We start from the raw sequence: 447,711 nt of genomic DNA, 5'->3' as shown, positions 1-447,711 counted from the left end.
GGATGACTGGGCTCTGCTGGGTGGTTTGAAGGCTGACTTCATTTGGGGTCCCTAGTGAGGTTATAGTCAGATATGGCTGTAGCCAGAGTCATCAGAAGGCTCAACTGGACGTTGAAACAGCTGGTTCTCACTCTCCATGTGGCTTCCAGTCCTCTCCTCATTACATGTCTGGCTTTCAAGTGGTCTATTGCTTGATGTCTCCAACAGGGGAACTGAGCTTCGTGTAAGGTGGCTCAGGCTCCTCAAAGCAAGTGGTCATGAATTAGGAAGCAGAGGCTGCTTTCAAAAGGGAGGCCCAGAACTGGCACAACCTCACTCTGTGATATCTTATTGGTTAACACAAGTCACAGGTGCAGCCCAAGGAGTATAATTCTTTGGAAGCATCTTTAGAGACTATCAGAGTTACCTATTGCATCTGTGAGTGGGCTGGGCCCAGCACCACAAAACATTAACTTTCTATTAGTTTTCCCACTTTTTTTGAAATACATTTGACAAATAGAATTATAATATATTTAAGTGTACAACTTGCTGATTCCCATTGTCAAGTTAATTAACACATCATCACCTCACAGTTACCTTTTTGTTTTATTTTGGTCAGAATGCTTAAGACCTACTATCTTAGCAAATTTCAAATACACAGTACAGTATCACCAATTATAGTCCCCATACAGTATATTAAATCCTTAGGACTTATTTACCCTATAACTGAAAATTTGTACCCTTTTACCAGCTTCTCCCCATTTCTTCCCCTGGTAACCACCATTCACTCCTTTATATCCTGATCTTATTTTTCCTATCATTTTAGACTTAATGTTTAATTAGTCTGTTATAACTACAACTGCTCCCTTTTTATTTGCATGGAAAAAAAATGTAATCTCTTCCCTTCTAGTGCGTATGTGTCCTCAACACTGAAGTTACTCTCTTTCAGGTATGTAGTTGGATCTTATTTAAGTCCATCAAAATCTTTCTCTCTCCATCAATATTTTTAACAATTTTATTTATTTATTCATGAGAGACAGAGAGAGAAAGTCAGAGACATGGACAGAAGGAGAAGCAGGCTTTCTGTAGGAGCCTGACATGGTACTCAATCCCAGACCCCGGGATCATGCCCTGAGTTAAAGGCAGACACTCAACTGCTGAGCCACCCAGGTATCCCTCTCTCCTTCAATTTTGAAGCATATCTATGCTGGGTAGCTGTTTTGTTTTTTGTTTTTTAGCACTCTGAATATATCATCCCACCCTGTTCTGGCCTACAAGGTTCTGCTGAACAATCTGGTGATAGTCGTATGGGGGTTCCCTCATACATAACAAGTCACTTCTATGTTGCTGATTTTAAGATTCTCTCTTTATTTTCTTTAACACTTGACAATACAATTATAGTATGTCTTGTTGTGGGTCCCTTTTGGATTCATCTTCTTTGGTAATACTTCAGCTTCCTTCATCTGGGTGCCTCTTTCTCTCCTCAGGTTTAGGAAGTCTTCAGCCATTGTCTCTTTGAGTCAGTTTCCTGTCCCTTTCTCTCTCTCTTCTGCTTCTCAGATATCTATAATGCGTATATTGGTCCACTTGATAGTGTGCTATGAGTACCTTAGCTATCTTCATTCTTTCTTTCTTTTCTTTTCTTTTCTTTTCTTTTTTTTCTTCTCTCATTGGATGATTTTCACTGTTCTGACTTTGAGTTCACTGATCATTTCTTCCACTTGATCTAGTCTGTTGTTGAACCCCTCTATTGAATTCTTTACTTAAGTTATTGTATTCTTTAGCTCTATGATTTCCATTTGGTACTTTTTAATATTTTCCATCTCACTGTTGAAATTCTCACTTTGTTCCCTTATTGCTCTCCTGATTTGGGTGAGCATCTTTATAACCATTATCTTGAACTCTCAGTCAGATAAATCACTTATCTCTACCTCATTAAGGTTGGTCTCTAAAAATTTATCTTGCTTTTTGTTTGGAACACATTTCCCTGTTTCTTCATTTTCTTCGGCTCTTTGCATTGTTTTCTATGCATTAGATGAAACAGCCATCTCTCCCAGTCTTGACTGACTAGACTTGAGCCACATCAATCAGACTTGCCTGAGGTCCTAGTTACTTCTCAAATCTTTGTGATTGTCCATTCTGCTGTCTTTGTCCTTATGGGTCACAGTAGATTGAGATCTCCCAAGACCCATTATTGTCCCATAGATGTGAGAAGTGCCCACATGCCTGTTCACAGTTTCATGAAAACTAATTGTCTGCCCCATCATCTCACCAATGCAAGCTAACTGGAAGGCTGACCTTCAGGCAATGTCTGGGAAAGTCAGGATATTAGATGTACAGTCTTGTCCCGATCAGGGAGAAACTGGGAACTGAGTGGTTTTGTTTGCTCTTTCCTGAACCAGAGAGAATAGTTGCTACAGGTGCTTGCACACCCATATAGAGCCATCTCTTGGTATTGTGTAATCCTAGATGACCTGTTAATGCTGAGCCCTGTCAGCACCCAGAGCTGGATGATTTGGGAGCCAGTCCCTTATGTGGCAGCTGTAACATTTGGGGTGCTAGATGTGTGGACATGCTCCTTCCAGGGAGAAACTGGAGACTTGGTTTTACTGCTGCACAAGTTGGGGGGAGATGTTAGGAGACATGCCCACCAGCTCTTTCAGGTCCTGAGAGGATCCCAGCCTGCTCCCATATGCAGTCTAACTAGAAGCCAGAACCTCAGACAGTAGCTAGGAAGGTACACAATCAAGTGCCTTCTAGGGAGAAACTGGGAGGTGAATGTTTGCCTCTTCCTTCTGTGCTGAGCTGGGGAAGTGAGAGCTGCAAAAGTGCTTGTGTGCCCATTTAAAAAGTACTTTCTGTTGTTGTTGTTGTTGTTGTTGTTGTGTTGTTGTTGTTTAATATGACCCTATGAGATTTGTAAATGCCAAGCCCTGGTAACTATTAGTTAGGTGACTTGAGAACCTGTTCCTTGAGTGGCAACTACAAAATTTGGAGCACCTTATGTGTGGACAGTTTCTTTCCAGGGAAAAGGTTGCAACTTGGTTTGTTTTTTATTATTGAAGTGAGTTAGAGGGAGAATATGGGACAAGTGCCCACCAGCTTTTTAGGTCTCCTAGGAGGATCCCAGTCAGTACCCAGATGCAAACTGATTAGAAGCCAGACCCTCAGGCAGCAGCTGGGAAATTCTGCACTCAAACTCTCTTCCAGGGAAAAACTGGGAGATGGGCACCTTTGCCTGCTCCATCTGCACTGAGCCATGGGGAATAGGTGGGAGGAGTGTTCATGTGCCTGTTTAACAGCTGCTTCTTTGTTTGTTATGGTCCTATGGGACTTATGAATGCCAAACCCTGTTGGCTCTCTGAGCTAGGATATTTGGGGACCTATCCTTCAAATAGTACCCTTAAAAGTGGAGCACTATGTGTGTGGTCCAAACCCTCCACTCGCAGGGAAATGCTGGGAGTTGGGAGTCCCCTCCCAATTGTCAGGCACCATGCCAGGGGTGAGGCTTATAGTGTGTGTCTCAGTATTTCCTACTCATTTTGATGTGAGTGTTTTCTCAGTAAGCTGATGTGGAGGAGTTACTCAGTTGGTTTTTAGATTTCTTTCGGAGGGTAATGATCCATGTGTAGCTGTATATTTGGCAAATCTGTGGGAGGGTGGAAAGTCATAAGCCACTATTTTATCATCTTGGTCAATCCAAGACATTTGCTTTCTAATACTGTATTCCTGTTATTTCTTTCTTTTAATGATTCATGTCACTGTTCTACCAAGATTTCTCTGATTTTCATTCTGTTAAGAGCAGAAACGAGTGTCTGAATGTAAAAAAAAAAAAAAAAAAAATTCATTTGGTCTCTCTAGGGCCAGCTTCATGGTGTATGTGATCTGTTCAGTCACAAAGAATTCCCACACTCACAGGGGCCCCATGCTTAGTTTAATGCTCTGTTGTCATTGAAATTTTTAATAATTTTTTAACCAGAAGCCTGACATTTTTATTTTGCAATGGGCCCCACAAATTATGTAGCTAGTCATGGGTCCCTCTACTGAAGAAGGGGACAGGATCTCTCCTTATCTAGAACCTACCAAGATATAACAGGGACAAGAAAATGATATGGAGTAATAAGTAGAGGATGAGATGAGGATGGAGCATGAGCTCCAACTTTGTTATCCTATATATGAAAAGAATAAGTCCCCAAAGGTTAAACAAATTGCCTGAAACTATTGCTTGTTTGTGTCACAGTGAAACTAGAAACCAGATGATCAGACTCCCAGCCTCTTTTTTAGTCTGGTTTCTCTTTCACAGCATGGATATTGTAACATTTATAATTCATTCCCCCCCCCCCAAAACAGGTAGACATGAATTATTAATTATTAACATATAAATATTTATTAAGAATGCCTATTAATTGACATGAAAAATACCTGTTTGGGGATCAATGAGATGTTTGGTTATATTTGATGCTATGTGAAAATATTAAAACCCTTCTTTTTAAAATAAAAAGCATTTCTACACTTCTATTCCTCTCTTTGAAGTCATTTAGATGAAATTACTTTTGTTGCATAGTATATCCTCCACTGATCTATCATTGTCCACTGTTTGTTATATCATAATTGGTTGCTATGCAACAGAGCTAAATGACTCAGAGTAGAATCAGGACATAAATAAACAGACAAAATCCTCAACATTACTAATAATTCTAATTCAGAATTAGAAAACAGGGTTGTGAGTATATTGCAAATATACTGCAAATATGAAAAGGTCAGAGGAAACAGAATTACTGCTTCAGGACTTTTTCAAGTTGCTAAAGAAATTACAGACTTCATTGTGTTTAGGAATAACTTTGAATAATCACAATTATTTGAGTTCAGAACCACTTTGGCAAACACAGAGAAAAAGTATTAACCAAATAGCTTGAATCTTCTAAAGACCCATAAATGCTTTACCATTTACTTCTCCAGATAGTCCAAGAAAGAGCAATTCATGAGTCAAAGGATTTAGGTTCTATTACTGGCACATGCCCTAAGATAGCCTAACACACACACTTAAAAATATCTGAGATTCCCATGCTACCATTTTTCTTGGCATTTTTTCCTAATAAAAAGTGATTTTATGGAAAATTCTGCTGCCTAATTCTCCTGAGTTCTTATGTTTTCAGAGACTAGATATGGGGCAAGTAGTAAGACACAGACAGATAAAATCAGTTTGTGTGCAGTGACATTTACATTGTCAATGCCCAGATAATAAGAAAGTTTTTCATATCTAGTTACTGTGCTGTAAGTTTTAAGATTTGCTATCTCTTGGTTGTATGAAATACCCTCACCAAAGATATTTATGTGTTTTGTATTTGGAATATGAGAAGAAAAATAATATTAACATCCTTAGTTGTACCACCATATTAATCTGTTTTTTAAAAATACCTATTAAGCTCATCCTATCTATATAACAAAGCACAATGATAAGACTTGTAGGGGAGAATATATTAAAAAATGAAAGACACTGCTCTGGCTCTTTTAGTATTTATTATCTAGTTGTATAGAAAAGACAAGCATAAGAAGAAAATAAAACACCAAAAGAAAAAGTTTTTGCACAGCAAAGAAAACCAACAATGAAACAAAACGGCAACCTACTAAATTGGAGAAGATATTTGAAAAGGAGTTAATACCCAAAAAATATAAATAACTTACCCAACTCAACACCAAAAAAAAAATTTAAAAATGGTCAGAGGGCCTGAATAGACATTTTCTCAGAGGAGACAGAGATGGCCAACAGACACATGAAAAGATGCTCAACATCACTAATCATCAGGGGAATGCAAATCAAAACCACAATGAGTTATCACCTCCCACCTGTTAGAATGCCTAGAACAAAAAAGACAACAAATAACAATATTGACAAGGATATGGAAAAAAGGGAACACTTATGCAGCTATTAGTGGGAGTGTAAATTGGTGCAGCTACTGTGGAAAACAGTATGGAGATTCCTTAAAAAATTAAAAATAGAACTACTATATGATCCACTGATTTCCTTATTGGGTATTTACCCAGATAAAATGAAAACATTCATTTGAAAAGATACATGCACCCATGTGTTTGTTGCAGTATCATTTACAATTGCCAAGATATGGAAGAAAACCAAGTGTCCATCCATACATGAATGGATAAAGAAGATATGGTATATATGCCACATATATATAAAATGTATATTGAGATGTGTATATATATATTATGTATACATATAATGTATATTGAAAGATGTGGTATATATAATGTATATATGTATAATGTATATTATATAATGTAATTATATATAATGTATATATAATGTATATATAATATATTACATATGTATATACATATATGTGTATTTATTACATATGAGATATATATAATGTGTATATATATAATGAATATTGAGAAGATGTGGTATATATAATGTATATATATGTATAATGTATATTATATATATAATGTGTATATATGTGTATAATGTACATTTTATATATATATAATGTAATATTACTCATCCTTAAAAAGGAAAAAGATCTTGCCATTTGTGACAATATGGAAAGACCTAAAGAGTGTTATGCTAAGTGAAATAAGTCACACAGAGGAAAATAAATACCCCATGATTTTACTTGCATTTGAAATCTAAAAAACAAAACAAAAAGCAAAGCAGAATTAGACCCATAAATAAAGAGAACAAACTGGTGGTTGCCGAAGGGGTGAGGGTTGGTGGGGGGGGATGAGCAAAAAGGGTGAAAAAAAGTAGGTGATACAAGCTTCTGGTTATGGAATGAATAAGTCACAGGAATGAAAGGTACAGCAGAGGGAATATAGTATCAATGGTATTGTGACAGATGGCAGCTATGCTTGTGGTGTGTACAGTTTTAAATCACTATGCTGTACACCTGAAACTGTCACTCTGTGTGTCAACTGTACTTGAATTTAAAAAAAAAAAAGAGGCAAACAGAGACTATGAGCAGATCACATGCTTAGGAGTAAAATGCCAATCAAAATGTAAGATGCGGTCACACTGTGAAAGCTTTTGAAGATCATTTGACCCAGATCTTGATGATATTGGAGGCATAACAAGGCAATCTATGCAGAATGCCACAGTAGGGGATTGGGATAAAGGTCAGTGAAAACCAGGGTACTATAAGAGCTGTATGCTTAAATGCAGGGTCCTGTAAACTCCTCAGCCTGTCCACCCATCCCCTACTCCTTCTGTACATGGTCTAATAATGGCTTACCCACATACCTCCCCTCTCCCCTGCTCCAAGCCCATAAATCTAGTGTGTTTGCAAGATCAAAAAATAAAAAATAAAAACAGCAGTTGCTTGACTATCTGAGGCTGGGGTAAGAAATGCATAAAGATACAAAATATATCCCTAATCTGCAAACTGTGAATAATGGATGGTGGTAACCAGATTAAAAGTAGGTTACCTTTGGAGATGTGACAGAGGATGCCAACGTTGGAGAGGATTTTGGCTTGCTCAGAGGACAGGGTGTACTGATCAGAAGGAATGGTGCTTGAGGAGGGCATGAGCCAGGCAAAAAGGTGTCATGTGTGAGACACTGACCACCTGAGAGATGACACCATCACATAGGAATATTTGTATAAAGACAAGAGTTTTCAGTGCTCACGTGATTGCTCTGCTTCACTGTGTTTTACCACTAACCCACACCAGAGCCACCTTCAGTACATCTGTGCTTTCATGTTTGACATTCAGGGCCAACTTCTCAATGTTTCATATATCCACCTGCTTTGGGGGGCATGAAATTTGGTAAACGGTTCTGTTTATCCCAACTGCCTTCGATTGAAATTCCTTCTTGGAGACTGAAGAAGCTTTCTGAAAATCTGGAATGTGGTAATCCTGTTTCCAGTTGTGATGGGTAGATACAAAACTTTTATTTTCTTAGTAGTCTTAGGAAAATAATGACAAAGATTGTATTTCTATGTAAAGTGCTTAGGATGGTACTTGGCATATATTAAGCACTAAATAGGTAATGATTGTTACTAGTAATATTGATAATGTAAATATGATAAACTATCATATCAATGGAATGGTATTATTATGAATAATTGTTACTAATTTCTGTTGTGTCAAACACCTTGTTTTATACCACTCATTACGTTTTTTTAAAAAATCTTGGTAAAATACACATAACAAAAAATTATTGACATGTGCATTTTAGAAGTATACAGTTCAGTGGCCTTAAGTACGATGGCACTGCTGAGCCACCATCATTACTTTGCATTGCTGCTCTAGTTTTTTCTGTAAGCCCATGTTTTCCCAGTAGGTGGCATCTGGTTCAACTGCCAGAGTTCTGCAAGTCTTACACAGAGGTAGAGCCTTAATTATCAGGGCTAAACAAAGAATTGAATAGCTTGCCTGGCCTTTCTTCAGTGGATTTCACTGGCCTAATTATGTTTTCCTCAGGGTTAGAGACTATTTAACATTTGTTTATGTCCGGAGTCCACAGGGCTAGTATGGATTCAGAAATTATTGTAAATTATCCATAGACAAATTGGATAATTTTAAATGGAAGTAAGAAAACATTTTATGAGTGTACAGTTCACTGGTTGCCAATGAAGGAAGCATGAGACAGGGAGATGTAAATCAGCTGTGCCAGACTAAACTAGGAAGAATGGTCACCATGCTGGGCGGTAGTAAGTATTGTGAAGACTATACTTGTCTGCAGTGTGCCATAAGGGTCTTTACAAACTATTGGCTGGTGATGATAGTGTGGTTTGATATTGGCCAGGCATTAAAAAGAGTCTTCTCAGGGCACCTGGGTGGCTCAGTTGGTTAAGTATCTGCCTTCAGCTCAGACCATGATCTTAGGGTCCTGGGATCGAGCCTGACATTGGGCTCCCTGCTCAGCAGAGAGTCTGTGTCTTCTGTTCCCTCTCCCTCTATGCTCTCCCTCTCTCTCTTTAATAAATAAATAAAAATTTAAAAAGGCTCTTCTCTGCTTCCTAGCAGCTAACCTGCTAAATCAAAGTCTCCTACTTCTTCTGAGGCAAAGTAATCGAGAGTACCATGCTCTCAGAAAAAAAAAAAAAATTCAAATGACTAAACACATCATTTTATGTAAATATGAATGGCTATATTTAGCTCTCATCTTGTTCCCTTAAAAGATTTAAGGTTGTTTATCAAAAAAACATAAACTACTACTAGATAACATATTAGAAGTAGGAGAGAAAGCAAAAACAGAGGTGGGAACATAAACGGGAAGCAAGAAAGAGAAGGACATGGAAATGTGAGCCCTGAACCCTCACACCTCGCTTTGAGTGGGCTTGGGTTTAGCAGGAAGTTTTAAAAGTAAAACCTTATCAGTTGTACCATAGAGAGTCACCCAAAAATGTTCAAAGGAAGCACTTTTTTGATACTGAAATTAAAACTAAATTTCTCCCAAAGGACCCCAGAAAAAGGCCATTATGTAAGGTGCAGAGCATCTCCCACAAGAGCGGATTTTATAGGGCTATTTCCTGCACATCCCTCAGGAATGGCTGATGCATTCCCACCAAAGCGCAGCTCAGTAACACGTCAATGCTTTGTAGTCCAAGTGCATGGCTCTCTGATGATCCAGCTTAAGCCAAAGGTAGATTTCACAGTCTCTAAAGGAAAATGATTTGCCTTTAGATAACAGCTCATATCATAAACACTGTTTTCTCTAAGTCATGATTCTGATGGTCATTTGGTAGCGAAGAGCTCAAGATAGTACATTAACATTTTCCAGAGCATTTCATATGTCCTTGCACCAGATTCTATTATAAGCAAATGGTAGTAGAAGACGAATGTTTAGGAACAATTAATGGGAAAGAAAATGTAAATTGAGAAAAGTATTTCTATTGATCTAATTTTTGCCTGTAATGTTGGAATAGAGCACCATTCTGTTTTGGTAGTAAAATACCTTAATCCAGCTCACAGAAGAATACCAATGGTAAGCATATCAACATTCAAACATTATGTGTATAGACATAATCTGACTCATATTTATAATTTATTTCATTAGTACAGATTAATCGTTTCTAATAGTCACCTTTGTTGAAAACGAACATAACATTTTGGCATCATTCAATTCCACCAAACAAATATTTGCTGTTAATCATTTACAGAAAATGAAGTTTTCGTTACTGCAGAGAAATGCCTGGCAGATGAACAGCCTTCAGAGAACTAACAGACTTACTTATAAATTTCTATTTGTTAAAACCTGGTTTGAGTAACCATATATTTATATTTTTCTTAATAGTCATCTTAATGGTGTTACTGTGTGTTGTCATATTTATACATAGCATGATGAATTTGTTTCCTCCAGAATTTGGAATCTTCTGGACTATGGCCTAGACTGACATATCAATGTCAATGAGCTCCCTAGACAAGATATTTGCTTTAAGAAGGTGCCATTTATCAAGATGAAAGCTTTGTAAATAAAACCGGTTTATGTTTAACCACCTTCCCCCATTCTTCCCCGCCCCCACAGTCAGCTATTTCCCTAACACTTTACTCGCTGTACTTTCAATACTCACAAGATGCAAGTTTGTCCTGTTTTCATGCTAAGCTAACTTCTTTCAAAGTAACCGCTTTTATTACCTATTTTACGAAGACAACTCTTGTCATTCTGTGTGTAGCCCCCTTTAAAGTACTGGCCCACCTAAACCTAACTTCACATTTCATAAAACACCCCTTCTCACACCATGCTGCATTATCTTACAACCTAAATCTGTATGGACGTGGAGGGAGGTTAGGTTCAATTGCAAGCTTCGCTAGGGTATGGACTTGGAGCACCGGGCTTCCCACTGATTTCTTCATCCTTATCCCATCTGTTTGTTTTCTGTCTCAGACCTTTGATCAGTCCCAGTCTTTGGACTATTAAGGATCAGTTTGAAAACATTAATAGTTTGTTAATTTTTTTCTTTCTTCTTTTTTCATTTTCTCTTTCCCCTTTCTAGAGAAAATGACTTTTTATAGTATCTCTTTCTCCTTTTCCTCTGTACTGAAGCTTGTATTCCATTAAAACTTCACCTCACAGTCTTGAGCAGGTTTCTCTTCAGTCATTTCACTGATTGATTATTTTGTAAGTGCCAGGCACCTTTATTAATATGGAAGGGAGCAAAGCAGACAAGATCTGCCATCTGATGGCATTTATCCTCAAGTTGGAAAAGAAAGACAATAAACAATAAGAAAAGCATTCAGGATGCCAGACATTAGGTCCCAAAGCAAAAATAAACCAGAGGAGGGAACAAAGTGTTTGTGGAAGGAAGATGGTCAATATTAAAGAGGATGGTCAGGGAAGGCCCCAGAAAGGTAACATTTAAGGAAAGACCAGAAGGAGGTGAGGTGAGGAAGTAAGCAACACAGATATCTGGGAGAAAAAACTGGCCAGCTGAAAGAACAGTGAGTGCAAACATCCTGCAATAAACTCAGGCTGCCCGGGGGGTGATTCAGGAACAGCAAGGAGACCCAGGAGGCTGAAGCTGACTGAGCGAGGGGGGAGAAAGGGGAGAAGGTGAGATCAGTGGAAGGTGGATGGAACAGTAAAGTAGGTGGGAAGAGGTGGTGGTTTGGGGGGTCAGAGGTGGCAGAGGGGCTCTAGAAAGCCCTGTGGTTTTTTGCTGAATGAGAATGGGAAGTTTACCCAGAGTTTTGAATAGAAAATCTATGGCCTGAGTTATGCTTTAAATGAATCTTTCTGACGGCTATACTATAGAGGAGCAAGGATAGTCACAGGAAGACTGCAATTTGGATGCATTTGCAGATGTCCCCGTAAGTGAGAAGTAGCAATAAAGGTGGGAAAAGTGGTGTGACTCTGGACTGATTTTAAGCCGACGGGGTTTGCTGATGGACTGGACAGTGTACCATATAACACCTGTACTCCCACAGATGATGGGTAAACATCCACCACAGTGAAACATTTGCAGTGCTTTTTAAAAGCCTAGCATTTGTCTAAATGATCCTTTCTTTGTGTTTTCTATCAATTGTTAACAGATCACTTCGCCTTCCACTCTACTTCACCAGCCAATTCCTGAGAACATGGCCTGAACCTCCTGCTCTTTCCTAACAAGTCCATGTGGGCAACATTAAATGCAGCCAGGCTGAAACTTCTTGTGGATCTTGTAGACTCTGAGCCCACTCACTCTTAGATTTCCCTCCAGTTCTCTCAGACCCTATGTCCTCCCTGGTGGGCTCCCTCCTGGCTTCACTTCCTTCTCCAACACTTCTTGGAGGTGTGTGTCCTTCTGTCCTTCATCCTCGTGCCCCAGAAGTCCCCAGCCTTGGACTGGTCTAGCCCCCACAACTGTCAGTCTACAGCCAGTCTGAATGGCCTGGTGGAGCATGCTTAACTGGGCAACCAGTCCACACCACTGTAGTCTCCTCCCACATAAAGCTACGGTCAACTTTCTGTGTAACCTGAGAGAGACTGTCCCATTCCTGTTTACCTTTTTCTCAGCACACACCTAGCTTCCTACCACACAGGGGAAATAAACATTAGGAAATGCTTTCAAGGTCACTCCTACCTCTACTCAATGACTATTCTACATTTTCACCCCCCTTACCTCCTCCCCTGAGGGGAAAGAAAACCCCTTCTTTCTTAGTCAAGGCCAAAGCTTGCATACCAGCAGCTCCCCTACCTCAGAGGTCTGTTCAAAATCCCCTGAATCTCAGACTGGTAGTTATATGATTATCAATATTTGTCATAGCTTATTGAACTGCACATTTTTAAATGGATGATTTTTTTGGATAAAAATCATATCTCAACAAAATAAAAATTAAAAAAAAAAAAACCTGGATCTCTTCTGCCCTTTTCTCCTCTCCTCATAAAGATACTCTAGCCTCTGACAAAACAAACAAAAGCTAAATTCAAAATTGCAATCTGCATTTGCTGGCTGCACAAGCATTTAAAGAACGCCAACTGTGTGCCATGGTCTCCCCTAAGTACTTAGAAGCTGACTCACCATGGTGCTTAGCTAATAACGAGAGCTCTTCTTTTAGATCAGTTTTGTGTCTGTACAAAACACTTAATATATCCAACCATATTTAATCCTCTCAACTATCTTAAGAAGTAGATATTATGATCTCCACTTTACATAAGAAAACTGAACCTTAGAAGGGGTTGGTAGATGGTTCAAGTTCACCCGGGGGGATGGAGTGGGGATTGGACCCCAAACCTGGATCTGTCCAACGTACCTCACCCCTAAGCCTTTCACATATTAAACTTCGTGGTGAGTTTTTAGGTTGGCTAGGAGCAGAATGGTGATATATGAACAGTTGGTTGCTCACAAGTTTCATGCATTTCTCCATCTTGTGTGAGCTCCCTGTGATTATTGCTAGGGGTACATCTAACGGCTACCCATTAAATTATCCTTGCCAGAATAAGCAATTGATACCCAGATTTTGGGGGGAACCATCAGACACCGGATCCTGAACCTGTGGGTCCTTTTTTATATTTCAAAGCAGGAGGAGCATCTACCCTGGAACATGGGTGGAGAGAAGGTGAGATTCAAAATAAATTTGTATGAGTCATAGGCAAAAGTATGAATGAGTTGCTCTCCTTAAAGGCTCTTCATTCTCTAATATAGAGATCAGCCTTTTCTCACTCTGTGGTTCTTTCTTTTTCTTTTTAAGATTTTATTTATTTATTGGAGAGAGAGTGTGTGTGTGCATGCAAGAGGAAGCATTAAGAGGATGAGGGGCAGGGCAGAGAGCCAGATGCCCAGACTGGGATGGGGGGGTGGGTGCTCAATGCTAGGACTCCAGGTTCATGACCTGAGCTAAAGGCAGATGCTTAATCGACTGAGCCACCCAAGTGCCCCTCACCCTGTGGTTCTTAATGAGTTCTAAAGTTGGTTTCATCTGAAGATCTTTACATCAAAATAGAACGGAGTTGCATTGTCTGGGGTCAGAGTATATGGATTTTCAGATGCTTCTGGGTGTTCAATGCTAGCACCTTTACAGACTGGAGAAGCTCAAGTTTCTTCGTATTTACTTTCAAGAACAATAAAAGTGCCAGACCCCCACTTATTTTCTCCCTGTGGTGTTCCAGAGTTCTGCTGGATATCCCCCTAAAAGTAGCAGCCCACAGCTTTGGCACACCCATGGTGACAATGGTGCCCTCCCCTCCCCAGAAGTATCACTACTTTTTAGTGCTGGACTTTGAGGCCATGTCTGACAAGCCACAGATGATCCTCAGGAAATCACCAAGTTCACCATACTGAAGCTCAGAAACTCCTTTTCCCTCACCAAAGGGGAAAAGGGAGAGTGGCACAGCTCTATGGCCAGGGGGTTCCCCAGCCTTCCCTGTGGGCTTATGCCCTGGGTAAGGGCTTGGCCACTTGAAGCAGACACTGTGCTCTCCACTGCACCCTCAGCCCAATATCAGCCTCTCCCATTGTGAGCCTAAGCTAGGGGGACCCAGGCACATACCACCTCCTCCCTGGTATGCAGGCTTCTGCTGGGGCCACCAAATACCTCTGTGTCCCCCTACCATCTATAATGTGTGGTGCCGGCAGGGCTCCTGGACAGATCACACCCCATTTTATGTCTACTGTCATCTCCACTATGAATGTACCACTGGGTAAAGTCAGGGAAACAAGAAAAAAGTGGAATAACAGGGCTATGAGCATAGAATACTTCATTACAGCTAAGTGTGATGTCATAATACTTGTAAATAAGCAGTGAAAAAGATTAATGAAGTTTGGAAGTGTAATTTATGAGGTGTGGGAAATGTGTCTACCAATAAACATTTATTGTACCACACTCATGCTCAAAATACCAGAATAGACAGAGGGAATACAAAAGTAAAGACCATACTCTGTTTCTGATCACAAAAACCCCACAGTTAGTGGGAGAGAGGTTATGTGTACAACCCTCAGAAATCATTTACCAGGCAGGATGCTACAAGAATTTAGCACAAATAAATGTGACTTGAGGAGTCACATCTCCCAATATTTGAATATCTCACCAAAAACTGAAAATATCCTCTCTGTTAGGATGAATTCCAGCCAAGAGCCCTCACCCTCAGAACCAGAAGAGAAAAGTCGAACATCTTATGGGAGTTTGGAATATGAAAGCCTAGAGAGGAGGGCCTAGATTAGTATTCAGATTAAGAGCTGAGAAGAGCATGTCCTTCATAATCTCTTCTATGTGGGTGGACTTCACATCAAATGTTTTGAACCTTCAATTTTGGAGAGTTTTTTTAAAATACCTCACTGAATCACATGAAGAACACATAACTAAATGAGAGGAGAGGAAATGAGTAATGTGATTATGCATTCACATGTGTTTATACATTGTTGAGAAGAAGGGGAGAGAGAAACACATCAGAAACATTTTAATAGAGCCTGACTCTGTGGCTGTAAGAATCCAGAAAGTGCTTGATCTATTCCTTGTGTCAATTATGTTGCCACAAATGAATATAAGATGACACGAATCAACATGCACTATTTCAGTTCATTCAGGATTTCTTAATTTATGACTCATTCGCCTGTGACTGCAAATGCTGTTTTTGGAAATTGCCATAAAATGTTACACATGTTTATAAAACAGGACTTCAAACATTTTTCTAAAAAGTAATATGCATTCTTTAAAGAAGATAAAGTATAGACAAAAAGTATAGACAGTCCTCAATTTATGAAAGTTGGGGTTAGGACTTTTTTACTTTATGATGGCACAAAAGCCACACACATTCAATAGAAACTGTACCTTGGAATTTGAATTTGGATCTTCTTCCCAGCTAGCCATATGTGGGATGATCCTCTTTCATGATGCTGGGCAGAGGAAGTGAGACACAGCTCCCGGTCAGCCCTGTGATCATGAGAATAAACAATCGACACACAACCATTCCATACACACATGACCATTCTGTTCCTCACTTTCAGTACAGTATTCAATAAATTACATGAGATATTCAACATTTTATTATCAAACAGGCTTTGTGTTAGATGATTTTGCCCAACTGTAAGCTAATATAAGTGTTCCAAGCATGCTTAACAAGCTAGGCTAAAGCTATGATGTCTGATAGGTTAGGTGTTTTGAATATTTTCAACGTACGATGGGTTTATAACCCATGGGATATAACCATGTCTTATGTAAGCTAAGATCTGTATCTTAGAAAATAAATTATTTTGTCACTTGGCTTGTCTGAATAATCTAGTGTGTTCTGGCCTCAGATGGAATTCATTCCATGTGTCATGAGGAGGCTCAATAGCTGAGTCACAGACAGGATTTCAAGGGCTGCAACTTCCCAAGTGACTGTACACTCCCAGTACACCACTGGCAAACTCCAGAAACTCCCAGGACCTTCCCAAGGGTACACCTTGAACCCTGGACTATGTGAATTCTAGTTCTAGTGTGGCAGCTCAGAGGAGAACTGACTAAGGCGGTAGTGATGGGAGAGATAAGACTTCTGAACAGCATCTTGAGAAATTGGTGATCAACTTGTAGCTAAACATAGTGAGTATACTGGTGAATAGTAGAGAATGAGACTAGAGGGGTTAGCCAAAGTCAGAAATAACAAGTTCCAGCTTTATACAGGAAGTACCCAAAATTCTTAAACAACCAGAAGTAAGGACAAGGGCAATATTCCATGTTAGAAAGATTATTCAGACTGTGGTGGAGGAAAAGACAAGAGGCAAACAAAACAACAAAACAACAACAACCGTACAATCAAATAAATGCAAGTCAGATAATGAAGGTAAATGATTCATTGATTATCTGAATCATGGTTAGCAGTCGGTTTGTTTTCATAGGGGGTGTCACCTTGTCACGCACAATGGAATGTTTTGAGATTGGTGAGTGATGGTGGCGTTCCAATTTAGATGTCAGGGAATGGCAGCAGGCTGGCAGAGGCAGCAGGGAGGAATGCTTCTACAAAGTATATACTGAGCAAACCCTGAGGCACTTTCCCAAAGGGCTCTGTTGATGTGGCAATGCCTTGCCTGTCTGGTACCACATTCCCAGCCCACACAGGCTGAGCAGGTCCTTCTGGTGGGCTGCTCCATGACTTGGTTTAGCTGTGGGGTGATGCCTTGATGACTACATACAAAATTCTGGACCAAGTATTAAAGAAAGAGGGAGGAGCGTTACTGGTGAATTGAGTTGGCCTTTTACGGGATAGCACAGCACAGTCATTTAGTCCATGATTATTGTCAGGACACAATTTGCTTCTGTGTGTGGCAGAAGTCACCAGTTTGGGGGCATTTCAGGGGTACAGGCTACTGTAGGACTTGCTGACTAATTCACCACCAATTCATCAGATGAGCCCCCCAAAGTTGGGGACTGCCTTGTCATTATTTCTCTATGGCACCTTAGACAGCAGGCTCTCAATAAACTCTTATTGAGGGAACAAATGTGACTGATGGACTGAGATTTCCTGTCCCTCAGTCTCCATCCATAAACTAAGAAAAATATCCTTTTGTACCCATCTATTTGTATCTATTATACTTCTGAGAATGAAGTAAAAATATAAGTTCTAGTAAATATATTTGAAAGGCATTTCAATACTCTGCTTTCCAGGATAACTAGTTTGTGGTACATTATACTGAAAAGTAAAAAGAAAATGTAAAAACTAGAAGAAAGCATAAAAGGCTGCATAGTATGGAGGTTTAGTATTGGACTCTGAGTCTGTACCACAAAAGAATATTTTGAGTCTGCTTCTAACTCTTGGTGATCTTGGTAAGATGATTTACCTTTCTTGGCCTCAGCTTCAATATTATTTTCAAAATTATAGTGTATGATTATAATTATGTTTTACTTAATTCCATCATTATTTTTACTGTAGAACAGAGCTTAAACTGGGCCAACAGGCATGTTTCCAGTTTCATCATATCATGCCACATGTCCCTTAAAGTCTCTGTAACTTAGAGTCTTCTTCTGTAAAATGATGCAATAGACAAGCTGATCTTAATACTTACCTTTGCTCTAAAATCCTGTATGCCACACAATGGGTAAGAATCACTGCAACTTTCCTAACTGTACTATACTATACCATAAGTTAAAAATGGTGGACTCCTTCATGCTCTAGAGATCACTGCTTGCTAGTGCAACTGTCCTTGAGATTTGTAATGGGCCATTTAAGGAATTAGAATCAGTGATCTATACAGGGCCATTCATTCATCAGAATTCATTAAGTTCCTTCAACTTGCTAGGTACTGTACCAGAAAAACCAGAGATTCAGACAAGATCTCTGTTCTCAGTAAGATAGATCAAGTAAATAAATACGATCATTTTATCATTCACTTTATATTACTTCTGTTTTATTTATATTAGTATGCTTTCATTCTTTTTCTTAAAAAGATTTTATTTATTTATTCATGAGACACACACAGAGAGAGAGAGAGAGAGAGAGAGAGAGAGAGAGGCAGAGACAGACAGAAAAGAAGCAGGCTCCATGCAGGAAGCCTGATGTGGGGACTCGATCCCGGGACTCCAGGATCACACCCTGGGCTGAAGGCAGGCGGCAAACCGCTGAGCCACCCAGGGATCCCCATGTTTTCATTCTTAAAGGGTTTCATACTCTTCTGGAGTATACATGTAGTCTCCTAGATTGTTTTTTTGAATATTATTATTACTCAAACTTAAGTCATTTCTAAATCTAGAATTTGTTTTTATATATGGCATAATATTTTTCCAAATTTAATCTCCTTCACATGGATCAACAGTTTTGCCAGTATCATTTATTAAATCATCCATCTTTTTTTCATTTACTTGAACAAAATAGTTGTCATTTACTAAATGTTCATATAGTAAGCCCTATTTCTGGATTCTCTGGTCTGTTTCACTTACACAGTGGACTATTCCAATAACATTACCCTTTTTTTTTTTTATTTCAACACCTTTAAAGTATGTTCTGATATCTAAAGTATGTTCTGATAAAGGGTATACATAAATATACCCTTGCTAGCCTTTCTTCGCAAAATTGTATTGGCCATTTTATACATTTAACATTCTATATAAACTTTAAGATAATTTTGGAACCTTAATTGGATAGTATTTGGATTCCAACTGGAACTGCATTAAAGTTATAAATTAACTTTGGGGAAAGAAACATTTTTATAATGTTTTCCTATGTAAGGACATAGTATGTCAGAACACTTGTTTGAACTTTGCTTTATGCTCTTCAATAAGATTTGACTATTTGGCAAAAGATACCGTAAACAAGTCAATGAAAAGTATATTTTAAAAATAATAATTTCAATAAAGGGGACAAATAAAGGGTTTATAAAGTATAAAAGCCTCTTACTAGTTGGTAAGAGGGATACACAACCAAAAGAAAAATGAGTAAAATCTAAGAATAGGTAATATACAGAAAAGTAAACCCAAACAGCTTACAAATGACGGAAAGGTGTTCAAACTCACCCATAAGGACTTTCAAACTGAAGATAACAGGAGGTATCTCTTTATACCAGGGTTTCTCAACCTTGGCACTATTGGCATTTTAGGCTGGGTAACTCTTTGTCGTGGGGGCTGCCTTAAGTATGATAGGATATTTAGCAGAATCCCTGGCTCTACCCAAGAGAAACTAGTAGCTCCCCAACCACGACTAACAACTATAACAATCAAAAATATCTCCAGACTTTGCCAAATGTCTCCTGGAGGGGACAAAATCATCACAAGTTGAGAACCACTGATTTTCCACCTATAGGACTAGTAAAAAAAAATTTAAAAACCTTGATTACACTTATTGTTGGCAAGGATGCAATGCAAAACAAATACTCTGATGTTGCTGGTTTTTGGAAAACAACTGAAAAATGCCTATTAAAATAAAAAATGCATATATTCTTTGACCCAGCTGTCCCACTTCTGGAAATAAATTTCATAAAAATGAAGCAAACAATACACAGATATATATTGTACAAGGATGTTAATTGCAGCATTGTGGGCAGTGAACAAAACCCTAGAACCAGAGTTAATGGCCATAAATAAATTAAAGTTCACCCACACAATGGTGGGACATTAGAAAGAATTAGAGCTCAACCTTATCACAATGGAGCATTTTCTAAAAATTATTCCTGAGGAAAATAAGATTCAAAAGTACATAATATAATTCTTTTTTGAAAAACACACATCCCCACATGCTTTTATATATTAATAGAGGAAAAAAAAACAAGTGTCCTTTAATAGTTTATTTACACTTACAGAAGAGGCAAAAATATCTGCATGTCACCTCTCTGACATCTGGTCTTCTAATACCCAGATTATATAAAGAATTCTTACAACTCAACATCAAAAAGACAAACAATCCACTCCAAATTGGGCAAAAGATTTGAAAGGATATTTCTCCACAAAAGATACACTAATGGCTAACAAGTACATGAAAAGGTACTCAACAGCATTAGTCATTAGGGAATGCAAATGAAAACCACAATGGAATACCACTTCACACCCCTTGGGATAGATACTGAAAGAAAGAAAGAAAGAAAGAAAGAAAGAAAGAAAGAAAGAAAGAAAGAAAGAAAGAAAACAACTTGTTGGCAAGGATGTGGAGGCTCTAGAGCCCTCACACATTGCTGGCAGGAATGGTAACTGGTGCCAGCACTGTGGGTGACAGTTACACAGTTCCTCGTGTAGTTAAACAGAATTATAAAATGATCTGGCAATTCCACCCCTATGTACCCCAAATAATTAAAAACAGGTATTCAAACAAACACTTCACAATAGCCAAAAAGTGGAACCAACCTAAAATGTTCATCGCTTGGAGAATGGATAAACAAAATGTGTTATACACATAAAATGGGATATGTTTCAGCCATGAAAAGAAATTAAGTACTGATGCATGCTACAATATTGATAAACGTTAAAATTATGCTAAATGAAAGAAACCAGATACAAAAGATCACATATTGTATGATTTCCTTTTGTTTGAAATATCCAGAATAGACAAGTCCATAGAAACAGAAACCACATTAGTCTTTGCCAGGGGTGGGGGAGTTGGGGGGAATGGAAGAAGAGGGAGCAATTGCTTAATGGCTACAAGTTTCCTTTCTGAAGTGGTGAAATGTCTTAGAACCAGGGTGCTGGTTACACAATAATGTGAATGTGCTAATGCCACTGAGTTGTAGTGCAAATACTGCTGGATGATCTTATATTATGTGACTATTACCCTAATTTAAAAAATATATTCTATAGGCCTTTGTATTCCTTTCCTATTGCTGCATAACAAATTACTACAGACTTAGCAGCTTAAGAAATAACAATTTAAAATTATTTTTTTAAAGATTTTATTTATTTATTCATGAGACAGAGGGAGGGGAGAGAGAGAGAGAATGGCAGAGACACAGGCAGAGTGAGAAGCAGGCTCCATGCAGGGAGCCCGACATGGGACTCGATCCCAGGTCTCCAGGATCAGGCCCTGGGCTGCAGGCGGCACTAAACCGCTGAGCCACCTGGGCTGCCCTAAAATTATATATTTATTATTCTTAAGTTACAACAATTTAGCTCATGGTTGAAGTCCAGGTGAGCTTGGGTATGTTCCCTATTTGGAGTTTCACAGGCGGAAATTAAGGTGCTGGACAGGCTGGAGGCTCTGAAGAAGAATCTACTTCCAAGCTCTTTTAGGTTGTTAGCAGAATTCAGTTACTTGTGATTGAAGGACTAAAATTCCCACTTCTTGCTGGCTGTCAACCGAGAGTCCGTCTTAACTGCTAGAAGCCCACATCCTGGGCACATAGCCCCCTCCAGGAGCTTGGGTATTTTCAAATCTTTCTCACTCTTCAAACAACTCTGATTTTCTCTTCTACCAGAAAAAGAAAATCCTCTGCTTTTAAAGGGCTCTTCATGATTAGATTGGGTCCACCTGGATAATCTCATGTTGCCTTATAAGGCAACATAATGTACCACAGGTGCATTATCTCATCAAGTTCACAGGCACCCCACACTCAAAGGGGTGGGGATTATACAAGGGCAAGGATCACTGGGGTTCCTAGCATAGCCCCTTAGAGAAAAATACTAAAAACATTTTCTGCCCAATTCAAGAACAATTGTTATTTGTTAATGCCCAACATTGCAAAGAGGATTTGAGGTGCCTAAGTGATTTATACCAAGGAAAATTTTCAGAACCAGTGATTTACAGATTAACGCAGTTCAGGTCTCTAAGCCTCAGGGAAAGGACAGAAAGCTGTTCTTTAACAGGGAGACTTCTCTTTCTGAGCCCTTTCCTGCATTTCTCTTCCCTCCTCTTCTGCGAAAGCACTGAATGTACAAAGCAATTGCCAAGAGGACCACCAGTGTTCTCTCTAGAGTCATGATAAGAGGGAAATTCTATGGAGGGACTTGTATTATGTAGATTAGATGTTCTCACTTTTTAGTCTCAAGATTCCTGTTATCAAGGATCCTAAAGACTTTTTTTGTTTGTTTTTGTGGCTTATTCCTATTGCTCGTTACCATCTCAGAAATTAAATCTAGAAAGTTGATTAAACACGAAAACATACAAGCGCATATTTTTAGTCTTTAGAGTGATGTTATCACATATCAGATAGCCTCTCCAGTGGAAAAGGAAATAAAGGCTTATTATTAAATAAAGGACACAAAGTCTTAGTATTATTATGAAAATAGTTTGACTTCCTGGAACTCTGCAAAGGTCCCAACGACCCGTAGGGTTTTCTAGATCACTCTTGGAGGCCCACTGGTAGATGTAAATACCATCAACTGCGCTTCTTTGGATTAACCAACTCATATTTTGGTGCATTCCCTTGTGCAGACCTAAAAACCAGTCTTTCCCTTTACTAGCAGGGTGTTTCATCCTGGGGACTCATTTTTGTGGCCGGTGCATCTGCTCGCAAAAAAAAAAAAAAAAAAAAAAAAAAGTTATTTGCTATCACAGGAAAAAACAGCTGTATGTATGGTAACATGTATTAAAGCAAAATAAAAAGTTCAAATATGTGTTCTGTGAGCTCCTGGCTGCATCCGTCACTTTGCAAACACTACACAGGGAAAAATTGCTTAAAATGGTGCAGCTCGGTCTGCAGTGGAAGAAGGACTGCGATCGAGTCAGGCTGCGTCAGGCAGAAAGAGGCTTATTAGAGAGATGAGAGAAAGCACTGGGTATTCTTGTCATGCTTTGCCCTTGAAAACTATGCCAAGATCTCTTTTCCCTCTTTTTTTTTTTTTTTTTTAAATAAAGAGATCGATATTTCTTAATTGCTTTAGTGACTCAGGATTTACCACTTTCCTTGTAAACCCAGGCAATAGCTACTATGTTTGCTTTCTTGATATCTCCTGCTTGCAAAAAAGTAACGAGATAAAGCGAAAGCCCTTTCACTAGGGCCTCCATTACGGGCCCTTCTGTTAAGTGAGGAGGGAGCTGGTTCATCCTCCAAATGCTTTCTCCGCTCCGTCCTGCTCAGTCCCCGGGGAGAGCCCCGGGTGCCTGGATGCCAGGCTTCTAGTGCCCGTGCACCGGCAGAGGGAAGCGGCTGAGAACCAGGGAGCTGCGGGAGCAGAGGCGGGCCGTCCCCCCCACGCCAAGGGGAAACCCTGGCCGGGCCTCGGCAGCCCCGTCTCTCCGCGAGCAGAGTCTGAATAACCGTCCAGAGGGACAGTGACTACGAGCGGGAGAGGCCGAGCGCGGGGATCAGCGCGATCGTCTCCGTGGGCCGAGGCCCCCGAGGGGCCGACCCCCGCCCCCGGGCCGCCAGCGCGCGCCGCCCCGCCCCCCCGACACGCCCCCCCCCCCCCCCCCCCCGCCGCCTCCGCCTTCACGCCCAGGCCCCGCAGGTCGGCGCACGTCAGCCGACTCGCGCTCAGCCCGCGCCCATTCGCATCTTCTAAGGCGGCGACCAATGGGAGAGAAGCCAAATTCCGGGCGTCCTCTGTGATTGGCTGTGCGTCCGGGGGCGGCGGCGGGGGGCGGTCCCGGGGGCGGGTCCCGCCCGCCGGCTCCGGCGGTAACACGCTCGGCGGCCGCCGCAGGGGAAGCCTGGAGGGCTGCGCGTGGAGGCGGCCGCTCGCCCCGCGCGACCTGGCTCCGCCGCGAAGGGCGCCGCTGGCGGCCCCGGGTCTCCGCGCCAGGGCAGCGCTCGAGCCTCACCGCGTCGGGCGGAGGGGGCGAGGGGCCGGGCCGGGTCCCCGCCCTCCATCCCGCGAATGGATGTGCCCGGCCCGGCGTCCCGGCGGGCGGCGGCGGCGGCGGCCACGATGCTCCTGCGCACGGCCCGCGTGCCCCGCGAGTGCTGGTTCCTGCCCACCGCGCTGCTGTGCGCCTACGGCTTCTTCGCCAGCCTCCGGCCGTCCGAGCCCTTCCTGACGCCCTACCTGCTGGGGCCGGACAAGAACCTGACGGAGCGGCAGGTTGGCGCGGCGGCGGGCGCTGGGGAGAAGGGCGGGCGGGCGGGGAGAAGGGCGCGGAGAAGGGCGTCCGCGCCGCCGCGGGCTCCTAGCCTGCACGCGGTCGGAAGTCGGCTCGGGGCTGGCGGCGCGCTCCCCCGTGCAGGTCTTCGGGCGCCCCTTCGGTGTACGGGGCCCGTCTTGCAGGAAGGGCTGGGAAGGCCAGTCGGGAGCCCCCGCCCCCGTGCCCTGCGGGCGGCGTGCGGCGTGCGGCGCTGCCCGGCTCGCGGGAGGTTAGCCCAGCGCGCGCCGACTCGCCCTGCAGTTCCCGCCGGGGGCCGGGAGGGGGCGCCGCGGGGTGTGTTGCGAGCTGTGCTTTGGGCAGCGGGAAAGGGTCGGTACGTGTTTGTTGATTGAAATAGGGAACCAGGTGCGAAGTAACCCTGCTTCTTTGAAAGACTCTTCCCTCTCCCTGCTGCTCCCTCTTCCTTCCCATACTTTGCTTTGTTTACCGTTGACGGGACAGAACAGAACAACAAACAAAAATCCATCATCGGAATTCGTTTTGGTGTTTAATGAGGTGAGGCTTTGTTCAAGGACATGCTGTCCCCTCTCATGCCCTGCCTCCTGGGGTAAAAGCAGATACGGCGACGGTATCATATAATTGGCACTTGATTATAATTTCTCTTGCATGGTGAATTGTGGGTTCACAGATGTTAGTTTTGGTTCTCAGCTGAGGAGGCTCCTTAGCCTCTTTTCACAGGCCTGAAAGCTCACGTCTGGTATTCCTTTCTAGAACGCTATACAAAGGGTGAAAGCTGAGTAGGCATTTAGCTGTTTTTTTCCTCTTCCTGCTTTTCCTCCCTTCCCTTCCCTCCCATTTACACTCTACTTTTCTTCCTGTGGTTAGTAGTAATCACCTCTTTTGAGTAGCAGCTCAGTATCCCTGCATAACAGGTCAGAGCAGGATACACTTACCTCACAGTCTAGTTTGTTTTGCCCTCCACTTTCAAGGACACTTAGCAGGGAATTGAAAGTCAGTGTTGAATCCTAGATTGAGGGTTTCATTTGAATTTACTTCCAGCCAATATCATTAACTTTTATCCAACTTAAGATCTTTTATTTCTCAGTCTTCTTTCTTTTTAAATTTATTCATGAGAGACACGGAGAGAGGGGCAGAGACGTAGGCAGAAGGAGAAACTGGCTTCCTGCAGGGAGCCCAATGCAAGGCTGGATCCCAGGACCCCAGGATCATGCCCTGAGCCGAAGGCCGAAGCTCAACCACTGAGCCACCCAGGCGTCCCTATTTCTCAGTCTTAAGGACCACCCTGCAAAGGACTCTAACAGTTATTCATTACCTGTTTGAATTTTAACATTGGTTACATTTTAACATTGTGAACAGAATGATTTGACAAGAAAGAAAAATTGCTGCAGTAAATAGAGAGGGATTCTGGAGACTATTACTGACTCTGAGGTATAGCCACTGAAGCAGAAATGATACTTCTTTAGCAGCTTACAATGAAAGTTTCATGTGAACTGCCACGTGATCTGCACAGTGTGTGTACCTTGCCTGACACAGGGGCACAAGGAGAGAAACATGTTCCCAGCGTTGATATTTGAAAGCTGATCTGTTTTGTCAATTGCCCGGGGCAGAGGAGTTGTTAATGTCATGTGTCATCCTGTGCCCTGTCTAATCAGAGCTTTCTAGGCTGAGTGAAATATATTCAGTGGCATTGGAGTAAAACAAGGGTGCCAGGCCCAGTAAATATTTGTGGATTATGTAACAAACATAGCACAATTTCTGTTTTTGGACATTGGAGGAGGATGAGGGCAGAGTTTGAAGAGAAATCTAGTGGTCTAGAAAGGATGTCATTTTTCTGTGAGGACCTTGGACCTTAGCTGATACTGTTGATCATGCACAGAATGGCTCTGTTCAGCCTCTCCAGAACCCTGGTTTTTTAAAATATCTAATAACGGAAGTAAATAGAACAACTTGTTCTCCTTCCTGACCTCATGCTTGCTTTTGCCAGTAGACAGTTAATAAATATTATATGATTTTTAGGCAAAGCGAATGTCAGTTCATGGTCAGTGATGTTGTATTGAAATTTGTATTTACTTGTAAGACTTTAGAAGGGCCAACTTAGGTCATCTTAAATGGAACTATTGTTAACTAAGTCCAAAGATGGAGAAGGACAGAATTTATCTTTACAGTATCAAAGGATTTTTTTCTTAGATTTCAGGAAAAATGTTAATCTGTTTCAGGTACACCACTTCCTAAGTTTTTTTTTTTTTTTAAATACAAGTGGGTGAGGGGTGGGGCAGGGGGAGAAGGGTGGGAGACTCCCCACCAAGCCATGAGCCCCATGTAGGGCTGTATCCCTGTACTCCAGATCATGACCTGAGCTGAAGGTAGATGCTTAACCGACTGAGCCACCCAGGCACACCCCCCCAACACACACTTTCTAACTTTTAAACAGGTTAAAAATGGACTGTGTTCTAATAGTTGAAAGCCAAACTTTTAATAAAATAGAGCTCTATATCTCCAACACTTTTTTATTCTTTCATCCTTTTCGCATGTGATTTGACAGAAATTCACTACCTTTCTTTGATTTAAAAAAAAAAAAAAACAACTTTCTACTTATTCTGATATTCGGAGTCCTACAGAATTTGGCTCTTACCTCCTTAACAGCCTTATTTCCTGCTATATATTTCCTCTCCTTGCCTTCTTCCACGTGCCCATGCTCTATCACATTGATCTTCTACTCATAAATCCAGCATACCCACAGTCTCTCATCTCCCAGTCTGTACTCAAAGTTGTAATCTCTGCCTGGAATAAGCTTCCCATACCTATCAGTTGACATCTGTTAGCCTCTAACTTTCTCTTCCTTCAAAGCCACCTCAAAGAAGTAACCTGCTATTTACTATCTCCCCCCTTACCAATAGAGTATGAATATATATTACTCATTAGGTTCAGAACTCCTGAAGAACTGAGGCTTTATTTTATTTTTTGTAATCCACACAGCTTCAAGTGTTTCACAAATAAGAGCTTATTAACTAGTTGTTTAATTGAAACTGAATTCTAAAGTCTAAATCCGAATTAGAGCTTAAAAGGAACATCTGTTTTTCTCTTGGCTTTCTGTGTCTCAGAAGAAAGCACAAACAAGCTCTGATCCAAAGAGTGGTGAAAAGCATCTTCTGATAAAATCTGCTCCCTTTGTTCACGTGGCAGATTTTACCTAAGATAAGAAGGTATTGTCCAGGGTATGTACAGTAAGAGTCTGTAATATGTACGTTTTTTGCATGTGGGGAGTTTCTATTTATGATAGTCAGAGAGAGAGAGAGGCAGAGACACAGGCAGAGGGAGAAGCAGGCTCCATGCACCGGGAGCCCGACGTGGGATTCGATCCCGGGTCTCCAGGATCGCGCCCCGGGCCAAAGGCAGGTGCCAAACCACTGCGCCACCCAGGGATCCCCCTTTCAGGATTGAAAGTATCTATGGAAGAAACTTTTTTTTTGGTGTAACAGTTTGTCCATGCATTGAAAGAGAAAGGATCTTCTTTTAGAGACCCAGTAGCTAAAATCTGGAGATTGTGTTGTCTTTATCTCTTCGTGAATGTCCTATAGAAGTACCTTAATACAAGTTGAAAAAGCTGCTGCAGATATTTGAAGTAGCCCTGGAACATACCAGATGATCAGTAACAGTTTTCTGATGGAAGAAATGAGGCATTTTAGTGTTGTGGATTCAGACTATCAAGATTCTGATCTTCCGTCTGCCAAAGCTAGCTTTGATAACTTTGGATAATTTATTTAACCTTTCTGTAAAGCCAAGTATCCTCAGTTGTAAAATAGAGGTAATAAAAGCTTTTACTTCTTAGGATTGTTGTTTGGATTAAATAAAGTAGGTAAGGCAGTTAGCATAGTGTGTGGCTCAGTTGACGTTTGCTATTACATTGCTGATAACACTGAGAGGGACATTCATTTGGGTTGATCTCTTTCACAGGAGAAAAGTCAGGTTTTTTATTTAGAATGATTTAAAGAGAACCCATCTCTTCTCTCACCCTACCCCCACTTGCCTTTAATTTTTTCCTACTTGGCTTTGCAGGTCTGGCCATGTTACTTTTTCTCATCTTCATTATCTTGTGGCTTTGTGTTAGGAGCAGAATTAGTCTCATAAATATAAGCACTTAAGTTGATAATTAAAAGGATGAGATTTATATAATGAAAACCCAGCAGTTAATCACTTTGGAACAATTGTTACTGAAAGGTATGGAACATACATAGGTATAGACAGTTTTACTGGAGCAAAGAAGTCAAAGCCCTGAAGGGTGTGGTGAGGAAGTGAGGAAGAGGGTTTTTAAAGGAAAGGCATGATGGCTAATGGGTTGTGGTGTCGTGCTGGGAAAAACATGTTGGGGAAAATGTGAAGGTGGAGTCAGAAGAGGCAGTTTAACACTTAAAAAACTATAGGAGATTACTGGTAAAACTAGAGGCAAAAAAAAGAATGGGGTGGGGGTTGTTAATGGGATACCACTGTGAAGAGTCTGTAGGGATGCTTTCATCCTTCACCACTTTTAACTCAAAGTTACCCTGTCCCCTTTGGTTTTCTGCTGAGGTATCTTGGTGCTGTGCAGGCACCAGCCAAGGGCATTTTGTTTCTTAGTTGCTAAAATGTACACACTTTTGAATAACAGTCATTTCTACAGTTCACAATTATTCTTTTCATACCCATCTTCAGGTGTAAGAAATTTCCTAATCTAGTAGAAGTTGCTAAATGATTGATACAAATACAAATTAGGCTAAAATTCATGAAGGTGAGACTATTAGACAAATTACTTTTGATATCTGACCAGTCAAAAATAGAAATCAGGACAGGAATATATTTCCGATTATGTCTGTCTTTTGTAATTGTGTTCTGTACCAGCAAAATATTTTTTACAGTAACTGTTTACTTTATTATTCCTCTAAACCCTGAAAACAGCCCATTTTACATTTGGGTGAACTGAAGCATATGTGAGAATTAAAAAGAAGGTTGCCCTTGGCCTTAGATAGTCAGATTGCTCCATGGCGAAGTATTTAGCCTGTTACCAAGGTGGCCTTTCAGAAAGCACTTAAAAATCGGGGCCATTGATCCAGACTTTGAAATGATCATTTTTTAAAAAACCAACTTATATTCATCCCAGGACCTTGCTAGACACTGGGGTAGGTGTAAAAGAGGGAAGGTCACTTACAGTGATTGATATTGGAAGACTGGGGATGGCAGTTCTGTGGATTTATTTCATTCATATTGTTCCAAAGGGCCTGTTTCAGCTTCAGTCCTTAAGTCTTGACATCTAAATAGAGTGAATGACTGATTTGCATGTATTTTCTCATTTAATCCTTGCAATAAGCAATCCTGTGGTATAGGGTTTATGCTTCTTTTACTGTTAATGGAGACAAAGGCTAATGGGAACTAAAAAAAAAAAAAAAAAAACTTGCCTATAGTCACACAATGAATGATGGGTTGAAATTTCAGCTGTGTCTGTATGGCAGAGAGCTTATTTCTACTTATTCCAATTTTAATAATCCATTAAAGAGAAAGCAAAAACTTCTTTACATATTACAGACAAGCAAAAAGGACATCAAAGTTGGCCTATAATCCTATCATCTACAGATAATCATTCCGTCAGGACACTAGGACAGAACTATCCTCTTCACCTGTTCCCCCAAAACAATAAAACTTAAAATCAGAGAAACCTAATCAAACAGTAGGATCAAGGCTCCCTATTCTTTGGCTAGAAGGAAGAATTGATGATGATTCCTAAACACTTGTCCATTTCCAAAACAGTCCTTGAGCCAAGTCCCTTGCACGTAGCATGCTGACTACAAGGCTGTGCGGGTCAGCATGGAACATCAAGTCAGCCCTAATGGTCTGCCCTCTAAGGCAGTAGTCCTCAATGCTGGCTCAGATTAAAGTCTCCTAGGAGGCTATAAAGAACTGCCTTGGCTAGGCATCTACATTTTTTAAAGCTCCATGGGAGATGTGCAACCATGGTTAGCAACCAACGTTGTGAGGTAACTGGGGAGACTGGCACATACAAAGCAGTATCAAGAGAGCCCTGAGTGTTGCCCTAAGAATGCTGTCAGCTCCAGCAAAATCTGCCAGGATGAGGAAGGCTTTGAACTAGGCCTTGATGAAGGGGAAGGATTTTAAGAAAAAGACAATGGGGTGGACAAGGGGAAGTGTATTCCAAACAATTATCAGAATTGTTGAGATTTCTTTGGTTGATAAGGATGATTTATTAGAGGTAGCAGCAGTTTGTTGCATAAGAATAAACTGTTATGAATATTCCAGATCCATTGATATCACTAACGGGTTTTTAATTTTCTTTTTCTATCAGGTCTTCAACGAAATTTATCCAGTATGGACTTACTCTTACTTGGTGCTGCTGTTTCCTGTGTTCCTAGCCACAGACTACCTCCGTTATAAGCCTGTTGTTCTGCTGCAGGGACTCAGCCTTATTGTTACATGGTTCATGCTGCTTTACGCCCAGGGACTCCTGGCCATTCAGTTCTTGGAATTCTTTTATGGCATTGCCACAGCCACTGAAATTGCCTATTATTCTTATATCTACAGTGTGGTAGACCTGAACATGTACCAGAAAGTCACAAGTTACTGTCGGAGTGCCACCTTGGTGGGCTTTACTGTGGGCTCTGTCCTGGGGCAAATCCTCTTCTCAGTGGCAGGCTGGTCCCTGTTTAGTCTGAATGTCATCTCTCTTACGTGTGTTTCCGTGGCTTTTGCTGTGGCCTGGTTTCTTCCTATGCCACAGAAGAGCCTTTTCTTTCACCATGTTCCTTCCACTTGCCAGAGAATGAATGGCATCAAGGCACAAAATGGCGGCATTATAACCAACACCTCAGCTTCTAACCACCTTCCTGGGTGGGAGGATGTTGAGTCAAAAATCCCTCTAAATATGGAAGAGCCGGTAAGTATAGCCTTAAACACCTTGTGGTTGCTGCTCTGGTAATTGGAGCAATGGTGACAAACCAGACAGGAAACCCCATCTAGCTAGACATTGTATTTATCTGGATTCAGGTTTTTTGTTTGTTTGTTTTTAAGATTTTATTTATTCATGAGAGACACACACGTTGGGGTTGGGGGCAGAGACACAGGCAGTGGGAGAAGCACGCTCCATGCAGGAAGCCTGACATGGGACTCGATCCTGGGTCCCCAGGATCTGGCCCTGGGCTGAAGGCAGCGCTAAACCGCTGAGCCACCTGGGCAGCCGGATTTAGGTTTTACCCTGAGTTGCTCCCTTGGTTTATTCATTCATTGATTACAGATAAGGTTGATTTATATTAGAGATGACAAATATATTTTATCCTGGAGTGAATGACCTCCAAAGTCAGACTGTACAATGTTATTACAATGTTATATTGCTTGTGTCAGAGATGTCCTAAGAAGCCATAACAGGAACTGTATCTTCTTCACCTTTCTATCTGGTACTTGGTGTATAAGGAAAGCACTCAGAGAATTTTGCTAAATGAATAGAGGAAATGATTCCTTTTTTTTTTTTTTTTTTGAAATGATTCTAATAAGTGATGAATATCTACTTCCAGGTTCTGAATCGAAGCCCAAAGTATATAAGGTTAAGAACTTTACTTCCTCTTCTGTGCTGGAAGTGTATCTGTATTTTCAAATGACACTTGCCCAGAGTGGAGTAGTAATGAATAATACATAGGAAGATAATCACAAGAGAAAAAATTAAGATGATGATGGAATACATATTAAAAGTGTGACTATGAAATTATCTCTTAGGTATGGATCAGAATAATCCATCCATATGTTCTGGCTAGCCAGGAAGATTAATTTCTTTATAAGAGCTTTTTATCTTTCCAACAGGTTATAAGCCGTGAGGGGCAAGGTTCATTCCAACCATACTGAATTAGTCTTAGCTTTTGTGGGACATGTTTGGAAATAACCTGTTAACATTCTCACTTTGCAGGTGGACTCTGTCAGTTATAAAATCGAGCTCCATAAGCCTTGTAGTCTGAGAGTAAAGAACCCACTGAGTGAAGCCTTTGGCTCCTCATCTGGGGTTAACTCAAATTGTTTCATTGTGGCATCTAATTACTCTCTTAAGTCCACTCCCACTCTTTACTTGTGATTACTAGTTGAAATTTAGGTTATCATCTCAAAGAGATTGAGACTAGGTGACTCTGGTCATGGAACGCACTTTGATTACTAGGGCACCGATGGGTAGCATCAATCAGGATACCAGGGATTAAGTTAGGAAGGAAATGCTGATTCCTTCATAGTTTGTTAAATGATGTTGACAATTCAACAAAGGTTGATGGAGGAAGGAGTTATAATCATCTGGAGTAAAAAAAAAAAAAAAAAGTCTAATCATCTGATATCATGTAGTAGAAAAAAATAACCCTTTTTTTTTTTTTTAATTTTATTTTATTTATTTATGATAGGCACACAGTGAGAGAGAGAGAGAGGCAGAGACACAGCCAGAGGGAGAAGCAGGCTCCATGGACCGGGAGCCTGACGTGGGATTTGATCCCGAGTCTCCAGGATCGTGCCCTGGGCCAAAGGCAGGCGCTAAACCACTGCGCCACCCAGGGATCCCAAAATAACCCTTTTTAAATTCTGTTTCAAATGTCTTAAAATGGCCTTAGCTAAAAATTAATAATACAATATAAATTAATAATATAAATATATCAAATATATATAAATTAATAATAAATAATATATATTGACATATATCAAGTATTAACATTGGCCATAGTTGACATTGGCCATAGTTCTAAACATTTGTATAAAACATAAGTTTTAAACTATTTAGAACATGAGTAAGAAACAGTAAGAAACACATTTTACATAGGAACAAGTACCATTCATAGGTATGTATATATTTTATATATAACTGAAGCAGAGGTTTCACAACTCAATACTTTTATTCTGGTATATTCCATTTCATTCATTTTTTTGATAAAAACTTTGCAGTTTTATTTTTTTAATTCAATTTAATTAACATATATTATTTGTTTCATTCAGTTCCATTCTTACAATGCAGATCACTGCCCATTACCTGTTAACAAATGAGTTGTAACCTACCATTTAAAAAACTGTCCTAGACCAACTTGATATTTGTTGTTTATATACATGCAAAATGTCAGTACTTGACATGCTGAAATGATTCTAACCACAGGCTATAGGACCATCAGAGTATCTTAAAGTTATAAGAGACATGAAATGTCAACCACCCTTTCATTTTAAAGAGATAAGGAGTGGGAACAGAGATTAGTGACTTGTGCAGAATTGTGCTGATATATGTAACATAATTAAAGAGCGCATATGAGACTCAGCTTGATCTGAACTTTGCTCCATTAAAGTCTTTCACTGGGGTGACAAAATGGTCAGAACCATTGTTGGCTACAGTGTGGTAAAAGTTAGATTCAAGTCAGTTCTATTATATCCTTGGCTCTGCTGACTTTTTTTTTTTTTTTTTTTTTTTTTAGATTTTATTGATTCACTTATGAGAGACACAGAGAGAGGCAGAGAAGGAAGCAGGCTCTCTGAGGGGAGCCCAATGCGGGACTAGATCCCAGGACCCCAGGAAGGCAGATATTCAACCACTGAGCCACCCAGGTGCCCCTCTGCTGGCACCTTTACAGGCAATCAGGGCTGCTTGCCGCTGTACAGGGCTAAAATAGTGCTGTTTCTCTTGACAAGCTTGAAAGAAGGTCAGAATAGGAATATTGGGGATTGCAGTACCATTTTAAGTTGACAAAGCCCATAACTGAACTGTAAATCAGTAATTGTGGTAAATATAGTAAAGAAAAGTAGGTGGTTTGATCTTGACTATGGAAAGGGATAATGAAGTAAGAGTCAAAGTGATAGCCCCATTCACAAGTTACCTTACAGTAGTTGTGAGTTCTTTTCAGAATGGCCCTATTGCTATGGGGCAGAGCATGTTGACATTCCAGCATAGCCAGTGATTTTCTTTCCTAAATAGGAAATGGGATTCCTTCTATGCTTAGCCGATAGTTGGACCTGATTTATTTTAAATTGCTCATCCATTAGAAATGATGTAAATTAAGCCACTTCTTTAGCACAGGGCCTGACACGTAATTAATACTTAAACAATACCTGTTAACACACCTATACTTTTATTTGTAGACTAATACCCCTTATTATGAGTAAGCATTCTTTGCCTGTGTATGTGTTTGAGCTCCATGAAACACTGACAGTAACAACATTAATGTTTCCACTTTGTACTTAATATAATTTCTAGCAGCACATAGTGGATTTTGAAGGAGAAGGTCAAACCCGGGTTCTAGTTCTTAACCAGCAGGGTGATCTTGGGCAAGTTGTTTGATTCTTTGAGGCTTAGTTTCTTCCCTCATTCTTCTACCTACCTCACAGTTATTTCTAGTGTTAACTGAGGCAATGTAAAGCTCTCAAGTGAGTAATTTGTAGTAGATCATCAATATATGTTCATTTCTGTTATCTTTATCATTAGACATGAGCAATCAAGAATAGCATTGTACCTTCACTGTAGATAGTTATTTACCCTTGAGGCTGTAAATAATCTTTCACTTTGAATTGGTTTACCCTGGTCTTCTGAGCCTTAGGAAAGGTTTTCGTAGAATCTGGTACTAATTCCACCATTAATTCTTTAACTGAGGCTACCCTTAAATGTAGACTGTAAACCAGATGATCACTAAACTTACCTTAGCTCTAGAATACTGAGTTTTATGAGCTGATTGATCTGAAGGTGCCTTTATCTTTAGATGACCAGGCATGACACGAACACATTTTCCTTTCCTGTCCAGTCCGCCATATAGTTAGGAACACATGATGTAGAAGTGATGTAACTGTAGTCTTCACAGTTTAGGCATTAAACCCTAATCATCTTACCCCTTACCCCCATATATTTTCCTATTGCATGTAGAAGAAAATCCACAGTTCACACATACAATCTGGCCTTATCTCACGACTGTGCTCCACATGGCTCTGGTCCAAACACATCGAGCCTATTCCCACTTCAGAAGTTCAGTTCAGAGGTTCTCCGTCAGGACTGCCCTTTGTTCTGATTTCACAGCTGCTTCCTTTATGTCACTCAAGTATCAACTCAGACATCAGCTTTTCAGACAGCCTTTCAACACTCTTACCATCCTTCCTTTTCTCTGCCACAGACACTTGCCAGCTGTTCTTTTCTTCAAAATACCATTTCTACTGTAAACTCTCTCATATGTGTATTTATCATCTGTCTCCCTTACCAGAATGTCAGTTTAATGAGGGCAGGGACTTTTCTGCTATATTTCCAGAATCTAGAACATCGCCAAACACGACATATGGGCACTCATAAATATCTGTTGATTGCCTCCACGAGTCATGATAGAGTACAAAGGAAATGAACATTTATTGAGCACTTGTTACATATTGAGTAATACCTTAGTTCTTCCAAAAGCCTATTGAAGGAAACATTAATTTCCATTTTATAGTAGAAAGCCTAAGATTTAGAATTTTTTTCCATCTGCATAGAGGCAGGTGTGCTCCTGCTGTGCTTTCTTTATCATCTATCATCATTATCACTTCAGCTTCCATTTATTTGGACCTGGGAACTGAATACTCTGCTAAGAATCTTAGAATCATTAGCTCATTTGATTCTTATGAAAACTCTGTGATGTAGGTATCACAATCCTTGTACAGTTGAGGGAACAGAAGCTCATGTCAGATAACTTAACCAAAGGCACATAGAAAGTGGCACAGTCAAAATTCAAACCCAGGTCTAGTTGATTTTAAAAGCATTGTATTAGAGACTCCTATTCTTTGGTGGAGAGAAATAATTTCTCAATGTTTTGTTTTTGTTTTGTTTGTTTAAGACGGTGTCAGAATCCTCTCTTTAAGTGAAATCTGAAACTAGATGCCCATTGTGATAAATGAGTAGGAGTTGAGTTTAGGATTGTGTGAGTGGGCATAACTGTGGAACATTGTTTGGTTCTCATTCCACTGAGATTATCCTCACATTGTATGGAGAAAATGGCTTTTATTTATTTAATTTCAAGAGTAGCTATATATGTAATATATAGCTAACAAATGTATCATCTTCATAAGAAAAATTCTGATTTTATAAAAAGATTCATACTTCATTTTTTAATTAAAGAGTAAAAGAAAATGACATAAAGGGAAGTGAGAATGATCTGATCTGCTACCACCCAAAGATTACCACTATTAATAGTTTAATGGCCTTGATAACATCTCTTTTCATATTTATTTATTTATTTATTTATTTATTTATTTATTTATTTATGTTTATAGATGACATTATCTAGTTTTGTAATGGCATGGGTTTTTTTGCTCTGTGTTATGTGATAACTTAGCTTCCTATGTCTTTTTGTGTCAAAATAGCTTTCAGAATCTAAAGAAATAAAATCATAATGGTGACAGTGACTGGTGAGAGGTTTGTGTTGGGACAGTCCCCCTTTCCCTCCAGGCTGGCACCAAGCACAAAACCAGAATTGTATGGAGACTTAAGTGAAAGACCCATAGTCTGCCTTTCAACCCTCCTTTTCTCCTCGTGGTCACAAATCATTCCCTCTGGATATCTCCAGTTAGACTCAGGCCAATGGATATGTCTGAGTTGGGATAGAGGGGAGAGGGTGTGTAGCCATACATGGTTGCATCCTTCCCTATTACAGCTTGATGCCCTGGAACTTCAGAAAAGTGTCATCTCCCCTGAAGCAGTGGCCAAAGACAGGTCAACTCTTAACAGGTTGTTAATGCCCTACTTTCAGGTTTAGGAACTAGGGCTGGGTGAGATACCAGGCTGAGGCCAGAGTCACCATTCTTGGAGCAAAATAAATGCACAACAGGCGGGAGCAGGAGAGTGTCCTAGAAGCTTTTTATGTTTGGCGAGAACTTTACTGTTGCTAAATTGTAAACCTGCCTCAACGGCACCAAGTCTCCTTGATCCATATTTTGTTTTGTTGTGTTTTTCTTGAAACCAGATGTACATTATCTGTTCCCATCAGTTAAGGCTCAGTCCGCAAGTTTTTACTGTTTCAGATAATAGAGTATCAACGGCTGAAGAAATAATGATAGTCTTCTTGTCATCAAGAAAATGTTTGTTGTTCATGACAAGAGTTAGTATTGGGATTGTGTCCTTCAGAAGCACTTAGTAAAAGAAGCAAGCTTAGGCTTGGAAATTTCCATCCTAGCCATTGTTTTGGCTACAGACTAATCTACTTCTGTGCCCAAAAGGGCTGAGAAATGAGTGGTATTATAACTTGGCCTTGCAAACACCTAACTATACCAACTAAAAGGTTCTGTTTACATCTGGAGGTTCTCTTGCCATGTAAGACCTGGTGTTTGAGATAGACTTTGGGAGACAGATAAGATTTGAATAGAGAAATAATGAACATTCTGGGCAAAGGCAGTAAGAAAAGCATGGCAGGTGGCGCTGGTAGCGGCTGTTGTGGGGTTATTATTTGGCCCAGTCTCAATGCTGCTGTGCCTCGGGGAATAGGGAGGTTAAAAAGAGGGAAATAGAGGAAGAATGGCCAGTTTGTGGGGCAGTCAGAACGCATACAACATTTACTGATTAGGTTGGCCATCTTCTATGGGTATGATTCATGGCACCCCAAAGCAGTGACAATTGTAACATCAATGATGTACCATACAATTGTAACCATCACAGGTCACCATAAAAATATAATAATAATGAAAAAGTTTGAAATATTGTAGAATAACCAAAATGTGACCCAAAGACATGAAGCGGCAAATACTGTGGCAAACCTGGCTCTGGCAGACTTGCTCGACAGAGGGTTGCCGCAAACCTATGTGTTAAAAACACGTTCTTGCAGTCAAGGGAAGCACAATAAAATGAGGTATGCCTCTATGCCATTTATAGGCATAAAAAGCAGTAAGCAGTGGGTTTTTCACAAGGAGAAAGAAAAATGTCTGTAAAATAGGAAAGTCTATACGATTGCTTTCTGGAGTCGTCTTCCTAGTATTTGAGCTTTCTCCCCTTCTTGAGTAGGAACCCAAGCCAGACCGTCTCCTTGTCCTGAAGATACTGTGGAGTGACTTTCTGATGTGCTACTCGTCTCGCCCTCTGCTCTGCTGGTCTGTGTGGTGGGCCCTCTCCACCTGTGGCTACTTCCAAGTGGTGAACTACACTCAGGGCCTGTGGGAGAAGGTGATGCCCTCTCGCAACGCCACTATCTACAATGGCGGTGTGGAGGCCGTGTCCACCCTCCTGGGTAAGCAGGGCGGGTGGAAGATTCCTCCAGTGGTTAAGTCAACCATAATCAGATTTCCCCTCCCCTCCTAAATTTGATTACAAAGTTTGAGCTCTGATTTTGTAATCTAGGAAGAAATTTAGCAGTGCACAAGTCGTGGATGACCCTGATTAACAAATTTAAATTCTTTATGTCCTTTAGGGAAACCTACCGTAATGATTTTCAAAATTATCTTCCTATTCAGGTTTCCATTATCTCTGTATTTATTGAGTGCTTTTGTCACATGATGTGAAATTTAGAATGGGAATATACAATAGTTTATAACAATAACTAACGTATGTTGAATGTTAATATGCAGGAAATGTTATTCTAAGGATTTCATGTGTATTAACTCAGCCCTCACAATATGCCTGAGACAGGTGCAGTAATCCCCATTTTACAGTTATGGAAACACAGACCAGTAGGTTAATAACTTGCCCAATATCAGATGGATATTAAGTAGTAAAGACAGGATTTGAACTCAGAGCCTGTGTTCTTGACCAATATATTCTATTGTTCCTTTCTAATTTATCAACCTACCTCTTAAGGTTTTTAGAAGCCATCCTGTGATTTCTGTAAACACTTAAAACTGTGTCTGGTACTTAGTGCTCTGTACATTTTAGCTATCATTGTCAGCATCATCATTTTACTGACGAGCAGGGATGCCCTTTTGCCATGTTCTGCACTGCTCTTTGGTTAGGAAGGAAATGATTCCTCCTGCCAGGTTGTTGAGCTGGAAACAGTGGCTCTTTCGGACTCCTGCCTCTGAGCCAGCCCCAGTACCTTTTCTGTCACAGCATCCCTGGGTCTGTGTCCTCCTTTTTCATCTCATTGCCAGGCTGTGCTAATTCAGTTTCTTGTATCTCATAGTCTCTCTGGCTCCATGTCATTTATTCCATCAAGTCCAAAATTCTGTGTGACTTCCAGGCCCTCCATAATCCTTTTTTTAAAGGTTTTATTAATTTATTCATAAGAGACAAAGAAAAAGAGAGGCAGAGACATGGGCAGAAGGAGAAGCAGGCTCCCTGCAGGGAGCCTGATGTGGGACTCGATCCAGGACTCCAGGATCATGCCCTGAGCCAAAGGCAGACACCCAACCACTGAGCCACCCACGCATCCCCACCCTCCATAATCTTGAGCTTACCCTATTTATAAGTTGCAAAATTTTAAACTTTAATAATCTAAGTTGAATTTTTAATTCATTAGAAGAGCATTTGTTTAGCAAAATAACTGGATCAATTTTCTTTGTTTTATTTGGCAGGTGCTGTTGCTGTGTTTGCAGTTGGTTATGTAAAAATATCCTGGTCAACATGGGGGGAGATGACCCTGTCTCTGTTCTCTCTGCTGATTGCTTCCTCAGTGTATATTATGGATACTGTGAGGAACATCTGGGTGTGCTACACATCCTATATCATCTTCAGAATCATCTACATGTTACTCATCACTATAGCAACGTATGTATTTTGATTCAAAGAAACATTTGGAAAAGTGACAAGATAAACTTTTTGGTTTCTTTACAAATGAATGAAAATTTCTAGTTAAAAGAGGCAAACAGGAGGAAGCATTGTATTATGTTTTTCTCCTGAGAAAGCACTTAAGGAAGGTTCATTTATTTCCTTGTTCCTATATTCCTGCTCTATTCAAATATTTTCATGAGATTTCTACCACTTGGCAACAGAATGCTTTTCACCTGTTTGGGAAGGGAATTAATGGTAGAAAGAAGGGGCTACTCTTGAAAATTGAGGTAAAAACCGAAACTAGGATATTATTTTTACTTTTCATTCTTCTTTTGTGTATTCATTTTTTAAGTTTTCAGATTGCTGCTAACCTCAGCATGGAGCGCTACGCCCTAGTGTTTGGTGTGAATACCTTCATTGCTCTGGCCCTTCAGACTCTGCTCACCCTTATTGTGGTGGATGCCAGTGGCCTTGGCTTAGAAATTACCACTCAGGTAAGATTTCTGTTTTGACACTCAAAATGTTATGACTTGAGCTGGGTAACAACGTGGAGCTTAATGAAAGCAAATTCAGACAGTATAGACAAATATAAGAAAGAAAGTAGAAGTGTCCTCACCTTCCTTTTGTCAACCCCCATCCTTAATTCTTTTCTCCCTGGAGGGTGTTAGGACCACCATCTTTTTGATGAGGACCTAGAACATTTCTGAGTGTAATTATATACCCTGGGAGAACAGAAGTAATGTTCCTTCCAGGCTGAGTTTTTGTGCTTCCTCCTTCAGTATTTCCCTTCATTTTAATTCTGTGCGTGGAATTCTGAATCCTGTGTTTTGAGATGCCTGCTTCACCTCATGGTTCTGTTCTCCCTTCTCTAAAATACCCAAATACCAAGGTAATGACTTGCTGTTGATTAATAGCATGAAGGTTCTTAACATGTGACTCATCGAGAAAACACCCACACAAACACCTGGAGACAATGGAAATACTTGCATTCATTCAGGAACTGTATAGTCATATATGCCTTCATGCTTTGTGAGTTTGTAGGTAAGGCTTGCTCTGTACTTTGGCAAAATGGGCTATTGAATCAAAAAGTGCCTACCCCACCTCCATCCCGGCCCAGATGATCGCCTCTATACTTAGGCATTAGTTTTCTTACAATACAAAGGTCCAGCATGTTAGTAGTAACTAACTTTGTTTTTTACCAGAGATCTAAGAGTTATAATAACAGTAGTAGGTAATGTGCACAGAGTGTTTTCTGTATAGAATTGTGTATCCTGTATAGAATTTTGCAGGGTTATTGTCAGGATTGGACATCGAGAGAATGAGTCTGAGAGATGTTACATAATATTAAGTGTTGTTTAAGGTCGCATGGTCAACTATAATGTGGCAACGCTGGGATTTAAACCAGCTTCTAACTCTAAAGCCTAATCATCTCTCACTGGATCATGCTGCCTCAAAAAGGTGGGCAGAGAGAGCAGAGGAGTGGGAGGTTTTACTACCAGCAGTGAAAACCTTGAGAACACCTCTCAAGGGTTAGGTGCTTAGATTTGGAATGGAGCGTAGGAGAGAAACTAAGTGCTTGTCATCTTGCTAGTGAAGTAGTGGTTTAAAAATAAGGAATTATTGAATTGTGTAGGCTGTGCTGAAACTCTAATTGCCAAGACTAACAGGTTTCCTATAGGGAAATGTATCCAAATTTTAAGAAACCTGGCTCAAAGACTTAGAGTAGCACCCAAATCGCATTCATGAGCCAGCTTATAAGTATTTCATAAGTTCTTTTAAGAAGGTGATGATGAAGGTGATGACAACCTATATAGTCACGTTAAAATATTAGCCTAGAGAAGATCCTGAGGAAAAGTAAAAAGTAAGCCCATAATGGAATATAGTTGACTGCCTACTGCCCTCTTCTGGGGAGGAAGAGAAGTTCTTCATCTTCAGAATTTGGCCTGCTAGTCACAGTTACCTGCCAGCTTGAGGAGAGAAACCATGATTAAATTGTAACAACAGCAACAAAAATAAAACCAGTAGTATAAACAGCCTTAGCATTGTGGGCTAATAGACACTTACATATGTGATCTCATCCCTTCCCAACAACCCTGTAAAATAGGGAATATTGTGAATTCCATTTTGTAAATGAAGTCAAGGCTCAGAGGTGAAGTATTTCACTCAGGGCCCCACAGCTACTAAGGGACAGAGTCAGGATTTGCCCTGAGGCAGTGAGGCTTTACTACCACCATGCTGTGCTACCTCTTCTGATTGTCAGTGCCTGGCAGATTGTGCGGGCACACAATGTTTTGTGAAGGCTTACTGAAAAACTGAATATACCTTTAATCATAGGATATGTTCACATAAATAAAATAAAACATCTCATCTCCTAACTGATAATTATCTACATCACTTCTTTCCCCATCCCCTTTAGTTCCTGATCTACGCCAGTTATTTTGCACTCATCGCTGTGGTTTTCCTGGCTAATGGTACAGCCAGTATTATGAAGAAATACAGAAAGCAAGAAGATGCAGAATCAAGTTCTCATGTAACCGCTTCATGATACACTGCTGAGAAATTGCTGCTTAAAGCAAAAACTCTGCACAGCAACTGTGCCCGGATATATTTAATTTTTTAATATGTAGATGTATATTAATGTGCTTTTTAAGGCTTCAAAGCAGCCAACTGATTATACCTTGTGTTCCCAGAGTAACAATACTGTTTAGAGGAGCCAGAGGTGAGGTTTATCTCGTGGATTCTTTATAAAAGCTAATTTAAACATTACTTTCTTCTGACTCAAAAGTGAACTTGATTTTGAAAAGCACTAATGAAACACATGGCATTTAGATGTGATAGCAAGTGAGTTTGGTGTTTCATCGGTCAGTTTACTTCTCTGTATCTGGTCAGCCAGAGGCGTGGCCCAGTGGGACCAGGGCTTCACAGGGGCCATGGGACTTCACAGGTCAGAGTAGAAGTATGTTCTCACAGCACCTGTGTTCACCTTAATTCTTATTTCTATAATACTCACGTGCATTTGTGTTGTGTTTCTGCAGAGGAAAGCTGTTCTTATCACTGGCAATACTTACTCTGGTTTGGTGTTCTCACATATTAGGAATGTGTGTCATTTCTAATTTTATGTTATTTTAAAAAAATTCATTATATGAATGTTCTGTTTCCATCTTGACAATTTTGTATTTGTGTAGATTGTCTTTAGGAATATACTTTTGCATTATTTATATGCTTCCCAGAGAAGCTCATTTAGTTAGAAAATAAGGCAAGTTTTGAGGCCTGCTAATAATCTAAAGAAACCTAATCAGAAAACTTAAGGTATGTTTGCCTGTCTTTTAGTCTTCAATCTGAAGAATTATTAATTCTATAATGAGAAGTTAATATATGGGCTAAAGATACAACTACTCCATTTTGTATTTGGATTCCCTTTTATTTCCAAAATAAAATGAAAAGTCCTTTCTTTTTTTAAAATATCTTCATCCCTATTTATACCTTTTATATTATTTGTCCTTCTTATAAGATACAGATGTCATTAGGAGCTGAATTTGTTGGATTATTATAAGGCCTTTTCACAAACTGAGCCTCTTTTTAATTATTTCAATAGGACAGGAACTAGCATAGACTTGATTCCTGCATTTTGTACATTAAATCTGCCTTTGTTTCTAAGGGTGGATCATCTCGGATTATCTGCTTAAAATAATAATTGCTGGTGATTTCACTTCCAGGGTACTTGGAAAATGTTACTAGGTAGGTATCTAATTCTGTAATTAATCTACCACGTGGCTGCTAGTGTATGTGAGACACGAAAACCATTTTAAAGCCGACTTTGTTGCCTTATTTTGAAAAAAATCTAGGTTAATTTATTTAGAATAACACAGGTAAACAGTGTGAATAATAGTATCAAGGTTCCAAAGTTGACATACTCATTTAGTGTAAGTGGGAATTCTAGAAATAAATGAACATAAATATAGGCCATTTTCCATTCACCTTCCTTTCTGATCAAGAGCAAGAGCAGAGCACTAAGCGAAGGAGAAGTGATGTCATAAAAGGACAGCCTCCAATTTTATATTGTATCCTATTTCGCTATGTAGGGAATTGTTTATCAGAAACAGGCTGAAAGGTGGTGTTCGAGGGATTTTATTAATGTTTTTTAACAAAATGGACTGCAGTACAATCAAATCATTTATGTTACCAAAGCAACATTTCCATGGAATTTAATTCAAAGTTTGTGGTGCACAACTGGAGCCTTTACTTATTTAAGACAATAATAAGTTTATCCTGGTGTGTGGCCATATTTCTAGAAGGCTGAGCCCAATTTGCAAGTTGTACTGTATGCAATTTTGCAAAGAAGTGAAAATAATTTGTTGTACTTTTTATTCAATTCTGTATACATTATGAAATTATTTTTATTAAATAAATATTTTACATTATATTTTTCCTTTTTAATCACAATTTTTTGAATTTTGTTTTTTTCCTTCAGTAGGAGCTTTGGGTTACATATTTAAACCTTTTAATAATTTCTCCTAGGACAAATTTCATATTAAGTCTTCCCTTACCTGACCCTCCTATTTATTAACCGTGTCATCCTGTGAATTCTTCCCATTGCTTTGTGATCCCTGCCTTTGATTCCTCCCCCTTACTTCTTTCATTTTCCATTATTTTTAGCACCACGCTGCATGGTTTATTATTCTTGGTCTTCATCTTGGTACCTCTCATCTCTCTTTTTAGAGCATTCTTCCTTTAAGAAACCAAAAAGACCCACATTCCCTTCAATGTTAACTGAATTTTACAAATAAAACTCAAACAAATCAAGGGCTCAAGGTACCATCTTGTTTTAAAACTTCATAGCCACTTCGTTCTAACTCCAAATATTCTGATATCCAAGGAAGCATCTTTTTGCCATCAGCTGAAAATCACTTGTTCATGAAGTCCCAGAAACCAAATCATTCATTTCTCCTTCGTATGCAAAGTAGTACCTTCCCTTTAATATCTCATTCCAAAACCTACTTCATTAAGACATTTCATTGATAATCACCAAAGACTCATTTTTCGTGCCAAAAAAATTTTTTTAAAGATAAAGTTTTCTGTCCCTATGGTTGTGTATCCACTGTATCTTAATGCCTTTCAGATTATAAAGCTTCCGAGCAGTGACCGTGTCTTATTTTTGTCTTTTGTAAAGTAGCCTAGTATGAATACTAAATTATTATAAGTGATACACAACAGACCCAGTACCTGCCAGTATAATAGCCAGATGTCATTACCTTTTTAGAGATTTATTTATTTATTTGAGAGAGAGAGAGTGCAATTTGTGGGTGGAGCAGAGAGATAGGCAGCTGAGCAGGCAGCCTGATACAGGGCTTGATCCCAGGACCCTGAGATTGTGACCTGCGCCAAAACCAAGTATAATGCTCAGCCAACTGCGCCAACCAGGCGCCCCTGCCATTACTTTTTTTAAAAGTACATCCAGGGGATCCCTGGGTGGCTCAGCTGTTTGGCGCCTGCCTTTGGTCCAGGGTGTGATCCTGGAGTCCCGGGATTGAGTCCCGCGTCGGGCTCCCGGCATGGAGCCTGCTTCTCCCTCTGCCCGTGTCTTTGCCTCTCTCTCTCTCTCTCTCTATGTCTATCATGAATGAATAAATAAAATCTTAAAAAAATTAATTAAAAAAAACAAAAGTACAGCCACATGGAATGTTAAGATTAAAATGCCTATTGATGACCTCCATTCCACGGGACAATTTATTCAAGGCATTGGGCTCTAAATGATAGGGACTAGATACCTATTTGTTTTACTTATTACAGCATGCTGCTTGTAATTTAATACTTACCCTTCCCTTGAGTAACATGTTCTAGTTTGGAAAAAGCATTTGTGAACATCACCTCCTTTGATTCTTGGAAAGGGTCTTGTACTAATTACTTCTTCAGTAAGTGATGCTGATATGATGGAAGGGAGTTCAAAATGCAGTGTTTGCCCCGCAAAGCTCTGCCACGGTGGGGAAGTCACTCTGTTGTGATTCCCCCTTCTCATCGGTAAAGTGGGGTGACACCGACCTGACAGGATTGTTGTGAGGAAATGAAAAAACATATATGAAAAGCACCTGTCACACGGGAGACAGTAGGAGACTGAGAAAATAGTTCCTTAGTCCTTCTATTTACAGTTAACATGTAGCTATGAATCTCAAAATGGCACTTAACATTTTTTAAATGATCAAAATGAAAACAATCCTAAGCTTTTAAACACCTCCCTTTATTTTTAATTTATATTTTGGAAAGCTCTTCTGGGGATGCAAGGATGAAAAAGTCATGATTCCTGCTCCCAAGGAATTTAAAAATGGGTAATAAGTTAAAAGGATAACATAGATGCTCATAGATGTGTCAGGTGCCATTAACCTTTTTTCCATTAAGAATTAAAAAGCCTTGGGGCACCTGGGTGGCTCAGTCGGTTAACTGGCTGAGGTCCGTCTGAGGTCACTATTAACAGAATGTGTGTCCGTATTACAAAGGTGGCTTTAAAAAGCATAACCACCCAAGATCACGCATCTGTGAAGTGGAGAAGCTGCTTTGGGATTCTGAGTCCCATCCAACATTGCAAGTTAATGGTCACTTCGCCCCAGTACCCCCATCGGGTCTGCAGGAGTGAGACCGCAGTGATAGAGGAGCCGGAGCTAAGAGGCTTCGCTCAGAAAACGGAGCTCTGGAGAGGGAGCCTGCCAGGCAGGGCCGGCAGCGGCCAGATGCATGCGCGGCGGGGCAGTCCTAGAACGGGGTGCGGGCGGGCGGGGCGGCGGGGGACGCAGCTCGGCGGCCCTCGGGCGCTGCGGGGAAGGGATGTACCTGGCTCCCGGTTCCCGCCCCGGCGCAGGCGCAGGCGCAGGCTCAGGCTCAGGCGCAGGGGCTTCGGGAGCAAGGGCAGTGAGCTGCACCCGACCGTGTTGTGAAGCTGCTGCTTCGAAAACCAGAGCCTGGGGGGAACCCTCGGTGAAGGTCCTGTGCAGGTCCTGTGCTGTGAAGGGCGCCCCTGCTGTCGAGGACGTTTTTTTTTTTTTTTTTAATTTTTTTATTTTTATTTTTTTTTATTTTATTTTTTTTTAATTTTTATTTATTTATGATAGTCAGAGAGGCAGAGACACAGGCAGAGGGAGAAGCAGGCTCCATGCACCGGGAGCCTGACGTGGGACTCGATCCCGGGTCTCCAGGATCGCGCCCTGGACCAAAAGCAGGCGCCAAGCCGCTGAGCCACCCAGGGATGCCCTGTTGAGGACGTTTAACACGTCTTGGGCCCTCCGTGTGGACTGCTGGAAAGCACTCCGAAATCATTTCTCATTACTGAATTTTAAAGACCTTTTTTTAAAATAAGTGAACTGAAGGGGGCAAATGCTGAAATGTTAGCAAAAACTCTTTAATACTGGGATCCCTGGGTGGCTCAGCGGTTGTGCGCCTGCCTTCGGCCCAGGGTGTGATCCTGGGGTCCCAGGATGGAGTCCCACATCAGGTTCCCTGTATGGAGCCTGCTCCTCCCTCTGCCTTGTCTCTGCCTTCTCTCTCTCTCTCTCTCTCTCTCTCTCTCTCTCTCTTTCTCTCATGAATAAATAAAATCTTTAAAATTTAAAAAAAAAGATTTAAAACTGAAATATTTAAAACCCCTGAGCATATTCATCTGTTTGATACAGTTCCATTTTCTCCTACTCAGAGCCCTCCCCTTTGAAAAAAAAAAAAATCAAACTGCACGAGTTGAGCATTACTCCCTGCAGGATGACAAAACTCCTAAAGGACCTACCTGTGGTGTTAGGGGAGTGCTGAAAAGAGTAGACCTTGAACTCTAGGTCAGCACTTACAGACATAGCGCTTGCACAGAAACAGCTAGATGTTCTTGCCCCTGTCTTGTGCTTGACTAAGAGGCTGTGGGCCAAAGACTGTGCCCATAGTGAGAAATTATGCAAGCCTAAAGATCTGTTCTTATCTCCAACTCTTGTAACTAACTCTCTTGTAACTCTTCCCCACCCTGAATTTTTCTTTTCACACTGGTCTCCTTTCGTTAGGTATAAACTATTTCATACCCAAAGTCATTCCTCCCTATCTACTTTAAAAGATCTGGATATGCCTCGTGGTAGAAAGGACTCCAGCCTAAGCCAGAGAATCTTTTTTAAGATTTTATTTATTTATTCATGAGAGACGCACAGCAAGAGGCAGAGACATAATGCAGAGAGAGAGGCAGGCTCCCTGCAGAGAGCCCAATGCAGGATTGGATCCTGGGACTCAATCCAAGGATCACGCCCTGAGCCAAAGGCAGATGCTCAACCACTGAGACACCCAGGCGTCCCTTAAACCAGGGATCCTAAGTGGAAGCTAAAGTGGTCCCAGATAAGTAGGAACCCCTGGCTTACGGTAGAAGCAGTATTTTAAAAATTATCTCTAAACAAAAGCCTTCCCTGTTAAGGCCTTGCACTGACAGAGTTATACACAGTGTGGAATAGAAAACCACAGAGAAAAGGATACTTAATCTTCAGTAAGTAGCCTTCTGAGAAGTGGCCTGAAATCCCACCTCACAATGTACAATGAGATTTTACTAATTGAGTTTTCCTGTGGCTGGCAAATGTTTTGGTTCTGTGGTTATTTTAACATTATTTCATGGCTTTATTTTTTTTTTTAAGATTTTTACTTATTTATTCATGAGAGACACAGAGAGAGACAGAGGCACAGGCAAAGGGAAAAGCAGGCTCCATGCAGGGAGCCCGACGTGGGACTCCATCCTGGGTCTCCAGGATCATGCCCTAGGCTGAAGGCGGCACCAAACCACTGAGCCACCCAGGCTGCCCCTATTTCATGGTTTTAAAAGCATTGTGTGTTGATGGTAGGAAATTTGAGAAATATAAATACGGTGGTTCGTAGGCTCCTCAGGAGCTTCCCAGGTGTAATGGCCTCCTCATTTTGAAAGCAGGGGAGAGACTGAAGAGGCCACTCCAGATTGGTAGGTGGCAGATTTAATAAAAAAAGGGAACTTTCATACAAGGCTTATCTTGGGCTGCTGCATGATGAGTGGATCCCTGCATCCACCCATGAAATCTTGTAAGCTTACATGGAGGCCTCAGCTGGGTTCAGTGGTGTTTACCATCCAGATCATCTCAATACCACATCACTCTTTCAAGGCTGTGTCCTTGGGCAGCTGCTGGGAGCAGGAAAGGCAAGTAGAACTCACATTCCAAGGACAGGGAAGGGTGGAGCCTCCAGCTGCCAGGGCCCAGCTCACCATTCAACCAGTAGTCCTGTCCTCTCAATGACCTCCCTCAACAAAAAAAGCATAAGAATATAGCATAAGAATTATTATTCTTAATATTTGTCGACTCTAATGCCATACACATAATTTTTATCCTGTAGTAACCCCAAGAAACCACAGTAGAGCCTAAGCAGTTAATGGAACACTTAGTGACAGATCACTCTCAGATAAAATATATAAAATATTTACTGTTGGAAATTAACGTTATTACAAATTAAACACGTTATTTTAAAAAGCACCAAAGACATAAAACAACCACGAGTGAGAGCAGCAACAAGAAACATCAGATTAAGAGTCCTAATGATTTCAGATATTGGAATTATCAGATACAGAGTATAAAATTAATTTGCATAAAATTTTAAATTTTATGACTTGAAAAAACTATATTTTAGAAATTAAAAATATATGACTATATTTTAGAAATTAAAAATAGAAAAGTTTAAGTTAAAATTAAAATTAAAAATATATGACTATATTTTAGAAATTAAAAATATATGACTATATTTTAGAAATTAAAAATAGAAAAGTTTAAGTTAAAATTCAATAGATAATGGCTCATAAGTTGCCAATATATATTATGACTATATATATATAATATATGACTATATTTTAGAAATTAAAAATATATGACTATATTTTAGAAATTAAAAATAGAAAAGTTTAAGTTAAAATTAAAATTAAAAATATATGACTATATTTTAGAAATTAAAAATAGAAAAGTTTAAGTTAAAATTCAATAGATAATGGCTCATAAGTTGCCAATATATGACTATATTTTAGAAATTAAAAATAGAAAAGTTTAAGTTAAAAATTCAATAGATAATGGCTCATAAGTTGCCAATATATATTATGACTATATATATATATAATATATGACTATATTTTAGAAATTAAAAATATATGACTATATTTTAGAAATTAAAAATAGGAAAGTTTAAGTTAAAATTCAATAGATAATGGCTCATAAGTTGCTGGTGAGAGTGTGAATTGGTACAACCCCTTTGCTTGTTTTGACATTGTCCTTTAAAGTCAAAGATATGCTCACACTATGACCCAGCAATTCCGTAGAGCTGCATTTTCCAATATGGCAACTGCTAGATACTTGTGATAATGAGGAATGAAAATTAATAAACCAGAACCACAAGCAACAATTTCAGTGAATCTTATGAACGTAATTTTCAGTAAAAGAACTACGACACACAAAAATATATCAATACAATCCTGTTTGTTCAAAAGCAAACAAACTATACCATTTAATTCTATATACATAAGTAGTAAAAGGGACGCCTGGTGGCTTGGCAGTTAAGCATCTGCCTTTGGCCCAGGGCGTGATCCTGGGGTCCCGGGATCAAGTCCCATATTGGGCTCCCTGCAAGGAGCCTGCTTCTCCCTCTGCCTGTGTCTCTGCCTCTCTATCTCTGTGTCTCTCATGAGTAAATAAGTAAAATCTTTAAAAAAAATAAGTAGTAAAAGTATAAAACAAAAATGACCACTATAAAAGTCAAGTATTTACTTCTAAGAAATGGAAGAGAGGTATGATTACTTCAAAATTACTAGAGTCAAAGAGCCTTCACATTACCTAAAGAGGGTAAATGAGTGACAGTATTTTCATTCTTTGGAGTAATGGAGACAAAAAAATCCACTCCTCCTGTGTTACCTATAACCTACTCCAATATAGATTTGAAATATAGATTTCATTTTTTCCTGATGAAAAACATAATAAAGTAAAAAAAAAATCTAAAAGAAAGAGGTTATGCTTTTGTCTGACTACTGCAAAAATGGCTCTTTTATAATGAAAATAATGAAAAGACATTCTGACAATGGAAAAAGCTGTGGGTTTGAAAGTGTTTTCAATAATGCGTCCATGGGATCCTAAAAAAGAGATGTCAAAAGTAATAACCTAGGTAAGGCTATGGAGAATCCATGTGTGTCCTACAGATGAAGAAGTCTGGTACCACTTTGGAAAAGCAGCCCACCACTGCCAGGTGGAGGTTAATTTCAAAATTAATTTAAATGGGATTCATCAGCTCTGCAGGTGTTTTAATTTCTTGTTCCTATAGTGGCAATCATGATTCCAGGAATGCATTTTCTCACCGATGCTCACTTGGAAGAAGGGGTATTCACTTTATGTTGCTCTTTTAAATGAGTGCCCCAAAAGGTGCAGGGTGGGGATTATCTGCCAAGAACAAAAGGTGAGAACCAGGGGAAATGAGAGGAGAGTAAAAATAAGGAGAGTGAGTTTGGGAACAGTGCTTCTAAAGTTAGAGGTTCTACTCCATGTTTGCAATCACCGAGCTCTTCGAGCTCTTCCCTATAATGTTTTTTTTTTTTTTTTCCGCTATAATGTTGATACAGAGTAAGCAACAAAAATATGGGCTTCCTGTGAAAGTGACAGATTCTGTGTCCTCCGTGTTCTCCTTGGAGAGGCCAAATGACCACATATCTGTGTATTATACTAGGAAAGGGTTGTTTAAAAATCCAGCAGTTTATAAAAAGTCATTTAGAGATCTCAGGAAATAAACAGAAGTGTCATGATTATTACTATTTAACATGCATCATGTCATAGTTAAATTGCAGTGTTCATACAGTACCATATTTTACAGAGATACTGGTTTGCCACTGACTGGTTTATTAGCAAGATTATGGCTGTCTAGTTATTTCAGAAAAGTCTTAAAAATTCTAATGGAAATAAAACCTCTTTGATAATTTTATTTTACTATGTTTACTAAAGAGGTTTGGTTGTGGGATAGAGTAGGCATCTACTGTAAAGGATAAGTATTTTGCTAAGTCATGTTCCCTAGTATCTCATTGCATTTCATTTTTTAAAACTCCTCCATTCTTTCTCAAATGTATTTTGCTTCACATGAGTACATAATCTTCAAAATATTAAAATATAAACACATCTAAACTATAGCCAAGAATAACCGCATTGGTTTATAACTTAGGGACTAGAAATTTGCCACAATTCTTGGCACTTCTGTTTCATAGTACTCTAGACTTGGACAGGTAATTTTATTTTCTTTCCCTCAAGGTCTTCCAGATTTAAGTGCCAGAGAAAAAGGAAAATGATTCTCAATTCAGCGTAATTATTTTTATTATACTTGAAAATATTCTTTGTTGTTCAGAATTAAGATGAAATATTAACCCAAATTAAATGTATTTTTAACTCTCCTTTAGTCAAATTCCAGTAGTGTCTACAGCTAACTAAAGGCAGAGAACAGTGGAGGGAAGTTGGAATAGAAGGACACACTGGGTTATTGTCATTAAAACATTCTATTTTGGAAATTTTATAAAACCATCTTTCCACATAAACACATTATTGGGGCCCCTCCGTGGGCCAAAGAAGGAGTCTGTGCAGATAAGAAGCCCTGAAATGTGAGCTTCATTTAGATTCATGACAAATCCTCTTCTGCTTGAACTTCTATATCCCATTTCTCCCTTTCCTGTAGAGCAAAGCTCCTTGCTATCACAACTTCTGTCTCTTCTCACTCTCCTCACTTTGTTTTGGATCCCAGCATTCCTCCTAACTGCTGTTAAAACAGTGGCTCTCGAACCTCATTGTATCGGACCTGTCAGCCGCATGTGACACAGTAGACTCCAACTCCCTCTGGCTTCTCTGTATCTCACTAGTCACCCCTGGGTCTTGTTTGTGGTCCATCCTCTTCTTCCTGACAGCTACATGTTGGAACACCCTGAGGCTTACTTCTCTGATCTTCTTTTTTCCTGCCTCACTGAACATTCCTTCCCTGTGTGTATTCACCAAGTCCCATGGCTTTATAAACCATGTACACACTAAGCACTCTCAAATTTATACTCTTCAACAATTGATTGGGTTACATCCCAATAAACCCATCATAAGCTGAAAATATTGTAAGTCGAAAATACATTTAATACACCTAACCCACTAAACATTATAGCTGAAAGTAACCTACCTTAAACATGCTCAGAACACTTACATTAGCCTGCAGTTGGGCAAAATAATCTAACACAAAGCCTGTTTTATAATAAAGTGTCAGCTATTTCATGTGATTTATTGAATACCAAACTGAAAGCGAGAAATAGAGTGGTTGTGTGGGTACAGAATGAGTAAGTGTATTGGTTGTTTACCCTGGTGACTGCATGGCTGATGGGGAGCTGCATCAATACCACTGCCCAGCATCATAAGAGAGGAGGATCATACTACTACTTCTATCACTAGCAGGAGTTCCCTCTTTCCTCAAAAACAAACAAACAAACAAATAAAACAAAACAAAAAAACAAAACCAGAAATATACCTATACAAAGTCTCAAAGTAGGCTACCTTTTAAAACAATGATTTATAAGACATCATGAATATAAGATGTAACTAGCTAATGCAAATCTAATAGAGATGTAATGATACATCTGAAATGTTCTTGAACAAAATATGGGAAGAGAAGACCATCAATGTCTTAAAAAGTGAGCCCACTTCATAGACAATCTGACAAATTATCTATCATACAAAAATTCCACTCAAAAATTTCCATTCAAAAATTCCATTCAAAAATTTCCATTACTCTATTTTGAGAATATCTTGTAAAAATAAATACACAGTTACAAATGTACTATCAGCCACACTATGTTGCATATGTAATGCCTTTCAAATTAATCATAAATAACAAATATAGTACCTATGAACTCATTAACATCTTCCTAAAAATTAGAATTTGATTAGTATTAAGAGGAAGATTGAAATATTTTCATAAAGTAGTGATTGTTGGATGATACAAAAGTTTGAGAACCATTCCCTCAGGTGACCTAGTAATGTTGGGACCACTGAGATGATCAACAGACCTCTAAAGGATGGTATTGAAGGTTCTTTACATCTCTGCTCTACCTGATTTTCCAGGTTTGTTTCACTATACATCCCACACTATTCTAGAACACATCTTGCGCTGCTGACATTCTCTAACAGCCTCAGCTTCTATAAATTTGTACATACTAGTCCCTATGCCTAGAATGCTGTCTGCCTCTGATATTCAACTTATTCATCAAGATTAGTTTAAGTGCCTCTTAATATATGCCAACCCATCACTGCTGGCTTGGTTTCATAGTCTACTTAATTGTCTTATATGTACAAATATCAACATTTTAGAAAAGAACCCTGCATCAGGGGATCCCTGGGTGGCTCAGCAGTTTGGCGCCTGCCTTTGGCCCAGGGCGCGATCCTGGAGACTCGGGATCGAATCCCACGTCGGGCTCCTGGTGCATGGAGCCTGCTTCTCCCTCTGCCTGTGTCTCTGCCTCTCTCTCTCTCTCTCTCTCTCTCTCTCTCTCTCTGTGTGTGTGTGTGTGTGTGACTATCATAAACAAATAAATTAAAAAAAAAAAAAAAAAAAGAACCCTGCATCAGGTTGTAACAGGTACCCGCTATAAGAAGGGCTACGGAGATTGCCTCTAGAGGTAGGAGTTGCTGGAGTTCAATTCTCCCTTGAAGTTTTCCTTATTAGGGGATCCCTGGGTGGCTCAGTGGCTTGGCGCCTGCCTTTGGCCCAGGGCGCGATCCTGGGGTCCCGGGATCGAGTCCCACATCAGGCTCCCAGCATGGAGCCTGCTTCTCCCTCCTCCTGTGTCTCTGCCTCTCTCTCTCTCTATCATAAATAAATAAATTAATTTAAAAAAAAGAAAATCTCCTTATTAGGTCAGAGGTAATGATGATTTACAAACCATCTGAAGGCTAAGCTTGTGGGTGGATTAATGAAGAAAAACAGAGGAAAAGCCTAGAACCAAAAGTGAGATTACAGAAGCCACAGAGTGGGAAAAAATATTTATAAATCACATACTTGATAAAAGACTTGTACCTAGAATACATAAGAAATCCTTACAACTCAATAATAAAACAAATAGCCCGATTTAAAAATGGGACAAATACTTGAATAGACATTTCACCAAAAAGGACATACTAATGGTTAATAGATGTACGAAAACTGCCTAACATCATTAGTCACTAGGAAAATGAAAATTAATACCAAATGAGATAGCACTATACACCCTCGAGGAAGTTATAATTTAAAAAAGCAGAAAATACCAAGTACTGGCAAGGATGTAAATGGATTGGAATTCTCACATGTTACTGGTAGAAATGCAACACAGCACAGCCACTTTTGAAAACAGATTGGCAGTTTCTTAAAAATTACATAAAACTCAACAATTCCACTTAGAAATCTAACCAAGAAAAATGAAAACATGTCCACACAAAGACTTGAACAAAGATTTGCATAGCAACATTAACTATGACAGTCAAAAGCAGAAACAACACAAATGTTTCATCAACTGGGTGCATAAATAGGGGCACCTGGGTGGCTCAGTTGGTTAAGTGTCCAACTCTTGATTTCGACTCAGGTCATGATCTCAGAGTGGTGAGATCAATCACTCTCTCTAACAACACAGCAAAAGGAATGAAATACTTATGCATACTACACAATAGATGAACTTCAAAAACATTATGCTAAGTGATAGGGACCAGTTACAAAAGACTACTTATTGTCAGAAAGTAGAATGGTGATTGCCAGGGGCTGAAGAGAAGGGAAAATACGGAGTTAATGTTTAATGAATTACTAAGTTTCAGTGTGGGAAGATGGAAAAGTTCTGTAGATAGAGAAGGAAAGTGCCCACTGTGAAATATGCCTAAAGCCTTTTCCAAAACAAAGGCCTAGTCTTCAGGGAAACACAGTAACAGAGCCTTATCTTGTGTGGGGGCAGTGAATTTCCTCAACTCCAGCTTCCTCTAGGCTTTCTTTCTCACCTAAATACAATGGAGTAGGAGGCTAACAAACACAGGCCTACTAAAAGATTGAGTTTAATCATAAGATTATACAATGATTTTCTTCTTCCATACCTTACCACCATACCAATTACCAATAGGTCTCTAGTATAATATAACACTGAATTACAGCTAAAGAAGTGGTATGACAGTCTCTCTGCAAATGAGTTCTTATGGAAGCCCAAAGTCTGGAGAGAGAAAAGGAGGAACACTGGAGGAATTTGAACCCTATGGCACCTGCAGCTACAGAAAATACTAAACACAGCCCATCTCCTAACCAGATTAATATAAAGTCTCACACTAAAGTCCTATTTACCTCATGATACACCATATCCAGCTTTCAACAACAACAACAACAAAAATATACAAGTCATCCTAAAAGACAAGAAAAAACATGGTCGAAAGAGACAAAGCAGCACAACGAAAGCCAGATAAACACAAATATTAGAATTATCAGGATGGGAATTTAACTACAATCGATATGTTTAAGAGCTCTTGTAGAAAGTTTAGGACAACATACCTGAACAGTCTATGAAATATGGAAACTCTAAGAAATAATCAAAGGGAAATGCCAGAAGTCAAAAGTACTATAACAGAAATGAAGACCGCCTTTGACGGGATCATCAGGACACTTGACGTGGCAGAAGAAAGAACCAGTAATCTTGAATATCAGTCAATGGAAACCACCGAAAATGAAATGCAAAAAGAAAAAAGAATTAAAAGAAGAACAGAACATTCAAGAACTGTGCGACAAAAGGTATAACTGCAATACCAAAAGGAAAAGAGGGAAACGATGGGACAGAAGGAATATTTAAAGTAACAATGTCCCAAGAACTTTCTAAAATTAATGACTGACAGCAAACCACAGATCCAGAAAATTTAGAGAATATCAAGGAGGATAAATATCAAAAAATTCTCTTGGGTACTTGGGTGGCTCAGCAGCTGAGCATCTGCCTTTGGCTCCGGTCGTGATCCCAGGATCCTGGGATGGAGTCCTGCATTGGGCTTCCTGCAGGGAGCCTGCTTCTCCCTCTGCCTGTGTCTCTGCCTTGCTCTATGTCTCTCCTGAATAAAATCTTTAAAAAAAACCTCTATCTAGTCATGTCATATTGAAAGCTCCAGAAAACCAAAAACACATTTTAAAATCTTGAAAGAAGCCAGTTGGGAAGAACTGACCTATAGAGGAACAAGAAGAAGAATTACATCAGACTCTTGTCAGAAACCATGCAAACAAGAGGAGGGTGGAGTGAAATGTTTAAAATATTGACAGAAAAAACCCACCTAGAATTCTATATTCAGTAAAATTATCCATCACAAGTGAAGGATAAAGATTTTCTCAGAAAAAGAAAACCTAAAAAAAAGAAAAAGAAAGAAGGAAAAAGAAAAGAAAAGAAAAAAGAAAAAGAAAACATGAGAGATTTCACTGCAAACAAGAAATGTTTTAATGTTCTGCCCTGCAAGAAATGTTAAAAGAAGTTCTTCAGGGAGAAGGAAAATGATACAGTTCAGAAACTCATATTTACATAAGGGAAGAATGTCAGAGAAGGAATAAATGAAATTAAAACATAATCTTTTGTTCTTATTCTTAATTTATTAAAAACTAAACTTTAGACTGTATGAGATAATAATAGTAACAATATATTGGGTGATTACATATATGGATAAGTGAAATGAATGAAAGTAATGTCAGAAAGGTCAGGAGGAAAGAACCAGGAATACTGTATTATAAGGTACCTATACTACATGAAATCAGCTTACATTAGTTAAAAATGTACATTGTAAACTCTAGGGAAACCACTAACATTTTTTATTAAAGAAATATGACTGCTATCCTGAGAGGAGATAAAATAGGTAATATAAAATTATTAATTAAAATCAGAAAAGGCAGAAAAAGGAGAAAAAAGTAAAGAAGAATAAATGCAATGGATTGAAAATAGCTAAAAACATGGTAGAGGGAACCCTGGGTGGCGCAGTGGTTTGGCGCCTGCCTTTGGCCCAGGGCGCGATCCTGGAGACCCGGGATTGAATCCCACGTCGGGCTCCCGGTGCATGGAGCCTGCTTCTCCCTCTGCCTGTGTCTCTGCCTCTCTCTCTCTCTCTCTCTGTGTGTGACTATCATAAATAAATAAAAATTAAAAATATATATATATTTTTTAAAAAATGGTAGATATTAATCTAATTATATCAATAGTCACTTTATTTTTTTTTAAGATTTTATTTATTTATTCATGAAAGACAGACCGAGACATAGGCAGAGGGAGAAGCAGGCTCCTCGCAGGGAGCCCGATGTGGGACACAATCCCTGAATCCGGGATCACACCCTGAGCCAAGGCAGATGCTCAACTGCTGAGCCACCCAGGCGTCCCAATAGCCACTTTAAATAGGAGTGGTCTAAATATAACAAAGTACAGAGATTATCAGAGTGAATAAAAAACAAGACCCAACCATATGTCATTTATAAGAAACCACTTTAAATATAAAAACACACACAGATTAGGGATGCTTGCATGGCTCAAGAGGTTGAGCACTGGACTCTTGATTTTGGTTTACGTCACGATCTCAGAGTCATGAGATCCAGCCCCGCATTGATTGGGCTCTGTGCTTGGCAGGGAGTCTGCTTCTCTCGCCCCCTTTACTCTCTCTTCCTCTCCCTTCCTCCCGTTAATATTTTCTCTCTAAAATAAATAAATAATTTTAAAAACCCACATATAGATTAAAAACAAAAGTTAGAGAAAGATACGCTGAAACTCATTAAAAGAAAGCTGAAGTAGAAATATGATTTTAAAGAAGAATCAGAAAGAGGACGACTATCAGAGATGAAGGTATTATAATGATAAAGGAGTCCATTTTCCAAGAAGACAACAATTCTTAATATGTATTCACTTAACATAGAGTATTAAAATACATGAGACAAAAACTGAGAACTAAAAGGAGAAACAGAGAAATACACTATTATAGTTAAAGACCTTAGTATACTCTTAGTCAGTAGTACAGCAGAAACTCAGTAAGGATACAATCAACCTGAAAAAAATTGTCAATTAACTTAATCTAGTTGACATTTATAAACTGTTCCATCCAGTAACAGCAGAATACACATTCTTTTCAAACTTGAATAAACAAACACCAAAATAGGTCACATTATGGACTATAAAACACATCTTTACAAATTTGAAAGTATAGAAATCATACAAATTATATTTCAGACTACAATACAATGAAACTAAAAATAAATAACTGAAAGATAACTATAAAACCTCTAGAAATTTGGAGATTGAAAATAACATGTGTCAAAGAAGAAATCTCAAGAGAAATGTGAAAATATTTTGAAATAAATGAAAATACAGCTTATCAAAATTCATGGGATGAGCAAAAGTTATTTAGAGGGAAATTCATAACATTAAATACATGCATTAGAAAAGAAGATCTAAAATCAATAATCTAAGCTTCCACTTTAGGAAACCAAAGGGCAATTTTAAACCTCAAGCAATCAGAAAAAAATAAATAATAAAAATTAGAACAGAAATAAATGAAATTGAAAACAGGAAAGGAATAGAGAAAAGTAATGAAATCTAGACTTATTTCTTAAATAAATCAGTAAAATCAATAAATCTCTAGCCAGGCTAACTAAGAAAAAAGAGAAAAGATACAAATGACCAATATCAACAATGAAAGAGGGAATGTAATAGTTCATTGATATATTCCAAGTATCTAGAACAAGGCCTGGCACAGAGGTGCTCAAAAATTATTTGTTGAATGATTTAAAATATTGTGACTACACAGAATCTGAATATTGTCTGTAAAGTATATTACTTGGAACAGTTTTATAGGAGACATGTATGGTCATGTCTCCTATATTAATTCTTCACACTTATTTAATTCTTAACATTCTTCACACTTATTTAATCTCTTCTCTTTGGCTACTTAAGTTCAATATTGGCTTGTCAAAGTCAAAGCCTTCCTTCAAAATGTTCATTTATTTAAAGACAGTTACTTGAGTTGATGCTACTCTCTTGTCTACAGTGTGCACTTACTTACATCTATGCATCATATAATGACCAAGCACAGAAAACTGGAGCAGTGTTACCCATTTCCAGGATCTTTTTCAGAATGTACATTTAAAATGTAAACTTATAACTATATTAAATTAAAAATGAAGAGGGAAAACATGTGGCACTAGTCACATATGCAGTGATCCTATACTTATAGAATCCCATTGTCTTTTTTAAAAAATATTTTATTTATTCATTTGAGACAGAGAGAGACAGCCTGAGCAGGGAGAAAACGCAGAGGGAGAGTGAGAAGCAGACTCCTCCCTGAGCCCGGAGCCTGACATGGGTCTCTATCCCAGGACCTAGAGATCGTGACCAGAGCCAAAGGCAGACACTTAACCATCTGAGTCACCCAGGTGCTCCTGTAGAATCCCATAGTCTTTAATGAGTCACAAATTCCTAACACATTTCTGCTGGCCATCACTAAAATTGATATTTAACATTTTCAGACTTTAAGAAGCATAAAGCACATTTAAGTGAAGAGCCCTGGATAGCAAGCAACTTCTTTTCTTTATTTACCTGGCTCTTCCTAAATCATCCTGTTCTTGCATTTCCTTAATTTTCTTCTCTTGTGCTGTCATCTACAGAGTGAGAACACTTACATCAGAGGGGAGAGGGAGGAATTTTACTTCTTTTTCTAGCTGTGTAGAGTTATAACTGATAAAAATTGTTGCATGACATGATTTGTTTTGGTGTATAATGTGATGAATATATATGATGAATATATACAGATATATCTATGATGAATATATATCTATGATGAATATCTCTCTCTCTCTCTCTCTCTCTCTCTCTCTCTCTATATATATATATATATATATATATATATATATAACACATCCATAACCTCATATAGATATTTTGGTGATAAGACCTAAAATGTACTCTCTTAGCAAATCTCAAGTATATAATACAGTATTATTAACTACAGTTTTCATGTCACACAGATCCCAAAAACTTATTTATCTTATAACTGAAAGTTTCTGCCCTTTCACCAGTATTTCCCCATTTCCCCCTCACCCTCTAGCCCCAAGCAGTCACTGTTTTACTTTCTGGTTCCATGAGTTCAACTTTGTTAGATTCCACATATAAGTGAGATCATACAGAATTTGTCTTTCTGTGTCTGGCTTATTTCACTCAGTAAAATAGCCTCCAGATTCATTCATGTTGTCACAAATGTATCACATTTTCCTCATTCATTCATCCACTGATGAACTCTTAGATTGTTTCCATGTCTTGGCTATTATTAATAATACTTCAGTGAACATAGGAGTGCAGATACCTTTTGAGATACTGATTTCATTTCCTTTGGGTATATTCCTATATATGGTTTTACTGGATTATATGGTGGTACTATTTTAATTTTTTGAGGAGCCTTCTTACTGTTTTCCTAGTGGCTGCACCAGTTTACATTTCCACCAACAGTGTACAAGGATTTCGTTTTCTCCACATCTTCAAACAACACTTATTATCTCTTGTCTTTTTGATAATAACCATTATAACAGATGTGAGGGGATATATCATTGTGGTTTTGATCGGCATTGATGATAACTAATGTTGAGTATCTTTTCATATACCTATTGGCCACTGTATGTCTTCTTTGGAATAACGTCTATCTAGGCCCTTTGCCCGTTTTTAAATTGGATTATTGATTATTGGTTTTGCTATTGAGTTGTATGACTTCCTTTTATATTTTGGGTATTAACATCTTATCAGATACGTGGCTTGCAGATATTTTCAACTATTCCACAGGTTGCCTTTTCACTTTGTTGATGGTTTCCTTTGCTGTGCAGAAGTTTTTAGTTTAATGTGGTCCCAAATTTCTAATTTCTGCTTGCATGGCCTATGCTTTTGGTGTTATATCCAAAAAATCATTGTCAAGATCAATCTCAAAGAGCTCATCCACTATGTTTTCTTCCAGGAATTTTATAGTTTTAAGTCTTACACTTAAGTTTTCAATCCATACCAAATTAATTTTTATATATGATGTAAGATGATGATACAATTTTATTCTTTTGCATGTGGATATCCAGTTTACCCAAAGCCTTTTATTGAAGAGACAATCCTTTCCCAATTGTTTATTTTTGGCATCATGGTCAAAGATAGGTTGCCCATGTAGCATGGATTTATATCTGGGCTCTCTATTCTGTTCCATCAATGTATGTGTCTATTTTTGTGCCAGTACCATATTGTTTCAATTACTATAGCTTTGCAATATAGTTTGAGATCAGGAAGTGTGATGCCCTTAGCTTTGTTCTTTCTCAAGGCTGTTTTGGTTATTTGGGGTCTTTTGTGGTTTTGTGTATATTTTAGGATTTTTTTCTTTTTCTGTGAAAAATCCTATTGGAATTTTGATAGGGATTATGTTGAATCTGTAGATTGTTTTTGGGTAGTATGAACATGTTAGCAATATTCTTCCAATCCATGAATATGGGAGATATTTCCATCATTTGTGTTTTCTTCAATTTCTGCCAACAGTATCTCATAGTTTTCAGTATACAGATCTCTCGCTGCCTCAGTAACTTTATTCTTAAATATTTTATTCTTTTTGGTGCTATAGTAAATGGGGTTGTTTAAGTGATATATGTATGGAGAGGAAGAGAGTATAGTGATCTGCTGAACTCTATAAAATTGTTAAATGTGTCATTAGCATTCTCCCATCATTTCTTCATCATTTACATGCCAGTTCTGTGCTCTCATGGTCTTATGATACCTCTCATTGTCCTGATTTACTAAGGTTCTGCACTTCCTAAGATGACCCATTTTAGGGGCACCTGGGTGGCTCAGTCGGTTAAGTGTGTCTGCCTTCTGCTCAGGTCATGATCTCGGGACTCTGGGATTGAGCCCTGTGTTGGGCTTCTTGCTCAGTGGGAGTCTGCTCAAGGATTTTCTCTCTCCCTCTGCCCCTCCCTCTGCTCCTGTGTGCTCTCTCTCTGTGTGTGTCTCTCAATCTCTCTCAAATAAGTAAAATCTTTTAAAAAATAAAAAATAAAATTTCCCTTTTTAGAAATTCTTTCTTCTCTCCACCCTGATCGTCAAAACACAAATTTCTTTAATAACTTCTGAGCAGATAAAGTACTAGGAGGAAGTTATAAAATTGATTATATAAACTACATGATTAAGGTTATTTACAATAAAATTAGTTCATTTATTTGGTTATATCAAATCAATATTTACCAGACACTTAAATGCCAGTTCTGTTAGGATACAGGAATATCTAAAATTCAGTCTGTTTTAAGGAACTCATAGTTTAGAAGAAATGATGATACACTTAACTTTCCCAAGGATGCTATCAATTTTAATGGAGACACTTGTTCACAGATCACCCTGCAGTTGTTTTCACAATATGCCTAAAATATCTCAGAGGCTGCCATAGGCCATGAAGGACAGATTTCATCTTATGCCATGCCTCATCTTGAGTCAAACCAGCAACTCTGAATTACATAAAGATCCCAGAATAAACTAGTTGATGCCCCTATGCCCTCGCAATATGCCCTTGCAAATGCTAATGTCTCTGTATAATGTCCCGCCCTTGTGCAATTCTTTTCATTCTTCAAATATCAACACTTTTGCAAAGGACTTGTTATTGTTACCCTTCTAATTGAGCTCCATTTTTTAGATAAATCTGCACTTTGTGTGTCTCACTATGTTCTCATTGTTTAAGTCTATCTCCTTTTTAAATCTGTGAGCACCTTCATGCATTGATTGGGAATTATTGAGCTCTCAGGCAGATCCATAAGTAAGGAACTCAACAGGAAAAATTACTGAAAACCTAATATTTCTCTGCTTTCTTAAATAGATGACAGAGAATAAATCTTTTTTAGTAGCTCAGATTTATCACCACAGATAATGAATAATTATTGTACAATGTTGTCATTTAGTGTTTATCTTTGCTCACCCTCAAAAAAGTTGATCAAAGATTTTGGTTTTATTCTAGGCAGTCTCTGCTCTCAATTATTTTTATTTTTCTCCCTGCATGCCAGTCAGCCACCTCTCTCTAGTTCTTTCTGGCGCCGGTGTACCTGCTTTCAAAAGCCCACCTCTTTTCTTTCCCTTCCTTTCAAATGGTCACATTGTAATTTCCAGGCTGGGAACTCAGACCCCTAAGCTTATTAGAATAAAGGAAAGTAAGGGACTCTGATAGACTCTCCTACAAATGGCTTAGGCTTAGCTCACAAACTTTGTAATAACTTGTTATTATTGTTTTTGAGCTTTTTATGCTTGCTTTATGTACATCTGGATCCTAAGTGGTTGTGGTACTTGGAACTCTAACTTCCATTTAAGTGTGATATGTTTCTGAATGTTTATAGCTATCCACCCACTTTATCTTATTTATTCATTTATTTAATAGGCTCCACATGCAGTGTGGATCCCAACGTGGGGCTTAAACCCACGACCCTGAGATCAAGATCTGAGCTTAAGACCTGAACAGAGATCAAGAGTCAGAAACCTAACCTACTGAGCCACCCAGGAGGCCACTTTTATTTCTTAAAATTTATTTATTTATTTTAGTAATCCCTATATCTAATGTGGGGCTAAAACTCATGACCCCAAGATCAAGATTTGTACGCCCTTCTGACTGAGCTAGCTAGGTGCCTCCTTCCATCCCACTTAAAAAAAAAAAAAAGATTTTATTTATTTATGAGAGACACACACACACAGAGCGAGAGTGAGAGCGAGAGAGGAGTAAGAGAGAGAGAGGCAGAGATACAGGCAGAGGGAGAAGCAGGCTCCATGCAGGGGGCCCGATGTGAGACTTGATCCAGGAACTCCAGGATCACGCCCTGAGCTGAAAGCAGGGGCTTTACTGCTGAGCCACCCAGGTACCCAGGTGTCCCAATCCCACTCTTTAAAATTAAAGTTGTTATTTATTTATTTAGAGAGAGAATGAGTGGAGGGAGAAGCAGAAGGACTGCGAGAAAATCTCTAGCAGACTCTGTACTGAGCACAGAGCCTGATGAGGGACTCAGTTGTACAATCCTGAGATCATGACTTGAGCTGAAACCAAAAGCCACCCAGGCGCCCCTCCATCACACTTTTAAATCTCATTCTGGTACAAGTGTTCTCTAAGTGTCATGTTTAACATACATTTCTTTGAAATTTATATATTAACATCTGTTTCTTTTATAAAATAAAAAAAATGATGTAGGGAGATTTTTCAAATAGAATTTCACACATAACTTAAAGTTTCTCTTATTTGTGTTTTGGACATTTAAGGATATTTTAGAACCTACTTTCATCCTTTTGGATGTAATATTGCAATGATAATAAATAACATGTAAGGATAATAGGCACCTTTACAAAAATCAAGCACTGTGCTAAGCACACAGATTACCTCATTTAATTTTTATAATCAAGGCAAATGTTACTATGTATTATAGAAGGGACAACTAAGAAATTGAAATCTAAAAAAAAGAAATTGATATCTTCTATCAGCTAGTTAAGCACAGGAGACAGAATCTATATATTAATCAATCTTGGAAACTCATTTTTAAAAAATATTTTCAACTCTCTAGTTATGGTTTGCCCATTATTCCAGTAATATTTGGGAGGGTACCTTTGTCATTAGTATATTATTCATATACCTACCATTCACCCTTAAGCAGTCAGTCACCCACTTTCCCAACAACAGGCCAACCTCATCCCCAGGCAACCACTAATCTACTTTCTGTATCTATAAATTTGCTGCTTCTCATTATTTCATATAAATGGAATCATATAATACATGGTATTTTGTTTCTAGCTTCTTTCCCTTAATATAATGTTTAGGTTTTCAAAGTTCATCTCTGTTGTAGTATTTATCAGTACTTCATTCCTTTTTATGCTGAAAATATTCCATTGTATGGATATACCACACTTTATTTATGCTTTTACCATTCGATGGACATTTGGATTGTTTCCACTTTTTGGTTACTATGAACAATGGTGCTACAGCCCATTACATTTGTAAAAACATTTACAAATATTTGGGAGGATCAGTAGTAAAAAATTTGTAAGAGTGCTGAAACCTACATGTTACAATAGCTTTAGTAGTAATTCCATACTCATTAAAGAAGATTTAACTAAAATTCCTTGGATCTTGAACACTCAATAATTTTATATTTTACATTTTTCAGGTATTTAGCCCAAGATCTAAGTCCTGTAGCAGAAGAAACATTAAATCATCAGAACTGTAAGTTATACATTGCAGGTAGAAAGTGCACTGAAAATTGTAATCCATTTTAACCTTATATCTTTTTATTTTTTAACTTCGCTTACTCTGCAGTTTGGAGAACACTTTTTAAAAAAATATATTTTATTTATTTATTTATTCATGAGAGACACACAGAGAGAGAGAGGGAGAGACACCAGGCAGGGGGAGAAGCAGGCTCCACGCAGGGAGCCTGATGTGGGACTTGATCCCAGGCCTCGGGGATCAAGACCTGAGCCCAAGGCAGACACTCAACCGCTGAGCCACCCAGGGTTCCCTCAATTTTACATGATCCCTCTTTGAAGATGCTTTCCAATGGACCACGTGATAAAAATTCTAAGAACAAACAAAAACAATCTGAAAATTCTGGAGTGTACTGAGGAAATACTTTCATTTCTATATATATATATATATATATATATATATATATATATATATATATATTGTTGTTGTTGTTGTCTATTTCTGGCAGGGAATGGACAGTTTCTAAAGCCTTGTCGTTGGTTAATGCACTATAAAATTAATCTTGCTTCCCCTTTATGATAAAGGCGATCTTAAAGGGGCATTTAAGAAAATCTTAGATGACCATTTTAACATGCTTGAAAGCTGATGCAAACATCCTCTGACCACTCTTTTGGGTGAAAACAGGATTCCTCTTTTGTTTGTTTGTTTGTTTTTTTGTTCCATTCACGGTGGTGTGGGGGGCGGGGGGGGGGGAGGGAGCTTCGAGTAAACAATCTGGTAACTAATTTGCAATTGGCTTACCCGCTAGCGAACAAATGGAAAGGACTCTGGTGCTAACGGCGAAGAAAATAACATACAGAAATACATAAATCCAGAAATCGTTCTTAAAAAAAAAAAAAATCCCGTATTTGGCGAGAGACAGCTCAATTTACAACCGAGAAACTGAAAACCAAGAAAGGGATCGTTCGCCAGGTGGGACTCGCGCTAGCGAAACTTGTGGGCGCCGCGCGGCTTCCGTGGTCGTCACCTTGGAAACCGCAGCCTCGACGCGGCCCGTGCGGGCAGCGGCGAGAGCGCCTGGAGGGGCCGTTCTCAGGACGCCGTCTGCGCCTGCGCCGGGCCGCCGCCCCCCGAGCTAGAGAGGCCCGGATGGAGGAGGCGGGGCGCGCCGTTGCTATGGCAGCGGGTCCTCGCCGCCGTGGGAGCAGGTGCTGGGGTCTCCCCCGCCTCGCTGTCAGAGCTTAGAAAGAGGAGGAGAGAACTCCCCCGGCCGTCTCTGTGACCCCAGCCGCTGCATCTTACACAGGCAGGAGGGGCTACGGGGGGGAGAAGGGAAGGTGGTGCGGAGATATTTATGGTGGGAGAGGGTACCGGGGTGCAGCGTCTGGGACAGCTGGGAGGATCGATGGTTAGAGGAGAGGGAAGAGCCTTCCTGCTGGCGCCTGAGCGTGCCACGTCCGGGTTCCCCGGAGCCCGGGGGCGGGGGGAGTCGGCCAGTACCTTGGTTGGCTCTGTACGAGGGCAAACCCCTCCACGTGGAGCTTCGTCTCTCATTTTTATACCCTTTTCTGTCCCCTCTCAAAGTTCTCATTCCTGGTTGAAAAAAGCCCCCCCCCCCCCTTAAATGGTAGCTTCCATGAAGAGGCTTCGTTTAGTTGATGGTACCTGGGGACCCTGGATACAAATTCATCCCCTAATGTGCGTAACGTATGATTTATTGTCATACTTTGTGATGGAGTATGGTTTTCAAAATGTTTTTCCTCTCGGGACTTCGGTTTGGAAGGATGCAGCAAGAATGGGCAAGATGGGTCTCATGATGCAATTAGGAGTTAGCTTTTGCTTAAATACTTTGTATTAAAACAGATTCTCCGTGACTTTTTTTTTTTTTCAACTCTCTTAGATTTAAACAAGCCTATGTTTAAAAGGCTATGAGGTAAGACTGGAGTCAGTGAATTAGATTAAACTATTTTCAAATGTCTGAATCTGAAAGAAAGTTGTCAAAAGTGTATACATACACAGACTTGGCACTTGGCTCAGACTCCCTAAAAGATCTGCAGTTAGAAACCCGCATGGGATTTAGCAGACACCCAGGAGGAAGAAATTAATTTCGTAAAACAGTTAACCTATTAAGAGGGTGGTTCTGAGCTAGGCCACTTACATAGATTTTTACTGATGATAAACATTGAAATTTAAATACGTTTAACTCACACGGAATAAGTGTTAGGTGACTCGTTTTCTGTAGGATATATTTTTGTTCTAGCGTGATGACTGTGTACCATATGGCAAGTACCCTGGGGATAATGATTAAAAGAACTGAAGGGGATTGGATATCCTGTGACGCATTTGAAAAAGGCTTAAGGGACTTGGTAACAAGAGTTTATGATTTATGTTCTTTGTTTACTTGGCAACCAACCATGAGGTTTTTGAAGGTACAGGAGAAGAAGGCAATACAAATTTAATGTATCTTCATTTACTCTCAAAGTCACTTCAACTGTGACTTTTTATCTTTTTAATTGTGGTACAATAGCACGATTTAATGACACCTAATATGTTTAATTTGTAGTCATTTTGTTTGTATTTATTATGCTGATTCTGCCTTTTTAGTTTTAAATTTGAGTTTTCACATGGGTGAGATCCTTTGTAAGTAATAAGGCGTAACTAACAAAAGCCCTCAGCAAGTATTTATTTAAGAATTCAAAAGTATGTTTATTATAAAATTAAAAGAGCACTGAAGAGTTCCATAGAAATCTTACTCTAACAATTCATTATGTAATCTAAACATCTTAAAATTATAAATTCCAAGATCCCTGGTCTGAAAAGAAAGCCAATTATCCTAAGACACTTGTGACTTTGAAAAACAGTATTATTTATGTAAGTATTTTGGATGACAACAAGTTTTAGTTTGTTCTACATTATCCATGGTGCCCTTACTTTTAGTTAGTAGATAGTTAGACATAATTGTTGATGTGACTTAGCCTATCTTGCAGCTAGGCAGGCGTAAATAAACTCACTTTGAAGTATTGATTGGTTTCTCTAGGTTACCTCAAAGTATTATTGCTCTCAACCTTTGCAAATTATTGAAACCTTATTTTGAGTTCTTTAAGAAAGTCCATTTTTTATTCTTAGTTTAAAAAGAAATAAATATCTAGAAGGAATTATAGTCCAACTAATACATTGGAAATAGTTATAATTATTTGGTTGGATAATTAAGGTTGAAAGATTAACATTCATGTACATAGAACTAACTTTATCTTGGGAGGGGGAAGGGAACCAATACCAAGCATTATTCTGAGAAAAGATGACATCTAAGTGAACCAAACAAGAATTTTTTAAGTCTTGGATTTAATTATTAAGTCACTGATCATTTATTTTAGATTAAGCTTATCATACTCCTATGCATTTCCTTTTTAAATCCTCTTGCTTTTTATGAGTTATTTGCTCATTTGCATCTCATAAAAAGTTTAAAATATTAAGAGTCATCTAGCTCAACAGTTTTGCTCTAAGGCTCTTTGTTGTTGGCAAAGAATGCAACACTTCAAACAGAAAACTCACTTTATTTCATGACAAGTTTGAAATGTAAATTCTGTTTTATTTTTTATTTTAAAAAAAGACTTTATTCATTTATTTGAGAGAGAGAGAGAGAAAGCAAGCATGAACATGGGGAGAGGCAGAGGGAAAGGGAGGAGCCGACTCAAGGAGCCTGACTCTGGGATTTATCCCAGGACCTTGAGATCAAAACCTAAGAGCTTAAGGCAGATGCCTAACTGGCTGAGCCACCAAGGCACCCCTGTAAATTCTGTTTTAATTTGCCAAAATCTGGGATCCCTGGGTGGCTCAGCGGTTCAGCGCCTGCCTTTGGCCCAGGGTGTGATCCTGGAGTCCTGGGATCAAGTCCTGTGTCAGGCTCCCTGCATGGAGCCTGCTTCTCTCCCTCTGCCTGTCTCTGCCTCTCTCTCTCTCTCTCTCTCTCTGCCTCTCTCTCTCTCTCTCTGCCTCTCTCTCTCTCTCTCTCTCTGTATCATGAATAAGTAAATAAAATCTTTAAAAAAATAAATAAATTGCCAAAATTTGTCCCTGAGTTTCCAGCCCTTAACACTGGTTTTACTATTTGAAGGTATTTAAGTCCAGTCCTCCTTTACTGAGCAGCCATTTAAATAATATAAAGCAGTTGTCATGACTCTTGTGTTTTCTCTTCTTTCAGATAATAGCCCCAGGATTTTCAGGTATTCCTCAGAGTTTGGTTCCCAGGCATTTTACTGTCATTGCCTCCCTTCTTCCCTCCTTTCTCTTTTATCCCCCTTTCTCCTGGTTTGCTAGCCTCTGACTGTGTTCTAGCTTGGCTTTTATCTTTAAACTGTAGTGATTTAAACTTGATATGGTGCTTCCCACTTTCTAGATGTCTCACCCATAGTCTTAGCTTGGAGTTTATTTACACTTTGGATGTCCCAGTCATTCTTTTAATTCATTTAAACTTATAGTTCACTAAAACCCATTAAAATGGTTTTCATATGCAGTATTGAAAAACCTCATCTCTTCCCTTCGCTAATGTTTGCGTAGCTAGTGGAAAGATATTGCCCCACATCCTTTGACTATTATCTTTTTTAAAGATTTTATTTATTTATTCATGAGAAACACAGAGAGGAGAGAGAGAGAGGCAGAGACACAGGCAGAGGGAGAAGCAGGCTCCATGCAGGGAGCCTGACATGGGACTCGATCCCAGGTCTCCAGGATCACGCCCTGGGCTGAAGGCGGTGCTAAACCGCTGAGCCACCCAGGCTGCCCACTTTCACTATTATTTGATGGCAAACAGTACAAGGAAAATAATGTATATCTCCCTACAGTAAAATTGGCACCAGGTTAGGTAGTGTAGTTAGAGGTTTGCCGATAGTACAGTGAAGCCAAAGGTTAAAATAGAATTTGTGGATAATTTATTAATTCAGACAAATATCTCTCATTTTATATCTTAAAAAAAATGTATTCTTGACATTAGTACTTTCTGCCTCTAAGAAGGGTTTTAGGCAACTTATTTCTGTTGTGGGAGCAAGAGAAGGCTCCTAGGCATAGAAACAGGTATACAAATAGGGACCCTGAAGATGAGATTTCTATAGTTCCTTTGAGACTGAATATAAGATTCTATGTACATTTAGAAATCATTTATCTTTTTGTTTTTGTTTAATAGTGGAAAATGTACAGATTATTGCTATGTATTTCTACCTTTGGCTGCTTTATGACAATTAGATCTACATAAATAATTTTCCCTCAACCTTTTTTTTTGTGAACAAATAATCTGACATTAGATTGACCCCTTATCACTTTTTCCAGATTCTTCTTCAGGAACACATTTTGTTCAGGCCATTCTGGACAATTCCATGCACTTTCATGATTGTTTGCCCTTTCTCATGTTGTTCTCTTTGTCTGAAATAGTTAATAAACTCTTATACTCAGTATTCAAAGCCCGTCTCAGCTTTCCTTGGTATTTCCAACTTTAGACTGAGTTGATTGCTTTTTTTATTCTTCCTCTATGGTTCTTTATATATATCTTTATTCCATTTATATACATTTTGAATTTGTTCGTATCTATATTTTAAACTTATGGGTTTTGTTTATTCTGTACCATACTGGAAATACCTCAAGAGCATAGGTCTACTTTATAATCTGTATGAGAATGTATATAGGAATACTGTAGGGGCTTAACAAATGTTTGTCAAAATTGTAATACACACATACACACACTTAATGCTCATATAGGCATACAAACACATTAAAGGTAGATATTTATTTGCTTCTTTTGTTTGAAAAATTATATACAAAACAATTAGCAGGACTAGGAACTGACCTCAATTTATAAATAACTTTAGCATTGTTCTCTTAAAAATGACTGAATTTATACACCATTTTCATAAGCATGTATTAACTTTCATCTGACATCCGTATTTATTTGTCACTGTTTCCAGATAGTATTAGGCATCACATTTGGGTTTTTTTAGTGAAAAATATCTCATTTAGAGTTGAAAAGTTTGACTTTTGTGGAAATTAGCATCTACCATATTTGAGAATCAACTTTACTTAGTTGAAAAGCTCTCAGATCACAAATTGTAATTATGCCATCTAAACTACTAGAAGGATTGAAAAATAGGATGGGAAATGATATTCAGGTTTCCTCCACTATTTGAAAGTTTGCTTCACACCACTTCTCTTTTACAAAAGACCTGCATTGGTACCTGTTTTTGCTTACTGAAAGAAATCTGAAGAGGGCTCTTGCTTTTATGAAACAGTAATTGCTTCTTTGTTTTATGGCATGTTAGCTTTTACAAGGTGTCATAGGAATGCTCTACTTTCAGAGAGCAGAGGAACCTGTATTTGTTTTTATCTGAGCATAAGAAAATGTGAATGAGTATGACTTAAAAGTTGAGTCATCTGCTCTGACCTGGGCAAGGCGTTTCAGCAACAGGCAGGGGATATGGAAAATCCTGCTCTAAGCCTCAGATAGTCTTCTTATCTACCTTTTTTAGTCTCCTTGGAAATGAGAGTTTCAGAAATTGGGTGGTGGGGGTGTGGGGATGGTGTTTAAGGGCAGTACATCTAGAAAGTGTCTGGCTATTTAGGTCTCTTTTAGGGTATACAGATGTATGTTTTTTTGAAATATTACATGCTTTGTGTTTCTTGTGTTGATTAGCTTATTTTCCATTCTTCTCACTCTCCCTGAGGTTGACATAACATATACCTTATCTTTTTGTATCTTATAGTGTTATTCTTTAACAAACGGAAAATGGATGAAAATAAAGATATGGACTCAAAAGAAAGTGGAGAATATGAAGACGACTTTGAAAAGGACTTAGAATGGCTAATTAATGAAAAAGAAAAAAGTGGTGCCAGTATAATAGAGGTATATGTAAATTGGCAACAGCATTTATAGTAATTACATTAACAAAGTGCTTTGTAAATCTTGAAGAGTTTTGCATATGCTACTGAAACCTCAGAAAATTCTTTTGATATACATAGAACAAGTGCCATTATTTCCACCTTAGAGATGAGAAAATTGAAGCATAAAGAATATATATGTTGTGTCCTAAGGTGAGGGCTAATTAGTGAGAGAACAGGGATTGATTTAGCCTTAATAAAGTTTAAATTATAATTAAGAGTTAAAATTTATATAATATAAATAAGTATGATTTATTGCACTAAAATATGAATAAGTGCAGTTAATTTCTACTTTATATAAACTTGGGTGAAATGGGCTTATACCTTTAATATAAATGAAAAGGGGTTATACTTTTAATATAATGAGGTTATACTTTTAATATAAATAAAAATAAAGCAGATTCTCAAAAGACATGGTCTTTCAGCTAATATTTGAAGCCTTAAGACTGATTTAACTCTTCAGAGGAATTAATATAGAGAAAAATATACAGTCAAAACTGAGCCATAGGAATGCCTGTAGGAAAAAGTAGATCCATTAAATATGATCATATACTATCTATCAAACCCTTAGAATGGAAATCCATTCCTGGATCACAGACAGTTCTTCCTCCTCTCTCTCTCTATAGATAGATAGATAGATAGATAGATAGATAGATAGATGATAGAGTATGTGTATCTATATATAATTCATGTGTGCGTATATATATGTATGTATATATATTCATATATATGTATATGCATATGTACGTATGTATGAAATTAGAGTCAATAAACAGGGAAGTAATGAAGAAAAGATGTTAAGACTTGTAAAGAATAGGTGACTTTGGAAGGACCAAGAGCTCAGTAATTACAATAGAAGTCAGACTGAAGAATGTTAAGGAAAAGAATAGAAGAGAAAGAAGGCAGCAAATCTTTTTTTTTTTTTTAAGATTTTATTTATTTATTCATGAGAGACACAGAGAGAGAGAGAGAGAGAGAGGCAGAGACACAGGCACAGGCAGAAGCAGGCTCTGTGCAGGGAGCCTGATGTGGGACTTGATCCCAGGACTCCAGGATCACGCCCTGGGCCGAAGGCAGACACTAAACTGCCAAGCCACCCAGGGATCCCCGAAGGCAGCAAATCTTACATCACAAACTTCTCTTTGTTCCATTTTGCTTTCTTATGCAATGGAGAGGACAAATGGGATTATATTTGAAAAAGGCAACAAAGTAAAAAGTCAAGATTTTTCTAAGATGGACTTTGAATAGAAATTTTATGCATCTTTAACAAAAAAATAATCAGAATGAGACAGGCAGAGATACCCAGAGTTCAACCAAAGTCTCATGACTGGAGGGGTGTGAGATCTAGAGCACAGAATGCTAGAATTAGACAGGTGAAAATCAGGATTCATTGTATCATTTCTTAATTAATTCAGAAAATATTATATACACCTGCCACGTATCAGAGGCTGTTCTCAGTGCTAGGGTTAAAGCATTGGTCAAAACAGAGTGCTCTTATCAATCTATTAATCTTATTCATTCCAGTGGATGATTATAAGAACATCTTCCTTCGAGGCTAGCAGGAAAACAGACGACAAAGATAGAGACAGAGATGAATGCTGGGGAAAATTTCATTGTAAAAAGTCATAATTTCATTGCAGTGGGTTTTTAAATTTTTATTCTTCTGGCTTTTTTTGCAATGGGTTTTATAAAGAAGTGAAAATCAAAGAATAATTAGGAAACAGATATTGTTGGAATGAGCCACAGAATCAAATATGGTTTAAAAAAACAATTACAAAGCAGAGATCTTAGTTTATTAGATCTTAATTATTTGTTAGACATTTTAATGGGCCAAGTTTATTTGCTTAGCAGACATATAGCAATGCTGTGTAGGTCAGGAAGAGGTGGCTATTGGAAAAGATGACCTTAGAGCAAGTTAAAGAGGAAGAGAATTTTAAGGGGCTGAAGAGAGCAGCAAGTAGTAGCTCCCATAGAATTGTTTTAGGAAGGAGTGAGATTCTGAGACAAAAAAATATTGCAGGAGAAAAGTGTTTGCTTTGTTGGTGAGTATATATGTATTTGGGAGAGACATTAGGTAGGAAGTCTTTAATTAGAAACAGCAGACATTGAGCAGTGTTTTGTGATGTGATAATACTGGTCTATGGCTCATGTGCAATTGTGCTTTTTAAATATAAAACCAAGTTATATGATGGTGTTTGGCATACATTATTGGGGCCTCTGAGGATAGTTGAGGAAGGAAAATGTAATCAAGAGATTAAAAATTGACCTGGAATTTGGATATAGATCCTGTAGAAAATAGCAGCAATAATAATCTGAAAAGATAAAAAAAATAATCTGAAAAGATTATAACAAACTCAGAACAATTAGAACTTGACCAAAGACTAATGTTGATCCTGGAGAGAAAGATCTCTCTGTATTTTTGAAAAATACAAATATTATAAGGAAAAAACATTAAAAAAATTTTCTTCTGAAAATTTAAAGGGAGGAAAATTTTATAGAGGAGGAATATTAAAATAATGATGTTCTATCTGTAGTTATTCTTTCATTCATTAGCAAGAAAATTTTAAAAATATTAATATAGTACTTAGCATCAAATTCAGATTCAGGGTTAAATTTTTCCCAAATGCTGTTGTCAAATGTATTGACACTCCCTTGGAGTGCTCACAAATATGAATTGGAATACTAGAACCAAAATATAAATAAGAGGCATGTACATTTTCCCATTCATAAAATATATTGCATGAATATGAAATTCATTTTGTATTATCTACATATACGTGGACAAAAAGTCTCAATTTTTACTGAAAAAGAGAACTTCGTATCTGTTTCTTAGATGGCTTGTGAGAATGAAGAGAATATTAACCAAGAATTAAAAGACAATGAAACAGAAATAGAAGACACCGAACAACATTCTGATCCTGACAAATCTTTGAAGGATGAGCTTTCATCAAGAAGAAATGACTTCATTTCTGTACCAAGTATTCAACCTTTGGATCCCATATCAGATTCAGATAGTGAAAACTCTTTCCAGGAATCCAAAGTGGAAAACCAGAGAGACCTGGAAGAGGAAGAGGATGAGGAATTAAGGAGATATATTATGGAGAAAATTATTCAAGCCAATAAGATTCTACAAAATCAAGAACCTGTGAATGATAAAAGGGAGCGAAAACTTAAGTTCAAAGACAAACTAGTTGATCTGGAAGTTCCTCCACTGGAAGACACTGATACTCACAAAAATTATCTTGAAAATGAAAGTAGTATGTCAGGAAAACTGTCACAGTTATGTATTTCCAATGAATTTGGACAAGAAAATGTACTCCTGTCACTGACTGATGGAAATTGTGAAGAAAACAGGGATAGGAAAATACTAGTAGAAAGAGATGGAAAGTTTGAACTTCTGAATTTACAAGACATTGAGAGTCAGGGGTTTTTGCCTCCCATTAATGCTAATAGCACAGAAAATGAACCTCACCAGTTGTCACCCAGATCTTCTAACTCAAATGTTAATAGTGTCAAGAAAGAAGAGCCTGTAGCAAAGATTCATGCTATTGCTCACTCATCAATAGAAGAACCACTGGCTTTTATCCCTCAGCCACCACCCAACCCCAAGACTCGTCCAAGCTCTGCTGCCAACTCAGATCGAAGTAAGGGGAATGGGAAATCTAATCACAGGATACAGTCTGCAAATATATCTCCAGTGACCTCAACATACTGTCTTTCCCCTCGACAGAAAGAACTGCAAAAACGGCTAGAACAAAAAAGAGAAAAGCTAAAGAGAGAGGTAAGAACATAAGCATTCATCATATTAAAAGCAAAATATATTTTCATGTTTTATAAATACAGTAGGAATTGGAATAGTTCCTCAAACTGTTAGACATATTTGCTTGCTTGTTTTTCTATTGTTAGATTAAATGGTAAAATATTAAAAATGTATTTATGGGATAAACACCATGATTATCTTTATCCTTTCTTTTTTTTTTAAGATTTTATTTATTTATTCATGAGAGACACACACAGAGAGAGAGGCAGAGACACAGGCAGAGGGAGAAGCAGGCTCCATGCAGAGAGCCCGATGCAGGACTTGATCCCCGGTCTCTAGGATCATGCCCTGGGCTGAAGGCAGCACTAAACCACTGAGCCACCTGGGCTGCCCTCTTCATCCTTTTTTATAAGGATCACAAAGCATAGTAATGAATGACTTTTGTTAGAGGTAGAAATCTCAGTGAGGACATCATTTAATATTTTCATTTATTTTTATTTATTTTTGTTTTTTTTTAATTTTTTTAATATTTTCATTTTAAACATGAGGCTGAGAGAAGTGACTGCTGAAAGTAATTTTTTTAAAGATTTTATTCATCTATTTGAAAGAGAGAAAGCATGTGAGAAAGAGAACATGAACAGGGGGAGAGGCAAAAGGAAAAACAGGCTTCCCACTGAGCAGGCAGCCAGCCCAATGTGGGGCTCGATCCCAGAACCTGGGATCATGACCTAAGCCCAAGGCAAATACTTAACTGACTAGACCACCCAGATGCCCCTGAAAGTAATCTCGATGTCAGAAGGTGAAAATCAGATGTCAGGTGGAAAAATGAAGGCACAAATTCGTTGGGGTTTGAGAGGTGACAGATTTGGATTAAAATTCTCTGATTTATGTGCATATATGTTTTCATATACGTTCTATGCCTACAATTCCTTGATTTCAGGGGTTTTAGTTTTAGATTAAGAATAGAGCTTAGGGATGCTTGGGTGGCTCTGTGGTTTAGCATCTGCCTTGGGCTCAGGGCATGATCCCAGAGTCCCGGGATCAAATCCTACATCAGGTTCCCTGTGGGGAGCCTGGTTTTCCCTCTGCTTGCATCTCTGCCTCTCTCTCTGTCTGCCGAATGAATGAATGAGTGAATGAATGAATAAATGAATGAATGAATAAATAAATAAATAAATAAATAATTTTGTCTCTCATGAATGAATGAATAAATAAATAAAAGAATAGAGCCTAATAACCTTAAAGTATTTATAAAATGCCATATGGAATCCCAGATGATGATAATGATGGTTTTATTCTGTCGATCAAGAAGAGGCTGTGAAGCAACCAAAGCATTTATTTGGGGTCTTACAGATTGCAGTCCAGGAGACACATTGTCAACCTAAATCAAAAGTGTGCTGTAATTAACGAGCAGGGAGTACAGACCTATAAAGGCAAAACCCACAAAGTTACACAACTTGTTTTGAAAGAATTACCATTGCTGATGGCAGAGTTTAAACTGACCATCTCATACACGTTGGATATGTAGCCAACAGGTGTTACATTATTTCAGTCCAAAGTACTAGGTGGGTAGTGGTGGTGGTGGTGGGATATTGCAATTGACAAGTTGCAACTGACAAAAATCAAAAATTCATGATGGGCTAATTATTGAAACAGGAGATTTGAAATAGGAGACCTACATAGGCCCCACTTCCTCAATATTCTTTCAACTTTTTCTTTCAATTCTTTCTATTTTGAGTGACTCTTACCAATTCTTACTTTGTTTTGAATCTTCTTTCACATTTTCCCCTTCTCATCAAGATATTTCTGGTAAGAAAGCATCAATGACAAATTTTTATGATCATGAAATTCATTTCATTGTTAGAGTGGTTGGCAACCTGCAACTTGCTCTTGCCCTATCATGTCTCCTGGAGGGAGGAGTCTCATAGTGATTGAACATATTTGATATGTTCAATAAGGATGCTAGGTGAAAGTCTACGGATGCATTTGAGTAACAAGGAGGTTTGAGGAAATAAGAACTAGAATCCAATTAGGTTTTCTTTCTTTTCACTCAAAGAGTAGATCTGATGAATGGTTTCAAGTCTTCGAAAGAACATTATCTAAGTTCTGACAGAATTTGAAACATTGGCCATGGAAAGTGTTAATAGTGTGATAATAATGAATATAGAACAAATTAAAACAATGATGAGTAAGATAATTTGTAGTCCAGATCTTAAAATGGTCCCAATTCTGCTCGGGAGCCAACTAAAAATATCTGAGGATCTGAAATCTAGCCAAAGGTTTTAGATAACAGGATTAGAGATTTAGCAAGCTTAAAAATCTTAGCAGTTTCCAAATTCCGCCTGATGGGAAGTACTTCTGCATGTAGAGCAAGAAGTATAAGTGATGGCACAGACTCCACTGTGGGTCACGAGTAAATAACCTAATGCTATGCTATTATTGTGGACAATATGAGATAAAGTATCCAAAGACTTGCCGTGGCTCTAATGGCTCAGGGAGTGGACCTGGCAGTTCTACTCATGGCCCAAGGAAGATTTCTGATCATGTACTCATTCCAAGCAGTACTTATTCCAAATCAGCAACTGAAGATCCTCCCAAATTGGGTTCCTTCACTAAGGTTTCTCTCTCCTGGGAGACCACAGCCTCGAGAACATCCACAACTATTATCTTTATATTCAGAGAGGTTAAGGATAGAAAAAGGGGAAGTTGGATATCCCAAAAGGATTACTCTGCCTTTCTCCAGATGTTCAGGCAGTCAGATGCCCAAAATTCTCCCTTGTAAGTGCAGACAAAAATGTATCCTTTAGTAGGAGAGCAAAGTGTCTCTGCTTAGATCTGCTTATTTATGAACTCATTTTTTGGTATAGAGGGCATTATGGAGAAAACCAGCAATCTATTTTATTTGAGCAGATAGGAGGGTGGCTGTGTGTTTCAGATGTTAGCTGAAAGAATCTTTTGCAAGGGGGTCCTGCATCTAGAAGTGCCTATTGGAGAATACTTATTTGTCTGCAGGAGTCAAATATAGGAGGCTTATAGCTCTTGATAAGTTGTTGGACCATTAGAAATGTTTTCCCCCAGTATTTTGAGGTGGTTAAAGTGAAGCAAAGGGGATTTTTTCCTTTCCTGGGAGGCAAAACGATTTTAACTTGATAGATAAGGTCAGAGAGGGCAATTAGTTTGTAGTGAAACTGTAAATAAAGTGACCAGGAGTCTCCTGATCTTCCATAGTAGGCTGACAATGATATACTCAATAGCCGGAAAGGTTACCAGGTAAAGCTGGGTACAGGAGGATTTTCAAGAGTGCTGAGATGCCTCCTACAAGAAGAATTATTCCAAATACTTCAGGAACATTAAGCATTAGTAGGAATCTCTTGTGAGGTTATACAAGCCTGGTCATGACTCTTGGGGAAGCTGTCTACTTCTACTTCGGGTACCATGTGCTTCTTGTCCAGAGTGTTGATTTTAAGTGGGTCTGGATATTTTTAGTTTGAGAGCTCCAGTGGGTAAGGATATCCAGTCAGGTGAAGATGTCTTTTTTTTCCCCTCAATGAGAACTCAATGTTAATCCATGGGTTAATGCCTCTAAGTTTAGCAGCACAGGAGTTAATGATACCTGATATGGCCCTTTCCAGTGAGTTTAGAAGGCATTCTTGTGAAGGTGAAGTTTCTAGTAAATCTCCAGGTGGGAGATTATGATGTTGAAGATCTTTGTCTCCTACAAATGTGCTGGGAAAAGACAGCTCTATGAGACTGGTATTATTTCTAAGGACCTTGAGAAGATCTTTGAAATAGATTAGGAAATTTCCTTTCAGTAGGGAAGGCTTATACATTCCTTGGTCCTTCCTCATAAGTGTTCTGGTAATGATTTCAAAGGGAGACCATTAGTGTTCACCAAATGGAGTGGATCCTAGGTTAAATAATATCAAGGGAAGGGCTTTAGACCAAAGCTGACTGAAAGATTCAGTCAGTTTTGTGAATTGGGTCTTTACTCCCTTTGTTTGTTCTATAATAGTGGAGGATTGGGGACGATATGTGCAATGAAACTGTTATAATATTGGCCAGATGTGGCAAATGACCTATAATATTTGTCCTGTGAAATGGATCCCTCAGTCATTATGAAGTTCTGAGGGTTTTCCCCAGTATAGAATTATTTTCTCCAATAATATTTACCATAGACCTGAGGCCATAGCTCTATGACTAGGAAAAGTTTCTACACAGTGAGAAAACATACAAACCATTACTAAAACATATTTGTATCCTTAAAATGGTGGCAGCTGGACAAAATCCAACTGCCATATTCCAAAGGGCCCAGAGAGGTCATCAGAAGGTAAGGGTAACAGAGTAGCAGGGTTTAGAGAATGATAGTATGCACTTATGACATTTGAGGAGACAGCAAGAGGGTTTCATAAAAGGTTAATATGCTGGAAGAGAATGCTGATTATGATGAGTATGATGGTGAAGTTTGCAACAGGGATTGCTTATTTTTGTGACATATATTTTAAAACAGTGACTGATAACATTATATCAGGAAATAATTGGATTTCTAGGGATTTTACACAAGTTTTAGAACACCATATACTTCTACAGATATTACATAGAAGAAAGTTTAGTATTATTTATTACTTGACAGTGCTTCCCATGTGATTTAACATGTTGAATAAGCCTTATAGGCCCTATGGAATTTTGCAGATCAAAAAGACCTCATTTAGAAGTTGACTATGGGGAGTTTGTAAAAGATATCAAAAGGTTTGGACACTTGACCCAATAGGATCACAGAAAATTACAAAACAATACTTAATTATCTATTTAACTGATATAGCTTTCAGGGACAAATATAGAAGTTTGCACACATAGCTGCAAAAGCCTTCGCTGTTCTTCAGAGAAGACCCAGCTTTACTGAGTAATCAGAGACTTAATAATGACAAAACAGATCACACTGAAAGTAAAGAGATTTTTGTGTACAATCTCTTATTAAGAGCAGGTCAACAATCTAAGAAAATTTTGTCCTTTTAGAAGAGGAAAACCAAAATTTTGCACTGGTGTATTTTGATATCAAACTTGAACTTTATATAAATTCTTTGTAATCTTGGCCAGCTAGATTATACATTGATTACACTTGAATACACATAAAATTCCTTTTCCAAGATTTCTTTCCTATAAATCTTTTGCAACTTTCTGTGTCTATTTTAGTTTGTTTCTTGTTCTTTCTCTTTCTGAAATAGCCAGCTTCACTTTAGAACAAAATCACTTCATTTCCTTCAACAAAATTCATTTCCATTCCCCACTCCCCATACCTTCTTTTACCAAAAACACACATCCTTCTTTCCTTGCCTGCTTTTCATATACAGTCATTTTCATTCATCCTTGTTGAATTTTAGTAGTTTTATTTTAACAAATACTAATTGGAATTTTTAACCCTTAGAATTCTTAATTCATATTAAAAATTAAGAAATAAACAATTGTGGACTGGCAAATTTATAAAAATGTTTCATCAGTTCATAATTTTTAGAAGTATATTACCCCTCAGAGTAATTTTAATTTTTTGGCATAAGTTTGTTTATTAAATAGACCTAAATATTATATATTTTGGTCTCTCTGTAAAAAAATGTAACAGCCAAAACTAAATAAACATGTTTAGCAATCACTATCTCAATATGTTATATTACTTGGAAGTGCTCTAGATAGGCAGCGAACATCTGTTACCTAATTTAATTTAGCTTGAACTTTGATGTTATTTAAATTGCTTGCTTTTAGTAATTATACTTGAGTTAGAACATTTTTTAAAACATTTTATTTATTTATTCATGAGAGACACAGAGGGAGAGAGAGAGGCAGAGACACAGGCAGAGGGAGAAGCAGGCTCCATGCAGGGAGCCCGACATGGGACTCAATCCCGGGTCTCCAGGGTCAGGCCCTGGACCGAAGGTGGCGCTAAACCACTGAGCCACCCAGGCGGCCCCTTGAGTTAGAACATTAAGCAGCTAATCATCATCTTAAATTATTTCTTTTATTGACAAATTTTGAAAGAGATGGCTTGAGCTTTTATGATTAAGTAAATTCAGGTAGAAAAATTGCGTATCTCCATTATGTCTAATGCTGATAATTCTGAAGACATTTCTGTTTTTATTAAACTACCAAATGTAAACTAGCAATTTTTTAATTAAAATTATTTTTTTTGAGAGAGAGAAAGAGAGTAGGGGTAGGGGCAAAAGAAGAGGGCGAGAGAATGATAAACAGGCTCCACCCCCCCGGGGCTCAATATAATGACCCTGAGATCATGACCTGAATCAAAATTAAGAGTCAGACACTCAACTGACTGACTACCCAGGTTCTCCTTTTTACTAAAGTTTCTGTTTGTTTTTTTTTTTTTTTAAGATTTATTTATTTGAGAGATAGAGAACAGAGGGAGTAGCAGTGGGAGAAGAATAGAGAGAATCCTTGATCAGAATCCTCGAATCTAGAGCTCAGAGCCCAGTGTGGGGCTTCATCCCAGGACCCTGACAGAGATCATACCTGAGCCAAAACCAAGAGCCCAATGCTGAACTGACTGCACCACCCAGCCATCCCTATGAAGGTTTTTTTTCAAATTCCAGTTAGTTAACATACAGTGTATTATTAATATTAATTTCAGGTGTACAGTAGAGTGACTCAACATTTCCATACAACACCTAATGCTCATCACAAGTGCATTCCTATCACCTATTTAACACATCCCTGCACCCACCTCCTCTCTGGTAACCATCAGTTTGTTCTCTATTAAAACTAGCAATTATTTATCAAAGATTATCTCAGGGGTGCCTGGATGGCTCAGTCAGTTAAGCCTTCATGGCTTAGGTCATGATCCCAGGGTCCTGGAATAGAGCCCTGCAAAGGGCTCCTTGCTCAGTGGGGAGACTACTTTTCCATCTCCCTCTGCCTGCCACTCCCCCTGCTTGTGGTCTCTCTGTCCAGTAAATAAAATCTTTTTTAAAAAGATTATCTCAGATTATGTGAACTTGAAAAACATTTAGGTTAGTGTTTATTGTATTTCTGGGAATTTTTTTTAAGATTTTATTTATTTATTCATGATAGACATAGAGAGAGAGGCAGAGACACAGGCAGAGGGAGAAGCAGGCTTCATGCAGGGAGCCGGATGCGGGACTCGATCCCGGGACTCCAGGATTGCACCCTGGGCCAAAGGCAGGCGCCAAACCGCTGAGCCACCCAGGGATCCCCTATTTCTGGGAATTTTTGGAATACTTCATTTATCTAAGCACTTAATTGTCTTTGAGCCAATTAAATTGAGCTCTTTTCTAAATTAACTTTGGGAATGCCATCAGAGATAGAAAATGTCACATCACTGTAATATACATATGTAGACACATGTAACATATAGATAGATAAAGACAGAAACTTTATAGTGTCATTTTATTTTTTTATTTTTTCCTAAAGATTTTATTTATTCATGAGAGACACAGACAGAGAGGCAGAGACACACAGGCAGAGGGAGAAGCAGGCTCCCCACAGGGAGCCCGATGCGGGGCTTGATCCCAGGACCCTGGGATCATGACCTGAGCCAAAGGCAGATGCTCAACCACTGAGCCACCCAGGTGCCCCTATAGTGTCATTTTAAAATTCATGCTACGGTTCAGGTACAAAACTCTAAAAAATGGCTGGATCTAAATTGTGTTCCAGTAGATGGACTAAGTTTAGGTTAACTGCTAAGATGACTAAAGTCTTATACTAAGGATTTTTATTTGTGTGCTGTGAAGATCCTTTTCTGTCTCCAGAATTCTGGTGGGAAGATTGGAATGAGGAAGTGGAGGGGGGTACTGAGGCAGTGGAGAAGGTGCAGAGGGAAAGAGGCAAGACATTGGTGCAGGATGGCTATTGCATGCCCAGAGACAGAGGAGGAGGAAGGGAACAAGATGGTGCTTCAGACAGGGAGGATGGGTCTTTTTAAAATCTTTTGTTTGCTTCAGTTTATTTAGAAATGCTATTTTGTAATGGGGAGATTTTTAGAATCCTGAATATGTTTGAAAGTTCTCAGGTACTAACTGAAATAGACATCTCATTTGATCGTCTTTGTAACCCTTTTCCAGTTGTGCATGCAAGAAATAATTTTAGTATATCAGAAGTGCCCATTTTGGTCAATGATCTTTTAAGTCATCTTGTGTAATTTGATCCAATGGGGCAAAAATTCACAGCAAGAAGGGCCCTATTCCTTAATATAAATACTACAGGAGTTCCAGTAGGGGGATGATTGTTAGAAGCTCCTTAGAGGAATTATTTCCCATAATTGAGTACTTACCAAGAACGAAACCCAAATATTCCATTCAAAATGAATGAAGGTGGACTCCTCCCCTCAAAAATGAGTGAGGACAGAAGCCAGCAACAGAGGATACCCAAATAAAGGCCTGAACCTTGATCAAGGTGGAGGTTCAGGACGGAGAGGGTCTATCAATGTGACTTGAAGCCACCAATGATATGTCAGACAGCAATGGACTCTTGTTACAGTACTCAAATCCATGGCAGCTCTAGAGACAGAGTTCAGGCACTTTGGGACCTACCAACTAATGTTGATGCCAAGTAATGTTGATCAAGATGAAGAGGCTCTAATGCAAACAGAGCATTTATTTGAAGTCATAAGGATTACAACCCAGGAAACAGAGTCAACCAAAATGAAAAGTGCTTTGACTCCTGAGCAGGGAGTGCAGGCTTATAAAGACAAAAACCACAAGAACTTGTTTTGAAAGGTAGTTTAAAGTATCTAATGCACAATTGGCTATTTAGCAAATAGGTTAGTTACATTATATTTCAGTCCAAAGTAGAAAGAGGGAGTTTGGGATGCACTTGACAAGAATCAAAAGTTTCTGTTGTATTGAGAATTGAACAGGAGGAGATCTGCATTGGTCCTGTTTCCTAAATGTCCTTTCAATTCTATTTTGGGTAACTCTCTTAGCAATGGTTAATTCATTTTGAATCTTTCTTCATAGCTCTTAAATAATACTCTATAGAGGCACCTGGGTGGTGCACTGGTTGAGCACCTGCCTTTGGCTAGAATCATGATCCTGGTGTCCTGGGCTCGAGTCCCACATCAGGCTCCCCCAGGAGCCTACTTCTCCCTCTGCCTGTGTCTCTGCCTCTCTGTGTGTGTGTCTCATTAATAAATAAATAAAATCTTTAAAAACTCTCTATTTTATTAATGAAAATTTAAGGTACTAAATATACTAGTGAATTCTCTCTAAATTACTTAAATCAATGCCCCAATTCTCTGTTTTACTGGATACTTAATGGTATTAAGCTGAACCACAGAATGTCTGTCTAAATGCCAACCTTAGCAGAATCACAAGTAACTAAGAATTTTACAATTAGAAGGATCCTTAAAGATCCTTTTACAGATAAGACAACTAGAGTCTAGGAGTTTAATTAACTTTACAACAAAATCTCTCAACTTGTTTATAGCAATGCTGGGGTCAAAATCTATTTTCTTGGCATCTATTGAGAAATGGCGTAGGGATTATGTAGGAATTATCAGGGAAATTTCTGACATTTAAGTAAGGAACCCATATTATTAGAAAAAAGTGAAAGACAAAGTTAGTAGTAGTCTATAACCTATAGAACACTCAGGCAGGAATCTGAAAAAATGCATACTAAATAAAGTTTACTTACTTGGTCACTACTATCTGAACTGTAATGGGCAGATTAAGTTTACTTGGTTTAGGTATATAGCAATACTTAAAAGGATCTGCTAATGCAGAACTTTGTGACAATTCAAAATAATCTTTGAGAATGACTGAACTATACGTTTACTGTATACCTACATACATGTAAAAGTGTATCTGTATATTTTATGAATATTATATAAGAGGTTTTATATCATTTCAGTGTCTTTCAACTAATGAACTAAGTAATCTTTAACTGGTGTGACTTGTAAATAGTTTTGTTTGTATTTTGATCCTCTTTCCTGGAGTGTCACTCTTGTTCCTGGGATGCACTTTTCTGCTATCAGGATCCTCAAAACTAAATTTCTCTTTGTTTATGTACTTGTTCAAGGCATGGTTCTTATTATTTATATACTTCCTCAAGACTGTAAATGCTAAGGCTTTTAAATATTTTTTTAGTTGGTTTCAGGGGAAGGCTTTCCTTATTTACGTCCAACAAAATATTTGCAGGGTTGGACTGCCATACTTTATCTATTTTAAGTGTATCATATCATTGTTCCCTTCGGCATCTGCGTTATCTGTACTTTGGCTGATGTCTTCTAATATGTCTAAATGTTCCTCCAAAAGATAATCATCATATCATACTGTCTGTATTTATGCAAGGTATTGTCACCTGAGAAAAGAGGCAGAACTGAAATAAAAGAAGAGCATTTATTTGAGTTCTCAGAAATGCCCTTTGGGGAGGATGGATTTGGTGCTTTTTGGGGAGTACAGCAATTCAAATGGTGTCCGGTATGTCACAAGTGTGGAGTATTTAAAGGCAAAAAAGAGTAGTACTTGTATACATTATTTGCAATGAATTTTGTTTGGTGTTGACAGCAGAAAACTAATCTTGGCTGCACATAATTGGTTGCTAAGGCTGTCACTAAGAAACATCTGTTACTGTAGCAGATTGAAGGTACTGGTAGAATTCTTGCTTTGTTGGTAGTTTGACTCAGTTCAAAGGTTCGCAATTACACCGAGTGAGGACTTGCATGAGGCCCACATCCTAAAGGCCACCAGCTCCATTTTAAAATACTTTGACATAAGTGAATCCATTTTATTTCACCTCTTACAGTATCCTTTTTGTAAAAAGATATTTACAAATAAATGTAAAATTTAACCTTTAATAAATTCACATTTTATATAAGTTTTCTTAGGGCTTTGAAAATAGTATGTAGATATTTTTAATAGAAATCTTTTTTATTCACATATGTGTATATGTTTTTAAAAGGAGATTATAACCAGGATTCTGTCACAAAATTAATATACTTTTCCAGTGTACTGGTATTTTATTTTAAAAGATATTCTGTGCTGTTAACTGGATAGAATTTTTCCATTCCTTGTTATATTTTGTTCAATTATAAGAAATTAGAAAGACTTGCTATGTTGTCAAAATATAAGGAAAGAACTCTGAATTCCATCATTGGAAGAAAGTTAAAGCTTGGATTGTATAATTCAGTTCATTTAAGTGATAAATTAATTTTGGAAGAGACTTGAGAACTCATTAGTATGACTATCTGTATTTATGGAAGATATTGTCAACTGAGAAAAGAGGCAGAACTGAAATAAGAGCATTATTCCATTTTGTAGCTGAGAATATTGAGTTAAGTGGTTTGCCCAAATTGATGTAGTAGGATGGCAGTAGGATTGTTACTCAGATCTCCTAACTTTTAGCTTAGTATTATTTCCATTATGATATGCTGCTTTGCTCCTACTAAATATTTTATAGCTCTATAAAACTGGTTTAAGTACCTCTCTTCAAGAAACTGCCTTTTACTACGTTAGTTGGGTAATTCATGTAAAAAATTAATTTTGTTCTTATGGTTAACTAACTAAATATTTTTCTGATAGCAAAAAATGTTATTTTGTGAATATATACTAGTTGAAAAATATTTTTAAACATTAAAATAAAAAATTCAAACACATATAAAGGTACAGTTAATCCCTATGGCCCCGTCACTCAGATTTGAAAGTTGTTGAGATTTTGGCATATTTTCTGCATTTCCTCTGTTTCTTAGCTGATATATATATTTTTAAATTTTTATTTATTCATGATAGTCACACAGAGAGAGAGAGAGAGAGGCAGAGACACAGGCAGAGGGAGAAGCAGGCTCCATGCACCAGGAGCCCGACATGGTATTCGATCCCGGGTCTCCAGGATCGCACCCTGGGCCAAAGACAGGCGCCAAACCGCTGCGCCACCCAGGGATCCCTAGCTGATATATTTTTAAAGCAAGTCCTAGGCAGCACATTATTTGCTCACTTGTACATTTTAATATATAATTCTAAATGATTATAGTATTTTCTTTCATAGCCACTATGTCATTTATCACAATTAACAAATTTAACAACAAGATAAAAATGTTTCAGACATTTATGGAAGCATATAGTGCTTCTAGAATGTGCTGGCCTTTTTTTTTTTTTTTTTTTTGCATAGCTGCAATTTAAGGGGTTTAATTCCAAAAGTAAATTAGGAAGTAAAGGAAAGATTCAAGGAATCCCTGAACAGCGTGCATGTATTATACATATATATAATTGTAGAATTTATCTACCGTTTAACTTATCTGATACATTTTCATTTTATTCCTAAGTAAACTAGAGTCCCTAGCTTTTTTTACAGAAGCCCAATTTTCAGGTGGAAAGTTTTAGAAGCAGAGAATGCTATTTTCAGACCTCAAGATATATTTTTCTCTGATGACTCATATGCAGTTTTATTAACCTTTCATGAATGTCTTTTGCTATTCTTTCCACCAGGAAGAACAACGAAAAATAGAAGAAGAGAAAGAAAAGAAAAAAGAGAATGACATGGTATTTAAAGCATGGTTGCAAAAGAAAAGAGAGCAGGTCCTAGAAATGAGGAGAATTCAGCGAGCAAAGCAAATTGAAGATATGAATAGTAGAGTAAGTGAAACTTCTCAATGAAAAATAAGTAGACAGATATGAAAGCTGAATTTATTTACAGAAGGGGATGTGAATATCAGAATAAGAACCTAGAGAAAAATTAGGAAAAGTGGTCGGTCCAAGAATGACCCTTGCAAAAGATGCAACACAGAGATGACTTTACAATTAAATTCTAAGAAGCCTTGTGAAAAATCAAATGATTACTATATTACGCTTTTATAGCACAGAAAATAGAAAACTATCAATATGCGTTTTCAGGACAGTATAACTTTGATATTCAAACAGGACAAAGATAGCAGAGATAATTTATTAAGTCCTGAATTGTAGATATTTAGTTCAGTTCCAATATTTTGTTCATTAACAGTGCAGTAGTGAACATGTTCATTCTGTAGGAGTTTCTTAAGAGTGGAATTTATGACTTACTAAATGTCCAGAGTGAAATTTTTGGTTAAATGTGCAAAAACTAACATTCCAAAAGGTGTGTCAGTTATAGTCCCTCCAACAGTATGTAAGAGTGAATATTTACCACATCCTGACTAAAACTGTATGTGGTTTATTTTCTTAATTTTTCTTCAGCTTAGTTATGTACATGAGTACATATATATGACCACATGTATATTCTGTGAATTTCCTGTTTGTAGTCTTTTTTTTCAGTTTCATTTTTCGTCTTGCATTGTATACTGATGATTATAATTCTTTGTTATTTTATCTGTCATAAATACATTTTCCTAGACTGACAATATGATATATTTTTTATGTTGTTTACTACTCCATTTATAGTTAGCTTTTAAAATCTTGAGATGGGTGATACTTTTTTAGGCAAGACATAAAAGCCACAAACTAAGAGAAAATATTGAGAAATTTGAATACAACTGTGTAGTAAAATAACAGTTTGCTATAACCAAGAAGGGTTTATTTTAGGAAGGAAATTACAGATAAATAATAACAAACCTATTAATATAATTCATCACATCAAGAGGTAGATAAAAAGAGAATATATGGTTATCTTGAAAGATAGAGAAGGAATTTTTTAATATTAATATAATTTATTTTTAAAAGTCTGAATAAAATATCAAAACAGTATAAATACTGTCTTAAGAAATTCTATAGGTATACCCATTAAAGTTAGAAACAAGTAAGTCTCCCCTTTCTATTAAATAACTTAATTCTGGAAGTTCTAGTCAATTTATTAAGCAGAAAAGGAAATGAGGTATAAGTATTAACAGAATGGATATTTACATGATAAATATAAGAAGTATATAGTCCTCCTGTAGCAAAAACTTCATAGAAAAATTAAAAAGGAGAAGGAATATAGGAATATATAAAATACTTTGAGCCAAACAGGAATGTGTCTGATCTCTGTGGGGAATACAGTACAGCTTTGCAAGGGACAAAAAAGATGACTTTGGTAAATGAAAAAAAATATAATATTCCTGGATTGGTGGGACAAATATTATAAATATATGAGTTCTTTGGCAAATAGTAACATGATACTCCTGCGTGGACTGACTAAATGCTATAAAGATTTTAGTTCGTCTAAGTTTATATTTAATGTAATTGCCATTTAAAAGCTGGTTAGGATTTTTTAAGTTGGTGTCATAATTGTTATTGTTAATACTTATATTATTAAAGCAAAACTTCTGAATGTAGTGTATGAAAAAATAACAAATTTGTTAGAATTAAAGAAATGCCAATGAAAAATTTTTATATATTCAGTAAACATTTTTTAATAGCTTCCTATATGACAGATGCTGTTCAATCATGAGAATGTAGTCTTGAGCAAACTAGGTTTAGTCTTTGTTTTATAGAGTTCAGCTAGTAGGGATTGAAAAACTATATATATAAAATAAGTTTGTAATTATAAATAGTGATGGATGCAATGAAAATGAAAGAACTATGAGAGATCATAATTAGAGAAATAAATGTATATGAGTATTTCAGGAAAGATTTTTTCTCAGTCGGTGATAGTAGGAGTAAAAATTGGGCGAAGACTGAGAGGAATTTGTTTCAGGCCAGGAGAACATGTGAGAACACCCTGAGACAAGAAATAACTTGGTAAGTGTGAGAGGATCTGGAGAGGGAGCAGAAATCCCATCCTGTGGCATGTAGGAGTCTATAATTTTGTATTTAGTTCTGTTATGGGAAGCCACTGAAAATGTCCAAACAGAGGAGTGATACATTAGATACACATTACTATGAAAGGGCAAGAGTGGAGGTGGGTGCTCAATGAGAAAGCAGATAGAGTTGTATATGAGGTGAGAAATGATAGTGACTTGGCTAGAATTATAATAGGAGTGGGAGAGAGAGGGGGAGATGGAGGGAGGGGGATGTGAGTAATTTAAGACATGTTTTGAAGTATCAATTGAAAGTTTTGTAATTAATTAGATGTGTGTGTGAGAGAGAATGAGATGTAAACAGAGTATGCCAGGTTTCTTTTCTGAGCAACTTGGTGGGTGGTGGTGCTATTCACTGGAGCAGCAGAGAATACACTGAGCAGGGGAAATTCTTATTTCAGTTTCTCACTTGTTGAGTATGAGGTACCAATGAAACACGCAGGTGAAGACTGGAGAAATGTGTTTGATGGTTAGTGTTGAGAATTAGAAGATGAGTGACTTCAAAGACAAAGTTTGTGGGGATGTGGATGTGGCGTTAAGGACTGGGTGGCAAGTGTGATGGAGAAAGCCCTAAGATGAGAAAATAAAAACTGTGGGAGGCTAGATATTGAATGGCTGATTCATATAGTTCTATTTCTCAGGATGAGGACGGAGAGGAAGACTCTCCATCTTTCCAGACTCTCTCTGGTCCAGCCGGTGAGACCAAAGATTGTTAAACTAATGGCGCCAAATAGTGTAACTGAGTGTCGCTTTGCTTAGAAGAGTAGAGGAAGACAGTTCTGAAGAGTATGAAGGAGGGAAAGTAACTTCTTCACCTGACTTGTGAGGTACTTGAAATGTGGCAGGAAAGGCAGAGTCTGTTCTGGAGAGGAAAAATGTCTTGCGGGGAGAATGAGGATTTGGGTAAAATAAGAGGTTTAAGGCCAGGTAGCCTGGGAAAATGGGGATATTTGGGAGTTTTTATATCATTCAATAGGAATTATTAGGGAATAAATTAGAAAAGTTTTTGAGGGAGGCAGAGAATTTAGGCGTGAGAGGGAAGAAGCACAGCACATTGCTATAATATACTGAAAAGTATTGGAGATGAGAGGATCCTATGTTTCAGTGACCAAGAAAAACAAAGCTGTGAGTGCACTGTTAATAGTTTCCAGGGAGCTGGCCCTCAGGCTTCATGGCATTCAGCCTAATGTAATATTTTTATCAAGTATTTGTAAAATTAGGAGATAATTAAATATCTTTCCATTTTTGTGATGAACTTTGCTTCTCTTGGTCAATGATATATATAAATGATATGTGTTTGTTAAATATATAGATAGACATATGCAACGTGTATGCATGTGGTCCACTTATCTAGGTGAACTCTACGTGGATGCTTATATACATTATGTATTCTGCATTTGGATTTAGTGTTATATTAATGTCAGTGTTATAAGTTGCTTGATAGTGTGGGGCTTAAATCTTCTGTATCCTTACCTCTATAGTGGGAATAACTGGGAAATTGGAGTTAAACCTTCCAACTATCACTGTGTATGGGTTTATTTTCTTTTTAGTTCTTTTGGGTTTTGCTTCATCTATTTTAAAGTATTATGCATATTCATTTATGGTTCTATGTCTTTTGATGAATGACTTTTCACATCATGAAATATGCCCTTTGAAGTCTACTTTGTTTGATATTAATGAATCCATACCAGCTTTCTTATATGTAACATTTGCATTGTTATATCATGTTTTATGCTTTCAATTTATGTATCTTTAAAGAGTTACTTGTGCAAACAGCATATATTTGGATCTTCCCAATCCAGAAATCTGCTCCTTTCCATTGGAGTTTATTTGTATTTAATTGTAATTGTTGATATCGTAGGTTTTAAGTTTATTGTCTTGATATTTGTTTTGATTCATTCCATTTATTTTTAGTTCCATTAGTCAACTTTTTCTGCCTTCTTATGGTTTAACCAAGTGTTTAAAAAATATTCCTTTTTATTTTCTTTATTTTTTTTTTTTTAGCTATACTTCTTTGAATTATTTTTACCATCATTGCTTTAGGGATTGCAATATTTATCTTCTGAATATATCAGAAATATATTTTTGAAGGATTTATTTTTTATTGGATATGAAATTTGAGGCTGACAGGCTTTTTTTTTTCTTTCAGCAGTTTAAAGATGGCATTCAGTGATTTTCTGACACCCATTGTTTCTGATCAGCAAGTCAGCTGTAATTCTTATCATTGCTTTCATTTACTTAATGTTCTTTTTTTATGTGGTTGCTTTAAACTTTTTCTTGCTTTGGATTTTAGCAGTTTATTATATGAATAATATGTTTTTCTTTGAATTTGCCTAACTTGGGCTTTGCTGAACTTCTTGGATCTGTAGGTTGATGTTTGTACCGAATTTGGGAAATTTTTGCCATTATTTTTGCAACTGTTTTTTGCTCCATTTTCTTGTTTTTTTTTTTATTCTGGAAGTCCAGTTTCACATACATTAGAATACTTGCTGTTATCACACATGTTACCAAGGTTCTGTTAAGATTAAAATTAAAGGGACACCTGGGTGGCTCAGGAGGTTGAGCATTGAGGTTGCCTTTGGTTCAGGGTGTGATCCTGGGGTCCTGGGATCAAGTCCCACATCAGGCTCCCTGCGAGAAGCCTGTTTCTCTCTCTGCCTGTGTCTCTGCCTCTCTCTCTCTCTCTAACGAATAAATAAATAAAATCTTTTCAAAAAGATTAAAATTGGGATCCCTCGGTGGCACAGCGGTTTGGCGCCTGCCTTTGGCCCAGGGAGCGATCCTGGAGACCCGGGATCGAGTCCCACATCAGGCTCCTAGTGCTTGGAGCCTGCTTCTCCCTCTGCCTGTGTTTCTGCCTTTCTCTCTCTCTCTCTCTCTCTCTGTGTGACTATCATAAATAAATAAAAAATTAAAAGAAATATTTAAAAAAAGATTAAAATTAAAATGTTAAAAATATTTTTCTTGGTGATAAGTTCAGTTACATAATTTCTGTTCAGTTTGCATAATTTCTGTTGATCTGTCTTCAGGTGTTGACACTTTCTTCTCCAGCATCTAGTTTACTGTTAAGCCCATTCATAGAATTTAGGTTGTCTTTTCATTTAAGTTTACGTTTTTGTGTGTGTGTGTGTAATACAAGTCTTTCTTTTTTTAGCTTTTCAAGGTATAATTGAAAACATGTAAGATATTTAAAGTGTACAACATGATAATTTGATACACATATACACTATGAAAAGATTCTCCCCATTAAATTGATTAACATGTCCATCACCACAGATATTTACTCCTTTTTTTCTTTTGGTTCATCTTTGGTAAAAAGATTAAGTTCTATTCTCTTGGCAGATTTCAGTTATATGATAGTGTTACCAACTACAGTCACCATGTTAAACTTTAGATCTTCAGACATTTTCCGTCTTACAACTACAAGTTTGTACACTTTTACCAATATCTTGCTATTTCTTCCAAGTTTCAGCCCTGGTAACCACTACTCTTACTCTCTCTATGATCAACTTCCTTTCTTTCTTCCCTCTCTCCCTCCCACCTTTCCTTTCTTCCTTCGTTTTTTCCTTCCTTTAGATCCATTATTTGAAGAGACTGTCCTTTCCCCATTGTTTATTCTTGGTAACTTTGTTAAAAATTAATTTACCATGTACACATGAGGTTGTTTCTGGGCTTCTGTTCTGTTCCATTAATCTTTGCCTCTCTTTTTCATGGCAATACCATACTGTTTGACTCTTACAGGTTTGTGATACAGTTTGAAATCACAAAGTGTGATGCTGCAGATTTTTCAAGATTGCATTTACCATTTGGAGTCTTTTGTGGTTTGGATTTTTGGATAGTTTTTTCTATTTCTGTAAAAAAGTGCCATTGGATTTTTTATAGAGATTGCAATGGATCTGTAGATTGTTTGGGATAGTAAAGACATTTTAACAATATTAATTCTTCCATATCTTGATTATGGATTATCTTCACATTTATTTGTATCTTCTTCAATTTCTTTTGCCAATGTCTTCTACTTTTCAATGTGTAGATCTGTCTCCTCCTTGGTTAAATTTATTCATAAGTATATATTTTCTTTTTGATGCTATTTTAAAGGGATTATTAAATTTTTTCTGATAGTTTGTTGTTAGTGTATAGAAACACAATTGATTATTTTAGAGTTTTTTAATTGCAGTAGAGTGTTATATTAATCTCAGTGCAATTGGTTTTTGTATATGGACTTTGTGTCCTACAACTTCACTGCATTTGTTATTCTAACAGGTTTTTTTGTGACGTCTTTTGTGACGTCTTTTTTGTGACGGTCTCTCTATATAATATCATGTCATCTGCAGATCAAAACAATTTTACTTTTTCCTTTCTGGTTTGGATGTGTTTTTTTTTTTTCTTGCCTGATTTCTCTGCTAGGACTTCCAGTACTCTGTTGAATAAAAGTGATTAGAGCAGGCATCCATGTTTTGTTCCTGATCTTAGCAGAAAAGCTTTCATCTTTTTGTTGAGTATGATATTAGCTGTGGACTTGTCATATGTGGCTCTTGTTATGTTAGGGTATGCTCCTTCTGCACCCAGTTTCTTGAGAGTTATTATCATGAAAACATATTGAATTTTGTCAAATGCTTTTTCTGCATATATTAAGGTGATTGTATGATTTTTCCCCTTCATTTTGTTTCTGTTTTATGTCATATATTAATTGATCTATATATGTTAAACATCCTTGCATCCCTGGAATGAATCTCAGTTGATTATAGTGTATGTTCCTTTAATATACTGCTGAATTAGAATCTAATATTTTGTTTAGTACTTTTACATCTATGGTCGTCGAAGATAATGGCCTGTAATTTTATTTTCTTGCAGTATTCTTGTCTGGCTTTCATATCACAGTCATTCTGGCCTTGTAAAATGAATTTGGGTATTCTCTTATATTTTTTGGAAGAGTTAGAGAAGGATTGGTATTAATTCTTCTTTATGTTTCATAGAATTTGCCAGTGGAGCCATCTGCTCCTGGACTTTTGTTTAATGAGAGGGTATTGATTATTGATTCAATCTCCTTAATACCAATTGATCTGTTCACATTTTCTATTCCTTCCTGATTCAGGCTTGGTAGGTTGCATGTTTCTAGGAATTTATCCATTTCTTATAAGTTGTCTAATTTGTTTGTTTATAATAATTGTTCATAGTGATCTCTTCTGATCATTTGTATTTCTGTAACATCAGTTTTAATGTATCTTCTTTGATTTATAATTTTATTGAGTTCTCTTTATTGGGTTGTTTAGCTAAAGTTTTCTCAATTTGTTTCTCTTTTAAAAGGTCAGCTCTTAGTTTCATTAATCTTTTTTATTGTCCTTTTAGTCTCTATTTTATTTCTCCCCTGATTTTTGTTATTTCCTTACTTTTGCTAACTTTTGGCTTAGCTTATTTTCCTTTTTTTCCTAGCTCTTTGAGGTGTAAAGTTAGGTGTTTTTTGAGACCTTACTTTTTAAGAGAAAAATGTAGGCATTTATCCCTGTACTCCCTTCTTAGAACTGTTTTTGCTGCATCTCCCCCACTAGCCACTCCCGCCAGCCTGCCCATAAGTTTTTATACATTGTGTTACCATTGCATTTATCTCAAAATATTTTTTTATTTCCCATTTGATTTCTTGACACATTATTGTTTAGGTGCATGTTGTTTAATCACATATTGTGAATTTTCCAGTTTTCTTTTTGCAGTTGATTTCTAGCTTCAAATCATTGTGGTTGGAAAAGATAATTTGTATGATTTCAGTCTTTTTAAATTTGTTACACTTGTTTTGTGGCGTAACATATGACTCCTTCTGGAGAATGTCCCGGAAGACATTGGATAGAATGTTCTATTGGATAGAATGTTCTGTAAATGTCTTGTAGGTCTATCTGATCTAACATGTAGTTTAATTCCAGTGTTTTCTTATTGATTTTTTTTCTGGATTATCTATCCATCATTGAAAGTGGGATATTGAAATCCTCTATTATTTTATTCTGTATATTTTTCTTTTTTGATCTGTTAATTGTTGCTTTATATGTTTCGGTATTTCAGTGTTGGTGAATAGATACTTATAATTATTATCCTTTTGATGAATTGGCCCCTTTATCATTAGATAATGATCTTATTTGTCTCTTTTTGCAGAGACAAGTTTTTGTTTTGGCTTAATGTTTATTTTGTCTGATATAATTATCCCTTCTCCGTTTGGTTTCTGTTTACATGGAATATCTTTTTCCATCGCTTCAATTTCAGTTTATGTGTGTGCTAAAGCTGAATTTAGTCTCTTTAGGCAGTATATAGTTAGGACTTTTTTTTATATCCCTTTGCATTAAAGTAATTATTGATAGGCATGGAACTACTACTGCCATTTCATTAAATGTTTTCTGGTTGTTTTGTAATTACTTTGTTCCATTGTTCTACTCTTATTATTTTCCTTTGTGATTTGATGAATTTTTTGTAGTGGTAGGCTTTGATTCTTGCTCTTTATCTTCTGTATATCTACTACAAGTTTTTGCTTTGTGATTACCATAAGACTTTCATAAAACATCTTGTATTTATAACAGTCTGTTGTGGTTACAGTTATTTTTTAATACTTTTATCTTTTAACCTTCATACTAGAGTGATAAGTGATTTACCCACCACCATTATATTAGAGTGTTCTGATCTTAACTCTATTTTTGCCAGTAAATTTTATACTTTCATGTATGTTTTGCTACTAATTGGCATCCTTTCATTACAACATTTCTTATAAGGCTAGTTGAGATGAACATCTCTGGCTTTTGTTTGTCTAAGAAGCTTTTATTTCTCTTCAATTCTGTTGGACATCTCTGCCAGGTAGAGTATTTTTACTTCACAGTTTTTTCTTTGAGTACATTGAATGTATCATCACATTTTTAAAAGATTTTATTTATTTATTCATGAGAGACACACACACACACACAGAGGCAGAGACATAGGCAGAGGGAGTAGCAGGTTCCATGCAGGGAGCCTGATGTGGGACTCGATCCTGGGACTCCAGGATCACGCCCTGAGCTGAAGGTAGATGCCTAACCACTGAACCACCCAGGCATCCCTCATCATATCTTGAGGACTGCAAGGTTTCTGCTGGAAATTCTCCTCATGGAGATTACCTTTATGTCACAAATGGATTTTCTCTTGCTGCTTTTGAGATTTTCTCTCTCTGTACACTTGTGGGAGCCCAATGATGTGTATGTTCTTCCATTTGGTGGTATCCCATAAGTTTTTTAAGCTTTTATCACTCTTAAAAATATCCTTTTTGTTCCTCTGATTAGATGAATTCTTGCTTTCAAGTTCACTGATCCTTTTTTCCAATTGATCTAATCTGCTTTTGAACTTCTCAGTTTTTCAGTTCAGTTATTATATTCTTCAGCCCTGTAATTTCTCTTTGGTCCTTTTAAAATGTTTTCTGTCTTTCTTTTGTAATTCTCATTGTTTCTGCATTGCTTTCTTGATCTTGGTGAGCATCTTTATGATTGTTATTTTGAACTCCTTATCAGGTAAGTCATTTATTTGTGTCATTAAGATCCATTTCTGGAGATTTATCTTGTTCTTTTGTTTGGAACATATTCCTCTATGTCTTCATTTTCCATGACTCTTTGCATTCGTCTCTACACATTAGATAAAACAGCCACCTCTTCCAGTCTTCACAGAGTACTCTCATATAGGAGATCACTCTCATCAGTCACCTCCTTCTGATGTCCTAATTGTTACTCAAACCTTTGTAATGGCACAAACTGCTTTGTTTGTTTTTACTGGCTCCCAGTTTTTGAGGGTATACCAAGATACATCATATTCAACACCTAAGTGCAAGCTAAGTGGAAGCCAGGCTCTCTGGTATAGCTGGGAAGGTATGTGGTCAAGCCCCTTCTATGGAGAAACTGGGAGATGGGTGTTTTTCCCTGTTCCGTTGGCACTGGGTCCAGGTGTATATCTGCAGGGGTGATGTTCCTGTGACCATTAAGATCTCCTTATTTATTGCTACCATCTTGTGGGACTCATGAATGGAAGTTTCAGTGGCTATTAGTTTCAGGTGACCTAGGAACCTGTTCTTTGGGTTTCAGCCATAAAAATTTGGGTGCAACCGACATTTGTAGATCTCTTTCATGGGAGATATTGGCTACTTGGAGCAGGCTATAAGGAGACAACAGCAGAGGTGTCAACAGCTTTTGTGGTCCTTGGGAATGGTGAAAGCTAGCCTTTAGATGCATTCTAAATTAGAAGTCTGACCCTCAAGCAGCAGTTTTTCAAGTATGCAGGGAAGGAATGAGAGATGGGCTTTTTTTGCCTATTCTTTCTGTGCTGAATGCTAGGATGATAGCCAGTTAAGAACTCCTTCTTTATGTATTACTGTGACCACTGCTTGAAATACTCTATCTCCTGACATCCCATAACTTATTCACTTTCTGTCTACATGCAACCTTTCTCCTCAGAATAACACTGCTCAATACAACTTTCTGTGATGAAGGAAATGCTTTATATCTGCACTCTCCAATGAAGTAGTCACTGCCACAATGCGGCTATTAAGCACTTGAAAAGTAGCTAATGTGACTGAGGTACTGAATTTTAAACTTTATTTAAGTATAGCTACCTGTGACTAGTGGACACTGTGTTATACAGTGCAATCATAGAATATATGAGAAAGGGATCTCTGGTTTTTTTTTTTTTCATTGATGCAACCCGGTACTTTTGTGCCTGTAGATACTCTATAAATATCTGCTGAATGAATAAATGAACAGTGCTACCAATCAATCCTGTTCACCTCTTAATCCCTGACTCTTTTGATCTATAATTCCAGAATGAACACTTTCTGATCATCTCTAGGCATTCCCAGACTGCTGAGTGTTCAGCAATGATCCTTTAAGTCATCCATAGAACATCTTCACAAACTTCAGCATTGTACATCAATGATGCTAGGTTATATAAATTATATAAATTAAACTGGAACATACTTGGCAATGTGAGTGATAAATAAAGGAAAATGCAAGGTATAGGAAGTGGACCTCTCATTGAGCTCATATTTGGGGAAAGTATGAAATGAATGCATTCTTCCCTTTGTGTTTTAGCCAGGAATCCAAATAATGAGACATGCCCCAAATCTGTCCCATTGCTTTCTTTATTCTGCCAAATGAGAGCTCTTTCAGCTTTTAAAAACTCCCAGAATATGATATCCACCATGAAGTTTAAGGAACCATAAAATAAGCTACTTCCACTAGCTTTTACTTATGACAAAATCATCATGGCTGATATCCTTATAAGAAAATTTTTATGGCTGCAAATCCTTATGGCCATCTTCCATAAGAGTAATTACAATTTGGAAATGGATTTTTCAGTTAGATGCTCTTAAAAGTAAAAACAGAGGTAGAATTTAAAAGAAAGGATGAATAACAGAAGTTTTGGTTTTAGTTTTCAAACTGCATTCCAGGGAGTGCCTTCAGGAATTGCTACAAAGACCTCAACTCTGTTCATATGGTCTATCCCAATCTTTCTTCAACCCTGTTTTATTTTTTTATGCCATTGTGAAAAATTATTTGTCAATGCTTGCATCATTTTGCATCAGTCATGTTTGCAAATCACTGCATTTAACCTTCTTCACTTATTGATTACCTCAATAAATTGACTTTTGAAGGATGCCAGATGGCAGGGAATTCAGTGTTGAATTATCTGACAGAGATCAGTGTTGCAGGTTCAAAGCTGAATATATTTGAATATATTTTGTTTGGATACTAGGAGTGCAGGTAGTGAGGTTGGCATTATTATGAAAAATTGATGAATGGAACATGTATTCTAGTAGGGTCTTATAGGCAGGGCTCAAAAAGTAGTTTTGGTTTATTTAAACAAATATTGTTTTTGTCATCAGCAGGAAAACAGAGATCCACAACAAGCTTTTCGATTATGGCTTAAAAAAAAGCATGAAGAGCAGTTGAAAGAAAGAAAGACAGAAGAACTACGAAAGCAAGAGGAATGCTTATTCTTCCTTAAAGGAACAGAGGGCCGTGAGCGGGCCTTCAAACAGTAAGTCACAGGCTGGGCATGGTTCCCTCTCTTCACAGTCATTTCAGAGAGCTGTATAGTCAATAAAGTTTAAAATAAAACCCACAATTTAAAATAAATAAATAAATAAATAAATAAATAAATAAATAAATAAATAAAAATTAAAAAAAATAAAACCCACAAAATACTTTCTCTCTTATATTACATGTCTATTCAATTTTAGATCCACACTTTTAAAACTTTGAGAAAATTCTTTAACTCCATATTTTACATAATATCTATATATCATTCTTTCTTTCTTCAAGATATTTTCAATACCAAAATTATTTTATATTTAACCAGTCTGACAACCTTTGATAGCCTACCATTCCTTAGTAATTTTGTTCATTTCTCAAGGGAAATGGGAAAGATGGTGTATAACTACTCCAACACATTCCTTAGAACAACTGAATAGTTAGTTGCATTTTCCAAAAAATATTTTTCTGTATAGAAAGACAGTCAGGCTGAGAAGGAAGTTCTGTATAGGCCAAACTGAAAAGGGGATTTGGGCACACACTATGGTAATTTGAGGCAAACCTGAACTTTTCAGTTATCTGATTAAGACTTTATATCACATTGCTAATTGTGAGGAAACAGACCTGGTTTCATAATTCTGTCAGCAAGCCTTGGGAGAGGGAGTGAATATTGAATCCAGTTGCTTGAAGTTACTTCCTTCCTTCCCTCCCTTCCTTCCTTTCTTCATTCCTTCCTTCCAATCTTTTGTTCCTTTGCTTTCTTCCTTTTTTTTAAAACACCTATATGTATAATTCTTTATTATAACAGAAGCAGTAAATGAACATTGTAGAAATGGAGGGAGAAAAGTCACATTTTCATCATCTAGAAATCAGTACCTTACTGCATATCTTTTAAATATTTCTGTATACATTATATTTAGAATTTTAAAATACAAATTTGAGATTATATGTTTATACTGTTCTGTAATCTGCTTATTTTTATTAATGATCTCATCTAATATCCAGCCCATAATTATATTTTTCCCAATGGACCCCTAAATGACTACAGTTAATTTGCTCAAACTAGTGTCCAATTTGGGACCACACAACATTGGCTTATGATGCTTAAATCTCTTCTACTGACACAGTATTTAGTTGTATAGAGTTATTTATGAAAACAAATGTATATGCACACGTGAACCATGTACACTGTCATATGTGTGTACGGTTGTTTTTTTTTTTTTAAGTTACTTTACCTAAGCAAGCAAGGTTTATAGATTTAGATTTGTTTGAATGTGGACTCTTCCTTTACCTTTTTTGGATGTTTTTGTGCTTAGGCTTATTCTTCCATTTTAAAGAAGGACTATTTTAATGCACTAAGAAGCCAAGAGCTCATTAGTGTCTTTACCAAGAAGAGCAAGGCAACATTTCTGCATGCTGGGATTCTTAACCTAATTGAGTTATGTTCTGGAATGCAGTTAGTTGAAAAAAAATAAGTTATTTGAAATCTATCAAATATTTGTTTGCTTAGAAAATCATATTTAAAAAATAATAGGACCTATATCGCATCTAAAATATTGTTTGTTACTCAAAACTCAATTTTTTTTAGTTAGCAGTCTCATTGTAAGACATACTTAATCTTAAGTATTTGATTGCAAATGTGACTGTGTTCTCTTGTGGGAGCCTAGGGGATAAGCCTGAAATTTTCATTAGTACTTTAGTAATTTTTGTTGTGACTATAGTATTTCAATGTAAAGAAATTCAATTTCTTTTAATAGTCAATAGCAATAACTTTTTAGTAAGAAGAGTACTCACAATGATACTCACCAGATCTGATTGTATCTCTTTCCACAGATGGCTACGAAGGAAACGGATCGAAAAACTAGCAGAACAACAAGCTGTCAGAGAAAGAACTAGACAGCTCAGACTAGAAGCAAAGCATTCTAAACAACTGCAGAGCCACCTATACATGTCAGAAGCCAAATCTTTTCGTTTTACTGATCATTACAACTGAAAGTATCTATTCAATACCTCAGTTGGAAGCTGCTATCCTCAAAATTTTGGATATTATTTCTTATGGTCTGTGTACTTTGGTCATACTCTAAATTATGGAAATTCTATTTATCTTTTGGTGATACTGACAGTAAATTTGTCTTTTTTTTAAACACTAAACAAAATAAATTTCTTTTCTCTCAGTGTTGTGCTATATGCCATCTCATAGTCCATGCGACAAACTGAACAATAAATGAACTCTAGATTGCTTTACTTCTAAATTATTTTTAGCATTTCTAGCTGGAAAGAACACAAGAAAGCAACAGGTTTCTATTAATATTTTAAAAAGATCACGATAGAACATTTCACGAAGCTGAAGGAGTGACCTTTTAAACAAGACTGGTTTGAGGCCTCATACGAAATCCTATCTATGATAATTTTAATTTGAATAGCTGTGGCAAGGTAAGAAATAGGATAGGCTCACTTTCTTGTGTTCCTTTAAAAAAAAAAGCAGGAGTTCGTGGCAAGATGGCAGAGATGGTATTCAGGGTAACAATGATAAAATTACTAGCTGGGCTTGAAAAAAGACTCTAGAGAATCTCTTTGTGCAGAAATGAGATCTAATCAGGCTGAAATAAAAAATACCTTACAGAGATGCAGTATAACTGGATGCTCTAACAGCTATGGGAAATGAGGCAGAAGGGAGAATAAGTGACCTAAAGACAAGTTGATGGAAAGTAAGGAAGCTTAGGAAAAGAGAAAAACAACTAATAGCCAATGAAGACAGGCTGTGAGAGATGTGATGCCGTTTAAAAAAAAAAAATCAGAATTATTAGAATTCCTGAGGGGGCAGAGAGAGAGAGAGAGAGAGAGAGAACCAGAAGGTATATTTGAACAAATCATAGCTGAGGACTTCCTTAATCTGGGGAAGGAAACAGGAATTTGTATCCAAGAGGTAGAGAGGACATCTCCCAAAATCAATAAAAATAGATCAACACCCCAACATATAATAGTGAAGCTTGCAAATTTCAGAGATAAAGAGAAAATCCTGAATGCAGCTTGAGACAAGAGATTCCTAACATACAGAGGGAGAAATATTAGATTGACAGCAGACCTCTCCACAAAGACCTGGCAGGCCAAAAAGAGCTGGCATGATATATTCAGAGTACTAAATGAGAAAAACATGCAGCCAAGAATACTTTATTCAGCAAGGCTGTCATTCAGAATGGGAGGAGAGATAAAGAGCTTCTAGGACAAACAGAAACTTAAAGAATACGTGACCACCAAGCCAGCCTTGCAAGAAATATTAAGGGGCATCCTGTAAGCAAAGAGGTTGCCCAAGAGTAACAAATGAGAAACAATTTGCAGAAGCAGGGACTGTACAGGTAATACCATGGCACTAAATTCATATCTTTCAGTAGTGACTCTGAATGTAAATGGGCTAAATGCTCCAATCAAAAGACACAGGCTATCAGATTGGGAAAAAAGCAAGACCCATCCATATGCTCTCCACAAGAGACTCATTTTAGACCTAATGACACCTACAGACTGAAATTGAGGAGGTGAACAATTTCTTGTGCAAATGGACTTCAAAAGAAAGCTGGGGTAGCAATCCTCATATCAGATAAATTAGATTTTAAACCAAAGGCTGTAGTAAGAGATGAAGAGGGACACTATATCATACTTAAAGGGTCTATCCACTAAGATCTAATAATCATAAATATTAATGCTCCTAATTTGGGAGCAATATTAATGCTCCTAATTTGTTTAATTATCTTAAATAATTTATAATCCAAAGTAAAGAAACACATAGACAATAATACATTGATAGTAGGGGACTTCAACACCCCACTCACAGCAATGGACAGGTCATCTAAGCGAAGATCAACAAAGAAACAAGGCCTTTGAATGACACACTGGACCAGATGGACTTCATGGATATATACAGAACATTCTGTCCTAATAATGCAACAAAATACACATTCTTCTCAAGTGCACATGGAACTTTCTTCAGAATAGATCACAAATCACTTCTCAACCAATACAAAAAGATTGGTATTATTCCCTGCATATTTTCAGACCACAATGCTTTGAAACTTGAACTCAATCTCAAGAGGAAATTTGGGAGGAACTTAAACACTTGGAGGTCAAAAAGCATCCTACTAAAGAAGGGGTCAACCAGAAAATTATTAAGATTCATACAAACTAATGAAAATGAAAGCATAACTGTTAAAAACCTTTGTGATACAACAAAGGCAGTTGTAAGAGGGAAGTATATTTGAATATAAGCCTCTATCAAAAAATTAGAAAAATATCAAATACACAAGCTAACTTTACACCTAAAGGAGCTGGAGAAAGAATAGCAAATAAAGACTAAACCAAGCAGTAGAAGAGAAATAGTAAAGATTAGAGCAGAAATCAATGAAATAGAAACCAGAAGAATAGGAGAACAGATCAACAAAACTAGAAGCTGGTTCTTTGAAATAATTAATAATATAGATAAACCCCTAACCATATGTATCCAAAAGAAAAGAGAAAAGACACAGAATGAAAGAGGAGAAATCACAACCAACACTGAAAAAATACAAACAATTGGAAGACTATATTATAAGCAACTAGATGCCAACATGTTAGGCAATCTGGAAGAAATGGATGCATTCTTAGAAACTTATAAACTACCAAAAATGATACAGGAAGAAACAGTAAACCTGAACAGACCAATAACCAGCAAGGAAATTGAAGCAGTCATCAAAAACTTCCCTAAAACCAAGAGTCCAGGGCCAGATGGCTTCCCAGAAGAATTCTGCCAAGCATTTAAAGAAGTAATACCTATTCTCCTGAAGCTGTTTCAAAAGATAGAAATGGAAAGAAAACTTCCAAACTCATTCTATGAGGCCAGCATTACCTTGATCCCCAAACCAGACAGAGACCCCATCAAAAAAAGAATTACAGACCAATATCCCTGATGAACATGGATGTCAAAATACTCACCAAGATACTAGCCAATAGGATCCAAGAGTACATTAAAAGGATTATTCACCATGACCAAGTGGGATTTATCCTTGGGATGCAAGGGTGGTTCAACATCCACAAATCAATCAATATGATAAATCACATTAATAAAAGACAAGAACCATATGATCCTCTCAATGCAGAGAAAGAATTTGACAAGATACAGTATCCTTTCTTGATTTAAAAAACTCTTCAAACTTAAGGAATAGAGGGAACATACCTCAGTATCATAAAAGCCATATATGAAAAGCCCACAGCAAATATCATTCTCAATGGGGAAAAACTGAGAGCTTTCCCCCTAAAGTTGGAAACATGGCAAGGATGGCTTCTATCACCACTGCTGTTCAACATAGTACTAGAAATCCTAGCCTCAGCAATCAGACAGCAAAAATAAATAAAAGACATTCATATTGGCAAAGAAGAAGTCAAACTCACTCTTTGCAGATGACTTGATACTGTATATGGAGAACCCAAAAGATTCCACCCCAAAATTGCTAGAACTCATACAGTAATTCAGCACTGTGATAGGATACAAAATCAATGCACAGAAATTAGTGGCCTTTCTCACTAACAATGAGACTGAAGAAAGAGAAATTAAGGAATCGATCACATTTACAACTGCACCAAAACCCATAAGATACCTAGGAATAGGTAAATACCTAAACAAAGAGTTAAAGGATCTGTACAGAACAATAATAAAGGAAATTGAATAAGATGTAAAGAAATTGAAAAACAGTCCATACTCATGGATTGGAGGAATAAATATTGTGAAAATGTCTATGCTACCCCAAGTAATGTACACACTTAATGCGATCCCTATCAAAATACAGTCAAAATTTTTCATAGAGTTGGAACAAATCATCCTAAGATCTGTATGGAACCAGAAAAGACCCTGAATCTCCAGAGTAATGTTGAAAAAAAAAAAAAAAGCTGGGAGCATCACAATGACTGACTTCAAGTTATATTACAAAGCTGTGATCATCAAGACAGCATGGTATTGGCACAAAAACAGACACATAGATCAATGGAACAGAATAGAGAACCCAGAAATGGACAGTCAACTCTATGGTCAACTAATCTTTAACAAAGCAGGAAAGAATATCCAATCGAAATAAAAGAGTCTCTTCAAGAAATGGGTGTTGGGAAAATTGGACAGCAACATGTAGAGGAATGAAACTAGACCACTCTCTTACAACATACAGAAAGATAAATTCAAAATGAATGAAAGACCTAAATGTGAGATAGGAATCCATCAAAATCCTAGAGAACACAGTGGCAACCTTTTTGGCTTTTGCCACAGCAACTTCTTGCTAAACGTTTCTATAAAGACAAGGGAAACAAAAGCAATAACGAACTGTTAGGACTTCATCAAGAAGTCCTTTGCACAGCAAAGGAAACAGTCAACAAAACTAAAAGGCAACCGATAGAATGAGAGAAGATATTTGCAAATGTCTTAGCTGATAAAGGGCTAGTATTCAAGATCTATAAAGAACTTCTCAAACTCAACATCCAAAAAACATACAATATAGTCAAGAAATGGGCATTAGACATGAGCAGACACTTCTCTAAAGAAGACTAAAAATGGCCAACAGACACATGAAAAAATGTTCCACATCACTTGTCATCAGGGAATATAAATCAAAACCACAATGAGATACCACTTTATATCAGTTAGAATGGCTACAGTTAACAAAACAGGAAATAACAAATTCCTGCTGTTGGTGGGAATGCAAGCTGGTACTGCCACTCTGGAAAAAGGTATGGAGTTTCCTCAAAAAGTTAAAAATAGAGCTACTCTACAACCCAGCAATTGCACTACTGGGTATTTATCCCCCAAATACAAATGTAGTGATCTGAAAGGGCACCCACACTCCAATGTTCATAGCAGCAATGTCCACAGTAGACAAGCTGTGGAAGGAGCCAAGATGTCCTTTGACAGATGAATGGATAAAGATGACATGGTATATATATACAAGGAATATTACTCAGCCATCAGAAAGGATGACTACCTACCATTTACAAGGATGTGGATGGAACTGGGGGGTAATATGCTAATTGAAATAAATCAGTCAGAGAAAGACAATTAGATGGTTTCACTCATGCAGAATATAAGAAATAGTGCAAGGGACCATAAAAAAAAAAAAAAGCAGAAACTGGGAAAAAATCATATCAGAGAGGAAAGACAAACCATGAAGGAATCTTGACTCTGGGAAACAAATGGAGAGTTGCTGAAGGAGAGGTAGGGATGGGTAACTGGATGAGAGGCATTATGGAGGGGACAAGATGTGATGAGCACTGGGTGTTATACGCAACTCATGAATTATTAAAAACTACATCTGAAACTAATGATGTACTATATGTTGGCAAATTGAATTAAAAAAAGAATATAACAATTATGCATCCAATTTTGGTATGTTACAAAATTAGCTAGTTCTTTTTGAGAGTTTATAATATGCATGGTATTGTGAATGCTTTACATAAATAATTTGGTATAATCCTTATAACATCCCTATTAATCTTTTACAGATGAGGAAGCTAAAGTACAGAAGTTTTTCACAGACTCTTATCTGTATAATTGCAAAATCCTTTCTTTTAGGGATATAAAATTTACATACCTTGGTAGATATTGTGAAATATTTGAGACTATATAGGAACCTGATGTATGGAGGAACAGTACTCTTGATATTCAAGAGCATTTAAGGGGTGGAAGACAAAGGTAAACATTACAAGTGTGATGGAAACTGTAGAAGCTTCTGCTAAAGCTTCAAAAGACAGATTCTTATCAACTGATTATTTGCACCTTAACCACTTGACCCTAAATGAGAAAACAGAGAATTCAATCCTGTCTCAATTTCTTATAGCACTTTCAGCATACACCAGATAATTTAACATTTCATTATAACTAGTCTTGCATTTTTTAGTTATCTTTAATGATGAAAACCAATTTGACATTTAAATATTCCACAACATTATCACAAAAAGGCTATTGTAATTTTGATAGAGATTGCAGTGAATCTATAGGTTGTTTTGGGCAGTACTGCCATTTTAATAAAATTGTCTCCCAATCCATAACATGGGATTTCTTTTCATTTAGTGCCACAGAATTTTGCAGTTTTCACTGTACAAGTCTTTTACTACAGTTAAATTTATTCACAGATACTTTATTCTTTTGGATTCTACTACAAGTGGGATTGTTTTCTTAATTGCTTAAGGGTTGTATATTCAAAATCAAACACAAATTAATCTTGTGTATTCATCTTTGCTGAATTTATCAGCACTAGGTTGTTTTTTTTTTGGTTGTGGGGTTTTTTTTTGGTAGATTCCTTGGAATTTTCTCTATATAGAATATTACCTCTATATAGATTGAGATATTTTTACTTCTTCCTTTCCAACTTGGATTCCTTTTATTTCTTTCTTGATTACTTTGGCTAAGACTTCCAGTATAATGCAGAATAGTAGTGGTGATAGTGGGCCTTCTTAATCTTGTTCTTGATCGTATGACAATAGCTTTTAGTCTTTCACTATTATGATGTTAGTTGTAGGTTTCACAGAATTGCCCTTAATGAAGTTGAGGAAATGCTATTCTTATTCCTCTATTCTACTTATTCCTATTCTTTGATCTCTATTTTTCTGAGTGTTTTTATCATAAAAGGGTGTTTGATTTTAACAAATGCTCTTTCTGGATCAAGTGAAATGATCATGTGGTTTTTCTCTTTTGTTCTAGTGTGTGTATTGCCTTGGTTTTCTTATGTTGAACTACCCTTGCATTCCTGAGATAAATACCACTTGGCCATGGTGTATAATCCTTTAGTTTTGCTAAGTTGTGTATTTCTAAAGATTTGTCCATTTCATCTAGTTTAATTTGTTGAAGTACAATCATTCCTTTTTTCTTTTAAGATAATTTATTCACGAGACACGTAGAAGCAGAGACATAGGCAGAGGGAGAAGCAGGCTCCTGCCTGGGAGCTTGATGTGGGACTCTACCTGAGGCAAAGGCAGATGTTCAACCACTGAGCCACTCAGGTGCCCCCAATTATTCCTTTTTCTTTTATTTGATGTTGATAATAATTTCTCCACTTTCATTTCTGATTTTAGTTATTTACATCTTCTTTTTTTCTTAGTCTGGCTGTAGATTTGTCAATTTTGTGTATTTTTTCAAAGAACCAATTTTTGATTTCCTTGATATCGTTTTTCTGTTCTCTATTTTATTACCTCTACTCTGATTTCCTCCCTTTTGCTAGCTTTGGCCTTAGTTTCCTCTTTTTCTAGTTCCTTACAGTGTAATGTTAGGTTGTTGATTTGAGATCTTCTTTCTTTTTTCTTTTGTTTAGCTATTTATTATTGACAATCTTAAATCAACCATTGCAGAAGTGTGCCATTAGTCTGTGGTTATGAATGTACATATAATTTGTTTTTTTTGATAAAATATACATAACAAAACATTTTGGCCCCTTTTAAATGCATAATTAACTGGCATTAAGTATTCATACTGTACAATCACCACCACTTTCCATCTTCAGAATTTTTCATCATCCCAACGGGAAATCTGTATCTACTAAAAACTCCTCATCTTGCCTTCCCATGGCCCACTATAACTGTTATTCGTTTTGTCACTATGAATTATTTCACATAACTACACTATTTGTCCTTTTGTTTCTGACTTATTTAACTTAGTGTAATGTTTAAAGGTTCATTTATGCTGTAGCATTTATCAGATTTTCATTCCTCTTTAAGGCTAGTATTCCATTGCATGTATACACATTTAATTTATCCATTCATCCATCAAAGGACACCTGTTACTTCCACCTTTTGGCTATTGTGAATGCTGCTGCTGTGAACACTGGTATACAAATATCTATTTGGGTCCTTGCTTTCAATTTTTTGGGTATCTGCCTAGAAGTGGAATTGCTGCATCATATGGTAATTGCATGTTTAATATTTTGAGGAACTACCATACTGTCTTCAACAGTGGTCACACCATTTTTAATTCCCACCAGTAATGCACAGCATTCCAATTTCTCTACATCTTTGTCAACACTATATTCTATCTTTGATAATAGCCATTGAATGGGCAAATATCAATTTGTATTTCCTTAATAATTAGTGACGTGGAGAATCTTTTGATATGTTTATTGGCATTTTGTGTATCTTTTTTTAGAGAAATGTGTCTTCCTGTTCTTTCCCCATTTTTAAAATTAGGTTGTTTGATTCTTGGTTGCTGAGTTATAGAAATTTATTCTGGACCCTGGACCCCTATAAGCCATGATTTGCAAATATTTACTCCCATTCTGTAGGTTGCCTTTTCATTCTGTAGTATCTTTTGATGTACAAATGTTTTTAATTTTGATGAAGTTCAGTTTATCTATTTTTAATTTTGTTGCCTGTGCTTCTGGTGCCATATCCAAGAAATCATTGCCAAATCCAATGTCATGAAGCTTTTCCTCTGTTTTCTTCTAAGTAAACCTAAAGGAGAGGCTGAGGAATCAATTATAAATAGTAAATTAGATGGACTTGAAAAGCACATTAAATCAATATTCAAAATAAAGAATGTAGAGAAATTTATTGCCATTTCAAAGTATAACTCAGATGAATCAGACAAAAAAATCACTAAGTTGACATTAAAATGTTATTTCACCAGATTTGTCTTCAGAAGATTTCTCTTTTGATAAGCAATTCTGCACCTAATATAGTGTAATTTGGTATAAACATATTATGGATATTTGTAAAGGTCTATAAAGGGGTGTTTCATGATGGTCTGTCATAAATATACAATAATATATATTAATATAAATTATTAATGGATTGCATCTTGAATTTGTACAATGTTCTAGAAAGATCCTACTATTTCCGTTATATTTTATATCAAATCAGATATTCCTATTGTATTGCATTTATCAAAATGAGCTCAGTAAAATCTATTTCTCTTATATATGTCATGTTGCATCCATTCAAACTATGGAATTCCCCCACACAAAACCAACATGAGAGTAAGTTTTGCTGAAAGACTTGCTAATGTAGCTATAAAATGCTTTTAATTTCCTTAACATATAGCATTTAGTTTTAAAATATAAGTCCTTTCACCCATAGTATTTCCATAAACCGCCTTTGTAGTCCAAAAAAAAGTGGACACTCCCCTCTATCTATGGATAGATGGACACTCTACCTATCCCCCTACCAGCTATTATTCCTTTAGAGTGGGCACCAGAAAAATTTTCCTATAAAGGGCCAGATACGTTATTTTAAGTTTTACAGTCCATACAAGCCCTGTTGCATCTATTCAATTCTGTAGTTGTCAAAAAAAAAAATAAAATAAAAATAAAAGCATCCAACAACCATAGGGAACAGTAAATGAATGGGTGTAGTTGCATATGACTCACCCTGCATTAGAGTACCAATATTTAATTTGCTTTTATTAAATACATAGCAAGATATAACTTAGGGCCTAAAATAAAGGTAGGATCTTTTTCTTTCAGAGTCCTTTAGGAAAAGCATCATGTAAGCCTGGAAAGCATCATCTACTTTAAATATATCTACACAGTTTCATTCTTTTCTTACCCTGAGATATTTATTAAGAAAGGGTAATCTATGGTCCAGGACATGAAACATCTTTGGGGATATATATTACTTAAATAGAAAGGGACATTCTATCATTATAAGAACTCCAGCTCCTAAATAATAATGACTCTTGGGTAAGAAGCAAGTGCCTGTAGCATGCCTCCAACATACTGAATGTTAAAGGACAATAAGTTCTCCCTGGCAGTGATTGCAGCAATTGAAAGTTATATTTTCATATCTAGTATAGGGATGAAATCGTCCAATATTTTTCTTTGTCGTAAGTAAGGCAGTTGGTGAAGACTCAGAAAATGGATTATCAGGTGAGCTTTCTGTACAGGTAACTGGATCCAAAATGCGTAGAACCTAAGGAAAATAAGAAGTAATGTCAGATATATGCCTTGTGATGTATAACTACCTTTAAGCCCCATTTCATTAATATGTAACGATCATAAAAAATAACATCTGAATGATGAATTTGATTGGTTAGAGAACTTATCCTTTTTCCAAAAAGCTCTAAATTTAACAATGATGTCTAGTTATTACATTACCTAGGTTACCTATTTTTCAAAAATGAAATTAATGTTTTTATAGATATTGGTGAAAAAGCATGAAAACACAGAAGAAAAAATATGGTTATATCAATTCTACCATAAGTGATGTTGATTTTTATCCTTAACCAAAAAGTACCCACCACTTTCCTTCTATGATCTTTCATTCAACTGCCTGGAATCAAGATTCTGCATTCTTCTAATGAAATCCTATTTCAAAGATTTTAATAATTTTCTTGTAAAATCAATGGCTTTTCATTTCTCTATTTCTAATGTATATGCCATATTTTATGCTAACAATTGTGTTCTTGTTTCTTAGGTTTCATGGATACCATGTTCTCCTAATTTTTCTGCTCTGACTTGTCCTGCCATTTCCTTTACTGAGACCCACAACAGGGGGAACTGTTGGATTGAAAAGAATTTCTAATTAAGGACAAATATAACATGCTTGTTTAAAGCTCCTGTTTCTCATGTTTATATTCTCTTGACGATCATGATGTGAGGAGGATGGGTTATGATGCAAATGAGGTAGGTACTACAGTTGGAAAAAGCAGTGGGGAAAGAGCTTTCTCTCTCTCTCTCTCTCTTTTAAAGATTTTATTTATTTATTTATGAGAGATAAAGAAGAGACATAGACAGAGGGAGAAGCAGGCTCCATGCAGGGAGCCCGATGTGGGACTTGATCCCCAGACCCTGGGATCATACTCTGAGCCAAAGGCAGAGGCTCAACTGGTGAGCCACCCAGGTGTCCCTTTGTCTCTCTCTTTTTTTAAGGTAAGCCTATGCCTTATGTAAGGAGCTTTCAGTTATGGTTGGATATGCCTGTTTCTTTCACTCTCATATTGTCCAGCCATGTTTCTTCCAAGTTACCACCATACCCAAAGAGCAATAGCTAATTTAAGAACGGCCTGGCACTATTTAAGAGCCAGCATTCTATTTTAGGACCTCTGTTTTTCAACTAGATTGCTGCTTTTTCCATTTAGTTTTTGAGATCCTTCTATTTTTGTAAAGTTTGGTTGGGTGCTAGACGACAAGCAAAGATGAAGGGCTTAAAGTTGCTTATAAATTTAGAAGGGAAAATAAGAAAAGTATGGAAATACTCTCTATGTTATTATATTCTATTCTGGAGAGAGAGAAACAAAATACCAAATGACTTCAGTAGAAGGAGACTGAGATCCCAGTACAGATAGATTTCTGTAGGTGATGTGGAAGGATTTTAAGCAGGGTACCTTTCAGAGAAATCATGCTACACAGAGTTGGAAGATAGGGGAAAAGGTGGGCATTAAAAGAGACAAGGGAAGAATAAAGAAAGGGAGTTTACTGCAGTAATCCAGCTAAGAAATGATGACCTTGAAGCAATGGGGCTGAAAGCCTCACGAGACCCTAAGAAAGCAGGACTGTCAGTTATGTTAACTAACAGAATATGGTGAATAAAGGGTCTAGACAAAGCCCTGGGGATACCCACCATTGCACAGTAAAATAGAATGGTCAGAGAGAAGAGTAAAACAAGGAGGGTGTGCAGTTATGTAAGTCAGTGCAAGTGTTTCCAGAAAGGTGGGGTAGTCAATTATAACACATGCCACTGGCAGCAATCGCACAGGCAGTGACAGTTTCCCAACAAGGAGAACAGAAAGGATAAAAATGATGAATTTAGTTTGGGTACTGATTCATTATGTGAATAGCTGAGCATCTAGTATATGTACAGGATTACTATGCCGGATCTTGAGGAGACATAAGATACTGCCTTCACCCTTAAAGAGCTTAGAGTTTGGGAGAGAGAGGGAGAATCAAACAACTGCAATTTAACATGGTAAAGAGCCACAAGGGATAAATACACAAAATACAGCGGAAGCCTGAGGAAAGGACCACCTATGTTTGCCAGTGAGATTCAGGAAGGGCTGATTCTTAAAGGTACAGAGTTGCTGGGAGGGTGGTCTGGGCAGAAGGAAGTATGCACAGAGGCTTGTGATACAATGGCATGTCTGCAATGAAAAGTGGTTAATGCGGCTGGGACTTGAAGAGTAGGGGACTGGGGACACCTGGCTAATAGCCTTGAGAAGAGGAGATGGAATAACGATTTTGAAAAGCCTTTTATACAATATGGAAGGATTGAGATTCCATAATGAAGCAGACTGGGATCTGTTTGAATAGGAGTACCAACACAAGTGGATTGGCTTTTTCCTTTTTTTTTTTGGTCTGGTATTTTAAATAAAAATAACTGGCAGTAGAGGATAGTCTGGAGGCAGGTAAAAAGCAAGGGGTATTGGTGAGGAGGCTACTGCAATAATTAAGGCTGGAGGACAGATGTGTGAACTTGGAAGAGGAGATAAATTAGAAGGAACTGACAGGATCTGTAAAACCAACAGGATTATGGAGATGAAGAAAATAATAATAAAAATGATATCTACCATTTATTGAGAAATTACCATATACTGGAATCTATCTGCGATGAGCTTCATATGCATTATTTTATGAAATCCTCAAAACATCTATATAGTGATATAGTTCACTAAGATAGGCAGTACAGGACAAGAAGCAGGTTGTCTTCTTTTTAAGGGGAGCAGAAATACAGATGTCAAAGCAAGGAGAAAAGAGATTGTCCTATTTTCAGCTGTCTGTGAGATGCACATATAGAGATGTTACACTGGATATCTCTCTTGAACCCAGGAAAAATGTCTCAGAAGTCTCAAGCATAAAACTATGGGACTAGGATCCTCCCTAGAGAATACAGAAGTCTGTTATGAGAGGAAAGGCTCAAGAGTGGGCCCCGTAGGAGGATGGCTCACCCCCTGCCAAATACTGCAAAGGAATGGTCACAGTAGTGAGGATCTGGCAGTGGACAGTTTTGCAGAAACTAAGGGAGTTTGAAAAGCATGGGGAACAGATTCCTATGGAATACCAACACTTAAAATAGAAAAAAGGTGACGAAGAGGAGTTCTGGGAGGGAATAGAAGAGGGCCAAGAAAGAGTACGGTCACAGAAGTCAAGGGAATATCAAGGAAGGAGTGCTGATATACAAAATATATGGTAGTAAAGTAAGCATTCATGACCTTTCTACAAGCACATTTTCAGAAAATGCCGCACATTTTCTGCGGCACTGGAAGACTACTGGGATAAGTGATGGCAGGAACTGAGGAATGGATGGTACACAGGTACATACAAGTATGCACAGTTTGTACAAGATACTTGTTCTTGCCTATAAAGGTGATAAGGCCTTATCAAAGAACTTAGGCTAGAGGGAAGTTTTTTCTTTTTTAGATGGAAGACATGTGGGTGTGTTATAAGCCAAAGAAGAAAGAGCCGATAGAGAGAAGGGATAACTTGGGGAGGCCTACCAGGCCTGGAGGGGAGCCGTGCTTTGGGGAGGAGGGAGAAGGGACACCTCTTCCAGTGAGAGAAATGTACACAAGGCTGGTTGCTCTACAGGTAGGCATCTAGATATCAAGTGAGACCTTAAGGAAATTTTCTGCCTCTTCCTTCTTTTTTTTGTGAACTAGGAACTGAAGCCATCTGCTGAATGTGAGGTAATAGTTTGACAGGTACAGAAACAAGGCAAGTAGCTGAAGGACTGACGTTTTCTGGATACCTGAGAGAAGGATGATGAGGGAAACAGACACTTACAAATGACATCCAGGCAAGTTATGATGGGAAAAGAAGCCTGGAGAGTGAGCTGATGTGATGAAGAAAAAAAAATGTAGGGATCAAGGGAATAAAGATTATGTGATAAAGGAACAGGGGTAATCAGAATAAAGAATCAGGGCTGGAAAAAAGGTTGAGATTATAGGTCACAGAGAGAGGTGTTGAACTGATTTTACAAGTGGAACAGTTCTGGTTAATGATGAGGCGTAAGACAGGGACACAGGAGTTGGACAATGAAACATAACAGAGTGATATTGGCTGTGCCAGTGGGACCACGAGACCACAGCATTGACAGCTCATTAGCATGAACCCTGAATTAATCCAGGACTGTCAGTAGTAGGTGTACACTATTTGATTCTGCAGGATTTGGCACATTCACATCTATATATGAGCATTAACAAATAATTTGTGATGTCAGAAGCAATCTATTATCTATCTACTCATGATTACTGAATTAAAAATTCTACACTAGTTTTCATATCACAATGAACTCAGGTACAAGATTATCAATGATTATCAATGACAACTAAAAGACATGCTGTTTCAAAGCAACTACATTTTTCTTCTTAAGGACAGAGTAATAATGTTTCAGGAATTAAAGCACAGAGAAGGAAATAATTTTCTCCAAGATCACAAGCACATTAGCATGAGAATCAGGTTTAGATCCCATAATTCCTAACTCCTAATGCCAAGCACCTTGCATTAAACATACCACCTTTCAGTAAGAGGACAGTCTTAGAAACTCCACAGTCCACAAAAGAGAAATATTTTACCGTTTCAGCCATTTTTTCTGCTGGGGTGCTGCAGAATTCAACCACTGATGGAATCTTTTTTTGACTGTTAGTGCCAACATTTCCCAGCAAATGAGCATTTACTGCTTTTGCCAACTTGTGATTTGTTAATGCTAGTTCTGCTGTGGTGTGAGGTTGTGTACTAGGGTAGTAAGTTTGCTCTCTTCCCCATTGCAAGGACACTAGCAGCTCCTCCAACAATCTGCATAAAGACACAGGAACACTGAATATTAATAAGCGGACAAAATATGAAAATCAAGAATACTAAATAAATGAGAAACATTCTTCTGAAATCGCATAATATATTTCTCCCAAATCTTTTTCTCAGAGTTCAATAAATTGGGAATTCTGGTAAACTAAGACTACAGAAAGCATTTATATATTTATCAGGTAGTTATCTGGAAGTCATTCAACACAGTACTTTTTTTAGTTCTCAGTTTTTAGTACAGGTAAAATATACTAGTATACTCATCTAGTGGTATAGGACTATTGATCTGATTTGTGTATCTATTGAGTATTTCTTTTTTTATGAGCTACATGAATGGATTTTTGAATGATAAACTAACTTACAAGTCCTAGGATAAAGTGTACTTGGCTATGATGTATAAATCTTTTTATATATTGTTGGATTAGGACTTTTGCATCTATATTCATTGGAAATATCGGTCTGTAGCTTTCTTGTAATGTCTCTGTCTAGTTTTGTATCAAGATAATGCTTGCCCCAAAAGTCAGTTGGAAATTGTTCCCTTCTTCTGTTTTCTAGAAAAGTTTGTGTAAATTTCGCTTTATTTCTTCCTTAGTTGCTTGCTACTATTCTTCAGTGAATATGCCTGGAGTTTCCTTTATTGGAAGGTTTTTAACTAAAATTTCAAATGCTTTAATAGGTTAGGGTTGTTCAAGGTATTTGTCTTGAGCACTCTTTGGTAGTTTTGTGTCTTTTAAGAACTTTGTCCATTTCATATAAGTTGTTGAATATTCTGGCACAGAATTGTACATAATGTCCCCTTATCATTTTATGTCTATAGAATCTAAGTAATATATTCCCTTCCTCATTCCTAATAATGGTAATGTGTTTCTTTCTTTTTTCCCCCCTCATTATACTGTCTAGAAGTTTCTTAAATTTATCTCTTCAAAGAACCAGCATCTGGCTATTTCATTTATTTCTGCTTTCATTCTTGTTTTCTTTCTTCTGCTTAATTTGCTCTTTGCATTTCTTAAAGAGGAAACTTATATTACGGACAGGACCTTTCTTCTTTTCTATTATGAGTATTTAAAGTATTAAATTTCCCTTTAAGCACTTCTTTAGTTGCCTCCCATGAAATCTGGTATTTTAATATACAGTTTTCCCTTGAACAACATAGGTTTGAACTGGTGGGTCCACTGAAAGGCTGATTTTTTTTTTTTGATAAATATATATAAAGATTATGTGATCAAGGAATAGGGGTAATCAGAATAAAGAATCAGGGCTGGAAAAAAGTACTGTGGATGTATTTTCTCTTCCTGAGGATTTTATTTTTTCCTTAAGATTTAGTATTTTCTCAGGCCTACTTTATTGTAAGAATGTAGTATATAATACATAGAACATATAAAATATATGTTAATTAACTATTTGTATTATTAGTAAGGCTTCTGGTCAGAAGTAGGCTATAGGTAGTTACATTTTAGGGGGAGTCACAAGTTATACATGGATTGCATGGGGGGTAAGCCTCCCCAACCTCTGTGTTGTTCAAAGGTCATCTACATTATTTTTTCATTCTTATAATTTCCCCTGTGATTTCTTCTTTGACTCTTACTGATTTGATTTGTAATAAATTATAGTCCTTGACTTAAGACGGTTCGATGAATGATATTTTGACTAACGATGGTGTGAAAGTGGTTAACATTTAATAAGTAAAAACTATACGTTGAATTTTGAATTTTCATCTATTTCTGGTCTAGCAATTTGCAGTACCATATCTTCTCATGTTGCTGGGCAGTGGGAGTGAGCCACAGCTCCTAGTGAGCTAAATGATCTGGAGAGTAAACAACTGATACACTCACAATTTTGTACCTGTATAACCATTCTGTTTTTCAGTTTCAGTGCGGTGTTCAATTACTGAGATATTCAACACTCTCTTTTAAAACAGGCTTTGTATTAGATGATTTTGCCCAAGCATAGGCTAATGTAAGTGTTCTGAGCATGTTTAAGGTAGGTTCGGCTAAGCCATGATGTTCAGTAGATTAGGTGCATTAAATTAATTTTTGACTTATATCTTCAACTTACGATGAGTTTATTGGGATGCAACCCCATTATAAGTCAAGGAAGATCTGTGTATAGCAGTACAAACTATTTTTAGGAAAGAACATTATTTTGATAGTTCTGGAGCCTGTGGACATAAAAGTAAACTCTAATACTGTAGAACAGTCCTCAGAAAGATCTCCTTCCAAACAAAGACATGTATACTTTTTGGCTTCTACCAAAATTATGCAAAACTTAATGATGTTCTGTATGTTGGATACTTGAATTTAAATTAAAAAAAGAAAAAGAAGAAGAAAATTATACAAAACTGCTATAACTATAACCAAAAACTACTTTTAAATCCAGAGATTTCTTCTATTATGGCTATAATTAATTTTCTTCTAATTAAGAATGTAAGAAGTGTGTGATCTTATTTCTTTAGTCTTCTTCCCTCCCTGGGCATCTATTTTAAAATGCTTACTTGAAGTATGTTTCATAAGTTATTAAATGTAGAGACAGTAAACAACTATCACAATAACAAAAATTGCAAGAGAAAGAAGAAGAGTTCAGAATGTAATGAGTGCCATACTTCTGGGTAGCTATCATTTCCTGACGAAACTGTTCCCGTTCACTCAGGAGATCTTGAATAGCACTCTGTGCATCACGGTTTTGACGCTGTAAACCTGCTCTGGAATTGGTTAACTCATCTGCCATAACCCTGGAAAAGATTAAAATGTCACTTATATACATTCTCTGACAATAACACACTGTAAAGAAGTTAATATACTACTTTTATTTTCAAAAGCTTACAAAGAAGAACTGAACCTAGTCAAGTTCTCAGTTTTTAAATTTTCACTAAAAAGCATTTAAAATGTTTATGATCTTAGAACTCATTAAAGGGATTTCAAAATATTTGTTTACAGAACAACAAAGGAAAAGTTATTTAACTTTTCTACAGAGTGATTTTTGGAATGTACCTCCACCTTACTCTAGATTGACCAAATTTTGAAGAAAATAACATTAACTAAATGTTTTTAAATACAGGAAATTTTAGAGGAAAACAAAAAGCACTGCTTTCCTATCACTCAGTTACCTTCTTGTCCTTAAAAAAATATTAAATAATACAGAAAGGCTGATATAAAAGGGAAATTCAGTCTTATCTCCTGTCCAGCATTCCTATCCTTCTCTTAAAAACAATAATGTAACCAATACAGTTTCTTATATATTTCTCTAGGAAAAAAAAATACATATGTCAACATAAAAGTATATGTTAAAAATAAATATATCCATTTTATTTACAAAACAGGGATTACTTAATACAAAATTTTCTATGCCCTGTTTTTTTTCATCTAATAATTTATTTTTTCTTTCATATAGGCAAATATAGAGCTCTCTTTTTAAAAAACAACAGCTTCATGTTTTCTTCTGATTGGATGTACCAAAATTTATTTAACCAGTTCTCTATTAACAGAGTTGAAGTAAAATTTTAAAGTATGCTTATTTAGCTGAAAATTTTAAAACTAAAGTCTAGGACCACAGTGTTACTGACCAAAGATTAAATCAGTTAAAATATCAATAAAGTTGAGTTTAAGCTTTATTGCCCTTAGAATGTTACCATCAGCATTGATAAGGATGTTAAGAAAGTTAATATTGCAATAATCTGTATGACACATGCATGATTTGCTTCTTAAAATGTTCAGTGAGCATGAACTTTCATTCTAACCCAATAAACAGTACATTCATTTCTCCACATACCATCCTATACAAACACAATTAGAAAACAAATTAAGGACTTTAAGAGAGTAGTCAATTACTGGAAAGTATCATAGACATTAAGGCATGAAGAAATGTTTTCCTACAAATTTATTCATCACAAAGAATGATTCTTGAAATACAGCCTGGAAACGTCTAATGTTATGTAAGAAATCTCCAGATAATGGAATTTCAAATTAACAGTTACTAAACCATGTGTAAAGCATATGGTTAAACAGTGGAAATATACAGATGGATACCATCCAGACCCTATCCCCCAGTCAGTGCTGGAAGGAGGGGGATAAAGAGTCCAAAATTCGCAATATATGAGTTTCCCAACTACCAGTGTATCCATGGACCTAGGTGAGGGCCCTGGGGGTTTCAACTCTGATCGAGAGTAGCCTCATCTAGTATACCATGCAAATAATTTTGTTTTCTGTTTGTGTGTGGACAGAAAAAGGTTGGGAAGCTCTCTTGTATACTTAATACAGTTAAAAGAGCTATGAGAACAGAGCACAGAAGAGGAAATAATGTTTGAGTTTTCCAGATAGAAGATGGGGAAAAATACTTTGTTTTTTGTGATTTTATTTATTTTATTTTATTTATAAGAGGTCTGAGTTTAGTTTTGTTTCTTAAACATTGTAGGAGGAGTAATTTCAACTATAGAGGAATAATCTAGAATTCTGGAATGTGGGAGAATCTTATGATATCACTTTTCTATTTAGGGAGCCTACTATATGACTATCTAGAGGAAGGACAGTCGATACATACTTATAAATATATGAAGTACTTTGACAATCTAAGTCAGAAATTCTCACACTACTGTCTATTTTCTTGGGTTATCGGTAAAAAATTCGACAGAGCAAAAGCTAGGAAATGAAACACTATTTAAAACAGAAAATACCTGCTTGCGAGGAATTTACTCCGCCACACATCACACTGTATTGACATACGTTCTAGCTGTTCAGAAAGTTGAGCTGTGTTTTGAGCTAAGGCTTCATTTTCTAAAATAAGCTGATTTTTCTCACGAGATAGACGTTCAAAATGATACTGAAGGTCATCCCCAACAGAAGCCACTAGCAACTTTTTTAACTCACGATTGACCTAGAAGAAAACATGACCATTACAACCAGCTGAAAGTAATGTCAGTGACTTTAATGTATCAAAATGAAAAAAGAGAAACCACGTTCCATGTATATGGACCTCCATTCCTTAAAGTGCATATCAAATAGCAATATTAAAGTTTCATAATCTATATAAACCATCTGTTTCTATCTCTAAATATTTATATTTATACTCTATGTGATTATAAACTGAGTCTCTTCTAATAAGAGTACCATTACCACGAAAGTTATGAACTGCTTCCAGTCAACAATTGAAGGCAAAAATTAGAAACTAAACCAATAAATTTTGCCAAAATACATGACAGAGAATTTTTTTAGTGCTTTTTAAATCTTTATCAGCATTTAGAAATAAATTTCTTTGTGTCATAGTTTTTTGTTTGTTTGTTTTTGTTTTTGTTTTTTTGAGGGAGAAAGAGAATCTTAAGCAGGTTTCATGCCCTGGGTGGAGCCCAATGTGGGGCTCGATACCACGGCCCTACGATCTTGACCTGAGCCAAAATCAAGAGTCCTATGCTTAACTGACTGAGCTACTCATGCATTCCCTACACCATACGTTTTTAAGAATTTAAGCAAAGGAAGCAACTCAGGAGATCTATAAGCATGTTCTTTATCTAAAATGTGAAAAATTAAAACAAATGTTCAATAGTAGTAGGTATTGATATATGGTACAGCAATGAAAGACCACTGCTGGTATTAAAAAATGATATTGGAAAAGAATATTCTGTGACATAGGAAAATGTTAATAACTAAGAAAGGCAAAAATGAACTCAATATGTATAATTACGCATTTTAGCTAGATGGTATAATTATAGTTGGTACTATTTTCATTTTTTGTATTTTCTAAAATATTTACAAGTAGATATGTACTACTTTTGTAATTAGAAATTAGTTATTTAAAAAATATTAAAGATATATTTAGATAAGAACCACTAAATATAGTGTCACTTGTAAAGGCTAACATCTGGCAAAAAGATGAAGAGTCTAATAGAGAAACAAAAAAAGGATGAGGATAAGGAAATGTTTACTAACATGTAAAGATTAAAGAAACACAACAAAACACTATAGATCATTTTCCATTTACAATTAAGATACTAACCCTTACCTCACCATTCTCTTTATCCCAAATATTATATATGCATAAAACAGAAATACTTGGAACTTACGGATCCTTAAAACAGGAATTGTTAACTAGTGAATTTCAAAGTCTAATTTGGCCCATCTTTGGTCTGGAATTTTATAACCATGACTTCCTTTCTACCATATAAGTGGTCTTGATCAAAGCACCAGTATACTTCCATCTTTAACCACATTTAGAGTATAAGTTCCCAATATATTACTAGTTCTATAAGAGGTGCTGAGAAAGAGAAATTTAAGAGAAAATCTTTAGAGCAATGTCAAGTCAAAATAAATGACATTCCAAGAGGAAATATAGTTTTCTAACACGTAGGCTTAAAAGGGCCAGGTGTAAAGAGAGTGCTCATTAAAGCTATTTATTCTTACCTCTGTCTGTACTCTGAGCTGGTTTGAAAGACCTTCTTTGTCCTGTAGTAACCTCCTTTCAGAGTTCTTGAGCTTTTCCAATATATTCTTTACCTCTGATAGTTCCTTTCTGGGTTCTACGATTCCTTCTGACTGGCCAAGGAATTCTCCTCTATGATGTCCCAGAGACTTAACCTTTGCATTCTTGTTGGGGATGTTGTGGGTTATAGCAGCTTTAGGAACTAATATTCTTACAGCTTCGACTTCCACTGCTTTTTCAGTGAGAATTTTTCCTAGCTGAAGAACTCCTGGGCTTTCTCCTGGAACTGCTTTCTTCCGTGGATTCTGAAGGATGTGATGCTTTATGGGTTGGATTCCAGAGGTAACTTCAACAGATTTAGGTGACTCCTCAGTTTCCATTCCATCTCCTGCTCCTCGGACTGGGGTTGGAGTAAGGGTGACTATCAAAGGAAAAACAAAACATAAGCTACTTGCTAAAAAGGAATACCAAGGAAAATGCCAAGACATGCTTTATCCTACATTCAAGATTATTGGCACTAAAAAGAATACAAACAATTCAGAATAAAAATTAATTTTCAAAACAATCAGGTGTCAGTAAAAGATGAAAAAAGACTTATAGGTTTGAACTTTCCTTAGGTAAATGGTTTTGCTCTTGGTAGAAAATGTAAGAGATTTGGAATCAGGGTATTTGGTTCCAACTTCTACTTTCTAGTATGCTCCAGGGTAAACAATTGAACCCTCCTGAATCTCTATTTCATATTCTGTGAAATGGAGATAGTAAGAACACTCTGGGATTGCCGTAAGGAAAGATGCAATAATATCAAACACTTGGCACGCTGGAGATACTCCATAACATTAGTTAAATATAAAAATAAATGTAAGTTAAATGTAAGTGCATTTTTGAAGCCATCTACCTCAAAATCTATTCAACCTGTTTTGTGAACTCTTGGCAAAGAATGCTTCGCACAAGCTACCCAACCAGATAACACTCTCTCCTCTAGGCCCTAATCAGGCTTTTATTTCTGCTACTTCTTATCTCTTAAATGGTGTTTTTTTGCCATTCACTGTGATTTGTGATTCAAACTTACCCCTAAGAAGTTAGCTTTAACACTACTCTTTGCATTCGATCCTCCCAACTGTTCCAGGATACTCTCTGAATGCCTTAGGCACTTACTATTTCAAATAGTTTGAAACTTAATCGCATCTTTCCAATAATTCTGATAAACACATAAGAGCGGGCATCCTGCCCTAAACAAGTGGAAGGAGCATGGTATTATAGAAATGACATGAAGTTTGGGATAAATCAGATTTGGTTTTGAATCTCATTTCCATCATTACTGTGCAATCACGGACAAAATCCTACAGTTATCTGAGCCTTAGTTTTAACCTTCATGAAACAAATTTTATGATATCTATATCCATACCTTGTGTCTTAAATGAGAAAATGTTAAGTAATGAATAACCAACGCTTGTAAAAGACTTACCATGTGCCAAACACTATTCTAAATACTTTACATATAACTCATTTAATCCTTACAATGTGCTTTTCAAGTATGTATGATTAGTTCTATTTTATAGATGAAGAAAATGAGGCACAAAGTGGTTCAAGATTTGCCCTGGTAAATAAGTAGAAGAGACAGATGGAGGTAGTTGAGATGATACTTAACCTACATAAGAGTTCTCGAATTAGTACTTCCAGTAACATCCCTTTGAGCTACACGTTAGATTTTGTTCCATTTTACAAGTCCAGCCTACGCTTAAGAAAGTGGAAGCCAAAGCATAAACATAGTAATTATGAATTTTTATTCAATTTACTATATGCCAAGGATTCTTTTAAGTCCTTCTGATGCATTATATCATTTAAGCTTTACATGAGGTAAGCATAATTGTACCTATTTTTTTAAGAACAGCAGAGGCTTTGAAAGGTTAAATAGCTTGTCCAAATCATCAGTGTCAAACTGGGATTTAAGTCCCTATCTGACTCCAGAGCTAAGCTGTTAATTAGTCTGAGAGGCTTTCCACAAACCAGAATTATTGCCTCATCAATCTGAAGGTATTGCCCCCTGCTAAAAGCATATTTGTCAGCTACAAAAGCCCAAAGAATTTACATAACAGTTATAGTGAACTTTAAAATAAAAAGCGGCTCTCATCTACATCAAACCCGAGTGGCTTCCTATCACTCAGAAGGAAAACCAAGATCCTTACTCTGGTCTGCAAGGCCCTCCCATCATCTATCTCGACTCTCAACTTCAGCTGGTGACTCCTTCAGACACTATGTTCCTGTCTTGCTTTTTTTTTTTTAATGTCTTAAAAACTCCTTCTGCTGACATTTCTCTGCTTAGAATGTTCTTCCCAACTCCCTCTTTCCTGCCATTAATTCCTTTTCCTCCTTGTAATCTCAATTCAATTCTTTCCTAAGAAAAGCCTTTCTCTCACCTTCCCAGATTAGGCTGCGTGCCCTGTTTGTGTGCACCCGCTGCAAGACTGCATTTCTCCTTTTCCCTATCTATCAAAATGGTAAATTGACATTTTCCCCCTCAATGTAATTAGTTATACAAATATCTGTGCCCTCCTCTAAGATGTAGGTCCTATGAGGGTAGGGACTATGATTCTCTTGTTTACTACCATATTTGTAGCAATGTGCCTTACACCCAGTACTGCTTAGCTAATAGACAATAAATGAATGATAACAAGGGGAAGGACAAAGTACGAGCACATATAACAATGATTATAATGACTATCTTTGAGCGGTCATGGGCAGCAACCATGCTGCTTGGTACCTAATATTGACCAGACATTGTATAAGATAGTAATTTCCTGAACATAGAAGTCTGCACTACCTAATTTAGGGGACAGGACATACATATAAAAAGAAAACATGCAAGCCATGTATTACAGGGTAATATATAATAAGAGTGCAATATGTGGTGTAAAATTTCTACCAAAATTTTATTTTTAGAGAAATGTTAATAAGAACAATCATGGACCAATCTTTAGTGAATTCATTACTATTATATTTTTATACTTATACCTTCTAAAGCAAAGACAAGAAACAGAATTCCTACTTATAAAGAAAAAAAAGCCAAAGTATGTCCTTCACCTCAATTTCTATTAGATATCAGTACCTATGATATTAGATATCATGTCCTGATCAATTAAATATTAATATTTAATTACTAATTAATCATGTTTCACTGTAACCCATGAAGTCAGGAGAACAATTTTTTTTCATTATAAGAGCAATAATGTCTTATTAAATAAAACTAAAGCTTTCTTAAGAACTTCCAACATACAAAGCCATATTAAAAAAAGGGATCTATGTAACAGTCTATCAAGCAAAGACTGCTGTCACCTTGATTCCTGATTCTCATCCTAGAAATGGAATCTGCCAGCAAAGAACCACAGGAAATGGTAAGCTTGCCCAGGATGATGTTTTAAAAAAACAAAACAACTATGAAAAAATTACCTATAAAGATGTTTTCTAGCAAGGGAAATACCTAACAAGAAAACCTTTCTGAGGTTTATTTATTAGCTTTCTATTTTTTAATGAGCTTACTTTTTTTCTTTCTCACAAACTTTGTTATATAGATACAGAAACTGCAGAGCAGAACAGATTATCTTCACACAGTCAGACATGTATCCTCTAGTTTTTAACATTACATTATTAAAAGATATGAAGAAGAAAAAATTACCTAAATCACTCTAAAATAACTTTTCATTCCTTTACATTACTTCATTATTTTTGTTTGTAATCATAATTAACTTGAGAAGCTCAGTCTATTTTCTATTTTGCTGCAGTCTTCATATTTTTCATTTCATGACTACATTATTTTTTCAAGTTAATATAATATTATTTACTTATTCCATTGTTGGATATTTAGACTTTTCCCAACTTTTTACTATAATAATGCTTTAGTGAATAATGCTTTTATGCCTACAGATTTTTGTCAACTTCTTTTGAACACATTCCCAAGAATGAAATTAATATGCCAGGTGAAGATCTGTATTGTCAAACTGCCTCACGAAATCATTCTCTAATGTGTCAGTAGATCTGTCTTATGTTCTTATTTGTTTTGTGTGTTTTTTTTTTTAAAGATTTTATTTATTCATGAGAGACAGAGACATAGGCAGAGGAAGAAGCAGGCTCCATGCAGGGAACCCGATGAGAGACTCAATCCCAGGACTCCAGGATCACACCTTGGGCCAAAGTCAGGCGCTAAACTGCTGAGCCACCCAGGGGTCCCTCTTACGTAGTTTTATTTTTTGTATGCTCAACATCAATGATTTAACACAATACTTAAAAAAGTAAATCAGAATACATGTAAAGTGTTTAGAATGGTGTTTGGCACAGTAAGCTCTCACTAAATGTTAGTTTCTACTGCTTTTGTTATTATTCTTTTAAAAACCCTAATAAACTTTGGATCTTGATTAAGGGGAAAAAGCAAGCTTCAGTTATGCCATCAAATATAATTCTAACTTTTATTTTCTTATGCTCAAGTCTTACAAAAGTATATCACTAGACTTTATTTATTTATTTATTTATTTATTTTATATCACTAGACTTTAGAACTGTTTTTACACTTTAGATTTTTTGGGGGAAATTTTCCCTAAATATGTAGCAGTGTACTGAGAATCTTGAATTATGTTTGAGAGGAGGTGCAAAGATAGCTGATGTATAATGTGTTCTATTTTACAAAACATTTTCCATTAGAATAAAATATTTTGTCATTTCCATATTGAATGTTAACTTGGGCCTTTGGGTGAACTCCACTTTCAAAAAGAAGAACAAAGGAATTACTTCAGAAAGTGAAATAGTTTGGTATTTCAGATATGCTGTAGGACGTTAGCACTTAGGAGGAGAACTTCCACTGAACTGTTTCAAAAATAAAGGCCTGCTCCCATGTTCTTAAAATCTGCTTTTAAAAAGTTTTGTCTACCTCTATCTAAAATAAATTTGTCACTAAGACATTCTGTCATTTAAGAAGTTATGCAGAATCATGAATTAACTACAGATTAATTTAAAAAACAACAAAAAGACAAACTAGAATTATAGCATTCAGGTCCACTGAAGCTGAAGAAATAAGCAGGTGTAACACTCTGCCATGATTAAACCATGCCATGATAGGATTTTTAGGCAAGTCCTAACATTTTTGAGTTGCAATTTTAGGTAATGGAGATTCAAGGACAAATCAAATAATAGTTACTGCTAAACTTAAAAGACAAAGTAACATTAATGAGTATTTAAAATAAATCTCCTTTCAAATGAAACACATATAAAAATTCCAGTGAAGAAATTCTATCACCTTGGTTCAGCCTCAATGTACTCTTAACTTTATTTAAACTGTTCTACTTACTCAAACATTTATGAGTGCAGGAGTTGTACAACATGACATGGCAGCTGTAACAACTCTTGTGATAACTATGCTTCTAGCTAATGTGCACAGGCAAGGAGGTGAGTGGGTCAGGGCTTTCCATTTTCTCACCTGGCAACTTGCTTTTCATAATTCTATTTTTCCTTATGACACACATAGAAGTCTTTATTACATAGGTACTGAGCACAATCTAGGACACGTTCCTGAGCAGTTATCATCTCTCAGGTGGGAAGGCAATGAATGATTCATGTTACCAGCTCCATAGTTATGAATGATGTTTAAGTAAAGCAAAACATTATCTGCTCTTCCCCCTCTTTGAAGGGAAACAAAACGATTCTTCAATTATTTGCCAATATTACTTCTATTTGTGATCAGTTATCAAAGAATGAAAATGTATCTCAAGGTTATGGCTCATACTTATTGCCTTCCCCAAAGATAATTGAAGTGGAGGGAAAGTACAAATAATATTCTCTAAAAGGAGTTGGCAAGTTTTTTTCCATAAAGGGCCAGATAAGAATTATCTGTGGGTCTGTGGACCATTTTGCTAATTTAGCAAAGCTAAGGATATTATATAGGTACTTATATAAAGAAGAAAAAAAAATCCCTCATTTTCAAAGATGAAACTCAAACTATAAGAAATTGAGTAAAGTTTGGTTGGTTTGTTTGTTTGTTTTTGTAACAAAGGTCTAATAATGAGAAGCACAGAATTCTTTTTTATTTGGGATAACTCTTGATTTAAGTGGGATTCAAAGTTAGTGTTCCCCATCATCAAACTGATTTGTAAATATTCTCAGGAGGCTGAGGGCCATAACTTGCCAATGCTTGCTGTAGAATACTGAGGTAAAAAAGAATAGGATTTTATAGTCTGTCATTAAAGAAATATTACTCCTTTTTTCATAAAACTTCTCTATGTCTGTAGGATGGTGCAATAGAGAGAACACTAGACTCTAGGTCAAAGTGCCTTAAGTCTCTATTGCCACACATTGTGTGACTTTGGGCAGATCATTTAACCTTATCCTCCTTTCATCCCTCAGTGCTTTCAGAATAATGCAAGTATTGAGAGTAGTTTAAAATAATTTGTTTTTCTCACAGACCTGATTATTGGGAGCTCCACAAGACAGGGTGTGGCTCCTAATCTTTGCATTGTCAGACTAAGGAAATGGTGCTTGGTACAGAAAAGGTGAGTAAGTGCTTACTAAAGCTTGTCAATATTAATATGCTACTGAGAAGATTTCATTTTAACACCCCAAAACTAACTCTTGCTCATTCCCACTTTTTGAAATATTTTCTTTCCTTGATTTCCATGATACTACTCTTGTTTTCAGCCCTTCACTCTCCAATGCAGTAGCCACATGTGGCTATTTGACTTTAAATAAATATTTTAAAAATTTAAAAATTCAGTTCCTCAGGCACCTAGCCACTTTCAAGTGCTCATTAGCCACATGTAGCTAGTAGCTATTGCATTTGAAATGCAGATACAGAACATTTCCATCACTGCAGGAAGTTCTACTGGACACCAGTGCTCTAGCAACATTTTCTCTGTTTCTTTCTTCATCCTCTTCTTCCTCTGGTTTATCTTTTCAATATTAATATGTTTCAGCCCTCTTTCTCTTCTGCTCTCAGGGCATCAGTAATTATCTGTAAGAATAACTTCCAAATCGGTCTATAGCCCAGATTTCATCCCTTGTGATTCAGGCCCTTCTCACCTACTGACCATGTTCACAGAGGTGTTAGTAACAGTGTTAGCATGTCTCAAGAGGAGGGCCTCCTGACTCAGGTTATTCTTGGGTGGGGTGAGTTCCAGAGATTGGGGCTGTCAGTGAGAGATGGGAAACTAACTCATTTAAAAACTGCTTATTTTTTCCCCTTCACACCACAGCATTAATTCCTAACTCAGTTATGGTCTGACCAACTTTTCAGAATATATGCAGATTCAGCTATCAAACAGTTAACAATTTAGGGATTGTCACTCAGTAATTTAAAATCAATATTCTTTTAAATGTCACCAATATCATTTAATAAGGTTTAGTGACTATTAAACTAGAAAAATGTTATAGACAGTGGACTTAAAAGTTAGCCCACATTCACTGACATGGAATCTAAACATTCTTTTTGTCACAGGCTCCATGAATAAAGAGTTCCCTGGTAACATACGTGGGGGTGAGGCTGTGCACTACATCTCTGCAGCTTCACAGTGTATCAGTATGCTAATGGCTCTGAGAGGTCCTATAGTATAATCCCTCCTTTTATCCAGAATTTCCCAAATTTATCTACCTGTGGATTCCTTTTTCATCTAATACATGTTACTCCACAGAATGAGTGTTAAAGTTAGGCTGCTTTATGGAATTCTAAATATTTAAAAGTCTCAGACTTTCCTATTTGGTCTATTTGCTACAAATTGGCTTCTGGAAAGTAGTTTCCCATCTCTCACTGACAGCCCCAATCTCTGGAACTCACCCCACCCAAGAATAACCTGAGTCAGGAGGCCCTCCCCTTGGGACATGCTAACACTGTTACTAACACCTCTGTGAACATGGTCAGTAGGTGAGAAGGGCCTGAATCACAAAAGGGAAGAAATCAGGGCTATAGACCTTGATTTGGACTTCTAGCCTCTAGAACTGTGAGGCAATACATTTCAGTTGTTTAAGCTACTCAGTTTGTGGTGGTTTGTTATAGCAGCCCAAGCAAAATAACCTAGCAAAAGAGAGGTCTTTTATACTTCCTAGTTGCTCGACCACCTACTTAAATCTTTAAAAATATATATCTTCTTGTTTATTGAAATCTTAATCTTCTAGTGTATAGAAAGCATAGCTGCAAAACTTTGCTTTTACACTAAATGTTTAACAGTAGTTTAACATTTGTAATGAATACTATCCAAGTATGTTAATATTCAGGTGGATTTCTGAGTACTGAAATGTAAACACTGCATTACAAAACAAGCATGAAGAAATCTGAAATACAAATGGCTCCCAAGAGCTCTATGAGATTTAGTAACCTGGCTCAAACATGCCTTCATCCTATGGTCATAAATTGTATGTTTTAAAAACAATTCTCATCAAAAGAAGAACACTTACCTTTTGTATCTAAACTTTCAAGAGTAGTCATTTTTTTAACCAATGAAAATGCACCTCAAAACTTCTACCGAAAAACCTAAAAATGTATAAAGTGAAAGAATTAAAACCATATCATATAAAGACAGTCACTAAGTCCCTGTAACTTAGATGTTAGAATATTCTACTTGTTTCTGCATTTAGTAGACATGCATTTCAAAATGCAATTTCACAAGTGATACTGTTATGATATGGATATTGTTATGTAACAAAAAAATTTACTGGTGGTTTACTTTCAAATTTGTTTCACTGTTTTCACCAAGGATACTCTACCAGGTATCTGTCCTGAATTTTAGTTAAGAAACTGCAGTGAAGTTACCATAGGGGCTTTTGCATCACTGATAAGACAACGGGATATTTTAAAAAATATTTTAAGAGAGAGAGAGAGAGAGAAAGCAGGAGAGGGGGAGAAGGAGACCCCCGCCCCTGCCCCGACTGAGCCGGGCGCCTGATTCGGGACTAGATGCCAGGACCCTTGGGATCATGACCTGAGCTAAAGGCAGACGCTTAACCGCCTGAGCCACCCAGTCGCCCGACAATAGTAATTTTAAAGGGATTAAAGTAATTGCTTTCTCAGGGGACATTAGTGATACTAACGTTTGATACTAATTTGCTCACTATATACATCAGAGAGGAGCTTCCGTTTATAAATTTAAACAGACGACAAAAATACTCATAACTTGCATTTTCTTGGGAATAAAAATTAAAATGGCATAACCTATGTCTTCAGAAACGTCCGTATGGCCTTACAGTAAAGCCTAAGGTTCGCTGGAGAACACGAGCAGGAGCATGGCGCTAGAGCAGTGACAGGAATATGACGAACTGTACATTAGGTGACATCTGGTTCACGACAAACCGTATTCGATTTAACTCGGCACAGAGTCTTCCGTAACTACCTCCCTTAAGGGTCCCAAATCTTCCCCTACTGCCCTGAAAACAGGTCTCCAGAGACCCGTTCGCAGGGGCAACTAGGCCAGCCACCGCGCTGGGCCGCCGCGCAGCACACAGCACCCACACCGCGAGGGGCTCCCGGCAGGTCCCCACCCGCGGGGAAGGGTGACCACGAAGTGACCGTCGTGGACACGACAAGCCTGTCAACCTCTGCAGTCCCGCTGAGCCCACTCCGAAGTTCCGTCCCTGTCTGCACAAGCTTTCCCAGAACCAAGGCAACCTTACCTTCAATCCACAGCGTCTGAGCACCTGACTCCCACCCACACCGCCGTCCCTCTCCAACACGCCCCTCGGCCAAACCAGTTCCTGGACTCACCGCCCAGGTTCCCCACTCCTCTGTACAGACTGTGGGGCTCCGCGCCTCTTAACTTCGCACACTCCTTTCCATTCCGAAGCTGACCCGCCCAGGCCTTCCCGACATCCAGCTGCTCGCTCACTATTAATCACATCCTGTTCTCCAGGGGTTCGTTTCCGGAATCATTTTCCAAAAGAAAAAGGTAAATAACGCTGCGGTGGCCTAAAACTCGAGTAACCCAGCACGTACGGTGTAAGGCTTCGGTAAGTGAAGAATGGATGGATTCCTACTTAAAAATAAAATATAGACTATCTGGAGCTCTAGGCGTCTCTGCACTTAACTTCCGGGTCACCTATCAACCAAACCAAGTGATGATGCTGGAAAGAGGCAAGCAGGGTTCGGTCGCCCCAAAGGACGCCATCGAGGGGCGGGTCTGCCTGTGGGTGGGCGGAGCTTCGAGTCCTCTCAGCCACTAGGAGCGAAGGGGCGGGGCTGTGACGTCCCCGCACGTCCGGTAGTAGGCGGGGCTCTGTTGCCGGAGTAACCGGGCGTCGATGTAGATAGAGGTGGTGTCTCCTTGTGGCAAAGCTGCCTATTTCCCCGCGCTGAGATCCTGAGACTATGGTGAGTGCCAGGCGAGGCCAGAAGAACGGCTTTGGCATCTTGTTTACGTAGCATCCCAGGTCCTGGGGCGGAGGGACACTCAGAGGCATCCTGGTTTCTTCCACCTTCTCCCCGTTATGTTTTTCCCTTTCCGGGTGCTGTTTCTGCGGTTTCCTTCCTCTCCCCATTTCTCGTAGCCCCCTGACTTCCACTTTGGTGCTGCTGAGCCTCTAGAGTAACGTTAACAGAAAAGTGTAGGGGTAAACACTTGGTCTGATACCCTGATGTGAGACGTCATTTAGAACAAACATTTTAAATGTTCGTGTTTTTCATCATCGCATTTTTCAAGTCCTTAGCTTCCCTTAAATGAGGCTTCACTTAAGAGTATTGTGTTGTGCATGCGACTGTCTCAACACTGGCCGGGAGGTCTTGTAGTGTGTGCTCTCCTGAGCGGCAGAGCACTGCTCCACCCCCGGGCTAAGACCTTGCAGGAAGGGCTGTATTTGCGTCAGTTCTCTTTTAGCCAGTTGATTATCTTCTAGGCAGGTGCCTTTCAACGGAAATGCCCCCTGAGGATCTCTCGGGAGAGCTTCTGGAATATTCACTTCCTTGAGCTTCCCCCACCACCAGTGCCAAATTCTTGGCATTTGCATTTTTTTTAAATAATAAATTTATTTTTTATTGGTGTTCAATTTGCCAACATACAGAATCACACCCAGTGCTCATCCCGTCAAGTGCCCCCCTCAGTGCCCGTCACCCATTCACCCCCACCCCCCGCCCTCCTCCCCTTCCACCACCCCTAGTTCCTTTCCCAGAGTTAGGAGTCTTCATTGCTGCTATAAACATCGGGGTGCAGGTGTCCCGGCGTTTCATTGCATCTGCAATTTGCATTTTTTTAAAAGCCTGTAGGTGATTTTAATTCACTCACTTGTTTGAGAACACCGGGGTTCTACTTAATTCACTTAATTAGCAAATCTTTTAAACACTTATGAGTAACGGACTGGAGAATAGAAAAATGACTATTGTCAGATGGGTATGGCTGTGGATTTAGCAACAGAGCCCCTCCCGCCACCCCTTCTTTCTCCATTGCTCCAAAACAATCCTTTCCTTGCCTCTATCTGCCCCTGTGCTTTTCCTGCTCTTACACGTTCACTTTCCAATCCCTGTCCCTTCCCTTTTCCTCCCTTCTAAGCAGGTGTCGGAGTTTAACAGTCATTTTCTTCAACCTCAGGCCCCTAACCTACACATTGGCATATATTTTTACCCATCGTTCAGTTTTGTATTTCTAGTTTAGATAAAATGGTGTTGAAGGTAAATGCATTCACCTCTCCTCTAGATCTCATTTCCTCCTATCCATTGCAAGACCGGTTGCTTCCACTTATCTTTTTCCTTTCATATGCTTTCAGGCATTTGCTCCTTTTCCCGCTTCCCAGTGTTTTGGTCATACATCTGGAGAAAATGAAATGAAACAAAAGCACATCCCCCAAGCTGTGTTTATCCAATGATTGTCCAATCCTTCCATCTATCAGTAAACTGCTTGAAAGCACAGTATTTTCACCTACTTCAACTGCCCCTTTCTCATCTGCAGTATTCTGTGGTCTGACTTCCTCTTGAATATCTTCAATGAAGTTGCTCGTCTTAAGGTTCTAATGGCTTTTGCGGTGCCAATCCAGTAATTTCTTCTCGAAGTTAGTTTTACTCAGGTACCTGAACTCAGTGGTTGAGTGTCTTCCTTTGGCTCAGGTCATGATCCTGAGATCAGGTCCTGGGAACGATTTGCGCATCAAGCTCCCCCACAGGAAGCCTGCTTCTCCCTCTACCCATGTCTCTGCTTTTCTCTCTGTGTCTCTCGTGAATAAATAAGTAAAAATTTTTTTAAGTTTATTTTATTTAGCTTTTCTGTGACAGCTGAGTTCATGAGCGTTCCTCCCCTCCCCCCCTTTTTTTTTCTTCCCACTGGCTTTGTCTGCCTTTTAAATGCCTTTCGCTAGGACTCAGTCTTAAGATTTTCAGGTCTTATTCTATGCATTTCCCTGGGGTGATTTCATCCACACATGTGAGTTTTAGTAATGCTGAAGGATTCGTGTCTAAATTTCAGTTTTCATCTCACACCTGCTAGCGCTAACCTAGTTGCTTTCTGGACAGCTCTACGTTACCAGAAAGGCCTCTCAAGTCGGCCATGACCAAAACTGAACTCGCTATCATTCCACTTGGTTTTTCTAATTGCATCAAGAGTGACAAATTCACAAATAATTTCAACTTAATAGCTTTAATATTAATATCCCTAATATTATAGTTACTCTGTATTACAATATATGTAACCTAAACCAGAAATGAGAGTTGTCCCCCATTTTTTTCTCTCCTTGCCTCCCATATTCCAGTGGTCACTAGGTCCTATTTTAGTTTAAGCTCTCCTTCTTTCTTGCCTGGACTTTAACAGTATGGTATGGCAGTTCTTCAATCTATTCTTTGCCACAAGAAGGAATTTTTTTTTTTTTTTACAAGAAGGAATTTTTTAAAAAATATTTTACTTATTTGAGGGAGAGTGAGTGAGCAAGCGAGCAAGGAAGCACGAGCTGGGGTGGGGGGGTGTGCAGTGAGGAGCAGAGGGAGAGGAAGAAGCAGACTTTCCCTACTGAGCAGGGAGCCTGCCTTGGGGCTTGATCCCAGGACTCTGGGATCATGAACTGAGCCAAAGGTAGATGCTTAACCGACTAAGCCACCCAGGAGCCCCAGAAGGAATTTTTAAAGATCCAAATCTTTGAGGTTACTCACCTCTTTAAAACTCTGGACTCTCCATACCCTACAGTGTAAAATTCAAAGTACCTGGAATGGCATACAAGGCCCTCCATCATCTAAGACTCACCTGTCCAGCTTCTTTCATGCCTCTCCATTCCCTCGACACTCCTTTTAGCTACTTGACTTTTGCTGAACGTTTTAAGCAACTTCAAACTCATGAATGTTCCATTTACTTTGTACGTTCTGTTCCTTTTACATGGGATACCCCATCCCCTTGTGTGTTGGCCAAATTCCCTTTGATCCTTACATACCATGGTTAGGTGTCCTTTCTTCTGTGATGCCTTACTTCTCTACTCAAAGGTAGTTGACTTTTCATTCATTTTTGTCACAACTTTACCTAATACGCTTCTCTCTTATGGTACTTGCTACATTCAGTTGAAATTATTTGTGAATTTGTCACTCTTACTAAACTGAAGTGGGAGATGGATTGATCTTTATTTTGTTCACTGCTATTGCTTAGACCATATTAGGTACTCGGATATTTACTAAATGAAAAAAAGAAAAAAAAAACGAGAAAGAATGTGATACATGCCTTGAGAGGTTACAGAGTACTTGGCAGGTATTGAAGGATGGTGTCTTCAATTTTCAGAGTCAGAAAGGCCATCATTAAACAAATGGAATAGAATTTCCATAACTAGAAATCAATGGCCTGAACAGTAGCATGAGAGATGGAAAGTACATTTGTGGAATACTGGTTTTCTTCATGTTTGTCTTACATTGTCATTCAGACTTCCCAACCACTCTAAGAGTGGTGAACTCCTCCCCCTCCCCTCTGCACTGGGTATGTGGTGGCTCTGTCAAACTGGGTAGTCAGTGAAGGCTCCTTTGAAGAATTGACTACTGTCTTGAGACCTGCATGATGAATTGCAGTGATCTGGGTGAAGTGTACCAGACAACACTAGCAACAAGGTCAAAGGCCCTGAGGCAGAAAGCGGTTGGCATATTTCAGGAATTGATCTTGTGGTTAAATGTAAAAAATAATAGAAATTCAGAGGTGGGGCAGTGTGGGGGCAGCAGCAGTGGGGGAAGTAAGGCAGAGAATAACATGAAATACAATTAGAGAAGAAGGCAGAGGACAGACCACATGTATGCACTATAGCATGGTTTCTCAGACTGGGTTCTAACCCATTACTGGGTTGTGAAACCAATTTGTTGAATGTAGCCAGCATTAAAAAAAGAAGGTGGCGTAAAGCAGACACTATATTCGTTGTATGTACGAAGGATAACTTCCACAAAACTTTCATTTGAAAATGCCTATGTGTTGTGTGTACTGGGTTATGATATAAAATGCATTCCTTCCTGGCAGTCATGGTCCACAAAGTTCAAAATATAGTTTGCTTTGAACAATAAATACTTTAAGAGGCAAAATAGTTGATCTCAAGATGCACAGATTTCTTATTCCTTCTTTGTCCTAACATCAATCTTATTGGCAGGTGCACCGATTTCTTATTCCTTCTTTGTCCTTGTGTCAATCTCATTGGCAGGAGAAGCTCTGAATTTAATGAGAGCCTAAAATTGACTGGAGCAGAATTTTTTTGTTTCTTTCTCCATCCAGATCTCTCTCCTGTGTCGGTTGCTGTCAGCCCTTCATGAGGAAGAATAGGCCTTTAGAGAACCAGAGAGAAATCGGTGTTTTCCTTTTCCTATGTTCAGTCTCACCTCTGGCATGTGTATTGTATCAGAGGCTGATGGTCTTTCTCCAAGCAGCTGAAGGTGGAATTTGTTTGCTTATTTGCCTTCCTGACCGCTGCAATTTCATAATCTGATCAGCTTCTGTCTGCATCTGGATGTTAAAAGCTAAGCTTCCAGCACCATAATTAGGTTCTGACTACAAGTTCAAGACTAGCCTCCATTTTATGAAGCAGAGATAGGCAAATGTAGTTTTTAGTATATCTCCCATACATGTTGTTTAAGATAAAGACTATGTTAGAGTCATCAATTTATTTACTGTTATGCATAGAGAGAATAAAGGAGATTCCAAGACTCTTGACTACAAAGAGATATGAATGTTATAAATCTATATGCTCTATATATATATCTATGTTCTAAAGTAGAACATTGATTTGAATGCTGTTAACAAAGATGATCTGCTAGTATAACATAAGGCCTTTAAAGATTATCCACTATGTTCTGCAAGAATTACACTAAACAAATGTCTCAAAGTTGTTAGTTTAAATGAGACTTCAAAGAGTTTCATGATGGCTAAATATAAACAAGATTTTATTCCACAAAATGTTTTTCAGTTTCTAGCTCTATAACGTTTCTTCTAAATAGGCTTGCTGTTTTTATTTTTGGCATGTACTTCTTAACCATCCAGGATTCCTTTTATTACCTGAAGTGCTAACTTGGAAGGACTGCAACTTTAAAGCCCCAGGCAGGGTTTCATTTGCTAGAACTGAATCAGAAAGTATAGTGCCTAATTTAGAAACCTGAAACCAAACAAAGGATTTTTCCCACTAAACGATTTTATTACAAATGCAGGTTGGAGCTGTTACATTCTTCTTTCATAGGAACTGGTAGTGTTTGCAAAACTGAATAGCAATGGGTTAATATAATGCCCTAATTTTCCTTACATGTAGCTCCTTTTGTCTTTTTCTGTCCTTTTTCTGCGTTTTAATTCATCTTTTTTCCCCCAGCTGTATTGGGATATAATTGACATATAACATTGTGTAATTTAAGGCATATAATGTGTTGATTTGATACACCTTAGCATTAAGCCCATACATTACATCACCTAATTACCATTACTTTTTTTTGTGATGAGCACATTTAAAGTTTACTCTCTTAACAATTTCTAAGTGTAGATAATACCGCATTGTTAACTCTATTGGATTCCCCAGAAGGTATTCACTTCTAACTGGAAGTTTTTATCCTTTGACATCTCATTTTCCTCATCCCTAACCCCTGGTAACCTCTATTCTACTGTTTCTTTGAATCTTTTTAGATTCCACAAGCAACTGAATTTTTACAGTATTTGTCTTTGTCTGACTTCAGTTAGCATAACGACCTCAGAATCCATCGCTGTTGTCACAAATGGCAGGATTTCCTTCTTTTTCATTGCTTTCTCGATATCCCACTGTATATATGCCACATTTTCTTTATGCATTCATCCACTGATGGACATTTAGCTTGTTTTATATTTTGGCTGTTGTAAATAATGTGGCATTGCGAATGGAAGTGAACATATCTTTTGGAGTTAATGTTTTCATTTTTTTTCAGATAAATACACAAACGTGGAATTGTGGATCATATGGTAGTATTATTTAAAAATTTTTGAGGAATCGGGCAACCTGGGTGGCTCAGCGGTTTAGCACCGTCTTCTGGGTGGCTCAGCGGTTTAGCACCGTCTTCAGGCGTGATCCTGGAGACCCGGAATCGAGTCCCGCATGGGGCTCCCTGCATGGAGCCTGCTTCTCCCTCTGCCTGTGTCTCTGCCTCTCTCTCTCTCTCTCTCATGAATAAATAAATAAAATCTTAAAAAATAAAATAAAATTTTTGAGGAATCTTCAATTCTGCTTTCCATAGTGGCTGCACCATTTTACATTCCTGTCAACAGTGTGCAAGGGTTCCCTTTTCTCTGCTTCCTCCCCAACACTGGCTGCCTCTTGTCTTGTTATACTAGCCATTCTAACTGGTATGAGGTGATATCTATGGTGGTTTTTTTTTTTCCCTATTGATTAGTGATGCTGAGCACCTTCTCATGTACGTGTTGGCCATGTGTATGTTTTCTTTGGAAAAAGACTATTCAGTTCTTCTGCCCATATTTTTAGTACTATTGTATATCTGTGAATGTATATGTAATTTAGATGTTAATCCCTCATTAGTTTGTGAATATTTTTTCCTGTTCTGAAGTTTGCCTTACCATTTTGTTTATTGTTTCTTTAGCTGTGCAGAAGATTTTTAGTTTGATGTAGTCCCACTTACTAATTTTTACATTTTTGAATATGCTTTTGGTGTCACATCCAAAGACCTCTTGCCCAGACCAAGGTCAAGGAGCTTTTGCCCTATGCTTTCTTCTAGGAGTTTTATGGTTTCAAGTCTTATGTTTAAATCTTTAATACATTTCAAGTTAATTTTTGTGAGTTGTATAAGATAGAAGTCCAATTTCATCCCTCATAGATTCTTTCTTATTCACCAATTATTCATCAGTTCTAACAGGTATTTACTGAGTGCTTTTTGTTTGCCAGGCACTGGCTATACATTGATTAATAAGATAGCTCTCCTTCAGTGCCCATAGAGTAGAGCCCAAATTTGTCAATTGGCAGTTGAGACCTTCTCTGGTCCCAGCTTACCTTGTGCACCCTGTGGAACTTAGGGAGATATTAGAAGATAGGGGATCCCTGGGTGGCTCAGCGGTTGGTGCCTGCCTTTGGCCCAGGGCGTGATCCTGGAGACCTGGGATCGAGTCCCACATCAGGTTCCCTGCTTCTCCCTCTGCCTGTGTCTCTGCACCTCTCTCTCTCTCTCTCTCTCTCTCTCTGTGTCTGTCTCTCTCATGGATAAATAAATAAAATCTTTAAAAAAAAAAGATATTAGAAGATAAATTACAAAGGTAAGTTGGGTTACAAAAGAAAAATTACAAGGTGAGGTCAAAATGTGTAATAAAAAGAAAGGCCTGACCTAGCCAGGATGGCAAGGGAAAACCCCCCTTGATGGTTTAAAATTTATTTTTATTATTATTTTTTAAGATTTTATTTATTTATTCATGAAAGACAGAGAAAGGCAGAGACATAGGCAGAGGGAGAAGCAGGCTCCTTATGGGAAGACCAATGTGGGACTTGAATCCCAGGACCCCAGGATCATGACCTGAGCCAGAGGTAGATGCTCAACCACTGAGCCACTCAGGTGTCCCTATGGTTTAACCTTTAAATCTCTTTTTTTTTTTCTTAGTGGAGGAGACATATATTAAAGACATAAATGAATGAAGCCATGAAACAAATAAATGAATAGGTCACCTCATATGGTACTAAGCAATGTGAAGAAAATTAAACTTAGTAATGTGATAGTGGCTGGTTCCAAGAGCAGGTAGCTGAAGCTAGCTTTAGATGGCACAAGTAGAGAAGGTCCTCTTGATGATGTGGCTTTTAAATTGCAATCTCAGTGAAAAGAGCAGGCCAGGTGGAGAACCAGGGGAAGTGTATTCTGAGCAGACAACAGCCAAGAGGTCCATTGGAGGCATAGGAGGGGGCCAGTGGGAATGCGGTCTGGGGAAAGTGAGGAGGATAGGAGGACAAGAGATTGATTGATTGATTTAAAGATTTTATTTATTTATTCATGAGAAACAGAGAGATAGAGAGAGAGAGGTAGAGACACAGGCAGAGGGAGAAGCAGGCTCCATGCAGGGAGCCCGACGTGGGACTCCATCCCGGGTGTCCAGGATCACACCCTGGGCCAAAGTCGGTGCTAAACTGCTGAGCCACCTGGGCTGCCCGAGGACAAGAGATGTAGAGGCAGGCAGGAACCCGGGAAAACTGAGGGTTATGCATCTTGGGAAGGATTTTAGATTTCTTTCAAAATGTACTGGGTGGGATAATACATCTCATACATTTTTCCTATTCCATCAAAATATTTTATTTTCCTTGGATCTGCCTTATTTAAACTTTAACTATATGAGTTTGGACTTTCAGTGACGGTTTTCATGCTATCTGTAACATTTATGATCTTATAAACGTTGGAAAATATTTATCTGTCCAGATCTTATGTTTGAAGATCAAAACACTCTTGATTTCTCCTTTTATAATCGCCTTTTAATAATTTAATTGTTCTTTGCCTGCATGGCTCAGTCAGTTAAGTGTCGGACTCTTTGTTTCTGCTTAGATCATGATCTCAGGGTCATGGGACTGAGCTCCATGTTGGGTTCTGTGCTCAGCAGGGAGTCTGCTTGATTTTCTCTTCTTCTCTCTGCTCCTCCCCTGCTTGTGCACATGTGCTCTATTAAATCAGTAATCTCAAAAAAATAATTTAATTGCCCTTTTCAGGAACCTTTGTTTCCATAATATGTTCTCAAAGGTGTGGTAGACAAAGTTGCACATTCCTGGTGGTGGTATCACAGTGTCTTCACAGATACTATGTTTTCTGCTGTGATTTCCCTTAATGTCTTTCTTGGTGGTGCTAGAGCATAAGATTGAAGTAGCTCATTCTCCAGAAATCTCTCCAATACTTCAGTTAACCTTATATCCACTTTCCTGCAAAATCTGTTTAAACTACTTCACTTCCAAAAGCTGTTGATATTTTAAGACTTTCTATTTATTAGATGTGAGAAATTGTAGCTATTAAAATGTACTGCTCAATTCAAGTTTATTTTCTGTTACTAGGCACTTTGTCTATTTAAATTGCTATTGTTACCTCTCCTGAGTCCTCCGATGTAGTGTACCTTCATAGTACTTTATTCTTTAAAATATATTTCCATATGCATGGGTAATGGCGCCAGAGTTCTCTGACATATGTAAACTTAAATTTCATCCTCTGTTTTCTGAAGTTCTGATATGAGTTACATATGCATATGCTACATGCATTTTATATGCTGTCTAAAATATACCATTATATGATACATTTGCATTATATATATAATAACATATGAAATACATATAGCATATGTATATGTAACTTGTTTATATATCAAATATTTAACTTACTATACTGTAGAAACATAATTGTTTTTGGAGAATTGCAAATATGTAGAAAAAATATTCATCTGTAATATCATTGCCTACATATAATCACTATTAATATTTTCGTGTAATATCCCAGTCACATATACATACATGTATACATATACATACACATACATGTATATATCTTTTAAAATGTAATTTTACTGTAGATATTGTTTACAAATCTGTCTTTTTTACTTAATATATCTTATACAATTTTTCAGATCAATTTTAGGAGCTACATTTTATTCTTTCATTTACTTTGATAAAACCAATCCATTTATTTATTTGGTCTTAAACACTATTATTTTTTTATTTTATTTTATTTTATTTTATTTCAATTTATTTATTTATTTATTTATTTATTTATTTATTTATTTATTTATTTATAAAGATTTTATTCATTTATTCGTGAGAGACACAGAGAGAGAGAGAGAGAGGCAGAAACACAGGCAGAGGGAGAAGCAGGCGCCATGCAGGAGCCCGATGTGGGACTCGATCCTGGGGCTCCAGGATCATGCCCTAGGCCGAAGGCAGGTGCCCAAACCGCTGAGCCACCCAGGGATCCCCAACACTACCATTTTAAAAAAGGATTTTATTCATTTATTTGAGAGAGAGAAAAAGATCGAGCGCAAGCAAGGTATAGGGGCAGAGGGAGAGAGAGAAGCAGACTCCTCACTGGGCAAGGAGCCTGATTGGGATTCAACTCCAGGACTCAGGGGTTATGACCAGAGCCGAAGGCAGATGCTTAGCTGACTGAGCCACCCACATGCCCCTAATACTATAATATATTTTTATAGGCATAGCTTTACATAAAACAGTAATTATTTCCTTAGAATACATTGGAAATGGAATAACTGGGTGAGAAGCCATGTGCATTTCTGAGGTTTTCATAATATGCATTGCCAAATTACCTCCAGAGAGTTTTACCATTTGTATTCTACTAGCAGTGTGCCATGGTTCTTGTTTCTTCTAAATTCTAAGCTGGTATTGCTACATGTTTCTTAGGTATATCTAACAATTGATTTGAACTTTTAATAAAAATTTCACCTTTCTTACCCAATAGTATATTAAGATTATAAATTATGATATGTTCTATAGATGAGAAACACTGTCAATACTTGCCTAATGTATTTTTCTATAATTATTGCTTGCCATTTTCCATAAGTTGTTAGAATTCTAAATTTATTAGCAGTATATACTGAGGAAGGTAACCTTTTCTAAACTATTATTTACAGATGGGTTATCTAGTCCTCTCTGATCACCTGTTTTAAGAAGCAACCTGTTGTAGTACAAAGGAACTGGTGTAGAGCTAGAAACCTAAAATTTTCAATCCTATTGCAATCTTGGCTTCAGCATGTATTTACTATGTGACTTGTCATCCTTCCGGGCAATTGTCTTCCCTTTCATAAAATCAATGATAATTTCTGTTCAGAAAAGCTAAAGCAGTGTTGGGAAGATCAAATGTATATGAAAGTAATTTATAAACTGTAATGTACTGTGCATATGAAATACACTACTTTCGTATTAACCAGAATGCTGTCTAATGGGACAATAGTTGGGAAAATGGAAGGAAACTAAAATCTAAAACAAGTTTTAGAAATAAATAGTGGAGTTGTCCAATTTAGTGACTATTTAAAAATTAACTTTTATGTATTAAATTCCTTGTCAATTATCTGTTGTAGAGTTATTTTCCTGATGGAAACAATAAAGGGTCAAGGAAAAGGGAGGAAAAGGTGGGAGATGGCAGGAATAGTACTTGAGACTGGTTTCAGTAACTCTCATACATTTTTGGGGAAGGGCATAGCTAGACATGTCTGATATGTATTTAGTGAGTATTAGATCTGAGATCCTTGAATTTCTACTCAGCTTAAATAGATTAGGTGGGAACATTTGCTTTCATTTGTGGTAGTTGAGATTTTATTATTCCATAATTTGATTGTGAAAGTACAATGAACCCATTCAGGCCTTATCTGTTTTCTAACACATAGGCCTAGAAAATACACACATAGGCTTTGGAAAAACTGAAAACCCCTCCATCTAGTGGCAAGTATAAATCTCTCGTTACGTGAAATCATCTTGCTCTTTAGCTTTTATTGTATGTGCCCAAATCTCTGAAAGGTGAATATTTGTATGTTATAGCTATCTGAATATTTTTCATAATTAAACAGCTTTAAAATTTATATCCAATGGGAGAATGGCTCCTAAAATATGATCACTTCCCCCCGCACAGCATTTTCATTTACAATCTAATAATGTCCTTAAGATTTTATCTTGTTTCCCAATACATGTAGGTTGAGCAATGCGATATTAACACTAGCAATGTTAACAATTAGTAGTAACAATATCTACTAGTAGATATTGTTATCATTGAATGAGATAAAGTGCTTAGCCTAATGCTTTATACGTTGTAAGCACCCCAAATGTTAGCTATTATTACTGCTGCTACTATTGTTACTGACAGGTGTCAAATGGAGACTTACTGAATATGAGAACAGAGAGGAGAGACTCATCACTGTAAAGGAGTGTTAATGAAAAACAAGATGAGCTAACTTTTCAGCATGCTCTGTGTTATTTTTTATTCACTGAGTTTCAGGTTTTCTTGTGAATATATATATACGTTTAAACTTATACTTAATCATATCAACAGTGATTCCTTAAATTCACAAGAAAACATTTTGAAACAGTAGGAAACTATGTCACTGTAGTTTATTGTTCAATGTTCAGCCTAGTGCCCTGTACAATTATGTGCTTAATAAATACTTTTTTTCCTTTTATTTTTTAATTTTTAAAAATTTTATTTCTTTATTCATGAGATAGAGAGAGAGAGGCAGAGACATAGGCGGAGGGAGAAGCAGGCTCCCTGTGGGAAGCCCAATCCCAGGACTCTGGGATCATGACCTGAGCCAAAGGCAGATGCTCAACTGCTGAGCTACCCAGGTTCCCTTTTCCTTTCTTTTAAACATTTTGCTTATTGCCCCAGAAGTCTGTTTGGGGTGAGTTGTGACTGGGCCGGAGACATACACATTTGTGACTATCCGGAAGTACTTGAAGTGTTCTTAGTAGTAGTATAATTTTTAAGCAAATTCTTTTTAATTTACCCCTTTGAGGTACATGTTTTTAAAAAGTTTAAATCTTTTTTTTTCACATTTACATGCACTTTAATTGCATGTGCTATTCCATTTGCCCAGAATACTTCTCCATGTCTTTCTGTGCTTATGGGCCACCTTACTAGAAAAGATTCCGTTGTCCACCCTATCTACATTAGCACCTCCAGTTATTCTCATTCTCCTTCCTCTTTACCTTTCTCTTGTTTCACTTTAGCGCATGACCAAAGCACTGCATGGCTGCAGTTTTACTAATGATAGTGCCTGACATTTATATAACATTTCCCCATTTTTTAAAGGCATTTAAGATTCTTAAGTGATTCATAGCATCCTTTAGAGATAGCTATTGCATGTATGGAGGAGAGACACAAATATTAGTAGAGAGCAGAGAGGTACAAATGTCCAGGGAAGAATAGTGTTCTGAAAAGATAGTTGAAAAGAAGGGAAATTAACTTTCCACTGAATTTCCCTGCTAGTCATGTATGGGACTGGGGAACCATGTTTGAGCAAGGGCTTTTCACCACCAGAAATAATTTAGAAGTCAAAAACAGTGGACTCTCTTCTTCTGAGAGGGAACTCTAGACTCATTCATCTGTTCAACTGTTAGTTTTAAAACCCTATCATGGTGCTGGATCCTGTCCTATGTACCAACAAGATAGCAGTGAATGAGAAAGCCTTGTCCTTATGGAGCTACGACATCTGGGGGTAGGGAGTCACAAGAAAAACAAACGTATAATGAAATGTTAGGTATTGATAAGTGCTATGAAAAAGGGAAATCGGTTACAGGGACAGAGCGTGAAGGAGGCTGAAGAGGGGGTTGGTATTTAGTTGGATGGTTTGGAAGACCTCTCAGAACTGACGTCTGAGCAGAGGCTCAGTCAAAGGGGTGCTATAGGGAGCCGAGCTGTCCAGCAGAGGGAGCAGCAGGTGCGAAGATTCTGTGGTGGGAGCCGGCTTGTTTGTCCAGTGTGACTGGAGCAAAGTGGCAGGAATGTTGCTGACCGATAGCTCGAGGCCAGATTACACAGGCCCTATGTGATGTAGCTTCATCGAGTCTCAGAGCTGGAAGACTGGAGTTCTGAAAAGCTGGTATTTCTGAAACTGAAGTTGTGACTCATTGGGAGATTGTGAACTTTATAAATTGTGACTAGCAACTGGCCTTTAAAAAAACAGTATAAAATATTAATACAATTGCACATACTGAGGATAAGAATTGTCACATAGGACTTTTTTTTTCATTTGTGGGGAATACATGTATTGGTTCTCATGGAAAATGTAGTTCTTACTACAGGTTCTGGTAGAAGCAAATAAACAGAAAAAGTGCTGTGAGTCACTGACCTAGGCTTATCCTCGAATTGTATCAGTGAGGAAACTGAGTTGGGAAAGGCTCACATGTGTTCTTTGTCAATGTGGTGCTCTTCCTACCATACTGTGCTCCCTTATCGATGCAATGTGCCTTTCTGTATCTCGGTGTGACTGACTCCATAGGTCTAATTTCTGAGTGCAGGGAAGGAATTAACAGCTTTATTTAGTTCATATCGTCAGTAAGTACCCACTTCAGTTCTCTCTTATGATCCTCTTTACATGGTCCTATTTTCCTTTACTTTCTCTGTTTTCTTAAATAACCTCTTATTTCTCCAGGAAAGAAAGGGAAGAGATAGGGAAAGAAAGAAAGCCAGGAATGAGAGAGAGACAGAGACAGAGACCAAGACAAACAGGCAGACAGACATCCAAACTCCAGGAGAGAAAAGAGAAACAAGGCCAAGAGCAAGAAATAAGTAGTGATATCTCTATCCCTGCCTATCCCTCCTGCCTCCATCCTCGCCATCCCCTCTGCCCCTTCCTGAAGGCCTTAGTCTCCGGGGGAGGCAGTGCTGGTGGAGAATGGAGTCTACCCAGTTTCAAAGACACACCCTGGGAATCCACTTCTGTAACCTACCTTCTGGCTCTCAGAGTGAGGACTCAGCCATGTGCTGAAGAGAGTGAGCTCCTGGAGACAGGGTTTCTTTCTTATGCTCCTTACTATACCTAGGCCTGACACATGGAAGCCTCGAGAAATGATTTTCTTCAAAGATCATCTTGATTCATACACTGAGCTGTCAGGAGATGGTTCCTCGGTGTTACAGCTGAACTATTACTTATACAAACAAATCTATAATCTTTTTTTAACTGTTGGCTTTTTTTAAAAGATTTTATTTATTCATTTGAGAAAGAGAGAGCACAGAGGAGGAGGGAGAAGCAGACTCCCCTCTGAGCAGAGAGCCCTCTGTGGGGGGTCAATCCCAGGACCCCAGGATCATGACCTGGTTTGAAGGCAGATACTTAACCATCTGAGCCACCCAGGTGCACCTAAATCTATAATCTTAAAGACAGGTTTAGGCTCAAAAGAGATTTAATTTTGGAGAACTTGCAAGGGTAAATTTGTGAAATTTGATAAAATTAATCCAAGGGTTAAAAACAATAGCCAGGACATGGAAACAACCTAAGTGTCCATCAAATAGACAAATGGATACACACACACGCACACACACACACACACACAATAGACTATTGCATAGCCATGAAAAAGGATGGGATTGTGCCATTTGGGGCAATATGGATGGACCTAGAGAGTATAATGCTAAGTGAAATTGAGAAAGCCAAATACCACATGATTCCACCCATAAATGGAATAAAAACAAAACAAAAAAAGAAGATCCCAAAAAGCTGAATCAGAACTATAAATATAGAGAACAAACTGGTTGCCAGAAAGGAGGGGAATGGGAGGTTGGGCAAAATGGGTGAAGGGGCGAGGGAGATACAGGCCTCCAGTTATGGAATGACTAAGTCATAGGACTAAAGAGCAAAGCATAGGGAACACAGTCAGTGATACTGTATTAGTGATGTAATAGGACAGATGGTAGCTATACTTGTGGTGAACATAGAGTAATATATAAACTTGTCAAATCACTGAGTTGTACTCCTAAAACTAATGTAACATTTGTCAGCTATACTAAAAAAAAAAAAAAAAAATTCTTTCACATACACAGGTCCCAGATTAAACCTTTTTTTTTTTTTAAATGTCATGAGGAAGATATTCTTGAAATAGTTTTACAGGATTTAAAAAAAAACATTGTTTTTAATCGCTTAAAATTCTATTACATAATTTATTAAATGTGAGAAAGCAAGTGAAGACAATTTACTGAATGTTATTCATCTTCCATAAGAGTGGCTGTTTGAACCTGATGATTTCTTCAGTGGCTGAAAAAACAAAGGTTTAAACTTACTTGGGGCTGGCTAGGAGAATTATCAAAAAAGAACTCAGATTAGGTCATTTTTTTATGCAAGTAATTAGAAACAAAATTGTTGACCTGCAACAGGATGACTTTTTAAAAATTTTTATTTATTATTTAAATAAGATGTATTTATTTTAAAGAGAGCATGAGCAGGTGGAGTGGTAGGCAGAGAGAGAGGGAGAAGCAAGCTCCCCACTGAGCAAGGAGCCGGATGCAGTACTTGATCCCAGGACCTTGGGATCATGACCTGAGTCGACGCTTAACTGACTGAGCCACCAAGGTGCCCCGGGATGCCTTTATTAAAACTGTGATCACTGGAGGGTGTATGAAAAGCCAAAAGAAACTTGTTAACTTATAAATCTAAGTAGGAAACCTATTTTTCTTAGTAGTTAATATCTGATTTATCGAATGTCTACTGTGTATTAAGTTCTTTTCTCTGAGGAAACAGTTTCAGGTTAAAAACACCTGATGCCAGACTTGAACTGGTTTGGCCTGGAAGCCTCTGCTCTTTGTAGTCTACCACAATTTGAATCAAGATGTTTAAGATTTAAAATGGTTTTACTGAGGCGCCTGGGTGGTTCAGTTAAGTGGCCGGGTCTTGATTTCCACTCAGGTAATGATCTCAGGGTCCTGGGATGGAGCCCTGCATCTGGCTCCCTACTCAGGGAGAAGTCTGCTTGAGGATTCTTTTTCTCTCTGTCCCCATGCCCTGACCCCCCTCCAAAATAAATCTTTAAAAATTCTTCTAGTAATAATTTTTTTGTAGCTATTGAGAGAAGTGAAGACTTTTATCTTAATTATTGAAAAAGCAATTACTGGAGCATATAGTGATAACCATTTCTTCAAAAATTCATAATACATATTTTGATAATTAAGGGCCACCGAAAAATTAACTATGATTTAACGCGGCATGGCTATGTGGCCTGGCTGTGTTGAAATCCACATTGAACAGCAGGTGTCACTCTCTCATCATGGGAAACATTCTTTCAGGAAAAGATATCCTTTATGGATTTTATTAGTTGCTTATTAATTTCAGTCCCTATGGATGTGACATATTAATGCCATTCATCTAGAAAGCACAGAGTACACAGTCACAAATTATTTCTCGTGAAGTCAAAGATAATTTTTCCGTTCATAAATTAGAAAGCCAAAGCTTTAATTATGGGGAAAAAATGGCCTCCTTTGCAATTAAACTGGGATTTTTAAGAATCTATTACTCCTTTAAAATATGCTTTATCTTATAAAAATACTAAAATAGTAAACTACTAAGTTAAAATAGTCCATGCATCATTATATGATTATTAACCCATATTATATTTACCCATAATATAATATAGGCAAAAGCATTCCAAAGGGTAGAAGAGATTACCCCATGAAGCTCTAAGATAGACTTAGATAGATGATTAGTAGTTTTAAGACTTGCTAAAAGAGTTGAGCCTTTCACCACTTTTATAGAGGCACATTCATGCTACAGCTGCTTGAATCTGCAGGACTTGACCATACACACACAGTATTTTCTCCCATGATTGATACAATATTCAGAGTCATTCCTTTGCTCATGAGGGTAATGCAAACAGAATCAATTGCCAACCATAACTTACGCTGAATAGTAATAATTTGCAATGCATGCAAATCTGTGTGTATATTTAGCATCTGCAGCATTTGGTATTTGAAACAGGAAAAATGGAACTGGTTTGGTTTGCATAAAGCTTTCCTCCTCTGTCTCTGCAACAGGGCCACTACATACTGCTGTGCATGTTTGCACTGCATGGTCGTGAGTTGGAGATATGCTTGTTTATTAAATATTTTTTCTAATAGTAAAATGTTCTGAGGAAGGCACAGCTTTTTCAGATTTGCACAGAAATATTAGGTCAGCTAGAGAACAGGCTTCTTGAATTTTAGCTTGGTGACACTGGTTATCTGTGCTATTGGCACTTTTCTGAGAGGGATAAAAGGGTAAGAGAGGAAGCACAGGAGAAAGAAGGTGATGTGAAAATACATTCCCGATGCATCTCAATTGCTAAAAACATCAGGGTGGGTTTAGAGTTTCCATGATGGAGGCAAGATGCCTCCCCACTCCATCTGCCCTCCTACCACCACCTTTAGGTCATACTGGTGTTTTTGTTTCTTGAATTTTCCAAATTGTATTTCCCACTCCCAACTTTATACTTTTTGTCTGTCTGCAATATTTACTCCCCAGGTTTCTGCATGAATGGCTTCTCCTCATCCTGGTTTTGCTTCAGATGACGTTTCCTCATAGAGGAGATTGTCTTGTCTTGTCCATTCTATTTGAAGGGGGAATACCTATCTTTCTGTCTCTAGTCACAAACACATTTACTTATGTACTCTGTAAAAAAAAAAAAAAAAACACTAGTTTTGTAACACTTATTATTACAGGGATTATTCTTTCTTTCATTCTTTCTTCTTTCATTCTTTCTTTTATTCTTTCATTCTTTCTTCTTTTCATCCTCTGAGGAGAGACAAAATTAGAAAGCAAGCTCCATGTCAACAGGGCCTTGTCTGTCTTGAATATCCCATGTCTGCTATAGTACCTGGCAAAGAGAAAGAGCTCACTTTTTATTGGTTGAATGAAGGAATGAATAAATTGAATCTTTTAGGCATTTTATACTTTTTCATTTTATAGTGGCTAGTAGATAAATTCTGCCTTTTAAAGATATGTATTCATTCAACAAATATTTAATAAGATCTGCCATATGCCATGCATATACTTAGTCTCTGGGGATGCATCTATGAATAGAACAAATACAGATCTCTCCCCTAAAAGGGTTTACTTCTCCTGGGGGTGATATACAATAAATAATACACTATTAAGTGTAATATACAGGATATTTGAAGGTGTTAAATGCTCGAGGTAAGAATGAACAGAGTATTTGTTAAATGCTCGAGATAAAATGAGCAGAGTATTAAACATTAGTTGTATTGGTAGTGGTGGTGAATGCAATTTAAAATATATACCCAGGGTCAGTCTCATAAAGTGATAGTTGATCAAAGACTTGAGAAGAAGAAAGGGGAGCCCCATGGATGTTGGAGGAAAAGTATTCCAAGGAGAATGACAGCCAATGGAGAGGTTCTTAGGTGGGAGGATGCCAGGGAACAGTGTGGCTATGGCAAAGTAAGTAACAGTGACAGTTGTGGGGGATGAGCTCAGACAGGTGATTGGAGGCCAGATCTTGTAGAGGTTTGTAGGCCATTGAAAATGATTGACTTTACTTGGATGGAAATAGGAAGTCTGAATCTACAGGTTTTAAGCATAGGAGTCAGGTGGTTCAACTTCAGTTTTTACAGGATCCCACTTGCTGCTTTTTTTTTTGAGAACAGATGTATGATAGCCGGGTCAAGGGTGGAAAAGACCAGTCATAATATACAACTTAGGTGAGAGAGGATGATGACTTGAAGTGTGGTTGCAGTAGAGCTAGTGAAGTGATTAGAATGTATTTTGCAGGTAGAGATAACAGGATTTTCTGATGGATTGGATTTGAGATCTGGAAGAGTGAGTCAAGGATAGAGTTAAAAGATGACCCTTGAATTATGGCTGGAGCAGCTGTAGTAAGGGTGGAGTTGCAACTAACAGAGATGTGAGAGACTGGTGAAGGAGCAAGTTTAGTAAGGGGGCCAGGAGCAGGAGTTCAGTTTGGGGCCTGTTAAATTAGAGATCTTTGATATCTAAGGTAAGGTGTAGTTGGATATATGACCCTGTAATCTAGAGAAAGAGGTCTAGCCTGAGAGTGGTCAGTATATAGAATGTATTGAAAGCCATTGAGACCAGACAATACCATTAGGAGAGTGTGTATAGATAAAGACAAGAGATCCAAAGACCCAAGTCCTAGCTGCTTTAAGAAATCAAGGAGTAATGCCTGTTTTGCAAAAGAAGATAGATTGCAAATTAGTAATCTAAGCTTCTGGTTTAAGAAACTAGAAAAGGGAAAAATAAGAATAGACTAAACCTAAAACAAGTAGAAGGATCAAAGTAAAGATTAGAGTGGGAACCAATAAAATAGAAAACAGAAACAATAAAGTCAATGAAACAAAAAGTTGGTTCTTTGAATGGTTAACTCAAAACTTGAGTTAAACTGGCTGAGAAAAGAAGACCAAAGATATAAATTACCAATGTTCGGTATGAAAGAGAGAATATACTGACCCTACAGAAATGAAAAGGATTATGAGAGAATACTATGAACAACATTATGCCATCAAAATAAACAACTTACATGAAAAGAGGGAAGTCCTTGAAATTCACAAATTTATAAAAATTGACGCATGGAGAAATAGAAAAACTGAGTAGATCTATACCAAGCAAAGCAATCAAATTAGCAATTAAAAATCTTTCTACAAAGAAAAACTCAGACTCAGGTGACTTCTCTGGTGAATTCTATCACATTTAAATAATAAATAATACCAGTCTTTCATGTATTCTTCTGGAAAAGAAAGGAGGAGGGAATACTTTCCTATTAGTTCAGTGAAGCCAGTATTACCCTTATACCAAAACCAGAGAAGATATCACAAGGAAACTACAGATTGACAGCCTTTATGAATATAGATGCACAAATCCTTAACGAAATAGCAAACTGAATCCAGTAACATATAGAAAGTATTATATAACATCACCTGTGTGATTTATACCAGGAATGCAAAGTTGATTTAACATCTGAAGATTTATATCATATTAATAAAGGATAAAACTCCTATGGTGATTGATAGACACACAAAAACATTTTACAATATCCAATACTATTCATAATAAAAAAAAACTCAACAGATTAGGAACAGAAGAGAACTTCTTTAATCTAAGGGGATTCACAATGATGATTTTAATGATGAAAATGTGAGTGCTTTCCTCCTAAGGTAACCAGGGAACAAGGCAGCATTATATACCAGTTTTATACAACATTGTTATTAAGGTTCTATGCAGTGCAGTCAGGCAAGGAAACAAGAAATAAAAGGCACTCAGTTACAATAAGAAGAAGTAAAATTATCTTTATTCATATACATGACTCTATATATAGAAAATCTTAAGGAATCTGAAAAAACTATTATAGCTAATATGTAGCAAGGTTGCAGAATACAAGATCAATATACAAAAGTCAGTTGTGTTTCTATATACTTTTTTCTCTATATTTCAGTGGACAATCTGAAAAGGAAATTAAGAAATCAGTTCCATTCACGCATCCAAAGGTTAAAATAGGAATTTTTAGTGGAAGTGTGAGGTATACATACATATATGAAAACCATAAAACATTCCTAAGTGAAATTGAAGATCTAAGTAATTAGAGACATAAATCTTTTATGGTTAGTTGATTTTCAAGAAAAATTGTAATATCATTCAATGAGGAAAGAGTAGTATTTTCAACAAATGTTGCAGAGACAGTTGGATAGCCACATGTAAAAAGATAAATTTCGGTCCTAAAATGAAAAGTAACTCTAAATGGATTATAAATCTCAGTGTAAGAGCTAAAACTATAAGGCTCTTAGAAGAAAATATAGAAATAAATCAATAAATTTTTGTGATCTTGGGTTAAGCAGTCTTCTTAGATATGACACAAGTGACCGAAGGTTCCCTCAATTTGTAATTGAATACTAATCGAATAGTATAAAATTGCTTAAACATTTTCTTGCTACCATAGCTAGACCCCTGTGTGCGTGTATCTGAGTGTATAATTATATAATTTTAATTTATTTTTTTAAAGTTTTTATTTAAATTACAGTTAGTTAACTACAGTGTAATAGTATTGGTTCAAGTGATTCAACACTTCCATATTTCACCATGCGCTCATCACAAGTGCACTCCTTAATCCCCCTCACCCATTTAACCCAGGAAACCCAATGCGGGGCTCAATCCAGGACTCTGGGATCATGACCTGCTCTGAAGGCAGATGCTTAACCATCTGAGCCACCCAGGTGCCTCTTTTGCCCATTTTTAATTGGATTATTTGTTTTTTGGGTGTTGAGTTGTATAAGTTCTTTATATATTTTGTATACACCCTTTATTGGATATGTATTTGCAAATATCTTCTCCCATTCTGTAGGTTGCCTTTTCGATTTGTTGATTGTTTCTTTCAGTGTGCAGAAGTTTTTATTTTGATCTAGTCCCAATAGTTAATTTTTGCTTTTGTTTCCCTTGCCTCAGGAGACATATTTAGAAAGAAATTGCTATGGCCAATGTCAAAGAACTTACTGCTTGTGCTCTCTTCTAGGATTTTTATGGTTTCAGGACTCACACTTGGGTCTTTAAACCATTTTGAATTTACTTTTGTATATGGTCCAGAAAGTGGTCCAGTTTCCTTCTTTTGCATGTTACTGTTCAGTTTTCCTAGCACCGGTTGTTGATGAGACTTTTTCCCACTAGATACTCTTTCCTGTTTTGTCGAAGATTAATTGACCATATAACTGTTGGTTTATTTCTGGATTTTCTGTTCTATTTTAATGTATTATTTGGTTTGACCTGTTTCTCTTTTTGGAGTGTTGTGGTTCAGGCAAATTATTAAACAAAGTGGTCCTTGATGGATCTCTTGTCTGAGAGTTAATAGTTTATCAGGTGTAATTATTAAGATGTTAATCAGGGATCCCTGGGTGGCGCAGCGGTTTGGCGCCTGCCTTTGGCCCAGGGCGCGATCCTGGAGACCCGGGATCGAATCCCATGTCAGGCTCCCGGTGCATGGAGCCTGCTTCTCCCTCTGCCTGTGTCTCTGCCTCTCTCTCTCTCTCTCTCTGTGACTATATGATAGTATAATAATAAATAAAAAAAAAAATTAAGATGTTAATCAGAGAAGCCATATTTATCCAAAAAAGTAAGAAAAGGTACCCTCTTTCAAAATCTTTCTGGAAACACAAATAAATATACATGCAAATAAATAGTAGAGCATTGGGGGTCTTTTGAATTTGGAGAAGATTTTTTGCTATTTTACCAAGATCTAGTGCTGAACCCTTAGATTTTTATTTTGGTAGTATTTGATTTTTAAGGTCCGAGATTACGAAAGTCACTCTGGAATTTAAAAGAAATAAATGATGTAGTTTCTATTTTCCAAAAGCTCATAATTTAATTAGAGAGGGAATTTGTATTACAGGAACCTGCCAGATGACAACCCCATGTTCTACTGTGGGAACATCAAACTACCCAATCAAGAAACAAGGACCTTTGTTAAGTTCTGCTACTTAACAGTCACAAAACTCTTGCCAAGTCACTTAACTTATTTGAGCTTCTGCTTCCTTACCATTAATATTCCTTTGATCTCAGAAATTCAGTGAAAATAAAATTCCAAGTACAGGAATATTAGTTGTCTGGCATTGGTCTTGAAGGACTCCACAGTGATTCTTGCAATCCAAAGAGAAGGTTTCCCCACTTAGCCTGTGGCATTGTGTTTTTCCATGACAATGTGTGGACCCAAATTTACAGTAGTGATCTCTAGAAGCCCAAGAGGGGAGATTCCCAAGGATCTATAGGCCAAGCTAAGGAAGTCTTAAGAGCCTTTTTTTTTTTCCTTGAAACTGTATGCGAGCCTTTTAAAATGATTCCATCTTGTTTGATCAGTTTCGTGATTTACAGTCACACTGAAGAAATGGTTCTTTCTGACATTTTTCATGGTTAAATAAAATTAAGCAGGAATTAAGTTGAAAGTACATCCCTAAGCATCACAGTTGGGGAAATATGAGTTTGTGCTCTGTTTATTGCAAGCATTGACTTTTTTTCTGTGAAGGCAAATGATGCATTTGACTTTTGAGATGCTGTCTCAAAATGATTTTTTTAAAAGAAGATAAAATCATAGAATTGTGGAATTCTCATGTCAAACATCCTATTTCTCACCACAGGAGAAAGCATTTGGCCTTAAACTGAATTTTTTTAAAAGATAAAAATATGAGCAGCCCGGGTGGCTCAGCAGTTTAGCGTGGCCTTCAGTCCAGGGCCTGATCCTGGAGACCGGGGTCCCACGTCAGGCTCCCTGCATGGAGCCTGCTTCTCCCTCTGCCTGTGTTTCTCTCTCTCTCTCTCTCTTTCTGTCTCTCATGAATAAATAAATAAAATCTTTAAAAAAGGATAAAAGTAATTGTAATGCTTTCACTTAGTTCTTTAAAGAATTTAAATGGAATAGGATAATAAACTAAATTTAGTAATTTGCTTACCTTTTCTAACTAGTGTAATTTGTTTGTTTGACTCTATTAATTAGAAATACTAAGCTGGAGTTAGTAAATTAGATTCTTTACATGAAGACTTTTTTCACTTGAGCTCACCTTCTGTTTGCCTTTCAAGGTGGGTTTATGAGGGAGCAGGCAATAACCCTCTGAGCAAAATCTGGATAGGCTCAAAACTGGTTCTGCCCATATTAAAGCAAGGTTAATGTTTGACACAATACAGTGTAAGGGAATACTTGCTCCTTGAAAGAAGCCCTGAGGAAGAGTATTCAGTAAAAGTTTACTACCAAACAAGTTAGTGCTTTAAGACTAACTTTGTGGTAATGGAAAAATTTAAACCTTTTGGTTGTTGTCTTCTCATTTCTGTTGTACTTATCACTGTGGCATCTGTGTAATGGAATAGGAATCACTATGTTTATTTGCTATGTCAGGTAATCTTTAATGATCTCTGTTCTCAGAATTTTCAAGGCAAAGTGAAGTTTGTTCATTGGAAACTAATTTTCACTAACTCTACTGGAAGCAGATGGCTTAAGGTGTCAGCTTCTCATATACTGTTGATGTCTATTATAATTCCATTAAGGGTGGATGTAGGTAAATGGAGACCTGGATTAAACTTTAGAAGTCTGTTGAACTCTAAACTTTATCATCAATGTAGTTTATTCTAGAATGTCTGGAAGTCACACAGAAGCAGAAAATTGACTTAAAATAAATTGAGATCAATGACTGACATTCAGATATGCAAATTCTTCAAGTCCGATTTCTACTTAGTTTAATACTTTTCTCCATGATGTATTATATTAGTCTATTTTCATGTGATTTAAGCAAGGGAGCACTTTTGTATGAACAAAAACATTTTGTTGTGTATTATGAAGTATTTTTCCTGGAATATAGCATTGTAGAGTATAGAATATGTTTTCAGTGTACTGTTGGAATTACAAGTCTGGTAAGTGTGGCTCAGTTTTTATTGTCATGTTGCTTTTTAAGATCTGATTTGTTTTAACAGGCAATTCAATTAAAAATTTAGTTGCAGATTCTGGAGACCTAGCAAACAGAGCAGCATAAGTAGGCTGCTTGGTCCTATTTCCCTCAGAGGCCCTTTTCACCACTCTGAGGAAAAAGGTTAGGAACATGGGATCTGGAATCACCTGTTTATAAGCTGTGTAATCTTGAGCATGTTTCTTAACTTACCCTAGTCTTAGTTTCGTCATCTGTAGAATGGAGATAATAGTACCATCCCTCTCATAATGTTGTTTGGGTAAAATATATAAGTGCCTAGAACTAGGTACTTACCACATAGCAAGTGCCTGTAGAAAGTGTTATCTGTTGACTATCACTATTACTGTTATTATGTTGACTTGTAATGATGTGTTTAGATATTTAGGTTTTATGTTACTAATTTCCTTAAAGCCGGGGACTATTTCTTAGGATTTACAGTGTAACTCAGAGCTTGTCAGAAAATAAGCAGTTGATACATATTTTTGGAATGAGTAAGTGCATGAGGGGAGTATCTGATCATCTGTGGTCTGGTTTTTCCCCATTATTTAAAAATTGTGGTATAATACACATAACCTTAAATTTGCCATCTTTACCATTTTTAATTGTATAAGTCAGTGGTATTAAATACATTCATAATGTTGTACAACCATCACCACCATCTATTAAATACATTCATAATGTTGTGCAACCATCACCACTACGTATCTCCTGAAACTTTCATCTTGCAATACTGAAACTGTAACCAACAGACAGTGATGCAAGCTTCCCTCTCTTCCAGCCCCTGGCAACTCCCTTCTACTTTCCCTTTGTATGATGTTGGGTACCTCATATAAATGGAGTAATACAGTATTTCTTCTTTTGTGACTGGATTATTTTACTTAGCATTATGTCCTCGAGGCTCACCCACATTGTGGCATATGTCAGAATTTCCTAACTTTTTAAGGCTGAATAATATTCCATTGTATATATAGGCTACATTTTTTTAACCCATTCATTCATTAACAAACACTTGGGTTGCTTCCACATTTATGTATTGTGAATAATGCTATGAACATGGGTCTATAAATATCTTTTTAAGATCCTGTTTTTAATTCTTTTGGTCTGTTTTTGAAGAAAAAAGATAAAACTGTAGCATTGAATTCTTGGAAACAAACAAAGGTGGGGAGGAGTCAGAATATTTAACTTCTAAGCTGTTTTGATCTCACATTGTTATTAGAAAGACAATAGCCCTTCCTGCCTCTTAAGTGGGTTAGTTATAATTTATGCACTGCTAATATGTTACATGTATTGTGAATAATACACAATGATAAGGACATAAAAAATAGAAATGGAAATGTCGACATTTTCTTTCCATCTGCCATTGGGGTCCTAGAGACTATTTGATACAGAAATACAGAGAGTATTGGGATAGAGAAAGGTTTTTTTTTTTTTATTAAGCTTTCAATTTTATTTTTTTATAAATGTATTTTTTATTGGTGTTCAATTTGTCAACATATAGAATAACACCCAGCGCTCATCCTGTCAAGTGCCCACCTCAGTGCCCATCACCCAGTCACCCCCACCCCCCACCCACCTTCCCTTCCACCACCCCTAGTTCGTTTCCCAGAGTTAGGAGTCGAGAAAGGTATTTTTATCAGACTTGAACTTAAGTCCTGGTTTTGGCCCTTAATGAATATGGTTACTTAACCACCCTCCACCTTAGTTACAACCTCCTGCTGTAAGGATTAAATACAACAATATATGTGAATAACTTATAGTGCTTGGTATGTAGTAAGGACCTGGTAAATGTTAGCTGCTATAATAATAATAATACTGATCACAAATTGAAGTTATGTTATTGCTATGATAATGATGATGCATGGTGTTTTTTGGAATATATTTTTCCTTCAGAAAATTTTCATGAAATTGCTAGCTTTATCTATACTAATTCTTTTTATTTATTTATTTTTGGATCCTTAAATAATCAATTCTCTTTTCTTGCCCAAATTCTAGTCCCACAGCCATAAATGATTACTATAATAATTACAAGTTCTGCCTCCACTTCTAAGTCTACAGGCTTAAATGTAATCTCATCATTTTTAACCTTGGAAAGATACTCTGTTCTCCCATTCACTTTGGCTTGAAACTTAGAAAACATCTTTGATTGATCTCTCTCTCTTATTACCATATCTTTTCCTTTCCTTCACTGACTTAGTACTGCTTATTTAGAAATGTCTTATATCCAGGTGGTACTGGCACAAAAACAGACACATAGATCAATGGAACAGAATAGAGAACCCAGAAGTGGACCCTGAAATGTACGGTCATCTAATATTCGATAAAGGAGGAAAGACTATCCATTGGAAGAAAGACAGTCTCTTCAATAAATGGTGCTGGGAAAATTGGACATCCACATGCAGAAGAATGAAACTGGACCACTCTCTTTCACCATACACAAAGATAAACTCAAAATGGATGAGAGATCTAAATGTGAGACAAGATTCCATCAAAATCCTAGAGGAGAACACAGGCAACACCCTTTTTGAACTTGGCCACAGTAACTTCTTGCAAGATACATCCACGAAGGCAAAAGAAACAAAAGCAAAAATGAACTATTGGGACTTCATCAAGATAAGAAGCTTTTGCACGGCAAAGGATACAGTCAACAAAACTAAAAGACAACCTACAGAATGGGAGAAGATATTTGCAAATGACATATCAGATAAAGGGCTAGTTTCCAAAATCTATAAAGAACTTATTAAACTCAACACCAAAGAAACAAACAATCCAATCATGAAATGGGCAAAAGACATGAAGAGAAATCTCACAGAGGAAGACATGGACATGGCCAACAAGCACATGAGAAAATGCTCTGCATCACTTGCCATCAGGGAAATACAAATCAAAACCACAATGAGATATCACCTCACACCAGTGAGAATGGGGAAAATTAACAAGGCAGGAAACAACAAATGTTGGAGAGGATGCGGAGAAAAGGGAACCCTCTTACACTGTTGGTGGGAATGTGAACTGGTGCAGCCACTCTGGAAAACTGTGTGGAGGTTCCTCAAAGAGTTAAAAATAGACCTGCCCTACGACCCAGCCATTGCACTGTTGGGGATTTACCCCAAAGATTCAGATGCAATGAAACGTCGGGACACCTGCACCCCGATGTTTCTATCAGCAATGGCCACAATAGCCAAACTGTGGAAGGAGCCTCGGTGTCCATCGAAAGATGAATGGATAAAGAAGATGTGGTTTATGTATACAATGGAATATTACTCAGCAATTAGAAACGACAAATACCCACCATTTGCTTCAACGTGGATGGAACTGGAGGGTATTATGCTGAGTGAAATAAGTCAATCGGAGAAGGACAAACAGTGTATGTTCTCATTCATTTGGGGAATATGAATAATAGTGAAAGGGAATATAAAGGAAGGGAAAAGAAATGTTGGGAAATATCAGGAAGGGAGACAGAACATAAAGACTCCTAACTCGGGGAAACGAACTAGGGGTGGTGGAAGGGGAGGAGGGCGGGTGTTGGAGGGGAATGGGTGACGGGCACTGAGGTGGACACTTGACGGGATGAGCACTGGGTGTTTTTCTGTATGTTGGTAAATTAAACACCAATAAAAGTTAAAAAAAAAAAAAGAAGAAAAAAAAAAAAAAGAAATGTCTTATATCTATCACCTCCTCTTCATTCTTACTGTTTCCCTTTTTAGGCCTGAATTAAAACATGGGGTTGGTCTCCTATTTAGTTTTCCTCATTTGGACTCTTTCTGCCTCATCTAACCATTCATTCATCCAACCATTATGTTGGAAAACATTTATTGAACATCTACTTTTACCAGTTAACTTTTTAGGTCCCAGCAATACAGCCTCTCCCTTAAGAGCTCATATCCGTGTTAAGATGAGTATTATTTAAACATTAACCTCATGATCATATTTCTCTACTCACATTGCTCATGGGCATGGTGATTCACTATATTCATTTTGTTTTTAGAATTTAAACATATTGCTTATGTTTATGTGTCCTCTTCCTCTGTCCTCTTGCATGCTCCATCCTCCTGGGTTTCCAGGAATACTCGTCCTCCTTACCAGGTCTGTGCTCCTGTGGCTGTCGTCATGATGTTTGCATGGACTGCTCTTCTTCAGATGCCTATAGTTTTGTATCACACAGCCTATCTGTGAAATTTTTTAATCATATTTTTGCTGCAGTTTCATGCATATTGACCTTTATTTGTCAATTTAGAATGATTGCAAAACAGCTGATGATCTGGATCATGATTTTGTATATGCCTCTTTCTCCTACCCAAGACCTAGGGCAGAGTCTAAAAGAGTGATTATTCTATTATGTGTTACCATGTGTTAATTCTGTCTGTATGGAGCCTGCTGAAGATCATCCCATGTGAAAGGAACCCACACTGTCAGCATATTTTATATGCTTTTGATAGAAAAATCCAACTTTGAGCTTTTAGGAATAACCAGACAGGGAGAGTCAGGTGTAGTGCCTGGTGCTGTATCTCTTCATCCCCTCCCTACCAGGGGTGTTTGGAGGAGTTGAGGGTGGTTACCTCAGTTGTCCTCCAAAAGGCATGGGCCTCATAGTAGCTTAGAAAGTATTATTTTGTTTGTCCATTGATTAATTAAACTTATGCTTGCTGGAATGCAAAAACTATCTGTGACTTGGCTGATGCATGTTAAAAAAACCTTGTTAGTGGCAAACAATGAATAGTCACCTAAATTAATAGATATGCAAAGTTTTTTTTTTTAATTTTTATTTATTTATGATAGTCACAGAGAGAGAGAGAGAGAGGCAGAGATACAGGCAGAAGGAGAAGCAGGCTCCATGCACCAGGAGCCTGACGTGGGATTCGATCCCGGGTCTCCAGGATCACGCCCTGGGCCAAAGGCAGGCGCCAAACCGCTGCGCCACCCAGGGATCCTAGATATGCAAAGTTTTTAAGAAGAAGTAGTAAGATCTAAAAATACATATATAAGGGAAATTTTTATAATCTTGGAATAAATGACAGATAAAAGAGCCATGTAAATACCTGGCTCAAGTGGGCTGTGCTTGATATCATAACAGTTTTCAATAAGAATTGGTTATTCTGTGAGTCTAATATTGAAACATTGATTAGGTATTGGCTTAGTGCCAACTTGTCAAAGGCATTGGGGTAGGCATTTTGGGGAATAGAAGGATGAATGATGCCTTCATTTTTGTCCTCGGAAACTTTCTACTTTAAAGATAAGTTGTATATGCAAACAACTATAGCTATGCTTCCTAAGTTAGATAAAGTACAAGGGGATTTCAAAATACTGAAAAGTATTTCTCACTTGGGAGGCTCATGGAGAATGTTTATTAAGCAGGTGGAATTTGCTGGTGTCTTGACAAGAAAATATGTGAAGATTTTGAAGGAACTGAGAGCGGGTGTTCAAAGGTTCGCAAAAAGTATCATAAATAACAAGATATATGATATTTCAGTGTTTGAGCAACATTCAGAATTGAAGTATTATCCTATTTTGGTTTGTACCTGGAAAAACTAAATAGGCTAGTTATTTATTTATTATCATTATAGAATCTACCTGCACTCATCTTGACTCATTATCCAAAAGGAGCCAGCTGATTTATCCTAGGATGTGATGGTGGGTAGGAACTGGTTACCTGATTCCCACACTCCTTCCCTCCACCTCTACAAATAACAGTTTGTGCTTGGCTGTTGACCTGCCCATGCAGACATTAGCTAGGTACCTCAAAAGAAAAAGGAAGTTACAGCTCTGTGGTTCAGTGGCAAGGAGTGTAGCTAGTTAGAGGGCCCACCATTTTCTTGAGTGAATGGGCTTTTATTTTGGTAATTCTGTGTGTGATAGATTTTCTTCTCTCTCTCTCTCTCTCTCTCTCTCTCTCTCTCTTTTATAGCTTTTGCTCAATAAGCAGAGGATTCAGTTGAAGACATTTTAGTTTGTATTGATGTTACACACTTTAAAGTTTGGAAGAGTAGAAAAGTGGATGAAGATAGAGGGACTACAATAAACTGATGTGTGTAAATGGTTTTACACTGCTTTAATCTTAAACATTTCCTTGTCTTAAATGATAAACCAAAGTACAGTGGAGGTTGTTCATTGCTGTCCAGTCAGGAGTAGAACTAGTATTTTATAACTTTGGCCAAAATCTTCTTTGTAGTCCACTAAATAATCTTTTTTAATTGTAATGAGAATCCTTTGTTAAGCTTGTATCAATTTGTAGGAGATGACTAACTTGTGAGATGCTGTAGAAAATGAGGGAGGCTGCAAAGGTGTGCTAACTTTGGCAAGTTAGAAAATGTAACGAGAAGTACCCTGACAAAGCTTGTAGCAAATCTGATTTTTTTTTTTTTTAGTTCACCTAGTATTTCACTGCTTGATGGAAGAGAGAAAAACTATGTGGCATTGAGTTATGATCTCATAGACTCAATGTACACAGATAAATATTCAAAAGCCTTGAACACATATGAAACTTGATATTTAGCTACGGTACTGGTTCTGTGGAAGTGATTGTTCTCGTTGGCTAGAATAGAACTGCTTAATCCCCGTGAAGTGACGCATGGCTTTTCCACTGGACTCTGTTTGAGATCAGTGATTTAGAAACAGTGCTTCCTTCTTGATTCATCTTTCTATGAGACTTTTAAGCAGTGTCATTCCTTCTTCTACACAGTTCTGGCCTAACAGCAGCACATGCTGTTTCCTGACAACCTTGATGAGCTGCAGACTTATACTTTCCTCTTCCCTTGGAGCCACTACTCTATTCAATGCAAGGATCGCTCAGTAGCCAAGGCAAATTAAAATATCCCTTAAAGATGATCTCCTCCAGTTCTTTGAACATACAGTTGTTCCCCTTTGTAGTCGGTTTTTAATTTAGCACATTTATTTTAGTGACTGGTATGTTGCTTGGTTCTAATAGGGGAAAGCTTTTTTTAAGGGTGCTTGGTCTCAGAGTGAAGGAAAGGATGTGGAGGGAGAGGGAGGGTAGTTATACAGTGGTTTTCAAAGGTATTTGGCCTTATTTGTAGGCCATGAAGTCAGTTAGTGTGTTTTAAAAAAAAGTAGAATTGAAAATAGTCTTAGTCCACAGCATTCAGTTAAGAAGAAATATTGCTGTATGAAATTTGTCAGTAACATATTTACAGGTAAGAATGTATTGGGTCATGATGTGAAGTTATAACTGTGAGTAAAATTCAAAGTTTGAAAGCTACCGTTATAGCAGAGTATTAAACATAAGGAAAAGAAATGATATAATAAAAAGTAGCTATTCCTAAATTGTATGTACTTTCTGTGATTAGAAAAATAAGTTTAATAACTATGAGTCTTTTCTACTGCTTCAACAGTCTTACTCATTCAACTTTGTAAACATTTTCCGCTTCTATCAATATAGAGTTGACCCTTGAACAACTTGAATTTGAACTGCTTGCAACCACTTATGCACTTTTTGTTCGTTTTTAAGAGTTGGCAGGAAAAGCAACAAGGCATTTATTTACAGCTGCCTGCCCCAGGCTCCCCAGGACTAAATCGAAGGTGACTATTGCAGAGGTCATGCCTGCTGTCCTCTGAGTACCCAGGAAAGCCTGCTGACTGTCAGCAGTCCCTGGGGGCTCCAGGACCAGGAGGGCTACAGGGCAGGTGGGGTGGGGTCCAGTGCTGGGGCCAAGTGGGAGGAACCCGGACTGAAGTGGAAGAGCATGTCCAGAAGGCAAGGAGGGCCCTGTGCATGGAACCCCATACTCCTGGCTCTTGAGTCTCCCTCATCCCCTACCAAGTTCTCTGGTGACAGGTCCAGGGCTGTGCAGGGACCACCTGAGGCCCTGGCCCCCTACCAGTAGGCACAAACTATTCCCCTTGGTGACACCTGGGTCCTGTGGTATCCGACAGCTGCCAGTAGCAGTGGGCCGGTGATACACTTCCAGGCAGATGGACCAGCTGTACTACACCTCCAGGCCCCTCTTACTGTGCATGGCCCCCAGTGCTGCCCCTAATGAGCAGAGGCCACCAGGCTGCCATGTTGCCACCACTGTGAGCCAGAGTTATCACTACTGCTCCTGTTTAGCCCAGTCCACCAATGTCTAAAGGTGAGAGTCAGTAATGTATCTTCCAGACTGAGTGGGCCCTTTAAACTGAAGAAAAAAAAAAAAAAAGCAAGCCACTCTATACCATTAGGGATAGAACTTTATTCAGGGCAATTTAGTGACAGGGGCAATTGGGCAGTTGGACAGAGGAATAATCCAGGACACCAGGTAGAGCTGTTTGCTACCCCTATTCTCTACCCCTATCCGGACCTTAATCCCCAGGTTCTGTGGAGCAAGGGGCATGGTGGTGAGGTCACAGGGTAGTTATCTCAAAGCGGTACCATCTGTGTGCCAGAGAGAAATACAAGATGGAAAGAGGGCCAAAGATGGAGTCAGCATTGTCAGCACTCCTACAGCCTTTAAGCAGCTCTTTCTTAATAAACATAGGTACGGTACTATAATTGTACTTTCTCTTCTGTATGATTTTTAAAATAACTTTTCTCTGGCTTACTCTTTTATAGGAATATAGCACTTAACACATATAACATACAAAATATGTATTAATTGACTGCTATGTTATCAGTAAAGCTTTCAGGCAACAGTATATTATTAGTAGTTAAGTTTTACAGGAAGGAAAAAAATTCTTTCACTATGCTCTGAGATCTTCTAACTCGACTGTGAATTAAATTTAAATGAGACAGTAACAGGAGAAAAAGCCAAAGTTGTGTGCATGGAGACTCAATAATGAAATTGAGACCCAAATAAATGACCAAAACAGGTAGTTTTTATGTTCTTTAGACAAAGGACAATAAATTTGTGAGGAGTTGTCAGGATAAGGAAAACATGTTTGGGAGCTTTAATTAGTAAGGAACTCCAAGGGGAATTTAGGTTGAGGGAGTAAATTAGAAAAAAAGGTAACAAGGTTTGTTTCTATAGCTTTGTCAGTGTTCAAATTTCTATCTGGTGATAAGGATGTCTTTTAACTTCTTAGTCCAGGGAGAGTATCTTTCATAAGGGAGATTTATTTTCTTCTTTGGGGAGGGGTTTTTGGGTATCTTTCAATTCAAAATCATCAGTATGCCCTTGTGGCACATTTGGGGCAGCCTACCCTTGGCTTTTACAGGAGTCTAAAGTTAATAGTCAGATTTTGGATTGAGGATGGTTGGGTGCCCTAGCCCCTAAGTTGTTCAAGAGTCACATATACAATTTGGCACTTTGATGACAAAAGTCATCATATTTATATCTTAACAATGGCCCTTTGGAATTCTATAATTGTAAAATATGTAAGCAGTTTGCAATTTCAGAAGCTAGTACAGTACTGTTTCAAATGTATATTATGTGATTGGTATATAATGTCCTTAGGTTTTTAAAAATATATTTCTTTGAAAAACTACAGCTTCTTGGTATCATCTTTTGAGTTACTGTTTTGGGGCAGAGGAATCCAGAATACTGTTTTTCAAGATGCATTCCTGAAAATCTATATAACAGACTTCTATAACCAAGAAAAATACCCTTCAGAATAATGGAGGTGAAATAAGACCTTTCCAGAGAGATGTCTAATATCTGCTAGGTCTTTGAATACATAACAACACATCATATCACTATTAGCACTGCAATCTTTCCTCTTTTAGGTATGTTTTTATATTCCATGAACTGATTTTTATTCTCTAGAAATCTGGTATTAACTCTGAGTAACTCCTTTTCCTTGATCTCTTACAACACATTTTTTAAAAATTGAAGTATAGTTGACACACAATGTTACATTAGTTTCAGGTGTACAACATAGTGATTCATAAGGTCTATACCTTATGCTGTACTCACCACACCTGTAGCTACCATCTGTTACCATACAGTGCTATTATAATACCATTGGCTATTCCCTCCGCTGTACCTTTCATCTTTGTGACTTTTTGTATTTTGTAACTGGAAGCCCGTATCTCCCACTCTTCTTCTCCATTTTGCCCATCCTCCTTCCCACCCTTTCCGTTCAGGCAACCATCAGTTTGTTCTCAGTATTTATGGGTTGATTTCTGCTTTTTTGTTTATTCATTTGTCTTTTAGATTCTACATAATCTCTTAGATTCTAATAAAAGTGAGGTTATGTGGTATTTGTCTTTCTCTGATTTATTTCACTTAGCATTATACTGTCTAGGTCCATCTATGTTGTCACAAGTGGCAAGATCTCATTTTGTGTGTGTGTGTGTGTGTGTGTGTGTGTGTGTGATTGGGTAATCCATTGTGTGTGTGTGTTATATCTCACATCTTCTTTATCCATTCATCTGTTGATGGACACTTGAGTTGCTTCCATATCTTGGCTATTGTAAATAACACTGCAGTCAACATAATGGTGCACATATCTTTTCTAATTAGTGTTTTCATTTTCTTTGGGTAAATACCCATTAGTGGAATTTTATGGTATTTCTTCTTTTTAAAAAATATTTTATTTGAGAGAGAGAGAGAGCACGCACATGAGAGCACAAGCAGGGGAAGGACAGAGGGAGAGGGAGAAGCAGATCCCTCCTGGCTGAGCAGGGATCTCAAGATGGGGCTTGATCCCAGGACCCCTTGGATCATGACCTGAGCTAAAGTCAGACGCTTTAACCAACTGAGCTGTCCAGGCACCCCAAATAGTATTTATATTTTGAATTTTTTGAGGAACCTCCATACGTTTTCCGCAGTGGCTGTACCAGTTTGCATTCTAACCAACAGTGTAGGAGGGTCCCCTTTTCTCTGCATCCTTGCCAACACTTGTTATTTCTTGTCTTTTTGATTCTAGCCATTCTAACAGGTAAAAGGTGGTGGTATCTCATTATGGTTTTGATTTGCATTTCTCTGTGATTAGTGATGCTGACCATTTTTTCATGTGTCTGTTGGCCATCTGTATGTCTTCCTTGGAGAAATGTCTATTTAGGTCCTCTATATAATGGACTATTTGGGGTTCTTTGGTGTTGAGCTGAATAAATTCTTCTTGTATCTTGGGTATTAACTTCTTATCAAATAAATAATTTGCATATATCTTCTCCCATTCAGCAGGTTGCTTTTTCATTTTGTTGATGGTTTTCTTTTGCTGGGCAAAACCTTTTTTATTTTCACGTAGCCCTAATCATTTTTGCTTTTGCCTGAGGAGACATAACTAGAAAAATGTTACTAAGAAAAAAGAAATGTTACTAAGGCTGATATCAAGGGTATTACTACTTATGTTTTCTTTTTTTAAAGATTTTTTTAATTTATTCATGGAGAGACACACAGAGAGAGGCAGAGATATAGGCAGAGAGAGAAGCAGGCACCCCACAGGGACCCAACGCAGGACTTGATTCCTGGACCAGGATCACACCCTGAGCTGAAGGCGGACGCTCAACCACTGAGCCAGCCAGGCGTCCCACTACCTATATTTTCTATTAGGAATTTTGTGGTTTCATGACTCATATTTAGGTCTTGAATCTGTTTGGGGTTTACTTTAGTGTACAGTGTCAGAAAGTGGTTGGGTTTCATTCTTTTGCATGTAGCTGCCCAGTTTTCCCAAGCATTTATTGAAGAGAATATTGTATGTTCTTGCTTCATTCATAGATTAATTGACCATATACATGGGTTCATTTCTGGGCTCTAATTCTGTTCTCTTAATCTATGTGTCCATTTTTGTGCCAGTACTATAACTGTTACTATCGCTTTATAGTATAGCTTGAAATCTGGGATTGTGATACCTCTAGCTTTGTTCTTCTTTCTCAAGATTACTTTGGCTCTTATGATAAATCTTAAGTGCATTGCCAGGAACATGTAAAAAGTTCTTCAGTAACCTGTCAGAGCCCCTCTACAACTCTAGAATGATTTCCTATTCTTTCTAGGATTGAGTCCCAACTAATTTTCCATTGTTAGTAGTCTCTAATTTCTTAGCACTGTCTGCTTCTGTGCTTGGATAGACCTTGTAGACTACTTTTCTCATTGTTGGATCTATGTTGCTCTTTTGGTTGATCCAGAACTCTTGATGTTTTTCTTGATTCAATGCTTTTGATGTCTGGAAATGAGTATTGATTTTTAGCATTAGACTTCTGTTTAAATCCTCATTCTGGCCTGGACTAGGTGTTTGATCTGTGTAATCCCTGGATAATTAATCTTAGTCCCTCTGAACCTTTTTCTCATTGGTGAAAATGGGAGGAGGAAATACCACAACAGATATGTGGTGATAGTTAACTGAGACGAGTTCTAAATATGGCTGACATATTGTTAGCTTATCTCACTTTCCCTCTGTACCTGCTTAATTCAGTATTTGGTTCTAACTGTTCTGAGAGGTAAATAATATTTGTAAAGGTTAATTAAAATAATAGCAGTTTAGAGAACACTGAACCAGTCATAAGTACAAGCAATTAAATGCAAACAGTGGATCCTATTGATTCTTGCAAGCTAATGTTAGTTGGTACCCTAAAAAAAAAAAAAAATGGCACTGCCTGCTTTCTTTCCTCCTCTTTTCTTTCCTTTCTTCCTTCCTTTTCCTTTTTCTTTTTTTTTTTGTCTTTTTAAAATTCTATGTGCTTAGTACTTAAAGGTGATGACATTTGTGTCAGTATATGGTCAGTTTACCTTAACTTTCCCGTACTCTCTTGAGGCCTAACCAGAATACAAGGTCCCTGGAAGAATAAGGGACTTTTCCCTGTTAAGTGACTCAGTTACATCTCAAGTGCAATAAAGATACTTTGATACTATTATCATGTAGTATTTAGAAATATTCATCTTCTCTTACCATGCACACAAATGCACATAGATAGCACAGACTCATCTTTCACCCCAAGTGCCTGTGAATTAGGTGGAAAACTTTTCCATCCATGTTAATATTTTGTTTCTTCTGAATTTATAATTGATGTAGGATTAGAGAAGTATGATTTTCAATTTTTTTCTGCCTTTCCCTTAGGTTTAGCACTATCAGGAATAAAAACTTGAAAATATGCCTTCATTCACTATTGAGCCATTAATAGAGATTTTGATAATTCATTTGAAAAAATTTTCTTTGCTTTACTTTTGATACCAGAGAAGCCTTGGGTATATATTTTCTAATCTATAATATTTCTGTCTCTTAAATAAAATATAGAACATTTCTGCTTGGGAAATTTTGTAGAATTGGAGGCAGGTTCCTCAGATTTTATTCCTATGCCATAAATGTAGTTCATAAATGAAGCTCCTTGAATTCCTGCTTGGTCCTGGAAACCTAGTCACATAAGTAATTTTACAGATTTGAGTAGTTAAATGTTAAATTATGATACCTGCTCTTTTGAATATACTGGTTGCCAATACGTATAATATCTAGTATGACTTTAAATATTAATTATAGAATGTGAATACTTTGTTGTTATTTTCATATCTTTGGTTTCTGTGCTAAGCCAAAACACAGGGTTTATTTTTCACATCTACAATTCACAACAACAGTGTTTTCCTGTTGATTAGTGTAATTAATGATTTTTTTCAGTACTCTTCCTTTGAGAAGTTTGAATTATAATACTAATCATTAATGGGTAACAGATGATGTTATAAAATTTAGAAAGAAAATAGTTGCTCAGTTTTTTATTGGTGAAAACTTTGAGCTCTCTAAAAGGCAAGATTTTGTACTCCTACTCTGACTTATTAGTATGTCCTTTCTAAAAAGTTGCTTGTTATTGTAGAAATAACTATATACATTTGGTAGCTTTTCTTTTCATAACGCATAATTTCAGTCCCATTTCTATTTTTCTGTCCTTCATAAATTCTTCTTTCCTTCATATTGATTTTTCTGCCAGGGTCTTTTAAAAAAAACAGTTTACTAGGATTAGCTGCAGCTGAGGCTGTGGCATCCTGAATCAGGAGATGAGTGTGTGCAGGGCAGCGTTAGTCACAGATGGCCCTACAAGCCACTGCTGTGAAGACTTAGGCAACAGAAATCCCAAGTGCTTTTTGTACATTAAGGCATTTAATTCCTGTAGCTGCCCTAGGAGGAATGTTTCTTCCCGTTTTACAGATGCAGAAACCTGAGAGAGGTTGAGTATCTTATCCACAGTCACAAAGCCCAGGTCTTTTGGACTCTAGAGCCCATGCTCAGGACCCTGGGATCATGACCTAATCCCAAGGCAGATGCTTTACTGACTGAGCCACCCAGGTGCCCCTCGCCTTTAAAAAAAAAAAATTTATTTTTAGAGGAATTGAAAGAAGGGAAAATGTTTTAAAAATGAATTGAATGGAAGAAACTTATCTACGTAATTAGCATGTACATAGTATAATCTAACTATTTTTAAAAAATGACTGCACTGAGGAATGACTCATACAGGAATGCATTTGAATAGACGCAATTTTCATATGCTACATTTTAAAATGACATTTTCCTTTTTTAGGTGTAACAAAATAAGTTTGGAAAAACAATGTGAGGTTTTTCTTATTTGAAAAAGCATACCATCAAAGGGAAAATAAAAATAAAAATTGTGCTGTACAGCACATTCTGATGAGTAGTCAGATAAACAATGTAAGATGGATTTTAAGTAAAAAATGGAATGACTTAACTGAGCCAAATGTGACGTAGTAGAAGAACAAATTCAGAGCCAGGAGTTCTAAGTTCCTAGAAATTTCTCCATTGGCTGCTAGATTATAAAGACCATGAAGACAAAGTGATGTCTGTTTTTAATCTAAAATATCTGATTACCTGGCTCAGTACATAGGACATGGCAAGTGTTCAGTTTATTGAATAAATGAATTGATGGATGGTAATCTGATAATGTACAAAGTGTGATGGCCTTGCCTTATGCTTTTCAGTGTGCAAATAGGCCTATACTGAAGCTTGGGATATTTCTTTCACATTCACATTATACCCTTTGCTTGTTGGTTTTGTTTTTTGTTTCTTTATCTTCATATTTTGGTTTTATAGTATGATGAATTCCAAACATTATAGATGATATATGATAGGAAGAAAGGTCTCCTGACAAGTAATATCTTTATTGGGTGTTTAGATAGTTAAAATTCTTACATAGATAAAGAGAGAGAGAAAAAAAAAAAACAGCTCGTTTTTCAGTGTATTTTAAAATTAAACTATAAAGAAAACTAAAAATTAGAAAACAATTTTGCCCCTCTTGCCATTAAACAATAACAAAAAATACAAGCATCAAACAGGGTAAAACAGTTAAGAAAAGTGTAAATTGAAGAGTAGCCTCGGGCAGCCCCGGTGGCTTAGCGGTTTAGCGTTCAACCCAGGGCATGATCCTGGAGACCTGGGATCGAGTCCTACGTCGGGCTTTCTGCATGGAGCCTGCTTCTCCCTCTGCCTGTGTCTCTGCCTCTTTCTTGCTGTATCTCTCATGAATAAATAAATAAAATCTTAAAAAAAAAAAAAAGAAAAAAGTAGCCTTTCCAGCTCCTCCCAACTCCAACATACCGCGTACTCCTCAGCAGCAGCTACTTCTGACATATTCTTGAGTGTCCTGGAAAATTATTCCTTACCTATAATAGGATTTTAAATTGAATATTAAAGATTTGGGTCATCATCACTCAAGTTCCTTAGCAACGAACATGCTCATTAAGTTGTTTAGCACTGATCTTTTGCAGTAGGAACAGAACCACTTTTTATTTGGGTTTATTTAAATTTTATGTGACATGGGAGCCTTAGGAAAGAAATACCAACCTTAAGAAACAGACCTGAGTATTTTTAGCTAGGCTTAACGAAGAGTGGACAGTCAGGGAGGAATGGGACAGCCTGACAAGTACGAGTCAAATGTGGTGAACTGGAGGACACTTAGCAAGACCTGGTTGTTGGGATTCCCCTCCTCCCCCTTCCTATGTCCTAAGAGGTAAGGATGCTTCATTCTTCTGGGAAGGTACCTCCCACATGAGGGTTTTATAACCTGTTTCAGAGAAGAGGCTTGGGAGAAGGTCAAAGTGACCTTGCTGCTTCTGCTGTTTTCTCAAACTCCTTCAGCTTAAAATATTCAGTATACAAAGGTGCCAGATTTTAAGGGTAGTGTGCCCTGAACCTCCTCATGTAGATATTTGCTTGCAATATTAAAAAAAGTACATGGCAAAAAAAAAAAAAAAGAAGTAGATGGTGCATTAGTGATTAGTTAAAAAAATTGAACAACATATGCTTGAATGTGAGGGATCCTTTTATTATGTATAAATTATATTTAAAATGTTCAGAAGGAAAATGATTTGGCTACTTTAAGAAAGTCTCTTTGTGTGATTTTTTTTTTAAGATTTTATTTTTTCATGAGAGACACAGAGAGAGAGGCAGAGACAAAGACAGAAGGAAAAGCAGGCTCCCTGCAGGACTCGATCCCAGGACCCAGGGATCACAACCTGAGCCAAAGGCAGACACTCAACCATTGAGCCACCCAGGTGCCCCTCTTTATGTGATCTTTGAATACTGTACATAAGCCTGTGTCTGAATGGAAGCTAAGACCTTCACTGTCCCTGTGACCATGTCAGTGACATTCTCGTCAGATCTGTGGCCAGAAAATGGAGATGTCGTTTTGTGCTGCTTCAGAGTTAGCTTCCTCCTCTTGGATTGGCCCTAGAAGTATGGTATTGTGGAGATAGCTGGGTCACAGCAAGTGTAGCTTCCTCACTTTATGGAAATCATATATATTCACCAGGCCTCAGTTTTTCCATCCATAAAATGAAGGGTTCAAACAAAATGGTTTTGTTTTGACAGTATTTTAATGAATCACATTAATTTAATGAACCATATTCTTTGCTAGACTTTGCTCAATTTAGCTGAAAAGTAAATTTTTTTTTTGCAATTTCAATGATGATTTTGTTTTAGGAGGTGTATGGATGTGGGTGTGTATATATATATATCTGGCGGTGAGGTGGAAGGCTACCCTGAATGGGACATTTTAAGCACCACTCTTGATGTCAAGACCAGAAGTACCACCACTATATCTCTGGACATCTTTGACTCTAGGAAGTGACCAAAAGTTTCTACTGCAAAGATGAATCAGAAAGTTAAATTTAAATCACATTTGAATACAATTTGTACTTGGTATAGTTGGCCTTTTCTCATAGAAGAAACAGTACTTGTTTTAGAGTTAGTTTCCTCATCATAAATAGAAATTCTGTTATTATTTTTATATAGTTTTAAACAGTCTTGTTGAGGTAAATCCGTTATAAATGAAGGAATGGGTTAATTTTTCAAGAGAATATGAAGGATTTTTCTTCTTTATATGTAGATGCTGTTGTTAAACTCTAGGTTAGAATCTAAGAGGTCTGATTGAAGAGAGCTTAGGCATTTTGAAATCTTGTCATAGTTTCTCTTTTTGTGTGTGATGCCTATTTGTCAGAGATTTATTTGAGTGCCATGTAGTGTTATAAACTCTCCCTTCAATATCTCATTAGGTGATTGTTCTGAGGGAATTTTTAAAGATAGCACAACTCTTATTTCTTTCCCAATAAAATGTAACCTTTGGTATCTGTTGACTCCCCCCCCTCTTTATCATAAAAAAGGAATTGCTTTTATTACTTTTCTTTAGAGCTCATGAGTGCATTAGAATAACTAGTGCTCACAGTGAAAAATGATTTTAAAGCAACAATTTATGGGCAACACAATATAATTTCTGTATTTTCCTAGATAACATCTGCTTTGTTTTGGTATTTCACACACTGATGGTATCTTAGAAGAATACACCTCATTGACTCGATTTTTTTTTTTTTTTTTTTTTTTTAGGATTGTGGAATTGGGATGTAAATTGAAAAGCAATATTTGTTAAATGTATTTGATGTCACAGGGAGTGAGAGATTCTCTTATTGCATTTTTGTAAGAATCCATTTCCCTTTTCCTAGTTGATTGTTAAAGGCCACAAACCTCTAGAATTATTTAGTTTTACATGGAGAAGTAGTTAAATGACTCCATTCATCATTGGATTAGACCCATTGAACAGATACTTTTATAGATACTTTTATCTTTAATAGTGACTTTTGTGTCATTTTTCTATAGGCAGTGCTATTTAATGGGACAAAGCATGTACCTCAGAGTCTGAAGGACTGAGGTTGCAGTTCTGATTTATTTCTTTGCTCTGTAGCCTTGGACGTGTTCAAATTTTCCAAATTTTATTATCCTTGTCCATGAAATAGGGACACTACCTACACTGTCTGTTGTGAGAATGAAATGAGATCATGTCAAGAGCTTGCTACTTAGTCGGTATTCTAAAAATTATTGTTGTTATTGTCATGATTAATGGTTGTCATTCATTTCTTAAAGTTTGAATGTTACTGATTTATTAAACATCCTGAGAAATGTTTTCCCATTGCGGAGTAGGAGAGGGAGAAGATTCGTTCTAACAGAATAGAGGGTGAAAAGCTGAACAGAACATCCTTGGTTTGTTTATCTACTATTTTAAGAGAGATTCTTGTTCACTAATATTCATTGGAATTTGAGAACAGGTTGAGCAACTGATGTAGGAGATATTTTCTTTGCTTCACATAATTTGAAGAACACGGTCAAACTTTTGTACCCTTTATATATTTTTGACATGCATCCAAATTCTATGTATTTTATATCCCACAAGACATTATTATTTTGCATGCATATTATTTGTTTAGATTTAACCCATATATCCACTGTTTTTCAGCCCTTCCTTTAACTCCTTGAACTATATGTTGTCATTTTCCTTTTTTCTTTGGAACTGCCTTTAGCATTTCTTTTAATGCAGGTACCCTGGTAATAAATTTGCTCTTTTTTTGCTTATCTGGAAATGTCTTTATTTCACCTTTACCTTTTGGAGGTTTTTTTTTTTGTTTTTTTTTGTTTTTTTGTTTTTTTTTTTTTTTGCTAGAGGATGCTATGTTACAGTTAATTTTAGTTCTTGAATTTACACTTCACTTAAAAAAATAGAACTGGCTCTCTGGTGAAATTCCTCACCTTGATATATTTTTTATGCCTTTGTTATTTTCAGGCCTTTTTCAAATAATAAGTAGGCTATTCACAAATCTCTTTCTATTGTCTTTTTTTTCTCTTGGTTGTCTTTCTTGGTTTATTGGGTAGTCTATTACTGACGTTGAGTTTTTGGAGATGCTGGGAGCTGGAATGGGAAAAAGCACCTCAGTATGGTCAAAGACTGTGTTGAGTGAACACAAAACTTGTAAACTTTATAAGGGTCAGCTTACCCTTTTGTGTATCCATGCTTCTAGAGTGTAATGCTCCAGGAATCACAACAAAAAGGTTAGAGCATGTATCAGAGATCTCCTCTTTACTGGGTTTGGATGCTCATTTTTCTCTCCCCATGCTGTGAGGCTCCACAGAACAAGCACAGGTTTGAGCTCACTTCTCTATAAGGTCCTTCTCTCCAGGATCTTTATCTCACAAACCTTGGCTGCTTTGGCAGCCGCTTGGTCCAGTTTTTGTCTCCATATCCTTGTGACATTGTCACAAGCTCTACTAGCTTCTCTGCCTCTTGGCAGTTTTTCTCTGCCAGCTTCTTAAGCTCTTCAGTCTCTTGTCCAGTTTGACTTAAGACTCAACACGTGTACTCAGCTAAAGGCAGCACAAAGAATGTTGGGCTACCTTAGGAAGCTTCCTACCTTTCTAGACCTGGGATCATCAAACCCTGGCTACTATCTTAGAGGCTCTCCAGTGTCTCAGACAGACTGTTTTTTTCATATCCCAATTTTCTAATTATTCTTGCCTTAGTTTGCTCTAAGCTACTTGGTCAATCAGAAACTGTGGTTCCTCCATTTATTTTCTTTTCTGGGTTGTGTATTGTGTGAATTCTACTACCTGACTCAGAGTTAAGGAGCATGATTAGTTAGTCTCATGGTTAGGTTACCTGGATAAATGGAAGTGCCAAATTTCATTGGTTTTTCATTTACTTCACTATCAAACTCTTTTACCTTCAATTAGATGTATCAACCTTTCCTCCATTTTATACTTTTATTTATTTATTTAGTGAAGGAAATATTTCAATGCTGTCTTTGAATGAATATTTTAATATAGATAGCAAAAAATTTGATAAGCTACTAATATTTCAATTTTCTATTAAAAACAGGCTATAATACTAAAATGCATGGTGAAGCCTAAACCTTAAAAAGCTGTATTTGTAAGAATGTGAAAAAAAATGTGTGAAGAAAAGCCTTCACAAATGTCATAGTATGTCTCTTATTTCACCTTAATTTTCTCTTGACTAATAAGCATTATTTAAATGTGTCCTTTTGGATGACTGTGAGAAAAATAAAATAGTATGTTGAAACTATCCACAGTACAGTTTATGAGTATAATAATAAACATAACTAGGCATACAAATCCTACCATTAGAATTTATAAGTGAATTATTGACATAAAAGGAACCTATCCATATACTCTAACTAGAGAATCAGGTGCTAAATTCAGAATTAGCAACAAAATTCCTAAATTCCTTTCTTACTTATATGCTTGTTCTATATGTCATTTGCTCATTGTAATGAAGGACCTTAGGGGCTAAGATATTTTTAACAACATATATGATTAGAAGTCCTGCTGAATAATCAAGGAAAGATGGCCATTCTGACTTATTTTTTTCATTTTATCCTGGGTGATAGGCATAAGGAATGTACCTCACAGACCTCCAGGTAGAGGGAGCTTCAATAACCAAGGGCTCCAGCTATTGTGTTCTGAAATCCTCTGCTGCTTTTGCACTTAAGGCAAGCTTCCCAATGACTGCTCCTGGCCAGTGCGTGAAAGGAGCAGGGGGAGGCTAAAGCAGTCTGGTTCCTGGAAGTCAAGAAACTATTGAGGGCTCGCTGGCTCTAGAGCTGCCTGCTGGTCTTGCTGAACCTTCCTTAGATTGTGCAGCAATCCAGGATGAAGGCTCCCTTCTCTCCTTCCTTCGGGTCAGATTTGTCTTACTGTTTGGATCCCTCCCCATTTTCTTTTATAGGAATAGAATTCTTGCAAGTTTAATCCTGTCATGGTGTCTGCTTCTCGGAGGACTTAGACTAACATTCTCCTACAATTTCTATAAAAAGATACTATCATGTGAAATTACTAAGGAGAGAAAGGATGTTTACTATAATATTTATATCAACTTTAATGATGACAGTATTCTAATACTGCTGGATTCTTAAATTTAGGAAAGTTAAAACTTCATAGAATTGAGGACTAGCTTTTCAGAATTCTTTTCTCATACAGTTTATTGTCTGTATGTATGTAAATTTGCTTTCAGAAGGCTGAATTATTGTGGTAGACAAATCAGGCAGCCATGTTCTAAAAACTGTTAATTTACTCCGGGTGATTGGATGTTGTGAAGTATTAAGCAGTTCATAAGTCATCTCTGAGATATCTAAGGATATTTAATGAGAAATGAGAAGGAAATATTTCTGAGGGTATGTTGATAAGTAATGTATTGTTGAAAGAATAATAAGTAGCAACAGATTTATTTGTTAGAAATATTTGGTTAGGTCTTGCTTTCAACTTATATGATTTATACTAGAGTGCTTATATTTTATATGTTAATGTTAAAATTCTTCTTTCTTTGCAGAATCATGGTGAAAGGTTCGTTTTCATTGCAGAGTGGTATGATCCAAATGCTTCACTTTTTCGACGTTACGAGCTTTTATTTTACCCAGGGGATGGATCTGTTGAAATGGTAAATAAGCCTTTTTTCCTTAAAAGTTAGCAAAGGGAGTAAAGGTATAGGGAGAGGAATAGGATTGCCTTCTATATAGCTGCTTTTGAAAAAAAAATGTATTTTTTATTTTTTTTAATAGGAATTCTTTTTTTGGTATTATAATTACAATACAGGAAGATAACGTTGTACCTTTGTTTTTCATGTCAAATAGTAATTAATATTTCTGGATTGAAAAACTGAAGTGAGATTATTCATGTTTAGATTAAGCAATAGTCGATAACTGGTTATAGATAAAGATGATCATGGTCCTAAATATGTCACCATTATTGAAAGCTGTTATCTCTACAAGTCTAATTGAAGAAGATCAGGTTAAGAGAGTCCCACTTATTTCTTTGTGTCTCTTTATTAGCAAACGCTTTACAGGTAGCTCTCTTTGGTATTGGGATTTTGTGTAAGCAAGAAAGCAGAAATTTGGAATTTTTCTGGGATTTCACAAGCACTAATTTGCTGAAATAATTTAGCAATAAACAGATTTTCTATTCATTTTTAAAGTATTAAATTTGTAATAAGTTTTTATGTTATTACTGGATTCAACTAGGAAATACGGAGGTTATAAAAGAAATTATGATTTGTATTTGTAGCAAAAACAAAACAATGTAAGCTATGTTTAATAAAGCAAAATTAAGAATCATTTCTAATTTATACTGATTAACATTCTCTATTGACAATTATTTGTCTTATTGTGCTATTGTTTTTGGTTCTAGCATGATGTAAAGAATCATCGCACCTTTTTAAAGCGAACTAAATATGATGATCTTCACTTGGAAGATTTATTTATAGGCAACAAAGTGAATGTCTTTTCTCGACAACTGGTGCTAATTGATTATGGGGATCAATATACCGCTCGCCAACTGGGCAGTAGGAAAGAAAAGTAAGAAAATCTTTTCTTCATTCTTAAAGCGTTATATATATCTAGGTACAAAATTCTAATTTCTTGTTTCTATCTTGTGTTTTTACAGCATAGATACTTTTCTAAGTCAGTGACCCAGTTCGGTGTTATAACATTTTTAGGATTTTGAAGAGTAGATTCAGTAGTTGCTCTTCACTCAGATAACAAAGTGATGCCATAGTCTTCAGCAATGATTATTTTTCTGAAGGAAAAAAAATTATATACCCACATCTTTTTTTTTTTTAAGATTTTACTTATTTATCTCTTAGAAACACACAGATAAAGGCAGAGACACAGGCAGAGGGAGAAGTAGGATCCCCACAGGGAGCCTGATGCAAGACTTGATCCCAGGACTTTGGGATCACAACCTGAGCCAAAGGCAGATACTCAACCACTGAGCCACCCAGGTGCCCAAATGCCTGCATCTTTCTTCATACGTGCATTTAACTGGGAACTGAGAATGTTTGAATATAAGAAGTATTGGTGTATAGGATAAACCTGGCTTATGGGGGGAAAATAGTCCATAATCTCAGTGGAAACAGAAAAAAAGTAATTTCTTGTGGAAGAGCAAGGAAGGCTCTGAAAGTATTAGAGCTGATCCTGAAAGATGAATTGGATTTTGCCCACTTAGATCAAGAGTAGGAAATGCTGGTCAGAGGGATAAGTGTAAGCAGAGGTTAAAAGGCAGAAAGTTGTATGTCATGTTGTGGGAAGAGCCCATTGTTCTGCATGACTGGTTTGGTGGTTAAAATTTTTTTTTTAACTTTGATTTAGTAAAATAGCCTGAATTAGGATGGTAACAGTAAGTATGAAGAGGAAGAAATATGCGAGATAAATAGAAGTAGAGTAATAGTAAAAATGGTAAGCACTCAGTGATGGCTAGCTATCATTCTATCAAGCATAATGTTAAAATTATCTGTATGGGTTATTTGAGTCCTGTGACAACCTAATAAAAAAGGAGCTATTATGATTAGCTCCACTTTGTAGGTGGGAGGATTGAGGGTTGGAGGAGATGTTAAGTAGTTTGCTGATGGGCAAGAGGAAAGGCAGGATGAAGCCCACAGTTCAGTGTGAATTAAGAATGGGAAGATTTAATCATAGGAGAATGAGAGGACCTGGAAAATGCTTGCATTCTTTTGGCTTCAGTTCGTTAGCATGTCTTCTGGCACCTGGCACATCTCCTTACACGTTACAAGGACCTTACCTGTGTTACCTGAGTGAATCGATGAGTAACAATTTAAAACTTAATATCTAGTCTTGCCTTTTAAAAACCTTTCCTCCCTGTTTACAAATGATGACCTTTGATCTAGTTGACAAAGATATTTTTGTATAAAAAATATTTTTGTATAGATTGTAATGAATGTTGTCTATTCTTGAGCTTTATACACAGATGTAATATATATCTGATAAATAGTGACTGATCAAGTGAAGAGTGTTACAAAAACAACAAAAAAGTAACATAATTGTGAGACATAGAAACTTGTCTGTCTTGTTCACAACTGTATCTCTAAAGACCATCATTGTGATGCCCCAAACAGTAAATTATTCACAAAGAATGCCTCACAAAGACTTGTTGAATGAATGAATGAGTTTACTTCATTGAAAATAGTCTGGAGGAGGAGCTTTGGCTGGCTGGCCTCCCCAGCTCCTCTCTTCCCTTCTGCTGCATGTGCATGTGGACTCCCCTATGATGCAGAGATACTGCAGGTTGGTGCCTTTCAGAGTATCTCTTTAGTCTTCTCTCTATATTGTTTGTCAGAGCTGCATTTGTCATCCTGACTTTTCCTCAGTTCTGATTTAGAAGAGAGACCAAAAATGTTGGAGATGCTGCTGAAAATCAGGCTATACTGAAAACAATTGCTTTTTACTAATGTTTTTCTTCTGAATGTCAATTTTCAGTATTACTAAGGTGGCTTTTTAATTTTCAATCTCTACATTTATGAGTTTGCAACCTTTTGAGGCTAGAATGACTGCATTTAAATAGAAATTTCAGTTCTTTTGTCATCTTTGTTGGCTTCAGTTTCTTTGCCATACATATTGTATTGTTTTAGGAGATTCTTTGCATTGTGGAGTAATTATTGTAAAATTAAAAGTAGGGAACACAGTGGAAGGTAAGCCTATCTATATAAAAAGCTCCATATACCATTTAATTTGATAGGAAAAAAAAAATCTGTTTAACTATCTTTTGAGATCTACCACCAGAATAACTAGCTGATTATATAACATTTGTGTAACTCCAATAAGTAATATTTTTTCTGTGACTTCTTTCAAGCCCCTTGTGGCCCTTTCACAAGCCCTTTAGAATTCTCAAGGTGGTTTGGTGCTCATTGTGGATATTAGTACACCTCTCTGATGGATCAGAGGGGTGGTGAATGCCTCATTAAATTAAAAAAAAAGGCCAGGGCAGCCCCAGTGGCCCAGTGTTTAGTGCCGCCTTCAGCCCGGAGTGTGATCCTGGAGACCCTGGATTGAGTCCCATGTTGGGCTCCCTGCATGGAGCCTGCTTCTCCCTCTGCCTGTGTCTCTGCTCTTTCTCTCTCTGTGCCTCTCATGAATAAATAAAATAAAATCTTAAAAAAAAAAAAGGCCATTCCTAGAATAACTCTGAAATGGGAAAAACAAATTTGAATGTTAGATAAATAGAAGTCTCTCATTGTTATGAGAGCTGGTGAAAGTTTATAGGATTAAGGAAACATCTAATTCCTTTACTTGCAAGTAATCAATCTTTATAGCTTTGATTTTTTTGAGCTCATGCTGTATGCCAAGCGTGTGATAGGCACTTTTCATATGAGCCTCAGTTCAAGACTACTTTAAGTTTTCATTTAAACTAGAAAAAGTAAATGAATTAGGGAGACAAAGTTGATAGTATGACCCAATCAAAATAAGACAATAATGCCTGTAGCAATTATAATTTGTATGTATATTAATTCTATTTATTTATTTATTTTGAGAGAGAGAGTGTGTGTGAATAAGCAAGCAGTGAGGAGGGAGGGGGAGATGAGTTGAAGCAGAGGCAGAGAGACTCTCAAGCAGACTCCTTGCTGAATGTGGAGCCCAACCTCATGACCCTGAGATCACAATCTAAGCCGACTCTAAGGAGTCGAATGCTTAACCAACTGATTCATCCAGGCACCCAATATATTAATTTTATTTGTCTAAAGTGAATGTCATTATTCTATGTTATAGAACAGTTAAGTAACTTGGCCACAGTCACAGAGCTAGAAAGTCAAGGGAACCAGTAAACCTTGTTTCATTTGACTCAAAGTCATTCTCTTTCTATTAAGCTTCTAATTAATATGTTGGTAAATACTGTTGAATGGGACTGATTTCAAAAGAGGAGGAACTGAAGGATGTGAAGACAGATTTTAAATATTTGAATTTTATAAGTATAATTAATGAAAACATATGCAGTGTTATATTTTTATTGACTTAAACTGTTCCACCATTTTCTCTTGTTTGTTTTTTCACCATTTTCTCTTGTGAGTCTTCCTTAACTGCATGTGGGCTAGTAAATCCAGCAAACATTTGGCTGATTTAAATAAACTTCTTCAGAATTCAAGAGTTTAAAAAAATGTACTGTTTCATTTAAATGACCAAAAAAGTAAGCAAGCCTATGAGGAAATACATGTATGTCTATCATGATCCTGTAGAAATAACCTTTATGTAATAATTATAACTCATCTTCCTTCTCAGTGTGTATGGTATCAAGGATAATTTATGTGCTCATTATATCCCTGTTATATTCCTCATACTCAACTCCTTTCTTTACACCAAAAAGAAATAGTAGGAGGGAAATGTAAAATTGATCTCTTTCATGCCCATCAGCTAATTTTGAGGCAGCTATGCAGATAATTCAGTATAATTCAATTCAGCTCTCAAACCAGCCTCGGCAGGCTGGCTGGCTAGCTGGCTTGTTTGCTTGCTTGCTTTTTAAAAGAAGATTTTATTTATTTATTCATGAGAAACACAGAAAGAGTCAGAGACATAGACAGAGGGAGAAGCAGACTCCCTGCAGGGAACCTGATGCAGGACTCGATCTCAGGACCCTGGGATCATGACCTGAGCCAAAGGCCGATGCTCAACCACTGAGCCACCCAGGGGCTCCAGCCTTGGCTTTCCAGTTCCCTTAGACTATAGACATATGACATTTGATTCACATTTCTACCTGCTTCTTTCTTTAAATCTTTTTTGAGATATAATTGACATTAAAAAGCTGTAGCTATTTAATGCATACAACCTAATGACTTTGGAGATAGATATATACCCACCAAGCCATTATCACAATGAAGGAATATAGGTCTGTCTATCACCTCCAAAAGTTTTCTCCTGCTCCCTTTATTATCTTCTAATTTGACTTTTTTTGTGGTAAGAGCATTTAACATACAATTTACTCTTAGCTAATTTAAAATCATTCTCTTTTTAAAGTTCCTTCCATCAAATAAAGGTTTTTAGTTGTCAGTGTATCAGCGTAATTGATTTTAATTTAATTAATTTTAATTGAAGTATAGTTGATACGATTTTAATTTTAGGTAGCAATGAATTGTTACTTTATGGTTCTTTTGTTTAAATGTGAATACACATAGTACAAATTTCTTGTGATCTCTTGAGATCGATTAGTCTCCAGAGCATTAACAGATGGAGCCCTGACATTGGAGCCAGATGAAGATCAAAATAAAGTATAGGTTTTATCTAGGCTGTCCATGATGACCGACATCTGAAAGTAGTTGAGGTTTTCTTCATCTTCCTACTTCTCCCATCCATCCCTGATCTTACTCCTTCTCCAGTCCTGACCAAGGGGCCTGGCTGAGGGAGAGATGGGTCTGCAGAGCAAACCTTCAGAGATGCCCAGGGTCTGTGCCTGCCTCACAGCCCACGGAGCATCAGAGACAAAGCGCCAGAGAGAAGCTTCTCTATAGGTGATTGTGCTAACCATGTGGAAGCTGGAAGACAACTGTAGTTTATGTCCTGCCTGAGGGCCTGCAGGTCTGAGAGAAAAGGGGGCAGGGCCACATATGATCAGAAACCCTTAAATGTAGCCTACATCATGGAGATGAAGATAGGGTAGAGCAACTGAAGAGAGTGGAGAGAGGGAGCATCTCTTGGGAATGGAGTAGAAGTCACTTATTACTTATGAGGAGCAAGGATACACACACATATTCCCCTTCATGGAGTTTTACTTCTTAAAGCCAGTTGGCCTAACAGTTTTGAGCAGACCAAGGCTACTTCTCAGAGGAGAGGACCAGCAGAATATCAATTCAAGTCTGCTCTCACCTTGGAAAACTACTCCCTTGGTACAAATTCCCATTATTTTACACATCATTCTAGTGAACAGCTGAGTTTTGACTCCTAAAAGGCACTGAATTGCATTAAATAATGTAGTTCAATTACCAAGGCCTTGCTAAAAATTCACCCTCTAATCTTCTGCTCATCTTCACATAACTATGGTCTCATTGGTTAAGATGACTTACTACTTACTATTGATTATATGATAGCCGCAACAACAGCATAACTGTACCCCAAATAATGCCATGAAAATTGCCTTCTCATTATTAAATTCCCAGGGGGAAGTTAAGATTTCTTTTTCTGTTAAAATGAAGTCAAATTCTGCCTTCTTATTTATAATTCTCAGTCAGAGGGCTCTTAGTTAATAGATTAGAGTTGAATTTTCTTTTCAGCCCCAGCCTTGGCTATCTTTCCAAGGCTTCCTCCAGCCTTGGGTATCTTGGAATAGTTGATAAATTGTTGGGTTAATTAATGTCTTTTTTGCCACCTTTTTTCTTGCAGTCATGTTATGTTATGTGGGTAGGTATATAGCATTTTTTAAAAGAAAAATTCAGTCGAAAACCTCCTTACTTTCAACAGTAAGATTAGTGCAAGTACATTTCCGTATGTTGTGTTTTTGGTATTTTTGTACATATTTTTACTTTTGTGCTTTCCTATTTTTTCTTTCTTCTTTCTTTTTTATTAGTTGAGGTGTTTTTCCCCTGTTCAGTTTTTTTTCCCTCTAAAGTTTTGTCGAAGCCATAACAAATTACAGTTGCTTAAACAATAGAAACTTATTATCTTATAGTTCTGTAGATCAAAGGTTTAACACAGGTCTCATTAGGCTAAGATCTGGGTGTTGGGAAGGTTGCATTCCTTTGTAGAGGCTCTATGGGAGACTCTGGAGGTCAGCCACATTCCCTGGCTGTGGTCTCTTTCCTCTTAAAGCTAGCCATGGTAGGCTGAGACCTCACACTGACATCTCTCTGGTTCTCTGTAGCCAGGAAAGAGTCTCTGATTTTAAGGACTTATGTGAGTAGACTGGGCCCACAGGAATGATCCAGAGTAATTTCCATATCTCAAGGCCTATAAGTTTAATAAAATCTGCAAAGTCTCTTTGCCATGTAAGGTAATATGTTCATAGGTTCTACAGATTAGGACATGGACATTTTTGGATGGCTGTTGTTCTACCTACTGTATTCTCTATTGGTTTTGAGTTTACATAATTCTATACTATTTCTTTAGTGGTTAGCTGTGAAGCTTTTTCATATGTAATTAACTTACATTTCACAGGATTTTGTAATATCTTGACCGTTTTGTAGCCTTAAAAAAGAGTTTTAAAACACTTTAGCTCTAATCTTCCTTCTTCCAATTTATATAGTTTCATTGTTTTTTTGGGCATTTGGTTTTTGCCTGCATAGTAGTCTTTTTTTTTTTTTTTTTTGTACCAGTGATGTATGCTTGGATTTACCTACACATTTGTTACCAATTCTTGAATATCAAACTGTCTTTTTGAAATCATTTTTCTTCTGGAATTTATCCTTCATTTCTTGGTAGTAAACCATCCCTTTTTTTAAAGTATGTTTTTTTTACTTCACCTTCTTTCTTTTTTAAAAAAATATTTATTTGAGAGATAGCAGAGAACACAAGTGGGGAGGGGGAAAGAGGGGCAGAAGGAGAGGGAGAAGCAGACTCCCCACTGAGCAGGGAGCCCCCTGTGGAACCCTGAGATCATCACCTGAGCTGAAGGCAGATGCTTCACTGACTGAGCTAACCCAGGTGCCCCTTTCATCCATCCATCCTTCTTTCTCTTCCTTCCTTCCTTCCTTCCTTCCTTCCTTCCTTCCTTCCTTCCTTCCTTCCTTCCTTCCTTCCTTCCTTCCCTCCTCCCTTCCTTCCCTTCCCTCCCTTCCTTTCCTTCCTTTCCTTCCTTTCCTTCCTTTCCTTCCTTCCCCCTCCTCCTCCTCCTCCTCCCCCTCCTCCTCCCCCTCCCCCTCCCCCTCCCCCTTCTCCTTCTCCTTCTCCTTCTTTGGAGAGAAGGCTGAAGGAGAGAGAGAGGCAGAGACATAGGCAGAGGGAGAAGCAGGCTCTCTGCAGGGAGCCCGATGCAGGACTTGATCCTAGGACCCCAGGATCATGACCCGAACCAAAGGCAGATGCTCAACCGCTGAGCCACCCAGGCACTCCACCTTCTTTCCTTAATGATACTTTTGCTTTGTATACAATTCGAAGTTGATAGTTGCTTTCAAGTTTTCTTTGTTCCTCTTTTCTGCTGTTACTGGTTTGAGTATTATATGTTCTATTAATTCTCAGTATTTTAAATATATGCAAATAAGAGTATAAACTTCCCTCTAAATACTGCTTAAAACCACATTCTACTTTTTAATGTGAAATTTGAAAATTTTGCTTTGAAATATTTCCCAATTTTCATGAGTTGTCTTTGATTCAGTAGTTATTTAGAACTATGTTTATTAATTTCTAAACATATGAAGATTTTTTTATTCCCTTTTTGTATTGAACTTTAGCTGAATTGTGTCTAGAAAATACACCACGCATGATTTTTTGTGTCTTTCAAATTGGTTGAAATTTGCTTCTAGCCTAGTACATAGTCAGTTAACTTAGTGTGTTTGGAAGGAATGTTTAATCCATAGTTGTTTTTTGTCATTTTATATGTGTCCATTAGGTCAAGTTTGTGAATTATGTTGTTCAGATCTTTCACATATTTGCTAATATGTCAGCTTATTTTATCAATTACCAAGTTTTGATTAAAATGTCCTGCTACATTTGTCATTTGTCTGTTCTCCTTGTAGTTATGTTAATTTTTATGTTATAATTTTTATGTTATAATTTTGAGGGTATGTTACTAGGTGATTTAAAATTGTTATTATCTTCTTGGTAGGTTGAATCATTTATTATTCTTATAAGAATCATATCATTCTTATCTCTAGCAATGCATTTTGCCTTAAAGTCTGCTTTGTCTGATAGCAGTATAGCTACACTGGCTTTATTTTAGTTAATGTTTACATGGTGTGCCTTTTTCCATTCTTTTTACCTTCAAACTTTCAGTGTCCTATTCTAAATGTGCCTTTTCTAAATAACATATTTATTTTTTTAATTCAGTGTGATATACTTATTGAATGATTAAAAAAAAGAAATCCAGTTTTATAATCTTTGTCTTTTTATTATAGAGCACTTACACTAATGCACATACAATATAGTTGGGTTTAACTCTGCCCTCTGATTTTGTGCTTTTTCTCCTGTGTGTTTTGTTCTTATTATTTTTGGTCCTTTTCTGACTTATTTTGGATTAATTGAGGATGTTTCAATCAATTTTATATTTGTTTGAAAGGTGTATATTCTTTTTTTTTTATATTTTTAGTTCTTACCCTAGAAACTACAGCTGTGTATTTAACTTATCAAAGCCTAGAGTTTACCAATATTAGTATCTTCCTTCTTGAAAGTATATGAATCCCAGAACAGTTTAGCTCAATTTTCTGCCTTGTTGAATACATGCCAATTTTGTGGTATATTTTTTTCTGGTCTTTTTTTTTTTTTTTTTAACCTAATGACTCATTATTATTGTTCTATATAATCAATTAACAATTAGACTTCACTACTCTTGGGCTTTTAGTATTATTATTTTTTATCTCAGACATTCTGTTTGGTATTATTTTACTTTTGCTTAAATTAGAATTTCCCTTAGAGTGTGTCCACTGATAGAGAACTCTTTCAGCTGAAAGTGTCCTTATTTTGCTTACATTCTTGAAACTACTTTGTTATCTATGTCTTGTTATTTTGTTCACTGTGCTTCATTCTGAATTTATTTAAAATTTTTTCATCATTTTCATCTAGTCTTCTGTCAAACCATTTGGTTCTTATTTTCATTTTTGTATTTTTATCACTAGCTATTGTAATAGATTCTTTTTCAAATCTAAGTATCCATTGTTGATGGTTTCGACTTTTTGTTGCCTGATGATGTTTGCAGCTTGCCTTCCATTCCTCCCTTTAACCATAGTTTGCATGGTCATTTTACATTCTACATCTGACAATTCCAATAGCTGAACTATTTGTGGTTCTCTCTGTTCTGTGTCTTCTGGTTCTCCCTTATGTTGGTCCTTTTCACTGTGTGTGTTATGTGTGTGTGGTTATCTTTGTGTGGTGATGATTGTCGCATGTCTGGATGTATGTGGATGTATATACGTGTGTGATATTTGCGTGTTGTATGTTTATATATGAATTATTTGAAGTATAGGATGGAAGTTCCCTTCTAGGGTGGAATTGTGTTTGCTTCTGAGTCTTGTCTGGAGGCATTAGCAATCTGGATGATAGTTACCCAAGGGCAAAATTGGAAGTTCCCAGACTACGTAAGTGATGTGACCTTATGCTGCCAGACTATGCAAGGCGTGGTTCTTTCTGATTCACCCTGAGGGTGTCGCTTTTGGTCCCAAGTTATTATAGGGAGAATCCTCTGTTGGGTTTTGTTTCCCTTTCCCCCATGATGTGGTACAGATTAAAGTTCAGATTAGCCAGACAAAGGCAACGCTGGCAAGGTTAAGATGCAACTATCATTCTCATTTTTCTGAGACTCCATTTTTCCTTCACTTTTGTACTCATAATTGTTTAGTGTCTAGTCAATTTATTTTTGCTTTAAAGAGTATTTTAAAAATATCTTATCCACTGTTTGTAGTTTTCAGTGGAAGAACTGCTCTGAATAACTTTGCCATTGTTACCAATCCAAAGCTCTGGCTCAGAATGGTTTCCTCTGAACTACAGGTGCCTTATCTGAGACTATTTTCCTTTATCCATGGGGCAAACACATGCTTTACACTTGCAAAGAAAACATAAAAGAAACCACAAACTTGGCTTTGGGTTGATGTTTTAGAATGGGTTTTCATATGCTTAAGGCTGATATGCATAACTTTTGAAATATTTACATAAATTAATATAAAGTTTACAAATCTATTCCTTTAGGTGGATAGCATTCAAAAAGTCTATAGCACTGGGCTGTCTAGGATGTTTGTTATACAGCATCTTTATCCTGGACATATTTGCTGCAATTTTTGCCCAGAGACTGTTGGTGTATGGAGAACATATTTTTTGCATGGCTCTGTGAAAACTGTTATTTTTCATAATTCTGTGTTCTGATTTTGGCAAAGGCTGGCCAAACTGTTTTCTCAACTCTCCATTGCTAAGAAGTTCTAATGTAAAATAACATTTTTATATTTTTTCTTTTCTTTTGAGAGCATCTCCTGCTGAATCCTACAGTTCATGCTCTATGCCTGGTGAGAGGATCACTAAGAGGCAGATCCTCACAGCAGGGGCCCCAGTGAATCACACCTCCTGGTATCCATGTCCTTGTCTAGTCCTTTCTCATTTTGACTCTGGACTTGACCATGTGACTTGCATTGGCCAAAGGGAACCAGCAAATATGTCTCAAGAGGATGCTTGATAAATGGTTGCACATTGGACTTTATGTGGCTATATATGAAGAAAACTGTTGTGGCCTCCTAAGAATGAAAGCCCATGAGGAAAAAGAAGCCTTGCTGTCCACCTGACCTGCTAGCCACATACAGCTGTGTGAATGATCCCTAGTGAAACCACTGCCCAGTCACCTACAGAATCTTGAGAAATTGTTGTTTTGAGCCACTACATTTTAGGGTGGTTTTGTTCCTGGATAGAGAACAGGTTCCCAAATCAAGTTTGGCCACTCACCACTCAAAAATCAATGCTTCAGAGGCAAGGGATGGTGGGAAAAAAAAGGTTGCTTTATTTAGGAAGCTGACAATCTGAAAAGATGGTGGACTAATTCTCAAAGCCCATCTTCTCTGTCCCGGTGAAGCCACGGGGTCTTAAAGGGGAAGGCACAGGAAATGGTAGAGGTGACATGGAGAACCTGCAGGGTGTCCAAGTGGTTAGCTGTGTCAACATGAACAGACTTGCTGGCATCAGTGGCAGCTGTTTTCAAATGTGGTAAGGCCTTATCTTCTGGGAAAGTCTGGTCCTTCACTTTTCAAGGCCAGCGATCTGCAAATCTCTGGGAAAGTAGGTTAGACCTGCTACAGCCAAGGGACTTAGGTCAGCAAACAAGGAGTGCAGAAACTTGGCCCACGTTAACCCTGTTGGCAGGTTGGTGTGCTGTTGTAATTTGTTATACAGCAATAGAGAACAGTGGCGCTATGAATGTATTTCTGTGGTCCTATTGTTTCTTTGTGTGCTGTCTTCACTTTTAAATGACACACATGATTCTTCATGCCTGTCTTATTTTGTGTATAGAATAAACTTTAATTATTATCTATTGAACAATTAAGCAGTGAGGACATGATAGGCAAATTTATTTAGAGTAATCAGCCCTTTGCCTCCTGTCAGCATTTCAAGAGAAAATGAAATTGTATTTTAAATTGTTTCGTCAGTTTTGTGTTTTCCACATTGGTTCTTGTTCATAGAAATTGATGACTGCTGCTGTGTTTTATATTTTCTTTAAGAGCTGTGGTTCACAGAGTTTCTTCCAGAGTTTAGCATAAACAATTTATGGGTTAATTTGGTTTATAATATGAGTATAATGTGTTATAATGAGAGTTAAAAAGTGAAGAGTTTTAATTCTGTCTTCAATGAAGCTATACAATATAAAATACTGTCAGTTACTAATTTGCTTCAAAATAAAGGAAAGGATTGTCTGGCGTAGCTTGTAATAAACAAACTGAGATGAACAATTTTTGTTATTTAAAAGTTTTAAAAGCCAGTCAGCTGTCACATCCAGTGGTAAGTAAAGGTATTTGAATTATATTTTTGTTACATCTTCAGTCAAGCCTGTTCTCATAGAGGAAAAAAGCCAGCTATGCTTCTTAGATGGAGTCCTCGAATTAATGCTAGTGTGTCAGAACAACTGGGAATAAAGAAGGGAAAATGACAGGAGTTCTTTATCATAATTTTGCATGTTCTATAAACTGAATTTCTCCAACTGATCTGATTTTTATCTTGCATTTGCAAATATTACCCTTGAGGGTTTTGTGATTATGCTCCCTTTTGATAATACTCAGTGTGACATTATTCATGGTGTGGAAAGAGTGCAGACCTGGATGTCTTGTGAGGGGAGTGTTCTATCCTGAAGGCGTGACTGACCCGCTGTGTGACTTTTGGCATGTTAGCTCTTTGGGCCTAGTTACTACATCAGTAGAATGAGGGCATTCAGGTGATCTCCATCACCAAAAATCTACTAATTCTGGGGCTTCATGGTGGGGATAGTGCTTTGCTCCTGTGTATCCTCTTAGAGGAAAGTGTGATTTTAAAAGTTAGCATGATACTCACCATCTGTATATGTTGCCAGGTAAGAAGACATTTGGTTCTATGTGCATCCCTTGTGCTATGCTTGAGTGTTTAAAGAAGAATTTATAATTATTTCCAAATCAGTGATGCACTGCATAGCATACATTTGTTAAAGTCAAAGAGACCAAAAATCAAATTCATAATATATTAAATGCAACTTTTTAAAGATTTGTCCTCTTTTATAAAATGTGTTCTAAGAAATAGAAATTTTAAAGACTGCTGTTTTTTAATATGGGGACCAAGAGCAGGGTGCCTTCAAAATGTGCCACTTTGGATGGAACTGGAGGGTATTATGCTGAGTGAAGTAATAAGTCCGTCGGAGAAGGACAAACATTATATGGTCTCATTCATTTGGGGAATGTAAAAAATAGTGAAAGGGAATAAAGGGGAATGAGAGAAAATGAGTGGGAAATATCAGGGTGACAGGACATGAGAGACTTCTAACTCTGGAAAATGACAAGGGGTAGTGGAAGGGGAGGTGGGAGTGGGGATGAAATGACTGGGTGACAGGCACTGAAGGGGGCACTTGAAGGGATGAGCACTGGCTGTTATGCTATATGTTGGCAAATCGAACTCCAATAAAAACATATACAAAAAAAATGTGCCACTTTGATGTATTGATTATTTAAAATAAGAGTTACTAAAGAAACCGCCCGCGGGAGGGCACTCAGACTCTCTTCTGTCCCCCTGAACATAGGAAATGAATCTCCCATGTAAAAGGTACTCTCTCTGTAGTAAGAAGTAAAAAGACATCATAAGAGAGAGGAACCTTAAAGCCTACCTAGCTTTAGAAGCAAACCTTGTTACTTTCTAATCTGCTACTTCTGTCCAAATTCTGTTTAGAATTCTTTACTAATTAAAGCTCCTAAACATCTGTTTTTTAGAAAAATATTTTATTTTAAAGAAATCTCTATACCTAATGTGGGGCTTACCTCACAGTTTTGAGACAAAGAGTCACAGGCTCTACCGACTGAGCCAGCCAGGCTCTCTACATCTGTTTTTTTTTTTATCCTGTCAATCCCTCACAAATTTATTGTCTCCCTGTCTAAGAAGTATAAAAACTGCCAGTTTTGGTCATTTATTTGGGTCTCAATTTCATTTTTGGGACTCCATGCACACGTAATAAAACTTTGGATTTTTCTCCTGTTAATCTGTCTCCTGTATGTTTAATTCTTAGTGCAGCTGGAACCACTTAAGAGGTAAAGGAAGTATTTTTCCTTCCCTACACTAATTTGGGCGTATTAAACGTGACAATTTTAACTTTTTTTTCACTTTCAGCTTTTATTATTATTTTTAGGTTGGGTATATAATTTTTATTTTCCTGAGGAAAATAGTAAGCTTACTTTGTATAAATATTTCAGAGACCTTTAATATACTTATTTTTATGATTCATTTTGATGTTTGATGATCTAGGATGATTGTTAAGGGAATTGCCACTGCTTGGGAATTATAAGTAAAAACTGAACTATTTTATTTTCAAACTTATTCTTTATATTCTTACAGAACATTAGCTCTGATTAAACCAGACGCAGTATCAAAAGCTGGAGAAATAATTGAAATGATAAACAAAGCCGGATTTACTATAACCAAACTCAAAATGATGATGCTTTCAAGGTAATTTGTTGATAATTTTCAGGTACATAAAGTCTAGTCCTTCTTCTTTCTTAAATCATCTTTTATGTTTCATGTCATTGTTTATAATAAAAACATCTCAGTGAGTGGCAAAGAATAGAATAGTAATCTTATTAGAATGAGAAAACAGTATGATACCAGGTTATTAGATTAATCAATAATGATTGAAGTCTAAGCAAATAGGAATTGTGAGATTGTACCTGCCCCGTTATTTATTTATATAAACCCACTATGTGCTGGGGTTTTTCAAAAACACTTTACATATATTAAACTCACAGAACCTTCATAGCAACTTTATGATATAGATGGTTAAAATCTCCATTTCACAGATGAAGAAAATGAAGTGCAGAGAAAATTGTCCAGAGTCATACACCTAGTAAGTAGTGCAGTTCCATGCAGTCTGGCTCTAGATTCTGTGCTTTGAAACATAAGCCTCCTGGCTTTCTAGAATATATGTAAACTGAAATACCTTACATGGGGGAAAATTCAAATTAAATATATGTCATTATTGTGGTAAAAGTGAAGGTATTTTGTTAAGGTTCCTAGAGATTAGACTTATAAAAGCTGTATTGACTATCTACTGCTATCCATTCACTGTTCCTTTTCTCCCAGAGCCAAAAATGCAACTGCCCCATATGACACAGACTATGTTAGCTATTATTGTTAGTAGCAGTAATACTAGTGATACTATTATTTAGTGGAACTGAGGTCTTGACCCTTTGTAAGTAGTTAATTGTCTTATTTCTGTGTATATCAAGAATGTTCTCATAGCAGGCAATTCTGGAGAAATGACTGAATAGTTTTAGTGAGATTAAAAATTGTTGATGTCTCTACGCTGCTACTGCTTGATAAATTTGGCATCAAACTCCCCATGATAAAGATGCCCAAGAAAACTTAACTGCTTCCTTAATTTTTTATAGTACCTCATACATCTCTATTAATATTACTATCAAGTCTTATATTTTGCTCAACTTAAAAGCTAGTAAGTTAGTCTTTTACTCTCATGTATGCTAGGCGGAAGATGTGGGACATCTGGGTCAGAGATAAAAGACTTTATTATGGTACAGCAGGCAGCATGAGCATCATGCTTATGATGCTTCTTCTTGCCTCCATGTCCTGTGGGAATACTATGATATGGATCCACATGTATGTTGTATACATAGTTTGCATCAAAGCTGAGGAGCTTTGAACTTGGGTTATCCACTGTTTCATTAGCAACCATACACAAGACTGCTCTCTGTACTGAAGAGAAATGTGACCTCATCCCTCAAAAGTTGCTCACTGTAAACAACTCTGAGAACAGGCTAGGATAAAGGGCAGTTGGGGCTTTGTGTTCTTGATACCCAGTAAGACATGCTAGGAGTCTGGACACCTGTGGAGGAGTGTCTCCCAGGGCTTAAATCTTTGCTAAACTCATTTTCTCAAATGTCAGTTCCTCCCTCATGACAGTATCTGAAAAGCACCAGCTGAGTTCCATCTGAATTTGTACTTCCTAGTTCTTGGATTAGTGCCTGATTCAAGGTAGGCACCAAGTAAATATTTCATGAAGGCATTAAGAGATAAATCTTTGTGGGAGAATAGTTTCTTTATAAAAACACAAGATGTAACAAAACAATAACAAAAAACTCCCTTTGGTGGTGATGCACATGTTAATATTTCTCTCCGCCTCGACTTTTTAAGGGAGAAATTGCATAAGGATGATAGGAAAACTTCATGAACTCTCATCTAGATTTCAATTTTGTATGTTGAAGAGGTAACTATAGGATCAGTGACATGTTAGAGGAAAACAATGAAATGCTTTTTTTTAAAAAAAAGATTTTATTTATTTATTCATGAGAGACACACAGAGAGAGGCAGAGACATAGGCAGAGAGAAGCAGGCTTCCTTCTGGGAGCCCCATGTGGGACTTGATTCCAGGACTCCAGTATCACACCCTTTGCTGAAGGCAGATACTCAACCACTGAGCCACCCAGGTGTCCCACAATGAAACACTTTCAATAATTAAAATTTTTCTTTTCATCAACATTAAAGATTATGATTTTTTTCTCTTTAAAATAGCTCAGCTTTTATGTAACAGGAAGGGCATAAACAGAGATTTGCAGCCAGAGATTTGGGTTCAAACCCCCTCATCCAAGTTATGTAATCATGCTGAATTTCATTATCTTCGTATGTAAAATGTAGGAGATCATACCTATTTCAATATATTATAGTGAGAAATAAAATAATTTAATGTTGGCATAATAGGCCTGAGTTTTCTTCCCCTCTCGTTTCTTGGGATGAATTTTATTTATCATATTTGCATAGTATACTTTCATAATTTCTTCATAGCCAAAGAAAATATTTAAGTATATTTGGTTTGAATAAGAGAATGCCCTCATAGAGTTTATTATGTGGATTCATTTTGTAGTAGGCCTGTAAGATCTTGAAATATTACATACTAAATTATTACGCATGAAAGATAATCCTTTGCTAGAGGACACTTGAACTTCTCTGATGTTTTAAAAAGTAGACACATTTGTCACATACTGTGAGCTCAGCTTAAAGTCTATAAAACTGTTCCAAGTTTGAGATACCTGATTTGATTAAAAAGTTGTTTAGACTTTTCAGCTAATCAATTTAAAGGCCATTATCCTTTCAGTGTCTCTGTAGATATTCTTTGTGGGAGTATAGATGCAAAAGATAAATCCCTATTGCCCTTATTCAATTCTGAATATCTCCATGTTACCCTCCCTTTTCTGGTGATATCAGTTAAAACATTTGTTTTTCAATACATTAATAACCAATAAGAATACATTGATATGCTTAACTTGTCAAGCAGATCTTAAACACACAAGATCTAAGAGAGAAAACTATAACTATTAAATTCTAGTCTACCCTTTCAAGTTAAAAACCTGAAGAAGAAAGTGACTGATTTTGAATTTGAAGATAGCTTTGCATTTTTTAAATGTAACTTATTTGATATCTAAATAACAAATAACTCTTATTGGTCAAATGTTAAACTTTGTTTCAAGAATGTTAAAGATGCTGGTGCAAAGGAAGATTGTAGATATGAACGTGAGGAGAAAATGAAATCGTGCCTCTTACATTCATTGCAATTTTACATCTTAATAGATATTCAAGTAGCAAAAAATTTGAAAGGTGGGAGGATTTGAGTAGAATATTTGGTGAAAAGTCATTAATCAGTTTACATACGGAGCAAATAAATACAGGATTTCATCTTTATTTTATTAATGCAAGCAAAAATATTTTAGTAAAATAATTTTTAAAATATAATTCTTACCTGTTATCATTTTGATTATTTTTCAGGAAAGAAGCAACAGATTTTCATATAGATCATCAGTCAAGGCCCTTTTTAAAGTAGGTGCTGACTTTGGGGCAAGTGGGTTTTCAATGGAGGATACCCCAGAAAACTAAAGAATCGTAGTTTTACAATTCAGAAATTTTTGACGTGGAAATCATCCGTCAAAAAGACCATAGCAACATCTTGCAGCTGTAAAGAACTGTTTTCTAAGAATTGTTTTTTTCTGTCCTTTTATTAGATTAGGATTTTTATTTCATAATTAAATATCTTAAACTATAATCAGAAGCAAATAGGATAATTTATTTAAATTATATATGTCATAGCTTTCTTTTTAGATTTCAGTAGATTAAAATAGAGTGATAATTATATTTTATGTTGAGTATTTTTTTAATGGTTTTTAAGATTTTTGAGTAATCTCTCTATACCCAACATGGGGCTTAAACTCACAGCTCTTATGACTGAGCCAGCCACGTGCCCCTGGGTTGAGTGCTTTTGTTGTGCTCTTGGCATTCTTGTGTACATAAAACGATGTTAACAGAACCCTTATTTTTTCACTAATACTTTTGTTCCTTGAAATAGAGCAACTAATATATGTTAGAAACTGATGTTCTAAATATTTGGGATGTATTTAAATTTAAGTGAATATTGTGAAAATTATATTATATTACTATTGACAAAGAAATGCTTACATTTCTAATAAAGAAGGATATTAAGCTGCTATAATAAACATGCTATTTGGTATCCTGCATATGATAGAGTTTTTAAAAATTGTATATGAGAAAATTATGTTAGAGATTAGTTTAAATCAAGTAGTATAAAATATTCCCAAGCCTTGTTAGAATATATAATTTTCTTGGAAATTATTCTTTATTGTAGTCTTGCTTTATGTTTATATAACAGTACCTAATTTAATGTCTTATATGTAATTAGCATGCAGTAAATTTTTTTAAAGATTTTATTTATTTATTCATGAGAGACAGAGAGAGAGAGAGAGAGGCAGAGACACAGGCAGAGGAAGAAGCAGGCTCCATGCAGGGAACCTGATGTGGGACTCGATCCCTGGTCTCCAGGATCATGCCCTGGTCTCCAGGATCACGCCCTGGGCCATAGGCGGCGCTAAACCACTGAGGCATCCAGGCTGCCCGCATGCAGTAAATTTTATTAAATGAATGAATTAACTAGTTTTCTGGTATTAATGAAAGACACAACAAAAGATGTAGCTATAGTTGTTGGAGGTAGTCTCATAAAGCAGTATTTTTTATGATGAGGCACACCATTCTCTACATTATTACATGCCACACTCAGGTTATAGGCTTAATCTACTATGTGTTTGAGAAATCTGTATTAACAGGACATTAGGTTATTAGTTTCTTGAGGCAAGGATATCGCTGAATATTCTGATTTGTAGTAGGTAATTGTTAAGTGCTTATTGAATGGATAAACATGGATTTGTTCTCTTGATTTTGATTCCTTAAATCTATTTTTTTCCTTTTTTTTTTTTTCTGCTAAGGCCTAGCAGAGTATGTATGAAGAGATCATGTGGGCCTTTTAGAATGGAGGTTATGAATACTTCTTTGTACATCATGTTTTTTAGAAATCCTCTTCAAAATGAATTGAAATGATTTAAAAAAATATGGAAGGGAGTCAATGATTGATATAAAACAATCAAGAGGGATCCCTGGGTGGCGCAGCGGTTTAGCGCCTGCCTTCAGCCCAGGGCGTGATCTTGGAGTCACGGGATGGAGTCTCACGTAGAGCTCCCTGCATGGAGCCTGCTTCTCCCTCTGCCTGTGTCTCTGCCTCTCTCTCTTTGTGTGACTATCATAAAAAAAAAAAAAAAACCTTAAAACAATCAAGAATTAATAGGTATGAAAGGGTCATACTGTGTGATTTTCTCCAGGAGAATCCTGTCCTCTCTTATAGCTTGGATGAGAGAGAAGCATAGGCTTACTTTAAAAAGTATTCTGTCCCTGCCCAACACTGTGGGAGGAATGGTGTTACTTATTTCACGGTTAAATTTGTCACTGTTGGGATCCCTGGGTGGCGCAGCGGTTTGGCGCCTGCCTTTGGCCCAGGGCGCGATCCTGGAGACCCGGGATCGAATCCCACATCAGGCTCCCGGTGCATGGAGCCTGCTTCTCCCTCCGCCTGTGTCTCTGCCTCTCTCTCTCTCTCTCTGTGACTATCATAAATAAATAAAAAATTAAAAAAAATAAATTTGTCACTGTTGCCTTGTGCATGTACAGAAGTGGCAGAGGGAAATGAACTGTTGCTTTTTGTGGCTTGGGTTACTGTGACTCAGTGCTGGATTAAAAAAAAAAAAAGATTTTATTTATTTATTTATGAGAGATACAGAGACAGAGGCAGAGACGCAGGCAGAGGGAGAAGCAGGCTCCATGCAGGGAGCATGATGTGGGACTTAATCCTGGGGCTCCAGGATCACTCCCTGAGCTGAAAGCAGGTGCTAAACCGCTGAGCCACCCAGAGATCCCCAATGCTGGATTTTTAATCAAGAACCTGTATGTATTCTTTAATAACTTGAGATAAGAATATCCCAGAGTAGCTTTTATAGGATATTTTTTCATAAATATCAAATATAAATATCAAAAATAAAAGGATATTTTCCCAAGACCTATTAATTTCTGTTTTTTCTTTATCACTAAGACCAACTCAGTGTTTATTGACTGAACATTTACTGACATTCTTTGAATTCTAATCTACACAAAAATAAATTCTAACTGTAAATATAAGACCACTCATCATTTTCTCTATTATGCAATTTTATGTAACTTCAGTGGTAAACCACATGAAAATAAAAAGGAAGATCCTTCTGTACCTTTCAGAGCAATGGGAAAAGCATTAATCAATAATATGCATTTTAAGTCACTGAAGTAGTCATAAATTCAATGAAACACTGATATCTTTTTTTTTTTGTAATGGTAAATGATTTGGCAATGCTAGTGATCTGTAGTGACTCAGGCTACCACAAGACACTCAACTTATGAAAATTTTATTTTGCCAATGCATATCTCACTATATCCAGTAGTTCTGAGATCATAATATTAATGTATGTGTTGAAATACTCTAATTGTAATATATCCTTATTAAGAGAGATACGAGGTTGACAGAAAAATGAAGCAAATCAAGCTTTTATCTATTTTGTAGTGAGCTTATCCAGTTTATTACAAGTGGTCCTACTATCGCCATGGAGATTTTAAGAGATGATGCTATATGTGAGTGGAAAAGGCTACTTGGACCTGCGAACTCTGGTATGGCACGTACAGATGCTCCTGGAAGCCTGAGAGCCCTCTTTGGAACAGATGGCATAAGAAATGCAGCTCATGGCCCTGATTCTTTTGCTTCTGCTGCCAGAGTAAGGTGTTTTAAAATATTTTAATTCTGTTTTTGTTTTGTTAGATGTTTTATGTCAGAGTAAAGCATATCTGTCATGGCTGACTTTGGGTAGGTCATACAGATGATCAAGTTGTAGAGAAAACCTTTGACCCTTTGCCTAGGATTAAAGTGTTTCAATAATATGCCTCTTTTGTGAACTGGTAACCTGGTCATGGTCAAGATAAGTATTCTCCAGTTAAAATACTTGTCATCTCAGTTTACATTCCAAAGTCATTTAAATTATTCAGGCTCATCAATGTTTGAATTACTGACTTAATGTGAGACCAGCTTATGAATAGTAAATATTCAGAAAGGAAACATCATTTAGTATATTTTATTTTTGGCTCAGATCTAACACCATCTTCAAGTTTAACATCCTTTTCCTGTACAGAGCTAGTGTTCATGAAAAAGTCTTTATGCTTCCTACAATTATTTCTTATTTTTAAATCCATATAAATAAGGTGTAATACTGGGTTTATGCTGATGTTGATTTGATGAAGTTGCAAGTTTATTCTTAGTATCACAACAAGTTTCTCAGCTGATGTAAGATGGTTTTTAGTCTGGTCATGCTTTCGTTAAAATAATATTAGACAGTTTTTTAATAATTGAATTTTCCTTACAGTTCCATCAAAGGATCCTTTCAGCAATTCCTTCAAATTAGACTTTGAATCTGATTGTTGTGGTCTAGGTCACTGTTATATTTTGTTTGAACTACTGCAAAATAGTAGTAATTTTTCTAATTCTCTTTTCCTCTTCCTTTTCCTCTTATGCTCAATTTATAAAAATTTTACCTTGCCCACATAAAATTAACTAGGCCAAGAGTGATCTTTTAAAAACAAATCAGATTAAAAATTCAATTATTAAAGACTCCTCAGTGAATTTTTATTTCTTTTATAATAGAATCACAAGCTTCCAGAGCTTCACCTGATCTGATTCCCGTCTGTTTCTCCAACTTTATCTCCAAGTAGTGTCTCCCTTATTCACTGTATCCCAGGTTCACTGACCATCTTACTATTCCTTGAAGAGTGTATTTTTGCCTGGTCATTCAGTTAATAGGAAAGGAGGCAGAATAATTGAGTGGGAGTGAGGGGAAAGAGGGGCTGATGAGGTCACAGAAATAGGGGAGATAGCACATGGTTTTGTAGGCCATGGTAGTATTTTTGGCTTTTTCTCTGAGGAAAACTGGGAGGTATTGCAGGGTTTTAAGTGGAGGACTGATATATTTCACTTGGTATATAAAAGGGCCACCCTAGCTACTGCAATGAGAATAGACTGTAGAGGATTAGAGTAGCAACAGGGAATCCAGTTAAGAGGCTCTTAGGATAATTCAGGGAGATGATAGCCTGCACCAGGGTGGAAGCAGTGAGAGGAGTATAGAGATACATTTTAAAATACATTTTAATCGTTGAAGGTCAAATGAGCAAGATCTCCTTCCAGATTGAATGTAGAATATGAGAAAAAGAGAGAGCAAGGATTACTCCACAAAGTTCTTGGCCTGAACAACTAAAAGGCTATAATTTGCCTAACCTGAAATAAGGAAAACTATGGCTAGAGTCAGTATAGATGGAAGCTCAGCAGTTACATTTTGGACATTGCAGACTTAACATGCATGTTAGTTATCAACGTAGAGAAATGGTAAGCAAAAAATCTGGTTATGCGAGTTTGGAGCTGGGGAGGGAAGTCTGAACTAGTGTCATAATATGGGGTCACTGGCACCTGGATGGTATCAAAGTCATGAGACTGGTTGAGATTACCTGAGAGAGACTACTTATAAAGAAGAAAAGAGAACAAAGATGGAGCCTTTCTGTTCTAGTAAAAGGCTGAAGAGCAGCAAAGGAGGTAGAGAAGGAGCCATCAGTGAAGTAGAAGGAAAAAACTCAGACCTAATTATGTTCTGGAGGCCAAGTGAGGAAAGTATTTTAAAGAGAGAGAATGATCAGTGGGGTCAAATGAGGCAGATCTATCAGGAAAGAGGGGAGGCCGAGAATTGACTACTGGACTTTGCACTACAGAATCATTGTGGAAGTTGGTAAAAGATGGAAGAATGGAGGCAAAGTCCTGCTGGAGTGGATTTAAAAGAAAATTGGAGACAGCAGATATAGAAGCTTTTTTGAGGAGTTTTGATGCAAGTTGAGAAAAGAAATAAGGTGGTAGATATGAGGAAAAGCAGGGTCTTTTTTTTTTTTTAAAAGAGAAGTATTACAGATGTGAAAAATTGAAGATGTAGGAAAAAGAGGGAGACTTAGTGGTACAATGTCATTGATTAGGTGAAAAGGAATGGAAATTAGAGCACAGACTGTACATTGGTGCAGGGATAGTCATCTGGCACAACAAATGGGAAGGCAGATTATGTCTATGTAGATGCTTATTCTGATTGATTCACTTTTAATAAGACAGGAGAGAGCAAGGTCAAAAACAGCAAAAGTGAGGATAAGGGACAAGGTGTTTATTGGTTTGAAGAGAGAAAAGATGTAAAATAATGATCAAAAAGACTAGGAACCTTTAATCTGTGGAATCTGATACTGTCTCTGGATAGATAGTGCCAGAGTTGAGTTGATTTCTTAGACACCTTGCTGGTGTCTGAGAATTGCTTTGGTGTTCTGTGTGAGTAACCCCTCCCCACATTGGAATTGTGTCTGGAACACCTAAAAGACATATTTTTATTGGATATTAATATAGGTTGTATATATTTAATACTGTTGATGCTGAAAATAAGTGGGTTCAGAAATGTAAGGGAGGGTTTATACTTTAATAAAGATAAATCTAGTCTTGTCTTAAGTATATATGTTTGTATGTTTCTATGTTTGCACATATATAATGTGCTAAGGTTTAGAAAAATGCGTATCTGCAGATACAGTTTACATAATGATTTTTTTCTTCTTTTTGTAGTGGAGAAGCTTCTGCAGAGTTAGCAGGGCATGATCTTCCCTGCTTCTGTTTAGGTCCTATTATTTTAGTGTGTGATTTGTTTGATCCTTTATCCTAAAGAAATGTCTTAAGCATAATTTTTTCGATTTTGTACACTTAAATTTTTTAGCTCTTTCTGACATTCATCCCTGGAATATCCCATTGTTATGAACCTTTTAGGATATACCTTTTCTTAGCTCTTGTCTTGGGAGGAGTATTGTGGACATCACGTTATCTGACTAGCTATCAAAGAGAAATACTCTTGCTGGAACACACAGCATACATGAGGAAGTGAGGACAGTGCATGTTAATAAAAAATTGAAAAACATCATACAAGCATCCCCAAATAGTCTCTCCTTGATCTTAAATTCCTATTAGTTACTATTTAATCCTCTTTTCTGTCTTATCCAGACTATGTTCACCATTTTCTCTTCTTCATTTGCCTTTGACTACTCATTGAGAGCAGTCACTACAATTTGGCTTCATCCTTTCATTCCACTGAAATCATTTTGGCTAAGATAATCAATGTTCTCTTAACTACAAAATCGAAGGAAAATTGTTCATTTCTTTTGTATCTTTCCAGTCAAAATCCTAGTAGAGTTTTTCATGAAACCTAATGAAATTTTGCATAGAAGAGCCAAAAGAGCCACAGAAATTTTGAAGGAGAGTATTGGTGATAAGATGGCTAATTTATGCAATAGGAAGCCTTTTATAAAGCTTTAGTAGGAAAAGCAGTGTGATATTGGCATGGGAGTAGACAAGTATGTCATTGTAATAGCCCAAGGGCTCAAGAAATGACTGAGCATATCAAGTGGCAAGTGTGAGGAGAAACTAGAACCTATGTCATACACTGTTGATGAGAATTTCAAATGGTAGAGTCACTTTGGAGAACAAGTTGGCAGTTAACTAAAAAACTAAACATATTACCTACCCTATGATCCAACCATTCTTAAGTATTTTCCTAGGAGAAATGAAAGCAAATGTCAACACAAAGACTTATACATAACAGTTTTGTTCATAGCAACCTTATTTGTGATATCCAAAAACTGGAGATAACCCAAGTGTCCAAGAGAAGAGTGAATAAACAAATCATATTAACACATGTAATAGTATTTGGCAATAAAAATGAATGAAATATTGATATGCACTATAGTGGATGAATCTCTAATCTTGCTAAGTGAAAGAAGCTGGACAAAAGAGCACATACTGTATAACTTAAGTAAAATTGTTAATTCATCATGATGGAAAACAGATCATTGGTTACAGGGCCAACTTATTAATGGTAATGAAGGTAATGGTGATGGTTAAAAGTGGGGGAGGCAGGGAGAGGCAGAAGAAAGGGATTACCCAAAGGAAGGAGGGGTGACTGATATGTTTAGTATCTTGATTGTGGTGATGTTTTCACAAGAATAAACCAATCTCAAAACTTATCAAATTATATTCTTTAAATATATTCAGTTTAAAGTATGTTAATTGTACCTCAGCAAAACCTAAGAAGCAGTAACAACAATTCTGCTGAACTATTACCAATTTCTTGGTTCTGTGTGAGGTATCCTTCCTTGATGCTTGCTTCATACCTACTGCATACCTCTATTATTCACCGTATTTTAAAAGTATTTGTGTTTATGTTTACTCTCCTAGTAGACTGAATTCCTTGAGGATATCCATCCAATTCATTATCATACCTCCAGGATCTAGGTCACTGGTATTCAGATAAGTTTTGGAATTCAAAACAACAACAAACCTTATGTTTATTGAGTGCTCGCTCTGTGGCAGGCACTGTTCCAGACACTTTAGTATCTCATTTAATTCTCACAATCTCCTGTGCAGTTGCTATATCGTCCCAATTTGCCAGGAACTGAGACTCAATGAATTTAAGGACCTTGGCCTCATGAGGACTTGAGCTGAGGCACTTTTGGCTCCACAGCCCCGTGCTCAACCATCAGCCTCCACTGTGTATGCTGAAAGTGGCAGCCTATCTTGTTTTAAACATTACAGTCTTTTAGAATACGGAAGTAATGGAAAAGCTTTCAGAGAATTTGGAAATAGAGAAAAGAAAGTTTGGCATTACTAATCCTGCCAGTGATGATTATAGTTTATGGCATATTCTGTCCAGCTCATTCCCTTGATCATTTATATATTTACAAACTAAATGCCATATACATGAATTTTATTTAATTGGATTCCTTTTTTCACTGAATATAACATTTTACATGTTACCAGATTACTGTCATAAGAGTAAACTTCAGTGGGCGCAGACTGTTTTACTGTATGATTATAACATGATTCATTTAAACATCCTTTTACTTACGGACATTTTGTTAGGTTCTCAGTTGTTTTTATTTGTAAATAAGGCTGCAGCATGAAGCTAAGTATAAAACTGAAACTAAGTCTTGTGGCTTCGTATTTTACTTCTTAGTTTTTTAAAAAAGATTTTATTTATTCGTGAGAAATAGAGAGAGAGAGGAGAGAGAGAGAGAGAGATGCAGAGACACAGGCAGAGGGAAAAGCAGGCTCCATGCAGGGAGCCCGATGCAGGAGTCAATCCCAGGACCCCAGGATCACGCCCTGAGCCAAAGGTAGATGCTCAACCACTGAGCCACCCAGGCATCCTTTATTTCTTAATTTTTTAGATTTTCTGAGAACAGATTTCTTACTTGATGTTGGAGTATGTAGAAAGTTCAATATTTTCATGTTTTAGTCTGGGGCATTTACAAAAATAACATTTATTTTAAGTTACAATGGGGATGCTGGGTGGCTCAGCAGTTGAGCATCTGCCTTTGGCTCAGGGCATGGTCTGGGAGTTCAGGGATGGGGATTTGGGGATCTAGTCCTGCACTGGGCTCCTTGTGGGGAGCCTGCTTCTCCCTCTGTCTATGTCTCTGCCTTCTCTCTGTGTCTCTCATGAATAATCTCATGAATAAATAAATAGTCTTAAAAAATTACTATGTAAAAGTTTTGGAGAAACTTTTAACTGGCAACCATTTAGTGATACTTCTTTATGGTATTTAAAGATAGGAATGTAGAGTAGCCAGATGTTTTTGTGAGTACCATGGATCTTAGGTGAAATTTGTGAAACAGTGCAACTGTATACTAGATGTTTTTGTGAGTACCACGGGATCTTAGGTGAAGTTTGTGAAACAGTGCAACTGTATACTTTACAATTTGTTAAATAAAATATAGTAAAAAAAAAAGTTGAAGATTCCATGAGCCTTTATTTTCGGGGAAAGTTCCATATCTCTATCTTTCCCTGGGAGGTAGTTTAGGAACATAAAAAAAAGGCTAAGAGTAATAGCAAGGACTCTTGGAAGGAGAGGAGCTTTGTGCAGTATGTTTAAGCAGCTCAAATCACAAAGGAATATGAACATTTTTTTATGCAACTTTACATTTGTTGTGTGAAGTCTTTAAAGTAGTTGCCATAACAATGACCTAGTAGAAGTGCTCTTGCAAATGTTAGTTTAGATTGATAATTGGGATAGGATAACCTATGCAGGGAGAAAGAGAAAGGCATAAAATAGGATTACTCACTTTCACGAAGAAGGTATAATTAAGGAAAACTTTTATATTTCTTGCCTAAATATACATTTATTCAGCATATGTAAATGAGTACTTGGAAAGCTGGCATTTTCATATTTAAAAGTTGAGGAAGAAAAGAAATGGAAGTTGAGACCAAAATAATTGGCCCCAATAATTGGTTAAAACTAGAGGCAGAACAACTGAGCACGGCTTCTCTACTTTTGAAAGCCAGATGATAGAAAAAGTTTGCGACTTTGGAACCAGTATGACCTGGTTTTGAATACTAACTTTGTCACTTGCTAACTTGTAAGGGCTTGTTATTCAAGCTTTCGGGGTGTCATTTCTCTCATTTATGCAATTTGGACAGACATATTTTATTTAGCACATGCAGAGGGTTTTTTTTTTCCCTCTGAATTTCAAAATACTAATTGAGCTGTTAGTGAACAAAACAAGGTCCTGACTCACTTGGAGCCTACATCTATTCTGATATTTGGGGGGATACCAGATAATAAATAAATAGGTATAAAGCATGTCATGTGGTAAGTGCTCTGAAGACAATAAAGAAGGGGAAGGGATAGAAAAAGACCAAGATGGAGGAAGGATTGTGTGTTGAGTAGAGGCAAGGAGTGCTATTAAGTATGGGGTCAGGAAGTCTTCATTTTAAGCAGAGATCAGAAGGAACTGAGGGAGAAAACCATGCAAATATTAGGGAGAAAGAGTATTCCGGGAGACAGGGAATAAAACATGCAAAGTTTTGAGGTGAGAACATGTTTGTTATGTTTAAGTAAATAGTGAGTGGATGGGAGTCAGTGATGCCGGGTTGGAAATCTAAGTGTTTTCATGTGAATAGGAGTTTAGCTCAAGGTATAGGTAGGAGCCAGATCACATAAGGCTTTGCAGACATTTAGAACTTTAACATTCATTCTGAATGAGATAAAAGACCATTGGAGAGTTCTGCGCAGAGGAGCGGCGCCATGTGTTTTATAGGTTTCATGCTGCCTGCTGTATTAAGAATAGATCAGGCCAGGTGGGCGTAGGTGTGTTGGGGGAAAAATTGGAATGGGAGATCAGTTAGGAGGTTAGAGCAGATGTCAAAGGAAGAATTGGTGGTGGGCATGGCCCAGGGTGACAGATGTGGAAGTGGTCAGATCTTGGATATATTACAGAGGATTTCCTGTTAGATTGAATGGATGGCAAAGAAAAGGAGAAGAGAAGTCAAGGATCATTCTAAGGTTTTTTCTTAGGCCTGTGCAGGTGGAGGGGCAGGAGAAACAGGGTGGGAATGAGCAGATTTATGGGAGACAGTGGAAATCAGGATGTTTTAAATATGAATTATCTCTAAGTGGTAGTGGCATAGATATATGGGTATGGAGTTTAGGGAGGAGGTTGGACTGGACTGGAGGCAGAAATGTGGGAGCCATGAGAATACAGATGACATTTAAAGACATGGGACTTGGGACACCTGGGTGGTTCAGTGGTTGAGCGTGTCTGCCTTCAGCTCAGGGTGTGATCCTGGAGTTCCTGGATTGTGTTGGGCTCCCGGCATGGAGCCTGCTTCTCCCTCTGCCTATGTCTCTGGCTCTCTCTCTTTCTGTGTCTCTCATGACTAAATAAATAAAACTCTTTAAAAAAATCAAATAAAGACAAATAAAGACATGGGGCTTGAGTTCACCAAAAGAGTGATTGTAGATGAAAGACGGGCCCTGGAACTCTCCAACATTGAGGGATGAGGACACATGGGAGAAAACCATCAGAGGAGACGTAGAAGGAGCAACCAGAGGAGTAGGAAGAGAGTCAAGGGATGAAAACATTCCAAAATGTAGAGATCACCTGTGTCAAATCCTGTTTGGTCAAGTGAGATGGGGGCTGAGACAGAACCAGGGGATTTGGCAATGTGGAGATCATATTTAAGAGAAAATGGAGGTGAAGTAAAGACAGAATAAAGACACCTCTTTATAAGAGTTTTGTGGCAAAGGAAGCAGAGAACCAGGAACCCTAGAGGGGGCATTTCCTTTCCTGTCTGCAACCCTCTTGTCATGCCAGATTTACTTCATTCATTCGTTATTACTGCCAGGACCTTGCAGGTGTTTGAGCTCTCATCTATCTGATATAGGTTGTTGCGAATATGTAATCAAATCATCTTGTGTAGGACTACCAGTGGAAGTTGCTGTTCTTATTGATCAAGAAGAGTAATAAACAAAGGCAGCAATGTGATAGAAAAGTACTTGATGTCTAAGGAATAGAACATTTTTATTCTAAAATGTCTTAATGCCAGAGTTGCACAAGTGTATGTACACTGCTATTTGCACAGTTCCTCTATGGTTTTTAAAATTGTACATCAGTGTGGCACACTAACAAATCCTATGATCTTTCCATTTTTAAATTCAACGAGAAATTAGTATTTACTTTGAGTCATTTGTTTTAGGTGCTAAAGGACTTACAAAACTATACAGATTAGTTACTTGCTTCACATTTGAAAATTGTGAAGGGCAATTACCCAAATAACCACAGTTTTATAGAAATATAGGTACTGATTAGGGGAATCACAAAAGGCCTCCTGGAGGAGGTGATAACTGAAGTGGTAGAGTTCTTTGGAGCTCGGGACAGAGAGTTTTATAGGGAGAAGAAGAATAACAGTAATAAAAGCTGAGAGGCAAGAAAGCATCTGTCTAAATAATTAAAAGAATTAATTAGTGTGATTGTGTTTGTGGCTAGTTCAAATTGCTGAGTTGTCATCTACGTGAACTATGTGCAAAGCAAATAACATAGCCTGAATCTGGTTATAAAATTAAGTTTATGTGACTTAATTGTATGCTTAGAATGATATTAAGTTGATTAGTTTTTTTAAAGATTGTATTTTTAAGTAATCTCTATACCTAACATGAAGCTTAAATTTACAACCCCAAAGAGTTGCATGTTCTACCGATTGAACCAGCCAGGTGCCCCCAGTTCATTAGTTTTAATTAGTTAAAACTAATTTTGCTATTCTGGTTCTTAAATACTAACCTGTTTCTATAAAGAATTCCTAGTTTTTAATTTTACATATTTTAATAAAAATTTTAAAATTGGACCTGTGTCTATGAACTATTGCTTTGGGGAAAATAAGAACTTTGTATTCATTATTGGCAATATTTAAAATATGTTAAGATATTTTTAGTTCTCATCCTGGGGAAGAATGATACATATTCTCATTACTTTAATTAATACCTTTTTATATGACCTTTTAATTAGAAGACTTAAAACAGGGTTTGGTTAATCAGTTATTAGTCTTTGTAAAAATCATTTTTAGAAAACTTGAAGCAAAGAATTTATATCATGAAACCTTAAAAGCAATTGCATAGTTTTTCCCAGAAATATACTAGGAGTTCAAGATAAGAGATTACATATGGCAAAGTTATTTCTCTTTGTCTTTAGGAAATGGAGTTATTTTTTCCTTCAAGTGGAGTTTGTGGACCAGCAAACACCGCTAAATTTACCAATTGTACCTGTTGCATTATTAAGCCCCATGCCATCAGTGAAGGTAAGTGCTATGTTGAAAGAATATATCCAAATACATGTTGTAGGAGCTTTTTTTTTTTTAGTTTATTTTCTTGATGTATTTTATATATAGAAATTAAAATATAACTTTAATATTTTAAGTTTTTTCTTTGAAGTCACATGAATAAAGGCCATGAGGGAAAAAAATCTATACATCTATATTTAAGTTTGTATCTACAATTTTTAAAAAGGTGTTCGTTGAGTTGCTGATCATGGTCATGATTATCCTGTTTCAGGTCTTGATTCTTTGACTTTTAATCTACCTCCTTTCCTTCCAATCACATAACCAATTCACTTAATTCACTGAAATAATTCTCCTAAGGTACCATTTAAAACAATGTCTACCATATCTATTGTATGCCCTTTTTGAGGAAGCTGGAGAAACTTCCTATAGTTCTTAGTATCTGAAATCAAGTTCTTTGAACATATAAATATATATATGCACACATGTATATACACATGTATGCACATGCATAGATAGGTAGATATGTGTATATGGCTGTAGAGTTTGCAAACTTATCTTTATTTTTCTTCTCTTTATTTTATTGTGTTGTATGTAGTTTTGTCAACTATTCCAAATCTTTTTGGAAATGAGATGGGCATAATTCAAAAGATTATCCTTTAAAAAACCCTAGAATATTCTAAATAGTAAACATAATTGAATGGGTTTTTTAGTTTCACTTTTTCTAAATATCAAAGTAATTTAGGTATACACTAGGAAATTTGGGGGAAAAAGTAAAAAAGGAAACAGTAAAAGTTACCTGTTTTCCCATTATCTTGATATAGTCATTGTTTATATTTTTATATTTCCTCTACATCATTTTCTTCTGAATGTGTGTGTGTCTGTCTGTATACACTGACATGTCATTGCTAACATGGTTGAGATGTATGGCCATAGGCTTATTGTTTTAATTTAATTTTAGGGGACATTTTTGGATGTTCTTAATTCTTCATTTTGGATGTTCTTAACAGTTGTACACTATGTAATCATACAGATGTATAATATTGAGATACTTAGGTTGTTTCCAGGTTTTTGATGTTAAAAATAAAGTTTTGAAGAATATTTTTGGGCATTAATATTTGACAATATCTCTAATCATTTCCTCTGGCTAGTTTCCTGAAAATAGAATTATTGGTTGAAAGATCTGAGCTTTAAAGATCTTGTTGCATAATGAATGGTTCTTTAATTATTGAGGAAGTGCTTTAATATCTTGTAGATCCTTAGGACCACAGTTACGGGGAACTACTATGGGTGATGGCTAACAAACATTTACAGAGGCCTTAACACTTGCTGCGTTGTAAACTGAGTACCTTATACATTATCTCCTTTATTTTTATTATATATATATATGTTTTTTTGAAGTTAAATTTGCCAACATATTGTATAGCACCCAGTACTCATCCCATCAACTGCCCTCCTCAGTGCCCGTCACCCAGTCACCCCATCCCCCTGCCTGCTTCCCCTTCCACTATTCCTTGTTTGTTTCCCAGAGTTAGGAGTCTCTCATGTTTTGTCACCCTCTCATTTTTCCCACTTATTTTCCCTCCTTTCCCCTATAATCTCTTTCACTATTCCTTATATTCCTCATATGAGCAAAACCGTGTAATGATTGTCCTTCTCCAGTTGACTTACTTCACTCAGCATAATACCCTCCAGTTCCATCCACGTTGAAGCAAATGGTGGGTATTCTTCTTTCTCCTTTAATATTCACAGCAATATTGCCAAGTAGGTGGGTGTATCATTCTTTTCCAGATAAGTGAGCTGAGGCTATCTGCCAATTTAGAGTAAGGAATCCAAGATACAGACCTGGTCTCTTAACCTCCATGTTCTTTCCTCAATGTGTATGACTCCATAGCAAGATGGTTATAATAACGTAGTTAGCAACACTTCCACAGAAAGTAATAATAATATTTGAAACAGCTGGTGTTGATAAACTATAAGCTATAGAAGACAAAATTGGGATTTTATGTTGCATTCATTTTTTCTTAACCTTGGGATGAATATCACACACTTACACCCACATTCATATACACACACATACACACACACACACACATACATAACATATACACGTTTTAATGTGATGAGACAAATTCTTGTTTAAAGGCCTAGACTTCATTAAAAAGCTTATGTTTGGCATCTTAATACTTTTCAATTGTTATTTTTCTCCCTCTCCCTATTTTCCTCAATTGGATTTTTAACTGATTTAATTTTTTTTCAGTAAAATGTAGTGCTTGAAGAGACAGGAATAAAATAGAATCATAGTCAACACTGTTATATACTTTAATAATTGCATAGATAAACATAACAAATCTAGTAACGATCAAACAAAAAGATGATATCAAAATGACTAATTTTATATTTATACAGGTTTAAGTAATTTTCAGTCAGCTATTCTTTAAAGATTAGCTATATTTCATGTGTTTATATTTCACATGTAACATTAGAAACATATGAGTTGATTAAAGGAAATTTTTGTAAAAACTAATCAGATGGCAGAATACTTTAAACTTTGGCATTTTAAGGCTTTTTTTCCCCCTTTTCTTTCTAAATATCAATTTTTAGGAATCTTTATACAACAGTTTTAAATATGCAGTTAATCCAGCTCAGAGTTTAAATTGTGGCCACAACGAAATACAGTTTGGAGTCTTGCATTGAGCTTATTGTTAGATTTATGCAGGCCCTTGAGAGCTTGTTTGGAGGTTCTAGCAGGGGAGCGCAACTACTCGTATACCCTTGACCGAAAAACGGTCCTCCTCTATCGGGGATGGTCGTCCTCTTCGACCTACCAAGTGCACAGCTTCGGGAGGGATGCACATGGAGCGGTGAGGGAGGAAGGGGACACCCGCCTAGCCAGCCAGATCAGCAGAATCAACACTGGCGGTCAATGGGGTGACAGATGTCGCAGCCAGATTGCCCTCACATCCTATGCAGGCCCTTTCATTGCTGGTTTTTGTTTATCTTTTTCTATAATGAAAAAGATAAACACTTCCTGGTATATTTAATTTCACCTATGGTCTAGTGTAGGTGTGAGGGGAGAAGAGATTTTTTTTTTTTAAAGGAGTTGTTGATAAGAGAACAATTGAAATCAAATTGGTTCATTTCCTTCTGTTGACTATCAACTCCCCCAAAGAAGGCCAGAATAGCTATAATGAAGCCACAACGTCTGCTTATTGCAAGGAGAGTACATCTTGACAGTCTTAGCTATCAGGGAGAGCTAATAAAGCAGATATTGTAGAGTCTTGGGTGTGACCTTGAGAGATTTAAGGTGGGTCTTTCGGTACAGTGATGTGATTGAAACTGCATAAAGTTCCTGATATAATAGTTTAGGATTAGTGGAAACAGTGAGACAAAGATCTTAACCAAGACTTGTAAACGTACAGTTGTTGGATAAGCGAGTTGTTTGTCCAGTTGAGGGAATATTGCAAAAAGGGGACTGTTTGAGTAGTCTATTGTTGGGGTAAATGGACTTTGGGGAAGTTCCTGAAGTGAACAATGAAGCTATTTACTGATTTACAGCCTTATCTTTGGGTAAGAATTTCTTGGCACAAATAATAAAGTCATGTGGATGTAGGCAGCCTTAGTTCTTAGTTCTATAGTTAATCTATGTGGATGTGGAGAGATCTAGAAAAGAGACACCTTAGTTTGCAGAAGAGATAGGTGGGAAAAAATAACGAGGTGTGCTTTGCAAGTCTTTTTATGTTTGTAGATTGAAGTACATTTTGTCATTTGGGGACTCCGGTTTTAAAACTCCAGTTTTCTTCTTGGAAGAAAACCAAGGCAAATGTTCTTATATTCTTTTTTCTTTTTTTTAACTTAAAAACTGCAATGCATTTGTTTTGATGTCCTCAGTTTTACTTCCATGTAGTTAGTTTAATTCCATCAATGAAATGAATTATTTTTTCTCTGAAATCAGGCTCTGTAGGCTTGAATTTTGGCTTTGCTACTTACTAGTCATGGATATCAGATAAATTACTTAACCTCTTTGTACCTTATTTCCTTATCTGTAAATAAGAATAATATAGAATACCCTCTTTAATAGGTAACTGTAAGGATTAAAAGCATTGAATGTAATGATTAAATGACTAAATGATTAATTAACTGATTAAATGTAAGGATTAATGTGTTAAATACAGTGCTTAAACATTTAAAGTGCTATGTGTGTTAGACGGTATGACTATTATGATTACTACTCTATTACTAGTGCCATCACCACTACTACTAATGTCATTACCTTTTAATTTTTAACTAAAGTTAATGACTCCTTAGTAACAAAGCAATAGATTAAAATGCTAACAAATTGCAACTTCCACATCAATCATCCACAGGAAAAAAAAAAAAAAAGGAAAATCCCTATCATTGTTTACATCTAGTTGATTCAGCAGCTATCAGGGATTATCTATGCTGATCGTCTGTGGTCTATTGTGGTTTGCCCTGGGCAGGAGGTGGCAGGAGGAGCCACTGTAGTGCCCCCAAATTTAGCCTTTTTGAAATATTAAAGTCCTGAAGTTTTGTTGGAAATTGTCCTGTCTTCTAACAGATTTATACATTAAAGAGTTTACTGCATCATTTATAAATTGTTCTTCCTGAAATTTAGTTTATTCCTCAGTAAAATGAGTCAAGATAGTTTATAAGTTTCCTCTCAGCCTCTAAACCCAGTATTCTGTATTCCAGTGTTGTGTATTAGCTGCAAAATTAATGCTATTTTCATGGAGACTGTTTCAAAGATTTTATTTTTAAAAAGACACATATAGACAGACTTGGAGTATGTTTGCATTTAATTAATTAGGAAGCAAATTTATGAGAATATTGGCCAGTTTGTAAATTTACCCCAGAATTGGCTCTGATATGTTAGTTGAAACAGGATGAATAACAGCAAGATCATATTTATCAAGTTCTTCACTTTTAAAATTGAGTTATTCGTACTCAGAGCATCTTGCAGAGTTTTAATTTCCACCCAGAATGGTAGTTTTGTTGCTAGGTAGGCCCAGAACCCAGTAAGACACATGCCACCTAATGGCAGCCCCCTGAATTTGAGGGGGCTGATAGAATTGGTTAAGTTCTCAGCTTTTTTGTTAGATTTCCTTTAAGTAATTTAGCTTCTGGGAAACCGTGGAAAAGACACGAAATTTTTTAGTGCAAAGACTTTGGATGTAAACATCGTAAATCTAACTCCTTCAATGAAAATTCCTGGAGTGTGCCGTTTTGCTTAGAATGTCACAATTTTGGAGTTTTGTGAATGTTTTATGTTCTATCTGAAAGAATAAACAAAACAGTTGGAGGGAATTTATAGCAGATGTACCAAGTGCAGTGAACTACACATAGTTCACTGCCTTTGAATGCATTGAGTGCAGTGAATGCATTGAGTGATCTTGAAGCACAAAATTATAGGCCATGAAAATCCCTAATGAATTTGTAAGTTATGAGAGCTTTAAATGAAATTAGTGATTTAAAAGGAGTTTCAAAACTTTTTCTGGTTTCATGGTCCTGAAGAAATAGGTATGTATTAGGCTATTGAGAAATTTTTATGTAGAAACAGTGAAATTTTGTTTGCTAATATGTTTCAACATCTAATAAGCTTTAAAGTAAAATGTGAGTCCCTAGGATTGTCAGTTATGATAACTTGACTAAAGGCAGAGGGGAAAAATCAAATCTTGTTAGTGAGACACTTAGGGATTCTCTTAACTATAGAACAACAAAACCAGTTTCAGTACTATCAGTTGACATTTATGGAGTGTTAAGTACTTTACATGAATTATTTTATCCTCAAAACTATAGCATAGGTAGTATTTGAAGCCCATGTCACATTGAGAAAACCTAAGCAATGAGGTTAAGTAACTGGCCCAAAGTCACACAGCTCTTAGGTGGTGGGGTTGGTATTTGTACCATTTGCCATCATTGTATCACATCGTACCAGTTTGCCTCTATGTAGATTATCACATAAACTCTATAAATTCTCATCATCAGGTTTGATTATTAACCACATTTTACAGGTGTGGAATTGAAAAATTAGAAGGGAGAGTTAACATGCTGAATTCTAGAGCTATTTGATTTCACAGCTGGGATTATTTGTATTATTCCATGAATACTCAGGTCAATTGATTGCTTGTGGAAAGACATTCTGGATAGAAGGTTATATAATAAGTGGTATGAAGGGTGATTTAAATACCTTACATCGTAATGGGGTGAAACATACATTTTAAGATAGGACTTAGAAAAATTACTTCCATTCTGGTCATTAGTGGCAGTTAAGAGACAAATAATGGACAAGTTCTTGAGAATTATAAACTTAGGATATTTCCTTAAAACTTTTCCAGTTAAATGGGAATGTTTTACACACACACACACACACACACACACACACACTTTAATTACTGCTTTATTTATTTATTTATTTATTTATTTATTTATTTGAGAGGAAGAGAGAGATAGGGGGAGGAACAGAGAGGGGGAGGGAGGTAGAGGGAAAAAAAAATCTCAAGATTCCATGTTGAGCCCCAGACTGTCATGGGGTTTAATCTCCTGACCCTAGATCACAATGCTGAGTGGAAATCAAGAGTCCGAGATATTGGGGCACCTGAGTGGTTCAGTGGTTGAGCGTCTACCTTTGGCTCAAGTTGTGATCCTAGGACCCTGGGATTAAGTCCTGCATCAGGCTCCTTGCAGGGAGCCTACTTCTCCCTCTGCCTATGTCTCTGCCTTTCTCTCTGTGTCTCTCATGAATAAATAAATAAAATTAAAAAAAAAAAAAAGAGCCTAAGACATTTAACTAATGAGCTACCCAGGTGCTACTATTTTTTTATACTCCTAAAGATGTTTGACTAAAAGCTGTCCTTATTTGTTTCCTTATGTATTTCAAGGACCTACTTTTTTTAGGTATCACTTATTTACACCTGTTTGAGTTACTCTCCCTTGCTTCTGCATTCCAGTGCCACTGGCTACTGTTCAGATCCCCGAATACTCCTAGTTCCTGCTCTTCTCAGGATCTTCTTCCTTGCTTTTTCCCTTTGTCTGAACTGTGCATGCCCTCCTTCCCAACCTCCAAATGTTATTTCCTCAGGGAAACCTAACTCTCCCAGAAGATACTAGCTACCCAAATGACATGTTCTTTTGACACTCTGCTTTTCCTTCAGAGCCCTAAGCACAGTTTGCTGTTATATATTAATCCATATGGTCTATATTGTATATTGATTTATGACTAATGATTTTGTTTCTTTCCTCCACAATAATGCAAACTACAATTGCAGAAATAGTTATTTTTCTCTAAATATTTTGCTCTCTTCGTTGTAATTTTTTTTTTTTTTTTTTTTTAGCTCGTGTGTTATTTAGGAGTCTCTTTTAGTGTCTGCACATTGTTAAGGAATGTGGTCTCTGATAATTTGATCACTGAAATTTGTTGATAGATTAAATTTTAAAAAAATATTTGCAAAAGGTTCTTGTAAAGAAGGATATTTGTTACATTGTTCTCTCTTTATTTATAAATAATTGTTGATTCGAATCTGTTGTTCAGATCTACAGTCGTCCTCCCCCCTCCCCTTTTTCTTTTTGGTATGCTTGGTATATCAGCTTCTGAAAAAAAAGTTTTAAAAAATTCTTCCATGTTAAAATTACTCATTATTGTTATGAATTTGTCAGTTTCTCCTTTTACTTTAGCCTGTTTTTACCTTGTATATCCTGAAGCTGCATTGTTACCTGTGATTATTATATCTTTTTGTTTATTATGTACTGTCTTACTTCATTTCCATTAATTGTTTTGTGTTGTTTACCTTTAAGGGTGGCATATGTTTCCTTCAAGTTTTTTAGCCTTTTGCTTCAATGTATATGTTATAGCCACTGTGGCTAAATTTTTTATTTCTATTTAAAATTTTTTTCTTTTTTTCTTTTTTTTTTTTTAAGATTTTATTTATTCATGAGAGATACAGAAAAAGCAGAGACACAGGCAGAGGGAGAAGCAGGCTTCTCGCAGGGAGCCCGATGCGGGACCTGATCCTGGAATTCCAGGATCACGCCCTGGGCCAAAGGCAGATGCTCAACTGCTGAGCCACCAGGGGTCCCTAAATTTTTAATTTTTGCAATGCAATCTAGCAGTCTTATCTTAGAGTAATAGTTGAATTTAACCTATTGCCATTTATCATGGTTAGCAATGCATTTGAAGTGACAGGTTCTCATGAACAGGGAACACTGCACTTCATAACATGACTATTTTCAAGATCAGAAGACACAGATGACTTTCTTAACACACAGAAACACAGGCAGACAAAAGGAGGAGACAGAGAAATTTATCACAAATGAAAGAACAGGACAAGGCCATAGGCAGAGATCTAAGTGAAACAAATATAAGTAATGTGCCTGATAGACAATTTAAAGTGATGATCATAAGATACTCACTGGACTTGAGGAATGGAAGACATGAGAGAGACCCTTAACACAGAGATAAGGAATAACATCGCAGAGATAAAGGACTCAATAAATGAAATGAGAAACATGCTTCATGGAATAAAGAGCAGGATAGAAGAAGCAGAGGAACCAATTAGAGATCTAGAAGACAGAGTAATGGAAAGTAATGAAGCTGAAAAAAAGAGAGAATTATGCAAAATGAGAATAGACTTAGGGAACTCAGTGATTCCATCAAATGCAATAACATTCATATTATAGGAGTCCCAGAAGAAGAAGAGAGAGAAAAGGAGGCAGAAAATTTATTTGAAGAAATAATAGCTGAAAAGTTCCCTAATCTTGGGGAAGGAAACAGATATCCAGATCCAGGAGGCACAGAGCATTCCCATCAAAATGAACAAGAGGACACACACCAATACATATTGTAATTAAATTTGCAAAATATAGTGACAAAGAAAAAATCTTAAAGGCAATAAGAAAAAAGCAGTCAGTAACTTATAAGTGAAATCCTATAAAGCTAGTAGATTCTTTTCAACAGAAACTTTGCAAGCCAAAAGGGAATGGGATGGGACATATTCAAAGAACTGAATGGGAAAAATCTGCAGCTAAGAATGCTCTGTCCTGCAAGGCTATCATTCAGAATAGGAGGAGAAAGAAAAATTTCCCAGACAAACAAAAACTAAAGGAGTTCATAACCATTAAACCAGCCCTATAAGAAATATTAAAGAGGTCTCTTTGATTGGAATGGAGATACTAAAATTGATAGTATAAGGGCAGGAAACAAAAGTGTTAAAAATGAATAGATCTGTAAAAAAGTAAGTCAAGGAACTCCCCCCAGGAAAGGATACTAAGATATAATAACATATGCCTAAAACATGGTGAGGAGAGAAGAATGGGTTCGAACATAAACGACCATCAACCTTATATAGATTGCTTTATGCAGAAGAGGTTATAGCTTAATGGAACTGTATATTAAAAACTGCTAATAAACATGTAAAGAATAAAGAGAATGAATCCAAATGTATCACTAAAGAAAATCAGCAAATAGGAAAGAAAGACAAGGGATCAGAGGAAATCGATAGAAACAACTGCAAAACAAATAATAAAATGGCAATAAATACATATCAATAATTACTTTGAATGTAAAATGGACTAAATGCTCCAATCAAAAGACATAAGGTGACAACGAGTCTCATCCATATGCTACTTATAAGAGATTCATTTTAGACCTATAGACACCTATAGATTAAAAGTGAAGGGATGGAGAAACATCTGTCATGCAAATGGATGTCAAAAGAAAGCTGGAGTAGCAATACTTATACCAGACAAAACAGACTTTAAAACAAAGACTGTAACAAGAGACAAACAAGGACACTATATAATAATAAAGGGGATAATCCAAAAGAAGATACAATAATTGTAAATATTTATGCACCCAGCACACATATCACATGCAAATACATGAGGCAGTTAACTAATCAACAGTAATACTATAATAATAGGGGAATTTAACATTCCACTTACAGCAGTGGATAGATTGTCTAAATAGAACATCAACAAGGAAATAATGACTTTGAATGACACATTGGATCAAATGGACTTAACAGATATATTCATAACATTCCATATGGATTCTTTTCAAGGGTACATGGAACATTCTCCAGAATACATCACACATTAGTCCACAAAACCAGCTTCAATAAATTCAAGAAATTTGAAATCATACTATGCATCTTTTCTGACTACAACACTATGAAACTGGAAGTCAACCACAAGAAAAATCTGGAAGTTTTTTAACACACATAACCTCCATGTATTTGTGTTACGTGGAGGTTAAGTAACATGCTATGAAATAATGAATGGGTTAACCGGAAAATTAAAGAAGAAATTTAAAAAGTACCTAGAAACAAATGAAAATGAAAACACAACCAGCAAAAATGGTTCTAAGAGAGAATTTTATAGCAATACAGGCCTATCTCTAGAAGCAAGAAAAATGCCTAATAAACAACCTAACTTTACACCTAAAGAAGCTAGAAAAAGAGCAAACAAAACCTACAACCACCAGAAAGAAGGAAATAAAATAGATTAGAGCAAAAACACATGATAGAAACTGTAGAATAGGTCAGTAAAATGAAAAGCTGATTTTGAAAAAAATCAATAAAATTGTTAAACCTCTAGGCAGATTTACTAAGAAGAAAAGAGAGAGGACCCCCAATAAACAAAATTACTAATTAAAGAGGAGCCATAACAACCAATATTGTAGATTTGTAATAGCATATTATTTTTAAAAAGTACGTGTCAACAAATTGAACAACCTAGAAGATAGATTCCTAGGAATGTATAAACTACCAAAATTGAAAGAGGCAGAAATAGAAAATTTGAACAGACTCATAACCAGCAATGAAATTGACTCAGTAATCAAAATAATCCTAAGACATGAAAGTTCAAAACCGGATGCCCTCACAGGCATATTCTACTAAAGATTTAAAGAAGAGTTGAAACCTTCTTTATTCTTCTCAAAATTTTCCAAAAAAATAGAAAGGAAAGGAAAAATTCTAAATGCATTCTATGAGGCCGGCTTTATCCTGATACCAAAACCAGATAAAGACACCACTAGAAAAGAGAATTACAGGCCAGTATTCCTGATGAACACAAATATAAAAATCTTAAATATTACTAGGAACTGAATACAATACATTTAAAAAAAACATTCACCATGATCAAGTGGGACTTATTCCTGGGATGTAAGCGTGGTTCAGTATTCACAAATCAATTAACATGATACATCATCAATAAGAGAAAGGATAAGAACCATATGATCATTTCAATAGATGCAGAAAAAGCATTTGACAAAATAATAGCATCTTTTCATGATAAAAACCGTCAACAAAGTAGGTTTAGAGGGAACATCCCTCAACAGAATAGAGGCCACATATGAAAAATCCACAGTTAATATCATCCTTAATGAGGAAAAATCTTTTCCCTAAGGTCAGGAATGAGACAAGGATGTCCACTCTCATCAATTTAATTCAGTATAGTACTGGAAGTCCTAGCCACAGCAATCAGATAACAAAAAGTAATAAAAGGCATCCAATCAGTAAGGAAGAAGTTAAACTTTCATTATTTGCAGATGACATGATACTATATCTAGAAAAGCTGAAAGACTTCACCAAAAACCTGCTAGAGCTGCTACACAAATTCAGTAAAGTCAGAGGATACAAAATCAAGGAAAAGAAACTTGTTGCATTTCTATATTCTAATAATGAAGCAGTTGAAAGAAAAGAATCCCATTTACAACTGAACCAAAATAATAAGATACCCAGGAATAAACCTAACAAAATTGGTGAAAGACCTGTACTCTGAAAACCATAAAACACTGAGGAAAAATTGAAGAAGACACAAAGAACTGGAAAGACATTCTATGCTTATGGATCGGAAGAACAATGTTAAAACAGTATTAAAATGTCCATACTATGCTTGAAGCAATCTACACATTTAATGTAATCCCTATAAAAATACCAACAACAGGGGATCCCTGGGTGGCTCAGCAGTTAAGCATCTGCCTTCAGCCCAGGGCGTGATCCTGGAGTTCCAGGATCAAGTCCCATGTTGGGCTCCCTGCAGGAGCCTGCTTCTCCCTCTGCCTGTGTCTCTGCCTCTCTCTCTCTCTCTCTCTCTCTCTCTCTCTCTCTCTCTGTGTGTGTGTGTGTGTGTGTGTTTCTCTCTGTCTCTCATGAATAAATAAAATCTTTAAAAAAAAACCAACATTTTTCACAGAACTAGAACAAACAGTACTAAAATTTGTATAGAAACAAAAAAGACCCTGAATAGCCAAAAAGCCTTGAAAAAGCAAAGCAAAGCTGGAGGCATCACAATTCTGGACTTCAAGTTATATTACAAAGCTGTCGTCATCAAAACAGTATGGTAGAGGCACAAAAATAGGCACGTAGATCAATGGAACAGAATAGAAAACCAGAAATAAGCCTATAGTTATATGGCCAGCTAATCTTCAACAAAGCAAGAAAGAATATCCAATGGGAATAAGACAGTCTCTTCAACAAATAGTGTTGGGCAAACTGGACAGCAACAAGAAAAAGAAAGAAACTGGAGCACTTTCTTATGCAAAAATAAATTCAAAATGTATTAAAGACCTAAATGACAAAAAAAAAAAAAAGACCTAAATGTGAGTCCTGAACACATAAAAATCCTAGAAGACAACATAGGCAGTAACCTCTTTGACATCAGCTGTAGCAACTTTTTTCTAGGTATGTCTCCTGAGGCAAGGGAAACAAAAACAAAAACTGGTGGGACTACAACATAATACAAAGTTTCTGCACAGTGAAAAAACAACAAAATTAAAAGCAACCTACTGAATGGGAGAAGATATTTGCAAATGACATATCTGATAAAGGGTTAGTATGCAAAGTATATAAAGAACTTACAAAACTTAGTTACCCCCAAAACAAATAATCCAATTATAATGGGAGAAGACATGAACAGATACTTATCCAAAGAAGACATCCAGATGACCAACAGACGAATGAAAAGATGCTCATCATCACTTGCCATCAAGGAAACGCAAATCAAAACTACAATGAGATGTCACCTCACACCTCTCAGAATGGCTAAAATCAACAGCACAAGAAACAACAGGTGTTGGCAAGGATGTGGAGAAAAAGGAACACCTGTGCACTGGGAATGCAACCTGGTGCAGCCACTATGGAAAACAGTATGGAGATTTCTTAAAAACTTAAAGTAGAACTACCCTACAGTCCAGCAATCACACCACTGAATATCTACCCAAAGAATATAGAAACATCAATTCAAAGGGATATATGCATTCCTATATTTAAAGCAGCATTATTTACAATAGCTAAGACATGGAAGTAGCCCAAATGTCCATCAAGTGATGAATGGATAAAGAAGTGGTATATATACACAATGGAATATTATTCAACCATAAAAAAGAATGAAGTCTTGCTATTTGGAACAACATGGATACAACTATAGTATAATAAGTAAAAAACATCAAATACCACATGATTTCACTTGTATGGAATTTAAGGAACAATACAAATGAATAAAGGGAGAAAAGGGAAAGAGCCAAACTAAGAAACAGACTCTTAACTACAGAGAACAAACAGAAGGTTACCATAAGGGGGGGTAGGGGATGGGTAAGTAGGTGATGAGGATTAAAGAATGCACTTGTGATGAGCTCTGAGTGATATATGGAATTGTTGAATCACTCGGTTGTATACCTGAAACTAATATAACACTGTGTTAACTGGCAATAAAATAAAAGCTTAACAGAAAAGGAAAAGGCTTTAGGAAATAACAAAAAAAAAAAAAAAAGAAAAAAGAATGCTTTAAATAGACACTACAAAATCTTCTTTTATCTTCTAAGTTGTTGCTGTGAGAATGTTATTTCTCCTTTTATTAACTTTTATTTTTTAATCAACTGTATTGATGTATAATTTTATTTATTTATTTATTTATTTTTTAATTTTTTATTTATTTATGATAGTCACAGAGAGAGAGAGAGAGGCAGAGACACAGGCGGAGGGAGAAGCAGGCTCCATGCACCCGGATCCTGATGTGGGATTAGATCCCGGGTCTCCAGGATCGCGCCCTGGGCCAAAGGCAGGCGCCAAACCGCTGCGCCACCCAGGGATCCCTGATGTATAATTTTATATAACATAATGCACAGTGTATGTGCATCCTAACTGTATGGTACCAGTACTAGTGTTTTAAACTCTCAGGGTTGGGATGCCTGGGTGGCTTAGCAGTTGAGCACCTGCCTTCAGCCCAGGGTGTGATCCTGGAGTCCCAGGATCGAGTCCCACGTCGGACTCCCTGTGTAGAGCCTGCTTCTCCCTCTGCCTGTGTCTCTGCCTCTCTCTGTCTCATGAATAAATCTTAAAAAAAAAAAATCTCTCAGAGCTAAGAACTCCTTCTTAATGTATGAACTTGGTCATATCTGATGTCTCCTTGGAAACATTCGGAGGATGAATAGCTAGTTCTGATTTTTTGAATATGTTATTATGAGAAAGAAGAAGTGAATAGGTTTATCCCAGGCTTGCCTGTGTGCCTTTATGATTATAGGCTCTCTATCAATGACAAAGCAATGACAAGTCATGGTGTCTCTTATCTTTGAAAGTCAGGGCTTGCTCTTCACATTTGACTGGAATAAAGAAACATCTGTTGCTAGGCAGCCAAAGCACTAATGCCTAGCAACTGTGGTGTGTATATGAGGAACCTTAGGGTGTCTTTAGAGCCTGGTTATGTGTAGTATAAGCCAAAAATCTATACTCCTTTGTCCAAATTAGAGGACACAAGAATCTAGGTAAAGGAATGGCAAAGAGCTCTGAAAATTCTGTACATGGCAAGGTTAGTTTAATGTACAGTGAATGCCTCTTGTCCTGTGGCTTGCCATTTACTAGTTGTGTGATCTTGGAAACATTTATTGAACGCCCAAAACCTTATTTCTTTTAATCTGCAAAGTGGAGAGGACAGTATCTGCTGCATAAATATGCTAATACATGTGATGCACTTAGAGCAGTTTCCATAGTAAATGTTCAAAAAATTAGGTACTATAATAAAAGCAGTTTGGGAGATTATATCACATGATACATTTTTTTTATTAACTTTTATTGGTGTTCAATTTACCAACATACAGAAAAACACCCAGTGCTCATCCCGTCAAGTGTCCACCTCAGTGCCCGTCACCCATTCCCCTCCAACACCCGCCCTCCTCCCCTTCCACCACCCCTAGTTCGTTTCCCCGAGTTAGGAGTCTTTATGTTCTGTCTCCCTTCCTGATATTTCCCAACATTTCTTTTCCCTTCCTTTATATTCCCTTTCACTATTATTCATATTCCCCAAATGAATGAGAACATACACTGTTTGTCCTTCTCCGATTGACTTATTTCACTCAGCATAATACCCTCCAGTTCCATCCACGTTGAAGCAAATGGTGGGTATTTGTCGTTTCTAATTGCTGAGTAATATTCCATTGTATACATAAACCACATCTTCTTTATCCATTCATCTTTCGATGGACACCGAGGCTCCTTCCACAGTTTGGCTATTGTGGCCATTGCTGCTAGAAACATCGGGGTGCAGGTGTCCCGACGTTTCATTGCATCTGAATCTTTGGGGTAAATCCCCAACAGTGCAATTGCTGGGTCGTAGGGCAGGTCTATTTTTAACTCTTTGAGGAACCTCCACACAGTTTTCCAGAGTGGCTGCACCAGTTCACATTCCCACCAACAGTGTAAGAGGGTTCCCTTTTCTCCGCATCCTCTCCAACATTTGTGGTTTCCTGCCTTGTTAATTTTCCCCATTCTCACTGGTGTGAGGTGGTATCTCATTGTGGTTTTGATTTGTATTTCCCTGATGGCAAGTGATGCAGAGCATTTTCGCATGTGCTTGTTGGCCATGTCCATGTCTTCCTCTGTGAGATTTCTCTTCATGTCTTTTGCCCATTTCATGATTGGATTGTTTGTTTCTTTGGTGTTGAGTTTAATAAGTTCTTTATAGATTTTGGAAACTAGCCCTTTATCTGATATGTCATTTGCAAATATCTTCTCCCATTCTGTAGGTTGTCTTTTAGTTTTGTTGACTGTATCCTTTGCTGTGCAAAAGCTTCTTATCTTGATGAAGTCCCAATAGTTCATTTTTGCTTTTGTTTCTTTTGCCTTCGTGGATGTATCTTGCAAGAAGTTACTGTGGCCAAGTTCAAAAAGGGTGTTGCCTGTGTTCTCCTCTAGGATTTTGATGGAATCTTGTCTCACATTTAGATCTCTCATCCATTTTGAGTTTATCTTTGTGTATGGTGAAAGAGAGTGGTCCAGTTTCATTCTTCTGCATGTGGATGTCCAATTTTCCCAGCACCATTTATTGAAAAGACTGTCTTTCTTCCAATGGATAGTCTTTCCTCCTTTATCGAATATTAGATGACCGTACATTTCAGGGTCCACTTCTGGGTTCTCTATTCTGTTCCATTGATCTATGTGTCTGTTTTTGTGCCAGTACCACACTGTCTTGATGACCACAGCTTTGTAATACACCTGAAATCTGGCATTGTGATGCCCCCAGCTAAGGTTTTCTTTTTTAAAATTCCCCTGGCTATTCGGGGTCTTTTCTGATTCCACACAAATCTTAAAATAATTTGTTCTAACTCTCTGAAGAAAGTCCATGGTATTTTGATAGGGATTGCATTAAACGTATAAATTGCCCTGGGTAACATTGACATTTTTACAATATTAATTCTGCCAATCCATGAGCATGGAATATTTTTCCATCTCTTTGTGTCTTCCTCAATTTCTTTCAGAAGTGTTCTATAGTTTTTAGGGTATAGATCTTTTACCTCTTTGGTTAGGTTTATTCCTAGGTATCTTATGCTTTTGGGTGCAATTGTAAATGGGATTGACTCCTTAATTTCTCTTTCTTCAGTCTCATTGTTAGTGTATAGAAATGCCATTGATTTCTGGGCATTGATTTTGTATCCTGCCACGCTACCAAATTGCTGTATGAGTTCTAGCAATCTGGGGGTGGAGGCTTTTGGGTTTTCTATGTAGAGTATCATGTCATCGGCAAAGAGGGAGAGTTTGACTTCTTCTTTGCCAATTTGAATGCCTTTAATGTCTTTTTGTTGTCTGATTGCTGAGGCGAGGACTTCCAGAACTATGTTGAACAGCAGTGGTGAGAGTGGACATCCCTGTCTTGTTCCTGATCTTAGGGGAAAGGCTCCCAGTGCTTCCCCATTGAGAATGATATTTGCTGTGGGCTTTTCGTAGATGGCTTTTAAGATGTTGAGGAAAGTTCCCTCTATCCCAACACTCTGAAGGGTTTTGATCAGGAATGGATGCTGTATTTTGTCAAATGCTTTCTCTGCATCTAATGAGAGTATCATATGGTTCTTGGTTTTTCTCTTGCTGATATGATGAATCACATTGATGGTTTTACGAGTGTTGAACCAGCCTTGTGTCCCAGGGATAAATCCTACTTGGTCATGGTGAATAATTTTCTTAATGTGTTATTGGATCCTATTGGCTAGTATCTTGTTGAGAATTTTTGCATCCATGTTCATCAGGGATATTGGTCTGTAATTCTCCTTTTTGGTGGGGTCTTTGTCTGGTTTCGGAATTAAGGTGATGCTGGCCTCATAGAACGAATTTGGAAGTACTCCATCTCTTTCTATCTTTCCAAACAGCTTTAGTAGAATAGGTATGATTTCTTCTTTAAACGTTTGATAGAATTCCCCTGGGAAGCCATCTGGCCCTGGACTCTTGTGTCTTGGGAGGTTTTGATGACTGCTTCAATTTCCTCCCTGGTTATTGGCCTGTTCAGGTTTTCTATTTCTTCCTGCTCCAGTTTTGGTAGTTTGTGGCTTTCCAGGAATGCGTCCATTTCTTCTAGATTTCCTAATTTATTGGCATACAGCTGTTCATAATATGTTTTTAAAATCGTTTGTATTTCCTTGGAGTTGGTAGTGATGTTCCCTTTCTCATTCATGATTTTATTAATTTGAGTCTTCTCTCTCTTCTTTTTAATAAGGTTGGCTAATGGTTTATCTATCTTATTAATTCTTTCAAAGAACCAACTCCTGGTTCTGTTGATCTGTTCCACAGTTCTTTTGGTCTCGATATCATTGAGTTCTGCTCGAATTTCAATTAACTCTCTTCTTCTGCTGGGGGTGGGGTCTATTTGTTGCTTTTTCTCTAGTTCCTTTATGTGTAAGGTGAGCTTTTGAATTTGAGATCTTTCCAGTTTTTGAATGTATGCTTGTATTGCGATGTATTTCCCCCTCAGGACTGCTTTTGCTGCATCCCAAAGATTTTGAACGGTTGTATCTTCATTCTCATTAGTTTCCATGAATCTTTTTAATTCTTCCTTAATTTCCTGGTTGACCTTTTCATCTTTTAGCAGGATGGTCCTTAACCTCCACGTGTTTGTGGTCCTTCCATACTTCTTGTTGTGATTAAGTTCTAATTTCAAGGCATTATGGTCTGAGAATATACAGGGGACTCTCCCGATCTTTTGGTATCTGTTCAGACCCGATTTGTGACCCAGTATGTGGTCTATTCTGGAGAAAGTTCCATGTGCACTTGAGAAGAATGTGTATTCAGTTGAGTTTAGATGTAAAGTTCTGTAGATATCTGTGAAATCCATCTGGTCCAGTGTATCATTTAAAGCTCTCGTTTCTTTGGAGATGTTGTGCTTAGAAGACCTATCCAAGGTAGAAAGAGCTAGATTGAAGTCACCAAGGATAAGTGTATTATTATCAAGGTATTTCTTGAGTTTGGTTATTAATTGGTTTAAATATTTGGCAGCTCCCACATTCGGGGCATATATATTGAGGAGTGTTAAGTCCTCTTGTTGGATAGATCCTTTGAGTATGAGATAGTGTCCCTCTTCATCTCTCACTATAGTCTTCGGGTAAATTTTAATTTATCTGATATAAGGATGGCAACCCCTACTTTCTTTTGAGGACCATTTGAATGGTAAATGGTTCTCCAACCTTTTATTTTCAGGTTGTAGGTGTCCTTCTGTCTAAAATGAGTCTCTTGTAGACAGCAAATAGATGGGTCCTGCTTTTTTATCCAGTCTGAAACCCTGCGCCTTTTGATGGGGTCATTAAGCCCGTTCACATTCAGAGTTACTATTGATAGATATGAGTTTAGTGTCATCATATCTATTCAGTCCTTGTTTTTGTGGATTGTTCCACTGAACTTCTTCTTAAAGGGGAATTTTAAGAGTCCCCCTTAAAATTTCTTGCAGAGCTGGTTTGGAGGTTACATATTCTTTCAGTTCCTGCCTGTCTTGGAAGCTCTTTATCTCTCCTTCCATTTTGAATGAAAGCCTTGCTGGGTAAAGTATTCTTGGTTGCATGTTCTTCTCATTTAGGACCCTGAAAATATCCTGCCAGCCCTTTCTGGCCTGCCAGGTCTCTGTGGAGAGGTCTGCTGTTACCCTAATATTCCTCCCCATAAAAGTCAGGGACTTTTTTTCTCTTGCTGCTTTAAGAATCTTCTCCTTATCTTTGGAATTTGCAAGCTTCACTATTAAATGTCGAGGTGTTGAACGGTTTTTGTTGATTTTAGGGGGGGAATCTCTCTATTTCCTGGATCTGAATGCCTGTTTCCCTTCCCAGATTCGGAAAGTTTTCAGCTAGGATTTGTTCAAATACATATTCTGGCCCTCTGTCCCTTTCGGCGCCCTCAGGAACCCCAATTAAATGTAGGTTTTTCTTCCTCAGGCTATCATTTATTTCCCTTAATCTATCCTCATGGTCTTTTAATTGCCTGTCTCTTTTTTCCTCAGTTTCCCTCTTTGCCATCAACTTGTCTTCTATGTCACTCACTCATTCTTCCACCTCGTCAAGCCTCGTCGTTAGGACTTCTAGCTTGGATTGCATCTCATTTAATTGATTTTTAATTTCTGCCTGATTGGATCTAAATTCTGCAGTCATGAAGTCTCTTGAGTCCTTTATGGTTTTTTCTAGAGCCACCAGTAGCTGTAAAATAGTGCTTCTGAATTCGCTTTCTGACATTGAATTGTAATCCATATTTTGTAACTCTGTGGGAGAGTGGGCTGTTTCTGATTCTGTTTTTTGAGGTGAGGTTTTCCTTCTAGTCATTTTGCTCAGTGCAGAGTGGCCAAAAACAAGTTGTATTGGGAAAAGGAGAAAAAGAGAGAGAAGGAAAGAAAAGAGAAAAAGAAAAAAGAGAAAGAAGAAAAAAATAGGGGAAAAAGAGAAGAAAAAGAAAGAAAAAGAAAGAAAGGAGAAAAAAGAAAAAAAAGGGGGGGTGGGGGAAGCAATCAGAAATCAAGAAGAAAGAGAGAAAAAAAAAAGCACAAAACAAAACAAAACAAAAACAAAAACAAAAACAAAAAAACAAAAAACAAAAAAAACCACGGGGGAGTATCTTCCGATTCTGTGTAGTTTAAGTCCCTTGACTTCCCTTGGAACTGGTCCGTCTCGCTGGTCTTCTGGGGGAGGGGCCTGCTGTGCTGATTCTCAGGTGTTAGCACTTGGGGGAGCTGCTCTGCCCCTGCCTGGTGCAGGGCTCGGTGGGGGTTGTTCACCCCGTGAGGCCCCGGGAGGAAGCCACAGTGGCGGGGGCAGCTCTGGGACCCTGGAGTCAGCCCCCGCAGTAGCTCCGGGGCTTTCGGTCTGCAGGGCCTGGGGGCTCCGGGGCGGGGCCGCTGATCTGCTCAGTTCCAGGCAGGAGCGTCCTTGCTGTCCTGGGCCCTCCCGGCCTCTGCCTGTCCCGGGGGAGGCCGGATCCTGGGCTGTGTCCCGGCGCCCTGTGCTCCGGGGCCTGCGCTGTTGGATTCGCGCTCCCGGCGGTGCAGCCCCCTCCGCGGAGCCGCCGCCCGAGCCCCCCAGCTGCTCCCGGAGCCGCGCCGCCCCCTCCGCGCGGAGCTTCTTCCTCCGCCCGAGCCGCCGCTGAGCTGTTCCCGGAGCCCCGCAGCCCCCTCCGCGGAGCCACCGCCCGAGCCCCTCCGAGCTGTTCCCGGAGCCGCGCTGCCCCCTCCGCGGAGCTTCTTCCTCCGCCCGAGCCCCTCCGAGCTGTTCCCGGAGCCGCGCCGCCCCCTCCGCGGAGCCGCCGCCCGAGCCCCTCCGAGCTGTTCCCGGAGCCCTGCAGCCCCCTCCGCGCGGAGCTTCTTCCTCTGCCCGAGCCGCCGCCGCTGAGCTGCTCCCGGAGCCCCGCAGCCCCCTCCGCGGAGCCGCCGCCCGAGCCCCTCCGAGCTGCTCCGGGTCCCGCCGAGCGCTGCAGCCCTTAGGGAGCTCGGCGCACTCTCCGGGGCGCGGTTCCTCTGTTACTGTCCCAGGGAGCCCGAGGGCATCCCCGCCTTTCTGGGGATCCTGCTCCAATTCCCGGGGAGCCCCTTTCCGCGGGGAAGGTCGGTGCAGCTCCTGCTCCTCCGGGACGGGGCTCTCCTGCCCTGGGGACACTCGCCCCGGCCTCAGCCCGGCTCCTCGCGGGGCCCCTCCCCCTTGGAGGCCTTTTGTTTCTTTATTTTTTTCCCCGTCTTCCTACCTTGATAGAAGCGCGAACTCTTCTCACTGTAGCGTTCCAGCTGGTCTCTCTTTAAATCTCAGGCCGAATTCGTAGGTTTTCAGGATGATTGGATGGTTTTCTAGGTAATTTGCTGAGGACAGGTGACCTGGAGACCCTGCTCTGCCGCCATCTTGCCCCTCCCCCCCACATGATACATTTTTTAAAAACCTCAATCAGTAGTTAACAGTTTCAGTTATCTATTGCTTTAAAACAAACCATCCCAAAACTTAGTTCCTTAAAAATGATTTATTATTTCTCATAATTCTCTGGATTACTTGGGCTCAGCTGGTGATTATTCCATGGTATATCTAGGGTCATTTGAGTGGTTTCTTCAGCTGAAAGAAGATTGTGCTGGATGGAGCTAGAAAATACAAGATTTCTTCTCATCCTCCAGAGACTTTCCATATGGCATCTCATCACTCAGTAGTCCATCCTGGGCTTCTTTTTGGCATGATTCCTGGCTTCCAAGAACATTTTAAGACAGTTCTCAATGTGTAAGTGCTCATCCACCATCTGCTTGCATCATGTCTTAATGTCTTAATGACTAAAGCAAGTCACATAGCCAAGTCCAGAGTCCAGTATGGGAGGGGATTATTAGGGCATGAATACCAGAAATTATGGCTTACTGGGAACCACCAGTGTGATAGTCTCCTTCAAGTGATATAAGACCTAACCCTTATATTGGGATGTGAAACTCAAACCTGAGTCAGTGGTATTGTGGAACACAATTCTTCTCAAACTTTAGTATGTGTTACAGTCACTTGGGCAGACTGTTGAAATGCACCTTCCTGGGCCCTAACTTCAGTAGGTTTGGATCAGAAATATGCATTTTTAAAATCTTACCAAGTTTGTCTTGATGAGCGGATCGATGACTCAGCAATCCTTAGACTGACATTTTTCGCTAATGAGAATAGAATAAAATATAGTTTTACTAAAAGAGCATTAGAGCAAGTCTAATGATAAAGTAAATGACTTCTAAAATAGGTGTCTTGAAAGTCAGAGTGTGTTTTTAAGCTTCCATAACTTCAGAAGTATAAATTCGACATACCCAATTAACATCATTTGTAAGAATAATTATTTAAATTTCTTTTGTATTCTGTTTTTTTGCATTTTGAATAATATCTAACTTTAGGTTTATGTTTTGATAAATATTTTTAAAAGAAAATTATATAAGTCAACTTTCAAATCATATTTTATTACACATTTGGGATATTTGTACTTGGGAGCTAATCAGGACCATTGCTAAGACCTTTGGGACATCCTGCATGTGATGACTTAAGGGACGATGTTTGTTGGAAGGAGGATTATTTCATTTGGAAATAAGTCGGAAACTTCATTTTCTCATTTCTTTTTTTACACTTTTTTATACCTTGGCATTCAGCAGTAATTATATGGGGAATGATGGTAGTGAAGCAGTTTGACACATATGCCTTTGAAATATTAATCTGTTGACCTACTGGGTTCTAGGTATATCCAGAGACTTTCTGGAGGAACAGGATCAAGTCAAGCTCTTATACTGAATGCTGATGATAAAGTACCACTCCCTTTGCTTATTTTTCATGTACATGTCTGTTAGAGGACTGTGTAATTTAAGAACTCATGATAACTAACAATAAGCATAGCTAGATATGATCTTGACTTGAGGAGAACATATATTAAAGAGTCTGTAGCAAATATAGTGTGTTCCCTCCCATTTCTCTACCTTGGAGGAACCCCTGGTACTGGTTTCTTATGTCTCTTCCGAACCTCATCCTCTGCAGAAATGTGTAATTGCACAGTGACAAAAGGAAGACAGGAATGTCTTCTGTTCAGATTATGATTGTGCTCTTTGGACTGCTTCCTTCTTCTAACCTGGGAGCTAGACCTATCCCTGTGGAGGTAGGGTCCAGGGATTCAGGGAACATGATGTTACTTTATCAGGTAGTGTTTTAAAAATGAAAAGCTAAGGTAGCATGATCTCATGTTGTAAGACTTTAAAAGATGATTCAAGTTATGGCAGGTTGTAAATGCTGAGCTTCTGACAATGTAATTATCATTGATTCTTATGAAGAAAAAAAAAAGCACACACCTAAGGAAAAGATGGAAACTTATAGAAAGGTCTTCAAACAGCTTGAGTTTCCAAATGCCATGTTAGGAGATGGGAGTCCTTGACACTTATGAAAGTGCTGAAGGAAAAAAAAAAAAAAAAAGAAAGTGCTGAAGGGACATGATTGCTGTAATTGATTTTTTATGGGATTCTTAATAAACAATACTCTGCCTTTCTACATATTCACACACCTTCTTACTCTAGAAAACCCATGGTTCAAGGCTGTCAATTTATTTTGGCATTTAGTTCATTGATAACCTATCACCAACTTGGATCTACTGCATCTCTGTGTTATAGATGGTGGCTTGTGTGTCTGCAAAATGGGGAGTGGGTTACTCATCCTAGTTACTTCTCTAGAGCTATTTTCATGGTAATTATTACTGAGTAGCCTAGTTACTAAAGGAATGGTTGCACTAAAGGATAATAATGATTTGTATTTCAGCAAATTGGAAAGAGCCTACGTTGTCGCTGGTGTGTTTGGAATCAATCTTGGAATTCTGGGTAGATTTATGCTGCAGACTATTCTGTTTCTCATTCTTTAGAATATCTTGGATTTGAAGTTAGGAAAACTTGAAGCCAAATATTTTTTTAAAAAGTTTTTATTTAAATTCCAGTTATTCAACATGCAATGTAACATGCTTTACATGTTACAGGTATATAATTTAGTGATTCATCACTTACATAAACACTCAGTGCTCATCAAAAGTGTACTCCTTAATACTCATCACCTAATTAGCCATGCCTCTGCCTACCTCCCTCCAGTAACCATCAGTTTGTTCTCTATAGGTAAGAGTCTAAGTCTTGGTTTGCCTCTCCTCTGCCCCCATTCAGTTGTTTCTTAAATTCCACATATGAATAAAATCATATGGTATTTGTCTGTCTCTGACTGACATATTTTACTTAGCATAATACTCTCTAGCTCTGTTCATGTCATTGCAAATGGCAAGATTTCTTTCTTTTTGATGGCTGAGTAATATTCAGCCATCTGTGTGTGTCTCTGTGTGTCTGTGTATGTACCACATCTTTTTTTTAAAGATTTTATTTATTTATTCATGAGAGACACAGAGAGAAAGAGAGGCAGAGACACAGGCAGAGGGAGAAGCAGGCTCCATGCGGGGATCCTGATGTGGACCTCAATCCCAGGTCTCTGGGATCATGCTCTGGGCTGAAGGCGGCGCTAAACCACTGAGCTACCTGGGTTGCCCCGTATGTACCACATCTTTATCCATCATTAGTCAGTAGACTTTTGAGCCCTTTCCATAATTGGCTATTGTTGACAATGTTGCTAAAAACGTTGGGGTGCATATATCCCTTTGAATCAGTATTTTTGTATCTTTTGGGTAAATACCTAGTAGTGCAATTGCTAGATTATAGGGTATCTCTATTTTTAGCTTTTTGAGGAATCTCCATACTGTTTTCACAGTGGCTGTAGCAGTTTGCATTCTCACCAACAATTTGAGAGGGTTCCCCTTTCTCCACATCCTTGTCAACACCTATTGTTTCCTATGTTGTTAGGTTTAGCCATTCTTACAGGTGTGAGGTAGTATCTCATTGTAGTTTTGATTTGTATTTTTCTGATGAAGAGCGATATGGAGCATCTTTTCATGTGTCTGTTAGCTGTTTGTGTCTTCTTTAGAGAAATGTTTGTGTCTTCTGCCCATTTTTAAACTGGATTATTTTATTTTGGGATATTGAGTTTGATAAGTTCTTTATTTTATTGGAGAAATGTTTGTGTCTTCTGCCCATTTTTAAACTGGATTATTTTATTTTGGGATATTGAGTTTGATAAGTTCTTTATTTTATTTTGAATACTAGCCCTTTATCTGTCATTTGCACATATCTTCTCCCATTCTGTAGGTTGCCTTTTAGTTTTGTTGATCATTTTCTTTGCTGTGCCAAATCATTTTATTTTGATGAAATCCCAAAAGTTGGTTTTTGCTTTTGTTTCCCTTGCCTCAGGGGATGTATCTTGTAAGAAGTTGCTGCAGAAGCCAAATATTACTTAATAAACATTAGAATGGATCAGAAGATGAAATTTCCAATGCAAGCTGTACAGTGTTTGGCTTTGTATAATGATAATTTTCACTTAATCTGATCACTGTTAATGTGAGTCAAAACACATACCTCACATTCTTCACAAGTATGGTATTAGGCCCTATATATCTCTCTCCAAATTGAGTTCTTGAAGAAAAGTCATCACTCTAAGAAAATCATCCTACATTGACACATATGTTCCCTAGTGTTGGAACTACCAAAATGTTCCTTCTAAGGAATAGATACCAAAGAGATATAGAGGTGGGCAATGCTGTTTTAGCTACTAATTTATCTTAGTAGCTTTTATTGAAAATTTTCTTATATTAATAATTAATAATCTACATTATAGAAAACTTAGAAATACAGACAAACGTTTGTCTTAAAAGTCACTTAATCCCATCATTTAGAGATTCTGTTTGCAATATGGCATGTTCTTCCTTCTCTGTGAAACAGAGCCAAACAGAGCAACATGTATGCATTTCATAATCATGAAACTGAGCAAAATAAGCAAGACTTGAAGTTATATGCCATATGAATCTATTTATAATAAGTTCAAATATAGGCAGAAGTCAATTGTGTTTTCCAAGAATGCATATGTATGTAGTACAGAATAAAGTGCATGGAAAAGGTTATTCCAGTCAGATATTCACTGAGAAGAGAAGGAGCAGTGATTGGGGAGGCACATAATATGGAGGGCAGTATTCTGGTTTTCTTACCTTAGTAGTGGTTACCACTGATACTCACTTTAAAATTATATATGAATATAAATGAAATTGAGCTTATCTGTTACATAATTTATCACAAAATACATACTTTTTGCATTTTACAGTAAATACATAGAAATTGAGGCATAAGGCAGCCTGGGTGGCTCAGCGGTTTAACGCCTGCCTTCATCCCAGGGCCTGATCCTGGAGACCTGGGATTGAGTCCCATGTCGGGCTCCCTGTATGGAGCCTGATTCTCCCTCTGTCTGTGTCTCTGCCCCCCACCTTTGTCTCTCATGAATAAATAAATAAAATTTAAAAAAAGAAATTGAGGCATAGAATAGATGATATAGTATGTATTTTAGTACAACAAAGATCGTGTCTATATAAACATATATATGTGTATATATATATATAGAGAGAATATTTCTAGAAGAATATATAAGTTTCTTACACTGATTGCCTTTGAGAAGAAGTACTGAGATGCTGTGATCAGAAGGAGATACTTTGTACACCCTTTTATTTCCATTTTGCATGTTTTCTGATGAAGAATGGTCTAAAACTTAAGTGATAGAGAGTAAAGAAAACTGGGACAAAATTACAAAATTTAAGAATCTAATATCTTTCTGACTTCTTTGTTAAGACTATGTAGATTTGGAGTAGTGTGATTAAGGAAAAATATGACTGAAAATTAAAGTCATAGGCTTTTCAGGTCACATTACCCTTTTTCATGGTCAGGAGAATGTTTTTTCTGATTCCCTGCTGTCCTCAGAAGTCTGCTCACAGTCCTGGTTCTGAAATGTTTGCATCCGGGTCACCTGGGAGGCTTGTTAAAATAAAGATTCTTGTACTCTACCTCCAGAGTGTCCAATTAAATAGGTCTGCATTTCTGTCAGGTTCTCAAGTCATGGTCATGCTATTACTGCTTTTACAGGGACCACATTTTGAGAGTCACTAGACAGGAGACTTGCCCCTACAAAATGACTATACTGGGAAATGGAACAAAAATGGAGGCTTGTACCCAGGGCAGATAATATGTGCTTCAAACAGACAAGGAGCAGAAGTTATACAATTTGTGATCCATATTGTTGTCAGTATGTCTATTTTTAAGCCTATTTATGAATGACAATATAGGTGTTGTCAGCTGAGGAAATCACAGCCACTTAAAATCATCAGAAGAAACAATGTTAAAGTAAATATCTAGAGCAGCCTGGGTGGCTCAGCAGTTTAGCGCCACCTTCAGCCCAGGACGTGATCCTGGGGTCCTGGGATCGAGTCACATGTCAGGCTCCCTGCATGGAGCCTGCTTCTCTGCCTCTCCTTCTCTCTCTTTCTCTCTCTCTCTCTCTGTGTCTTTCATGAATAAATAAAATCTTTAAAAAAAAGTATATACCTAAATTTGTGGATTCCCTTCACTGTGACTTTAGATAGCTGGAATAAACACAGATCAACATACTTATTTAAAAACACTGTACAGAAGACTAGCTTCAGGATTTTATTTTTAAAGGAGGCTCTATACCCAATGTGGAGCCCAGGGCAGGGCTTAAACTCATGACCCTGAGATCAAGACCTGAGCTGAGATCAAGATTCAGATGCTTAACCAGCTGAGCCACCCAGGCACCCCAAGAATCTTTTTCTTTTATTTCTCTTAAAAAGACAAAGAACTGGGAGGCACCTGGGTTGCTCAGTCAGTTAAGGGTCTGCCTTTGGCTCAGGTCATGATCTCAGGGTCCTGGAATCGAGTTCTGTGTCGGACTTCCTACTCAGTGGGGAGTCTGCTTCTTCCTCTGTCCCTCTCCTGACTCATGCTCTCTCTCTAATGAATAAATAAAATCTTTAAAAAATAAAGAAAGGGAAAAGATTTATTTACTTTGTTTTGTTACTGTTGGAGCTAATGCAACCATGGTTTGAATTATTTTTTCAATCTTTTTCATTGTGTTTGCCTATAAGATTAATGGATTTCCATCAGTGAGTTAGAACATGTATAGCACTTGTATAATTCATGAAACTCTCTTAGAAATTTGAAGTCTGTTTCTAATGGGATTGTGCTTATTCCACCCTCTCAAGAGGACTGCGTCTTTCAAAATTAGACTTTCACCTTATATTGAAGCTGGCGCTATCCTGTGGGTGTAGAAACTTAGTATTGCTTTGTGAGTGTGATTGACTTGTTTTCTGTAGTAGCCTGCATTGACTTGGACTCCTGATGACCTATTTGCCAAAATACAAAATTATCAGTTTCTGGTCCGTGTGCCTGATTCTCTGTTTTTGTTTTTCTTGGACTATCCTTGTTTTAAAATTGTGATCTCATTTTAGCCATGATAGCTGTTCTTGGCTTCTTTTGCTGTGCTGGCCTATCCTTGTCTTCCCAGCAAAGGAGGGTTCTTGACTGCCTTTTCCTGGAGATCTTAGATCTGTGCATCTTTGCTGTTGTTCCTAAGTTGGTATAGAGCCTGCTTTTACTATTTTCTACTCACTTAATTACATTATGAATTTTAAATACACTGAGTTACCATATTGCAGGTACATCTGTAAAGCTACAATGGTTATTTTTATTGCCTTATAAGGAATTTACAGATTGTGGTTCTTGGGACATGAGTAAGGATAAATGTGTATTTTAGATCTGGATATGTGGTGTAAATGGAGAATCAGAAATGCTATTGGATGAATTAGATCTATTTTTTTTAGTAAGCCTACTTGCTACTAGAATAGATTTTATGATCAGCTAATGGAATAATTTGAGATCTTTTAAGACTTCAGAATCTCACTAGTTCTTGCTTTACCAATTCTGCTAAACACACTGTCATCTGCAGTTATTTAAAGAGCTTCTATAATATTTTCCTTACTAGAAGGCAGAAAATCATAACACATGTGCGGTCAAACTAATTTGCAGGTATATCTTTTCTTCTAATAAAAAATTGATGGAAGATTATTAGTGAAGTGGTATTGCACAGAAATATATTGCTGTCTAGGAAACAGAAAGCTTTTCCACCTGGTTTTTATGCCCGAGGTTATTTGTTATGTATGCTTGTTAGGGTTAATATTAAGTTTCTTCTGTTGAATTAGTAATGCTTGTGATTTCTTTTGTATTTCAGCATTGAAAATCTAAGCTCTTATAATCTCTAGTTCTGATTTAGCTTTTACACTAATCACATTTTATTTTTATTTTTAAAAAGTATTTATTTGAGAGAGAGAGCAAGAAGGGGAGGAGGGGGAGAAGGAGAGGGAGAAGTAGGCTTCCCAATGAGCAGGGAGCCCAATGCAGGACTCAATCTCAGGACCGTGGGATCATGACTTGAGCCAAAAGCAGATGCTTAGCTGACTGAGCCACCCAGGCGCCCACTAATCACATTTTAAAGGCAAACTAGCCCTATTTTTTAGTTAAAATACTTTTTAACTTTATTTCACTTGATTTAAATTGTAAAAGAAATCAAATTCCTCCAATTTGACTTAAACTGGTTATTAATATTCAATATCATCTATATATCAGTTTGTTAGTTTATGTACTTGTGCCTATGTCAGAATTAAAACTTTTCTATCACAAATTCTTACCCAAATAAAATGCAAGACTTCTTCAATGACATTTTTCTCTCCTTCAGTTTCATTTCTCACCACTTGTATTTGGTATCTGTATCATGGAGTATAGCATCCATACTATGGTGAATTGTCTTGTACAACAAGCCTGGCTGCTACTTTAAAATTTAGTTTAGTTTTGTATGTAGTTTTGATCATCAGAGCATCCTTTATCATGGGTTCTTGTTTCTGTGTGTAACATTTTATTTTCATCTATTTACACCTTATTATTGCATGGAGTAAGCTTAATATTCATGGTAGAGGTGATTTTCAAGCTTTCCCACAGTATAGTGGTGTGTTTCTTGGCTGCAGGGTTGCTTTCAGGTGTATAAGTTACTGTAGAGTATAAATATTATGATACTAAAGGAAAATATGAATATTCTTGATATCGGAAAAAGTTATTTTCACAGGGAATATTTTTTGATGCAGAGAATTGTAGTAAATTGAAACTACTAGGTTATTAACTATGAAAATCAATTTTGTAATAGTTTTGAAGAATATTGTCCATCTCTACCTTGTTAACAACTTTTCTCTTAATGATTTTCTCTCTATAAAAGTTTTCTAGCCCTACTAATAAGTTGTACAGTGATCATTATTTCCTCTCTCTTTTTATTTCAAATTTTGATAAGCATATAAATGGTTAGAAGGAAGGAAACCTTAAACTCTGAATAATCAACAAACTGGGTGTTGGTCCTACAAACATTTCAAAATTTTCTAGATATATATTTTATATTCTTCTGTTATTAATTTTGTAGTATATATTCAGAAGATCAAAAAAGATGTTATGTGTATATGAATAATGTATAATTTTGCTTTATCGTAGGGGATGCAGATTTTTTAAAAAATTGTTATTTTTTAAAAATATTTTATTTATTTATTCATGAGAGACACAGAGAGGGAGAGTGAGAGAGAGAGAAGCAGAGACACAGGCAGAGGGAGAAGCAAGCTCCATACAGGGAGCCTGAGGTGGGACTCGATCCGGGGTCTCCAGGATCAGGCCCTGTGCTGAAGGTGGCGCTAAACCGCTGAGCCACCCGGGCAGAATGCAGACTTTTACCTGTACCCTTCTAGAGATTTTTTGTGGGTGTGCCTGAGTTTTAAATTGGAGACAGGCATACAAATTTATTTAATACAAGTTATACATGACACAGGAGCATTCATGAGGAATGATGACCCAAAGAAATAGAGAAAACTTGCTTGCTTTTATATTAGATTGAATAAAGAGAGGCAGTTATGCCAATTGTGGAAGTGACTGAGCTATGTGGGATGGCAGAAGGACGAGAAGAATGATTTCTACAAGATCTGTTTGTATAGAATTCTCAGCTTCAACTTCTCATCCTTAATGATTAGTATGTTGTTTTCCTACTGCTATGGGGAGGATATTTTTCACATGGGAATTTCGTCAGGGTGCTTTTCTTGTATTTGCTGAGACACTTGAATGTCTTTAACTAAAAATAGTCAATATACCAGAGGATGTATTTTGGGTGGTGTGTTCTGAGCTCCTTCAATATACATTAATTATTTAACTGATTGATATGAACAAGCCAATTAAATATTTTAATTATTTTATTGTGGTATAGCATAATCAGACTCTAGGGTTAGCAGAACTGGATTTAAATTCAGTTCTGTCTCAGCAAATAGTCTAAACCAAACAATAGAAGAGAAATAGTAAAAATTAGAGCAGAAATCAATGAAATAGAAACCAGAAGAACAGGAGAACAGATCAATGAAACTAGGAGCTGGTTCTTTAGAATAACTAATAAGGTAGATAAACCCCCTGGCCAGACTTATTACAAAGAAAAAAAGAGTCAAAGTAATAAAATTATGCATGAAAGAGGAGAGATCACAACCAACAGTGAAAAAAACACAAACAATTGGAAGAATATATTATGAGCAACTAGATGCCAACATGTTAGGCAATCTGGAAGAAATGCATGCATTCTTAGAAACTTATAAACTACCAAAACTGATACAGGAGGAAACAGTAAACCTGAATAGACCAATAACCAGCAAGGAAATTGAAGCAGTCATCAAAAACTTCCCAAAACCAAGAGTCCAGGGCCAGATGGTTTCCCAGGAGAATTCTACCAAACATTTAAAGAAGAAGTAATACCTATTCTACTGAAGCTGTTCCAAAAGATAGAAATGGAAAGAAAACTTCCAAACTCGTTCTATGAGGCCAGCATTACCTTGATCCCCAGAGATCTCATCAAAAAATGAGAATTACAGACCAATATCCCTGATGAACATGCATGTCAAAATACTCACCAAGATACTAGCCAATAGGATCCAAGAGTACCTTAAAAGGATTATTCACCATGACCAAGTGGGATTTATCCTTGGGATGCAAGGGTGGTTCAACATCCACAAATCAATCAATATGATAAATCACATTAATAAAAGACAAGAACCATATGATCCTCTCAATTAATGCAGGGAAAATACAATATCCTTTATTGATTAAAACTCTTCAAACTGTAGGAATAGAGGGAACATACCTCAGTATCATAAAAGCCATATATGAAAAGCCCACAGCGAATATCATTCTCAATGGGGAAAAACTGAGAGCTTTTCCCCTAAGGTCGGAAACATGGCAGGGATGTCCACTATCCCTACTGTTGTTCAACATAATACTAGTAGTCCCAACCTCAGCGATCAGACAACAAGATGAAATAAAAGGCATTCAAATTAGAAAAGAAGAAGTCAAACTCACTCTTTGCAGATGACATGATACTGTATATGGAGAACCCAAGAGACTCCACCCCAAAATTGTTAGAATTCATACAGCAATTCAGCAATGTGATAGGATACAAAAATCAATGCACAGAAATCAGTTTCATTTTTATACACTAACAGTGAAACTGAAGAAAGAGAAATTAAGGAATTGATCCCATTTACATTTGCACTAAAAGCTGTAAGATACCTGGGGATTTGTACTCTTATAACTATGAACACTTATGAAAGAAATTGAGGAAGATGCAAAGAAATGGAAAAACAGTCGATGCTCATGGATTGGAAGAATAAATGTTAAAATGTCTATGTTACCCAGAGCAATCTATACACTAATGAAATCACTATCAAAATTCCATCGACATTTTTCAGAGTTGTAACAAATCATCTCAAGATTTGTACAGAACCAGGAAAGACCCTGAATACCCAGAGGAATGGTGAAAAAGAAAAACAAAGCTGGAGGCATCAGAATGCCTGATTTCAAGTTATACTACAAAATTGTGATCATCAAGACAGTATGGTACTGGCACAAAACAGACACATAGATCAATGGAACAGAATAGAGAACCCAGAAATGGGCCCTCAACTCTATGGAGAACTAATCTTCGAGAGAACAGGAAAGAATATCCAATGGAAAAAAGTCTCTTCAATAAATGGTGATGGGAAAATTAGACTGCTACATGCAGAAGAATGAAACTGGACCATTCTATTTTACCATACAGAAAAACTCAAAATGGATGAAAGATCTAAATGTGAGACAGGAATCCATCAAAATCCTAGAGGAGAACACAGGCGACCTTTTTGAACATGGCCATAGCAATTTCTTGCTAGACATGTCTATAAAGACAAAGGAAACAAAAGCAATAATGAATTGTTGGGATTTCATCAAGATAAAAAGCTTTTGCACAGCAAAGGAAACAGTCAAAAAAACTAAAAGCCAACCTACAGAATGGGAGAAAATATTTGCAAATGAATATCAAATAAAGGGCTAGATTCCAAGATCTATAAAAAACTTATCCAACTCAACGCTCAAAAACTAAACAATCCAGTCAGAAAATGGGCAGAAGACATGAACAGACATTTCTCTGAAAAAGACCTACTCATGACCAACCAGCACATGAAAAAGGACTCCACATCACTTGTCATCAGGGAAATACAAATCAAGACCACAATGAGATACCACTTCACCAGTGAGAATGGCTAAACTTAAGAAGACAGGAAACAGCAAATGGAGAGGATGTGGAGAAAGGAGAACCCTCTTGCACTGTTGGTGGGAATGCAAGCTGGTGCAGCCACTTTGGAAAACTGTGTGGAGGTTCCTCAAGAAGTTCAAAATAGAGCTACCCTATGACTGAGCAATTGAGCTACTATTTACCCCAAAGATATAGATGTAGTGAAATGACGGGACACTTGCACCCCAATATTCATAGCAACGATGTCCTCAATAGCCAAACTGTGGAAGGAGCCATGATGTCCTTTGACATCAGAAAGGATGAATACCTGCAATTTACATCGACAGGATGTAACTGGAGGGTATTATGCTGACTGAAAAACCCAATCAGTGAAAATACAGTTATCATATGGTTTCACTCATATGTGTAATATAATAAATAATGAAAAGGACCATAAGGGAAGGGGGGGAAACTGAGTGGGGGAAAAACTAGAGAGGAAGACAAACCATGAGAGACTCCTAACTCTGGGAAACAAAGGGTTACAGAAGGGGAGGGGGGGAATAGGGTAACTGGGTTACCTCAGAGACCAGAGGCTTTAAGGAGGGCACATGATTTGATGAGCGCTGAGTATTATACTATATGTTGGCGAACTGAATTTAAATTTAAAAAATGTTACATTCATTTCTGTCTCCTACTAGCTATTATTCTAGGGCATGTTTTTCCCTTGAGTATAGATGAAAATGAAGATGTAAAAATCTATACATTTTATAGATGTAAAAATCTATAAAATGAAGAAAATAGTATTTGGCTCATAGGACTGTTTTGAGAATTACATGAAATAATTTGAATAGCACATAAATACATAGAAGAAAGATTAACTGTCCTCTCCCAAATTTGTGTTATCCTTCCACAGTGGAGACTTGTTTCTGATAAGTGACTGTCCTGTCAGACTATATTGTCTAACTTTCCTTGTCAAGTCATGTCGCTTGGTTTGTTGACTATTGAGTTGCTTTTACATCTTTGTCCAAAATCATTTTTGAGTGGATCCACTTCTGGGTTTTCAGTTCTCTTTCATTGATCTATATGTCTGTTGCTTTGCCAGTCCTACATAGTCTTGATTACTATAGCTATACAGTAGTTATAAAATTGAATGGATTGATTTCTTTGACCTTTTTCTTGGAATTGTTTTAGTGATTTTAATTCCTTTACTTTTTCATAAAATTTTATAATCCTATCTGTATCTAAAAAAATACCTTAGTGGAATTTTTATAGGAATTGCACTAAATCAATCAATTTGAGGAGAATTGACATCATTACTATGTTAAGTCTTCTAAATCATGGGTACTATATGACTTCATTTATTTAGGTCTTAATCCAGCATCTTGTAGTTTTCATAACAAGTCCTATGCATATTTTGTTAGATTTATGTGTATTTTTTCTTGAGTGATTATAAATGATACTGTAGTTTCAATTTCGATGTCCACATATTTGTTGCTAGTATGTAGATACACAGTTGATTTTTGTGTGTTTATCTTGTATCCTGCAATCTTGGTGAAATCAATATTAGTTTTTTTTTTTAAAGATTATTTATTTATTCATGAGAGCGAGAGAGAGGCAGGCAGAGACACAGGCAGAGGGAGAAGCAGGCTCCATTCAGAGAGCCTGATGTGGGACTCAATCCCAGGTCTCCAGGATCACACCCTGAGCTGAAGGCAGTGCTAAACTGCTGAGCCACCTGGGCTGCCCCTCAATATTAGTTTTAGAGTATTTTTTGTAGTATTTTGGATTATACTCATAGATAATGTTATATATAAATAGGGACAGTTATGTCTCTTGCTACTGGCTTGAACAATTCTGACACTAAATTGAGTAAGAACAATGGGAATAGGCATTCTTGTCCTTTATCATTAGGCATAATGTTAGCTTTAGTGTTTTTATAGATGCTCTTTATGAAATTCAGCAAGTTCTATTCCTATTTTTCCCTTCTATTCCTATTTTTTTCTGAGATTTGGATCATGAATGGGTGTTGAGTTTTTTTAAAAAAAGCTTTTTCTGCATCAGTTGGTATGGTCGTGTGATTTTTCTTCTTTAAGGCTGATAATATAGCAGATTACATTGATTAATTTTTTTGAACAATGAACCAGGTTTGCATTCCTGAAATAATGATGTATATGGTCCTTTATGTATATTCTGAATTCGATTTTGTTAAGGATTTTTTGCAACTATATTCATGAGGGTTTTGGTATTAGTAACATTTTTTTATACTCTGCTCTTGGTATTAGGGTAATACTATTTTCATAAAATGAGTAGGAATTATCCTATTTATATAGGTTTATATTGTACTTTTTTAACCTACTATTGTAGTTTGAATTTTTTTCTGTGCAATTAAATAATCTTTGAAAATATAATTTTAAAGTCTGAATGATAGTTGTAAGAATGTATTCCTCTTTACCTTTTCCTTGCTTTATTATTTAGAAATTTAAAAATATTATTTTAATACTTCTCTGATTAGTTTTCTCCTGTGTAAATCTTTGTGGATCTCTTATTTATCCTTAGAATAATTTCAAGAGATGCAATTCTTATATCAAATGGTAAAATTTTGAAGTTTTTTATAAACCCCAATTTTTTTTCTAGGAAGAGGATATCAAGTAGTTCCATATTGGTGTATATATGAGAGTACCTGCTTCATTATATTCCAACTTTTAAATGTAATTATTATTTGATTTGGTATGATTTCTTCTGATTTTTTTTCTTGGACATTTATTCTTGTGTCAGTCAACACTATTCCAGTTATTCTTTAGGAGAGTACGTGTAAATTCCCAAGATTTTGAATTTTTTGGTTGTTAACTTTTCTGGGAATTTTCTCATTTTATTATATGTTAGTGAAATAAAATGGCCCATATAATTTTTATTTATTATAGTTATATTGATGGAATGTTCAGAATATGCTTAATTTTTATAAAAATCTGTTTGTATTTGTAATAATTTTTATTGAGTCTACAAAAGTTTGAGGATGATATGTTTCTAATTACCTCTCCCTTACTCCTAATATTATTTTTCTTTATAAATGACATGTCATATATTCTGTGCATATAGATTTGTGATATTCTTGTTTTACTTTTTAAAATATACTAAGATATTTTTCCCCTGACTTCTGTTTTGTTCATTGTTAATATTGCTACCCCTTTGGCAATTTTGATTTTGTTCACTGTATCATCGTTCTTTAAAATTTCACCTTTAATTCATTTGACTTTCTGTGTCATATCAATGGAACATAGTTGGACTTTAGCATTTCACTCAAACTGAGACTTACTTATTAGTCCTTTTTTTAAATTCTTTTTTTTTAAGATTTTATTTATTCATTCATGAGAGACACAGAGACAGAGACATAGGCAGAGAGAGAAGCAGGCTCCCTGCAGGGAGCCTATGTGGGATTTGATTCTGGGTCTCTGGTATCACGCCCTGGGCTGAAGGCAGATGCTCAACTGCTGAGCCATCCAGGTGTCCCTGAGACTGTCTTTAAATGGGAATTGATAAGTTGGTTTATCTTACATTTGCCATCTTGTTTTATGATTTTGATTTATTTGTAATACTATATCTGTTAAATCAGTTTTTATCTTGCTGCTGTTCCCCTTGTTTGGATTTTTATTTATTTATTTTAAAAAACATTTTATTTATTTATTCACGAGAGTCAGAGAGTAGAAGACACAGCCAGAGGGAGAAGGAGGCTCCATGCAAAGACCCCAATGTAGGACTAGAGCCCACGTGGGACTCGATCCCAGGTCTCCAGGATCACTCCCAGGGCTGAAGGCAGCACTAAACCGCTGAGCCACCTGGGATTTTTAATATGGATTAAAAATAGGATTTTTGGTAGGCAAACTTTCTGTTTCAAATTCTGCTTAAAGTTTTAAATATTCTTTATGAGCCTATAGAAATTGTTTTACTGAAGCATGTACCCATATGCTGATACAGGACTCTAGCTCTCTACAAAGTTCACTGCAAATATTTTTAGGAGTTCCCAGTGGAAGACAGAGATAGGCCTTGCTTTGTCAGCTGCTATGTGTGGCCTCCTTCTTCTTTCTTTTCTTGCTCTGATCTACTCCTAGTATGAATCACTGTGTTTGCCAGGTACTGCTAGTTTCAACAGTAGTGGCTTTTCTTCTCTTGAGGATTAGTGGGTCTTCCGGTCTCTGTTGCACCTGCAGCTGGTGTTGCTGTAACTCTGGTTCCCTATATCTCATCCATCAGTGCAGACATACCATTAAGCGTAGTGACCTGGACACTAGCATCAGCCTCCTGGAGATGTCTTGGCAGCACCAATGTTCTCTTGTGAAGTGGGAGGTATAAAATGCTTGCATTTTAACAGAATTGGTAAAATTAGATTCATGCTGATTCTATAAGCCAAGCAATGTATTCAGCTGAATTTACATTAATTCACTTGTGACTATTATTATGTATGACTGCTTGCATTACCTAATGGTACTATTGTGTGCCACTGGCTATTCTAAGACATGTTTAAACCTCGAAACAATCCTATGAGGGAGGAACTACATTTTATACAAGTGAGGAAAGAAACTGAGACCATATAAAGGTTAAATTGAGATAGGTCGAGGAGAGAGCTTTTCAAACTGGATTAGTTGCCAAGACATAAACATTTATGGCCTGGAGAGTAAATTGATACTTAGCCTCTGGCCAAATATCTCATGTGTAATTGTTGATAATCTTTCTCTTCTGTGCCATACTGTGGGAGGTTTTATCCCTCCTTGGCAACTGTAAGGAGAAAGAGAATAACTCATTTTTAACTCTGGGCTGTTTTGAGCAGTATTATCCTAATTCAACTCTTAAGGGCTGCCTTTCTAAGTGCTCTTCCTTATAGAGATTATAATAGGTTAACAGAACTAAATCAAGACAAATCTGCTAACATTGATTAGTTAACCCTGATCAGATACCAAGTCAGACAGAGAAACAATAGAGTCCCCAGAATAAATACAACCTATGTTTTTATTTAAACCTGAATAAAAATTCCATCTTTGTTTATACTTTAGATTCAAGATGGATTTTCATAGTAATTCTTGGGAGAAACTTGTCACAATTCCCAAGACTGTCATAATATTACTGCTTCCATACCCAAATAGGTCTTGGTCATTGTGTTAGCACCTTATTATATCTGTACCTCATCATACCTGCTTTGATAACCTGGGGTACATTATCTGGCACCTGTACATCCATCCTGAATCATATAAGCCTGATTCTAGTTTGTTTTCTTCCAGGTGGTACACACTATGTCATATGATTTAATGGAAAAATTTAGTGTGAAAATTTTAGCTGTGCTTTTTCGCTTATTGATGCCAATTGGTGTTAAAAGTGTCTTTTTATTTTTTAATTTTTAATTTTTATTTTATTGTATTTTATTTTTAATTTAAAAAAGTACCTGTTCTGTTTGATTGCCTTGCATTTTTATTTCCCTACTCGGTACAAGCCAGTTTTTATTTATTTATTTATTTATTTATTTATTTATTTATTTATTTATTTATTTCAGTTAATTGTCATTTATTCCTACTGTGTTTACTTAAGTAGGTACAAACCAATTTTAATTTAAATGATTAAGTCTACTATTTTTTAAAATACTATTTTATCAGTTTCTTCTCTTATACTCTGACCATGATCATTTTTTTTTTAATTTTTATTTATTTATGATAGTCACAGAGAGAGAGAGAGAGAGGCAGAGACACAGGCAGAGGGAGAAACAGGCTCCATGCACCGGGAGCCTGACGTGGGATTCGATCCTGGGTCTCCAGGATCGCGCCCTGGGTCAAAGGCAGGCGCCAAACCGTTGCGCCACCCAGGGATCCCTGACCATGATCATTTTATGAACTTTTTGGACAGAGGGATTAGGGTCATTTTCTAATCCCACTTATTGATCATTTGGCCATGCCTAGGATTTTTGTCAGGATATTTGTTGCAACCTATAAATCCTCCTTTATCACACATTGGAATATCACACCTTTTTTTTTTTTTTTTTTAACTGTCTCTTTTTTTTCCACCTCCTATTACAACCTTTCTTTCTCAGGCTGCAATATGTCCTCTCTTATGTAAGTAAGGTGGTCTGATAAGGACACTTAGGTTATCACAGCTGGTAGAAACCCAGCTCGAATCCCCTAATTCTCTCTCATTTAACTGGTCTGCTGGAAGAAGGGCAGAGACCACACTGAGCTTAGGGAGAACTCTAAACAGAGACTTGGTCAGCATCTCTCTTTCTGTATTTTATATTTGTTTCTCTTTACTGTCAGCTTCAAATTCTTAGATAAACTTTGCCTAGTACCTTGGGAGAGAGGGACCCTTGCCAGCAGTGCAGGGCTTGCTTATTTATGAACATAGTGAAGAGTGCTTTTTTCCCCTGTTCTAGCTTAAAAAAAAAAAAAAAAGTCCCAAGGAAGAACTCTGATTGGCTTTTGCTAATGATAGGCCCATCCCTAGGTGAAATACTCTGGCCTTAGCAGAGTGCTAATAGGTCTGCTGCCTCTTCTTGACTACTTACTGAGACCATGGTCATAGACTAGTATAGGAAGATGGCAGGCAGCTCCCTTTTCAATCAAATGACTGGTGCTATTAGTTTTTCTCTAAAAGAGGTCGGGGGGCTCCTAATTCCAGGAGAAGAATTTTTAGAAAGACAAAGCAAGAGATGTCTAATATTGATGATTGGATACAGTATGGCCATTTATATAGAGGCTTTTGAACAGTCCAAGTGGAAGGTATAGCAATATGAACGAAGGCATTAGGAGTAGAGATGGAGAGGTGATTTGACATTCAAAAAATTTACCAGCATTCATGGAGTTATAAGCAAACCATTAAAAAACAAGTTAGCTATGCAAACACCAGCCAAATAAAAAAAGCAGTCTGCTTTGTTTGACCCTTTGAACTTGTTTGCTTCATATCATGCAATTTTACTTTTTTTTTGCTACTTCATTTACATAGTTATTGTTATTTGTTCAGCCATCTGAACATTTTCTATCTAGAACAAAGTAAAGGACATATGGTTATTGACAGTTTGTTGTTTCAAGCTGTTAAACACAGAACAAGTTTCTTAAATGCCTCTCTTTCCTGCCTCCACACATAACCAACTGAATATAAAAAAAGCAATATCTTTGACTCATGTCTGACTGTTCTTGGCAGAATGGCAATGTTACTTGAACCATACTTTTTATTGGTTTATCTGTAAATAGAATTATTCTGTTCAAGTGGTAATTTTCATGGGACATGGTTTAATGTAATTATAGACTTATAATAGATATAGATTGTCAATTTCTCTTCATATTGGTTAATAGATGGGGCTTAATACTGCTGTATTTAGATCAAGATTCTTATGTAATCATGTAAAGCATTTTCTTTATTATAACAAATAAGACCTTTTGAGGTACCCATGAGAACAGATCTATTTTCACAAAAATAATCAGTTTACTTGGCTTTTAAAATGTGGTGACGTTTGCAATAATGGTGTAAAACCAATGGTAGTTAAAGCTACTAGTGCTTAACAAAATGAAGATGGTGGTAGCAAACTGTACTATGTACTAGTAGTCACTGCATTTTTAACTATCATGTGCTTGAAGGAAGAAAACCACTTTCACTTAACAATATCATTGATGAAACAGTGAAAAATTATTACTTTTATTCTTCACCTGCAAGTATATGTCTTTTTAATATTCTGTGTGAAGAAATGGGAAGTATATATAAAATACTTTTGCTCCATACTGAAATATAATGCAATCCTTAGGAAAAGCACTTGTATAGTTTGAATTGTGAGCTCAACTAGATGGTTTTTCATGGAATATCATTTTTACTTGGAAGAATAACAGACAAACTATAGTTATTCAGACTTGGGTATTTGGTATGAATTTTTCTTAAAATTAAGTAGGTCTGTTATTTGAAATGACAACTGACAAAAGTTGTTGCCAAAGATAAAAATCCCAAAGAAGATAAAATGACAAATTAAAATCATAGTTAGGATCTTGCAAATTGTATTTGCCACCTTAAGCCTGACAGTTTCCTAATAACTTACAGATTATTCTGATGAAATTGGTGATGTTAACAAATGTGATTTTTTTTTCCTGATGTACTGTAATGAAATGAGTCAGCATTTGGAAGATCTGCATAACTCATGAACTAATAGTTTCCAGATGATCAATGTATGATATTACAAAATCATGCATGGGTAAAAGATTCTTTGAAAGTATACAATAGACCAGTGGATTTTAATGTAACAGGGTAAAAAAAAAGTTCATTGGTACAACTTTGAAATTATATGTTGCAGTGGCTTTTAAGAAAATATCATTTGTCAACTAAAGAAGAATGTATACATTTATATTAAAAACTATTAAAACACTTCACTGTTTTATAACTAAATATACTTTAACCAAAACAACATATAGCAGCAGATTGAAAACTGAAACAGATGTAAGAATGCAGCTGCTTTCTATTAAGCTAGACATTAAGGATATTTTTGAAAATATCAAACAGTGCCACTCATTAATTTTTTTGGAAAACAGTCATTTTTCTCACAAAATGTTATTTATATCACCATGTAAAGGATTTTTGTTATATTTAATAAATATTTAAGAATTTTCTTAATTTTGTCCTTAAATTTGTTAATTTATAACATAATAAATATTAATAGATATAGCCTATATAAATACAAGCTTTTTAGAGTCTTTAATAATTTCCAAAAGCTAAAGGGTCCATGAGACCAAAAATTGTGAGAACTTCTGGCCTATTGGATAAAGCCCAAACCTCTAAATATGTCTATAAGTCCTTCTGTCACATGGCTTCCACCACTCCGCTGCCTTCTCTCCTGTCTGATTTCCCCTCACCAGAACTGTGCCTGCTTTACATCTCCATACCTTTGCTCAGTTCTCTTTACATGGACATCCATCTTCCTCCAGCTCTCTGTCTAAAGTACTGTTTTCCAAATGCCTCTTAGGACATTTATGTTCTTAGGACTTTATAAATTCTCCTTTATCTGACATTAATGTAACCACTTCAGCTTTCTTATGCCTATTGTTTGCATGGTCTGTCTTTCCATCATTTATTTTCAGCTTACCTATGTCTGTGCATTTAAAGTTGGTTTTATGTTGAGAACATAGAATTGGATCTTATTTTGTTAATTAATCTAAAATCTCTGCTTTATGTGGGAATTTTTAGTTCACTAACATTTACTGTAATTATTGGTATGATTGGTTTTAGGTTTCCTATTTTATTATTTTTTTCAATTCTACCCCCTCTTTTTGATCTTTATCCATTCTTCCTTTGGATTGATATTTCTAAGAATTCTATATTTATTTATTCATTGACCTTTTAGGTATATATCTATCTATCTTTTTCTTTCTTTCTTTCTTTCTTTCTTTCTTTCTTTCTTTCTTTCTTTCTTTCTTTCTTTCTTCTTTCTTTCATTATGGAAGGACTTTGGTTCTCAAATTTCAGTGTATAACAATCACAGAGGGTCTATTAAAACGATTATTTCTGCTTTTTACCCATTGAGATTCTAATTCATTGGGTCTAGTGTTGGTCCTGAGAATTTGTATTTCTAACAAGTTCCTGCGTAATGTTGATGCTGCTTATTTGAGGACTATTTTTAGAAAGTCACTCTTGTAAGGATTAAAGTATACATCCTTAATTTTCAGTCTATTTAAAATGTATTGGTATTGTACTGCTTCACATAAAATGTGGAAATTTTTCAGTTGCAAAAGTCCATTTTCTCCCTCTGTCTGTCTTTTTGTTATATTTCTGGTATATATTGCATTCACATACTTTTTAAGCCCCACAGTACAATGTTAAAATGTTTGCATATGTATTTTAGAGAAATTAAGAGGAAAAATAGTCTCTTGTATTTACTCACATATTTGCCTCTAATTATGTTCATCATTTGTCCTGAAGATTCTATTTTTTTTAAAAGATTTATTTATTTATTTATGATAGACATAGAGGGAGAGAGAGAGAGAGAGAGAGAGAGAGAGAGAGGCAGAGACAGGAGGAGGGAGAAGCAGGCTCCATGCCAGGAACCTGACGTGGGACTCGATCCCTGCACTCCAGAATCACGCCCTGGGCCAAAGGCAGGCGCTTAACCGCTGAGCCACCCAGGGATCCCTGAAGATTCTATTTTTTTAAACATTTTATTTATTTGACAGAGAGAGAACAAGAGCATGAGCAGGGGGAGTGGCACGTAGAGGGGGAGGGAGAAGCAGGCTTTCCGCTGAGCAGGGAGACCAATGTGAGGCTTAATACCAGGACCCTGGGATCATGACCTGAGCCAAAGGCAGATGCTTAACTGACTGAGCACCCCCAGGTGTTCCTGAAGATCCTATTTTTAATCTTGTTTCATTTGCCTTCAACTAAAATAACTTCCATTAATGTTTCTTGAAGTAGGAGTTTGGTGAAAACAAATTTTTCTCTGTCTTTATTTTATCATGATTGAAGTACTGGGCATAGAATTTCAAGTTGACAGTTTGTTTTCCTTTTAGCACATTAAAAATGTTCAGCTGTCCTCTGGCCTCCCTTTTTCTTATGAGAAGTAAGCAGTCATTAAAATTCTTATTCCCTCTATACAATGAATCATTTTCTCTGGCTCTCTCAAGAGTTTATTTTTAATTATCAGCAGCTGGACAATGATATGCCTGGTTGTTTTCTTTATTTAAAAAAATCTGCCTGAGATTGGTAAAAAGTATAAATTTAAATTCAGTAGGTCAACAAATTTAGAAAAATTCAGGCTTTTTATCTTTAAATATTTTCTGTTTTATTTTAGGCTCCAATTACATATATCTTAGGCTTTTTTGTATAAAAAAGCTTTTTGTTTCATCCTGCTACTCTGTTTATTGTTTTCCAAAAATTGTCCTTTCTCAAATGGGATAATTTCTGTTGATCTCTCTCCAAATTGACTCAGTCTACATTAAAATTTATTCTGCTCTTAAGTCTCTACCTGTGAGTTTTGTAGTTCAGATGTATTTTTCATTTTTAGTTTTTGATTCTTTTGCAGTTCTTAATCCCTGTTGAGATTTCCTATCTTTTCATGTATTTTGAGTGCATTTTCCTTTATTCATTAAGCAGTTACAATGATTACTTTAAAATCTTTGTTTTCTTATTATAACATCTGGGATGCCAGATTAGTCTTCATTGATTCTCTTTAGTCTTGGCAATAGGTCATGTTTTTCTGTGTCCTCCTATATCAAAGAATTTTGTATTGTATCCTGAATATTGTGAATGATATATTATAAAATTCTAGATGTTGCCATTTTCTTCAAAGATGTATTGATATTTTAAATGCAACCAGTATACTTGCTGAATGGATCAGGTAATTTCTGTTTCCACTTTGGTAGGTGGTAACTCCAAGTTCCATTCAGTTCTTTAATTTTAGCTGGGCTTCTTGGAGTCTACTCCATGCATGAATGCTTCAGGTTTCCAAAGATGTGAGCAATGTTTATACATAGAAGACAGGCGTTCCTCTCTGGCTTTTTTTCCCCTGAGACTATTTGTTTACTCACTTTCCAGTGACAATGGTTGCCCAAGCCTTGTCTTCTAGTTCTTTAAGTTTGCTAATTCTGTAGGCTTTCAGTTAGAGTTTTAGTGTTGACTGTGGCTTTCCCTCAAGCTGACCACTGCAGAAACAGGGAACCCACTCAGTGCCTCCAGGTGGTTGTGTTTTTATGTTTTCTTCTGGAGTTTAGTTATTATTTGAGGGAAGATTATTCCAATAGGAGCTACTCAGCCATAGCAGAAATACAACTCTCCTTTTTTCCCCTTTTTATATTTAAAAAGTCTACCTTGATCATGAGAAGAAAATAGCACCAATGTGTTTTTCTAATTAATTGGGTTTTTCTTTTACATTTAACTTAAATTCATTTTGGATTACTGTTTGTATATGGCCTGAAGTATGAACTTTTTTTTTCACAAATCATTAAGCCAACATTTTTAAATAATCCTTTTCTCTCTAACTTTAATTACCCTTATGAAATTTACCAGTATTTTCAAATGTGCTCTAAAGAGCCTTAGAGTTCCTTGGGTTTGCATCAAGCAGAGCTCTGATTGCATGTCTCTTTGGTTGTTTCTTAATTCAGTAAACAATATTTGTTAAACACCTACTACATGCCAGAACTATGCTAGGTACTGGAGATAGAATGAGAACTAAAATGATCATGGTCCTTGCCTTAGGGAGTTATATTGTCCAGTGACTTTTACATATCTGGCTTCACATATGCATTTCTTTTTCTTATTAAACTTGTAGAAAGAGAGTGAGATTTGAAGATATACTACTTTATGATTTCAGGCTAGTTATCTATAATCCAAAATTTAATGTTTTCATCTTTATAGTGGAATTATAGCTTCTGCTTAAGAATATTGCTTTAAAGATTAAATGGTATAAATTCATATTAAAAAGAGTTCAGTCCTCAGTAATTGTTAATTTACTTTTTTCTTTCCTAACTAATACTTTTCCTGTTGACTAAAGACTTGGAATTTTGATTAACATTCTCATATCCATTATCATATGAATCTTTGGTACAGATTTTTAGTGGGTTATCTAACTTCTTTTTCCTAACACTCTGTTGCTACAACTTTCTCAATTGTCTTTAATGTCAACATACCATCCTGCTTATGCTGAAGGCTTTATCTGCACTCCTAGGGTCCTTAATCTCCTTTAATTCTTGACTATCCCTCTGTTCTAAGAATTTTCCTGTTAGATTTGTTGATAACTATTGTAATATTTTTCTTCTTTATTTTCCTTCATATCTCTCTTTACATATCATTCTTTAGTCATTTTCATTTTTAAATTTCCAAACCTTAGATATTTTCTCAAAACTCATTCCTTCCAGGTTTTGTTTTATTTTGGGTTGTTTTGTTTTGTTTTTGTTTGGCTTGGTTTGGTTTTTGTTTTGTTTTGCTTTTCCTTTCCTTTTTGTCAAACAAGCAGTCCTCTGTTCTTATTTCAGCCCTAACCTATCTACATGCCTCATTATAGCCTTCTACCTGTCTAGCTATTGGAATGCAATTGCTTATCACCTATTTCGTGTTAGGGAGTTTATTCACTCATTCATCATTTTTTAGAAGAGAGAAGTACTTCAGTTTTTGAGAAAATTTTTTCTCAGTTTTTGAGAAAATTTTTTCTCCAAGTATTTTTTGAGAAGTATTTTTTGAGAAATACATCATTTTTTTGAGAACAGTAATACTCTCTTCTCAAATACTGGTTCATATTCTGTTCTAAAGTTCTGTTTCATGTTCAAAATAATTCAGTGTCTTTTTCCTTAATTGTTGGTTCATAATCTCCTTGGAAGCTTTCTGAGTGTAATCTGAAACTGGCCCCTGAACTCAAAGGGCAGGGAGAGATGGAAGAAACAGGAAGGCCATTCCAGGTTGGTAGGTAACAGTTTTAACAAGCAAGATAACTTGCATACAAGGCTTGTCTTGGGCAGCAAGGCAAGTGGATCCCCACACCCACCTGCCAAATATTAAAAGTTTCCATAGAGGTCTTAACTGGGTTCAGTCACACATACTGTGCAGTACCACTCATCAGTATCTCAAGACCACATCCTTGGAGCAGCATCTGAGAACAAGAAAGGCAAACAGAACCCACATTCCAAGGACAGGGAAGGGGGGGGGCCCTCAAATGTCTGGGTCTGGCTCACCAGTCCACTGGCAGTCATGCATGCCATCTTGGTGACCTTCCCCAAGACATTAATCCATTTGCTTTTATTGCTTGTTTTCTTCTTACAGATGCTCTCTTTCAGTCACTTGAACTAAAAACCTGTGTCCCTTCACCTTCACACTCTGTGTTCAGTTTAATCTTGTTGGTTCTTGTTTGAAACGTCTAATGTTCATTACTTCTTTCTCTCACGCTGTCATCCAAGTCCAATGAGTCTACTACAAGATTTCAAAAGCCTTTGTGATTCTTTTATTCTTTTTGTTCAGACCAGCTTGCCTGTCATTATTATACCAATAATCTTCCTAAAACACTATTTTGTCATGTGTTCTCCTGCTCAGTGTTTTCAGAGGCTCTCCATTTCTTTTGGCAGGGTTTCCTTTGGAGGAAAAATATTCTGATGGACCCCTAGTGTTGACGGGAATTATTGCAATTATAATGCAACTTAAATGTGTCCAAATATAAAACTCAATATAAACCTTTGCACATTTAACCATATAACTAAAGCAATTTACAAATTCATTACAGACAAAACCATAAAGTGAATAAAATTTAAGTTAACATGGATAGGATAAAGGATGCTTGACAAAACTCAATCACCAAGTACTGTATCGATATGGTGCAGATTGCTCTGAGATGGCATGGGCCTGTTCTACTCTTTAGACTTTCTGAGGAGCCTTTGTTTCTACAGCATGCTCTGGTATCATTTGGCCTTCACTTGGTACAAATATAGCATTTGAGAAATAGGTCTATCATTGTCTTTTTTCTTTCCCATCCCTCAACCTGCTACAATTATAACAGCACTACCTGTCTGCAGTAAAATAATAAAAGTGCACTTTCAGGCACTGGTACTCCTTGGTGATTTTGGGTTATAAGATAAGCATCCAGATCATTCAGACTATACGGGGAGTAGGGGGTGTGTGTATGTGTGTGCATGTATGCACTTATGTGTGTGTGTGCGAGAGAGAGTGAGAAAGAATTGACTTGAAAAAAAGAAGTCTTTTATACTAAACTAATGGAATCTCAAGATCAGTCCCAGATTCCCAGTATCTACAGACCCTATTATAAAAAGCACTGATCTGTGAGATAAAGACTAAATTCCTCATGTTGATATCTAAGGCCTTCATCAGTTTGGATTAAGTGTCTTTTCCTTTTCAGCTGTTTTTTTTTCTTTTCTGACTTCTTACTGTCATGTGAACATGCTCACCTTTTCTCAGTCCTGTGCCTTCTGTCCTTTTATACCTGTGTCCCCATATAATACCATGTACCTATAGGCTTTAAGTACCAATTCATGTTCTCATTCCCCCCTAAAGTTTCTGCCTTAAGTTATAATTTGATTTTTCTCCTTTGATGTCATCCTAGGAACTCCCATATCCAGTACCTTGGCATTTTATTTTTATTGTAATGTTAGCTTCAATTATTTGATTTGCATGTTTTCTACATTACTAGCCTTCAGAGGCTTTAAAGGCAAAATAGTATCTTAAAGGCTTTTTACAAAATCTTCAGGATCATTGTTGATATTCCTAAAGCACTTACTAAATGAACTAAATGATTACTTGTGATGCTCGATATTAGAGATTTGGTTTCCCTTAGAAAACTACGTGATTCCTTCATATAGTTATAAGCAAAGTACTTTGGTGTAAAAAAAATTGCATTTCTAAGAAACTAAAATGCCTTGGAAATTTTGTATTTTTGCCCCTATTTATTCTGTATTTTCAGGACTGCTAGGAAAGATCCTCATGGCTATCCGGGATGCAGGTTTTGAAATCTCAGCTATGCAGATGGTAAGTAGTTTGCAATAACTCATAATCTATTGAGAGATTTCTTTTTAAAATGTTTTACATTGAAGGACACTTGTGAACTTCACCATTAAAAATGAAAATTAAAAATAAAAAGATATAGTTACTGAACTTGATAACCTTATAATCAAAAAATTGTTTTGAAATTATTTTATCCATGTAATTTTTCACTGAGAGAACTGAAGTTCAAATAATATACCTAATTTAACTTTATAAAATAGATTTATACAGTTCCTGGGACTTTAATTGTAAAATAAGTATAGACAAACAACGTATTTACAAACAAAAAATAGAATTCAGTTACGTAGTCAATCATGAGCTTTCTATCGTTTGGTGACTAAGAAGAGAATGGCAAAGGAGAATCACTTGAGATTTTTCCACTAACCAGGACCTTTCGCTGGTTTCTGGACTCTCCCTCAGAACCTTCTAATTAGAGTTAGCACCTTTCAGCCCTCTGTTGGCAGTCACATCACTTGCCCTGCAAAGCCCACAACCGTTCAAAATTGCCCAGTAGATACACTTATAGGAAACCCATCACTGAGAAAACACAGAGCTGATACCTTTGTGCTGTACTTACCAGTGCACTTGACAAAAAATTGGGTACAAATTATTACAGGAATCAGATAACAATTTAGGCTTTACAATGTGTGAAGACCAGAAAGTTTATGCTATTTTGATAGTGAAATACTACTGACTTTGGAGATGAGATTTTTCTTACCAGTATAATTTATGTATTCTTTTCCTGAAAAGGAACTGCTTTTGATTTCTGCTAAGTTTTAGGATCATCCAAAATCAGAGATTAGGGCAATAACTGGGATTCTGACAATTTTATGTCCCTACTTGGTAGGAATGCCCAGAAACCAAAAAAATGGTCAGAAATATCAACTAGTTTGCAGAGTCATCAGACAAAATTTGGAGACTAATGAGAAACTTGACATTTGAAGAATCTTACTTAGGGTTATAAAGAAATTGTTAGCCAAAACACTCTGAAAGTATTGGTTTGGTGATATATTCATAGGATTGTAGGACCTGAGACTGCTTTAAAAATGTGTGTTTTGTAGAAATTTTAGATTTAAACATTCATTGAACTCTTGGCCTGCCACCTAGCTAGCATAGTTGGCTAGAGTAGGTGCTCAGTGAAAACAATAATAATTAGGAAAAGGATTGATTGAACCTATGGGGGAGATATGATAGTTTAGTGGCAATCATAGTCATTGAGTTTTGGAGTCAGGAAGCTCTATTTCTAAATCGTTGTCAGCTTCCCTCTACACTCATGGGTCTGCTGGTCAGTGAGGACATTATTTGCCTCAATGGATTATTTTAAGAATTAAATGAAATAGTCTTACACAATGCCTTGTAGAATTTCCAGGGTAAATTATAAATACTTAATAAGTTGTATGTTCTATTATTTTGTTATATTAAAAATACAACAAGTTGTGTAACTGTAGGATAAAACACAGATATCAAACAAAACTGACTGCCTGGAATAGTTATGTTGCCATGAAATCAATCCTCCCAGTTTGAATTATTGCCCAGGTAGGCAGAAATTTCTCATTGATCTTCAGTTCTGGCAACAGTAAAGGAACAAAGTAGGGGAGAAAATACAATTGTCAATTCTGAGGCAATTTTTTAAAAATTTAAGGTTTTAGTTCTTGAGACCAAGAACTTAATGCAATTTTATTTTTAATTAAATTTGAATCCAGCCTGGACAAGAAAGAGTCTTTATAGGTTCATCTTATAAGCATAAGCTTACAATTCTTTTTGAATTTAGATTTCCAGACAACTTGAGTAAATGCTTTATTATGAACCAGACTAGGGATTTTTCTGAATGGTTGGGAGGAAAAATTTGTTATTTTTGGCAGCTACAAAATCTGAAGTACTTTTCATTAGTAATATTTCTTGGGCCAGTAAACAGCATGGCATTGCCTATAAATTTTGAGTGTGGAGAATGAAGTTTTATTCAAAGAGAGGGTTAGTGTGGTGATTAAGAGCCTGACCAATGGAGTTAGACTGCTTGAAATGGAACACAGATATGAAGGTTGCATAACCCATATGTAATATAACATATGTCATGGGGGCATTGTGAGGACTAAATGAGATGATGAATATACGATCCTAGAACAATGCTTAAAACACTAAGTACTCAATAAATGTTAACCATTTTTATTATTGATCAGCTGATCTTTAACAACACTTTTTCAGGGTACTTAATTTGTGCAGGGTTTCTATATTAAAGTAAAGAAAATATATCCAAGGGATCATAAATGTTGAGTGCTGAGTATGGTTCATTTTGTGTTCTTTTGTTAATTGGCATATGTTTTGTTTTGTTTTAAAATAGTTCAACATGGATCGAGTTAATGTTGAGGAGTTTTATGAAGTTTATAAAGGAGTAGTATCTGAGTATAACGTAAGTATCAAAATAAATGTAAAGCATTGGTACTGAAAGCAGTTTATGTGTCTTAAATCTTGGGGATCTCAGTATAATTCATAATCATGAAAGTATTCACAAGTCTGCCAGTTTCCAGCTGATCATACCTAGTGACTGAGGCATTCTTATCTCTGAGAGCTACTGGGTCAGTTTTTTAAATATCTTATTGTTTCATTTATGAAACAAAAATATACCAGAGTACAAAAAAAATTGCTGGGGATTTGACACATTTGGGCATTCTCTATGAAGCTTATAATATTCTCAGAGTGGAAGACTTCACAGTGCTTTAGAAAGTTAAAAGCAAATAGTTCTTAATGTTACAGTATAATTTCGTCTCAGTATTTAACATCTACTTTAATGACATAAATGCATGTAGAATTATCTGAAAGTATGACTGAAGCTGAAGAAACAAGATTTTAAAGAAGTTGGTCAGAGGGCAATTAAATTATGTTCTTTAAAACATATGACTATATTCAAATAAGCCAAAATTCTTCCTTAAAATAAAACATAGTAGATATTTGATCAAAATTAGTTACCCTCCTTTCCTTATCAAAATATCTTAGATACGTTTGTGCTGGTGGACTGCTTCCTCACCTACAGTGTTTTACTGAGTTTTGACTTTTTTTTTTTTGCATAAAGTTTACTGTTTTTGACAATGAAACTAGATTCCCCTCTTCTCATTTCTCCATGGCTTTTCCTTTCAGCCTTCCTTAAAAAGGACAAATGCACTGGTCTGAGAACTGCCTGAGCCTTTTGTCTTATTTAGTCCTACAAGTCAAGACTAATTGTGAAATATATTTCATGTTCAGCATACCAGTGGTTTCCACCTTTATTTAGAGAAACCAAAGTGATTTTCCTTCTATTACTGCATACTGAACCTTAATCTTATGAGCTTCTTAATTTTAGAGTTATGCCTTTTCTTAAATGGAAGAATTTTTTTTTAAATGGAAGAATTTAAAAACATTCTTATCTTAACACTTAATTTAGTCAGTGACAGCTGTTTTTCATTTCTTAAATCTTTCTTTTATATATTTTCCTTTTATTTGTTCAATTTAACGTTTGAAAATATGGTTGAAAACTGCTACCTTCCTTAATTCATGTTATATTATAGCCCTACTGTACATAAGATAAACCCATGGAGACTTACCCTTTGACCATCAGTTATATTCTCATACAATATCATGTAGTATTGAATTCGGTTACAACTAGTTGAGGGCACTAGTATTGTGCACATATCTGAGGTGGGCCATATTTCCCTTTGGAAAATAACTTAAAAAAAAAAAAAGCCCTCATCTCTGACTTGAATGCCTCCTATATTGTGCTTTAAAATAATAATATATGTGATTCATTTTTGTGTAATATATATTTACTATTAGGATATTTTTTATTTGAGGATTTTGGAGGTAAAAATAAAAACATCACTGGATAGATGTGTCATTTCCCCTAAGAAGTCAGAAATTTGAATGACAGTAGCAATATCATACTTTAATGTCAGAATATCTCAGAATAATTGGCGTTGATGTGCTTTCTTCTTAGTAAGATACTCTCTACTATTTAAATCTTGATATATTAATAACAGTCTACTTAAGATAAAGAACATATGGGCTTTTGGGAAGAAAAAACTACATTATTTCAGAGTAATTAGCCTTGTGAGCCACTTTTAGTAATGCTTATCATTTTTTATTCAGATTGAAATGTAAAACAAATATTTCAAATCAGAATTCGTTTGTAGTGGTTTGCTAATGGGAAAATAGAGTGTATAAATGAACCAGAATACTATCCAGGTATCTTTATGAGATGTTTTGTACTTCTATGAAATAAAATTCTCTTGTAACTAAGGAAAGCTGTTTCTTTGAAAATTTTCTCCAAAGGGACATAAGAATGTTTTTATCCTGGTAATATTTTGTTGAAGCAAGTAATATTCTTATGAAATATAACCTCTAATGCTTTTCCCATTTATAACTCAGATTTGTTCAAAGGAGGTTGTGTGAAGAGCTATATCCATACACTGCTAATGTGTGTGATTACAGTATCTTTCACTGGTCAATTTGGGACACCAAAAATCAGATAACAAATCCTGAGTCTCACTTGCTATTGTGACTATTATATTTCCCGAAAATCCTCTTACTTCTCATGACAGTTAATATTCAGGACTCGAGTGTAAGTTCAAGGAAGAAGTAAATTTTAAAATGTTGTATACTATTGGTTGTCTTTTAATTTTAGGAAGTTTGTCTCATTCAAAAAGAAGACCCTGTAAAAATAATCTTAAGAGGCAACATAGTCTCAAGGGACAGAAGCAAGTGATTTGATTCTTATCTGACTTTTTATACAATTTATCCTCCTTGTCTCTAAATTCTTATTTATAAAATAAATAAGACACATAAGCTCATAGTAGTGGTTCCATTCATTTTATTATTCTAAATGTGAAGATATGTTGATGAAATAATGCTGTTAAATGTAGGATGTATGGTGTGAGATAGGGACAGCATCATTGTAGTGTCTTAACGGAAGTATTTGGTACTCACCATGAGTTCTGAGTGTTCCTACATTACTTGCTTCAAACTACAGACTTCCTATCTCAAAATTCATTGCAACCGACTTGCAACTTTATGAACTCAATTCCCTTCTCACAAAATGCTTGTGGAGTCAGATGCTAGGTTCAGATCCCAACCTACCCGTTGTGTGATCATGGAGAAGTTATTTACCTTCTTTAAGCTGTAGTTTATTCAGCTATAAAATAGAAATAATGCTACTACTTTATGAGATTGCTGTGATAATTAAATGAAATAAATCATGTAAAGGAGTTTCCCATATTGAGAGTACTAAGGGAGTTATTAGCTGTTTTGTTATTATTTTTAACACTGTTATCGTATCTGACATAATTCTTTGTAGTGATTCTGCGTTGATCATTTATACTTACATTTGCAATCGTAAAAAGGTGGTAATTCCTATCTCATTGTGTTATCATGATCCACTTATTTACTGCATATATGTATATACCGAGTGTCTACTATGTGCCAAACAATGTATTAGAGTCCAAGGATACAGAGGTGAACAACAACAACAGAAGTTCACTACCTGCATTCATGGAGCTTATGTTCTGGTGAGGATAAATGTTAAATCAAACGATCTCATTGTAAAAGACAGGAGTCAAAGGGCTGCAAAGGAAACAAACAGGTTCTTTTTGGTTTGGGTAATTTTTTACTTAATTAAAAACCTAGGTGACTTGAGGGTTTTGTTGAGTTAATTTTTTTTTAAGGAGTACATTATTCTTTTGATGGAGTCCTTTTTCCAACATGTTTTTTTTCTTTCCATTTTATACATTTGCATAGCCCTTTATGTCTGTATTTTTAATGGTATTTGTGATTAACACTGAAAGACAAAGATAAAGACAAATGAAAGAAAAGCAGATAAAATTCACTCCTCTGTTTTTGGATGGCATGTTCCTATTGCTTTCTGCCCCTACTGAGAACTTGGCTCTTGACATTTATGTGTAGGCAGTACTTCAATATCATGAGACAGAAAATCAGACTCAACATAATTATCCATAAAAAATCAATTACATATGACCTTTGTGAAGTAGCAAAATGACTTCAGGTGGATACCTTTAGGGATTCTACTGAGTAGGGGTCTGTGTATCATATTAATCATGAAACACGTTCCCTCCTCTTTTAACCCCTGGTATTTTTATTAGGTGTGATGACTGAGTTCCGATTAATATTTAAATATTGTTCAGTAATAAATTACCTTTATTTTATTTTGTCAGTATGTATCATAAACTCTCCAAAGTCATTAAAATGGCTTGCATGTCCCTGTGTGATCTGATCTCATCTCTTACTGCTTTCCTATGGTCTCATGTTAGCTCCTGATATTCTGTCTCCTTTACTGATCTTCATATGCATCAAGTGTACTGCTGCCTCAAAGTCTTTGTCTTTATTTTCACTTCTTCCTGAAGTATTTTTCCCCATGTAGAGAAGAAAAGTTCATTGAGTGTTCCAGACACTGTGAGAGGTACTTTTCTTTGATCATGTTTTTCATTATATCATTTCACATATAGCTAAGAACCTTAAAACAGTATACTTCCATTTCCCCCTCCTGATGTGCTGTGGTTATCATACATTTTTATTTCTATTTATATTGTAAACCCTATAATGCATTTTTAATATTTTTGCTTTAAATAATAAGTTATCTTTCACATCAACTAAAAATGTGTATGTATATATGTGTTTACTATATTTTGTATAGATCTCTATTTTTGTCTGGTACTATTTTCCTTCTGTCTGAAGAACTTACTTTAACATTTCTTATGCTATATGGCTGCTGGTAGTGAATTCTTTCACATTTTGTCTGTCTGGAAAAGTTATTTTTCCTTCATTTGTAAAAAATATCTTCCAGGGAGCCTGGGCAGCTCAGTTGGTTAAGTGTCTGACTCTTGATTTCAACTCACTTCATGATCTCAGGGTTGTGAGATTGAGCCCTGCACTGGGCTCCACACACAGTGTGGAGCCTGCTTAAGATTCTCTCTCTCCCTCTTCCCTTCCTCGCCCTATTCCCTCTTTAAAGGAAGGAAGGAAGGAAGGAAGGAAGGAAGGAAGGAAGGAAGGAAGGAAGGAAGGAAACCTTCCTACCTGGGTATAGAATTGTAGATTGACCAATTTTTATTGTTGTCATTTACATTTTTATCTTTGTTCTACTGTTCGTATTTTCTTCTTTGCATGCCTAATTTTTATTAGATGCTGGATAATGTGCAGTTTATATTGTTATATGGTATATATGTCATATTTCTTTGAAGAGTGTTTGACATACCTTTGGCATCTACCAAACTTATTTAGGATTAGTTTGACCATTTCAGGGCTTACTTTTGAACTTTATAGCATGGATACAGAGCATTCCATATATAAGGACAACTATTATGGTGCAGTACCCTTCTGGGAACTCTACTTGATGCCCTGTGTATCATATGAAGGCTTTCCACTCCAGCTGGTGGAAATGCAAAGTCTTCTCAGCCTTGTGCTCTCTCTGTAAATGGTTTCACTTAACTGCTTCTGGTAATTCTTTTCTTAGTTTTGGATAGTTTCCTCTACACATATACAGACTCTTAGCTGAAGATTCAGGTGACCTTCTCTACAGATCCCTGTAGTTTACTCTCCCATAGTTCTCCCACCTCATCTAGGAATCTGTCCTGCAAATTCTATCTACATTGGCCTCCCTGAACTCCATTCTTTGTCTCTTCTAATAAGTTAGAGTGTTGGGCTCTGTTGTGTTTCCTCTCCCCATCCCATTGTCCCATGGCAGTAAGATGACATAGTCCTATAGCTTACTTCATTTGATTCCCTTCTATCAGGGATCATAATACTGCACTGCCTCTCATCTAGTGTTTGAAAATTGTTGTTTCATACATATTATCTCATGTCTAGATGTTTAATGTGAAAGAATATGGTCCTTGTTTTCTTCATTTCTGAAAATGATTATGATTTTTTAAAGTATCTTTGGAAGAAACACTTAGAAATTTATATCTTTAGAAATGTTCATTCAGTAGGACTGTATTCAATGGGAGAGACCCTTTAAAAGGAAGGTATACAAGAAGATCATTTCAATTAATGAAAGTATCAAGTGGTAAAGCATTACATTAAAGTGTCACTAGTGGTAGAAATGGAGATGAGGGAACATATCTAAAACACATTTTTGTAGAAGAACTAGACAGAAATGAGGAGCTGCTTGGCATGTGGAGTACATTGAGGATTCAAAGATAACTAAGATTTTAAGATTTGGAATAATGGTGCAATTAAAAGAGGATGAGTAAAAGATTATTAATTTTTAAATATTCTTTTGTATTACATATCATAGGAGATGGTGACAGAAATGTATTCTGGCCCTTGTGTAGCAATGGAGATTCAACAAAATAATCCTACAAAGACGTTTCGAGAATTCTGTGGACCTGCTGATCCTGTAAGTTAGTATTTAAATTGTTAATCAAGTTTGTTTTATTCACTAGTTAAGTATCTTCATAGGTTTGATGGTTTTAGTTTGTTCTTTAAAAGAAATAATACCAAAGTGACTAAATCAGATACATTTTTATTCAAAATACCATTTTGAATAATTTTTTAATATATTCCAAGAAAAAGTGAATTTTAATTAGCCAAGTGACAGAATAGAATGGGCAGAAACCTTAACTATGGTATTTTCTTTTATTGTTTCTTCTTGATAAATTGTCTAGATAAATTTATCGAGCTCTCTGATAGAAATTATCTAAGATACTAATTATCCTTTGACTTAGGGAGGCTATAAATAAAGCTCTCAGTGTGAAGGATATTGATATGGTAGCCTGATACCAGATACATAAATATGAGCAATGGGACTTAGGTGAAACTTGATAGTCTCTAGTATACTTTTCATTTTGGTTTGTGTTTTCATCATATGGCCATGTGGTCGAGGGTGGGGGTGACTGGGTGACGGGCACTGAGGTGGGCACTTGAGCACTAGGTGTTATTCTATATGTTGGCAAATTGAACACCAATAAAAAATAAATTTATAAAAATAAAAAATAAATAAAATGTTACTGCAAAAAAAAAAGTGGCTCTTTACATTTTAGTGGTTTCCCATGTATTTGATTGTCAGAGTAGTATTTCACCTGTTATTGAGTAGCCTTCACTGATTTTAGGATTAAAGTGGAAGTATCATGATATTTTGAAATGCAACTCTTTCTTCGTGAATGTGTATAAAATTGTGGTAAACTTGGAAGAGAAGTGCTTGGTTGCTGATTATCTGTTTGCCTCTGTCATCTATGGACTTCCTGGTTACATTCCTTTATTTCCTGAAGGCTGTGAACCCCAATAATAGTCTTTCTCTTCATCTCAGTTCTTACTATCAATGTGGGCACAATAATATCCATGTGAAAGTTTCACCCAGGGCTTGGCATCAGAGCTGAACAGATCACTTCTGTCAGTTACCTTTATTCAGTCTGCTTCCTCGTTTTCTTCCACAGCCATCTTCTATTCTATGTTGACATCTGGAGCAGCGACACCTCTCTGAACTTAATCTCTGATATAGTCATGCCTGCCATAGCTTTCTGGTCCCCTGGGTCTCTTGCTGCATCTTTGACTTGACCGAAACCTTAGGCATTGGACCGTTCCATTTTCTGACACTCTAGTGCCATTTTCTGACTTCCCTCTCTGAGTAACCTAGACTCCACTGTTCATATCCTTGACTGACCATTCTCAGTGTCTTTACTCTCTTGTGCTTTGTCCGCAGTCTGAACTCCAAACTTAGATCAATTCAACCATGTGTCCTCCTCATGCTTATACTTGTACTGAAAGGTTCTAGTAGATAAATGCTATACTGCTTTATAGATTCATATTTATGCAAGTGATGATCTCCAAACAAAGCTGGAATTACTGCCCCCTTGAAATCTTTTCTCGTTGCTCTTCTTGTCTTTCTGCTAATTCTCACAATAGCAATTTTAAACCTCCATTATTTTCTTCAGCCCTTTTACAGTTCATCCTCTTTTCCATAAAAAGATAGCATTATCTTCTATTTCATAGACATAAGTATGGTTATTATGATCTCTTAAATTTCTGCCTTCACACTATTTCTGAACTTGTGCTCATCTCTTCATACTAGTCCAAAGGAAATGTGCTATTCTTCTCTTTTAAAACTCTCTACCTATTCCTTTTTTTTTTTTTTAAGATTTTATTTATTTATTCATGAGAGAAACAGAGGCAGAGACACAGGCAGAGGGAGGAGCAGGCTCCCCACAGGGAGCCCAATGCTGGACTCTATCCCCGAACCAGGACCATGCCCTGAGCCAAAGGCAGACACTCAACCGTTGAGCCACTCAGGTGTCCCCTCTTTACCTATTCTTAATCCTTTTCCTCCTTGAAGGATTGCTCTATTCTTCTGAATTTGTATTTTTTAAATAATATATTTTCTTGTAGTTATAAAAGTAATATATGGCTATTATAGAAAAATTAGAAGTGAAATAGAATTTAATAAAGGAAATGTGGCCCATAACCTTATCACTAAGAGTTATCAATTTCATAAATAAAATTTGGATCAAAGTGTGTATACTGTTTTGTAGGTCATGATACCCTAAATAATACTGAGCTTTTTCTCAAACCATTAGATGTTCTTCAATGATATGATTTTTACTAGATTGGCTATATGTAATTTTATGGTGTAAAGTAATTTTTACAAAAGAGTCCAGCTGCAGGGGATCCCTGGGTGGCTCAGCAGTTTAGCACCTGCCTTCGGCCCAGGGTGTGATCCTGGAGTCCCAGGATCGAGTCCCACATCAGGCTCCCTGTGTGGAGCCTGCTTCTCCCTCTGCTTGTGTCTCTGCCTCTCTCTCTCTCTCTCTCTGTGTGTTTCTCATGAGTAAATAGATAAAATCTTTAAAAAAACAAGAGAGTCCAGTTTCATTTTTCTGCATGTGACTTTCCTGTTTGCTTAACATATTTAATGAGGAGATGATACTTTCCTTATTGTGTATTCTTCTTTGTCAAATATTAGTTGATTGTATATGTGAGGGTTTATTTCTGTGCTGTAGATTCTTTCCATGGGTCTGGTATCTGTTTTTATGCCAATATCATACTGGTTTGATTACTATAGCTTTTTGTAGTAGAGTTTGAAATTAGTGAGTTTGATGACTCCAACTTCATTTTTCTTTCTCAAAATTGTTTTGGCTATTTGGAACCTTTTGTGATTCTATACAAATTTTAGGGTTTTTCTCCTATGTCTATGAAAAGTGTCCTTGAAATTTTCATAGAAATTGCATTTAAACTATAGATGGCTTTGGGCAGCATGGACATTTTAACAATATTCATTCTTTCAGTCCATGAACATGGGATATCTTTACATTTGTGTCATTTTCTGTTTCTTTCATCAAAGCCTTACAGTTCTCAGTATGCAGATCTTTTACCTCTTTGGTTAAATTTATACCTAAGTATTTTATTGTTTTTGATGCTATTGTGAAAGAGGATTATTTTCATATTTTATTGTTACTCTCTATATATACAATTGATTTTTCTGTGTTGATTTTTGTGTCCTTCAACTTTGTTAAATTTATTCATTATTTCTAACACTTTTTGGTGGAGACTTATCAAAAAACAATGATAGTGTTACTTCCTTTCTGATTTGGCTGCCTTTTTCTTTTTCTTATCTAATTGCTCTGCCTAGGAGTCAATTACTATGTTGTATGGAAGTGGTGAGATTGGGCACCATTGTTTTGTTCCTTATATAATAGAAAAAGCTTTTAGCCTTTCACCACTGATATAATGTTAGCTGTGGGCTTGCCATATATGGACTTTACTATGTTTACTAATTTACTACAAGATTTTTTGAGAGTTTTTAATCATGAAAGGAAGTTGTATTTTCTCCACTATTTTTTCTCTATCTTTTGGGATGATCGTGTGATTTTTTTTTCTTTCATTCTGTTAATGTGATGTATCACATTTATTGGTGTGTATGAACTATCCTGGCATCCCAGGTATAAATCCCACTTGATCATGGTGTGTGATTGTTTGAATGTGGTGTTGAATTCTGTTTGCTAATATTTTGTTGAAAATGTTTGCCTCCATATTTATCAGGATTATTGGCCTGTAGTTTTCTTCTTTAGTAATATCATTATCTGGCTTTGGGATTAGGGTAATGCTGTTTTCATATAATGAATTTGGGAGTACTCCTTCCTTTTCAGTTTTTTGGAAGAGTTTGAGAAGGGTTAGCATTAATTCTTAAATGTTTGGTAGATTTTACCAGGGAAATTATCTGGCCCTGGGCTTTTCTTTGTTGGGAGATTTTTGATTTCTCATTCAATCTCATTATTGGTCTCTTCATATTTTCTATTTCTTTATGATTCAGTCTCAATAGATGTAATATTTCCAGGAATTAATCCACTTCTTCTAGACTGTATATTTCAATGGCATGTGATTGTAATAGTTTATTTGATTCTTTATGTTTCTTTAGTATCAGTTGTAATATCTCCTCTTTCATGTCTGATTTTATTTATTTAAGTCATTTCTCTTTTAGTGATCTAGCTAAAGTTTTATCAGGTTTGTTTATTAGTTAAAAAAAGCAGGTTTTGGGATCCCTGGGTGGCGCAGCGGTTTGGCGCCTGCCTTTGGCCCAGGGCGCGATCCTGGAGACTCGGGATCGAATCCCACATCGGGTTCCCGGTGCATGGAGCCTGCTTCTCCCTCTGCCTGTGTCTCTGCCTCTCTCTCTCTCTCTCTCTGTGACTATAATACATAAATAAAAAAATTAAAAAAAAATTTAAAAAAGCAGGTTTTGGTTTCATTGATCTTTTCTATTGTTTTTATGGTCTCTATTTTATTTTTTTCTGCTCTGATCTTTGTTATTTCTTCCTTTTGCTAAATTTGGGCTTAGTTCTTTTATTTTTCTGGTTTCTTGAGGTATAAATTTAGGTTATTTGAGATCTTTCTTGTCTTTTAATGTAGGTGCTTATTGCTATGAACTTTTTCTTAGATCTGCTTTTGCTGCAACGCATAACTTTTGGTATATGTGTTTCTGTATTCGTTTGTTTTAAAATATTTTTGATAAAAATAATTAAAAAATAAAATATTTTTGAATTTCTCTTTTGATTTCTTCTTTGACCTTTTAGTTCAGTAGCATGTTTAATTTCCACATATTTATAAATTTTCCAGCTTTCTTCCTGTTACTGATTTCTAATAGCATACTACTGTGTTCTGAAAAGATACTCGGTATGATTTTAAACTTATTAAAATTGCTGAGGCTTGTTTTGTTTTGTTTTGTTTTGTTTTTTTGTTTTTTTGTTTTGAGGCTTGTTTTGTAACCTATCCTATGGTGTATCCTGGAGAGTGTTTCATGGGCACTTGACAAGAATGTGTATTCTCCTTTGGGTGGAATATTCTATATATTTCTCTTAGTTCCTTTTGGTCTGATGTGTGATTCACGTCACATGTTTCTTTACTAATTTACTCTCTGGATAATCTGTTCATTATTGAAAGTGGAGTTTGATGCCCCCTACTATTATTCTGTTGTTGTCTGTTTCTCCCTTCAGATCTGTTAGTATTTGCTTAATATATGTAGGTGTTCTAAAGTTAGGGGCATATATACTTAAAACCGTTTTATTTCCTTGACGAATTAACCATTTCATCATTGTATAATGACTTTTAAATTAAATTTTAAATTTTAATTCCAGTATAGTTGACACACAGTGTTATATTACTTTCAGGTGTACAGAAATTATACAGAATTGTACACTTTAGTGTACAATATAGTGATTGAACAATTCTGTACATTACTCAGTGCTCATGATAAGTGTATCTTTCATCCCCATTACCTATTTCACCCATCCCCCCATCCACCTCCCCTCTGGTGACCATCAGTTTGTTTTATATAATTAGGACTCTCTTTTGTGGTTTGTCTCTCTCTCTTTTTTTAAATTTGTTTTGTTTCTTAAATTGCACACATGAGTGAAACCATGTGGTATTTGTTTTTCTTTATTTTGCTTAGTATTATATTCCCTAACTCTATTCATGTTGTGACAAATGGCAAGATTTTGTTCTTTTTCATGACTGAATAACATTTCATTATATATGCATATATACACACACACACATCACATCTTCTTTATCCATTCATCTGTCAATGAACACTTGGGCTGCTTCCATAATTTGAATATTTTAAATAATGCTGCTCTAAATATAGGGTTGCATGTTTCCCTTTGAATTAGTGGGGTTGTTTTTGTATTCTTTGGGTAAATACACAGTAGTATGATTAAAGGATTGTAGGGTAGTTCTATTTTTAATTTTTCTGAGGAACTTCCATACTGTCTTCCACAGTGGCTGCACCAGATCATAGTCCCACCAACAGTGCAGAAGGTTTTCTTCTCCACATCCTTGCCAACACATGTTTCTTGTGTTTTTTTTTATTTCTGCCATTGTGACAAGTGTGAAGTGGTATCTCATTGTCATTTTGATTTGTAGTTCTCTGATGATGAGAGATGTTGAGCAACTTTTCATGTGTCTGTTGGCTTATCTGGGTGTCTTCTTTGGAGACATATCTGTTCATGTGTTCTGCCCATTTTTTAAAAGGTTATTTATCTGTTAGGTGTCAAGTAGTATCAGTTCTTTATATACTTTGGAAACTGACCCTTTAACAGTGATGTCATTTGCAAATATCTTCTTCTATTCAGTAGGTTGTCTTTTAGTTTTGTTGATTGTTTCCTACACTATACAGAAACTTATTATTGCTTTTATTTCCTTTGCCTCAGGAGACATATCTAGGAAAAATGTCGTTATGGCCAGTGTCAAAGCTATTACTGCCTGTGCTCTCTTCAAGGATTTTTATGGTTTCAGGTCTCATATTTAGGTCTTTAATCCCTTTTGGTATTTTTTTTTGTATGCTGAAAGAAAGTGGTTCAATTTCATTGTTTGGCATGTTACTGTCCAGCTTCCCCAACATCATATGTTGAAGATACTACCTTTTTTCCCATTGGATAGTCTTTTCTGCTTTGTTGAAGATTAATTGGCTGTATAACTGTAGGTTTGTTTTTGTATTTTCTCTTTTGTTCCATTGATCAGTGGGTCTATTTTTATGCCAGTACCATACTGTTTTGATTACTATAGGTTTGTAATATAACTTGAAGTCTGGAATTGTGACGCCTCCAGTTTTGGTTTTCTTTTTCAAGATTGCTTTTTCTATTCAAGGTCTTTTGTGATTCCATACAAATTTTAGGATTGTTTGTTCTAGTTCTGTGGAAAATGCTATTGGTATTTTTATGAGGATTGCATTATATGTGTAGCTTGCTTTGTGTAATATGGGGACATCTTGACATTATTTATATTGTTCTTCCAATGCATGAGCATAGATTTCTTTGTGTTATCTTTGTGTTATCTTTCTTTCATCACTGTTTTATAGTTTTTTTTTTTTTACAAAAAGATATTATTTATTCATGAGAGACACAGAGAGAGGCAGAGAGACATAGAGGGATAAGCAGGCTCCCTGCAGGGGGTCCTCGATGCTAGGACCCCAGCATCAGGACCTGAGCCAAAGGCAGCCACTCAACCACTGAGCCACCCAGTTGTCCCTCTGTTTTATAGTTTTCAGGGTATAGTTCTTTCACCTCTTTGGTTAAGTTTATTTGTTGGCATTTTATTGATTTTGGTGTAATTGTAAATGGGATTGTCTTCTTAATTTCACTTTCTACTGCTTCATTATTAGTGCATAGGAATGCAGCACATTTCTACACACTGATTTTATATCATACAAATTTACTGAATTTATCAGTTCAAGTAATTGGTGGAGTCTTTCAGGCTTTCTTTATATAGTATCATGTTATCTGCAGTAGTGAGTTTTACTTCTTTCTTACCAATTTGGAAACCTTTTATTTGCTTTTGTTATCTAATTGCTGTGGCTAGGACTTCCAGTACTATGTTGAATAAAAGTGGTCAGAGTGGACATCCTTATCTTGTCCCTAACCTTAGGGAAAAATCTCTCTCATTTTTCCCCCATTGAATTTGATGTTGGGTGTGGGTTTTTCACATAGGGCCTTTATTATGTTAAAGTATGTTCCCTCTAGACCAAACTTGTTGAGAATTTTTATTGTGAATGGATATTGTACTTCGTCAAATGATTTTTCTGTATCTATTGAAATGATGATATATGTTTTTTTTTAATTTTTTCTCTTATTGATGTGATGTATCATATTGATTAACTTATGGATATTGAAACACCCTTGAATCCCAGAAACAAATCCCACTTGATCATGTGAATGACTTTTCTTTAAAAGATTTATTTATTTATTTTTAGAGAGAGAGAGAGAGAGAGAGGCAGGCAGGCAGAGGGGCAGGCACACAGGCAAAGGGAGAAGCAGGCTCCATGCAGGGAGCCCGATGCAGGACTCCATTCCGGGACTCCAGGATCACACCCTGGGCTGAAGGCGGCGCTAAACCGCTGCGCCACCTGGGCTGCCCGAGGTTTATCGATTTTGTTGTTGATCTTTCCAAAGAACCAGCTCCTGGTTTCATGGATCTGTTCTATTGGTTTTTCAGTTTCTATATCATTTATATCTGCTCTAAAATTTATTGTTTCATTCTTTCTGCTCGTTTTGGATTCTGTTTATTTTTTTTCCATCTCCTTTAGGTGTAAGTTTAAAGATTGTTTATTTGAGATTTTTCTTGTTTTGTGAACAAGTAGGCCTGTGTTGGTATAAACTTCCCTCTTAGAACTGCTTTTGCGGGGATCCCTGGGTGGTTCAGCGTTTAGTGCCTACCTTCAGCCCAGGGTGTGATCCTGGAGTCCTGGGATCAAGTCCCGTGTCGGGCTCCCTGCGTGGAGCCTGCTTCTCCCTCTGCCTGTGTCTCTGTCTCTCTCTCCCTCTCTCTGTGTATCTCATGAATAAATAAAATAAAATCTTAAAAAAAAAAAAAAGAACTGCTTTTGCTGTATCCCAAAGATTTTGGACCATTCTGTTTTCATTTGCATTTGTTTCCATGTATTTTCTTAAAATTTCTTCTTTGATTTTTTTCCCCAGTCATTGTTTAGTAGCGTATATTGGTGCGCTTTCCAGATATTTTTCATGTGGTTGATTTCTAGTTTCCTAGATAACATTGTGGTCAGAAAACATGGATGGTATTGATTTTAGTCTTTTTTAATTTGTTGACACTTGTTTTGTGGCCTAGTAGGCAATCTGTTCTGGAGAATATTCCATGTGTACTTGAAAAGAATGTGCATTCTACTGTTTTATTTTCTGAATATGTCTGTGAATCCATCCTATCCAGTGTGTCCTTAAAGCCATTGTTTCCTTGTTGATTTTCTGCTTGGAGGATCCGTCCATTGATGTAATTGGGGTGTTAAAGTTTTCTACTATTTTTGTATTTTTTTTCAGATTTATTTATTTATTCATGATAGAGAGAGAGAGAGAAAGAGAGAGAGAGAGAGAGAGAGAGAGAGACATAGGCAGAGAGAGAAGCAGGCTCCATGCGGGATGTGGGACTTGATCCGGGACTCCAGAATTACACCTTGGGCCAAAGGCAGGCTCCAAACCACTGAGCCACTCAGGGATCCCCCCTACTACTTTTGTATTACTATTGATTATATCCTTTATGTTGTTATTAACTGTTTTATATATTTGGGTGCTCCCATGTTCGGTACATAATATTTACAATTGTTATATCTTGTCACCTTTATTAGTCTATAGTGCCCTTATCTTTTGTTACAGTCTTATTTTAAAGTCTATTTTGTCCAATATAAGTATTGCTACTCTGGCTTTCTTCTGATATCCATTTGCATGATAGATGTTTCTCCATCTCATCACCTTCAATCTTCAGGTGTCTTCCAGTCTGAAATGAGTCTCTTATAGGTACCTATAGGTGGGTCTTTTTTTAAAAAAAATTCATTCTGTCACCTTATGTCTTCAACAACAACAAACAAAAGTTTGTTTGTTTGTTTGTTTGTTTATTTATTTATTTATTTATTTATTTATTTATTTATAAGAGAGAGAGAGAAAGGGAAAGAGAGCACATGAGTAGGGTAAGGGAGAGGGACAAACCAACTCTGCACTGAGTGTAGAGCCTCATGCAGGGCTCCATCCCAGGACCCTGAGATCATGACCTGAGCTGAAACCAAGAGTTGAATGCTGAACCAACTGAGCCACCCAGGCTCCATACCTTATATCTTTTGATTGGAGCATTTAGTCCACTTATATTCAAAGTAATTATTGATAGATATATATTTATTGCTATTTTGTTATTTGTCTTGTAATTCTTTTTGTAGTTTTTCTCTGATCTTTCTCTTGCTCTCTTTCATGGCTTGTTGACCTTCTTTAGTCATATACTTTGATTCTTTTCTCTTCATCCTTTTCATATCTAGTACTGAGTTTTTATTTGTGGTTACCATTTAGTTTGTATATAACATCTTCTGCATCCAAATATATTAAGTTCTTGGTTGCTTAAGTTCGATCCTATTCTTTACTCCTCTTTCCCCCACATCTTAGGTATATGGTGTCATATATTATGTCCTTTTATTTTCTGAATCCCTTGTGTGATTTTTACAAATATATTTATTTTAATGCTTTTGGGTTTTCTACTTTTCATACCCTACTTATGTTCTTTATTTTCCAATGTTGGTGCCCATGGGCTAGTTGCTGGGATCTGCATCTCTAGCAGCTCACAGGTCAGCTTTTTGATGGAATTTGTAACAAAGTTTTTAGAATCTATGTCCTTTTAATGGTTTTCAGGAGTCTTCTACCTTTCCTGCCGTTGCCACTCTTCAGTCATGTAGCTTACAATTTGCGACTTTGAATGGAGTGAGAGAGAATTGGGCTTCTTTGGCATCATCCTGGACAGCTGGGGAAGCCCAGGTGTTCACTCACACACTTTTAACTTTCCCCTCTTGAGAGGAGTCACAGGGTGAGAATAACTCTCATGGCCCTGAGGTGTGCCACTTTCAGAGATGGGTGATAAAGGTAAAATCAGACTGTTCATCTACTTAACTTCAGTGGATCTAGCTCCTTATGGTTTTGCTCCAGCTATGTGCTAGGATTTCTCTGCTGGAGACCTAGACTTCCACAAGGGTACTCCTGTCCATGGGTGATTATCTAAGATAATTTTTACTGAGACTTCTGGACAGTGGCAGGAGGGGCTGGAGCTGATGCAGGAGCCACTGTGGGGTCCACCACTGGGTTTTTACCTGATGCACAGGTGGGGAGGACTCCTCTCCCACCCTTTGGTCTATGGTACTAGATCCCAAAGCTTTTCTCATAGTTGGATGTCAGATTGTTTTGGAGGAAGGGACATGATTACAGAGGTCTTAGCCATGTTGTTGACCTGTCTCCTTTTTGGACATTCTTATGTATACCTTTTTTACTGCTACTTTCTTGGAAGAGATCCCCAGAAATCAAACTTCTGAAACAAAGAATATATATATTTTTAAAATATTTTTTATTCATTCATTCATTCATTCATTCATTCATTCATTCATTCATTCATTCAGGACACACAGAGAGAGGCAGAAGGAGAAGCAGGCTCCCTGCTGGAAGCCCAGTGTGGGACTCGATCCCAGGACCCCAGAATCATGTCCTGAGCCAAAGACAGATACTCAACCACTGAGCCACCCAGGCATCCCCAAATCATATTTTACTCATCTTGGTATTCTAAGCTCCTAGAAGAGTACTTGTAATGTTTGAAAGCCTTTGACAAATAGTTGATGGCAGAACTAAGTGAAAGGATGAGTATGTTTGGGTATTATTGGGATGATTGGTAGTGAGGCCTTATGATATTTAAGCATGATGATTGTATTGTGGTTATATAAGAGACTATACTTATTTTTAGGAAATGCTAAAATATTGGGGTAAACATGTTGGCAGTTTGTTTTCAAACGATTGACAGCAAAAACATTTGTACTCTGCACTGTTCTCTAAGTTTATAATTATTTCAAAATAAAACTTAGAAATTAATGTGTAGTCCTTAAAACTTAAAAAATAAGTTAACAAGATATCATTGTCTCTAAAATCAAGTCTAGCCTCACTGAAAAATGTGAAAGAAGTAGATTATATATTCCTTGTGTCCTTCCCTCCCTCTCTACAGCCCCAGGATCTCAGCCCTTGGCTTCCTGTACTTTTTTACTGAGCAAAGTCATATATAATAAGATCTGATAAATTCAGTGACACCGAGATGGAAGTTACTACTCAAAATTAATGTTATCATTTCCTAGGGTTTTTCATTTCCTTTTTCTCTTTTAACAAAATGTATTACTTTTGTGTTAAAAGTAATTCCTATTTTGGACTTTAAGGTCCCAGGAAGGTGACTAAGGAAAGATAAACTGATGGAAGAAGGGGCTTCTTAGTTACCTCCAATCATTCATTCACCCAGAAATACTTGAGTGCCTACTGTGTGCCAGATGCTATTCTAGGTACTGGGGATACACCAGTGAACCAAACAAGTGGTGTGTGTGTGTGTGTGTGTGTGTGTATGTGTATGCGTATTAGAATTTCCTCACAGAGCATCGAGCTTACATTCTACTTGGAGACAGATAATAAACAAAAAAATAGAATACATAGTATTTCCTATAGTATGGAGAAATACAAAGGAAGGAAAGGGGCCTGAAGTTAAGGGTGTGTAGATAGGATTCTGTTTTAAATTGGAGTCATCAGCAAAGGAGGTCTCGCTGAGAAGGTGATATTTAAGAAATAAATAAAAAGGAATAAGAAGGTAAGCCATATGAATTTCCAGGTGAAGAGCATCATAGGAAAAGCTCTGGGAGAGGAACTTGCTTGAAGTAATCTAGGAACCCAGAGGAATGAGCAAGATGGGGTAAGATCAGAGAGATAAGGGCTGGGACAGATTTTGTAGACCCTTATAATGACGTTAAGCTTTTGCTCTGTGTGAGACCATAAGTTGTTTCACTTTTTACTATTTTATTTATTTATTTGAGAGAGAGAGAGTGTGAGCATGAACAGGGGGAGAGGCAGAGGGAGAGGAAGAAGTGTTGGTTTGATCCCAGCATCCTGAGATCAAGACCTAAGCTGAAGGCAGACACTTAACCAACTGCACCACCCAAGGGCCCTGAGGCCGTTAAGTTTTTGAAGAGTTTGAGCAGAGTGGCGACGTGATTAAACTTTTAAAAGGATCATTGTGACTGTTGTGTTAAGAATAGTATGAGAAGGATGCCTAGGTGGCTCAGTGGTTTGGTGCCTGCCTTAGGCCCAGGTTGTGATCCTGGAGACTTGGGATCGAGTCCCATGTCGGGCTCCCTATGTGGAGCCTGCTTCTCTCTCTGCCTGTGTCTCTGCCTCTCTCTCTCTATCTCTCGTGAATAAATAAAATCTTAAAAAAAAAAAAAAAGTGTGAGAGAGACAAAGGTGGAAGTTGTAATCTAGACCCAAGATGGTGGTGACTTAGACCAAGAGGGTAGTGGTGGGCATGCTGAGAAATAGCCAGGTGTTATTTACCAGGTTGCTTACCCTTTGCTTGTCTTTTCATCTTGAGTGGATGACTGGATGAAGATTAAAACTTTTTTTCTACATAGCCAATGATGATGAAATCCTATGGAAGGAGTATGACAGAATTCTTAGTTATAGGAGATGGAAATAGAATGGAACATTCTGTTGGGGTTTCATCTCCGTCTACTTATGATCAAGTGAAAGATGACCACATTTGTCCTCTGTCAGTTTAGTGTATGACAACAGTTAGGGAAGGCATTTATGCTGGACCGGAAATCACAGGCATATCCACAGATTAAAACAGAGAATTTCTATTGCTAGTTTAGAGTAAAATTCAAGAAACAGTTTTCTTAGGGTAATCAACTTAATTATTTAATAAGCATTTCATTGATCTTAGAAAATCTAAAAATAATAAATATATTTTCAGATGAGTATTAGATGTCTTAAATGCATTTTTAAAATAAGAAAAAAGTATTCAAAGTAGAATAAGGATTTACAGTAGTATGTAAGAATGCTGTGTGATAGTAATTTACTTAATTTGAAATGATTTATATGTGATGACTTACACTACCTGTTTAATGATTTAGCAATGGAAAATAATTTTTTGTAAATCATCATGCTTTAAATGAAGGATCATTTCTCTAACAGAACAACGAAACAAGCCCACTCATCTTAACGTCGTATGCAGTGAGTGACCACAGTATCCTAGTTTGCCCAGAACTCTTCCAGGAATAGCACCAAACTGAGAAATCCCTCATTCCTGGGAAGACTGAGGTTAGGTCGATAACTCCAAAAAATTTGCCCCATTATTGCATGATAGCTCTTAAAAAACAAATTGTAACTAAGGGTCTAAGTGTTCATATCCATTTAAAGAATTTTTAAATGGTTGATGTGTTGAGTTAGAAAAGTTCAGAAGAAATGCAGTTAACCTGTTTCCACCAAAGAGGGTTAGTTAGCTTCAATTTTAAAGCTAAAAATTAGTCAATGTTTAGAATCAACTTTATTTGCTTTTAAGTTACTCTTTCACTGGAATTAGTTTACAGGTAGGAATATTAAGTAGAGGCATAGAGGCCCATTTGCCAGAACAATAAATGTGATTAAAAGCTCAAGTGTAGAGGTTAGGAAAACATGCAGAACTGAAATAAAGGGAGAACTTAAAATTATGACTTACACAAATCTTTCTTGAAGGATGAGGATGAAAATGATAGGAAAATAAGGAAAAACTGTCTCAGAAGGTCTTCCTAAATTTCCTTCTATCAAGTATTTATAGCTTCATCATTTTGGAACACATTCCATCATATTAAAACACATTTCAGAATGGGAAGTTTAGAGTAAATACTAACTCATTCATTTCAGCTATTATTCTTCATTCATAAATTCAAGCACATACCAAAGAGTTGCCATGAATCTGATGCTATGCTTGTCCTTTTGGGAGTCAAAGATGAGTTGTACACAATTGGGACCCTTATGGAGCTCTCATTTGTTTAATGGGAGAATCAAGCAAATAGATTTAAATCAGATGTGATATAAAGAGAGGAGATGGAATGAGAGCCCAGGGAAGAGGCTATTTAGAAAAAACTGCCCTGAGGAAATGATCCCTGGAACTATATAACTTAAAGACTAAGTAAAATTTGGCTAGGCCAAAAAGGAAGGTTCCAGAGGAATGAAGAAATGCTATTTTTTTTCTGTAGGGTGAGAGAATACTATTTGAGCTTGCTTCTAATGGGAGAGCTCTTCCCATCTGCCTTCACTACTTCCCACAGGAAAGTCTGGGTATTGGTCAAGAAACTTTACTCTTATAGGGAGAAGGAGTTATATTCAAGATTAAGGACACTTATCTTAAGGAAGCAGTTTTTATCTCTCACACCATCTTGGTCTCCCATTTCCCCCATCCCCTTTCCATTGGTATTGGTGATAAGGATTAGGGCCATTCATTTTGATTGAGAAAAGGCCCAGCAGAACTCTCTGCAGAAGGTTTTTCTCCTTTCTTGGGGTTACTTGCCTAACCTTGAGAAGCCTTGAGGCAGGCTGCTCTGGCATTGGGTATAATAGAAATTCAAACAAATCCACCACCAAAAATTAAAATTTTAAAAACTGCCAATGCTAGTATTTCTCTTTAGGTAGGAAATGGGTTGTATGGTTTTCCATTGAGGTAAATAGTGAGTTTACAGGGGAATAAGTTGGACTATGATAAGAAACTAAAGGTATAACTAAACCACGAGAGACTCTTAACTCTACGAAATGAACAAGGGGTAGTGGAAAGGGAGGCAGGTGGAAGGATGGGGTGACTGGTGATGGGCACTGAGGAGGGCACTTGACGGGATGAGCACTGGGTGCCATACTATATGTTGGCAAATCGAACTCCAAGAAAAAAAAATATAAATGCTTAGCAATTTGAGAGTAGGAAGTAATATGAAGAGAGAGAGCTCAAGCCATCAGCAGAGGCTGGAATTGGGCAGAGACCAACTCTAGAGACTGGGTAGGAGAAGGGATTTTTAGAATAGAATTTCTAAAATTTAAGTCTAGGGTGCCTGGGTACCTCGGTAGGTTCAGCATTTGCCTTGGGCTCAGGTCAGATCTCAGGGTCCTGGGATCTAGCTTGGCCTCGGACTCCCTGCTCAGTGGCTTCTCCCTCTCCCTCTGCCCTTCCTTCCCTTCACTGCCTCCTCTCCCTCCTCCCCCCCACACAGATTGTGCTCTCTCAATTTCAAATAAATAAAATCTTTTAAAAAATAAAAATAAAATTTAAACCTAGGGTATTTGTGTTTCTGGGATATAAGTCATCCTAGTCTTAAAGCTTTGGTAAAATCAAATATGTCTTAAAGTTTTCTGGGGGTGGTGGTGTGGGTAGAAAAGAAAAGCCTAAACCTGTAGCACATTGACCCTGCAGTGCCTGGAGGCAGTGGGCAGGGCTGCTGGGCAGGTGAGAGGTGATCTTTGAAGCACCACTAACAGCAAGATGTCACACCAGGGAATTTATTCAAGTGCACACAGCAGTCTTTTGTTCTTAAATACATCAAAGATGAGAAGGCCATCTGGTAAATGTACTTTACTTTCTTTGACTTCTTTTCTTATGATGTATTACTTTGCATCCCACTGTTATGCTAAGTTCCAAAACGTTGGGAAGGAGATGGAAGAGGGGGGAATAGAATACATGGAACAGGCCTTAGAGTTTGGATGACTTTAGGCAAACAGTCAGAAATATAATACATTATGCTTGTAATTTAAAATTTTCAAATAAAATATTCTAGTAGCCACATTAAAATAACTAAAGAGAAAAGAGTTATAGTAATTTTAACTATATATTTTATTTAATCCAGGATATCTAAAATATTATAAAGGTATAATTAATATAAAAGCTACTAATGGGAGATCTTATATTCTTGTTAATTTTCCTAAGTTTTTGAAATCTGGCATTCATTTTACACTTAGAGCACTTCTGAATTCGAACTAGCCACTATCAGATAGGCTAGTGGCTACCATATTAGATAATGCAGCCCTCCCATTTCAGTAGACGTTGCTTAGAAATATAGAGCCTTCTCACATAATCTAGCTGAGATTATCGGAGTGCTGCACTGGGGTATGTGCTCAAAAAATAAAATATTCATATTGCTTAATTTTAATTCCTTTGTGCAAGGTAATTTAGAATTAGCCAGTTTTGGGTAGATGTCAGATCCTTTGGTCAGAAAACAATGTATCTTCCCAGAGTCCCACTGAAACATTCATTGAGGGGTAGGCATGGGTCAGATTAGAAAAGGCCTTATAAATTATATTAAAGAGGTGGGATTTAATTCTAAAGGCGGTGGGGATGAAGAGTAGTCAGTGAGTTTTAAGTGGGACAATTATGTGATTACATTTGCATTGTTAGAAAAATTAATATTATGATAGTGTGGATGACCCATTGTAGGGCAGCTTGATGAGAAGCAAAGATAAGGTCCTATAAAAATGTAGATAAGCAGTGATGAAGGGCTAAATTAAGATAGAGACAGGATTAAGTAGAGAAGAGAGGACCAGTTAAAAGACTTTAAGGAGGGCATAGAAACCAACCGTTGGTGATCAACTGAGTGTGGTATAAGAAGTATCAAAGATTCAAAGATGACTTTTAGCCTTTTTTTTTTTCTTGGTCTTAGGCAACTTGGATAATAGGAAGTAAATGCCATTAATTGAACTAGAGAGTACAGAAGAAACCAATTTGAGAGGAAAATGTTGAATTTCATTTTGGGACAATATTGACTTTGGAATGGAGTGAGTAGTCTTTAAAAAGTATCCAATTTAGCAGATTTAGAAGCTCTGATGAAAATGATAAGAGTTATTTCAGTGTAATGGTAAGAACAGAAGCCAGGCTGTAAGTGTGTTAAGGAATGAATAAAAGATTTTGTTAAGCTTGGTATATTCATTTCATTCATGTAACAAATAGTGGTTGTTTTTAAAATGCACTGGAATGTACATTGCAAATACACTCATGAATAATTCAGTGTCTGCTCCCAAGCAGTTTTCTGTGGGAGGTGGGGGAAGTAACAAATAAACCAGACAGAAAGTGTGATGGACTAAGATAGTCACCGTAAGCATGGTGAGAGCATGCAGAAGTGCTCTTGACTCCCAAGGGGTTAAGACTATTTCAGTGAGCTTGTGTTGAAAGGGCAGAAAGAGTGATGAAGTGGTAGCTGTAAGATTGAGTCATTGTAACATGGTTTCCTTCTGTTAAAAGATTATTTGGAGTCCATTTTATATCAGGTGGAATATGGGAAAACTTTTCCCTTCTCTAGCTGAGTCAAAAGACTGAATGAGGGAAAATAATTTCAACTACATGTTTGTAGTGCCATTAGGCTTCTTGCTTGCAAGTTGCGATTCTTCAAAGACCACCAAGGGGGCCACAGTAGACAAAGGCCAGTAGCCCAGGGAGAGACCTCCTCTTAATCATGAAGAAGGTTGTCTTGGAATTGGGCTGGGAGTGCCATTTCTGTCTGTAGGGGGGTTGCCCAGTACAATAGCCATATGTGGCTAGTTAAATTTAAATTCATTACAATTAAATAAACCTAAAATTTGAATTTCTTAGTCCCACTACCACATTCCAAGTACCCAGTTACCACATGTGGATAAAGGCTGCCATATTGGATAGCATAGACTACAGAACATTTCTATCTTCACAAGAAGTTCCATTAGACAGCTTGCATTGTTCCTGGTCTAGAGGACTTGCATTGTTCTCTCAAGTCTAAGGAATTTTTAAAACTCAAGGTATTTATGCTGTTTACCTCATTTATCTTTTTAGCCCTCTACAGTTTTATGCTAGATTGTATAGTTTTATAAATTATATAATTATTTTTAGCCAGTTAATTATGTATTGTTTTCACCTTAGTTTGGCCTGCTATTTTTATTATTTTATAATTTAACTTTTATATTTACAGCTTTTAACCCCTTTTCTCGTTACTTTTTTTTATAAATATTTTCCTTTCCATCTCCTGTAATTGACCCTTGAAGTTCTTATAAGTTGCTTTTGATCTTCCATTTCCTTCTTTGCTGACTCACCAAAGTAAAGGAAAAGACAGAATAAAATTCCTTCTTAGGAATAGGAATATTATATGTGCTAGCAGGCTTCCTCAGATATTACAAGTAGTTTTTCCTCATACCATATATCAGTCAAGTCCTTTTGTAAGAAGATTGAAATCTGTCAGTTTTACTATATTTAAAATCTTTATATGAGCAAGCTATTTAAACAGATGTAACATTTGAAAGGAGATGGGTGGTGATCCATAATATCCAATATTTCTTAAGCATTCATATTTGCCAAGCACTGCACTTTAATGTCATTTGACCTTCCCAACAGTCTCATGAGATTTCCATGGTTTATTCCAAATTACAGATGAGGAACCTGGGGTCCTCATAGGGTGATGTCACACAGTTAAGTAACATTTAAATTCTAATTCCAAAGCCTATGATATTGGATAAGGAGGTTAAATTTAAATTCATTACAATTAAATAAAACTAAAATATGAATTTCTTAGTCCCACTACCACATTCCAAGTACCCAGTAACCACTTGTGGATAAAGGGAAGGACACACAAATGTATCTCTGATTGTGATGCCAAGAAACTATAGTGTTGAATCTTGTCATATGTTTTCATGAACATAGTTTATTAGAGGATTCATGTCCAGGTTTTAGAAATTTCTGTCAATCAATTTGGCCTGTCTGTCATTTAATCCTGATGGTGTCAAATCACAATGGATTTTGAGTTTTCATTATTTTGTTATTTTATACTGATTTTTAAACAAAATTATTATCTGTGGCAAATGGCTGGCTGGCTCTTCTGTGATATGATCGACATGATGTGAGAGAAGTTTCTAGGCCAACCATGTGACCCTTGAATCAGGAGGCTCCTGCCCTAAGGCCTATACACGGGCTGTCTTTTCGATGTAGAATGCTCTTCCTCCAGGGAGCCACATAGCTAATTCTCTTACCTTCCTTAAGTCTTTGTTCAATTGTAACCTCATCAGTGAAATTTACCTGGTCATCCTACTTGAAACTACAACATGACTCCACCTCTTAATTTACTAACTTCCCATTCCACTTCCAGGAATTGATTTGCAAGGTTATTATTAATAGGTGCAATAAGCACTAATATTTTCTATCTGGATATCTCAGGGTACTAGTCAATATCATTATTTCTTCAGGCTAATTACTTCGCCTATCTTTAGAACAAACTTCTTTCTTCCCTGATGTGCTCCTGTTTTCCAAAGCTCAAAATAAGGTCCTAAGAATAAAATGCATCATGTCTTTATTTCTTCTAGTTTTACATGAATCCTATCACTTTCTCTGTACAGAAGAAAATAAATAACACTGCTGTATGTTGACATGGTCCTGGGGAAAGTTACAAAGACTTTTTACTTGCTTTTCAAATAAAACAATCCTAAGAAACAAGCCATATCTAATACCTAGTGTTTTCTTTCCTAGTCAAAGGATCTTTGATGCCCTTAAGATAATTTAACTTGGACCTATTATCATTTTTGAAATGGCAAAAAAATCAAATAAAAGCTTGGGGATTTTCCAGGGAATAAAAGGACCTGTTAGGGGACCGAGAGGAATCACCACAGGTTCTGCAGGCATGTTTTCAACCCAGTCTGCCCTCTTGTTTACCAGGCTCAGAGAACACCATAGAAAAGAAGCCTCTGATCTTTTTAAAAGGACTAATGATGGGGAACAGTGTCACAATTTTTTTCTAGGGCATCTGCCCAATTTAATTCTATTCCCACATATAAACTCCCTCTTTAGACCATTTGCTTTCAGCATATCCTTCAGAGTTTCATCTTGAAGAATACCTTCTTCACCATGCTTGGTTTGTCTCACAGTTTTTAAAACCTAATGAGGACTAAGGTTCTCTTATCTTGTAATTCACTTTTGAAATTCTCAGTAGATAAGTAGAACTGCTTGTACAGATCATCAAGAGATATTCTTGTGCATACCAGAAAGTAGCTTACTGCTATGAATGCCTGAGCACTCATACCATCAATCAGTATGTGTTACAAAGGGAATGAATGTGTAGCACTGGGTAATCTGGAGAAGCTGTTAACTTGGGACTAGTTAACAGAACTTCCTGTATATGTATATATATTCTTTCAAAAAGATTTAGTCACCTTTATAAGACAACTCTTTTAGTAAACAACTGAAATAATTTTCAACCAGACCTCTCTCTGACCAGCATGGGTCTCTGCCAGGGCTAAGTAGGCACCTAGATCTCTTTGTACCATCAAGCAGCTAAAAAGCAGGGACGTTCTTCAGTATCATTCTTGTCCTTCATTTATTTAACATATGACATATTTAAAGATGAGCTGGTTATAATTTCTTACTTGAAGAGAAAAAAAGAGCAAAATGAAAAAAGCAATGGGGAACAATTTACAGAAAAGTGCTTATTTCACGTAACATGCTTAGCCTTATTGATCAAGGAAATACATAGCAAAGCTAATCATATAATTCTGTTAAGAGACTGAGATTGGCAAAACTTTGAAAGATAGGTGAAATTCAGTGTTGGCAATCATATGGTGGAAAAGGCACTCCAGGTTATAGTACTATGGGTTCTGTGTGTGTGTGTGTGTGTGTGTGTGTGTGTGTGTGGTGGAGTTGTAGTTGACATAGCTACACACACACATGCACACATCTTTGAGTCTCATGGAGAATGTAGAAAAGTCTTCTTTGTGAATAAAACTTCCAGAAATTCATCATGGTATAGATTTAGGGTATACTAGAAAATAAATTACACTCTAAGAGATTTTTGCCATTTTACCTCCATTTTTATTGGATTCAGATTTACTTTCTTTCATTTAACCAAAATTCTTGAATACACCATGGGTATTAGCAGTGAGATGATAGATATTAGCTTGGTCCACATGAAATTGATAGTCTAAATGAGGAGTATGGTCATTAAGCAAACGATTCTATGAATACATATTACAACTACGTTTAGTGCCATAACAGAGTGTGATCTTTGAGCAAGATCTGGTAACAGGTGATGTTAGCCCATCTACAGTGGAGGATTCCTGAAAGACTCTCATTTATTCTAAAATCTGGAGTATAGGGCAGCCCAGGTGGCTCAGTGGTTTAACGCTGCCTTCAGCCCAGGGTGTGATCCTGACGTCCCAGGATCAAGTCCCACACCAGGCTCCCTGCATGGAGCCTGCTTCTCCCTCTGCCTTTGTCTCTGCCCAGCCCCCCCTCTCTGTCTCTAATAAATAAATAAATAAAATCTTTAAAAAAATCTGGGGTATAGAGAACAGCCTGTGTGAAGGCCCTAAATCTGGGGAAAACTAGCATATTCTAGAATGCAGAGAAGTCCAGCTCGGCTCTATCTTAATTGCAAAGAGGAGGGTAGCCTACAAGGTGACTGAAGAGATAGTTAAGGCCAGATTGTGAAGGCCACATTAACTAGTTTGTGTTCATTCAAGAAGTGTGAAATTCTACAGAAAAATTTAAATGTGGGATTGATGTGATTGCATTTGTATTTTAAAAGATCACTGTGACTACTATTTGGAAAGTTGGTTGGAACAGAATAAAGAAATTCTGACTAGAGATGATAAGACCCTGGGTTTATTTTTTTATATTATTTATTTATTTATTCATGAGACTCAGAGAGAGAGAGAGAGAGAGAGAGCAGAGACACAGGCAGAGGGAGAAACAGGCTCCATGCAGGGAGCCTGACGTGGGACTTGATCCCGGGTCTCCAGGATCAGGCTCTGGGCTGAAGGCAGCGCTAAACCACTGAGCCACCCGGGCTGCCCAAGACCCTGGGTTTATAACCATTATTGAGGGAGACAGGGGAAGGGTTTGAAATATATTTTGGAAGGAGAGCTTGCAGAACTTGGTGATTCGAATGTAAGCATAAGCAGGTAACTATGGATAAACAAATTTGTGATAGAAAGGACTGTCATATTTTGGAAGAGACCCAGAAACCGTGATCAAAACACCAAAGTCTGTTTAACTGTATTCACTATTTAAATGTTCTTCCTGAGGTATAGGTATAAATTTTAGGTACATATAAATAGGTTTTATTCTCAAAAGTAGAGACAAGAATAGAAATAAAAAGCATTCAGTCTTGAACTTAACTATGTTACTGAGGTACCTACAGTTTTTAGTAAATGTAGAACCCTTTGGACTTTGATGGAAGAGTTTTTGAGTGTGTCTGCTTTGGGTGGAATTAGTTGATTAGTATCTAAAAACAGATGGACAATGGAAACACATTCTTGAAAACCTTAGAGAGTTGAAATCCAACTAATAGTATTTTTTTTTCCCTAAACCTGTGGCTTTACAGATATATTTTTACTGTTTTATTATCTCCTATGAATGTGATCCAAGCTATTGAAGGTTTACATTTGGAAGCTGAGATTGTTCCCAGTTTTGAACTTTACGCTTTCCTATTAATTACTGTAATTCACTGCTAGCAGTTGTGCCACTTATTGAGATGTCACGTTTAATCTTGCACAGAATGCAAATGAAATTCTGATTGAATCATTAATGACCTAGTCTCTCCAGTTCCAAAGCTACAGAAATGATTTGACTAGAAATGTGCCTTTCTTTTCTTCAGTGAGATTTTGCTATTACTTTAGTTTTAATATAGCTATGTAGGTAGATTTCTGAAAAGTTTGCTGATACCCTTTTTTTCCTTTGTTATCCTTTCCCCTTGTTAACCTTACTTCATCAGGCTTCTGAAGGTTTCTTACACGTTGCGGAAGTGAAAGACACAGTAAACTTGGCTCAAAAGCATTTCTTTTCATTTATGATCTATTCATTCATTCAACCAGTCAACCCACCAATCATCAGACAATCAACCAAACATTTGCAGACCTTCTAGGAACCTGGTATCCTTAGACATTGGCAATTAAAAGACAAACAACACATTTTCCCTGAGCCAGAGGAACTTATGTCCCTGTGCAAGGAAATCACTTTATAATCAACAGTTGCAGGAACGCCTGGGTGGCTCAGTGGTTGAGCGTATGCCTTTGGCCCAGGGCATGATTCAGGGATCCTGGATCGAGTCCCACATTGGGCTCCTTGCAAGGAGCCTGCTTCCCCCTCTGTGTCTCTGTTTCTCTCTCTCTGTGTCTCTCATGAGTAAATAAATAAAAAATCTAATCAACAGTTGCAATGAAGTCTCACTATTATTGTGACATATATCTGTATCAAATGGAAGAAAAGTCTATGGCCAAATAAGATTGGGAAATACTAGGTTAAATGAAGTTTAGTAAATTTCTCCACTGCAGGACTCTAGAACATTTCAAGTGCTAACATGCATTGTGAATCTCCAAAGAGGCCATCTAGTATCAAGTATTTTCTAACTTTGTTGCCAAAAGTGTGAGATGACAGTCAGGATAAGAAGAATTCCAAACCATAATTCTTGCTCAGCTGCCTGCCGGGACCATGAAGAGAACTTTGTTTTTTTTTTTTATGAAGAGAACTTTGAAACTAGCTTTTACTTTTTTAGGGAAGAGAGAAAGATAAACAGGGCTACATAAATCTGAATTTCAAAATTTATCTTCTTTATTTCTAGTCATTTCAGCACTCCCACTGCTAACATGGATCTTTGTGCTGATTTTGAGGCTTCTGTACTTGGTGCTTTTGAATTTCTCATCAGTGTTGGAAAGTAACCATTTGTCCTGTTACTGAAACTTATTCATCCTGATATTCTAATACTCATAAATAATTGCATTTTTAGACTTGTTTTCTAATTAGAGTGAAAAGGATGATCTGCCTTTAAAGGAACTGGGAAAAAATAGTTTTTGTTTTTCTTTGCTGTTTTCTCTTTCCCCTTCTGGTTATTTTGCTGTAGTCCCAATATTTTATTTTTGCTCTTATTTCCCTTGCCTCAGGAGACATATCTAGAAAAATGCTGCTATGGCCATTGTCAGAGAAATTACTGCCTATGCACTCTCTTCAAGGATTTTTACAGTTTCAGGTCTCACATGTAGGTCTTTAATCCATTTTGAGTTTATTTTTGTGTATGGTGAAAGAAAGTGGTCCAATTTCATTGTCCAATTTTCACAACACCATTTGTTGAAGAGACTATCTTTTTCCCATTGTATATTCATTCCTCCTTTGTCAAAAATTAACTGGCCATATAATTGTGGGTTTATTTCTGGGTTTTTTATTCTGTTCTATTGATGCCAGTACCATACTGTTTTAATTACTGCTACTTCGTAATATAAATTGAAATCTGGACTTGTGATACCTCTGGTTTTGTTTTTCTTTTTCAAGATTGGTTTGGCTATGGGAGGTCTTCTCTAGTTCCATATACAAATTTTAGTATTGTTTGTTCTAGTTATGTATAATATACTGTTGATATTTTGATAGGAATTGCATTAAATATATGGATTGCTTTGGTTATTATAGACATTTTAACAATATTCTTCCAACCCAGGGGCTGGAATGTCTTTCCATTTCTTTTTGTTGTCTTGAATTTCTTTCATCCATGTTTTATACTTTACAGAATATAAGTCTTTCACCTTTTTGGTTAAGTTTATTGCTATGTATGTTATTGGTTTTGGTGCAAGTATAAATGGGATTGTTTTATTCTTAAAAAAAAGATTTTATTAAGAGAGTGTGCACACAAGTGGGGGAGGGGCAGAGGGAGAAGAGAGAATCTCAAGCTGACTCTGCACTGAGTACAGAACCTGACATGGAGCTCTATCTCACAAACCTGATATCTTGACCAGGGCTGAAATCAAGAGTCAGATGCTTAACAGACTGGGTGACCCAGGTGCCCCAGGATTGTCTTCTTAATTTCACTTTCTGCTGCTTTATTATTAGTGCACAGGAATGCAACAGATTTCTACACATTGATTTTGTATCCTGTGAATTTGCTGAATTTATTCATCAGTTCTAGTAATTGTTCAGTGGGGTCTTTCATGTTTTCTATATGTAGTATCACATCATCCACAAATAGAGTTTTACTTCTTCCTTACCACTTTGGATGTTTGGATGCCTTTTACTTGTTTTTGTTGCCTAATTACTGAGGCTAGGACTTTTGGTACTATGTTGAATAAAAGTGGTGAGACAAGTGTGGACATCCTTGTCTTGTTCCTAACCTTAGAGAAAAGGCTTTGTTTTACATCATTGAATTTTTCATAAATGGCCGTTATTATGTAGAGATATGTTTCTAGACCTACTTTGCAGAGGGCTTTTATCATGAATGAATGGTGTACTTTGTCAATTGCTTTTTCTGCATCTATTGGAATGATCATATGGTTTTTATCCTTTGTCTTATGTTGATTGATTTGCAAATGTTGAACCACTCTGGCATCCTGGGAATAAATTCCATTTGATCATGGTGTATGATTTTTTAAGTGTATTGTTAGATTTGGTTTGCTAATATTTTTTAAAAGATTTTATTTATTTATTCATGAGAGACACACAGAGAGAGAGAGAGAGGCAGAGACACAGGCAGAGGGAGAAGCAGACTCCCTGCAAGGAGCCTGATGTGGGACTCGATCCCAGATCCTTGGATCATGCCCTGAGCGGAAGGCAGATGCTCAACCGCTGAGCCACCCAGGCATCCCAGATTTGGTAATATTTTGTTGAGGATTTTTGCATCTATATTCATGAGAGATATTGGCCTGTACTTTTTTTTGGGGGGGGGGATGTCTTTATCTGATTTTGGTATCAGGGTGATATTGGTCTCATAGAATGAACTTGGAAGTTTTCCTTCCTAATCAATTTTTTGGAATAGTTTGAGAAGAATAGGTATTAATTCTTCTTTAAATGTTTGGTAGAATTCTCCTGTGAAGCCATCCAGTCCTGAGCTTTTGTTTTGGGGGAGTTGTTTTTTTGATTTTTTGTTTTGTTTTGTTTTGTTTTTTTACTGATTCAATTTCATTGCTGGTAATTGGTCTGTTCAAATGATCTATTTCTACCTGCTTTAGTTTTGGTGGGGAATTTATCCATTTCTTTAAGTTGTCCAATTTGTTGACAGGTAGCTTTTTATGATATTCTGTAGCAATCCTTTGTATTTCTGTGGTGTTGGTTGTTATTTCTCCTCTTTCATTAGTAATCTTGTTTATTTTGTTCTCTCTCTCTTTGAGGAGTCTAGCTAGAGGTTTATCAATTTTGTTGATCTTTTCAAAGAACCAGATCCTGTTTTCATTGATCTGTTCTATTGTTTGTTTTAGTTTCTATATAATTTATTTCTGCTCTAATCTTTATTATTTCCTTCCTTCTGCAGGTTTGGGGGTTTAGTTCTTCTTTTTCTATCTCCTTTGGGTGTAAGTTTAGGGTGCTTATTTGAGATTTTTCTTACTTCTTGAGATAGGCCTGTACTGCTATCAACTTCCCTTTTAGAACCACTTTTGCTGCATCCCAAGGATTTTGGACCATTGTTGTTTTCATTTGCATTTGTTTCCGTATAATTTTAAATTTCTATTTTGATTTCCTCCCCAGTCTTTGGTTAGTGGCATGTAATTTAACTTCCATGTATTTGTGCTCTTTCCAGATTTTTTCTTGTGGTTGATTTTTAGTTTCATAGTGTTGTGGTCAGAAAACATGCATGATATTGACTTTGATTTTTCTGGATTTGTTGAGACTTGTTTTGTGGCCTAATATGTGATCCATTCCAGAAAATATTCCTGTGCACTTGGAAAGAATGTGTATTCTACTGTTTTAGGTTGGACTGTTCTTATATGTCTGTGAAGTCTACCCGGTCCAGTGTGTCATTCAAAGCCATTGTTTCTGTGTTGATTTTCTGTTTGGAGGATCTATCCATTGATGTAATTGGGGTGTTAAATTCTCTATTATTATTGTATTACTTACTGTTGGTTATATCCTTTATGTTTATTACCTGTTTTATGTATTTGGGTGCTCCCATGTTGGGTACATAAATATGTATCATTGTTATATCCTCTTGTTGGATTGTTCTCTTTATTATTCCATAGTGTTCTTCTTTATCTTTTGTTAGTCTTTGTTTTAAAGTCTATTTTGTCTTAGATAAGTGTTGCTACCTCAGCTTTCCTTTGATGGTCATTTGCATGATAAATATTTCTCCATTCCCTTTCAGTCTGCAGATGGCAGCATGTGGGTCTTATTGTCACACTATCTATGTCTTTTGATTAGAGTGTTAAGTCCATTCACATTCAGAGTAATTATTGATAGGTATGTATTCATTGCCATTTTGTTACTTGTGGTTGTTACTTTTGGTTGTTTCTTTAGATTTTCTCTGATCCTTCTCTTGCTCTCTTTCATGGTTGGTTTGCTTTCTTTAATGATATACTTGGATTCCTTTGTCTTTATTCTTTGCATATCTATTAGTGGTTTTGACTTATGGTTACCATTCAGTTTGTGTATAACATCTTCTGCATATAACAGTCTATGTGAAGTTGATTGTCACTTAAGTTTGAAATCATTCTTTATCCCTTTCCCCCTCATTTTGAGTATAGTGCCATATTTTACATCCTTTCATTTTACTAATCCTTTGACTAACTTTTACAGAAATACTTTTTTTTTTTTTTTTTAGTTCTGTATTTTTTACTTTTCACACTTTCAGTCATGGTCTTTCCTTTCTGCTCAAGGAGTCCCCTTTAGTAATATTTGTAGGGCTGGTTTAGTGGTCATGAACTCCTGTAGCTTTTGTTTGTCTGAGAAATTCTTTGTTTCTCCTTCTATTTGGAATGATAGCCTTCCTGGATACAGTATTCTTGGCTGCAGATTTTTTCCTTTCAGCACTGAATATATCATGCCACTCTCTTCTGACCTGCAAAGTTTCTGCTAAAAAAAAAAAAATCCATTGATAATTTCATGGGGTTTCCCTTGTTTGAACCGTCTTCTTTCTCTTGCTTCTTTTTTTTTTTTTTTTTTTTTGCATATAAATGATTCTTTATGCCCTCCCCCCATGCAATGGGGGGTGGAGCAGGGGGAGGTGCCCCCCTTTCTCTTGCTTCTTTAAAAAAATTTTTTTGTCTTTATAGCTACTTTTTGCCATTTTATTTATTATGTGTCTTTGTGTGGAACTTCTTGAGTTGAAATTTTTGGCGAATCTCTGTGCCACCTAGATTTGGATATCTGTTTCTTTGCCCAGATTAGGGAAGTTTTTAGTTATTGTTTCTTCAAATGAATTTTATGCCTTGTTTTCTATCTCTTCTTCTAAGATTCCTAAAATGTAAATGATATTATGCTTGACTCAATCACTGAGTTCCTTAAGACTATTCTCAGTTTTCATAATTTTATTACCTCTCCTTTGCTCAGCTTGGTTACTTTCCATTACTGTCTTCCAGGTTGTTCATTCATTCCTCTGATTCATCTAGCCTGCTATTTAGTGCATCAAGTATATTTTTAATTTCATTTATTATGTTCTTTACCTCTGACTGGTTCTTTTTTACCTCTGTATTAAGGGTCTCACTGATGTCCTCCACTCTTTTCCCAAGTCCAGAGTATCTTTATGATCATTACTTTAAATTCTCTAATCAGGCATGCTACTTATATCCGTTTCAGTTAGGTCTTTTGCTGTGATTTGGTCCTGTTCTTTCATTTGGGATATATTTCTCTATTTTGTCTCTTTGTGCCTGTTTCTCTGTTTTAGGAAAGTTAGCTACTTCTCTTGCTCTTAAGGACAATAGCCTTATGAGGAAGAGTTCCTATACTGCCCTGAAGTGCAGTGTCCCCTGTTCCCCAGGACCTGGCACTTCAGGGACTGTCGTCCCTTGTGTGTCTTGTGTGCTGTACTGTTGAGTCTTGGCCTCTTTTCCTTCAGTCCAGTTGTCTGCAGGGGCTCTCTGTGCCATTGTGAGCAGTGTTTGGTACCCAGCAGGGATGGGGTGTGTTTTACCAAAAGTTTGTGAAATGAGACCTGCCAAGCTGCTCCCAGAACTGAGGTCCTACAAAACTCACATATCAAGAGCTGTGTTGGCAGGATTTGTGCTGATATTCTAGGGGAGAGTTCTGTGGCACTCGGACTCAAGGAAGCATGGAAGGGTGGATCTGTGGATGTGCATTGGCAGGAGTTGGGGGGGCATTGGTGCAAGCAAATTAAGTAAGTAAGGAGTGTTGGTGCCTGTTTCCTGCAAGTGGCCATTGTTTTTGCTGGGGGGCAGCGGAGGGAAATTGTGCCTTCCAGTTCTTTTGTTCCTGGAGGGGTCTTTCCATAATCCCTCTTTGGCTCACACTTTAGAGATGAGTAAATTATTTTCCCTCCTGTCTGCCCATGGCATTTTTCAAACTGCTAGCTCTGTGCTGTATCTGCAGGGGTTGTCATGCTATCTCTTTAAGGACAGGGATTCTGCTCCCTAAAGCCCTCTGGGCTTTCCTAAAGCTGAACTCACTGATTGGAAGTCCTCCTGATTGGAAGAACTCAAGAAATTCAAATAATATGGGGATTCATCCTGCCTGGTAGCGGGCTCCCAGATGTGAAAGTCTGTTTTTCGCCCTTTTCTGCACCATGGGCTCCCTCCCCACCAAACAGCCCCAGTCCCTTTCACTCCCAGACCACTGTCTTCACCCTTCCTACTTTCTTTGACGTGGTCTCTTCTCTACCTTTAGTAGTAGAGTTTCTTCTGCCAGTCTTCAAATGATTTTCTGGTTTATTTAGACTGATGTGTTATCTACTTGTGTCTGTGGGATAAGGCAAGCTTAGGGATCCTCCTACTTTGGCATCTTCCTCAACTAATTTTTTAAAAAATGTGAATCTGATCATGTTATGCCCTCCTTAAAACCATTATTTTGTGGTTTATGTATACAATGGAATATTACTCAGCCATTAGAAACGACAAATACCCACCACTTGCTTCAACATGGATGGAACTGGAGGGTATAATGCTGAGTGAAGTAAGTCAATCGGAAAAGGACAAACAGTGTATGTTCTCATTCATTTGGGGAATATAAATAATAGTGAAAGGGAATATAAGGGAAGGGAGAAGAAATGTGTGGGAAATATCAGGAAGAGGGATCCCTGGGTGGCGCAGCGGTTTGGCGCCTGCCTTTGGCCCAGGGCGCGATCCTGGAGACGCGGGATCGAATCCCACATCGGGCTCCCGGTGCATGGAGCCTGCTTCTCCCTCCGCCTGTGTCTCTGCCTCTCTCTCTCTCTCTCTCTCTGTCCTTCATGGATAAATAAATAAAATCTTTAAAAAAAAAAAAAAAAAAAAAAAAAAAAGAAATATCAGGAAGGGAGACAGAACATAAAGACTCCTAACTCTGGGAAATGAACTAGGGGTGGTGGAAGGGGAGGAGGGCGGGGGGTGGGGGGGAATGGGTGACGGGCACTGAGGGGGACACTTGACGGGATGAGCACTGGGTGTTTTTCTGTATGTTGGTAAATTGAACACCAATAAAAATTAATTAAAAAAAATTCTTTTGCTTTCAATGTTTACTGAGTGCTTAAAACTCCTCAGCAAGACGGATAAACCCATATATGATCTTGACCCTTTCTCACTATGTACAGCACTTTCTGCATCTGTTTTAAAATGTAGGTTTTATTAATATTCAGATATGGTGAGGCCCACAGATTAGGAGATGATTGCTATTAAAAAAACAGTTACAGTGCTCAAGAAGAAGGGGCATGCCATACCACACACGGCCATGTGGGGAAGTACCGGCTTTGATTTGGAGGCAGAAGGACTTGGAGGGTGTTGAGGGGGAGCATGGGCAAGAGCCTTTGTTGTGATTTCTGTAGGAAGGACAAGTGAGACAGGGTAAACAGGCTTAGGATTGACTAATTTAAATAATTTTAGTGGGCTCTAGGGTGTAGGGGGCTGTAGTAAGTTGCCTGGGTTTTTAGGGCAGGGGAATATTGGCTTGGAGTATAAATGCCTGATAAAAGAGGTGATGGTCTATAGTGGGCTGTGGACTGGTGGTTGGTCTCCCAGGGTCAGTAAGGGCCTGAGATGACAGAACATCAGCCTACAAAGACTTGCTTAATTCTGTCTCCTACTCTCACTGGCTATGCTCCAAGCAGTCCTAAATGACTTGCAATTTCTTACCACTCCAATGTATATTCCCTTACCCTCTTCCTGGAGAAGAATAATTTATCTCTTAACCTTATGATTCCCTTGGTGAAACTTCCTTGAGCTTTGCAACAGACTTGTAGCTCCCTGCCATGTTTATTCAGTGTTGCTTAGGACATTATATTGTAGTTATTTTTTTTACATGTATTACTTACCACACTCCTTATCAGACTTTAAGCCCCTTGAGGACTGGGACTGCTCTGTTCCTCTTTGATTTTCTAGAGTCGATAGCCTAGCACAGTCTTTGGCATATAATTGACAGATACTGCCTATTTGTTGGCTGAAACAAAAAATAACTAAATGAACAAGTGAATGAACAAATGAGTTCTACATCAGTCATAACTTTGGGAAAGTCATCGTTCTTGAAACTTATTTTATGAGAGTTAGGCAAAGTTCCCAAATCCTCAGCTTTATCATTTCTATGAAGTTGCCATAAAATTAAATGATTTATGCTGTTCCTTCCAACTGTATAATTCTTATTTTTTTGCTGAACCTTTGGTGAATTATACCTTCCCTTTTACCTTTATATGGCTTTGAGGAATGATTTACAGTTTTAAAAGTTGCAACTCCAGAAAATGTATGTTATTTTGTTTTGTGTATACAGTATGTCCCATGAAGTATATTGAGGTGGTTAAGATCTTAGGTTCTGTTATCTGAGTTCACTTCGCACCTACAACATTAGTATCTTTGCTCTTGGCACTCGTGTGCAACCTCTCAAAACTTTAAGTTTCATGAAATTGGGATAATAATGACAACTACTTTGTGAGATTATTCATGTGAACGCCCTAGCACTTGATACTAGCTAGCATGATTATTGTCATAAGTGTAATAGAGATAGATTATTATGATTGTAATGATTTAATGATATTCTGCATTCTTACAGTATGATATTGCCAAGGTGTAAAGGGTGCAGTGGCACTAACTTTCGAGAAATAAAGAACAGAAATAATACACATCTAGCTTTACATATTTAGCTTTAACCATTTTTAAGTGTTATTATTATTAGTCACGTTTTATGCAATAAGTAAAGTAAGTGGAAGAACATCTTTTTTGTTTTATAATAATCTAGCTAGGGCTGTCTGGTAAATTAATTCTTTCACAGAAGTTAAAAAATGGGGGAGGGGAATGGAAGACAGTCATTTTATGCAATTTGTAAAAACTGAGTAAGTTCTTTACCTTTGATTTTTTTTAAACAGCACTGCTGAGGTATAACACATATCCCAATACAATGCGCCCATTTACAAATGTACAATTCATTGGTCTTTAGTGTATTCATACACACATATAATCATTACCACAGTCTATTTTAGAACATTTAGCATATCACCTCAAAAATAAATCTCATACCCTTTGCTATTACCCTCTGACCCTTCAGGCTAGGCAACTGCTGATTGGCTCTCTGTTTCTAGTGATTTCCCTGTCTTAGACAGTTAATATGAATAAAATCATATAAAGTGTGATCTTTTGTGACTGGCTGCTTTCCTGTAATATAATTTTTCAAGGTTCATTCATACTGTGCTATGTATTCAGTAGTTCCTTTTTATGGCCCAGTAATATTCTGTTGTATGGATATACCACATTTTGTTTATCAATTTGTTTATCTGGACTTTTGGGTGGTTTTCATCTTATGAGTAATGCTGCCATAAACATTGTGTACAGGTTTTTGTGGGAGTCCCTGTATATGGCTAGAAATACTATTGCCGGGTCAGGTAGTAACTCTCTGTTTAACCGTCTTAACAGATGCCATTTGAACTGTTTTTCCCAAAGCAACTGCACTATATTACATTACCACTAACACTGTATGAGGGGCTTCAGTTTCTCTACATCCTCACCAAGACTTGTTTTTAACTGACTTTTTGATTTCCGTCATCTCAGTGTTTCTATGTCTAATTTGCATTTCGCTGTTGACTAATGATGCCAAACATCTTTTTATGGGCTTATTGGCCATTTTATTTCTTCCTTTGGAAAATCATCTATTCAGTTCTTTTGCCTGTTTTTTATTTGGTCATTTGTCTTTTCATTACAAGTTGTAACGGTTCTTTATATATTCTAGATTTAAGTCCCGTATCAGATACTTGATTCACAAATATTTTCTCCCATTCTGTGGGTTCTCCTCACTTTCTTGATGGCAGGCATCCTTTGAAGGATGAAAGCTTCTAATTTTGGCAAAGTCTGATTTATCTATTTTTTCTTTTGTCATTTGTGCTTTTAATGTCATATTTAAGAACCCTGTGCCAAATCCAGGATCATGAAGATTTTACCTGATGCCATCTTCTAAAGTGTTATACCTCAGCAGTGCATAGTTTTAGTTTTTACTTTTAGGTGTTCATCTGTTTTTAGTTAATTTTTGCATATGGTGTGCAATGTTTTTACAGATGTAAGGAACCAACTTCATTCTTTTGCTTGTGGTTTTTCAGTTGTCCCTACATCATTTGTTGATGAGACTATTTTTTCCTCATTAGATGGTTTTTACGCCGTTGTTGCGAATCCATTGACAGTGTGTGTATGGATTCATTTCTGGGCTCTCAATTCCATTCCCTGATCTATAGGTCTATCCTTCTGCCACGTATATATTTGATTTTGAAGCATTTTATTACTTTTGTCTTGTTTTTCTTTTAAAGAATGTTGACATTCTTTATATGATGTGGTTTTTTTTTCACAGCTTTTGAGTAATGTATAATTTTATAGTCATGATGCTAAAGTTTAGCAAGACATGAGAAATAATGATTCATCCAGAATTATATGCTTTAATGTGAGTATGAATATGAATGTGAATTCCAGGTATTACATAAGCCTGGAGTTTTTCTAAATATTAGTCATATTTTTTACTTCAAGGAGTTACATATTTTTCCAAAGGTTTTTTCCCCCCTATTTGTAAAGCAATTAAATATACAGCCCCTCACTTGTTTCTAACAATACATTGGTGAGATATAGGTAATGTTATCTACTGATATTGCTGTGTCTGTGTTTCTCATGTTATCTGTAAGGAAACTATGGAAATATGCAGTGATTTGCCCAGGGTCACTCACTCAGCTTACGCTGAGTCTGCATAGATCTCTTCACCCCTTTCTGTTCTCTGACCATTCCACCTGGAGTGGTCTGTACTGTTAGATTAGTAACACAAATTTTATTATCTCAAGGACTCTATGAAGCAAGAAGGCTGAATCCTGAGATCTTGAATCTCCAATTCTTGCACCACACTACAAATAACTTGCTTTGTGCAGATGTGTTAGTCACCAGTAGGAAATGACAAAGCCACATGTTATGTCGGAGGCTGAGCAGCCTGGTAGGATGCATTCATTCACTAAGTAATTTGCTCACATTCAGCATCTCCCACAACATTATAAATTATTGCATGACACACACACCTTTGGTTATTCTTAAGTAGTTGAATCCACAACTGTCAAATCTCTAAATTCTGAGGCTTTTATTAATTGTGGAAGTGTCCTAATGATTTTCCAAACTGTGATTTCTTTCTAAAAACAATTCTTAGTTACTGCTTTTATTTATTCAACCAAAACGCCAAGTATTTTTTTTTTTATGTGTCAGACAATGCTAGGCCAGGGGATACTACAATGGGGAGGAAAAAAGGACAAAACTCCCTGCCTCACAGAGTTTTTGTTCTAATGGGGAAACAAAAATACGCAAATAAGTAAAATAAGGCAACAAAGAGATGGTGAGTACTTTCAGGGACAGCCTCTGAAGACCCATAGTGAACATGGCCTTCACAAATGCTGCTGCTACAAGGTCAATCAAAAGAAATGATTGTGCTTTAACTGAGCACTGCAGTATAACTGGCAAAAGAGAAATTAAGAGTAATATGAATATAGTTGTTAGAATATTTCAAGGTAAGATTCTTACAGCAAACTTAGCTTATTTGGATGACAGCAACAATAACATTATGCCATCCACATATCATACATGATTTTCTTGCAGAAATCCAAATTGGCACTTAGTCATATCAATACTTTGTTCTTGGTAGCGCTAGTGCTTGCATGTCTCATCTAAAGGAGACCTAACCTACCCTGCCCCCTGTCATTTACAGGGGCAACATCATGACCTTCTCAACCACTTATACCACCCTATTTTGTTTTACTTGTTTCTGTGATAAGCATTAGCTTCTAAATGCTGCATCATTTACCTATTGAACACATTTATTTATTTTTCCTCCCACTAGCATATAAACTCCAGGAAAGAAAGCATTTTTTAATTGTTTTTACTGGTATAGTCAGAAAAATCTCTTATTTAATTTAATTTAATTTCCATTTTGAATTGCTTAAATACACAGTTCCTGTGCTATTATTGTGGCTGTCATATCCAGTCAATGACCCAGAAGAGTTAGAATCTCTAACTCTTGATGCCCTTTAAGGTAGGTTATCTGGTGTCTATTTTATAGAGAAAGTCAAGGCTCAGAGAGGTTTTTAAAAGTCTTAAGTGTCTTTTTTTTTGTAGGAAATATATTCTTTTTAAAAATTGAAGCTAAGATTTAAACCAGGTTCTGCCTGATTCAATTTTGCACTTTTTTAATGATTAAAAATCTCAGTAGTATTATTTCTCCAAATTATAATTGCATATATTACAAGAAATATACCTTGAATGCCCACAAAGCACCTAAGAGTATAATTCTCCTGTTGGGTGTTGTCTGGGTTTCCCCACTCTGCTGTTCGCCTCTACTATAACCTCCAGGTCTTGTCATTTGCCTTTTTTATTCCATAGGTGCCAACTTGGTCCCTACAGGGATTAGAAACTTTTTGATAACTATCTTCTTTCTTCCACAGGGGACCTTTTCCTTTTTTCTTTTGCTTTTGTTTTTTTAGGGAGATGTCTATGTGTAATTTTGACATTTGATTGTTTTTCACTTTTCCATTCCTTCTATCAGCAGTGTTTGCTTCACCCTCTTCCAGTAGGTTTATCTGAATGAGTCTCACAAGTTTTTCCTTTCGATACCTTCTTTCACTTTCATTTATTTTCCTTTTTATTAAAAAAAAAAATCCTCCCTTGTGATTTTTTTTTCTTCTCCTTAACCACATTAACTGTTTTCTACCAAATGACACTTTAAGATCTCTTGGCTTAATATTGTACCTCTTTTTTTTACTTTCCCTTTTTCCTTTTATTCATAAGGGAATTCACTTGTTCTGAATATCTTCAAAAATAATCATATTCCAATCAAACATGTCCTCATCACAGTCAGAAGGAGGGGCTAGAGTCTCCCCAAAACAGGGCACACCACGGATGGGGCACAGCCACCAGCTGGAGCTGCCAGCATTTAAAACCCCAAGAGGCAGCAACGTGTGCCAGGCCTCATCTCCCTAATGCACCTGTGCTGCTTGTCAGTTCCAAATGTCAGCCCCTAGTGGTATTACTTAAAGACAGTAGGCTTTGTGTTGAGATAAAGAAAATATTCCTAGACCTTCTTGAGACCCTGGGAAATTACCATTTTTGGACAAGATCCTGCCACCTTAACAGTCTATCAAGAGGTAAAAGCCCCGACACCAGAGCCAGGTTTGAGCCCAGGATCAGTTACAGTTGGCATGAATAGTCCTGAGCCACAGTGTTCTCAGGATGTTGTGAGTAAGGCATTTTATTTATATCTCAGTGAGACAGTCCGACTACTTGCAAGGCCAAAGAGAGGGACTTTGGGAGCCCTTAAACATAACCATGCAAACAAGTGCCACTCTTTTACCTTTGTATATTGATTTTTGATTGGTGACATTAGATAGCAAAACAGTAATCATTGCTCCTCTGTAGTAAGTACAGGAATGATTCTTTTGAAAGCACTTAATTAAAACATAATGAAAAATTTGATCCAATACACATAATTTAGGAATTGCCTATTTTTTAAAGAGTTCTGTATTTTTCAATAGGATTCCCCTTAGTAGCACTTCAAAAAAGAGGCTTCCCTACATTTTAAGTTAAACCTAATTTAATACATTAAATGTGAAAAGTGAAGTATATATAAATGCGTAAAACAACTGGCCCTCCCTCCCAGAAGGCTACGTTTTGGAAGAAAGCATGTGATCTCTTACGATGTCTTCCTCCATTATCTTCTGAAGCTTTGCTACCTGATTGGGATGTTATTTTCAAGCACTGTAACTAGGTTGTTTGGATTCAGTAGTTCCTCCTGACCCTACCCATTCCTCAGAGCTCCAGGGATGTGGAATTTACAAAACTGCTACAGAGTAAATTTATGCAAAGGAAGGTTGAGGATACCACACGCCCCTCTTTGCTCTTTTCCAAGGACAGTCCTTCCTGTAAGACTACTAACTGTCCCGACTTTGAGTGACTTTTGCCTTCATTTAAACAATTACACCATTGATTGTCTATACCTACCACTTGTCATTAGGCATATGCTCCTTGTATAGTTTATCTTTGATGAATGTTCCTCATCTCCCAGTCTAGATACTCATTTGAGGACCTGGGTTATATCTTGTTGGTGTCTCAAAACCAGAAAAATGCTCTAAGACAGTGCTGCTTCAGCCTCCTTAGGAAACCTCTGGAATTTTGTTGAATTGACGATTGTGATTCAGCCAGTCTGAGGTGGTGCCTGAAAGTCTACCTTCCTAACTCTCAGGTGAAGGCATACATACAGCTGGTCTACAGGCCACACCTCCGGCGCCATGTCTGGCAGACTTTCAGCAGATGCTGGATGGCGATGCTGTTTGTTTCAAAAAGAACAAAAGATTTAAATTTTGTTAAATGCCTCATTTGTCTGCAATATGAAAACAGCAGTAAGAATTGAACATAGATTTACATCAATTTCTATGAATAACTGAAGATAAGGGTTGTCTTTTTCCCCCCTGATTTGTCTCTCTGATCTATAGTAATGGATCCATTTTATTCTTTTAAATTTTTAATATTTATTTATTTATTTATTTATTTATTTATTTATTTATTTATTTTTAACTTCTCCATTTTAATGATATCAGACTGAATAGCTTCTATGCTGGCTCACTAGATTTGGGCTCAAAAGAAAAAGGCTTAATAACAGATTTCCAATCATCTGAGTTATCCATTCTTTTTCTAACTTTTGCTCTTATTTAAAACATCTAGCTTTGAGGAGCACAGGTGCAGTTTTCCCAATAAACTCAAATTCTGCAGTATCACGGGTCAGGGTCAAAGATTATGCATATACTTGCTATAAACCCTTCAAATCTTTCCTTCCTTTTTTTGGTGGAATTCAAAACTGGTACATTAAGAATTACCATCAAGCAATGAAACTGAGCCCCGAGGCTTTACTGGCAACCCAGAACCCCATGTGCCTATTGCAGGATTCATTGTTGATCCCCCTCATTTCCCTAAATTGAGAACTCATTAAAGATAATCCAGAAGATCACATGCACTTCAGGCTGTGATTGCCAATATTAAAGTATGTAAATGGGACTCATATTTCTGGTTATTTTGGTAGAAACCATTTGCTTGCTTCCTTCCTATGAAATATTGAGTACAAGTGTCATTTGGTATGAGTCTACCTGACCTACAATTGTTTTCTGTTGCCTCTCTACCCTGTAAATGTCCTTCCATAACATAGTTAGTAAGAGCTGCACAATATTCCAGTATATGATTAATGAACTATTCTGCTACTGTTCATATTAAAAAAAATTATGTCAAACACATTGCCGAGACCGGATTTATAAATAAGTGTTTGAAAAAAAATAAATGTTTGCACAAGCTTTTTGTTATTACCTTAGAATAAATTCTTACAGGTGAAATTGCTAGGTCAGAAGATAAAAGGTGTTTATTCATTTGTAATTTATTTTGTCTTGTGCTTTCTCAGCACAATAGTAGTTTAACAGACTTCGACTTTACTGATTACACAGTTTCCTTTGTAAAATATTTTCTCTGAATAGGGCGACTTATGTTGGTTTCTGAAGTGCATGAATATACAAAAGGGTTGTGTAATATCTGGAAACTAATTAACCTGAGGAGATAGTAACAGTAGGCATTACAATGAGCAGCATTTATCAATTTGATTTACTACCATACACGGCTAGTTCTGCTATGGTCTTATCACATTAGAGATATTGGTTTGTATACACAATACATAAAACAAGTCACACATGAATTTTAACTGAGAATAAGTGGCTGTTTCCCAAAACAGTAATTTGTCTTTTAATTTTTTTCCCTCCTACAGAGAATTTTATTTGGTAAACATACTATGTATACTTTGAGTCAAGACAGCAAGAATTTAAGAAAAAGAGAGCTTGGTTAACTATTTCTATGAGTCTAAGGAGTACATGGATGAGCAAATCTTGGCAGTCTGTTAACTTGTTATATTGCAAAACTAGCTTTTTAATCATGTTTTAAAAGCAGACTTAAATATATAGATGATTTTATTTTAAAAGTGACTGAATTAGATGATCCCACGTGTAATAGCACCAATTTAAATATAGGACTCCTTTTGGTATAGCTTATTAAATAAACCAAATGGCTATACAAGTATTTTATGAGCTTAAATAGTTTTATAAAAGCAAATAAATCTGGGGGTGCCTGGGTGGCTCAATTGGCTAATCCTTTGACTCTTGACTTCCTCTCAGGTCCTAATCTCGGGGTCATGAGATAGAGCCCCATGTCAGGCTCTCCACTCACTGGGGAGTCTGTTTGAGATTCTCTGTTTCTCTCCCTTTGCTCCTCCCCCTGATCGCTTACATTCTTTCTCTTTCTAAATAATAAATGAAATATTTACCAAAAAAAAGAGAAATCTTTCACAAGGTAAAATATTTAGCACATGAAATGGCACGTTTCTGATTTTTAAACATTTATTGTTAACAGCACATGCAAAAAAAACTCTACAGTTACTTATCACTATAACAGTTAAAATATGTTAATATTTATAATTGTATTATAAGTTAACTATGTATATATTTTTAAAAGCTTACAACATTGCCAATTATATGTTCATTTATTTGTATGAAATTTCTTTCTTTTTTTTTATAATTTTTTTTTGATTTTTATTTATTTATGATAGTCACAGAGAGAGAGAGACAGACAGACAGACAGAGACACAGGCAGAGGGAGAAGCAGGCTCCATGCACCGAGAGCCCGACGTGGGATTCGATCCCGGGTCTCCAGGATCGCGCCCTGGGCCAAAGGCAGGCACCAAACCGCTGCGCCACCCAGGGATCCCCTGAAATTTCTATTTTAGTTAGAATTTAACGGAATTTAGGAATTTCAGTGGTTGAGCATCTGCTTTCGGCTCAGGTTGTAATCCCAGGGTCCTTGGATGGAGTCCTGCATCGGGCTCTCCATGGGGAGCCTGCTTCTCTTTCTTCCTATGTCTCTGCCTCTCTTTCTATGTTGCTCATGAATAAATAAATACAATCTTTAAAAAAAAAGAATTTAAAGCAATTTAGAGACATTTATGCAATGTAATAAGATAAATCAAGTGAATGAGGAAATCTGGACAGGGGGCAAATGAGACTAGAAATGAAAAGATGTACCATGAAGTCCTATATTTTCATTACAGGGAGGACACAGTGTGGCTCTTAGTTTTTAGACATCCATGGAATCAGATTATATGACTGACAGTGTCCATGAGATAAACAAACTAAATGCTCACAAAAATCGTAACTTTTCCTAATACCTAAGAGGAAAGTCCTTCATGGATCTCCAAAGAAGGCACTAAGTGATCTAGCATTTACTATTCTCAGTAGCTGCAAGTTTCATAGGCTGTTCTTTGTAAGAAGCTGATGATACCATCCCGGTAGTTGACAGTTTTATGAGAAATCAGAGTGATTCGATCCCACATCTTGTTGCAGTATAGGACTGGAGTTCTAAAAGAATGTGTTGTTTGTATTTTCTTAAAGCAATCCTTTATATATATTGTTCTTTAAGTCAATGCTTTGGCAATATTGTGTGGCAGCTATTACAAGGTTAAACTTGCTGGAAAATAACTAGGATGTGTTTATTCTGTGTCCCTATGCAAGTACAGAGTAGTGTGCTTTCTTAGCTAAGTCATGTGTACTTGTGAAGATTGAGGAGAATAACACAGATATTCAACTGAAAGGTTGGAAACTCTCAATGAGGTGGGCCCATGATATACACACAGACAAGACCTAGATTCATTTCCACATATTTGCTACATAGAAATTATTTGTTTTTTTTGTTGTTGTTGTTTTTGTTTTTTTTTTGGTTTTTTTTTGTTTTTTTTTTTTTTTTTCATAGAAATTATTTGAACAATCAAGTTACGAAAGTTCTATAGCATAGATAATCACTGGGTAGGTTTTTTTTTTTAAAAGATGTTATTTATTCATGAGAAACAGAGAGGTAGAGACACAGGCAGAGGGAGCAGCAGGCTCCATGCAGGGAGCCTGACGTGGGACTCAATCCCGGTTCTCCAGGATCATGCATTGGGCCGAAGGCAGCACTAAACTGCTGAGCCACCCAGGCTACCCATCACTGGGTAGTTTAAGCCTGAAATGCTGTTTTTTTTTTTTTAATTAAAAAAAAAGTGTGATCAGATCCTTATCCCTGCCTAAAATGGAACACACAGGTTCAAATGAAGCAAAACAAAAACTCTTAGTTAATAACCTAGAGAACATATGTCCTTTACTCTTGTGGGGTTTGTTTTTGTTTTTGTTTTTCAGATGCACTCTCCAAGGTACAAAATGTAACCTTCAGGTATTAGTATGAATTAACTCATTATGTAGGGAATCATTAAAACCTCTGAAACGAGTGTGAAGTATATTGCACTTATCCAGACTTACAGAGCAATAAAGTATTCAGATCTTCAGTTTGTGGGTTCCCAGGAAGCCTCCCTCAAGGGCTACAAAATGGTACCTAGAACATGGCATTCTGTTTGTGCTGCCATTTTGTTATTTGTACAAGTCCCAGATTCAACAGGGAACAGGACAGATCTGATCAATTCTCTGTTTTCCTCCTTTTTCTTTTTGTTAATTCAACTACAGTTAACAGACACTGCTATATTAGTTTCAGATGTACAGTATAATGATTCAACAATTCTATATAAGACAAGTGTACTCTTAATTCTCCTTATCTATTTTCCCATCCTGTCCATCCACCTCCTCTCTGATAACTGCTGGTTTGTATTCTATACTGAAGAGTCTCTCTCTCTCTCTCCCTTTGTTTATTCACTTGATTTGTTTCTTAAATTCCAATATGGCTGAAATCATATGGTATTTGTCTTTCTCTGACTGATGTACATCACTTAGCATTATACCCTTTAGGTCAGTCCATCCATGTTATCTCAAATGGCAAGATTTCACTCCTATTTTATGGCTGTATAATATCCCTTGTATAAATACATCACATCTTCCTTGTCCATTCATCTATCAATGGAAACTTAGGTTGTTTTCCATGTCTTGGCTATTGAATTTAATGTACAGTAAACCTAGGGATGCATATATCTTTTCAAATAGTATTTTTGTTTCTTTGGGTAAATATCCAGTAGTGGAATTATTGGGTCATGTGGCATTTCTATTTTTAATTTCTTGGGGAACCTTTGTACTGTTTTCCACAGTGGCTGCACCAGTTTACATTCTACCTACAATGCACAAGGGTTCCTTTCTCTCCAGATCCTTACCAACACTTGTTATTTCCTGTCTTTTTTATTCTACTCGTTCTGACGGGCATGATATCTCATTGTGGTTTTGATTTGCATTTCCTTAATGATTAGTGATGTTGAAAATTTTCATGTCTGTTGGACATCTATATGCCTTCTTTGGAAAAATATCTCTTCAGGTCCTTTGCCCAGTTTTTTATTGGATTGTTTGGGGCGGGGGGTTGGTGTTAAATCGTATACATTATAGATTTGGAGTACTAACCCTTTATCAGATGTATCATTTGCAAATATCTTCTTCCATTTGGGAGGTAGACTTGTATGTGTGTGTGTGTGTGTATACACATATATATACATATATACATATGTGTGTGTATGTATATATATATATGAGTTCAATTTGCCAACGTATAGCATAACATGCAGTACTCAGCCCGCCAAGCACCCTCCTCAGTGCCTGTCACCCAGTCACCCCAACCCCCTTCCACCTCCCTTTTCACCACCCCTTGTTCATTTCCCAGAGTTTAGTGTCTGTCATGTCCTGTCACCCTCACTGATATTTCCCACTCATTTTCTCTCCTTTCCCCTTACTCCCTTTCACTATTTTTTATATTCCCCAAATGAATGAGACCATATAATATTTGTCATTCTCTGATTGACTTACTTCACTCAGCATAATACCCTCCAGTTCCATCCACGTCGAAGCAAATGGTGGGTATTTGTTGTTTCTGATGGCTGAGTAATATTCCATTGTATATATAGACCACATCTTCTTTATCCATTCATCTTTAGATGGACACTGAGGGTCCTTCTATAGTTTGGCTATTGTGAACATTGCTGCTATAAACATCGGGGTGCAGGTGTCCCGGCGTTTCACTGCATCTGTATCTTTGGGGCAGCGCAGTTGCTGGGTCATACAGCAGTTCTATTTTTAACTCTTTGAGGAACCTCCACACAGTTTTCCAGAGTGGCTATACCAGTTCCCATTCCCACCAACAGTGCAAGAGGGATCCCTTTCTCCACATCCTCTCCAGCATTTGTTGTTTCCTGTCTTGTTAATTTTCCCCATTCTCACTGGTGTGAGGTGGTATCTCATTGTGGTTTTGATTTGTATTTCCCTGATGGTAAGTGATGTGCAACATTTTCTCATGTGTTTGTTGGCCATGTCTATGTCTTCCTCTGTGAAATTTCTGTTCATGTCTTTTACCCATTTCATGATTGGATTGTTTGTTTCTTTGCTGTTGAGTTTAATATGTTCTTTATAGATCTTAGTTACTAGCCCTTTATCTGATAGGTCATTTGCAAATGACAACCATTCTGTAGGTTGTCTTTTAGTTTTATTGACTGTTTCTTTGGCTGTGCAGATGCTTTTTATCTTGATGAAGTCCCAATGGTTCATTTTTGCTTTTGTTTCTCTTGCCTTCATAGATGGATCTTGCAAGAAGTTGCTGTGGCCAAGTTCAAAAAGGGTGTTGCCTGTGTTCTGCTCTAGGATTTTGATGGAATCTTGTCTGCCATTAGATCTTTCATCCATTTTGAGTTTATCTTTGTGTATGGTGTAAGAGAATGATCTAGTTTCATTCTTCTGCATGTGGATGTCCAATTTTCCCAGCACCATTTATTGAAGAGACTGTCCTTTTTCTAGTGGATAGTCTTTCCTCTTTGTTGAATATTAGCTGACCATAGAGTTGAGGGCCCATCTCCGGATTCTTTATTCTGTTTAATTGATCTATGTGTCTGTTTTTGTGCCAGTCCCACACTGTCTTGATGATCACAAATTTGTAGCACAACTTGAAATCTGGCATTGTGATGCCCCCGGCTCTGGTTTTCTTTTTCATTATTCCCCTGGCTATTCAGGGTCTTTTCTGATTCCACCCAAATCTTAAGATTATTTGTTCCAACTCTCAGAAAAAAGTCCATGGTATTTTGATAGGGATTGCATTGAATGTGTAAATTGCCCTTGTTAGCATTGACATTTTCACAATATTAATTCTTCCAATCCATGAGCATGGAATATTTTTCCATCTCTTTGTGTCTTCCTCAATTGCTTTCAAAAGCATTCTGTAGTTTTTAGGGTAAAGATCCTTTACCTCTTTGGTTAGATTTATTCCTAGGTATCTTATGCTTTTGGATGCAATTGTAAATGGGATTGATTCCTTAATTTCTCTTTCTTCAGTCTCATTATTAGTGTATAGAAATGCCACTGATTTCTGGGCACTGATTTTGTATCCCACCACATTGCCAAATTGCTGTTTAAGTTCTAGCAATCTTGGGGTGGAGTCTTTTGAGTTTTCTATGTACAGTATCATGTCATCTACAAAGAGGAAGAGTTTGACTTCTTCTTTGCCTTTTTGAATGCCTTTTATTTCTTTTTGTTGTCTGATTGCTGAGGTTAGGACTTCTAGTGCTATGCTGAATAGCAGTGGTGAGAGTGGACATCCCTGTCATGTTCCTGATCTTAGGGGAAAGGCTCCCAGTGTTTCCCCCATTGAGAATGGTATTTGCTGGGCTTTTTGTAGACGGCTTTTAAGATGCTGAGGAATGTTGCCTCTATCCTTACACTCTGAAGAGTTTTGATCAGGAATGGATGCTGTATTTTGTCAAATGCTTTCTCTGCATCTATTGAGAGGATCCTATGGTTCTTGTTTTTTTCTCTTGTTGATATGCTCTATCACATTGATTGCTTTACCAGTATTGAACCAGCCTTGCCTCCCAGGGATAAATCCCACTTGGTCATGGTGAATAATCTTCTTAATGTACTGTTGGATCCTATTGGCTAGTATCTTGTTGAGAATTTTTGCATCTGTGTTCATCAGGGATATTGGTCTATAATTCTCCTTTTTTTTTTTTTTGGTGGGGTCTTCATCTGGTTTTGGAATTAAGGTGATTAAGGATGCTGGCCTCATAAAACAGGTTTGGAAGTATTCTGTCCCTTTCTATCTTTCGGAACAGCTTTTGTAGAATAGGTATTGTTTCTTCTTTAAATGTTTGATAGAATTCCCCTGGGAAGCCACCTGCCCTAGACTTTAGTGTCTTGGAAGGTTTATGATGACTGCTTCAATTTCCTCCCTTGTTATTGGCCTGTTCAGGTTTTCTATTTCTTCCTGTTCCAGTTTTGGTAGTTTTTGGTTTTCCAGAAATGTGCCCATTTCTTCTAGATTGCCTAATTTTTTGGTGTATAGCTGCTCATAACACGTTTTTTAAATCGTTTGTATTTCCCTGGTATTGGTTGTGATCTCTCCTTTTTCATTCGTGATTTTATTAATTTGAGTCTTTTCTCTTTTGTTTTTAATAAGGCTGGCTAATGGTTTATCTTATTAATTCTTTCAAAGAACCAACCCTTGGTTTTGTTTATCTGTTCTACAGTTCTTCTGGGCTCTATTTCATTGAGTTCTGCTCGAATCTTTATTAACTCTCTTCTTCTGCTTGGTGTAGGTTTTTTTGCTGTTCTTTCTCCAGTTACTTTAGGTGTGAGGTTAGCTTGTGTATTTGAGTTTTTTCCAATTTTTTGAGGGATGCTTGCATTGCGATGTATTTCCCTCTCAGGACTGCTTTTGCTGTATCCCAAAGATTTTGAGTGGTTGTATCTTCGTTGCCATTAGTTTCCATGAATCTCTTTAATTCTCTCTAATTTCCTGGTTGACCCTTTCATCTTTTAGCAGGATGCTCTTTAACCTTCACATGTTTGAATTTCTTCCAAATTTCTTCTTGTGATTGAGTTCTAGTTTCAAAGTATTATGGTCTGAAAATATGCAGAGGACAATCCCAATCTTTTGGTATCGGTCAAGACCTGATTTGTGACCCAGTATGTGACCTATTCTGGAGAAAGTTCCGTGTGCACTTGAGAAGAATGTGTATTCAGTTGCATTTGGATGTAAAGTTCTTTAAATATTTCTGAAATCCATCTAGTCCAGTGTATCATTTAAAGCTCTTGTTTCTTTGTAGATGTTGTGCTTAGAATATCTGTCATTTGTGGAAAGCGCTGTGTTGAAGTCTCCCAGTATAAGTGTATTATTTTCTAAGTATGTCTTGACTTTGGTTTTTAATTGGTTGATATACTTTGCAGCTCCCACATTAGGGGCATAAATATTCATGATTTTTAGGTCCTTTTGTTGGATAGATCCTTTAAGTATAATAAAGTGTCCTTCTTCATCTCTTACTACAGTCTTTGGGATAAACTTTAATTTATCTGATATGAGGATAAGATATGAGTCCTAATGTGAGTCCTGCTTTCTTTTGAGGACCATTTGAATGGTAAAATAGTTCTAGAACCTTTTATTTTCAGGCTGTGGGTGCCCTTAGGTCTAAAATGAGTCTCTTGTAGACAGCAAATAGATGGGTCTTGCTTTTTTATCCAGTCTGAAACCCTACATATTTTGATGGGATCATTAAGCCCATTCACGTTCAGAATTACTATTGAAAGATCTGAATTTAGTGTTATCATAATACCTATTTAGTCCCTGTTTTTGTGGATTATTTATTTGGACTTCCTCTTTCTTTTACAGAGTCCCCCTTAATAGTTCTTGCAGAGCTGGTTTGGTGGTCACATATTCTTTCCGTTTCTTCCTACCTTTGAGGCTCTTTATCTCTCCTTCTATTCTGAATGAGAGCCTTGCTGGATAAAGTATTCTTGGCTGCATTTTCTTCTCATTTAAGACCCTGAATATATCCTGCCAGCCCTTTCTGGCCTGCCAGGTCTCTGTGGAGAGGTCTGCTGTTAATGTAATATTTCTCCCCATATAAGTTAGGGATCTCTTGTCTCTTGCTTCTTTAAGGATTTTCTCTTTATGTTTGGAGTTTGCAAGTTTCACTATTAAGTGTCAAGGTGTTAAACGGTTTTTATTTATTTTAGGAGAGGATCTCTCTATCTCCTGGATCTGAATGCCTGTTTTTCTCCCCAAGTTAGGGAAGTTCTCAGCTATGATTTGTTCAAATACACTTTCTAGTCCTCTGTCCCTTTTGGCAGTCTTTGGAACCCCAATTAAACGTAAATTTTTCCTTCTGAGGCTATCATTTATTTCCCTTAACCTTTCCTCATGGTCTTTTAATTGTTTTTATCTTTTTTCCCAAGCTTCCTTCCTTGCCATCCGCTTGACTTCTATGTCACTCACTTGTTCTTTTATCTCATTAACCTTTGTCGTTAGGACCTCCAGTTTGGATTGCATCTCATTTAATTGATTTTTAATTTCAGCCTGATTAGATCTAAATTCTGCAGTTATGAAGTCTCTTGAATCCTTTATGCTTTTTTCCAGAGCCACCAGTAGCTTTATAATTGTGCTTCTGAATTGGCTTTCTGACGTTGAATTGTAATCCAAATTCTGTAGCTCTGTGGAAGAGAGTACTGTTTCTGATTCTTTCTTTTGTGGTGAGTTCTTCTTTCTAGCCATTTTTCTCAGTGCAGAATGGCTAAAGATGAGTTGTACTAGAAAAAGGAAGAAAAGAAAGAGAAAAAAATAAAAAACAAACAAAAAACAGAACAAAACAAGGAGGGGTATCCTCTGGTTCTATATACTGTAAATCACTCAATTTCCCCTGTAGCTTTCCTGCACTGCTTGGTCAAGAACTTGCTCTTCCCTTGTCCTTCAAGCTGGTCTTCTGGTGGAGGGGCCTGCTGTGCTGATTCTCAGGTGTGTGCACCTGGTGGAGCTGCCCCACCCCCTGCCAGGTGCACGGCTCAATGGGAGCTGTTTATCCTGTGAGGCCTCTGTTCCCAGGTGGCCCCACTCCATCCCAGATACAGTGTGACACCAGGAGGAATGACCACACTGGCGGTGGCCAGCTCTCTAGCCCTGGAGTCAGCTCCCCCAGTAACTACCACAGCTCCCAGTCTGCAATGACCTAGAGGCTCCCAGGGGCGGGAGGCACGGAGGCACTGACCACAGCTGGGGGATGTGCTGGGGATCCTCGCTGTCCTGTGCTCTCCAAGCCTCCACCTGTCCCAGGGGAGTGCAGGATCCTAGGCTATGTCCCCAGCACCCTGGCATCTGGGGCTTGTGCTGCTGGAATTGCACTCCCAGGCCACTCAGGTCCCTGGGTGGTAGCCTTTTCATTTTGTTGGTTTCCTTTGCTGTGCAAAAGCCATTTATTTTGATGTAGTGTCAATAGTTTATTTTTGCTTTTGTTTCTCTTACCTTAGGAGATATATCTAGAAAAATGTTGTTATGACCAATATCAGAGAAATTACTTCCAGTGTTCTCTTCTAGGAGTTTTATGGTTTCAGGTCTCACTTGTAGGTCTTTAATATATTTGGAGTTTATTTTTGAGTATGGTGTTACAAAGTGGTCCAGTTTTATTCTTTTACACGTAGCTGTCGAGTTTTCTAAAAACCGTCTATTGGAGAGACTATTTTTTCTCATTATATGTATTTGCCTCATTTGTCATAGAATAATTGACCATATAAGCATGGGTTTGTTTCTAGGCTCTCTGTTATTTTCTATTGATCTATGTCTATTTTGTGCCAGTACCACACTGTTTTGATTACTGCAGCATTCTAGTATATCTCAAAATCTGGGATTCTGATGCCTTCAGCTTTGTTCTTCTTTCTCAGATTGCTTTAGCTATTTGGGATCCTCTGTGGTACCCTACAAAGTTTAGTATTATTTGTTCCGGTTTTGTGAAAAATGCTATTGGTATTTTGATGGGGATGGCATTGAATTTTAGATTGCTTTGGATAATGTGGACATTTTAACAATATTAATTCTTCTAATCTCTAGAATGTGGTATATCTTTCCATTTGTTTATGTCATCTTCAACTTCTTCAATCAGTGTTTTATAGTTTTCAGAGTATAGGTCTTTGACCTTCATGGTTAAGTTTATTCCTAGATATTCTTTCTGGTGCAATTGTAAATGGAATTGTTTTCTTAATTTCTCTTTCTGCTACTTCATTATTAGTGTATATAAATGCTACCAATATCTGGGTATTAATTTTATATCCTATAACTTCACTGGATTCATATATTACTTATAGTATTTTTGGTGGAATCTTTAGGATTTTATGCATACAATGTCATGCCATCTGCAAATAGTGCTGATCAATGCTCTTACAGAGAGATAGCCAACATAATTTCAGTTATGACACAAGTTACACTATGCTAAGTACCCTTTGTAGCACAGAGGGTTCTTAACTCTAGCTGGAGATTGGGAAATGCTTCATGGAGGGACTTTTCTTGTAGGGGCTTAGAGTTTCCCTGAAGGAATAGTGTGAACAAATTATGGTGATATAAAGATATATTTCACGTTTATGGAAAAGTAAATAAATGTGTTGATAAACATCACTCCACTGTGTTTGATAGGCATGTTGAGGTGAGTATCACAGAAAATAACAGGACTCGTTGCAAGTTGTTTAAAAAGGTTCACTATTAAAGCAAGTATGTATGTCCTTTTTTGTGTACTGGGTCCATTTACAAAAGTGATGAGGCTAAAATAATATTTCAGGACAAAATTAAGGAGCTCTTTGAATTATCATACCTTATATGTCTTAATTATTGTTTATAAAATGGGGAGCCACCAGAGGTGATTGAGTTATGGAAAAAGCTATCATGCCAACTTCCCCTGCACCTTGCTAAGCTAAAGAGTAGCTGTGAAAAATGGAAGAAAGTTCACAGAACCCAGAAAATCCTGTGAAACCTGCCCTGGGTACCCTTCCTTTTATTCCCAGGGCACTTTGCATCATATCTCCAGGAGAGCTTTTGTCACATTGTGTGTTGGGTCAGCTTGCACCAGCTTACAAGATCCAGTCATTAGCGTCACTTCCCAAGTCCATATGCTGTCATGGTGGGAGTATCTACACTATGGAAATGGGAAAATGGTACAGATCAGTTTGTTTTTGTTTATTTTTTGACAGCTGTTTATCAATTCCTAGAACATCACTATCTGTTTATTTACCTGACATCTCATAAGACTGTGACTTCTTAGAATAAAAAATGTCATGTGTAATTAAACTTATTTCCTTACCTACAGCACCAGCATCTCACATGTTAAAGGTATCAATAAATACTCATTGAATAAATGGAGGGGGATATTAACAAATAAAATTAATAAGTTAGGTAGTGACCAACTGGTTGTGCATAATGACTGAAATTGTTAGAAAAAGTTTTAAATTATCTTCCCTGGACATTTGGAAGGATAGTGATGCCACTTGGAACAAAAGAAGAGATATTCAGCTGGCACCTGGAGATTGCAGGAGGGTAGTGGAAGATAATTATTTGGGGACATGTGTTTGAGGTACTAGAAAACCAGGGTTGGAGATGCCAGCATTCATTCTAATAACTGTTGAATGATAGTTTTGAAATTACTTTTTCTGTGGTTTCCTAAAACACTCAACTACACAGATTAAAGTTCAAAGTTACCATTTGTTAAGAAGGAAAATTGTCGGGATCCCTGGGTGGCGCAGCGGTTTGGCGCCTGCCTTTGGCCCAGGGCGCGATCCTGGAGACTCGGGATCGAATCCCACGTCAGGCTCCCGGTGCATGGAGCCTGCTTCTCCCTCTGCCTATGTCTCTGCCTCTCTCTCTCTCTCTCTCACTGTGTGCCTATCATAAATAAATAAAATAAAATTTAAAAAAAAGTTTTAAAGAAGGAAAATTGTCTCATTCCAGCAGTACAAAAGAAAATCAGATTTCTGTAAGGTGCTCTGAACATTGCTTTGGCAGAGAAGAGCAGAGATCAGAGCCTGGAAAAGGTTGAGGAAATGGAACATTTTTTTCCAAAGTAAATATTGTGTTTCAAGATGATAGTTTATAATTCTTTTAGGAAGAGAAAGTGAATTTTCAGGCATTAAAGTTACCTTTTGGAATATAAATCTGAAAGAAAAGGTTTTCGTTTTTTTCTTTTTAAGATTTTATTTATTCATTAGAGACACTGGGAGAGAGAGACAGAGACATAGGCAGAGGAAGAAGCAGATTCCCAGCAAGGAGCCTGATGTGGGACTCAATCCCGGACCCCAGGATCACACCCTGAGCCAAAGGCAGATGCTCAACTGCTGAGCCACCTAGGTGTCCCAAGTTTTTCTTTTTAAAAAGGCTGTAACAGTTAAAGACTAAAGATGAGAGGAAAAAATAAAAAATAAAGATTTTTTTTTTTTTACAATAAAGATTTGGGGAAGAAAAGATACTTCTGAAGGCAAGAACTGTAATCTGATTTATATAGGTAAAGGGGTATTCTGATTTATCAAGTATTCTCATTCATAGAAAAACTCAGTGTATTTTGTGCACAAATGTGTACTGGTAAAAGATATATAATCAAGAAAATAATGACATTGTAACTGTGGTAAACAGAGTTTAGTATTTCCTCTTTAAATGAGGATCTTGCTTCAAGATCCTATATAAGAATGTGATTTATTACATTATAGAGCAATAGAGGAGCATATGTTTTCAAAAGAAAGCACATGTAATAGAGCAGTTCAAATAAGATTAAAGATGATTAGCTATAATGTGACCACTAATGTTTAGAGAATGAGTTGGTCCTTTCTACATTATGGGTATTGACCAGAAGATTCAGTAGTACTTCGGGGAATTTGGGTGTGTCTTACTATCCCAATTGGAAAAATCATTTATGAGCATGCACTTATACCTAATGCCACTCTGGTGGACTGCTCCCATCTCATTTCATATTCACCACATAGGGTTCTGTATCTGTGATGAAACAGTAGTATTATCTTTAATCAAGGTCACAGAGCAAGTCACTTTCAGAGCTTTGGGATTAGTGCTTAGAGTTCTTAATTCCATTTTCAAGCAGATGTGCCCTACTAATTTGAGAAAGTCTGATATACAAAACCATCAACTCACAAAATAGATAAATTAAGTAGTGATTACTTTCATTTCAAAAGGATATGTTTCAGGGTTCCTTAAAATAGGCATGTCTGAAGAATGTAACATACCCAAAAGGGCCTGCTGGATTATTAGTAACCAAGAGATCTAGTTTCTCTACCCTGTTGTTAACCAGGTTAATGAAGTGTATATATTTGATCATGTAGTCATTTCATTCATGTATTTATTCCTGCACTAAACCATTACTGGTGTTACTCAGTGAATCTTTCATGAGCTTTCTCTGTGTGGTGGATATACAAAAGTCATAGCCCTTGAGGCGTTTACAAATGACAAGAGTGAAACAAGAGGAATAAATTTTTGATGGTGGACTCAGGCTGACCTGTTACGAGACCACTGTGGTCTAAACAAGGTGAGAGGGTGGACTGCGCCAGAAGGGGTAGACTTCTGGCAACTTTAAAGGGAATTGTAGCATGCCTGGAACAGGTTAGGAAATTAAAAGTTTGCCCAAAGTGGTTGATCTTTGGATACACTCTTTCTTCAGTGCTGGATAGGAAATCTAAGAGTGTAGAACCAGGTAATCCATACCTATAAAAGGTGATAACTGTCTGCATTGCCAACACAATAGGGGGTTGCAAGGTACATATGAAATATTTCATTTTTTAAAAAATGAAAGTACTATCTAAATGCTTCATTATTAGATATAATCTTGGGAATTTATTTATAATATTATGAAGAAGATAACTGTATCTATTGTTGAATGCCTGATTTGGCCAGACACTATTAGGCATTTTGTGGACATTATCTTATTTTTTTAAATTTTTATTTATTTATGATAGTCACAGAGAGAGAGAGAGAGAGGGGCAGAGACACAGGCAGAGGGAGAAGCAGGCTTCATGCACCGGGAGCCCGACGTGGGATTCGATCCCGGGTCTCCAGGATCGCGCCCTGGGTCAAAGGCAGGCGCTAAACTGCTGTGTCACCCAGGGATCCCCCATTATCTTATTTTTTTTCCCATTATCTTATTTAATTCAGTCCTGTATGCTGGACCTAGGCCTTTAAGACACCCAAGATATTTCCACACACTGCTGAGATTTATGTTGCTACTATAGGATAAATAATCTTAAGTTTTATAAACTCTCTTGTCCTATTTTATAATTTGAAGTATCCCTATATATATTGAGTTTTTAGACCACTGGAGCTATTGATGTCAAGGCCACCTCACCATACCAGCATCTAAGGCAAAAGTTGCTACTGCTACCTCCACTGCTGCCACCGGCACTGACTGTCACAGAATCTGGTAACTTAGGCCTTGAGTCTGGCCACAACTGTCTCCAAACACTTGTGCGTCCCACTTTGTCTGCCAGGGGCAACATCAGCAGGTAGCTGGCCTGTGTTCATTTCTGCCTTCCAGATCTTATTGGGACAAAATTTACATCAAGAATTCTAGCCTTAAAAAAAAAAAAAAGAAGAAGAAGAAGAAGAATTCTAGCCTAAAGATGTCTAGAGAATGTAATTTTTTAGATTCCTAACCTCCATCTGGAAGGAGGGTAAAATGAAGGGTTAAGAAAGCCACTCTATAGAATGGACTTGGTCTTACTTGTGTTGCTTATTCTGAACCATTTGTAAGGACTATGAGCTTCTTGAGAAGAGGGAGAAAAACTTCTGAGCCAGAATATTCAGAGGGAATTGTATGTGTTTTCATGCTTGAGCTAGGAAAGAGCTTGGTGGCTTTGAAAATTGGAAGAGGTGGAAGGGACTAGATTATTTCAGGTGCAGGTAGAGAAGTAAGCAGGATTCAGATCACATAGGCCTTTCTAGAGCATGTTAAAATTTTTAGATTTCCTGTTAAGAAGGAAAGCATCTTAAGGAGAGAAATGGTATGATTCAGCTTTGTTGAATAGCCTGTTTTGTGGTGAATGTATTTATCAGGAGCAGTAAGAACTAGGAGACTACATAAACCAGGAAGAGTGAAATCTAAGAAATCAATAGTCTAGGTAAGAGAATATGGTAGCAGAGTGGAGGAAAAGAGAAATAGGCTGCTGTGGACTGTATTTCAGCATTTTATTGACAGGACTTTATAATAAATTGAGTGTTAAAGGTGCCAAGTATGGGTCCCATCTGTTTCATTGTTTTGTTCCTTTAGAGGAGTTCCTGAGTATTGACCTTTAAGTTTCTTTAGGAGAGTCCAGAAAGATTGTGTACCAGTTCTTCATTTTATCAGGACAGGGTAGGCTGTGGGGAGCACTTCTTTTTAGAGGAGAGATTGAGAGTCTTTCAAGTTTCTCAGTAGTAATATGACTATACTTCAAAGGTTAAGTCTCCTAAATGTAGCATTTGGGAAAAACAAAATAGGAAAATATTTACCAAAAAATTGTATCATTTTCTTCCTCTGTACTAACATGTATGCTCACAGACTTAATATAAATGAGTCCTTGTGGGTTTTGCTAAAATGTAATTTACGTAAAAGTGAGCAAAGAGATTTGCCCAGCTATTTAAAAAGAAAATGCAGGGATCATCATTTTTACTTTAAAATAACACCTGTGTCAGCCAGTGCCTATTGTTGGCTAAAGTAGCAAACAGCTCAGTAAGGGGAAGTGATTACTATGGCATGTGGTCTATTGAAGCCTAGTGCAAAAGACAGGATTGAATTGTCTAAATGTTTTGCCTGAAATCCCATTTAATTATCACCCTCTTCAGGTTCTATAAATTTACATTACATCTCATTTCTACTTAATGAAAAGTGAGATGTGAAGCCTGTCAAGAGTTCACAAGCCAGGTGTTTTAATGATTCCTCATATTTAAGCAACTCATGTGGTCTCCGGAGCTAGTAAGTGTATTTACTGTGAATTCTCCGACAGCTCACTCAATGAGATTAATACGTAAGTAGTTGAGTTTAATTTTGCAGTTATTCTTTCTGAGTCCTGTGCATAGGTTTTAAAAGGATCCTTAGACTTATAGAAAGTAGCCTTTGGATCTCTCTTGTGGTCCCCTTTCCTATTTCCAGTTCCTCCAGTGTTCCATTATCATGTTTTAGTTGAGAATTTATCCGATACTGCTCATCTCCCAGGAATATAAAACTATCACTGCATTAGTTAATATAAAGTTTCATGCAAGTGGAGAAGTCGCTTTGAAGGTCAACTTTGGTGGGATGTTTCTGAAGTACCAGAGGAATCGAGGCAAGAACTCAGCATGTACTTTTTAATATTACAGGACTCCTTGGCTAAAAGAATGAATATTTGCTGCTTTAATTATAGCAGTTGCTTATTTGGTCTTTAATATTAAGTTTTATTACCCTTGTTGTCCGTGAAATGAGGGCAATAGTTATAGCATGATTTTCTGTTTTGCTTCACAGCTTTTGTAGGGTTGCCAAGACTGAAGCTATGCTAGTTCTTTGTCTTTTTTTTTTTTTTAAGATTTATTTATTTATTCATGAGAGACAGAGAAAGAGAGAGAGAGAGAGAGGCAGAGACACAGGCAGAGGGAGAAGCAGGCTCCCTGCAGGGAGCCCAATGCAGGACTCGATCCTGGGACTCCAGGACCACGACCTGGGCCGAAGGCAGGCACTAAACTGCTGAGCCACCCAGGGATCCCTATAGTTCTTCTTTTAATATTTATCCACTTGTCTCTATCATAGCTAACACGGTTACCCTATAGTTTAGAGTAGACGTTTTCCTTTTGCTTAGAATCTTTTTGAAATTAGATTAATGACCAATTGTGATTATCCACCATGTACCACTCATTGTATGAATGTATTCTATAGTTGATCAACAAGTCGTCTCTCATAAAAGTTGTGTAATCAATAAATGTCACAGATCTCTTCCCAATACATTTCGTTAGTGGAAGGTCACTTCAATCTTGTATTATCTCTCTTGTATTATAAATAACTGAAACAATATGGCTTTCTGTGTAAGCAATTTGTTTTCTTTGTCCAGATGTATTTTATGAGTCTGGCAGACTTAAAATTCAATAAACAAAAATATTTATAATGGACACAATAGTAAGATAATTATATAAAGTTTCTCCAATGTGTTTTCAGTATTTAGCTAATCATCATCCTACTTACTGCATTTTTCCCATGTCTTAGATTTAGAGGTCATTCTTTAAGCCAGAATTCTTCCTCCCACGGCAGGATTACCAGAGCAGAATTTTTAGTACTTCTGATGAGCTGTATAATAACCAAGCATTTGACTTGAGGGTGCTCAGCAGGCCAGGTTGTAGTGGCAGATGGATATGACAGGAATTTAGTAGAGTTTGAAAGACTGCTGACCTTCTAAATGCAAATAAGTGTGAGGCTTTAAAGAGTCTCATTTTCTCAGGATAACCTATTACTTATTAAAACTACAGTAAGTTAAATCATTTCTTATATGAAAATTGCATGTTGGTATTTTACATTGCTTTTACGTATCTGATATTCATTTCTGCTTCATTAAGGGATGTGCTTGGTGGGATGGTTTTCACCATAGTACAAGGAACAGGAGAGCATGAGCATGAGTCTATTAGTAACAATTAGGGAAAAACTGCCAGGAAACAGAGGGGGAGAATGATCTGTGGAAGGTTCTTCTGGACTTTCACTTTCAGTGTTTCAGTAATTTTTATTTTTATAGGTGTATATGAAATTTTACAGTAATCAAAAGTAAAATCAATGTATCTACTTTTTCAAAAAAAGGTGAGATGAAAGCCTAAGTTTTAATGAAAAATGAAAGAAGCTATGAAGAAAATACTTGTTCTATAGCTTTATGCTTCATCATTATCATTTACCTAAACAAAATATAGCAGTAAAGACTTTATACTTTTTGTGATTTGTTTACTTATAGATTATCATTTAATCTAAGTGTCTTATTACTTGATTATTTAAACATTTACCTTTATTCTAAAACTATCATTAAAAATCTTGAGAGATGTCACATATTTATTAAAATATGTGGATGCCTGGGTAGGTCAGTCAGTTAGGCATCTGACTCTTGATTTTGGCTCAGGTCATAACCTCAGGGTCCTGGGATCAAGCCCCATGTGGGGCTCTGCACTCAGCAGGGAATCTGCTGGAGATTCTCTCTCTCCTTCTCCTTCTGCCCCTCCCCCCTGAGCTCTCTCTCTCACTCTTTCTCACTCTCTAAAATAAATAAACATTTTTTTAAAAAAAATACTTGAATATTTGGTTGGGTTACCTTTAATGCATAAACAAAGTATACTCTTTTTCTAAGAAGTCTCATCTTAATTTTCTATAAATCCTAAGGTTATATTAATAAAACTAATAGGCATTGTCTATTGAATGTGACAGACACATCTCTAAATATGTGAGTTATTCCTTCAGTTCTCACAACAACACCATCATTAAGTCTTGTTTTTATCCCTATTGTACAAATGAGGACATTAAAGCAGAGAGGTTAAGGAACACGTGTGGTCAAACAACTAATCAGTGACAAAAGCAAAATTCAAATCCACAGAGCCTTCCACCATAGCCCTTGCTCCTCCTTACTTCTCCATCCTAGCTCCCTGAGTAGAAACGTTGTCATTTTATGTCGGTCAACAAGTGTTTGAAAAACATTTACTCTGTGTTTAGAAATAAGACATAAAATACCAAGGAAGTTTTATATTGTGTTAAAGGTTGAGAGTCTAATGAGAACTTAGACACACAAAATAGACACACACACAAAAACCCCATATAAAATACAAATCAGAGATCCTTAATAGGAGCATAAATTCCTCTTGAAACAATGGAAAAAGTAAAATTCCCCTGGGCAGAATTCAAATAAGTCCCATAGAGGAAACGATGTTAGTGGGATTTAAGCTTTCAGGGAAAGTTTGAGTGAAGCCTATAAGATAGGTTTAGGCAAAATACAGAGGATCTTGAAGGAGCCACATTAAGGAACTTAGGCCTTAGGCCATAGCAAGTGAGTAGCATAATAATATCTGTTCTGTAGGTGCAAAATGATAGCAGCATGAACAATGAATTGAAGGTGGCTCAGAGGGTTTGGGGAAATAGAGAATGTCAGTAAAATGAGTGCATTAACATGGCAGATAGCACCATGGGCTCAGAACTGTCACAGAACCAATACCTAAGGAAAGCAAATTAATAGAGCTAACAAATAACCTTTAAAATAAGAGAGTCAGTATCCTCAGAGAGATTTAAGGAATGTCAGATCCATGAAAAATAATAATAGAGTATATATTTTGAGAAGATAAGCAAATTTGATAAACATCCAAGAAAAAAGTGAGGAAATATAAACCAATATTAGAAATCAGACAGGGAGGACAGCCCAGATGGCTCAGTGGTTTAGCGCTGCCTTCAGCCCAGGGCATGATCCTGGAGACCTGAGATCGAATCCCACATTGGGCTCCCTGCATGGAGCCTGCTTCTCCCTCTGCCTGTGTCTCTGCCTCTCTCTCTCTCTCTCTCATGAATAAATAAATAAAATCTTAAAAAAAAAATAAAGAAATCAGGGGACATCACTATGGTTCCCTGCTGAAAGTGGTCAATTTTCTATTTGTAAAGTTGCAGCAATTCTTTTCTTAGATCTCAGGTTGAGTTTGCAGGTGCTTAGACAGATTTGATAGCTATCTAGATGAATCCCTGGGAACAGACAAAACTAAGGTTTCCTACTCCTCTGCCATCTTGGACTCCTTACCTGGATCCAGTTTAAAAAAAGAGGGAAGATAGAATCAGAAGTCGCAACATTTGTTGCATAGAAATAACCAAAGGAAAGAAGACATGACATGGAGGAGAGAAAACAATGGAAGAAATAGAAGCTGACTAAAGATGTGGCTCTTCACATTCAATTGGACAACAGTCAATAGACCAGTGGAACAGAATGACTGGCAAATAACCAATACCTAGATAAAGAGATAATGCAAAACTTTCCAGAAAAGAGAAAAAATTACCTAAAAAGAATGGTAATCAGATTGTGATAGTCTGCAACAACATATTTGTCATATATGCTGTGTATGCAACATACGTTGTGTGTGTTTGTATAAGTAGTAGAGGCTGTGGAGGGCCACTCACATCCCCCTCTCACCTTCAGGACTAAAGTGCCCATTCTCCTGTATGTTGGCAACTGACAGTAATTCAGTAAGCCCTCCAGATATTGCCCCCTGTTAAAGAAAGTCACCTTGCCCCTGAGGTCATGGCCCCTTCCCTGGAGTGGCCCATATCCAGTGACTAGTCATTTTGGAGAGATCAAGGCTGTACCTGTTTGCTTCAATTCAGGATGATTTTGAGGGGTCATAGTAGCTCTAGAGCTCGCTGTAGGATTATCTGAGGCTGTTGTTGTTACTCATTGCAGTTCAACTACTCCCTCTGCCCAATCCCATGTAACTTACTTCCCCACAAGTGTAGATCCTGAGGCCACTTCCCAGTAAACTTCCTGCATGCAAATCTGCCTCAGAGTTGGTTTCCTAGAAAATGCAACTTGTAACAACATTATTCACAGCTACCCTTGAGACTCTGACTAAAATTGACTATGCAAAGAAAATACCAACAAATCCCTTCAAAGGATGACCAAAGAGACCACATTCTTTCACCATGGTACATTATGATTAGACCTTAACGACAACCTCCCCAATTACCACCACCACCATCACCACACACACACACACACACACACACACACACACACACTCTTCTTCAGACTCGAGTGTTGTACATATAAAGTCACCTACATGAAAGCAATATTTTAATGAAAATGGTGAATGCCAAATAAAGTAGGTACAGGATAAGTTCTTATGAAACAGTTCTCTCAAATGGAGTCCTTTTCAAGTATGTTCCTCCTAACTGAAGTTACAGGAAAAGGAAAATAAGTACTCACCTTCATGATTTTACAAAGTACATCTTCACCGAATGGCAGCTTACCACCACGTGAGAAGAGTAGGTGTGTAAGATTGGGTGCTTGATTCTCAGGAAAATTAGGGGGAACAGAATAAAAGTCATGAATTTGAAATAAAATATTCAGCCACCCTTATTTTCTAGTTTATCAAAATGTTTTTCTTATTTGTAACTGACATTTGATACAACCTTGAAAGGAAGACTTAATTGAATAGATGCACACCTTTAAAATGTGCCAAAGTCATTGAATCACACGTGTGAATACCTCTCAACGTTTTTGCACCAGAAGCTACAGCCGCCATAGCTCTTGGTGATTGCCATATCTACAGAGCTGATCCACTCAGCACTTTGGCTCTTAGTCTGTGATCCTCCTTTCCTCACTGTGCTTGCCCTCCATGTGACCTGGGCCATGGTTACGTCTTAAAATTGATCATTATAAATCACTGTAACCCCCTGTTGGAGAAGGTCATTGAAAAGATATGACCACCAGTTGACCTAGTGGATCAGAGGTTCCTTGTCCCCTCGCCTGTCCTTGGAATGTGGGTTCTGCTTGCCTTTCTGGCCCCTAGTGGCTGCTCCAAAGGCCCAGCCTTGAGATAATGATATGATATTGAGAACACCTGCACAGTATGCATGACGGAACCCAGTTAAGGCCTCTGTGTGAACTTAAGATGTTGCTAGTGAGTGCAGGGATCCACTCACCTTACTGCTACTCAAATTCCTTTTGCTTTAAAAAAAAAAAAAAAGTTCCTTTTGCTTATAAAAACTGCCACTACTAAACTTTCTTCAGTTTCTTCCCGCCCTCTGAGTACAGGGGCCAGTTTCAGATTACACCTGGCAAACCCCAAAAGGGTTGTTAATCAACACCCCGTCACCACTCACTTCCAGTAATTTCAATTTTAGGTATCTTTTCTCTTAATTTTCCAGCTCACTTCTTCAAATGCCAATTTTAATACTCATTCTGTCCCACTAGGAGCTCCAATCCATTGATCTACCTTTTCAGCATCTCTCACCCCTGCACCCCTACCCCAGACCCTCGGTTTCTTACTCAGTTTAATTTTTGTTGCCTGTCCTTACTATCATTCCTTGCTTACACTCTCAACTCCCTTACCCCTCTCTTGTTTTGTGGTTTTCTTTTGGTAAAGCCCTAACCCTCATTACATTCAACTTTCTATCAAATCTCTGCCTGCACCCATGCAGCTGTATGTGGCTGGAGAACACACAGCTATCCTGTATGATCTCCCTTTTCATTCGTGATCACTACCTTCACTAATGAAAGACCTCGCAGGAGGGCCCTTAGTGCTGTCAGCAGTCACATTTCAGTTTCTAATTCATTCTCTTGCTCTCTTAAAATGTGTTCTGTACCTTCTTTTCTCTCCTGACATCCCAAAAACTTCCTCCCCAGCCTTCCTCTCCAGCTGATGACAATCCTGCTACCCCTTTCACTGCATAATAGAATCAATCATAAGAAAACTTCTGGAGAGAACTTTGGAAATGTTCCATATTTTGTTCAGGATGGTGATTACTGAGTTTATACATTTGACAAAATTCATGGGGCACTTAAAACCAATGCATGTTACCTATGTAAGTTATATCTCAATAAAAATTAAAAATAAAGAGCTTCCATAAGTCCCCACCTCTGCATATATCCACTCCCTGCAGCAGACTCTGTGTGTATTCTTGATGCTAAAGATGGATGTTCCATGCTCCTGAATAAGGCCAACTCCCCTACTCTTACATGTGACTCCACTCTAGCAATTCCCTCTTATTCCTGCTTTGTCAGTGTTTGTCTTCTTTGGATCATTCCTCTCAGCATGTAAACATGCTATTATTTCTCTCATTTTAAAAATAACACTCTCCTCCAGAAAAACATCTCTCCTATTCCTCTTCTCTCCATTTACTGCTCAATGTTAGCAGCAAAACTCTTCAAATAGTTGACTGTATTCACTTTTCCCAGTTCCTCTACTCCCTTTCTCTCCTGAAATCACATTAATCTGTGTTTCGCTCATCTCCAGGCCTCTGAAACCACTCTTGTCCAGGAAATTCTTGACTCCATATTGATACATCAGGTATGCAGTTCTTGGTGTTTACCCTACTTGACTTCTCAGCAGCATTGGACACTGCTGATGACCCTCTGTCCTTGACATTTTTCTTCACTGTCTTATAGGAATGCACTTGCCTGGATTTCTTCTTACCTAGCTGGTCATTCCTTCTTCATCTCCTTTGCTCATCTCTCCTTGTCTCCTTGACTTTCCAATGATATGGCACCCCCATATCTCTTGTCACTGCCTTCGCAGTCTCATCCAACTGAAACCTTTAAATACCTTAAAAATGCTTTGGGTCCCCAAATTGTTATTTGCAATATGGAAGACTCCTCTGAACTTGGGGCTCATACCCATCCGTGTATTTGAAAATTTCCCTTGAATATCTGATAGGCAACTCAGACTTCATGCATTCAAAACCAAAATCTAGAGTTGAAGATGCCCTACCAGATGAAGTCTAATTATAAAATTATAATAATTAAGACAGGATAAGGTAAATGTACAAATGGACAAAACATCCAGTGGAACCAAACAGCAAACCAATAAACAGACTCATACCTACACAGAAATATTATATATAACAGAGCTAATCACTGGAGACTGGTGGGGAAGGAGAGAAACTATTCAATAAATGGTGCTTGGACAATTAAATATCCATGTGGAAAAAATGAAAATGGTTATCCCCCTCACATCATAGCCAAGAGTCAATTGTAGATGGATCAAGAACTTCAAGTGGAAGGCAAAACTTAAAGATTTTAGAAGACAATAGAGAAGAGTATCCTTATGGTATTGGAGTAGGGAATGATTCCTTCAGAAACAACCCAAATCATAAATGAGAATATTGATAAATTTAATTTCATTAAAATTTAGTATTTTTGTTCATAAAAATCCTACTAAAGAAAACCCAAAGACAAGCTTCAGACAGGGAAAAGATATTTGCATCACAAAAAAGTGACAAAAAATAGAATTCAGGATACAAGAATAATAATCAAAAGGAATGAAAATAAAAGCCAGTAGGAACTTGGGGAAAAGATAAGAATAAGCATTTAACAAAAGTGGATGTGCATGAAAGGACACTAGCCATCTTTAGTAATCAGGGAAGTATGAACTAAGAACACAGTGAGACACTGTTCCACACCCACCACGATAGCAGAATTAAAAAGTCAGCCAATATCAAATGTTGATTTTTAATGTGTGTGGTGGGAATTCTTGGTGCACTAATGGTTGAGGCGAATTGGTACAACCACTTAAGAAAATGGTTTGGCAGTATTGAATATGTCTGGGCCCTAACCCAAACAAAACTCTTGCACACATGCACCATACTACATATAAGAGTGCCATACTACACACAGAGTTGTGTGTGATTGTGGGTGTTCATGTCAAAAGCAAAGAGGGGAGAGAAAAAATTAGTTGAATGTCCATTAACAGGAAAATGGATAAAATATGAATTTTTATAGTAATAAAAACAAATGAACTACACAACATGGACAAATCTGAAAAACAGTGTTTTGAAAACCAAACAAAACAAAGGAATTTTTAAATAAAATTGAGAGTAACGGGTACCACTGGGTAGAGGTTGGAGTGGGATAGCATGAAGTCAGGTTGAAGTCCTATACAGGGCACTTTTCAGCTAAATAGTGGGCACACAGGTTATTTGTTCCTTTTTTAAAAAAAAATTCATAAAAATTAGATACCCTTTTTGTATGTATATGTCAAAATTAGAAGTTTTGGAAATGTTTCACTTAAAATTTTTTAAAAAAGGGGACTCCTGGGTGGCTCAACCGGATTCCTGGGTGGCTCAGTAGTTTAGCATCTGCCTTTGGCTCAGGGTGTGATCCTGTGGTCCTGGGATCGAGTCCCACATTGGGCTCCCTGCATGGAGCCAGCTTTTCCCTCTGCCTGTGTCTCTGCCTCTCTCTGTGTCTCTCATAAATAAATAAATAAAATCTTAAAAAAAAAGAATGTAAAAAAAAAAAAAAGACTAATAAGTCATTAATACTCCCCCATCTTTATTTTTTTTAACTTCTTGTTACTTTTACTCTCAGTTTTGAGTTATTTGTAACCATTCTTTCCCCTAATGTGAGCTAGTGCTAAGCTGATACAACTGGAACATTTTGAAAAATCTTTTGAAAGCAGTGCCATCAAACTAGCTCATTTTAAATTAAGTTGTTCGGATTCAGGTCTTTCACAGTAATGAACTGGGTTCGTATTTTATGTGATTTCCATAAACTGTTGATAAAAAGAGATGTAATTATTGTTGCCCTCTGGACTTTATATCAGGCCACAGAAAAAGCTTTATGAGTGAACTGAAATGTTTCATTCCTCAAAGTTTTCATACATACACAGTATTTCCAGAAAAAAGTCAGTGCCATCAATGTATACATGTATTTCATACACAGGTAATTCAAGTATTTCAGATAACTGGTGTTTTTCTTGTTAATACTGAGTGACCAACCTTATATGTAAATGTGTATTTTCTAGGAAATTGCCCGGCATTTACGCCCTGGAACCCTCAGAGCAATCTTTGGTAAAACTAAGATCCAGAATGCCGTTCACTGTACTGATCTACCGGATGATGGCCTCTTAGAGGTAAGATAAAGAAGGCTCAATATCCTATTTGTATTTCAAACTCATAGTCTCAGCTGTTCCTGTGTATAAGAAACCTTTTAATATTCTTGGATTATACTATTATTTGGCCATCTGAAGACTTCAGACTACAGCTTTAAATGACCACGTTGTAGGATGCTGCATATAACTAGTCTTCAAAGAATTAAGGTATTTCTGTGATTGGCATATATATATTCAAATATTTTAATGCATACATTTAAAAATAATTTAGAAAATGAAAAGCTACAGCATTAATTAAATAATATGAAATTTGTTTTAAAAAACAGGTAGAAATACTATTGCCATAAGTTTTTAATCATAAAGATATGTCTGTGAAATCAAGAAGTCCAATGTGATGTGTGATAACATTAAAAGCAATAGTTACTATTTATTGACTCTTTGTATGCTGGTTTCTAGCATGATAGATAAATGCTTTGTATAAAGTAATTCTTTTACTCTCCAAAGCAACTCTGATAGGTTGGTATTATGATGTCCATTTTTTCAGGAAAATAAATTGAAACTCAGGTTAAGTAATTTCCTCAAACCACTCATATGAGACAGAGCCATATTTTGACCCTCATCTGTGTAATTAACATTATAGGAAACAAAAAATTATAAGGAAATATTAGTGATGGGATGCCTGGGTGTCTCAGTGGTTGAGCATCTGCCTTCAGCCCAGGGCCTGATCCTGAAGACCTGGGATCGAGTCCCACATAGGACTTCCTGCATGGAGCCTGCTTCTCCCTCTGCCTGTGTCTCTGCTTCTCTCTCTCTCTCTCTCTCTCTCTGTGTGTCTCTCATGAATAAATAAATAAAATCTTTAAAAAAGAAAATATTAGTGAAAATTATTCTTGTTTGCTTTTTTGCTTTTTTATTATTATTATTTTTTAAAGATTTTATTTTATTCATGAGAGACACAGGCAGAGGGAGAAGCAGGCCCCATGCAGGGAGCCCGATGTGGGACTTGATCCCGGGTCTCCAGGACCATGCCTTGGGCCGAAGGCAGTCCTAAACCGCTGAGCCACCCGGGTTACCCCTGCTTTTTATTTTTTTTATTTTTTTTGTTTTATTTTTTTTTCTGCTTTTTATTTTTAAGTAGACTCTACACCCATCATTGTAGCCCAATGCAGGGCTTGAACGCACATCCTTGAGATCAAGACCTGAGCTGAAATCAAGAGTCAGACGCTTAACCAACTGAGCCACCCAGGTGCCCCAGTCTGGTGTGGTTTATAAAAAGTCCTTTCTAGGCCAAAAGCAGAGAGATTTTAAAGAAAAATAGAGGGTTTTTTTTTAACTTTTTACAGTTTTTTAATTTTTGTATGTCGAAAGGAACTGAAAAGACACACGATAAAGTGATTGTAGCATAATGATAGAAAGATGATTGATATCCTCAATACTATTTATTTTAGAGAACATTGCCTATGTTTTTAGAGAATATTACCTATGTTTTATGTCAAATATATCAGTCATTTTTTTCTGCCTTTGAAGTTATACATAGAAAGGCCTTCCCTCACATTTTACTTTCATTTTCTTACATTGAAATATTTAATCCACCTAGAATTTGACATATAGTGTGAGGTCTGGACCAGTCAGCTGTCATAACATCATTAAATCCTTCTGTATTTTCATTGTTACTTCTCATTTATTAAATACTTGTCTACATCTATGCCTATTTCTGAGCTTTTGATTTTATTCCATTGGTCTATGCCAGCAAAATACTTTTTTTAATGTTGTACTTTATTTATACTTTGAAAAATTTTCCTGGTTATTCTTTTACATTTATTCCTCCACATGAACTTTGCATGAGTTTACCAAGTTCTTTATCCTCAAGATGCAAATGGGACGTTGACTAACATTATAATATGTTTATAAGTTAATATGAGAGTGACATATCTATAATTGTGAATTTTCATCTGTATTTATAGTATGCCTCTTCTTTTATGCAAGCAGTAGTCTTTATTCATAGAGGTCTTGAACATACTATATTAAATTTATTCCCATCAGTGTTTGATTTTGTTGCTATAGACAATGACTTTGTTAACTCCATTAAGGTTTTCTGCTATAATACAGGATGTTAATGTGATAAACATGCAATTACATGTTAATGTAATCTTATCTGAACAATGCACCCTGGTATGAAATTTTGACATACTTATGAAATAGAAAAATGTAACTTCCTTTTTAATTAATTGCCCAAAGCATTACATGTTTATTGGAAATTTTCACCTGTTTTATAAATATTCTCTTTATCTTTTGATATTTTAGGATCTGTAGACTAGCTTTGAATACAGATTGTTGTTCAGTGAAACTGAAATATTAATCATGAAATTTATGCCCATTTAAAATTTAAAAAATATTATCAAGGTATGCCCATGATGCTGCTTGTACAGTTTGAAATGGATTAATACTGCCTGCAGTTTACAAACCCATTTTCTTTTTTTCTTTTTTTTTAATTTTTATTTATTTATGATAGTCACACAGAGAGAGAGAGAGAGAGAGGCAGAGACACAGGCAGAGGGAGAAGCAGGCTCCATGCACCGGGAGCCTGACATGGGATTCGATCCCGGGTCTCCAGGATCGCGCCCTGGGCCAAAGGCAGGCGCCAAACCGCTGCGCCACCCAGGGATCCCTCAAACCCATTTTCTAAATCATTTTCTAGCCTAACTGCACAGGAGATTTAACTGTAAGTTAATGACTGTGTGGTTTAGAAAATTAATCAAAAGCCAGAAGTTGGAGCTCTAGCAGCCTCCTCTCATGTGGCTGGTGATTCATACTTGAGGTGACCTTGGATAAGTCATTTTTTCTTTCCATGCCTCACTTTTATCAGCAAAACAAGATAAAGAATGCTAATATAACCAAGAGATGTTCTCCCAGTTAGGGATTAACTATTTGTGGATTGTTACTTGGCTTTAAATGGTAAAGTATTATAAAAAAAAAACCTCGAAGCCTGAGTAATTATCTGTTCATAAGTCTTCAGAGTGAAATTCAGGGTGAAACGGACAAGCTCTCTGATCAGGGAAGCACTTTATGCTGCTATTCATCAAGAGAACATCCTTTAGATGTAGGGTGACCATAAAATGTATTGTCTAATCCAGGACCTTTTTGAAAGGCAGCTCCCACCAGGCAAGATGCTAGGACAAAAGGCACAAACCAGAAATGTCATTAACACACTGGAATAATAGGCTCCCTATAGGAGCCAGGGAAATGGGAAAATGTTACTTCTGCTTAATCTTTTCCCCATGTGATGTTTACTGAGCTAAGTTTATTTGTGTCATAAGTGTAGACCTTAGAAGGTATGGTTTCAATTCATATTTTGTCCCCATTTATTTTATGCACTTACTATTCTTGTAGCAAATGATTGTAGTATGTATTACTTGCTGACATTGTGATAGGATTTCAGAATAAAACGAGACATTTCTCCTGTCCTCATTGAACTTACAATAAGTTCCAGAGGTCATGGATCTTAGCGTGAATATAGAATCTGATTTATTTGGATTCTTCTAATTGTGACAAAGGCATTTTTGTGGTTGTAGAAATAAATGACAGCATCTGTGGTGTGAGATATTCTATGATATCATTTCACTGATAATGTTCCTGACACTTCATTGGAAGTAACTCTAAAGATCTTAAATTCGAGCTTCAAAGAAAGCATTAATGGCAAAATGTATAGCTAAACTAGTAATCAAAGAAATGCTAGTTTTTTATTAAGTGAAAAGAATTTTTAAAGTGTTGCTGTTCATTGCTGGTAAGGCTGCTATTAAACACATACCCTCATATTCTGGTGACAGCTACATGGTGACAGATACTGAAAGCCATGAGGTTTTTCCCATTTGTCCAGAATTCTTTGATGCTGGCCAAAGGAGGAGGTGGCAGCAGGACTATGAAATGGAAAGTTATCTGCACAGATGTTCACTGAAGGAGCATTTGTGGTAAATAAAATCAGAAATAACATGCATGTCCAAAACTATATCTGATGGTCCCTCCTCTGAGAAGGCTTTCTTAATACCTGTTGTCTGCATCAGAGGTCCTTTCATATGTGTGTTTTCATAGCATTTTGCTTCCCTCTAACATAGTAGTGTAGTCAGGAGCTGACATAGCTCTGCGCCTGGGGCAACTTACTCATTTCATCAAGCTAGGTTTCCTCATTCCATAAAATGAAGATAGTAGCAGTACCTGCTATATCAGATAGCATAGTGCCTAGCACAGAGTAATTGCTTGACAAATGATAGCAATTATATTATTATTATTATAGCCCATTGTCTGTTTGCTTATATATATGTCCCCAGAAGACTGAGTACTCACAGGGAAGAGAATCTGTCTTGCCCAGCATATAAAAGCTCTTCCATAAATCATTTTGAAGAAAAAGAGGGAAAAGTGTTTGGTGAAATAAATTATGGTTCATGTACTCTGTGCAGAAGTATGTAACTTTTTTTCTAAATAATGATGGTGGAGACCTACAGCAGTCGATTCCAACCTTCCTTGCACATCAGAATCACCTAGACCATTTAAAAAATACTGATGCCCAGATCTACCCTTAGAGATTCTAATTATTTTTCTTTTGAAATAATTTCAAACTTACAGAAAAGTTCAAGTGCGGTACAAAAAAAATTTTTTTCACGAACATTTGGGTTTAAGCTGCCAACATAATGCCGTATCTCTGAATACTTTAGTGTGCATTTTTTTTTAACATAAAAGGGCATTTTCCTACATAACTACATTAAAAGCATCCAAGTTAGGAAATTAACATTGATACATTGCTACCATTTAATCTTTAAGCCCCATTCAAATCTGTCCCATTGTCTCAATAATATGTTTTAGTAGCAAAAGAATTCAGGTCAGAATCACTCATTGCATTTAGTTCTCTCCTTAGTTTCTTTCAATGGAGAGCTTTCCTCAGATTTTCCTGGACTTTCGAGACCTTGACACTTTTGACAATAACCAGCAGAGATTCTACTATAATTGACCCATTTATTCCTTTGCTCATCAGAAACTTTCCTGATGGTTTCTGCGTACATTTCTAACAAGATACTGACACACCGATTTTGCTAAACGGCATATGTTGCTTACACAACAAGTCATTTGTTGGCTTCCCATTGTCCATGAAGCTGTGTGATGCCTGTTTGATTTTATGACCCAACCTTGTGTATGCCTCCCCTCTGCTCACTTAGCCTGACGCACTCCACTCACAAGCATCCCTGATGATTCTTCTTCAGTTTTACTTTATCCTTTATCTTTCCCGAAGCATCTGTGCTGCTCATGTTACTTCTGTAGTCAGTTTCCAGAACTGTTGTTTTCTGACTATCTTCGTAGGAACAACCAACAGTTTACATGTGCTGAAATTGAAGTTCTCAAAGTTGACAAATAGGTATACAGTAGAAAATATAAATGTGTTTGAATTTTGAATTCTGTACACCAAAATGATATATCAGTCATTCATTCAGATATTTAAAAAAAAAATTAAAAACAGCACTGTGGACACAGCAATAAACAAGATACATGCAGCCCTCGCTCGTGGAGTTTACCTTTTAGGAGATAGCAATCATAGTAATTGTTTTTTAGAATCATGAAAATAAGGATCTTGCCTCTGTTTTTGTTTTCTGAATATTTTGCAAATTGGTTATATCAATTTGTGGTTATAAAATAAAAAATTTTAAAGCTTATAAAATAGGGGTGCCAGGGTGGCTCAGTTGGCTGAGTGTTAGACTTTTGATTTCAGCTCCAGTCATGAATCTCAGGATCATGAGATCAAGCCTCACATCAGGTTTCACACTCAGCTCCTTGAGATTCTCTCACCCTATCCCTCTGCATAGCGTGCATGCTATTTCTCTCTAAAATAAATAATCTTTTAAAAAATTTTTAAAAATATTTCATTGTATGTATAAATAGCCAGTCAAAACAAATCTGAAACTAGATACATAATTATTTCTGGATTTTTTTTTTTGTTGTTGTTGTTCTAGCATACTCTGGAAAAAAAATCAACCATTAACCAGAAATAAACATAGGTGTAGGAGTTAGATGATTGGACAGGCCTGGATTTCTTGGCTGTGGTTAGAATGGGTCTCTGCACACACTGACTTTCATAATTTATCTTTAGTTTTAGTTTGTATCTCAAAAGAGGAGTTGTGATTTTTACTAGTACATTGTCAAAGAGGGAACAGCTTGTCCAAAGACAAGAGCAAGTAGCTTTCTCTAAGGGATTTAAAAATAGTTTAGTAAGGCTGAGACTTTGACCTTGAGGTGGAAAATGACAACAGATAAGGCTAGGAAAGTCATCAAGGGCCTTGTAAAGTTATGTTAAAACATCTGAACTTCATCCAGACAGCAACAGGGATCCATATAAGTATCTTACAGAGGGGAATAGCACAATCATGTTTGTGTTACAGGGATCATTCTGGCTGCAGGATGGAGAACAGATCAAACATGGGATGGTAGGGGGAGGAGGTCAGTCTGGAGGGAGGGAGACCAGGTAGAAGGCGGTTAGGGTAATTTAGGGGAAGATTCAGGTAGCCTGAGGGGATGTGGCAGTAGGAAGAGCCAGAAGCTGTAAGCTTCAAAAGACATTTAGGAGGCTAGAACTGACAGCCTCAGAGATTAATTGGATGTAAAGGGTAACCTATGGCAATGAAACAAGAATAACTCCTATCTCCAAAGTGAAGATAATGGAGACTACCATAATTATCTATGATACCAAAATTTTTGAAAACCAAAGTTCTTTCATAAATTTGGTAGCAAAGCCTAACCAGATCTTACATATATTTTTTTCCACAACCCACTTAATGTGACTGTCCACACTGCTGTAGAAGTATTAATGTATCAGATTACATATGGAAAACTCCCCAGACTCCTGGTATAATATAAAATATGTAGACCATCTATATTCAGTGGCTCCTATATAATGTGTAGCACATATACCATATTACTATTCTAAGTTTCAAAACATCTGTCACCAGGAGTTTGAATAAGGGATAGTGGAGAAGTTTTGAAACAGCCATGGAGAATGAGCTGATCACAACCTATAGATTTCTGGGTGATATTTAGGATTCAATTGATTTGAGATACTATTTGTATCATGAATTTATTGTTTTTCTTAGGTACAGTTGAAATGAACAGGGATGAGGCTTTTGCCAGTAGGTGCATGAGGTGGGATCATTGGGGATGTTAGCAAAAGTGCTTGCAGTTATAAATAAGGGAAGATGTGATGGGAGGAGGTGCTAGAATCAAAGGAGACCTAGATCAAAAGGGACCTAGAGCCTCAGAGAAGGGGCAGATATTCCTCAGGGACAGAGGTTCTAGAACACTTGAGGGCAGGAGCTGCAGTCAGAATAGACTCGCCTTAATTTAAAATTTCAGAGGAGGAGCTTTTCATGGTGATGATGAGGTTCAGAGTGTGGCCTTGGAAGAGGAGACCAGCATGGAGCAGAAGCCACCAGAGATGTGGAGCCTTCCGCACTGAGTGAAGCTAAAGTCACTGGGGATCCTGGCTGGGAGGCAGAGTGGAGAAGAAAAGGGTGATCCAAAGCCTGAAGTTTTCAGCAAAGTAGAGATGGTGAACCTGAGGTATGACAGCAAAAGGAGGAGAAGAGAGGATCTGGCCAGGTGGAAGAGGCTCAGAGTCCAGGTCCTACATGAGGGAAGAAGGAAAGCACTGCTTCTCCAAACCTGGTCAGAGAAGCTTCACCCAAGACTCCAAAGAAGTGATGCCTTCAGGAGTATCCAGGTTTCACTTCAGGCTGGGAGGCCCAGATAAGTTCAAGTGTGAGGGGTGTTTACTTTGAGACTGAGGGGGCAAGAATAGTGAGAGAAAGGAAAGGGGAACCCCAGAAATGGGGGAAATAGGTGACCAGATGGCCTCCATCTTGGTGGATGGGGTGTTAGGAGTTAGTAGTTGTTTTTCTGTAGTTAGAGGCTGGAATGTAGGTGGTCTGAACCTGGTAGAGCAACTCCACAACCTAGAAACCAGGCTCTACCTTCTTGTTCCTCACAGACGTTTTTAGCCTATGCCTTTTGCTGTGTGGTCTCCCACGTGGTTGTTGGAGCCACATTTATCACTTCTGTGATCCAGGCATGAAGATGGGGAAGAGCAAGGGCCAGAAGGTGGAAAACACCAGCTCAGTCAGCATGCTCTTTTCTGCACACCTTAAGGAAATATTCCAGGAGCCCCACCCAGAAAATTCTACTTCTGATTTATTTGCTAGAATTTAGTCCAGTGGCCACTCCCTTCTTCAATGGGAGCTGGTAAATATAGAGAGCAGTGAGAACATGGCTACCTCCAACAAAGTTGAGCTTCTGTTGGAAGAAAGAAGGAGAGTGAGCACCGGGGAAGAGCAGCATCTGCCACAAATGGTCAACAAGAATAACAGATATTGAGCTAGGGACCAGGTTTCCACTAGAACTGGCCCCTGCTGTTCCCCATTATGGTAGTTCTCAAGAGTCCTCCCCTGACCATCACCTACATCAGCTGCATCACCTGAGAAATCGATGGAAATGAAACTCTGGCCCTCCCCTAGACTACTGACTCAGAAATGCTGATACTGGCCCAGGAATCTGCTTTACAAAGCCCTCCAGGTGAATCCGATACCCCTAAGGCAGTGGTTCCCGGCCAATAACATGCATCAACATCACCAATGGAGGTTTTTGTGTTTTGTTTTTTATTCCAGTAAATTGACAGTGTTATATTAGTTTTAGGTATATAATATGGAGTTTTTAAAACTACATAAGCCTGGAGTTGTATCACAAAAGATTCTGGTTAAGTAGGTTTGGGATGAGCTTCTTGTATCTGCAGAGTTTTTGGAGCAGGGGCAGGGGGCAGTTTATGTTGCAGGTGATTCTGATATAGATAATAATTAAACTAGCATTTGGAAATTACTGACCTTTGTACTTTTTGTGGAAAAGTTGGCCATGGTTCTGCTTTTGAGGAAAACAGACCCTGTCAGGAGGCCAGCAAAGAGATTATTTGCATCCAGGACCTAGAACTGGAAACAGCAGCAGCCTCTGAAATTGGAAGGGATCTTGGAATTGGAAGCCTCTCTCAATGGGTCCAGCTGCAGCCAAGTGTTATTATACTTCCAGGGAGAGCAAGCCTCCGAATGGGGAAGTCTGTGGCCTCTTGGGAAGGAGCCAGTCATGACCTGGTTGATTACCTGGATTTCTTGGTGGATGTCTCAGTGTTGAGGCTACCATATGCCCCTTCAGGAAATGACTAGAGGCCTGGGTGTATGTGTGTGTATGTGTGTGTGTGCACACACACTCTTTAATGAAGTAATGCATTCCGGGGCTGACAAGGACAGAGGCCTTGGGTCTCTTACAGCTGAAGACAAATTCTTCAAATTTGCACTCACCCCTTAACATGGGCCTGTGATGCACAGGTGTGCAGGGGTCCAAGCCATATCTTTTTTTCCTTCTAGTCTCCTTTGATAGTCTGGACCTCTTGGACTTTTGAATCTTTAGCCCCTGTCTAGTATACTGTGGGCTTTTAGTCAATGTCTATTAAGTAGACATGTGGGGGAGCATATCATGAATGAGGACAGTGTACCTCCATCCCCCTTCTCTTTCCATATGGCTGAAATGTCACACCCTGATGAAGTGAGCCCCACTTTGAAGTGTCACATCCCACTACTCCCTCCGTTTACCAGTTGTCAAAAAAGTCTACTGTTTCTTTCACTGACGACCGTATGCTGCTAAAACCTGAGCTATGTGTATGCAGAAAGCTGATGGTTTGCAGAGAGTTTTCATCCTCTCAGATATAGTGTTTCAAAGGTCTCTACATTAACCTTAAAAGTATCTTGAAAATATAATAGGCATTAGGCTATAAAATTCTAATTCTTTATGGCCCAGTAAAGAATTGGTATTTTCTCAGATAAAGGAATCTTGGACTAAAATTTCATGTTCCCTCTTATGTCCTATAATGTGTAGAGATCATGTTCCTTGCTAGATTACTTTGATTACTTTTACCCCAGATAGTCTGCACATTATCTCAGTAAGAAAGGAATCCTAATATTTCCCTCATTTAGCATAGGTAGGAATTTAGTTTTTTATTCATGGTGATAATGGATCTCTATTTATAAAATGCTAGAATAACTTATTCCCAACAGTCATAATAACTGTTTACTTCATGGAAATTTTTATATCCATTAATATTATAATATCCAAGCCATCATTATGATGACTGAAATCACATTCCACGCAGGGGATTTTCAGGTTTATAGGTCCCTCCCTTTCTCAAATACAGCCTCAGCTCCAGCTTCCTTTGCATTGTTTATCTTTTCAATCTGAAAAGTAACAAGCCTTATGGATGAGGATTAAAAGATTATATTTAATATGATTGATCCCATTTTATTTTTTATTGAAGCATAATTACCATATGTCATATTAGATTCAATGTACACTATGGATTTAACAATCTATACATTGCTCAGTGCTCCCCACACTAAGATCAGTTACCATCTGTTCACCATTTGACTTTATTACAATATTATTGACTATATTCCCTCCACTATACGTTTCATCTCCATGACTTATTTTATAACTGGAAACTTATACTTTTTACTCCCCCCCCCCTCTTTTTTGTCCTTCCTCAAACCCACAACCCTCTGGCAACCACCAGTCTATTCTCTGATTTGTTTACTTGTTTGTTTATAAAGATTTTATTTATTTATTCATGAGAAACAGAGAGAGAGGGAGAGACATAGGCAGAGGGAGAAGCAGACTTTCTGCAGGGAGCCCCATGCAAGACTTGATCCCAGGACCCCAGGATCACAACCTGAGCTGAAGGCAGATTCTCAACCACTGAGCCACCCATGGATCCCTATTCTCTGACTTAAGAGTGTGTTTGTTTTTTGTTTATTTTGTTTTTTAGATTCCACATATAAGTGAAATCATATGGTATTTGTCTTTCTCTGACTTATTTCACTTGGTATTATGCCTTCTAGATCCATCCATGTTGTCACAAATGACAAGATCTCATTCTTTCTTACAACATAGTAGTATTTCACTGTTTAAAGATACCACCTCTTTATCCATTTATGCATCCATGATAAATAATGCTGCAATAAACATGGTGCATTTATCTTTTTGATTTAGTGTTTCTGTTTCCTTTGGGTAAATGCCTAATAGCATGATTATTGGATTATTATTGGGTTATTGATATTTGTATTTTTAATTTTTTGAGGGACCTCCATACTGTTTTCCACAGTGGCTGTGCCAATTTGCATTCCCACCAACAGTTTGGGAGGGTGCTCTTTTTTATCCACATGCTCATCAACACCTGTTATTTCTTGCCTTTTTTATACTGGCCATTCTGACAGGTATGAGGTGATATGTCATTGTGGTTTTGATTTGTATTTCTCTGATGATCAGTGATATTGAACACTTTTTCATGTGTCTATTGGCCATCTGAATGTCTTCTTTGGAAAAATGTTTATTCAGGTCTTCTGCCTGTTTTAATCAGATTATTTGTGGCTTTTGGTATTGAGATGTAGAAGTTGTTTATATATTTTGTGTATGAACCACTTTATTGGATATATTATTGCAAAAAACTTCTCCCATTCAGTAGATTACCTTTTTGTTTTGTTGACGGTTCCCTTTGCTATGCAAAAACTTTTTAATTTTATGTAATTCCAGTGGTTTATTTTTGTTTGTTTCCCTTGTCTGAGGACACATAACACAAAGTGTTTTGTGTTTCCATACAGATTTTTAGGATTATTCTAATTCTATGAAGAATGTTGAGTATTTTGATAGGGATTGTATTGAATCTGTCGATTGCTTTTGGTAGTATGGATATTTTAATGATATTAACTCTTCCAGTCTATGAGCATGGTATATCCTTCCATTTGTGTCATCTTCAGTTTCTTTCATCAATATTTTATAGTTTTTAGGGTACTGGTCTTTCTCCTCTTTGATTAAATTTATTACTAGGTATTTTATTATTTTTGGTGCAATTTAAATAGCATTGTATTCTTAATTTTATTACTGCTACTTTGTTATTAGTGGATAGAAACAACAGATTTCTAGTTATTAACTTTGTATTATATAACTTTACAGAATTCATTTATCAGTCGTAATAGTGTTGTGATGGAGTCTTTAGGATTTTTGATGTTCTGCAAACAGTGAATTTTACTTCTTCCTTACCAATTTGGATATTTTTTATTTCTTTTTATTGTCTGATTGCTGCAGCTAGGACTTCCAGTACTATGTTGAATAAAAGTGGTGAAAGTAGACCTTGAAAGGCAAAGCTTTCAATTTTTTAAAATTGAATATGATGTTAACTGTGGGTTTGTCATATATGACCATTATTATGTTGAGGTATGTTCCCTTTAAACCCACTTTGTTGAGTTTTTATCATGAATGGATGTTGTATTTTGTGAAAAGTTTTTTCTGCACCTATTAAGATGAATATGTGCTTATTATCATTTCTCTTAATGTGATATACTACATTGATTTATGAATATTGATCCATCCTTGCAAGTGGAAATAAGTCCCTCTTGTTTGCAGTAAATGATTTTTTTAATGTATTGCTGGATTCAGTTTGCTCGTATTTTGTTGAAGATTCTTACAATTATATTAATCAAAGATATTGGCCTGTAATTTTTTGTGTGTGATGTCTTTATCTGGTTTTAGTGTCAGGGTAATTAATGCTAGCCTCATAGAATAAATTTGGAGTCTTTCCTTCTATTTTTTTAGAATAGTTGGAGAACAGGTATTAACTCTGCTTTAAATATTTGGTAGAATTGGGGATCCCTGGGTGGCTCAGCGGTTTAGCGCCTGCCTTTGGCCCAGGGTGTGATCCTGGAGTCCCAGGATCAAGTCCCGCGTCAGGCTCCCGGCATGGAACCTGCTTCTCCCTCCTCCTGTGTCTCTGCCTCTCCCTCTCTCTATGTCTATCATAAATAAATCTTTAAACAAAATAAAAATAAAAATACATAATTTTTGGTAGAATTCATCTGTAAGGCCCTGTAGTCCTGGATTTTGTTGGGAGTTTTTTGATTACTGATTTTAATTTAATTGCTAATAATTGGTCTGTTCAAATTTTCTATTTCTTCCTGATTCAGTTTTGAAAGGTTATGTGTTTCTAAGAATTTATCCATTTCTTCTAGGTTGTCTAATTTGTTGGCATATAATTTTTAATACTATTCTCTTACAATCTTTTTTATTTTTGTGGTGTCAGTTATTTCTCCTCCATTTCTGATTTTATTTACATTTCTTTTTTTTTTTTTTTTTGATAGTCTGGGTAAAGGTTTATCAGTTTTATTTATCTTTTTAAAGAGCAGCTCTTGGTTTCATTGATCATTTCTACCATCTTATAGTCTCTATTTCATTTATTACTGCTCTAATCTTTTTATTTCCTTATTTCAATGAGCTTTAGGCTTGTTTCCTCTAGCTCCTTTGGTGTATAAGTAGGTTGTTTATTTGAGATTTTTCTTTTTTCTTGAGATAGGCCTGGGTCACTATAAATTTCCCTCTTAAAACTACCTTTCCTTCGTCAAAAGTTTTTGAATCATTGTGTTTATGTTTTCATTTGTTTCCATGTATTTTTTTATTTCCTCTTTGATTTCTTGGTTGACCCATTAATTGTTTAATAACATGCTGTTTAGCCTCCACGTGTCTGTTTTTTCCATATTTTTTCTTGTAATTGATTTCTAGTCTCATACTATTGTGATTGGAAAAGATGCTTGATACTATTTCAGTCTTCTTGTATTTGTTGAGACTTTTTCTGTGGCCTAACATGTGATCTATCTTGAAAAATGTGCCATGTGCCCTTGGGGAAAAATGTGTTTTCTGTTTTTGTATGGAATGTTCTTATATATCTATTAGGTCCATGTGGTCTAATGTGTTGCTCAAAGTCTCAATTTCCTTGTTGATTTTCTGTCTGGATAATCTATCCATTGATGTAAGTGGGATGTTAAAGTTCCCTACTATTATTGGATTACTGTCCACTTCTCCTTCTTTATCTGTTAATATTTGCTTGTATTTAGGTGCTCCTGTGTTGGGAACATATTTACAATTATTATATCCTGTTGTTGGATTGATCCCTTTATAATTATGTGTTGCAGTTCTTTGTCTCCTGCTACAGTTTTTGTTTTAAAGTCTATTTCGTCTAATACAAGTACTGCTAACCTAGCTTTTTTTGTTTCCATTTACATGGTATGTTTTCCCATCCTTTTACTTTTTTTTTTTTTTTTAGAATTTTTTTTTTAATTTTTATTTATTTATGATAGTCACAGAGAGAGAGAGAGAGAGAGAGAGAGAGAGGCAGAGACACAGGCAGAGAGAGAAGCAGGCTCCATACACCAGGAGCCTGATGTGGGATTCGATCCCGGGTCTCCAGGATCGCGCCCTGGGCCAAAGGCAGGCGCCAAACCGCTGCGCCACCCAGGGATCCCTTACTTTTAATCTATATGGGTCCTTAGGTCTGAAGTGAGTTTCTTGTACACAGCACATAGATGAGTCTTAATTGTTTTTAATCCCTTTAGTAATTCTGTTTTGGGATTGGAGCATTTAGTCCATTTCTACTGAAAATAATTATTAATAGTTATGTACTTACTGCCATTATGTTGCATCCTGGGTTTTTGTTTTTTGTTGTTGTTGTTTTGGTTGTGTGTGTGTGTGTGTGTGGTTCTGCCCTTTTCATTTTACCTTCTTTTGCTCTCTTCCCTTGTGGTTTGATGGCTTTCTTTAGTGTTGATGGCTTTCTTTCGTGTTATGCTTGGATTCCTTTCTTTTTATATTAAGTTCAAAAACATTATAAAAACACTAAATTGTTAGTCTCCTCTCCCCATTTTATGTATATTATGTTATATCTTACATCTTTCTGTGACTAATTTTTTAGATATAATTGCTTTTTTTTATAATTTTGCATTTTAATCTTCATATTGGATCTATAATGGCTAATCTATACCTGTATTATATGTTTGCTTTTACCTGCAAAAATTTTTTTCATAATTTTCTTACTTCTAGTTATGGGCTTTTCTTTCCACTTAAAGAATTCCCTTTAACATTTTTGTAAGGCTTCTTTAGTGAAGGTGAACTTTTTAAACTTTTGTTCATCTGGGAAATTATCTCTCCTTCTATTCTTTCTTAAAAATTTTTAAAAGATTTATTTATTTATTATTTTAGAGAAAAAGAGCACGCACATGTGATGGGGAGGGGCAAAGGGAGAAAGAGAGGGAGAACCTCAAGCAGACTCTCCACTGAGCATGGAGTAGGGCTCAGTCTTATGACCCCAAGATCATGATCTGAGCCAAAATCAAGAGTTGGACTCTTAACGAAGTGACTCAGGCGCCCCTCTTTTCTTCAATTCTTAATGATAATCTGGCTGGGTAGAGTATTCTTGGTTGCAGGTTTTGTCCTTTCAGCACTTTGAATATATTATGCCACTCTTTGCTGACTTGCAAAGTTTCTGCTTAAAAATCAGTGGACAGCCTTATGAGGTTTCCCTTGTATGTAACTTTATTTTTCTCTTGCTGCTTTAAAAATTCTCTCTTTATCATTACTTTTTGGCATTTTAATTATTATGTGTCATGGTATGGACATCTTGGGTTCATCTTGTTAAGACTCTTTCTGCCTCTTGCACTTGGATGTCTGTTTTCTCCCCCCGGGTGAGAGAAGTTTTCAGCTCTTCTTCAAATCAGTTTTCTGCTTCTCTCTCTCTCTCTCTCCCTCTCTCTCTCTCTCTCATTTCTGAGATCCCTGTAATGTGAATTTGATTAAACGTAATGATGTCACTGAGTTCCCTTTAACCTATTCTCATTTTTTATTATTCTTTTTTTCTTTTTGCTATTCAACTCAGTTGCTTTCCATTTTTCTGTCTTCCAGATCACTGATCTGTTCTGAATTCTTTAACCTGCTGTTGATTCCTTCTAGTTTATTTTTACTTTCAGTTATTCAGTTTTCAGCTCTAACTGGTTCTTTTTTATACTTTTTATGTCTTTGTTGAAGTTCTCACTGAGTTCATCCAATGTTTTCTCAAGTCCAGTGAGTATCTTTATGACCATCACTTTGAATTCTATATCAGACATGTTGCTTATCTCTATTTCATTTATCTCTTTTACTGTGATTTGTCATGTTCTTTCCTTTGGGACACATACCTCTGTCTTCTCATTTTGTCTGTGTTTGTTTCTACATTAGGTAGGTCAGGTGCATCTCTTGGTCTTTAAACTAGTATCCTAGTGTAAAATAGGTCCTGTGATGCCCTCTAGCACAGTGCATCCTGGTCACCAGAATCAGGTGTTCAAGGTGTGTCTCCTGTGTGGCTGCATGCACCTTAGTGTTGGGGCCGAGCTGTAACTGCCTTCAGCCCAGCCAGCTGCAATGATCTACTTTGTCTACTGTAGGCATCTTGGGCAGGATTTGGTCTCTGCCCTGTTGAGACGCCTGATGCAGGCCTGTGGTCTCATTGGTGGACAAGGCTGGTAATCAAACTGTCTCCAGTTATCCTCTCTGCCGCAATTATGGGTATACCAAAGGGCAGGTCTTGCTCCTTGTATGGCCAACTGAGTCTCTAGTTGGTGGATGGGGCCAGTACTCAGCCTAGCTATCTGCAGATAGCCTCTCTGACACATTTGCAGGATGCCAAAGGGCAAGCCTTGCTCCCTATGCAGCCAGCTAAGAGGCCAGGCTGCTGGAACTGTGGGCACACTAGTGAATGGAGTTATCTCTCTCTCCCTCCCCAGGGCAGGAGTTACTTTGGAGTGGCTCTGATCCCAGGGTTGCCTTAAGGATATGGTGGGGCAGGAGCTGCTTTGGAGGGATGCCTGTTGAGGTGGAAAGATTGGATGGGGTGGGTCCACAGGGGAACATCGGAATAGGTACATTGTGCTAAAAGGGCAAATGAAGTGTTGGTGCTGGCTGCTACAAGTGTCCAGCTATGTAGACTGGAGAGAGGAAGGGTAATGATGCCTGCCAGCACTTTCATCCCTGGATAACTCTCTTGAAGGTCCCTGCCCCTCTGGCACATGTTCTAAGATTAGTCAGTAACTTTATACATACTCCAGGTGCTTTTCAAATGACTGCTTCTGTACTGTGTTTTGGGCTTGATTGTTTTCCATTCTGTCTCTCTAAGAACAAGGACTCAGTTTCTCATTGCCCTTCAACTCTCCCAGGATTAAGTCCACTGATTTTTAAAATTCTGAGTTAAGCCTTGATAATTTTCAAACCTCCTAAAATTAAGCCCCAGTGGTTTTGAAAGCCAGGTGTTACAGAAACTCATCCTCCCAATGCCTGTACCTAGTGTCTGTGGAGCCTGCTGAGGGGTCTGATCCTCTGCTTCTCCATACTTGTGATATCCTTCCTATTTGTGGTTAGTCTTGTCAGGGATTTGGTTCCCAACTGTGTGCCCAACCCTCCTACCCTTTTAAATATGGCTTCCTCTTTACAATTAACTGTGGAAAGTCCATTATGCTGACCTTCAGGGCATTTTTAGAGTTACTTGCATAGATGTAGCTATTATCTTGGTGTGTAGGTGGGATGAGGTGAGCTCAGAATCCTCCTTTCCCTGATTGATCCCACCTTATACAGGTGGGTGTAAAGTCATTCACTGTAGACATTAGGAAATAAATCAAAATTTTATTTTGGAAAGATTGGTTAATTAATAACTATGGAAAATCCACATAGAATAAATAGATACAAAATCACTGGACTAAAAATAACCTTAAAGGGACATTTAAGAATCTCTAGGCATTTTGTTTTAGCACTTTCTCATCCTCCCTGCCTATTCTCTAGTAGTGACTCTCAGACTTCAGCTGAGGCAGAATCTGCTAGAGGGCTTTTGAAGCCCACAGATTACTGAACCCTAAAGTTTTTGATTGAGTAGATCTAATCTGCATTTCTAACAAGGTCTCAGTTAACACTGATTCCATTGGTCTAGAGTACCACACTTTTGAGAACTACTGCCTGAAGCCAAAAGCCACTGTACACCCTTATACTATTAAGTTGAATTGTTTGTTCCCTTGGTTAATTGTTCTCAGATTTGGATTTCGTAGACTAGGAACATTTCCAAAAATAAACCAAGCAATGAACAACAGTAACAAACTCCACATTGAAGAGACATATAAAAATCAACTTTTAAAAATCTACCAAATAAGGACATTAAAAACAATTGTTTCTCATCATCACCGTCATTTTATTTTGAAAAGACATTTATTTGCCAGTCTTTTAATATAGAACAATGAACTGTCTCTTCAACTGGGTAAATTCATCTTTACTCAAAGCTCAACTTTGTTGCTATGCCATGCCAAGGACATGATAGTGAAAGCAATTTGCTGCGGGTACAGGCAAAAACATGGTTGCACTTTGTAGGTAATTTTTTTAAGGTTATTTATTTTTATTTATTTATTTGAGAGAGAGAGATGTGGAGAGAAAGCATGAGCAGTGGGGAGAGGCAGAGGGAGAAGCAGACTCTCCACTTAGCAGGGAGCCTGACACAGGCCTTGATCCCAGGTCTCCGATATCATGACCTGAGCCAAAGGAAGACACTTAACTGACTGAACTACCCAGGCTTCTGCATTTTGTAGGTAATTTTAAATCAATAATAGAATCTACTAAAAATTTGTCTGCTTTATATTTTCACCATGCCCAGGTAGTTCCAAACAACAGTGAGAATATATTGCCCTCTACCTGAGATCGACCACTACTGCCTAGCTTGTGGTTCACCACTGCTTTATTGCCCTAGTTTTTCCCATTTTGCCAGAGGATAGTAAAATGTCATTCTGGACCAGCATCACCTGGGGAATGGTGGACAGAAGCCACTGGGCTAAGTTATATGTGAATATGGAGTCTTTGGATTCTTAATTATACTGAAACTTGATATGGAAAACATAATCATGTTTCTTAGGTCAAAAAATTATCTTGAGAAGTGATTTTGTCCATGTTAAAGAAAATTGTACAAATTAAAAAAAACACATTAATAATATAGAGGTCAAAAATTCTTTTTTCAATTCTCTGGAGAGGAAAATCTTCTACTACTTATACCACCTAGGCTCAGATATGATACATAGGTATGAATGTAAATGACTCTATTTAACTATGACTGACAAAGGTAGAATATTCTAGAAACACTTGGGTGGCTCAGTGGTTGAGTGTCTGCCTTTGGGTCAGGTCATGATCCCAGGGTCCTGGGATCAAGTCCCACATCAGGCTCACCACAGGGAGCCTGCTTCTGCCTCTGCCTCTCTTCTGTGTCTCTCATGAATAAATAAATAATATATTTTTTAAAAAAGGTATAATATTCTAATTCCAAGTAGAAAGCCAGAGATTTTTCTGTAACACTTAATTCAATATAATATGAAGAATTAAAAAGTGATTTTGTCTCTTTAATCTATGACTGATTTTTAAGTTACTGAAATGTGTGTGTATACATTTTATTTCAGTTTTATTAAGTCAGTATAAGAATATGCACTCATTTCAGTAGGTGTTGTTTTCAGGACACAAATATTAGGTAGTCCCAGTCATTGAGGAATTGAAAGGTTAGCTAGAAAATGAGATAAATACACGTATAAAGTCAAATTGTAATATGCAATCAAACACTAGCATAAGAGAATGTTGCTGGACAATGAGTATATGATGAAATGTCAGAAACACGACAAGTGTAAGGAGAGTTTAGTGGAGAACAGTATGACTAGCTGAAGAGATGAGAGGAATCTCATTAATGAAATAGAATTTCTTGAAAAGGGCCTGAAAGAATAAGGTAGATTTTTATATACAGAGAGGAACAGAAAATGGCAGGCTAGTTTTGCCCAAATCATCGAGTTGCCCAAATCTAGTTAAAGTGGAGAGTTCTTTTGGTAGTCTATGGGAGATAAATTTGGAAATGTAAATTAAGCCTAGATTATGAAGGCATCCAAAGCCTTTCCGATGACAATATTGAACATTGGGATAATGATGATAAAAATAGTAACTGCAATTTATTGAGCAGTATATACCAGCCACTGTGCTAAATGGTTTTCCTGCTCTATCCACAAATCCTTCAGGGCAGCTCCTATTATCTCCATTTTACATTTAAGGAGAGTAAGGCTGCCATAGTTTTCTGAAATGACTTGTACAGCACCACACTGCAAATAAGAGAGAAAAGTTAAAATTCAAACCTAAGTCTAAGTCCCAAATTGTACTTCTATCACGCAAAGTAAGTTAGGGATGGCAAAAAAGTTTCAAGTGGCAATTCTTGACTTACTGATAAAATTCCAAGACCACAACTAAACTGACAAAAGTATGCTGTGATGGGATACTGAAGTCTGCCATAAATGAGGAGAGGAGTGTGACACACAGTGGCTACATAAGCTCTCAGAGTCATTAAAGATTTCTGAGTAGGACAATGATCTGATCAAGTGGAGTTTCCAAGACTTGAATCAGGCAGCAGAGTTAAAGTGAACAGACAATAGGAGTAATGGAAGCACATAGTCCAGTCATCCAATGAGAAATCTCAAGGATCTAGTGGCCTAAAATATTTAGAAATATTCTTCTACTTCAAGAAATCCATTTCTGGGGCACCTGTGTGGCTCAGTAGTTGAGTGTCTGCCTTTGTCACAGGTCAGTATTCCGGGGTCCTGGGATCAAGTCCCACATTGGGCTTCCCACAGGGAGCCTGCTTCTCCTTTGCCTAAGTCTCTGCCTCTGTGTGTGTGTGTCTCTCGTGAATAAAGAAAGAAAATCTTTAAAAAAAGAAAAAAATCCATTTCTGCTAGAAAAGGTACAATTCTTGAAATGAGATCCATCTCCTCCTCTAATCTATTCTCAGCGAGAACTGTGACCTTGCATGTTTTGTTCATTGCTTAATTTCCTGGTGCCTAGGTGCTCAACACATTTCCCTTAAATAAATCTAGTAATATTAAAAGTAATGATTAAAACAATAATAAGAACTTAATTTGTGCCAGACACTGGGCTAAGTGTTTTCAGTAGGGCAAATACATCTGGAGCCAGACTATCTGGGTTTAAATTCCAATTTTGCTATGTATTAGCTATTTAAGCAAGTAACTTAAACTCTTATGCCTCAATTCTCTCATCTTTATGATGAGATGAGGATAATAATAGTACTTATTTCAGAGGATAGTTCCAAGAAATAAATTAGTTGATGCAAGCATACCTTTGGTTCTTGACCACCACAATCAAGCAAGTCAAATGAATAATTTTGGTTTTCCAGTGTGTATAAAAGTTATTTTTACACTACATTATATCTATTTAGTGTGCAATAGCATTGTCTAAAAAATGTACATACCTGAATTTTAAAATACATAATTGTTAACCATCATGTGAGCTTGCTACAAGTCATAATCCTTTTGCTGGTGGAGGATGTTCCCTCTATGTTGATGGCTGCTGACAGATCAGCATGGTGGTTGCTGAAGGTTTGAGGTGGATATGGTAATTTCTTAAAATAAGACAACAATGAAGTTTGCCACATGGATAGATTCTTCTTTTCGTGAATGACTTCTCTCTAGCATGTGATGCTATTTGATAGCATTTTACCCACAGTAGAAATTCTTTCAAAATTGCAGTCAGTCCTCTCAAACCCTGCCACTGCTTATAAGTTCAATTTAGATAATATTCTAAATCCTCTGTTGTCATTTCAACAACCTTCACAGCATCTTTACCAGGAGTAGATTCTATCTCAGGAAACATTTTCTTTGCTCATCCATAAGAAGCAATTCCTCATCTGTTCAAGTTTGACCCTGAGATTGCAGCAATTCAGTCCCATCTTCAGGCTCCACTTCTGCTAGTTTTCTTGCTCTTTCCACCACATTTGCAGTTACTTCCTCCACTGAAATCTTAAATCCCTCAAAGTCATCCTTGATGATTGAAATCAACTTCTTCCAAAATCCTGTTAACGTTGATATTTTGACCTCTTCCCATGAATCACAAATGTTCTTACTGGCATGAGGAATCCTTTCCAGAAGTTTTTCAGTTTTATTTGTCCAGATCATCCCTATCTGTGGCAGCTATAGCCTTGTGCAATGTATTTCTTAATTAAAAAGACTTGAAATGACTCCTTTATCCATGGACTCCAGAATGGGTGTTGTATCAGCCCTGAAAGCCATGCTAATCTTGCAGTACATCTCCATCAGAGCTCTTGACTGACCAGGTGCATTGTCAATGAGCAATAACATTTTGAAAGGAATATTTTTTTTCTGAACAGTAGGTCTTAACAATGGGCTTAAAATATTTAGTAAATCATGCTGTAAGCGGATATGCTGCTATACAGGCTTTGTTGTTCCATTCAGAGAGCACAGAAAGAGTAGATTTAAGCATAATTCTTAAGGTCCTAGGATTTTTGGAATAGTAAATGAGCATTGACTTCAACTTCAAGTCACCAGTATCATTAACCCTTAACAAGAGAGTCCGTGTATCCTCTGAAGTTTGAAGAGCCCAGATTATTGACCTCTCTTCTCTATGAAAGTCCTGGAAGGCATCTCCCAAAAATGTCTATTTCATCTACATTGAGAATCTGTTGTTTAATATAACCACCTGGGTCACCTGGGTGGCTCAATGGTTGAGCATCTGCCTTTGGCTTGGGTTGGGATTCTGGGATTGAGTCCTGCATCAGGCTCCTCACAGAGAGCCTGCTTCTCCCTCTGTCTCTCATAAATAAATAAAATCTTTAAAAATATATATATAACCACCTTCATTAATTATCTTAGGCAGATCTTTTGGATGACTTGCTACAGTTTCTAAATCACCACTTGCTGCTTCACTTTGCACTTGTATGTTATAAAGATGGCTTTTCCTTGAAACACGTGAACCAACCTCTGCTGGCTTCAGACTTTTTTTTTTTTTTTTAACAGTTTCCTCACCTCTCTGAGCCTTTAGAGAATTGCAGGGAGTTAGAGTCTTGCTCTGGATTAGGCTCTGTCTTAAGGGAATGTTATAGGTGGTTTGATCTTCTATCCAGATCACTAAAACTTCCTCCATATCAGCAACAAGGCTCTTTCAGTTTCTTATCATTCATGTGTGAACTGGAGTAGCACTTTTGATTTCTCTCAAGAACTTCTCATTTGCATTCACAACGTGGCTGTTTGGCACAAGAGGCTTAGTTTTTGGCCTGTCGCAGCTTTTGACATGTCTTCCTCACTGAGCTTAATCATTTTTTTAATATATTTTTTTTATTGAAGTTCGATTTGCCAACATATAGTATAACACCCAGTGCTCATCCCGTCAAGTGCCCCACTCAGTGCCCATCACCCAGTCACCCCAACCCCCCGCCCACCTCCCCTTCCACTACCCCTGTTCATTTCCCAGAGTTAGGAGTCTCTCATGTTCTGTCACCCTCTCTGATTTTTCCCACTCATTTTCCCTCCTTTCCCCTGTAATCCCTTTCACTATTTCTTATATTCCCCATATGACCTGCACCCCAATGTTCATAGTAGCAATGTCCACAATAGCCAAACTATGGAAGGAGCCTCAATGTCCATTGATGGACGAATGAATACAGAAGATGTGGTCTATATATACAATGGAATATTACTCCACCATCAGAAAGGACGAATACCCACCATTTTCTTAATCATTTCTGCCTTTTGATTTACAGTGAGAGGTATGACTCTTCTATTTACTTGAACACCTAGAGACCACTGTAGGGTATTAATTGGCCTAAATTTGATATTGTTGTGTCTCATGGAATAGGAAGATCCAAGGAGGGGGGAGAGAGAAGGGGAACAGCCAAACGGGTGGAGCAAGCAGAACATAAAACATTTATGAAGTTCCCTGTCTTATATATGGGCATGATTCATTGCACCCCAAAACAATTGTAATAGTAACATCAAAGATTATGGCAGCTCACCATAACAAATATTCTAACAATGAAAAAGTTTGATATGTTGTGAGAATTTATTGAGATGTTGACAGAGAGACATGAAGTGAGCAAATGCTGTTGGAAAAATGCTTCAATAGGCTTGTTTGATACAGGGAGGCTGCAAACCTTCAATTTGTAAAACACGTATCTGTGAAGCACAATAAAGTGAGTTATGCCTGTTCATGCAAATCAATAAGAATAAGAGATGTTCAACAAATATCATTGGTTACTATATATTTATCTTTATTATAGTAATATTTACCATTACTTCACCTGTGGGGAAAATAATAAATTCATCAGAGCCAGAGGGAGGGCTCTTCTTTATGGTATACCCATTATGTATCAGGCCTGTCACACTCTTTCACAAACCATATCCCAGTTCAGGTAAAACTCTTAAGTATGATTTCACTGTCAGAAAACACATAATTCTATTTTTACCAAATACAAAGAGTTTACCAATTACAAAGACTAGGCTTCAAATAATATGATTTTAAAAATAAAGGGAGCTTTTCTTCTTTTCATGTAGCTGTTTATGACTGAACATCAATTTATATTCCCTGGAAAGAAATCCAGAGATGCAGTTGCTAATCTCAGTGCTGTAGTAGTTGAACCTGTGCTTTCATTTGCCCACCCTCATTCATTATATTAAACTCTATTGTCTGTCACTGGCAGTAATATGAAACTCATGGGTGATTCCTTTTTCAGCTGAGGTTTGAGAGGCAAGAGCTCAATTGAGCCCATAGGAAGAGGGTGACACGTGTCTTGTTTAGATAAGCAAGACTTCCCTTAAGAACAAATAAAGCCAAAACTTCTTCTATCTGCACTGAATTATGCTTGGGTCTATTTTGTAACCTTTCACTATGATGATCTTCAATAATGCTGGCATATTAATTTAAGTGAATATGGTCAGTTCTTGACTGTTTACCATAACAGAGAAATGAAGAGGTTAACAAGTGCCCTTGATACGCAGAGAGAGAGACCAGCAACCATTTCTCCATTAAATTGCAACCTCTTCACCAAGTGACATGTTACGTTTTTGGTGATAAGTATCTAAGTGGACTGATTTGCTCTTTTGCTCTTAATTTTTTTTTCTTAGCCATCTCCTTACAGACCTCAAAATATTTGTTGTGGGCTTAAAATAAATATTTTATGATTGAATGAAGGTGATTCAGAACCATGAAGGAGGGACCCAAAGTCACAGACTAGAAAGAAGTTAAAAGACATGATTCATCCCAGAACTATATAATCGAGATCCGATAAGATTAAATTTTAACCCAAGTCTAATCTTCTAGCAATAGGCAGAAATATGTAACTTAAGCAGTAACCTGAGTTAAATGTTATTTAAAACTAATAAATATGCTCACCAGCACACTTATTTCTGATAATTCTAGAGTTAAAAGAACTTCCAGTGTATCATTGGTGTAGTATCTACTCTACATATAGGCATCCTTTACAGGAAAAAAGTACCAAGTCCAGCACACATGGAGGCACATAGCTTTGACCCTGATTTCAAGGGAGACAAACTGCCCTGTTGAATCTGAGAGATCAGGGCCCCTTCACCTGGTGTACCTGATAATACACTCACCTTACTATCTTAAGAGGCTGCTTGCTCACTTCATTTCCCTGATGCTGAAAGAGTGAGGAGGAAAGTATAACCACCCACTCATTGTCCTTTGCTCTCTGCAGTTTGGCCCTGAACTCTTGTCTTTGCTCTGCACACTGCTTCATTTTTTTAACTAGTGACTAAGCATGATCTGGGTTAATAAGTAACTTTCAAGTGACTATTTAAAAGCCCTTAGAACATAGAAAAGAATCTAAAACATTAAATTCATCCTCTTTCATTCATAAAATATGATGGCTACTCTCATTTTTATTTCAGAGTAAAAGTTGCTAAACCAGATATTTTTTGCCCATTAGACAGTTATAGACATTGCCAGGGTGGTGGTGGCGGCGGGGGGCGGGGTGGGGGAGGCGCATAGGGAGTTTGGGTTTTGGTGGGTTTTGCAAGATATAATTTTATTCCTGCCTCATCCTCCAAATCTCCCATCTGGAGATTCATATTTCTTGTACTTAAATATTTTTAGCCTTATTGTGTGCTAATATTACTAACTTCAACTTATTGACTGCACTCATACCCTCCCTTCTGTGTGGTACCTTCTTTTAAAACTTTTTATTTGAGTATAATTGACACACAGTGTTACATTAGATTTAGGTGTACAACATAGTGATACAATTTCTCTAAACATTATCCTATGCTCACCACAAGTGTACCTACCACCTGTCACCATACAATACTATTACAGTACCATTGACTATATTCCCTGTGCTGTGCCTTTTATTCCCATGATTTCTTCATTCCATAGCTGGACGTTTATGCCTCCCACTCCTCTTCACCCATTGTGCCCATCCCCCCATGGTATTCTCCTCTGACAACCATCAGTTTGTTCCCTCTATTCATAGGTCTGATTCTGCTTTTTGTTTGTTTGTTTATTCATTTGTTTTTTTCAGATTCCACATGTGAGTAAGATCATGTGGTATTTGTCTTTCTCAGTCTGACTTACTTCATTTAGCATCATACCTTCTAGGTCCATCCATGTTGTTGTAAATGGCATGGTCTTATCTTTTTTATCACTGTGTAATATTCCATTACTGTGTTTTATTTATTTTTATATATAAGTATATATAAATAAGTATTTAAATATATAAATACATTCGTCTGTTGATGGACACTTGGGTTCCTTCCATATCTGGACTATTGTGAATAATGCTGCAATAAACATAGGGGGTACTATCTTTTTGAATTAGTGTTTTTGTTTCCTTTGGGTAAATGCCCAGTGGTGTCATTATTGGATCCTATGGTATTTTTATTTTTAATTTTTTGAGGGACCTCCATACTGTTTTCTACAGTGGCTGTACCAATTTGCATTCCCATCAACAATGTGGGAGGGTTCCCTTTTCCTTACATCCTCGCCAATACCTGTTATTTCTTGTCTTTTTGATACTAGTCATTCTGCCAGGTATGAGGTGGTAGCTCACTGTGGTTTTGGCTTATATTTCCCTGATGATTAGTGAAATCAAGCACCTTTTCATGTGTCTGTTGGCCATCTGGATGTCTTCTTTGGGAAAATGTCTATTCAGGTCTTTTGCCTGTTTTAATCAGATTATGTGGGGATTTTTGCTGTTGTAGAATTGTTTATGTATTTTGGGTATGAACCCCTTTATATATAATATATAATTGCAAATATCTTCCATTCAGTAGATTACCTTTTGTTTTGTTGGTTTCCTTTGCTGTGTAAAAGCTTTTTATTTTGATGTAATCCCAATAGTTTATTTTTGCTTTTGTTTCCTTGCCTGAGGAGATATATCTAGAAAAACTGTTGCTCAGTTGATGTCAGAGAAATTACTGCCTGTGTTCTATTCTAGAATTTTTATGGTTTCGGGTTTCACATGTAGGTCTTTAATCCAGGTTGAATTATTTTTGTGTAAGATGTAAGAAAGTGGTCCAGTTTCATTCTTTTGCATGTAGCTATCCAGTTTTCTAAACTCCATTTATTGAAGAGACTGTCTTCCCTATTGCATATTCTTGTCTTGTTTGTCATAGACTAATTGACCATATAAACATGGGTTTATCACAGTGTTCTGTTCTATTGATCTATAGGTCTATTTTTATGCCAGTACTAGTCTATTTTTATGCCCGTACTAGTCATGTTTGTGGCTAAGTTTAAAAGATAGATATGCTGTGAAATTTATTTGCATTAACTTCTTCGTGTCATCTGATTATTAATTTTGTATTTTCATGTATTTATATGGTAGCCATATTAACTAGTTTTAGAAGGTACTTGCTATCTGCCAAGCTTTGTTCTAAGTGTGTGTTCCATGCATGAATTTATATAACTCTCAATGAAGTAAATACTGCCACCCCACTTACAGATAGGTAACTAAAGAATAGAAAGGTTAAGCCACTTTCCCACGGTCATACAGATGGAACATAGCAAAATGGAGATCAAACCAAGGCAGTGTAGATCCAGAATTTACATATTCTAGCCTTGTCACCTTTTTGTTATCATCTTAAACATAATGAGCATTACTTCTTGAGAGTTGATGATAGAGTGGTAAGCGAGAGCAGAAGACTAAGCTTGAGGGAATATACACCAGAGTATTGAGAGGAGTATTTAGCCTCTCTCAAAAATAATTAGTACTAGATAAAATAATATTTTATCTCCATGAACTTGTTTTTATTTTTTTTATTTTTTTATTTTTTAAATTTTTATTTATTTATGATAGTCACACACACAGAGAGAGAGGCAGAGACATAGGCAGAGGGAGAAGCAGGCTCCATGCACTGGGAGCCTGATGTGGGATTCAATCCCGGGTCTCCAGGATCGCGCCCTGGGCTAAAGGCAGGCGCCAAACCGCTGCGCCACCCAGGGATCCCGAACTTCTGTTTTTAATCATGAACTTTTACCCTTCAGTTTTAGATGAAAAATATAAAATTATGTATTTCTAAAAAAAAAAAATCTCCTAACTAGCAGGTTACTATATTGCCTGCAGAGCTTTGGCTATATTCTTGGTGAGTCCATGTGTAATTCTTGATAATCACATTCATTTTTGTTTAAATTTTACAGAATACCCAGGTAGCCCCAAATCATTACAGCATCCAAGTTTCTGTCTCATAGTGTAGATAGAGGCTAGGAAGACTGCCCTGGAAATCATGGTTGATTCTTTGAAAAACGATAGATTCTTTTGTTATTTGAGACAAATGGACAGTCTTGGACTTTTTTTCTCCCAGTAATATTAAGTACTTTGTCTCTCCACTCCCCCTTTCCTCCCAGTATTGATCATACCCCCACATTTCACATGGTAGCTCATATCACTTATACACTGTATCCCAACAACTGTGCTGCAGAATTTAGTCTTTTTATTTTTAAATTCTAAACAACAAAAATGATGGCTTCCATGTTTGTTGTAAGCACACTCTTACAACAGTGTTTTTACTTATAGTGGTTTTCAATCCATTTACTGCCCCTGTCATTATATATTCAGAACATAGTCTACTCAGTCAGCAATATCTCTCTTTGACTGGGAGCCAGGGCTGGAATGAGGCTGGGAGAGGATGTCAGCATATCGATTCTCCACAGGGGGTGGGGAGGGGTTAAAAATGGTTCTTCCATGGAAGCTTCTGTCCCTTGCCTCAACCTTACCCTCACCCCACCCACACTGTGCTGCAATAACTGGCCATATGACAGCAAATAAATCTGTCATAAGAGAGAAGAGTTCCAGAGTTTGTAAAACAGAAATATGTAAATTGGCTATCTCATTGGATCATTCCCAACCATTTTAAGAGTCCAGTATGCATCATGCTTATAGTCTGTTGTGTAATGAATGGTAATCCTTCCAATGATAATTACTGGTCCCTGTTGGCATTAACTGTAGAATTACAAATAGCTTAATCTGCTGGGTAAATGACAACTGCAGGTTAGAAACAGCAAAAATAATTTATTTGCTTGAAATATCAGTGTACGGAACTCTCTGTGCAAAGTTCTCTCCATTTGTTACACATTAACTTTTTGGTTACTGTACAGTCACCATCTGAGAACTAAATCTGCTGCTTACTATTCCTGATGCAATGAGAATTGTAAAATAGTGCACAGCAATAGCACACAGCAGGGTACTGAACCTTTATATAAGGACATCATAATGGCACATTTTCTTACTATTGCCTTCAAACTATTTTAATAAAGAATCCATTGTTCTATTGACTACATGATGATTTTCTGTAACAGATACCCATACTGACATTGATATCTTAGGATGGATTTTTTTTTTTTAGGGTAAAATAACTATATGTTTTCTGTGTTAACAGCCTTTGTTGATGATTGTACATTGCAGATATTCAGTTTATTTACAGGTATTCCAATCTGTCTTCCCATTTGAAGGATATTATCTATGAATTCTCTTAGCTCTTCTACCATTAAGTTTGGTCCTTTAGCAGTTTAGGTTAACTTACATTTATTAAAGGCCTGTTTCTGCCATTCACTGTTCCACACAGTAAGAATAGGGGTATCTAAGAAGTGAGCCTTACACTAAAAGAATTTAATATTCTCTAGGAAAGACTAGATAATTTTCACATCATGAAATAATGCAAGGAGGCTGATTTTCACTAGGTGTCATGGGAGCCCCTATTGGGTACTCATTGCCCAGGACCAGAGTCAGGTAAGGATCTTAGAAGATATGAGTTCTGCTCTGAGTATTGGAGGATAGATTTTTTTTAAAAGGTAGAAATTACATTTCATGAAGAGGAAATGGTATGTGTGCTGGGAAACCACATGGAGGTTCATCTATTAGAGCCTAAAATATTAGAAAATGGTAGGTGAACTTGGAAAGGTAGCGAAGGATCAAGTCAGTTGATTGTTTTATGCCATATTCAGGAGCTTGAAATTTATTTATTTAGAGTTAGTCCATGGACTAATTGCCTGAGATTGTTTGTAAAATGTTGTGAATATATTCATTTTCTTAGAAAAAAAGCATTCAGAGCTTATATTAGATTCAAAGTGTTCCATGATCCAAAAATTGTTCAGAATATTTGCACCAAAAGATTTTAAGTAAATGACCATATTACTCATTAATTAGAGGAATTAAAGCATTACTACATTCACATTTCACATCATAAGAAATTTGGTATACAGAACTCTGTTAGTCCAAAGATTATAGTTGCCAGGAAATTCCTGAACATAGCCAAAAGAAAACCATAAATTCATTCATTGAACAAATGTTTAACTGAACCCAAATCTTCTTAGATCCTTTGTCCTTGAAATCATAGAAGTTTTTCCAGCCTCTCCAACAAGAGTGTCAGATCTTGATACCAGTTATTCATAAATGGCCAGTGCCACTGTGGTAAATACTGAGGAGACAGTGGTGACCAAAAAAGATACCGTCCCTCTTCAGAGCTTAGAGTCTAATGAGGAAAGCAGACATTAATCAGATCATCACAAAAAGAAATGAGCAAGTTCAAACTCATCAATTCCGGGAGTAAAAGATAGGATGAGATATAACAGGGAAACCTGACATAGAGAGGGATTAGGGAAGATTTTCTTGAACAAATGACATGTGAACTGAAACCTGAAGAAATCAGTATCAACTGGGGAATAAGATAAAAGAGACTCCAAACTCCCAAGCTCTGACATGAAATACAGTGGAGAGACTAGCAAGAGTGGCCCTGGAAAAACGGAAGTTGCGCCATTTTCAGAGTATGGATCTTTGTCCTAAGAACAATGATGAGAGGCATCGGATGGGGGAACAGGCCCTGATATGATCAGGTCTGTCCTTTTTAAGAGATCTCTCTGGCTGCGGTGTAAGAAATTGACTGAAGGACAAATTGGCAAAGATATCAAATGATATGTAAGTGTAACAACTTTACACTTATCGATACTATGTACTTGAGTTGATGGGTTGTTATAAATCTGCTTTAGTTTCTCCATGTGCAAACTGATGTGCTCACCATTCTCTGAGCTTAGACTTTCCACCAAGGTACTGAGAAATGATCCTTTGAGATCCAAGGGCTGTCCCTCCAGTCCTAACTCCTCCCTGAGTGACCTCGACACACCACACATATCTTGCATTTCTGTGTGTGCCATGAGATGACAACACTTGAGATATTCTGCTTGAACTCCCTTTTTTCTTCCCTAACATTTCATGGCTCTACATTTTGAGGAAATCAGATTCATATCTAAGCCCCTTGTTTTTGCCAGTTAGGAAGGCAGCTCATCTAAGATTGCATGGCTTTGTCTTCAGATCGTTGGTCTCCTAGCCAATAATGTTAGGGTTTCTAATTATGCCGTACTAACTATCTTTATCTCCTCAGGAGTCAGATGGTGGGTTTTTATAATTACCAGAATTGCAGGTGCTTTTCCTTGTCCTTTACTGATGACTGGAAGTGCATTTTATCCTTTTTCAATGATCAGTAGAAATGTGTTGCTCTAACATTTTAAATATCTTTTTACTAAAACTTGAAGCTTAAAGACTTCTGAGAAGTGACTTCCCAGGAGAACAAGACTTCTTGTTTTGTTCTAAGCTGAAAATATTGCAAGTCCAGCATTTCTGTTTCTTAAGTCAGTTCAAAGTCTGTAAGCATACAGAAGTGATGAGTGGAAAGAGAAATTAGCTGAGCTCTCAATAACTTCCACTTGACTTGAACTTGAGTTCAAAGGTAAATAAAAGTTGAAAGTTGAATATGAACCTTACCAGGCCAAATTGGCTTCCCTTAGCCTTAATTAAAATATTAAGTATGAGGCAGGCCCATAGGAAATACTGTAGTTCTGAGCACAGGCTTTGGAGTCTAGTGATAAGAGTTCAAATCCCCAAATTCTTCACCTACCAACCTTGTAACTTAGGAAAAATTACCTTTTTCAGACTTATTTTCTCTGCTTGCAGAATAGAAATAGTGACATTTCACAGGAGGCATTAAATGAGATGATATATATGAAGAACCGTATCATTAAAGTTCAGTATAGAAAACAGAAACCACTCTAGGTGTTTTAAGAAGAAAGAGGTTAAATACAGGGAAAATCAGTGAGGGATGGAGGAAGAGGATGCCACAAGGCCAGTGCCTTTATACCACATTACCATAATTGTGATCCAGAGGTCAGGCAGCTACTCCTGGTACCACCTCAGCTATAGCTGCTGACATGACTGCCTCTCACACCCATGACCCTGATAACAAGACACCGGCAGACTGAGTCCAGACACTGCACCTACATCCCTCTCTGCCTGTCTACCAGCATTTGCACCAATATGAGGATGGCCTTTGTCTTGCCTCTCCTAATTCCATGTAAACACAGCTAAATTGGTGGAGCCCAGTTTGTAAAAAGAGCCTTAGCTGCAAGGGAGTTTGGGAAATGTATTTTGTACCTTTCCAGCTGCCAAGCAGAAAGAGGATGAAATGGAACTTTAGAGACCCAGTCTAGTATCAGCCACGAGTATATAGCCCATGGTATGGCATACAACAAACACCCGGTAAATGATAGTTATTATTGGTTTTGCTACTGTTGGTGTATTAATAGCAGGGGTACAGGTATCATGTACATATATTTGATTCAGGTATCACATAATTTACTATGTAAACTTCTATTAACCTTAAAGTTGATTTGCTTCTATTCCTAGGGTATGTACTAAGGATGCATTTAAATATAGATCTTCATCCATATTGTGAAGATCTATGATGTTATTTATAAGATCCCTTTTTCTTCTCATGAAGATGGTAGTAAATAATGAAACAAATTTCTGGGTATTGTCAATTCAGTTAACACAATAACCCACTTAAAATAATAGGATAGGATATGGTAGGACTTTCAGAATTCAAATGTAAACAGCTAGCTGATTTTTTTTTTAATTTATGCATGAGAGACACAGAGGGAGAGGCAGAGACATAGACAGAGGGAAAAACAGGCTCCCTGCAGAGAGCCCAATGCTGAGACTCAATCCCAGGACCATGGAGTCACGACCTGAGCCAAAGGCAAACACTCAACTGCTGAGCCACCCACGGGTACCCACAGCTAGCTGATTTTACTAGGTGTCTAGACACAGACTAAATCTTCTTTTCTATAATAAACTGTAAATGTCCAATCATTTTGAAATTATTTTCTAAAATAACCCAAATTATTAAATAATTTGTATCAATAGTGCCATGCTCTCACCACCATTAATTTCATTTTTTTCCTCTCACTTATCTTTTTCCCACTCATTTCCTTGTATTCTGACATGGCTTTGGCACCCAGAAACCCCAATAACATAATGTCTGTGTATTTTTTCCTATTACCATTTTAGAATGAAAATAAAACCATAGAATAGTAGGTCAATTAAAGAGTTCCCTGGTTTTTTTTTTTTTTGACTCAACAACACCTGTTTTCCAAATGCTCTTTTTCACCTAACAGTTCTTAGATTGTACTCTAATTTTGCTCACAGTATGGGAGATCTAATCAAAGTGTCTCATGAGAATATATCAGCACTTTTGCAATGGACTGAACATACCTAGGAGAGTAATTAGTTGAGGCATTTGACTTGTCTTTTGAAGGTCAAGCAGAAGGCATGTAATGTGCTTTTCCCTTGCATGTAGTTGGTGGCATAAATTTCCCTCTTAAACGACTTTTCTTTCTTTCTCTTTTTGTTTTCCAACCAATCAAATATAAAAAAGAAGGATGCTTATCTTCAGAGTCAGTATGAGAAACTGAAATTTATATCTTTAGGGTCAACAAAATTGAAAACATCTTTTATTCATGTATTTATTTAAAAAATATTTCTTGGATACCTAGTTAACTACATTTAAAAGAAAACTTTATTCATTGTATTATTTCTTTGCATCACATTTTTTTAAGGACCTAAAATTCTTTGCCAAAAGCTTGAGATCTGTCCCTGGGGAAAGAAGGTTCAGTTTCTGACTTCAAGGAGCTAACAGTCTAAGAAGGTGAAACAATTACACATAAAATGACAACGGGCAAAATTGGACTGTATATAATTTAATAGATCACATGGCACTAAATAATGAGTTCATGATCTGGCATTATGGACATTATGCTTTTTGTGTTGGTGGTGCTGTTGTTTAATTGTTTCTTAGAACGGTTTTAGATTCACAGCAAAATTGAGTAGGAAGGTATATCGATTTCTTAGGACCCTCCACGCCTACACATGCATAGCCTCCCCATTACCAACATTCCTTATCAGAGGTAGTACCTTTGTTACAGTTAATGAACCTAGTTCACATTGGAGTTCACCTTTGATGTGCATTCTGTGGGTTTGGACAAACATATCATGACATGTAGCCACAATTATGATATCATACAGAGCAGTTTCACTGTCTTAAAAATTCGCTAGGTTCTGTCTATTCATCCCTCCTTCTCCACAACCTCTGACAATCACTGATTTTTTTTTTTTTTACTGTCTCCATAGTTTTGCCTTTTCCAGAATGTTACAAGTTTGGAATCCTACAGCCTTTTCAGATTGGCGTCTTTCACTTAGGGAATATGCATTTAAGTTTCCTTCATGTCTTTTCATGGCTTGCTAGACCACTTCTTTTTAGTGCTGAATAATATTCCATCATCTGGTTGTAGCACAGTTTATTTATCCATTTATCTAGTCAAGGTCATCTTGGTTTCTTCAAAGTTTGGCAAGTAATGAGTAAAATGCTACAAATATCTACATACCAGCTTTTATAAGGAATAATTTTTCAACTCCTTCAGAAACAAAGGAGTGTGATTGCTGGATCATGTGTTAAGAGTATGTTTACTTTGGTAAGACACTGTCCAACTGTCTTCTAAGGTGGCTGTATCATTTTGCACTCCCATGAGCACTGAATGAGAGCGTGTATGCACTACAGCCTCACCAGCATTTAGTGTTGTCAGTGTTCTGGATTTTGACCCTCCTAATTGGTAGTAGCATCTAACTATTGGTTTAATTTGCACTTCCCTGATGACACATGACATAAGGCATCTTTTCATATGTTTTTTTGCCATCTGTGTATCTTCTTTGATGAGGCATATAAGGTCTTTGGCCTATTTTTTGTGTATTTTTTTATTGGAGTTTGATTTGCCAACATATAGTATAACACCCAGTGCTCATCCCATGCCCAGATGAGTGCCCCCCTCAGTGCCTGTCACCCAGTCACCCCAACTCCCCACCCAACTCCCCTTCCATTACCCCTTATTCATTTCCCAGAGTTAGGAGTCTCTCATGTTCTGTCACCCTCACTGATATTTCCCACTCATTTTCTCTCCTTTCCCCTATAATCCCTTTCACTATTTTTTATATTCCCCGAATGAATGAGACCATATAAGGTTTGTCCTTCTCCGGCTGACTTACTTCACTCAGCATAATACCCTCCAGTTCCATCCACATCAAAGCAAATGATGAGTATTCATCATTTCTAATGGCTGGGTAATAATCCATTGTGTGTGTAACCTGTATACACACACACACACACACACACACACACACACACACCACAGCCACTCTGGAAAACAGTGTGGAGGTTCCTCAAAGAGTTAAAAATAGAGCCACCCTACGACCCAGCAATTGCACTACTGGGGATTTACCTCAAAGATACAGATGCAATGAAAAACCGAGACATCTGCACCCCAATGTTTATGGCAGCAATGTCCACAATAGCCAAACTGTGGAAGGAGTCTCAGTGTCCACTGAAAGATGAATGGATAAAGAAGATGCGGTCTATCTTTTTAACTGGGTTGTTATCATTGAGTTTTAGAAGTTCTTTGTATATTTTGGATAGCAGTACTTTGTCATGTATCTTTCACAAATATTTTCTCCCAGCCTGTGCCCTGTTTTCTCATTCTTTCGGCAATGTCATCACAGAGCAAAAGAAGTCCATCTTAACAATTATTTCTTTCATGGATTGTGCCTTTGGTGGTATATATAAAAAGTCATCACCACACCCAAGGTCATGTAGGTTTTCTCCTATATTATCTTCTAGGATTTTTAAGTTATGTGTTTTTGCGTTTAGGTCTGCACTCCATTTTGAGGTAATTTTTGTGAAGGATGTAAGATTCTTTTTTTTTTTTTTTTTTTGCATTTGGATGTCCAGTTCCAGCATCATTTATTGAAAAGACTGTCTTTGCTCCATTGTATTGCGTCTGCTTCCTTGTCAAAGAACAGTTGGCTGTATTTATGTAGGCCTGTGTCTGGGCTCATGTTTTGTTCCATTTATCTGTTTGTCTATTCTTTTTCATCGATGCACACTGTCTTGGTTACGGTAGCTTCATAGTAGACCTTGAAGTCAGATACTGTCAGTTCTCCAACTTTGTTCTTCTCTTTCAATGTCATGTTGGCTATTATGGGTCTTTTGCCTCTCAGTATAAACTTTAGAATCAGTTTTGAGATTGTTGATATCCACAAAAATATGATGTGGTGCACCTCTTCACATGCTTAGATGCCTTCTCTAACATACCTTCTTTGATGATATACACCACCAGTTAAAAAGACTAACTGCTTCATTGTGTTTCCTTTGCTCCTTTGTCAAAGATCAGTGGACTATATTTATGTGTGTCTGTTTCTGGGCTCTGCTGTGTTCCATTGATCTATTTCTTTATTAATCTCACACTGTCTTGGTTACTGTAGCTTTATAGTTGGTGTATATATAGCTTCTGTATATCCTTCTTTCAAGGAATTAGTTCCCCTTTGATTTCTTTTGTCAGAATTTTATAGATGCCCTCAAATAGATGTTTAACATATTTTGTTAGATTTATACCTATTTCTAGGTATAGTATACTTGTACTGTGTTTTTAATTTCAAATTCAACTTATTTATTGCTGGTATGTGAAGATGGGTAGTGACTTTTGTAGCTTAACTATAACCTGCAACCTTGCTGTAATCTCTTACTAGCTCCAGAAGTTTTTCGGTCCAATTCTTTCAGGTTTTCTACATAGAGGATTATGTCACTTGCAAACAAAGCCATTTTTATTTTTCCTTCCTAATCCATATATCTTTTATTTCGTTTTCTTGTCTGTTGCATTAGCTGGGAATTCCAGTATGATGTTGCAAAACAGTAGTGAGAGAAGATATTCTTGCCTTTTTCCTGATCTTAGTGGAAATGCTTTGAGTTTGTCACCATTAACTATGATGTTAATTTACTGTAGAGTTTTTTGGTGGATATGCTTTTTTTTTTTTTTTTTAAGTAAACCCTACACCCAGTGTGGAGCTTAAACTCATGACCCCTGAGATCAAGAGCTGCATGCTCTACTGACTGAACCATCAAGGTGTCCCTAAATATTCTTTACTAAGTTGAAGAAGTTCTCCTCTAGTTCCTAGTTTGCTGAGAGTTTTTTTTTTTTATCGTGAATGTGTGTGGGATTTTATTAAATGATTTTTTTGTATCTATTGATATAAACATGATATTTTTTTAGCCTTTTGATGTAATAGATTTCATTAAATAATTTGCAGATGTTGAACCAGCTTTACATACCTGAAATAAATCCCACCTATTTGTTCTTTATCAATCTTTTTATTTATTGTTGGATTTCTTTGTTCATATGTTGAGGATGTTTGCATCTATGGTCACGAGAGATATTACTATGTAGGCTTCTTGTCATTCTCTCTGGTCTTGGTATAAGAGTAATGTGGCTTGATAGAATGATGAATTGAGAAGTACTTCCTCTGTTTTTATCATCTGAAAAAGACTACAAAAATTTGGTATAATTTCTCAAATATTTGGTAAAATTCATCAGTGTTTAGTAGAATTCTCAGATCTGAGCCTAATGCTTTCTGTTTTAGGTTATTCATTATTGATTCAAAATTGTTAATATAGGCCTATTTAGATCACCTATTTTTTCTTATGTGAGTCTTGGAAGATTGTCTTTTAAGGAATTGGTCCATGCCCTCTAGGTTGTCATATCTGTGGGCATAGAGTTTTTCATGATATTTCTCTTATGCTTTTAATTTACATGGGATCTCCAGTGATGTTCCCTCTGTCATTCCTGATATTAGTAATTTTTGTTCTCTTTTTCTTACCTTGCCTGGCTAGAGGCTTACTGATTTTACTGATCTTTTCAAAGAAGAACCAGCTTCTGGGTTTGCTTATTTTTTTCTATTGATTTCTTGTTTTAAATTAATTTCTGCTCTAATTTTTATTATTTTTCTTCCATTTAGTTAGGATTTAATTTGCTCTTCTTTTTCTGGTTTCCTAAGGTAGAAGTTTAGATTAACATGTTCAGTTTAAGCCTCCTTGACAAATGTAGGCCTGAATATTCACATCCTGAAATTCTTTCTGTTGTTATTATAACCCACAAATACACAATTGAGCTAGGGGTCCCAACAATATAAGAGACACACACATATACATGAAACAGTATTTTATAATACTAGTTATATCATGTTCTCAATTTAAAAATATATTTCCCATATATTTCTGTATAAATATAAAAGGAGATCAGGATAGAAAAGGAGTTGAGAGACTACAACATTTAGGACAAGTCTTATATGGAGGTGAATCTTGGCTAGACATTAAAGAAATTAAGAAAAAGTGAGCATTCTACAAAGGAGGAGTATTTTTTTTTTTAAGATTTTGTCTATTTATTCCTGAGAGACAGAGAGAGAGGCAGAGACACAGGCAGAGAGAGAAGCAGGCTCCATGCAGGAAGCCCAACATAGGGCTCGATCCTGGGTCTCCAGGACCACGCCCTGGGCCAAAGGTGGCACTAAACCGCTGAACCACCCAGGCTGCCCAGGAGGAGTATTGTGAATAAAAACACAGAAAAAGAAATGTACATATTGAAAGAAACATGGATACCCTTTGGACTGGAGTGAAAGGGCTCATGTAATAGGGAACAGGTGTGGTGAGTTTAAGTAAGAAAGCACTAGAAGAGAGAGAACCTTTAGTTTGGGGCTTAGGGTTTGGGATTTCATAAAGATAATGTTTGTTTCATATAGCATACCTCAATGCAGGTTTATATAATCTGCTCCAAAGTCTTTTAAGGCAGATAGTTTTCTCTGTTCAGTGGCATGGGAAGTACAAAACTGGCCTCTCTAAATGGCAGAAGATTATGAGAAATTTGGAACCTTTGTGGAAGGAAAATTCCTCAACCAGTATCTCATTCATCAAAAGAAAAGCACCGTCTGGTTGCTGACAACTATGGGAAACACAGTAGAAATTACGAATATACTTTTAACAAGAAAAGTGAAAGTTTTCACAGACTGGATTTGTTTAGCATTTTCCTGATAGTAAGTCAAACCCTCTATAACCTGGCCACTTTCAGCAGAACTGCCTTTATTCCGCTAGTAATTCTGTCTGTTGTGATTGAATCTTAGAAGCACCACCAAGAATTCTGTGAGCCAATTGCTGGACTAATGAAGCATATCTACTGATTGGGAATTAAATGAAAACAAAGATTTTCTTTATAAGCCAAACTTCTCTACATACCACATCCAAATAAGTTCCTGGAATGTGTCAGTACTAAAACCTTAGAGGTATTTAATGGCATAATAATGAGAACCGGGTAATAGATTATCGAAATTAGCTTCATTACTTAATGGCTATACCACAAAATGTCACTGGGTGTCAATACCAACATTATAATTCCAGGTCAATATTTAAAATGAAACCTTAGGTTAAGAAATTTTCATTTTTAGCCCACACCTTTCCACTGTCAGTCAAACAAGGATACAATTTTTATTTTTTAAACCTTCTTTATGGATGCAATTTTTAAAAGACAGATATAGGTAATAGATTTACAAGTCAAAAAGAAATAAAGCAAAGATTTTTTTTTCATTTCAAAGTAACATATAGGGATTTTCACTAGTCCTTTGGGAATGATAGCATATCAAATGATAAGCATTTTATAGCTAGAGATTTTATGATTTTTTTGTACATCGCACTGAGGTGATATTAGTTTTCCTCATTCAAGTAGAAGACATGTTAGCCATGCAGGAACTGTCATGCTGGCCTCTGAGGCATTTCCCCCCTAACATATTCAAAGAATAGATTCACATTGCCCCAACTTAAAAACATCGCTTCACATTGAAATCAATAAATCTAAGCAAAAATAATAGGGAGTAACTGCACAAATAGAGATCAGTATGTTTTATCTATTGAGTATTAATTTCCAAAGTAGAAGCATGGTAGAGTCCTACTGTGTCCACTGAAAGCCTGAGTAGATTCCCTCCGCTGCTCACTATAAACCCACAAATAAGAGAAACACCAGTTGAGTCAAAAGTATAAGATGACATGGATCACTAGCTCCTCTTCCAATATTTTATGAATGGAAGAGCCATCAAGGCTAATTTGGAAAAGTGCATATTTTAAAAAGTATGTATTTAATCTTAGCTTCAGAGTCCTTAATCCTTTGGCTCATATCTAGCACTAAATTTTAAACCAGAGATTACATTTCTATATGACCTGAAGGACTTGCATTTTAAAAGGAAGTAAAAGAGGTTACATTAAAGCCTGAGATTTTATGGCTTGGTTTTGTTAATTAAAAAGCTTCATTTTCATAATCTCCCGTAATTTCAGATTTCAATATAATGTCCCCTTTCACTGCAAGAGAATATGTTAGAATTCCCAGGGTCAAAGATTCAGTAAGATCTTGCCTTAGTGCAGAGACCATTTGTTCAAGAGAAAAACTCTGTTTTTAATATAATCACTGTGGCTGCCTATTTTATTAAGCTTCCTTAGTAGGTTTTAAGGACTTGAGCTCCCCATTCAGTACCCTCCATAAACCCTGTCTATATAGTCTGTTGTGTGTGTCAACAACATAGGGACATCCTGAAAGGGTGCAAAGCAGTAAATGTAACTCTTTCAAAAATGTCACCAACACAGATAATTAAATAAACTGGAGTTTTGACCCAACAATATAAATAAGTGAAACATTTATCTAGAGTATTTTAGTCACTCTGACTCATTGTGGAATCAGGCCATTTATGAATTACTGTTCCCAAGATCTGACACTCTTGTTGGAGAAGGCTGAAAAATTTTCCATGATGCCAAGGCAAGTGATTCAAGAAGGTGGTATTTAATTTTTACATATAATTGACATTTTTATCCTGAACCCACTCCAATGCAATATTTGCATTTTATGTTAAATATAACTCTAATATCTCCTTTACTCAGCGGAATTGGCATTCTCACATGAATTAAAAACACCAAATCCTGGATGGCTATCATTGAATGTTGACATCACAGATGTCATTTATAAGAGTGAAAGAAGAAGCTCGAAATAGCGAAGCATTTTCCCTTTCATGCTATAAGATGTTTTAAAACTTTTCAAAAGAAAGAGAGTCCCAAGTGACAGGACTTTATCTTTCTGCCTTGGGTGTAGAAGTGATCTTTCCTTTTTGATGATATATGTCCTTAGGTAAATCTTTTGTCTACTAAGTTCAGATCCCTGACTTAGATGATTAGTGTGACTACCTACCAGCTTTTTAAGTTCCACAAGAGTTCTTCTGTTGTTTGGTTGATGTTCTAAAGTAGAGATTCTAAGGTCACAGAGTACAAACATGGGGACAGGAGGAAGAGGGCCCAGGAAGAACATTGTGGGCAGAAGGAATTGAATGTCTAAAGACCCAGAAACAGTTAATGACTTGAAATTTGAATCGCTAGAGTTTTCAATCTGGAGGGACTGAGGGGTTATGCTAGAACTTGCAATAGTTGATTGGGCTCAGGTTGTGAAGGCTTATGTGTTTTTTTCTGAGTCTGGAGCAATGTAAGAAAATGCCAGTAGCCGGCTAGAGAGTAGGTCAGAGGAGAATGGAGAGTAGACTCAGTAGATAACCGGCGTTGCCTGCTTCTGGCTGGATTTGTCATATGCATGTCTGATTTCTCAGGTCTAAACTGGAGCTCTGTGCCACAAGTGTTAACATTAGTGTTTTCTGCTGTCGTTCCAAACAGCAAGTAATAAGGAGGAAGTGATATCAATGAGGGGATTGCACAGAATTTTCTCAGTCTTTTTTAAGTTCTTAATTATTGTGATTCTGATTTTCCAAACTATTCCAATTATTTTTCAGTTGACCTAACTATAAAGCCAGCATTTTGAAATCTCCCTCAAATTTAGTGTTATATTATGTATGATGGATTTAAAAGGCAGCTTTGATCAGAAAGGTCATTCCATGCTTGGAAAGGGCTTCCAAAAAATCACAGGCAGCTTCAGAGTAATTTGTTTTGTTTTTTCAAAATCAACCCAAGTGTCTCCTGGTGAAGGTAGATCATTTCCACCCATGTTAGGGGAGTCAGAGGTCCCAGGCGGTGAGGAGGCAGGGAGTGCCTGCACTGAGAAAACACTAAGGAGGCCACCACTAATTGGCTCCCTAGGCAGTGATTCCATCTAAAATGGTAAGGACTGAGTAAATCAGTGAAGATGAGTCTTCCCTGCTGATGCTTTGGCTGAAGAAGTGTAAGGCGTGTGATGGGAATAGGACAGGTGGCTCTGAATCCTCACAGAGGGAAGATTTTCTTTGTGCCATTACTGGATCAGACTTCTCTCTTTTTAAATATTAGGTTTGTATGTTTTAGGAATTCTTCTTGGAGATGTCTACACTGGAAGTGTGTGTTTAGCATAAAGGAGAACAGCACTCATGACCCCAGAACCTCAGCTGAGTGCCTTGCTGACTTCCATCACTTAGCAGGGCGGGAGAAGGCACGACACATGTGATTCTGCTTCCTGGCTAGCTGTGGGGCCTACACTTCAGTGTCCTGACTGTCCTGTGCAGATAACAACCACAGCTCAGTGAGAATCATGAGTATGAAATGTGATGATGTATGCAAAGCATTTAGAACAGTGCTGCTGTTGTGGCCATTACCGTCATGGTTACTAGTGTTGTTTATACCTGTTAAGAATTTGGCTGCCAGGAACAGAAATGTCAAATAATAGCACAAATTTAAAGTTTTCTTATGGAGAAACAGGAAGTGAGGAGGTGGGTTATGACTGGCTTTGGTTTAGCAGCTCAAGAACTCAGGCCTGAGATCCCTGCAGTACTCTTGGCCCTTCCCTGTGATTGCTTCCTAGGTCCATGGTAGCTACTTTGCTGTAGTATCTGGGGCTCATTCTGGGAAGAAAGAACTAAAGGGCAAAGGACAAAAAGACATTCAGGCTGAGTGTGCTTGCTCTAGTGAGCTTTCCAGGAAGCCCTACCCAACAACTTTGCTTACATACGTTGGTCTGAACTTAGTCACAGACCTCCCCTCCACCCATGTATAATGAAGGCTATGCACTTTGCTTCCCCAGTGAAATTAAAATTGTCTTTATGAAGGGGAAGGAAAGAATGAGCATCAATCTCTATCACAGTACTTTCAGTGTTGTCATGTCTGTTATCATGGTTATTACCTTGAAACAATGCCATCCTTCTCTCCTGTGAAGTTGCCAAAGACAGAATCCACACTTCTGGAATATGTCTGCATGAATCTTGAGAATACCACCATACCAGTTGAGTATGCCAATTAGTAGAAGCACCGATATTTTAATCGACTGAGCTCTGGTTTAGCCTTTGATATTACTCTTCTGTTCTGAGTAGTTTAAGAGAATATGAAATGTGAATTAAATGATCTTGAGTTTTGATGGAGCCACGGCAGAGTTACACCACTCAAAATAAGGCTAGAAACTAAAAGCCAAACTATTTTAAAGGAAATCTTTAAACTGATAAGGCTTTAGGTAACTCATTGTTTTATGTTATTCCAAAAATTCAAAAAACTTTTGTAGTATTTATGGGCCAGTGGTACTCTTATTTGAAAATAGGTGAAGATTAAGTTTTGATAGAAAAAGCATTTGTCCAAACCATGTCTCTGTCATATTTGCCTCTTTCTGGAAGCCCTGTTCACTTTCCCTTGTTAATAGGAATGCAGCCATTCACTTTTTACCTCCTGAAATCTCCAGGTCTTTACTGCCCTAGATTGTCCCCTGCAAATCAGCCATGGTCTTGGCTAGCCAAGGAGCAGAGGAGCCAAGGAGCCCTTTCCATTCTGTTCCTGAATGTCAGCATTTGTAATTGTTACATCAGCACGATTGGCAAAGGACAATGATGGAGATTATGTGAGAAGCCTCTTGGTATTCTATGACCAACGTGATAAAGAGTGGGTGAGAAGATTGTGAAAAAGAAGAGAAACAAATCACATGATGTTGGCACTTAGTGAGTTTTTATGGCCTGCTGTATGTGAACAACTTGGGGGTGTAGGAAGAAGTAAGAGGGATATCCCTTGCCCTGTAGGGGTTATGGGTATCAAAGAAAGGCTATTTCAAGTGGTCAAGTCCCTTCTCTGCTTTTGAGTGGTAGGAAAGGAAGAGTGACTGCAGCCAGAAACTTGTTTTTAGTGAATGTATTCTTGGGCTTTATGAAAGCCAAGCCAGTACTAGATGTCATACTATGGGAAATAGGGAGCCTACCAAGATTATGATGGGAGAACAGTCAGTACTCAGGAAAGCCACGTGACAGTGGTGGTGGATGGAGCCCAGGACAACCTGAGAGCCTCCCTGTCTTCCTAGAGTTTGCTGGTGACTCCTCTCTTCCTCCTTCTGCTCCATGTCTCCCCACTAGGAGCACTAGCTGCCTACACTCAGGGCCGCTGTCCCAACTCACTTTCCCTGGGGACTATGCAACAGACTCTTTACATAATAAGAAGCTTAAAATTTTGTGCAAATGTATTTAGCCCGATACTTTTTTGCTAGTAACAGTCAAGAATGTTTATAGAAAAATATGGTAGTTACCTTTTATTATTTTTTTTAATTTTTATTTATTTATTAATGAGAGACCCAGAGAGAGAGGCAGAGACACAGGCAGAGGGAGAAGCAGGCTCCACACAGGGAGCCTGATGTGGGACTCGATCCCGGATCCCGGGATCATGCCCTGAGCCAAAGGCAGACGCTCAACCACTGAGCCACCCAGGCGTCCCGCAGTTACCTTTTATAACATTGCTATCAAAGTTTAAAAATACTTCTTCAATATCTCCAGCATGCCCTTCCAAGAGATTATCAAAATATGATTCTAAATGTTTTGAACCTTCAAATCTTTGGGTATAAGGAAATCATTTTTTCCTTAAACCTTAAATTACCTCCACATTTGCTCTCTCAACTTCTTTCTAGGTTTAAGTGAAAAAGTCCATTCCTACTATTCCCCTCATTATCTAATGAATTCCCATTATACATTCTGTCAGCTTTTATAGGATCTGAGAGCCGTTTTTACTTTTCTTATATGTCTTTATACAAGCAATATCCTATCTTCTAAATAATTTTAGTCACTAGTTTCTAATTCTGTTATTTTCATCTTGGAGTTTTTCTGACAGAAATATGTGTGAAGTATAGCAACAAGAACTTTCCAAGAAACAAATGCCCTGTGGGGTTTTTTAAAAGGATACCATGATTCCTTGGGTTTCGTTTCCAGGATCTTTTATGAGGTCAGTCAGCCGTGATGACATCCCAGGCAGCAATTGCCCCATAGACCAAAGTCCTTAGGGAACCCACAGAACACACTTGACAGTCCCTTTCCTAAGTCACCGTGTATTTTCTGTAGAACTCATTCCATGAGCCAAGCCTAATTTCTTTCCTGTGAACACCCAACACTGCCTCCATTTTACACACATTCTTCATTTCATTGTGGGAGGTCAGTTATCCATCTCCATGGCACACCATTCATGTCAAGGGCCTCCAGGGACTGCAAATACCAGCAAAAGCCAAGGTAACTGGGAGGTTTCATTCTTTCTTTCAGATCACTTAGATAACATCAGATGAGTTTGGTTCCAGCCCTGATTTCTAGGGCACTGGTTTTCACTAACTCTGTCGAGGGCAGTGGTTTACAACCCTACTGAACATCAGAAGTGTTTCTTCAGAAGTGGAGTGATTTGAAGATGTGAATGTTCAGGATCTTCCCAAGACCAAATGAATCAGATTCTTATAAGATAGGGTCTAAGCACATATTTATTTTTAAAGCTCCAAAGGGTGATTCTGATGTACAGGCAGATTGAAAGTCACTGATCTCAAGAATGCATCATCATATTTACATTTCTTATTTGAAGGCTTTTTTAAAAAAAATTAAGAATAGGGTATGTTCTCTGTCAAAAACCTCCTTGCTTCCGTGGGGAATTGGCAAAAATGAATGTCTACCGTGAAGGGTCAAGTTCATCTGAGTGTTCAGTCCTGCTTGCCTGATATTCCAGCTGAGATGGCCCACCTTTTAGCTTCACCCTGACATCCAGAAGAACCCAGCCTGAGATTCTTCATGAAAATTTATGATTTGTACAATGTGCTGCAATTTTATTAATCCACCCATAAACATACATACACATTTGTCCCAGTGGTGTAGGTTTTGTTATCCCCAATTTTTAGATTAAGAAACCAGCTTGGAGAGTTTAACATACTTGCCACCAGGACATGGTGACTAGAATCAAACTCGGTTCTTTCACTGAGTCCAGATTCAGCACTCTCAGCATTTCCCCCACATTCCCCAAGTGTTAGTGTTTTTCTATGTCACAATGTACCAATCATTCCCTTTTCTCTCTCTCACCTTGTGCACATGTGAGCCTACTAATATCATTCTATATATGTTTGATGGAGACAGACATAATTCCCTTTTACTCCTCAGTCCTTCAGTGTCTATCTCCTACAGATAAAGAATAGTGATCTAGATTCCATCACCACAGAACAATGATTAGAAACCAGGAAATTAAGACAGCACTACTATCTATGTACAGACATTAAAATATCACCAGTTCTACCCATAAATGTCTTAGGCAGCAAAGGAAAAAAATGTTTCTGGTCTGGATCCAATTAAGGACTACATGTTACATTTGGTCCTCATGCATCTTTACTGTTTTTTTGCAAATGCCTTTGTTATTCATGACCTGATTAATTATGTCAGCTCTCCTCCAGTAGGGATGTGTGGCCTGAGGAGTTCTGGCTCTCACAGTATGGTGAAGTTGCTCAGAAACCCAAGGTTACATCGACATACAGCAGGATGGACCACAGCATTGTGGGCATATTGGAGAGACAGTAATAATGGTACTTGTTATGGAGTATTTACTACATGGTAGCACTGTAATGCTTTCCTTACTTTAATTTGCAAAACAACCCCATGTAACAAGTATCATTATATGATAGATCTGGAATCTGAGGAGCAGAGAAGTGATGTGGCTTCCTCAAGGTCATCCAGCCAGGAACCGGCAAGGTCAGCAGTCTGATCCACAGGCTCCACAACCAGCCTAGGCAGAGCCGGAGGCACCAGACAGTCATGTGCCCTCAGGCAAAGAGTTAGCTCTAAATGCTGACACTCCAGCTTATCAACTGGAAAAGGGGACTAGTAACCTCTACTTTGTGAAGTTAGTTGTAAGGAGTACATGTGTTAATCCATCAAAGCACAGGTCACAAGGACTCCATTTTTAAAGAAAAAGTGCAACTTACAATGTAAATATTGAACAGCTATCCATAGCTCACACTGACTTATGGTAGCTCTCAGAAGTGTCCTTTTTTTAACTCTTGGCAGTAGGGAGGAAATGGGGACAGGAGGGACAAACATCTACTCCTATTTTTAGACTTTTTGAGGGGCTGGGGAGGAACCAGCCACAACCAAAACTACCTTCAAGGCAGAAGAGGCCAGATAATGAGCCATGAAACCCAATATTAGAACGAACTTCTAGAAAAGGCTCTTGCATCTTTAGTTATATTAGGAAAAAAGATATATATTTCCAGGAAAGGGAAAGGTCAGTGCCACTCTATTCTGGGTTGAGGAAGAATTACCTTTCATCTTTAAAAAGAGCATTGTTCTCATTACTGGATGGCAGGCAGTATAAAAATCAAGAGGGCTTTATTATTTTTTTTAAAGATTTTATTTATTCATGAGAGACACACAGAGAGAGAGACAGGCAGAAGGAGAAGCAGGCTCTATGCAGGGAGCCTGACACAGGACTCGATCCCGGGTCTCCAGGATCACGCCCTGGGCTGAAGGCAGCGCTAAACCGCTGAGCCACCCAGGCTGCCTTCAAGAGGGCTTTAAAAGAGAACTCTGAGCACACTGAGTTTACAAAATTCCTGAAATATGTGGTCATTTTAATGTGAAAATTTCATTTTGTCTTCACATATTTCAAATATGGCCTCTGAACCATTGGAGAAGGTAAAGATACAAGGAAGGAGAGACCCTTATGGATAAGTTAGTTCTGTGTTATTTTTCGTAGCCTAGAAATCGAGTTGAATGGTCCATCTGAGCCCAAAGATTTCCTGGGCTCTGTGGCTGCCATAGGAGGCAAAGGTAGACAGCTTGTCTCCTTTCTGTAGAGGCTGGATCTTTTCTCTGAGCTCTTCCTTTAGCTACCACCTCTGTCCTCACAATGGCCCACTTCCCTGGGCTCTATTTGGGGAGCAGAAAACAGGGGTGATTTGAAGGGAAAGACAGAGAGGAAGCCCAGCCCAGGTTCAGTGAGTGTAGCTTCTCCATTGCCTATTCCTCTTCACCCTTGCCCCAACACTTCAGCCTGCAGTCCTGGCCTCTCTTCCTGTCCAGGCGAGCCTTCCAGCTCTCATCTTCCATGGCCTGCCTCCCCTGCACCTTCCGCTACCCACCAGCTCTGACCAGAGATCTGTTGATTGTTGGTTTTAAAAAGCAGCCCTTTCTAACACAGTCTCACCCAGCCAATAGGAAAACCATAGTTTATAGCCCATGGCTATAAACAGAACTGGTTCAGAATGGAGTGGCCCCTTGCTCAAAAACTATTAAGAATCTCAAGAGGGAGGCAGTGGAAAGAACAAGAAACCAGGCAGGGCCCTTCCAGCATGTGGCCCAGCAAGAAGGGGCCCAAATGAGTTGAGAGTTGCTTTTCTACCAAATTGGCTGGAATATTGAAAAATCAATATCATACTATTGGAGCACTAACGAACTTGTACATTGGTCAGATTCAGATTGACTAGATTTTGTCTGAAAACCTATCTAGTATGGTGGCCTAGGTGCAAGTGTTCTGTTTTGGTGCCTAAACTCCATGACAGTGGGAGAGATGAATTCTGTAAATGTTCAAACACATCTATACTCGTACTTAAAAAAAATAAATAAATAAAAACTTCACAGGTATTTTTGATGCCCAGCCAACCTTAAGAACCATTGGAAAATAGGTGGCTGCACTCTGCCTCCAAAGTGCCTGACTCAGTTGTCTGTGGAAGGGCCTAAGCAGCTGTAACAGGGAGCTCCTCTAGGGACCCTGATACAACGCCAGAGGTAATAAGTGTGCAAAGAGGTTTCACGCTAGCTCCATGTTCTAGAAGTTCCATGGCGGGGCGGGGGTGGGGGATAGTCTAGTGCTGGGCGAGACTAGAATCACTAGCCTTGAGACCTGCTTTTGCTACACACTATACTCAGAGCAAAAATGAGAGGTTCCCTGGAAGCTTTTGCTGAGTCTACGCTTGAAGCCATGATAGAAAATTTACATTTATTTGCATTTCATTGTCGATAATGTAGAGACAGTTCTGGGCAAATGCAGAATGCGCTCCATAGGAGATTAAGAGCAAGAGTTGCAGCTACAGGTTCAAATTTCCAGTCCTGCTGACTTAGCAAGAGCCCTGACTTATTGCCCCGGGGGAAGTCGTGGAGCGTGGGCGTCAGGGTCCTGCTCTGCAAGCAGGTGAGGGGAATGACTTCACAGAGCTGTTTAAGAGGTTATATAGACTGTACATTGTGAAGGAATAGATGAGCGTGAGCTGTTGTCCTTACTTAAATCTAACGGGAGAGATAAAGAGCCAACCTTCAGGTTAGGGAAGCAGCCTGACCCATTGGCACAGCAGTCCTATATTCAGCCAGAGTTCGGTGTTCATCTACGTCAGATGCAGCTCATCCTCAAAACTCAAGTTGAATGTGAATCCCTGCAGGAAATATTCTGTGTCCCACTGGCAGCTTATTATTTCCACTTGCACCTTAGCCCATGATAGCGATTTGATCTGAGTGCGTGGGTTTTCCTCTTCCCAGGATATGAGATTTCTGAGGACCAGGGCTCACGCATTCCTGGAATATCCTAGATGGATAGTGACAGGGATGATTGGCAGAAGGAGGGAAAGGAAATCATGTACAGATAAAGAGAATAGGGGAGACCTTTTAAAATATTTGGAAAGGTAAAGACCAAAATTACCGGACAGGGACCTTGTCTTTGTGGATGCCCCCTACTCGAACCCCCCTCCCCCGAGGTCCCGGTCAGTGCCACAGTCAGTGCTGGGCACGGGGGGGTGGGGGGGTGGGGGGGGTGGGGGGGGTGGGGGGGGTGATGTGGCTCTGGGGAAATTTGTGAATGAAAGAAGAGGCTAGCTCTAGGCAAAGGTTTTGTAGGTATGGACTTCTGAGGTCATGTTCCCTTTTCTTCGGTAGAACCCGGACGTGCCTGTTAGCCTTAAATCAATTCCCTTGCTGCCCAGAGGCGCCAGTGAAACATCACCAGAACCTGCCCCAAGGCCTGATCATTTTAGGACCCTTGCTCCCTATCAAAGGAGTGGCTCCTCTTCCCATTCCTGCAGGACTGCTCCATGTGTCTCCATTACTTCCTAATTTATTAACCACAAATCCCTGTGAGAAGTTATGGGCACTAAAGGACAACCCTTCACAGGAATGAAATCTTAGATTCCAAAGCACTTAAACCAAAGGACCGACCCAGTGACACTGTCAGGCACTGTGGCCAGCTACATAGATGGGTTTCCAGTCACCCTGAGCCAACTCCTTCCTGGTCTAGAAAGGGCTAACACTAGAGGAAGGTATGCATTTCCTTGGAAAAGGCAGCCCTTTACAGACTGCTTAGTGGAGTCCTGATTTTATGAAAATCCAGTATCTTAAAGGCTTTGTGGTGAAGTCAGCTGGAGATACTATGTCGCAGTTTTATTACAATATGCGCCTTTTCTTAAGGTGTGGAATTCATTTGTGGCTAAATCAAATAGCTGGATGCTGTAGTCAGTAAGAGTCAGTACCTTTTAATGAAATACTTAATTTCTCAGAACGGAATGATGCTGACAGTCTCTGAGAGAAAAATACAAAATGCAGAGTGGCTCATGAGCCAAGGTTTCTGCCTTGGTCTAACCCCCTTCATTTTACATTGGGTGGGAGGGTAGGAGGGCTAATTGCCGTCAGCAGCTGGAAGAGTAAGACTCTTTCCTAATGGCTTCCCCAGCGCAGAGTCCAGGGGATGGGCGATAACATGCCAGGTTAATGCTGCCTCCCTCTTAAGGAAGAAAAGGGAGAGGTGTATTTTCCCCGTTGAATCTGAAACCCAGATCACTTTACTCACTCCATTAAAACTACTCTCAAATGCTCCTTGGATAGTTTCCCTCCGTATTCATAAGGTCCCGAAGTTTCACAGTAACCTCACTCAGTTCTTCATGGGCCAGACATACACTGATATACAAGTGGCACTGATCCTTTAAGAAGCCAGGAGTTGGAGCAATCGTTGGCCTTTGAAAGATTCTGAGGACTAGGTTTTCGTCTCTGATTACTGATAATGCTTTTAATTTGGAGTTGGAGCTGTTCCCTCTGGTAATAAGTGAAGTTTGAGCAGGCAGGGCATGCTATTGTTCTAAAATAGAGTTCAGATTAGATTTTTGCCCAAAGAGGTGCAGAACTGGGAAAACTTGGCCTCTGTTAATGCTGTACTTTTGGCCAAATGTCCCTAAATTCTTGTTGGCTCTTTTTCACTTTCTCGAGTTTTACCATATCTGAGTACCACCTGAAAGTTTACTATTTTGCTTGAAATCCATTCACTGTTATACTTGAACAAGTGAAAGGCAGATTAACCTGGGCTGAAGGCATGCTAGCACCACACCAAAATTTGCCTTCAGGGACTTTGATGGATTGGGGGGGAAAATCAACATTTGGAGAATCCTTTTTCCTCTGTTCAGTGATTGTTCTAATGCTTTTGATTCCAAGTGGTACTCAGCCTGCCTTTGAAAAACTCATTCTTTTGTATTTAGTGTGAGGAATTAAGTCTTTGGACTCTTGGGAAAACCTCTCTGTAGGATGTGTTGAGAACATCACAGAGGCAGTGGATGGCACCATCCCTACACCCAAAACTGTGTCATCTAAGAAGAAATGGAATAAACTGTAACACAGGGAGAGACAGAACTGACACACGTGTAGAAGCAAGAGTTCCAAACACATGCAGTATTTAATACTAGAAGGCAGCTCCGGAGGAGAAAAGACAGGTCTGTGTGTTATGTTCGCTCATGGATCTCTCTCCAGCTGTTAGAAGAGTGCTTGGCACCGATGAGGCAGTCAACAAACATCTACTGAGTCAAAGAGCACAAACTCCATTCCAGTCTCCCAGTGGTGGCATAACTGTACAGCTCAGGGGTGGGGACTGGACTGGTGTAGCGTGGAAAGGTTACTGGGATGCAAGATTGGGAGGGAACCTTGACATGATAGGCAGGGAGCATGCGTGCGCGTGCACACACACACACACACACACACAGTAGCTCAGAATATTACCTAGGAGAGCAGTGGATTAAGGTTGAATAAGGTTGTGACCTTAGAACAGCCTCAAAAGTGCAAACTACCTTCCAATCCCTATTTGTGTACTCCTTTCCCCAGCCCTAAGCCATCCCCCTGCTTCTCTATAAACATCACCTTTCATACTGATAACACATCTTGGAAAATGAGTTGTTTCAACAAGACAAACCATCTTCCATTGTAGGAACAACTTCTATTTCTAGACATTCTAGAGAAACCCAGCATTCTTTAGGTATGTTACTGGTTCAATAGGCGTTGCTATATTTCCTCACATGTTAATGAGGGCACCTGAAACCTTTGCAGCTAAGCTGTAGTACCACTTTCCACAGTTCCCTTTGCGGTTTTGTTAAATGTAATCGTTGCTCCACTGGTATTCATTTGCTGTCACACAATTTACTGGTCTAGAAATAGCAAAGTCTGTGGTCATATTTTTCAAGAATGAACAAGACAAGCAGATCTGCAGGATTATAAATGTGAGGCAGTAAGGTGGGATATAAACTGCTACTGCTCTGTCTGAACTAGCTCTGCTGTCACATACGTGACCCTGGGCCTCTGGGTCCATGTCTCCGTGAGGGGGGAGGCATTACCAAGGATGAATCCCAGTCTCACAGCAAAGGATCTCTTGGGACAGCCTGCAGGCCGGAAGGCCCTGTTCAAGCTTTGTGACTGGCTTCTATTTCCAGAAATATGAAGCCAGGATTGTAGTTTGGGTATTTCCCACGTAGGTTATGTGATACTAAATTCTCGGCTTGGTTATACCTGGAGAATGTTTTTCAGAAAGCTCATTTTTTGTCTCAGTTCCCACGAAGGCTGATTCTTAAATATGGCTAAATACGCAGAACCTTACTGTATGAACCTCAAACCTAACCTCACTTTTTAACTGAACTTTTTTTTAAACAAACCTAGTGAAGCACTAGCAGGAACCAAACATTAATGTTTTCTGAACTAAGAGACGTCACCACCACAAAATGCTTTTAACCTTCAACTCTGAACTAAAACCTCATTGAGCCTCTGCCTCCAATGAGCCTAGCTGTGGTCTCATTGGGAGAGGTATGTCTCATGTCTAGAGTCCAGTCTCAGCTCCTGCCTCTGTTGGGTGGAAAAGACTGAATTTCCTTGTGAACTAATGAACTCAATTCTTGCGTTTGTTTTCAGGTTCAGTATTTCTTCAAGATCTTGGATAACTAGCAGTACAGAAAGCAAAGAAGTCACAAGCTGCGGCATTCAGACGAGAGTGAATCACGCACATGAGGATGTGTTCATTCTTTTATTGTCCATTGTTTTAACCTGACTGAATACAAGATCAACAAGAGCACTGTACTCCTGGCAATTATTATATATGTTAGAACATGGATTTTGCACTGTAGACAACATTTAACACCAGTCTATGGGGTACTGCATTGCTTTTTATAAAGTCCAAAATAAAGATTTATTTTCAAACAAGTGACTTTGGTTTATTTCATACATTACACTTTTTCTTGCAGAAAAAAATAAAATTGTACAACTGCATAAATATAAAATTCTTCCACCATGAAAATGGTTAAAACATTCATAAAGACACAGCACCAGCATGTGATGCCTCCAGAGAAAGGAAAAAAGGAAAGTAAAAAGAAAATGTACAAAGCAAATGAATTAGGCCTGTCACCAGCCCAAGTGACAGGCGATCCAGATCTCATACACAGCTTCAGAACGTACCAGAGGACAAGGGAAGAGATGTCAAGACGGCATTCAATACAAAGCACAACACAACCCATCACCTTTTTGTGTTTTTCTGTAGTGTCACTTAAAATTTAAAGGGCAGTTCCCCCACGACAGCCCACCCCCACCCACAGCCCCAGGAAAAAAAAAAAAAAAAAGAAAGTAAAGACCTAACACCACAGGAAAAGACTATGGAGTGTGTTAAAAATGCTCATTGATGGGCCATTATTCTTGAAAGAGCCAAACCAAAAAAAAAAAAAAAAAAAAAGTACCATGCCAGTTTTATTCCCATTGAATATTTACACCTTGGACAGCAAACCTTGCTCACATAAAGTAGAAAACAGATACGATAAAACATGGCTTGAAAAATGACCAGAGTTTGTGCACCTATAGTACTGTACACTAAATCAAATACACAAGGCAGCAATACTTAGGGGCCAGAAACACTGCTTACTACGGGTCAGTTATGGAATCATAATTTACAGTAAAAATGGGCACGTCCCAAGGCTCAATTTTTATTTTTCTTTTGTCATTTACAGTAGAATAAATATTTTGTTGCTATTGCTACACTTTAAATTTACATTCTAACCTATTAAATGCAGAAAGCTAGTGTAAAGCATATAGATTAAGTGTAGGTCCCATACGTATGACAGTTTATTCAAGACTAGTAGGTTTTTGTTTTTTGTATCTTTTTTTAACTTTTTTTAAATGGCTAGTGGGAAAGATTTGTGCTTGTGATCAGCTCTTAACTTCAATTTTTACATCAAAGCGTCCCTGAAAACGGTCTTTCTCACTGTAACCAATGTTCTCCCCGTAAGCCTTACACTCGATGCGAATTTCAGTGTCCATGGTGAGGTTGGTGAACTGCACGGCGAGCAGGGGCTGCAGATACTTGGGCTGGAGCAACTTGCCGTAGTAGGGGTAATATTGCAGGGGAAAGCCCGGGTAGCCGCCCAGGCCAAAATACTCCACGTTTCCAACTCTATCCTTGTCTTCGTCTCGCTAAAAATCAGAGGGAAAAGGAGATTTTTTAACAGCTCACAGCCTGAGTCACCCTTCATAGCCTCAAACAAGACCTCAAGCCCACAGAGCGGTCTGGAACCTGCTGCTGCAGGGAGGCCAGCCAACCCCCGACTTGCTCAGAGTCCCCACAGAAGCTGCTGGAGGACCTCGCTGTAGTGTCTGACACAAGAGCAAAGGGTACACCCTCGGTCATCATCCCCAGCAGTCACAAGCAGTGGTCAGAAAAGGAGGCTACTCAGGTCAGCTGGGTGGCTCAGTGGTTGAGCATCTGCTTTTGGCTCAGGTCATGATCCCAGGGTCCTGGGATTGAGCCCTGCATCAGGCTCCCCACAGGGAACCTGCTTCTGCTTCCACGTATATCTATCTGTGCCTCTCTCTGTGTGTCTCTCATAAATAAACATTTAAAAAAAAAAAAAGAGACTGTTCTCATTATACAAATAAAGGAACCACAGCAAAGGCCAACCAAGTATTCCTCCAAAGCCAACACCTAGAAAGGGACCTGCCACTGAAAGTGAGAAATCCACTGGTGGTGGCCCAGGGGATGATACTGTGACAGTCTTCCCAAAGGTCTATTTGCCTCTCATTTTCTTGCATCCATTTCCTGGTGCCTGCATAAAATAGTACTGTTTGGAGATTCCCTTTATTTTGCCCTCTCTGTGAATAATCCACTAGGAATTATTTTTAGATCTAAAGGGAAAATGTACTATTACCTTATCTTTCATCATTTATTTTTTTATTTTTACTTTTTTAAAAAAAGCCAAAAACAGTTTTTAACGTGAAATTGTAAAAAAAAAAAAGAAGGTTGGCCTTCAATGTTTTAGCACACTGTGTGGGCTAGAGTTCACCTCTCATCTTATAAACCAATATTCCTGCTAATTAAATTCAGATAATTCAGTTTCTTGTTCTGGTGGAGAAACTGACATATGGTTTTAGCCTTGTTACAGCTTTCTCTTAAGATGTTCAAAACCCGTACAAGCTACAGCTCAATGGAGACTACTGCCTGGAAGCCACGTTTCTCTTTTCCCATATCAAAGTTTTTACCTCTAACTGAAAACAACCACACCCGTACCTGCTTCCCCCCCACCGCCCCCCTTCTCCGGCTGTCTTCCCCACCCCCTCAGTAAGAAGCATCTCCTTACCTTGCCAGTGCACTGAACCGGCAGGACGTAAGGACTGTATTTCATCACTGGGTAAGCCTCCAGGGACTCATTCTTGGGAGGCTAAAAATAAGAGCCCACAGTGGTCAGTAAGTTTGTAAATAATTTTCTAAATTGCTGAAAAATGAAGCTAGTTTTATAGCACAAATAAGTGCACATAGGTCACAGAAAATCAACTGAAGTAACAAAACACTAGAGGAAAACTGAATGAATGGCTCCCCTAACCAATCCACGCCGTGACTCTGGGGAAACAGAAATAAATGCCAAGTTCTGTGAGCCTACATGTAAATGGTGATATAGCCCAACACTTCAGGGAACTTGTAGTGGTGACCCCTTTATAATAAGCTTCCTTCTAGGACACTGAAAAATAAAAGCAGACCCAGTATTTATAGTCCTCATCTAATATTCTAGTAATTAGATGGAAAAGCTAGTTTGACATTGCTGTTTTTACAAAACCTGGGCTTTCCTCCATGAATAAATAATGCCATCCTTTTCCCTCAAGCAGGCCTTCTTTAAAGTAGGCTTTTTCCCCCCTCTGGATGTCCAGTAGAGGCTCTCCCAGGTAAGGAGCATTTCCAATTCTGCTAAGGAAGCCCAAAATGTAAAACAGGTAAAGGTAACAAGTGCCCTAAATGAAAGGGTGAGTCCACTGAAGGGACCCAGAGTACATTCTGAAAATTACTGTTGTGGTGAAATATCTAGAGCGTTCCAGAAGAGGATTTGATCCTCTTTCCCCCGGAAGGACAGCTACTCACTTGTGACTCAGATCAGCAAAGCATGTTAGGCTTGACATGAGCTGTAACTCACACAGAGTCTAATCGAAGTCAGATCAAATTTCTCGGTACTGGTAAAGAACTAATATTTTTGATGCTGTATTAGAATACAAGAAAATGATCATCTAGATCTGACTCTCTTGGAACTTTCTGCCAGCAACAGATTTATCTCCATAAAGATACAGAGAGAAAATGCCTATCGATAAAGAAGTTGCCAGAATCTATCTTCAGAGGGTGAAGAAACAGACACATCGATGAGATGCTAGAGTAACACAACCTCTGACAAAAATCATTCACAGAACACAACTAGGGGGTGGAATTGAGGGTAAGGTAATGAATTAGACAGTGACACCGGATAACCAAGTGGAGATGAAAGACAAAAAGAGGAAAAAGAAAAGAAAGAGGAGATGAACTCATCGCTCAGCAGGCACCTCTACAGCCGTGGGAAGAGATGGGAATCCCAACAGGCTGTACGGACCACTGGGGGCTGGGGTACGAATATCAAGCAATATCTGTGAAGAGGTATCAAAAGTGAGGGATTCAGAGAGCAGAGGTTAGGACTCCTCTTCCTTCGGACCACCCACACCAATCCCTCTCATGGCTAAACAGCTGATTTATCTAGGTGGAGAGCTCCCTACAATATGAGTATCAACTCTAAGTGTGACATGGTGGTTCTCACCATCTCTCTTCCCTTAAATCCTAACTTCTGAGGAAAAAAGATTAAAATCCTACAGAGAGATTGTGCAGGTACGTTGTGGGGGAGGTAGGGGGGCCGTCACGATGTCAGCCAGCAAGGCCACCAGCCAGCCTGCACATCCATCCACTTCTGCGTCAGGTGGCAGCAAAGGAGTTCTGATGTATCCCCTTCAGTTAAGTTAGAACTTTTCATCCCTACATCGATTTTCTGTTTTACATAGACTCCTGGGTAACAAGCATTCTGGAAACAAATTTATAGCATCAGCAGAAAATTAATGATGAACAAAAGAGCCAGATTCCAGAAGTGAGTTAAGTTTGTTCATATAACCCAGCTGACTGTGCAGTCAATTCCTATCGGGACTGGAAACTCCACTCGGAACGGCTATGCCTGCAAGGGCGACCCAGGGAGCCGTGCTGCAGAAGCCTTACTTCAGGGAAAACGACAGCCCTATATCCCACCACCTGGAGGAGAAAATGGAATAGCCAGCTTTATGAAAGCAGGGGTAACACCGATGCACAATTCCGCTCGTCTCGGTAGACAGCGAGCGACGGCAGTCTGCCATCGTTCAGTGACCTCAAGCGATGTTTACCCACACTCTCGGCTGTAATGCTACCTCAAGCCAACCCCACGGTTGTCAGAGTTCACCCTAAATGGTGTTCAGCTTCTCGCTATGCAAGGAAGCTGTCATACAGTACAAAACAAATACCTGTTTTTTCAGATTACTGGATAATTTTTGAAAAATACTCTTGTACGCCAAGAGTACCAAAACCACAATGACACTGTACATGCAGTTTTTAAACTGAAAAAATGTCTTTTTCTATTTTTTATTTCCAGAGTTTATGTTATAGAATGATGTCATAGAAGTGGTAAGAACAGAGCCGCCGGATTTACTCCAGAATGTGGCTCTGCCCCCAGAACTTCTCTAACTTTAGAAAAAGAGATAAATGACCTAATTTCCAGGATCTCGAGGTGGATACAGAAGTTTTCGATGTCGAGGTTGCCACTGAGTATAATTTAAAACTTCTTCACATGCTCTCCTCACACTGATTAGCTACTTTCCCCCAAATGAGAATGGCCTGTTTTGATCCTAGGATTTAAAACCTTGACTTGCCTTAGGTTTGAAGCCCAGAACTCGGTTGAGCTTTATTAGGACACACGGTTTGCCGTCTCTGTAGCCATAAGTCTCATCGTTGATTCCGGAGCAATTGCCCAACCACTCAAGCTTGAACCTGCAGACTTTCCGCTCTCCTCGTTCATTGTTAAATTCTCCTCGTTCTTTGATTTCGCTGGGCATATCTGAAAATGCAGACACCATTTTCACATTGAAATGGGGAGCGCCACCGGGACAGGAGGGGGACCTGAGCGCCACCGGGACAGGAGGGGGACCCGTCCCTCGTCCCTGTGCCCCATGCTAAGCCAGTGCTGGTCTGCACTTAGTGCACAGTCTGAATTAAGCAAAGATTTCCAGCAAACCATCTTTGGTCCCCTTACTGACATTAAAAAGATATTTTACCCAAAGCAGGAGCTGGTCTATGATCCCACACCGGGGCTTCATCATACTTGATGATCGACACATGATGTTTTAGTCTGTGGCAATATTTCTCTTCCCTTAAATAATGGATGACTCAGCTATTTAGGAGGCTGAGGAAACCCGATCGCCTGTCATGAGCAGCCTCATTGACACAGGTCACAGCTGAGCTCATTAGCAAGGACATTACAATTAGAACACAAATTAAAAGGTTCGTCAATAATTTTCAGAACAATAATTTTTGGTAACAATTGCCTGACCATTGCTAGGCCACTGTCTCTGCCACTAATTAGCATGCTCAACAGTAAAGACAGAGTTACTTTCTTCCTTTTCAGACACCGTTCAAGGTTTAAAAATTGTTTGAATTTTTGCCTTCTCAAGCTATGACTTCTTATAAGCATTTGTTCAACTGAAAAAAATTGTATTGTAGTATTCTTGATTCATACCTCCTAACAAAGCCAGAGAAACAATGTAAGAACTAGAGAATTCAAAGTTAATACAAAGCACCCTGCAGGAGACTGAGGCAAATACCATAATTTATACATATTTCTAAGGTCACAAAATAACTATTTTCCCTTCAAATGGTAAAGGGCCTCCATCAGTCCATCTCCAGGGAAGTGATTCACCCTAACGATCTTCCATACAGGCCTTTCTAATCACTGCAAATATGAAAACCTCACTGACATCCTAATGAGAGACATCTACTGATAATGTTTCTTTCAAATTACTCTTTTCAGAATGACTTGAAATGGCAATTCACCCTATATTATGATCAAGCAAACTGCCACATGAAGAGCTAATATTGGTAACTGCTTGAACAGAGTCCAAAGGACTGGTAGGAACTCAGAGATCTTATTTAAGTAGATCTACAAACATGGCTGGACAGCTCAGTCCCCGCAAGGAGGAAGCAAGGTAGCAAGAAGGAAGATGTGCGCCCCCATCAGTGGCTCAATGAATCCAAGAGCCACCCTTCCTTCACCATTCCTGATCTAAATGCTGAGCTGCCAGAGACATATTTACTATCCATCTCCACCAGTGTCTAGAAGGTTTCCATTTTGATCAGAGATCACCCTTTATCCATATCAGTATAGTTAGAGCTAATAATGCCAAAGAGCCATCCTAATGCAAGAAAAGGCCTTCTACCCTCTTCCACGGGGAGAATGGGGCACGGGGGTGGGGTTGGCAGAAATCTGGAAATCTAAACAGCTGTGCTTCTCAAAAATCAATGGATGTAAGAGAACCATAACTATAGCTATGGTCTTTGAGTGTGAATGGTGAAAAAGCAAAGATGTCTAGGGATGACTGAAAGTAAGACCCTTTTCAAATGCAGATACTCCTAATACTTGAGGCTACTTTGTTTCTTCCACATCCTAGCCTAAATCATAAAGTCTTTTTGCTTTAAAAAATAAAACAGTCCTCTCAAAATGGCCAGACTTCAATTAATTATTACAATAGCATTTTTCAATCATTAAATAACAGGAATGGGAAATAAGAATTAACCAACCACGAACACTCAAAATGAGTCTACTTACTGCCACAATCTTCAAAAATCATTTCATCCTTCTGGGCTGAATCTTTGTACTTCTCCAGGAACCTGACTATGTTGCGCACATATTCCTCATAGCTCTTGGGATCGTTAGGGCGAAAGGAAATTTCAGTCTTTTGGATCTGAGGAATCTGTGTTAATCCTAAACCGGATAAAAAGAAAAACACAGAAAATCATTAGTGGGAGGGTAGTCAAGCAAGATCATTCAAAGCAGGCTCTCCCCGTACAAACACGCTTCACTAACCCCACCTACTAAAAAGAATGGGTTAAACTCCTGTCTCTCTTGTGAGATCACTTCCTGGCATTTAGATCAAGCACCTAAGTCAATGATGCTGTCTTACTATCATATATCATTTTATTTGCCCAGCAACACTTCACCATAGGCATTATCTCCATTTTATGAATGAAAACAGTTCCTGCACAGAAAGGTTAAGTGCTTGGCCCAAGGTCACAGAGGAAGTAGTGGAACCAGAATTTCAACCTATGTATGCCTCACTCCAAAGCCTGTTATCTTTCCACTACTTCCACAGGCTCATATTAAAAAAACAAACAAACATGCATAGCTAGCGAGCATTTCATGTAGGTGGCTTTCCTTTCCCTAGCTATGTGTAAGCCTCTGGGCACAGAGGCCTTTTATATTCCTTTTTGTAATGAAATGATGACCATTCTAAACTCTACAACACTCAAGATGATTCAACAGAGATACTTTTTTGGATCTTTAACCAAAACTGGATGAATTGGAATTTATGTAGTTAACCATTCCTGCCTTCTATTCCAAAAGCAAGTCAGGTGCCAGCCAGTATAAAATTCAAAGTATGACCAGCCTGGATTTTCACTGTTTAACCAACATTTTAGATTCTTTAAATTTTCAAAAGCCTCTGCCATCACAAGATTTCAACAGATACTTGACCACCACACGGTACTATATACGGGCGATGGGTGGAGACTAGATCAACTGCTTTCTAGTCCTGGATTGCCAGGTAAGATGCAAGTTGCCTGTTAAATTTAAATTTCAGATAAACCATGAATCAGGTTTTTATAGGATAAGTCCTGTGTAATATTTAGGACATACCCCATAAAAATTGATTCATGGTTTACCTGATGATCAAATTTAATTTGGTGTCCCGTGTTTTATTTGCTAAATCTAACAATCCTATTCTAGTCCCCACTCCAGACCCACCTTCTTTGCATTGGGCACAGGTGGCTCATCTCCACAGCCCCTCAGAACGCCCCCTCCCCTTCACCTCCACCAAGGGGTGAGTTAAACCTGCAGCCACATGGGCTCCACCCTAGACCTGCAAAAGCAGAACTTCTATTGATGTGACTTGGGAATCTCAAAACTAACAGGCTCAAAGGGATCCCTTTTAAGCACTCTTGGTTTGAGAACCACTGCTCTGGGGAGTCAGAAGCTGAGAGTGGCAACAGTGATGCAGATACAATGATGACCAGGACATAATTAGAGTGATGACAAGAGAACAAGTGACTACTTGGTGGCACCAGCTGTGAGGGGCTGTAGGGGCTGCCCAATGGCAGTTATTTTTTCTAGTGACCAAGGATGGCTTGGAGTTTCAAAAGAGGCTAAATAATGAGGGAGGCCCAGTTTAGGCAGCTTCATGGGCAAGTTCTTCCATGCCTGCAGTTCCCTAGAAGAAGGGAAAAAATAGGAAGGAAGACAAGGAACGTGACAGTCTAGAAGCAGGCAGAGGGGCTTCCCTAGACAAATGACTTTACAAGTGATAGGAAGAATGACCTCAGTAAGGATCATGTGGGACTTAAGGAATCCAAGGGAAAAAAGTTGTCAATGATGATGGAGAGGAATCAAAGAAAGGGGAAGTAATGGGATTTGCTCTTATAAAAATCATCAGTTAAAAATAATTAAGGGTTACTCTAATTAAAAATGTTTTTTAATTTGTTCACAAACCCTAGAAAACTGTACAACTAAAGCCATTTAAGTATACCCTCAACAATCTTTTTCTACAGTAAGTTAAAAAATTGGCATTGTGATCATTTACAGCACAGAGACAGTAAAATAAAAATGACAGCTACCTGCCAAAAAATGAAAAATAAAACAAAGGTGAGTAGAAGTTTCCATTTGGGATTTCATGCTTGAGAAAGTACGGAAAATGGGACTGCCCACTGAAATGAGAAAAGGCCAGAGGGAGGGACATTCCTGGTCTGACTTACAAACTAGACGTTTAAGTCAAGGTAACCCGCCTGGACCTGCGGAAGTGCAGAGGCAGGCCCAGGGCCAGAGTTTAAGAGAACTTAGCAGGATGGGGGGGGGGGGGGGGGGGTTTCCTTGGATAACCCTGGAGCCAGCAGAGAACGGAGCCTGATGGGCATTCACACCCCGGGGCCCACCGGGAGAGCCTGCACAAGGCAGCCAGAGAAGTCAGAAGCAAATGCCTTCAAAATCTGCCATGCAGGTTTGTTGACACCTCTCAGGTACTTCATGCAACGGGAGCAGGAGAAGAAACAAACTTGTAACATCTCCCTGTGCAGGGCAAAGGGCGTTTCCAGGCTATGGGCAGAGAAGGCAGGAGACAGACTGGGGGGGGGTGGGGGGGTGGAGAGAAGGGTGCCGAGGAGGAGGAGATCCACTGTCAGAGAGCGAGGAGTGCTCTCGCCTCACCTTCCCCTGTTGGGGAAGAAGCTGCCCTAGGGGACATCAGCAGGGTAAGTGACAAGCACACCGGCCACAGTCCCTCCTCCTCAGAGCAAGTGACATGGCAAAAAAACAAATACTAACAAAGTGTCAGTAAGCCCAAGTGAGATTTGGAGAGTCTCACCCAGTGAGTTTAAAAGAAGAAGGTGACCCTAGAAGGTCACGTTAAGAGTAAACATGGTAGGACCTCAATCTCAAGGTTAGTGGCAGGCATCAGCGGTCCTGGTCACACCTTTTCCAGGCCCCTTGTGAAATCTCTTCCCCAGGGGCAAGGCAAGGACCAAGGTCCCATCTCCTTGAACTGGGTAACATACTTCTCAGACTCGTCCAGAGGAAAAAGGACAGCAGGGAGAGGAGGTGGCATGATGCAGAGTGTTCTTCACTCCCTTGAGCTACCGAGTCCAAGTTCTCCACTATTAAAAGAGACCAGGTGACAGGGGAAGACATCATCAGCAACCCTGACACGGTGCGCTGAGCTCTTACTAGGAGAAGGGCACTGCTAGTGAGTGCACCTTTCAGAAGCCTGAGAACTATGGCCAAAACTAGGTTCACGGCCACCCGAGACAACCTCCAGTGACTCCCATTAGCAAGAACCCCTGTGGTTGTGGTTAAGAACCTAACTTATAGAAATAGTAGACATTCCTATCACACACACAATGGTACCACTGGCCCAGGAAAGTTGTACACAATTGGTTTCACATCTCTCTAGACAGGGCAAAGAAGAAATAATAAAAACCAAGTAATGGAATCACACTAATTTCCACGCAGGAGCCCAAATCCTTCAGTAAGTGTGGCTCACAATCTAAGGGCCATGGAATCTGTGTGCTACCATATGGGAGAAAGGAGCTTGAAGATGCCTGAAAATTGTGAGGTGTTCTTCCCAGAGAAGCATCAGAAACTGTAGGACTGAGGAACCAAGAGGTAAAACAGACAGTTAAGCACAAGGTCTTAGAATCCTATGATGTGCCGAGCTGGATTAGACTTTGAGCCAAAGTCACTGCCCTGTCCTTTCCATTTGAAGTGACACAGAGCCTTGGGAAAGGGAGCCCAGATAGGTCAGCCATGGTTTACTGTCTGAAGTTTCCCTCTGGAGTCTCTGAAGGACCTTAAAGGTGTAACTACCAGAAGCCTTAGTGACCAACCTTCAAGATACCCAACTTCTGATCTAAAGGTTGCTTCCAGAGAAGCAGCATCCATGGTTTGGGTTTTGGTCATGTTTCAGAATCAGCTCCTCTCTAAGACCTCACCTGTGGAGGAGGTGCATATATACATACAGACCCAGGAGCCACCCACCGTCAAGTCTGGGCAGACTCCTTCATGCACATGTCTGCTCTCCTCTCCCAGGTCTGGGGTCACACTCCACCCCCCACCAGCCCTGCCCCTGATTTTCTTCATCCAGAGCCTTCTGGTCTGAGAGGTTATCTTCCTGAAAACTCTCAGAGATCAAACCCCTTGCCTGTTTTGTTCTGGATCATCTCAATTAGGAGAGTTCTCTGATGAGATCTTCTCCAAACCATTAGGCAAATTCTTCTCTTCAAAAGTAATTTCTCTAAAGCAATTAGATACACACAAAAGGAAAATGAAAGACCCTTGACCTGGTGTCTAAATCATTTACCTTACATTAGCAGACTAATGGGAAAAGACAGAAAGGAATGGGATCAGATTTGGCAACATTATTATTCTGCGTCCGCGCGGGTTCCACAACTAGGACACTCTCCAGGGCTATACACACCCCACCTTGCTGCCTGGCATCCTCATTAGCTGTGTTCACACTAGGCTGGATACTTTCGGCTGGTCCCTCTCTACATTGCCCACTCCTTGGAGCCATTAGTCATAACTTCAGACAAGGATGAGCTTTGTTTCCAGCAGTAACTCCCAGAGGCCAAAGATAGCAGAAGGCCCAATCACTGGCTTGTGGTCTCAAATTATATTCCAGGAAACAGAACCTTTTGCCTGGCCAGTGTTCTGAACTTGAACTGACATTCACCATGCTGAGTCCTGTACAGCTTTGCCTTGAGAGGGCCATTTGCTTAAATTACATTTCACTCATTATTTCATGAAGTCACCTAAATGGATTGAAAGAGTAACTTGGATATACGAAATTTTAGTATTTAGTTTTTTAATGAATACGTCATCTTTACATAGGATTTGGAGTTAAACAAAAACAAAAAACACCTCCTTGCAGTTGTTTTTTATACTTGCATTTGCCTTTCCTTGGTCTCCCATCTCCTGAGAAACAAATGAGGAAAACACTGAGTTTTTGGCTTTAGTATGTGTTCATAGCTGGAGGGGGAGCTAGCAAGAGGAAGGGAAGGAAAAAAAAGAAAGGCTGATTTTCACTTAGTAGGTTTATAATTGGAAACAAGGGTGTAGCTCCTCAATCCGCTTGTGAGTTTGAAGTATTTAAACCAGAAGGTGGCCACTGTAACCTTGTAACAGTTACTCCAGTGAATCCCAAAGCACAGCTGCCCCAACGGTCATTTAATACACCCTCTACGTCACCAGACCAAATACTCTAAATAGGTATCATTTTCCATAGAGACCTCCAGGAGGGGATCCACGATGACTACTGAGGGCACAAGGCAAAGAAACACAAATGGAGCCATGCACACAGTACAGACATACCATGGATCTCCTGTACCATCCATGTTGAAAGGGAATTTCCAATTTAAAAAAATTGGGGGCATGATTTTATATATGTTGTAACATCTATGTGACACAGATACACATTTCCCCCCCTTCAAGTGCCACTAAGATATTTAGCGGGTTTTTGTTTTTAATTATTTTACCTCTCCAAGATTAGTATCTATTTATCTAACAAAATATAGGGAGGGCATAGGAAAAAAGGTGCCTCTGTGCTTTCTGGAAAATAGCAGTTGGCCTCACCTTCTGCTGGAGGCTCAGCTTTTGACTGTGACCTGGGATCAGTGAAGTCACAACACCACCCTCCAGATACCATAGAATGTGCTCCCTTTGAAGGATCTTTGAAAGATGCATTGCTGGATTTTCTCTACAGCCTATATGGATGTTCAACAATCCTTGGTGTAGTAGGGAAATCTTTTCTCCTGTCTGTGCTAAATGACACATTTTGGTTGAAGGCCTTGCTCCATTTTTGGAATTATGCTTCATCATCAGACTTTGATCTAGAGTTCTATATTCATTTTCAGGTGAACAGAGACAGCATTATTCGGTTCAGAGGATCTATGTTGGAAGCACAAGTAATTTCATAGGGTCCTATCTTTGACACTTTGTATGGCTCATAATTGTGCTTGTTCCTGATAAAAGATACCACTTTTATAATGGGGAAAAAATAAAAACAACAAAAACATAAACACATAGTCAAACCTACTCTTTTACATTAATTAAGCTTTTTTTTCTGTTCAAGGTCAAATTGAGGAACAAACATATATAACAGATCTGACTTGTCTAGACATAAACCATGTTTGCTACGTGACCGATAACCTGAATGAAATAAGACACCATATCATATATATTTGATAATGTCTATTCATGTACATATGTGGGAAAATATATACTTTTCTGATTGGAAGCCACTAGATAATAGACATACATCCCTATTCTCCATCTGCCCAACTTCCCTCTCAGATGGGCCCTCTGGCCATGAGATTGTTAGAAAATTGCAGCTACAGGCATCTGGCAGCCCAGCCCCATCCTATGTCACCACAGCAAATGGAGGCCATGAGCCCGATACTCTTTCCACTAGATCTTCCACAACAGAGTGTGCACAGCAAAAAAGCTCGACGTCAAATTTCAGATTCAGCATTTTCTCCCCATTATCCCTTCATGGAATTTGTTACTGGGTCCTATTTGTCACAGGTCTCTGCTCTGCTCACTTACCTAAAATGAGCACCCAGAGTAAGACTCATTTTTCTGTGACTCCAAGAACATTTTTCAGTTAATCATTAGACTTCTTGTGTCCCCAAGAGCTAACTTATTAGTTTGGTCTTGGTCTTTACAAATGAAGAAATAGCAACATGGGTTGGTGAGCTGTTAGAGCCAAACAGTGAGTCTGGGGCACTCTGAAAAACAAGAACCCATGGAGCTTGCCACTCTAAACCCTTCACCAAACTACAAGTCTGGACAGTAGCTTCTGGAAATCCCAACAGCCACCAATGCTAGCTCATAGAGAGCCACAAAGTCTAGGAATAAGTTGGCAGGATCATCTGAGGGTGGGAAGAGAGAAGGAGGGAGAATGTGAGAGGCAGCCTGGCCTGGGGAGTGCTGAGTATTTACCATGTCAGCTCACACAGTACAAATTAATGGAATCTAATGGAAATAGCAAAGAAAAAAAGAAACCATCCTATGTCACTCTGAAGTAACAATTCCTCCAAAATAGAAGGCGGCCAAATGTTTCCAAGTCTCCCTTTGAAATTTAAGTGAGACTGTGTGGTAGTTTGGGAAAATAAGCAACTAAGACTGATGTAATGATTTCTCAAGAATTTTGCTTAATTACACTGAGATTTTAACTATAAGGCATTGTGCCCTAACGCAAGAAAAGATATTTCCCTTTTACAGTCAAGATGAAATTGAAACTGCTACTGGTGCTGGTCTACGCCCACCCTAACCTCCCTCCTTGAATCTGGTTACCATGGCACCAAGAATATGAATCCTTTTTTTTTTTTTAAAGATTTATTTATTTATTTTAGAGAAAGCGAGTGAGCAGGGGAAGGGCAGGGCAGAGAGAGAGGGAGAGAGACAATCTCAAGTAGCCTCCCTGCTGAGCATGGAGCCCAACTGGGGATTCAACGAAATGACCCTGACATCATGATCTGAGCTGAGACCCACAGTCAGACGCTCAACCGACTGAGGCACCCAGGCACCCCAAGAGCATGAACCTTTTAATAGTTCTTCCAGCACCGTGCCATCTTTACTGCAAAGCAAAACTAAAAGCAACCCAAAACCTAAAGAGGAAGAACTGGAGCCACGTTCATGCCTCCTCACCAGGATGAAGGGGGATGGGAAGCTCCACTGGCCGCATTGACGGACAGTGACCTTCGTGTCATTCCACTGTGGCTCAGGGAGTGGGGGCCAGGGGGGTGCAGCCTGGGAGAGGGCACTCCCCCACAACAGCGCTGGGCAGGCAGCAAGGGGTGCGGGCTCCCGCTGGGGACTGGGGCTGGGGAGCGTGGGCACATGTGCCCCCAGTCCTCTCCCAGTGAGGCAGTGTCCTTCTCCATATCCAACGGTGGACAGGATGAGGACAGATGCTGCCAGCTACCGCTGGGGACTTCCTGAAGATGTCCCAGGGAGAAAGGGGTGGCAGGGCTAAGCCAGCCAGTGTGGGTATTTTAAAGGAAGAGACTATGGGACAGACACGGCGTCACTTATATTTAGTTCAAAAAATCTTGGGGTGCCTGGGTAGCTCAGTCAGTTAAATGTCTGCCTTTGCTCAGGTCGTGATCTGGAGTCCTGGGATCGAGCCCCGTGTCACGCTCCCAGCTTAGCAGGGAGTCTGCTTCTCCCTCTCCCCTCCTTCCCCCACTCACGTGTGCACATGCGCACGCATGTGCGCACACACACACACACACACTCTCTCTCTCTCCTATCTCAAATAAATCTTTAAAAAAAAATCTTAAACCGTGTTTCCTAATCCAATTTATCCCACTTTCTGTGATAAAGCCAAGATGCTATTCACTCCATGAAAAATGTTAAGTGTACAAAGCATCCCTGTTCCATCATCCACAGCTCACAGTCTAGAGATACTGAACTCAGTACAGGAAAAGAAACGGCTAATACCAGTAGGAAGAACCAAAGTGGCTGCTAATAGCTCCCCTTTGTTTAATGCTGTTAGGTTTGCCACTATCAGGTACTATTCACTTTACACAGGTCTATCATCTCATTAAATCCTCACAGGGGAATATTCCCGTTTTACAGATGAGAGGATGGTGGCAGAGTGAGGTTAAGTAATGCATGGAATGGTGAAGACTGTGTCCAACTGCACAGTTCCTGCTTTTCATTCTCAGGTCAACTTCACAGTAGACACACATATAACAGCTTGTGAACTCGGGGCTGCTTTCATATTTATGTTAAGCAATTTCCAATGGCCTATCATCGACCACTCTTGACCCAGAAACATAACAATTTATGTTTCAACCTTATATGACAGCTGAAGTGCTGGCCCTGTGCCCTCTGGGCCGAAGTGGGGGTGAGGGGGGAGAGGCTCTGTTCTACTGTCCCAGAGTAATTGGACTCCATTAAGAAGGACCACAGGCCCTGACAGCCACCATCACTCAGGCCCAGGAACTGCACTTATCCTTTTTTTGTTTTGTTTTTTCTTAAATTTCACTTCCATTCTGTAACTTAGTCCTTTCTCTGAGACTTTCATGTTCAGCCTATCAGCTTCTCCAATATTATAGGCAAACAGACCCAAATGTACGGTATAATTGCCACTGTTTAATTTGGGCACCTCTGCCCATGTTATTAGGAGAGATTTGGGGCACCTGAGTGTCTCAGTCAGTTAAACGTCTGCCTTCAGGTCAGATCATGGTGCCAGGGTCCTGGGACCAAGCCCCAGGGAGTCTGCTTCTCCCTCTCCCTCTGCTCCCCCCTATGCTCATGCTCTCTCTCTAATAAATATATAAAATCTTTACAAAAAAAGAAAGAAAGAAAGAAAGAGAGAGAGAGAGAGAGAGAGAGAAAGAAAGAAAGAAAGAAAGAAAGAAAGAAAGAAAGAAAGAAAGAAAGAGAGAGAGAGAGAGATACCTAGTTACAAGGTGTGCCTAGTGTGCAAAAGGCAAATACCAGCCAGGCCGGGTCTGTCATGCCTCAAATTCAGCTAACAACAGCTTTAATAAGTCTCTCAATCTTGAAATGATGTACCTCGCCTTTCACACTCAGTAGCTTCATTTGACTTAAATTTGCAAATTTCCTTCCTTCATTTTCACAAAAATGGAAACTTGGAGATACAAAGTTGAAGCCGAAGAATCACTGAGACATTCTTCCACGATATGTTCAGTCCGCAGGCCGAAGGAACAGCCTACCCCAAACACAAATTCTTGAGCTCTGCTCTGACAGATACCCAGGAGGGCGCAGCGAGGGTCCCTCCGAGCACCCAGGGACAGTTCCAAGCTGCACTTCTTAGCAGCCAGTGCTCTGCTCACCTGCCCTCCCTGCTCCAAGGCCACCATCATTATCCAATCAAAGTCACATTGTTCCTTGGGAGGACAAGAGCACAGGGGGCTCTGCAAGGTGGTGGATAAGGGGCTGAGGGAAAAATGATATCACAAAGACAAAGAACCCAGGCGGCAGGACGGGGACGAGGGAGAGCTGAGGAGGCACTTTTCCTGTGACTCAGGCCAAAGAACAGGAACGCATATTTCCACAATGAGCCACCAGCATTCCTCTGGAGAAGCGACGGTTTATCAGGTCAGTCCAACTGCTGAGGACACTAAATATAGGTACTGAGAATGTGTCTTTTAGGAAGGGGCTGGAGCGAAGGGGAGGGAGGCCGGGAGAGGGGGTGGGAAGGCTGAGCACCTCCACCAGATCTTCTGGGCAAGGTCACGGGTAAGCCCCCGCTTAAAAGGTCTGGCACTGCAGCCTTCTCTTTGTTTTTTTTTTTTTTAGTCTTTTCTCTTTGAAAATGAAATTGCCCTTTCTGCAAAGAACGTGAAGAAAATTTTTACGTTTATTAAAGGCTGACTTCTCACTGTTTATACAGACAAGAAGCACTGTTTTGAATCTAGGAAATCAAATGCTTGACCTTTTGGTCACCTTCGGCTTTGAGAATTATTTTAAAGCAGCATCATGGTTAAAGAACAGCTTTTCAGTGGCTAAAAAAATAATAATAATAATAAGAGAAAAATAAAGACCTACACAAATGAATTACGACAACTAACATTAAGATACAAAGAGGACACCTTGTGTTTCACTGTCACAGAAGCCAGCGTACCTAAGATCCTAGGTCTCTCTCTGCACACCAGAATTTCTGCTTCAACCTTTTCAGAGACCCACCTCTTTTGGGAAACACGTGCTGAAAACTGTGGATTATTAAGCAGGTTAAAGTTGTTTTATATACTTACATGTTTATTTTCCCACTTCCAAAAATCCTCTAGATCTAAATTTATCTGCCAATATCTAGGGTTTTCTTACAGTGGAGGACTGTCTTGACTTGAGGCTGGTGAACAATGTTTGCCACCTCCATGTTCTGGAAATTTTCTTCTGAGTCTTTCACACCCGAGTGAGGAGGAGGACACAAGAAGTTTGCGACAAGCAGCCACACTTGATTGAGGCTGCTCGGTGCCATGATCAAAGCTGCTCAGTGCCATGAAGATTGTCTCAAGATTGTCACCTAAATACAGCTGTTACTAAACTGTCGCCAGGGAAAGTGGAGAGGGGACACGTCATCGCCACCCCCAGCGGCAGCCTCAAGGTCATTTATAATGTAAGAACCCGGAACTTATGCAAACTTTCCTGTCTCTAGGTCCTCCTGACAATGACTTTTAGAAGAGTCAGTGAGCACGATCAGGTCTGTGGTTGCCCGCTGTCTTGTCCTTCCGTCAGCATCAGGTGTTTAGGGCACTGGGCTTTCCCTAGGGTTTAGTGAGTGGGATGGACATGCACAGCTGTGCATGAGGCACAGGTCACTCAACAGTGATAGCCCCTGGATCACAACAGGGCACTCTTCTGGCGTTTTTTTCCTTCCATGCTGACCCTTCCCCATTAATCCAAGTTTTCAGAACTAAAGGAGATAGTTAAACTCCAAAATGGGTCTAGAAAACTGATAAAGAAGACTCCTACTAAATAAGCAGGTACAAACACTGAGAAGTGAAGAGAGTATGCTGTTGTTCAAGGTCAAATTAAGTCAGGCGAAGTCAACAGCAGGTGGGAGAAGGCACTCCTTTCCCTTGAGTAATCGGCCATGTCAGAGCTTCTCATCAGCCCTAAAAATAACTTAATCTCTCAAAAAAGAGAGCTGAAGTGGTTTTTCACAGGATTTTTCTGAGTCACAGTCACTTTGAGAAAGTGAAAGATGTGCCTGAGCTGGAAAAGACTTGTAAGGACCCCACTAATCAACCCACTAGGCAGTGAGGTTGAGGCAGCCATGGCCTCATGGGGAGTCACACAGCTGGTAGGCTTGGGGGTTGGGGGGTGTGGGAGGCCAGGGCTCTTCACCGTCACTGCAGAACTGTAATGTTAAGACATCTGCAACCCTCGGAGCTCTGTCTGCAATGTGGGCAGGAGATTTGGCTCTAACAGTAAGCAGTTTGCATTTTTTCCTATTAAACAACACTTGGTTTGATACTGCATTACAAACAATTTTCAGGAAAATTTTTTTTTTTTTTTTTTTTGGTGAAAAAGTGACACCCATTTTACTCCTGGAAGAATTGAACTTATTCATATTCAAGTTACCTGGTGGGGCCACACGGTCCTGGTATGTGGGCTTGAATTCGCTGATGGTGAGCAGCATCACTTGAATGGTCCCAATGAAGATCCCAGCCAAGCAGCCGTAAAATATCACGTAGAACAGAAGGATCTTAACTACAAGGAGCACAGACAGAAACAGAAGGCTGTGAGAGAGTCACATGCTCAGAAGGAAAGGCTAATCTCGGAGACAAAGGGACTTCCTCACTTGCTTCCCCTCCGACCTGTCTTCAGAGCTTCCTTCTCCAACACGCTCTCCAGAGCATGAACCACACTCCTATACAACAGAGAACAGAGACACGGCCCTCCAGTATATGATGTGTGTGTGTCGGAGGTACGTAAGGATAAGAGGAACATTTGGCTAGAACTAAGATTATTTACAGGAAATAATTTTATTGCCTAAAATTTCGTGAAGATCACCAACAAAATCTAAGGCCATGTTTGTGTGCTTACGCAACGCATTTCCAATATGACAGTATACTCCCTTTGAGACAGACGTAAGGTTTCTTGCCTTGTTTATCCCCTGATATTTCAATACTACAATCCAAGCCCCAGTGCTCCTCCAAATGTTCGAATGCCTGCAAGTTTTTACACTGGGCCAGAGCAATAAATGCCGAGAAACCCCAGGAAGCTCTTCTGCTCCATGCTGTCACCCTACCTCTGACATGTATTATGGACCAAGCACGCTATGTTTTCCATCAGGGGCGCCAAACAAAGGAACAAACAAACGGAAATCCTATAGTAAAAATGACAAGTGTATTTTTATTTCATCTTCTGACTGGACCTGGAATACTGATTGGCTTGAGGAGCTGCATTTTCTTTTTCTCACCACCAGAAGGGTAGCAGGACGCAGGTTGAGCTGGCTGCAAAAGCAAAAACCCCAAAAGCTAAATACCACGAAGCCCACGGACGGGAATGAGGCTATCAGTTACTGGTTTACGAGGATTATCTCCCCGATTAGCTGCATAGTAACAGGCTGTACTAGGCATCGGCTGGCGGCCCCGTGCCAGCCAACAACTCCCTGTGAACGCAAGAACAGGAGCAAGTGAACCGGAAGGTTAGCAAGTCTGAAACAGAGGACTGCCCGAAGGAGCCTTAGGTTACTTCTTTAAGAAGCTCCAAATCTCCTGCAGAAAATGCTGGGGTTCTGGGGGTGGGGGGAGTACAGAACAAAAAGATCGTTGAAAGGAAGCAGATTGGTGCACAGTGAAGGGATGGAGGGACAGAGCGGGCGCACAGTGGCAGGAAGTAGCCCGGTTGTCTCTGGCAGGCAATTTAAAAGCCCAGCTTTCCAATCAGCAAATACCCGGTTCAGGGAAATCATGCCGTAGTGCTAGTAAAACCAGCCAGAGGCACGTAGGACCAAAATGCTTAATCATAATCCTTTTTCTCCCCTATCCAAAAAAAGAAGGAAAAAGGCTAGGACACACGCCAAAGATAAGGAAACATGAAAGGCTGCAGAATCTTGAAGCACAGCTGCCCGGCTCAATCACTGCCTCCCAGCAGAGCAAGGGTTAACTGCTGCATTCTGTATCCAAGTAGCAGTGGGCAAATGGTAAGGCTGTGACGTCAAGAGATCTGGAAAATTTTTCCAGCGAATGCTCCTAAGGGGTGCAAGAGTTGGTATCACACAGTCAGAAAGGAACTGTTGTAACCTCTTTTTTTGCGGTCCTCCCCCCCCACCTTGTCTTGGTGTTCTCAGCTTAACCACACTTGGCTCTTCCAACAATTGGAGCATTTTTATATTCATTCCTTGGACTCCAGATACCTAATTCTAACAACTTAAGAAGGTATGTAATTGAGGTGATAATTGAAAATACAAATAGAGCAATGGAAAAATTAGTCCTTTTGCAAGCACACTGATTACGCTGAAGAAGATAGAGCCTTTCCCTTCTGCCTGACACCATACCCTAACAGAAGTAAGGGATTTTTCTCTTTTGCTTCAAGATGTTACTTAGCAAAATCTCCCGTTACAGCTGTGAGGTCAACTGGTTAAGAAGAGCATGAACATCTGGCAGGATCTATGCGGCAGAGTCACCAACAGTTACCGGGGGCTGCTCAAAAAGAAGAGCTAGACAAACACTACATGCACGGTGCACAGAGGGTAAATTTCAGAGGCATTTTTTTATTTTTAACTCTTAGGCAATTTTTCTTCCTTTAAAAAAAATACAAATAATATAGAGGTTTTCCAGTTAGGGGGGAAAAAAAAAGAGTACCCTTCAAAGGGTCACAGGCAAAAGGAAAGACTGGCATCCTAGCCCAGTGGTAAACATAATAAAAACCTACCAATGCCTGTTTTTTAACTTAATATAAAGGTGGAAACACAGGTGATTTGCATGCTGCCATTTCTCCAGCAGGTGACAGGCAAGGCTCCTGCATCCATCTTGGTGAAAATCTACCTATAAGCAAAACTGAGCCAAGGGCAACCTGCCCTCGTCCCAAGGGCATCCATGTTGGGCCCAGTGCTGGAAAGGTAGCATTTCCTCCATAGGAGATAGCAATTGCGATCACTTCCTCTGCTAAGAGAGGGTCTGTCGATTCCTTATATTGCCAGAGAAGAGGAGACAAATTAGCTCAAAGCAAAAACTGAATTTTTAGACCAGCACCTGTACCTTGGAAAAGAGGAGCAAAGATAAGACAAGCACACCAATCCTGATGTCTGCATTCATAAATCAGGGTCCTGGCACCTTGTTGGATGTGGTATTGAGACACCAATATTAATTCACACGCACCCGCTTTCTCTCACATATGGAGAAGGTAGTGCTGTCCCATTCAACGCCAGCTTAAGAAACAAGTCTTCCTATACTGCCTTACCTTCTAAAGCAAATATTATTCCGGAATTGGAATGAGGAAAGAAATCTATTTTATGAGGGGGGAAACACTAGAGGGCAAATTTCACAATATGTCTGGTTTCCAGGCAGCCCCTGGCCCATGGCAAGGCTGGGATCAGACCACCAGGGCTGGAGCCTCCAGTGCATCTGGAGAAGGGGGACCATACTGCGGTGCACCCCCTCCCCCCAGGCCTCACTCAAGTTACCAGGAGTTGCTAAATCGCCCTGGCCAGGGGCTGTCCACCCTACACACACCCCGAGTTCTTCCAGGTTTTCCTTTCCACGTTGAGACAGAGAGCTATCTTAATGCATGAGAAACTACGGCAATAATCCCACTGAAGAACACAGTCTCCCCAGAATAAAATAAAATATAAAACACAAGCTAAAAGCCATCACTTTAAAGACCTACATTTAACATGGCTCTGGCATACCTATCCTTCCCTGTAATACCTTGGAAGGCGGTTTCACCTTGACTAACCTTGAAGTGTGATGCATTATTAACCCTTTAGTTTTCAATCAAGAGAGACCCACTACAGGCTGCATTTTTTTTTCTTTGCAAAAATCATATATTTTAGCTTCTTCCAATTCAAAATGTCAGCCAAGCACTATTTCCCTGACTCATTCTCCTGTGATGGCCACAGATCCTCCCAATCAGGAGCACTGACTGCATCAGCCCCTAGCCAGGACTCCCTCAATGGCCGCAACGGTGGTGCTAGTGGTATTGACGATGATGATGATGATGATGATGATGATGATATTAGAGAAGGAGGGGGCAGTGATGCAGGAGGGGGGAGTTCCCTTCTCTCCTTTCCGCAGTCACGACTCTTACTGATTTGCCTACAACTATGCCCTTCAAAATGACCTTTAAAAAAAATCTCACCCTTCCAGTGAAGGGAGGGGGAAAACAAGGTATCTAATTTTCAATGAGGGGGAAAAAAAAATCCAGCCAGCCAAGCAACAGGCTGCCCCAAATCCTGTAAAGGTGAGCTGCATCTACCTTTATGCCATTTATTTCTTAGCCTAACCCTTCACTGTAATCAACCGAAGCTACTGAGTCTGCAACTGTGTGTGTAGACATTGAAAAACACCCAGACTTTACCACGTTCCGGGGCCTCCTGGGCCACTTCTCGGTTGTAATGACTCCACGGGGGGTCACTGGGGAAACTCTGGGCATAGCTAAGAAATACTGCAGTGTGGATGGGCTCTGCTCCCTCCCCCCACCTGCGCCTTTTGAGGTACATACTTAGACTAGGAAGGTCTAGTCTCGCCTGCAACCGATCCTATTACCTCTGTGAGGTCCTCTCGCTGCCTCAAATCTCATTTTTTAGGACTGGGGGCATGAGTACAGGGAGGAACAAATCTAGTCTCCCAGAGCCTGACCATTCCCGGGAGGGAAGGGCTCCAGCCATGCTCGGACGGACTGCAAATTACCAAGACGGGGGGGGGGGGGGGCTTGGCAATCTACAGGACCCCCTGCCCGGCGTGCTCTCGCGCCCATCCCGGGGGCTCCGCGTTCCGAAGCGGGGGACAAGCCCCGGCCCGGGCGCCCCGAGCAGCGCCCGCTCCCGACCCCGACCCCGACCCCGCTCCGCCCAGGGCGGCGCGAGGCTTGCGGAGCGGTCCGCAGAGCCTGCGCAGGGATGCGTCTCCCGGGACAGACGAGGCGCTGGGGGCGGGGGGTGGAGAGCCGCGGCCCCCGTACTTACACCAACTGCCACCGGTCCTGCCCAAAAACTCCTTCTTCTCCGAGTTCCAGATGAATTTCTTCCAGCTGCCCTCCTCCTTGGCTTTTCCGCGGGCCATGGTGGCGGGTCAGCGGCTGCCGCGGGGGCTGCGGGTGGGTGAGTGCGGCGCGCGCCCTCGCGTCCTCCCGGCTGCTGCTCGGCGGCCCGCGCCCCGCTCTCCGCAGGCTGCACCCGCCGCGGCCGCTGCGGCTCTCCGAGTGCCAGACGCGCGCCGGAGGGGCAGAGGCAGGAGCGCGGGGAGGGGAGGGGAGGGGCGGGGAGGGGAGGCGGCGGCGGGGGCGGGGGCGGAGGGCGGAGGGCGGGGGGCGGGGCCGCGCGGCGGGGCGGGGCGGCTCCGAGCCCCGCACCTATGGGAGGGCGCACGGCCGCTCGCGGGCTCTCCGGTCCGCCGCGCGCTCCGCTCGCCCTTGGGGGCTTGGGGGCTCGGCGAAGCCGCAGCTGCCGCTCCGGCTGCCACTGGGGCCGCGTGCTCGGCCCCCGCCTCCCGTGACCTCTGCAAGACAGGCAGGGGCAGGAGGAGAGCCACAGAGAAGGACGGACGAACGGACCGCGGACCAGCCCTCGCGCGCCCGCCGCGAGCCGGGAAATTGGCTGGGAGCGCGCGCCCTACCTTTACTATATACCGCGCCGGGGCGGCCCGGGGCCCCGCCCACCAGCCGCCCGACTGGCCAATCGCGGGCGCGGGGGCGGGGCCTCGGGCCCGAAGGGGCGGGGCGGGGGCGGGGCCTCGGGCCCGAAGGGGCGGGCGCGGGGCGGGCGCGGGGCGGGCGCGGGGCCGGCACAAAGGAGCCGCGGCTGCGAGTGGGGCGGGCTGAGAGCGGGGGCGCCAGGCGAGGAGGGGACGGCGCCGCGCAGCCCCCCCCTCGCTCGCGGGTGGACGCGAGCCCTCCTCCTTCCTGGCGAGGTGCGCCGCACCTGCGTCGCCGGGAGCCCCGCGAGACGCCCGGGGACCCCAGTCCCGCTGTCCCGACCCACCCCTCCTGCCCGCCTGCTCTCGCCGCACGCTCCCGGTCTCCCTCCGCCGCAGGTCCACCCCTCGTAGGCCCTGGAAGGGGGGGCAGGTCGCTCGAGGACGCCTGCGAGTCGGGGACTCTGGCTAGCTCCGCCCCGCCTCTCCGCTCCTGCACCTGCCGCCCCCCGCGCGCTCCTCGCCACTGCGGTTGCAGTTCCGGCCGGTGCCTCTCCTTCCAGCCCAGCCCAGCCCAGCCCAGCCCAGCCCGCCAGCCCTGGCTCCCGACTGCCTGCTGCGCTTCTAGTGGGTGGCCCGAGCCGCCTCAAGCCGGACAATCGCCAGACCCACCCAGGGCGGATCCCGGGGTCCGAAGGGACGGGAGGCCGACTGCTTGTCCCCGGCGCGTCTTCCCTCGGAAACCAGTCACGCTTCTTGGCGGGTTCACACCAGTCTGCACCCGGACGACACTATTTGCTCATGACCCAACCACTGCAGACTCTCCTCGGTGCCCAGTAGGTGGCCAGTATTCTCACTGCCGTGCTTTTATGCCTGCCCCCTTGGGAGGACCGGCCACTTCGTTCTGCTGTGAAATCCCTGAGGCCAAAAGAACTTAGGAAGACCCGGCTCCAAGGGCAAGACATTGAGGGGCAGTCCCCCCTTCCCATCCCTGATTCCCTGATGCCGAAAAGCCAGACTCCTTGGTTTCATCTGTCTCCTCTGAACCCATGAGCAGCTTCACACATCCCTGCCAGGGCACCGGTGACACAGCAGAAATCCATAGGGGTGCCTCTGCAGTCACTGCACAGAAGCCCCATCCCCAGAGGGAAACATAGCCCGTCCTGGAAAAGGAGACTTCCAGCCCCATGTCACCCAATACCGGGATGCTTGTCAGGGCCACCTTTCTATCTCCAAGGTCAACCTTGGAGGTCTAAGGACAAGCTCCAGCTGCTATGGAATGAGCTCTTACCCACCAACCCTTCTCAAGGCCCACCTACAAGACCTGTGAAAACCTGAAAATCCCTGAAATTCGGAGGAGAAGCAGCTGCCTATCCCTCCCAGCCCCCAGAGGGACTGCTACACGCAGTGCTCTGTCGAGGGCAACCCTGAGAACAGTGTGTTGAGAAAGGAAGCCACTCACTGCCTTGCCCCTGCAGTGTTTGTGTTGGAAAATCCCCAAGTTGGTGGGAGATCTGCGGGAACAGGCTGCACCTGCAGATGTGATACCCCTGGTCCCCATCCCAGTAGAAGGTACCTCATGGAGGAGTTTCCAGCAGGACAGATCACTGGGAAGGGCATGTGTTTATGGAGTGCTCACTACGAGAAAGAAGGAGGGAAGCCTTTGGGCAGAATCAGTGAAAAGGGATGAGTGAGGGTAAAGGTGGCACAGGAAGGGATGGGGTGGGGGGTTAAGGAAAATAAGCATACCCCCTACCCCATCCTTCCCATCCCCCACCCGTAGGCTTACCTCCCCCCCCCCCCCCATCTCTTCCTCTCTTTCTCCAGTAGAAGCATGTGGTAAAACAAAGTATGTGGAGAGAGGCTCACAGTGACAGATTTTTAATTAGAGCCCCCCGCCCAATTTTCCCTTTAAAAAGAAGTGCCCTGCTTTAGCTTTCTAGGGCTGTAGCAAATGCCAAGTAGACTGGTTCTGTCTCTGGGAAGGATGAGCTTTCTCTGTTGTCCTTGACCTATTGTGCTCCTCTGGGGGATATTCTGTCCTCAAACCAGCTTTGCGCCTTCTCCCTCCCCTGTATGTAGACTCTTCCCAGGTTCTGACAAGTCCTGAGGGTCGTGCCTTCATGGTCCAGGCAGCATCTCTGCCTCTCATTCTCTAGCAGCCTTTCCCAGACTTCCGAGGAGCCTCTATATTTCCACCCAAACCTGATAGTGTGGCTACAGAACACCATCTCAGCCCTGTGAGAACCAGAATGAGACTCCACCTGCCTGGCCACTCAGACCGTCTGAACACGTCACCACAAAGAGCAACCTGGTGAGGAGCAAGACAGACCTGCGTTCACCCTCCCGGGCTTTAGGACTTGCTAGCTGTGTGACCTTGGACCAGTCACTTATCCTCTCTGGGGCTGTCCCTTCGGTTGTAGAATTGGAGTGACACATAGTTGCAAGGATTAAATGGGGGATGTGGGAAAATGCTAAGCACGGTGCCTGGTGCATAGCAAAAGCTATTAAATAGGTTGCTTAGTTATAATTAGCTCTTTCCATTTGACCTTGTCTAACCTTGGAGCTATTGCCATGACTTTGCCGCCTTCCCCCTCTGATATCTACCCCCTGCCAGGACTCCCAAGTTCTCTTAGAAGGTCACCTTGACTAGTTCCCTACCGTCTATGCCACCTTTCCCTTGCTTTCCAATGCACTTCCTGCTTGGTGACCTCCTCTAACTCAAGTAATGAGTAACTTGAGCACAGGATGTCCCTTTGGGCTGTGCTGGGCTGGGCTTTTGTTCTGAGGCCCCTTTGGTGCAGGGTGCTGTGGCAGCAGGTTGAAAGTGGAAAGCATGCAGTTCCCTGGAGGGAGGGGTATTTCTGGCAGGTGGAGCGTGTGGCTGGGCAGGGGGTGGGGGAGGGAGGTGTGGGCAGAGAGAACCAAGAAAGCTGTTCAAGTGCGTGCCTACGGAGGCCTGACGTTTCTCTGCAGAAAGAAGGAGGAGGGAATTCTTCACCTCTGAAAGACAACGATTTTTTAATCTCTTTTTCTAGGGAGGAGGAATGGTTCTAGAGTAATGTGGTTGGTTCTGCCCAAGGTGGGTGCTGGGCATTGGGGTGGATAGAGAGGAAGCTGAGAGAAGCATGGCAACAGAGAGTAGAGGAGGATAGGGACCTCTGCCCAAGTGAGGATGACAGGTCCTAACTCAGGAAACAACCAGAGGCCGTCGTGATTGAAGCAGAATCTTCCCTGGAGCCGAGACGGGGGCCCAAGGGTGAATGCAGGATAGGGCCAGTCCTGTTTGTAGCGAGACCACCAGGTAGAAGCCAGGCTGGGAGAAGAAGCAGGACATGTCAACCCCTGGTAGTCAGCTCCCTCTGCTCAAGATCAGAGAGGCTAAAATGGAGGTTCACCTGCCTGAAAGAGAGAGGGTGCAATTTGGCAGGCTACGTGAGCAAGATGCAGATCTGAAAAACTGACCCCCTCCCAGGCAGTTGGCTCTCAGAACCCCGGGGCCAAACGCAATGCCCTGTGCTCTGCAGCGGCTCCGAAGGCTGCACTGCCAGTCCCCACGTTGACACACGTGCTCACGCCCAGCGGGGTTCTGTTGGGCCAGCCCCAGAGTATTTTAAGTACGGAGTGGAGGGGGCTGAGGGTATGTGTTGCATGGTGACTCATCTTGGCAGCAGAAACTGTGTGCAGTGTTGGGGAAAATGGCTCAATGGCAGGCTCTGTTTGTGGTGGAAAGCGGTCGGAATGCAGTGCTCTGCAAGGGAGGGCAGGGAGGGCAGCGGGAGAGGAGTGGGGGCCGGGGGGTCACGTTGGGCCATTCATGGTGGCGGATGCGGTGATGCTGGGGGGCGGGGGTGGGGGGAGCACCTACCTCGGCCTGGGCTGACTGAGAGATCTAACCATCCATCCATCAGAGAAGCCTGAGGGCCCCGCAGGGTGTCATTCTGTGCTTCACAATGGCCCCTGACTGTTTGATTAAAAAAAAAAAAAAATCATTCTCTGGTCCCCATCCCAGAAAATCATTTTCTTAAAGAAACCAGAGACCCTCTATGGGGACACATAGAAGTAGCCCTCTTTTTCATTTAAAGTCATTCTGTCACTTTTCTGTGTCACTGGGTCTGGGACGGAGTTCTTGTCCTGGGTAAGGACACAGTAGGACAATGAGGAAAAAAGGATATTTTTATTTTTATTTTTTTTTAAAGCAAGACCTACTTGGTAAGATGAACTCTACCTGCCAGGAGGGACAGTGACAGGTTACCTGTTTGTCATCTTGACCACCAGGTCCTGACTGGCAGATTTCCAGAAATTGCTATCTCTTACACCATTCCTAACTTGTAAGTCAGGAAGCTGGTGAGTCCAGAAAGCATCCATGGTTTGGCGAGACATGCTGGGATTTCTCTCCACTACCCCTGTCCTTTACCACATTGTTATAAGGCATATGGAAGTGACCGCAGTAGACAGAAGTGGACGCAAAGAGGATGATTTTTGTTTTGATTGTTCTAGCAAGACCACAGAAGTATATGATTTCTGTGAGTATTCACAACTTGGGGGTTATAGGAGTGAAGGCCAATAAGTGCACAAACTCTTGTCAGAGCCTTTGGAACCAGCCAGTCTGCTCCTTTGTACTTCCCTGGTAAGAGGTTGAATTTGCTTTATCCTTGGAAAAATGTCTAGTACCAACCAGCACATGCTCTAGGCTTTACAAAATAAAATATCGTGCCAGAATTTTCCATCTGCTTTAAAGGTGACAAGTGGACACTCCTCTGAGAGGCTAAGCTCAGTGAGGGGAACTCCCATGACATCATTCTGCTGTCAGGCCTTGGGACAGATTTAGGTGAGATGAGAATCTAGGGCATTTTATCATCCCTTTCTTGCTGGACAACTTGAAGTCCTCCAGAGATGAAAAGGAGTATCTGTTTTATAATCTGCTTAATTTTCAACATCTTTCTGCAGCTTTAGTCAAGGGTCTGGAGATAATGGGTCATCATTGTGGATAAACTCATTGTGTATCGTGCTGCTGATAATGTCAGAGGTCCTCCAGTCTAAAGTCCCATCTCCTAGGACAAAGTCGACTAGCCTCTAGTTCTTGCAGTGGAACAATGCATTGTTGGGAAGCCCTGAGCTAAAATTGAACTCCTTGTAACATCTGTGCAATCCTGGTTCTCACCTGAAGAGAACACAGTACAGATCTGGTGCATCTTCCGTGTGTCCACTCTACAAATACTGCGGACATTCTACTGCCTCCTTAATTTATACCCTTCAAAGCATAAAACCCCCAGTTTCTTTAGTCCTTGTATGTGTTTTTTTTTTTCTAACCCCCTCACTGCAGTGGCTCCCATCCTCTGCACATTTTCCCATTTGTCAATGTCCTTTTTATAAAGGTTCTAAGGAGAACCTGGTTCTAAGGAGAGTCCAGTGGAGATCATTTGTGTGTGTGGTCCAGACACTATCATTTTTATCACTTACAGTTCTCTTAACACTATGCCTTCAAGGTTTTCTTGAACCAAGGGCTCTTGAACACCGAAGCCAGATAAATGAAAAAGCTTCTGCATTTGCAAAAACCAGGGACACCTTCCTCCCCCTAAAGTCTAGCTCAAGGAAGGAATAGAGATACATATACAGCAATCAGAGAAGGAGGACACCAGTCCATGGGCTCCAGGGCAAAGTGCCATGGACACTTTCCTCAAAGGGCTTGGGGCCAAGGGGGGGTGCTGGGCTCCTGGGTCTGCAGATCTTTCTTCTAGCATTCGCCTGTTGCAACAACTTACTCGGCAGCCTCTGTGTTCCACTTCTTCCTCCTCGCCACCCCTGACTTTCTCAGCTGCCCCTAATGCCCATCTTTGGCCTGTGAGTAGGTCAGCTGGCTCAGGCTTTCATGGTCCCTCATTTGTCTTGGTCTCTCAGCTCCTATCCCATCGCCCATGGGCAATGGCTTGCTTCGCTTTTCATCTTGATCTAGGCTGAGAGAGTCAGGTTAGCACAGGTCTCTTTTTCACAGGTGAGAGTTTGTTGGGAAGCCTCAGCATCAACCATATTGGTCCAGATTCCTCCCTTCAGTGTGGCTGGGACACGGAAGACGGTGTCCTGCCAGTTAAAATGGCTCTCAAGCTGTTGGCTGGCAAGAGACAGACACACGCAGGCAGGCAGACAGGTAGGCAAACAAACGCATAGAACAAAGAACCTTATACACCCTACAAAAATTGCCAACTTTTCTTTCTGAGGCACTGTACCTTTTCACATCAGTCTAGAAATATTGCATTTTAATGTGGCTAGTTTGTAGCATTCAAACCAAAGGGAAAAAATGAAAAAAGACTGCTTTGCAGTTATTTTACCTTGAAGAGGAGCTGGGAGGCAGGAAAATGCAAAGAAAGAAAGAAGGAAAAAGAGGGAAAAAAGTACATAAGTTGGATCACAACTTAATTTATACTCTCTACACAGAGTAATGAGAGGATTTTATGCTGTCAAGGAGCGGTTCCTCTAAGCAAACTGTCTCCTAGCTAGCTAACAGTATGTTTTATTTTTTCTTGTTTTAATAAGTGACAGCAGCCTTTCATTGCAGCCAAGGCTTGCCCTCCAGGCCCCTTTCCTGAAATGTATGAAATGCATCCACAGTACAAGGTGGCCTCCTGTATGGTCATGTGGAATGGCACCACCCACTGGGGGTCCTCAACTTCCTGGTTCTCAAGGTCATTGGTTGTACCTTTCCTCACAGTGACGTCACCAAGGACACAAATGAGAAGAATGGCAAGGAGACCAGGGTCACTGAGCCCTGGCTTCCCCAAGAGCTCTTGCTCCCTTGAGACCTTCCGTCATGATGGTGTAAGCTACCCTGACTGACGCACAATAACTGCATTCATCAAACACTCCAAGGCAGACACCAGACCAAGTATTTAATATGGATTACCTTCTGTTTGTTTGTTTTCTACTTTAGATTACTTTTTAACAACAGTCCTTGTAATGGCTAATTTTATGTGTCAATTTGATTGGGCTAAAGGGTGCCCAGATGTTTGGTAAAACATAGTTCTGGATAAGCCTGTGAGGGTATCTCAGGAATGGATCAGCATTGGAATCTGTAGACTGAATAAAAAGAGTAGGTCTCAACAATGTGTGTAGGTATCACCCAAGCCACTGAGGGACAATCCACTGAATAGAACAAAAAGGCAGAGGAAGGGCAAATTCTCTCTCCCTTCCTCCTTCTCCTCTTCCCCCACCTCCCCCAAGCTAGGACATCCATCTTCTCCCCTCAGACACTGGCATTCCTGATTCTTGGGCTTTCAGACTAGACCACAACTTACACCATAAGCCTAACTCTCAGGCTTTGGCCTCAATTATAACTACTGGCTTTCCTGGGTCTCCAGCTTGCTGGTGGCAGATCATGGGACTTCTTGGTCTCCATGCGTGATAATTTCTATAATAAATCTCCTCATCTGTATCTGTATATCTCTATCTTTCTATCTATCTAATCCTATTGGTTCTGTTTCTCTGAAGAACCTTGCCTAATACTAATCCTATTAATATTATCTTCATTTTACAAGTGAGGAAAGTACATATTATAGAGATTAAATCCCTAAGGCTATCAAGAAGGAAAGCCACATTTAGATCTGGCAGCCTGGCTCCAGAGCCCAGGCTCAGAACCACAAGACCTAACTTCCTCTTTAGAGAGATGTATATGGGATGCCTGGGTAGCTCAGTGGTTGAGCATCTGCCTTCGACTCAAGGCATGATCCCAGGTCCAGGGATTGAGTCCCACATCAGCCTCCCTATGAGGAGCCTGCTTCTCCCTCTGTCTATGTGTCTGCCTCTCTCTCTGTCTCTCATGAATAAATAAATAAAAATCTTAAAAAAAAAAAGAAGAAGAAGAAGGGCAGCCCTGGTGGCCCAGCAGTTTAGCGCCGCCTTCGGCTGGAGGTATGATCCTGAAGACCCGGGATCGAGTCCCATGTCAGGCTCCCTGCATGGAGCCTGCTTCTCCCTCTGCCTGTGTCTCTGCCTCTCTCTCTCTCTCTCTCTCTCTCTCTCTCTGTGTCTCTCATGAATAAATAAATAAAATCTTAAAAAAAAAAAAAAAAGATGTACACACAGAAAAATTCCTAGCAGAGCTCCTGGCACCTAGTAGGTGCAATTATGTAAGGCTCTTTGTTTTATATGTTAAAAGTTCCCCCAAGATAATGCAAGTAGTCTTCATTGGGGCACTATTTAAGGAAGCCTGTTGGATCCATGTACTTATCCATCCATCATTCGTTGATGGCCTACTGTGTGTCTAACATTGTCTTAGGAACTGAGGGAATTACAAACATAGAACATAGGGTCCTTTGGCAGCAGACAATTGGTAAGGCAAGCTCCACAGGAATGCGTGAACAACAATGCAAGGTGGTATCACAAGCAAGAGATGCTGTGAGAATTTAGTGAAGAGAGATAGCCCTTCTGCAGGGGGTGAGCCCTCAACAGGATTTCAATAACACTTTGTGAAGGAGCTGAGTGGAAGGCACCTTTGTTTGCTTATTTGCTGAACACTGAGGGATCTAACTGCATACTGGGTCACTTTGCTGGTCACCAGAGAGTCCATGTGGCCAAGCAGCTTCTTCTCTCCTGTGGAGACAGCATGATATTTGCCAGGGGTGCTAGGAGAGTGCTTGGAGCAGGACCTCCCCTCCCCCCACACCCCTGTGGTGAGTGGGGAAGGCTTCCTGAAGGTGGTGACAGCTGCACAGAAGGAGTTAGCCCAAGGGCGGAAAGCCAGGGGAGGGGTAGGGCAGGTGGGGCAGCTGGTGCAAAGGCAGAGAAGGGTGGGCTCTGATTAGTCTGGGTCAGTTTAGGGAACACCTTTGATTGTGATAAAGACGGTTTAATAGAGTAAAGATACATCTGAAAGGTACAGGCTCTAACCTGCTCCTTCCAAAGGAGGAACTAGACTAAAGCAGATCAGAGTTCCTCAGAGAGCTATAACATCATCCCCGACACACCCACGTTCATACCCGGCAGATAAAACCTGCTCTGCACCCAGCTGCTTCTCCACCACTGGCTCCCTAGGTTGAACAGGATGCCTAGACTCTAAGCTGCCCTGTGTTGGTTTCAAGCTCCTTGGGGTCCTCCCAGGTGTAATCTGAGACCATCCCTCTTAAGCATAGAACAGGGAAGGAAAAGGCAGCCACTTCCGGTTGGTAGGTGGCAGTTTTAAAAAGCAAGAGATCTCATGTATGAGGCTTATGTTGGGCAGCAGCAAGATGGGTGGATCCCCACACCCACCCAACACATCTTAAAAGTTTCTATGGAGGCCTTAACTTCTGTAGAGTTCAGGCATATATACTGTGTAGGTTTTCTCAACAGCACATCAGTATCTCAAGGCTGTATCTTTAGAGCAGCCTCTGGGAACACGAAAGGCAAGTGGAACCCACATTCTAAGGACAGGGGTGGGGGTAAGGAGCCTTTGAGCCCTCAGGTCAACCAATGGCCACATCTTCCTAATGACCTCCTCCAACACTGCAGCAAAAAGACAAGTCAGACTTAACTGTAAAGCACCACTGCCCTAAAGAGCATCCTTCTCCACTTTACCTCTCCCAGGCCTTCTGCATAATGTTTGCCTAAGAGAATTTGGCCAAATTCAGAAAGCGGCCTCTCTTGTACCCACAGGGCGAATTTTCACATGATATCAGCTTTAAACTGAAGAAAGCCAGATAACAGTCTCATAGGATACTTGACACCTACTGAATCTCTCTCATTTTTTTAGCGTTCATATGCATTTAGACATGAAAGGGAAGTGCCCTTTGTGGAAGTGATTATTCTACCCATCAGAACGCAGGGCCAAGGGAGATGTCCCCTTCTCTGCGAAGGGTGGAGAGGAAGGTGTTTCTGGCCCCCTCTCCCACTGGAAATCGAGCACATTCCCCACCACCCACACCCCAATCTTTTATATATCGTTTTGTTCTAGGAGTCCCTCAGCACTATAGCTTAACTGCAGGTTGATTATTTTTTTTGGAATTTGCTGGGGAACCTGACCTTCATGTTATCGGCCCATGGAGGAATGTGTTGCCAAGTTCCAAACAAGCATTGTGTAGATTTTCAAGACACAACCTGTTGGTAAGATGAAACTCTTCATCCAGTAATAATTTCTTTTGACCGGCAGAGTGGGCACGGTGTTGGGTGAAGCTGAGCATGCCTGGTCTTAGAAACTACAGGGTTTGTAGGAGACCCTGGAGGCTGTTTCCCAGATGAGGAAGTAGAAGCCCAGCCAGGGAAACTGGCTGGCAAACTTGTGGCAGGGCTGGCTTCAGATGGAAGCCTTGAGCCCCCAGCCCATGTTCATCTCCCATCTTGTGACCCATCTTGGGCTGACCTGAAGAAGCAGCCTCACATGAAGATGGAGAATATTGTTGCCGATATTTGATGGACCCCAAGAAGAAATTGCACCGTGATCCTCCATTGAAAAAGAAAAACAGGCAAGAAAGAAAGATCACTGTGATGGTTTTATCAGTTAAACTTCGCTTTGGCTATAACAGAAACCCAAAATTAACAATGGCTCCAACGATATAGGATTTATTTCCCTCTTACAAGTCTGGAGGAAGGGTGTCTAGGATAGGGACAATGGCTTTATCCCATACATCCTGAGGCCCCTTCCAGCTCATTTGGCCATCTGTTCCCTGTGGCTCTTGCTCTCATGGCCCAAGGTAATGCCTAGAATATCAGTCATCCCAGCCAGGCTGGAAGAAAAATAAAAAGAGGAAACACCTAAATACCAACTGTCCTTTATGGAAACATCCATCATAGGAACTGTCTGCTCCCATTTCATTGGTTAGAACTTGGCCTGAAGGCAACACTTAGCTATATGGGGAGCTGAGAAATAGAGCCTTTATTTTGGGTACCATGTTCCCAGCTGAAAGTTAGAGGGTCTGTCCCGGTCTGCCATAATGATGCAGGGAAATTTGACACATACTGATTTGTTCTTTCGAGTTACTGTCATCCAGGCCTTTTTCAAAATGCAAATCCCGAGAGGGGTCCCCTCAACTAACATTTGATTGTCCAATGAGAACATCGAATGTCTTTCTTTTGTGCTAAGAAAGATTAAGTCACTGTACAAGTGAACCATTAGAAAAATCCAGGCCACTAGGGTCAGAGAAGATGGCTCTGGATGGAGCAAGGGAACAGAGCTAGAAAAAGTCTTGAAAAGAGTCTGCAAAAAATAGATGCATCTAGTGGCACGGCAGCAGTCTGGTCTGCCCTGTCGGCAAGGGCTGGTTCTGCTGATGTCTGCCCACCACCTTTCTCTACTTCCTGTGGCAACAATGGACTCAATCTCTGTCAGCCTCCCTGGGGGCTTGTGGGATTTAGGCAGCTGTTGCCTTATCTTCCTATGGGCTCTGGTGGCACAGGGTGTGTGATTTACCCAGACCCACATGCCAGCTGCCCTGCCAGTTTTAACTGACCATGGATCTTAGAGCAGCTCACAGTTAGTTGTAAATAAGAGCTACTTTTTGCAAATCAATAATTCTTCAATTTCATCAGACTTCCAGAAAGATGCAGCATTAGAGTGTGGAAGTCTGATTGGGGTTGGCCAACACTGAACTACATACTGAGTCCACTGGGTAGCTTCTGGCAGTTCCTCATACTCTGTAAGCCCCCTCTCTGGCCACGAGGCCTTCATACGTGCTATTTCCTCTGTGTCTGGAATGTTCATCTCTCTCCTCTTGTCCAGATGACCTAGTGAGCCTTCAGAAGAAGAGTCCCTGATGTGTGGGGTTAGGGAAAATGTCTCAGTCACAAGTTTTCATGGCATTGTGTATCTCTTCTTCTTCTTCTCCTTTTCTTTTTTTTTTAAATTTTATTTATTTATTCATGAGAGACACAGAGAGAGAGAGAGAGAGAGAGAGAGGCAGAGACACAGGCAGAGGGAGAAGCAGGCTCCATGCAGGGAGCCTGACGTGGGACTCAATCCCAGGTCTCCAGGATCGTGCCCCGGGCTGAAGGCGGCACTAAACCACTGAGCCACCAGGGCTGCCCATATCCCTTCTTTATGTCTTTTTTCACAGTTGTAGCTCTACACTGATTTGTGCAATTATTTATTTAAATTATAATTTCATGAGAACAGGCTTTGTCTGCCATGCTATCCCCTGTACTTAGCACAGTGAGAGGCACATAGTACACACTCAATAAATTTAGCTGAGTTGTGAAATGTGTGTCCCCCTCCCAGCACATCTGTCTCTAACCCTAATATGACTACATAGAATTTCACAATATGTTGACCATGAACGCTCTGCATCAGACTTATTAGGTGAGGTCGTTTTAAATACAACTTTCTGAGCTCTATCCCAGCCCTACTGAATCAGGATCTGGGTAGGGCCCAAGAATCTGCATGTGACTGAGCTTCCTGGGTAATTGCTAAGCACCATAACGTTTGAGAAGCCCCAATATAGGGTGTGTGAGAAGTTTGGGGAGACAGCAGGGCATCAGTGTTATTAAGACCCACATGCTGGCCACAAGAATAGCCCGTAGGTTAAGGCTGTTGTATTCAAGAACTATCTCAGTATGCTCAAATTTGGAGAAGAAACCTAGAGCCCAGAAAATTTATGGAGACAGCTGTTCATTGAGCTTACATAGTCAAGGTTATGTGGAAATAAAACAATGCGTGTTCACAATAGCACCTTTACACAGAGGGCTTTTAAGAAGTGCACAAAGACTTGATTGTTATATTCCTCCCTCCCTGTGGCCCTCCAGCCCCAGGTGGGTAGTGACTTGACTTTCTGGTTAAGCCTCCTAAATCAGGACCTGAGTCCTCCATGCAACCTGGGTCTGATTTCAAGCCCCCAAACTTAATACAGCATGTATTCACCTACTAAACATCTCCAAACCTTCAAGCTGTTTAAATCCTTGTCTTCTTTAAAAGAAACCCTGGAGTATAATACCATGCCCTGAAGTTGACAATGCAGCCGGTCAGCCACACTCAGTGAGGGCTAAACATGCCGTTTGACTAATGATGGGAAAGCCCTTCCAGCAAGAGCTCTACTCACTGTTTTTGTTGCTCTTTCTTCCCCACTCAGCTGCTCTTTTTGCTTCACAGATTTCCTCTTCCTCTTTTAAGATTCTCTTTTCTCCCCTCCCTACTCGAGGGTAAGCTTATATCTTTTTTAAGGATCATAGATTCTTTACCTTCCATGGATTTTTTTCTTCCATTGCCCTAGGACCCACATCCTCTTTTTAATATTTCCCCAAGATCTTGGATGATCACTGTCTTGTCTCTTAAAAAAACACATCACGATATTGTCTCACCAAATATCCAACTCCTATATTTATATTTTCTAGATTTTTAAATAAATTTTCGGGGCACCTGGGGGCTCAGCGGTTGAGCATCTGCCTTTGGCTCAGGGCATGATCCTGGAGTCCTGGGATCAAGTCCCGCATCAGGCTGCCTATGTGGAGCCTGCTTCTCCCTCTGTCTATGTCTCTGCCTCTCTCTCTCTCTCTCTCTCTCTCTCTCTCTGTGTGTGTGTGTGTGTGTCTCATGAATATGTAAATAAAATTAAAAAAAAATTTTTTTTCAAGTGATTTCTGCACCCACTGTGGGGCTTGAACTCCCAACCCTGAGATCAAGAGTTGCACGCACCTGGTACTGACTGAGCCAGCCAGACACCCTCAACTCCTTTATATTAATACCTCTACTAACCAGAAACAAAACCAAAGGAACAAATGAAAACCCAGCACAAACTGATGTATGAATTGAGATTATGAATAAAGATAAAAAGTTCAAACTGTAAAACATAAGGCAAAAATTACTGTCCCCAAAGAGGACCCCAATGCAGTAGCCAGAGGATGGCTAAGCAGAAGTTGCTATCCTGCTTTACAGGCTCCTTGAGAGCAGGGATGTCCTCCCTCAGTTCTCCACAGTCCCCAGCACAGTGTTCAGCTCACAGATGTTTTGAGAAATAATAAATGATTGGAAGAAGGAAGGGTCTCCAGTATTAAGCAGGCACCCGCTAGTCTTAGTGTAATGTTGGTGTTTAAAGTAAACTTCTGAACTCAGAGAAGTGTACTGCGGCCACACCAAGGCCATGTGATGCAGACCACAGGCTATGGTCAAGAGTCAGGAAAACTGTCTGCCTGCAGTCCTCCTGTCTCAGCCCTTGGTGACCCTGGAAGGTTCCTAATACCTTCAGGGATCTTTCCAGCTCATGGTAAATGAAAAAGAAATCCTTTGCTGACACAATATAGGGTATTTCTGCTAAAAGTCCCTTTGTAGCATTAGCCAAATATATTCATTGTGGTGTGATGGAAAGTCCATGGGTTGTGGAGACACAGCTGGCTGGTGCATACTTAATTCTGTGAGGCTCCACTTTCTCATCTTTAAAATGGGACTAATGACATCTATGTTTTACTGTCTTTGTGGGAATTTGAGATAATTATTGTTAAGGGCTTAGAACATGTGTGTAAGCACCACAGGAGCTGGGGATTTTTTTGTCTGTTTTGTCACTGCTGGCTCCAGGGCCTGACACAAAATAAAATTTTGACTCTTAATAAAATTTGTTGAATAAAGAATGTATTTGTTTCCTTACCGAGTCACTGTGTGGAAATGCATCCTTGCCTTTTGATATACTGAAATAGTAGGGTGCTTAGTGTTTCTATTGGCATCTGGCCGTAGGACTTTGTGACATATGCTAGTGAGAGTTGTGTGCCTGCTATACAACATGTGGAACAGTACGTAGATACTGTGCCTGAGCAGATCTCAAAGTGTGATCTCCCATCCAGCAGCAGCAGTGTCACCTGGGAACTTGTTAGACATGTAAATACTCAGGCCCCACTGCAAACCTGCTGAGTCAGTAATTCGTGGGAACAGCTCCTTCGCTGATTGTGATGTGTGCTGAAGTCTGAGGACCAGAGCTGCTGGGACATGTACAACTCTCCTGTGCTGTGACTACAGATGACCTCAGTACCTGGTGTCTAGGAACAGGTGATTTGTGCCTAGAAAACATAATCCATTGGAGATTTTAGATTATGACCCTAATCCTCAGAGAAAGAACTTTCAGATTGTGAGTTCATATACTTATTCAGCTAACTGGACTCACTGCATGGTTGGCAGATGTGTGCTATAAGTACTGCCTACACTGCTCTGTTTTGATCATGGTGCCCGCCATGGATGCACGTTTGGGTACCACCCCTCCACTTCATATGTTGAAGCCCTGCCCCTACCCCCCCACCCCCAGCCATGTGATAGTGTTAGGAGATGGGGCCTCCAGGAGAGATGATTAGGATTAGATGAGCATTGTCTCTCAGCCACCTGGAGACACAGCAAGACTGCATGCCAGGAAAAGGGCCCTCTCCAATTACCCAATCATGCTGGTGCCCTGATCTCAGACTTCCTGCTTCCAGAACTGTGAGCAAATAAATGGCTGTTCTCTAACCCAGTCTATGGTATTTTGTGATAGCAGCCCGGACCGATGAAGACAGTGTCCCTCCCACCTGGCTGTGGCAGAGCAGACCAGGGTGGCATGGACTCTGGAAGCTCCACCTATAGGCTAGCCCTCAATTCTTGTGTTAGTAAAGATGCAAGCCAAACCACTGTCAGAGCCACCCAAAAATAAAGTGGCTCAGAAAAGGAGCAGTTATTTCTTGCTTCTGTAACAGCCTGCAGATGAACGGTCCAGGCTGGCAAGGTGGTTCTGCTGCGTGAAGTTATCTAGGGAACCTTTGTTCTTCCATTGTGTCATTTTGGCATTCTCTACAGTGTTGTCCTTCTTTGCCTGTTGGAGGCTGAGTCAATACCATGTCTGCATTCCATCTTACTGCAAGGAGAAAAATCCAGGACAAGTGGTTTGACTTTAAGAAGATGATGCCAAATTTATACATCTCACTTCCATTTATACCCGATTACTCGTGTTGTCATCCCCAGCTGTGAGGCAGGCTGCGGCACAGCCATGTGCTCACATACGGCATAGAGGGCTCTATTGCTGAGAAGCAGAAGAAAGGAGGAGTGAGCCCTGGGAGGCAGTTAATAACCCCAGCCAGAGCTCTCAACAGCTTCTCAGTTCTGCTTCTCACGGGGCCAGCGGCCCCATGCAGCCCGTCCTTGGATTCCCAGGAAATTTCTGGATCTTCAGATTAAAAGCCCCTTCTTTTGAATTAGCTTGAGTGAGAAACTATTCTTTGGTACCAAATGCTCCACATTGGAGCAGTGTACCTAAAATCCCTCAGACCTTAGTGAAGGTTGAAATAAACGTTATGTTGCAGGTGGTGGGCTCAGAAGAAGCCCAAAACACAGACATTGAGGAGGGTTGAGCGGTTGTGACCACAAGGATGGCTGTCAAGGTGAGATGAGAGGAAGCTCCTCCCCCGTGTGACAGTTCTGTGCTGTCCTGAACAGCCTTTCTTGCCGCCACTGAGAGCCTTGAGCCCAGGCAAAACTGGGAAATGTACTAAGTGGGCTTTGGCGGCATTCAGTCTCTTACCGCATCTTTGCGGTGTGACCTGGGCCATCAGAATTCCCACGTCCTGCATCCACTCCCCTCTGAGTTCTGTTCTGCTGTGCACATGCACTCGGGTCTCTTGGGGCTCAGTGCTTTCTCATTACCTGTGAATCTCTAGCAATGAGGAGGTTTTAGGCCCATTTGGCTATTAGCCCTGGTTTATTAGGGATTTTTGTCACTCTTTGCACATAACGCCCAAGTAGGGTCCTGGCATTTATAGAAGTGTCTCTGTATCCTAATTTCTGGGTAACAGTCTGGGGAGAGAAATGCCTTTTTTTCTTCCTTTAGTTTTACTTTTTATTTATTTTTAGAAAAGATTTTACGTATTTATTTGAGAAAGATAGCAGGAGAGAGAACAAGGAGGAGGAGAGGGAGAAGCAGGTTCCATGCTGAGCTGGGAGCCTGACACGGGCTCGATCCCAGGACCCTGGAATCATGACCCGAGCTGTAGGCAGATGCTTAACTGACTGAGCCACCCAGGTGCCCCTCTTCCTTTGGTGTAAATCTCTCATTTAAAATGGCTGATGGATCTACCAACTAAGGGCTTCCATTTCCTAAAGAAGAGGTAGAACTTTTGGGTCTCTCCTCTCTCCACCTTGTTTCCATCTTCTCCTGCTTTTAAGGTGACTGTTCCACCCTGCTCTTCGCATGTCTGGGGCAAATAAACACCGTGATTGCACAGATTGCACAGCAGTGTGTCCAGTGCAGGGTTATAATAAACTCAGCGTAACCACAGGAAGCTCGCAATGACGTTTCACACGTGTAAAGTTGAATACTCAGTCAGTGCTAGATTTAAGCAGCTCAACACCTGTCTTTCGTCTTATCCACCCCGGGTCCCTTGGCTCTGCCTCTGGTGGTTTGCCATTCCACCCTTCCACAGGCCACATTTTTCAGGGAAGTAAGGGAACCATGACAGTCCCTGGCCTTCTGTTCACAGTGGGCTCTGGAGAAGGAATGGAGAGTGGAGGGTTGGGAGTGGGCTCAGCAGTGGATGAATGGACATTGTGTGCCAGGCCCTGCTGGATGCTTTTAGTCCTCAAAGAAACTGGAGAGGAATTAATATTGAAGTCTATGAGAAAACTGAGGTGTTGGAAGATTAAGTAATTTGCAAGATCCCTGATAACTAACAAGTGGTGGAGGTAGAATCTGAATAAGATTTGTCGGGGTTTTAAATCCTGTGTTCAGAATTGGCTTCAACGCATTCACGTGAAGAGTCTTCCATGAAGGGCTGTACGTCAGCAACAAGGAAAGGAGTACGGCCCATTTTAATCGCATTCTTTATTGGTGGACAGAGTGGAGAAGAACGGGAACCACTCAGAACGGACTCAGTAATTCATCTCAAGGATGTATGTTCTGCTACAATCTTATTATTTGACTCTTGGAGAATCCATTGTCTTCCCTGTGACTTAGTTTTATGACCAGATTTAAAAAACAAAAGGAAACACAGTGCTCCCAATCTTTGAAGGGCTCAGTGACAATCTAGGTGAATGACTGTATAAAAATCCTAGCAGGTAGGAGCACATATATATAAATATAAATGATAGATTTTAAATACGCCATTTGAAAGCATTCCATACAGAGTAATTTCAACTTCATTTTGTTTTTGCACTAGACTTAAGTTTCTTAAAGGTAGGTGCCAGGTCTTTGTCAAGGAATCCTCAAATGTTAGAACTGAAAGGGACTTTAGACCTCATAAAGATAATCACTCCCTGTTTCCCTAACATGGCCAAGCACCATGTGTCGTATACAGCAGGGGCTTATTAGATAGCAGTTGAATAAATGGTGAATGTCTTTCATATGCTTTATAATTTGACCTCCCCTCCACATTCCCGTGGATAAGGATACGAGAACGTTCTGAACCTTGGAACACATCGTATGAAATCATTAACGGCTCCCAAAGAGTTTTGTTGTTTTTATGAGCTTTTCCCTTCTGGAATGACCTTTACTACAGCTTAGGTTTAGCTCAGAAGATGAATTCAGTGTATCCAAGGAGTTTGTGGAAACCATTCAGCCCTCTGGACTGAATGAGACCCGCAGCGACGACAAAAGCAGCATTTGGTAATATCATGAAGCTTCTATCTGCCCCTGGCTCCGGGGCTGGCTTTGTGGGGTGGGGCCTGTGCAGTCACACAGGGTTTAATGGTCTGCTATTGCCCCCTTGAAATTTTTAACAATTTTCACGCAAGTGGCTCTGCATTTTCAATTTGCACTGGACCCTGTAAATTATGTAGCTGTTCTGTTTGGCTCCCTGTGTGCACCAAGGTATTTTCTCTCTTCCCTTAAATTCTGCACCCCTGCTATCAAAGGCAGGATTGTCACATGCCCCATCTTGGTGGGCTCTGAAAGGCCAGTGCCTGGCCTTTGGAATCAACTAGTAAATGCATTATTCAAAATATTCCACTTTCTTCACGCGTATTAACAAACTAATGGAACGGAATGAACATATGTTAATCATTGACTGGTGCCAGCCACTGACCTACGGGTTTACATATTTAGTTCCTTTAACCATCACCTCAACCCCGTGGTAAGTCCTATTATTCTAATTTTACAGGTGGAAGTCCTGAGGCTCAGGGAGGTTGGTAAATAGCAAGGCTCTTGCACTGAATTCTTGGATTTATGGGACTTAAAATCCCATTCTGATTTCCTTGCCTTTGCTCATCTGAGGCTGGAAAACTGCCTGTGAGATCATAGCATTGCCTCCAAAGATTAATGACCTTTCCCAAGGCTTCCACTCCTTACCTTTGGCACGAGACCTTTCACCGTTGTTTGGTTAACAATTAGGATCATTACTTTCCCATATCAGACTTTGAGCTGCAGAGCAACTTTCCCAGGACCAATCATGAAAGCAGCACTGAAGTGCATCATTGCCTCACTGATGGGGGTGAGGAGGCAGAAAGCAAACATGGAACTTGAGCCCAAGCCAACATTTGATGGCATATGCCTTACTCAACAGCACTTTCAGCTGTGTAATAGAAAATGGTAGCCACTTACTCATCTCTTTTCACATATGCTATGTGCCAGGTCCTGTACTAGGCCTTGCAAATGCTATAATGAAAAAGACATAGCTCCTGCTTTCCAGAAGCCCATGGACTGGCAGAAAGGCACACCCTCTTATTAACCACAACATTTTGCTAGCCGTGGTTCTGAAGTTGAGGAGTCAGGAGTCAGAGCAAATTTAGGAAATGGATGTAATATTATTTCTGAAGCTCATTGGAATTCTTCCTTGCCTGAACCTTGCCTGAAACTAACTCAAACCTTGTTAGAGTTTTGGGTCCTTGGTTGGGTGGTGTACCTATACCTGTCGTCATTGGCATGATGGATTAGTAGCTGACTCTGGCCAGTTTTGCATAATCCTCTACTTCAGCAAATAGAAGCACAATTTTTCAAGAATGACGTGAGGAGGAGCTGAGTTGCAAAGAAGTGCTGCCCTGGGTCCCTGCCCCCTACCTGGCTGTAGTGCTTTGTAAAATCATTGATTGTCTAACAGCCTCAAGAAGGCAGCAGGGCAAGAAGGCCAGAATTATGCCCAGCAAATGCAGCAATGGAGCACAGTTCTCTGTGAGTGTTTCCATGGTAACAGTGATAACAGCTTATATTTATAGACCCTCTATCTCCAAGGAGCTCAAAGCACTTTACAGACATATTATCTTCTTCTATAAGAGAGAGAGAAAAGGACAGAGGGGCAGAGAGAGGGAGGAAGGGAGAATGAAAGAGAGAGAAGGAAGAGGAGGAGGAGGAAGGAATAAAGGGAGGGAGAGAGGGAGAGGAGGAGCAGGAGAGGACAGAGGAGGGACAGAAGGACATGATGTGCTATTATACACATTTCACAGATGGCACAGAATGGGGAAGTCAGTAACCCAAGGTGGCATGGTAAGCCAATGACAGATGGTAGGCTGGATGCACTTGGTAGGTCATATAACTCCTGGAACTCCTGCTGCTGGCCTTGGGCAGATGTGAGGGCTAAGCTGCTGACTCCCAGTCATCTAGCTCTGCTCAGTGTCATCTGGGTGATCAGATAACTCCAGGGACGTCAAAGGCAGTTTGGCACAACTATTGTTGACATGAAACACAGGGGCAATTCTTCTATGGAGATTTTAAAATAATATTCAGATAGCCACCAGATCATCCCACATGGTATTTGCAGGAGCGAGAGGTTTCGATGTCCCGATAACCTCAGACGAAGTTGCACACACATATAGAGAGTCTGTACACGCTGAAGGAAATGACGGCTGATGGCTCTTTACATCTATTTTGCAGCATCCCAAGGACTTTTGGAGAGAATCCTTCTCAATCCTTCCCCAGATACACACACCTGTTCCATTAGACATGAGAGGTGGGGTGGAATTATTTGAAGGCTGTAGCCTATGAAATTGAAAATGAGTTTTGTAAATTCCAGATCTACTATTCTCTTACAAAATACTTTGTATGGGTAAAGCCACAGCCCCTGTAGAGGTGTAAACTCCAAGGTGGGTTGCAGGGGTCTCCAACTCTGTCATCCTCAGCCTTTACTGTCTGCATTCTTCCTTCATCAGTTTGCAAACTGCTTTCTACCCTCCTAGACCTTCTGTCCCCAACCCCTGCCCCCCAACCTCCTCACTCACCATTTGGTCTTTAGAAAATAGGATCTATTTTCTCTTTTAAAAAGATCTGTGATCTGCAGAAGATTCAGCCAAAGCTCAGCAACCCTGAGAGATAAGGTCCATCCCCTGCAGGTCTTTGGGGTCCTTTGTGAACAATCATGCCAGTTTCTGCAGCCTGGGACCTCAGGCTTCTGCAGAGATGAGCTGCTTATTTGCCGCCAGGCCAATCAGGTTTCAGGGGCCTTTGGGTTAAGCAGTTGGTAGTTCCTTCCGTATCTCCAGGGGCTGAGCCTCAGGAAAGTTTAAAATGTTTGATTTACAAATAGGCTTCTGATCCCCAAAGCCAAAAGAAGTTAAAAAATGAAGAAGAAAGGCGTGGTTTGCTAAGAACCTCCTGGTTTCCTGTACCCCATAAAGTAGGGACTTTGTGTGCACCTGTCAGTGCAGTCTCATCTCTCCCTGCAACTTAGGGGGATCACCTTCTAACTCATCAGGGACAGGCTTCTAGACACTGAATTTCTTTCTATTCCAAGACCCCGGAGCTCCCTCTTTCCTGGCTTCTCCAGGAGGGGAGGGATCTTGTTTTGTTTGCTAATCTCCCTGGCCCCTAGCTTTGCCAGTTAGGCACAAGATATATGTAAATGAGTGAACATCCTGTGGCTCTGCCCTCCCTCCCTCCCTCCTCACACCTTTTTTTTTGGTTTACTTGTCCCTCCTCCCTATCTCTCCTCCCAAAGGGTCTTGTTCCACCAGATATGACCTCTCCTGCTTTTTCCCATGTAGCATTTTCTCTTTCCCCATGACAGCACTTAGCACACACAACAGTGTTTGCTTATATTCACATGAGTTTCTAGATACCTATCTTTTGTCTAGGTGTCCTTTGTACGTAGAAAACATTATTTGAAGTTTTACTTTTTGGGTTAAAAAATCAATATTCCACTTAAAAAAAAGATTTTATTTATTTATTCATGAGAGGCACAGAGAGAGAGAGGCAGAGACACAGGCAGAGGGAGAAGCAGGCTCCATGCAGGGAGCCCAACATGGGACTGGATCCCGGGTCTCCAGGATCACCCTCTGGGCCGAAGTCAGAGCTAAACCACTGAACCACCCTGGCTGCCTAGTATTCCACTTCTTAAAGCTAAAACTAGAAAAACATTTGTTTTAGTTCAGCCTACAGACAATTATTTCTTAGGTAGAGCTTAGCAATCACTTCTAAAGGTTCTATCAATGAAGTGAGTTAAACCTCTTGCTCCTGCAAATACCATGTGGGATGGTCTGGTGGCTATCCAAACATCTTAAAATCTCCATAGAAGAAATATATTAAGCTGCAATTATAAGTTTTATATACAGATACATTATGCATATACATACATACAACACACACACATGTATATTTGAATTAACAAACAAAGCTTTCTGGAGTATTTCAATGCTTACATACATTTAAGTTTATAAATACAAGGTTACAGGATTTTCCTATACATTCCAATAAATTTAGTAAGAATTCAACTTAAAATCATAAAACTTTGCATTAATTACTCAATTGTGTTTTAAATTGGCATTATAAGGGGCGGGGCTACCTACCACTCTAATTGGCCCAGTTCTCTTAAAAATTACAAATAAGCAAAACGGCAAATATATACAATTTAAAGTCCTTAACATTATAAATATAATGGTTTGGCTCTCTCATGTCTTTCTATACCTAATTCTCAATCTTCCTGGTGTTAAGAAACACACATCCTACCTAAAGGAAGATGTTTATCACATAACTTATCAGCAGAGTGTTGGCCAGGACTTGCTAGGGACCCTGATGGGGCTTTCTGAATGACTATAAAGTTGTAGGCTTTCACACTACAGAGGTGGCTCTCCCAGGTCCCAGGCTACTTTGTCTAATCCTTTGTTCTCTCAAGGAAGTCTGCAGCTCCTGTTTTGGATCACTTGACTGGATTTTGCCTTTCCTTGGTGCCTTAAAATTTGTAAATATATTTGCAAGTCATTCAAACTTGATGCAATTTTAAGGTTTGTAAAATTAAGTACATTTGATTTTTATAGTTTTTTTTTTTTAAATTTTATTTATTTATGATAGTCACAGAGAGAGAGAGAGGCAGAGACACAGGCAGAGGGAGAAGCAGGCTCCATGCACCGGGAGCCTGACGTGGGATTCGATCCCGGGTCTCCAGGATCGCGCCCTGGGCCAAAGGCAGGCGCCAAACCGCTGCGCCACCCAGGGATCCCTACATTTGATTTTTAAAAAAGATTTTATTTATTTATTCATGAAAGACACAGAAAGAGAATGGCAGAGACATAGGCAGAGGGAGAAGCAGGCTCCATGCAGGGAGCCCCATGTGGGACTCGATCCTGGGATTCCAGGCAGATGCTCAACTGCTGAGCCACCCCAGTGTCTCACATACATTTGATCTTGATGGGGTTCTCCATCCTTTCATAGTCTCCATATCATACCACCCTTAGGGTTATTTATTTGATATCCTGTTGAATTTCGTTTGATTTGTCATGACTCTTGAGGTCATTCTGCCCTCTGCTCCTGGCATCCTCCAGGTTGTGAGCATGTCTCTTAGGATAGGACTATTTTGTTCAGATCTATAAGGCCAGAAGTCAGCACACTGCTTGGCACAGAACAGACACTGTTGTCACTTGGTCCTCCAGCTGCAGGCTGGCAGGGGCACACCTATAGCTGAACAAGTTGTGTCTCTTACTGGTTGCACAGAGGGAGAATGTGCACTGTGAGCAACTGCAGGGTGCTTGGGCAAGAAGATGTTGGAAAGGACTTAGGAAGGACTTGGGCTTGCTCTTGTCAGTTGATTTGTCAGTCTTCTTCTTAAAGAAGAAGACTTTGCTCTGAATCAAATGCTTCCAGGAAGCAGAGATAATTCTATGATGGGGAGGCTCACTGGAGTGAGGCTAAAGATGCAATCAGGACAGGAACAGCAGTCATTCCTATTAGTCAGGAGAGGGTATATTGGCTCGTTTGGAGGCTGAGACAATGCTTGTGTTCTTGTCTGTTCGGACATGATCACAGAACCCTCTTGTTTGGGTCTTGCGGCATCATAGTCACAAAGAGGCCTGCTCTGCTCTCATGTGAAATTGCTTCTGTTCAACAGAACACCAAGACCTAGCCATGAGTGCTGGGTAAGCTCATAATAACACCAAGGTACAGCAATGGTACCAGGCTGGTTCCAGTGTGGACTCTGGGAGAGCTCTAGGTGGCCCAGTGTCTGACTTCTACTCCCCTCCTTCACATTTGCTGGGCCTGAGGGTGTAGCTTATCCAGGACATCAATTCCTGGTTCCTCTTTCTCCTCCCCTCACCATCTCTGTCTTTAACCGGTACCTCTCAATGGAGCAACACTCTATCCTTGGAGTCTCAAGTGCAGACAGGAAGTGCTCAGTGACGAAAGACCAGCTGCCCACTGCTCACATGGGCTCAGTCCCACCAGTGCTTGCATATCCTCCTCCTGCCCAGACTTTCCATCCTGGCTGTTGGAGTCAGCAAAGTTGGCACAGACCAGGCTCTCAGCCCCCTGCTGTTTACTTGCCAAAAATATTTCTGCAACTAGAATTCAATTTGGAAAATGTTTTACAAATAGAATATCTTGGGAGAATATTTTAATTTCCCTGATCAAAGTATGATGTGCTACACTTCTGGATAATAGCTCCTAATGCTTTGGGGATAGAGCTCCTAACTGATTCATCCCAGTCCTTAACATCATCCCAGTCTCCTAATTTGGATACATTTAAAACTAGTGAGGATCTCAACATAAGAACACTTGGAGTGTATAGAAATACTTAAGATCCCGACTCAGGGAACTTGTTAATTCCCAAAGGCCTTTGACTAGGGGGAAAAGAAAAGTTCAAGCTGAGTTGTTTGTGTTATTTGTTCTTTAACGAGTCTGTCCCACTATTCCACTCTCACAAGCCATGCAGAATCACTTTGATAAAGGCAATTTGTGAAGAACTACTTAAACGTTTAGTATATGTATATATGCACACACATAATACAACATATATAATATATGTAGCATATACATCCTATTTGGTCATATATATGATACATATCTATCCTACCTATATGTATCTCTTCTTTCTCATATAACTGATATTGTGATTGTATTAGTGATAATGGTGACCTTCCTTTGCAAATGCTTATTAAACCTACAGAATGAAGAAGGCTTCGATTACTCCTTGGTTTCTAAATTAAATTGCAAGGTATCTTTAATCAACCAACCCAACCACCCCACCAGCCTTTACTTAGAACTGTCAGATGAACAACTAAATTGTTGGTAGTGGAAAATAGGTAAAATGTATTGGTTTATTTATTGTTGGTGGACATTGGCCTCTTTATGGACTTAAGTTTTAACTTTTATGAATATGTCAAGGGCAAAGTACAGAAACCAAGTATGCAATAGAATCCTTCTTTTTTTTTTTTTTTTTTTTTAAATTTTATTTATTTATGATAGGCACACAGTGAGAGAGAGAGAAGCAGAGACACAGGCAGAGGGAGAAGCAGGCTCCATGCACCGGGAGCCCGACGTGGGATTCGATCCCGGGTCTCCAGGATCGCGCCCTGGGCCAAAGGCAGGCGCCAAACCGCTGCGCCACCCAGGGATCCCCAATAGAATCCTTCTATAGTGGAACATTCACTGTTCTGAGTTGAGACACCTGAATTCTAGTATCATGTCAGTTGTCAAATGTTGACCTGAGCAAACATGAAAACAAAAATATCTCAATCTCAGTTTTTGCAAAATGAGAGAAATTACACTAATTTAATAGTGTACTTTATTTACAGCTTAAATAATTTAGATTTTGCAGTGTATTCATTCATTCAATTATTTAATACAGAAAGCTTATGAGAAATTGTACCCCTATAATTAGTGCCTCTTGCCACCATGGGAAGGTAATGTTTTGTCTATAGGTTATGTGCTCCAAATTATAGGTTTATGCAATACCTGTGTTGTATCTGAAAAATGCCATATCTATATTATATCTGAAACATATGTTATACTGTCACCTTTTGCCTCCTTTAAAACAAATATTTGTTTAAACATTAAACTTATCCATTATCACATACTTGCTGGCCAGAATCATGATCTATTCATAATCTGATTTTATCTATTGCCTGTAAGTGCTTCTTGGCCTGGCAGCTTGGGCTGGGCTCCTGGTAGAAATAATGTAATGCGTATCTATGCCACTAAGATCATGAAGAGAAAAAAAAATTGCCCAGCCAGAAATAAGTCATTTCCCCATTTCTCCTCTGAATGGAGGTGCTTTGCTCAAAGACCCTGGATATTCGGGGTCCCTGTTAAGCAAGGAGTCTGCTTCTTCTCCCTCTGCCCTCCCCCCTGCCCATGTGCACTCTCCTTCTCTCATAAATAAATAAATAAATAAATAAATAAATAAATAAATAATCTTTTTTTAAAAAAGATCCTAGGTATTAACAGTTTCATTATATGTCTACCAGAAGTGTAAACATTATAGCAAGAATTTTTGATAAGGAAATTTTAGGTAGTTTTCTTACTGATATCTTTTACTTTAAAAACCTGCCTAGGAAATGAAGTATTTTAAAAATATCCTATCTGAAAATACTTGCTTATGTTTATTATTGTGTACTATATAATAAATAAAATATAAGTTCACGAGGTTTCCCAAGAGTATAAAAGGGTTTTAGGAAAGAAGACCCTTACCATAAGTTTGATTTCAGTGCCCAAAACTTAATTCTGTGACCTTCAGTAGCAAGATCATAGCCACAACATGTGGCAGCTGGAGACAAAGAAGGACATTAGGAAACATTCAGAGGACATAATGTCTGGCATTAAAACCTCCATTAGCACCAAAACCTGCCTTAGGCACACAGATCTACTGTATTGACTTTGGCAATGTGTCTACCTTGTCATGCCAATAAAGTTAACTGAAGTTGAAAATTGATTTCTAACACAGCCCAGTTCTCCCTGTCTCTCCTTTCATTTGGGCTGCCATTTGGTTTAGCTGAATGTGTCAAGACTCTCTTCCCATCCCCAAGTTCTTCCTCCTCTCTGGGTCAGGACCTGGGTAGCCCCTTCTCCTGGGAGAGGCTGGCTACCTAAGGAATCACTCTTCCTGGCTTCATACATCTGCAGGCACTTGATGTCTGTTTAAGGGAAATTAAACTTCTGTTTGCTCTGCAGGGTGTATTCAGTGGTGTTCTGTCTACCAACATATGTGTGCCTAGTTAATCCACTTAGGCAGAAAAAAAATAACATGACTAAGCTAAAATAGTCACAGCAACATGGGAAAACATGGGAAATGTTTTAGCACCTGCTTTGTAGCTCATGGGACTTGCTTCTGACCTTGCACAGCTTGGAGGTCACGGGATAGGTGTGTCCAAAGGAACTCTGGATGGAAGGAGTCTGGAAGGGCAAGAATGCCTGCAAGGACTAAACCCAAAGGACCAGGGCAGCGGAAGGTATGAGCTATTTAGAAACTATAGGTATTTGATCTGCAGAGTCTTTAAATGTTTTCCAGTAGAAGCTCCTTATGTGGTAAGCAAAGAGGCACAGTCCCCAAAGGCGTAGGTGCCTGCCAGAGGACACCTGGCTATTTAAGTGACAAAGCCAGCTTGGAAATCCAGGGTTCCCGACTCCTACTCTGGTAGTGTTTTCATTATACCACACAGTCTGCTTTATTTATAAGAGCCGCTGGCACTTGTGGGAGACTAGGGATTCTAATCAGGTCCTCCCTACTGAGTGTGGACATGACATTGGGCAAGTAACCCTGTCTGAGCTTCAGCTTCACTGATTCTTTAGACAGGGACAGTGCCAGGCCAAGGTGACCCACACCTACAGCTCCAGCACTCTGGAGACGGGTGCATTCGAGATACTTTTCTTCATGTGTTTCAAGGGATGTTCCGAGTGGTCGATTTTACCCACACGTGGCTGCTTTGTTTTTCTCCACCTGGAGATGGCTGCCTTTCCTGATCAGGGTATGTAAGAGTCAGACTCACACTGACGGCTTATACATGTGAGTCTCAGTTATTCCAGAAGACAACCAAATTCTGCTAGCATGTGAATTCTGCTCTTCTAGGCTGTCTGCAGAATGGTGGAGAAAGGGATTACGCCCTGCAAATTGAGAAAGTAAAAACACAACACACACCTAGGGCTCTCTTAACACGATTGAGATGAACCACTTGGCCAGGATATAACAAAAGAATAATTATTTGGGTGTTGTCTGCTTTAAGCAAATCTAAAAGTTAAAAAGATGTGAACTTCTAAAACGGAAACAGGGAGCAATAGTTATTCACATTATTAAATGAATCGTTATTGCTTCTTACTGCTTTTTCTTCCATTAGCATAATGGAGAATGCAACTCAATTTGTACACATCTATTGCATAAAGCAGCATACGCTAAACATGCAGGTTCATTCAGAACCTCTTATTTACCATATTTACTACAGTCCGAACAATCTCTGTCTTCTCCCATTATTGACTCATCTTAAAGATTTTGAAAATAAAAAATAATATCTATATCTTCGGTAAAAAAAAGCACATATAACTATTATGAAAGAATAGAAAGTTATGTCCATAGTTCTATCACCCAGAGATAACTGCCTTTATCACCTTGCTGTATTCCCCACAGAACTCTCTAAATACTACTACTAATAATACTAAAAGTACTACATAATAATACTAATTATGCTGTTTTCTGCACATTTTCTCCAACCTGGTTTTTTCTACTAATGTGTTGCAAATAACTTTCCATGTTGCTAAATATTAATTTGAAACATTATTATAATGGCTATAGTTCATACACATTTATTTCACTGATATGCTAAGGGTTAAGTTGCTTCTGATTTTTATCTCTTATAAATGATAATGTGGCTCAATATACAATTTTAAGATGACATCTTTGTGCATATCCTTCATTATTTACTTGTGGTAAATGTCTAAAGTGGAATTGCTTGGTCAGAGGGTATTCTTACTGTAAGGCTCTTGATAGACATCTTCAAACTGCCCTGAAGAAAAGTGGTACCCCTAATCTGTGAGTTATTTTTTCCCTACACTCCAATAACCCATTACTTTTTAAAATTAATTTATTTATTTGAGAGAGAAAAAGAATATGAGTGCAGTGTGCATGTGTGTCGGGGGGCCGAGGGAGAGGGGAAAAAGAGAATCTCAAGCAGACTCCCTGCTGAGCCCAGAGCCCCACTCAGGGCTTGACCCCGAGATCAGGACCCACACTGAAATCAAGAGTTGGGTACTTAACTGACCGAGCCACCCAGATGTCCCCATGTCCATCATTTTTTAAGACATTAATTTTAGAGCAGTTTTAGGTTTAGCAGTTTTAGTTTTATAGCAAAATATATCTACAGAGATTTCCTGTATCCTCTCTGCCCCTACCATTCTCATCACGACCCCCCCCCACCAGTGCTGCATTTGTTACAACTGCTGAAACTATCGTCATATATCATAACCACTCAAAGTCCATTGCTTACATTAGGTATTGTACATTCTGTGGGTTTGGACAGATACATAATGACATGTCTCCAACATTTTTTAAAGATTTTATTTATTTATTCATGAGAAAGAGAGAGAGGAGGGACAGAGAGAGAGAGAGAGAGAGAGAGAGAGGCAGAGACATAGGCAGAGGGAGAAGTGGGCTCCCTGTAGGGAGCCCAACGTGGGACTCGATCCCTGAACTCCAGGATCATGCCCTGAGCCGAAAGCAGAGCCTAACCGCATAGCCATCCAGGCGTCCCTGTCTCCAACATTATAGTATTGTACAGAGTATTCTGACTGCCCTAAAAAGCCTCTGTGCTGTGCCTATTAATCCCTTGTCTCACCTCCTTTACTCCACCAAATCTTGGCAATCATGGATCTTTTTACTGTTTTCAGTTTCCCCTTTTCCAGAATGTCATATAATTGAAATCACACAGTATGAGGCCTTTTCAGATTGGCTTCTTTCTTTTAATAATATGCATTTAAGGTTTTTCTATGTCTTTTCATTGCTTAATAGTTCATTTCTTTTTAGCCTTGAATAGTATCCCATTGTCTGGATGTTCCACAGTTTATTTATTCATTCACCTACTGAAGGGCATCTTGGTTTCCTTCCAAGTTTTGGCAATTATGAATAAAGCTGCTGTAAAATCTGTGTGCAGGTTTTTGTGTGGATATAAGTTTTCAGTTCCTTTGGGTAAATACCAAGGAGCTCTGTTGCCAGATCATGAGGTAAGAGTATGTTTCTTTTTGTAAGAAACTGTCAAACTGTCTTCTACAGTAGCTGTACTACTTTCTATTCCCACCAGCAATGAATGAGAGTTTGTGTTGCTTCACATCCTCACCAGCATTTGGTGTTGTCAATGTTCTGGAATTTGACCATTCTGAGAGGTACGTAGTGGCATCTTACTGTTACTTTAATTTGTATTTCCATGATGACAGATGACATGGAGTATATTTTCAGATACCTATTTTTTTGTGAGTTTTCTGTTAAGGTCTTGGCCCTTTGTTGTATTTGGGTTGTTTGGGGTTTTTATCATTGAGTTTTAGAAGTTCTTTGTATATTTTGGATAACAGCTCTTTGTCATATGTATCTTTTGCAAATATTTTCTTTCAGTCTGCGGCTTGTCATCTCATTCCCTTGACGGTGTCTTTTGTAGAGCAGACATTTTTAATTTTAATGCATTTCAGCTTGTCAACTTTTACTTTCATGGATTTTGCTTGTATCTAAAAAGTCATGCCCATAGCCATGGTCACCTAGGTTTTCTCTTATGTGATCTTCTAAGAGATTTATAGTTTTTGTTTTACATTTAGGTCTCCAATCTATTTTCAATTTTTGTGTAGGATGTAAGGCCTCTGTCTAGATTCTTTTTTTTTTTTTTGCAAGCAGATGTCCAGTTCTACTACCCTTTGTAAAAAAGACTCTGCTCCATTGTATTGCCTTTACTCCTTTATTAAAGATCAGTTGATTATAATCATATCTATCTTTTTCTATCTTGTTCAAGTAATTGATCTATTTTCTATTCTTTTATTAATACCATATTATCTTGATTATTGTAGTATAGCAGGTCTAGAAGTCAGGTAGCATCAGTCCTCTGACTTCCTTCTCCTCTTCAATATTGTGTTGGCTAGTATGGTCTTTTTTATATAAACTTTAGAATCAGTGTCAATGTCTACAAAATAATTTGCTGGGATTTTGATTTTGATTACATTGAATCTATAGACAAAGTTGGGAAGAATTGACATTTTGATGATATTGGTTCCAATTGTTTCATTCTTCTTTTATTAAAGTTCTGTGGTTTTCTCCATACACATCTTGTATATATTTTGTTAGATTTATACCTAAGTATTTAATTTTAGAGGGTTGTGGTAATATAAATAATATTGTGGGGTTTTTTTCCCCCTGTTTAGAACTCAGGTATTTATTGGATGAAAGAATATTTATTTTTCATTTGAAGTCCCGTCCATTACAATAACTATTTTGTTTTTGATTCTTAAGAAATTTATTTATTATTATTTTTTTCATCATGATAAGTGTGTTTTTTAATTCCCATAACCTACTTCACCCATCCCCCTCACTGCTTTCCCCTCTGGTAATCATCAGTTTATTCTCCATAGTTAAGAGTGTTTCTTGGTTTGTCTCTCGTTTTTTCCCCTTTGCTCATTTGCTTTGTTTATTAAATTCCACATATATGTGAAATCATATGGTATTTTTCTTTCTCTGACTGAATTATTTCATTTAGAATTATACTCTAGCTCTCTCCATGTTGTTTTAAATGGCAAGATTACATTCTTTTTAATGGCTGAGTCCATTCTATCTCTACCACATCTTCTTTGTCCATTCATCTATCTGTGGACACTTGGGCTGCTTCCACCGTTTGGCTATTGTAAGTAATGCTGCTAAAAACATAGAGGTGCATGTATCCCTTGGAATTGGTGTTTTCTTTGGGGGGAGGGGGAGTAAATACCCAGTAGTGTGATTCCTGGAATGTAGAGTAGTTCTATTTTTAATTTTTTGAGGAAACTCCACTCTGTTTTTCAGAGTGGCTGCATCAGTTTGCATTTCCACCAATAGTGCTCAGGGATTCCTTTTTCTCCACATTGTTGCCAATGCTTGTTTCTTGTGTTTTTGGTTTTAGTCATTCTGACAGGCATGAGGTGATACGTCATTGTGGTTTTGATTTTCATTTCCCTGATGATAAGTGATGTTGAGCATCTTTTCATGTGTTTGTTGGTCATCTGTATACTTTCTTTGAAGAAATGTCTTTTCTTGTTTTTTGTCCATTTTTTAAATTGTATTACTTTTGGGGGGGTTATTGAGTTGTATCAGTTTTTTGTGTATTTTGAATGCTAACCCTTGATCAGATATGTCATTTGCAAACATCTTCTCCCATTCAGTATTTTGCCTTTTAGTTTAGTTGGTTGATTGTTTCACTGTGCAGAAGATTTTTATTTTGATGAGGTCCCAATAGTTTTTCTTTTGTTTCCCTTGCACAGGAGACATATCTAGAAAAAAGTTCCTATGGCTGATGTCAGAGAAATTACTGCCTGTTCTCTCTTTAAGGATTTTTATGGTTTTAGGTCTCACATTAAGGTCTTTAAAGCATTTTGAATTTATTTTTGTGTATGGTGAAAGAAAGTGGTCCAACTTCATTTTGTTGCATGTTGCTGTCCAGTTTTCCTGTTTGTTTCAGGGTCTTTTTCCCATTGTGTATTCATTCCTCTTCTGTCAAAAATTAATTTGTCATATAATAGTGGATTTTCTAATATGTTATGTTGATCTATGTGTCTGTTTTTGTGTCAGTATCATATTGTTTTAATTACTACCACTTTATAATACAATTTGAAATCTGGAGTTGTTCTGTTTTTCTTTTTCAAGATTAGTTGACTATTCGAGGTCTTCTGTTGTCCCATACAAATTTTAGTATTGTTTGTTCTTTGGAAAATTCTGTTGGTATTTTTGTGGGGATTGCATTACATCTATAGATTGCTTTGGGTAGTATAGACATTTTAATAATATTTGTTTTTCTAACCCATGAGCACAGAATGTCTTTCCAGTTCTTTGTGTTGTCTTGAATTCCTTTCAATAGTGTTTTATAGTTTTCGGAG

General features: G+C 38.2%; 5 protein-coding genes across 9 annotated transcripts; 3 read left to right on the top strand and 2 right to left on the bottom strand.

Annotated features, from left to right (window-relative positions):
* Positions 1 to 23,865: 23,865 nt before the first annotated feature.
* On the top strand, positions 23,866 to 44,399 carry SLC19A2 (solute carrier family 19 member 2). Its single transcript, XM_041764724.1, has 6 exons — positions 23,866 to 24,269; positions 30,623 to 31,210; positions 38,279 to 38,501; positions 39,781 to 39,973; positions 40,329 to 40,470; positions 42,393 to 44,399. Exons 1-6 carry the CDS (start codon positions 24,066 to 24,068, stop codon positions 42,519 to 42,521), a joined length of 1,479 nt encoding a protein of 492 aa, XP_041620658.1. The 5' UTR covers positions 23,866 to 24,065; the 3' UTR covers positions 42,522 to 44,399.
* Positions 44,400 to 67,368: 22,969 nt separating this feature from the next.
* CCDC181 (coiled-coil domain containing 181) lies at positions 67,369 to 103,797 on the top strand. Of its 2 annotated transcripts, none has more exons than XM_041756611.1 (6): positions 67,369 to 67,528; positions 72,969 to 73,108; positions 75,977 to 76,924; positions 89,344 to 89,490; positions 101,479 to 101,630; positions 103,457 to 103,797. In XM_041756611.1, exons 2-6 carry the CDS (start codon positions 72,992 to 72,994, stop codon positions 103,614 to 103,616), a joined length of 1,524 nt encoding a protein of 507 aa, XP_041612545.1. In that variant the 5' UTR covers positions 67,369 to 67,528; positions 72,969 to 72,991; the 3' UTR covers positions 103,617 to 103,797. The 2 variants fall into 2 exon arrangements, with proteins under 2 accessions (XP_041612545.1, XP_041612468.1); XM_041756534.1 differs by having other exon boundaries at positions 101,476 to 101,630.
* An 8,350-nt stretch (positions 103,798 to 112,147) lies between these two features.
* On the bottom strand, positions 112,148 to 134,848 carry BLZF1 (basic leucine zipper nuclear factor 1). Its single transcript, XM_041752529.1, has 7 exons — positions 134,483 to 134,848; positions 133,180 to 133,255; positions 124,734 to 125,173; positions 123,014 to 123,213; positions 120,947 to 121,075; positions 118,122 to 118,341; positions 112,148 to 113,524 (listed from the first exon to the last, which is right to left on the bottom strand). Exons 2-7 carry the CDS (start codon positions 133,208 to 133,210, stop codon positions 113,339 to 113,341), a joined length of 1,206 nt encoding a protein of 401 aa, XP_041608463.1. The 5' UTR covers positions 133,211 to 133,255; positions 134,483 to 134,848; the 3' UTR covers positions 112,148 to 113,338.
* Positions 130,983 to 390,363, top strand: NME7 (NME/NM23 family member 7). 4 transcript variants are annotated; one of them, XM_041752542.1, is made up of 12 exons: positions 131,075 to 131,285; positions 181,509 to 181,616; positions 182,363 to 182,529; positions 196,636 to 196,746; positions 200,071 to 200,121; positions 203,231 to 203,438; positions 213,296 to 213,401; positions 262,577 to 262,641; positions 264,995 to 265,063; positions 270,932 to 271,033; positions 336,093 to 336,200; positions 390,076 to 390,363. In XM_041752542.1, the coding sequence occupies exons 1-12, from the start codon at positions 131,265 to 131,267 to the stop codon at positions 390,106 to 390,108; spliced, it is 1,149 nt and encodes a 382-aa protein (XP_041608476.1). In that variant the 5' UTR covers positions 131,075 to 131,264; the 3' UTR covers positions 390,109 to 390,363. The 4 variants fall into 4 exon arrangements, with proteins under 4 accessions (XP_041608494.1, XP_041608476.1, XP_041608502.1 ...); XM_041752568.1 differs by lacking the exon at positions 131,075 to 131,285 and adding an exon at positions 134,636 to 134,724; XM_041752552.1 differs by lacking the exon at positions 131,075 to 131,285 and adding an exon at positions 134,952 to 135,085.
* Positions 390,175 to 414,068, bottom strand: ATP1B1 (ATPase Na+/K+ transporting subunit beta 1). Its single transcript, XM_041752579.1, has 6 exons — positions 413,929 to 414,068; positions 409,380 to 409,508; positions 397,329 to 397,484; positions 395,380 to 395,564; positions 392,781 to 392,861; positions 390,175 to 391,620 (listed from the first exon to the last, which is right to left on the bottom strand). The coding sequence occupies exons 1-6, from the start codon at positions 414,023 to 414,025 to the stop codon at positions 391,357 to 391,359; spliced, it is 912 nt and encodes a 303-aa protein (XP_041608513.1). The 5' UTR covers positions 414,026 to 414,068; the 3' UTR covers positions 390,175 to 391,356.
* Positions 414,069 to 447,711: the final 33,643 nt, after the last annotated feature.

The sequence above is a fragment of the Vulpes lagopus genome, chromosome 1 (assembly GCF_018345385.1).
Source record: "Vulpes lagopus strain Blue_001 chromosome 1, ASM1834538v1, whole genome shotgun sequence".
Taxonomy (NCBI): Eukaryota; Metazoa; Chordata; class Mammalia; order Carnivora; family Canidae; genus Vulpes; species Vulpes lagopus.
Note: the sequence above shows the minus strand (reverse complement) of the source record. Positions and strands in the feature narration are given on the sequence as shown.

Coding starts and splice junctions, on each gene's coding strand:
- ATP1B1 (XM_041752579.1), bottom strand. CDS start 414,025: ATGGCCCGCGGAAAAGCCAAGGAGGAGGGCAGCTGGAAGAAATTCATC. Junction 395,565..397,328: donor GATTTTTGAAGATTGTGGCA/GTAAGTAGACTC, acceptor CTGCATTTTCAG/ATATGCCCAGCGAAATCAAA. Junction 392,862..395,379: donor TTCTGGGCTTCAAACCTAAG/GCAAGTCAAGGT, acceptor TCTTATTTTTAG/CCTCCCAAGAATGAGTCCCT.
- CCDC181 (XM_041756534.1), top strand. CDS start 72,992: ATGGATGAAAATAAAGATATGGACTCAAAAGAAAGTGGAGAATATGAA. Junction 73,109..75,976: donor GTGGTGCCAGTATAATAGAG/GTATATGTAAAT, acceptor TCTGTTTCTTAG/ATGGCTTGTGAGAATGAAGA. Junction 89,491..101,475: donor TTGAAGATATGAATAGTAGA/GTAAGTGAAACT, acceptor TTTTGTCATCAG/CAGGAAAACAGAGATCCACA.
- NME7 (XM_041752542.1), top strand. CDS start 131,265: ATGGTGCTTGGTACAGAAAAG. Junction 182,530..196,635: donor CTGGGCAGTAGGAAAGAAAA/GTAAGAAAATCT, acceptor ATATTCTTACAG/AACATTAGCTCTGATTAAAC. Junction 213,402..262,576: donor GCCCCATGCCATCAGTGAAG/GTAAGTGCTATG, acceptor CTGTATTTTCAG/GACTGCTAGGAAAGATCCTC.
- BLZF1 (XM_041752529.1), bottom strand. CDS start 133,210: ATGACTACTCTTGAAAGTTTAGATACAAAAG. Junction 123,214..124,733: donor AGCTCAGAGTACAGACAGAG/GTAAGAATAAAT, acceptor GTTTTCTTCTAG/GTCAATCGTGAGTTAAAAAA. Junction 121,076..123,013: donor AGTAAATTCCTCGCAAGCAG/GTATTTTCTGTT, acceptor AATCTTTTCCAG/GGTTATGGCAGATGAGTTAA.
- SLC19A2 (XM_041764724.1), top strand. CDS start 24,066: ATGGATGTGCCCGGCCCGGCGTCCCGGCGGGCGGCGGCGGCGGCGGCC. Junction 24,270..30,622: donor AGAACCTGACGGAGCGGCAG/GTTGGCGCGGCG, acceptor TTTTTCTATCAG/GTCTTCAACGAAATTTATCC. Junction 38,502..39,780: donor GGCCGTGTCCACCCTCCTGG/GTAAGCAGGGCG, acceptor TTTATTTGGCAG/GTGCTGTTGCTGTGTTTGCA.